General features: G+C 47.8%; 29 protein-coding genes and 1 long non-coding RNA gene across 70 annotated transcripts; 18 read left to right on the plus strand and 12 right to left on the minus strand.

Annotated features, from left to right (window-relative positions):
- Nucleotides 1–8,432: 8,432 nt before the first annotated feature.
- NDUFA8 (NADH:ubiquinone oxidoreductase subunit A8) lies at nucleotides 8,433–11,816 on the minus strand. Its single transcript, XM_026712290.2, has 4 exons — nucleotides 11,663–11,816; nucleotides 10,540–10,703; nucleotides 9,710–9,875; nucleotides 8,433–8,717 (listed from the first exon to the last, which is right to left on the minus strand). The coding sequence occupies exons 1-4, from the start codon at nucleotides 11,711–11,713 to the stop codon at nucleotides 8,580–8,582; spliced, it is 519 nt and encodes a 172-aa protein (XP_026568075.1). The 5' UTR covers nucleotides 11,714–11,816; the 3' UTR covers nucleotides 8,433–8,579.
- Nucleotides 11,817–11,905: 89 nt separating this feature from the next.
- On the plus strand, nucleotides 11,906–21,209 carry MORN5 (MORN repeat containing 5). Its single transcript, XM_026712291.2, has 5 exons — nucleotides 11,906–11,967; nucleotides 12,540–12,687; nucleotides 13,252–13,363; nucleotides 13,563–13,694; nucleotides 20,791–21,209. The coding sequence occupies exons 1-5, from the start codon at nucleotides 11,921–11,923 to the stop codon at nucleotides 20,868–20,870; spliced, it is 519 nt and encodes a 172-aa protein (XP_026568076.1). The 5' UTR covers nucleotides 11,906–11,920; the 3' UTR covers nucleotides 20,871–21,209.
- Nucleotides 21,210–21,285: 76 nt separating this feature from the next.
- On the minus strand, nucleotides 21,286–38,290 carry LHX6 (LIM homeobox 6). The gene is made up of 7 exons (XM_026712594.2): nucleotides 38,150–38,290; nucleotides 31,141–31,361; nucleotides 26,942–27,042; nucleotides 26,756–26,851; nucleotides 26,232–26,406; nucleotides 25,552–25,655; nucleotides 21,286–24,542 (listed from the first exon to the last, which is right to left on the minus strand). Exons 1-7 carry the CDS (start codon nucleotides 38,161–38,163, stop codon nucleotides 24,522–24,524), a joined length of 732 nt encoding a protein of 243 aa, XP_026568379.2. The 5' UTR covers nucleotides 38,164–38,290; the 3' UTR covers nucleotides 21,286–24,521.
- Nucleotides 38,291–40,597: 2,307 nt separating this feature from the next.
- Nucleotides 40,598–46,869, minus strand: RBM18 (RNA binding motif protein 18). The gene is made up of 5 exons (XM_026712289.2): nucleotides 46,562–46,869; nucleotides 42,785–42,911; nucleotides 42,596–42,682; nucleotides 42,126–42,211; nucleotides 40,598–41,293 (listed from the first exon to the last, which is right to left on the minus strand). The coding sequence occupies exons 1-5, from the start codon at nucleotides 46,684–46,686 to the stop codon at nucleotides 41,134–41,136; spliced, it is 585 nt and encodes a 194-aa protein (XP_026568074.1). The 5' UTR covers nucleotides 46,687–46,869; the 3' UTR covers nucleotides 40,598–41,133.
- A 77-nt stretch (nucleotides 46,870–46,946) lies between these two features.
- MRRF (mitochondrial ribosome recycling factor) lies at nucleotides 46,947–54,709 on the plus strand. Of its 3 annotated transcripts, none has more exons than XM_026712285.2 (7): nucleotides 46,947–47,085; nucleotides 47,491–47,671; nucleotides 48,806–48,955; nucleotides 50,066–50,184; nucleotides 51,384–51,475; nucleotides 53,520–53,679; nucleotides 54,233–54,709. In XM_026712285.2, exons 2-7 carry the CDS (start codon nucleotides 47,509–47,511, stop codon nucleotides 54,308–54,310), a joined length of 762 nt encoding a protein of 253 aa, XP_026568070.1. In that variant the 5' UTR covers nucleotides 46,947–47,085; nucleotides 47,491–47,508; the 3' UTR covers nucleotides 54,311–54,709. The 3 variants fall into 3 exon arrangements, with proteins under 3 accessions (XP_026568070.1, XP_026568071.1, XP_087770433.1); XM_026712286.2 differs by having other exon boundaries at nucleotides 46,959–47,081; XM_087914307.1 differs by lacking the exon at nucleotides 47,491–47,671 and having other exon boundaries at nucleotides 47,018–47,085.
- Nucleotides 52,623–83,102, minus strand: LOC148124534 (uncharacterized). 3 transcript variants are annotated; one of them, XR_015739730.1, is made up of 3 exons: nucleotides 82,187–83,102; nucleotides 76,740–76,951; nucleotides 52,623–53,299 (listed from the first exon to the last, which is right to left on the minus strand). It is a non-coding gene; the product is annotated as an uncharacterized LOC148124534 (long non-coding RNA). The 3 variants fall into 3 exon arrangements; XR_015739729.1 differs by lacking the exon at nucleotides 52,623–53,299 and adding an exon at nucleotides 68,160–68,265; XR_015739728.1 differs by lacking the exon at nucleotides 52,623–53,299 and adding an exon at nucleotides 68,560–68,696.
- CCDC187 (coiled-coil domain containing 187) lies at nucleotides 59,745–81,106 on the plus strand. 2 transcript variants are annotated; one of them, XM_087914305.1, is made up of 16 exons: nucleotides 59,745–59,845; nucleotides 63,159–63,539; nucleotides 64,141–64,221; nucleotides 65,524–65,652; nucleotides 66,477–67,141; nucleotides 67,756–67,850; nucleotides 68,095–68,741; nucleotides 69,056–69,125; nucleotides 72,314–72,402; nucleotides 73,214–73,353; nucleotides 73,817–74,004; nucleotides 74,809–74,887; nucleotides 75,111–75,254; nucleotides 76,093–76,211; nucleotides 78,061–78,239; nucleotides 79,454–81,106. In XM_087914305.1, the coding sequence occupies exons 2-16, from the start codon at nucleotides 63,164–63,166 to the stop codon at nucleotides 80,887–80,889; spliced, it is 4,437 nt and encodes a 1,478-aa protein (XP_087770431.1). In that variant the 5' UTR covers nucleotides 59,745–59,845; nucleotides 63,159–63,163; the 3' UTR covers nucleotides 80,890–81,106. The 2 variants fall into 2 exon arrangements, with proteins under 2 accessions (XP_087770431.1, XP_087770432.1); XM_087914306.1 differs by having other exon boundaries at nucleotides 68,098–68,741.
- Nucleotides 83,103–83,238: 136 nt separating the features above from the next.
- Nucleotides 83,239–99,536, plus strand: QSOX2 (quiescin sulfhydryl oxidase 2). Its single transcript, XM_026712297.2, has 12 exons — nucleotides 83,239–83,550; nucleotides 87,126–87,226; nucleotides 88,024–88,072; nucleotides 88,836–88,944; nucleotides 89,399–89,489; nucleotides 90,707–90,852; nucleotides 92,213–92,353; nucleotides 92,805–92,934; nucleotides 94,790–94,912; nucleotides 95,467–95,617; nucleotides 97,282–97,470; nucleotides 97,995–99,536. Exons 1-12 carry the CDS (start codon nucleotides 83,265–83,267, stop codon nucleotides 98,528–98,530), a joined length of 2,052 nt encoding a protein of 683 aa, XP_026568082.2. The 5' UTR covers nucleotides 83,239–83,264; the 3' UTR covers nucleotides 98,531–99,536.
- Nucleotides 99,537–101,905: 2,369 nt separating this feature from the next.
- LHX3 (LIM homeobox 3) lies at nucleotides 101,906–118,536 on the plus strand. The gene is made up of 6 exons (XM_087914300.1): nucleotides 101,906–102,083; nucleotides 113,187–113,358; nucleotides 113,706–113,908; nucleotides 115,264–115,415; nucleotides 117,169–117,340; nucleotides 118,020–118,536. The coding sequence occupies exons 1-6, from the start codon at nucleotides 102,014–102,016 to the stop codon at nucleotides 118,439–118,441; spliced, it is 1,191 nt and encodes a 396-aa protein (XP_087770426.1). The 5' UTR covers nucleotides 101,906–102,013; the 3' UTR covers nucleotides 118,442–118,536.
- Nucleotides 118,537–156,070: 37,534 nt separating this feature from the next.
- On the plus strand, nucleotides 156,071–158,508 carry TMEM250 (transmembrane protein 250). Of its 6 annotated transcripts, none has more exons than XM_087914555.1 (3): nucleotides 156,071–156,192; nucleotides 157,492–157,734; nucleotides 157,865–158,508. In XM_087914555.1, the coding sequence occupies exon 3, from the start codon at nucleotides 158,001–158,003 to the stop codon at nucleotides 158,418–158,420; it is 420 nt and encodes a 139-aa protein (XP_087770681.1). In that variant the 5' UTR covers nucleotides 156,071–156,192; nucleotides 157,492–157,734; nucleotides 157,865–158,000; the 3' UTR covers nucleotides 158,421–158,508. The 6 variants fall into 6 exon arrangements, with proteins under 6 accessions (XP_087770681.1, XP_087770679.1, XP_087770680.1 ...); XM_087914553.1 differs by having other exon boundaries at nucleotides 157,530–157,734; XM_087914554.1 differs by having other exon boundaries at nucleotides 156,071–156,134.
- Nucleotides 156,071–207,251, plus strand: NACC2 (NACC family member 2). 4 transcript variants are annotated; one of them, XM_026712415.2, is made up of 8 exons: nucleotides 156,071–156,134; nucleotides 173,702–173,788; nucleotides 197,624–197,935; nucleotides 199,067–199,975; nucleotides 202,933–203,100; nucleotides 203,725–203,830; nucleotides 204,427–204,524; nucleotides 205,331–207,251. In XM_026712415.2, the coding sequence occupies exons 4-8, from the start codon at nucleotides 199,123–199,125 to the stop codon at nucleotides 205,828–205,830; spliced, it is 1,725 nt and encodes a 574-aa protein (XP_026568200.1). In that variant the 5' UTR covers nucleotides 156,071–156,134; nucleotides 173,702–173,788; nucleotides 197,624–197,935; nucleotides 199,067–199,122; the 3' UTR covers nucleotides 205,831–207,251. The 4 variants fall into 4 exon arrangements, with proteins under 4 accessions (XP_026568200.1, XP_087770674.1, XP_087770675.1 ...); XM_087914548.1 differs by having other exon boundaries at nucleotides 197,624–197,851; XM_087914549.1 differs by lacking the exon at nucleotides 197,624–197,935.
- A 4,867-nt stretch (nucleotides 207,252–212,118) lies between these two features.
- UBAC1 (UBA domain containing 1) lies at nucleotides 212,119–220,015 on the plus strand. The gene is made up of 10 exons (XM_026712464.2): nucleotides 212,119–212,368; nucleotides 214,759–214,879; nucleotides 215,590–215,663; nucleotides 216,101–216,208; nucleotides 216,602–216,704; nucleotides 217,544–217,652; nucleotides 217,865–218,090; nucleotides 218,402–218,488; nucleotides 219,124–219,262; nucleotides 219,403–220,015. The coding sequence occupies exons 1-10, from the start codon at nucleotides 212,231–212,233 to the stop codon at nucleotides 219,516–219,518; spliced, it is 1,221 nt and encodes a 406-aa protein (XP_026568249.1). The 5' UTR covers nucleotides 212,119–212,230; the 3' UTR covers nucleotides 219,519–220,015.
- Nucleotides 220,016–222,749: 2,734 nt separating this feature from the next.
- On the plus strand, nucleotides 222,750–229,288 carry SET (SET nuclear proto-oncogene). Of its 3 annotated transcripts, none has more exons than XM_026712270.2 (8): nucleotides 222,750–223,056; nucleotides 224,429–224,486; nucleotides 225,037–225,179; nucleotides 225,539–225,642; nucleotides 225,954–226,067; nucleotides 226,919–227,089; nucleotides 227,193–227,339; nucleotides 228,305–229,288. In XM_026712270.2, exons 1-8 carry the CDS (start codon nucleotides 222,984–222,986, stop codon nucleotides 228,326–228,328), a joined length of 834 nt encoding a protein of 277 aa, XP_026568055.1. In that variant the 5' UTR covers nucleotides 222,750–222,983; the 3' UTR covers nucleotides 228,329–229,288. The 3 variants fall into 3 exon arrangements, with proteins under 3 accessions (XP_026568055.1, XP_026568056.1, XP_026568057.1); XM_026712271.2 differs by having other exon boundaries at nucleotides 227,193–227,298; XM_026712272.2 differs by having other exon boundaries at nucleotides 227,193–227,283.
- Nucleotides 229,289–230,812: 1,524 nt separating this feature from the next.
- Nucleotides 230,813–248,017, plus strand: PKN3 (protein kinase N3). Its single transcript, XM_026712262.2, has 22 exons — nucleotides 230,813–230,950; nucleotides 232,672–232,924; nucleotides 233,779–233,930; nucleotides 234,720–234,828; nucleotides 234,965–235,113; nucleotides 236,089–236,275; nucleotides 238,054–238,245; nucleotides 239,123–239,232; nucleotides 239,945–240,088; nucleotides 240,766–240,841; nucleotides 241,196–241,379; nucleotides 241,854–241,950; nucleotides 242,306–242,364; nucleotides 243,272–243,338; nucleotides 243,857–243,948; nucleotides 244,537–244,713; nucleotides 244,924–244,986; nucleotides 245,179–245,255; nucleotides 245,357–245,499; nucleotides 245,764–245,871; nucleotides 245,975–246,055; nucleotides 246,339–248,017. Exons 1-22 carry the CDS (start codon nucleotides 230,927–230,929, stop codon nucleotides 246,549–246,551), a joined length of 2,757 nt encoding a protein of 918 aa, XP_026568047.1. The 5' UTR covers nucleotides 230,813–230,926; the 3' UTR covers nucleotides 246,552–248,017.
- A 743-nt stretch (nucleotides 248,018–248,760) lies between these two features.
- On the minus strand, nucleotides 248,761–253,331 carry ZDHHC12 (zDHHC palmitoyltransferase 12). The gene is made up of 5 exons (XM_026712273.2): nucleotides 253,176–253,331; nucleotides 251,519–251,658; nucleotides 250,575–250,661; nucleotides 250,163–250,329; nucleotides 248,761–249,595 (listed from the first exon to the last, which is right to left on the minus strand). Exons 1-5 carry the CDS (start codon nucleotides 253,279–253,281, stop codon nucleotides 249,283–249,285), a joined length of 813 nt encoding a protein of 270 aa, XP_026568058.1. The 5' UTR covers nucleotides 253,282–253,331; the 3' UTR covers nucleotides 248,761–249,282.
- Nucleotides 253,332–254,047: 716 nt separating this feature from the next.
- Nucleotides 254,048–269,012, minus strand: ZER1 (zyg-11 related cell cycle regulator). 2 transcript variants are annotated; one of them, XM_026712264.2, is made up of 16 exons: nucleotides 268,842–269,012; nucleotides 266,065–266,355; nucleotides 265,810–265,960; nucleotides 265,007–265,437; nucleotides 264,021–264,197; nucleotides 263,115–263,229; nucleotides 262,866–263,012; nucleotides 261,502–261,675; nucleotides 261,035–261,250; nucleotides 260,210–260,251; nucleotides 259,549–259,668; nucleotides 259,183–259,298; nucleotides 258,731–258,919; nucleotides 257,947–258,044; nucleotides 257,595–257,697; nucleotides 254,048–257,269 (listed from the first exon to the last, which is right to left on the minus strand). In XM_026712264.2, the coding sequence occupies exons 2-16, from the start codon at nucleotides 266,220–266,222 to the stop codon at nucleotides 257,212–257,214; spliced, it is 2,295 nt and encodes a 764-aa protein (XP_026568049.1). In that variant the 5' UTR covers nucleotides 266,223–266,355; nucleotides 268,842–269,012; the 3' UTR covers nucleotides 254,048–257,211. The 2 variants fall into 2 exon arrangements, with proteins under 2 accessions (XP_026568049.1, XP_026568050.1); XM_026712265.2 differs by having other exon boundaries at nucleotides 268,709–268,984.
- On the plus strand, nucleotides 268,923–285,812 carry TBC1D13 (TBC1 domain family member 13). Of its 2 annotated transcripts, none has more exons than XM_087914312.1 (12): nucleotides 268,923–269,586; nucleotides 273,177–273,250; nucleotides 274,899–274,939; nucleotides 275,376–275,437; nucleotides 277,500–277,599; nucleotides 277,894–277,976; nucleotides 278,420–278,579; nucleotides 279,753–279,954; nucleotides 280,714–280,877; nucleotides 281,623–281,783; nucleotides 282,368–282,425; nucleotides 283,512–285,812. In XM_087914312.1, the coding sequence occupies exons 5-12, from the start codon at nucleotides 277,528–277,530 to the stop codon at nucleotides 283,575–283,577; spliced, it is 966 nt and encodes a 321-aa protein (XP_087770438.1). In that variant the 5' UTR covers nucleotides 268,923–269,586; nucleotides 273,177–273,250; nucleotides 274,899–274,939; nucleotides 275,376–275,437; nucleotides 277,500–277,527; the 3' UTR covers nucleotides 283,578–285,812. The 2 variants fall into 2 exon arrangements, with proteins under 2 accessions (XP_087770438.1, XP_026568053.1); XM_026712268.2 differs by lacking the exon at nucleotides 268,923–269,586 and adding an exon at nucleotides 271,128–271,435.
- Nucleotides 285,813–287,882: 2,070 nt separating this feature from the next.
- ENDOG (endonuclease G) lies at nucleotides 287,883–290,378 on the plus strand. Its single transcript, XM_026712269.2, has 3 exons — nucleotides 287,883–288,458; nucleotides 289,014–289,123; nucleotides 289,471–290,378. Exons 1-3 carry the CDS (start codon nucleotides 287,961–287,963, stop codon nucleotides 289,754–289,756), a joined length of 894 nt encoding a protein of 297 aa, XP_026568054.1. The 5' UTR covers nucleotides 287,883–287,960; the 3' UTR covers nucleotides 289,757–290,378.
- A 242-nt stretch (nucleotides 290,379–290,620) lies between these two features.
- On the minus strand, nucleotides 290,621–299,793 carry SPOUT1 (SPOUT domain containing methyltransferase 1). Of its 2 annotated transcripts, none has more exons than XM_087914313.1 (12): nucleotides 299,707–299,793; nucleotides 298,527–298,569; nucleotides 297,861–297,977; nucleotides 296,974–297,133; nucleotides 296,686–296,775; nucleotides 295,855–295,904; nucleotides 294,629–294,759; nucleotides 293,578–293,650; nucleotides 293,397–293,495; nucleotides 292,982–293,084; nucleotides 291,876–292,023; nucleotides 290,621–291,256 (listed from the first exon to the last, which is right to left on the minus strand). In XM_087914313.1, exons 1-12 carry the CDS (start codon nucleotides 299,740–299,742, stop codon nucleotides 291,179–291,181), a joined length of 1,128 nt encoding a protein of 375 aa, XP_087770439.1. In that variant the 5' UTR covers nucleotides 299,743–299,793; the 3' UTR covers nucleotides 290,621–291,178. The 2 variants fall into 2 exon arrangements, with proteins under 2 accessions (XP_087770439.1, XP_087770440.1); XM_087914314.1 differs by lacking the exon at nucleotides 299,707–299,793 and adding an exon at nucleotides 298,758–298,900.
- A 1,234-nt stretch (nucleotides 299,794–301,027) lies between these two features.
- On the minus strand, nucleotides 301,028–311,580 carry KYAT1 (kynurenine aminotransferase 1). Of its 4 annotated transcripts, none has more exons than XM_026712473.2 (15): nucleotides 311,313–311,580; nucleotides 309,697–309,802; nucleotides 308,080–308,138; nucleotides 307,713–307,863; nucleotides 306,695–306,844; nucleotides 306,031–306,117; nucleotides 305,367–305,495; nucleotides 304,898–305,018; nucleotides 304,678–304,754; nucleotides 304,071–304,160; nucleotides 302,713–302,899; nucleotides 302,538–302,605; nucleotides 301,865–301,951; nucleotides 301,350–301,446; nucleotides 301,028–301,220 (listed from the first exon to the last, which is right to left on the minus strand). In XM_026712473.2, exons 1-14 carry the CDS (start codon nucleotides 311,336–311,338, stop codon nucleotides 301,378–301,380), a joined length of 1,407 nt encoding a protein of 468 aa, XP_026568258.2. In that variant the 5' UTR covers nucleotides 311,339–311,580; the 3' UTR covers nucleotides 301,028–301,220; nucleotides 301,350–301,377. The 4 variants fall into 4 exon arrangements, with proteins under 4 accessions (XP_026568258.2, XP_087770435.1, XP_087770437.1 ...); XM_087914309.1 differs by having other exon boundaries at nucleotides 302,713–302,902; nucleotides 311,313–311,447; XM_087914311.1 differs by lacking the exon at nucleotides 309,697–309,802 and having other exon boundaries at nucleotides 311,313–311,525.
- Nucleotides 311,581–312,762: 1,182 nt separating this feature from the next.
- LRRC8A (leucine rich repeat containing 8 VRAC subunit A) lies at nucleotides 312,763–330,239 on the plus strand. Of its 2 annotated transcripts, none has more exons than XM_026712414.2 (4): nucleotides 312,763–312,796; nucleotides 315,616–315,795; nucleotides 321,352–323,515; nucleotides 327,819–330,239. In XM_026712414.2, exons 3-4 carry the CDS (start codon nucleotides 321,359–321,361, stop codon nucleotides 328,092–328,094), a joined length of 2,433 nt encoding a protein of 810 aa, XP_026568199.1. In that variant the 5' UTR covers nucleotides 312,763–312,796; nucleotides 315,616–315,795; nucleotides 321,352–321,358; the 3' UTR covers nucleotides 328,095–330,239. The 2 variants fall into 2 exon arrangements, with proteins under 2 accessions (XP_026568199.1, XP_026568198.1); XM_026712413.2 differs by lacking the exon at nucleotides 312,763–312,796 and adding an exon at nucleotides 312,797–312,890.
- Nucleotides 330,240–331,033: 794 nt separating this feature from the next.
- On the plus strand, nucleotides 331,034–341,996 carry PHYHD1 (phytanoyl-CoA dioxygenase domain containing 1). Of its 2 annotated transcripts, none has more exons than XM_087914315.1 (12): nucleotides 331,034–331,724; nucleotides 333,722–333,871; nucleotides 334,944–335,102; nucleotides 336,341–336,416; nucleotides 336,501–336,548; nucleotides 337,204–337,259; nucleotides 337,660–337,722; nucleotides 338,001–338,022; nucleotides 338,550–338,678; nucleotides 338,785–338,901; nucleotides 341,326–341,452; nucleotides 341,586–341,996. In XM_087914315.1, exons 2-12 carry the CDS (start codon nucleotides 333,839–333,841, stop codon nucleotides 341,635–341,637), a joined length of 882 nt encoding a protein of 293 aa, XP_087770441.1. In that variant the 5' UTR covers nucleotides 331,034–331,724; nucleotides 333,722–333,838; the 3' UTR covers nucleotides 341,638–341,996. The 2 variants fall into 2 exon arrangements, with proteins under 2 accessions (XP_087770441.1, XP_087770442.1); XM_087914316.1 differs by having other exon boundaries at nucleotides 331,570–331,680.
- Nucleotides 341,997–342,791: 795 nt separating this feature from the next.
- DOLK (dolichol kinase) lies at nucleotides 342,792–345,278 on the minus strand. 3 transcript variants are annotated; one of them, XM_026712195.2, is made up of 2 exons: nucleotides 345,182–345,278; nucleotides 342,792–344,626 (listed from the first exon to the last, which is right to left on the minus strand). In XM_026712195.2, the coding sequence occupies exon 2, from the start codon at nucleotides 344,622–344,624 to the stop codon at nucleotides 342,966–342,968; it is 1,659 nt and encodes a 552-aa protein (XP_026567980.2). In that variant the 5' UTR covers nucleotides 344,625–344,626; nucleotides 345,182–345,278; the 3' UTR covers nucleotides 342,792–342,965. The 3 variants fall into 3 exon arrangements, with proteins under 3 accessions (XP_026567980.2, XP_087770434.1, XP_026567982.2); XM_087914308.1 differs by having other exon boundaries at nucleotides 345,186–345,231; XM_026712197.2 differs by lacking the exon at nucleotides 345,182–345,278 and adding an exon at nucleotides 344,975–345,158.
- A 121-nt stretch (nucleotides 345,279–345,399) lies between these two features.
- Nucleotides 345,400–371,826, plus strand: NUP188 (nucleoporin 188). 2 transcript variants are annotated; one of them, XM_087914317.1, is made up of 44 exons: nucleotides 345,400–345,500; nucleotides 347,082–347,136; nucleotides 347,698–347,771; nucleotides 348,200–348,284; nucleotides 348,555–348,635; nucleotides 349,136–349,180; nucleotides 349,674–349,766; nucleotides 349,890–350,009; nucleotides 350,816–351,027; nucleotides 351,381–351,495; nucleotides 351,729–351,926; nucleotides 352,567–352,656; nucleotides 353,152–353,217; nucleotides 353,724–353,843; nucleotides 354,529–354,655; nucleotides 355,266–355,421; nucleotides 356,675–356,801; nucleotides 356,921–357,008; nucleotides 358,018–358,094; nucleotides 358,276–358,390; nucleotides 358,736–358,856; nucleotides 359,203–359,269; nucleotides 359,549–359,677; nucleotides 360,229–360,359; nucleotides 360,572–360,678; nucleotides 361,435–361,641; nucleotides 362,221–362,390; nucleotides 362,558–362,627; nucleotides 362,851–362,918; nucleotides 363,428–363,623; nucleotides 363,964–364,038; nucleotides 364,665–364,750; nucleotides 365,147–365,292; nucleotides 366,101–366,282; nucleotides 366,725–366,924; nucleotides 367,126–367,219; nucleotides 367,310–367,468; nucleotides 368,097–368,234; nucleotides 368,332–368,406; nucleotides 368,507–368,716; nucleotides 369,328–369,459; nucleotides 370,233–370,306; nucleotides 370,769–370,898; nucleotides 371,443–371,826. In XM_087914317.1, the coding sequence occupies exons 1-44, from the start codon at nucleotides 345,475–345,477 to the stop codon at nucleotides 371,611–371,613; spliced, it is 5,208 nt and encodes a 1,735-aa protein (XP_087770443.1). In that variant the 5' UTR covers nucleotides 345,400–345,474; the 3' UTR covers nucleotides 371,614–371,826. The 2 variants fall into 2 exon arrangements, with proteins under 2 accessions (XP_087770443.1, XP_087770444.1); XM_087914318.1 differs by having other exon boundaries at nucleotides 359,552–359,677.
- Nucleotides 371,827–373,333: 1,507 nt separating this feature from the next.
- SH3GLB2 (SH3 domain containing GRB2 like, endophilin B2) lies at nucleotides 373,334–395,143 on the minus strand. Of its 9 annotated transcripts, XM_026712200.2 has the most exons (13): nucleotides 394,911–395,143; nucleotides 387,694–387,835; nucleotides 386,894–387,022; nucleotides 386,203–386,336; nucleotides 385,705–385,797; nucleotides 385,185–385,199; nucleotides 383,464–383,523; nucleotides 380,094–380,105; nucleotides 379,232–379,255; nucleotides 378,672–378,761; nucleotides 377,793–377,893; nucleotides 376,631–376,898; nucleotides 373,334–375,560 (listed from the first exon to the last, which is right to left on the minus strand). In XM_026712200.2, exons 1-13 carry the CDS (start codon nucleotides 394,971–394,973, stop codon nucleotides 375,453–375,455), a joined length of 1,239 nt encoding a protein of 412 aa, XP_026567985.1. In that variant the 5' UTR covers nucleotides 394,974–395,143; the 3' UTR covers nucleotides 373,334–375,452. The 9 variants fall into 9 exon arrangements, with proteins under 9 accessions (XP_026567985.1, XP_087770445.1, XP_087770448.1 ...); XM_087914319.1 differs by lacking the exons at nucleotides 380,094–380,105; nucleotides 383,464–383,523; nucleotides 385,185–385,199 and adding exons at nucleotides 377,114–377,128; nucleotides 382,764–382,826; XM_087914322.1 differs by lacking the exons at nucleotides 380,094–380,105; nucleotides 383,464–383,523; nucleotides 385,185–385,199 and adding an exon at nucleotides 377,114–377,128.
- A 1,398-nt stretch (nucleotides 395,144–396,541) lies between these two features.
- MIGA2 (mitoguardin 2) lies at nucleotides 396,542–411,796 on the plus strand. 5 transcript variants are annotated; one of them, XM_026712190.2, is made up of 16 exons: nucleotides 396,542–396,661; nucleotides 397,878–398,077; nucleotides 399,100–399,310; nucleotides 400,263–400,375; nucleotides 402,439–402,559; nucleotides 402,720–402,853; nucleotides 403,152–403,266; nucleotides 404,703–404,803; nucleotides 405,118–405,233; nucleotides 405,646–405,718; nucleotides 406,146–406,232; nucleotides 406,531–406,629; nucleotides 406,782–406,916; nucleotides 407,076–407,129; nucleotides 407,801–407,917; nucleotides 408,385–411,796. In XM_026712190.2, exons 2-16 carry the CDS (start codon nucleotides 397,982–397,984, stop codon nucleotides 408,583–408,585), a joined length of 1,773 nt encoding a protein of 590 aa, XP_026567975.1. In that variant the 5' UTR covers nucleotides 396,542–396,661; nucleotides 397,878–397,981; the 3' UTR covers nucleotides 408,586–411,796. The 5 variants fall into 5 exon arrangements, with proteins under 5 accessions (XP_026567975.1, XP_026567977.1, XP_026567976.1 ...); XM_026712192.2 differs by having other exon boundaries at nucleotides 396,542–396,641; XM_026712191.2 differs by having other exon boundaries at nucleotides 396,542–396,613.
- A 1,599-nt stretch (nucleotides 411,797–413,395) lies between these two features.
- Nucleotides 413,396–425,219, plus strand: DOLPP1 (dolichyldiphosphatase 1). The gene is made up of 8 exons (XM_026712201.2): nucleotides 413,396–413,500; nucleotides 418,692–418,792; nucleotides 419,554–419,638; nucleotides 420,445–420,544; nucleotides 420,964–421,062; nucleotides 421,358–421,486; nucleotides 422,336–422,425; nucleotides 422,526–425,219. The coding sequence occupies exons 1-8, from the start codon at nucleotides 413,425–413,427 to the stop codon at nucleotides 422,560–422,562; spliced, it is 717 nt and encodes a 238-aa protein (XP_026567986.1). The 5' UTR covers nucleotides 413,396–413,424; the 3' UTR covers nucleotides 422,563–425,219.
- Nucleotides 424,836–443,897, minus strand: CRAT (carnitine O-acetyltransferase). Of its 2 annotated transcripts, none has more exons than XM_026712187.2 (14): nucleotides 443,761–443,897; nucleotides 439,271–439,534; nucleotides 437,889–438,007; nucleotides 435,791–435,844; nucleotides 434,916–435,081; nucleotides 433,693–433,867; nucleotides 432,922–433,100; nucleotides 431,942–432,042; nucleotides 431,562–431,681; nucleotides 431,157–431,279; nucleotides 430,009–430,144; nucleotides 429,208–429,270; nucleotides 428,288–428,425; nucleotides 424,836–427,586 (listed from the first exon to the last, which is right to left on the minus strand). In XM_026712187.2, exons 1-14 carry the CDS (start codon nucleotides 443,785–443,787, stop codon nucleotides 427,371–427,373), a joined length of 1,881 nt encoding a protein of 626 aa, XP_026567972.1. In that variant the 5' UTR covers nucleotides 443,788–443,897; the 3' UTR covers nucleotides 424,836–427,370. The 2 variants fall into 2 exon arrangements, with proteins under 2 accessions (XP_026567972.1, XP_087770839.1); XM_087914713.1 differs by lacking the exon at nucleotides 443,761–443,897 and adding an exon at nucleotides 441,653–441,829.
- Nucleotides 443,898–447,122: 3,225 nt separating this feature from the next.
- PTPA (protein phosphatase 2 phosphatase activator) lies at nucleotides 447,123–466,044 on the plus strand. 2 transcript variants are annotated; one of them, XM_087914718.1, is made up of 11 exons: nucleotides 447,123–447,270; nucleotides 449,634–449,734; nucleotides 450,286–450,372; nucleotides 452,324–452,449; nucleotides 452,997–453,114; nucleotides 455,397–455,496; nucleotides 455,926–456,050; nucleotides 457,296–457,467; nucleotides 459,700–459,760; nucleotides 465,057–465,164; nucleotides 465,604–466,044. In XM_087914718.1, exons 1-11 carry the CDS (start codon nucleotides 447,246–447,248, stop codon nucleotides 465,676–465,678), a joined length of 1,098 nt encoding a protein of 365 aa, XP_087770844.1. In that variant the 5' UTR covers nucleotides 447,123–447,245; the 3' UTR covers nucleotides 465,679–466,044. The 2 variants fall into 2 exon arrangements, with proteins under 2 accessions (XP_087770844.1, XP_087770843.1); XM_087914717.1 differs by lacking the exon at nucleotides 459,700–459,760 and having other exon boundaries at nucleotides 457,296–457,396; nucleotides 465,604–465,686; nucleotides 465,798–466,044.
- An 11,408-nt stretch (nucleotides 466,045–477,452) lies between these two features.
- IER5L (immediate early response 5 like) lies at nucleotides 477,453–480,559 on the minus strand. Its single transcript, XM_026712206.2, has one exon. It carries the CDS (start codon nucleotides 480,296–480,298, stop codon nucleotides 479,144–479,146), a length of 1,155 nt encoding a protein of 384 aa, XP_026567991.1. The 5' UTR covers nucleotides 480,299–480,559; the 3' UTR covers nucleotides 477,453–479,143.
- Between the last annotated feature and the right edge of the window lie 61,615 nt (nucleotides 480,560–542,174).

Below are 542,174 nucleotides of genomic sequence, written 5' to 3' on the forward strand. Positions count from 1 at the left end.
TCTGCTGCCAAGAATGATGGCTTGCTCCAGAGGAGCAGGGTGCAGAAAGAGAGAGAAGAGAAAGCCAAAAAAAAAAAAAAAAGACGAACTGCCGCCTGGTGTCGGACTCCTCCAGAGCTGGCGCAGTCCTGGAACGCAGCAAGACGCTCCCCGGTGGGCACAAGCGGTGCAGCCCCAAGCCAGACTAATTGCTTCCTGATTGTCTTCTGGCCACCCACCGGGTAAAATAGAGAGAACAAGTTTGTTTGGCGCATAAGTAAGCACTCCACACCAATTTGGAATACGGTAATCATCCGCTGCGCCGTCTAATTAAAATCCGATCACTTAGGATAATTATTTCATATCCTAAGTATCAGGTTAGGGGCCAGAACTTGGAAGCTGTGGGGAGGAGGGGAGGAGGGAAGAGAAAGACAGACACCCCAGAAGCGCTACCATCCCCGATCCAGAGAGAGGAACTCTGCTGTTTTCCACAGCCTGGCGGAACGTGCACGAGGGCACTCTGGCTTGGAAAGCGGGCATCGTCCAGCTCTCGCATCCTGCGGTAGTAAAAGCAAACGAAAACCCGACTGGAAAAGGAACAAGGGGTGCAAATTAGAACGCTTATGAACGCGTTACACCGTTACAAATTCACACATCACCAAAAAAAAATTGTGTTGAAGCTTTGCAAAAAAAAAAGTGCAAAGCGGAGCAACTAAGACGATGAAAAACATCTTGAAGAACGGTGGCAGGGTTTCCGTTTGGCCAGTCTAGAGAAAAGAAAAATTAGGAATGACATGATATTCCTGTATTTGAGGGACTTATTTTCCAAAGCACCTGAAGGCAGGACAAGAAGCAACGGATGGAAACTAACGTAAGGAGAGAAGCAAGCTGGAATTAAGGAGAAACTTCTTAACAGGGTGGACAATTAACCAGAGGAACAGCTTGACACCAGAAGTTGTGGGTGCTCCAATATGTCAAGAAGAGATTGGATACCCCTTTGTCCAGAGCGGCACAGGGTCTCCTACTTGGAGTAGGTCAACAGAAGACCCCCAGGGCTCCTTCCAGCTTTAGGAACAGTGATAGGCCAGATGCATAGCCAGTGTCACAGACAGAAAGGAACACTGATGTTTCTCACACTTGTGGTGCAACTGGTACGACAAGCAGAGCCGGAGAAACTTCAGGTGCTGAGTAGAACATCCAGATTTCACCCCTGAAGGATGAGCCGACTCTTCCTCACCTCATTTAGAAGGAGAGGTCAATTCTAGGATGCATTTGACCTGGATCCTCTGCAGAAGGGGTAGAATCTGGGCATAACCTGGGAGACCTTTATTTTATTTTGATTTGTCAATCGCTTACAAGATAATAGGGTATATACATAGTTATACATAGTTTTGAATACATGAGATAGATATAAGAAAAATCAAAGAAACAATAGGACAGGGACGGTAGGCACGTTGGTGCGCTTATGCACGCCCCCTACAGACCTCTTAGGAAAGGGGTGAGGTCAATAGTAGACAGTCTAAGGTCAAAGTTTTGGGGGTTTGGGGTAGAAACCAGAGAGTCAGGTAAAGTAGTCCAGACATTGACTTACTAAGAATTATCTTGTGATAATTTATGACAAAGGCCAGGGTCAGCCTTCTCATATAAATTGCCTCCACATTCTCGGGAGGGATTTGCAACTATTGATTTCAGAACCTGCAGCCAACCGACATGGGAAGGTAGCCCAACCAACCAGGAAGACAAGCTAACCATTTCGGCTTTTATTTATTGTCCAGTGCCCCAAATCCTCGTCCAGCGTTGCAGGTCTACCATGGGTTCACAAGGCAACACCGGTAGATTTTGCCCTGTGTTGGATCAGACCACCACAATAAGAGAGTCGGAATCTAATATCTACACCATTCCAGACCAATGGTTGTCCAAGCTTTTTCTTGAAGACCTCCAGTGATGGAGCACCCATAACTTCTGTTCCACTGATGAATTGTTCTGTTAGGAAATCTCTCCGTAGGTCTGGGTTGCTTCTCTCCTTGTTTTCATCCGTTGGTTCAAAAGGGGCCTTCCAATTTTCCTGCACTGGGAAGCCCCGGCTGTATGAACACGTTAACCTGTATGTCTCCCAACCACCTAGTACTGCAGTCATCGGTTGGCCAATGGAATGGACAGATGGGAGCAATCTCTCCTCAACGCTTTGGCCAATTGTCGCAATGACAGTTTTTCCTGGGAAGACTCACCAAAGCTTGCCAAGGAATCCAAAGAGGAGATGGGCAATGCTTCAAGTTCTGCCCCTCCCCCCACCCCCCCCAACCCAGCTACCTCTCGCCCTGCTGGGGCCCATCCATCACCGCCATTGACATCATCTTCACCACTTTTTTCCAAGTCCGGATGTTCCAATTCCTGCTGATTACACATCAGAGGGCCCAGGAGAGGACTTGGTATCTCCCATTTCCAGGAAAGGAGGGGACGGCCGAGGAAAAGTCACCGATAACCACACACTCCCCCAAACCCCATTCAGCTTGGCTCGCGCCGTGGGACCAGCTATTGTTCCTGCTGGAAATGGCCAGCGAGACAGAGAAAGTATTTCCTCAGCTATAAATCTCCCAAGCCTCTTTACCTTGGCACCACGTCTTCCTTTCCCCCACCCACCCCTCCAGAAAGTGTCTTTTGTTAAATCGTCTTTGCAAAAAAAATCCAAACCTCAACCACCCCAAACCCGCCAGCCTTTGCAGGAAGGGGCTTAAACCAGCCTCCCCTTGTGTGCGGTGGGTAGGTTGGCTCTGCCCCTTCCAATGTATTGATTGATCAACTTTGTGTAGCCTTGGAGGAATGGCGGCACGATGGCCTCAGTGAAGGCCCAAGGGCATCCAACCCTTTTTGCTCTCTGTCTATGAGAGTCTCCGTCATCCAAGTTATGGTTGCGCCAAAGGTGCTTTTCCAAAACGCAGCTGGGCTTTCTTTTCTTTCTTTGCTTTGAAAACGTTTCGCTTCTCATTCAAGGAGAAAACTGAAGAAGCTTCTTGGATGAAGAAGCGAAACATTTTTAAGGAAAAAAACCCAAAGGAAGTCCAGCTGCCTTTTTGGAAAAGCACCTCGGGCCCTTTGCTCTCTGGGTCGGATGAGGAGAAATTGTCCTCCTTTCGTCACTTCACAAGAGAGGACAGGACGGCAAAACGTGGACAAAGAGAGGGAACCAAAGAGAGAAAACTTGCAGCCTGCCTTGAGTTTGCTTAGATCTAAGTCTTCTCCCCCGCCCTTGATTTCGGGGCGCTATCTCTGGGGGTCCCCAGAGTGGGCATCTTCCCCCCTGTTGGTCAATCATTCCACAGGCAACAGAGTCCATCAGGGTCCACCCCCCCTTGGGAAATATCGCTCCGACTTCCAGACTTTGCAAGACCCTCCCTCCGATTTTCATCGCCCTCATTAGCTCCTCCGTCCTTGTTTAAAAATGACTTTGCTCCCCGTCGCTTTGGAAACCGCCGAGAGAGGATAACACCGCCCCCCCACAAGGCCCCCGCTTGGCTTGGCACAGCGTAACCAGCAACAGATGCTGAGCTGACCTCTCCAACTTCCTGGAAACATGCATTTGTCAAAATAAAAATAAAGAGAGATTAATGTGAGGAAAAGGATTTTGAAACGAGGAGGAAATCATCGCCGCCTTGGGCCCAAACGTGCTAGCTTGCATTTTTTTTCAAGGGTGGGCGAAGGCCGGGCGGAGGAGGAGGAGGAGGAGGCGACCCCCCCATCTGGCGGCATGGGACAGCAAGGCTGGCATCGCCCACTTGCTTCAGGGGGGCGAGAAAGCATCTGTCCAGCGTGAACATCGGGGCAAATGCCAGAGGCCTCCAATGGCAGCTCTCAACCCCACCACGCCTTGAAAGACAAAAAAGTGTGCAAGCCCTTTTTCAAAACAAAACAAATGCACAATCCACACAGAGAATTTTGCGGGCTGCGCGACGACGCCAGACAGGGTGCACCCGAAAAGGACAATATTTAAGAGGAGGTCCCTCGTAAACCCCGACCAAGCCAGGCCATTTGAGGAGGTGGTCCTACTGGAGAAGTTCTCAATTGTGACCTCCTAGAGGTCAAGGTCAACTTTCTGAAGGCCCCTGGCCACTGTTCTCCATGCAGTGGATTCTCCTAGCCTGCAAACGCACGGCAAACTCACTAGAGGTTGTGGGAATGTCTTCTCTGTAGAGGGCAAGAAGAACCTTCTCCAGACTCATCTTATGGCCTGATCAGCCGGCAGTCCTTGATCTGAGGGCCTCCCTTCAGGCCTTCTCCTTCAAGGGGCGAGGGGATGGTGACCCCCTGAAGACTGCATCGCTCAGGCATCCCGAGCGCTGGAACAGGCTGCGTCCCACGGAGGCTCCCCCTCACTCAGGGCTTCCCCCCTCGTCCCCTTCTACAAAATTAAGACCAGCCTGTCAACAGCCCACGGATGGCGCTTCCATTACTCACCCCACCCAACCCGCATTCCCCAGGACACGCTAATAATGGATACAGAAAGCCCCAGGCGTTAAATCTTGGCATCCACCGAAGTGCCGGGGGCCAGTTCAGCCCTGATTGTGTTTCCCCACTTTCTCAACCGCTGTCGCCCTCGCAGAGAACAGAGAACGTCTCTGCCGGCAGAATCGATCTGCCGCCTCTCCCAGGGGCCCCACTTATCTTGCCAGAGAGATTAATCCAAGGCCCCTCCTTGATGGGGGGGGCGCCAGGGGTTCTTAGTGCGAGCCCTCCACCCCTCCCCAAGTTATCCTAGATCTGGATACAGCAGGACGATTTCCAGCACTTTGGGTGGCGCTAAGCTCTCCTTGGCAGTTGGAAATCCTACCCTACACCAACCTGCCTTCGGTCAAGACGCTTCCTCCCTCAAGATATACATTTTCCTGAATTGTGCCAAACCTGCAGGACCCCGAACCCTCAGCACCAGGGTGCCAGGCGAGGTGCCCTCCAACTTCAAGCCAGGCAAATCTAGTTTATCCCACCCCCAGGTGTTGTGCCAACTGAATCTTGTTCCAAGCACGTCCAGATTTGCTAGAGTTTCCCAGTGATTTTTTTCCTGCGGGAGTCCCAGGCAGGGTTTGCAGGACACCCCAATTTTTGCCCACCGTGCTGCTGTGAGGCAGGCTTTGCCGAGAGAGAGAGGCCGCCGGGCCCCAAAGCGACCCTGGGCGCTTCCAGGGCGAGAGGGTGAACTTGGACTTCCCAGCGCCAGTCTCCAAGACGCTAGGCCAGGTTGCATAACCCGCCGAGAACGTTTGCTTGCTTCCATTCCCAACGTTGATGCCATGTTGAGGGGCAGCAACTCACCTACTGGAAAGTGACCGCTCCTCCCGTGGGCATGGCTATCTGGGAAAAGGGAAACCCAGGGGATTTTCGGTCGGAAAAGTCCAGGGAGACAAAAAGGAACAAACCACCTAGCTTTTATTTTTTTGCAATAAGTAGGAGGGCCTTCAAAATTAGGACAAAGCCCAAGGGACTGTATCTCTTGGTTAGTAAATGAAAACAGCAAATTATGTCGGAAGAACTGGCGAAGAGTTGTCTTGGATGGCCCCGTGATTAAGAGGAAGAATATGTAAATGTACGTGGCTGTTGCTATAGTTACTACATGAATTACCGCCGGCGTTCGGGGGTGGCAGTTCTCCCCCCACTCCTTCTTTTAAAAACAGTTCTCCAGAAGGGTCAAGGCTTGCATTCTCAATGAGCCGGCTTCCCAAGGAGGCGGCTGCCGCTGTCAGGATTCAGACGCTGGGACCCAGGTTCCTCTCGTCCAGGCTGCAGCCTAGGGAATCCTGGCTTGCTAGAGTAGCCAGGTTTGCGCAAGCCACCAAGCCAGCTAGCTAGCAAGCTAGATTAGGGCTTAGCTCAGTGGGCGGGCCTGAGCAACGGACCATGGGTTGGGGGTGCCCCAATCCTGACGCCTTCTCCTCTTGGGGTTGGCGCCTGAACGGCTTGGCCTCTTGGAAGGAAGAAATTAATTCTGCTATTCTCTGAAAGGAGATGGGAGAAGCCCAACCAGCAGCTGTGTACTTGTGAGTGGCGAAGGAGCTCTGCCCACCTTCCTGCCTTAGTCTCCAGCCTAACCGATTATGCCACTCATGGCTGGGCACTTCAGATATAAAGCCAAACCAGGGACATCCTGGCACCGGGTTTCCAACACGTCTGGAGGTGCCACGCTGGAGGCCCTCGAGGCCACCACAGCCAGAAGGACTCCTTTGAAGAGCATCCCTTTGCTCTGGTTCTCCAGAACCTCTTCCTTGGCAAGGACAGAAGAATCAGGCTGTGGCTTTCCTTTGGGGGTCTCCTTTGGGGGTCAGGAAACAGGCCACACAACTTTCCTCTTTGGAGGGGGGGTTCCCTAGGCAACAAGAGGGGAACAAAACCTAAAGGAACACAAGTCGAGCTGTGTCTACGCACAGCTAGAGGAGCTGATGGCTACTCCCGGGCGGGGCGGGCATCCGGCCACCAGGAAGCGACCCACAGCCGGTCCTGACCCCAGCCCTGTGCCCCTTCCCTAAGGCACCCCGCCCAAGGCAGGGCTGGGTGAGGCTGCAGGAGCTCGTGGCCAGCCCAGCCTCTTGGCTAAACACAGGAAGGCGAAGGGTCAGCAGCCGCCTCCAGGCGGGCAGGCAGGCAGGCCAACCTCGGGAAGGAAAGGAAGAAACAACCCCAAAAAACACTACCAAGCGCAGAGATAGCAGAGCAGGCGGACTCTGTAGGGAGGGAAGGAAGGTGGGCTGTTCTTCTGAACAGGGACGGGTGGGAGAAGCAGCTTTCAACCTCCCTCCGCTCCTCCGTGCACAGAGCAGCAAGCCCTGAGTGGGGCTCCCGCCTGAACCCCAATTCCAAGTGCAGATCCCAATCCCAAAAGCCAGGAAAGAGACATTCCCAAGGCCCTCTGCCCCACCAAGTAAGCAGACCCCCAGAGACCGTTTGCTTTGAGGGTTTCAAAGCTCACCCACCCACCCACAAGCTATCCCTCCTGGATGAAATTCTTCTCTAAAGAAAAAGGCTGCCTTGAATGACCTACGGGCAGAACAGCAGGATTGCAAACCGTGTAAATATATACGTAAGATAAATGAAAAAAATAATCATCTCAAGACACAGACAGACACACATGCAGAGAGAGAGACACTTGCCCATTATATTAAGGACACCAGACTGTTTTTCCATGCTTGTGTGTGTGTGTGTGCCAAATGTTTCATCTGGGCTAGGCGCAGGTCCTTAATCACCTGTGCTTTATTTAGGCTTTCCAGAGGCTGCACTGATCTGTGTACGTTTCTGGTGTTTTGATCCACAAGAGGAGAACGACGCATCAGTATTTCTGGAACTGTCACGCACCCGTCGAAGGATTGAGAACTACTGAAACCACGCGAATAACTTGCCGCCTGCCTTGTTTATGTCGGCCGCAGACTTCTAGCCCAAGACTCTCCCTCTCGGACGAAGAATTGGACTAAACAGCTGGAGTTCATATTCTCAGAACTGGGAGAAACAACGACTGTTTGCGGATTTTTACAGCCCAGCAACCTCAGGGAATCTCCAGTGCAACCAACCATCAGTTTGCTGCTGCCTGCTGGCAGCCTCCTCTCGTGTTCCAGCTTTGACCTATGCCGGCACAGCTGGGATCCCCTGCCCCTTTCTTCCTCCCCGTAGCTCTGATGTCCACATAGCGATAAGGTATATCTGCAGGTCTGTTTAATCTCCAGGGAAGGCGTCCTGGAACTCAAAAAAAAAAAACCCGTGCATGCTATTTTCCAACACTGCTTTGAACTTGGTTAAGTCTACAGAACACAGAGTGACAGGGTTGGAAGAACCCTTGCTCAAACTGGTTTAGCTCATTGCCCCTGGCGGCGTTTTGGGCGCAAGAAGTATTACAGACTGACAAAACCCACATCGATTTACAGAACCTCCTTGGTTAAAGAAGATGGAGATGGGACACAGACAGAGGGAGGTAGGAAAATTTTTCTGTCCCCTCCTGGATCTGAGTGAACATTGCGAACCAAGAGGAGGGCAGCTGAAAGCCTTAATGTCAGTTAACGTGGATGAGGAGATTCCCAGAAATAGAACCGAATCTTAGCAGGAGATAAGAGATGCAGGTCTTTCACTGTGTGGACCCCAGAAATATCGAAGGAAAACGGTAGATTAATCTCACTGCAGACCGCAAGAACCCCTTCAAGGCTGGGATGAATGGTTGTGTGAAAAGGACTGAGAGCAAGGCTCAAAGTAACGGCGACAACGCTCAGAAAGTCAAAGATCAGCAGGCAAGGAGGAAAAGGTAGATCCCCTTGGTTTGTCCCAAGAAGATGGACATTAAGAAACCCATAATAATCTCCTTAAACCCCATGAGACGCCTTCCTCACCGCTGCCCGGGGAGACTGATTCCAGGATTACAGAGAACGTTTCTGTACTTGTCTATTTCAAACAAGCACACGAGAAGAAAGCATGAGAAGTCGGACCGCTCAAAGAATATGCATTTAATGACTGTTGGGTACAGGTAAGATCCATCCAACACCAACGAAGCGTAATCGACGGTCCACCAAAATAAAAACCGTCACGGTTTTCCTCCATGGATGGTGTACGTGCGGAAGTGCAATTTTTTTTCCCCTCTACCAACTCCAGAAATAACCTCGGTTACCATATTTCGCAGGCTTGTATTCGCCTTCCGTTGGCAGGTTGGCTGGCGCTCTCGTTCGGGAATGGCAGGGGTTCTCGGGGAGGGGACGGTCGGTCTTCACTTTAGTGACCTGGAAAGGGAAGAATCACACGGGAAGTTCTTGCTGAGCAGAAGGGACGGAAGCGCTGCAAGGGAAAAAGGCATTTCAGAAGGGAAGTGGACGGAAAGAGCAGGGAAGGACGCCTGAAGCTGGTTTAGAGGCAGTTAAGACACAGGATCTCCTGCCCAGTATTTCCTACTCGGGTCAGACGAAATGGGCCTCTGTAAATATTCCCCTCTTACCCTCGGTTGGAAAAACTGCACTGGAAGCCAGGTCAAGATCTGATAAACACGCCAGAATGTAAGGCCCGTTTGCTGGCGTGCAACACGGCAAGGGGCTGCTCTGCAACCCTGTGCACCAACCCCTAAAACACAGCCGTACAACGAGACATGGAAGCAGGAAGGGGGCCTCTGGAAACACTACGCACCTCAAACTAGCCTATAAAGTAGCAGAAAAGGAACTCAAAACCTACATTTGAAGCTGACCTATTGGCCAGACTCCTACAAAGCCAAACTGGGAGGGAGCATCAGGTCCAGGATAACTGCAGCATAATATAACTTAAAGCAGCCATCCATTCCCTGCCTCTATCTTCCAAGACATCCTTAGCAATTAACAGAGGCGGCTACTTGAGGGACAACTGCTTCCAAGCCCTGTCTGTTACACAGGTCCTCTTCGAGCAAACGTCTTCCTACCTCACCAACTCACGTGCAAAACTGCCAGCTCTGTCAGCACAGAAATATGCCTGGCAGGGTCAGAAAGAGGGGAGTTAGACCCCCTGGCCTTCACATGCCAGAAACCTGTCACCCCCTTAAAGGGCTGGTGTAACCTGGCCACACTCCACAGCCTCATGCATCCTAACAAAGAGGAAAGTGAACTCAGTCTTACCACATACTCAGAGCTGCAGTGGGAAGAGAGGGAGAGGATCTCCATGTGACTGGAGATGGTGGGAGACAGCAAAGAGCACTTTGGTCCACTGACCACGAGGACATGCCTCCAGAGAGACACGGACGGTCTTTGTTTACCTTTGACAGCTGACCCAGCTCTGGCCTCACCCAGCCCAGCTTGTCCAGCACGCAGTCATCGAAGAGCTGCTGCTGCTTCCGACACTGACGAAGCTTCAACATGTTGGACTTGTCGAGACAGTTCCAGTATTCGTTGAAGGGCTCGGCGCAATGCAGCTTGATCTGCCTGCAAAAACCAGAGGAGGCCGCCGCGTTCGGTTAACGGAATAAAAGGTTGCAAGACATTCCGAACGATGACACCCAGGCAAGAATAAGAACGGAAGACTGGTGCATTAAATAACAACCTGGGTACACAACCCCGAAACATCTGGAGCCCCACTTGAACTTCATCGACATTGACAAAATCACCACTGGTCAGTTGCGGAAGGCAGCTTTGCTTGGAACAGCTGACATCCTGCGACCAGATTTTTCACACCATCAAACAAGAACATCTGCCCATCTTAGGAAGGACTCAACAGATGGACAAAAATGCCAATTCCAGTTCAAATACCTATGCCACACACCATACTAATGTATTATTTGAGTACTGTGGGCATTGACAATATCTCTATTGGTCAATTGCAGAAGGCAGCTTTCCTTGGAACAGCTGACAAACTGCCGTTAACACCATCAAGCATCCACATCTGCCTATCTTAGGACTTTGGGAAGGTTTCAATAGGTCGGTTAAAATGGCAAATCCAGCCTGAAGATCTGGCTGTGTGACAAACCATAATACTTCCCACTTCAACTCCGAGCTACAAACATTCTCCTTTATTAATAACAATTCCCTTCGAGGCCCTCAGAGCACGACCCAGCCGGGAGTCCCAGAGCCCTCCCCGTGCCAGGCTCACTTGAAAAAGTCCACAGCGCACTTGCTGACGGCCCGGCCTTCCTTCAAGCACTTCCGTGGGTCCCTCTCCTCCCAACGGCAGAGCATGAACTCCTTGTTGATCTGGTCACACTGCGAGCCATAGTGGTGGGCACCGGCCTTCAGGACCGCGGTGCCAACCGGCAGCTGAGGAGCAAGCGAGGAAGTCAATGTTGCCATCTTGCAGGCCTTCAAGGGCATCAACGATTCGTAACGCACACAAATAAATACCTTTCCGCTACATAAAGAGAGTGGGGTGGTTTAAAACCATGAGAAGCCTCGGCTCGTCCCCTCTTCCCCAACGGGGCCCCCTCAATAGGGTCATAATATTCAAGATATTTATTTGTTTGCATTTTAAGAACTTTAGTAATTATTTAAGAACATTGATATTTCTGCGGTCTTTTACAATTGCACCTGCAGTGTTCATAAGCTTCCTTTTTATCTCTTCTTGCACATGCCAAAGTGGGTGAGATGGTTATATAAATTTGATTAATGAATAAAGTTCATGAATACCCCAGATTGTGCAGCCTGGTTGTTCATCAAATCTTATTTTATTCCTTTCCCCACCTTCCCTTCAAATATAATCTTCCTGCTGGTTGTCAAATCCATGCCAGGAGAAGGACTAAAATTTTAAGTTGTGAAAGTCCACGTAACAATTTTTTGGGGGGATGGGGGGTGGGATTTGCTTGTTTTGTTTATTTATTTTTGTTTTGCTTGCTTGCAAAATTTACCGCGCTCCCATCTTAGCCAGTGCAATCTTCCTGCTGGCTGTCAGATGCTTGCTGGGAGAAGGATAAAACTTCCAAAGCTCTGAAACTGCAGGAAATGACCAATTTTTGCAAATATATATATATATATCTTATTTATTTGTTTGTTTGCTTGTTTGTTTGTTAAAGGGGGGGAGGGGGGAGGCTTCAAGAGAATTGGGGAGAGGGGGTTGCAGGTCCAGACCTGGATTGACCCCCTGGGGAAGAGTGACCCCCCCCCCCAGAGGGGCTTGGGGAGGTCAACCCCGGGGGGTCAAAGGTCACGGGAGGTCAGGCGAGTGGGGAAACTGAGGCACCGCTTGGGGCTGGGCGCTCCGGGGAGCAGCAGGGACGGCTCACCTCCGGGACGTCCAGCTCCTCCATCGAGGGCACCTCCACCAGGCCCGCCATGGCCGCAGAAGCGCCGCACCTTGAACTACCCTTCGCCGATGCCGCCGCAGGGCCTCAGGCCGCCACTGCGCATGCTCCTCCCCCCCTTTTTTCCCCCGCCACGCAGGCGCAGACGCCCCGCTGTGGGCCCCGCCTCGCCCGCCCCGCGCCCCTCGTTGCCTAGGCGACGGAGACGCGCGCGCCTGCGCGCCCCAGCCCCGCCGCGCCATGCAGTACACGGGCAGCTTCTACCGCGGGCAGCGCGTCAACGGCAGGTGCACGTGGGGACGCGCCCCTTTGGGGAACCGGGGTCCCGGGGTCCAGCCTCCGCCCCCCGCTTGCCTAAAGGTTGCAAAATGGGGGTGGGGTGGGGGTGGTGCACACGTCTTAGGCGGAGGTTGCAGCGGGGAGCCTCTGTTCGCGTGTAAAGGAGGGTGCCTGGCACGAATGCCTGGCAGATGCGGGCTGCCCCCGTAAAGACTCGCCTGGGGGACGCGGTCCGTTAATATGCACCGCTAAATAAAAGCATTAATCACCCCTAAAGCTTATGCAGGACCGTGTCGGTAATGCTCTTAAGGGCAAACGGGGGGGGGGGGGCTTGGGGGGCGATGGGGGCCGTTATCCCTGCCTATTAATAGGTCCAATGCATCATAGTCTCCCCTCCTCGTTTGATATATGATGATTAGGGGATGGGGGCGGCAATGCATAGGCCTACTGCTTCCTTGCAGGAGGGTGAAGCCCCCACCTGGGCAGGGAAGGGCTAGGTGGGTGGGTGGGTGAGGGGCTTTGTGGTTGGAGAGAGGTGTAAGAATGGGATGCCTGACATTCCCTCTGGGCTCCCCCCCAGGTTGGAAGGGACGGGGACCTACACCCTCCCCACCGACACCAAGTACGAGGGCGAGATGAAGGACGGGATGTTCCATGGGAAAGGAACCCTCTACTTCCCCGGCGGCAGCAAATACGAAGGGATTTGGGACAAAGGCATCTGTGTGGAGGTATGGAGTCAACCAGGGGGCCCCCGGGAGCCTCTGGGGTCCTTGAGCGATGATGTCGACCCATCTGGGCCTATGGGGAGCCATCCTTTCTCCTCCATTTCTGAAGCCTTGGGAGACGTCTTCCTTGCTGAGAGTCCCAAGCCCGTTGCGCTTCCTACACCCACAAATCAGAGCGGCTCGGTGCACATCCTGTGCTATGACGATGCTGGGGAATGGATCCAGAATGGATTGCCCCATAAGGACCTTTTAGGACCAGGGGCTGGACGGACCTTAAATATCCTTCAGGGGTGTCCATCCTCTTCAGAAGTGCCCACGCCTGACTCTTCTCCGTAGGGTGTCTTGCTTCTTCTACCTGCCTGGTTGGTCTGTTTCCTGTGTTTGATAAAACAGATTTATCGTTGATGACCGCTTGATAAGCAGGCTCATTCACATAACCTGAGAGGGAGAAGGAGCCATCCTTGGGGGCTCGGGCGGAATCCTTGAACCAAAACACAACCGAGAAACAGGAAGTTGGATCTCAATGCTTGGTTCTGCTCAACCTTAACCCTGAATTTGGCCCGGCAGGGGGAATACACTTTCTCCGATGGTTTGGAATATAAAGACAACAAGTGGCATTACTGCGACGGCTACGACCGGAGGTTTTACACGGAAATCTGCAACGGCCTGAAGCCAGCAGGTACAGCCTCGAATCAGCCCGATGATGGAATGACTGATATTTCCCCTCTTTGGGAGGTGGGCAGACCTTCTCCTCTCTGGTTGGGAGACCCCCAAAAGACTCACAATCAGACCTCCTGGTACAAAGCAGTAAACGTTGGGCTATTTCTTCAGAGTTTTCATTTCTCACCTCCTCCTCTTCCTCGGTTTCTCTTTCCAAGGGATTTCCCAGCTGACGGACCTGGATCCTCCCCGGCGCATTCCCACCGGCTGCTACGACTGCGGAGATGGTTTCTACAACCCGAACACCAGAGTGGTGGTGGATTACCGGCACCGCTTTCTGAGAAATGCAGGTAGGCCCTTCTCCGGATCCCTTCCCACCTGGGACCGGTTGCAGGGGATGCACAATCAGCAAGGCGGAAGTCCCTGTCATCCTTGGGCAGACCAGCCCAAGTCTTGGAGTCCTTCAGATCAGGGGTCGCCAACCTTTTGGATCTCAGGGACCACCAAACTCATAATTTTAAATCCCAGAGACCCTGGGAAAATCCCCCCAAAAGTCTGCAGGAAAATTCCCCACCCTGTTTTCCTACCAATCCATCATTCTTTATTTGGGATCGCAGGATACCGTCTCCAGCTCCGTTCTCAGGGGGAGAGAGAGAGGGAGAGACTTTTGGCTCCATGCAAGGAAAACAGCAGAAGCCGCAGAAATCTTTCTTTCTCTCCCCCAAACTCCGCCAGAAATGAGTCTCTGCTGGTGCAGCCTCTTGGAGCGGGAGGCCTTGCAGGATCCCAAAGACTCATTTCTGGGGGAGTTTGGGGGAGAGAAAGAAAGACTTTTGCTGCTTTCCTTGCGTGCAGCCAAAAGCAGAAGAAAGAAAGGGAAAGAAGCAGCCTGGTGGCCAGGCGAGGCGCGTGGGGTGAGTGGGGCAAGTTTCCCCCCTCCGCCCTTCTCCCCCTCCCCTCACTATCCCGTGTTGCTCGCAATGCAAGTGACGCGAGTCTTGTGTTCCCACGCAGCCTGGATTAACTGCTTTGTGGGGGGGGACATTTCTCTGCGGACCACCAAAATTTTCTCAAGGACCACCAGTGGCCCCTTGGCCCACTGGTTGGGAGTGCGGAGGAATCAGGGCCCTTCAGATCAGCCTTCTTAAGACCCTCGAAGGTAGGTTGGACTCTAGTGACGCTCCACTAGAAGGATAGGCCATGACCCTGATGGGGTTGGCGGGATCGGTCCTGGAACATCGCTAGGACTTTGCCCTAGCTGGGACTGAGCCATCTCTGCTACCCAGGCCCTCCCTACAGCCTAGTCACCATGCCTCTGGGTGCCATCAGACCAAGGTCCTGGACTCAGAGTCAACACTCGTGAGGAGTGAGATAAACACAGGAATTCCCAATGCAGGATTGAGAGAGAGAGAGAGAGAGAGAGACTCAGCCACAATCATAAGTGGCCCATTGTGCGAATCCCGCTTTGCAAGAGGGCATCTGGGCGTTGTGCAGGAGCGTGGCCCCCTTCCCTCCCGCTCCCTCTGGGTGTGAAGATGGGATCTGGTGCCAAAGCCCATCCCTTCCTTTAAGGCCGCGGATACAATTGAAAACGACAGCATTGGCCTGCCCTTCAAGGAACAGACGCCCTCCCCAGGGGGGTCTTCCAAGGCTGGAGGGGGCCACCGAGGTGACAAGAGAGGCAGGGGGGGGGCGAGCGTGCAAGGAAATGCTCAGCCGGGAGAGGGAACACATCCAGGGCTGCTCCTTTGCCGGAAAGGCAGGAAGACCCTGGCAGGCGACTGGCCAGCTCTGGAAGCATCAAAAACAGATGGCAGGAAATATTTAGGGACACGCCCAGGCTTTCGAGGGCAGATAGACCCACCCGGAGAGAAACTAAGCTCCTCCTCCCGTCTGGGGTTCGAAAGAGGCATTGCGAAGACTTGAACCCAGGTCTTCGGCCTTGAACGAGCCCTTTCCATTCTAAGATTTTTTTTCCCCCTGCCCTCCGTTTCTGCTCTTCCATGGCCCTTTTGCAGCCTTGAATTCCTTTCTCTCTGCCCGGCCCTGCCTGGCATCGCGGCCGGTTGCCCCTCGAGAGCAGCACCTGGCCCCCCTGACAAACAGGGCAGGAAATGGCCTGTGACACCCAGGCCCCATTAGCTGTGACGGGTTCAAATGGCCACTTTGCAAGTCGCAAGTTGAAACTATTAGCCTGGAAGGAAATAAATAAGTGTGTCTGCTCGGATACTTTTTCGCGGATGGCGTTGGGTTTTGATCAAGCAATGAAAGTCGCCTGGTTTTCTTTCTTTCTTTCTTTTTTTTAGCATACTATAGTATAACTCTCTCTCTCTCTCTCTTTTTTTTCTCCCCTTCTTCCTCTTTTCTGCTTTTGTATATTTAATCATTGTGAATTATAAGCCGTGTGAAAGATTTTAGCTCTGGGGCATTTGCCAGATGGTTGATTCTGCTATTTTTTTTTTCCCCCTTCTTTTTCTTTCGCACAACAAAAGACATAATGTTTGTGGCAAGCCCCGAGAAATTGTTGGTAATCAGTGCATTCTTCAAAGAACGGGCGCCAGACCTGTTTGCAAGAATGTTCGGCTTATGCCGAAATTAATCGTGAGCTCTTTTGAGTCTGCTCCTGGGCAGGGAACAAAACAAATTGTGTCAGTTGTGTGTCAGTTGTGTGCTGGTTTCCCATCGCCCAGCCCTCTGAATGGCAGAGAGATGAGATGGGTGAATGAGCGCCTTTCTTTCTTTCCCCCACCCTTCTACATCTTTTGGCTGTTAATGCTGCATATGATCGACACGGCCGTGGTTTCTGAAATCACCGCTTGGTGCAGCTTCCTTAAGGCGAACTCAAAGGCTCTGGTTTTGTGGAGGAGCCTCTCCGGGGGGAGAAAGATCCCTCTTGGAGCCATGCTCTCCAGAACTGTTGAGTTAGCGATGCCCAAAATTGGGGCGTGGAGTCAGAAGGAAATGCACGTAACGCAGCACTGGAGGCTTTGGAGATGACAAATCTTTTTGAGCTCAATCTGGGATCTCCAGGGTTGAGAAGGTCACCAAAGAAAGACACAGGGAAGTTCCCTCTGCTCTTATTTAATTCAGCCCTGGATGAATGTTTTGCTTGGTTTCCTGGTGTGGAGACAATAACTTGGTCCTCAACACCAATAAGACCAAGGAACTTATAGTGGACTCTAGAAGGAACAGATCAGACATCCGGCCCTTGGTTATCAATGGAGACCGAGTGGAGAAAGTGGCCGGTTTTAAGTTTCTGGGTGTCACCCTAAAAGAGGAGCTGACCTGGGGGTGCTCACATGGCAGCCCTGGTCAAAAGGGCCCAGCAGAGATTAGACTACCTGAGACTTCTCAAGAAACAACATCTCAATGAAAGACTGCTGGTGACCTTCTACTATAGAGAGTATCTTAACTTACTGCACTTTTATATGGTTTGCCAGTTGCACAGGGTCAGATAGGACAGCGCTCCAGAGGGTTAACGTCATTGCCCAGAGGATCATGGGTTGCCCTCTCCCTTCTTTGGAAGAGCTTTAGGGCTCCCACTGCCTTAAGAAAGTTCAAAACATCCTCAAAGATCCGTCTCATCCTGGGCACCCTTTTTTTTTTTTTGAACTATTACCATCTGGCAGATGGTACAGGACAATAAAAACAAGGACAAATAGGCCGAAAAAGAGCTTCTATCCCGGGGCAGTAGCTCTTTTGAATTATGCTGTATAGTGCAGTGTTGGTGTGGTGTCAGGGGGTTGCCAGTTCAATGTGTGGAGGGTGAAGGATGTGTGTTTGTGTTTATTTTCATGGTCATGATGTGCACTGAAGATGGTGTTTGATTTCATTGTACGAGGTGCAATGACCATAAAGTAAACTAAACTAAATTTTAGAGGAAGGGCAGCAGTCTCAAGCCAGACTAGGAAAGGGCCCACATATGATTCTTCTGTCAGGCTCTGGGAGACTCACCTTCCGATCCAAGAGACACGGGTGTAAAATAGGCAGGATCGTGAGAAGCTGTTCCCCACCTTCCGGCGACTTTTTTTTAACCGCTGCCTGGCCCTAGTGAGGGCTTAGCAGGATGACCTGGTGGCATTCCGCTGTGGGCATTCGGGGTCCCAAATCTCCCTTCCCAGCCTCTCCACCTAAAAGCACCTCCCTCGCATTTGAGGAGGGGCTCCGCGGATTCCCTCGGAGAGCCCTGCTGGGCTGGGGGTGGGAGGGGGTCCGTGCCTCGGCAACTTCTCCATGTTAGAGTCCACAATCTTTGGTTCTTGCACCCCGACCCGACCCCTCCGGGTTTCCAGGCCCTCAAATAATGACTGCTTGGAAACCTGCAAAGATTGAATTTCCTGGCTTGCCAAAGAACAACAACCAAGGTTTGGGTCTGAGCTCTCTGCTACGGATACGTAGCCGCCTCCAAAGCCAGGGGAATCAAATCCACAGCGTAACATTAACAAACAGATCGTTTCAGCCCAGGCTGGAAGAGTTCCTTTTAACGGGCAATTTGTAATTGCACCGGTTAAATAGGGACCAGCAGCTAAGGGGTCACTCCTGGTTGGTGGCCAAGGGTTGCGGGGAACTTTCTGGATGGCGATTAGCCTGAAAGTCGCAGGCAGGCCAGACCAGAGAAGGCTTTGCAGCTGCAGTCTTTATTTTACCAGGCGATTTCCTGAAGGTCACCCTCAAGTATTGAACTGGTCCTTATTCCAGGGCAGAGCCATTGTCCAGGTCACTTCAGAACGTTTTTGTTTGGCTTCAAAACAAGGACCCAGGAGAGCTCTAACCACAGAGCTGCTCCTAAGATTATGTCCTTTGCGGATGGAGAGACCTGAAACGGTCTTTGGCCCAGGTTTACGGAAAGCACCCCAGCCAGGTTGCTGGGGGTCCCAGACCCCGCCTGCAACAGATCTTCAGAGGGGAGGGTTGGAGTCCTTGACGGCATCAGCGGGGTGTCGGATAAGGAGGGAAGAAGAACTGCACGGAGATATACTTTCGCCCAATCCCTTTAGCATTAAATGGCGGCAGCTTCTTTGCTTAGGGCTTGAGGGACCGGGCTAAAAATTCATCTTGAATAGATGAATAACCAAATTGGAAGGGAACTGGAAGGCCTCCAACCAACCAAGGAAACCCTAGATTCCATCAAGGCTTCCTTAAAACCCCAAGTCAATCCAGATGCTCCCCGCGGATTCAGTGCCTCTCCTGCCCTTCCTTGGGTGGCGGGCCAAGGATGCCCATCCAGGGTGGGTTCGCCACCTGGTCTAGCGCTGGCCCCTTTCCTGGTCCAGCCTGGACTCTCCTCCTTGGGTGCAAATGGGGGCGGGGGTGGGGGTTGAAAAGAGGGAGATGCAAAGAGAATGAACCGAATTGCATCCCAATGGGATTTCCCCCCCCAAAAAAAACACACACACATACACGCACGTACGCACGCACGAAAGACAGAGCGCCTAATTACACCAGGGCGATAATTTCTAGTTGATTAAAGAGTATTTGTTTTCTCGCTTCTCCCTCCCTCCGGCCCGACCCCCCAGTGCCACTTTAAAAAAAAAAGAGGAAATCACAAGGCGAAGATGAGCCTCGGCGCTCCTATTAATATTACCCCCACAATTGTCTTAGCTCAAAAAAAAAAGAAGGAAAAAATAATATATTTATTTTTTTTTTAAAGAGGAAGGTAATTACAACTTTTGCCGTCTGGGAGCACTAATCAAAGTCTGTCCGGGCTTTTCATTCCGTTTTTAAATGTGGGTGTCAAAAAAAAAAAAGGAAAAAAAAAGGCAACTCTTCAGGCTCACCCCGGTGGGTGTGGCGGGGTGAGGGACGGCACGAGGGGACCCGTGGCGGATAACGAGCAGCTGCCGAGCCAGGACCCGGCATCTGTGATTTAAATTGTTAGCTTGCACCGTCAGGTAGAGTGCAGGAAGACATGATGGAGAGGCTGTTAAGTCCCTGGCCGCCAATTACCAACAATCAGGGAGGAGCCCCAAACTCATTCAGCACAATAAACCACAGTTTTCCTTGTTTCATCCTGAAGAGGCTACAGCTGCAGCGGCGGCGATGATTCAGAGCCCTGGAGCAGGCAGGCGTGATTAGCAGGCAGCCTTGCCTGCCTCCTCTTCCTCTCCAAGCGCGCACAGACCAGCCATTAACCCTTCGCTCGGCTGTTCCCCACCCACACGGGATGGGACGCACAAACCCACCCACCCCACCCCCGCGTCCCCTCTCCATGGGAGGGTGGCGTGTCCTATCCGGTAAGTCCAGTGCGAGAGTTGGGGTGATGGAGGATGGGTTCCCCTTTCCTTTGCATCCCTCACCATTGAAGCAGGAGAACGCCCCCCACCCCCAGCTCCAGAGAAGGAACATACCTAGTTCCCTCCCTGGTCAAAAGTCCTGCATGGAAGGCAGAGGGTGGCTCTCTCCTTCCTGCCGACGGGCAGAATCCCAACCTTTTCCCAGAGCCACCGCAGGAGCTCTGGAGGTGAGATTTATGCGGATCCTTGGCTGTGCATGATCCAGGCCTGCCTTCTTCAGGGTAGCCCTGAGCTGTGGCCAACGACCTGGGCGAAGTGGAGCCACCTGTGCCCCACACAGCCTGGAACGTTCTCAGGGCAGCAGCCAAGGGACATTTAGCCTCCTCCAAAGTATCACCGGGTAGCCCAGGGGCTCAGTTCCTACCCTCTTCTCCCCTCTTGGTCACAACTGGGAAATTGTGACATGGACACAAGCTGGATTCCCAGAGACCCAAAATCAAAAGAAGGGAATGAAAATATATGTATTGGGGATCCTGGAGTCGGTTTCCTTAACCCAGGAAAAGAAGCCGCGTCAGTTTTGAACCGGTTACCGGATTAACCGCCTAACGCTTAAGCAAAATGGAATTTAGAGATGAGCGGACCTGAATTATAACGGCCTTTCCCCAACAATGCACGGGACTCCTCAAATTTCAGCTCACCCTTCCGTGCTTTCTGAAATCCCCTGAACAAAGGCCGGAGTTTTGACAGTATGAAAAACGACCTAAATGAAATTAACTGAGTTGTTAAAAGGCAGTCAAGACTGTCGTTCATGTCCAGGGTAGGGAATTAGACTAATTCCATGCCCGCTTACTTACCTGGAGTAAACCCAGTTTAAACTCACTTGGGCTTGTTTCCAAGTCCGGCTGCCTTGCTAAGCCAACCGAAAACAACACCCAAGTGGCCTCATTGCCAGCTCAAAATACACTTGCTTTCTCTTTGAGGGGAACCTTGGCCTTCCTTTCTATCTGCCCTGCCTTGAAAAAAAGAAAAAAAATCCTTCTTTTATGTCTTAAGTCTTCATTGTTCCTCGCTCAGCTCTTGGGCCAAAACTCCCCCGTTTGACAAGGAAAGGCCAAGAGAGCCGCTCGCACACCCACACGCATACCCTGAACGAAATGCATTTTAATTCTCCTCTTGTGTCTCCCCCCTACCACAATTGCCACCCCCTCTTAAGATGATGACGAGCACGACTGGATTGTGAAGACGTGCCGGAAAGGCTGGGACGAATGCGTTGGCTTCAAGCCGAAGAAGTGAGCCGGGCGGAGGGCGAAGGAAGAACCGCGCGGCTCCCCTTGGGTTTTCCCCACACACACCCCCACCCCGCCAGAGGACCCTCTCCCTATAATTTCTCCATTAAGGCCGACGTGGCCTCCCCCTGCCAGGAGAAGGGGGCCCAGCGGCTTCCTTTTCATCGAAGGCCCTAAGTGGAAATGGTGAGCCAATCGCCCGCAATTACGCTCCTCTTCCTCCCCGGTTGGCAAGCGGGCTGCCCGCCGGTCCTTTGACCGACGCCCCGCCGGGTTCATTGGCCGCCAGATTTTTATTGTGGAGGTTGTTGTGGTTGCGGTTGTTTTTGTTGTCCTTTGGTTTTGCCCTCCTCGTGGACGTCCCAGGACAAGGCTGGGGCCCTGTTCCCCCGAAGCAAAGAAGAGGGAACGGTCTTCCATGATGTCAGTGCCCCGCACCTCCACTCGACTGGACTTTATTTATTACACAAATAAGACATTTACAAAGCACGACAGTAAAAGGGAGCTAATAAAACAAAAAACTTGGTTTCTGACCTTTTTTTTTTCGTTTGTTTGTTTGTTTTGTTTTGATTTTTTTCATTTTTTTAAAAAAAAGTGCTTTACATTTTTCTGTTTTCCCCTCCTCCCTCCCCCCCCACGAGCACCCACCCCCTCGTCTCTTTTATTTTAAATAAATACCGGTCCTGACCGCCTGTTCTTCCAAAGGTTATTTTTAGCCATGTTCACCTAGACATGCACAAATTGCCACAATCTACAAACAAAACAGTCTGCTCTTTTTTATTTCCCACCCCCCACCTCCCCAGACAATTTGGCACAGCTTGGGACCTCCCGGGTTCTCCTGACCGGGCCAGGCAGCCCCCTATTCTGCTAACCACAGCTTTTTTAAAAAAGGGGGGGACGCAACGCTGCTCTTCTGAGACACACACGCACGCACACACACACCGGCGAGCCCAACGTGCTTCAATTAAATATACGTTATTATCGGCGCGAATATTTCAGGTTTTTCGAACCCAATTTGGCCCTTCTTAGTTGCTGGAAATTAATTCCGGTTCTCCTTTGTCTTCCCGGATCCCACTTAAATTCTACTTTAAATTTTTTTTTTTTCTCGGAGCGATAGAAAATTCAAATGTATTTCCATAAAGGAAACTACCACCCTGTGCCGAATTCCAGAGCAAGGGATCGAGTTACACAGATTTCGACTAATCTTAACTAATTGCTGGCCCCTTCGGAACTAGGCTAGGAGTTTTTACACAGGGGGATGGTGAGAAGGGAATATGAATCCGTTCATATTTTAAATTCCCCCCAATGCTGGTGGCCTCGTTTAGAGTAGATTATAGGCAAAAATAGAGATTTTTTTACGGGCAGAATAGTCCAGCCTCCAGGAGGGTCTCTGAGCACACACAGAGTTTGCCCGCCCAGGTCGGGGGGCACCTTGGCAGGGGGCATGTTGGCACGGGAGTGTTTCTAAATGTAGATAGACGGAGGGCTTTGCCCAGGGAGAAGGCCCCGGCTAATGAGAGGCTGCTCTACAGAAAATCTGGGTTCCTTTTTCTGGGGCAGGCCTTAAATGTTCCAGAAACATCCATTTCACCAAGGAGAGGAATGGATCAAGCATCCATTTGATGGTTTCCGGTTTTGCAAAAAGTGGAGTAAAATTTACCGTGTTTAAAAAAGGAGGCCGTGGCTGCTTCCTAGACTTTTTTTACAAGGAAGAAAAACCCAACCTTCGCTTGCAGGTTGAACAACAAGACAAAACCTTTTGTCTCTCTCCTCTGGGACTGACCTCCACCCCCACCCTTGGGCCCCTGCTCCTCCTCACCCAGCAGAGGGGGCTGAAAGAGCAGCCCCCTCAAAGCCACCGCTTGACCCCACTTCCCCAAAGCAGTTGCCGTCCCTTGGAAAGAAAGGGCAGTTGAAACACACGCACGCACGCACGCACGCACACACACACAGAGCCATCAGGGAGGGTGACCTCTGTCCCCTCCGCAATCCAGCAGGGCGTCTTTGAGTCAGGAAGTTCAAGGGTCATTCCACACTGGCCCTTCTTCCCTGCACTCGCTGCCTCGGCCACCCAGGACCACCACCGAGAAACACACAACCGGGCGACTTCCTTCTTCGGGTCAAGCTCTCGGGGCGAATTCCCGGGAGCAGGTCGTGCTGGGCTTCTCCGTTGAAGGACCCTCCAAACAGCACGGAGCTGGCCACGAAGCGGCAGAACTCTCGGAAACGGGGCCGTCATGCCAAGATAGCTGCGGGTTGAACGGAGGGGTCCTTGGCTCTCTTGAGCTTGGTGGCTTTCTTGCAGACGTTTCCATGACCCAACTAGGCAACATCATCCGTGCCATCATCGCCCGGGGAGAAGTGGTGGTGGGATCCGCCTAGATCGGGAGCTCTCCAGCGGGAGGGAGGGAAGGAGTGGGGAGAGAGAGAGAGAGAGAGAACAATGCCTGGGTCTTTGGGTAAGAAGTCCTGGGAGAAAATGGAGCCCATTCCAGCCAGCAAAGAGCAATGAGGTTGGTTGGGGAGAAGGGGTGTCCCTGTCCCAGGCCTGGCGGGGGTGGTGGTGCCCCGATCAGGGCAGTGCTTCTCCCAGCAGGGCTTTTTTGTCCAAAAAGACATTTCATGGGCCAGTTATCCCAGCAGCTGCCCAGCCTAGCAAGACGAAGCTTGAGGCTGCGAAGAAGACGACAACGACCGGGGGCTCCACAGGCAGGAGAACGAGGCCAAGTGCTTTTGCTCGGTTGCTCCGTCCAGCGCGACCTGAGAATATGCCAAGCGCCATTAAATAAGAGGGAGGGAGAGAGAAAGAGGGGGGAAGTTCCAGTTCTCACTTTTTCCGTTCCCCCACCCACAAGTTTCCTTTCGAAAGTTTGAGGTTGCCACCAGAGGGTTTAAAAACGTTTTCCTCAGCTCTGCGTGAAGGCGGAAGCCCCAATGCGTTGGGTTTTACTGCCAAGATTTAGCGGGGGAAGAGGCGTTTTCCCACCGGCGGCTGGGCGAGGAGATGAGAAGCATCCGTAAGAGTTTGAGGAGCACTGGGAAGATCAGCTGGCGGGGCAGGTCGAGACCCTGGTTTGAGTGCTGCAAAGCCCCGCCGGTCCCCCCCTTCCCCCCACCCCAAAAAAACCAGATCAATGTTGCTTGCGGGGAGAATCGAAAGCCTCCAGAGTTGAAAAGGAACCAACTGAACAAGATCCGTGGTCTTCTCTGTTGAAATGGAGCAAGTTCCCACTTTCCCATCCGTGTTTCCATCGGACGGGTGAACGTCGAGACTAAACGTGCAGGCTTGATTCTTAGCTTGGAGGTCAACCTTCCTTGGATGAACACGTCCAGCCCAGGTGGCCCAGGGTCTGTCCTTTACGTTGGTTAAAACTCGCAGCAGGAGACAAGATCCGCCTACAGCCAGTCCCCCCACTTTGCTTCGGTCACCCAGAGATAGGCCTTGCTCGGAGTCTTTGCACCCCCGATGAAGGACGCCACGGGGCAACGCCCAACGGCTGGTGGCCCCAGCCGTGGCAACCGAGATCCAGAAGCCAAGGCTGAGAAGACCTTGAAGTGGGGAGGTGTTCCTCGATGGCCAGGGATGGAACGGTCCGGCAGATCAAAAGCAGCAGCGGCGGCGGCATCGCAAGTCCCGGGAATGGAGGAAAAGGAGGAATTAATACTGGAACAAGATCACCTGCCAAGAAAATCAACGGGAGGCATCATGGAAGAACAGTGGCAAGCTCCAATTGATGGGGCGCCCTCAGAGGCCTTATTCCCCTGAGCCCCCCAGAGGTGAGGAGGGGACCACTGATCTTCCCTCCCTCCCTCCCTCCCTCCCTGCCCAAGGCACGTTATGTCAGAGACCCCCCACTCTCCGCTGGGAAGGTGGAGTCTGTGAGATCAGAGTTGGAGGAGCCTGAGATGAAGTCAACAGGAGGCCGCTAAGAGAGGCGAGAGTCCCTCTTCCTGAAGCTCAGCTCAAGATGTCTGAGGAGTCCTGAAGGCTCCTACCGGGGAGACCTCTCTCCATTCCCAGCCGGTGCATGGGAGGCATCAAAAATGGAGGGATAAGGTTGGTGGAAAAGACACCCAGGAGAAGACTGGTCTCCTTCCAGACCAGCTCCCTGGCATTCCCTGCCTAGATCTCCAGCACCCAGTTCTAGGGAGATGCTTGGGACTGCGCCGACTATATGGCGCCCTATAATAGGCCTGCTCCCGCCTCCAAAGGGAACGCGAGGAGTGGACCTGCGCCAAAGGCAGAGAGAGGAAAGGTAACACACGAGTCGAGCGCACATCCTCGTTACCTGAGGCTAAATTAGGAGCTGCCTTCCCACGCCCCAGCCCTCTTGGCACCCTCTCGGCACCGTCTTTCGGGACGCACGTCCGCCCACTCCCCACTCGGCCCTCCCACCAGGAAGGCAGACAAACAGCCAGGAATGACGGAGCTGGCCCTGGTTTCGTGCTTAGCCAGCGAGGGAGCTGAGCCTGAACAGCCAGAAGGAAGTGAAGGAGGGTAGGAAATGCCTTCTTCCCCCGCTTCCACTGGGAAAGGGGGAGACTTACTTTTGGACCCCAAATTCCAAAGGGGGAGGGAGAGGCGGTGCTTCTGGATCAGGGCTTTGGGGTGGGGGCTCCTCTCAGCATCCCAGAGGGCCGCCGAAGCAGCCGTGGTTACGATCGGAGGCCGCCCCCACCCTTCCTACCTTCTCCCCTCTACTGGAGAGGGCTCCATCCATGTCGGCTTTGAGGTGCACAGGGGAGGCGCCGTAGGGGAGGCGGCAGTGCATTTGTCCACACTGGACTTGGCCTGCAAAGAACGAGATACGACAACTTGGGATTCAGGGGGAGGGGGGCATAAATGGACAGGTGCCCCCTCCCCCCTGCATACAAGCCGCGGGGGGCGGGGGGACTGCCACGGACTGTGTGGGTTCGAAGAGCAGAGGAACACAAAGTGTTCAGAAACTGTTGTTGGCTATCGTCTCGCGGAAGACTTCTAGCGAGTGTGTTTACAGACACAATTACAAGCTTCCTTCCCGTTTTCGCTGCTCTGGTTTTGGGGGGGCTCATCCTGCATTCGGGATGCAGGGACTGTGGTGCTCAATGCTCTGCAGCCCCTGGTCCGGCAGGAAAAGGGTGGGGTGGGGGAGAACCCCTCTCACCTCTCCCCAAAAGGAGACCCGTTGATGCAGACAACCAAGAACTGCCCGGGGAGGCTGTGGGGAGGATGGGACCCCTGGCTTCTAACCTTCCTCCCCTTTTCTCTTGTTCTCCTCCTTGTGGTCTCCTTTCCACTTCCAGCAAAATAATCCCGGCGACGACTCAATTCGGCACCTCTGCCCCGCCGCCCCCCCGGAGGCCCGTTTCCCCGTCTCCCTCCGCTTACTCTCTATGTAGCTGTGGAGGGTCACCATCCTGGCCCTCTCAGGACCGCTGAACGGAGAGTAGTGGAGGTCTTCTGGCAGGACGGCAGGGAGGCGGGATTGGGAGCCCCCCGAGGGAGGCCCCGTGTGCTGAGGGGTGTGTTTTTTGTGCCGTGCTCTGCAATTCTGAAACCAAACCTGGGGAAAGAGGGAGGGTCTCAGAGGGGGCAATTATTCGAGTGAAGCACCTTCAGGGAGGTGGAAGCTGCAGAGGAAACGAAGCCTGCACAAAATCTTCCTTTGGACCAGCAGCTGGGCAGAGTGACCAGCAGAAGAAGGAAGTGACCAGAAACCTCAGAAGGAGCCGGCGGCCACCTCCCACTTCTGAACCAGCTGGTCTAAGGAGGAACCCTGATGTGCAGGGACCTCTGAGGCGGCTTGTTTTCTTGCAGACGTTTCCTCACCCAACTAGGTAACGTCATCAGGGCTAGGGTGGGGGGTGGGGAGCGGGGTTAATTCTGCCTGTAAGCCGGAAGCAACCCCTCACCTGAATAACTCTCCTGCTGAGCCCGGTCATGTCTGCCAGCTTCTGCAGTGTCTGAGCGTCCGGATTGTTGTCCTGAGCGAATTGGGCTTGCATGACCTATGAGGGGGGAGGGGAAAGGTGTAAGGTGGGACCGCCCCCCCTCCCCAGCGCTTTGGCATCCTCCCCACCTCCCAGGTCTCTCCGTACCTGCAGCTGCTCTGCCGTAAAAGAAGTCCGGGCTCGCTTGGCTGGCTTGGGCTGGCTGTCTTGCTCGGAGGGCACAGCCCCTTCCAAAGTGATGCCGTTCCCTGCAAGAGGGGAGGGGGGATGAGATTGACCCTGGGGAGGGGGAGGGAGGGGAGACACTGCAGGGCCTGGTTTATCTCCCAGCCGGGGCTTATGGGCAGGGAATCCAGCCCCCCACCCCCCCCCATCAGCTGAAGCCCCTGTTGGAGTCTGACTCCGAGGAAGAGGAGGAACAGCTGTCAGGGAGTGGGAGTGTGGCTCCAGAGGTTGTGGAGGAAACTGGGGAAGGGCACAGGCCGGCTGGGCATTCAGAGGAAGACCCAGGCCCATCCCCTCTTCATCCTAGGGCAGGCAGGGAGGAGAGGATAAGGGAGAAACATGAATGGCGTGGTCAATGGGGGAGGAAGGGGCCCTGATCCCCTTCATGTGCTGCAGCTGTGAGGACTGTTTGATAAGGACAAGCTGCGCATGGCCCAGTGCTGGAAGCAAAGTGTGTTTTATTCTTGTCGGAGCTTATCTGTGTTTTGGCTTCCTCCCAACTGGGGTGGCTGCGTTATCTGGTAGAAGTCTGCAATAAATCCTCCATGCCTGCCGTAGTAATTCCTTCAGTGTGGTTTGTGTTTGGTTTTTTTTTTATTTTGAATTAACTTTACTTTGGGTGCAGACTGCATTTACTCCCTCCATAAACCGTTTTCTTTAAGAGTTTGATTTCCAGACGAGGATAATTGGACATTGGGACCAAGTTGGAGGCATTAAAGGAACTTTATTCTACTTTTGTGACTTGGTTATATTTGTGTCACCAAGTCACAAGACCCAAGCTGGGTCATCACAGCTGCGTGGCAATGCAGAAAGAGACAAGGAAAGCCTCCGGCCTTTCAGATGGACCTCTCCTGGCACAGACAGACTTCAGGGCATGCTGGAGGCTCCACCAACACATCTTTCTTTGGGGCTTTGAATTGCTGGGGCTGGGTCTCAATGTGGTGAGATTTACAGAGGAAACGAAGTCATTCACGTCCCCTTCCTGGAAGCCAACTCTGGCCCTTACGACTCTGCTTAATCTTTTGCCTTTTAACTGCTCCTAGGTTTATCCTTCCTTTCGTGAGCTGCTCTGAGTGGCCAGGTGAACTGAATCAATGAAATCCATCCAGAGAAAGGGGAGCGCCTAAAGATTCCAGCATCAGCAGGCTCGCTTTTGAGTTTGGGGACGAGCCCCACTCGATGTCTGGCCGAAAGGAAAAGGGGGCTCCCACAGGATCAGCCACACGGCACTTCGGAGTGCAGGGAGAAACCCAAGGGCCCGGGCAGCGTAAGAGAGAGAGCCATGGGCAGTGTGGGAACCCACCGGTGGCTGCGTTCCGCCGTCCCTCGCCCTCTCAAGAGGCTGGGTTGGAAGGCTCGGGAGGGAGGTGGCCATCTTGGCTCTCTCCTTCTCTTCTTGATTAATGGAAGCCAGCCTGTTTATTTTCCTCCCTTTGGACGACCCCGCGACGGGCAAAAATGGCTGTGCGAGAGTCGTCCCAGAGGGTTGGGGGTTACGCGCCAACAGACGGAGGGACAGACCAGCTTGTGTCCCCTCCCAGGAGTCCGCAGGAAAGAGCGCAGGCCATCCATGCCCACTTGGCTGGCCCCTGCCCACGGCTGCCCACTGAGCTGACACGGGCTGGCGCCCTTGTAGGGAACCCCTGGCACCCAGGAAGCTTGGGAGGGAGAGGAGTGAAGGGAAGGAGCCACGGTTCCCAACCTACCGGGGCAGGAGTGGTTGGGAGGGAGGGACGCAGAGGCAGCCATCTTTGAAGCGCGCCCCTCCGCCACGCTCTCCCGACTGGGTTGGGCCTCCAGCCCAAACAGGGAGCAAGAGAGAAGCTGACCTCAGCGGCCACCTGGGATGACCACGGAAGTCCAAGAGCTCCCAAAGGTGGCCAAAAGCCCTGCCGACATTGACCGGCTTGACCTTTGAGGGTGGGGGAAGGCCCATCTCTTCTCAGGCACGCTTCCTAGAAGTTCTGCCAAGTGGAGAAATACCAGCCTTGGACCCCCTCCGCCTCCGCGGCTGGAAGACCCTGGAGAACAACCCCGGGTGCTTCCACTCCTTCAACCACGACCCCCTTCGCTTCTGGCCTCCCAGGTGGGCCCTCTGCGTCTCCTTCCTCAGGCAGGAGGTCAAGGAGACCCCGTCCTCTCCTGCGGGGCCACCCAGAGAGCCTCTGGACCTGGGTCCAAATCCACGCCTAGCCAGGCTGGCCAGGAGGAGGAGGAGGAGGAGGAGGAGGATGCGCCACAACCCGGCGGCTCAGACGCCCAGCCCGCTTTGGCATCTTGTTTTGATTTTGTTTTCATCTCCTTGCTTAAACCTTGTAAACAGAAACATCGATTATTTTCATTTTCAGGTTTCCCCTCCTTCTTTCGTCTTCCCCTTTCTCAAAATCGTTTCCATCTGCTGTGGGAGGAGGGCCCATGTGCGCTCTCTCCCTCTCTCTCTCTTTCTCTCTTGCATTTGCTCAAAGAGAGAAAATTCTCTTTTGAGGTTTTTTTTTTTAAATAACTTTTTAACACTTGAGCAAAAGTTCTGTCTCCATTGCGCCTGTTCGTCTTGAAAAGAAGGAAGCCCCAGTTGGGGCAAGCCAACTGAGCCAAACCTGGTCTTTCCTCTTCATCTTTGTCAAAAAACAAAACAAAACCTGAAAAAGGGAACTGCAGACATTTTATGACGCCCGCGGAACCCCTTCCAAATAACCACGCTAATGGAGAACCCAAGCCTGGCCTGCGATTTCTAAAGACAGCAATTCCAAGTAAATCCAAGATACACGCCAGCTTAGACGTGGAATCACTTTTAATGGTCTCGACTTAAGCAAAGACCAATGTGCCTCCAGGCACGAGGGGGCAACTGAGTGGAGCCCCCTCGTGGTTGTTACGTTACAGCGCTCAGCGGCTACTTGTATTGTCTGAAATGTTTTACTTGTGTGAACCCGACAGGGCTCGGAGTGTGGTTGGAGATACCCGTTTTATTGTTTGTGTTTGGGCTGCGGGCTGCCCAGAGCCACATGGTTAAAAGGGCTGGGAGGAGAGGGAAGGGGGGGGCGGGGTTATAAATCTGGTTAAGAATAGATCAATAGCGAAGTCATCAGCAGGCTGGGTCAGCTTTAATCTCTAGTCAAGGACCTCCCCTGCTGCCTCCCTTGATCATAGGTGAAATGCAATTGTGCATTTCATGTAACAAATAGCTGGAGTGGTTCAAGAAGAGAAGCTCAAATAAAGGATGAAATGCATGCCACAGAAGAGGGGTGGGTGGGGGGGAAAAACCCCGCAGCTTTGTCTGTGTAGAGTCAAGTCTAATTCTGTATAGGCCCCAAGGACTTTTTAGAATCATGGCGGGCTTGCTCCATTGTCAAGGAACTGGAGAAAAGCCAGAAGGTTGCAGGACTTGACTAACCCTTCAAGAGGGAACTCCAAGCTTTGGTTGACTCGTTTCATAAGACCTCTAACCCCCAAGGCCTTAAAACCCCAAACAGAAATAAGGGCCTCCGTTGCTGCTTCTACGCCCACGCTACTGTCTGACTTCCCCTCCAACAAAAAAGTCGCCCTCTCCATTTTGCTTCCTGGGTGCAAGTCAAAAGCGGACACCCCAAATCTTCTCAACTCAACTCGACTCTCCCCATATCATCCCACTCAGCTCCTGGGGCACCTTGGCACATCTTGAACTCATCAGAGGAGACCCGGTCAGCCAATCTCCATCCTGCCAGCTTTGCCAAGTGCCCACATTCGCTTCTGGGCATTTTTTTAAAAAACTGTTTGGATTTTGTCAAGGGCCAAGTAGCCCACATCCAACACTTGGAGGTCCTGGCTTGCTTTCTCATATCCTAAAGACCCACCCACCATTCAGGAAGGAAAACGACACCAAGTGGGGAATTTCTGCCAAGTGTTTAAGAGCCTGTCAAATCCTGTTTTATTTCTCACTTCCTTGGTGGTTAGAAGTTGGATGGATGGAGCACTCTCTACTCACAAAGGCATCTTACCCTTGGCCTAAGCCAAACAGATGTGAGGGAAGGGAAGACTTGAGGAGGTTCTTGAGACCTTCATGGAGGAGACCACGCAATCGAGCGTGGTGGCCACACCAGGGCCGCAAAGCACCAGGGAGAGCGAGAGCGAGACCTTCAACCTACCGTTCTCTGCTGCGCGCTTCAGGTTCTCCACCATGGTGTCGTAGTGAATCCGGCATAGCACCTTCTCCTCCACCAGGCCAAACTCCTCCCCGGTGGACAGCTGCCTCTTGCAAGAGAAACAGGCAAAGCAGGCCAGGTGGTAGGCGTTGCCCCGAGCCCTCCGCACCCAGTCGCTGGCGTAGATCTGCCTCCCGCAGCGGGCGCATTTGGTACCAAACCGGCTGAAAAGGAGAGGAGAAGCCGAATGGCTACCACTGTCCAAAAACCGGGGTCATTTTGTTTTTCGTCTGCCAACGTTCTGCCCCCAAATGCAGACATGCCAAACCCCGGGGGCATCTAAATGGCGCAGGATCCGCAAAACATCACCGACTCGGCACCCTCGACCCCAAATGGGTGACCTGCCCTAAATGAGGCGATAAATATTAGTTTGCAGAAAAGCAGTTTGTACCATCAACTCAGATCGCTTTTGAGGGCTAGCCGAAAAGCAGATATTGTGAGAATTTAAAAAAAAAAAAAAACTTTAAGGAAAGGGCAGCAGCCGAGCTAGTTAAAACTGCCCCCTTTATGACAAATGTCATAAAAGAGGCTGAAATCACAGGGAGGCTGCAAGGATCCCCAAATAGGGGCCTCTAGTTATTTTCTTGCAGGAAGAATTTTTTTCAGTCCCGGTTCAAAATTGCCTTGGCTTCCTTTTCATTAAACCACAAAGGCAGACAAGATTCTAGCTGCTCACCAGCTTTCTTGCAGAAGGCATCAAAGGAATAACAGCTGGATGTTCACCCTCTTCACTGGGGGGGGGCTCCGTCCTCTGAGTTTCTGCCCCTTTCCCCAAATTTTATAGGGGTGCCCCAGTCTGAAACAGCCCCGCCCTGGTCCTTCTTTGCCCTATGGCTGTAGGGCACCCAAAGAGTGTTCCATCTAGAAGGACCCTTGCAAGCTTCATGGACGTCCCTCCCATTCAAAACTTCCCCCTGGTAGACACCAGTCACCCCCACCTTCCCACAGTGGGGGTGGGGGTGGAGTGGGGAGGTGGGCTTTGCTTTCTTTACCTTCCCTTCCTTGGAAGGAGTCTAACGATGCATTCTTTGGCTCACTTGTTTGAGTGATCACAGGTGGCTTGGAAGCGCAAGGCACACAGATGCTGGGCAGGAGATGTTGAGGCCTGGCCACCTTCTGACACTTCCTGAGCCTTCGCACAAGGGGAGCCAGAGCAGAGCCAAGCAGAGCCGAAGGGCCTCGTTGCAGAAATTAAAAATGGCAAAGCTCTCAAGATTCAGCTCCCCCACAACCCCCCGCAAAAAAATACAGCTGTGTCAGACTGGCTTCTGGCAAAAACCACCACCAAAGATACCACTTTGGTATTATTGTTTGTTTTTTTAACCAAAGACAGAAATGGGGAGAGCTCACGAGGCCCCCAAACCACGGTCAGTAACAAGCAACTGAAATTGGTCCTGGAGAACATCGCCTGAGTTGGCACCTATCTGACCCTCCTTCCTTTTGGCCCAAATGATACAGAAAAACTAGAGAGAGAGAGAAAAAAAACCCCCACATATTAAAAAGGTTTGGTGCCAGAGCAAACTCAGTGCCAGCGGTTGGTTAATTTTTAATTTTTCTTTGGAGGGGGTGGGGGTGGAGGCAGAAAAATGGAGGGACCAATAGCTAATTTCTTGTACATGGCGAATGTAGTGAGCCTAGTTTCGATGCCCCCACAAACAAAGAGCCCTGATAATTAATTTTTCATTCCTGCTTTGGGAAAAGGCCAGATCTTTGTCAACAAAATAGCTGCTCTTTCAGGCTGCATTAAAGACAAAAGGTTTTGGGGTTTTTTTTTTTTGTTAAATTTATACCACCTATCTCACTCTGCAACCCTATCTTAACTAGAAGTTGCCAAGGTTCTCAGTTAATATATTTCAATACATTGATTATATCTGATATTCATTGCAGAGGACATTTTCATACAATTAATAGCATTACTGAATTATGTCTTTCTGCATTCTCTGCCTCACACGTGCCTTTCTAAAGACTATCTTCCTTTTTAACAGGAATTTAGACTAATATATTTGCCCAAATGTTTAACAAAGAATTCCATCCTTGTAAAACTTGTCCTGTTGTGGACACGGTCCTTTAAAGCACTTTAAAAATAAAATAAAAAAATTCGAAGCCATTCTGAAGAATCATTAAGTACCAGAAGAAGAAAAAAAACAAAACCTGGCAGATGCTAAAGAAGCCAAAATAAATACGACACAGTCATCAGACAGCTTATTATTGAGTTTCTCTTAAAACAAGGCAGGCCAAATATCCTGGCTGAAGAACCCCCCCAGCCCAAACAAGGTGGAGGAGCACCAGCAAGTCCAAGGTGAGAGGCCACCGAAATCACCCAGTCTAACTGCCTTCCCTGAAATTCTCCTGCAAGCTCTTGCTCTGCAGATCTGACAATAGCAAAAAAAAAAAAAAGGCCCTGCTTTCAGGTTTAAATTAGCACTTCTCTGCACTTCAGTTTGGCACCAGGCGAAATCAGGATGCGTTTAATTTAAACAAAAGCCTCTAGAACCCGTTTTGAATGCCAGGACTTAGCGTGAAAGAAGCTGGGATAAAAAGGAACACGTTGAAAGAAAAGGAAGAAGAAGAAGAAAAATATGCCCGGGACCAGAAAGACTTCCAGAGTAAAGGCAGCTCCAATTTTTATAAGAAACTCAGGCAGGCTCTGTCCACGCTGACTCTGCTGTGATGCCGTTGAAAGGATCTGGAGGGTGAGGACTGAATAACAGAATAAGGTAGAGGAAACTGGTTCCTCTACCTAAGACCGTCACACAAAAACAGTTCTCCTGCTTGCAAAGACCCACATAAGTCACATCTCTGGCACGCCACAGAACCCCTTCCATCTAAAATTCTCCGTTCTGCTTCTCGGTCTCACAAATGGTAGATTTCTCCACACACACAGACACCCAAGCAGCCCTGAATTAACCTTTCTCCTCTCTACTGAATGCTGGGAATTGCCTTTAACACAACTTGAAAGAATTCCCTTCTTTTGCTTTCTTTTTGGGAAAAAAAATGTGAACATAAAAAAAAGAAGGAAAGGGCCCCCCTCAATTGTCTATATCATGAATAATAAACCATCATCTCCTGCACTGAGAAGAAATTTCACTGTCCCAAATGGGTCTCCATAAATAACTACAGGATAGGGGCCACACCGTAACTCCTCTCTTCCTAGGTACCACGGCTTCCCTCCAATATCTACTGCAGCCCTTCCATTAATAATAGCCTTGAACGGAACTACCCTGTAAATCCACAATGGGCTAAACACCTCGACAGACAGACAATATTTTGGATTCCAAAATCTTTCAGTAACTGGTTATCCCCAGACTCTCCAAAAAATATTATCCAGAATTTCAAGAAACCACCACAGCTATCTCAGGATATTCCCCAAATTCCAAATCTCAAAATTATGAATTGATTTTCAAACATATATTGCCAACCTGATCAAAAAAAAACTTTCCTCAATCCTAGGGACAATTTTATGAACCTGGAACCTGGAAGGACTATCTATCTATCTATCTATCTATCTATCTATCTACCTACCTACCTACCTCTATATCTCCAGCTCTATCTCTATCTATCTATCTATCTATCTATCTATCTATATCATCTATCTATCTCTGTATCAGATAGATAGATAGATAGATAGATAGATAGATAGATAGATAGATAGATAGATAGATAGATAGATATAGATATAGATATAGATATAGATATAGTTATAGTTATATAGATATAAACACACACTGCAAGGGAGGAATCAGACTTCTGTTCTCCTAACTTACTAATAATTTTATTTCATTAACTAAACCGCTGGCGGCTGCCATCCTGAAGGTATCCTCCAATTTTCCAGGCAGAAATCTTAGGCCAAGAATTAACCCTCCATCACCCATCTTAATATCCCAAAACAAGGCAATGGATAGAAAGCCTTCCCGCTTGTGCGTTTCCTTTTTCCTTCTCCATTATTTGGGGGCAAGGAATTAACTGGAAACCCCCCAAAACTGGGGCAAAAGAGAGGTGTGGTTTTTTTTTGGTTTTTTTTTAAAGTTACACCAGGGAGGGACTGCTAACATTAGAAATGACGTCTTGCCGGCTCTCTTCAATTAACGCTGCCAAGTTCCCTTTTTCTGCGGAGCGCGAGGGAGCCTTCAAACATGCAGAGCGGGTTCACGGAGGAAAAGCCCACGGGTGGGCAGTTCTCTCCCTGGGCAGCCTAGAGGCCCCGAAGGATCTTCCCAGCCTGCCAGGGCAATCGGCAGAGCTTGCCAAGAGGCTCGGAATAAGGAAGGCGGCCCTTCTGGGGGGGGTCCTGCTCCCCGCTTCCTTTTCGGGGTTCTCTCCCGGGGTTTTCCCAGGCGGCACCTTGGTTGAGGGAGCCCCAGGGCCAGCACTGCACTCAGATCAGTTCCTCTCCAGATATCGCCATCAGACACGGCTGGGTTCTCCCCGCCCCCCCCCCCCCCCCCCCACCGCCCCCCAACTAGGATCACCCGGGACAAGTTCAGCACCTTCACTTTTAAGTCCTTCGGGGGGCTTTCGGGAGAGGCGGAAAAGGAGGGAACGACTCCAGAAGCCCCGAAGGACGCCGCGGCCGGGGCTGGAGTCGAATGCGGAAATTTCTCTCTCTCTCTCTCTCTCTCTCTCTCACCTGGCCCGGAGCGCAAACCCCACCGCCCCCACCCTCCCGCTCTGCGGCGCGCTCTCCGCCATCCCCCGCGAGGCCAAAGTGCTCCCCGGTCAGGAAGCCGGCAGGACCGGCGATCCCCACCGGGTAAGGGTCCCGATTCCGCCCCGCCGCCTCCCTTTGCCTTCGGGAGGGGGGTCGGGGGGTCTTAAGGCAGCGCCTCTCCGCAGGGCCGTCGCCCGGCCGCCGTTCTTGACAGAGCCCGGCCGGGAGCGCGCTCGAGCCTCCGGCTCCCTTCGGGCCGTGGGAAGCTCTTGCCCGACCCGGGCCAGACGGGGATTTTAACTGGGGTTTCCTCAAGCTGGTTTCCGGAGTTGGGCCGAGCCTCTGCGAGGGTGCCACGCAGAGCGGGCCGCTCTGGGTTCGCTGAAGGTTTCCAGGTTGAAAAGACCCCCAACCCGCCGTCCTTTCCGTCGAGGGGATTTTCTCAGGGGTCCCTTTCTAGATGCGGGAGCTTCACCCGCACCCGCCGCAAAGCGCCGACGACCACCGAAGGGGTTGCGGCGCTGTCTCTCCACCGACCTCGGAAAAGATCCGCTTTCCCGGGAGAAAAAAAACCAGAGCTGGGAGAAAAAGCGCGCCCACCCGCCGTTTAAAAATGGGGAGGGGGACGGAGATTCCTAGCCGGAGAGCGGCGGTTCCCGTCCGAGCCGACCCAAGTGCGAAATCCGATCCGAATTGAGTCAAGCAACCAAAAGCGCCCGGTTGCCCCTTTCTTGCCCTTCTGCCCCCCGCATTAAACGCGCTCTCCCCTTAACCACAAAAGGCGGCTTGTTTTAGAAGCGGAAAGGAGGCGCCGCCGCAAGAACCCAGAAGCGACCCCGCTTCCCACCTGCCGGGCGAGAGAGGAAAGGAAACGGACAGCTCCGCCGGTCGGAATTCAACGAAATAAAGCCGTTCGCGAAACAAAACCGGCCGCCGAAGAACTACCAAGGAACTTGGAGGAGATTCTGACCGAGGGGGAGTCGGGCCTGCCACGCCGGGGCAGCCAGGTCGGCCCTTCCGTAGAAAACGACTTGCCAAAAGCCGCGTTTCGTTCTCTTCCTTCCGAGCGCGCAAAAAGAGGCGCGCGAGGAGGCGCATCTCCCGGCGGCGAAGCGCTCAACTTTTAATTACTACTGTATTGGGGAAAACGGATTTTTTCCGCCATCCCCGCCACTGCAGGGCAAACGGAAGAGAAGGAGAGGAGGTGGCCCGGGCCAAGGGAAGGGGGTCCGCGACGAATCCGGATTCGTTCCGAATCTTCCGAACGAAACCTCTTCGGAAAAGGGTGAGACAGACCCCGCGCCCTTCGTAAACCCGCTGAGCGGAGTCGGGAAGGAAAGCCGACCGCACCCTACGCCAGGACCCTAGGAATTTGGGGTCCCTGGATCAGTTCCCCTCGAAAAGCCCAGCGCCCTCGGACAGCGCCTGCTCCCCAGGATCCGTTCGCCTGCCTCCCCTTCTCCAGGGGCCTGCAGGTGGGTCGGCCGGCCGGCGGTCCCCAAAGGCTGCGGCGGAGAGCGCCCTTCCCGGCCCATCGGGGCCAGAAGCGGCGCGCCCTTTCGGGTCTTCCAACCGGGCGGCTCAAATTCCAGAATTTGGCGAGGGCGACGCCAAGATGCTCAGAAGGGTCCGCTTCCACTTCCAGGGCTCCGAGGCAGAGAGCCAGAAGCGGAGCGAGGGGGAAAAGACGGGGTGGGTGGGGGAGAGGCGGCGTTGGGGTCCTGGAATCGGCCTCCAGTCACCGCAGTGGGAGGAGATTGCCGGCACCGCAATTAAGCTCTCCCCCCACCCCACCCCCGCGCTGACTTTTTGCCCGCCGCAGACGAGATCGGGAGGGCGAGCCGGGCTGCGGGCGCTTCGGGGGTCTGGGCCGCGGGGCGAGGGGGGCAGCGCAGGCCTCCGCGGCTCGTGGCTTTTCTCTGGTGCTCCTCCGTCTCTCTCCAGGGAGGGGTCCGCGCTTAGCAGCCCCCCCCCGCCCCCCAGCTGCAGCGAGCCTTCCGCTTGGCCTGCAGCGGCCGTCCCCAGGGAAAGCGGCTGCTTGTCGGCTCGGCTCCTTTCCCACGGTCGGCGGCGGAGTTCACGGAAGGAGGCGAGCAGAGGGCTCCATCCGGAGCAAAGCGGGAGGCCAGGGCCGAGCAAAGAGGCGAGAAGCCTTTCGGGTGGGCCCCGCACCGACGGTGGCCAAGCGAGGCCGGCCGGCCGCCCTTCCCGGGCCTGAGCTCCCAGGCGCCTCGCCCTCCTCCCCTCCCTCCCCGCGGGCCACACGGGCTCCCCGGGCCGCCGCCGCCACCGCCGTCCGCCTACCTGAAGTAGTCCATCTTGCAGAAAATCTCCTGGTTCTTGACGTAGCAGCTGCTCTGCTGGCGGAGCGGCGTCCGGCAGACCGAGCACTCCAGGCAGCGGGCGTGCCAGGTTAGGTTGTTCACCTGCGGGCGACGGAGAAGCGCGCTAGGCGAGGCCCGGCCCGGCCCGGCCCGACTCTCCCCGCTCCCGGCCCGCCCGCGCGCCCTTACCTTCAGCAGGTAACGGTCCACGATCTCCAGGCCGCAGCTGGAGCAGACGCTCTTGGCCCCCGGCGGCAACGAGGACGAGGCGGAGGAAGGCGGCGAGCAGACAGACGGCGTGGACGGGGTGCTGGCGCCCGAGCGCGCCTCCTCTTTCTCCAGGGCGCCGGCCAGCGCCTCCCCGTCGGGCTGGGCCTGCGGGAGCCCGAGAAAGCCAGCGGCGGGGTCAGCCGCGGTGAGCCTCCAGCCCCGCACCCCCAGCCCGACCCAAGAGCCGGGCTTCGTCCTCCCCGTCGGAGGCTTACCATGGCGGAGGAGAGCGGTGGCGGCGGCGGAGGCGGCAGCCGTGGGGCTCCGTCCGTGGGGCTCCAGCCCCCCCCACCCCCACACCTACAGCCGCCCCGTCCGGACGACGGAGCCCAACTTCGGAGCGGCCATGGGGCTCGGCGTCCAGCGACGAGCGAGGCGGAAAGCGCGGCGCGTCTGAACCAGCCGGCGGGGGCGGCGGGCGGGGAGGGCGGGGGAGGAGAGGAGAGGCGCGGGCGGTGCGGGGAGGAGGGGGGAAGGGAAGGAGAGCACCTCGGGCAGCGGCTCCGGAGGCAACCGCAGCGCGCCCGCTCGCTCTGCCCAGCCAGAACCGCAGCGGCACCAGCCGCGCCTCCGCCGCGCCTCCTCCTTGCTTCCCCAAGTCGCCGCCCCGAAGCACCTGCATTTAGCCCCGCCGCCGGGCCGGAGAGGCGCGCGCGCACCTGGCAATCAGCCTGGCTTTGGGGGGGGGGGTTGGGGGGGTGCAAGGACCGCACGCGCCCCTCTCGCTGCCCTTGCTCTCCCTCCAACGATGGGAAGAGAGACCCCCCCCCAAATAAGAGAAGGGCACTGCTCTCCCCCACAGAGGTTACAAGCCTCTCCATTCCTCCCCTCCCTCCAAAATTTCCTGGCTCTCAACAACCCCCCCAACCAGCAGCGGCAACAGATACCTGGAAAGGCCCCATCCACTGGAAGGCCCCCTCCCCACTCGCAAACGGGACATCCACGCACATTGGACCAAGCCCGAGCCCAACTGCAGGGCAGGAAAGGGGGCTCCTGGTGACCAGATTCCCCCAGGCTGGACCAACAAGGAGCCCATCCAGTCCTCCCCCTCCCCAGAGGGACCCGCTTCTCCGAAGAGCCGGGCAGCCTGGTTCCCTCCTGGCTCAGATCTCTTCTTCTCTTCTCCCTTCTCAACTTCAGCCCACCTGCTTCCCAGGCGCAGAGCCTCACCTCAGCCGGGGGCTGCTCGCCTGGGGGCTCATTCTTCCACAACGTGGGGGGCACCATAAGGAGCTCCCCTCTGCAGCTGCACAGACAGGACTCACTCACTGCCCGCTGGCAGAGAGGATTTTTTCCCTCCTTCCCCTTTTCTGCCTGGGTCGATTCTCCCCACCACCACCACACACACACACACCGCCTCCTCCAAGTTCCTCCTTCCTTCCTTGCGGCTAAACAGGGCGGGGATGAAGGAGAGGCCAGCAAAGGCCATAGGAAGGCCTGGCCTGGGTCTCCCCTGCACCTTCCCACCAGAAACCCAACCCGAGGGCACAGCCAGCCCCGGAGGGAAGGCCAAGCAGGCTATCAGCACAGAAGGACTCCTGGGCTAAGCCCCTCTAGCATTCACCTCCCAGGTAGAAGCACCTGGCCTGGGACACAGAGCTGCCTGCCTCCTATGAAGAGGAGTTGCTCAGAAAGGCCTCAGCCCAGCTTGGAGTCACCCAGGTGCCTCACCTGGGAGTTCTAGGGAGAGGGGAATGTGTACTTTCTCTTGCCTCGTTCTTAGCTGCTGCGGTGGATGGCCACAGGGTGTGCGTGTGTGTGTGTGTGTGTGTGAGAGAGAGAGAGAGAGAGAGAGAGTGAACATGTATGTAACCAGATAGGAGGCAAGGGTCCGGCTGTGACTTTCCAGTTTGGAGGAAGTAACCGGAGATGAACAGGGCCCAGACCGTGGATAATCACCCTGATTGGGACCGACACCCTAACAGGGCAGGGGGGAAAAGGGGAGTTCGTTTCAAGACTGTGGCCGGCCACTCTGCTTCTCCACAGCCTGTCCGGTCCGATGCCAACCTTCCCCTGCAAGGCTTCAAATTTAGCCGAGGACTCTCATGCTTTAATTACAGATTTATTTTTTTAAAAATCGCCCAGATTCTGATGGCTAATTTACCAGTTTTGAAATTAAGAGATTTTTGACAAATGATCCCAGTTTAACAAGGCGCACTTTTAAAAGTGGGCTAAAAGTTTATTCCTGTGATGTTCACTTTAAAGAAAATAATAATGCATACACCGATGCCCAGATGTGCTCGATGCAGCTGTTACTCACAGACAACTATTGCCAATTTCATTGCCCCCTTTTGGGTTTTTCCCGGTTTCAGGATGCAAGAAACTCTGGTTTCCCAGAGCATGTTTTACTACTGGATAGAGATAATATTCTGCATAGGCCATCAGAACTCTTCGTTATCTTCAGGTCAAAACAAATACTGAAGTGGTGAAAACATACTGAAACACACACACACACACATCTTGGAGCTGGATCTAGCTGGGGGGAGGAGGAAATCTGGTTTTACTACTAAACCAGTCGAGTTTGTTGGAGAAGCTCTATACAGATTTATGGATGGTGTTACAGCCGTTTCCCTCAGAAGTGTTGACTTCCGTGTGTGCAAAGGAGGAATGGCAGCAGTCCCACACGAGGCCCAGGACAGGGCAGCGCCTATCTCGGTTCCTCCGAGCTGGCTTCCCATCTGCCGAGAGTGCTCATCACCTCTTGGACTTCCAAGGAGCTCTGGAGTAGGGGCCAGTCCGTTTTTTCTCGGGGGCCTTGAAGTACGCGTAGGGGGCTGCCAGTGGGAACTCGGCGTCGGGATTCTCCGACATCATTTTCAGCTTGGTTTCAATGGCTTTGATTTTGGTACTGACGCTGCAGAGTGAATAACAGAGGCGGCTGAAACGTCACCTTGTCTGCGGCCTGGATTTAGAGTCAGAAGCCTTGTGCATGCAGAAGCCTGCCCCCCCTTCCCACGCCTCCCCGCTGTCCCTGGGTTCAAGCCACACCCTCCTCCAGGTCCCTTTTCTTTCCTCGCACAGTCCCCACGTGTGCTCATGTGGCTGTGAGTCCCACATGCACAGAGGTGCGTTTAATTCTGCAGATCGAGGCTGTCCGGTTGCTGGGGGAAAGCTCTGCTGATGGCTGGCTCCTCCAGGAGAGCCCCTGATGCTGTCCCTGGCCCCTTCTGAATAGCTAGGCGATGCCCCGTTTGTTCAATTAGCAAAGGAAGGCCCTCCCGCGTTTTGCGCTCCTCGCTCCTCGGTGAACTTCAGCTACGCTGTCTTCTTTTCCCCATTTCATACAGAAAGGTTCTTTTTGGATCGGTCGGCCACAGCTAGCCATGACACACAATACATGGCAAAGTATTATGGGCTGAAACAGTGGCTGCCAACCAGTGAGCCGGGGCCCACTGGTGGTCCGTGGGAAAATTTTGGTGCTCCGTGGAGAAATGTGTCGTGTCCCCCCGCCCCCAAAGCAATTAATCTGCAGCGCCAGGTGAAACTTGCGTCCTGTCCCTATTCAGCCATCGAGCTTGCAGTCTCTTCAAAAGAAACCTCTTTAAACTATGGGAAGCCAGATGTTAGGATGGGGAATGTCCCAACCAAAAAAAAACCCCTTTTCTGCTCTTTGGGGCCCCGTATGTTCTAGCTGATTGTCAAAGGATAGTTTCCCCCCCCCTCCCACAATTAGAGGCAGGTCTTACCTCAGGTTGGACTGGTGGGTCTCCGTGCTGGAAGAGGGCTCCAGACTGATGGGAAGGGTCTTCTCGTTCTTATTCTGGTCATACCTCTGGCAGGGAGGGGGGAGAAAGAGCAGGAATTAACCCCTCATTTCCAGCTGAAACGGAGACGTCCTTGTGGCCCTTCAGATGGTGACACCGAAGGGCCATTTTAAGTAACGATGGAATTTCAATCAACCCAAGAAGAGCAAGTAATATTGGTTAAACCCATTAAAAAGCAATCGTCACCCAGGTTAATTTCGACAGGGCTTTCCCCTCTGTGGGTGTTCAATCTGCAACTGGCCTTGGGCCACTTCCCAAAGATTGTGCGCTGGACACAAAGGTTGTTGCGCAGCTCAACCAACTTCACAGAGATGTGAAGGAACATCCGCCTGTTGTGGGGGAAGAAAGAGGGGGCCCACTCGGACACCGGCAGAGACAGGGAGTGGGCTCACCTTGACCTGGGCGTGAGCCCACCGCACAACCAGCTTCTTGGAGAGCGCCAGCTTCCCATTGAGGCAATGGATGGCCTGTTCTGCCTCCTGAGAGAGAGGAAGGAAAAAAAAAAAAAACCCTTGAGAAAGGCTGCTGGGCTGGAGAGACATCTGAAGGCCTGGCCTAAGTTAAGCGAAGGCTCAGCCTACCTGTTTGGTCTCGAAGTTCACAAAGCAGTAGCCCCTGGGCTGCCCCTCCAGGACCCCCGACTTATGGAAGAGGAAGTCAAACTGTTTCACCTTGCCGAATTTCTGCAGGAGTTTGAGAAGGTGATACCTGGAAGGGAGGATAAAGGAGAGGAAATAAATTCTGCTATAAAAACCCACCTCAATTAAAGGAGAAAAGCAACATTACCGTTGTTTTTTTGCCTGAAGGCATTTTCAGGATGATGGCCGTGCAGCGTCAGGTGGCCAAATGAAATACGGTAGGGCCAACAAGGGGTCATTGGGGACCTCTGGGGAGGGAAGGGAATCCACAGCTTCCCTGGCCAGCTGTACCTCTTCCTGTGGGTTCCCACCAAGATAGACATTTCCTTGAAATGACTGAGAAGATTCCAGGAATTGAAGCAGTCTCCCAAAGCAGGCAGATCTTTTCCAGGAAAAAGCAGGGGGGCGAGAGAGAAACTGGCCCGTTTATAAAGTAAGAAAAAACGCAAATGCCAAAAAAGCAAAAACAAAAAAGTGTGAAAAAAGAGTTTTAAGACAAATGGGGGGGGAAAGGCACAAAAGAGGTGGCTTCAGGGCAATTATAAGTAGAGTCATGTTTTCACCTCTCTCTCTCTCCACAGTTAGATCGTAACACTCTCCTTTCTATAATCTATCCTTATATGGTAGCTAATTTGCGGGCATCGTCCTTACAATAAGCTGAGGAATATTTTGAGCCACGAAGATATGCCACATAATTTAGGCTTATTTATTTCTGGAAGTCATCTGAAGATTTATTAGCTATTGTTAGGAGCATAAAAATACCCCTATTCTCCTTCTGCCCCCCGCCCCCCCCCCCCACTCTTCTCCTCTCTTTGGCAAATGTGCTTGTTTTCCTTAGTCCCAAACGGCCACAGTTCATCCTGTTCTCGAAACGAAAAACATCAAGCAACTTGCCTTGAGGAACCTCATTAGGTTTCCTTTGGCAACTTTGCGGCCTGTTTGGCCAGGTTCATCAGCCTGAAATTCATCCAAATTCAAATTGTGGGGCTTTCCTTGGGTTGTCTCCCAAAAGAGTAACGGGGGACAGAAGCCGTTTCCAAGGGGAAAGGCAGGGAAACGCTCAGTCCCATCAACCCGAGTGCCAGGTAATGAGCCAGCGAGTCCCCCAGACTCGGTGATGGCAGGATTCTGGTTATGGGCATTTAAGATGGTTTCTGGCATCTTTCTTTACCCACTTTGCCAAGTCCATTTCTGACTTTCTTCTACTACAAGATGAACATGTCTGGAGTCTAAAGAAAAAGAAATGACAGGCACGAGTTTGAATCTTTCGGTTAATATTTGATAATCTCCCCACAGAGTTGCTCTGTTGTGGAACCTACGACACTCAACTCCGGGACTCTCAAGGCAACCTGTAAGTTTACGAGCTACCTGTACGTTTTTGCTTTCTGTCCATCCTCTGCAAATCCCTCTTCTCTGCCCAATTCTTTACTTCCGACATCCTTGACTGTGACTTACAAGGTGCTAAAATCATTTCTGAGTAACGAAAGAGCTGCGTTACAGACAGGGAACAGGAAGCCGGGCTGCTGAAAATTACCAGAGCTATTTTGATGGGGTACCTGGGACCAGAAGCCCCAGGCAGAGGAAGGAGAGTAGGCCCCCGTTCCTACTTCCTGCCATCCAAAACACAGGCCAGACAATCTGTCCAAGTCCCATTTCCTTTTCCGCCAGTTTTCCTCCTGGCACCCTGAGCGCTATTCAAAGGCCGAGTTGAAGGTTGCTTCAAACAATGCTTGCCTAAGGATATGGGAATGGCCCCAGCCACATGCTAAACCCATTTACGCCAGGACAATTCCTCGAGGTGGATCTTAAAGGGAGAGGCGGAGAGGCCTCTTGCGTGTGTATAGAGGCCCCACTCGCTTCCCTTACGGTTGCAATGCAAAGCGGGGGGGTTTTTTTTTTATCCCAGAAGGGCAGAATTCTCACTTGGAAGACAGGTGAACGGAAGCAAACTGAAGCGAAAAGAAGTGGGCCAGAAAGGACAGCATGGAAGCTTCTGTTCTGTTATTCTGAACGTGTGAAAATGCTAAGGGACGTAAATTCTGTTGTGGCATAAAACGTACATCAAACGGGCTCAATGCCAAGTGTTCCATTTTGCACCTGGTTGGAAGACCTCAAAGGGTTTTCGAACCTTTAATCAGATTGCACTGTCATTATGCAGAACCTAAAACTTTTTAAGCAACTGCTGTAATAGCCAGGGCAGTGATCCACACGACACCTGTATTCTGGGGAAAGAATCTCAGATTCCCCAGCCTGCCAATCCAACTGGCCCCGTCAGTACGCTTATGCTCAGAGATGCTTTTAACTTCCAAAAACTTCACAACACCAATTCATGCACTGAAAAGCCTCCCTTTGCGAGCGCCCATCAGCTGAGCAGCCGCCACAAATTGCTCAACCCCGAGAAGCCTCACCAATACAAACACTGGTCCAAAAAATGCTAATTAATGCAAAACAGAGAAGAGGCCGGTTAGTGCAGCCCTGAATGAATCCTCGTCAAGAGGGCATTAATGACAGATTTCCACTTAGAGGCGCGATTAGGACCCTGCCCAGCTGAAAAGAAGAGCACTTGGAACAAAAAAAAGCACTTGCGGATGGGAGAAGGAGACGGAGCCGGGCAAAAATTGCTTCCACAGCTGAGAGGCAGACAATATCGGGCAGATAAGACAAGACAGCCACTTGGAATGCATAAATCGGAGATTGTTTGGCAAAGTGGGGCTGGGAGGGGGAGGCAAAACGGTTGCCCCAACGCCGCCGCTGGTTAATCTCCCTCCCGGCAATCAAGCTCGCCTCCTCCTCCTCCGCGTTTAATTGCCCCACTTCAAGGGGCTCAAACATGTTAGCAGGCAATTTAAATGCACTAATCACGGGAGGCCAAGGGAATGTCAAACGTGCACCCACTTCGCGTTTGATGCCACCAGAAACAGAGGGGGTGGGGGGCACAGGCAGCTGCAGCCTTCAAGATGGGGGGGCGGGGGTTGCCCTTCCTGCCTTGGAAGGGGATGCCCAGCGCTCCCCCCACCATCGGGGTCCTGATCCAGGGGACAAAAGCCAGCCATCCCAGGCAGGGAAAGGAGTTCAGAAGCAGATCAGCCCCAAGAGGGAAGACAAGGAGGGTCTCTTGGCTGGGGAAGGGAGGGGGGCCTGCAGTTGCTTCCTTGGAGGGGTCCTGAGGGTGGGGACCAAGTCCAGCCGTCCCAGGCGGGAAAAGGGGTTCAGAAACAATTCAAAGAGGGGATGCAAGGAGGGTCTTTTGGCTGGGGGGGTCCTTGCCCCCACCCCCACCCCAGGGGACCAAAGCCAGGCGTCCCAGGCAGGGAAAGGAGCTCAGAAGCAGATCAGCCCCAAGAGGGAACACAAGGAGGGTCTCTTGGCTGGGGAAGGGAGGGGGCCTGCAGTTGCTTCCTTGGAGGGGTCCTGAGGGTGGGGACCAAGTCCAGCCGTCCCAGGCAGGAAAAGGGGTTCAGAAACAATTCAAAGAGGGGATGCAAGGAGGGTCTTTTGGCTGGGGGTGTCCTTGCCCCCCCCCACGCCAGGGGACCAAAGCCAGCCGTCCCAGGCAGGGAAAGGAGCTCAGGAGCAGCTCAAAGGGGCGGGGGGAGATGCAAGGAGGGTCTCTCGGCTGGGGAGGGGGCGGCAGGCGACCCTGGTGGAAGAAGGCCCAGACCTCCTCCTCCTCCTCCTGGGGGGGGGTGGAGCCCCCAGTCGCCCCCCCGCCGGACTCACTCGGTGATCTTGGGGTCGAGGTTCCCGATCCAGAGGCGGTGCCCGTCCTGCAGGGCCCCCTCGGACAGCAGCGAGGCGTTCTCCAGGCGCAGGCTCTGCGGAGGGGCTCGGCCCGCGCTCGCCATCCGGGCCTCAAGATCGCCGCCCTTCCGGAGCCTCCCGAGTGGGCTAGCGGTGAAGACGCCGCGCCTCTGGGCATGTGCAGAGTGCAGCCCCCTCTACCCCGCCCCCTCCGCGACCTCCTCCTCCTCCTCCTCCTCCTCAGCGCTTCGCCCGGGCTGGCTCTTCCGTCACTCCTCCGCGCCAAGGGGCGCGCGGCGGCGCGGGACGTCGACGTCAGCAGCACTGCCGCGCGGGAGGAATGACGTCACCGCCGCGCGACGGCTCCTACTACGCGCCCCCCCGCCCCTGCTTGGTCCACCGAGGCGAGGAGCGGCGGCAGGGAGGGGAAGAGGGAGGCACCGAGGGGGCGTGTCTTGAAAGTGGGCGGGGCCGGAAGAAGAGGAGACTCCAGCTATTTGCAAGTATAGATTTTAATCCACTTTTTTAGTGGGGGGGGGGAAATCTCCTCCTTCCCCAAATTATTATTATTACTAATATATTAAAATATTGTTATCAATAGAAATTCAGCTTGGCTGGGAGGCAGGTTTGCATTGAAGTCCCCACCCCCACGAGGGATTCCTGGTCTCCAAGCAAGCCAAGTTGCATTGCTGCTGTTGATCTTTTAGTAGAGTCCTCATTTGGGGAAGGAGGGCAAAGGTCTCATTTTGAAAGACCAGGACTCTTGGGAGGGGGGGCTTCCCTGCGGGGGGGGGGTGTCTGCTTCCACTCTGCAATGCCCCCCCCCCAATCTCCCCTTGGGAGTGGGGCAGCAGCCCCTAACGGGGCCCAGACTAACAAGGACTAACCAAAGCTCTGCTCTCTTCCAGGTGGGCAACTGCAGCGCCATGGCCGGACCCCTCCAAGGTCTCCGGCGGTTGCCTGCCCTGCTCTGTCGGCCCCCCTGGCAAGCCCTTCCAAAGCCCAGGCCCTTCCTGCTGCTGGGCTTCCGGGATTGCCGGGCCCTCGAGACCCCACAAGTCAGGACCCTGGCCACGAAGAAGGTTAAAGGTGAGGAAAGCTGTGGGTGTCAAAGGCCAAGGAGGCGGAAGGGCCCCTTGAGACCACCACTTCCGTTTCTCCCTGTCCTGCCTCTCTGGGAGGCTCCAAAGACTAAAATTGCTTCTTCTCACGATCCTATAAACTATAAATCCCATCACTGACATTCGTATTACTTCCAATAAGTCACTATGGTATATCAAAGGGAGGACGGTTGGATCCAGGGGCTGAAATGCACCCTCCTCAAAGTCCCAGAGGCGCTTTCCCCAAAGGCAATTGGGCTTTCTTGTTTTTTTTCTCCTTGAAAACATTTCGCCTCTCATCCAAGGAGCTTCTTCAGTTCTCCTTGGATGAGGAGCAAAACATTTTCTAGGGAAAGGGGAAAAAAAACACAAGAAAGTCCATTTGTCTTTTGGAAAAGCACTTTTGGGACAACCTTGTCCTGGATGATTGAGAATCTCCATAGATATCCCTCCTGAAAGACAGTCCAAAACCTTTAGGGCTTTGGAGTCCAGGATGAGAGAGTGAAAGTAAGATGCTTAATATTTTCTTTTTTAAAATTTTTATTAAACAAAACAATTAAAAACATTGAACATGGTGAAGTTGATTTGACGTGATTTTGGGTCAATATCTCATATCTATCTATCTTTCTCTATGAACAATTATTCAACTATATACATGTATACGTTTCATTCATATATTACATTTCTAACATCATTCGTCTTCTTTTCATTTCATCCAATCATTTACCCTTTCAACAGCTCCTTTCCCAACTTAAGACATTCCTCTCTGCTCCCATCCATGATAGAATTTATCCCAAATTGCGTAGTATGCCAATTCATCTTTGTTTTTCCTTTCTAGAGTTAACTTGTCAATTTCAGCGCATAGCAAGATTTTGTATATTACTTCTTCTTCACTTGGTATAACTATCTCTTTCCAGTTCTGGGCAAATGCTATCCTTGCCTCGGTAATAATGTGCATAATCAAATAAAGCTCAAGATGTTTAATCTTTTCTAATGACAGAGGGTTGGTTGGGGTTAGCAGAGGTCACAATGTGGAACACACGGCCCTATTTCAAGAGTGCTCCGGAAGTAAGCCCCAAAGAAGTCCTAGGTAAGCAAACTAACTTGGCTCTGTTCTCCGCAGCTAAAGGGAAAAGTCAGGTCCGTGTGAACATCAACACTTCCTTGGTAGAGGACATCATCAGCCTAGAAGAGTTAAACGAAGAAATGAGCTTGGTGGTCAAAACCCTACAGGAAAATTTCAACAAAACTTTGAGCATCAGAACAAACCCAGGTGAGGGACTTCTCTCTGCAGTTTTTGGGGTGCTGTTCCAACTCATAATGTCGTTTTCTTGCCCACAGCACATTCTGCTGTTTAAAACTCTGCGCTTTTTTTTTTTTTGGCCTGATCCACTAGATCAGGAATCACCAACCTTTTGGACCTCAGGGACCACCAAACTCATGATTTTAAATCCCGCGGACCAGAAACTCTGGGAAAATCCCCCAAAAAAGTCTGCAGGAAAATTCCCCACCCTGTTTTCCTACTGATTGATCGTTCTTTATTTGGGATTGCAGGATACCATCTCCAGCTCCATTCTCGGGGGGGAGAGAGAGAGAGAGAAAGACTTTTGGCTTCATGCAAGGGAAGCAGCAGAAGTCTTTCTTTCTCTCTCCCAAACTCCGCCAGAAATGAATCTTTGTGAAACTTGTCGCGCTGGAGCAGGAGGCCTTGTAAGGTCCCAAAGACTCATTTCAGTTGGAGTTTGGGGGAGGGAAAGAAAGACTTTTGCTGCTTTCCTTGTGTGAAGCCAAAAGCAGAAGAAGAAAGGAGCAGAAAGAAGCAGCCCGATGGCCAGGCCAGGCGTGTGGGGAGAGTGGGGCAAGTTCCCCCCCTCCACCCTTCTCCCCCTCCCCTCACTACCTCATGTTGTTCACAATGCAAGCACCACAAGCCTCGTGTTCCCGCACAGCCTGGATTAATTGCTTTGGGGGGGGTGACATTTCTCTGCAGACCGCCAAAATTTTCTCGCGGACCATCAGTGGTCCCCACTGGTTGGCGACCACTGCACTAGATCCCTTGAAGGTTCAGGATGTAATGAAAGAGAACATTGTCTCCTGCCTGAAAGAAGCAGGGGATAGAAACATCCTGGTGGATTTGAATTTCAGAAGCCAGACACTTGCAATACACCCTATTTTGAAGATGTTTTGATGCCAGTATATTTTTTTAGAAACAGCCTCATATCGGGAGCTTTCCAGGTCGATCCCAAAGCTATATAAGATGAAAGCTTGGACGGATAAACGTAGTGAAATGCAATAAGAACAGCAAACTATAAAGAGAGGAGGACTGATAATACCCGAGCCAGAATCGCAAAGGGTTTTGCTACCGTTGTATTTCTCATTTCAGGGGCTCTCGATTCGATCATTGTTGCCACCAAGGATGGGAAGTTTCCATTAAACCAGCTTGCACAAATTTCCCAACATTCTGCGCAGCTCCTTGTGGTTAACATGAGCAGCTTTCCAGAAGTGAGTAGATTTCTTGTTCCATCCCGCTTGGCAGATCCAAATCTCCTGATCCCAGGAGCCCCCTGGGTGTGGAAAATGCTACTGTTCCCTCTTTGGCTTCCTGCCCGGTTGTTGCTGCCAGGACGACTTGCGGCCCCTGCCTTTGTGTCTGCTGTGGCTCAGACCGGAAGCTCCTCGGGAGTGGAGATCCTTTTATTTTTTTGGCTTCCACACTTCGGTATCACTGCATAAGCTATGAGTGACATCGGAGCTTTTGCAGAACCAAATCACGCAGCCACGTTTGCTTTGGAGGAAGAGGGTTAACAGACCCGAAAGGAGCAGGAAAGCCTTCCAAAGACTAGGGAGTTTGAGTTGGGTTGCTCCTTCCTCACTCCTCTCCTGACTCCCCAAGAGAACAAAACGGAGTGTTTTTGGTTAAGAGAAATGAGCTAACAAATGCAAAAAAGGAGAGCCGTGGCCAGCTTTGGCGCCTCAGATGCAGGGGAGAGCCCACGGTCCTCGCTCCGCTGCCTGCCAAAGGGCTGTGTGTGGCACAAACTTTGAGCCTGGGGGGAAGGAAAGGTTCCCAGCAAATGCCTGCCAGAAAACCCAGAGATGTGAAGAACAGGCCTGGTGCTAATCCCTTTTACTTTCACACTTGCCCGGTGCAATGTGGAACGAGTTAACGTGATTGAGGCCTTCCCTGTAAGCCCCAAGCAGGACCACGTGAGGGCTTTGGCAGCCAAAGGCCCATCCTGGAATCCTTCATCGGCTTTCTTCCTACATCTTGCAGGAGTCCGGAGCCCTCGGGAGGATTTGCTGCCTCTTTTTGCTATCTGCGTTGCCTCAAACTGTCAAGATGGTTTCCATCTTCCTTTCTGCTTCCTTCTTTCCTCTCTCGCTTAGTCGGTCTCCTTCTTTCCCCCATCCCTCCCCTTCTGAAGCCTCTTCACCAATATCTTCGATCCTGGGCTGGGGAGGGGGAGGGCAGGAGGAAAGGGGCTGGGGGGGGGGGGGGCTCCCTGCAGAATTGCAGTTCAGTTTTGATCAAAGGGGCCGATGTAACTTCCTGATCTCACCGGTAAGCAAACTAAATGTTTCCATGTTCTGTCAAGAAGGATTGCTCTCCGCTGATGGGGAGTCCTGGCGTCTGGTAATAATTATTTGCTAATTCCCCCCCTGCCATTTTTTTTTTTTTTAACATCTTGCCGTGGTTGCAGAGCACAGCTGCGGCCGTTAAGGCTATCCAACAGAGCGGGATGAATCTCAACCCGGAAGCGGATGGGCTGTTGATTCGCGTGCCGGTTCCAAAGTAAGTCACTCGGCCACGTTCTCTCAGTCCTTTGATGGCCAAAACCGCCCCTGGCGATTTTGCCTGCTTGGCTAAATGAATGGCCCCTTAGAATGGCCAGGTCCTCCTCTTGCCTCCTCCTACACTTTGGTAGGGGTGTGGGTGGAAGAGCTCTTGACAGGGGCTGCCTAGTGTGGCACCCCAGAATTTTCCATAGTTCAAAAAAAAAAGGGTGCCCAGGATGAGATGGATCTTTGAGGATGTTTTGAACTTTCTTGAGGCAGCGGGAGCTATAAAACTCTTCCAAAGAGGGGAGAGGGCAACCCATGATCCTCTGGGCAATGACGTTCACCCTCTGGAGCGCTGTACCATCTGCCCCTGTGCAATTGGCAAACCATACAGAGGTGCAATAAGTTAAGATACTCTCTATGGTGCAGCGGTAGAAGGTCACCGGCCGTTTTTCATTCCGTTGTTGTTTCCTGAGAAGTCTAAGGTAGTATGATCTCCGCTGGGCCCTTTTGCCTTTTAAACATACCTGGTTTGCTGAAGTTTTGCAAGTTGCTTTGGCATTTGAATCAAAGGTAGCCGATGGGGGCGTTTGTGTGAATGCTTACATCTGAGTCAGGGCCACATTGAAAGCCCCTTTAGCACCAGCCAATGAAGGGTGCAGTTATTAAACCCGGCTCTCTTTAAGAAAAGCCAATTGTGTGGGACGGAAGGAGATGGAATGGGATCCCTTTGCTCCCCCGCTCCCCTCCCCAGCCAATCCGGTTCCCGGTCTCCTGCCCGTCTCGGGCGTCCCTTTCTCCCCCTCCCTCTCCTCCAATTCTGAAGGAGGCTGCTATTATTCTCCTAATTGCAGCAGCCTGATTGTTAGCATGCTCCCAGGTCATCTTCCAATCTGAATTCCTGGAGAGGAGGAGAAATCCAAGAACCGGCAAGACAGAGAAGATCTGAGCCTCCCGCTTTCTCCATTTTTTTTTACCCGGCCACTGTCACTCTTTTGGGGGACAAGGCCCAGGTGGTTTGATTACCAGGCTGCCTTCTGAGGGTGGGTGCCACCCATATCGTGCCTGCTGAGGCAAAGGCGTGATCTCCACAGCTCCAGAAACTGTAGTCATTAAAAAAAAAAAAAGCCAGAAATGCAAACTCTTTTATCAGGTATTATTCCAAAATATATTGCCCTCCTGCCACCCGCCAACCGAGCCATGGCTGCTTCTTCTTTCCGTGAGGTTCAGCCTTCTTTAGCCTTCCAACATTTTCTCCGTTGTTTTCAAATTTGCATCTCTGGGCACTTTTTTTTTTAAAAAAACAAGTTTTATTACAGTTTTCCACATTTTTGTAAAAAAGTCTCTTTTTAGTGAACAGCATAATTCAAGATTTCCACATTTACATACAGATGTGATCATAGTTACGTATTCATCTTTTACATTCAACTTCCTATCTTAACGATGCTTTTACCTATCTTTTATTTATTATATTGTTCAAAATGCTGATTTAAATCATAATTAATCTCATCTCTTCATAACTATTGTCCTTTGGTACTTTTATCTGTCATGTTTGCAATTTCATCCCGTATTCTTATTTCATCCTTTCACGTGTTCTAATTTCATACGAATATTTAAGCAAAACAATAGTTCCCCCTAAATTACTAATTTAAGTGTGCCACCCCTACAGTTTATATATTCATTAATCACCTCCCCTTTAAATCCCAATAAACCTTTAACTTTTACTACCTAAAAAGTTGATAGCAACAATCCCTTAACACTACATGACATGTACACCTTTTATGTCAGGTTCTGCATGGTTTTCCACCTGTTTATTTCATAAAGCTTATTTACAATTCTGAAAGAAAGAAAGAAAGAAAGAAAAAGAAAGAAAGAAAGAAAGAAAGAAAGAAAGAAAGAAAGAAAGAAAGAAAGAAAGAAAGAAAGAAAGAAAGAAAGAAAGAAAGAAAGAAGTTAATCTATTCAATTAATCCCAAACTCTGATATCATCTCTGGTCACTTTCATGCATGGCTCCGTGCCAAGAGGGTCCTTTTCTCCTTTGCTTTTCTCCTGCCAGAATCACCCGTGAACATAGGGAGAACTTGGTCACGGTCGCCAAGCAGCTCACTAACAAGGCCAAGGAGTCCCTGCGTAAAGTCCGCACCGGGGCCATGAATCAGGTGAAGAGAGCCAAAGGAACCACGTCGGAAGACACCATCCGGTTGATAGAGAAGCAGGTACTGGGGGATTGGGAGGCTACAGGCTGGTGCTGACCACTAGGCTGTCCTGTCCTGAACTAACAGCTCCCCCCCCCTCGCAGAACACAGAAATTTGGCACCTCACCTCAGAGGTCTCCCTGCCTCTGGACAGCCGTGTCCTCATTCGGTCGCTGGCCTTTATTTTTTGACCCAGAGGGACGTCCCTACATTTGAGTGGTGCGGTGTGGCCCAGAGGTGGAGCTCCCCGCCTCGCAATCTTTGAGTTCGATCCCAGGTAGAGGCGGATATATTTCTCTCTCTGGGCATGATGAGAACCTGCCTGCTGAACAGAACTCTGCATTGGCGACAGGAAAGGCCTCCGGCCATTCAAACACTCAGCTCCATTCAGTTGTCCAGACTCCACCCCGCAAAGGGATGATGGGGGTCATTAAAAAGCGCATGATGACGGACATCCCTACATTTCTCGTGCTTTTGACGAAAATCCCGATGGCGATTGTTGCCATTTGTTACCTGCTGGTAGTTTTTTTCTAAAAAGAATTCACAAAGTGTTCTTTTTCTCAATTTGCCACAGATTCAGCAAATGACCGAAGATGCCACAGAGGAAATGGACAAGCTATTGGCAGCAAAAATGAAGGAGCTGCTTGTCTAGAGCCTGTCTGTCTCTCTCTCTCTCTCTCATACACACACAGAGGTCACCGCAAGCTGCTTTCTTCTGGCTAAAACGGTCAGTCATGATTTTTCAACTGCAGGAAGCAACTTTGGGCAGCGAATCAAAGCTCGGGACTTGAGGAAGCGGGCTGCGCCTGGAGCTGCGTCTTTGGCTCCCCAACAGCCGTGATCTCAGCTCCGTCGTGGAGAGCACAGCGTGACTTTGGTGCCACAGACCCAGAAGCCATTTTGGAAGAAAAAGAAGAATCACGGAACAATCATCGATTAAATGGCCTGTGGTGCCTGACTTTGGAGGAACAGAGGATGCTGGGGGGGGAGAGGGGGACTTCATAAATCCATCAGGAATTTTGTCTATGAAATAAAGCAAGTCTGAATGATCTGAGGGCTGCTTGCTGAACCCCTCATTTTTGAGCCACGTCAGAGTGCGTGGAAATGGGCACGTCGTCTCTCCTGAAGTGGCAAGCTCACTTGTTTACAATGAGTCGTACCCCCTCTTTTTCGACTGAGGATGCCAGTGCCGCGCCCCTGATTGCAGAATTGGCGCTTTCTTTCTTTTTTTGGTATGGGGGTGGTTGGTGATAGTTTAGCTTGAAACAAATCGAGTCCAGGCATTGAAAACAGCCAGCCTGTTTGCAGCAAAGGACAGACGCGCCGGTTTCTTCGCTCCTGCCAATCCCTTTTTTTAAAGCCCGCTTTTGTGCGCGAGAGAAAAAGACGTGGGCAGAAAAGCCCAATGCTTGGAAAAAAAAACCCATCTGGGCCTGGATGGAAAGACCGCAGGCCGCCTCAAGCCAACGTTGGAAGTTCAAAAGAGAGGTGATTGCTCCTCTTTTGAACCTCGGGGTTGTTGTTGGGTTTTTTTGGAGGGGTGCGGATTGCTTTTGTGCGAAGGACGGAGGCGCCTGGCTTCCTGATTGTGCTTTTTTCGTGCCGCCTCCTGTCATAAGGAGCGCTGCTGTGCGAGGTTGGCAAGCCAGGTTTAACCAGGCGCGCAGCCCTCTTCGACAGGGTGCCGAGCAGAGGGGGGGGAAAAAAAGACGCGCTCAGCAGCATAATCGCTTTGCCTCCGAAATTCAGTGTTGATTAGAGGCGCTTTCTGGCTGGATTGTCGGCGGGCTGAAGTGCTGCATATTTTTTTATTTTTTATTTAATCACTACAGAAGCTCATTACAGCTTCCCGGCCACTCTCCGGTCCTCCGGTTCTCCTTCCCGATTAGCGCCCAGAGGCGGATGAATATTGGATGGTTTCATTACATACAAATGCAATCAACAGTTTTGCATAAAATTTCTCCTCTTTTTCTTGAGTTTCAATTGACCCCGGCACCCCTTGGTGGTGCCAGGCGCAAAACACATGCAAATGAGGGAGAACTTCCCGCATTAAAATCTCCCTCTGTTTTTGTGTGTGCATAAGTGTGTGTGTGTGTGTGTGTGTGTGAACAGATAAATGATATGTAGATGGGTGGTTGAGTAGTGGATGGATAGACAAGACTGGGTGGATAGATGGATGGATGGACAGACAATTGGATGGATGGATAGACAGACAAGACTGGATGGATGGATAGACATGGATGGATAGACAAGACTGGATGAATGGATAGGATAGATATATAGAGATGGATAGATGGATGGATAGACAACTGGATGGATGGATAGAAAGACAAGACTGGATCGATGGATGGGTAGGATAGATACATAGAGATGGATGGAGGGATGGATAGATATAGACAGACAGACAGACAAAAGGTGGGTGGGGCCTACCCAGGAAGTTAAGGGCCAGCACAGAGAGAATGAGAGAGTCCTAACCTTTTCATTGTTCTTATATTCCTTCCTTGCTTCTTCCCTTTCGATTAATTTCCAAGAATGTCCCAACTCTTTCCAGTGCAGATTGGAAGTATACAAAACCAGCTGCCATCAACGGGGCAGCAGCCATAGAAGCTGCGCGGCAGAGAATGGCCGTTTCAGGGCTACCAAAGCCATAGGCGTCGCTTGTTCAAAAACCACCTTTTGGACTAAACAGGGAAGACTTCCTTGACTGTTGGCCACAGGCATTAACTCCAACTCTTCCCGCCATTCCCCATTCCGTTCCTACACAGCTCAAACTCGCCAATGGAGAGGAACCTTTTAAGGGCAGGGGGTTAAATCTTGCCCCCTTGAAGCTTCCAACTCTGCTTTTCCCTGTCCATCAACCGTGCCAACGGGAAGGCTCGGCCATGATAACCACGGAGCACCGGTGGTGAAAGTGGCAGGAATGGAGGGGCCCCTTTCCCCCTCCGACTTTTAACAGTCCATCTAGGAGGGAGCCTTTACTTGCAAGTTCACCTGCCACACCTGACTTCCAGGAGGCTATCCAGAGCATCCCATCCGCTTTTTTCCCTGGGGGAGCAGAAGGAAACTCCCGGCGGGCCACTTTCCAGGGCTTCGTCCCCTGGCAAGACGTCTTCATCCGCCTCGAATTAAGGGGCATGATCTCTTGTGCCGCTGAAGCAAGGGAGCAAGGACGGCTTTCCTGGTGGCTGGGGCTCGCCCTCACCCCCCCGTATAGAGGGACTGACGCCTTCGCCAGCGCCCTCCCCGGACGCCGACCCATTCTGAAGCAATTTCTATAAAATAAACTCTCTAATCAGGTAAATGATCCCATACGCTAAATTGCTGCCTTGCAGCTGCTGCAGTTAACCTGCCTGCTTTATCCCTCTCCCCTCCCCCAGAAAGTGGGGGGGGGGGCAGGAACACCCAGCAACTTTGTTGTCCCAATGAGAATCCAACCGGGATCGGGGAGACCCACTCCCTTGCGCAATCAGGCCATGTTTAAGCCAGGATCTGGTATGATTTGAGGAGGGGTGGGGGTGGGGCAGCCATGTTCTGGCCTTGACCGCAGATGCCTGTGGGGCTCCCCATCCTGTAGGGGCCTCTTCCAGCCCACAGGCAGCCATAACTGACCCCCTCCCAGCCCGAGCTGGTTGATGGTCAGTCCGTAGCTTGAGCCCAACCCCCGGGGTGGCAAGCCCCATTTCAAGGTTTGATGCCTGGGACAAACCATCATTAAGCAATAACGGCCAAGACAGCAGGAGGGTCTGGTCCCCTAATGCACGGCTCAGTGGAGGGTGGGTAGCACTGGCCACACGGCCCCCACCTACCCCAATCCAGAGCCCAGCCCACCTGCTCTTTTGACCTATGGCATCTCCCTTGCAACCTGGAAGCATTTATGCCTCTGAAATGAATCTGTTTTGGGGGGGGGGGCAGCGGATGGTTCCGGGGGGTGGGGGGGGGGGGGCTGGTACAGCGGAGTCCACGATGAATTTGATTCCTTTCCTGGCTGATCGGGTTTCCACTCCTCCAGACTTCCTGTCCAGCTTTTTCACTTCTTCTCTGTGGCCGGTGAAAGGCTGCCCACCCGCTGCCCCCAGACCTGGAAATGGCTCTCTTCCCTGCCCCCCTACTCCCCACTTTCTCTCCCTCAGGGGTCCCAAGCCCCCTCCCCGTTCTGAGCATCGGTACCAGGCAGGGAAGGGACCCCCCTGTCGGTTCTGGTGAGCTGTCGTTCCCCCGGATGGCCAGTTTGTCTCGGACTCGACTCCGGTGAGGACAGCTGGACCGAAAGCCTTCCACTCCCGAGGCCTCCATCCTCTGCCCCTTCCCTCCTGGCCTGGCCCTCCAGACTGACCCCTTTTGCCGAAATCAAGAGCCCCCTTCCCCACCACTCCTCTTGTGAAAAGGCTCTTAGACTGCAAGCTCTCGGGAGCAGAGGCTTCTCTGCTAGCAATGGGCTTCATGCATCCTGCCCAGATCCTGATAGGAAGCCCCCCCCACAAGGTGCTTTGTCAAAAGGCATCCGGGCTCCCTTGGTTTTTCCCTGAAGACGTTTCGCTTCTCATCCAAGAAGCTTCCTCGGTTCCTATAAATCCTTCCATTCTCCCCCTCAGTCAAGAGCTGACGAAGCTTCTTGGATGAGAGGCGAAACGTCTTCAAGAAAAGAAAAGAAAAAACAAGCAAAGAAGTCCAGTTGCTTTTTGAAAAAGCACCTTGGGGACAACCATGACCTGGATGGCTGAGGATCTCTATAGCTATCCAGGTTGGAAGGTAGCCTTGAGGGCATCTAGCCCACCCTTCCAACGCCTAACCCTCACCCTGGGTTGACCAAAGAGTCTCTTTTCTAGGTTAAGGTGGACTGTTGTTCGAAGCCACAACTTCCTTGTAAACGAAGAGAAGCATCCGAAATAAACCTCCACAGCAGCAGTCTCTGCTGGAATAAATCAGATTTCTCCACCGCAGGAAATTTGCAAAAGTCTTCGAAGGAAGCGGCAGTTCCAGCTCTCTTCATGGGTGCTTTTGGGGTGTCACGTCTCCCCATCTCAAACCCTTCAGGGACGGTGCTTGACTGCCCCTCAGTGGCTCAAAGGGGCTTTGTCACTCAGTTCATCGATGCCTGTCACGGGAAGGGGTGGGGTGTAACACTTTAGCCAATCCTTCCTGTGAAAATTTCCTTGCCTCGACTCTCACCCCTTCAATAATACCGTACCGTTTCTCATCCAATACGATTGAGAAAGGCACTTAACAGCAAGGAAAAGTTGATAAATTGCCTGCAGACTAATATATTGCGATCTGCGATCATACTAAGGGCAACTGTGTTCTCTTCACTGATGATGTAAAGCTATTCAACACCACAGACAATACTGCTACCCTTCCAAAAGACCTCGACTATGTATCAGAATGGTCAAACAAATGGCAAGTTCAAATCTTAACAAATAAATGCTCTGTCTTACATATTGGCAAAAAAAATTAATAATAATCAGAAAATAAAATACAAGCTGAATAGTCAAGCCCTTGTTAAGGATCCAAACTCGGCCAAGGACCTTGGAGTACTCATTTCTAACGATCTAAGTGCTGGAGCCCACTGTAACTACATAGCCAAAAAGGCATTAAGAGTTGTTAATCTAATCCTACGTAGCTTCTTCTCTGGTAATGTCACTCTATTAACTAGAGCATATAAAACATTTGCTAGACCAATACTTGAATACAGCTCATCGGTCTGGAACCTGCATTACGTATCTGATATTAACACAGTTGCGAAAGTCCAGAAATATTTCACAAGAAGAGTTCTCCACTCCTCTACTGGTTGCAGAATACCTTATGCCACCAGACTTGAAATTCTAGACCTAGAAAACCTAGAACTAACTTTGGGGGTGCAGGAGGAGTGCATCAATTAGGTGGGGTTCCCCTCCTCTTGTGTGTCTCCTCTGGTGCCCCTTTCTGTTTGACCCTCTTCCTCCTTCCTATCCGGGGCTCTTGCCGGCCAACTGAGCAGCAGAGAAGCCTGTTGGGGCGGTGAGTGTGTATTTCTTTTGTCAGCTACCCTGGGTACCTGCCCCCAAACAAAGGTGTGTCCCTTCCCGCCTCTCCTGCCGCCATTCAGGACTCCTGCCTGTCCCTCCACTGCCTTCAGAGCTGCTGCTTGCTTGGAGGGAGAAGGACGCGAGAAGGGAAGGTTCGTTGGAAGGTTTACCTGGCTGAAAAGCAGGTAAGGCAGCTGTGAACGGTCCTTATGAGCGCCCCTATGCTCTGTCCCCCACCCCACCCACCCCTGAGAGGGACCAGCTAGAGACGGAAGCCGAAGTTCCTGGGTGTTTTGCATCAATTCAGCCACATTCCCAGTAACTCTTGAGTAAGTTTGTTGTGACTCTTGACTTGGGAACTTCGTCCCCTGGTAAAAAAAAAGTGACGCTTTGCAAATGTAAACGAAGCCCTGTCTCTCTTCCCCTTTTGAGAAGTGTCTATACAGGTTCCTCCCCAAAGACCAGAGAATTATCGAGTGGCACAGCGGGAGGTCATCTACTCCAGCCCCTGCTCAGAGCAGAATAACCCACTATTCTTTTGCATACAGCTGTGACTTTGAGATATAGCTTATAGCACCTTTAACCCTAACAAGACAGACACAGAGTTCAGAGAGTAATTACGACTGCAGAAAAAAACAATTGCTACCAACCTGCCTTCCATGGAGGACCTGTATGCTGCACGAGTCAAAAAGAGGGCTGTGAAAATATCTACAGACCCCTCACATCTTGGACATAGACTGTTTCAACCCCTTCCCTCAAAATGATGCTATAGGGCACCGCACACCAGAACGACTAGACACAAGGACAGTTTTCCCTCAAACGCCATCACTCCGCTAAACAAATAATTCCCTCAACACTGTCCAACAATTTACAAAGTCTGCACTACTATTACTATTAAACTTCTCATCACTCCTTATCGCCCCTCCCCTCCACTTATAACTGTATGACTGTAACCTTGTTGTGTGTATCCTAACGTTTTTCATTGACTGTTTCCTAGTATGATTTGATTGCTTATTATACCCTATGACCATTATTAAGTGTTGTACTTATGATTCTTGACTTTTGACGAATGTATCTTTTCTTCTATGTTCACTGAGAGCATTTGCACCAGGACAAATTCCTTGTATGTCCAATCACATCTGGCCAATAAAGAATTCTATTCTATTCTATTCTATTCTATTCTATTCTATTCTATTCTATTCTATTCCTATATTATCCTATCTTCTATTCTATTCTATTTCTATATTATCCTTCTATTCTATTCTATCCTATCCTATTCTAAATTTTATTCTATTCTAAATTCTATTCTATTCTATTCTATTCTATTCTATTATATTCTATTCTATTCTATTTCTATATTATCCTATCTTCTATCCTATCCTATTCTATCCTATCCTATCCTATTCTAAATTCTATTCTATTCTACATTCAATTCTATTCTAAATTCTATTCTATTCTACATTCAATTCTATTCTAAATTCTATTCTATTCAGAGAGCCACTTCGTTCTAATCTCGGAGGCACCATGCCAAAATGACGAGAACGTCTCCCTCCCAGCAGTCAACACACAAATGAACAAGGGTTAATGCCAAACAAACAATCCAGCAGAGAACAATAACCCTAATCAAGAAGCCACCAAAGACCAAACCTCAAAATAACACTGGCTGGGCACACTACAGTCTATAAAGAGGGGCGCAAAAACTGCACCCTCGGTTGCAATGATGGCCTAGTTGGGTCATGACACGTTTTGCAAAGCAAGCCACCGGCCCGAGAGAGCACCAAGGACTCCACAGTTCAACTCTTGAGTTACAGAGAGATTTTTTATTGGGATTTATGCTCACTTGGCTGCCTTATTTACAGGCTGATGTCACAAGGTAAAAAGACCGCCCGTGGCTGTTGAATTCATAACCCTGAGCCATAATGGGTGATGTAGAAATGTGTAAACAGAAGCCAGGGCTCCTTCTTTGCCCATAAATCCCCACCAGCATCTCTTACGGAGCAAGCGGTGGGACCAAGAGTGGAATGGGAGGCTCTTGGGAGACGCCTGTGACATCGCAACCGAAGGTCTGTCGGCCACCTGAGCCACAGAAGGCTGGGCTGGATGAGCTTCCCTTCTCCACGTCCATGGCAGAGGTTATGGAGAAAAATCACCTTGGGTCATCGCAGCCAGTTTCTGGCAAGCCCAGGCATGTGTTTTGTACACACAGCTGCTGGGAGTGAAAACAGGCACCAGAAGCTTTTTAACTGCCAGCCTCTGAACGAGAGTCCAAAATGCACCATTTGTTCTCCCTCCGGGGACCGGAAGAAGGGGGAGAAGCGGTGGAAATTGGAAGTCCACGTGACGCTGTTGGCAATGGCCTGGGGGACTTTGTGGTGTGGTTTTGGTCAAGCCGTTGGTTTGTTTGTTATCAACGGGGTAGGGGGTGGGGCAGTTATTCCATTTGGTAATAGGGTTTTATTTCTGAGCTGCAGTTTATTCGGCAGCCATATAAATATTCTCAGTAAGTTAACAGATAACAGATCATCAGAGTTGGAAGGGACCTTATAGGTCGTCTAGTCCAACCCCCTGCCCAAGCAGGAGACCCTACACCATTTCTGACAAATGGCAGTCCAATCTCTTCTTGAATGACTCAAGTGATGGTGCTCCCACAACTTCCAAGGGCAACTTCTGTTCCATGGGTTGATTGTTCTCACTGTCAGAAAGTTTCTCCTTATTTCCAGGTTGAATCTCTCCTTGTTCAGTTTCCATCCATTATTCCTTGTCTGGCCTTCGGGTGCTTTAGAAAATAGCTGGACCACTTCCTCCTCTCTGTGGAAGATGCTATCCTGCCTCCTCTGGTCCTTCTCTTCACTAGACTAGCCATGCCCAGTTCCTGTAACCGTTCTTCATATGTTTTAGTCTTCAGTCTCCTAATCATCCTGGTTGCTCTTCTTTGCACTTTTTCTAGAGTCTCAGCATCTTTTTTACATTGTGGTGACCAAAACTGGATGCAGCACTCTAGGTGTGGTCTTACTAAGGCTTTATAGAGCGGTATTAGTACCTCCCTTGATCTCAATTGTATCCCTCTGTTCATGCAATTTAGGATTGTGTTGGCCTTTTTTGGCTGCTGCTGCACACGGCTGGCTCCTATTTAGCTGCTTGTCCACTAAGACTCCAAGATCCCTCTCACAGTTACTGCCACTGAGTCTGGTTTCACCCAGTCTATATGTGCACTTTTGGTTTTTCTTGCCTGAGTATAGGCAAGTATGCTTTACTTTTCTCTACATTGAATTTCATTTTGCTAGATATGGCCCAGTGTTCTAGTAAATAAAATAAAGAAAGAAAGCCAACCTTTAATGATAAATAAGGGGGTTGGACTAGAAGACCTCCAAGGTCCCTTCTAATTCTGTTATACTGTTAAATGTAAGCTCTGTTCGATAGAATAGACTATGAGCTTCTCCACTGGAAGGCTATTTTTTAAAAATCTCTTGACAAGGCCATCCTCCTTACTCTCCACAGAACCAATGCTGGGTCCTGAATTCTGGAGCCGGGCCCACGCATCAGGGCAAGAAAGAGTCAACCGACCCTCCTCCGTCCACCGGGAAAGGAGGGTCTCTTCTCTGGCTGCAGATGGCGCCCCTTGGAATGACCCTCTGCGCTCGCCTCCTGCCCTGTCTCGATCCCTGGCATGCAGGATTAGGTGCCTGAAGGAGAACAGTCCTTGTGATAAGAAGCTGCGGGCTCTGAAGAAATTGATCCTTGCCCAGCGGCGCAAATGCATCCCACACCTTCCCGAAAAGAACAGCCGGAGTCTCCCCTTGGAAGGGGGATCTCGGAGCGTGAAACCTCTGAAGAGGAAGGTCTGCAAAGCTGGAGCCTTCTCGGCTCCAGCCTGCCCAGGTTAGTCTAGACAGGGGTCGCCAACCTTTTGGACCTCAGGGACAACCAAACTCATCATTTTAAATCCCAAGGACCAGAGACCCTGGGAAAATCCCCCCCAAAGCCGGCAGGAAAGTTCCCCGCCCCGTTTTCCTACCAATTGATCGTTTTTTAATTTGGGATCGCAGGATACCACCTTCAGCTCTGTTCTCCGGGGAGAGAGAGAGAGGGAGAGACTTTTGGCTTCATGCAAGGAAAGCAGCAGAAGCAGCAGAAGTCTTTCTTTCTCTCCCCCAAACTCCGCCAAAAATGAGTCTTTGCTGGTGCAGCCTCTTGGGGCAGGAGGCCTTGCAGGGTCCCAAAGACTCATTTCTGGGGGAGTTTGGGGGAGAGAAAGACTTCTGCTGCTTTCCTTGCGTGCAGCCAAAAGCAGAAGAAGAAAGAAGCAGAAAGAAGCAGCCCAGTGGCCAGGCCAGGCGTGTGGGACGAGTGGAGCAAGTTCCCCCCCTCCGCCCTTTCCCCCCTCCCCTCACTACCTCGTGCTGTTCTCGATGCAAGCAATGCAAGCCTTGTAAGCGACTGACAAACCAAATAAATATCATGTATTTTCTCTTTGGCGAAGGTCCCAGTGAAAGAACAGGAAAGAAACTCAGAACCGGCCAGAACTCCGCATCTTCTTCCCGGAAGGCAGAGAAAGGGAGAGGTGAGGTCACTGACAGGCCCAGAAAATGGTTTAATGGTTGATATGAAGGACAGCTCTCTGGGCCAAAAGCAGAAAGGGGAGGGAAATGGTAGGGCTGAAAGGCAAAAGAAGAGAATTGGATGCTGTGAATTGTGGCAGGCAGATAGAATCGTGGATAGGAAGGGGCCTTGAAGATCCACTAGTCCAGCTTTCTGCTCAAGATGGGAAGGCAGGCAGGCAGGCAGGCAGGCAGGCAGGCAGGCAGGCAGGCAGGCAGGCAAGGAAGGAAGGACGGAAGGGAAGAAAGGAAGAGAAGGGAAGGAAGGAAGGAAGGAAGGAAGGAAAGGGAGGAAAGGGAGGGAGGGAAGGAAGGAAGGAAGGAAAGGAAGGAAGGAAGGAAGGAAAGGAGATAGGGAAGAGAAGAAAGGTGGAAAAGTTAAAGAGAAGGAAGGAATTAAAACTAAATAATTTAATAATTTTCCCCAGCTGTCTCCCCCACCCCACCCTCCAGCCTTGCCCCCTCCTGCTTTTTGTAATGGATTGTTTGAAAAATGGCCGGGTCTCCCTGCTAAGAGGGCAGGTCATAATTGTCCCGGGGCTACGCGAGGCATCCATCATTGTAGCTGTCAGCGTCCCTGGAAGGCTTGGCCGGCCATTAAGGGCTGTCAGTGATGAGGTAGGGGAGATGAATGAGGGGTCGCAGGTCGGAGGAAAAGCACCCAGAGGTTTGATGAATTGGAGATTTGCAGCAGTTAACAAAAAATTAAGTCAACCTGGGGATAAAATATTCATGGAAAGAGGAGCCGGCATTGCTGGGCCCAATCCGGTGGCTTTTAGCCCTGGGATGCTCTTGGCCAAGGGACTTGGCCAAACAGACTCATAGTTCTGAACCTCCAGCAGGGGGCGCCAGACGCCTTCTTGCTCTGCCAGCTTCCTAACATTTCTCATATTGGATCTCCAAGTGTCAAGGTTAATTTCTCTTTGCAGAGCCGCCTAACATCATAGGGGTTGTTTTTTGGGGGGTTTTTGTGCATTTTTGTGCATTGAAGGAGTTGTGCATTTTTTTTTTTTTGTGGGGTGAGTGGGAGGTTTCCTTTAGATTATGACCTCTCATTCTTCTCCTTCCTTTGTCCCTCCCTCCCAATCTTCTTCCTCCCTTCCTCCCTCATGCCCAGTCTTCCTTCCTTCCTTCCTTCCTTCCTTCCTTCCTTCCTTCCTTCCTGCCTTCCCTCCCTCCTTCCTTCCTTCCTTCCATCCATCCATCCATCTTTCTCATGGCCTCTGCCTGTTTCTGAAAGCTTTCTCTTTCTGTTTAAATTCCAGCTGTTGCTTTATTTGGAGTATCTGCTTGGAGGGAAGGCCAAAAACTGGCTAGAAACATTCTTGGCCCACCACTGAACTATCCAAATCTGAAAACTGAACTGAAAAGCAAAGCAAAGGAGCCTGCCCAAGGTACTTTTAGATACATATAGAAGCTTACATATTTCATTTATTCTGGTTCAGGTCTTGCTGAAGGGAGTTCTCATCAAATTGTCATGATATGAGGGGCACGGAAAGATAATGTCTATCCTTCCCTTCCCTCCTTCCTTTCTTTTCATCCCCTTTATTTTTTCCTGCCTACCAACTGTTCTTCCTTCTTCTCTCCTCCCTCCCTTCTTTCCACCAAGTGCACAGAATAAATTTGCAAAAAGGAGAGATTCAGAAAAAAACACAAGATATGCATAGAAGTTCATCGTGTGTTTTTCTCACTCTTTGATCAATTAGTTCAGGGGTAGGGGAACTTAGCTCTTTTATCACTTATGGACTTCAGATTCCAGAATTCCTGAGTGAGCCATAAAAGGTTTCCCTTCCTGGCCTGCTGGTTTTTCAGTTGTGGGGAAATCAATTTTGACTTGAATGGGACTGTTTAATATATAAATGTAGGACATATTCTTTATATATTCTTTATATGTCCAACATCTGTATATTAAACAGTCCCATTCAAGTCAAAAAATGATTTCCCCCACAACTGAGAAACCAGTAGGCCAGGGATGGGGAACCTTTTATGGCTCACTCAGGAATTCTGGGAAGTGAAGTCCATAAGTGATAAAAGAGCCATGTTCCCCTACCCCTGAATTAGTTCCTAAATTTCTAGCCAAGGAGGGGAGAGCAGGGGAGGTTTTCCTCCTGGGAGCCATCAGTTCTGAGTCCTGGTGTGCTTTCATTACTGGTAATTCCGACCAAGTTGGGACGGCGGACAACAGGACTGAATTGGGTCTGCATTTTTTCCCCCACAGAATCTCAGGGGGATCCGTTCACGCTATCCCAGTCGGAGCAAAGCTTCAGAGAAAATGGTCAAGTTGCACAGCCTGAGACGAAGAAGACAAAAAAACAAGAAAGACACGCCACCCAACTAAACCATAAATGGAAGGATCCTGGCTGGACACAGAAATGGACCAGAAGGCACCAGAAAGCTCCAGATACAGAGAAGAAGAATGAAAACCATTCAAGATCGGCAGAGAGAGCCAGAAAAGCAGCATCTACAAAGGGTTCCTCTGATGGACTGAAGACCACACCTTCTCCTAAGATCCAAAATGCACCTGCTAAGACAACGGGCATGAGAAAGACCTCCAGGTCTGGCGAGGGAAGACAGAATGGATCTTCTCTCAGAAGTGAAACTCGGAAGAAAGAACGCCAACCCACAACCACATTGGCGGAGGCCAGGAAGAAGCCCTATAGCCCCGAACAGCTACGTGAGTTTATGGACCAGAAGGCCGCTGAGAGAAATAGGAGGCTCCAAGAAGAGAGGAGGACCTCAAAACAAGCCCAAGAAGAGAGAAACAAGAAACTTCAAGAGGTCTACCGAAAACAGAGAGAAGCAGCCAGGAGAAGAAGCCATTGTGCAGAACAGCCGAGAGAAGACTGGGTTTCCATAACACCCACCAAGAACATTCTTGATTTGGTAAGGACATTGTGGTGGGAAATAAGTCACAAATGAAGGAAAGCTTTTGTTAGATTGAGTCCTGTCTAAGCCATGCGGTTGAATGTTATCTCAGAAACCGCAGCCCACACCAGCTTATTTGTTTAGCAGAGTGATGGCATTTGGGGAAAAACTCCCCTTGTGTCTAGTTGTTCTGGTGTGCAGGGCTCTATAGCATCGTTTTGAAGGAAGGAGTTGAAACAGTTTATATCCAGGATGTGAGGGGTCTGTAAATATTTTCACAGCCCTCTTTTTGACTCGTGCAGAATACAGGTCCTCCATGAAAGGCAGATTGGTAGCCATTGTTTTTTCTGCAGTCCTCATGATTCTCTGGAGTCTGTGTCTGTCTTGTTGGGTTGCAGAACAGACAATTTCAGTGTCCTGAGTCACATGAAAGTCCACACATCTTAAAGCTGGCCGGGTTGAGAAACATTGCAGTCCAACTTCCAATGGCCCTCCAGATATTTGGACTTCGACCCCCAGAATTCTCAGCAAGAGTTACGGCTGATGGGGTCACACTGATGGGCAAGAGCCACACATCTATCACAGACCAGGAAAAGTTAATATAAAATCATTCTTCTTGTTTTAAATTTTAGAAATACCCAAGTGGACAGCCTCCAGGTAGCATTGACCCCAAAGGGGTTTACCGAGTATCACAGACTCTGCTAAGGAAGGAGCCAAAATTCAACAGGTACGTGACAATGATTTCCAGTTGCTTAAGCTTGCAGAGATGCAGCAGAGGTATTTAATTAATTAATTTCTATAGCCACCCAACTCAACCACGGGACTCTGGGAGTCTTATAATTCCAAAAGTATAAAACAGTTTTAAAAACATGAGGCGTTATTCGAACTGTAACACTGGATTTATTGGTTGTTCAAGAATAAGAAAAGAGATTTGATGTGTTCTTTTCTTTGGAATTCCGTTGTTGTTCCATTAGTGTGTTGGACTTGGAGCCAAGGATGGACAAAACAGGACAAGTGGCTCCAATGCTGGGATTATGCACCTCAGTGATCCCTGAAGGTCAACTGAACAGTCCTCTGAAACTCAAAGAGGTAGACATCTCCTCCTCTTGGGCAAGCCACTGCTCTCCGAGTCCTTTTCATCTCTGGAGAGAGAAAGTTATTGGCATGGAGACGCCATTCTCCTTGGACATCTCTACCTCCCCTTCTTACAGAAGAAAGCAAGACAGAGTGAAGGCCATCCACAACTTAGCTAAAGATCTCAATGAGCGATTGGGGAGAGAAATGGAGAGGTTACAAGCCAACAAGGCCTCAAGGGACCAAGGATGTCCACCTGGAACGCCATCTAAGAGGTCTCAGGTGGCTACGCCACCTGGAGTTCCTCTTGAGAAGTCTGATGCTCCAGAAGATGCAGAGTCTGTTTGGGGTTCAAGACCTTTATTGAATCCACCAACGTGTCCTCAAGAAAGGGCTGGTCTCGAGACGGGGTTAGGCGTCCCAATGGTCAAAGAGGGGATCATCCAACATCTTCTGCCAACTGATGGGGGCGGCCTTGAAGTGAAGCAGATGGACTTGGCTGAAAGAAAGCAAAGCAGGATTGAAGCAAAAGAGCTGAAGGAAGGTGGGTAGAGAAGCTTCCTGCATTGCCCTATGAAATGTGAAATCTCTATTGGGCTCAATGTAGAATAAAATTCTCTGCATGTGGATTTCAAGATGATCCTTCCTTCCTTCCTTCCTTCCTTCCTTCCTTCCTTCCTTCCTTCCCTCCCTCCCTCCCTCCCTCCTTCCTTCCCTCTCCTCTCTGTCCCTTTCTCTCTTTTTCCTCCCTTCTTCCTGCCTGCATGACAACCAAAACTTCAGGAAGTTAACCACAATATATAAAAACAAAATTACGTTTACCCAAATCATTTAAGAACTTGTGTCGTTCTTCCCAAGGTCCTGTTTCAGAGATGGGATTTGGGGAGAAGGGCCCACCTGGACCCCCAGCCAGCGTCTTCACTGGAAGGTAAGCAAAAGTCAGCTCTGTGCAGTTTCACAGGTGCCCACAAGATGGGGATATTGACCTGCTTAATGGGGCCTCTTTGCAAAGGTGCCCAGGTTATTCTCAGGTAAATCTCAGGTGTTCTGAGCCGGAAATGGGGGCCTTCTGATATTCCTCAACTACAAATCCCAGCAGCCTCACCCAACCCGACTGCCAGCAATTTAGCAACCTCTTGGAGGCCAGGAGCTCCAGGTTGTCAAAGGTGGGGACCAGAAGTGGGTATTCAGGAGGTTCTGACCAGTTCTGGAGAACCGCTAGTGGAAATTTTGAGTAGTTCGGAGAACCACTCATCTGAGGATGAGAATGAAAAAAAAAATCACCTTTTTTGTGTTTCAAGTAACATTTTTCTCCCACTGTCTACCTCCACTGCTTCTCCACCAAGCTTGTTCAACCATGGTTGACTTCATAAGCCATCATTGGCTGGGGTTAAACCACAGGTTGCCCCAAAGCCAGGTAAGTGATGTATGTTAGCAGAGCCAGGCCATCTTTTTCCTTTCTTTCGCTTTCTTCCCCCGGAATTTGCTCTGGCGTGAAGCTTTCTCACGACTACAATGCCCGTCATCCTTTCCGAATGTCCTGCCCTGCTCCCGAGAAGCTTCTCTGGGTAAAAATGGGGATATTCAATTATGCCACCCTTCTAGCAATAATTCCTCGGCCGGGAGAATCTGTTTCAACATATGGTAGGGACAGAACCGAAGTCTCTTGATTATCTGGCCCCTCTAAATCCCCGCTGATCCCTTTTCTGCTCAATCTGAATGAGAGATTAACCAATTGGATCCCGCAGGTTTATTTACTGCAGTTGGCTTCGCTCGATTTTAAATGCGCACAAGCTGAGCTGGGATCCTGTCCTTCCGTGTTCCAGCTTTCGGATACAGAGAGAGAAGGAATTACACTGTAGATCAGGTTGGATGGTCAATTTCATTGAACGTGAAATTAAATTTGTTTAATGCAATGGCCACTTGAAGTTGTGACGGCACTGGACAAAGGGACTTCAATGACCGAACAGGGTGCTTAGAGTTATGCTATGGACGGTCATGTGATCAGATTTCGGACGGTTGGCAGCTGGAATTTATTTATGACCATTGCAGCATACAATAGTCACATCATCCCCATTTGCGACCTTCAGTCAATCGATCAGTCGATTTCTGGCCAGCAAAGACAGTGGATGATCTGGGGCGTGGCACAAAGGCAACACAGTCACATAAGTAAGAAGAGTCCCTTTAATACCTCCAACTTTGCCCCCAATGTCCAGGTTCCCTTCGGCTGGAGAAAATAATTCTCCCGAGAACAGTCTTTAAGTGGAGGAAATTCAGTCCGAAAACAAAGTACAGACAAACTGTAAATAAAAATTCTTGGGCCCTGGACAGCGGAAAGGCAGGAAGAAGCGTTTCATCCTTTCTTCCGTATTGAAGTCACAATGGAATGTGCACTTGCAAGGTTGCTTGGTGCACAGAACAACACATATTGTTCTTTTTAAAGCAGGTCCCTGAAATGCTGCAGCACATGGGACACCTCTCTAGGCAAGATTTGCCCCTCAAGAAAGGGAAGAAGATAGATATAGTGATAGAGTGATAGATAGATAGATAGATAGATAGATAGATAGATAGATAGATAGATAGATAGATAGATAAATAGACAGATAGATATAGTGATAGATAGATAGATAGATAGATATAGTGATAGATAGATAGATAGATAGATAGATAGATAGATAGATAGATAGATAGATAGATAGATGGATGATAGATAGATATAGTGATAGATATAGTTATAAATAGATAGATATAGTGATAGGTATAGTGATAGATAGATAGATATAGTTATTTATAGATAGATAGATAGATAGATAGATAGATAGATAGATGGATGGATGGATAGATCCATCATCCCCACGCTCCGGTTTATAAGCCATTCCTCTCCTTCCACTCCTTTTTGCTCTCTCCCACTCTGCTGTTTCTGGGTCATCCTGTGAGAAGGGAAGGGGGGGGGCGGAAAAAAGCTTATTAACGCGAAAAATGAAATGAGATTTTTTTTTGCTAAGCAGATTGCTGATTGGAATAAAAACTCGCCCCTCCCCTGTCTGTCTCCTTCGACTCTCTGCCCTGGGAAACATCTGCCCAGACTTTATCTCCTTGGCTTTGGGCTTCCACTCCATCAAGAAAGGCCTCGTTTTCACACATCCCTCACTAATCGGTTTAGCCGAGGCCTCCGCGTCGTCGTGTCGCAGGCTGCGTTCTGTGCCCCAGGCCCCCCAAGAATAAAAGCTTTCTTAGCCCACCTCCTAAGCCCCTTTTTTCTCCACCCTGACCACTTGAAGATGGCTGGACTTCGCCTCCCTGTCATGCCCCTCTCGGAATCTGATTCGGAGGGGGAGGCCAAGCAGCCGACAGGAAGTGTGAGTGTGGCTCCGTTGGCTGTGGAGGAAACTGGGGAAGGGCACAGTCCGGCTGGGCAGAGCAGGGGAGAGGTAGAACAAGGGAGAGGGAATTCACAGGAAGACCCAGGCCCACCCCTTCATCATCCTAGGGCACGCAGGGAGGAACGGAGAAGGGAGCAACGTGAGTTCCATGGCAAGCTGTTGGAAGCAAATTGTGAATTTATCTGGTCTCATCGTGGCTTATCTGTGTTCCTGGCGTTTTCCCAACTGTGTGACTTTTGCCATGCTTTCAAGTCTGAACGTCCTTCTCCTGCCCTGTCCAGTTAATTACTGCAGCTTGGTTTGTTTGGATTTTTAGCTACAGTCTGTGTGTACTTTGTTTTGGACCGAATTTCCTCCACTTAAAAGCTGTTCCTGGGAGAGGTTTTTCTCCAGCCGAAGGTAACCTGGGCATTGGGGGCAAAGTTGGAGATAATAAAGGGACTCTTCTTGCTTATTTGACTGTGTTGCCTTGGTGTCATCACACTCCCAGCCAACAGAAAAACGGCTATGAGTCACATTTTCAGTGCTTTTGTAGTCTCTAAACAAAATGTTGTAAGTCGAGGACTAGCTGTAGTTGTTCTTTGGAATAGGTGGAGGTTTGATGGAGGCCACTGTGTGTGGGTGGGTGGGAGTGAGACAACCAGATGCTTCCAAGATGCAATTTTAAGGATGGAGCAGGCTGTTTCAGCTATGTGAAAATCCAGCATCTGAATTCACTTCTCTTTCATTTTAGTGGGTCAATCCACACCCTGGTTGAAATCTCAAAGGCTTCTCTGAAGAACAACCAGCCAGAAGGAAGCAATTGTCAGAAGAAACCTCCAGGTAAGATGTACAGAAAACAAATGCATGAGTAAGACATATGTCTCTTTGGGTCTACTCTTTGGGTTAGCTTCATCAGAGATGCTTCCATTCTTCCGTCTCAAAAGGTTGAAGGAACTTTTAACTCCTGAGGTTTTTGGAGGTTCCATCTTCCTCAACCTTGTCCCCTTCTTAAATATGGGCTTTCAGCATTTATGGAAATTGGCAGAGGCCACTGTTTCTCCACTAACAACTTCTAGTTGAACTGGAGAGTATCACTATCAATTATTCTGCCTGCCAAAAATGAATGGGTGGATAGGTGGATGGAAGGAAGGAAGGAAGGAAGAAGGGGAAGACAAAGAGACAGGAAGGAAGCAATGAAAAGAAAGGAGGAGGAAGGGAGGAAAGAAAGAAGGAGAGATGAGGGAAGGAAGGAAGGGAAGAATTTTAAAAAAAAATTATAGTTCCATTTCTTAAATCACACCGATATTTTTTTCTCTTAAACTGGTAAAGTAACGGCACGAACTGAATTCTAAAAACCCAAAGGTGGATTAGTGCAAAATCCAAAGAGACTAAAACTGACCAGCCGCAGAAAGCAAGATGGACAATGGGCTCCCAACCTGTTGTGATTTCATCCGAGTATTCAGGGAAGAGCTGGAGAAAAGCCAAAGTTAATGATTTAGTATACTTGGGCATCATTTATGATTACTGTTGCATTTTATCACGATGCTCTACAAATACCGATGGACCAAGGGAGAGAGATACATTGCATTAAAAAAAAATAAGGGATGACAAATACGGAGGCTTGGATGTTCTACTTTTTTTTTTTCTCCAGAAAACCCAGCGGGACAAGGTGGTCTTCTCTTCACAGGCCAGCACCAGCCCTTCGGTTTTCCTTTTCCATCAACTAATTTGCCTCCTGAAAAAGCCAGCGCTGGAGAAGATCTGTCTGAGCCCACAGATTCAAACAGCCAGGTAGGGGGGGCTGAGGCCCTTCCTCCTGTCTCCTCTCGGGTCTACCCTTTTTGATGATAGTGGTGCTGATGATGTTACTGTATCTGTTCACCTGAGTCGGGCTTTTGGCCATTCTACGGGCCAGGGTCTCTCTCCATCTCTCTCCCTTTATAACCTGAGCCAACTGTCCTCATTAATAAGAAAAAAACAACCACCGTATTTTGGTGCGAGGATTCCCAAATCCTTTTGGCACCATCCTTTCTCTCCAGGCCTGACACCATGTTAGCCAAGGCTGGGTTCCCACGAACGAATTCGGTTCATTCCCCTATTTGCCATGGGGAATGTAGCCGTCCCTCTTGGCTAACTGGGGTTTAGGCTTCAGAAGGGTTCTGGATCCCTTGCGTGGTCCAGGGGGAGGACAGGTTGCCTGGGCAACGGTGCATCATCTGGGGCCTCTTTACCTGAGCTGTGTTTCTGTCCTCAGTGGAGTGAGATCAGCCAGTTCTACGGAGGAGCCAGTTCCTTTGGCCGGCTTAGCCTGACCCTGGTGGAACAATCCTTGAGGGAAGAGGAGCTGCGAGCCCGGCACCAGAGCGCTCTCCTCCGGCTGCGGGAAAAGGCCCTCCGGGAGAAAGCCCAGGCGGAGCTGGCCTGGCTGGAGCATGGGGAGCGGTGAGGATACTTGTGCCCCACACGGTCCCCCTCTTATGCTTACCTCCCCCCCCCCCACAGAAACACTGACACACCTCTGGTATTGCACATCACAATATCGACCCACAAAATGATGTCATGGGATCATCATGCCTTCCATCAAACACTTTTTTTTTTCTAGGTAAGCAATGTTAAGAGGAGGAGGCGGTGGAGGAGGGAAAAAGAGGAGGAGGAAGAGGAGGAAGAAAAAAGAGGAGGAGGAAGAGGAGGAAGAAAAAAGAGGAGGAGGAGGGAAAGGGAGGAGGAGAGTAAGAGAAAGAATAAGAAGAGGGGGGAGGAGGAGAAGAATAAGAGGAAGAGGAAGAAGAAGAGGAGGAGGAGGAGGAAGGAAGGAAAGGAAGAAAGAACGAGAAAGAAAGAAAAAGAAAGAAAGAAAGAAAGAAAGAAAGAAAGAAAGAAAGAAAGAAAGAAAGAGGAAATAAGAGGAAAGGGTAGTACTAAGATCTTGATTTAAATGACTGTAGGAAGGTAAAAGATATAATCAATGATATTAAATGGTCCTGAAGTTGGAGGAGTTAATAATCTTGATTTGAGGCAGAACAAAAGTTGGTATTTTGGACATCAAGAAGTTTTTTTTTTTAATTTAATCATTTAATTTTTTTAGCCGTTCAAGTCCATGAGATTTTGAGCAGCAGTTCTGCCTTTCCATGGAGAATGTGTGTAGGTTGTGTTGTCCTGGGGGAGGGGCCATTGGTTGACTGGATCCCAAGGATCGAAACCCACTTCCCAACGTTTTGAGTTCGATCTTTTGTTGCCTGCTTTCAGCTCCCCAAACAGCTTGCGGGGCCCATCATCCACAGCCGAGAAGCAGCTCTCCATCCTAACTAGGCTGAAGCAAGAGCAGGTGATATATCCGGGGAGGGGAACGGAGGAGGGAGGTGAGGCTGGAGGGTTTGTTAGCCCTGCGAGGTAGTCCGGGTTAAGAAGCCAGACCAGAAGCACCAACTCTTTGTCCTAATTGCAAAGCTACGTTGACAAGAATCTCGCAAGACTGAAAACATTTTAAAAGTGCGTGGAAAATGGTGCAGCGATGCCTCACGGTCTCTCTCCACGCGCCTTCTCTGCAGGCAGAAATCAGACACCTGCAGAACATCGGCCGAGCTGCCCACCAGGAGCGGAAACTTCTCCTCCAACAGCGAAAGGAGCTCCTGGAAGTGCAGAAGACAACCACACAGCTGTGGCTACAGGTGGCTGGGCAGCTGCCGCACCAGGTTTGTGATGCCTGCGCCAAAAGGAGCTGTTTGCTGCTCTCCTCTCCAGCTTTCAAATTATGAGAAGCCACCTGAGATGGGAGCTCTGGACCACCCTCCTGTCTTCTAGTTCAGGGGTCGGCAACCTTTTGGACCTCAGGGACCACCAAACTCATCATTTTAAATCCCGTGGACCAGACACCCTGGGAAAATCCCTCCCAAAGCTTGCAGGAAAATTTCCTACCCTGTTTTCCTACCGATCAATCGTTCTTTATTTGGGATCGCAGGATACGGTCTCCAGCTCTGTTCTCAGGGGGAGAGAGAGAGAGAAAGAGAGACTTTTGGCTTCATGCAAGGAAAGCAGCAGAAACAGAAGTCTTTCTTTCTCTCCCCCAAACTCCGCCAGAAATGAGTCTTGGTGAGACTTGTTGCACCGGCGCAGCCTCTTGGAGCAGGAGGCCTTGCAGGGTCCCAAAGACTCATTTCTGGCAGAGTTTGGGGGAGAGAAAGAAAGACTTTTGCTGCTTTCCTTGCATGCAGCCAAAAGCAGAAGCAGAAAGAAGCAGAAAGAAGCAGCCCGGTGGTCAGGCGCATGGGGCAATGCAAGCGACGCAAGCCTTGTGTTCCCACGAAGCCTGGATTGCTTTGGGGGTGACATTTCTCTGTGGACCACCAAAATTTTCTCGCGGACCACCAGGGTTCCCCCATCCCACTGGTTGGCAACCAACTGTTCTAGTTCAACACACACACCTGTACTCAGGTAGGAAGCCCCTCACCATTTCAGACAAACGCACAAAGCATGAATGAAGTTGAGATCACCCTAAAGAAAGTTAGACAGGCTTTCTCTTCCTCTTGCCAGGTTTCTGAGAATTATAACCCTCCAGGAGTTGGAGTGCCGGAAAAAGAAAAGTTTGAAACCTCTTTCAAAACCTATTCGGGGAGAACAGAACGGAGGAGCAGCCCTGAAGCTGACGAGAAGTGAGGAACCGTTCCTTAATGTTGGTTAAAAATTAAGATTTTTGCAACGTTTCTGACAGGTGACCACCCACGAAGGAGAACTCACCATCCCTTTGCTGCTAAGTAGCCATTGTGCTTTTGTGTTAATTGTGTTTATCTCAGCAAGGCAATTCGTCTATGAAAAGGGGGACTGAGATAAACTGCCCAGAAGTGAATCATTACTTCTCTCTTTGATTTATTCAAAGGGTTGGTGCTGTTTTTTTTCTCCCTGGGTTTCCATGGCTGATCTTCTCCTTGACCCCTGCCCTTGAGCGGTCCTGATCTTTGAAAGCCCACCCTCTTGCAGATCTTTGAATGAATGGGGTTGCTTTGTGATACCCACCCCTTTCTCTTTCACAAATTTCCCTTCTGGCCTTGTCACTTCCCATTCAGAAGCCTGGACGGATACGTGGGAGGCGGTCTGTTTGGTTAATGGAGACCCCTGCCAATAAATCTTTGCATGAAGCGGATCTATAATTCACGCTGCTATTGATTATAGGTCACCGGTACCTTTAAAATGGATTGCTGGCTTCAACTGCACTCTCTCTGATGGAAGGGCTGGCTGGCGTGGTGGATAGAGAGGGACTTCATCCATCTAGTTGTTTTGGGACAACGCGAAGTCTTTTAGCTGGACTCCTGGTGAAGATCCATAACAAGGAAACATCTCAAGCCATCAAGAAAATAGGTCCAGTTGCTGTGACTCCCCTTCCAGGCAATTCTACCTGGATGAATAACAGAATAACAGAGTTGGAAGGGACCTTGGAGGTCTTCTAGTCCAACCCTACACCACTGCAGACAAAGGGCTGCCCAGTCTCTTTTTTTGACAGTTTCCAGAGCAACCACCACTTCTGAAGGCAACTTCTGTTCCACTGGTGAATTGTTCTTATCGTCAGCAAATGTCTCCTTAGTTCTAGCTTGGTCCTCTCTTTGGTTGGTTTCCATCTGTTGCTTCTTGTTCTGCCTCCAAGAGCAACCAAGGTGATTAAGGGACTAGAGGCTAAAACATAAGAACGGCTGCAGGAATTGGATATGTCTAGTCTAACGAAAAGAAGGACTTGACAGTGGCTGTCACAGAGTATTTGAGTGGCTGTCACAGAGAAGAGAGGCCTGATTTATTCTCCAAAGCACCTGAGGGCAGGACGAGAAGTAAGGGATGGAAACTTATCAAAGAGAGGTCCAACCTAGAAATAAGGAGAAACTTCCTGTCCGTGGAATAGCTTGTCTCTGCTACTTATGGGTGCTCTTATCACTGGAGGTTTTTAGCAATAGCGCTTAAGGCTTACATAACGCTTCACAGGGCTTTCCAGCCTTCTCCAAGTGGCTTACAGAGTCAGCCTCTTGCCCCCAACAATCTGGGTCCTCGTGTTACCCACCTCGGAAGGACGGAAGGCTGAGTCAACCTTGAGCCAGTCAGGATTTGAACTCCTGGCAGTGGGCAGAGTCAGTCTGCAATGCTGCACTCTAACCACTATCGGTTGCAAGGCAAGAGACTTAGAACGGGTGCCCTCACATCCTCTAGTTAAGAGCCGGCCTACTTGAATATTTGGCAACTTGCCTAGGTAATCCACCCAATTCCAAGCCACCGAGGTCACCCGGTCATTACTGGAAAATGTTCTTGCCCACATTGTACTTGATTAAGCCGGTCAGAATCAAACGGCTGGCAGTCGGCAGAATTAGCCTGCAATACTGCTCCACCACAGCTCTTTTAAGAAGAGATTGGGCAGCCATTTGTCCGGAATTCTGGGCGTTCACCCATCTTAAAGCTGCCAGAGATAAGGAACATGGCATTCAGCACTCTCTTTCCAATTAATTCAGGCTGGTCTCTTTATAGACATCTGGCTGAATCAAAGGACATTTTGCCACTGGAGAATCGGGTGGCAGAAGGATTTGCCAAGTGGAAACCAGGAAAAGGAGACCCATCGAAGGTATTGGAAGCTACAATCCAGGATCTATATGATCCTTCTGCTCAGAGAACCCAGGATCCAGCCCTCGGAGATGGAAAAACAGCAGGTAACCCATTTTTTCCAGTTTCTGACAAAAAAAATTGAATCTCCCTTCAGATGAATGGGTTCCCTTAACAATGGCAGTGTTCACTTAATGACTGCGATCACAGGGATAATGCAATGGTCGTAAGTGTGAAAAACACTCCCTAAGCAACTTTTTTTTTCAGTGTCGTCGTAAGTTCAAACAGTCAGTTAAGGAACTGCTGTAAATCAAGGGCTATCTGCATAGCTTTGGTTCGCTCCTGAAAATGCAACTCCCCACAAAACTTTAAAGAAAACATTAAAAGAACTTTAAGGAAGAGCCCCCAAGCCCCCAATTCCTTGAGTCTTTGGGGACTCAAGTGATGGGATAAGAGAATTTTATTTCCAGAGTTGAATGGAAAATGGCTGGTTGGTTGGATTTTTCTGGATGGAATCAAGCCAGCATTTCTGGCTACCCACAAAACCTCTCTAAGCAATTTGCCGACCAACATTTCCTCCTTAACCTTCCCTCTGTAAATTATGTCTTCCTGAAAGGCTCCTCAAGGAAATAATAAATTAAACTCGGAGCTTGTGATGTCTAATTTGTTCTGGCCACTTCAATCACCCTTTAATGCAGACAGAAAGAGCCTCAGTTTCCCCCTTTGATGACTAGAATGTCCTGCTTGACATCTCATTGGCGTAAATCACGCGAGAGCCGAAATCTGTCCGAGTTTATTAGGGGATATGATTATGTGGCTTCTTCAGAAAACAAGGCAGAGCTTATTCCGTTTGGGCTATTAAAAAAGTGCTTTCTTCCGAGATATTTCCAACATAATTTAAGAGGCTGCGTTTTTTTAAAAAAGAAAAGAAATCCATCTATCGGAGAGATTTTGCTCTCTAAATATTTCCAGCAGTTCATATTTCTTCTGCCTTCCTATTCAGCTTATAGAAACTAAATCCAGATCTTCTATCCGAGGCATTTCTATAATTTATTAGCCTTGTAGGTGCCTCGTCTGTAGGAAATTATAAATATTGAGTCAGGAATTACAGTTCCACAGAACTCTACTTATTCACAATATTTCAGCATGATGAAATGCCATTTTTGCCGTAAAATCTCACTTAGAAAATGTATCAAGTCGGTTGTTGCACTAATAGAACAATATTAAATAATAATAGGTTGGAGAAACACTGCGGGCATACTGAGAAATCTGATATTAAGACCTAAAATTAAACCAGTTTCCACACTTCTGCTGTTTCTAGATCACTCAGCCAGTCGAGGAGAAAAAGAACAAAATAACGGTTTGACCAAGAATTTCCAAGAAGACCTTCCTGGTTCTCCGCTAGACAAAAGCCCAGGTTTCGCTTCTGCAGGATCTTCCTCCATACCTCGTGGTTCCTGTCCTTATCCAGAAAAGTCACTGTCTGGTCTTGAATTCCATAAGGGCTATGCAGTTCTCGTCAATCTCTCTGGAAGTTCTCCTTCAGATATAGAAGATGATAGCCTACAAGACACAGACGTTAGCCTCCCTGAAGAATTCATCTTCCAGGACCCCCTCCCTGATCACCTGGGCGTCTCTACACATCACGAAGCTCCAGCGGTGCCAAGGATAGTAATAAGCACAGAAAATACTCTGTCCTCCTCTGAGAAGAAACCTCAGGGGCAAATTTCTGGTGGGGATCTTGAGTCAAAAGACTCAAAGCGTGCTCTGTGCAGCCAGGAAAAGATCTGGGAAAGCACACCTGGAGCAGAAAGTTTGGTTGAATCTGGTTCTGTTATATTATCCAACAGTGGAAGGCTACAGGGGATCCCTTCTCCTGTGACAAAAAAGGACCACGTTCATACGCCAACTTTGAGAAGCAGTGCAACTTCTTCTGAGGAGCTGTCCTGCACAGAAAACGGTGGGACCGAGACGACTTCTCAAAGCCCACTTGATCCAGGGATGGCTTTCTCCCCCACCAATGATCCATTTCAGAGTCCTGAGGCTGAAGGAAAGAAGGATCCCGTGCCTTCTTTCAATGTAACTGGAGAAGATGTTGAGGATGAAACTCCATGTCAGGAGGCAACCATGAAATTGTCACCAGATGCTTCTCTGAACATTGGCGCTCCTCAAGATTCTGAAGACCCCCTACATGGCCCAAAGCCTTCATTAGGCCATAGGTTTCCAAATTCTTCTGATCACCTGCTGGTTTCAGAGGACAAACCTGGCTGTGCCAACCATTCAGTGGATGAGTGTGTATCCCACAAGCCGGATGAAACCAGTCTTCAACACAACAAAACATCCATGGGCAACAAGGACCTGGCTGAGGAACATCAAAAAAGTTCTTCAACCAAGAACCAAAATATAAATGAAGCTGGATCGCCAACGGTTCCTTTAAGTTCTCCTCAAGAGGGCCTCCTGAAAAATGAAGGGGATGCCATGTTTCTTTCTGAACTGGAGGATGATGTGGGGTCTCCTGTAGATGAAATGTTGACTTACGGAAGCAGCGATCTCCCATCTTCAACTGAAAAAGATGTCTCTTCCGGAAGCACAGATCTTCCAGCTCCACCCGAAACCCCGAGTGGAAAAGATGACAAGGTCAACTCCAGCCTCGATTTCCCTTCTCCACCTGATCCAGTGGTATCTTCTGAAGCTGAAGAACTTTCCTCACTTTGCGACCTCCCAGCAGAAGGTGTAGGATCCTCTCCTCGTGCCTGAGCAGATTTCTCTCCCTTCTCACATTCTCTTTGTATATATACATATATATACATACATACATATACATATATATATATATACAACAAACATAAACATAGATACAAAACATAAAACCTTCTTTCCATTGTACAGTGTGTCGGTCAGCACAAATCTTCTTGTGCACAATATCAACAGTCCTTCCCTTCTAACTGCATTGTTAAAAATTATTTTACATGAATGTTCATATTATATTGTTATTAACTACTTATTGGATTTTACTTATAAACTATATCATCCTTTCTGAGCAAATTTCAATTTTTAAGACCTCTCAATTCATAATATCATTCATTATAAACCATTATAACATATTACATCATCTTATCTTTATCACTGTAGTTATATTATTTCCTATTTCATAAGCGCACCAATCATGCTTACCGTCCCTGTCCTATTGTTTTTTATTTTTCTTATAAGTATCTATCTCATGTATTCAAAACTATATTTATTTTTATACCTGTATCTTGTAAGCGATTGACAAACCAAATAAATACTAAATACTATTCTCTTTTCTAACCATTGATAAAATAAATCCCAAATTTTATAATACTCTTTATCTTCTTGCTCTCTAATTGCTAATGTCAATTTACTCATTTCTGCACATTCCATTATTTTCATAATCAGCCCCTCTTCTATTGGTATTTTCCCACTTTTCCAGTTTTTAGCAAATACAATTCTAGCTGCTTCCAAACATTTATAATCAAATATGTCAATTCTTTGCTGTCTCTTCTCACATTCAAATTTTGGCGTAAAAGTGGAGAGGGGAATTATAGTTTGCTTTAAAAAAACAAATACAGCTTGTTTTCGACTTACAATCATTCATTTAGTGACTATTCAAAGTTGCAAGAAAAGAAAAAGTGACTTATGACCGTTTTTCACACTTACGACTGTTGCATCCTCAGCATCACATGATAAAAATTCGGACGCTTGGCAACTGACTTGTACTTATGATGGTTGCAGCGTCCCGGGGTCACGCGATTTCCTTTTGTGACTTTTTGACAAGTCAACGGGAGATTGAGTGAGTGTTGAGTGATTCACTCAACAACCACCCTGGCAAGAAAGGTCATAAAATGGAGCAAAGCTGACATAAGAAATTTCTCACTGAGCAACTGAAATGTCGAAAACGGGGCTGGTGAAGGGCAAAACTGGCGCACGCCAAAATGGCGATGCATTAAAAAAGCGGGCGCCACAACTGCCAGTCCCGACAGATGGATCACCCAGCCTGTCACCAGCAAGGCTTCAATATCAAGATTATACTTACTCCAAGGCCTGATTTTTTTTCTTTTTTCTTTTTTGGCCTGCCGTAGTTTTGATCAATATTAACCTCTGGGAGTCAATAAATCTTCGTAGGGGCCTCCAGAGAAGTCATTAGTTTTCATAGAGAATGATTATTTCTCAGTTAAACTCTGCATTTAATTTCCAAGCCATCCGTCTCTTTTCCGGCTGTTCCCCGCAGCAGAAAGGCTGCCGCAAAGGGGGAGACGTCCAAGGGGCACCCAGAGACCCAGTATCCCTCACAGCCCTTCAGGGAAATTGGCTTAGGCTCATTTACGGGAAATTCTGAGGGAAGGGAGGAGAGGGGGAAGGAGGAAGGAGAGAAAAAGGAACAAGGAGGGAGGGAGGAGAGAGAGAGAGAGAAGGAAGGAAGAGGGAGTGGGAAAGGGAAGGAGAAAAAAGAAAGAAGGGAAGGTGGAGGGAGGGAAGAAGGAAAGATGGAAAGAGAAGTAAGGAAGGAAAGTGGAATGGAGAAAGAAAGAAAGAAGGAGAGAGAGAGAGGAAGGAAGAAAGCAGGGAGGGAGAGAGGGAATGAAGAAGGGAAGGAGAGAGGAGGGAAGGAAGGAAGGAAGGAAGGAAGGAGGGAAGAAAGGAAACGAAAGGAAGGAAGGAAGGAAGGAAGGAGGGAGGGAGGGAGGGAAGGAAGGAAGGAAAGAAGGAGGGAGGGAGGGAAGGAAGGAAAGAAAGGTTTCCAGCGGCCCCACTGGAGAAGGGGAAGGGGGCAAGGACAGGAAATCAGAACCGTCCGACTGAAGCGGGCTGACCCCCGAGGGGAAAGCTAGGGGGAAGCCAGGCCGGAAGGGCAGGGGATGACGGTCTCTGAGGTCCAAGCCCCCTAATCCCCAGCCTTCCAAGCCCGGCCGGGACAAGCCAAGAGAGCGGCGGGCGCCCGGTTGACGGAGACTACAACCTCCCGACGGCCAGGAAGTCCCGCCCCCAGGCCTCCTCGTCCGCTGATTGCGCGCGGAGCAGTGGGCGGGGCGAAGAGGCAGCCCCGCCCCCCGTCTCCAGGGCTGGCGGCCCGTTGCTAAGTGAGGCCTTCCAGGCCTGGGTGTCGCCCGGTCATGGCGGCGGCGGCGGTGGCGGTGGGTTCCCGCCCGGCACCTCTCGGGCCGCGGCGGGCGCTGCGATGCCTCTTGGCGTTGCTGGCGATGGCGGCGCCGACGACGACGACCGGGGCGGCGCTGTACCAGGCCGGGGTACACCCGGTGTGGGTGCTGGAAGGCGGCACGGTGCGGGAGGCGCTGCGGGACTCGGCCTCGGCCTGGCTGGTGCAGTTCTACTCCTCGTCCTGCGGACACTGCGTGGCCTTCGCTCCCACTTGGCGCGCCTTGGCGGGGGACGTCCACGGTGAGCCGGGAATGATGGGAGAGGAAGTCCAAATTGCCCCCCCGCCCCGTGGTCCTCCCTTTGGGGAAGAGATCCCCCCCACTTGCCCGACCCAGCACCCTCCCTCCGTCCCATCATCCCCAGCCTGAAAGGGAAGGAAGGGAGGGCATCGCCTTTGAGGGCGCCCGGTTGGGGAAGCAGGGCGGAGGAGGAGGCAACTTTCGTTTGCAAGAGGTTGAATTGCGGGGTGACCCTGGCACGTGGGCATTTCCGCACCCCGGTTTCTTGGATGGCTTCCTTGACCCGCCCCCCCCACCACCTTCGGCCTTCCTTCTGGTGGTTCCGGACCCCATGGAGAACTTAACAGCCCTTTGCCCAAGAAGGAAGATCATTTGCAAAACAGAGAGAGAGTTTTGCAGGTTGCAGCTCTGGATTTTAAGGGCTGAATGCTCCAGAAATGGGGACCCCCCTCACCCCCCACAACTCCCATCCTTCTCCCAATTGGAGAGAGTGGTGGGATTAAAAAGCCCCTCTCCTCTGCTGGCTGCCCCATCTGCAGAAGGAGCTTCTGCTGTGGCTAGATCTCTAGGCTAGATCTTACCTCCATGGATGGGTAAGGACCCTGGGAAGCAGTGGAGCAGATCCTTTCAGATCCCCCCCTTTTCAAAGATCTCCTGATACAATTGAGGACCAGAGATCTGGGTGGATCAATGAGCTGATTGCCTCCTGATTGGCTTTGGGCAAGGTTGAAAGTTATGGACTTGAGATAAGAGGTTCTTCTGCTTTCTTATCAGGGAGAGTTGGAACATGTAGACGTCTTAAGACAGCTGAACTACAAGTCCCAGGGTCCTCACCATTGACAGTTCTGGCTGAGGCTGCTGGGACTTGTAGTCCAACAACTTCTGAAGGCTCCCATACTCTTCACTTGATTGATTGACCGTGCACCATCAAATCAGTGTCTATTCTTTAGCAGCTCCATAGACAGACTTTCTCCAGGATGATCTTACTCTTATTTAGCATATTTTGGTTCAGTTGCACGTTCAGTTCTAGTATTCTTGTGTCATTGAAAAAGTACATTCCAAAGGAAGGCATATACTTATTTTTTTTATTATTGAATATTACCCATCAAAGAAACTTTGTCTGGAATTATTTTATGGGCTGAATTACAGCTTAAGTGCCTTTTGTTCAATGAGAAACGAACAGTGTCGGTGTGAGATAGTATCTCAGCAGCTGAGAAAAGTGGCGTATTTTCCCAACATTCCAAGGCAACGTGTCAACAGCAGTGTGGTTTGTGTGTGCAGCTGAGTTAGGACATTTGTGGGCTTTTACACAGCAAGGTGACACGTTTCCTCTAGTTTGCGGTGGCTTAAAGAGAGCAAACAGAAGACTTTGAGAGGGCATACTATATTTGGCATGGCAAGCTTTGGAACTTGCACAATAGAAATCGAATAGAAAAAATCGGGGAAATTTCAAAACGTTTGGAATTTAGCAGCTGGTTCTTCTGGCTCGGCAGGCACTTTTGCTTAAAAGAGCTGCCTAGTGCAAAGCAAGAACGTAGGAAGCTGCCTCTTGAAGTCAGTAAGTAGCCTACACAGTATTTATTTCTCAACCTCAACAACTGTAGAGTGGACTTGAATCCCCAAAATTCCCAAGCCAGCAAAGAACCCAAAACCCAGAGCCACCGGGTCTTGCCAGGGTTCAGTTTTCAACCCGTTGCTCCCCATCCAGCCCCTGGCAGCCTCCAGGCACTGCAAGGAGAGGGCGGTCACGGCATTGTTTAACTCCCCGCAGCCTGAGATGGACAGCTGGGTATCGTCGGCATATTGATGATACCTCAGTCCATGGTGACGGATGATCTCACTCAGCAGCTTCATGTAGATGTTAAACAGTGGAGAGTGTATCTCGCAAAGCAGTGGGCGAGTGCCGGACCTCTCAGTTTTTAAATGGAAGTATTTCCTGGTTCTCTGTCTAGTATAATCATTCACACATCTACTTCAAAAGAAGTCCAGCTGAGTTTGTTGAGGCCTCCGATGAGATTTGCAGAAAAGAGATTGTTAATTTAGCGCTCGAATATCAAAGTAAAAGTGATCGGTGCTGGTGAAAACATATGTCCTGATGTCTTAACAAAATCTCACTTAACCACTCGTCCTTGTACTGTTCTTTTTGATGCTTGAAATGTGTAGGAATATTAGCAGGAATAATATACAGGAAAAATATGTCTCATGTTTTCATTCATGGAGTCTCCAAGCAAAATGTTGTCTTGATAATTAAACTACTCCTTGAATGCTGAATACGGTTATCGTGCCAGGAGATGTTAATGAACCAATTGATAATTTCTTATATTGTCAGTTTGCTTTCTTACAATTGAAACTGGTAGTGATGAAGCAAAGAAGTAGTCCTTGACTTACAGCCATATGTTTAGGGATCATTCGAAGTTATAACGACACTGAAAAAAGTGATTTTTTTTAGTTTTTCACACTTACAGCCATTGCAGCTGGTCACGTGATCAAAATCCAAAGGCTTGGAAACTGGCATGTATTTATGATGGTTGTGGTGTCCCGAGGAGTCACGTGATCTCCTTTTGTGACCTTGTGGCAAGCAAAGTTTTCCCCCCCTCTGAGGCTGCCTTTTGTGAATGGCCCAGACCCTCCTCCCAGCTGGCGCACTTAACCAAGTGTTTGGGTTGAGGCTGGCTTGCATTGTGAAAAAGACAACATTTGCATGTCCTTTGTAAGGCTCACTTCATTGCAGTTGTAGGGCTGGAGATGGGGGCGAGGTGGAGTAAGGGGGAGAGAAGAAGAGAAGAACAGCAGTGCCGAATCATGAATGAAGCAGATAACCCGAAGCCAAACCAAACGTTTTCAAGCTTGCGGTTTTATTCAGTGGCAAACTGGCTCGCTCACTATTGTGCCTTTGCCCATCTGTTCCGAGATGCTGATGGTTATCCTGGCGCCTGTTGCGTTGATAGCGTCCCACTCACAATGGACATTTGCATCCTGTTCCTAAACACCGCCGCATCTGTTTAATAAGTAAACAAAGAGAAGGTGGGTTTTTTTTGCCGCCCTGCAAGGAAACATCTGGCTTGGGGTATTAAGTCACTTCTGGGGAGATGGAAGGCTGTATAAATTTGATAAATAAACGATGCTTCTAAGTTTTTCTCCCCACCCGCCCGCTTTTCTTTTCTTTTTTTTTAATGGAAGCAAGACTGCATTTCTTTTTAGGGTGGGCTTTTATTTCCCAGGGTTTTCAGAAGAGAAGCAAATATGCTTATTTTGTCTTTCTCTCTGGCAGACCTGTGCTTGTTAAAGAACAAGAATGGTCCTCTTGTCCACAACCGGTTCTTTTTAAAACTGTTTATTTCAAACGAAAGCCAACTTTCCACATTTTGTGCATTAAAATTAGTTCTTAACTGAGCATCGTCATTAGATTTATATCTTAGTGTTTGGGGCCACCCTAGCTCCTTTTTTGCCTTGCACCAGAGAGTGTGTCTTGGCCAAAATAGGCGTGTGTGTTCCCGGATGTCGAGAACCTTGGAATTGTGGGGTGTAAACATTCTGTGCCCAAATGAAAGAATCTGACCCCTGGTTTCCTTTCAGAGTGGGAGCCAGCGATCAGAATTGGCGTGCTGGATTGTGGAGATGAGAAAAACTACAAACAGTGTAAAGAGTATGGAGTCCAGTATTATCCCACTTTCAGGGTAAGTGCTTTCCCGCTTCCTAGGAATGCTTGTCGTTTGAGTTGGCCCCACGTAGTTTGAAATGCGTGGGGAAGGGTTTCCTGTGGAAATTTTAATCCGGAAGCGGGGTGTTCCTTTCCTCTTCAAATCTGAGTCGCTCTGCACTTCTCTGTTAGCGTCTTATTTGTGGGGGGGGCAGAGCTTTTAAAACACGTGGGTGATTATTTATTTATTTAATTTATATTGCTGCCTATTCACCCATTGCGACTCCAGGCGGCTTACACAATGTAAAACCATATTTAAAACAAAAATAAAAATAATAAGAACTAACAAAAAGAATTAAAATAAATTAGTAAAGTACAATAGAACAAAATTTGGGAAAAACAAAAAAAATCAAAAAATCAAAAACCAACTCTCGCCCCAACGACAGCAGATCAGACTAGCCATTGGATGGACTCCATCCCTCTCTGGGTTCCATGGGCCCGCTGGCAACACCAGGTCTTCGGTGCCTTTCGAAAGAGTATTAGTGAGGGGGCCATTCTAATCTCTGGGGGGGATGATATTCCAGAGAGACGGAGCCACCACGGAGAAGGCGCTTCCTTCTGGGTCCCACCAGGTGTATCTCCCTCAGGGGTGGGATCCGCAACATTCCCTGCCTCCTCACTCTCAATGGGTCGGGTGGATGTGACTGGCAAGAGATGCTTCCTTAGATAACTCTGGGCTTATTTTTAGGGCTGGACTGTTCCACCTTCGGGGTTTTATTCATTTGGGCTGTTCTAAGCAAAACCTTTTCTTTTCTCCCTCCCCTCCCTCTGCAGTATTTCAAAGCTTTTATCAAGCAGTTTACAGTTGGAGAAAACCATCCCGGTGAGTTCACATGCAGTCTCCGTTCTCCTTGAGGATCACTCCCAGCCACGCTGCATCTTAATCCGAAAGACAAATGCCCTTAAGGGCACGAAGCACATTCTGTGCAGCAGTCAGCCAAGTCAGTCATGAAAAGAGGGTTGAAGCAAGGTCACAGGCTGCAGGCTGGCATCCCTAACTTGGAAGATATTAAAGGCAGTCCTCAGCTTGGGACCCAAATTGAGCCCAAAATACCCATTGCGAAGCAAGGCTGCCGTTAAGTGAGTTTTGCCCCATTTTATGACCTGCTGTTAAGCGATTCCGTATGGTTGTTCAGTTAGCCGCACGGTTGTTAAGTGAACCTGGCTTCCCCATTGACTTGGCTGGTTGCAAAAGGGGGAACCCCGCGTGATCTCTGGGGTGCTGCAACCGTCATAAATATGAGCCAGCTGCCAAAGTGTTCCGAATTTTGATCCCGCCATTACAGGGGCTGCTGCAATCGTTGTCAACGTGAAAAGCAACCATAAGTCATTCTTTTCCAGTGGCGTTTGTAACTTCAAACGGTCACTTAAACAAGCGGTCATAAGTGAAACTGTACTTGGAGAGGCTTTTTCCTTGAAGAGTGCACTTCGGGGCCCCGGTCCTTTCCTGCCGTGTCTTGCAAAAAGCCCCTGTTGGATCAGTGGATGTTGGCAGGAGGGATGAGTGGAAGAGCTTCGGCAGGTGCCAAGGAAGGTTCCTTTTTCGGGATTGCCTGCTTGAGTGCCGTCTTTTTCTCTTTCCTCAGCAACCTCAGACCGGGACCTTCAGAGCCTCCGCCAAACAATGATTGATTTTCTGCAGAACCATTCCCGGGAAGCAAAACCGCCAGCTTGTCCCTCCTTGGAGCCAACTCTGTGAGTCCCTCTGTGAGGCATCAGAGTAGGAACAATAAAGGAGCATTTCAGGGGGGAAATGAGGGGGCCCTGGCGCTCTCTGCGCCGTTAAAAAAAAAACACATCAGGGCCGTTACAAATACAGCAGCATGTCTTGGCGCACTCAGAAAGCCAAATAACCCATTTCAAGATCTGTTTTGCTGTTTGTTTATGACAATTATTAATTTCCTGCTTCTCAAGATGATTATTCTCCCAACGAAAGCTGCATAAGCAATTATGAATAAAAGCCCCAGAAATGATTATTTTTAGCAGCAAAAACCTTTTCTTCATTTCTGCTGCTAGACCATCTATGAGTTGAAAACCCTTGTAGATAAGCCACAGATATTATCAGTAAATGTCTTCTTACCTTTATCTCTCGTGTGGTAAATGTATCCTTCATTAATTTTTCTTAATTATTCTTATTTGTTCTTAATAGGCCAGAAGAAGTATTTTCCCTTTTCAATAAACCCAGTCAGCATTATACTGCCATCATTTTTGAGAGCGGGAGCTCATATCTTGGCCGAGAGGTAACGTAACCAAGGAAGGTAACGTAAACTTGGAAAGTCCTAGTGCTCCTTTAGACGTCGGGGTGGCTTAAGCCCCTTTGAATCTACCACCCCTGATTGGAATGAACCCTCTTCCAACTTTTACTACGTAAGTGTCATGCACCTGTTGGAAACTGACTCCGAGGGAGAGGAGGAACAGCTGACAGGGAGTGGAAGTGTGGCTCCGGAGGTTGTGGAGGAAGCTGGGGAAGGGCACAGGCCGAATGGGCAGTCAGAGAAGGACCCAAGCCCATCCCCTCCCCATCCTAGGGCACACAGGAGGAGAAGATAAGGGAGAAACGTGAATGGCATGGTCTACGGGGGAGGAAAGGGCCTTGATCCCCTTCATGGGCTGCAGCTGTGAGAACTGGTTAAAAGGACAGACTGCGCATGAGACAGTGCTGGAAACAAAGTGTGAAAATATTTTTGGTCTGTCCGTTCTTACCTGAGTTTGGCGTCCTTCCCAGTGTATATTCCAATATCTGGGGATTCTTCAAGCCCTTATCTTGCCTGGTTCCCTTAATTGCTTCAGTGTGGTTTATGTTGTTTTTTCTATCTATAATTTATAAGTATTTTGATTTTAAATGGCATTTCCTCCTTCTTGCGACTGTTTGTGGGGAACTTTTTTGTCTCCAGTCAAGGATATTTGGAGCTTTGAAGCTGAGCTGAAGGAATTAAAGGGACTTCACCTGTTTTTGTGCCTGTGTTGTTTTTGTATCCCACCCTGGGTCATCCTCACAGTAAGCATGGAAGGAAATACAAACTAACTTGTTTTATGGCCAACTTCATTCAGACTCTGAAGTTGTTCAGAAGAAGAAGGCAAAATACCAGAGTTGGAAGGGACCTTGGAGATCTTCTAGTCCAAGCAGGAGACCCTGTACCAGGGTGTCCAACCTTGGCTGCTTGTGGACTTTGACTTCCAACGCATCTTGATCACTTTGCCAAAAGTAATATCGGCAGCAAAACACCGCAGGCCTAGGCCGTTATTTACAAACAAATCCTATTTAAATGTAGTGGAATTATCCCCCAGTTAAGCCTGTGAGGGCTCTTCATTTTTTTTTTCCTCCTGGTCTCCAAGTGCCAATCTTTGTGAAGCTGGGTTCAACCTGTTTGCTAGGTCTGAGCAAACTTTGCCTCTGTTTGCAGTAGTGACTAAACACACAGGCGGCCCTGGTAACTCTGTACGTTTTCCCCTCCAGGTGATCTTGGACCTCGGTCAGTATGAAAACATTGCTATCAAACGGGTTCTAAATTCTGAGACAGGTGTACTTGAAAAACTTGGTATTACTTCGGTCCCTTCGTTGTACCTGATTTATCCCAATGGATCCCATGGATTAATTAACAAGTAAGTCTTGATGAATGTGAGGTTGTGGGACCTGCGTTTCGGAAACCTTAAAGCCAGAACGGGCAGACTTCAACTCCCAGAATGCTGGCTGGAGTATCCTGGGTGTTGACGTCTGCCCTAAAGTTGAGAAACCTTATGTGAAAGTAATTTTAGGATCTTCTTTAGTAGCTCCAGAAATAATAAAAACCCATTCCGGGGTTTTAGCATTTGCACGTGAGATTTTGGATTCCATTTAAAAGCCTGTTTGGTTTTTTTAAAAAAAATCGTGGGCTGCGGTAGCTGCAGTGACAGTTCGGCTGGGGGTTGCTGTGGACATGCCAGTAACTATTTTGCTAGTTCCTGGTATATGCAAGATGGTCAGAATTCTTAATCAAGTACAACTGGGGCAGGAACATGTTGCAATAATGACTGGGTGACCCTGGTGGCTTGGAATTTGGTGGAGTTACCTGAGCAGTTTGCCATCTGCAGGGTGTGCCAAAGAAAACACAGAGATGATAACACGGAGCTCTTTAGCTACCTTTATCGCAGAGGGCCAAATAAATATTCGACTAGGCCAGCTCTTAATCTAGAGGATGTGAGGGCACCAGCTTTAAGTCTCTTGCCTTGACAAGCACAGTTAGTACTTGCAATAGATAGGGGAGCCCTGGTGGTGCAGTGGTTAGAGTGCAGCATTGCAGGCTGACTGCCCATTGCCAGGAGTTCAAATCCTGACTGGCTCAAGGTTGACTCAGCCCTCCATCCTTCCAAGGTCGGTAAAATGAGGATCCAAATTATTAGGGGGGGCAAGAGGCTGACTCTGTAAACCACTTAGAGAGGGCTGGAAAGCACTGTGAAACGGTGTATAAGTCCAAGTGCTATTGCTGTTGCTAGTGCTTGACTTACAACCACGACTGAGCTCAACATTTCTGTTGCTAAGCGAGGCAATTAAGTGAGCTTTGCCCTATTTTACGACCTCTCTTGCCGCAGTTGTTAAGGGAATCCCTGCAGCTGTTAAGTTAGTCACGTGGTTGTTAAGCGAATCTGGCTTCCCCCATTGGCTTTGTTAGTCAGGAGGTCGCAAAAGGGGATCACCTGACCCCCTGCGTCCGTCATAAACATAAACCAATTGCCAAGCGTGCAAAATTGGATCGCACAGTCGTGGGGATGTTGCAACCGTCATACGTGTGCGAAACGCAATCACTTTTTTCAGTGCCGTTGTAACTTCGAAAGGACACACAGCGAATGCTTGTTAAAGTTGAGGGTTCCCCGTATCTAGCATTTTTGGGGGGAACAAGCAACCAGCAGCCCCTGAACTCTTCTGTAGCCTGTTCAGCTTGAGGGTTTGTTTTTTATAACTTTTATACTGTCCTTCCATACACAGTTTGAAGCCTCTTCGGTCTTTCTTTTCTTCCCATTTAAAGTCACTCCTGGGAGTTAGAAGAAAACTCGCTTCCCCTCTCCCACTTCTCCAGCAAAGGAGACCAGGGAACACAAACTTCAAGGAATGGAAAGAGTTCAACCAGTAAGCAGCTCTGCAGTTCTCTTTAAATAGCGTTTTGTTTTGCAACGATGGCTTTTTCTCCCGCTCCCGAATGTATGGATTCAGAGTAAATGATGGTTTTACGTTATCTGGGCTGCCTTTGGGAGGGCAGGTGGACCCCTCCAGAACACATAGCTTAAATTGCTGAGGTTGTGGATCCCCGCTTTTAAAGGCTGAAACCTCAGCTCTGTACCGTCTATATGCATGCAGATTTCTAATCATCGTAATTGTCTCTGCAAACAGGGAGGGATCCCTGCCCGGATGTAAACCCGGCCCATCCTGGCTACCAACAGTGGCCTAATAACTGCTCCAACTGCTCAGGATAAATCTCACGTTTAAAAACTCCGGCTCTTTAGTATTCCTGCCTTCCACGCTTGTGTATGCAAAATAGACCTGCCGCCATTTAAAACCACCCGTGTCTCTTGCTTTTCAGGTCCAAATTATACATGGCTGACCTTGAGTCTGGGCTGCATTATTTGTTCAGGGTCGAACTTGCCACCCACAAAACCCTGGAAGGCGCTGAGCTGAGGACCTTGAAAGACGTCGTCATACTCCTGGCCAAGGTGAACGCTCTCCGCCTTTTCCTGGGATTTTGCAGCATGCGGTACATCGCGCTGAGCGGGAGCTCTTCTTATGCTCCAGGACTCTTGCCTGATAAAATGGATGTTTGATGCATTTATGGGGAAGGAGAAGGGCGGGATTCCTGTTTGGAGGCCAAATAGCCCAGGCAGAAAGGCCCAGTTGGAGCCAGGACTTAACTGCTGCCTCTCCGTGTGCAATTTTTACAGCCCTTTGAGAACTAGTCTGTGCCAAGGAGATTGGTAATGGTCCAATCACCGGGACTGGATGTTTTACTCTTCCGAGCTTTCGGACTGCCGTTGGAGCCCATCCTCTGGGCAGCTTCTAGCAGAGTGTGTGCTTTGGGCTATTCTATATGTGGTGTTTATATGGTGCCACAACCAGGCACCGTATAAATACCTGGGAGTTGAAATCGATTCCTCTTAAAAAGTTGCCAAGATTAAGAAACGCCAAGCTGAGAACATTGGTTTTCACCTTAAGACTCCTGACTTGATAAGACTTGAATATCGAGTCCCCTGTTTCAGGGTGAGCTGACTGAAGATCACCCCACTTGGACGTGGTTTCCAAGATGCAGAACCTGCCTCATCAGAAAGTGGCCCCGTGGCGCTCTCTGTGTCTGGAAAAAAGGTTAAACGAGGCCTTCGCAGCCGGACCTTTTAAAACTGGGGTCTTGTTAACAGGTGTTTAACTGCGCTATTTTTAGTTCCGTTTCTGTCTGTATCTCCTGCATTGGAAAGCCTCTGGATCATCCTGCTTGGATGGAAATATAAGATATAAATCAGATAAGTCAATAATGATAAATAGGCAGATTGGTTGTTTGGCAGCATATGGGGATAAAAATATTTGATGGAGAGGATTTTGTTTTTAGTTGAGAAGGGAATGCTACGAAAAAGCTGAATTAGAACAAGAGTTCACGCAGCGCTACAGGGAAGCTGCAGCTTTGATTGCAAGAAACAAACATTTTATCCCGTGGACAGAAATTCGCTATCCTGGAACGCTGGACAGCTGTTGTCAAACAGGGCCAATTTAATCTAATTTAGTGGTTAAGGCTAGAAACCAGGAGACTTGGAGTTCTAGTCCTGCCTTAGGCATGAAAGCTGGCTGGGTGACTTCAGGCCGTTCTCTCTCCCAAACCAACCCATTTCACAGGGTTGTTACTGTGGAGAAATGAAGAGGAGGAAGGAATGTTAGATACATAACAAGACAAGAAACAATGGATGGAAACTAATCAAGGAGGGAAGCAATCTAGAACTAAAGAGAAATTTCCTAACGGTGAAGACAATGAACCAGTGGAAAGGCTTTGCTGGAGACTTTTAAGACAAGAAGGACAGCCATTTGTCTGAAGTAGTATAGAGTCTTTTGCTTGAGTAGAGATCATCTAGGTCCCTTCCAACTCTGTTATTCTATGTATGTTCACCACCTTCATTTATTGATAAAAATAAAGGTGAGATTTCAAAAATACACATAAGTAAATAAATAATCACCAACCCACCCACCCACCCCTGGTCAGCTCACATAAGTTATTGAATCTAACAGCCAACCTAGCACTAAAATAAGATAATCTGCTGCTTTCTTGGCACGTTGCACAAAGAAATGGCTCTGTGTGGGACCCTCTGCAGCTGATCCGTTTTAAACAGAAACAGAATAGCTGGACTTCAGTTTCTCAAGTTGACTTTAGTTGCAGCTTTTGGTCCCTGATGGTTCATGAAAGCTGGTTGTGTTGCCTTTTTGTTGTTTCTACCACCTGTGTCCCTGGTGGCTTCAGGGGAAAGAAAAAAGGGTTAGATACAACAGCTCAGATTCCTTGAAGACATTTCACTAACTCGGCCTTTTCTTCAGCTCTTTCCTGGCCGTCAACCTGTGATGAAGTCGCTGGAGACCTTACAGGTGTGGCTGCTGAGCCTCCCGTTGGACCGGATCCCCTACGATGCCATCTTGGACCTGCTCAACAATAAAATTCATGTAAGCTACTACTAGGTTGTTGGTTGGAGCCATAGATTTAGTAAATGAAAGAAGGGGAAAAACAGCAGCAGCAGCAGCAGGAGGAGGAAAGGAAGGAAGGAAAGAAAGAGAGAGAAAGAAAGGAAGGAAGGAAGGAAGGAAAGTAGGGTGGGAAAGAAAAAGAAATAAGGAAGAGAGAGGAAAGGAGGAGGAAAAGGTATGGAGGAAGAGAAGGAGGAGAGTAGAATTATAGGTAGTCTTCGACATAACCAGTTTCTTGAGAACCATTCAAAGTTACAGTGGCCATTTTTACGACCTGTCCTTGAAGTTCTCACGCACACACTCACGATTGCATCTTGGGTGCTTGGCAGCTGGCTTGCATTTAAGGCCATCCTGTGTCGTCTTCCGCTTGTTTTAAAAGTTAGATGAATCCCTCAAAATGTTAGTCTAGGACAGGAACTTCTAAAATTCCCCCCCTGAGTGTCAGCTGGACCACAATAGATTTCTGCCTGACTCACCTGACGGAGTGCGTGGAAGGAAGTGCAGTCTCATGCCGGTCTTTTCCCCTTTTTTAGATCTCTGGCCAATTTCTGCCCAACCGGCTCCAGTGGGTCGGGTGTCAGGGCAGCCAGGTGGGACTGAGAGGTTACACCTGTTCCTTCTGGAAGCTCTTCCACACCTTAACAGTTCAAGCAGCAGTCCAGCCGAGAGCTTTGCTCAACACAGGTAAGGAAAAAAGAGGGTGAATGCCCCTGCAGGTGAAGAGTGGTTGGCAGGGAGACGGGAACTTCAATGGCACCCCAACTGTTTTAATATTGGCCAAGCAAAACGATTCGGCTTTCGCCAAGGGTGACATGATAGCAGTCTTCCAGATTTCTCAACGCCTCCAGCAATGACAGAGCTTCTAATGTACTGGTGGCAAAAATCAGGAGGTATTTAGATATATATCTGCTTTGAAAATAGCCCATGTTGAACTGCACAGCACAGTCAAGGAAAAAGAATTGTTTTATGACATTCTGAATTGTGCCACAAAATGTGACACGTGATCATTTTCATCTCATAGAATGTTTTATAAAATTCGCCAGATTTCAGTTCCACAGGAGCCGCAAGCCCCGAATTTTGGATGTATTCTGTAAGTTAGCCCGCTTGGGATACCTTGGTACAAAAATTTAGAAGAGAATAGAATATTCTTCATTGGCCAAGTGTGATTGGACACCCAAGGAATTTGTCTCTGGTGCAGAAGCTCTCAGTGCGCAATGAAGTGATAAATCATACATCATAAGATACAATCATATGTCATAAGATACAAACAAAGTGATTAATCGTAAGATAACAACAGATGAGACTTATCATAGCAATACAGCCCTACTACATGGGTAAATATCCTTAGGCACAGTGAAGATTGTTCCATTATGATGCAGTTTCACCTAATTAAAGGTTGCATGAATCGAAGTCCTACTAGAACATAGATAGGTTTAGTTCAAAACGTCTAGTTCCTTTATATTTTGCAAATAATACAGATTCTCCTCTTCAGAAAACGTATGAGTAATATGTTGGGAATCCAGAGGCTATACCAAGGTTGTGAGCATTGAAGTATGAAATCTTTGAAATCCTGTTTTCTGACCACGACCAACCTCCTCACAAAAAGGAAAGCCTGTGTTGTTTATGGCTTTCAAAGTAAAGAGGATCTCCCCTAATGTCCTGGTGGAAGAAGAATCTCCAGCTGGGAGCTGCAGCTGGAAGATGGTTTGAATTTGGTTATTCTTACCCAGATTTTCTCATCTGGGAGCAGGTTGAGAACATTTCAACCCATTTTCCAAGCTCAGTGTGACGGCTAGGCGCCCCTTCTCCACCGGTCTGGTTTTGATAACGGCCATTTTCTTGTAAGAGGGGAATTGGGTCAGGCCGAAGCAGCAGGATTATGTCTTTAAGGGTTTCCCCTTCTTATTGCTTGCTTTAATTCCCGTCTCCTAGAGAGCCCCTAATCCTCCCAGCCACAGGTGGAGTTTTATGATTCTTGCCCATTTTAAAGATTAGAAGGATCCAGCATTGAGGCAGTTTTGCGGGAAAAGAGAAAGGAAGGAGGATTAGGTCAAGAGACGTGACATCTGTTTACAAAGTACCAGGGGGCTAATAAACGAAACACAGACAATCATCGTATCTTTCCTTATAATTATTGAGAACTCGGAGGCAAGATTCTGCCCAGAAAGTTTGAAATCAATGTGTTGTTTCCCTCCCCCTTGGCCTTAAGATCACAGTTCCACTAAGATAAGTGATATATCTTAGGAACAAGTAAGTGGATCAAAAGGGAAAATTGAGCGAGAAATCAGCTCCTCCCTTGCTGTGATCCATAGACTCTGTTGATTGCACACGCCGGTTGCTCCTTGCAGGCTTTGAGGACAATCCCCGGGCGGTTCTTCAGATCATGCAGAAGTACATCCAGGATTTCTTTGGCTGCCGAGCTTGCGCCGAGCACTTCCGGGAGATGGCCAGAGCGTCTTTGGATTCCGTGAAGAGCCGGGATGAAGCTGTGCTGTGGCTGTGGGAGAAACACAACGTGGTCAACGCCCGACTGGCAGGTAGTTTCCAAGGGAGGACTTGGCACTTTGGATGGCTTTTTTTCCTGGGTTGGTTGGTAACTGAGGCGAGGGAGGGGAGTCTGTCTTCCAATCAGTCTTGATCCCCAGCAAGGTTTATTGAATTGAAGCTTCAGTCATCTAATCAGCCTCTGAAGAAAATATGAATGGAATGTACTTTCGATTCCACACTGCCGCCTGCTCTTTGAAATTCCCTCCCCTCTTTCTGTTGACAACTATAAAATGTGTGTACCAAATGTTTTATGAGTTGACAGTAGTGGAGAATATCCCACCTACTCCTCACTTTGCTCCCTCCCTCTGCATCCCACTTAGTTTTATATTAGTTGAACTTTTAAAATCTAAGATCCTTATTCACTGTTTTCATGTTTTGTACGGTGTAAGCCGCCTAGGGTCACCTCTGGCAAGATGGGTGCCACACAAGTTTGGTAAATAAATAAACCCTTTGCTCCCAAACTAACGCAACTCCTGGTGTTTCCTGTCTCCCCTTCCTCTTCTTCCTCCGACAGGCGATTTGAGCGAAGACCCCCAGTTCCCCAAAGTGCAGTGGCCCAGCCCAGCCCTTTGCCCCGCATGCCACAAGGCGACCCAGGGCCCCTCGGCCTGGGACAAGACGCAAGTGCTCCACTTCCTGAAACAGCATTATGGCAGCCACAACCTCATCCACACCTACCTCGAAGAAGCCGACAACACTGAAGAGCAAGAGGCCCAAGGTGGAGGAGAAGCGCTTCCAAAGGAAGCCACTCGGGAGGCCAACAAGGGCCAAGATCCACAGAAGCCCTTGGGAGCCAAGCCCAAAGGCTTGGACCATCTGATAGCCAAGGAGGACTCTGTAATCGATCCAGGGAAAAGGCCAGCTGGCTCAGTGGTCGAGCAGGAAGGGAACCCGGCGTTGTCGTTCTTGGGCGTCGGCTTCTCCAACATCGACATGAGCCTCTGCATCATCCTCTACATAGCTTCGTCTTTATTTCTAATGATCATGTTCTTTTTCTTCCACATGAGATCCAAGCGCTGGAAAGTGAGACACAACCGTCCCTACGTATAGCAGTTCCATCGGAAATCCAAGTTTCAGACTCGAAACGTCTCCCTCGCGCTCGCCTGCAACTTGGCCAGCAGGGAATCAGGGATTTAATTTTTTTTTAAATTCTTTTTACAGCGCAATGTGTTTTACATTTCACGAAACCGTGCCATTGTTCCTCATCCTCATTCACTGATGATCAGCTTCTCTGCTGTTGGACACTTTGAATTTAGAACAGTGTAGAAAAAGGTGTTTTTCTGAAGAAACATTAAAGCGGTTCTGGTGATCTTTTTTCCTTGGGTTGCCTAGCGTGCTGTGGTTTATGAAATGGTTCATGAAAATCAGGGTGCTTGGAGGCTGTTAAACAGGTGCTTATAACAGCAACCAAATTTAGGTGCAAACATTTAGAGGACCACTCTAGAATATAATCCAACCAGTGTCTTAAATTTTAAGAGTTATTTTCAAAAAACTCAGTGACAGGCTAAGAAAAATTCCATGGATAAAAATCCTAAACGAGAAGACAACTCAAGAAGCATTGGAAACTCTGAGAAATATGATCATAAAAGCCCAGTCCGACACAATACCGCTGAAAAAGAAACACAAGAAATCTAAGAAGAAACCAACAAGGTTGCACAAAAATTTTTATGATAAACCAAAAGACAAAAATCTTAAGTACAAAAAAGGGAAAGAGGGACACATAATTAAGGCAGAATCTCACCAGACAGCCTGAATCTGCAAAAATGGAAGTCAGGAAAGGAAAGTCTCAAAATGAACAAAGACTTGCAACGAAAGTCAAAGATAATTTTAAAAAGTTTCAACATAAAAATAACAAGAAAAAAGCCAAGGAAACGTTCAGTCCACTAAAGAGAGAAGATGGCAAGAAAGGAGGCAGTAGAGAGAAAGCAGAGCTGCTTAACTCGTTCTTTGCATCGGTCTTCGCACAAAAAGAAAGTGTAGCCCAACCTACCAAAAAACAATTGTGAAAGACAGGCTAGAAATAAAAATTAAAATAAACAAGAAAATGGTAAGAGAACACCTGTCTGATCTTGATGAATTATAAATCACTGGGACTTGATGGATGACATCCCAGAGTTCTAAAGGAGCTGGCAGATGTTATCTCAGAACCATTGTATCATATCTTTAAAAAAAAAATTCTGGAGCATGGGGGGGAACTACCAGAGGATTGGAAAGAGCTTGTGTGACATCTACAAGGAGGGATGTAAGCAGCAGGGTACCACAAGGGCCCAGTACTCTTCAAGATCTTCATAGATGACTTAAGATGAGGGAATAGAAGGGGAACTCATCAAATTCACACATGACTCTAAGCTGGACTAGTTTTCCAAGGTGCCTTCCCAGCTCTCTTCTGATTGACTAGATCAGAGGTCTCATTCTCGCGGCCCGCGGGCCAATTGCGGCCCGCAGGACGATATCCTGTGGCCCCCACCGTGATTATGAAAGTATAATATTAGTGCGTTCTCCACGCGTCGCTAGCTGGCTAAACACTTCTATGTGCGGCCCAGCCTCACCCAGACTCTGCCTCCAGCGGCCCCCAGGTATAAACTGTGTTTGAGACCCCCTGGACTAGATGGAGACAAAAGAGATCAGAAAAAGCAAGTTCTAGGCTGCCACCTAATGGTCATGCAACAGATTGCCAGGTTACATTTCCCATAATTCCCAGCCCCTCTTAGAGCTGCTGCTCCTATCACAACAGTTTGAGTTGAGCCACAAGGGAAGGGAACATAGAACATAAAACAAGAGGACTGGAAGGGACCTTGAAGGCCTTCTAGACCAACCTGGTTTAAGCCTCCTCTGGGAGCTTCTCCTGTCTGCACTCAGCAGCCCAGTTCCGGATAGTGAGAGGAGCAGGGGGGGTCAAAGGGAGGAAGCTCCCCCTCCCGGAGAAGGATTGGAGGAGTCTTCAGTCAGCTTCCTTCCTTCCTTCGATCCTTCAGTGGGTGAGGTCTCCATCCTCTAAGGCTGAACTCCAGATGGCTGCGGAGGCTGTCAGAGATGCTCCGATCCATTGCTTGCTTTGATTCGCTTCGCTTCTTTCCTCAAGTTGGAGCAAGCAAGCAACAGGTTAGGAATCTGAGCATCTGCAGACTTCTAAAATATTAAATTCATCTCTCAATCCCTTCCCTCTTTGTGCCTTCTCTTCCTCCAGTTTTCTCCTTTCTTTTTAAGATTCATTTTTAAGATTTGCCAATAAAACGTTCCAAATCCCAGCTCCTGCGTCTTTTCGGCGGGTTTCCTTGTCATTTCGGAAATGCTTTGCCTTTAGTGGTTCATCCCGAGGCAGCAAGAGGCGGGCTGGGGTATTTGTGGAAAAACAACAACGGGGCACCTACTTACTCTGGTAATGAGAGCCAATTCAGCCCCCTTGACACTGTCATGGGAGGGGACGGAAATAAACGTACCATGTAAATTAAACTTAAAATTTCCGTATTAATGCAGTAAATAAGTACAGGTAGTCCTGGACTTGCAACAGTTCATTTAATGACCGTTCAAAGTTGCAATGGCACTGAAAAATTTGACTTAGGACTGTTTTTACGACCTTTCCAGCATCCCCATGATCCTGTGAGTAAAATTCAGGTGCTTGGCGATCGGTTCATATTTATGACCATTGCTGCGACCATCTTTGGCAACTTTTTGATAAAGGCAATGGGAAAGCTAGATTCATTTTAACAACTGGGTTATTCATTTATCAACTGCAGTGATTCAACTGTGGGAAGAAAGGTCGTAAAATGGGGCAAAACTCCCTTAACAAACGTCAACAGAAATTTTGGGCTCCACTGTGGTCGTAAGTCAAGGACTATCTGTACACAGCAACCCTTGTTAAATGCAATCACCATGTGTGGCTTGTCTGCCTATGTACATCTCTATTCCTCCAGATGTGGCTTCACTGGAGGCTTTCGAAAAGAGACTTGGACAACCATTTGTTCAGAATGGTGTAGAATTTCCTGCTTGCATGGGGTTGGCCTAGAAGACCTCCAAGGTCCCTTCCAACTCATTTATTCTCTGAGTCTGTGTTCGCCTAACAGGGTTAAGAACCCAGGCAAAGTTAAAATTGAGGGCTTCAGGAGTTGTAACCAATCCAAAGTCTTTGCTGCTTCCAGGACTGAATAACGGGATGTCTCTTCAGCACCGTGGACAGCTCCCCTGTGCTACGCGTTGCCCTGTCAGCCTTAGTTTTGTTCCCTGAGCCAGGCGGGGCAACAGGAGGAGCAACGGAGGGTGGGGTGCGGTTGAAGTGACGCCAGGCAGTTGGTAGGGGGGACTCCCTCGCCGCCTTGTCCCTCCACCCACCGCGTCCCCCGCGGCCACTCCCCCTCCAACCCCTCGCCAGCCACCCGACCTGCTCTCTTGCATTCCGGTTGGAGGCTCCCGGAGTTGCCAGCCAAGGCTGGAGTGGGGCGGGGGAGGGTGGTCTTCTGTTCCGTCTTCCGGCCGAGCACTCTCTTCCTCCGACCCCGGGCAAAGGTCTCTTCCCCGGCCGGGCAGCTCAGCGCCATGCTGCTGGAGCGCGCCCGAGGGGAGAAAGTGGCCCCCGCTGAGCCTTGCGCCTTCGGCAGGAACCCAGGTAAGTCAGCCCCAACGGGGCTCTCTCCGCCCGCGGGCCTCCGCGGAGGGGCTGTGGGGAGAGGAGAGGCTCCTATGGGAGCCCCCAAGGGGACCTGTCCCCAGTTGGACCACGGGGGAGACTTTCCTCTCTCGGGGCAAACAGTCACCTGTCCGGCACTCTGGCCGCCTCCAGCCAAAAGGGGAGAAGAAAGGGGAGTCTTTCCTAAATTAGGAAGGTCCCTCAAACTTTTGCTGAGCGCTCTTGAATCTGACGGTTGTTCTCGTTTGCGCCCCTCAGTTCTCCTTCATTTGCACCGCAGGTTAACAAACGATGGCTCTCACTCTTGCCCTCTCGGGCTTTCCTTCTTCTCCAAGGAGGCGCCTCGCTGTAAATTTTTGGAGATTGTTTTCCTCTCATCTTTCACCTCCTGGTCATTTTTATTATTCTTAGCTTTCCTTCCTTCCTTCCCTCCCTCCCTCCCTTTCTTCCTTCCTTCTTTTCTTTCCTTCCCTTCCTTCCTTCCTTCCCTTCTTCCTTCTTCCCTTCCCTTCCTTCCTTCCTTCCCTCCTTCCTTCCCTCCCTCCTTCCTTCTTTCCTTCCTTCTTTCCTTCCCTTCCTTCCCTTCCTCCCTCCGTCCTTCCTTCCTTTCCTCCTTCCTTTCTTCCCTCCTTCCTTCCTTCCTTCCTTCCTCTCTCTTCTCTCTCTCTCTCTCTCTCTCTTTCTTTCTTTCTTTCTTTCTTTCTTTCTTTCTTTCTTTCTTTCTTTCTTTCTTTCTTTCTTTCTTTCTTTCTTTCTTTCTTTCTTTCTTTTTCTCTTGACGCAAGTCTTTCCTGGAGGAAGGGATCCATTCAAACAATCCGGGATCAACTCACAGACATACCCCGTGCGTAATAGGACATCTTCATCCTCAATTTCCTACTTCAGCCCGCGGGAAAGCTAAACCCGGGTGGCGAAGGGCCCGCGTTATTTGGGGGATAGCGTGGACGAAAGAGAGGAGAGGAAAAAAAAGACGGCCAGGCCTCCGTTGAGGAGAGGCAAGGCTGCTCCCACCCCGGCTCCCCCGAAGTCGTTAGGACGCGCCTGGCTTGGCGGGGCTGAACAGCTGCCAGGCGCGTCTCTTTCTAGCCCAGGGACCTCCCAGTGTGGCGGCTCTTCCGACCACGGAAAGCGCCCTCCCACCGCGGTCCCACTTTCACTCCGTTGGAGACCCTCCAGGGCAGCAGATCAACCTCGGCCCAGGCCCCTAAGCCCTCCTGAAGGTCACCTCGGGACTCAGAAATCCCCTACTCGGTTTGGGGGTCTTTTCGGAAGCTGCTACTGGCCCTCCGCGGCTCAAGAGAGGCTGGAACAAGAGCAAAGAGGCCCCCTCGAGGGCATCTGTTGCCCGGCGTGCAGCCGCTTCTCTCCTGCTTGGCGTGGTCCGCTTCGGGAGGGCCGCTTGGCCCCTCCGGCTTCCTCTCTGGTCGCTCCCTTGAGACCCCGATGGGGTAGAAAGGCGGATTTCTGACAGCCGGGAATAAACAGTTGGCTTGTCCTAAGAACTCCGGCTTGGCGGGGCTGAAGAATCTGCTCCTTCTTTCTCGCTGGAAACTATGGGCTCTGGACCCCCCCCCCGCAGACTCTGGCAAAGGGTGGAGGGCGGCTGGGGGAGGGGGGGGTCAGCCTCTCTTCGGCAGCCTGGCACCGCGGATGTCCCTGACCTTTTGGGCTCGCCATGGCGACCCGGCAGTTTCCAGGAGCTGCTGGCTTCCAAGTAACCCGATCGCGGGCGTTCCGCTTACCTGTCGGAAGCCAAGGGAACGTTTACCACCTGGGACGGCTCGGGCGGAGCCCCGAACGTGGGAACGGGTGGCAGCCGCAGAGATGGCTTTTTCGTTTTCTGAAAATGCGTCCAGGACTTTTGGGGGGGTGAAATAAAGGAAAAGAAATTGGGGAAACGGTTGATTTTTAACACGGTTAAGCAGGGACGAACCTGCCTTGGAAGGAAGATGTCCCAGGGAACGCTAAACCACGTTCCTTAAGATTTGGGGAATTTACAATCCCTGTTATGGGAAGCCCCCTCTCGTCCCGTCGATGCTCCCCGCTTCTTAGATGGCCGATTCGATAAATGTCGCGTTTTCACCGCCCAATATCTAACAACAAAACGTTTCGAAGTTTTGGATTCTCTCGGGGAAAAGGATTCTTGCCACTTAAATATCAAGAATCGACATCCCCAGAAGGCCTTTTTTTGACTGGCTTCCAAATAACCAGTTTGTAGGTCAGAAAGTCTTGGTGACCGCGCTCCCTTTTGCATTAGTGGAAAAAGGGAGGGAGTGGGAACGGAGAGGAAGGGAAGGAAGAGAGGGAGGGAGGGAGGGAGGGAGGAGGAAGAAGAGAGAAAGGAGAGAAGAGAAGGAAGGGAGGGAAGACAAAGGGAGAGAAGGAAGGAAGAAAAAGGAAGGGAAAAGGAAAGGAGAAAAGGGAGAAGGGAAGGGGAGGGAGGGAGGAAAGGAAAGGAAAAAGAGGGGAGGGAGGGGAAGGAGAGGAAAAAGGGGAGGACGGAGGAAGGGAGGCAGAGAAGGAAAAGAAGAAGAAAGTCACGGAGGAAGGGAGGGGAGGAAGACAGGAAGGAAAGGGAAAGGGAAAAACTGGAGGGAGCGAGGAGAGAAAGGATTAGTAGTAAACGAGGTTTATTGCACTTTGAAGATTATCAAATTAGTTCAGAGAGAAGCTTAGTGGGCCCCGGAACTTTCTTTCATTTGATTAAGAAAAAGGGGAATTAAATCGCCCCTGCAGGTTCTCAAGAGCCAAGGTTGGAGAAGCGAAGAATATATTTTAATTTAGAAAGAACGACTTTTCCGCCTTTTGCAGAATATTTACCTATAATTCCTTTAAGGATCCGGGTCCGGTCCTTGTTCGTCAAATGGAGCCCCCTCCCCCAATCAGATTCCGAGTGGCTGGAAGGGGTGCTGTTGATTTCTCTCCCCTCCCCCATTTCCCCTCAAAAAAATTGGAACCCTTTTAGGAAAAAAAAAAAAAAAAAAGGTCCCCAGCAGGCACAGGCCATTCATATTGTGTCGGTCAAGGCATTCAGGAACGTTTTAGCTGATGAAGTCATTTCCCCTTTCCCTATTAGAAAATTAAATCAGAATAAATTTGCATATCTCCAGAACCTCAGCAGAAAACGGCTTCAGGGGACAAATTTAATCAGGCAAAAGCCACCACCACCCCTTTCGAAGAAGTCGCTTCTTTGAATCCCCCAAAAGCAGAAATTTGGTTTTATTTCGTTCTTCTGAGTGAGATACCGTGGAGGCAAGCGAGGGCGGGGGGGCACCTTTAAACGCGGCTCCCCCTGTCTGAATGACTCGCCAAAGCTTCCCTCAAAAACCCGTTGGCTCCTATTCAGAAGTCGGCCCAAACTCGCGGGTGGCCCTGAGTTATTTCAGCAAAGGTTCACTTGGATCAAAGTCAAACTATGTTGCCCTAATGATCCTCCTCTTCTTGCCACTATCTGATGAATAGCAGAGGTGTCCAGGAATCTAGAACTGGGTGGGCTGGATGGCCTCACTGGCTCCTTCCAGGCTAGGTTTCCTCTCTCTTAGGCCTCATTGTCCTCTTGGCCATCCCGTGAGGAAGACTACAAGCCGAAGGGGTTATTCATTCCCCGCACCCATTCTCCCCACTCCACCGCCTCCTGTTGCTCTTATATTCGATCGGCCTGGGCTGCTGCCAGCGGAGAAGCTGCTCCGTTTTTTAGCTCCGGATTAACCCACGGAGAGCTGTGGTTTTGCGTGAGTCCAAAAGGGCTCGCTCTTCTTCCAAGTGGCAAGGAGTCCCCCTGGAAGGCCTCCATCCCCCGTTGCTGCCCCCCACCCCGTCTAATGTCGTCCCCGGGGGGGAAATGGGTGACTCCACCCCGCGCTCCCCCTTGGGTTGGACTCGACCGGCTTCCCCCGACCGGCCTCTGTCCGTGGTGCTGACGGAGCGCCGCTGCTGCCCAGGAACCGGGGAGGCGCTCGCGGTGTCTTTAAAAGGGGGAGGTTCCTGCGGAGGTTTTTCTCCGCCCCCCCTCCCCCCGCGTCGTCCAACGCCCCCCCTCCCCTCTGCATCTTCAGTGCCCGGCTGGTTGAGTTTCCCAAGAACGGAGGCGAGCAAGATGGACGCGGGGAAGGAGTTGCGGAGGCGGAGGCGGGGGGGCCCTGGCCGGGAGCCCCCCAGTAGCACCGAGACGCTGTTGGCTCTGTTGGCGCGGAACCAGGAGGGCCAGACAGGTAAGGGGGGGGTGAGCTCGAGAGGAGAGGAAAGGCCCAATGGTCCTCAGTCATCCCGCCCAGGTATTCTGGACCTGAACCCCCCCCCACGCCCTCCTCAGGCCCGGCACCCTCGCCCACTTCCAAGCAAAAATCCAGTTTGGGGGCAGCGGCCGTTCTTCGCACCCAGCCTCCAGTTCAGGACAGGACACCCCAAAATGAGCGAGGGGTCTGCAGCCAGGAGGGAATCAGAAGAGGACGGTTGAAATTGGGGCGGGGTAGACTCCCCTCACCCCACCCTTCTAAACCTCTCGACCTACCCGGGGAGAAGCAGTTCAGGAGCCCTGTAGGGAATTCGCCCCCTCCCCTCTCCCCCACTCTGGTGTCTTATTTTGGGGGGGGGTGGACGGTGGGGGGGGCAGGGGAGAGGATTCCGAAGGATGGATTAGATAATGGCAGATCAGCTCCGCCGTCAGGGATGCAGCGCGTCCCCCCCGTCCCCCCCAGGAGAGCAGGTGAGAGTTGAGGGAGGCTCGTCAGTGGGCGGAGCGGGTCTCTTCAGGAGCCAGGCAGCAGCCGAGTAACTTTTTACTGGGTGGGTGGGGACCCGTGATCCCCCCCCACCCACAAAATATTGGGGTGGGGAGGCGTTTTCTCTTAGGGAGAACTTGGTCGCCGCTGCTGAGAACCAGAACATCCTGGAAAAGAAGGAAGGAAAAGGAAGGGAAGAACAGGGATGCCTGCCCTCCCCGCCCCCCCAGGACTTTCTCCTGGCACAAGGGGTTAAGGAAGGTCGGAGGGGGGGGCTTGCCTTCCCTCTGCCCTACCCCCACCCCTCCCCAAAAGGGGGTCTCCTCATGGCCAGCCCCAGCTGGGACCTTTTGCACCCAGCTGGAGGCCTTTTCTAAGCCCTGTTTTCCTTCCTCTGTCTGGCTTTTCCATCACTTTCTCTCTCTCTTCCTTCCTTCTTTCGTCCATCTTCCCTTGTTTTTTCTTCAGCCTCAGTTCGATTTCCTACGTATTGCTTTGACTTTTGGTAATCAGTCAATCAACGAGTCGTCCTTATGTTTGCTCTTTCCTTCTCTTTTTCCCTTTTCATCCTTCCTCGTCCTCCTTTCCTTTTCCTAGACCGACGAGGGGGGCAGGGAAGGAGCTGGAAATAATAATAATTCCTCCCTCTTTTTGTTTTTCTTCTTAGCCTGGAAATAATAATGGAACTCTCTTGCATTGTAATTGACATGATTTGGGACTATTATTTGGATATGGAGTATTCTTAAGCAGGACACAACACGCGCGCGCACACACACAAATTAAATTTAATGGCAGAGCAAGAAAAACGAGTTGACCGTTTCCTAAAAGCTGCACAAAATGAAAACTGCCGCCGAAATGTCCCCTCCTCAGTTGTGTGGCTCTCTAGCCGTTCAAACGAGTCCATTTTTTTAAAAAAAGTGAAGGTCGTCGACTCTATTGCCCTGATGTAACACACAAACCCTGAAATAACGAAAAGGGGGGGATTAACTCTAGGGACAGAGAATGGCTTTGTCGCCCTGTCCCCGTGTCCCCCCCCAAGAGCGAAAATCCTATCATTGCGATACTATTTATTATTATTGATTTGTTATCATTTGTAAAGGCGGCGAAAGGTTTCGAAAGTAGAAAGTCTCGGCTCCGACTTTAGAAGGATCCCGGCCGCCCAAAACTGGGCCTCCTCCTCCTCCTCCGTCTCCTCTTTTGGGCGGTGGCAATTTGGAGCAGATCTTTTCTCTGTCTTGCGGGGGAACAAGAGGGTGAAGGTAGAACGGACTAGTCTCGGGGAAGAAGTCTTGATTCGATTCCTTTCTCTATCTTTCCCCTTCCCTTCCTCCGTCTTCCTCCGGTCCTTCAGAGGAGACCCCAGAGGCTTAAAACGCCCTTGAACCCCGCGTCCGTCGCACGCTTCTCTCTCTCTTTTTCCACCTCCCTCCTCGCAACCTCGGACGGAATTGGGAGGAACCGCCGTTTGGGGGAAGGGGGGAACCCCGTTCCGACTTTCCCCGCCGTTCCCGTGGGTGGTAAGTGGCGCTCTAGGGCGGAGGATCTACCCTGACCGAATTTATCCCCGGAGGAGACGCGGCCGCCTCCTTTGCATCCAACCGGGCCGTTCCTCCTTTGAAGTTCTCCCCCTCCCGCCTGCCACCATCACCGTCGCCACCTTGGCTTGTAGAGACACTCCCAACATCGAGGCTACTTCAAGTGGTCGACAAATAAAGAACAAATATAAGGCGGGAGAGTCTCTCTCGCGGCCCGACTCGAGCCAGGCCCGGCGCCGCGGGAAAAGCGCGCAAGCGGGTGGGAAGTGCATAAAATTGACATTAAATGCCTCCCACTTCCCAGAGAAGGGGGTCTCTGTCTTCCACCCGGAGGAACTTGAGATGGGCTCTTGCCCCGGCCACGAACTGGTGGGAGGGCTGAGAATCTCGTTACCCGGCCGGCCGAGCTCCCCAAGGGCTCCCGCGGGGCCTCTGCAAACAGTCTGGCTGCTCCCCAAAGGCAGGCGGGGCAGGAGGAAGAGGAGCTGGAGAGCAAGATCAAACCAGGGCGGAGGAGCCACGGTGCAGGACGGCCAGAAGCTTCGGATCGCTCAGGGCGCGCGACCTCTTTTTTTTGGTCGGGATCCTCTGACCTGCGCTCAGGGGCAGAGGCCAGACCAGGAGGTAGGACGGCCTTCCGTTGAGGAGCGCTGCGTTCCCTTTCCTCAGGGCTCCCCCCCCCCACGCACACACACACACGAGCGTCCAGCCGGGTCGGATGACCGCCCACCTCTGACAGACCCCCAGCCCAAAGCGGGGCGAGGCAGGCCTGGGGGACGCAGCCCCGACCTCTCGGTTCAACCGATTAAGCGTTGGTTCCCTTCGCCTTCGACCGACTCATCAGCGAAGGCTTCAGGTTGATTAATTTGCCTCTGGTCAGGCTTCGCGTTGATTAATCTACCAGGGTTCAAAGTTGAGGTCGGTGATTAGGCGGGAAGCTTTCTTTCTTTCTTTCTTTCTTTCTTTCTTTCTTTCTTTCTTTCTTTCTTTCTTTCTTTCTTTCTTTCTTTCTTTCTTTCTTTCAAAAAGGGACAGTTTTAGCTAGTTTACACATTTACCCTTCACTAAAACAAAAAGGATGAATTCCTTGCTGGCATTGCATGATTATTTATTATTATTTAAATTTTAATCTTCTATTCGATTCCATCTGAGATTCGTAAAAGCTTCGAGCCCTAACCAAGAACCTGTTAAGGTAACGGCTGAGTTCTCAGGTTCTGAGTAAGGTGTGGGTTTTTTTGGAAAGACAGAATATTCTGGTTTAATAAGTTCAAAATGTCCATGTGACTAGACTGCCCTTTGGGTATTGCTCCACGGGCTCCTAGTACCATTAGTAATAGTTATAATTAGTGTTAATAATAATTACAAATAGTTTAATAGATAATTATAAATAATAGTTATAGTTATTATTATTCTACACGTTCATTCAAACTGAAGTCAGATATTCCTTGAAATAATAAATGCCTCTATTAAAAAGGAGATTTACAAGACTGATTTTCTTGCTGTGATATTTACCCGGCAAGAAATCGTGGTAGCAATGCCAGATATTGCTGGCTTCCCCTCTCTCCAAAGATTCTGAATCAGCAATTGAATAATTTGCGGGGAACATTGGTAATTTAATTAACAAAAAAGTAGCACAAGTGTGGGGGGTTGCTTGCCTCGAGGGGCTTCATGACGATATTGATGATACAATAATCACAATTACTACCACCAAAGAACAGGCATTTTGGCTCCAACCGAAAACCCGGATCTATTTATTGTCTGGGAGGGAAAAACAGCAGATCGATGATCGGTGTTTGTTTTTCGTTTTGACCTGATCCCTAGGTGAGACTTTTAATTTTCTTGGATCTCCTTTTGTTTTTCTACAACATTTATTTGATGCGAATAAAACATTATGGGACCCACCTAAAGTTAGGGGCTTGCAAGATCTGGACCGATTTTGAGGGAGAAAGTCCACGCAGCCGCCATGGAAGGCGCAGGAGTTTGAACCCGCAGGGCTGGACCCAGCTTGGCAGGCAAAGCGGGAATAAAATTAGAAAAGTTTGGGACAGGCGCTTCTTCTTCTTCGGGACTTCTTGCCTCATTCTCATCTCAGCTGTGCTACAGATGCGTTTCTTTAGAATTATTTCGACGTTAGCAATTTGAGTCTCATGGGCCCTCGAATATCAGCTTTAAATGGACCTTTGCAATGTCTGGTTGGCCTAGAAAAGCGGATCAAAGATCTGGAACAATTCGGGTTATAGCGTCATCTATAAAGAAGAAACGGGATTCCTCTCTCTCTTTTCTATCTATCCGTCCGTCCATCTTTCTATTTGTTCAGCTATTTTTCTATCGATCTATCTATATCTATTTTATCTCATCTATCTACCTATCCACCGCCTATCTACCAATCAATCTATATTTTATACTTATTCAACTTTATATCCGTCCGTCCGTCCGTCCGTCGTCTATTTATCCAGCTATTTCTCTCCCTTTCCATCTCCCAGCCTCCCTCAGGTTTATCTAACCCGTTTGTATTTTTTATTTTATTTTATTATATCATATAAAAGGCAAAAGGCTGGCTTTAAATAGAAGAATCCATCAAAGAGAAAAATAACAAAGGCAATGCAATTCTCCAGAACCAACTGTTCTCACGCCTTTCAAAAAAAACCCTTTCCCTGGGAAAGGCGCTAAGCTAAGCTAGTGGGGCTTTCCCGAGGTTGGGTCAAAAAAGGCAAGATGCTAGTGATGGCCAAGAAACTGAAACTGTTGTATATTCTTTATAACAGGTTAATGCCGTTCAACGAAGACTCGCCTACTTTTCTCACAAAGTAAACCTGTTTAATGTTTATTTGGCGTCCCTATTTTAAAATCATTTGGACCATAGAGGAACTTGAATAAATAAATAGGGAGGGAAAAAATGTTTCTTAGCCCAGATTCATCCGTTTCTTATTCTTTCCTCGAATTAAATCCACCTCCAGAATTATTATTATTATTATTATTATTATTATTATTATTATTATTATTATTATTATTATTATTATTATTTTGCAAACCATTGGGCAAAAGCACCAGTGACTAAACACGGAAGAGGAAATTGCCACAGAAACGTCTGAAGACTCTAACCTCTCCCTCGAAGGGCAGAAACAGTCTGGGTGTATTAAAAGGTCCTTGAGCTGGTCAAAACCTCCAAGGCAAACCCTTAAGGCCATCTAGTCAGGGCATATTCAAGCAGCTTCAGATAGGTGCAGTCTATCTTCCTCTTAAACCGGCGTTTCCCAAACCTTCTCCATCGCTCAGAATGCCCCGCGCGCTTTGGCGTTCAATCCGTCCTGCGGTTTGAGAGGCCCCTTCGATGCACCCCCGTTTCCTTGGGGCGGGGCGCATCCAGTGCTCCTGGTGGAAACCTTCCCTCCGCACCATGAACGGGGGCAGGGACGGGGGTAGGGCTCGGGACTTGGGGGCACCCTCCTTCCTTCCCCGCCTCGCTTTTCCCGACCCTCGAATTTTTTCAGCTTTGCCTTCTTTTTCCGTCTCACTTCCAGCCCCGGTTTCGGGCAAGCGGAGGCGGCGACTACGCTTCCCACCCGCGGAAGCAAAGTGGGTGGGATGTAGCTGAAGGATTTTGGGTTTTTTTTGGAAGTTTCTGGAGATATGGGGCGTGCGGGGACACCAGGCGCTTCCAAGGAGGGTCCAGCGAGCGCCCAGGCGCCCCGCTGCCCAAAGAGCAATAATATATATATTTTTTCACATTCAGCGAAACAGAAACGCGAAATTCCCTCCGCAGCTCTGAAATGGGGGGCGGTGGGGGACTGGAGCACTCAGTAGATTTAATTTCCCCGGTGAATGGTTAAGCATTTGTTTATTTATAAAATAAATCCTGCTTCCACTCGCACCATCTTTAAATGGCTTTGAATTATTTACTATTTCAGTTTTATGCAAGTTTTATCCTTTATGATTGTAAGCCGCCCAGAGTTATCCTAGGACAAGATGGGCGGCCAATAAATATTATAAATTCATTAAGAGAAAGATAGATAGATAGATAGATAGATAGATAGATAGATAGAAAAAAAGAAAGAAAGAAAGAAAGAAAGAAAGAAAGGAAGGAAGGAAGGAAGGAAGGAAGGAAGGAAGGAAGGAAGGAAGGAAGGAAGGAAGGAAAGAAGGAAGAGCAACGCCGGGAACTGGGGATAGGAGGGTAGGTGGTTTGAAAGGACCCAAAGCGCCTTTTATGCCGCGAACTAAACCTGGCCCAGTTTCTTTCCCTTTTTTCGTCTCGCCAAGTTTTGAATGTCTGTCTCCCCCACCCATCCCCCCCCTTCGCGCCCTTTGGAGCAGCGCCAGCAAACCGCGAGGGTTGGGATCGCGCCGTCTCTGCGTCCCTGCATAAATGACATATAAATAATTCTTCATTTGAAAACAGCTCTATAAATATTACACTTTCGGACAACCGCAAGAAATCACACAGGGTTTTTAATAACAAAATAGACACTGGCTGAGCAAATAGGCCAGCAAGAGTTTGCAAGATGGCCCCCCTGCGTGTAGGATTTGATTGAGCGTTTAATTCTCCTTGAAAAACGCCTTCTCCCGTGGAGGAAAATCAGAGAAGGATGGATGGCAGGAAGGGAGGGTAGGAGGGAAGGAAGGAGAAAGGAGGATGGAGGGAGGGAGAGGAGAAAGAAGGGAAAGAGGCAGAGAAGGATAGATAGCAGGGAGTGATTGATGAAGGAAGGAAGGAAGGAAGGAAGGAAGGAAGGAAGGAAGGAAGGAAGGAGCGAGCTGATGGATGTCCTCTCTCTCTGTCTTTCCCTCCCTCTCTCCTTCTCTCTCTCCCTCTCTTTTTCCCACAGACATCCCTCTGTGTGCAGGCTGCAACCAACACATCGTGGACCGCTTTATCCTGAAGGTGCTGGACCGCCACTGGCACAGCAAATGCCTCCGATGCCACGACTGCCAGGTGCAGCTGGCGGAGAAGTGCTTCAGCCGCGGAGAGAGCGTCTACTGCAAGGAGGACTTCTTTAAGTGAGTGGACCGAGGCCTGGCCCGTCTCCTCCTGCCTTCGCCCCTTCCCTTCCCCTCCCCCTCCCCCTATCTTTCAGGAGGAGGGGAATACGTTCCGCCTACTCCGCAAGATTCTGTGAAGGCAACCTTGCAATGAAGTGACGGTGGAGCCGGTGCTCCAGGTTGGCCTTCTCATCTGGGCTACCTCACAGGTAGACCGGGTGAGCCTCCAGGATGTCAAGATGGCCCCCAGGATGATGGGACGATGGTAGCTCCTCCACCTTTAATGCAGCTCCAAAGGTCCTTGAATTTTCGCCTCCTTCTCGTCAAACCAAACAGTAAACCTTCTCCCGGTTTTAATCCCACAGGCGGTTTGGGACAAAATGCGCAGCCTGCCAGCAAGGTATCCCACCCACCCAGGTGGTGCGAAGGGCCCAGGACTTCGTCTACCACCTCCACTGCTTCTCCTGCATCGTCTGCAAAAGGCAGCTGGCCACCGGGGATGAATTCTACCTCATGGAGGACAGCCGGCTGGTCTGCAAGGCCGACTATGAGACCGCCAAGCAGAGGGGTGAGTTTGCGTTCGGGGCTCAGCCCACGACTTTCTCCCCCCTGGCCTCCGAATGAGTGGGTGAAGGCGGGTCCCACACCTCTCAAAATCAGGAAGTCGCCGCAGATGGATTCCCACGCGATTCCAACTACGATGGGCAGAATTGTTGTTTGTTTGTATCCCACCTGTATTACCTTTAACTCAAGGAGGTGAACATAGCCCCAAAACACCTCCTATTCTTGCAACAACAACAACCCTGTGAGGTGGGTTGAGTTAAGAGAGAGGGACTGGCCAAAAGTCACCTAAGTCATGCCTAAGGCGGGACTAGAACTCATTGTCTCCTGGGGATTGACCCAACGTCACCATTTTATGGCTAAGGTGGGGCTTGAACTCGGGAGCTCCTGCTTCCTAGCCTGCTGCCTTAACCACTAGGCCAAACTGGCTCTCCTACTGCCTGGCTCTCCAGTGCATCTGGAGTCCTCTTTTATTGGTAGGCCTCGATATACAAACATTCTTTTAAGGAAGGTGCAGCTGCTTTGAAAAAAGTGACGGTGTGATTTGCTTAATGTCAACAACGATTCACTTAATAACTGCGGTACAAGTGGTCTTCTGTTTGGGTCCAATCATATGATGACAATTGGGGTCATAAGTCAAGGACGATCGGTGTATAATCCTTGTTCTTTATCATTTCACCAGAACAACTAGACACAAGGACAATTTTTTCCCTGAACACCATCACTCTGCTAAACAAATAATTCCCTCAACACCGTCCAACTATTTACAAAGTCTGCACTACTATTACTAGTAATGTTCTCATCACTCCTTATCACCCATCCCCTCCCACTTGTGATTGTATGGCTGTAACTTTGCCGCTTGTATCCTTACGATTTATATTGACTGTTTCCTAGTAGGATTTGATTGCTTATTGTACCCTGTGACTATCATTAAGTGTTGTGCCTTACGATTCTTGACTCTTGACGAATGTATCTTTTCTTTTTATGTACCCTGAGAGCATTTGCACCAAGGCAAATTCCTTGTGTGTCCAATCACACTTGGCCAATAAAGAATCCTATCCTATCCTATCCTATCCTATCCTATCCTATCCTATCCTATCCTATCCTATCCTATCCTGATCTAATTCCTATATTCTATTCTATTCTATTCTATTCTATTCTATTCTATTCTATTCTATTCTATTCTATTCTATTCTGTTCTGTTCTGTTCTGTTCTGTTCTGTTCTGTTCCTTTCCATTCTGTTCTGTTCCTCATACATTTGCAACCATTTTAGAAGCCTCGGATTCATAAGGGGTGTGTGGTGGTACCTGCAGAGTCTTCTTTGAGGGTTTTGACACTTCCACTCTTGGGAACCTTTTCAGAGGCCGAGTCCACGGCGAAGCGACCTCGCACCACCATCACCGCCAAACAACTGGAAACCTTGAAAAACGCCTACAACAACTCGCCCAAACCAGCACGGCATGTCAGGGAGCAGCTGTCTTCCGAAACAGGCCTGGATATGAGAGTCGTCCAGGTGGGTGATAGCGTCGGAGGTGAGCGGCAAAACAATCCGGTTGATCCAGCTGAGGGACGGAGGTTGGAATCCGGCTTCTGACCCTGAACTGCACACCAGGGGCCTTTTTCCCCAGCAGTAGAAAGAAATCCCTAAAATATTGTTTTATTTACCTTTTGGCACATTCACATCCTCTTTTGAAAGAAATACGAGTCAGTTGCCCAACGTCTGAATTGTGATCACGTGACCAAGGGGGGATGCCGCAACAGTCACCAGTGTGAAAAACTGTCATAATCATAAAGTCACTTTTTTCAGTGCTCTTGTAACGTCATGAACTGTTGTAAGTTGAGGACTGTCTGTATTACAAATCCTAGCATTAAAACGCTGTGGGATGCAAAATATATATATATATATATGCTTCATGGCCCTCGGCCAGATCCCTCTTTGAACTTCTTGTGGTCTTGCATTTTTCATAGCGGAAAGAACATTTATTGTCACTGGCTGAATTGATCTGCAAAATGCCCCAGGCACCCAGACCACGTATTCTCCCTTCACTGCCTGCTTTTTCTCAGTTTCCAAATTCTGCTTGCATTCGGAAACACGTCTTTCACCATGAAAACAAATTTATGTTTGCATATATCTTGCGTCGTGTGACTGTTTCACCCAGAGAAAAAGGAGAAGGAGGCGAGAGGGCAAGGGTTTCCTTAGAGAACATCCACCTTGCTCTAAGGGGCTTGAAGCCACGCCTTTCCCCACACTTAGAGCCATTGCAACCTTCCCATGGCCACATGACATTTGGCAATTGATTCTGTCATGCCCCAGTTGGAATCTGATTCTGAGGGAGAGGTAGAACAGCTGACAGGGAGTGGGAGTGCGGCTCTGGTGGCTGTGGAGGGAACTGGGGAAGGGCACAGTCTGGCTGGGTATTCAGAGGAAAGACCCAGGCCCACCCTCACTTCATCCTAGGGCACGCAGGGAGGAATGGATAAGGGAGCAATGTGGTTTACGGGGGAGGAAATGGCCCTGATCCCCTTCATGGGCTGCAGCTGGGAAGACTGTTTAAAAGGGCAAACTGCGCATGGCAAAGTTGCTGGAAGCAAAGCGTGCATTATCTTTGTCGAGGCTTATCTGAGTTTTTGGCATCCTCCCAACTGTGTACGCCTTGTTATCTTTTGGAAGCCTGCAAGTTATTATCCTGGTCTGTCGTGTTAATTACTTCAGTGTGGTTTGTGTTGGTTTTTTTTCTACTTTATCTGTATTTTGGGTTTGGACTGCATTTCTTCCCTTTGTAGACTATTTTTGGAAGAGTTTGATCTCCTGCTGAGGATAACTGGACATTGTGGGCCAAGCAGGGGGCATTAAAGGGAATTCCTCTAGTTTGGTGACTTTGTAACTTTTGTGCCACGCCCTTTATCCCTTATGGGAGGGGCAACCACCTCCCAGCCTTACTCCCGAGTCGCCCCTTTTGTCTCAGCTGCTCTCACCTTCTAGCAGCTCTGCGCATACGCACACTGGGAACAGGCTCCCCTGGGTCCTCTGCCTCGCTGCTGCCAGACACCAAAGGCTCCAGAGGCAGCATCCCCACTCCCAGATAGTCCTGGCCCCATCTCTGCATTGGATGCAGGACCCTCGTCCTAGTCTTCCCCAGACTCCCTGACTGATGCTCATTCTTCTCCGCTGTCCGTTTCCTCTGCCGTCTGCACCGGCTGCCAGAGAACCCACATTACCTGTATATAAATAAGAGGAATGCATAAACCTTCTTTCCACCCTCCAGGTGTGGTTCCAGAACAGAAGGGCCAAAGAGAAGCGCCTGAAGAAGGACGCCGGAAGGCAGAGGTGGGGCCAATATTTCAGAAACATGAAGCGGTCCAGGGGGAATTCCAAATCGGACAAGGACAGCATCCAGGAAGGAGGGCCAGACAGTGATGCCGAGGTTTCTTTCACAGGTAGGCGGAATAATCGCAATGGCGTGCATGCAAATCTATGCTCCGGAAGGCCTGAAGGAAGGAGCTGCCACTTCCTGGCCACCCCGAGGGAAGGAAGGTGGTCAAAAAAAGGTCACAAGATGGCACGGCTCCCACAATCCATGGTTCCCCACACACACACGCACACACACACTTTATTTTAATGCCAAAGCACATTAAAAAAGGGCAGAGCTTTGATTGCACAGTTGTGGTCACTATTTCGATCTATTTTTCCTCTCCTGCCTTTCACGGACACTCCTGACTGTTGACCAAACCCCTCTGAATGCAATTAAATTCAGGTCCTCCTCGACTTATGAACCAGATAATTTTGCTCACTAAGCAATGTGGCCATTCAATGAGTCGTCGCATAAAGCTGTGCCCATTTTCAGAGCTTTTCTGAGTCCTATCCTTCCCTTCCAGCTGGCGGAGAGCACGAAGTCCAGGGGAGATGGTTCTTCAAAGAAGTCCCAAAGATGCTTTTTCAAAGCAACGAAGCCCACTGGCCTTTTGAAGAAGCCTCTTTGGGACGACCATGTCCTGGATGACTGAGAAGTTCCGTAGATGTTCTTCAAGGGAGAAGTTGGATGTTCTTTCCCAACAAGAATAGGTTTGAGGGATATGTCCCTTCTCGCTCTCCCACTTTCCCGTTTCCTTCTTCCAGATGAACCTTCCATATCGGACATCAACCATCCCAACGGGATTTACAGCAGCGGCCTCGGGGAAAACTCCCCCGTCCTGGCAAAACCACCTGGGAGCAGTGGAAATTTCTCCTTGGAACACGGTGGCATCCCAACTCAGGACCAGTTCCACGATCTCCGGTCCAACAGCCCTTACGGGATGCCCCCCTCACCAGGGTCCTTACAAGCTATGTCTGGCCATCCTTCCTTAATGTCCGGCTTGGTTTACCCAGACCACGGCTTGGGCATCGTAAGCCAAGGCGGACAATCGGTGCCTCAACCCATGAGGGTGTTGAGTGGGAATGGGCCCAATTCAGACCTCTCTTCGGGAAGCAGCGGAGGCTATCCGGACTTCCCAGCCAGCCCGGCTTCTTGGCTAGATGAAGTCGACCACGCACAGTTTTGACACTGGACTGGAGAACTCCTTGAGAAGCTGGACGTCCACCTGGAACGAGCCAGGAGAGACAAATGGGGGGGAAAAACACAGAAGTCCCTGCGCAAGGATGGAGGAGGAGGAGATGACTGACGGGGCCACGGCTTCAACTTCTTCCCCAAAGATGGCTGGACCTGAAGAAACTTGGCCTTCCAGGTTTGGTGAAGCATATGTGAGTATCAGGAAGGAGAGGCCAGAGGTCCCTTAGTCTGTTCTCTGCGCATTTGTCGTGGCGGGCTCTGAACCCAAGAGAAGATATTTTTTTATAGAACCCAAGGAAACCTGCCACCTGAGGAGGAAAGAAGAGAAACCAAAAATAGCTTTAGTTTTCTTTCATCCTACGTGAGGAGAGCAAGAAAACACGTGTGTACTGGGTGACCTCTTCTCATTCCCTAAAGAAGAGATGAGATGGATTCCTATCTTGGTTTCCTTCCTCACCCTCAGCCTCTTCCTCCCCTCCTCACTCCCTCCTTCCCCTCATTCCTCTTCCTCTTCCCTTTCCTCTCTTTTTTTCTGTCTCTGTCCCTCTTCTTCTTCCTTCCTTCCCTTTTCCTCTTCTCTTTCCTCCCTTTCTTTTTCTTTCCTTCCTCTTTCTGCCCTTTTTCCTTCCTTCCTCCCTTCCTTCCTTCCTTCCTTCCTTTTCTTTCCTTCTTCTTTCTGCACTTTTTCCTTCCTTCCTTCCTTCCTTCCTTCCTTCCTTCCTTCCTTCCTTCCTTCCTTCCTTCCTTCCTTCCTTTTCTCTTCCCTTTTCTTCATTACCCTCTTCTTTCTTTTCTTCCTCCCTTCCCTTCCTCTTTTCCTTCGTCTTTCCCTTTCCCTTCCCGCCCCTAATATCGACTTCCACCCAGCAAATGAAGCTTTAATCTCTCTCTGTAATATGCTCTTTTTTTTTTCATCCTCCTCTTTCTTTATGTTCAGGATGCTGCGTTTCGCTTTGCTTTGTCCAACATCTTCCTTTCCTTTCCTTTCCTCCTCCCCAACAGAGTAAAACAGCCTCAGCTGTGTGTTTAGATTTTCAAAAGCCAAGAAGCATCGAGTCTGCTTTATTTTTTATCTGTATATATATAGATATATATATATATACATAAAAAGTCACTGTAATTAATTTGTAGGCTATTTTCTACGGCGTTGTAAATGAGCTGCTTTTAGCTATACAGACTGAATGTCATTTTGGATCTGTTGGGTTTGTTTGTTCGTTTTTAAAACAATTTCTGATGTGAGAAATGGGTATGTGTAATGGATGCCTTTTAAAAATTATTTTTCTTTACCAATTCCCAGTTCCACTCCCTTTGTGCCTCCCCTGATCAGAAAGCAGCTGTTTTTCTCCTTAGGCAGAGGACCTAAAATCAGCAGCTGGCAGAGGTGGGGTGTTTTGTATCTACCTTTATCGATTGGCTTCTCAAACAGACCTGGTTAAAGGGCTCACTGACAATAACCCGCATTTCCACACATTCATCACACCCCCACGGAACCTGCAATGCTGCAGACACAACCAGCACACAGACACAACCAGGGAAAGAAAAAAACCCCAAACCATTCCCTTTTAAAGGAAATGCTTGCAGGTTCGATGTCTATCTGCGCATTCAAAACTGACAGGTGTTTAAAGCTGGTGCCCAAACATTTGCTAAAATGTGTGTGTGGTTTTTTTTAAATGGATCTCTCGTTTTCATTCACAACAATTGCTGCAGTATAGACAGTTCTTGACGGGCAACCATTCGTTTAGTGAGTGAAGTTACGACGACACTGAAAAAAGCGACTTATGACCGTTTCTCACACTTACAACCATTGTACTCTCCCCGTGGTCAAATGGTCCAAATTCAGATGTTTGATACTGACTCGAATTTATGACGGTTGCAGTGTCCTGGAGTTCCCATCATCCCCTTTTGCGACCTGACCACAAAGCAAATGGGGAAGCCAGATTCACTTAACAACGGCGGCAAGAAAGGTCATAAAACGTCTCACTTAGCAACAGAAATGTTGGCTTCAGTTGTGGTCGTAAGCCTATATATCTTTTTTCTTTGTTTGATTGTTTTCTGGGATGCCACCAAGAGACAGAGGATTAAAAACCAGCCGCAATTTCTCAAGGTTTGGATTTATTTACTCCTGTGGAAAAAGGGATGCGATGCAGTTCAGGAAAATTCATTTGATCGATCAGTGTATGTCCAAGTTTGTGTCTTTGCTTTCCAGTTGCCAAAAGCTTTCACACCTGGAACAGTCTGTCCACATCTTTTATTAAAAAAAAAAATCTTTAAAATTTAGGCTCAATTTTTATATGTTCAAAAACAGCCTGGTGACAGTGTTTTTTTTAAAAAAATAAAAAATGATCGTCCCTTTACATTGTGTGTTTTCACAGCAGACGAGAGCAGGCAGATGATTTAAGTATGACAAAACAATATCTATATCTATATATATCTATATCTCATAACCTGTAAAGCTAAATATTAAGTGTAGGTTATGTATAATGTTTCGTGTCTCTTTCTCTCTAATCAAATACTATTAAGAGTTTCAATAAATTTGTCAGCTGAAGATTGATGAGGTCTTTTGCAAAATTGAATCTATCTTGATTTTTAAAAAAACACGCTCTGATTAACAGAACCGGATCCACCTTCTGGGCTCAATGGACACAGCCTGTAGCTATTTTGCCATGGACAATATTTTTTTAAAGTTAAGAGAAAACCCCAGGAGAAACATTTGACCAACGTAAAAGAGTTTTAAGTAAAAAGATGAATTGTTGATAGCATGAGGGATGAATGCTTATCAAATTTGCAGCTCACAAAATCCGGGATTATTCAGTAGAAAGGGCTGTAAAAAGCACAGGATGGAATTTAACAGAAACTCGTTTGACGTTTTTCACAGAGAAAGCTAAAAAAATAAATAAAATGTGGCTACAGGACTGAGGCTAACTGCCTTGCCTCTTAAGATCTTAAAATTGTAATTGGTCGCAAGCTGGATTTGAACCAGCAGAGTAAATTTGGCTTGGAAAGGCCAGTGAAGTGTTAGGAATACGGTTCCAAGAATGGGAAACAATTGTTCAGTTAATCAATTGGACTTGAAATGATCTGACATGGCTCTCCTCGTATACAGTATGCCCCAGGCAGCTGTCCATTGACTGCCTGTCAATTTCCTAAGCTTTCTCTTTTGAATTTAGTTATTTTTTTTTTTCATCCTTTCTCCTTTTTTTCCCAACTGAGCAGTAGGTAAAAGAGGCGAGAAATAAGATGTTGTTTCTGCTATGCTAAGGCAGCCTTTTGATTTGACATTCTTTCCGACAGGTCTTGAAAAGAGAAATTTGAGAACGGAGAGCTGAGTTGGTTGGTTTTTCTTCTTCCCTTTGCAAGACGATTTCTACCTTTTATGCCGTGTTCTTTAGGTTATAAACAAGCCATCTTTTGTACCGTCCCTGTCCCCCACCTCCATTTGCTCTGGAAGCTTCACCGGTTGACGAGAACATGTAAAATGTGTGAAATAAATTCTCCCCCGTAGTAAATAATGAATCCACCTGCAAGAAAGGTCACGCAGGATGTTTAATTTGGATGTGAGTATCAGAATGCCAGCCGGGACTGGGCAGCAGGTTGCTCTGCATTTAGACATACATCTGCAGCTGGGTTTTGCTTTAATTATTATAATTACCAAGGTCAATATGAGGCATAAGATTGGCAAGTGGGAAGGAAAGGGTGATTTAAAAACTTCCTTTCTCCCTTCCTCCCTCTTCTCCTTTCTTCCTTCCTTCCTCTCTCCCTGTCTCTGTTCCTTCCTTCCTTCTTTCCTCCCTCCTCCTCCTTTCTTTCTTTTTCTTTCCTTCCTTTCTCTTTCTTCCTTCTTCCCTCCCTCCCTTCCTCTCCCCTTCCCTCCCTCCTTCCCTTATATTACAGTGCTTTATTATTTAAAACAAGAAAATACACATCTTTTGATATGAAATCCAACATCCCCACTGCGTTATTATTTGGAAACATTAAAAGGAAGAAGGGGAAAAAAAAAAGATGGCTGTGTGATAAACACCCCTAAAAATAATATAGGCAAATTTTGAATTTCTGACCTTCCTTTTCTTTGTTCCCCAATTGTTTTGCAATACAGAGCGGTATAAACTATAACCCGCAAAAAGCAGCATTCTAAACATTTGTATTTACTGTCCATTGTTGCATACTATACGGACTATCTATGGAAGCCCTTCTAAGCAGCAACAGTTTTCCTGGTTTCCAACCCTCTCGATTCTGCCCGAAAGCAGAAAGACACCTAATCTTTGCCTTGAAAGGCAGCAAAAACTAAGAGAAGAAAATGAAAGACAAGACAGAAAAGAGCCACCGTGAATGTGGTTTGCAGGAAGCAGCAGCCAGACCTGCGAAACTAGGCGGTTATAAACAGCCAGGTGAGAGCCAAGGAGGCTGACATTTAAACGGAGACTGAAAAGGAAGGCGCATTAAAGGTGATTAGTAAACCTTGAGTGACTTCTGTCTCCCTACAGCTTACAACATGTTGTGACCTTTATAGTCCGTTGCTTTCTTTCAGCCATTCCCCGCCCTCTCAAAACTAAATTACTTTTTTTACAAAGCATCTCTCTTCCGTTTAAAGAAATGGAAAGAGAAGAGAGGACGGGTGGATTTTATTTCTGCTTAATTGTCCCTGAATCATCTTACCTTCAGATGTATTTACCTTGCAGATTCAACTTTTACCTGGGGGAAGTTAAAAAAAACAAACAATCAGGGCGTTTTCCCAAGTCCTTTTCATATGCCCCTTATCCGACAGGAACCTCGGTGCAAAATTAAATATCAAAATAGGAGAGGTTGCTGACCCTGGTTGGCTGGGTGATATGGAGAAGGCTGAAGACTGGTTTTCGTTTTCATTTTTTTATTTTTGGGGAATAATTTTATGAAGAGTTTACCAATAGATAGATAAAAGAGGAGCACCAACTTAGGGAGAAAAAAATATGAAAAGAAACGGAAAAAGGGAAATGCAGAGACAGAAAAAAATAAGAAAAAATGAGACATATTAGGGAGATAAAAATCAGAGAGAGAAACCTTTGCCACTTTAAACCAACAATTGGTTTTATCTGTGTGTGTTGTGTTTGTGTGAGATGGGATGGGGGGGTAATAATATCCTTTCCTCCTTTTGCCCCTTCCTCGGCGATGCTTCAAGGGGACTCGGGTGCCTCCCCCTTCTCTAAGCAGGGAGGGGGACACAATTGCTGCTGGCGTCCCTTCCACCCCTGGAAGACACCCCCCCCCAGGCCCCCTGCCCGCCTCACCCATGAGAGGCGAGTAAATCAGGGTGGACAACGACATCCCCGCGGAGCAGCTGGAATTAATGTCACCATGGGGCACCTTATGACGCGCAGGGAGGGAGGGGCGGCCCCCAAGGGCCCTCCGGGGATGCAGAAGGACAGCACGCCCCCCACGCCCCCACTGGAGAAGGGCTGGCACCGACTCCAGCGGGGCGGGGAGGCCTGGCTGGATAGATGGCTGGGAAGGGAAGGGAGCAGCAGGCACCGCTCCACCCAGGCGGGCAGCTTCGCTCGCTTTGTTCGTCTCGCCCAGGAAATAAGGAGATTCAACCTGGAAATAAGGAGAAACTTTCTGACAGGGAGGACAATCAACCCATGGAACAGAAGTTGCCCTTGGAAGTTGTGGGAGCTTCATCACTGGAGGCTTTCAAGAAGAGACAGGACTGCCATTTGTCAGAAATGGTGTAGGGTCTCCCGCTTGGGCGGGGGGTTGGACTAGATGACCTACAAGGTCCCTTCCAACTCTGATTATCTGTTATCTGGAGCAAGTGGGAGGCTGGTAATCAAGAGGGGGGAAGCTGGGGGGGTCTTCCTTCCCCCCACTTTCCTCCCTAAAACTCTCCTTTTCCCCACTTCTCTCCCCTTCCTTTCTTCTCCCCCTCTCTGCCCTTCCCTTCTTTCTTTCCTTCCCTCCTCTCTCCTCCATTTCCCTCTCCTTTCCTCCTTCACTCTGCTGCCCCTGCCTTTACCCATCCCTTCCCCTCCCCTGTTCTCCTCTCCCTTCCTCCCTCCCTTCTTCCTCTCCTTCCTTTCCTTCCTATGATGAGATCAAAATTAGGACGCTTGGCAGCTGATTCATATTTACGACGGTCTCAGGATCTCGTGATCCCCTTTTGTGACCTTCTGAGGAGTGAAATCCATGGGTTCACTTTTACAAGGTTTGACTAATTTAACAAGGGCACCGATTCACCGCACAGCTGTGGCCAAAAAAAAAGGTCATTTTAAAAAAAGGGGGGTGGTGGGGAAACTCACTTAGCAAACGTCTCCCTTGGCAACAGAAAATTTGGACTCAGTTGTGGTCGTAAGTCAAGGACTACTTGTAAGTTCATTACTAACCAAAGTGACTGATTGTGGTTCCCACCCGCCAAAGGTGTCTGTAGGAGTTGAAATTTACTGTGAAATTTATGGGGGTGAGGGGCATATAAGGGATCCAGAAGATAGAAATGAATGAATGAATGAATGAATGAATGAAAGAGAAAGAAAGATGGCTGGACTTGAAGAAGCTGCAATGGTGCCTTTGATGCGCTGGTTATCTTACGCACCCGAATGTCCACATGAATGCAATGTCATATTTGTGTAATATTACCTATTTCATAATTGAAATGCTCTTTGATGTTATTAAAGGGCAAATGCCGGCTCCACAGTACAAACCTGCTTGGATATGATTTTATTTTACATTTTTTGAGGGACAGACATGCTTCCCCGTCTTATAAGAACTATGCCCACTTCCCGTTGCTAGGATCTTATTTGGCGGGGCGGGGCATCTTACATTTCTTTCCCTGATTCCGCATAAAAGTACAGGCCAAATATCTCCAGCACGTGCAACATTTGCAGAAAAACTGGGCCCTGGGGACGTGGGCAACGCTGCATCTTTAAAAGCGTTTGGTGGTGAAAGCTGGGGTCATCAGCAGTGCCCCCCACCACCCACCCCTGACAGATTTATAAACTGCTAAGTGTCCCCTCGGGATGTTTGAACGCTTCCCAGAGAAGACCAACCCGCCAAATCCAGCTGGTCCAGTCGGGCTGCGTGAAATCTAAATTAATTTGGGAATCGCTTCTGTTGCTTCCATCGGGGGTGGGTGGGGGGGGGGGGGCCACTGAAGCACCCGAAGAGAAGGAAGGCAGCGAGGAAGCTGATGCTGAGAGGCCAAGAATTCCACCTGTGCCATGATGAGTCAGGCAGGAAAGTGGGAAATCCTCTCTGTTAGCAGGAAGGTCAGGAGGAGGAGGAGGAGGAGGAAGAGAAGGAGGGAAGAGGGAAGATGGAACAGGAGGTAGAAGCTAGGATGAGGAAAGAAAGAGTGATCCGGAAGGATGACGAGGGGAGGGGAGAAAAAGAAGAGAGAAAGAGAGCCAAGGACAGAGAAAGAGAGAAGAAGGAGAGAGGAAGGAAAAGAAAGAAAGAGGGAGAGAGGAAGGGAAGGAAAAAGAAAGAAAGAAAGAAAGAAAGAAAGAAAGAAAGAAAGAAAGAAAGAAAGAAAGAAAGAAAGAAAGAAAGAAAGAAAGAAAGAGAAAGAAAGAAAGAAGAGGAATGGAGATACAGAAAGAGAAGGAAGGAAAAGGAGGGAGGGGGGCTGGAAGGAAGGAAGGAAGGAGAGGAAGGAAGGAAGGCTGGAAGGAAGGAAGGAAGGAGAGGAAGGAAGGAAGGAAGGAAGGAAGGAAGGAAGGAAGGAAGGAAGGAAGGAAGGAAGGAAGGAAGGAAGGAAGGAAGGAAGGAAGGAAGGAAGGAAGGAAGGAAGGAAGGGAAGGAAGGAAGGAAGGAAGGAAGGAAGGAAAGGAAGGAAGGACGGCTGGAAGGAAGGAAGGAATCTATCTGATGCTCAAACCACTTTCCCTCACTTCCTGTAATGGGCTGTGTGAGAATAAATTTGGAAGAACCTCATCCAATCATCAAACGAGAAATATCTCAGCCCACAAAATAAGTGGAGCTGCTGAAAGAGTCTCAGGGTTGACTCTTCCTACTTCCCTGGAACATAAAGGCAGAGTTTGAGGTGGGGGGGGAGGGAAATGCCGGATTGGGTTATTATAACCTTACAATCAAGATACCATTGGTACTCGTGGTTTTGGTTTCATGATCTGGATCACTCTGAAGGGCCGGCGCTTCCCAAGCACCCCTTCCTTTCCGTTGACTAAGGGATGGTATCCCATCTCGCCTTTCCCAAAACCTTTTGCCTGCCATTCAGCATTTGAAATGCCCTCCTTCCACCCCGCTTGAGCGGGACAGAAATCACCTTCCCTTGTAGCCAGTCCCGTCCATCCCCCACCTCAAATTGCTTTTTAAAATCCCCCACAAACCCAGGACCTCCTGCGCCCCAAGGAGTTGGAAAAGGGAGGAGAACATGACAGCCCCCCCTCTCATTCATGGGTTGGAGACCAAACGAAGATGGCCTCTCGGGCAGCGTTCGTCAACCTTGGCACGTTGAAGTTGGGTTGACCTTTGAACGCCCAGAATTCTCTGGCCAGGCATGCTGGCTGGGGGATTCTGGGAGTCAAAGTCCACCCATCTTGACCTGACCCAAGTTGAGAAACTCCATTGTAATCCCTCAGCAACTTTAAAGACCGGTGGACTTCGACTCCCCAGAATTCCCCAGCCAGCCATGTTTGGGATGGGATGACAAGGCCTCCTGCCTTGACCAGGGGTCGGATAGAAGACCTTCAACGACTCTTCCATCCTTAGGATTCGACGATTCTTCCTAGGGCCTCAACATCTTTCTCCCTTCTTGGAGAGGGAGGCTGAAAAGCAGCCGCATCGTCAGAGCTGCTGATTCGTGTGTCGTCAATTCTCACTTTGGGAGCAACAAAGCTCACATCAGTCCAGCTGGGCTCCGTATGGCAGTAGTAGATGGCGGGTTTTGGCAGCGGGGAGTGGTGGCCTAAACCCACCCACCCCACCCCCAGAAGGGGAGCTTTTTCATTAGTGGTGCTTGACACACATCTGCCCTGGACAGTCGTCAATCCTCAACTGCCAACTGGCTTTTGAATAAATAGCATGTTGGGTTGAATGATGATGCAAGCTGTGGCTTTGCTGGAAATTTAGCGGAATCATGCACGGCAAGGAATCAGGCCAGAAGCCTAGTTCCCCCCTCCACCCCCAAGTTTTTTGGCCAATGAGTTGAAAGCCAGATGCAACACTCAACACTTGCGGTCCCAGGACGGCCATATCTAGGCTTCTATGGTGGAAAATCTTGTTTTAATAGGACAGGAGACCACAGCGAGATATATTTTATACAAACACATACACATACATATAATTTGTTTGAAATACGTATGTAATTGTAAATTGTATATATATATATAGGTATATAATTTTATTATTGATTATTAATTTATAATTTTATTAAAACTCCCCCGTTATCTGCTTTCCATAGCCTAACATATAGGCAATAGGCAAGAATTTAGAATCTAATTAATGAGTTCCCATTATGCAAACCCCTTTTTCATTAAACTAAGTGTCTTATTAAAATATGTAAGTTATTTGGATATATTACCATTTGGCATGTGAAAATTAATAATCTTGACAGGGGGGAAATTTTATGGCTTGCCTTCCTTCCCAATCCTGCCCGATGTTCTTTTCCCCTGAATAGTAAATAATACGCTGCTCCTAACTCAGTTAATTATGTTGACTACCAATTGCAATGTTGGTTAAGAACAACCTTTTGGTTGGCATCGGAACCCGACATTGGAAAGGGAGCTGACATGCAGAAAGCTTCAACACGTACAGAACATGCTGTCAAAATCCTTTCAGGATATGATACAGCCTACTCAGTATACCCTGCCATCTTTGTGATATATTTAGGATTTGAAAGAATAAAACCCATGCCTCACAAAACCTGATGTCACCAGAAGGAGGAAAGTAACATTCACCAATTAGAGAATCAGATTCATAGTTTTGATAAGATGCAAACTTCTCCCAGCCAGAGAAATTTGCTTGGTTTTCCCCGCCACTCCATTCTACAAATTCTTATTCCGGTGTATGAAGGAGAAGTTGCTTTTGAAGTTTTTTTGAAAGAAGAAAAAAGAAGGCCTGTTGAATTACTGGAAAGAAGGAAGGAGAAGGAAGAACGAAGAAGAGAGGAGAAGAGAGGGGAGAAGAAAGGAGAAGAATGAAAGAAGAGAGGAAAAAGGAGAGGGACGTGGAGAGAAGGAAGGAGATAGGGTGAGAATTTCAGAAGGCTGTATACTAATCTAAATGCAAGAAACAATTGGAAACAAGCACGTATATAGGTACAAGATGCATATAATCAACAGCGGGGAAAAATCATCCAGCACAGTTAAAAACAAAGAGAAGAAAAGTTATTTTTTAATTTGCAGAGAAAAAGAAAGGTTAGAATCGGGACCTGCAACAACTAACAACTGCAGCCTTAACAAATGTGGCAAGAAAAGTCGTAAAACGGGACCAAAAAAAAGAATAATTTTCTCACTTGGCAACATAAATTCTGGGCTCAGTTGTGGTCGTAAGTCAAGGACTATTATTTTTTACAGGCCGTCACCGGCATAATTGACTAAATCAATTGAGGTTCAGGTAGCTGTCTGATCTTCAAACACAACCCTCCTGTTTAATGCATCATCGTTACTGAATAATTAAATATCAGGATGGTTTTGTGCCCACCTGCCATCCCAGGTGCTGCAGACAAGAAAATCTCCTACTGTAATTCAAACAAAGAAAGCCCCCCACCCACACCCACCCCGACCCCCCAAAAAAGTCACCTTTCCCCCAGTCTGCTGCAACACTTTAATCTAATTGCATTCAAAGAAAGGAATGGCTTTTTATTCCTTTTTCTGTTTATATATGGATTGTTTGTGCCGGCGTGTGTTTTTAAACTAATTCCTCCTTCTTTCCTATTGTAAAGGATTTGTGTCTGTAATAAATAATACAGGTTAAATTACAACCTCTTTGGGCTTAAAGTTTAATATTCCTATGGCTGATCTCCATAAAGAAATTGTATTGGAGTACAGCTGTGCTCATAACCATAATGGAATTGCGATGCCGGAGCTGGCAAAACCCGGAGGAAGCATGCCGATCTGGAGGAAAAAGGTAAAAGTTCACAGTTCAGCCAGCACCCCAATTATTTATCCCCCTAATAACTTAACGGGAGGAATATATTACTTGTCAGTGACCTCAGTGCATAACCACAAAGGCCTGTGGTTGTGTCACCAAATATACGAGACAATCATTTGTGGTGGGTTGCAAATGTTCGGATTATGCTCACAAAAGCTCGTGGCCAAGGGCACCTCAAGGAGAAAGGTTAAGAAGAAAAAGAAAACGAAACCTAGAGCCCTCCCCCAGAATGTCTGCTTTTAGAACAGTGGTCGCCAACCGGTGGGCCGGGGACCACTGGTGGTCTGCAAGAAAATTTTGGTGGTCGGCAGGGAAATGTCCCTCCCGCCAAAGCAATTAATGCAGGCTGTGCGGGAACACAAGGCTGCGCCGCCCACATGACCTATGGGAACACAAGGCTTGCGTCGCTTGCATTGCGAACAACATGGGGTACTGAGGGAAGGGGGGAATGGGCAGAGGGGGGACTTGCCCCACTCACCCCACGGGCCTGGTCCCCGAACTACAAGGGATGAAATTTCTGCACTCGGTTGGACCAGAACGCAACTAACGCCAGCTGCTACAGAAGAAGGAGGCTACCAAGCTCAGACAGCACCTTCATTTCAACCTTGAGCTTCAAGCATTCTCTTTTAGTAGCATCGGATTTTCCAGTGCCAATGGTGCTTGTAAGTGGAGGAGACCCTGCAGAGTTCTCCAAGCCATTCCATGTTCTTCATGAGCCACAGCAGCGCAGTGATTGGAGTGCTATACTGCAGGCTACTTCTGCTGACTGCAATTTGGCAGTTCGAATCTCACCAGGCTCAAGGTTGACTCAGCCTTCCATCCTTCCAGGGTGGATAAAATGAGGGCCCAGATTGTTGGGGGCAAGAGGCTGACTCTGTAAAGCGCTTAGAGAGGGCTGGAAAGCGCTGTGAAGTGGTGTATAAGTCGAAGGGCTATTGCTATTCATCAGATTCTTCTATCTGGATTGGCCTGTTCCTTGCATTTAAACCTGCAGCCTTCTGAGCGTTTTGCTAACTGCCAACAATTCAAGGTATCTCCACGTATTGATCACTTTGGGGAGGGATAGCAATTGAAGCGCTAGAAGGTCTTGGTCGCCGACCCCCAAATAGCTTATGAATCTCAATCCAATAGACTGATTTTCACACAACGGGCGGATCCAAGGCTGCTGGCAGGGCGCGGGTTGGGGGGGGGAGCGAAATCAATGGAGCGCGTTAATGATTCACAATGTATTGAGTTGCTGCCATTTTAATATAAGAATAAATGTTATATGGTAAAGAAATGGGAACAGAGGTACTGGCAGGGAAAAAAATTTCTTTGAACACTCCTTTTCTGCCGGATAATTATGTGCAGAGAATTTTATGATCTGTAATTTATTGAGACTCATTGAGACATATAATTGAAAATACTGTACGGGGAATATATTTAACAGAGCAGTTAGAGCCCCAGAGTGGAGAGACCTTCTAATGGGGGTCTTTGTGTGGTCGTCCATTTGTGGGCTTCGGGAATGGGGGGGGGAATGCCGCACCTTTTGAGATGGGAGGGGAGGTCAGCAGGGTGTGGGGTCTGCGTCCAAACGGGGCTCCCAGCCACGGGATACGCTAAAAATGGGGAGGTTTTCAAGTATTTTCCCTTCTTGCTAAGAATTTTATCTGTGAATCTCTCTTTGAAAAAGATTAACGGCTCTAAAATCGTTTACAAGTATTGTGACAAAGGGGAACGTAGATAACTTACAGCCGTTGGCTCAGTTTGAAGTTACAAGGGGACTGAAAAAGTGACCTTTTCACATGACCGTTGCAGCATCCCCATGGTCGCGTGATCAAAATTCGTACCATTGGCAACTGACTCTCTATGACGGTTGCAGTCTCCAGAAGATGGGTTAGCATAATCAAATGAAGAGGGAAAGAGAAAATAAGAGGCGTGGGATTAGAACTGCTGCAGATGTCATGCCCTTGTTGGAATCTGATTCCGAGGGGGAAGTCGAGCGGCTGTCAAGCAGTGGAAGTGTGGCTCCAGTGGCTGTGGAGGAAACTGGGGAAGGGCACAGTCTGGCCAGGCATTCAGAAGAAGACCCAGGACCACCCCCTCTTTATCCTAGGGTACACAAGGAGGAATGGACAAGGGAGCAACATGGGTTACGGGGGAGAAAAGGGCCCTGATTCCCTTCATTAACTGCAGCTGAGAAAACAGGATTTTAAAAGGATGTTTGCGCACAGTACCTTGCTGGAAGCAAAGCGTACATTATCTTTGTTTGTCAAGTCTTATCTGGGTTCCAGTGTCCTCCCAACTGTGTGTGTTTCATTATCTGCAATTCCTTATCCTGCCCTGTCTCGTTAATTGCTGAGGTGTGGTTTGTGTTGGTTTTTATTTATAATCTATATGTACTTTGGGTTTGGACGGAATTTCTTCCTTTTAAAAACTGTTCTTGGGAGAGTTTTTTTCTCCAGCTGATGAAAACTGGACATTGGGGGCCAAGTTGGAGGTATTATAGGGACTTTACCTACTTTTGTGACTTTGTTGCTTTTGTGCCACGCCCCTTTGGGTCATCACAGCAGAAGCCCTAACAAAAAAAGTAAGAGGCTACCAATCAAATTATAGAGGGGGAAAAAAAAAACAGAATTACAGCTGACAAAGAGCTGGGCCTGATCTTAATAGGAAATAGAAACTGCAGGCAAAGAAAAGGGAGAAAATTACTTGTGTTATCCATTCAGGGTCTCTGAAGCCATTTTTCCTTCATTGGCTGGTGCCAACTCTGGCTGCACGTTTCCTGAAACGCTTCCCCCCTAAATGGCAAACCCTGCCAGCCGCCTTTTCATCAAGAAAAGCTTAATTTATGGCCAGCCAAGAATAACAAATCAAACCGGCTCTTTGATTTATACTCTACAGCATCCGATTGACCAAACCAGCCACGGCGCAACCTTTTGGAGCACTTTAATAAAGTTTTAAAATATAAAATATGTATGCATGCATCCATGCTCCTCCACCCCTCCATCCAAATTGTATGTAAATAACACCCAGAGACGGGCAAGGGGCTCCGTGCAGCCCCCATCTTTTAATTATGTAAAAAGACACCATCAAGACCTTTAGAATCGCAGCTTTAACATCCCTGATTGAAATGATGAAATGCATTAATGGATGGCCCTGGCCTTTGCAGCAGGGAAGAAGGGTCCTCGGAGCTGCGACGTTGTGAATCCGAGGAAGGCCTGGCCTGGCTGGATTAAAGAGGAGCGACTCTGGGCATTGGGGTGGTGGGAAGATGAGGGCATTGCAAAGTGGAGCAACCTGCCACAGGGACACAAACACACCCTCCAGCCCCGTTTAACTGGGGCTACAACTAGTCCTCAACTCGACCGCAAGTGAGCGAAGGAAGGAAAGAAGGAAGGAAGGAAGGAAGGAAGGAAGGAAAGAAAGAAAATATTGTTACCTTTATACAGTTCGAGAACTCTAGATATTTTATCTTCCTGATAAACTAGGATGGGATGGGATGGGATGGGATGGGATGGGATGGGATGGGATGGGATGGGATGGGATGGAAGAGAAGAGAAGAGAAGAGAAGAGAAGAGAAGAGAAGAGAAGAGAAGAGAAGAGAAGAGAAGAGAAGAGAATTCTTTATTGGCCAAGTGTGATCAAGGAATTTGTCTCCGGTTGGAGGCTCTCAGTGTGCATACAAACAATAAAGTAATAGAATCAAAATAATGACAACAGTAAAAGAAGATAGTAGGAAAAAATGAGAAGAATGCGCTGCAAATAGATCATAAAATTGGTCGCAGTGAGTGACGTGGTAACATTACATTACAGTTATTTATAAGTCGAGAACTGTCTGTAACTCATTTGCCAAATGCATGTGCCACTTCAGATGGACACTAAGGGGCTTATCAGTAGTCCAATAAAGTATCAGAAGTCGCTATGTTTAAATGAAAGATAAACTAGGTACTATTTTTAATGAAAAGTAACCTATTTGACCTGACAGTTTGGTTTAGCTTTATAAAAACAGGTGACTGATCTTTGAAGACGATTTTCCTTTTATTTCCCAAAGTTTAGTAATATAAACAGCTGTGGGAGGAAATCTCAGAAAAAATATTTTATGCAGATTTGAAATAAAATATATGGATTAAAGAACCTCTAGACATCAAAATTATTACTTTGCAGAGCTTAAAAAAAAGTATTTGATAACGATTATGTATTAATATTTACTCCTACTGCCATCTCAATCTTTGTTCTGAACTCCGTTAAAATCCCCTCCTATTACTTTATAATCCTTGGCAAAACATCCCCTTAAGCTAACAATGTCCAGAAAAAATATTTACAATTTTCAGTTTGTATGTAGGTCTGTACAAGAAAAAGATCCCAATATTTCTTTTGTTCCACGGTAATCAAGTTCTCTATCTGCAGAATTAAATGTAAGAATTTGCAGAATTTAATGACCACAAGTGAGCCCCAAATTACTAAGTGAGACAGTTGTTAAGCAAATTTTTCCCTCATTTTACGACCCTTCTTGCCACAGGTGTGAAGCAAATTTACTTTTGGAATTTGATTTTAAAACACCTTCTTTTTTTTTGAGATGGTGGTCCGAGGACAGGACAAGAAGCAATGGGTGGAAGTTTGTTCAAGAGAGATCCAGTCTACAAATGAGAAAATTTCCTGAGGGTGAGAAGAATTAATCAGGGGAACTGCTTGCCTTCAAATGTTGCCAGGGCCCCATCACTCAAAAGTTTTCAAGAAAAGACTGGACAACCTGTCGTCCAGGATAGTATAAGGTCTTCTACCTTGGACAGGTGGTTGGACAGACCTCCAATGTCCTTTCCAGCACTATGCGTCTATGAAATTTCCAATCAATGAACTGTGGTGGAGACTGACTCTGAGGGAGAGGAGGAACAGCCGATAGGGAGTGGAAGTGTAACTCCGAAGGTTGTGTAGGAGACTGGGGAAGGGCAGAGGCCGGCTGGGCAGTCAGAGGAGGACCCAGGCCCATCCCCTCTCCATCCTAGGGCACCCAGGGAGGAGAGGATAAAGGAGAGACGTGGTCTATTCAGGAGGAGAGGGCCTTGAACCTCTTCATGGGCTGCAGCTGTGACAACTGGATAAGAGGACGGATATGCGTACTGGCGAGTGCTGGAAACAAAGCATGGAAATAGCTCTAGTTTATTGTTCCTCTCTGAGTTTGGCGTCCTTCCCAGTGTGTGTTCTGATACCTGTGGACATCTTCAAGCCCTTATCTTGCCTGGTTTGTGTTGGATTTTTACTCTTTATAATTTAAACGGCATTTCCTCCTTCTTGTAACTGCTTGTGTGGGAGTTTTTTGTCTCCAGTCAAGGATATTTGGAGCTTGGAAGCAATGTCAAGGAACAAAAGGGGCTTCGCCTGTTTTTTTGTGACTGTGTTTGTTTTGTATCCCACCCTGGGTCATCACATGAACTCTCTAGTAAAGTCTTCCAACAGAGCCTTCATGGGCGTCCTTTTCACCCAAGGCCCTATAACTGCAGCTCCGAGAATCTGGGCAGGAGGTGCCCACAAGCCCATTTACTGAGCCAACTATAGGAAAGAAGGAAGCGAAAGAAATAATGGGCGTGAACGAAATGGTCTTCTGCCTTCCCAAGAGGGCAGAATGGTTGACCATGGGAGCATCTACAACATTTCTCAACCTTGGCCGGTTGAAGATGGGTGGACTTCAACTCCCAGTATTCCCCAACACAGATCTACGTAGAACCGACTCTTACTTCTTGCTGAGATCTCCTTTCTCAACCTTCTTTCCATTGTTTCAACAGCTTCTGCTGCCCTCTGCTCTCCAGAGGGAGCAATGTCTCTCTGCCCCCTAAATTTCCTTCCCCCCCAACCCACAACCGCCACTAATTTTTCCAGGCCCAAGCTGACAGCTCAACTGGCTTTGTCGCTAAGACTATGGGATGTTAGGCCAAGACTTATTGATTTGGCGATATATTATCCAGAAATGCTTGCTTGGTCTTTCCCCGAGCTAACTCCAGGGCCTCTTAAAAGAGGGTTCACCAAATTGTCAATTAAGTGCAAATCAATCCTCGGCGATTTATCAAGGTGTTATTTTGCCAACGTCAACCAGGCAGAGAAATCAATACTTTGCTGACACTGGGGACCCATTGAAGCTGACGTCTTGCTGGGTTGGTTGGGGGCAGGAAGGGAGGAGGGGAAAAATATCTGTGCAGGGTTACACTGGGGGACCTTGTAATGGTGGGGTTCTTATCCGAATCTGGATTATTTTATGTTTACCGCTTGTGTGTTTTATTACTGAATCTTCTTGTCTCTGCGTACCCTGGAATTAATTCTGCATTTTATTTTTGTTTTCTGCTTTTTTTTAAAAAAATAGGGCCGTAAGGCAAATCAATTCGTAAGCTCTCTACAGGTAATCCTTGACTTACAACCATTCGTTTAGCGACCGTTGAAGTCGCAAGAAAAGGTGACTTATGACCCCTTTTCACACTGTTGCAGCATCCCAGGTGCCCTTCGATTCCCAGGATCCCTGGGCCAACTTGCTCGCTGGGGAATTCTGGGAGTTGAAGTCAGGACAAAAGTTGCTGAGAAGCACAGGTGGAAAAGAGACTTCAGGAGGAACAGAGATGTACATTTACCATCACACATAAATCGTGAGGAGGTGGAGAGGGTTGGTAGTTTTAAATGTCTATCTCAGAGAACCTCTCGTGGACTATGAATGCTAACATGCTTATAAAGAAGGCGCAGAAGAGGTTGTACTTCCTGAGAATGCTCAGGAGGATAAATCTATCTCACCATCTACTTCAGTCCTACTACCGCAACACCTTTGAGAGTGTCCTGACATACGGCATTCTTGTATGATATGGGAGCAGCTCTGGCGCGGACAAAAACGCTCTACAGAGAATCATTAAAACTGCCCAGAATATCATTGGGCTGCAGCTACCAGCCATGGACGACATCTTTGCATCTCGCTGTTTGAGGAAGTTGCACCACATTCTCAGAGACTCTTCCCATCCTGCTCACAATCTTTGTGGAACTGTTGCCTTCTGGCAGAAGATACAGAACAATTCAAACTCGGACCATACGTTTCCTGAACAGTTTTTATCCCAGTGCTATAATTGCACTTAACGACGAACTTAAGGACCACCATGAGTGAGCTATTGGACAGTATTACTTGGTCTGTTGTGTGGATGCTTGTGTGTTTTTAGCAGGCGGGGAATTTTGGAGAGTGAGGAGGTGTTTGGGGATTATCACGTGTGTGTGCGTGTTGAGTCTGGTCTCTGGGTGTTATGTGAATTTCGTTGTGTGTATACTGTGTATATATGTACAATGACAATAAAGAATTCAATTCAGGTAGAGAGGATGAAAACTCAGTTTCCTAATCTCACCCAAACACAGCACATAAAATCATAGGGCTGGCAGGAAGGGACCTTGGAGGTCTTCTACTCCACCCCCCCTGCTCAAGGCAGGAGATCTTGTATCATCCCCATCAAAGGCTTATCCAGTCTATTTTTAAAAACCTCCAGGGATGGAACATCCTCCGACTCCAAATGTTCACACCCTTCTCAAAGAAGTTGACCTTGGAGAAAGCAGGGTCAAGTGCTACCCAAGGCTTCAAGCTCTCTCGTGTGAGCATCCTCTGCTTTTGGAGAAAAAAAATAAATAAGAAATATACATATTTAGGCTTCAACATCTGCAGCACGTTAATGCCTGATTCTGTCCTCATCTTCGTGTTTGTCTTTCCAAATCAGATTAAGCGTAATCTGCCCTAGATTCTGTCCCAGATGGTTCATTTCTTAAATATTGAGAAGAGTTTTGTGGAGCTGTAATTCCTTAATCTGGAGACCAAGAGAATCTGATTTGGAGAAAGATTGGCGGTGGGGGGGAGAGAGAGAGGGAGAGAGATTTGACAACAGTCACATTCAAAAACTGCGGAGTCTTTCTGAGCTAGTTTGTCTGACTTTGGTTCTTAAGGAATTAATTAGAAACAATGAAAAGCTGGCTCTCGTTATCTTAAATCCAGAGTCCAGAGGTGATGATGATGACAATGATAACAGCAGTAGAGAAAGTCATAGAAAATAGTACCTGGAGACAGAAGAATAGAAGATAAAGAACTGAAGGAGATCACAAACTACAAAGAGCTGCGCAAAGAAATAGAACGACTGTGGCAAAAGAAAGCAAACTCACGTCAAGGGTGCAATCCCAAAAAGAAGTGGAGCATCCTTTGAACCCCATCGGCATTGACAAAATGCACACCAGTCAGTTGCGAAAGGCAGCTTGACCTGGCACAGCTTACATCCTGCAGTGATAGTTTTGATACAACCGAACAACCAGATTGGCCTATCTCAGGTTCTTGGAAAGGACTCGATAGATGGACCAAAATGCTGAAACCAGCTGAGCAAGTTTGGGCCATTCCCTCTCTCACCTCACAGGGTTGTTGTTGGGAGAAGGGGAAATGGGAGGAGGAAGATGCATTGATTACACTCCCCAACTTATGTGGACCGGTTCCTTTCCTCAGCCTAATGGTTGTTTTTGTGGGGAATATAAGCAGAGGAAGGAATATTGTGTGAGTTCACCGTGTTGAGTTACTTATAAAGTAATAAAGGTGGGATATGGATGGATGGATAGATGAATGAATGGATGAATGAATGGATGGATGGATGGATGGATGGATGGATGGATGGATGGATGGATGGATGAATGGATGGATGGATGAATGAATGGATGAATGAATGAATGGATGGATGAATAGATGAATGGATGGATGGATGGATGGATGGATGAATGGATGGATGGATGGATGGATGGATGGATGGATGGATGGATGGATGAATGGGTGAATGAATGGATGGATGAATGGATGGATGGATGGATGACAAACATGAGAAATTGGGAACCATCAAAATTCTTCTGAATTTATTCTTCCCTTCCTGTCAACCAGCTTAAAAGAATCTTCAACTGGGTGTGTCAAAAGCTTTGGCTCATCAAGTGCTGACCTTGAACATTTCCCAACCTGAGGTGGAGCAGATAAATATTACAGTATCCATACAGCAGCCAAACCCTTTTGAGTGGTCTGTGTTTAGCTGAGAGGAGGAGGAAGAGGAGGAAGAAGAGGAGGAAAAGGAGGAGGAGGAGGAGGGGCTGCTGCTGACCAAGATCTTTAATCCACCAACGGTGTCTTGTAAATGATTTCCACCAAGGGGAGGATTTGGGGGGGGAAAATGAAGATGAATTCACGCAGGCTGGAGCATCTTTCAAGGAGACACTTCTAGAAAGACACTTCTGCAGCTTCTTTGCTCATACCTGGAGATGATCCTTGTCTTATTTTAATCAGATGTATCCCTCCCTCCTTGTGCAAAACTCCTCCGAGGGGGAGATCTGGGGGATGGGAGCGTCTTCCCTGCGAGGAGGCCTTATGATCGAAAGCTTTCTCTGCAGCTGAAGAACTCTCCTTTTAATATCCCAGAACAGAACAGGAAGAGGGATGGAAGGGTTACTTCCTGCGAGTCGGTGACAGATCTATTTTTCAACCAGTGATTTATTAATTCAAGGTGGAGCGGGGGGCGGGATATTTTTGGGGAAGAGCATTCCTCCCACTCTTAGAATCTCCCCAGTAGGAATAATCTGAGCCCCGGCTTCCCCAGGGATTCTCGACTTTATTGCAGAGCGATTGAGAGCTGCTGTGAAAAGAAAGAAAGAAAGAAAGAAAGAAAGAAAGAAAGAAAGAAAGAAAGAAAGAAAGAAAGAAAGAAAGAAAGAAAGAAAGAAAGAATTTTTTCATTCTACTTTCTTAGATGAGGAGTGGGGGAGAGAGGAGATAGAAGGAGGAGGAGGAGGCGAAGAAGAAGAGAATTAGAATTAATAGAATAGAAGGAGGAGGAGGAGAAAAGTAGAATTAGAATTAATAGAGTAAAATAGAATAGAATATATAATACAATAGGAATAGAGGATAGAATAGGAATGGAATAGAATAGAATAGGAGAAAGAGAAGAGAAGAAGAAGAAGAAGAAGAAGAAGAAGAAGAAGAAGAAGAAGAAGAAGAAGAAGAAGAAGAAGAAGAAGAAGAAACAGGAAACAGGAGTCTAATGTTGGGGTGCCTCTCTCGGGCACTTCCAGCTCTGCTGACGACTTCTTCTTCTTCTTCTTCTTCTTCTTCTTCTTCTTCTTCTTCTTCTTCTTCTTCTTCTTCTTCTTCTTCTTCTTCTTCTTCTTCTTCTTCTTCTTCTTCTTCTTCTTCTTCTTCTTCTTCTTCTTCTTCTTCTTCTTCTTCTTCTTCTTCTTCTTCTTCCCACTTGTCTCTTGATTGATCCCCAGCCCGGCGCCCCTTCCCCATCGCCTTCCCCAGCCTTGCAAAACAGCCGGCCATAAACGTGATAAAATACCGAGCCCGCTCAATAATACGAGCTTCCGGAAACTTCAGCCCCCAAAACATAAAAAGCCAGAAAAATCGGCGTTTTCTCCCTTCCAGGAACCGACGGGTTCGAGCGAGCGCTGGCCTGATCGGATTAGACAGAGGACTATCGATCCGGCTGCCGTTTATCCCCGCAGCCTGATTTCCATAACTGACCAGGCGGGCGAATTAGCAAGGGAGCCGTGACCCCCCGTCCTCCTCCTCCTCCTCCCCCGGCCCCCTCTTTCTTCGGGGACTGACAGGGGCGCGTGATTTATATGTTACCACCATCCAATTCATATCTGCGGGTTGGCCGGGCCATTTAATTCAGGAAAAGGAGATGTTTGTCTATGCAAATCTCCACCCCCCCCCCGCCCCAACGTCGAGAACCGGCATCTTTGGAAGGTCTTGGGGAAATGCCCAAAGGGGGTGGGGGCGGCGAAGCGGGGCTGCTCCTTGCATTTCAATTGGGTCTCCCCGGGTTATTTAGAGATGCAACGCGAGTGTGCAACGAGAACTCACTGGCTCCTCTAGAATGGAGCCGTCAAATGTAGGAAGACCAAGAGATCTTTCTCCTCCCGTTATGCAGCTCACGGAATACCAGAGTTGGAAGGGACCTTGGAGGTCTTCTAGTCCAACCCCTGCACAGACAGGAGACCTATATACCATCCTGGACATCCGCTCTCTTCTTAAAGACCTCCAGCGCCCAGAATTTCGCCAAGTTCCACTGATGAACTGTTCTCGCTGTCAGAACATGTCCCCTTATTTTGAGGTGGGGGTCTCTCTCCTTGACAAGTTGCTTCTTGTCCGGCCTTCTGTGCTTTGGAGAATAAATTTGAGCCCGCTCTTCTTCGGGGCAGCCCCATTAAGTGCCCTAACCTGCCTATCGTCCCTCTCACGTTTGGTTCGATCGGATTTGCAAATTTTGGTTTGACGAATCAATAAACGGAACGAATGAACAGATGAAATAAATAAAGGCATCCAACTGGAAGCAACAGCCAACCCTACGAGTTATCTTGGCTGGATATTGTGGCCCCGTGGCGTCAAAAGCAATCTGGAGAAAAATGGATTCTCAAGCTTGCTTGATTTTTCTTCAAAAACTGCCCAGCGCAGTTTATTGGCATTATTAAATCGCTTTGCAGAATCTGCACCCTGGTTTATTTCTCTCCGCTCATTTCCCATTCTTCGCACAACCACACCCGCAATAATAACAAGGGCATCACAGCACATTAAAAACCCGCTGTTGTTTTTTTCTTTTAAGAAAACTATTCCTCCCCCCCACCCATGGGCTGTATGAAAACTCGTGTATTGAGAGGTGTGTGTGTGTGTGTGTGTGTGTGTGTGTGTGTGTGTGTGTGTGTGTAAAGGAAGCCCGTCTGAAGAATAGGCAAAAAAGAGAGGCGGGGGGAGCAGAAACAGTTTGCGGCAACAAAACGGAAAATCAAGAGCAAATTATTTTCCAGATTAGACCCTTTTTGTGGGGTGGGGGCGCGGGGGGCTTGGCTGAGATATTGGCCATTTTTCACAGCAGACAAAAACATTTTCCAGGGGATCAATTTCCCGCTGCAAAGTCGGCTCTTTTCAAGTTATAATCCATCATATTTTCCTTCTGCAATCTCCGGGTGTCCAAGTGTTTTAAGTTTCCTATGAATTACTTGATTGCTAGCCTTAAAAAAAAACACGCACGCACACACACACACACACACACACAAACACAACAACAACCCTCCCCCTCCCCCTGAAATGAGAAAGTGGGGTGCCGCCCCTTGCAGGTCAAGGACTATTAGATGGCGGGGCAGGTGAGGCTCTTCCCCGAAGCCGCCCGTATTGGCAGCCCTGTTAGGCGTTTCATCCGTCGGAGAGATTCCAGCCATCAATCATGGCCCCGGCCTGCTCAATATGCAGGTTAGGTAGTCATTACTCCTTCGGGGAGGCTGTTAAGATGAAGTTGTCAGTGGAAAGCAAACAAAAGGCGAGAATCGGGGGAGAAAATGGTGGTTGGGGGTGGTGGTGGAAGGAGGGCCATTGGCCGGAGACACCACCCCAAAACCGGGCCAGGATGGGAGCAACAAGTCCCTTTATTCCAACGCTCCGGTATGCATGGTTGAAGGCGAGTCGTCTCTCCACCAGGAAGGGTGGTGGACGCCGAAGAGGGAAATGGCGGTGGCTTGATTGTTCTGTCAAGGTGATTGGTGGGCTGCCTGGCCGAAATAATTGGGGGTAAAAGGAGGAGGAGGAGGAGGCCGTGGATGCAGCCAGCGAGAAAACGGGGGGAGATGCTAGAGAAAGGGCCTGAGATGGGGGTCTTCAACTTCATCCACTGAGGGAAGGGAATATTTGTGGCTCAGGGCTGAACTGTGGGGTTCTTGGGGCTTACTCGTGAGCCAAATAGGGAACATCATCAGTACTAGAAGGGAGTGGGGTTTGTGGAGAGGAGGAGGAGGAGGAGGAGGAGGAGGAGAAGGAGGAGGAGGAGGAGGAGGAGGAGGAGGAGGAGGAGGAGGAGGAGGAGGAGGAGGAGGAAATGAGAACTCTGGGGTCCTTGGTGGTCTCTGAGCCTGGACGTTCTCCTGCAGACGTTTCATGACCTAACTAGGGAACATCATCAGTGCTAGAAGGGAATAGGGTTTGGGAGGAGGAGGAAGACTGTAGGGTCCTTGGGGCTCTCATGAGCCAAATAGGGAACATCATCAGTGCTAGAAAAGAGTGAGGTTTGCTCTCTGTTTATCTACACTCCCTTCCCCTCCTCCCCCCCCAAACCCTATTCCCTTCCAGCACTGATGATGTTACCTAGTTGGGTCATGAAACGCCTGCAAGCAAATAACCAACTTCAGAGCTATCATATATAAACCCAACCCAGGATATCCCATTAACTAATTTGGGAGAAACCCAAAAACAGAGAGAATCGTTACATTAATTTGAACTTCCCGTCTTTACAAGAGCCAAGTTCCTTTTGAGACCTGAGGGGGGAAAAGGCAGCTGACCTTTGACCTTGACCCCCAACCCCCGGGGGGAAGAGGAACCCACCCATGAAGCCCTACAAGTCAGGGGAACAGCCGTCCACCGGGGTTTGGATGAAAAACCAGGCAAACACCCTACAGCAGATATGCTGAAAATTAATTCTTGCTTCGACCACACGGAGCCCAAAATATCAGTCGCTAAGCAAGACAGTCCCTGGGTGCGTTTTGCCCCGTTTCGCGACCTTCCCTGCCGCAGTCATTAAGTGGGCCGCTGCGGTTGTTACATTAGTCGTTAAGTGAACCTGGCCTCCCACACTGCCTATGCTTCTCCGAAAGTCGCAAAAGCGGATCACGGGGCCCTGGGACCGTCATAACTACGAACCAATTGCCAAGCGCACCAAACTTTGACCAGGTTGACCACCGGGGACACTGCAACGGTCATAAGTGTGAAAAACAGTCATAAGTCGCTTTTTTTCACAGCCGCCATCACTTCAAACAAGTCGAGGATGACCCTGGTATAAATATCCCTGCCTGCACTCCTGAAAGTGATGCTCCAGCTTGCGCTGCCACCCACAGCTGCCTGTCTCGTGCATTATTTACCTGGCGCTGAGCAGACCCTGCTGGGGACCCTGGCTGGGCACCTCCCAGGAGCAACCTGGCAGGTGGGGGGGTGGGGGCTTTGTAACCCAACACTCCCCCCCTTCCCCAAGTGATTCCTGCTCTTTTGTCCTTTTGCGCTGCCATTGTTCCTCCCCTGTTGGGCAAGTCCAGGAGGGGCCTGGAAAAAGGACCAGGTGGCCACCTGCCCGACCCTTCGAAGGGAGTAGTCCTTATTGCAAGCAAGACTTAAAGATGGTGATGACATCTGATTCCCAGTTTGGGCGTCTTTGCAGCTTCCTTGATATCTACATGGATGTCGGTTTGTCTTGTGGACCTTGGAGACCAACATGCCACTGCCAGTCATGTAACCCTCTCTCCGTTCCTCCTGACATTCATTTTTTAAAAGATATCCCGCATTAATATTTAACACGGAGCACTAACAACAGATTTGTAGCTAACATTTGGCAGGCCTTGTTCTCGATACAATGGGAGAGGAGGAAAGCCAAAGGAAAGGAAGACGCGGAGAAAAAAAACGCCCCTGATATATAATGTCTGTCGCCAAGCAATTAAACCAAGCCAGATGAATAATAATCTGTCGCAGAGTGGAATAAAAGCGACGGCTTTATTTGCAAAATAAAATAAAGTAAAACCTACGGTTAACCACACCTGGACGCGGGGCTGAGCACAGTAGAGAATGGGGGAAAAAAATCAATTATAGAATGGGAAGTTACAGTTACACACTCAAAACCGTAGAAATGGTGGTAGACTTTAGGAGAAACCCTCCCATGCGACCACCTCTTACAATACTAGACAACACAGTATCAACCTTCAAATTTCTAGGTTCTATTATATCACATGACCTAAAATGGACACCTAACATCAAAAACGTCATCAAAAAAGCACAACAAAGAATGTTCTTTCTGCGCCAACTCAGAAAGCTCAAACTGCCCAAGGAGCTGCTGATCCAGTTCTACAGAGGAATGATGGAGTCTATCATCTGCACCTCTGTAACTATTTGGTTTGGTTCTGCAACCCAACAGGACAGACACAGATTTCAGAGAGTAGAAAAAACAATGACTACCAACCTGCCTTCCATGGAGGACCTGTATGCTGCATGAGTCAAAAAGAGGGCTGTGAAAATAACTACAGACCCCTCACATCCCGGACATAAACTGTTTCAACTCCTACCCTCAAAATGACGCTATAGAGCCCTGCACACCAGAACAAGGACAGTTTTTCCCCGAACGCCATCACTCCGCTAAACAAATAATTCCCTCAACACTGTCCAACTATTTACAAAGTCTGCACTACTATTACTATTAAACTTCTCATAACTCCTTATTGCCCATCCCCTCCCACTTGTGACAGTATGACAGTAACTTTGTCGCTTGTATCCTTACGATTTATATTGACTGTTTCCTAGTATGATTTGACTATCATTAAGTGTTGTGCCTGATGATTCTTGACAAATGTATCTTTTCTTTTATGTACACTGAGAGCATTTGCACCAAGACAAATTCCTCGTGTGTCCAATCACACTTGGCCAATAAAGAATTCTATCTATCATCTATCTATCTATCTATCTATCTATCTATCTATCTATCTATCTATCTATCTATCTATCTATCATCTATCATCTATCATCTATCTCGCTATCTCGCTATCTCTTTATCATCTATCTATCTATGTATCTATCTATCTATCTATCTATCTATCTATCTATCTATCTATCTATCATCTATCTATCTATCATCCTAAATCATGACAGTTGGGCCCAATTTTAAGACCTTTTTTGAGCTGGTTGTTAAATGAACTGTTCTACAAACAGACCAGGAAGCCCAAATAAAGATGAAAACGTTCAACTGCTCAAAAAAGGTATGTTTTATACAGGTGTTTTTCAAAGCCAGAAGGAGAAGCGTAGAAAAAAAACAAAGAGGCCATTTCAGCCTTCGGCCACCAGATCTCCGAGTCCGATGAGCTCTGAAATCCGTTCCAGAGAACGGGATCTGCTGGGATTAACTGGTGGCCTTGGGTTCCCAGACCCAAACAAAATCTCCTCAACTTCATTAGTGCCCAAACGGTACACTCTTACCATTCCTTAATTGCTCTACAATCCTGCACACAATGGCGGGTTTAAAGGCTGGGAAAAGACTTAAGGGTAGAAAATGGGACTAGTGTAGATTTTCAGAAAAACGCTTCCGTGTCGAGCAAACCCCGCATCGCTCACAAAGGACATCTCTGATTACTACAAGTCCATTCTTTGTCCAGCCCTGAAATTTAGATCCCTCCTTGGCAGGGGAACCTGCTCTTAATCAGGGCAGCTGGAAACAAACCACAGCTATGGAAGAGAAAGAGCTAAATCTCCTCTCCTGGATGTCTTCTTTACGGAAGACATTCCACAAAGGTCCCTCTTAAAACTTAAGAGTGCGCAGAGTCATCACTTCCTTGTCCCTCTGCTCCATTTTAAGTTAGCTTGAAAACACAGGTAGTTTAGCTCGACCGAGTTTTGTTTAAGCGACCGTTCAAACTTATATAACGGCACTGAAAAAAGTGACCAATTACTGTTTTTCCACACTTATGACCATGGTCACATGATTGTGCTGACCCAGGGCATGGCACAAAAGCAACAAAGTCACAAAAGTAGGTAAAGTCCCTTTAATTTCTCCAACTTGGCCCCCAATGTCCAGTTATCATCGGCTGGAGAAAAAACTCACCCAAGAACAGTTTTTAAAGGGAAGAAATTCCATCCAAACTCAAAGTACATATAAATTATAAACAAAAACCAGCACAAACCACACTGCAGCAATTAACGGAACAGGGCAGGATAAGGAACGGAAGACTACAAAAGATAACGAAACACACACAATTGGGAGGACGCCAGAACCCAGATAAGACTTGACAAACAAAGATAATGCGCACTTTGCTTCCAGCAAGGTGCTGTGCACAAACACCCTCTTTATCCTGTTTTCCCAGCTGCAGCTAATGAAGGGAATCAGGGCCCTTTCCTCCCCTGTAACCCGTGTTGCTCCCTTATCCATTCCACCCTGCATTGCCTAGGATGCAGAGGGGGGTGGGGGTGGATCTTCCTCTGAATGCCCAGCCAGACTGTGCCCTTCCAGAGCCACACTCCCACTCCCTATCAGCAGTTTGACCTCCCCCTCAGAATCAGATTCCAACAGGGGCATGACACTGATCAGAATCCAGACTTCTGGCAACCGGTTTATATTTACGACAGTCACCGTGTCCCAGGGTCATGTGATCCCCTTTTGGGACCTTCTGAGAAGCAGAATAGTTCTCCTCAAACTCTAGTCCAGTAATTCCTTTCTCTTTGTCTTCGTGATTTCTATTCACGCTTTTAAATAAGATGAACAACTAATACAAATGAATACAAAGAAGAAAAAAAGGAAGGAAAGAGAAAGCAAAGAGTGGAAGAAAAAGAGAAAAGATAGAACAATATAAAGAAGTCATTTCCGATATTTTTTCACAGCAGTTACACTGCAATACAATTATAAATAATATTTTTGCATTTTTATAGTAGTTCATTCTTATGCTATATATGTCTGTTTTTGGGTTTTCCTCTTCTTGAAATTGTAAGCCACCCAAAGTCAGAGATGGGCGGCCAACAAATTTAATAAATAAAAATAAAATAAATTGCATTTGTACCTCTCTTTCCGTGAAGTTAGATCGTGACTCTCTTCTTTGCATAGTCTATCCTCTCTATTCATCAATTGCAAGTTTATTTTCATTCTTATGCAAAGAGTCCGTAAGAGGCTTCCAACCCCAAATAAAGGTAGATCAAACCTTTAATTTAAAAAAAAGTCGGTTTATTTTGATTCTTGTTTTTCTAAGAAAGCAAGGAAAACTGTTGCAGACAGTCTGTCCCTCCCGGCCTACCTGCCGCTCCTTCCATTCGTCACCTGTGGCCCAATGAATGTTTCATGTCTTGCCTATTCATCCGTGCTCATCACCGCAGTTCTTGACTGTGCTCTCCCAGCCAAGAGCGGGATTAACAGCGGCGCTACATATTTATATTATTTAAAAGTCCCTGAAGGGGAAAAAAAATAATAATATCTCCCTCGCTCAAGGGCTGCAAGCGCGTACACTCCAAGAAATCCCCCCCCCTCCCACTTTCCCAGACTCAAAATCTGGCAGTGTAGGAGCATTTGGTCTCAATATGGCTTCCAAAGCTGACACATGCAGTCATTAAATGAATCTGGCTTCCCCTTTGCTTGCCGGAAGGTCACAAAATGGGATTACGCGACCCTGGGACTGTCATGTTAGAAGCTGACTCTGAGGGAGAGGAGGAACAGAAGACAGGGAGTGGGAGTGTGGCTCCGGAAGTTGTGGAGGAATCTGGGGAAGGGCACAAGCCAGCTGGAAGACCCAGGCTCATCCCCTCTTCATCCTAGGGCATGCAGGGAGGAGCGGATAAGGGAGAAATGTGAATGGCGTGGTCTACGGGGGAGGAAAGGGCCTTGATCCCCTTCATGGGCTGAAGCTGTGAGGACTGTTTAAAAGGACAATGTGCACGGGCCAGTGCTGGAAGCAAAGCATGAAAATATTTGTAGTTTGTCAGTTTTTATCTGAGTTCTGGGGTCTTTCCCAGTGTGTATATTTCGATATCTGTGGACGTCTTCCAGACCTTATCCTGCCTTGTCTCATTAATTGCTTCAGTGCGGTTTGTGTTGTTCTTTTCTGTTGATCATTTATATGTATTTTGAGTTTGAATGGCATTTCTTCCTTTTTGCAACTGTTTGTGAGGGAGTTTTTTTCTCCAGTCAATGATAATTGGACCTTTGAAGCCAAGTTGAAGGAATTAAAGGGACTTCACCTGTTTTTGTGACTTTGTTGCTTTTGTATCCCACCCATCACAACCGACTCTGCAACCGTCATAAACATGAGTCAGTTGCCAAGTGGCCAAATTTTGATCCTGCGAACAAGAGAAGCGGGAACAGCTGTTAAGTGTTGAAAAGCGGTCACGAGTCCCTTTTCCTAGTGTCGGCGTAACTTCAGTCAGTCTCTAAAGGAACGGTCGCGAGTCGAGGACTCGCTGCAAACAGGGGTCCTTCTCAGAACAGCTCTCCCGTTGCATCCAGGCATCCATTTCCTCCGAGCAACCGTCTCTGAAGGTGGCTTTTGTTTTGCACAAAGACGCCAGCCAGGCTGCGAACCTTGGAAACAAAAACCCAGAAGAAAATTTATAGCTGAGCTTTTAACAGATGAGATCCGTCCCTCAAACGGGTCGGTTATTGGCAGGTTTCATCCTGACCCTCTGAAAAACAGAAGAAGGAAGGTGATGGTGGGGTTTTGTCCACATCAACCTCTAGAGTTTGATTTTTATTTTTAAGGCCAGCAGACTCCGGGCTGAGGACCCCACAGCAAGGGGAGCCAACTCTGTGGACTTCAACTCCCGGGATTCCTGAGCCAACGATTTGTTTAGTGACCACGTGAAGTTACTTAGGTCTGCTTTTCCCACTTAAGACCCATTGCAGCCTCTTCATGGTCATGCGATCAAAATTCAGGCGCTTGGCAACTGGCATGGACTTATGACAGATGCAGTGAGACAGATTCATTGAACAAAGCTGTTGCCAACTGCACAACTGCAACGCTTTGCTTTCCAATGGTGGCAAGGAAGATCCGTAAAATGGGGGTAGAACTCCATTTTAACAACTGCCTCGCTTAACAACAGAGATTTGGGGCTCAATTGTGAATGCAAGTTGAGGTCCTTGTTTGGGAGAGAGCAAAACTTTTCAATACGTCTTTGTGCTCAAGGCATAATAATTGACTCTCTGATCCTATTCTGTAATCCCAAAAGGTAATTAAAGCTGCCAAAGTCCAATAAAACCACTTAATTAGAGACGGTGAGGTCTCTAATTAAGCCTCTCTGCCGTTCTGCATTCCGTATTTCCCCTTCTGGACTGTGGACCGAAACCAGTTCTTCTATGGGGTGAGTCCCTCTTTACAAACAGGGTCGCCCTCCCAACTATGTGTTTAGTGACTGAAGTTACAACAGCACTGGAAAAAAAAGGGACTTAGTTAGGTACCTATTTATCTATTTGCATTTGCTTTTGAATTGCTAGCTTGGCAGGAGCTAAGGCAGGGAGGGGAGCTCACCCTGTCACGTGACACTCAGATCTCAAACCTGGCTGCCACTTTCCAAGTCTTAACTACCGAGCCACCCTAACAAGGTGGACAAAAGATCTATGGAAATGTGGAGTCTTTTAACTGTCGAATTCTCTCTCCAGCATCTTGGCACGGAGAACAGCAGATTCTTTGCTCTGCTGCTGCCGTGTGGCATAACTCTTGCTAAACCAGAGGGAGGCTTGGGAACGTGTCAACGCAGGGCCAACCTTATCCTGGGGAGAGATGAATGTCTGAAGCGTGTCAATAAATCCATAGAGAAGCCAAGGTCCATGATGGACATTCAGGAGAGAATGTCAGTGCCAAATGGGTCTGAAATAGGCCCCTGGGTCTTTGGGTCTGGCTAGGGAGCGAAACCTCTCTGCCCCTTGTTAATCATGGACACTTTCAATGGGGATGGGGGAGGGGGCTTGTAGCCCCCCTGGAGGCTCCTGACAGAGTTTGTCTTGGGTTGAGAGGGGTGGCAGCTGAGGGGAAGCCCACCAGTTTCTAGCACAGGGTCATTTTGCCAAATGAAAATTGACATCTTGGCTTGAACTTGGTGACCCCTGTCATTACATTAATGGCCTCCAAAGGGAAGCCAGGCCAGGCCAGGCTGATGGAGTTGTATGGGTTGCAGAGCCCAGGATGAAGGGAGGGGGAGTTAGTGATAGTGAAAGATAGTTAGTGAAAGATAGTGAGTGGGAAGCGGGGAGAGGGCTGAAAAACAGAGGAGAAATTCTGTCCTCGGTGAACCTCTGGCTGGTGGTACAGGCAGATCTTCCAGCTTTTGCACCCTGCCAACGTAAGCAAAGGAAACAACACTTTGCAAGTTACATTCTCCTTGCTAGGGTCACAAACGAAACCCAACCCGGATCGCTACAGAGCCATTTTTGCAAAATCATAGTATCCTAGGGCTGGAAAGGACCTTGGAGGTCGTCTAGTCCAACCCCCTGGTCAAGGGAAGAGACCTCATACCAGCCCAGACAAATGACTGTTCGGTCTTGAGAACCTCCAGGGATGGGAACACTCACAACTTCTGAAAGCAAGCCGTTCCACTGAATTTATGAGGAAGCCCATCCGAGACAGATCCAACCTGGAATTAAGGAGAAATTTCCTGACAGCAAGAACAATTCAGCAGTGGAACAGCCTGGCTCCAGAAGTTGTGGGTGCTTCATCACTGGAGATTCTCAAGAAGAACTATTTGCCTGGGACAGGATAAGATCTGCCTTGAGCAAGGGGTTGGACTAGATGACCTGCAAGGTCTCTTCCAGCCCTATTATTCTGTTTCTGTTTCTTTCTCTCCGCTCCGTTCCATTCTACATAAATGAGATTACCAGAAATAATATAATGAAAAGCAATTGCGTCCCAAAACTGTTGCTTTCCAGAGGTGCCGGATTTCAACTCCCATTCTTTGGCTGGGGACGATGGGAGCTGAAGTCCAACCACCTGGAGGGCACTAGAAGGTCATCGGCACAAGCTGAACAATGTTTGTAGACGTTGTTGGCAATCAAACCCAACATTTCTTCTTCTTTGCAGGATGTAACCAGGCTAAAATTTTAAAAACAACTAATTCTGAGCTCATCCCTTCCAACAACAAGAAGGATCCTAGTAGCATTGTTTACTTACTTTGCCTGTGGGTTTCTCCTCCCACCCTTTTTTTTCTTCTTCTCTTAATGCCCTTTTTTGACAGTGAATATCTATCTGTTATTTACGGCAGCTCCAGCTGGCAATCTTGTCTCCAAGCCCACACAGATGTTTCAGAAGTCCCTAATCCCGAGGAAGATTTAATGCAAAGGAAAAAGGGGTTATGTAAAGACAGCCTGATCTTCTTAAGAAACCAAGCCTGCCCAGGGCATATTGTATAGCCAAACGAGACTATATAAACAAGGAACAGAGGAGAAACAGCCACTTGACAGATGTTCGAAAAGAAGACGGCCCGAGTCGTTCAGCCTAGGAGTTTCCCCAAGTGCCCAGTTTGCCGTGTTGCCATTCCTACAATATGGATTTTCCTGTCGGTGTGTGTGCGGTTCCTGCAGTACGGATGGAGCAGGATCGGATGAAGAATCTTCCTTTCAGGCTTAGACAGGTTCCCACCTTCGCTCTCTCGCCGCTGCTAATTGACAGAGAGGCTCTCAAATAGCGGCAACGGATGGATTGATTACCCGTCACCGAGGTGATGTCAACTCCTGGTGACCCCATAGATCACGGGTGGGCAACTATGACCCTTTTACAACCTGTGGACTTCAACTCCCAGAATTCCTCAGCCAGCATGGAGTCCACAAGTCGTAAAGGGTCACTCTGGCCAAAGACAGAAGAGGACTACCATGAACGGTTGAGGGAAATAGGCATGTCCAGCCTCGTGAAGAGAAGGACTAGGAGCGACATGACAGCCGTCTACTAATATTCAAGGGACTGCTAAAGAGAAGGTGGCGTCGGCATCAATCTGTTCTCCCAAAGCACCTGAGAGCAAGGCCAGAAGTAAGGAGAATCATTCAAGAGGGATCCAATCTAGAACGAAGGAGGAATTTCCTGACGGCGAGAACAATTCATCAGTGGAACCGTTTCCTCCGGAAGTTGCAGACCTTTAAGAAGAGCGTGGACGGCCATTTGCTTGGAATGCCATAGGATCTCCTGCTTGGGCTTGAGCCAGAAGAAGGTCCCTTCCAGCCCTATTATTCTATGTTGCATTCTGTGTTTTAAAACTTTTGCTGAGCTTGGGAGTATCTGTGGCCAAGCTGATCTTGACCGGTTTCCAGGAAGGGGGCTTGGATCTAAGCACTTCAAAGTGGTATAAAATGGATCTGGTGAATCAATCATGGCATCGAAGAGCGAGGGCCAAGGATCATCAAAAACTTGTCTCTTTTCGCCTACGTTTTCCGACTTTATCCATCAGGGTGACACGGCAGTTAAACAACCACAAAGCCAAATCTCAAGGGGGATAAGCCTGAACTAAATAATCAGGGAGAATGGAGTGAGAGAAGACCTTTCCCAAATTCACCCCCCACCTCATTGTGTGTTTGTTCAGGCTCAGGTGTGAGGAAGCCACACCTGTCTTCTCGACTAAACAAAACCCTCTGTTTTTTTCACTCTGTATTTCCACGAGTTTCGCTCACCACCAGGAGCCAAACGATTCCCAAGTCCCAGAAGGAGAGTTTTGGTTGCCAGAGATGACAAAAGCGCAATCATTGCCGCTTTAATTAAAAGCTTTAATTAAACACAAAATACCCTGGGTGCTTTATTAGGCCGTGTAATTGATTTAATGCTGTGCTCGAATTCTATTAAGTGAGGATCCTGGCTCTGGAATGAGCTGATGGGACGGGCCAGCCAAGCCTTGCGGCCAGCATCTTTGCACACCCAGGCTGAGAAGAGCTACAAATATTCCCCTTTATTGGTATTTTATTTTTATTTGAAAAGCCACCCGTATTTTATATGCACAATTGGCTTGCCAAGTTGGTCCATTCTGTCAAACTCTTGCTTGACAAATGCCCTTCGGCCATCCTCTGCTTTTTCTCCCCACATTGTCAAGAGTGAAAACTCTTCCCATTCCCCCACTGCCCCCAGGAGTTAAAACTAAATTTGTTTTATCCACTTTGCTTACTAGCTCGACATCCCCACTCCAAATTCAATACACCCCAGAAAGAAATCATGCCAGGCTCCTATCCTCAAAGCCCTCCAATCCAGGCCTCTCATATGGGCTCTAAGTGGAGTGAAGTCTTCAGTCAGGTCCAGCTTTCTCGCTGCTGCCACCCTCTCTCTCTCTCTCATGACTCCGAATACTACAAGTTTGCCACAGCAAAACCATAGCAGATGCCTTGGTAAAAGGTTGGTCACCAGCATAGTTGGCCCCTAAGAATGCTTGTCCTGTGGAGGGAGGGAGGTAGCAGAGAGTGCTGGACCTGAGTGAAAACTTCACCATGCACAGGCCTGTGGCTTATATCTATGCCTATCTATTTGAGCTGTAAATGAGGACCTGAGTGAAAACTTCATGCTGGGTTTTTTTTCTTTCTCTCTCTCTCTCTCTCTCTCTCTCTCTCTGTTTGTGTTTTGGTGTGTGTGTGTGTGTGTGTGTGTGTGTGTGTGTGTGTGTGTGTGTGAGAGAGAGAGAGAGAGAGAGAGAGACGGACCTGAGTGAAGACTTCACATGGCAGAATACTGTGGTTTATAGCTATGCCTATCTCTTTTAAGGTGTAAGCGCAGACCTGAGTGAAGGCCTCACTTTGCAGCAGAAATTTCTTGTCCAGTCTCCCCTTGAAAGCCTCCAGTGATGGGGCACCCACAACTTCTGAAGGCGAGCCGATCCACTGATTAATTGTTTCTCATTGTCAGGCAAAATTCTCCTCAGTTCTAGCTGGTTCCCTGGGGGCCGCTTTCCAGATATGAGGCGCCAATTCTGGGAGATCTAACCCGTTGCCTCTGGAGGGCATCTATGGCTGGGGACGAAGTGGGTAGTAATGTCCTTTCTCTTCCCCCCCTCTTCCTCCTATTAGAAATGGCTGGTTTGGGCCATAATTTTGCCAAGCGCTCCCTCTCGTGGTGAAATGTTAGGAAGACCTTTAGTCAAGAACGTCTGGTTTTTGATCTCTTTTTCAAAAGACAATTGGGAGGAGGAAGACGAAAACTGTTTCGCTTCTTATCCAGGAAGCTTCATCACAGTTGTGATGGCGGGCGATGAAAAGACAGCTACTGACAGCGGAGGCTGAACTTCTCAACTGTCTCAGATAGTCAATGCTTCCTTTAAAAAAAAAAAAAAGACTTGAGAACAATTAACCAGCGGAACATCTTGCCTGCATCACTGGAGCTTTTCAAGAAGAGATTGGACCGCCATTTGTCTGAAATGGAACAGGAGTTCCTGCTCAAGCAAAGGGTTGGACTAGAAGACCTTCAAGGTCCCTTACAACTATTATTCTGCTTCCTTCCTGTGCAGAGAATGGAGGACATTAAAGCCTTCCAGCTGGACTGAGAGCCAGGGCACCAGACTCTGTCTGTGACCATTTCCCCAAAGTTGAATAGATCTGAAAGCGAATTCTTTATTCCCAGCTGAGAATTTAAAAAAAAAACAAAAAACAGCAGATTCTGTGCCTAAAAGGAAGTTTTTGTCCTGTCTGTTTTCCCATCATCCTCTCCTCTCAGGACAAAAATGCCATCGTAATTCATCACTCCTGGGAATCTGAGTTATTCTACTCTTGATTAAATTAGTAAATGCAATCAGGATCTGAAGCGATTTAATTGAGAGAATTTATGGGAACCTGACACTTTTATGCATGTTTGATGAAGTATTATAAGCCGGGTTTTTTATTTTGCATAATTTAACTTTCTACACAGGAGGAGCCCCCCCATCACCTATTCATGACCCAAATAAACTCTTTTAAGATACATGTATCTATAATTTATTTCAAGCTCAGGATCTGTCACAGGTTGTTCTGGCGGTTCCCTCCTTCCCATTCTTGTTCTTTTGCCAAACTGACAAATATGTTGAAAGTAATATTTGTTGCTCTTTGGCTCGCAGTACAAATCTTTGGCAATGCATGCATTTTATTTAAAGTTTTGGAAGAAGGAGGAGTCTTTTACAGGGCTGGAAATGTCCAATAAATGCACACAGACCGTCTAAGGCACAATATTCTCTGCCGATTTCCAGTAAAACCCCATCAACAAAACCTCGTCCAACCAACAGGAAGAAGAGCTGCATCATTAGGGGAGTTTACTATCATGCTGGGACAAAGGATTTAATGCATCTCATTTTTCCCTGCAGCTGAATTTATAACTCAAGGATGATGAAAGGTGCCAAGGTGGTGTTTGATCTTTGTTCATTTTATCCTTAATCCTCCACATCTTTGGCATTGTGCTTGGCCATAGCCTGATGGGGGACGAAGGCAGCCACACTGGGTTCTTTTGCTGGATGTCTTGGACTGCAGTTCCCATCTTCCACTGGCCCACCAGGCCCAGCAAAGGCGTGCCTCTTCCTTTCAAGCTCTAAGGTTTGGTTCAAATGGGCATCAGCGGCCTTCCTGCGAAAACTCCAAACTTGAGTGGGGTGCATCCCACCCCCTCAAGAAACTGGACTCCCCCTCCCATCATTCTTCACTAGCTGCGGGATAATGGGAGGGGGAGTGCAGCACTTCTGCAGAAAATCAGGCTAAGGATGATGGGTCCCATGTTGCCTTCCCATGTGCCACACTCCCATTCCCATCATCCCCGATCAGCAGGGCCCATGCTGGTGGAGGACGTGCAAGGGGAACCCGCCGAGGGCTAGACGTTACTGGACTCCCTCTCCCATGCTCCCCAGTCGGGAGGGGCAGTGCTAGTGGATGATGGGAGGGGGAATCCTCCCCGATCAGCGCGGATGGGAACTGGATTCCAAAGAGAGCAAACAGCCCCGCCCGCACCTGCGGCTCCGTTGCTAGGCGACGGCTTCCCCGGCGCGCGCGCGCGCGCTCTGTCCGCGCGCCCTGCCTCTCCCCACCCCCGGGAGAAACGGCGCCTGCTGATGACGCCATCGCCGCGCGCGGGCCCTTCCGCCGCCGGCCCGAAGGAAGGGGAGTCGCCGCGCCACCGCCGCCGCCATGGCCCGCAGACGCCCGGTGAGTCCTCCGCAGACGCCCCCTTCCCCAGCGCCGGCCCTCCCGACAACCCCGCGAGGTAGGCCGGGCCCAGCAGGTGGTTCTCGACACTCCCACCGCCCTGGCGGGACTGCAGGTCCCATCCTCCCCGCCGCAGGCGCTTCGGTCTCCTTTGGGGAAGCCGCCCCCTCCCTCCCTCCCTCCCTCCCGCCCAGGAACGGCCCGAGGCCTTTGGCTCCGCAGGCGGTGCGACCCGGGCCCTCCTCCTCCTCCCCCCACCCCCCGCCCGGGCTGAACCCGAGTCCGGGAAGCGGAGCGGGAGAACCTGGCCGGGTCCAAACCTGGCCCGAGATCAGCAGCGGCGGAAATTGGGGCTTCCTCCGGGGATGGGGGCGGGGTCTCGGCCCTCTCCTGAGGTTGGGGGTGGAGGGGAGGGCCTGGACGGAGCCTGGGTGCGAATCCTCCCCCTCTTTGCAACCAGGCTCTGCTTGCCCGTCTCTGTCAGCAAACGAGGATCCTAAAAACGACGTGATAATAATGGGGGGGAAGAAGAGTCCTCCTTTGGGTTCAGGCTCCAGGCTGGAGACCGGAGTGGCACCGAGTTCCAGTCCCGCCTTAGTTGGGAGACTTTGGCTGGTAGCCCAGGCGACTTTGCAAAGTGGGGGAAAGAGGAGGAGGAGGAGGAGGAGGGAGGCGTTCCAGTGCTATGGCTATTGGCTGCCCAGGGCGGATTCTTAAAATCATAAAAACAGGATTTAAGTTCGCAAGTGATGTGAGTGTATCTGAGCCACACGAAGGGGACCAGGCTGCTCTCCAAAGGCTCTTTGTGGAAATGCCACCTGAAGGGCTGAAATGGCCTCGGGAGACAGGGGGGGGGGGAAATGTACCGCGCAGAAGGGCCCTATAGCCCACCAGAGGAACAGGAGGGGAGGAAGCATCTCCAAAGAGAGACCCTCTCTAGTTTTGGAGGAAGCAAAATGGGGTTGGAGAGGAAAAGGCCTGACACGCTTGCAAGACGAGATTCTGTTATGGTTACTTTGAAGTGAAGTGTTTTAGCACTTTAGTAGTTGGTGAGTTTCATACCTGGACTACCTCGCAGGGCTGCGGGCAGGTGCAGATCCTGCTAGAAAAGAACAGGCCACCCTCCCCACCACTTTCACTCCCATCTCTTCCTTCCGATTAAATCGCACACGTCTTTTTTTTTTTTTTGTGCATCCGGTTGCCTAGAAGATGACACAGTTTCATCCACGTTCTGATTATCTTCTTTTCCCAACCCTTTGCCGGTCCTTTGGAACCCCCCACCCCAGTGGTGACTTAGTCTGAGAAGCTGAACGGGAACCTTACTTGTGCTTCCACCTTTCTTTCCCTGACTTTAAAGAATTCTGTATCCTCTGGTCTTAATTGATTTCCCTCCAGCCAGTTCCTGTGGCCCTTGGCTCTTGACCCGTGGCCTCGACAACTTTAAGCGTGGCTGGCTGAGGAGAGTTCTGGAAGTCGAAGTCCACAAGTCTTTAAAAGTTGCCAAGTTTGGTCTAGACTTTTGGGCCAATGCATCCGTGGCGACAGTGGCACACCTGCAGCCGTTGTGACCTTCCGAATCCCACTAAAGGGATTAATCCAGGTTGGTTTCTTGGTGGACCTGGTGCCTGGTAGCCCTGTGAAGAGTTATCGGGCTTGTGTCTTCAGCTCGGGGCTGGCTGTCCTCCTCTCCCTTTTCCTCAACCTCGCTCTCCTTCTCTTCCTTCCTGCAGGCAGCTTCCGTCTTGGCACGTCCAGGCCGTGTTCACCCTTCTGGCTCGCTGGCCTCCCCTCCCATCTTCACGGAAGCGGCCGGGGCCGCCCCCTGCCAGCCTGGCTCTCCAGTCCTGTAAAAACCCAGGTTGCCCGATGCCTGTCATTCCTATCCCACGGCGGGTTCGGTCTTTCCACGGGCCCCACACGACTTGCCTGCACTCGGCCTGCGGGCCAGTCCGGACCGCCCCTCTGGTGCGCACCAAGTACAACAACTTTGATATCTACCTGAAGTCGCGCTGGATGTACGGGGTGATCCGTTTCCTGCTGTACTTCAGCTGCAGCCTTTTCACTTCCGTCCTCTGGGTGGCGCTGGCGGCCTTGTTTTGCATTCAGTATCTCAGCATCCGGTTCTTCCTCCGCTTCCAGTACAAACTCTCTATCACCCTGCTGCTGTTGGGAAGGAGGCGGCTGGACTTTAGCCTGGTCAACGAGCTGCTCATCTATGCCATTCATGTCACCATGTTGCTGGTGGGTGGGCTGGGCTGGTGCTTCATGGTTTTCGTCGACATGTAAATAAAGGTCTGGAGGAGCCAGAGCCAGGGTGACTCTTGACCTGGGGGTCAGACCCCTCTCTGACCCTTCCTCCACTCTCCTCCTGTAATTCTCTCTCTCTCTCTTTCTCCTCCGTCACTCGAGGTTACTTCGCTTATGATATAGGCAGGTTGGCTTGTAAAAGTCAGTGGAGGCCAATGTTTCTCAGGAAGGCTGGCACCTGATGTTGCTATTGATTACACACACACACACACACACACACACACACACACACACACTAACAGGGAAACAGTTTGCTGGCCTCTTTGTGGATCCTGCATCGTATTGTTTCCCTTCTGCTATTCGGTCCATGGGAGTAATCTCTTGAGCTCTCTCGTTGGGTCAGTCGTCTTTGTTCATTTAATATCCCGGAATATTTTTTGTTCGTCAAATGCGTTTTTAGAAATTTCTCTCCTCCCCACAGGGTGTGTGTGTGTGGCGGGGGGGGAAGCCTAGTCATAATTTTAACTTTTTCTTCAGCGGCCTTGTTTCATTTTGCAGTTGCTGGCGAGCAGCCTCTAAGTTTAGCCTTCGAAGGAGGCATGGGTGCTCACGTGTGATCGTGTCTTGTACAATACGGGCAACGGTAGGGGGTCGTGTTGCCTTTATGTCCCCCTTGTGCAGGTCAGGCTGAAGATTGTGGGGTGAGCCCCTTAGTAATATAGATAAGGAGTAAAAAATGCATAAACGGTGATAAGGAGTAAAATTGGATAAACAGTGATAAGTAAAAATGGATAAACGGTGATAAGGAGTAAAAACAGAAAAACGCTGCTGTTCTCTCTCTCTCTCTCTCTCTCTCTCTCTCCCTCCCTCCCTCCCACTCTCTCTCTCTCCTCCCTCTCTCCTTTCCTTGTCTCCCTCTCCCTTCTCCCTCCCTCCTTCATTCTCATTCACACAGTGCACAGAAAGTTGCAATAGTTTATGCATTAAAGCTGAAGGATGCTGCTGGAACCGGTGTAATATGGGAGATAAATAATTGGGCTGCGAGTTACAATGTCTCAGGTTCAGGTCTTATTTTTGGCCAGAATTTAACAACTGGATTCGCACAACTCACTTATCCTTCGGCCCGGGTTAATGAAACAGGGTGGTTGGCATCATAGCACCTGCTGCGTGTGCCAAGAAACCGTATTGCATCTTAACAATGTGTTGAAGCAACCAACAACTGAGGCCCTTTCCCAGGTGGAATTATGGATGGTAACCTTTTGAACCTAACTTGGTGCATTAAGCAAATACAGCCTTCATGTGGAGTTGACTTTAGTAATCTACAATTCCCTGCTTATCAGCCCATCCGCAGTTTCTCTCAGATTGTGGCCTGTATCATGGAGCCATGGGGGTCAAAATAAGGACAACATACGGGTTGCCCTTACGACATCCCAATATGTCTTCTTTGGCATCCATGTGGTGGGCAGGAAATCCTGTTGCATATACACAGCCTCTTGTGCATATGAACATACACATAGGAGCCATGGTGCTTCTGTTCAGCAGAGGAGCCCTCCAAGGGCGGGTAAGAAACTCACACACACACACACAAAATGGAAATCTTTCTTTCCTGCTCAAAAACATTGGGTGAAAGATGGTCTACTCCCTTTCTTACGACCCTGCAGTCCCTTAATTCGGGATAGTGTCAGGGCAACTGAATGGAGCTGAGCGTTTAATGGCTAGATGCCCTTCCTGACACCTATGCGGGAGTTCACAGCAGATGGTTTTTCCTTGTGCCAAGATAGAAAATCTGCTGCTACCAAGGATTGAACCCACAACCTTCCCAGGGGGCAAGGGAAGCAAGGGTCTTTACCACTAAACCATCATGCTGCCTGCCTCCCTGCCTATCTATCTATCTATCTATCTATCTATCTATCTATCTATCTATCTATCTATCTATCTATCTATCTATCTATCTATCTATCTATCTATCTATCTATCTATCTATCTATCTATCTACATTTATCTATCTATCCATCTATCTTATCTATCTACATTATCTGTCTGTCTGTCTGTCTGTCTGTCTGTCTATCTATCTATCTATCTATCTATCTACATTTATCTATCCATCTATCTTATCTATCTATCTACATTATCTGTCTATCTATCTACATTATCTGTCTGTCTATCTATCTATCTATCTATCTATCTATCTATCTATCTATCTACATTTATCTATCCATCTAATCTATCTACATTATCTGTCTATCTACATTATCTGTCTATCTATCTATCTATCTATCTATCTATCTATCTATCTATCTATCTTATCTATCTACATCTATCTATCATCTGTCTCTCCAATTGTGTATCAATCTATTGATCCATTTATTCAACTTCTGTCTATATCAGTCGGTCCATTGTCTTTCTGTGTGTGTCTCTCTCTCTCTCTATTCTTTCTATCTATTTCTCTGCCTACCGACCTATACATCTATCTATCCAGACACAAACTTCCAGAATTCCCCCAGCCATTAGGTGTGGATTTCAATTCCTAGAATTCCCCAGCCAACGTGTGGAGTGCAATTCTTATTGATGGCCATGCTGGCTGGGGAATTCTGGGAGCGGAAGTTCTTGGAAATTCTCAAGATTGGGAGACTTTGCCCTAAAAGGCAGCAGAGAGTTACTGCGATCTTTTCTCTCGACTCTTGCTCCTTCCGCTACTCCTTGAGAGAGAGAGAGAGAGAGATCTCAAATGCACCTTCCTCTTCCTGCACCTGCATTGCCCTTGAAGGATTCTCCCCACTCACCTTCCCCAATTCAGCCCTCTGACTGAGCTCAACATCTCCTCCTCCGCCCCAAAGCCAAGCTCCCCTGCCTGTGTGCTTAGTTTGAAGGCTGCCAGTGTCGTGCTGGGTTTCCCCTGCGGCAGTTAAAGGACGCTTCTCGGGGCAGCTCCATGCAGAGGTGGGCCTGGAAGGGCGGCTTCAGCCTCTGCCTGCCAAGCTGTGATACTGAGCCTCCCAGGTCTGCATCACGCAGCACCAGCCTTGCCGCTATGCAGCAACCCCGTTTCTCCTGGGTGCAGTCCCAAGCTTTGCCTGGTATGCAGAATAAACACAGCCGCTGCTGCGTGAGGAACCTGGCTCCCTGTTCCCACCAGGGGACGAGCGAGGGGAGGGGCGGGATCTCAAGGCTGTCCTCCTCCAGCCTTGTTCTCGAAAGTAATCGGGGGTCTGGAAGGGACGGGGGAGGCAGGGCAGCTAAGGCGCTGCCTGGTTTTGGCCGTGGGGAACTTGGCTCTGGGTGAGAATCGCCTTCCTGAAGCTAAGGCCAGAGGAAGGCGGGGAGGGAAATAAAGAGGAGGAAGGGAAAGGGAAAAAAAGAAGGAAAGGAAGATGGTAGAGATAAGAGAGAGGGAGGAAGGGATTGCAACTTCCATTGCTAATTGAGCGGCCATTAAGTGAGTTGCGTCTTAGTTTACAATGTTTTTGCCAGGGGGTTCATTAAACGGACCATGCATTCCTGAATCAAATCCAGTTTCGCCCCTTGAAGCCGGTTGCAAAATTTGCCACTAGAAGAACCCCGTGTAGTTTGGGAAGCTGGCACGATTCCGAGGTTAGCGTAATGGGCATTGCTGCTTAAATGCATCCAACTGCAGCTAAATTGATAGGCTAAAAGGCCTTTATTTGGAACCACAGTGACAAGCCCAGAAACGAAAGCATTTTTTTTTTTTTGCTTTGGCTTTTTGCAAAGAGCCATCCCTGCTGGGCAGGGTCTCAGTGCAAAAAGGGTTTGTTTATTTTATGGTTGACTTGATTTCTGCGGCCATCTGTCTCCCCATTGAGTGACTCTGGGCAGTTTACCACAAAATCAAGGTGGGTTTTTTTTGCTGTAGGTGATAATCCGTGGACACGTTTTCACTCTCCTGACTTCCTAAAATGGCCATGCAGCTTAATAGAGTAGAGTGAATAGAGTAGAATATAGGAAATTTAGAATAGAACAGAACAGAACAGAACAGAATAGAATAGAATAGAATAGAATAGAATATAGGAAATAGAAATAGAATAGAATAGAATAGAATAGAATAGAATAGAATAGAGGAATTAGAATAGAGAGTAGAATATAGGAGAATAGAATAGAATAGAATAGAATAGAATATAGGAAATAGAATAGAATAGAATAGAGGAATTAGAATAGAATAGAATATAGGAAATAGAGTAGAATAGAATAGAATAGAAGAATTAGAATTGAATACAATAGAATATAGGAAATAGAGTAGAATGGAATAGGATAGAATAGAATAGAAATAAAAATAGGAATAGGCATAGAAATAATAGGATAGAATAGAAATTAGAATAGATTAGAATTGTTTCGTCGTAGCTGCAGTTTGGGGTCATTGATATGACTGTGGAGTCTCCCCGTTTTAATACCACAACTTTCCCAAATAGCCAGGCATTCCCTTTACCCAGCAGCGCGCCTCACGCAACGCATTGTGGGCTACGTTGGCGTGCAGATTTGGGACGAAGCAGATCAGGAGTCTGCCCGCCCTTAAGGCTGGGGATTTGAGGGCATCGGAGGGCAGGGGTGGGGGGTGGGGAGAGGCTGGCAGCCCCTGCAAGCGAAGGGCAGCGAAAGGGCACCGGGCAGGACAGATCCCTTTCCTTGGATTCCGGCCGACTGCGGTCATAGCAGGGTTTGCCTTTCTTCCATGCTCTTCCTCTGCCCTCTCCTGCTGCGCTCAAGCTGCACCATAATTCACGTTGATGCCGAGAGCCCCAGTGCAGCGATACCCAAGAAGAAGCTTTGAAAACAAGGAAGGGGGGGCGTGAGTGGGTGGGAGAGGCTGCCCTGTCCCTTCTGCACACTGGATCTGCCAAACTGCCTGAGGTTTCATCCTGCTTTTCTGCAAAAGTACAACCTTCCTCCCTGGTTCCCCTCCACCTCCTTTAATTCCTTTTTTTCCCCAGTTTCTCCTTAGTCCCCGAGAAAGCCAGCAAAAGGAGATACTTGGAAGGCTCCGGCTGGTGCAAATGGCAGCGTCCTCCCTCCCGTCTCCCCACGGCTTTTGGGTGCTGGAGGTGGCGGGAGGAGGGGTGCTGATCCATGCAGCCCCAGGCACAGACCTTTGCCGCTGTGTGTGCGTGTGTGTGTGGGGGGGGCGCCTGTCAGACTCCGGCAGCCCGAGTCCTGCTGTTTGGGTGACCTTGGTGATCTCTCGTCCCCGGAGCACGTGAGACTGTTTGGACCAAGGAGGGAGCTGGCACCGGTCCCTCCCAAGCCTGTTTGTTCAGCGTTCGATGCATCTTGTGGGCCGAGGAGGCTGGGAGAGGGTTGTTTAGCTGCCTGGAGCAAGGCCAGAGGTTGGGGGTGGCTGGCTGGGTGGATGCAGCTCTCTGAGGCTCTTTGTTCCTGGCCCAGTTTACGGTGCCCGTCCCTGGAAGCTGGGCTCCACGCAGGGTTGGGTGCTAAAGCCATTATCTCTTGGAGACGCAGGGCAGGCGGTGGGATTTCGTTATCAATCTGGACACTGAATCCTCCCTCCCCCAGCCTTGAGCCCCGCAGGCCTATAATTTTCCACTCTTCTTCTGCCTTGCACTTTTTAAATAAATGTTTATTATCTGGACGGTCGGTTGCCAGGGGAAGCCAAGGCGGCGGGTAAAAACCTTGTGCTCTTTTTTTTTTCGTTCTGCCTGCGCCGAGTTAATCATGCCCGTTTTTTTTTTTGTTTTCCTTGGCGTTTTATCTTCTTCCTGGGATCTCACTAAAACCTGGGCCGTTTGAGGCCAGTTTCTTTCTCTTCCCTCCCTCCAAAGAAGAGAGGTGATATATATTGGAGACTAGGGATCACAAAGTATTTTTGGGGCACGGATTTGCAAGAATGGTTCCAAAATCCTCGCTTTGTTTGTTTGTTCGTTTGGCGTTTTTTGGGGATAACAAACCATTCATCCCATTTGTAGTTTGGCCCTGTGGAAAAGAGATTTGGGGTGGAGAGTCCGTTGAAAAGAATATCAGAAATCCACCAGTTTGACTTCCTGAACCCTTTTGCCTTGCAGGTCAAGGGACACCACCACTGTCATCACATGCTTACTTAAATGAGAGTTCGGGCCTTAGCAAAAGCACTTAGCGGCTTATCTACAGCTTCCCAGTGCTTGACAGACGCTGAGCTGCCTTTTATTTTGCTGAGTTATTCAGGTTTTTGGGGTTTTTGTTTTTTTTTGAGGTTAAGGACTTTACAGACTTTTTCAAACTTTTAAGAAAAATGTCCAGGTTTTTGTGTTCCATCGCTATTAACCACTTGCACTTGAAGTCCTTGGGTTTCAACGTTACAGGTAGTAGACCTTGACTTACAACCATAACAGAGAACATTTGTTGTTAAGGGATGCAATCGTTAGGTGAGGCATCGGGCTAGAAAGCAGGAGAGGTGAGTTCAAGTCCCGCCTTGGCCATTGAAGCCTCTCGGCAATCTTTGGCCCAGTCGCCAGGAGACAGTGAGTTCTAGTTCCACATTAGCCAGTCCTTGTCTCTCAGCCCAACCCACCTCGTAGGGTGGTGATTGTGGGGGAAGATAGGAGGGGGGAAAGTGCGTTGATATGGTTCCCGCTTTGAGTTTATTTGTAAAAATAATAAAGATGGGATAAACTAAAAAAATAATATAATAACCATCACACAACCATACCCAAATGTATGTTGCAGTTGTGGTGCGAGCCAACACAATCATTTCCTGTAACGTATGTGGGATTGAGCTCTGCCATTCAAAAAATAAAATAAAATCGATTTTGCAGGATATTGTTGACTGCAGTTAAACAATTTAAAATACACACGGCTGAATGGCTAAGGGAACCTTTTCAGCCATCTACAGTTAATCAAGCTAGGAAACTATTAATAAGGTCAACTTATTGGGTTTTTTTTCCTTATCAGTGTGAACTTTGACTGGGAAATTTTATCTGGATACAATCCAGTTGGATTCATTTCAAGAAAGAATCCAGTGAAAAGTATAACTGTTTAAGGGCGTTTAAAGACTCTGCCTTCCAGTTATGAACAAATTTGGGGGGAATTTAGCAACCAAAATGGATGCTGGATTCCAAAGATCGCAGAAGGTCAGGTTGGTTGGGACTTCCCTCCTAGCACTGATGATGTTACCTAGTTGGGTCATGAAACATCTGCAAGGAGACGGCCAAGCTCAGGGACCACCAAGGATGCCATAGAAAGGAATTGGTTCTTTCCTTGTTTTTGAAGGGCACCAGTTTCTTCCATGTTTGAGGTCACTTGCAGTTATTTAAACATCTCCCACCTCAAAGCAAAGAGGGGGGTCTGCAAGGAGCACCCCAATTTCCCTTCAAAGCATTCTGCCCCTTGAGCAAAGATCGGGGTTCAGAAGGGGAGACACCCCCCCCCTGGGTACTTAGTGAGTTTTTACTCTGAGCAGGAGAGAGGGTGGATTGGAGGACCTCAAGTGTCCCTCTTCAGTTTATGTAGCCCGCCTTTCTGTTATTCTGGTGGTAAATTGATCCGATTGGCCTCGAAAGCATCCTCCAGATTTGGCTATAAATGCCACTTAATGACCACGAAAGTTAGCTTCTTGCTGTGATCCCGGGGATCGATTTCCGAGAGCAGAGCCGTCCTAACCCTGCAAACGTTTCGCTCTTCCTTCCTTCCAAGTAGCTTCTGGCTCTCCCCTCCATCTAAATATATCCAGGTTTATCCATATTCCTCCCTTAATTTCCCTCTTCTCCGCTAGCCTTTTTCTGCCGGCTTCTAATAATAGCTTGAGACTTGAAATATGGATGCCTTTTGAACTATTCCTTGTCATGTCATCCATCAGATCCCTATCTACAATCCTTCATTAAATTGAAGCGTACATTTCATCCTTGCTTCTTGGAATATTAATGTTTCTCCCGGTTAAAATGCTCGGCGAATATTCATGAAGCGGGGAAGTTGATTGGGGCGGGTGGGGAAAAGAAATCAATGAATCCGCCAGCGGTGATGTCACTTGAGCACTAATCAAGGATGCTATTAAAGAGAAAAAAAGAAACGGCTAATTAAATTGATCGCGGGGGGGGAGAGGGGGAGGCGTTAATTTGCACCGAGGGGGGTCCAAACCGGGCGTACCTTTTGGTATTCTTCAGCAGCCTTGCATGGACAAGGGGAAGATGGTGAGGCGGGCACATAAAACCAAAACTATCGTTATGCCTTCTGCAAAGAAAATGGGTTCACGGCCAGCCTTCCACATGCAATCGTTCATTTAGCGACTCTTGCTTAGCAGTGCAAATCCGGGAAGCCTCTGCAAGCCTCGGGTGGCCGAAAAAAAAGGCCCGTTCTGGTATTTCCAGAAGACCTGTTTTTTGGCTTCCCGGGGCTGCAGAGGCTTCCCCCGAGCCTCCAGGAGGGCGAAAAAGGCCTCAAGCGGGCCAAAAATCCGTTGGGAGGCGCACACATGCACAGTGCAGGTAAGGGTTTGGGGGTTGCGTGCGCATTGCATTGTGGGTGCCGGCACACGAGTGCTCCTTTGGCCCACCACAGCAAAAAGGTTCTCCATCACTGCCCTAGACCGTTTCATGAGGGTAGAAGTACCCAAATTCTGCGACCGTTCCTCCTATGGTTTAGACCCCCGGCCCCTTCATCATTCCTGTTGCTCTTCCTTGCGCGGTTTCCAGAGCCTTAACGGCACATGGCAGGAACTCTTTTAACCATCCCATTAAATGTTTAACCCATGTCACGCAACAAGTGTGAGGGCCACATTCTGTATCTTGGTCAACCCGTTTAATAAGCTTGCGCCATTTTTTGTTTGTTTGGTTGTGGGGTTTTTTGTTTTTGCAGTGGGTTGAGGCTTTGTTTCAAAGATTGGCGTGCAAACTCACCCCACTCACGGCAGAAAGGAACAGGATTTTGTTACAGAGTTTTGTGGCATGATAACCCTGGGTAGATTAGCACAACACAACAATCACCAGTCTTAATATTTAACTGGAATACACAGGCCGTAGATCCGTAAGCTGTTTAGACTGAGCCTTGGCACCAGGCTGAGTGAGAGATAGCTCTCCAGACGCATGTTGAGACATGTCCAGATACGACTAAACCTGCCCAGTGTGCTGCTCCCTGCCACCTGCCCTGCCTTCAACCTTTGTCTTCGGGTTATTTATGACACAGGAGAAGAATGACAGGTAGATTTTGCTCGGTGGTTGTTACAAGCACCCTTCTACGGTTACCGTCATGTCACCCGTTGAACCGAAGGTGAGGTTGCAAAGAAAACCAAGCCGGATAGCGAGTGAAAAAGATCTGATTCAGGGGGGGAGGGAATAAAATCACAACCCCTGGCACAGAATTGTGGGTGAGTAGCATGATGCAGTTTGTGCCCCTTCGAACTGGACAGTTTGTGGGGTATTATAGGAGAGGAGCCTGCTGTGCTGGAAGGCGGAATTAAAACGCGTCATCAGTTTGGAATCCTTGCGTTTGCCACAGGAGACCTGAGTCGATTCTTACCCAGAGCCAATTTAGCTTTGACCAGAGTCAACTGGTCAAAGTGGGCATCTATTACAAGGGTGAGGGTGGATGCTCCTGGAGTTGGCAGTCAGGCTAAGTGGGCACCCTGGGATTGTGCCCGCAGGATGGGGGTCCCCAGATCCAAAAGGGAAGCCCACCTTGGTTAAACCCGGCAGCAGCAGAGAAGAAGACATCCCGGCTGGGGTTCCTCAAACTGCCTCTCCCCCCCCCTTGGAACAAAGCCAGGATGCTAACAAAGGCAACCCCAATGAGTCAGTGTGTGTGTGTGCCATTCACACAGCCACCTGGGGAACAAGCCAGGGTAGCATGAATGTGTGAATGCAAAACTCTTGGGAGCTTTCCCTCTTTGGCCACCTGGGAATAAGCCCCCCCCCCCCAAATCTCACCGACTCTCTGAGCATCCAGGCGGGCCCGGGGGTGGGTTCCTTGCCTGCTGCTGGGACCCCAGAAGGGGGCTGGGGGCTCCCTAGAGAGGCTGCGGGGGAATCCGTCTCACAGGGCAGCGATCCCTTGGAAGCGGACCCGGCGGGCTCCCTCCTTCCCACGGCTGGAAGGTCCTTCCCGTTTGGGGGTGGTGGTGGTGGTCGTGCGAACGCAGCCGCCGGGGAGTGTGTCTTTTCCCGACACGTGTCAGTGCCTTGTGGGGAAGGGGGGGTGGAAATGAGGTCCCCTCGCCAAGACTCCCCTCGCTAAGCGGCCGGGTGCGTGTTTCCCCGGATGGCGCGGCCGGGGAGGATGGGCTTTGTGGTCCCGGCGCAGGGAGGAGGGGGGGGGCTCCGGGCTCCGCCCCGCCTCGCCCCTCCACCCCCAAGGCTCGGCCGTCCCCTCCCGGCCGCGGGAATCACTTCCTGCCGTCTGCCCGGGAGGAGGAAGGGAAGGACCGCCGGCCGCTCCCCGGGACCTGCCCGCCCGGCCGCCCGCCCGGTAAGAGGAGCCTCCCGCGCCAGCCCCGGGGAAGGGGCGCTGGGGACCCCCGGCCGCGTCGCCCTTCCCAGCTGGAGGAGACTCCAGGTGTCCCCCCTCCACCCCGTGGCCCATCATCCCCTGCCTGGCCGGTGGGACTAGGCAGCCGGGATCCGAGGCTGTTGGCGGGCGGGAGTGGGTGGGTGGGGGGTCTGCGGTGCAATGGACCCTGCAGGGGCTTCCCGCGCTCCCAACCAGGCAATCGCCTCCTCCCCTCCCCTTCCCACTCCGGGCCCTGCAGGGAGCAGCTGCTCGGACCCCTCTCCGCCCCCCCACGAGAGCTTGGCTGGAGGTCTTTCGGCCCCGGCTCCCCTTGGGGCCGCCCCGCATCTTTCCTCGGCCCGGGCGGGAAGGCTGCGGTTTCTCTCGGCTCGGAAGTTCACCGGTCGGTCCCCCTTGGCCAGCTCGCCTTCTCCCCGCATTGAAGGGGCAAGAAATGCAGCGGGAGGCGGGGTGTGTGTGTCTGTCCTGGTTTAAAACTGGCCACCATCACCCGCTTTCAGACTTTGGGGTCCACCTCCTGCCTTTTCCTAGTTCTCCCTCCCTCCTCTTCCTCGCCTGGGAAAGGTTCAAAGTATAACCAATCTATCTCTCCCTCCCTTTCTACCCTTCCTTCTTTCCTTCCTTTCCTTTCCTTTCCTTCCTTCCTTCCTTCCTTCCTTCCTTCCTTCCTTCCTTCCTTCCTTCCTTTCCTTCCTTCCTTTCCTTCCTTTCCTTCCTTCCTTCCTTCCTTCCTTCTTTCCTTTTTCCTTTCCTTTCCTTCCTTCCTTCCTTCCTTCCTTCCTTCCTTCCTTCCTTCCTTCCTTCCTTCCTTCCTTCCTTCCTTCCTTCCTTCCTTCCTTCCCTTCCTTCCTTCCTTTCCTGTCTTCCTCTCTCTCCCTCCCTCCCTTTCTTTCCCTACTAATGGGAGTTGGGTCTTGTATGCAGGTCATTCTCAAGTTACAACCAGTCATTTACTGACCATTCAAAGTTACAAACGGCATGTTTTATGACCTTTTTTTTCCGCACGTAATGACCGTTGCAGCATGGTCCCACGATCCAAATTCAGACCCTTGGCAAGCTAATTCATATTTATGACAGTCCTGCAGTGTCCTGAGCGTGAGTGTGTGTGTGTGTGGTGTGATTCCCTTTTGGACCCTTCTGATGAATAAACTCAATGGGGGGGAGGGAGCCAGATTTACTTAACAACCATGTTACTCACTTAACGATTCATTTTAACAACTTGGAGGAAAGGCCGTAAAATCGGGGCGGAATTCCCTTAAGCCCTGTCTCGCTTGGCAGCAGAAATTTTTGGGTTGAATTGAGCTGGTTGGTGGAGGGCTACCTCCGTGTGCAACATGAATGCGCCTCTCGAAGGTAAATTGGGTGGGGTGGGTGTTTTATTAGAAATGTGGGGAATTGTTCTCCGCTTCCCCACTTCAGACCTGGTGCCGCCATGGATCCAGGGTTTGCTTAAACCCCGTTCGCCCTCCAGCTGCAGTTTCAACGTCGCATGGACTGACTTCATCCAGCATTAAAAGCCAGGAAATCGCATTAAGCTTTAATGGGATGTTGTAAACTCCGTCCTTTTAGCCTCAGTTTGGCTCCGCTCCCAAGGCCGGCGCAGTACAAGCAGTCCTTGTTTAGCAACTGCCTTGCTTAATGACTGCTTGGCGTTAACGACAGCAATGAAAGCATAATTTTATGCCCTCCCCCCTCACATTTGCAGTCTCTGAAGTCTGTAAAGCAAACAGAAGCGGAAGTAAGGACAATTGCAGTTTAACCAAGCGATCGAGTTGCCTCCTCCAATTGTGGTCCCTAAATGAGGACTTGTAGTTAGATCATAGGCACAGTCACTGCTCCACTTAGTGACTAAATTGCTGGCCCCAATTTTGTTCGCTAGGTGAGGACTACCTATGGCTAAGTTAACTAGAGCTGGAAAGTTAACTAAGTTAACTAAGAGCTGGAAAGCCAGGTTCAATCAAACCCCCTCCAGCCAGGAAGCCCCCCACCCCCCCGGGTGAGTTTGGGGCAGTCGCTCTCCTTCCTCCCAGTCCTTTAGGGTAGGGGTCGCCAACCTTTTGGACCTCAGGGACCACCAAACTCATCATTTTAAATCCCACGGACCAGAGACCCTGGAAAAATCCCCAAAAATGTCTGCCAGAGAATTCCCCACCCCATTTTCCTACCAATCAATCATTGTTTATTTGGGATGGCAGGATACTGTTTCCAGTTCCGTTCTACGGGGTGTGGGGAGAGACTTTTGGCTTCATGCAAGGAAAGCAGCAGAAGCCTTTCTTTCTCTCCCCCAAACTCCGCCAGAAATGAGTCTTTGTGATTAATTGGATTAATTGCTGTGGGGGTGACATTTCTGGCACTTTTTTTCATACCCCATGTGGCCACCTTCTTGGGACTCCAAATCATATGCTCCCGTCCCCACCCCAATCCTTCCGCTCAGCCCTCCAGGGCCTGGAGCCAAAAGAAATTTCCACCTATAATCGCCCTGAGCAGGAAGAAGTCCATCCCAGGTCGATAAAATCAAGAGCTGCATGATTTTCGATTTCTGCCAAATTGGTCTTTTCTCTTCTGAACATCCAGACCTTTTTTCTTTCCTTTCCTTTCCTTTCCTTTCCTTTCCTTTCCTTTCCTTTCCTTTCCTTTCCTTTCCTTTCCTTTCCTTTCCTTTCCTTTCCTTTCCTTTCCTTCCCTTCCCTTCCCTTCCCTTCCCTTCCCTTCCCTTTTCTTTTTTCTTTTTTTTTTTCTTTTCTTTTCTTTTTGGCAATGGCTACTAATTCTGGTTTTGGAGCAAGGCGAGGATGCAAGCTGGACAGAGTTTCCCTTTTAAGCGCCGCCCCATCCGACGTTCAGTGAATCCTGCTCACTCCGCTTGCCGGAAATTGACTGGGATGGTCACAAGTGGGGATCAACGCAACCGTTATAAACAATCTAACCCTAACCCTCTTTTATTCTGCATTTCTCCGGGTCTGAGTGTGTTCCTGAACACGCTGCGGTTTAAACAAACAAAAAAAAAAAGGCATTTGCCGTCCCATGAGGGTTGTTTTGAACTGGCTCAGCTGCTCCGGTAATGTTGTCCTGCAGCAAGAGTACACGCTGAACTTCTCTCCATGAGCGTCCGTGAGCCAACGGCCAAGTACAGGAGCACTTAAAAATGACGTGTCCGTTACACATTGCTTCGCTAATTGGAATGCTCCAGGAGGCCTTTTGCAAAGCTGGGCGAATTGAAGCCCTGGCCACCGTCCCAACGGTTGCCTTGTGACCTGGGTAATTGATGCTCGGGGTACATCCTTTTACCTCGCTAGCTGAAATATTAAAGAGCTCTCGCAGTTGGATTTGGTCAACAGAATGAAATTTACGGCCTCCTCCGGGTCAGGGTAGAATTGATATTCCAGAGCTTGGGCAAAATTAAGTTTCTTCCTGTCCTGCAGCTTCTTGGAAGTTTCTTGGAAGGGATAAACATTTTGCATCCAAAGATGGGAAAGACATCTGGATGCGCATAAAAATCTTTGATTTCGAGAAAAATAACATAGGGTAGCACCACCACCACCACATCTGCAAGAAAACAACCAATCTCAGGGAGCTCCAAGAACCCACCCTCCTCCTCCTCCTCCTCCTCCTCCTCCTCCTCCTCCTCCTCCTCCTCCTCCTCCTCCTCCAAACCCCACTCCCTAGTAGCACTGATGATGATACCTATTTGGGTAGCGAAACGTCTGCAAGGAAACCACCGAGTTCAGAGAGCAGCAAGGATCCCTCGCTGTCCAATTAAAAATGCCTCTACTTTCTCCAAAGTTTCCAGAACTGGGTGGGATTCTGGGTATCGAAGTCCACCTCATTTTGCCGTTGTGCCGAGGTAGAAGCACTGATGGCTGTGGAGAGAATGGTGCATCAGTTAAAGTGTACAAGGGGTGTGTCTCTGTGTGTGTGTGTGTGTCAACTGAGAAGGTGAAGCCTAGGAGAATTGGGGCGGGTTGTGCGGGGCTTAATCTTTCTGTGAGTTCGACCGTTCGTTCATTCGCCTCGCTGGCTTCCTTTGCGTTTTGCTAAGCGGGGCTGCGAAGCCAGAGCCGCCGTCTCCCGGGGATGGGAGCCTACCCAGAGTTGTTTTCTTCCCACTTTGGTTTCCAAGTGACACGCTCGCTCTGCCTTTTGGAAGCGCATCTCGCGCCCTGCCAGGTTTCCAGTGAGATCATTTGCAAAATATGTTTCTCAGCCTGTTGCAGGCAGGCAGGCAGGCAGGTTTTTTTATCATCTTTTTATCATCATCTCGCTCGGCTGATGCTCATTTATTGAGAGCAGCCATGATTAGCCAGGGATCTCTGTGAGGTTTGCTTTCCATACCACCACCACCTCCCCCCAAAAAACCCCTCACGCTGCAAAGGACCGGCGTGGAAATCCTCGGAATAATTAAACTGTGTGCGAAGTCTGTACCGTGTGTGTGTCATTTTTAGAAAACACAGCCTCCCAGCTCCTTGGCGTGGACTCCATAATGGCTTTTCCAGGTGATCCTCAACTTACAAAGTGACCGAAGTCACAACGGTTCTGAAAAACGTGACTTAGGGCCGTTTTTTTCACACACCATCAGTGTTCAGATGCTGACTCACACTATGACGGTCGTGGTGTCCCAGGGTCCTGCAGTCACCTTTTGCGACTGTCGGACAAGCCAAGTGCATAACCACCATGTGACTCCCTTGAACAACGGTGGCACAGAATGGGGCAAAACTAACCCCCGTCTTGCTTAACGACAGAAATGTTGGACTCCGTCGCGGTTGTAATTCATGTACCTCCATTTCATGCGGGAGGTCATCTCTCATGGATGGGTGAAACCTTGCGAGATTCCTTCTCCTTTTGTAACTTGATGTCGTCTTGTCTGCTCCCCACACCCCCAGATCCCATTTCATCCCCGCTGAGGATCCTGAGCGATCTGCCTGGGATCCAGTCCTCCACGAGAGAAGCAGAACTGCTGAAGAGAGAAGGTGAGGGAGGCCTCCGCCATCTTCATACCAAAATTCAAAGAGGTTGCTGTTCAGAGTATTGCGGCGTAAATTCAGCGCCAGAAAAGTGAGCGCAGATGGCTGAGGTTTCATTTAACTTCTTTATAAACACGAGTAGGGTAGGGTAGGGTAGAGTAGAGTAGAGTAGAGTAGAATAGAATAGAATAGAATAGAATAGAATAGAATAGAATAGAATAGAATAGAATAGAATAGAATAGAATAGAATAGAATAGAACTGGAATGGAATGGAATGGAATGGAATGGAATGGAATGGAATGGAATGGAATGGAATGGAATGGAATGGAATAGAAAATATGGAATGGAATGGAATAGAATATAGGAATTAGGATAGGACAGGACAGGACAGGACAGGACAGAACAGAACAGAACAGAACAGAACAGGAATGGAATGGAATGGAATGGAATGGAATAGATAATATAGAATGGAATGGAATAGAATATAGGAATTTGGATAGGATAGGATAGAACAGAACAGAACAGAACAGAACAGAACATTTGAGCATGAGGACCGGTTGCAGGTCCCTTTTTTTCAATGCCGTCATAACGTTGAATGGCTGCTGGAGTTCCAGACCACCAATTGAAGACCACCCCACAGTATCCCAAGCTGCATCTATATATGCGTCTAACTTCAGATTGTCCCTAAATGAACGCTTATAAATCGAGGACTACCTCTCTGGGTTCCGTAAATAATTCCTCATGGATGTCTCTCCTTCCCCCATTTGCATTTCTAAGCGGGGTGGGGGGGAGGAGAATTGTGCCTATTTTGGCTCAACATCCACCCACCCACCCACCCACGTGGGGAATTTGTCTGGGAGGCCGGCTTGACCAGGGAGAGAGCTGGGCTTTTATTCAGATGACCATATATAGGCATTCATAATGAGATCAGTTTATTCACACCCGTCCTCTCTAAACAGAAAACCCAACCAGGTTTCTTTCCACGGAGGAGCTCCCCTGTCTGGGGGCAGACAGAAGGCAGGGCATAGGTTTGTGACGACGGGGGTCTTTGCAGGGGTTAATGGATGTTACTTTCGGCCCTGGAGCTGGGCTCCAGAAGTTCCCTTAAGGAAGAACAAGCAATCCCTCCCTCTGGCATGGGGGAGACTCGGCTTGGGAGCCCAGGTGCCTTCGGATGTTGTGCTGGTCTCTAGGAAACCAGAAATATTCCTTTCCCAACTCTGCAGCCGAGAATCTGGGCTCTTCCTGCTCCAGAGAACAAGGATCGAGTTTATAGGGATTCAGGAAAGGGTTACAGGCAATCCCTCGACTTTTATGGCCACAATTGTTGCTGCTAAGTGCAACAGCTGCTAAGGGAGGTTGTTCCCACCCCATTTTAACCACTTTTCCTGCCATCGTTTTTAAGCGAATCGCTGCAATTAAGTTGGTCGCCCGGTTGTTAAGCGGATCTGGCTTCCCCATTGGCATTCCTTGCTCGAAGGTCACAAAAGAAGATCACGTGAAACACACACACACACACACCCCGGGGACCCTGCAATCGTCATCGATACACCCCAGTTGTCAAACGGTCAAATTTTGGCCATGTGACCACGGGGATGACGCAACGGTCATAAGTGTGAAAAATGATCCCCAGCAACTTCTATCGACTTTGAGCGGGCATATGTCATGCCCCTGTTGGAATCTGATTCCGAGGGGTAGGTTGAGCAGTGGGAGTGTGGCTCCGGTGGCTGTGGAGGCAACAGGAAAGACACAATCCGGCTGGGCATTCAGAGGAAGACCCAGGCCCACCCCGTCTTCATCCTAGGGTAAACAAGGAGGAACGGAGAAGGGAGCAACATGGGTTACGGGGGAGAAAAGGGCCCTGATTCCCTTCATTAGCCACAGCTGGGAAAACAGGATTTAAAAAGCGTTTGCGCACAGCACCTTGCTGGAAGCAAAGTGTGCATTATCTTTGTTTGACAAGTCTTATCTGGGTTCTGGCGTCCTCCCAACTGTGTGTGTTTTGTTGTCTTTTGAAGTCGGCAATTCCTTATCCTGCCCTATCTCGTTAATTGCTGCAGCGTGGTTTGTGTTGGTTTTTATTTATAATTTAGATGTACTTTGGGTTTGGACTGAATTTCTTCCATTTAAAAACTGTTCTTGGGAGAGTTTTTTCTCCAGTCGATGATAACTGGACATTGGGGGGGGCCAAGTTGGAGAAATTAAAGGGACTTTACCTACTTTTGTGACTTTGTGGCTTTTGTGCCACGCCCCTTTGGGTCATCACACCACAACTGTGGGGAAATAGATCATAAAATTGGGCACCGCCCTCTCAAAAGCCACCTTGCTTAGCAACGGTCGAAACTCGAGGACCAGCTGTGCCCGCATGTCGCATCAGGATGGCCCGGCCCGGTTTTCCTCGGTCCGTCTAAGCTTCCTTCCTTCTGAGCCCGCCTGGATGCCTTGCCTTTCCCACCTGTGCCTCGTGGCTTCCCTTCTTCCCCTAATTTGCTGCACCGCCGTGCGGAATTGGTTAAGAGGAACCCTCGGAGTGAATGACCATAAGTCATGTCCGTGAGCAATTGGAAACTGGTGATCTGGTTCTTGTGATGCTGTGGGATTGGAAGGAATCATCGATTCGAGGCAGCTAAGCAGTTGTTCCTAGCGTGGAACCAATCAATCAATCCGAATAAAGCCAGGAGGGACCTTAGAGGCCTTATAGTCCAGCCCCTTTGCTCAGGCATTCCAGACATACCATTTATTTTTTTGCTTGAAAACCTCCAGTGATGAGAGCACCCACAACTTCTGGTGGCAAGCAGTTCCACTGGTTAATTTTTCTCACTCTCAGGAAGTTTCTCCATAGTTTCAGGTTGCTTTTCTCCTTAGTTAGTTTCCATGACAGCAGTCTTCCAATATTTGAGGGGCTGCCCCAATGAAGAGGGGGGTCTCCTGCCTGAGCAAGGGGTTGGACTAGAAGACCTCCAAGGTCCCTTCCAACTCTGTTATTCTGCTATCTGCCTTGGCTGAGGCTGCGGGAACCACCAAACCCTGCTTTTTATACACCTTAAGTGGCGTTGCTCCTCTTAATTCTTAAGAGTTAAATTCCAATTCCGGTTTTTATGAGGCTCTTGGCTGTTCTTTTGATCTCAGCAGTTTTCCCTCTCTTCTTCTTCTTCTTCTTTTTTTTTTTAAAGGCTGCAAAGTCGCTAGTGTGAAAGGAGATTAAAAAAAGAAGCATGACAATTAAAATGTTAATGCTGTCTGCATTATCCAGCTTTTATTGCTGTTGAGACATTTGTCTTGGGCGGCCTCGGCCTCGGTTCTTTAACTTTACCCTGACCCTGGTGGAGCACCCCCCTCCCGTGCTATTATGGGATATTATAGGGATTTTCTGTGAGTGGGTTAGAAAGAAAATAAACTTTACATGATGAATGCCTTTTTTAAAAACACACACACACACAGACACATGTTTTCTCACAGTGTGAAAAAACTTACAGAGGGCAAAACTTGCAATAGAATGCGTGCAGACAAAAAGGTTAAGCCAGCTTGGAAAATAGGTTTGTTTTTTTTGTTTTTTTTGGTGGGGGATCAATTTTTTTTATTTTTTAACAACAAACATAAACAAACACAAACATAAAACAACAAATAAAGCCACCTTTCCACTGTACAGTCTGCCGGTTGGTACATATCATCTGTGCACAATATCAGCAGTCTTTCCCTTCTGCATTTAAATTATAATTCATATTATATCAACTATGCCTATTATATAGTTATTAATACCTTATCAGACTTTAATTATAAATTCACATCATTCTTTTCGAGCAAATCTGAACTATTACATGATCTAATCATTTCATTATAATCAGTTATAACTTATCATTACTTTATCTTATCATTACTATTATATTATATTTACATTATCATATATTTTATTTCCCTAGGAAAAACAGGTTTTGTAGTACCGTAAGGATCGTTAGCGCAAATAATATTTTCCTCCCCTGCTTATCTCTTCCCTTGCCCCTCCTCATTCATGGGATACCTTGGCTGGCTTCATACAGTCGTGCTAGAACAGGAAAAGAGCCAGTACGTTCAAGTGGTGAAGGCACCAGGCTAGAAAGCAGGAGACAGGGAGTTCTAGTCTTGCGTTTGGCACGAAAGCCGGGCGGGTGACTTTGGGCCAGTCACCAGGCGGCTGGGAGTTCTAGTCCCATCTTAGGCACGAAAGCCAGGTGGGTGACTTTGGGCCAGTCACCAGGCAGCTGGGAGTTCTAGTCCCACCTTAGGCACGAAAGCCGGGCGGGTGACTTTGGGCCAGTCACCAGGCGGCTGGGAGTTCTAGTCCCGGGTGACTTTGGGCCAGTCACCAGGCGGCTGGGAGTTCTAGTCCCATCTTAGGCACGAAAGCCAGGTGGGTGACTTTGGGCCAGTCACCAGGCGGCTGGGAGTTCTAGTCCCATCTTAGGCACGAAAGCCTGGCGGGTGACTTTGGGCCAGTCGCCAGGCAACTGGGAGTTCTAGTCCCATCTTAGGCACGAAAACCGGGTGGGTGACTTTGGGCCAGTCACCAGGCGACTGGGAGTTCTAGTCCCATCTTAGGCACGAAAGCTGGGCGGGTGACTTTGGGCCAGTTGCCAGGAGTTCTAGTCCAATTTTTTTTAAAAAAAAGCAGCACTGGGTTAATCTGCGGTTGTCAGAAACTCATCCAGAGTTCAATGCGCGAGGAGCCAGAATCTGGGGGAGGCACAGCAATTACATTTGTTAACCCAGTTGGGTTTGGTGAAAAACTCTCATCTAAAGACTGCCATCCAGAAGCTGGTTTCTTTGATAAGGAAGCAGAGCCAAGATCAATAATTTGTTGTCCAGGTAATTGGTAAATTACACCAAATTCCAAAGAATAGAGGCGGATTGAATTTACCATCATCGGAAGGAAGTGGAAGGTTAGGTGGGGGTGACAACCTCTCAACCTTGGTTTTGCGAAGAGAAAATTTATATCTGCATACCTTGTAAAACACACGTAGGCATTGGCTTATCAAAGGCCTGGATGCCAACTGAGTTCCTCTTTCTTGTTATGGCAACAGGATGACTCTCCTAAACGAAAGAGAAGCCGAATGAATTCCTTATCTTTACCCTTGAGTCAATTAGAAAGGGGGGGGGGGGGGACGACTTCTGGCATCCATTTCAAAGCTTTCTTGAGACCCAGGGAGGTGTCTGTGTAGTAAGGAATTTAGGTCTTGCCCTGGTTGAAGATAACAGCAGGCTGACTTGCTTGAAGGTGAGGTAAGAAGGAAAGTTGCATGGTAAAAGGAACACTTTCCTAGTTGTTATCAAGGACACAACCTTGTCGGTTCCATGCAGTTCAGAAGGTGTGTTGGTGTGTAACTTCTAATACTTCCACATTGGGGCTTTTAATTCTCCATCCTTTCTCGATGCTGATAACAACTGTTGAGGTTCCTCAACTGGTCTTCCTTCCAGTTAAGAAAAGAATGGTTGCAGGAATTAGGTATGGGGCTCCCCTCTACTAGGGGAGACATGATAGCAGTGTTTCTACACCTGAGGGGCTGCCCCAAAGAAGGGGGAGTCAACCTATTATACAAAGCAGTGGTCACCAACCAGTGGGACGGGGACCACTGGTGGTTCGCGAGAAAATTTTAGTGGTCCGCAGAGAAATGTCACCCCCATAGCAATTAATCAAGGTTGTGCGGGAACACAAGGCTGCTCCGCCCACATGACCTATGGCTTGCATTGCTTGCATTGCGAACAACATGGGGTACTGAGGGAAGGGGGGAATGGGCAGAGGGGGGACTTGCCCCACTCTCCCCACATGCCTGGCCTGGCCACCGGGCTGCTTCTTTCCGCTTCTTTCTTCTTCTGCTTTTGGATGCATGCAAGGGAAGCAGCCAAAGTCTTTCTTTCTCTCCCCCAAACTCCGCCAGAAATGAGTCTTTGGGACCCTGCAAGGCCTCCTGCCCCAAGAGGCTGTGCCGGCAAAGACTCATTTCTGGCGTAGTTTGGGGGAGAGAAAGAAAGACTTCTGCTGCTTCTGCTGCTTTCCTTGCATGAAGCTAAAAGTCTCTCTCTTTCCCCCTGAGAAGAGAGCTGGGATCCCAAATAAAGAATGATCGCTTGGTAGGAAAACAGGATGGAGGATTTTCCTGCAGACTTTTTGGGGGGGATTTCCCCAGGGTCTCTGGTCCGTGGGATTTAAAATGATGAGTTTGGTGGTCCCTGAGGTCCAGAAGGTTGGTGAGCCCTGCTCCAAAGCACCGGAAGCCAGGACAAGATGGAAACTTACCAAGGAGAGAACCAACCGAGCACTAAGAAGAAATTTTCTAGCAGGGAGAACCAGTGGAAAGGCTAGCTACTTGTCTGGAAGGGTATAGGACCTCCTCTCTGGGGACTAGAGATCTCCAAGGATCCCTCCAATTCTGTTATTCTGTGTGTGGTGTGAATACTGATAAATTCTTGGCATAAGTTTCTTGGAATACTTAGCATTTCTTAGAAGGGCTGAAGGAATACCAGCAAGTACCTTAGTTTCAATGGGATGTTTTTATATATGGGCTATTTAGGGGAACAGAACCCTATGTTTCTCCCCTTTTTTCCTTTCCTAAAAGGGGTGTGTGTGTCTGTGTGTGTGTGTGTGTGTGTCTCTTTTGGGTATGAAGGACCTTCAGGCTCTCCGTATCTCCATTGTTTTGGTAACAGCTGCGCTGTGAGAAATGTGAGAAATTATTTTCGCAGTTGCGTGGCTTATCCCAAAGTAATTAGTGTGATGGGGGTGTGCATGGTTTCTCCTTGGGGTGCCATCCCTGCCTCCACAGCGGGCTGAAGAGGTGTGATTAGCGGGTTCTCGGGCGCGGTAACGAAACCTACCAGGGCCAGAAATAAACCACCGCCGTGTTTTCACTTGAATGTCCTAGAAAGAAACTTAGGAGAAGCTGTTTCTCCTTCCGGCTGAGTTTCTTCCCAGGTATTTTGTGACTGTGTAAATACCTTTGGATCCGACACCTGGCTATCCCTTTGGTTGCATCGTACCTAGGTAAGCGTAAGAGGTGTACATAGGTAAGTGTCAGGAGACGAGAGGGAGAACGTCAAAGCAATAGCTTCTCCTGTATCTCAGGCCGCTGTGAGCTTTGCAGAGATTAAATGGCTGTTTTGTACATTGTGAGCGTGTGATGTACAGAGAAAAGATGTTTTGTGTGTGTGTGTTTTCTCAGCTAGAGTCAAAGGAGGCGGGGGGGTGGGGAGGAATAGTTGAAAGGCACAAATTGTGCAAGTAAGCAGAAAAACAGCCCCTTCCCTGTGCAATTTTGCCGAACGGTTCTGCGCAATTATTTCTGCTGTGTTTTACACGAGGAAGAAAATGGGCTGTTCCTGGAAGAACCGGGGGGGGGGATGGGGGACCGAGGCACGTAACACCCCCCCCCTCGCGAGTTCACGCTGCGGTTTTCATTCATCGCTTTTGTCAGAGCCAGCTACTCTATTGGAAAGGCCGCAGGCAGTCCTCGACCTGACGACCGCGCCCGAGCCCGACATTTCCGTTGCTAAACGAAACATCTGCTCGGTTGAGTTTTGCCACCTTTCCTGCCCACCGTTGTTCAAGCGAATCACGAATGTTTTCTTTAATATTGTGAGCCCCTCAAAGTTGGTTTGGAGTCATGATGGCAGGGTACAGAAATAGAATTAAATAAAAAAAAAATGATAGTAACTAATCTCCCCTGCATTTTCTCCTCCGGGAAGTGCATTGCTTTTGCAAGTTTGACTAATTAATTACCTTTGCTCCCTAAAAACCAGGGAAGAGTTAAAATCCCATTTGCATATTTTAAATGGGCTCCCTCCCCCCCACCGCCTTTGCCAAGGAGGAAGAGCAAACCGCATGTCAATTGGTTATGTAAATTTGAGGCAGGCGACATGATTATTCCAACTTCTTCCTTTAATTTGTGAGCCTTTGCAATAAAAGGTGTCTGGAAAATGAATTGCAGCCGTGCTGTTTAAAGCAATCTTGGATAAAAACAAGCGTCCCACTTCTGCCTTTGATGGTGCCGAAGGGAGATGCAGGGTTGCAAACTCCTTATTGCCTTTAAATGGATGCTTAAATTGAATTAAATCAGCTCATCTCGCCCTAGATTGGTTTTGTCGCTTCATTCAGGTAACAAACGGAGCTTCAGAATTTAAGACACAATTTTCTCCCTTTACTTGGGATGAGATTTAGCCTGGCACATTTGATAAATAAGTAAAGGCATTCCTCGACTTACAACCACAATCCTGGGCCCAGCCTGGGAAACCAAATAACATCCTACAAGAAGACACTGGAAATCCACGTCTATCATATACGTAGTCCTCGACTTATGACAGCAATGGAGCCCAACATTCCCGTTGCTAGGCGAGACATTGGTTCCGTTAAGTTTTGCCCCGTTCTACGGCTTTTCTTGCCACGGTTGCTAAGTTGAATCACTGCCTGTACTTGCTCTGGTTCTTTCTGTTGACAACTATAAAAACGTGTGTACAAAATGTTTTATGAGTTGACATTCGGCTCCCCTCACTTCTTCAAGGTGACCTGTACAACACAAAAAAGCAAATTGATTGCAGATATGGAAGCTTATGCTCACAAACACCCTCCAGTCTTGGTTGGATTTTCTGCATGGAACCTTGCTACAAGGCGATCAGGCTTGTTATGAGTTGACACTACGTCAAGGACAGCCCGTAGACCCTTGGCTACCAAACAGCCAAGTGAAATCAGGAAGGCGTCGTTACATAGAATCCTAGAGTTTGGAGGGCTCTTGGAGGTGGTCTAGTCTATCCCCAATGCTGGGAGTTGAAGCCCACCGGTCACAAAGACTCAGCGGAGAAGCCCTGCTCCTAGGAAATCACAGGATTATGTCCCACGAAATTTCCAGGAGGCACCTTGGATTCCGAGGAGATCCTCCATCCCAAAGTTTTCTTCCTTGCCTGCGTCTAATTGACTTAAGTCCATGGTTGTCACTGGAACTTAAAAATTTAGATTTATTCTTGTGTTGCAGCAGTGAAGCTCCCGTTGATTAATGATGCGATTCTGCCTTCTTTTTTCTTCTTCTTCTTCCCCGTTTCACTTCTCTCCTCTCCTGCGCTATTATTTAAGATTTGTTAGATGCGCAACACCCCTCCCTTCCAAAACCAACCAGGGTTTGAGATAATAATTCAAGAACAGTTGTTGATTGCGCACCGCATCATGAATTCTAAGCAAGTGGATTAGCAAGATTAGGCCCTGCGCAGAAATTCCACTAGATCGGGTGGGGGTCTCCAAAACTTATTTTCCAAAGCACATAAAGGCAGGACAAACAGGTGGACACTTAACCAAGGAGAGAAGCAATCTGGAATTAAGGAGAAACTTCGTAACAGAACAATGAACCCGTTGTGGCTGCTCCATCGTTGGAGGTTTTCAAGAAAATGGCTGGATAGCTATTTAGTATCGGGTCTCCTGCTTGATCAGGGGTGGTTGGACTAGAAGACCCTAGACTAGAAGGAGTGGAAGTCCACACGTCCTAAAAGTTGCCAAGTTCGGGGACCCCCCCTACGTGAGACAATGATCTCCGAGCTTGGCCCCGATTCTGCCGTTCCACCAAAACGCCACCCCACTCAAGACACCCGCCGTCCATTCTGCTTGTTTCTCGGAAGGCCTTGAGTGCTGGCACCACGGCCTTCCTTGCCGACTGTCCTCGGGATGTGTGCGGGAGCTGAGAAAAGTGGTCATGGCCTTCTCCAGGAGGTCATGAGAAAGGGGATGCGGGGATATTGGTTATTTCTCCAGATTTTGTCTGGGCTTCTCCGTAGAGGAGAAGGAAGAAGGGGACACCCACTGGGGCAGAATGAAATGTCTCTCAGCCCTCGTGGGCGGAGCTGACGGGCTGAAGGATTCCGACGCTGTAAGGCTGACCATTATAATGTCATTTTAAACCTCGCTGCAGAAGGAAACCCGCGCAAACAGCCACGTGCATTGCCTTTAATTTAGTTTGAATGCAGTTCTGGGTTGGGGGGCATTTCCCGGCATCTCCACCTTCGGGAGTGTGCACCCCCCCAGCCCTGCCATTAAAAAAACCAACAACAGCTCTTTCCGTTTTCCTAAAAGTTCTGCTGTTCTTGCAGTGAATCATTGCTAAACAAACTCTTCGGAATAGTGTTCCTTGCATTGTTTTATGATTAACTAATCTGAAAATAGCCCATGACTAAGCAACATGCTTCTGTTTTCAAGCTGCCTGGTCTTGTAATCATTTCTTAATTTCCGGGTGGGGGAGTTAAGAGGAAGGGGCCAGGATGTTAAATGGTCGTGCAAGGATGGCTGTGGGAAAGGAGAGGCATCTCCGCATTGTTCTTCACCTTACGACGTGCATGGCCGTCTCTTACTTGGCGAAGATCTGGCACGAAGCCCTTGTGGCTAAGTGGGCCCTGAGAGGGAATGAAATCAGCTGCCTTGGAAAGTTTGCTGGCTTTAAAGCTTTTAGGAAAGGAGCAGGCTGGAAGGAGAGTGGGGCCAATTTGTGCCTGTCTTTCTTTCTTTCTTTCTTTCTTTCTTTCTTTCTTTCTTTCTTTCTTTCTTTCTTTCTTTCTTTCTTTCTTTCTTTCTTTCTTTCTTTCTTCCTTCCTTCCTTCCTTCCTTCCTTCCTTCCTTCCTTCCTTCCTTCCTTCCTTCCTTCCATCCATCCATCCATCTTTCTTGTCTCTTCCTTTTCCTCCTTGCCTCAGAAAGAGGGATTGAAGAATTATCTTTTCTTTCTTTCATTTTTCCTCTGCCTCACCTGAAAAAGAACCTACCTACTTTACTTACTTACTTTACTTAACTTTATTACTTTATTGTAATTGCACCTTGTACATCATCACCTTGACCATGAAAATAAACACACACATCCTTCACCCTTCATACATTAAACCGGAAACCCCCGACACCACACCCACACCGCACTATACAGCAGAATTCAAAAGAGCTTCTGCCCTGGGATAGAAGCTGTTTTTCAGCCTATTTGTCCTTGTTTTTATTATTCTGTAAATAGGACCTTCCTTCCTTCCTTCCTTCCTTCCTTCCTTCCTTCCTTCCTTCCTTCCTTCCTTCCTTCCTTCCTTCCTTCCTTCCTTCCTTCCTTCCCCCAAGGTCACAGATTTGCTTCTAGCCTTCCTAACTCCTTGCCTAAATGCCTACAGGGGATTGAATCCTCCTCACAAACATTATTAAATTGGCTAAAAAGGGTAAATGGAGCAATTTAACAGGTTTTTTTTTTTTTTGCCCCTTTACTTTACGATTTATGGCACCCATAAATGTTCTAACTTCTCCTCTGAGTTTGCGAGAAACACTTTATGGCCTCCAGAAATAGACTTTTTAACTGAGACACTCTTAACAAGCATCTCACCATCGGCTATGTTATATAAGCAGCTGTTGCCACCAAAAATAATATCAGATTTTTTTTAAGAAAATAAAAATCAGCACAAAGCCATCCTCCTTAAAATGGAGAACCTCTCCCCCTATTGAAGAGCGGAGATTGGGGTTGACCCAGACACAAGGACCTTTGACGTTGACCTTGGTCAAGGCTAAGGACCATCTTCAGATGTTGCAGATGTGGGCAATCTCAGCTCAACCTTACACCCTTATTGTTAAACTGCATGTGTTTCTCGGGTCATGGAGAAGAGATTTGATCCATTTTTTAAGACTTACTCTCTTATGCCACCTCGGCGCCCAGAGCAGCTGTGGCTTCATAACACTCACCCAAATGTATGTTGCAACTTTACAGGTAGTTCTTGACTTACGACAGTTCATTTGATGACCATTCAAAGTTCCAACAGGACCGAAGAAAGAGACTTATGACCACTTTCCACACTTATGACTGTTGCATATTCCTTTGGTCACGCGATCAAAATCCAGTTGCTTAGCAACTGGCTCATATTTATGATGGTTATTTACGAGTTCGGAGGTAACAAGGAATCGCCAAGATTTTTGCCTTGAAGAACAACCTGGAGGGGAAAAAAAATCGTCAAGATTTTACCTTCCCAAGGTCACCTGACCCCAACCTGAAAAACATGGACTCACGAACGTTAACCTTAAGAAATAATTTGGAAGAGCAGATCAACCGTAGCAAGAAGGAACGAAATTGCTGAGAGTTAACAAAGCAAGGATAAGTTGCAAGTAAAGGCAAGAATGACCATTCAGGAAGAACAATTTTGGTCATGGGTCACATTATTCCTCTCTCTTTTCAAGGCGGCGACAATCCCGCCAGTGCTTGCAAGAGGAAGCAGATAGTTTGATATCAAGGCAGCCAGTTCATAAAAACCAGAAATCAATTTCAAGCGAAGCACCCAGGGTAAGAAAAAGATCTTCCCGTTGAAAGCCAAAAGGGGAAAACTCTCTTTTTAAAATAATAATAATGATAATAATAATCAAGCCCTGTTATTTCTCAGGTGTTTTTTTTTTCCAGAAGTAGACAGTCATTGGTGCCCACAGTGAATTAGGCAAAAATGAGAGAGAGAGAGAGAGAGAGACAGAGATAAAAGTCAGGATATAAATTAATATTTCATATGTTAAATCCATGAATAAATAAATCCTGCCTTGGCAGTGACTTGTCCGATGCCTCCAAGATGTCTGGAGCCTTGTTAGGCCCTCCCAGCCTAAACTTTAAAAATGGTTCCGTGCTAATTATTTGATCGTCAAAAGCGAGGAGGGAAAAAAACAAAAAACCCAGGCCCGTTTTAACAGAAGGAAAAGTACCATTTCAAGCAGATCTAAGAGTCTTTGAAGGTTTAAACTTCCCTAAAACGTATCCATGCATCTAGGATGATTTACTTCTGCAGAATATAGAATAACAGAGTGGGGACCTTGGAGGTCCTCTATCCCAACCTCCAGCTTAAGCAGGAAATCCTAGACCACGCCAGACGAATAGTTGTCCAGTCTCTTCTTAAAAGCCTCCAGGGATGGCAAGTTCTGGAGGAAAGCTATTCCCCTGATTTAAAGGTTGTCTTAGGCTTAACGGCCGCGATTGAGACCAAGATTTATGTTGGTAAGTGAGGCGCTTGAGTGAGTTTTGCCCCGTTTCACGAGCTTTCTTGCCCGAGTTGTTAAATGAATCACTGCATTCGTTAATCTGACTTCCCCATTGACTTTGCTTCCCAGAAGGGCGCAAAAGGGGACGACGAGACGCCGTCATAAATGTGGGACAGTTGCCCTGTTTTGAATTTTAACCACGTGACCTTGGGGATGTTTGCAGTGGTCGTTAAGTGTGAAAAACGGTCCGAAAGACAGTCACGAAACGAACTGCTGTAAGCCGAGGACTTACATTTCTCCACCTCGGCAACTTTGAAGGCAGGTGGACTTCCAGCGCCCAGGATTCCCCAGCCAGCGGTGGAGAGTTCTGGGAATTGGAAGTCCTCAAATTGCCGGGTTGAGAAACACCCACAAGATCTCCTCTTGAGTGTTGCAAAAGAGCTTTGGAGAAATCTCACTTTTGTGGTTCAAGAGGTCCTGCCGAGGCCCCGAAGGATTCTTGCAACACAATCTGCATTTCCTTTCCCTCGCTGGCCCAAGGGCATCCAAACGGTGCAAAGCCGAAACCAGTGTGTGTGTGTGTGTGTGTGTGTGTGTGTGTGTGTGTGAAGCACTTCCTTTCCTTTGTCCCTGGATGCTGGTGAGCTACATTGGCCCGGCGGGAATTCCTCTCCCTGTAAGCCACCTGGGGAAAGACATCCATAAGGAGCCTGACTTCCGACTGACTGCGATTTGGCAGATCGAATCCTACCAGGCTCAAGGTTGACTCAGCCTCCCAGCCTTCCAAGGTGGGTAAAATGAGGACCCAAATTGTTGGGGGCAAGAGGCTGACTCTGTAAACCGCTTTGACAGGCCTGGAAAGCACTGTGAAGTGGAATATAAGTGCTACTGCTGTCCTCCTGAAAAGACCTCGGAGGCAGGATGCTCGCCGGAGCTCAATCTTTTCCTTAGGGATTCCTCAGTCTGTTGCCTTTATTAATGCATCCGCTGCAGGGAAACGGATAAGTTGCACAGCCTCGGGCAAAATGACCTTTTTTATTTTATTTTTTATTTTTGCTGTGGTTGCCTAAGCGAATCCATCTCCCTCCACGGACTACGTCCGTTGCCTGGGAAGGTTGCAAAACACTTCTGGTTGCCTTGCTCCCAAGTTGCGGCCACGGGGACATTACAGCGGTCATGAGTGCAAGGAGCAAATTGTAAATGTGCATCTATAGGTTTGTCCCCGACTTGCAGCAATTCAAAGTTGCAATGGCAACCCCGCTAAAAATGTGACTTACTTCACACTTAAAACCACGGCGGCACCCGCATGGCCACGTGGATCAAAATTCAGATGCTTTGGACGACTGACTTGTATTTATGACGGTTGCGGTGTCACGTCATCCCCTTTTACAAAGTCGAAGGGGTCTGACTCTTCATTAGCAGATGTAGTAGGCATGTCAGGGACACGGGTTAGAGACTCCAAACAACTGAGTTCCAGTGTGGGACGTGGGGTCGAATGGAATTGCGCAAGGCATATTATCGTGTCCGAATACTACTTTCAATTGTCCCCTTGGCAGTTTCTATTTTAACGTTATGCCATTCGGACTACAGGGAGCGCCAGCGGTATTTAGGCAGCTTATCAATGAAGTGTTGCATGAACACTTATACCGCGGAGTATTGGTGTACTTGGACGACATATTAATTTACACAAAAACGATGGAAGAACATGCCGCACTAGTTTGAAGCGTCCTAACTAAATGACTCGACGCTAAACGGTATGCAAAACTGTCCCGAGTGCGAGTCCCGTTGCACATCTTTGGACTATTTGGGGTACAGGATATCAAACAAGGGCCTGGAAATGGATCCTAATAAAGGGAAAGCGCTGCAGGGATCTGTTGAACGACTGTGCTCAGAAAGGTCATAAAATGGGAGGGAAAAAAAATCACCTAACCAATGTCTCAGTCAGCGCGTTTGGGCTCCGTTGCTGTTGTGTGTCGAGGATTGACTGCAATTTCACGGACCGCGGCTTTTGGGTGGGGTTCGTGCAGATCCCTGTAACTTCCCAAATTAAAATCGAGGAGGAAGATGCGGTGCCAGCAAGGGAGCTGCTGTCCCTGGAGCAAGATGCAGAGGGTTTTGCTGCATAGGTAAGGCAGCCTCGGAAGGAAGGAAGAATCCTGCAGTTACAAGGCAAGGGGTATAAATCACAACGCCCCTCTAAGAGATAAAGAACATTTGATTTTAGGCAGAATTAGGAATGCACGTGGGGCACCTCATATTTCACCTCGGCTTCGACTATTTATGGCACAACATGCAAATCAGCCCGGCTATGAATATTAAAGATGAATTGAGTTATGTCGTCTCTTCTGCCTTCAAGCAAATGCGGCGGTGGGCACGGCCTCCTTAGCTGTTTTGAAAACGCTTGTTTGCGCATTGCAATTTTTTAATTATTTATTTATTCCCACCTACCCACCCCAAACACCTCTCGGGTTTTTGAGCGATGTGGGGAAACGGGCAGGTATGTGTGGCAATTTTCCTCTTTAGCTCCGTCCAGGAATCAAAGAAAACAAAAGTATTTTGCCGGCCTCCATTCTCTGGTCAGCAAAAAATAGTCTCTTGACTTCAGCCTAGCTGGAAGAGAAAGTGAAAAAGTTTACGCAGGAACAAAAAACCCCCTGCAAGAATCCCAATATTTTTATTAAGAGCTTGCAAATATGAAGCGTAAAAGATTGCAGCCGGTCCTTGATGTACGTTCAATAATTGGGAGCAGAATTTACGTTGTTAAGCAACGGGGTTGTTAAGTAAGACATTACAGTCTCTCTTTTTTTTTTTTTGGCCATGGTTATTAAGTGAATCACGGTGTTAAGAGAATACACCTTCCTCCATTGACTTTGCAATGGGAATGTGCCAATCCTCGATTTGCATTTATGCATTTTGAGCGTGTGGCCGTGGGGAAATACTGCAACGGTCGTAAGTGCGACGACTGGTCATAAATCACTTTTATCATTGCTCCAAGGCTCCAAATTCCCACGTGGGTGGCAGAGATTAGAGGCTCATGGGTCCAAAGATGCTAGTCCGGTGCCCGATGGAGGGGTGGAAATTTGCAGCAAGCCATGTCGAGAAGCGGTTGGAAGTTGTGCCACACGCTTCTTAAAATGTCTTCGTAACGAGATTTCTTTTCTGCCCTAAATGCATTTTATTAGCTTATGTAATCCCTGAGAGATACATCTGCATTAGACAGGCAGGGTAGAGTTTTATATAAAGATAATATAGCTAAGTCAATAGCCTGGCTTGTTCCCTTTTATTTGTTCCTTCGCTGCATGTTTATTTCATCTTCAAGAAGGCCCTCGAAATGTGGTTTTATCCACCGGCCTGGGGAAATCTCATGACAGAAGGGAGCTTGCAAGGTGGTTAAATAGTAGTTTAATACAAAGTGCTTTCTTGTACTTAAAAAAAAAACAACTCCTTCCTTTATTTTGGTTGTATTTTAAAAGTATTTTTACTGTGTTTGTTTGACTTGATGGGATGGAGAACATTTAAACCTCAACCTTTGCATGATTCCTGGGGAACTTTTGCCTCCAATCATTGGCTGGGAGATTCCCACCAGAGAAGAGGACCCTGCCTTTATCTGGAAGGACGTGGTCTGGAAGGACACGGGTCAAGAGTTGGCCAGAGTGATGAAAATAATAATAATATTTGAAACCCCGTGTTGTTTACCACGTGATGCCAAAGGGGAGCTTTTAAAACAGAAAAGATGGTTGGAAAGGATCATGCGAAAATAGAATAGAATAGATAGAATAGAATTCTTTATTGGCCAAGTGTGGTTGGACACACCAGGAATTTGTCTTGGTGCAAATACTCTCAGTATACATAAAAGAAAAAAAAAATCTTCTGAGAAGTTAGTGGCTTGAAACTCACCATCTTGAAGTGGGACCAGAATTGGTGCCTTCTACAGCAAGAACAGATAACAGATAATCAGAGTTGGAAGGGACCTTGTAGGTCATCTAGTCCAACCCCCCGCCCAAGCGGGAGACCCTGCACCATTTCTGACAAATGGCAGTCCAATCTCTTCTTGAAAGTCTCAAGTGATGGCGCTCCCACAACTTCTGTTCCACTGGTTGATTGTTCACAACGTCAGAAAGTTTCTCCTTATTTCCAGGTTGAATCTCTCCTTGGTCAGTTTCCATCCATTGTTCCTCGCCTGGCCTTCAGGTGCTTTAGAAAATAGCTTGACCCCCTCGTCCTCTCTGAGGCAGCCCCTCAAATATTGGAAGACCCCTATCCTGTCTCCCCTGGTCCTTCTCTTCACTAACTAGCCACACCCAGTTCCTGTGAAAATAAATTCTGTGTTTGGTGGCCAGGTTGATTCCACCATCAATCACTATCAGGGCTCTTTTTGGGGGAACCTCTTCACTACTGTCCAGGTTTCTGGGTGAAACCCTGGGTTGTTATTTCAAGTGAGCTACCTCTACCAACACTGTGGATGTTTAGATGTTGTAGACCCAAGTCTGTCTGATGGCCATTATAGACCGTTGTGCACAAGGCAGATCCCGGAGGTTGTATGCTTTTAAGCAGTGTCCGAACTTGGCCATTTTAAGGCTTGCGGACTTCAGCTCATGGCTGGCTGGAAAATCCTGGGACTTGAAATCCCCAAGTCTTAAAAGTTGACAAGGTTGGGCACTCCTGTTTAGGTTGTGACCTTTGCGGGGGTTAAGAGTCTTGTGTTTTGCTCTCCAGAGTTACCAATTCTGGATATAACGCAAAATCCCATCAACGAGAAGAAGCTTGGCGCTCATCTTTCCCACAGCCTCTTGCCTTCTCTCTCCCCCCCCCCAAATCTGATTGTCCATCTCAGAAACCACAGCGCAAACATCGCTGAAGAAATCGTATGAAATTAAGGATCTGAAACCCACAATGACACATCAAAAGCGCCCAGGAAGAATACCGGCAGCTCATGCCTTTTGGAGTGGCTGCTCAAAAACAACCAAAGGCCGTGTGTGGTTGTCTACCCTATTGAGAGGATGGGGGTCCTGGAACAGTTTGCCTAGTCTGATGCCCTCCAGATGTTGTCCAGCTAGCCAGAGGAATCCTGGGAATTGTAGTCCTTAGACATCCAGTGATAGAGATTCCACGCAGAGTCCGAAGGAGAGTTTGCAAACGGAAAGAAGTGGGTGAGGTTCCGATTGAAGGTCTCCTCAGGGTCCCCTGACCTTCCATCTTCTGGCCAGCCTTTTTGTAGCCATTCGCACGCCCAGCCTCCTATAAATGACAGGACTCCAGCTCCCAAAATCCACAGCCTTCGCTCGTGTTGGCTAGAAATAAGAGAGGCCTGATGCTCTCCGAAAGAACATCGGGAGGGCACAAAGCCAGAGAACCCGGCCTCTTGGAACATCTGGAAGGCAGCAGGTGAGAGTTAAGAGAAAGAGACTGGACATCTGGGCAGCCGTTGAGCTCTCTCCGTGGTTGGATTTTGGTTCTTCCTTTTGAAAGAACCATCTAGGAATATCGTGTTAATTCAGCCTCTGGCGACGGAGCGGCGTCAGAAGATGCGGTGGTGGCAAGTTTTGGCTAAGCCAAGGTTGTGGCACTGGGGCGTGTGAGAACATCCATGCTCAGCTGTGGTCTCTGTTCAGTACCTGGCCCACCGTGACCTTCTCCCTGGTCCTCCCAGGGAGGGCTGCCATTGGCTCGTGCGGTTCCGCCCAAGTGCCAGGTGCCCTTCTGTCGGGCTACCTGCCGCAAAAGATTTTCAAAACCAGAACAAAGCGGACCACCGTTTTGCCCAGCGTGGGATAAGGCAGGGGTTCCCCCCACCTCCCCATTTTAAAACTTCCGACACCCCAGCTGGCTGGGGGAATTAAAAATGCAAGCCTTTTAAAATTGCCACGGTTGGTGGGCGGGGGTGGAAAAAAAGAACGCCTCTTTCCTTGGGCAGGAGGGGTTGAGCTAGAAGACCTCCAAGGTTCCCTTCCGGCTTTTCGATTCTAATTCTGCTTTCCAGAAGGGGTAGTAGGGGCAGGGATCTGGACCCTCCTTGGCTTTGTCCTCTGGCTGGCTTGAACAGACACACACACACACACACACACACACACACACACACACACACGGCAGTGCTGGCTGGCGTGTGCCGCTTTCCCCATTCGGCCTTTTCATGTGGCTTTCTTTCTCTCTTTCTCTGGTTTTTTTTTTTTTTTTTAAACACCCCCCCTTCTCCCTGCGGTTGCATCAGGACGAGGCAGCCTGGCTGGAGTTTTCTCATGCCTCTCTTTCTGCTGACTCACAGAGTAAGTGGCTGAAGGGAGGGAGAGTGGGAGCCAGCAGAAGCCCCAGAGCTCCCAGGCGATTCTATATCCTCCCCGGGCAGGGCGCCGAAGCCAGGAGGAGGAGGAGGACTCTGTCCCGTGGGGAGGGGGGCGTTGCGAGAGTGTCCGTGCCGTCCCGTCCCGCTCCTGTCCGGCTTCTCTTCCCCTTCCTCGGCCCCGGGCACCTAAGGTGGGCTTCGGTTCTGGATGGAGAGGGGGGCGGGGAGAGGCTGGAGAGATAAAAACTCTCTGGGGGATGCCGGAGAGGAGGTTGTGGGGGGGCTCTGCAGGACCGGGAGGGGTCCCCTTGCGGGAATTTGAGGGGGGGGCGTTCTGCCTGGGGGAAAAAGGCACAGCGGGTGAGGGGGGTCTCTCTCGCTTGAGTTGGTCCAAATGGTCCACTTTTGAGGAGGGCAGAAGAAAAGGTGGGAAGGGACGGGTCTGCCTCTGAAGCTTCGGTGCCTTTCTGGCTGCCGCACAACTTAATTTTGGGGGGTGGAATCTAGAGAACGGAGGAGTTTGCAGAAAGCCGGTAGATTTCCCCCCTTTAAGGGCTGGTTGTCACCCTTTTGAGAGTGAATCATTGGCCCTGGAGGGGATTCCATGCTTGGAAGGTGCAGAGAACATGGCTGTCCAGTTATGGTCCTCTCTGGCTGTCCTCGCTTCAATTGTCCCTCCCACCCTGCAGATCCCTGGGGACGCTTTATATTATTTTTTACGGGCTTCTCTTGATGCTCCGAGACGATTCGATTCTTTCTCGGTCTGCGCCGCTGTTTTCTCTTGGATCCGGATGTTAGAAGAGACATCCTTTCCCCATCCTGCTGGCCGTTGTCTCAGGTAGAGAATTCATATAAAACAAGGTAAAGCAAAAAGAGGACGAATCATATGGAGTCTCAACCCTGCTGGCTAAGGGACATGGCCGTCGAAACGCCAGACAACTTGGAGAAGGTGGACCAAGACCTCCTCTACTCTACCTTCTTCTAAGTCTCCAGGTGTTTAGTCACCGATGCCCATAATTCTTAGCAAATGGCCACGCTAGCTGAGAAATGCTGAGCTCCATATCTCTGGAAGGCGTCTTTTCGATGATCGTCACGTTGTCACGTCTGAAAATTTGGGGAGTTGATGTCCACACATCTGGGGTGTGTTTCAAGCTTGAGAAAGTTTTTCTCAACCTGTCAGCGCTGGACCTGGGGAGGATCATAATACTTGTTGTTCCCCCTTAGGATTCTGGGTCCCAATTGGCCCCCCGCTTCTCCCATTTCCTTCTGTTGGTGAAGACCAAGCCAGAGAAGCTATTAAGCCGCAGCCTTTCGCTGCAGAATCGTATTTACATCTCTCTCGGAGAGGGAAGCAACGGTAGGGTGCCAAAAACTTTGGGCAGAGGATTCGTTTATGCAAGGAGCCTCCCCTTCCACGGGCAGGGTCCCTTCCCTCGAACGCAAGGCTGGCTCAGGAGTTCGCATTGTGCCAAGGGGCACATTTCTGCAGCCGGCCCCGGAGCGGGTGGCAGCATTTCTTGGCTGAACAAGGAGAGGACTGTCTTGGAGAAAGATGGCGTTGAGACACCGATGCCACCTGGCGGGGGCTTGCCAAACGCGCACCCCGAATTAAGAGACCCAACGGGATGCAGCTGCTGCAGGAATATCCAAAGCCAGGAAGGGCCTTTTGCTTCTTCACACGAGAAGGAGCCTCCCCTAGATCCCGCTGGGATTCCGGAAGGTTCCCTTCCCCTAACGGGGGGGGGTGGGGGCAGCCTTCCTGGTTTGCAACTCTCCGAAGGGGCCACCCAGCGGCACCTTGGGAGTTGTAGTTCCATCCGCAGGGTAGAGAGGCCGCCCGGGACTTTTCGAACGCCGAGCAGCAATTCGCCATCACGGCTTCCCAAAAGTTTGGAGTGGATGAAACGGGGATGACAGTGCCCTGAAATAAATCTTAGGCCGGTTTAGAAAAAGAAAAGAAAAACCCGGTCAGAAAATGTAGTAATAATAATAATAATAGTAGCAGTAAAAACAAGGATGCTGAAACGGTGGTTATGTCTCTTTTTCCAGTGCCATTGTAACTTCAAACGGTCACTAAATTTATTTCCTCCTGTGAATGGAGGAAGAATAGTCCGTCTGCGTTCCTTCCGCATGTTCCTTCCTCTGGCCTTAAAGAAGCGCTGGTGATCCTTGCCCTCTCAGGATCACCATTTCTGTGACTTCCACCACGCTAGGGAAAACTTTGCCACTCTTTATTAAACCGCCCTTGCTAAGCAGTGTTTCTCCTGCTTAGCACGCTCCCTTTGCAAGTCTTACGACAGGTAGACCTCGACTTACAGTGACCGTTCAAAACGGCATTGCAAAAAAGGGACCTAGGGCCACTTTCCACACTTAACGACCGCTTCGGCCTCACCGTGGTCACGCGATCAAAATTCAGACGCTTGGCGACCGACCCCTATTGATGAGACGGTTGCCAAGCGTCCTGGGACTCACACGTGGGACCTGCTGACCGGCAAAGTACAACTGGGAAAACCCAAATCATTTTAACAACTGGGCGGTTAATTTAACCCCTGCAGCAATTCACTTAACCCCTGTGGTCGTAAAGTGGGGCAAAATTCACTTAATGGTTTCAGCGACGTAAATTGTCTCCCTTCACCTTGCTTCCTCTCCTCTGATGGTCTCTGAACTCCCAATTTTAGCCGGGAGGAAGGTTTGACTAGGTTTGGGCAGCCCAAACAGGCTGCTTTCCTGGGAAAGTTTACCGAGAGGCCGAAGAGCCGAGGATGCTCCTGACCTCGTGAATACTTACTTCTCCCAGTCCTCTCTATATTAACCTACATAGTATAGTTGTAGTAGCACTATTTATCCTTCTTATTATATTCCTTTCTCCCCCGTTTCATTGGTGTTATGATTGGTCCCGCGGCCGGCCAGATGTTCAGACTGGACGTGGTGTTTTTGCCTGCTTATCGACTCCTTCCCAAGCGGCTGGGCTAGGCAGTTGTTGATGTCTTCTATGATGTTAGGGGGTCTCGTCACGGGATGCAAGCTATTTCGAGGAACGCTGCCTTTTGCAATTGATCTGATGGGGATTTTGTCAATGCCGATGATAGCGTTCAAGGGGTGCTCCAGCTGTTTTGCAGTGGCACCCAAGACACCTATGGCTATTGGTCCCTTCTTGGCTTCCTTGAGCCACAGTCGTTCTATTTCTATCAATGAAGGTCTTTGTATAGGTGATCGTCTCTAGTTCTTTCTCTTCTGCTGTCTCCAGGAACTGCCGTATCCAGATATCTTTCTTATCGACAGTTGTAAAGTCCAAGGTGTTTTAATTCTAAAGTCCCAGACTTTTTAATTTCTTCATTTTTCTATGAACCGAGTCCCCCAGTTCTTGCTAGCAGGAAAATGGTATTTCTTGCAGAACTTCCAGTACAGCATTATTATTATTGTTGTTGTTGTTGTATCTTTAGTGAGATTCACAGCTTTTGGGGCTGGTTGGTAGCTCAACAGCTCAAGTCCTAACCAAGGACCTAGGAAATGTTCAAGTAGCGTGGGAGGATATAAGCTGTTCCAAGTTGGGTGGTTTTTTTGTAGAATCGGGGTATTCAAGTCTGATAAATTCAAAATTTCCAACTAGCAAGGTAGCCCTTTAGGTATTGCTCCAACGGCTCCAATTACAATTGGGATAGCACACAATTTCTTGATCCAAAGTCGCTCAACTTAAATAATAATTCTTCTTCTTCTTCTTCTTCTTCTTCTTCTTCTTCTTCTTCTTCTTCTTCTTCTTCTTCTTCTTCTTCTTCTTCTTCTTCTTCTTCTTCTTCTTCTTCTTCTTCCTCTTCCTCTTCCTCTTCCTCTTCCTCTTCTTCTTCTTCTTCTTCTTCTTCTTCTTCTTCTCCTCCTCCTCCTCCTCCTCCTCCTCCTTATTATTATTATTATTATTATTATTCTCCTCCTCCTCACTACTGCTTTGCATGTACACTTCTGTGCTTCCGTACCGGAGAATTCCTGGTGTGCATTCTTCGTCCCGTTCAATTCCACTCAATCCCTCTCCGTCCAGGAGGGGGTTAACCCACCAAAAGCTGCATCAGCACTGCAGATTGCTTGAAAGACCTGGAACCGCTCTGACACTCACTCCAAATGTCCTAGAGAGTGGCGGAGGAGGAAGGGGGCCCTGGATGGAGGCGGCAGACAGAGGCAATTCATATGCAAAAAACCCGCACCATAAATTCCTCTCTCCCTTTCCCCCCCCTCTCCCCCCCCCCAAAAAAAGTGAAAAGGTGGTAGAGGGAGGAGGGGGAGGAAGCCCAAAGAAAGGAAGCCGCCCGGCACTCTTTGGCAGCGGTAGTGGCTGGTGGGGCATCCTCCGAGCCCTCCATCAGCAGGGTGCAGTATATCTGCCATCTTTGTTTGGGCTGCAGTGACTCATCAGAAGTCTCTCTTGAACCAAGACTTCATAGCATTTCCCTGGCATCGATTTCCTCCCCCAGCCCTTCCCATCCCTGTTTCTTCCTTTCTCTCTCTCTCTCCCCTCCCCTTCCCCCTCGCCCCCCCCGCTTCGAAATTGGCATTTTGCACCGGGAACCTTATCAAAGGCTGCTATTCATTGCAGGGAACCGGCTGAACTGCTTAACCACCATCCAGCCCCCGGGACTGCCAGCCAGCCCTGGATCTTCCTCCTGCTGCTTCCACCGCTAGAGAAATCGGACTTGGCTGGAGGAAAAAAAGAAAAAAGAAAAACCACCACCCAAACCAAAGCAGGAGCTTCTCATCGCGCCCGGGCGAAGGAAGAAGAGATGCTTCGCTGTTCCTGTACCTCCTGCTTTCGTCCCTGTTAAAGGTCCGTCCGTCCGTCCGTCCGTCCGTGGGAAAGCAGGCAGGCAGGCAGGCAGATCTGGGCAAAGCAGAAGTTTGCTGCAAGGGGGTAGGCATTGTATTGGCTGGACACCAGGGATGGCTGCCCAGAAACGGGTGGGGGTGTGGGCAGATGCCAGGCTGGCACCCAGGGATGCATTTATCTGTCCGAAAGCTCCTTACTTTCTCTGTGTGTCTCTCTCTCTCTGTGTCTCTCTGTCTCTTTCTTTCCTTTCCTTTCCTGGCTCTTAATTCCAGCCCTCTCCCCCTCCTCCTGGGAAAGGGACGGCCAGAGTTGAAATGGGGTGGTGGGGGTCTGTAGGTGGGGGGGCTTGGGGTCGCTATGGTTGGGGGGGCAGGATTGTTGCAGCCCCGTGTGACCCCATTAGGGGAATGGGAAGGCTGGCTCCGTGAATCCCTCTCGGAGTAGCTGACGGTGCCCACTTCCGTCTCCTGGCTCCGTTTTTTGCTGCGTGCTCCCTTGTCCCAGCCAGCTTCATCCTTAAAATCCCTCGTTTTGGGGGGCCAAGCAGAGAGCCCAGCAGGTGTCCACAAAGGCGCCTCCTTCCCCCTCCTCTGTCCCCCACCCCCAATCTGGAAAGTGGGGTCCCTTGTCCCCTTTCTGCCCTGGGCTCCAAAGACCGGTGTGGAAGAGGCTCCTCCGTGGAGGAGAAAAGTTTTTGGGGACCTGCTGACCCACATCCAGGCCACCCAGGAGATAAGAAGACCACCCGAGGCTACTTTTAACAGAGTTGGTAGGGACGTTAGAGGTCTTCCAGTCCAGCCCCTGCTCAAGACAAATGGCTGTGTCCAGTCTCTTCTCAGAAGAGTTAAGAAGTCCTGAACGCCTGCCCGCAGCCAGGAGCGTGATCCTCACTGGATCGAGGTTGACTCAGCCTTCCATCGTTTCCCGAGGTTGGCAAAACGAGGACCCAGATGGATTGGGGGCTCTGGAAGCCACTCCGAGAGGGCATTGAAGAGCGGGGTAGAAGTCTTAAGTGAGATCGCTATCTCAAATTCGATCCCGCGGTCATAGGGATAGTCCATAGGGTGGAAAGCAGTCTTAAAGTTACTTTTTTCCCCCCAGTGTCGTCGTATCAGTCACTGAACAAACTGTTGTAAGTGAAGGACTGCCCAGATTCAAGCATTTCCCTCTCTCCCTCCTCTCCTCCCCTCCCTCTTCCCTCCCCCCCCCCAATAGATGCACTTTCTGTTGGATGCTGTCGCCGCACTGAATGCGTAAGGACGGGGAAAGCCATGTCCCAGATGTTGCACATCGAGATCCCCAATTTTGGGAACACCGTCCTGGGCTCCCTGAATGAGCAGAGGCTTCTGGGCCTCTACTGCGATGTCTCCATCGTGGTCAAGGGCCAGGCCTTCAAGGCCCACCGGGCGGTGCTGGCCGCCAGCAGTTTGTACTTCCGGGACTTGTTTAGCGGGAACAGCAAAAGCGCCTTTGAGCTGCCCAGCTCGGTGCCGGCTACTTGCTTCCAGCAGATCCTCTCCTTTTGCTACACGGGCAAGCTGACCATGGCGGCCAGCGAGCAGCTGGTGGTGATGTACACCGCGGGCTTCCTGCAGATCCAGCACATCGTGGAGAAAGGGACCGACCTCATGTTCAAAGTCAGCTCGCCCCACTGTGACTCTCAGACGGCCATGATCGAAGAAGCCGGCTCGGAGCCCCAGAGCCCTTGCAACCCCGTGCAGATGGCGCCCATGCCTTACGTCATGTCCCCCTCGCTGCCCATCCCGCTCCTCACCCGGGTCAAGCACGAGAACCTGGAGCAGCAGGCGCCGCTGCCGGCCAAGCGGGCCTTGGAGGGGGGCCTGCGAGAGGTGTCGGCGGGGGGCTCCGCGGGCACCACGGCGGTGAAGCTGTCCCGCGTCTCCTACTACGGGGTGCCCAGCCTCGCCCCGCTCATCTCCAGCATCCCGCAGGCTCCGTATGTCCAGGGGGAGCGGACAAGCCCCGGGGCCAGCAGTATCCCAACCACAGACAGCCCCACGTCCTACCACAACGAAGAGGATGAGGAAGACGATGAAGCCTACGACACCATGACTGAAGAGCAATATGGGCAGATGTACATCAAATCCACAGGCAGCTACGCAGGTAATCGTATTTTCTTCTCCTTTTCCCCATTACTATTAACAAAATAACAGAGTTGGAAGGGGCCTTGTAGGTCTCCTAGTGCAATCCCACGCTCTGGCGGGAAACTCTACACCATTTCAGAGAAGTGGTTGTCCAATCTCTTCTTTTCTTTTCAAATAAAATTTTATTTCAGTTTTTCACATTTAAAGCAAAAGAATAAACATCTCTTTTAGTGAACAGCCTGGTTCCAGGTTTTCACATCTCCATTCAGACAATGGCTTTAATTACATATTCATCTTTCATATTTAATTCCACATCTTACCACTACTTTATACATTCTCTGTTGTTTTTCTCAAATATTTCCCTCAGGCAAGAAGTCTATTTTATCGATTTTCAGTTCATTTCTTAACCAGTTTGTTATAACTTTAAACCATTCCTGTATTTTCATATTCATTATATTTAATCTGTCATGTTTACAATTTTATTGCCTATTCTTATTTCATCATTTCAAAAATTCCACCTCAATTCAAACATTTTGAAACAAAGATTTCCCCTACAATTACCAATTAGATTGTGCCACCCCTAGAGCTTATAATTAATGTGGTTGGTTGTCCAATCTCTTCTGGAAAACCTCCAGTGATGGAGATTCCACAACTTGTGCAGGGAAGCTGTTCCACTGATGAATTGTTCCTTAATTCCAGGTTGCTTCGCTACTTGATTAGTTTCCATCTGTTGTTTCTTGTCCTGCCTTCTGGGGCTTTAGAGAATAGGTTGACCCACTCTTTTTTGGGGGGGTGGGGGGCAGCCCCTTAGATATTGGAACATTGCTATTATGTCTCCCTTAGTCCTTCTAGAAGTTTTGTCTACTACTTCTGAACTCAAACATTTAATCTTCTCTGCATTTATGCCGAGATGGACCTCCGATGTTGGCTTTGGCCATCTTTGGGGCAACAACAAATAGTGGTTCTGGAGAGAGGAGTTTTTCTGATTTGGGGTGGAAGAAATATTGAGCATTTGGGCTTGAGCATTGAATGTTAAAAGGCTCTGGTTGTATTTGCAGCAAGCTCAGGGAAAGCCATGGCCCTAAGATCCTGAGAAGGCCAACCAGGCAATCAAAGGAAATGGATTGGATTGTTTGACGATCACTGTCAAATCTTGGTTCTTCTTCTTCTTCTTCTTCTTCTTCTTCTTCTTCTTCTTCTTCTTCTTCTTCTTCTTCTTCTTCTTCTTCTTCTTCTTCTTCTTCTTCTTCTTCTTCTTCTTCTTCTTCTTCCTCCTCTTCCTCTTCCTCTTCCTCCTCCTCCTCCTCCTCCTCCTCCCTTCTTCTTCCTTGTTTCCTTCTTTTTCTCCTCCTCCTCCCTTCTTCCTTCTTTTCTTCTTCTCCTCCTCCTCCTCCTCCTCCTCCTCCTCCTCCTCCTCCTCCTCCTCCTCCTCCCAGATCCTCAACCCTATGGGATGAAGCGGAGTTTAAGTGAAGGGCCTTTGAGTCTAGCTCAGCCTCTGGTGACTGCAAGGAGTCCTCAAGTTTCGACCACAATTGAGCCCAGAATTTATGCTGCTACGTGAAACTTTGGTTGAGTGAGTTTTGTCCCACTGTACGACTTTTCTTGCCTTCTTGGGTTCAGGGAATCGTTTGCATTTGTTAAGTTAGCAGCACAGTTGTTAAGTCAATCTGGCTTTCTCCTGGACGTTGCTTGTCAGAAGATTGCAAACGGGGAGATTCACTGCGACCGTCGTAAATACGAATCAGTTGCCCAGTTGTCTGAATTTTGACCACGTGACCATGTAAAGCAAAGCTCGTAAGTCTGAAAACAGGTCATAAAGTCCCTTTTTTTCAGTGTCGTTGTAACTTAGAACGAGCATCTGTAAGTCGTGGACTACTTCTATAGAGTTTCTTCCCTCCTTTCTTCGTTCTTGCAACCCACCTGCCTCTAGAAACAGATACTCACTCGTGCGTGCCTAACCTGGCATTTCCTCAGTGTAGGAACGAGCGTCTGATTTGGGCCGCTGTGTGTCGCTTTCCAAATTGATAAGCATCTCGAGCTATTTTAAGAGGTCAGAAGGCAGAAAATATATTTTTCTTCTCCCCAACTTGGTCATTTCCCACGAGAAACCCCTTCGATAGGAAATGGATGCTGCCCAGGGAAAGCCAGAGAAGAATTATGAAGCATCACTAACAGAGGTTGGACCGGATGCCTGTTTGTTAGATTTTGCTCCGTTTGATGGTCCTTTCTTGGACGTGCTAGTTAAGCTGCCTCGGAAGCTGGGAAGGTTTCAGACGGTGATCACAGGATATAAATTCACGCCAGTTGCCAAATATCCAAATTTTGATCACGTGGCCCTGGGGATGCAGCAGCGGCCATAAGTGTGAGAAATGACCGTAAGTCACTTTTTTTTCAGGGCCGTTATAATCTCAAACGGTTGCTAAACAAATCGGGGACCGCCTGTACGTTCAAAACTATATATAGTTGAAACAACGAGAGGCCTTAATGCAGTACAGCCTCTATTTTCAGCTGCTGCTGCTGCTCCTCCTTCTTCAGAATAAATAAATAAAAATAATAATAATTTACGTACCACCGTGAGAAATGTAGTAGAAATACTCCAGGAATCTGAGTATCGAGAACTGGCTTTCTGGCTTTAAAATCTACTCAGAATCCGTTCCAAATCAGGCTGCCTGCAGAACGGCGAGACTTCAGCTCCCATCATTCCCGTCCAGCGATCCAGTTGGCCAAGCACCTGAATTTTGAATCTACCAAGTAAATATTTATATCAAATAATCACAGATCCAGTTTGGTTTAGTGCTTAAGGCACCAGGCTAGAAAGCCGGAGATGGTGAGTTCTAGTGCTGCCTACTTCATGAAAGCCGGCTGGGTGACTTAAGGCCAGTCCAAAAAAGAACCAAAATTCCTTTTCCAACCAAACTCTTTGCAGGAACAGTTTTTTTCACACAGATCTTTCTCCTCCTCTTTCTTTTCAAGGGCCTCCAGAGAAGCCAGAGCAAATTCCCGTGGAGAGCCGCTCTTGTGTCCTCATCCGGCGCGATTTGGTAGCGCTTCCGGCAAGTCTGATTAGCCAGATCGGTTACCGCTGCCACCCGAAACTCTACTCGGAAGGCGATCCTGGAGAAAAACTTGAATTGGTTGCAGGTATTTACCTACAGGGCCTGCGTCTGGGTGCAGAACAAATGCTCTCAGTGCACCTAGAAGAAATGATACATTTGTCAAGAATCATAAGGTACAACACTTAGTGATAGTCCTAGGGTACAATAAGCAATCCAATCATACTAGGAAAGTAAATAAAACAATATAAATCATAAAGATACAAGCGACAAAGTTACAGTCACATGCTCATCAGTGGGAGGAGATGGGCAATAAAAGAGTGATGAGGAGATTAATAGTAATAGTAATGCAGACTTAGTAAACAGTTGGACAGTGTTGAGGGAATTATTTATTTAGCAGAGTGATGGTGTTGGGGAAAAACTGTCCTTGTGTCTAGTTGTTCCGGTGTGCAGGGCTCTATATAAGAATTTCCTTCTTCCTCTAACTGGCCTCTGCTTTTAAATTCTGTGCTTGGCCTTCCAAGGAAGGTGTCCCTCAGGGCTTAGGAACAAGGAGCTTCCCTCAGTAATACTTTCAAACGGTGTAATTGCTCTGCTGGGAATTATTGATTTATTTTTTATTTTTTTTAAAAAAGCATCTAATTGAATTTCTTCATACGGCCTTCATCCTTAGCCTCTCTCCCTTTCTCCTCCTCCTCCTCCTTTTCCCCAGGTTCTGGGGTTTACATCACCCGAGGACAGCTCATGAATTGTCACCTCTGTGCAGGTGTGAAACACAAAGTCCTCCTTCGACGCCTCCTGGCCACGTTCTTCGACAGGTAAGATGGCCGCGTCACCTGCGCTGCTCCTTCATTTTGGGGGCTGGGTAAAAATACTTTCCAGAAAAAGGAATGGCAAAAAATTTTTTTTGTGGGATTAGAGCAGAGCCCAGAAGAACCATTCCGAAACCAAGAAATGTTTTAATTTTTATTTCTATGTATTCATTTGTATCCCTGCTTTAATAGCTCAAGGCAGTGAACTTATCCAACACGCCTTTCACCTCCTATTTTCCCCAGCAAAAGTCAAAAGTCACCCAGTTGGGCTTTCATGCCTTAGGCAGGACTAGAACTCACGGTCTCCTGGTGATTGGCCCAGAGTCACTCAGCTGACTTTCATAGCTAAGGCACTACTGCATTGGATACCATGTTTAAACTGGGTTAGGATGGATTAAGATCTGCTTGGAACTCTCCAGCTCTTTCGTCCAGCAGTGGGAGATAATGGCTTGTTGGAGATTTTGTTCTGAAGTCAGAGAGGTGAAATTGCAGTGCCCAGAATCCTCCAACCAGCAAGGCTTGCTGTAAATTGAGGTTTACTGGCAAGGAAGCATATATTCCTGAGGTTTTTTATTTTTTTCCCCTGCTTCTTTTGGAAACAGGAACACGTTGGCCAACAGCTGTGGAACAGGAATTCGTTCTTCCACCAGTGACCCCAGCCGGAAACCCCTCGAGAGCCGGGTGCTCAATGCTGTGAAATGTAAGTAGGAGGATACGAGTGGCCCTTTGGGCCAAGCTAGGTGGGGACAGGAAGCAGATAGGTGGGTGGGTGGGTGGGTGGGTGGATGGATGGATGGATGGATGGATGGATGGATGGATAGATAGATAGATAGATAGATAGATAGATAGATAGATATAGAGTAGATAGATAGATAAATAGATAGATATAGAATAATAGGTAGGTAGGTAGGTAGGTAGGTAGGTAAATAGATAGATAGATAGACAGACAGACAGTTATAGTAATATAGAATAGATAGATAGATAGATAGATAGATAGATAGATAGATAGATAGATAAATAGATAGATATAGAGTAATAGGTAGGTAGGTAGATAGATAAATAAATAGATAGTTATAGTAATATAGAATAGATAGATAGATAGATAGATAGATAGATAGATAGATAGAGATAGATATAGAGTAGATAGATAGATATAGTAATAGGTATAGAGATGAGATAGATAGATAGATAGATAGATAGATAGATAGATAGATAGATAGATAGATACTGTTGATTATATAGATAGATATAGATTGGCTAGGTAGATGGATGGATGAGCAGGCTTTCCAGAGCAGATTCCGAAGATATACCTACCATCACCATCTAGACAACCAGAACTCTCTTCAAACCTCTTTCATGCCCTTGATTTCCTGATCCTCGCTTATCGGACGCTGACTGAGGGGGAACCTCACCTGGCCGTAACCTTGCCCAGCCCGCCCCGTAGCCACCCTTGCAGCCTCTTCCCGCCCTCGGCTAAACCCTCCCCCCCTTCCCCTGTCTTTGCAGTGTATTGTCAGAATTTTGCCCCCAGTTTCAAGGAGAGCGAGATGAATGTCATCGCGGCCGACATGTGCACGAACGCCCGCCGAGTGCGCAAGCGATGGCTTCCCAAGATCAAGTCCATGCTGCCCGAGGGGATGGAGATGTACCGCTCCGTCATGGGCTCCACCACCGCCAACGTCCTCCTGGACCCCGAATTCCAGCCTTCCAGCGCCCAGATGTTCGAGCAACGGATCTATGCAGAAAGGAGGGGGGATTCTGGGACGATTGTGGCCCTCAGAACTAACACAGTGACGGTCGACCAGAGCAACGGGACGGGCCCCTTGTTTGAGCCGAGCGAGGAGGGTGAAGGGGCCAGTTCTGTCATCCAGGAGTCGGCCGGCCCAGAAGCCCTGGCTTCCGATACCCAAAGCACCTCACAGCCCTTCGAAGAAGGATCGGGGTCCCCCAGCCGGCCGGAAACCCCTGCGGGGCGGCCGGAGGCGACTTACGGGGCCCCCTTATGAACCAGACCGCCGAGGGTGGGCCGTCACTCTCTGGAAGGATCTGTAATCCTAAAGCTGCTTGCATGTTCTTATTAATTACAGAAGAAAACAAACAAACAAAACACCCCCATACGATCAAACCATTTACCTACTGAACTGCTACCGTTGCCTGAGAAAAAATTTGATTTTTGAGTCTGCTCGTGTTTAGGACCGATGGAGGCGCCACCCGGCGGGAAGAGGCCCCCTTTTTCCCCCCAGATTGGTACAGAAAGGAGTAGCAGGGGCTCCTTCTCCCCCACTCTCCCCAAAAAAAAATATAAGGAAGGAGGGAGGCTATATTCACCCCCACCGCCGTCCTGTTCACCAGCCACCTGGGCTCGCGAGAACTTAGTCGTGATCATGATCCTGGTTTGATTCAATTCAAGTTTGGTGTAGGTTGCTTGCCTCGGATCTCCGGGTTGAACCCTTACATTGTTGAGCAACATTGGAGGAAACAGCCCCCGCCAACCCCTACTGTAGTAAACGGGGAGCTACGTCCCCCCCCACAACTATGGGCATATCTTTCCTTTCCGTCATTCTTCTCCTCCAACTTTGGTCGTCCGGCTTTCCCCTCCTCCCACACGCGTTTTCTCCTTCCCTGGTTCCTGGAGGGCCGGGAGGAAACCAACCTGGGTCTGGTGGTCTCCTGGCATGCTCGCCAAGGAAATCGCCGGCTCCTTTCCGTTTGCGAGGAAAGCATTCTGGGCCTTCTTGAGTTTTAAGGTAGCTTGAGATAATCTAGGTTTTCTATCTGGTGTGGTCACTTTTAAGCACGGCGGACTTCAACTCCCAGGATTCCCCCAGCCAGCATGGAATTCTGGGAGTCGGAAATCCCATCCGGTGGATCCAAAAGAAATTTGAAACGATGCCTCTGGCCGGTCCTGCTTAGTTGCTCAGGGCAAAAATGGGAGATTTTGGGAGGCGAGGGTGATGTATGGATGGGAACCATAGGCTTCTTGGCTCTTTCTCCTGGGAATGGGGGAGCTGCTTATAGCGGAATGCATGTCGTTTGGCCAACGAGGTCACTGTAGCTCGCATGGAATTCTCCCCCACAGTTGTATTTGAATCGAGAAAGGAAGAATTGCTCGCTCTACGTCGGTGATTATGTGCCCTAGGCGAATAGCCGGCTTCGGATTTCCCCCACCCCACCCCCTCCTGCCCCCAATCCATTTGGTCATTTTTCCAAACTACGACGGAAAGTCCTAATCCTGTCGTGGGTGACTGAGCTTTGCTTTGATCAAGGTTTGAGCTTGTGATGGCAGCCCAGCCTCCCAACGACGGCTGCTTTGCTTGGCATCTGGCCTCAGGGAGATGGAAAAGGAGCCTGTCTCCTCTTGAGCATGTCAAGGGATTTTCCATTTATTTTCCTGGCAGCAATAAGAAACTAGAAATTAATGCAATTTTTTTTTTAAGAAAAACACACACACACACACACACACAGCTGCCTGCCCAGCTTACAACTGTAAGCCCAGCTTACAACGATGAGATCTCCTCGTGGTCTCCTTTCCCTAACCCAACCCCCGCGCTTTGCTTCTTTTGCAATCAGCCATGGGGCTGCCCCACTATCCTCCCCCCGCCCCCCTGGAGTAGCTGTCCTAGCCCCCACCCACCCACCCTCTGGTAGAAGTCACAGGACGGAAGGAAGTACTTGAACGGCTCAGAATAGGATCGGAAGAGATCATCGCGTTGCACAGTTGGGATATATTTTTGTACCAAGCACAATTTTATGTACATCTTTCTTTTGTTTGGGGGTGGCGGGGGGGGTGGTGGCGTTGTGGGTTTTGGGGAGGTGGGGTTGGGAAGAGCCAGGCTTGGATTTCCTTGATGGCTTTTGACTTTCGGACGAGAAGGAAAGAGGGAAAAGGAAAAAAGAAAAACGGAAAACCTGAAGACAATGTGAACAGTTTTAAGGCAGGGTGGGGTGTTCCCTGCCTCCGCAAGGGAGGGGCCGGCCACTTGCACTATATGACCCCCTGAAATGTGGGCTGGGGGGTCCTTGGTGGCCCCTCTCGGAGGCTTTTCTCCTTCCCAGCCAGAAAGGAAAACGGGGGACGCTCCCCACTTCCAAAAAAAGAAAAAAGAACTCTTGGCCACGAAGGACCACGAAACAAAAGGGAAAATTAATCCCAACCTGGTTTTTTTTCTCAGTGCCTTATCCTATTCCTCTCCATGGAGAAAAAAAAAAAGATTTGATTTCAATAGCCTATCAAATTCCTTTCTCCGTTTCCTCCTCCCCCATTCATTCAACCACAATGCCCTTCCCCAACCTGGTGCTTCCATCTTGGGTTGGATTCCGACCCCCATGCTTCCCAGCCAGGTGACTCTGGGAAGGGCATCGGCGCCCGGAAGTTTGCTCTCGGACTGTAACGAGGCGTCCCATGTGAGGCGGGAACGACATCCCTGTAGATTTAACCTAGGAAAAGAGAAAATACATATTTATGGTATGTCTGCACCTTTATTCTGAATGCTTGACTGTTAGCAATATTACCTGTGTATATTATATATATTATATATATATATATATATAAATACTATATATGTATATGAAAAGTTATATCAAGCACCTTTTTAAAGAAGAGAAGACTATAAAAAGAAAACTTGGGAGGACTTTAGCAATGGCCACGATGGCGAATCCTGGTAGGATTTCGTCCCATTTTTCTGGGATTTTGCAGGTTTCCCGTCGCCCTTCTCCCCAATCTGTTGGTCTTTACTTCCATGGGGGCAGACAGCGGGAGGGCTGCCCTCCGAAGCCCCCCCTTTGGAGTCTACCACAAAGCCCTTGACAAGTTGAAACTTAAGGTTCCCGAAACTCATTTTCATTCCAAAGTCGGTATTAAGCCATATTCTGGACATTGATGATCATTGGTTTCTGTTTTCCTTTTTTGGTTTAATTTCTTTGGTGGGAAATGCTTTAAATTCTACTCGTAAATTGCTGTAGAAGCAATCTTGATGTTTAAAAAAATTGGTATCACACAGCTAATATCTTCCTTCCCTTCCTTTTCCATTCTTCCTTTCCTTTCCTTTTCCTTCCTTCCTTCCTTCCTTTCTGTTGTCTTCATCTCCTTGTATCCTCCCCTCTTTCTTTCTCCCGTTTCTTCTTTCGTTCTGGATTCCTTCCCACCTGTCCTCAGATTTGCTCTTGGGGTTTCCATTCCTTCATTTCTTTTTCTGTTTTTCCCTATGTTCTCTCTTATGAAATGTGTGTCCCCAAGCAACTTGGCTCCAAATTGAGCTCCACTTTAAAATATTGGGCTCTTCCCCACTGGCCCCTAACTACAGCCCCGAATTGTGTTTTTCTGCTGTATCCTTCCTGATGTGGCCTTAAGAAAGACACCCGTAGATCATCCTTCGCTTTACAGGCATAAAGTTTTATTTTTTCCTGCCCGTTTCATCCGGTGCCCTTCGAGTGCAGCCCACAGCATGTGAAATCCTGCTGCTTCTGTCACCCATTTTCTTGGGGATAAAGGCTGCAATAATAATAATAATAATAAAAATAATAATAATAATAGCATTATTTCTGATTTCTGCAACCTCCTTTTGCAGGCTTTTTGCTGCTCTCTAAATAAATTAGCCCTTTCCAAAGCTGGTTGCATGGAGCCCTCTGCAGGACTGATCCCATTCCCAGATGTAGTTCCAGATGTGCAGGTTATTACAGAGGGGGCGTCCTGCTCAAGGACATCTTTGCTGGACAAAAGGCTCAGTCCATCCCATTCCTGCTGTAGCTTCCCAAAAGCCACAAGCACAAGATGATATATGAATCTCACCGAATAGGTCTAGTTCAAGCAGTCCTGATAGTTGCAGTGAATTTAAGGCTCCTTTTGGGGGGTGGGGAGGGGGGGTGTAGATTAAAACTTTTGAGGGTGATGCGAGGTCCACAAATGCAAAATATAAATAACCATAAATTTAAAAAGTCTCAAGATTCTCAGTCATCCCAAAGGTGCCTTTTCAAGAGGCAACTGCCGGAAAGTCCAGTGGCCTCTTGAAAAACACCTTTGGGATAAATAAAAAAAGGGAGGGAAATCCATTTAATGTCCACATTCCTGTACTTCCTGCTGTGAAAACCCCCTTTTTATCCAAATCTGCCCAAATCTCCTCTTTGCTAGGATAGAAGCAAAATTCACTGGCGCTTCAAAACTTCTCCAAACCTTTCAAAGTTCAAACCTGCTTTCCCTCCCTACTTTTTTTGCACTTTTGCGACCGAAACTGGGAAGGGGAGGGAGGGGGAAAGGGCAGGGGAGCCCCCCCCGCCCAAAAAACTTTGCAATACTATTTTTTGAGCGTTCTGAAATGATTAAAACGACAAAAAACCAGAAGTTTATGCGTGAGTCTATAGATATTTTTAACTTGAATCTTTGGGTGGCACTTGAGTCTCAAAACTGTCAGTCTTGGCAATTGTCAGAGAAGCGTCTTAAGGGAACAACGATGTTCAAAGAGTCTGTATTGAAGTATCCAATAGTACTGTAATTCATGACTGTTAATAATAAAAATAATAATAATTCCAGTGCTTAGAGGGAAGTTTTTGCAGTGCTGCCGAAAATTACGTTTCAGCCGTGCTAACTCACTTCTTTTCTGTTGGTTGTTTACGTGCCATTTCTCTCATATCCAGCTCAAGACTGTTCCGTTAAGCCTTGATGGATGATCTATTAAACCGTAACTTCATCCAAGTTCTAAAGCAAGGTTTAAAGTCATCCCTTGGCAGAGCTCTAATAATAAGAGTTCAGAGTGTGGTCAGACCTATTTCATATACCGTAAAGGAGAAAAAAAAAATCCGTTTAAAAAAAATGTGATAATGAATGAGAAAATGCTTTGTAAAATTCACATTTACAAAATAATAAAAGTATGTTGAAAATGACGCTTCTCGCTGCCGCTCTTTCCCAGCATCGTCAAAAGCCGCTCAGTCGCCTGGATCACAAGAGGGGCAGGAAATAAATTTGATGAATAAATTAAACCTTGGGATGAGGCACCCCAATTCAGCACTGCCAACAAGGTGCACTTGAATAGCACCTTTGTTATTACACGTTTATCCTGCCTTTTATTATTTCATAAGTAACTCCAGGCAGTGAACATTCCCAATGCTCTTCCTCCTTCCTGTTTTCCCTGCAACAACAACCCTGTGAGGTGGGTTGGGTTGAGAAAGAAGGCCTGGCCCAAAGTCACCCAAGATGGCTTTCATGTCTTAAGGTGGTACTAGAACTCCCCGTCGCCTGGCGATTGGCCCACAGTGATTATTATTAAACGTGTGTGCTGCCTGGACTCTCAGGGATTCAACGCAACAACGCAACAAAGACAGGCCAATAAAACAGATGCAATAAAAAATAAAGATTAAAAAGATGGAAGTGCAATGAAGTGAGGCTCCCCCTCTTGCTCGCCAAAGACTTGGGGGTCTTGAGCAACAGCAGAGGGGGAAAGCCATCCAGATTTTTGGGGGGTGGGCGGGGCGAGCCTCCTGTCAGAAGGTGCTTCTGGGGTCCCAACGTTGCAGAATGGAAAAAGTGACGTGGCACCAAGTCACCTCCACCTGGCTGGGCTGTTGCCTGGCAGACTTCTAACTTGGTTGATGGGCTATAATAACCCAGTTTCCAAGCTTGCACGTGGACGGCGCCAGGCAAAGGCATGGGAGCTCCTGCCTGCAAGCCAGGGGGGGCCATGCAACTGCTGAACGCCTTTCCTGCCGCCGCCGCCGCCTCCCTATTCCCGCAGGTATTCCTGCAGGTGCAGGCTCCGCTTTTCGGATCATTGAACGGCCACTTTGCCCGGTCAGCTGCTCCTCCAGGGCTTGCATGCCTTTGTTGCTGCTGTCTTGCCATCTCTCTTTTGGCCGGCCATTGACCTCTAGTCTAGTTGGTAGGCAGTCTTGGCCCGGGGTGGAAGGGGATGCCCGCTGGGTGCGTCCACCTGCCTTACTCTCATCGCCTCTGCGATTGGTGCCACAAGCAAAAAGGTTGTCGGATTGGGGTCAAGATGCCCGATATCCGACTCCCTGCCTGGAGGGCACAAGCAGAATCCCTATGCAAGGGGAAGACTTGTGTGCGTGTAAGGGGAGGGGGCAACTCTATGTGGGGGAGCCAAGCCTGAACCCTCAACTTGACTACAGGCCGCATACAGGCGCGCGTTACGAGGCTGCAATCCCCTCCGCGGGCGCCGGGGGCAGCAAAGGGGCGACCGTCTAGGAACGTCTAGGAATCTCCGGCCGCCTCTCTCTGTCTCTGTCTCTCGTAGTTCCAGCACCAGCGAGCCTGCAAAGCGGAAGGGGCGGGGCTCCGCGGCCTGGACTGCAACTCCCGTGTCGCCGCGCGGCGAGCCCACTTCCGGCGCGGGGGGGGCTGTCGGTGGGGCCGGGCCGGGCCGGGCCGGGGGCCCTGAGGCGGCGGCGGCGGCGGCGATGTTCGTGCAGGAGGAGAAGATCTTCGCGGCGAAGGTGCTGCGGCTGCGCATCTGCGCCCTGGACGGCGCCGAGTGGCTGGAGGAGGTGGCCGAGGACACGGCCATCGAGCGCCTCAAGGAGCGCTGCCTCAAGCACGTAAGCCCCTGCCCCGGGGTGGACTACAGAGCCCCTCATCCGCAGCCCGCCCCACGGCCTAGCCCCTGGCGTCGGGCCGCCCTTCCGAAAGGGACTGGCTACGGTGCCCATCATCCTCAGCCGGAACACCTGGAACGCCTGGGAAAAGGCGGTGGACTACAAAGCCCATCTCACTTGGCCGGTGTGTGGCCTCTTGAGCTGCCCAAGCCTCCTTTGGAGAGGGTGACCCCGTTGCCCATCATCCTCAGCCGGCCCCTTCCAGCAGCGATGGAGTCTTTTGTCCTTCATGCTGTGCCCCCCATTCAAGTTGGATTGACTGCAGTGCCCATCATCCTCCATCGGCACTTCTGCCTTCACACACTACCTAGCCTATCCTATTTGACCAGCCTGACCCCTGCAGCTCCTCCTGCCCTTTTAGAGGGCGTTGTTTACAGTGCCCATCATCCTCAGCCAGCACTGTGTGGCGCTCCTGACAGGGGTGATGGATTACATAGCCCATCATAACAATGCCCTTCTTCCAATCGGATTGACTGCGGCCTCCCATGGTTCCCAGCCAGCACAGCTTATCTGCAGATCTGCTGGCCCGCTGGAGGTCAGGGCCTTCAGCTCCTATCATCCCCAGCCGGGCAGCCGGCGGTGCTTCCAAACTGCTATAAGGCAATACCCATAATCCTCTGCCGTCACCCTCATCTCTTCCAAATACAGTGCCCATCGTTCTTTGCCTGTACAGCCAACCAGTCCAAGCTCCAAATCCACGTGGAAGGATAGATTACCATCCTCACCCCTTCTGGGCCATCTCCTAGTTTGAAAAGACCCAGGACCCTCACTGAGGACCATATACTTGGGCATTGGAGTCTTTTAAAGCTTAAACGGGGTGTTTAAAAATTGGAGATGGAAACCCTTCTTGTAGGGTGGGCTAATCTAGAAAGAAATTCATCTCCCCGCTTGCGTTTTGTGCCTAAGAAAAGGTTTGCAGTAACCAGATTTAAAAGGCCATATCAGCAGAAACCACTTTTTGGGTGGGGGGAGAGGGGGGGTGGCGGTGGGAATCTCTGGAGCGAATCCAGATATTGAATTCAGGTCAATTTTTCCTTCCCTTGTGAGAAAAACAAGAAACTGCCTTGTTTAACCGTCACACAGATGTGTCCTGAGCCAACCCTGACTTTGCATTTCAAAAGTTATTTTGAGAAATGAAGACTGGGAGCAGAATAACATTTCAAGACCGAAATATCCCAAAACAGATGCTTTCCATAAAGGGAAAAAGTATTTAGTTTTTTGCATAGTTTGCATACTCGTATGAAAAAATACATGTGTTTTAAGAACAAACTCACACTGCTGTGTAATATTTGGGATGATTTTACTAAAGAGATTTTTTTTTTTAACCAAATTTCCTTTTTTTGGCTCAAAACATAGAAGCGCCACCCCCAAAATGGGCCGGTATGAGTTTTAGTGAACTTTTGGGGGACACCAAATGAATCTTCAGTTTGATTCTTGGAGATCTGCTCGCTTTATTTTAAGAAAAGAGGGGAAACTCTTTGCATTTCCATTTTAATGTTGTTTTCGTTTTTAAACGGGCACAGATTTCCAAATGAACAATATTTTACCAAATGACTATCCCCCGTCTAGTTTTTAAAAAGCCAATCAGGATGTTGAAGGGGATCTTAACAGACATTAAGGCAGAGTGGCAAGCCTTATGTTTGGGATCAGTTGATAACATCTCCTGTCGCCTGCAAAAGGTCATCGCGGGAGAATATAAAAATAAACCAGCCCTGACATTACTGCAGAAGAAAGTCATGCAGAGCCCTGTACGAACCTCATATATGTGAAGAAATTCCCATTATTTCTCTGGTCCGTCTGTGCAAGTAATCCTCAACTTACAATCACAATTGGCACCAGAATTTCCCTTGCTTAACAAGCTGGTTGTTAAGTGCCTCATACCCAATTTTACAGTGTTTTTTGCTGTGGTTCTTAAGTGAATCATTCCCCCCCGCAAAGAAGTCCCTCTGACAAGCAAAGTCAGTGGGGATTCACTTAACGATCGTGTTACTAACTTAACTAACAATGATGTTACTAACTGCAGTGATTCAGTTAGCAACTGTGGCAAGAAACGTCATAAAAAGGGGCACAATTTACTTAACTGTCTCGCTTAGCCACAGAAATTTTTTGGGCTCAGTTGTGGTCCTAAGTCAAGGACTACGTGCATGCTGTAATTTTCGTTCTCCTCTTGAACCCTCCTTATCCTGTCTTCCCGTCCAGTTATTTTACATTCCCCTGGAAGAGGCTGTTTTGCCCAGGAAACCTAGTGATGAGGAGGACAAGGCTGTTTTCAAAGGTTCACTCTGTTCCCTCCCTCTTCCTCCCCCCCGCCGCCCCCAATCCCCTCCCTGCAGTGCGTGCCAGGCAGCCTTGAAGACCCGAAAAGCGTGACGCACCACAAACTCATCCACGCTGCTTCGGAGAAAGTGCTGAATGACACCAAGACCGTCTCGGAGGAAAACATTCAGGATCGAGGTGAGGGAGCGGCCGGGGATCCCAAGGGGGTCAGAAACAACACCCCCCCTCTGAAAATGCGGAGAATGGGAGGCAAGGTTGGACGGAATTTTGAGAGGGTCTCAAATATCAGGGGAAGGCCGCTTTCAGCATCTTGCTCATCCAAATATGTAAGAGTTGGAAGAGTACTTTGGAGATCATCCAGTCCAACCTGCTTTCCACTGCAGGAATCCACCACTATGGGATTCCCAGCAGATGGCTATCCAAGCCTCTGCTTGAGCCCTTGTGGCAAAGGGACGCTGGTCATTTGGCCATCTCTTACCCTGATAGGAGCTGTCCTTCTGCCTCATAGTGACCATAGATACTTCCCTTGGTATTTACTGACTCCATCTTCCTTCTGTCCTTTCTCCTCTTTTTTTCCTTTCCCTTCCTCCTTCCTCCTTTCTTCCTTCCTTTCATGTTTCCCTTCTCCCCTTCCTTCCTTCCTCCTTTCCTTCTTTTTTTCTTCCTCCTTCTTTATTTCATCCTTCCTCCCATCTCCTCTCCTCTTTCTTTCCATCCTTGACTTTTTTTAATCTCCCTCCCTCCTTTCCTTCCTCCCTCCCTTCCTTGATCCTTTTTGCACTGGGCAAGACATTATTTTTCCCCTCCAACTTCTTTCATCCCGTCAAAGCAGGAAATTACGCCAGCCACGACATCTCATTCCACTTATTTTCTTCTTGTCTCCTCAGATGTTTTGGTCCTCGTGAAGAAAAGGGCTCCACCGGCACCTCCCAAAATGGCCGAGGTCTCTGCCGAGGAAAAGGTGAGTCCCACGGGCCCAGATGTGGAAAGACTTTCGGTCTTCAAAGCTGCCCTTTAGCATCTGGTCCCTCCTTTCATCCTTGGTTCACACCACCGGCCTGCTTGGACTCTTTTACCATGTGAGGCCAAAGTGAGCTTTTGCCATGGAAGCCGGCTGGGTGTCTTCAGGCCAGTCCTTGTCTCTCAGCCCAACCCACCTCACAGGGTGGTTGTTGTGGAAATAACGGGAGGAGGAAGGTATGTTAGATATGTTTGCCACCTTGAGTTATTTCAAACATAATAAAAGCAGGAGATATAAACAGATAAAAGACAGGCCTCCCATCTTAAAAATAAGCTTAGTTGTCCTTTGAGGTAACCGGGTAGCTGTCGGCAACCACAGAGTGGATGTTTGGAGGCGAGGGGCGACGTTGTCTGAACACGGATTCCTTTCCCGTGTAGCGGAAGCAGGAACAGAAGGCGCCCGACAAAGAGGCGATCCTGAAAGCCACCACCAACCTCCCCTCCCACAGCGTGGATCGGAGCGTGGCCCACCACAACATGAGAGACGTGAGTCCTTGGCTTCTCCTGGGGGCTGCCCCTTGGCCCACTTCTCTCCCGGCCCAACACCTGGGCATCCCATAATAGTCCCAGGGAGGGGAGGGGGAGGAAGCCGCAGTCCTGTTCTTTGGTTACTTAGCAATCATTGAAAGTTACGACAGACCTCCCCTTCTTCCAAAAAAAAAGCTACTTATGTCCCCATTGCGATGACATCAACTGGTTTTTGAGATTCTCAAAGGACAAATTTAAAAAGAAAAGTGGAGGTTACTGTGCATTTAAAAAAATCAATTAAATTGAAATGGATTCTTCTGTCCAAAGTCAAAAGTGCTAATGGTGAAGAAAAGAAAAGAGGCGTTTTGGAGGGAGTTTCTTCAGGGTCGTTAATTTTCTTCTTCCTTCTAGTTTCAGACGGAGCTTCGGAAAATCTTGGTCTCGCTCATCGAAGTGGCCCAGAAGCTGTTAGCACTGAACCCAAACGCTGTCGAACTCTTCAAGAAGGCAAATGGTGCGGGGAAAATATGTATTTGTTTCTGATGGTTTAACGCAGTGGTCGCCAGCCAGTGGAACCGGAGACCACTGGTGGTCCACGAGAAAATTTTGGTGGGCCACAGAGAAATGTCACCCCAAAGCAATTAATCCAGGCTGCGTGGGAACATAAGGCTGCGCCGCCCACATGGCCTGTGGGAACACAAGGCTTGTGTCGCTTGCATTGCGAACAACACGAGGTAGAGAGGGAAGGGGGGAAAGGATGGAGGGGTGAACTTGTCCCGCTCACCCCATGTGCCTGGCCTGGCCACCGGGCTGCTTCTTTCCGCCTCTTTCTTCTGCTTTTGGCTGTACCCAAGGGAAGCAGCAGAAGTCTTTCTTTCTCTTCCCCAAACTCCCCCAGAAATGAGTCTTTGGGACCTTACAAGGCCTCCTGCCCCAAGAGGCTGTGCCGGCAAAGACTCATTTCTGGCGGAGTTTGGGGGAGAGAAAGAAAGACTTCTGCTGCTTCTGCTGCTTTCCTTGCATGAAGCCAAAAGTCTCTCTCTCTCCCCCGAGAATGGAGCTGGAGATGGTATCCTGCGAAACCAAATAAAGAATGATCGATCGGTAGGAAAATGGGGTGGGGAATTTTCCTGCAGACCTTTTTTGGAAATTTTCAGTGCCATTTTAACTTTGAAAGGACTGTTACAAGTCTAGGACTACCTGTAACTTCAAATGGTCATTAAGTGAATGGTTTTTAGCTACCCGAAAGCGGGCTGAAGGAGGGGTCATAAGTGAAGGACTGCTTATAGAGAATAACCTAGAGATCCCAGCTGGTCCTTCTCCTTCCTTACCCAGCCCTTTTTCTTCCTCCAGCCATGTTGGATGAGGACGAGGATGACCGAGTGGACGAAATCGCTCTGCGCCAGCTGACCGAAATGGGCTTCCCCGAGAGCAGAGCCATCAAAGCCCTTCGCCTCAGCCAGTAGGTAGCACCAGGGGTGTGTGCATGTGTGTGAATAGGAATAAAATAGAAATAAGAACAGAATCGGAATAAGAATAGAATTCTTTATTGCCAAATGTGATTGGACACACAAGGAATTGGTCTCTGGTGCATATTATTATTGTCGTTCATTATATCCTATATTATCTATGATTCGATGTTCTGCGTGTTGACGTGTGTCCTTTGTCCTGCAGCATGTCTGTGACTCAGGCCATGGAGTGGCTCATCGAGCATGCCGATGACCCCACAGTCGACGCCCCCATGCCAGGCCACGTCCCCGTGGAAAGCGCAGGCGAAGAAGTGGGGCTGGCCGTCCCCCAGGCAGTCAATGGGGCCAGCTCAGCAGAGGAGTTGAAGGACGAGCTGACGGAAATATTCAAGAAGATACGGAGGAAACGAGAGTTCCGTCCGGATCCGCGGGTACTCTCCCTGCTCCGGGTTTTCCCACTCACCACCCCGGTTTTAAACACCCCACTTCCGGCCCCCAAGTATAATCGACTCTTAGGATTAGTCTAGGATAGCCCGTCTTCTGCCTCCGTAGTCCTTGACTTACAACTGATCACTTAGCAACTGTTCAAAGTTACAACAGATTCTATATCTATACATATCTATATATATATCTTTTTGTATTTCTCTCTCTAGAGAGAGAGAGAGAGAGAGAGAGATGTATATGTATATATGTATAAAAATCTATGTTTGTCTGTCTGTCTAATTCCGGGCTTCTCTTCCAGGCGGTGGCGGCCTTAATGGAGATGGGCTTTGATGAGAAAGAAGTGGTGGATGCCCTCAGGGTTAACAACAATCAGCAAAACGCCGCAGTGAGTCTCTTTAAGCAGCGCTGATTTATGAGACAAGGCAGGATAAGGGCTTGAAGACGTCCACAGATATCGAAATACACACCAGAACTCAGATGAGAACTGTAAGACTAGAATTATTTCATGCTTTACTTCCAGCACTGGGCCATGTGCAGTTTGTCCTTTTAAACAGTCCTCACAGCTGCAGCCCATGAAGGGGATCAGGGCCCTTTCCTCTCCCGCAGACCATGCCATTCATGTTTCTCCGTTATCTGCTCCTCCTTGAATGCCCTAGGATGAAGAGGGGATAGGCCTGGGTCTTCCTCTGAATGCCCAGCCAGCCTGTGCCCTCCCCCAGTTTCCTCCACACCTCCAGAGCCACACTTCCACTAGCTGTCAGCTGTTCCTCCTCTCCCTCAGAGTCAGACTCCAACAGGGGCATGACATGCAGTATACAGGTGCTCTATGGAAGACAGGCTGTTTGCAGTCTTAAGTGTTCGTCAAAGTGTTTACCTGTCCTGTTTGGTAGATAGACGAGACCAGGCAACTATAAAAGACAAACTCAACTGACTTGGAGTTGCTCACACTTCTTCTCGTATGTCGTCCTCGGAGGTCTGCAAAAGGGTCACTCTTTGTCTTTTATCTCCTCCTCCTCTCAGTGCGAGTGGCTGCTGGGCGAGCGGAAGCCGACCCCAGAAGATTTAGACAAAGGGATCGACCCTGCCAGTCCCCTTTTCCAAGCCATCTTAGAAAACCCCGTGGTGCAGCTGGGGCTGACAAACCCTAAAACTCTACTCGGTAAGTCCCACGGCTCCCCAGGAATTTCGGTCCAGACTCCGGAGACGAGGAAGGCGGGCCCAGTTGCGGTCGTAAGCCGAAAAGGAGGGCGGGAAGTGGGGGGGAAACTAACCTCCACCCTCTTCTCTTTTCTCTGGCAGCTTTTGAAGACATGCTTGAGAACCCCTTGAACAGCACGCAGTGGATGAACGACCCTGAAACCGGGCCGGTGATGTTACAGATCTCCCGGATCTTCCAGACGTTGAATCGCACCTAGAGGGCTCCGGCTATCTCCGCTGCGCCCTGTTGGGTTTTCTGCTTTGCTCCCACCCCGGAAGGAAGCCGAGGAGCTTTGGGAAGGCGGCGCCCGAAGTGTGTTTTCTTTCTGCCTTTTGAGTCTTTGGGTTGACGTGTTAACGGACTTTCGGTTTGGTCGCACTTCCGGCTTCTGCCCCGTGCCGTTTTCCTCTCTTTTAGATGTAGTAGGAGACCGTGGGATGAGAACACCGTCCCCTTTCCTTTCGACTGTTTCTATTTTTGTTTTAAAAAAAGAAAGAAAGAGAATGAGAAAATGATCCAACGTCCTAAACCGGCGTTTGCCAATTGGCAATCCAACCACTGGAAAAAAAAATAAAGACGGCTTCCTCCGTACGCGCAGAGCTCCGGGAATGGCACGGGGTTCGTTTTTGCACGCAAGCTCTTCTTTCTCGGGATGTTTGGTTTCTCCTCTTAAGTTATTTCTGTTGTAAAAATACAGAAGGGTTTTTAAACTGACGGTCTGAGAGGTTTTTTTTTTTTTGCTTTACGAGACCCAGCCGGGTTCCCCAACTCAACCAGCCCTGCCTTAGGGACGTTAAAAACCTTTCAGTCTCTTCTGATGTGTAGAAAAGGAGAGAAAAAGCCGTTTTTAACAAGATACATCTCCTAAAACATGTTTTTGTGTGTCAGAACACAGCGCTGTTCTCCCAACTTGAGCAGGGACAGCAATGAAGTCTTGTCGGGGTGTTGGAAGAATTATCCCTCTGGGTTCAGTCCCAAGTGGGGAAAAAGACACTGGAAACATGGAGGCCAGGGGTGGGATTCCACCAGTTCGCACCTGTTCGCTAGAACCGGTTAACATTCTAAGCAGTTTGGAGAACTGGTTGTTAAAGAAATTACTGGGCTAATCCTGTAAGGAAGGCAGGAAGGAAACATTCTGGTGTTGCTTACAGAAACTGCCTCTCCGTTAATCCTTATTACATTCTTGGCAGGACTAGACTTCCTGTCTCGGGAACTTTAAGGTTTAATGGTGGACAGGACCGCATGGCTTAGAGCTCCAAAGAAGGAAGGTCAAGAAGGAGGAAGGTCTGAGATGCTGAGAGCGTTTTATACCCTCTATTGAGATTTGAATTTGAGCTTGTATTCTGATTGGTTGTCAGACTCCCATGGGGCTATGCAGAGGCAACTTTGTAGGCTGTCCTGAGTCCCAAGCTTGGTTGAGCCTTGCTGGATGATGATGTAATGAAAAGGCTTTAGGCAATTCCTATAGCTTTTACCTGGAAATCTTTGTTATGTAAAACATTCTGTCCCAGGCCTTAATTAACAAAGGTGGGGGTGAGCTTCTGTTCTCTTTAGGGGAAATATCCTGCCTTTTTAATATTTCCCAGGATATTTCATTTCTCTAGGAGAGGGGTGGATGTGAACTTCCTGCAGATGAACAAAGCGATCGCTTGGCAACTGACTCGTACTTAACGATGGTTGCAGAAGGGGTGAAGTGATCCCCTTTTGCAGCCTCCTGACAAGCAAAGTCAATGGGGAAGAGGCCAGATTCGCTTCACAATCGTGGGGCTAACTTCACAACCGCAGTTATTAACAGCTGTGGGGAAGGGGGAGATTGTAAAACGAGGGAAAACTCATTTAAGTGTCTGGCTCAACCCATGGACCCCAGAAGTTGTGGATGCTCCATCACTGGAGGCTTTTAAGAAGAGGCTGGATAGCCATTTGTCCGAGGTGGGACAAGGCCACCTGCTTGGGCCGGTTGGATTAGATAGATAGATATTCTGCTTTTCGGGAATTAAAAAGAATAGGGAGATAAGCCAAGGCTGTGCAGGAGGGATTTGGCATCAACCCTGCTGGAAAACTTCGCACGCAACACACTGAAGCCGCCAATTTGCTCTACCGCCTCTCCACCGTTCCCACGGGTGGGTTGTGCATTCCCAGAGCGCCAGGCTGAGTAAACCGAGGTTCAATTCGCCACGATTCAGCGGATGCTTACAAACACATCTTATTTTGGAGGTGAGGCAAGCGGAGGCTGCACCAGGAAAGCGGGTGCCCTTGCTGGTGGGGCAGCCACACGCATTAACCTTGTGGTGGGGGGGGAGAGTACTGTGTGTGTGTGGAATCTGCCCCAAGTAAGTCACCCCCCCAAAGTCTCGATTCTGCTTTGCCTCTGGGGGGGAAAGAAGGGCTTGATGATTGCAAAGCTTGAATAATTTGCATTTTCTGCAGCATTTCCTTGTAGACCCCCGCCCCCACCCCCAGGCAACTGGGGAAGGAGAGGGCTGCAGGGCTGCAACCGCTGCCAGGGCATGCCTGAACGAGGGGGGGGCACTTGCTCTCCAATTCTCCCCCCGCTTGGAAGGGTGGGTGGGGGGCTTTCTGCACCACCTCGTGTTATTTGCAGGCAAGGCCGGAAGCGTGCAACATGTAGCATTCATGCAACAGCCCCAAAACAGCATGAAGAGCCCCCCGCACCAGCACACAATAGGGCAGGGAAACTCCCGCACGAATTCTCCGCAAATGCACGCGTCCTCTGCCCGCGCATGCGCCTCCGCGCCGCCCTACTTTCGCTCGCCCCCGCTGGCATCGGGACCAGCTAGAGCCAGATCGCTCCGCCCACTCCCAGCCTCTGCGCTGCCTATGGTAATAAGCCACCAATCCAGAGCGGGGAGGGGCGTGCTCCCGGCCCTCAGCCCCGCCCCTTCGTTCAAAACATCGCCCGCTGAAAAAAAAAAAGTGAAGCGCGTTTCAAAGAAGGGAGGGGGGGGTAAAGGCCGCGCTTGCGCAGAACGCTGCTCTTCTCGAGCAGGGCCGCTTGACCTCTTTATTTCATTACTCCCGTTGGGGGGGGACAGGCGCCCGTACGCTTGCGCAGAAGAGCGACAGGCGGAGGGCGGGAAGGAGGAGTCGCGCTGACGTCTCTCTCTCTCTCTCTCTCTCTCTCTCTCGGCCGCGCATGCGGCTTAGCTCGGCTTCATCCTCTCTCCTGCTGCTACCCGATTGGGGAGAGGGCTTACAGGACCCGTACACGCGCCTGCGCGCTCCCCCGCGGTCCTTCGGGCGCCGAGGAGAGGAGGCCCGCCGCGCGTGCGCGCCGCCCCCCCCAGCGTCCGGGAGGGGCCACGTCTGCGTCTGCGCGCCTCAGGGGGGCGGGAGAATCCGCCTAGTCGGGCCCAGCTCTGCGCAGTCGCCGTGTGCGCTTTCAGTCGGCTGGCGGCCGCGGGAGGGCGAGGAGAGAAAGTGCTTCTCTGCGCCTGCGCAGCGCTCGCCCCTCGCCTGGAGCAGCCTGAGGAGGAGGAGGAGGAGGCGGCGGCGGTCATCGCGTGAGGGGACCCGGGCTCGGCCACCCACCGCCGCCTCGGTCGAAGCGCGGCCTTGCGGGCGGAGCGCCGTCGGAGCGAGGGAGAGCGAGCGAACGAGCGCGCGCGCGCGGCGGCCGGGCCAGGCCGGTCTGAGGCGAGGCGAGGCTCCCTCCTCCCTCAACATGTCGGCGCCGGCGGCCAAAGTCACCAAGAAGGAGCTCAACTCCAACCACGACGGGGCCGACGAGATCTCCGGTAGGCCCGGAGGGGCGGGAAGGGGGCAGGGCGGGGCCGGGGCTCGGGCTCCTTTCCTTCCTCCCTCCGCTTCCCTCGCCGCTCGGCCGCCATCTTCCCCGGAGGCGCGAACGGAGGAGGAGGAGGGGGGAGGCGGCGGCGCGGGCAGGCAGGCGAGGAGGCCGGATGTGCGGCCTGGCCCTCCGATGGCCGGCTCTCTCGCCCCGCCGTGGAGGAAGAGGAGGAGGAGGAGGAGGCCATCTTCGGCGCCCCTTTTGTCTGCCGCTCGAGTGAGGCCCAGCCGGCCCGATGGCGCCGATCCCTCCCCTCCTTCCTCCTCCCCCACACACGCCGATTAGGCCGCCATGATGGCTGCGCTCGCCGCATGGCCGGGGCCGCGCGCGCTCCCTCCCTCCCTCTCCGGGGGCGCCACGTGCGCTCCTCGCCCCCCTCCCTCCGCGGAGGAGGGAGGGGCGCCCCTCCCGCGCGCGCCCGCCCGCCTGCAACGCCCCCCTCCCTCTCTCCCGCGAGCGGAGCACGTGCCGGGAAACTTGGCGCCCGGCAGGTGGTTGGATGGGGAGGGGGGGGGGAGTTTTTTTCCTTACAACCCGCCCCCCAGGAGGAGGAAGGGAGGCGGGGCTTCTTCTGGCTGCTGCTCCTGTTGCTGCAACGAGCGTGGGATTCCCAAGATAACGGGGGGGCTTTGGGGAACTTGGTTAAGGTGGGGAAGAGGGTCTTTTTCCCGCCTTCCGATGCGGCTGCAAATTTTGTCTTTGGGGGTTCTGTGTGTGTGGGGGGTGGGCTTCTCTTGCGGGGGGCGGGTAGGATTGGACCGGAAGCCAAAGGACACGGCGGCTCTTCTTACGGTTCAGGGCTTCACCAGATGTTTAAACTCGGATTCGCCCCCTCCCTTTATTGATTGACTTATTTATCCATCCGCCTTGTTGTTCCTGCGAGGTCCCATTGGATCCCGCCTTTTTAAGACGGGACTCCAGGCCTCCTGTTTTCCACACCTCCTCCTCCTCCCCGCCACAACAACCCTGCGAGGTGGGTTAGGCTGCTAGAAAAAGAGGACTGGTCCAAAGTCACCTGGCCAGGCTGCTAGGCCAAGCTGAAACTGGGCAAAAAAACCCAAAACCCTTTTTGCATGCCGCCCTTAAGCGGATCTGTGGGTGGGGGCATCGTGTTTCTGTGGTAAGGGGAAGCCCGAAGCGGGGGCTTCCCTTCCTGCAGGGAGGATTTGGGGTCGCTGCCGAAAGAGGAAAGGGGGCCTGATTTCAACTGTTGTGAACACTTAGTCTTGATGCCATGTGGGATGTTTGAAAACATTGCCTTGTTCCTCCAGTTTGGTCCTTTTTGGAGGAGCGTCAATAAACTTTTATTTCCCCTCCAGACAAAGAGCAGCAGGAAGCAATTGAACATATTGATGAAGTACAGAATGAAATAGACAGGTAAACTGGGTGTTTAATCTGCTTTTCAAAGTTGTTTTGTGGTTTGCCATCCTGTAGAAAGGACTGTGTTGTAAATAAGTTTTCCTGATTTAATAACCAGCTTGATAGGATGCAATCTAAGGAGATGGTTTTTAATATACAGAATTTCAATGTCTAAAATGTGAGCTTTTGCTTGGAATTAGTTTAGGAAATTCCTTTTTTTTTTTTTTACAATGTAACACAATTGGCCTGTTTCAGATTTTTTTTTCCCACTCACTGTTTTGAGGATTTGACTTAAATTGTAACATTATTTCTGCAAAACAAGAGCTCATGCAGAAAATTAAAATGGTGTAATGCTCAATTCATTATTTTTTTTGTACACTGGAACTTCTCAGTTGAGATTTTCCAGCTAAGGCCAAAACAAAATCTTTATTTGATAAATGTTACATTTTATGATGGAAGTGTGGATTTGGCATTTTGATATGTGAAAGCTTCCATGTTGGGTTAAAACCTGCTTAATACTCTAGCTTTAAGTACTGAGTATTTACGCATGTTTAAATCTTATGTTCAGACTGAACGAACAAGCCAGTGAGGAAATTTTGAAAGTAGAACAGAAATACAACAAACTCCGCCAACCATTTTTCCAGAAGAGGTCAGAATTGATCGCCAAAATCCCCAACTTTTGGGTAACAACATTTGTCAATCACCCACAAGGTAAGCAAAGTTGTTTATTTTTCTGGAAACTTACGAAACAATTTCTTTAAATGACTTGTAATCTTTCATATCATATGCAAATAAAAGTTTTGAAATGCAAAGGTCCTTAGTTCCTATTTTTGATTAGATTTTATTTTAATCCCAGCTTTATTGTTTTTATAAATAACTCAAAGCAGTGAACATACCTAATATTGTTCCTCCTCCTAATTGCCTTGATTTCTGTTAAACTTAGCATTCTAGAACACTTGAGTAGCAATTTGGCAGGGAAATGTACATTTGAGAGAGAAACCGATTCAGTTAGTGAGGTGGTGGCTTCTTATGAAATTATTTGTAACACAAATTTCATCTTTCTGCCTTAGTATCTGCACTGCTGGGAGAGGAAGATGAAGAAGCCTTGCATTATTTGATCAGAGTGGAGGTGACGGAGTTTGAGGACATCAAATCAGGTTACAGAATAGATTTTGTAAGTACAGGTGTAGGACACACCATTTTTACAGTTTTTTCTGAAAAATGCTGTTCGGAATACCTTTTTTTCCGCAGCATGCCCCAAAATATCCTTCCAGAGGATGGATTGGTGCTTTGCAACTCTTTTGAGGTGCTTGTTGGTGATTGTGGGGGAGGGGGTTGTTTTGTTTTTGGCAACAATCTACACTTGGGTTGTGCAGGGAGAAAACTTGCAAGTTTAGTGTACGGATGGTAAGCAATTCAGAAATCATATTACATGCAGTATGTAAATTTCAGAATTTCTATTTTTATCTGTTCCTTTGAATGCAGTATTTTGATGAGAACCCCTATTTTGAAAACAAGATGCTCTCCAAAGAGTTTCATCTGAACGAAAGTGGAGACCCCTCATCCAAGTCCAGTGAAATCAAATGGAAATCTGGGAAGGTACATAACTCCATTAAGTATAAAATCACTGTATGTAATAGTTAAAAAAAAAAGGAGTCTGATCAATCAGAAGCTCACAAAAAGCTTGATGGCTTTTGATAAAACATGTAGAGTTGGGAAAAGTGTTCTCAGACATATTTATTTTACTGTGATAATACATCTGCTTATAGCATGAAAGGGGGGTGGTCTTAATTGGAAGCCGTGATCAGATGCCTGCTGCAGGGCAATGGAAATGATGGGTGTGAAAAATCTGTCCCATTGAACTGAATTGGTTTCCTCTTGAGGCTGTTAACCTTTATGCTGCCTGCCTTTGGGGCCATTCATCATTCGTCATTTTCCACAACAACCTTAAGTGGCAAAACTAAGCTGTGGTAAAATGCCATTGCCTAGGTGCATAGTTTGAACTATGACAAAGTTCCAAAGGAGGAAATGCCCTTTAAGAACAGTAAAATCACATTTTTCCAGCAATGGAGGATGGGATGCTACAACAGATTTCTCCTGGAGTCAGGATCCCATCCTTATTTCTCCCACAGGATGAGAGAAATTAATTGCATGTCATGTCTGCCTGCAGTTGCTCCTTCCATAACCACTTAAAAGTGCAACTGGCTGCAATATTTGTGATTGTCTCAAGCTATTCCCAGTACAAAGCTCCATTTATTGGCTGTTGTGCCATGATGGATGTTCACAGGAAGAGTGGCAGACAAACTCCGCTTCCAACTTGTAGCAGAAACATCAAACGGATCTGCTGCGTTTGGGGGAGGAGTTACATAATTGCTAACTTTCTAACAACAAGCAAAAGTTGTAAAATGGCGTCCAAGCAAGTTGGTCTTTTTGCTCTTTTCCTGACCAAGGACCTGACAAAGCGCTCAGGCCAGACGCAGAACAAGGCCAGCAGAAAGAGGCAGCATGAAGAACCAGAGAGTTTCTTCACCTGGTTTACCGACCACTCCGATGCAGGGGCCGATGAACTAGGGGAGGTCATCAAGGACGACATCTGGCCAAACCCACTGCAGTACTATCTGGTGAGCGCCCGCCGGGAAGGCCCGTTGGCTGCACGGCTGGTCAAAACGCTGGGGGGTGGGGGGGGCTCCCTTTGCTATAACTCCTTTTTGTGTGCCCAACAAGGTGCCCGATATGGACGATGAAGAAGGTGAGGGAGAAGAGGATGACGACGATGACGAGGAGGAGGAAGGCTTGGAGGACATCGATGAGGAAGGTGATGAAGATGAGGGTGAGGAAGATGAAGATGATGATGAGGGAGAAGAAGGAGAGGTTAGAGCTCTAAGATTTCCCTCTTGGGATGGCAGTTAGCGACCGTATGTTGCCCTAAACTAAGCTCAGAACAGAACTAGCCTTCTGAAGGTTCCCTGGACTGAATACATCAACGGCTGCTTCAGCTGATTCGGAGTTTGAATTCAGCCGCTGCTAAAGTTGTAGTTATAAGCTGCATAACTTGCACTCAGCGAGCAGGAGAACTTTTGCTGATAAATCCCACGTAATTAAAAGTATACATCTGGGATTGGCTTAGCACTATTAGCTTATTTATGGCACGTGGATGGATTTGGAAGGAAATGTTTTTCTTTTCTCGCCGTGAACTGATTGTACTGCTACCAACATAGGGGAGAAAGGCCACCGGGCACGTTACATAAGCACCAGTTAATGGTTTTTCTCCTCTAGGTGGTGTAACCTGCTACTTTACTTAGGTCATATTATGCTCCAGAGCCTGGCTGGAGAATTCTGGGAGTTGAAGCCCGCACATCTTTAAAGTTGCTGAGGTCAGGAAACTCTGCTCCAAAGGACCTCCTGGCCCCAAGGCCCTGAAACGAGAACCTCGCCTCCGTAGTTTGCACGAACACTAGTTTTGATCTTGAAAACGGCCTCCAATTCAGTCAGAGTAGAATTTTAATTTTTTTCCTGTTAGTGGGTGGTGGTCGCTTCAAATTCAGGTTCGTCTTTCAGGGTGATATTATTTGCTGGCAGTGCTTGTACCAGTGTAACGTAAAAGAGGACTTCAAAGTAGAACCCAAGAGCCCATTCGTAGGAGCCCAAAACTGGGTCCCCCCGCTCAGCATTCCCCAGTAATAATAAGAGCCTTAGATCAAGTTTATTCAAACTGCTCCCTTCTTCCTGCTTGTTTCCCTGGTTCGAGTGTAACGCGAAGGAAACTTGAGACATGGGTGGTTTACTTTTTGACCCAACCATTTATTTGAAAAATGTTCCTTTTTCTCTCTCCGCAGGAGGATGAAGGAGAAGATGACTGAACACTGACAGATTCCAACCACAGTCCATCCTTCCTTTTCTCCCCTCCACCATCCCTGGGAGCAAATTGCTGTCTTATTCCTTCCCCCACTCCCCTTTCCCCCCTCTCCCTTCCCCTTTCCCTCTTGTGCTCAGTCGCATAGTTCTCCCAAGGTCTTTTTTCTTTCTTCTCCTCTTCACCATGGTTCACAAATAATTTTTGGAAGAAAAAAATAATAATAATCTTGAGCAGAATACAGTGGAAGAGAATCTCGACCCATTTCAATTTTTTTAATCCCTCTTTTTTGAAACGAAACGAAACGACAAAAAAAAAACTGTCAGTGGCATCAGCACACTGTGTTCTGTGGGGAAGAACGAGAACCGTCTGCTCCTGGCTGGAGGCTGCGGAGTGCTAGGCCCCCTGTGTGGTAGTGCATAGAATCTAGCTTTTTCCTTCTTTCTCTGTATATTGGGTTCAGAGATTACACTGTGTCTCTATGTGAATATGGACAGTTAGCATTTACCAACATGTATCTGTCTTATTTCTCTTGTTTAAAAAAAAACCGAAAAAGCTAAAAAAAATGGGGGGTTATAGACAGGGTAAGCAAGGGGTGGGTTTCAGATGTTGGGGTGGGTTAAATGGGCATTTTGACAAAACATGGCTTCTTCTCCTTTTGGCATGTTTAATCGTGATGTTTAACAAACATCTTTGCAGTTTAAGATGACACTTTAAAACAAAAATTATAAATTCTCTCCTAATGATTACAGTTCAGCCTCTTCCACTTGACGGAGAATCAGCCAAAACCCCCCGTAGGATCTTATTTGGAATTTACACTCTCTACTGTAATTTTGTTCCTTGCTTTGGTTTTTTTTTTCCAACTATTTTTTTTTGTTTCACTGGAAAAAAAAAAAAAGAAAGATGCTCAGTTTTAAACGTTAAAAAGTGTACAAGTTGCTTTGTTACAATAAAACTTAAATGTGTACACCAGGGGGCTGATAGTCTTCACTAACAAAGCCTGCTTTGGGCCCATCCTGATGAGTTGGGTGTTTCAGCAGGCTACTAGCGCAAAATACATGACACTTCAAACCAAAATGTTGCTTGTGCAAACAGCTGCAACCCCTTCCCCCTCCCATCAATCTGGCTCCTCACTCAGAATTTGTTCAGGGCTGGTGGGGGGGGGGGTCCAGGTTCAGGCTAAAACTTGTCATTCCTCGCCCCTTTTTCCACGTCTGCATTGTGACTGGCTGTTTCTCTGGGGTGGAAAAACCGTGCGGTCCCTGTATAAATTGACCACCAAACTAAACAAAGCTGAACTGGCTGGTTTTCTAAACATGACTTCTGGGGAGATGAAAGATGCTTTTTGAGGTATCCTAGAGTGATGCTTTTAAATTTTAATTCAATGTAGGAACAATTATGTAACTTCATCTGTTGATATCAATAAAGATCATCGCTGGATTGGTCTTTCAGAGTGGCTTGAATTAAAAAGCTTTTGTTTCCCTTGGGAATCGTGGGGCACAGCTCATTGGGGTTATTCTTGTCCTCGTGCCTTCGTGCCATTGACCAAAATTTTTAAAGCGCTGTTATGTATGTCTTAAATTGATGCTATTAAAGATTGGCTTTTCACATGTGGATTAGCTTCACTTGCAAAATCAAGACGAGCGAATTAAACACTTGAGAAATTGTATGCTAAATCTACCATAGAAGTAAATCCCATCTATAATTTGGAAGGACAAATCTCAAAAAGTAAGAATTGCCTGCTGAAAAATCAGATGCGATTTATATTGTTGCAGTCGATTTTTAATCTGGATCTGAGATTAAAACAAATTCAGGCCTGATTTCTAACAGTTTAGAGGATCTAATTAAGAGATCTCTCTGAATTCAAGTTGGATATTGTTCGAAAATCTGCATTGCAAATTGCACCCAATGAGAATTGTTTCTCCCCAAATTTAAAAGTGTACAAGATGGATTGAGACTGCACCCAAAAATTTAAAAGTGGAAACTAAAAAGGCCAAAATTACAAAAATGGTTTAATTAAAACAAGCCTTGTGCTGCAAGGGATTTTATTGGGCACAAGTGTTGGTTGACAAATGTCCCTGGTACATAGTATAAGATTGCAATGAAGAAAACTTGATTGGAATGCCGTCGTTATTTCTATTTGCTTTCATCCCACCTTTATTATTACGTTTATAAATAAGGTTGACTAGCCCAAAATCAGCCAACGAGCCTTTGGGATCTGCCATCCTCAGCATCTTCCTGCTGATATCCTGCCATAAGTTGCAAGGGGAGGGGGGAATTTTGGGGAGGTGGGGGGGAGAGATGAGCTGATGAGACCCCCAGGGATGAACCAGGCGCGCGGGGTCAGAATGCGAAACTTGCCCCAGAGGCAGCCGCTCCCCCCCCCCCATATGGCCACGTCAAACCCCAACTGGCCTGCGCGCCCGGGGAGGCCAGCATCTCCACGACCTTCCTAGGGCCTTTCCCGGGCTCGGGGCGGGTCGGAGAGCCAGCAGAGGGCGCGAGATGAACGCCGCGTTTCCTCCCGCGGGGCCGGGCCAAGTTTGAAAAAGTTCCGCCGCCGGCGCCGTACGGGGCTCCAGTGGTTGCAGCAGCAGCGGCGGCGATGGCGGCCGGGCATATCCAACAGGTGAGCGCGCAGGAGGAGCCGCGCCCGCGCAGGTGCGCCTTTGCAAAGTGGCCTCCAGGCCCGGGGGCTGCTACCCCACTCACACACCCCAAAGCCGCTAGGGCACCGGCGGAGTGAGGAGGGGTCCTGCCCAGCTGGGGTTTGGCCAAGCCAGGCGCCAGTTGGGGATTCCGACGCTCACCCGCGCGTTTTGGGTGGCTTGGTTGGGGCTTTGGGGTCGGGGAGTCCCTGCTTCTGGATTGGCTTGTTTGGGGGCGGAGGGGGTGCCAGGATCTCCCGAGTACTGGGATCCCCTGGGGATGCCCTTGGCTTTGCAGCGGGGGGGGGGGGCTTTCATCTGCCTTCCTTTTCTTTGCAAAGGACCCCCCCCACACAAAAAAAAGATGGGGTGTAGATGAATGGGTTGTTTCTGCTGCTCGCTTCCCTATCTTGGCTCTCTCGGGGTTGGGTCTCCCCTGGAGCAGAGATGTGTGTTTGTGCCTTGTGTTAGGTGAATCCCACTCATTGACTTTGCTTGTTGGAAAGCCCCCGGCCCATTGCCAGCCCCCCCCCCCCTCTGCCCTGGCTTAACCTTAAGCGGAGCTGCTGCGTTTCCTCCGAAATCCTGTCTTGTTTCCTTGCTGGGCGAGACTTTCCTGCCCGCGCCATGGTTTGTGCAAGTTCCAGGAGTTATTTGTTTAGAGAGGGGAAACTTTCCCAGATTTCCGGCTGGGGTGTTTCTGCTGTGGAATATCACACTGCCACACGTGTAGCCCCCCCCCACACACACATACACACCTTCACCCCTTTCTGCTTTGAAATGCGAAAGAGTGAAGCATCACAACACAACTCAGCCCTTGTGGGTCTTCGAGGCCAGCCAGAACATGCCAGTTTCCAAGCCTCTGTATTTTGATCACGGAGAAATGGGTTTCTTCAGACCAAAATGCTTTGATGACTTCTTTCAGGACTCTCTGACTTCTGAGTGTTATGCCGAGATTTCTCCTTCAAGACCTAAAAGGGAATTTTGGGGGTAGAGGAGCAAGTAAATCGTGGCTCAAAGTCGCCTTTGCCATCTTCCAGCCCTTCCTCTAAAGCGGCTACTAAATTAGCATTCTTGGAGCGTTTATCTTAAGGATACTTTAATTTCAGTTTGAATGGAATGAAATATTATTTTTCCTTTGCTCTGTCTCCTTCTTTAGAGCAGGGGGGGTTGGAAAATAAAATTGCTAAATAATAAAGTGAGTTTGCACACCCATCAGAATCCAAGAAAATTGAAAAAATTAAAAAATTCGCAATCTTCTTTCTGCCAGAATTAATCCGAAGACAGTCAAGTTTCTAGCAATAGCTCAGAAGTCGAAGGATATAATCTTATTATTAATGGTTTTAGGTTTAACCTTTTTTTCTGCATTTTGAGTTTTTGTTTCAGTTTGTATTTTTGCACTTTAAGATTTGTGTTTGTGTTTTGATCTGTGTTTCTGCCTGTTGCATTTTGTGTTTGTTTTTCGAGCCGTATTTCTGCCTCTTAACATATTTGTGTGTCAATTCATGTTTCTGCCTTTTAAGTTTGGGGTTTGTTTTGATTCCTGTTCCTGTCATGTTTAAATTGTCACCCCTATCGTGAAAAGTGACTGTAGGTGGCATGCAACTATTCAATAAAAGTTTTAAGTCGTTTATTTGTGTTTTGATTTCTTTTCCTGCATTTTGCCTTTTGTTATCTGTCTTTATGTTTGCGCAACTGGCAGAAGGTCCCAGATCCAGCAGGGATCCAGCAGAAACTGGAATCCGAAAAGGAATCGGTCCGCCGGGCCATCCAGAAAGAGCTGAAAATCAAGGAAGGGGCTGAGAATTTGCGGAAGGTGACCAAAGACAAGAAGAATTTGGCCCACGTGGAGACGGCCCTGAAGTTGTCCAGCCGGAAGTTGGAGCAGTTGCATTGCCAGCTCCAAGCGCTCCAAGCACGGATTGTCACCGGGGAGCGAGATGGCGGCCAAGCAGGTGGGATGTGGAAGTGCACATAGCCAGGGAATTCTGGGAGTTGAAGTCCATGCCTTCTAAATCAGGGGTCGCCAACCTTTTGGACCTCAGGGACCACCAAACTCATAACTGTAAACCCTGCGTAGTATTAATATGAATTTTGACTGATGGTGGCTTGCTGATGTTAGTGGGAGAGTCGGTCCCATATTCCAGAGCTGCAGGAGTCACAGGACTGGCCCTTTGGCCATCCCGGAGCAGCTGCTCCTCCACCCAGGTGCACCGGCCTGCCATGGACTGGAGTAGCTGCTCCGGGATGGCCAAAGGGCCAGTCCTGTGACTACGGCAGCTCTGGAATATGGGACCGACTCCCACCAACGTCAGCAAGCCAACCCGGGGTGGATTTCCCTCCCCCGCCGTTGGTCTTACCTTCCAGTTCCAGCTCACGTGGCTCTACTCAAGGTAAGATTTGCGCTTGGCCGAAGGGTGGGGGCCAGCGGGTGGGCGGGCCATGTGAGCGGCGCAGCCTTGTGTTCCCGTGCCACCTGGATTAATTGCTTTGGGGGGGACATTTCTCTGCGGACCACTAAAATTTTCTCACGGACCACCAGTGGTCCCGGCCCACTGGTTGGCGACCCCTGTCCTAGATCAACAGGGGGATTCTGAGAGTTGTAATTCACCCATCTTAAAGCCTGCCAACTGGAAAAATTCTAAGAGTCTTAAAGAATGCTGATTTGAGGGGGATTCTGGGAGTTCTAGTCCATACCTCTTAAAGCATGCAAGTTCAGAATCTCTGAGTGGTCTCCCATCCGGGTCCCGCCCCTGCCACACTGCTGCTTAGATGCCTCCTGTCAGACTGGCTTTTGTGTCCTACCCAGGTGCAAACGGATCGCCCGATCTCAAGCTTTGGGGGAAAGACCCCAGCCACATTTCAAAAAGGCTGGAGGCTTTGAAGAAACAGCTTCACATCGAGATGAAAGTGAAGCAGGGAGCTGAGAACATGATCCAGGTCTATTCCAGCACAGCAAAGGTGAGCGGGGTAACCCTTTGTCCGTCAAGGTGCCAAGTCACCCCTCTTCCCAGAATTCTGGGAGTTGAAGTCCACGTAGCTTAAATTTGTCAAGATTAAGAAACATTGACTGGTGGTCAAGAATTAGTAGTAGTACCGCTTTATAAAGCCTTAGTAAGGCCACACTTAAAATACCGCATCCAGTTTTGGTCACCGTATTATACAAAAGATGTTGAGACTCCGGAAAGAGCTCAGAGAAGCAACAAGGATGATTAGGGGAGTGGAGGCTAAAACATACGAAGAATGGTTGCAGGGGTTGGGTAGGTCTAATTTAATGAAAAGAAGGACTAGGGGTGATACGATAGCAATGTTTGAATATCTGGGGGGGGGCGGGGGTCAAGCCCCTGAAGGCTGGACAAGAAACAATGGATAGAAACTCATCAAGGATAGAAGCAACCTGGAACTAAGGAGAAATTTCATAACGGTGAGAACAATTAATCAGTGGATGCTCCAACACTGGAGGTTTTTAAGAAGACGTTAGACAACCATTTGTCTGAAACGGTGTAGAGTTTCCTACTCAAGAAAGGGGTTGGACTAGAAGGCCTTCAAGGTCCCACCCAACTCTCTTATTCTGTAAAGTTCCAGTCACAGAGTATGCAGCACTAATTTGGCGCTGGCCATTAGTTGTCTAGATTCTTGTGTAATTCATGAGTAACGCATCAGCTTAAGTGGAATTTCAAGTATGATCCTGATTTTTCACACCTCGCACGCTTGATGTTCCTCACCTCGGATTCTCTTTTCCTTCTCCAGGAGCGGAAACTCCTGGCAGCTGCTCAGCAAACTTTGCAGGACAGCAAGACGAAAATTGAGCTGATCCGTATGGAGATGCTGAAGCTCTCTCAGGCAACAGGTGCTCCAGGTAAGCCCCCTCAACCCGACAGGTGGGCCGCAGGGCATGCAAACAGCAGGTACTGGTTGGATACCCCAACAACACTGCTTTTCCGGTTCCTTTGCTGTTGCCGGTTCCTCTCGGTTATCCCCTTCCGCCTCTGCAGGAGTAGCAGGCCCCGTCCCGCTTCTGGAGCTGCGTCTCGAAGAACTGCGGCATCGTCTGCGGATTGAAGCGGCCGTGGCCGAGGGAGCCAAAAACGTGGTGAAGATCCTCGGCGGACGGCGGGTGCAAGACCGGAAGATGCTGGCAGAGGTGAGAGGAGCTTTGCGTCCGCAGCGAATGGATTCTGCGACCGGAGTCGATGAGACTGCATGTTTCTAGTCCCTGTGGAGGGTGGAGCCTGCAATTCAAGGGGGCTTCCTCCGCTGGATATGTTGGACGATCCAGGATCCCCCAGTGAAGATGGCCACTAGATTTGCAGCACCTTAGTGGGACCTGAGGTTTCTCAGGAAAGAACAATGGAATGAGAAACTGCTGGTGACCTTCTACCACTGCACCATAGAGAGTATCTTAACTTACTGCAACCTGTGTATAGTTTGCAAATTGTACAATGGCAAATAGGAAAGCACTCCAACTGGGTTACCATCATAGCCCAGAGGATCATTGGTTGCCTTCTCCCCTCTTTGGAAGAGCTTTATAGCTCCCGCTGCCTTAAGAAAGTTCAAGACATCCTCAAAGATCCATCTCATCCTGGGCACCCCTTTTTTTTTTAACTATTACCATCTGGCAGATGGTACAGGATAATAAAAACAAGGACAGATAGGCTGAAAAACAGCTTCTGTACCAGGGTTTCTATCCTTTTGAATTCTACTATATAGAGCAGTGTTGGTGCAGTTTTGGGGGTTTTCATTTCAATATGTGGTGTGTGTGAAGGATGTGTGTTTGTGTTTATTTGCACGGTCATGACGTGCCCTGAAGATGGTGTTTGATTTCATTGTATGAGGTGCAATGACCAAGTAAACTAACTAACTAACTAACTCTGGAAACTGCTGGATTTAAAAAAAAAATCTGCTAATTCTCACACTTGAATTATCCGTGCTGAATTTTGCACGTTAAAATTCCCTTAACGATCGCAGCAAGGAAGGTCGTAAAACAGGGCAAAGCTCACTTAAACCAATGTCTCGCTTAGCAACAGAAATTTTGGGGCTCCGTTGTGGTCGTAAGTAGTTCAAACTTCCTTTTTTTCCCCCCCTCCGGCTCCTCTCTCTCTTTTACGCTGTGCTGTAGGCTCAAGCCTGCCTGCAGGAATCCACCCAAAAAATCGATCTATTTCGACTGGCTCTCGAGCACCTTCTGAGCCAACTTTCTCCAGATCACCCAAAACGGCGGCTGATCAAGCAAGAGATAAGGGACACCTTCTCCCTCGGGGCCCCAGAGCCGCCCCCGACTTCGGTCAGGCCCACGGCTCTCACAGGTACCTTTCAAGCCGCTTCTTCTCCAAAGTCCCGGAAGGCAGGACGAGAGGCCGTGGGGTGGGAGCTCCTCAGAGCTGGGAGATCCAACCTGGAGCAACATTCCCGACAGTAGAGAAAAATGAGCCAGTGGAGTGGCTTTTAAGAAGAGATTGGACACCCCTTTGTCCAGGATAGGGTAAGGACGCCTGCCTAAGCAGGGGGCTGGACTAGAAGACCTCTAAGGTCCCTTCCAACTCTGTCATTGTGTTATGCTGTTAGTTTTATTTCAATATTTGTGTGTATCTTTCAATTTGATGAATTCAAACCTTGATTCGATTTCAATTTGATGAATTCAAACCTTGATATGTGTACACATACACACACACACACGCAAAGTAGGGTGCAATTATCAGACGGAGGAAGGAAATCACTTTGAATGAGAGGAAATGCCGATCTAGAGTTTTGTGTATGGAAAAAAAAAAACTCCAGCCAGAAAGAAGTCTTAACTCTCATTTGAGTTACAAAACTCTGGATATTTTAAAAAGGAATAAATATGTTCGCTTTCTAATGACATCCCGACTTTCCAACAGCTATAAAGTTTCAAATGCTTTTTTTTTTTTTCAAATTTGCCCGCACTAATCAAAGTCCACAGCATCAGACCTGTTCGATATGATTTTCTATTTGAGCTTGTCTGCATCCAAAGGAAAAGACAAGAAAAATTGGGCATTCACAAATTATTGGAAGCAAAGAACACCGTACAGATTTAATTACTATTTAATTTCCTTTCTTTTCCTTTTTTCGTCCATTTACTTCCTTTCCTTTCCTTTCCTCTTTCCTCTTTCTCCTTCCTTTTCTCCCCTTCCCCTTCCTTTTTTCCCTTACTTGCCTTTTCCCCTTTTCTTTTATCAAATTTCTACATTGCTCCTCACCTACAGTGACTCTGGCCAGCAGTATTACATGAAAGTTTCTCGATTTTAGACTTAACAGCATTTTTTTTTTTACAAAATCAAGGAATGTTCTTATGCGATAAGGAAAATGTTGTGGCATTTCTAGACAGATTGACTATGTTTAGTATAATAACACAGTTATCTCACTCATTCTTAGACGTTTTTGTGTGTGTGTGTGTTTATGTGTAAACACTAAATTTAAACGACAACAAAGCTGCAGACAGGTTTGCCAATTTCCACTAAAACTTCAAAGTACACCAAATAAACAGAAGCCTGTTTTCTGAGTATTGTAACTGGATCAGATTAATCAAAGACCCAACATCTCTGTTCAATCCCAGAGAGATAAAATCCAAGTTTCTTTTAGATCTACTGGCTAAATTCATCTGAATTTTCCATTCTGAATTATTCTGGTAAACAATTTGGACAATCCCAGCAATTTTCTCATCCAGCTATATATTTTGAACATTTTTTTTCATACAATCCCCCTGAGCTGTAAATTTTCCTGCACTATGTTAAAATTGCTGTTGGGTCTTTGGGTAATTAGCATAAGTTAATGCACAGGGAATCATTTTGATGGATTTTAAGGTTCTTCCCTCTGGCACATCTGCAGTGGCGTCATGGAAAGTTAAGTCCGAGAGAACTCAAACTGTGTCACTGGAGGTTTTCAAAAACGGAATGGGTGGCCCTTTTGACCAGGATGGTATAAGATCTCCTGCCTTGAGCAAGGGTTGGACTAGAAGACCTCCAAGGTCCCATTCCAGCCCTTTATGCTTCTATGTTCTACGAACTTGAATTGTATCTCTTTGGCTACAGGGGTTCCACACGTTGTGGCTCTTCTCTTTGGCTTGCAGGGAGCCTTCAGGTACGTTTGGTGGGCTGTGAAGACCTCTTGGAGAAGATCTCGGGCCGTTCCCGCGTGGTCACTTCCTTGCCGGTTTCCATGAGCCCTGGGGACTTCAAGCTCTTGAGTAGGACATGGGTTGGGGTCAACCTGCCCGGGCAGAGGTCTGCAGGAAAGCTCCTTCACCAGGAGGAACTCAGTAGTGAGTGTTGAAGGAAGAAATCACAGCTGACAGAGCCACATTGGGTCTATTACCCAAATAAAAGTGATCAGAATATTATTATTTTTCCATTTTTTGTTACAACAAAAAATATCATTGTGGTTCCATGGTGCCTTTACCTTTTGATACAAATATGACAATAGTCCTCTTGTTTAATATAGTTGGCAATCTTTTAAAATTTGATATTAAATAAGACATGCATTTTGTTAAATTATCCATCTTGATTATTTAATATTACAATATTGAAGTGATCAGGAACCATTCTAAGATGGGGACGTGGGTGATAAAGAGACGCCCTACAGTCTGTTATTCTAATTTTATTTTAAAAACAGTACTGGATGCTTTTAGGTTCCCGAATGAACTCAACATACAGGTGGTCCTCGACTTACAATTGCAGTTGAGCCCAAGACTTCTGTTGCTAAGCAAGAGTTCAGTCAGTTTTGTCCCATTTTACGATCTTCCTTGCCACAGTCGTTAAAGCTGAATCACTTGCAGTTGCGAAGTTAGTAACAGTGTAACGTTAAGTGAATCTGGCTTTTCATCGACTTGGTTTGTCAGAAGGTCGCAGTAGGGGATCATTTGACCTTGGGACGCCGCAACTGTCGTAAGTACATGCCAGTTGCCAAGCCTCTGAATTTTGATCACGCGACCACGGGGATGCTGCAACAGTTGGGTAGAAACTGGTCCTAAGTGCCATTGTAACTTCAAAACCGTCCTTAAATGAATGCCACTGGTCTGTAAGTGAGGACCGCCTGTACTGTTAGGGGGGCTTGCCACAGGCTCTTCCCAAGGAAACATGGGACGCCCCCTAAAGATCTGATGTCACCCCTGGTTCTTCCTTCCTTCCTTCCTTCGGCAGGAGAAGTCCTGGCAGTTCTCAAAGTCGACAACAAGGTTGTGGCTCAGACCAACTGGGGGCCGGTTAGCAGGCAAGCTTGGAACCAGAGTTTTACCGTCGATTTGGAGAGGGTAAGCCTGCTTTTCCTGCTCCTCCTCAAAATCCTCGCTTGCAAAAGGAAGATTTCAAGTAGCTTGAGAACAAACGCGCAGCGTGTATATACAAGCAGTCGGTCCTTGAGGTTTGGAAAATTTAGGTAAGAAAAAAAATGCATTTTTTAATTGGCCAAGTGTGATTAGACCTACAAGGAATTTGTTTCTGGTGAAAGGAAAGGAAAGGAAAGGAAAGGAAAGGAAAGGAAGGGAAGGGAAGGGAAGGGAAGGGAAGGGAAGGGAAGGGAGAAGAGAAGAGAAGAGAAGAGAAGAGAAGAGAAGAGAAGAGAAGAGAAGAGAAGAGAAGAGAAGAGAAGAGAATTGAATTCTTTATTGGCCAAGTGTGGTTGGACACACAAGGAATTTGTCTTGGTGCAAATGCTCTCAGTATGTATGAATAATTGACACCAACATTTCTGTTGATAAGCAAGAGAGTTGCTTAAGTCACACGTGGTTACGGTATGGAGGGATTTGTCCCTGAAGGGGAGAGGATGGCTCAACATCACCCTGCAGTCCTGAAGGTTAAGGCTGGACTAGAAACCCACTTCCCCGGCCAACCCCCAAACCGCTACCCCCCTGGCACCATTACCGCAACCGGCAAATCAGATGCCATGTTGAGGATCAGAAAATTGGAGAAAGGGGATCCTTTTGGGAGCTGCTTTTCCTGATCTCTCTTCCCTTGGCCCTGCAGTCTCGGGAGCTGGAGATCTCAGTCTATTGGCACGACTGGCGCCAACTCTGCGGGGTGGCATTTCTGCGCCTGGATGGCTTCCTGGACAACGCCAGCCACCCCATGGTGGTTTCCCTCGAACCCCGAGGGACACTCTTCCTAGAGGTAAAGGGAGCGTTGGGGGCTCCCCTCTTACGGCTTTACAACCCTTCGGTCCAGAGTTACAACTGACTTAGAACCAGTCCTCACACTTATGCCCAACGCAGCATCTCCAAGATCACGTTATCAAAAATTCGGGCGCTTGGCAACTGCCATAAAAATGTACAATGGTTGTAGCAGCCTGGTGGGGGGTCCTGTGATTCCCCCTTTGTGACCTTCCCAGCTGGCTTCTGACAAAATCAGAGAGGGAAACTCGATTCACTTAACAGCCATGGGATTCACATAACAACCACGCTGATGTGCTCAATCATGGTGGCAAAACAATTGTAAAATGAAGCCTGATTCATTTCACAACTGCCTTGCTTTGCAACGTAGAGTAGAGTAGAGTAGAGTAGAGTAGAGTAGAGTAGAACAGAACAGAACAGAACAGAACAGAACAGAACAGAACAGATCTACTGTTGATACTGTGTTGTCTAGTATTGTAAGAGGTGGTCGTATGGGAGGGTTTTCCCTAAAGTCTACCACCATTTCTACGGCTTTCAGTCTGTTCAGTTCCAGATTGTTCCGGTCACACCATGAAGCAAGTCATAAAACCTCCTGTCCGTATGCGGAAGTTGAAGTCCACAAAGTTGCCAAAGTTGGACCTCCCTAATTCACAGCCACTGCTCTTCCTTCCTCCATAGGTGACCTTCAGCCAGCCAGTTGTTGAGACCCACACCAAGCTGCAACGCCAGAAGTGCATTTTCCCCAAACAAAAAGGTAAGAGATGCTTCTCAAAGGGTTTAGGGGTGAAGAGCAGAGATGCCGATATTTTTACCCACGTTAAGAACTTCCATTGCATCATCTGATGACCATCCTGGACAGCCGAACAGCTCTTAGATCCTAGAACCTAGGCTCATGGGGCTGGAAGGGATCTTGGAGGTCTTCTAGTCCAACCCTTCTCAGGGCAGGAGACCTTCCACTCCTTCATGGTCTATCAGAACTCAGGTTGAGTTTTGAGGAGAAATGCTGGACATCCAGAATCGAAGGGTGGCCAGGAGGGTGGCCGGCCACCAAGAAAGCCCACCCAGACCACCTGTTGAGCATCGCTGGCTTTGGTGTCCTTCCCCGCAGGGAAAGAGTTCCTCCGCGCTTCTCAGATGAACGTCAGCATTGCCACCTGGGGACGTTTGATGATGAACCTTCTGCCCCCTTGCAGTTCCTTGAGTGCTTCGAGCCCCCCTTTCCGAGGGTCTCTGCATCCAGATGTTGGTTCTGCAGCTGTTGCCGAGGTCAGCCCGGGGCCCTTGGGGTCCAGGTGAGCCAAAGCTGGAATCCAGTTCGTTCACAGCTACTCCTTGACTTACAACCTAAAATTTCCATGGCTAAGCAAGGCGGTTGTTCATCGCAATCTCACCCAACGTTACGACTATTTTGGCCAGGGTTGTTCAGCAAATCACGGCGGTTATTAAGTGAACCATGCCACCGTTAAACAAACCCTGCTTCCCTCGTTGACTCTGCTTGTCAGAAGGCAGCTGGACGACCCCCATGATCACAACGCAACTGTCATAAGTACATGCCAGTTGCCAAGAGTTGCCCCAATTTTGATCCTGGGATTGTGGAGGGTTGCAAGTCTGAAGACAGGTGGTAAACTTTGAACGGTCGCTAAAACTAATGGTTGTAAGTTGAGGATTGCCTGTGTTAGGCGGACAAGGCCGAGTTAGGCACGTGGAGAGAAAAGGAGAGTTTAAAAATATTTTTTAAAAAACCAAAATCTCTCTTCCAAATTCAGCACTTCCCCTCCGGGAAATCAGCCGCCCCCTAAGCCCCCCCGCCTTTTCCTGCCTCTTTCCTGCAAGGAAACCGTTGCCTCTCCAACAGATCCGGCGGTAAGTCTAGCTCGGTTTGGTTCGTCCTTTGGTCCCAATGAGTTTTTGGTTCTGTTCGGGAAGCTGTAGATTTCGAGTACCTAAAGACGTAATTCTTTGTTTTTATTATTATTTTATTATTTTTATAAATAACTCAAGGTGGAGGAACATACCTAATAAACCTTCCTCCTCCTATTTTCCCCGCAACAACAACCTTGTGAGGTGGGTTGGGCTGCGCGAGATGGGGACTGGCCCAAAGTCACCCAGACGGCTTTAATGGCTAAGGTGGGACTAGAACTCCCCATCTTTTGGTGACTGGTCCAAAGTTTGTTGATCACCCAGTGGTCTCCTCTCCTTCCCTGTGTCCTGTTTTTAGGAACGGAAGACTCACCTCCTCCATGAAAAAACAGGCAAATTGCAACAGACCAGTATCAGGTACGAACCAAAACACGAGAGGCATTAACCAGGTTTTCGCCAGGTGCTTTAAACATCCTTTGCTGCAGCTGGTACCCTCCTGCTGGGTGGGAGGGTCCTCCTGCTGTCTGGGTAAAGATGATTGTAGTAGAAATAGAGGTCCTGTAGGGGGCACGAGCAGCACGCTGCCATATCTCAAAGCCTACATGGCTTCAAATACCTACACGATCTCACTCAGCAGAACACTGTCCCTGGCTGGTACATGATCTCACCTGGCTAACATCACCACTTCCTTACTTGTACATTCTTAAGGATTGGCAGTCAGAATTCACCAATAAAAATGCTGTCACTGCTTTCCCTTTTTCTGCTTGTAAAAAACTGTATAAAAGCAATAAACGCTGCTCAGGCAGTCAGACATCTTGGCACCCCTGCAAATGACCGGTCTTTGACTCCATCAGAGGATGGGTACAGGTAGTCCTCGGGTACAAATGAGCCCAACATTTCTATTGCTTGAGTGAGGCTGTTAAGTCAGTTTTGCCCCGTTCAATGATCTTTCTCACCACCGCTGTTAAGTAAACCACTGCAGTTCTCAAATTCATAACAGGATTGTGGACTGAATATGGCTTGTTCAGAAGGTCACAAAAGGGATCATTGGACCCCGGGACACTGCAACCGTCATCAGTACATGCCAGTTGCCACGTGTCCGAGTTTTGATCACGCGTCCATGGTGTTTCGGCAACAGACCTAAGTGTGAAAAAAAATGATCATATCGCTTTTTTTCCGGTACTGTTGTAACTTTGAACGGACATTAAGCAAGCAGTTGTAAGTCGAGAACTTCCTGTAGCATAATATAGCATGTCAGGCAGGAAAAACTTGATCTGAACCGGCTTTCTAGATGCTTTAAATATTTCTTTTTTTGTCTTCCCAGGAGAACTCCTCTGCGGCTTGAAGACTTCCGTTGTATGGCGGTGCTTGGTAGGGGCCATTTTGGAAAGGTAGAGTAAACCTAGAGTAGGGTCGCAAATAGGGAATCACATGACCCTGAGATACTGCAACCATCGTAAACATGCACCCAAATTTTGATCACGGGGCAGGCTGAAACGGTCATAACCTTTTGGACCTCAGGGTCCAACAAACTCATAATTTTAAATCCTGCGGACCAGAGACCCTGGGGAAAATCCCCAATTATGTCTGCAGGAAAATTCCCCGCACCGTTTTCCTGCCGATCGATCGTTCTTTATTTGGGATTGCAGGATATAGTCTCCAGCTCTGTTCTCAGGGGGAGAGAGAAAGAGAGACTTTTGGCTCCATGCAAGGAAAGCAGCAGAAGCCGCAGAAGTCTTTCTTTCTCTCCCCCAAACTCCACCAGAAATGAGTCTTTGCTGGCGCAGCCTCTTGGAGCAGGGTTAATGACTTGGTCATTTGAGCATTTGTGGGGCAGGTGTAAATGTGTTGGGGCAAACTGGCTTTTATTTTGGTCTGTTCCCAAGAGGATTTGGATCCTTATTTCTAGGTCTTGCTCGCCCGTCACAAAGCCACCCAGAACCTCTTTGCCATCAAAGCCCTGAAGAAGCAGGAGATAATTAGCCGGGATGACCTGGACAGGTGAACATTGCTTGGTTTGTAAGATTTGCATTTGGTTTTTCCTCTGGGGTGTGTGTGTGTGTGAATGTTTCTTGGCAGCTGGGCCAGGTGAGAAGAAAAGACGACAGGTGCAAAATCTGTGGGGTTGATGGTGGACTCGAATTTGGGTCTCTCTAGGGTTCATCATGGTAGCTTTGGGCCGGGTGAGAGTCTCAACAAAACAGCTGGCCAGCTTTTTTGCCTAGTTATAGGCATAATTCTTTTTCAGGATGGAACTGATATTGAAGGTCTGTGATCCCAGTTGTTGGTGTTTCCTTTTTCTTTCTTCTTTTAAAAAAAAGATGATTTGTTTTTCATTTGGTGAATTTATATGCTGCCCATCTCAGTTGTGAGACTCTGAGCAGCGTGCAAAGTTATTAACGCAGAATAATGCAAAAATAAAAATCAAAAACAGCCTGAAAACAAATAAATCATTTTTAAAAAATAAAATAAAAGCCATTTTAGGAAAGGTGCTAGTCTTTGTGAAAGTGAAGGGGAAATTATAAATAAAATATAACAAGATATCTTTATTGTCTTTTGTTGTTTCCTCAACATTTTCATCTCTGGCAGCTTGTATTGTGAGAAACGTATTTTTGAAGTCATCAACTCTTCTGGTCATCCTTTCCTGGTCAACATGTTTGCCTGTTTCCAGACTTCGAGTCACGTATGTTTTCTGATGGATTACGCTCCTGGCGGGGACCTTATGATGCACATTAGCTTCAACAATTTCTCTGAAGATACCACTCGGTGAGTGGATGAGAACAGAATAACAGAGTTGGGAAGGAACCTGGAGGTCATCTAGTCCAACTGCCTGTTCAAGCAGGGGAGCCTATACCAGCACTCTTGTTAACTTCAAACATTCGCTAGGTGCCTGGTCCTAAACTGAGGACTAATTGTGTACCCTTAATTATGCTGTGTGTTTGATCCTCTTCCTTTCCCTGTTCAATCCTGTCAAAGGTTCTACTCTTCCTGTGTTATCTTAGGACTTCAGTTCTTACATGAAAAGACCATCATTTACAGGTAAGAAATCTGAAAACGCAAGGATAGAATTGCTGGTTTTCGTGGCTAAGGTGGGACTAGAACTCACTATCTCCTGGTTTCTAGACCAGCCCCTCAATCATTACACCAAACTGTCTCTCTATTCCCTTAATAACAGGCTTCCCTTTCTCCCTTTCACCTCCATTTTTTTCCTGCTTGCTCCTTCTTCTCCAGAGATCTGAAAATGGATAACTTGCTTCTAGATTCTGAAGGATTTGTGAAGATCGGGGACTTTGGGCTTTGCAAAGAAGGTGAGAAAAGAGAAATTCGCCTGGCGGGGGGAGGGTGGAATAGCTGTGAGTATTTGCAATCCCGTATCGGGTTTGCTCACCTCTTTTATCCCACTTCCCAGGTGTAGGTTTCGGAGACCGGACTAGCACTTTCTGTGGCACCCCAGAATTCCTGGCTCCAGAAATTTTGACAGATCCATCCTACACCCGGGCAGTGGACTGGTGGGGGCTCGGCGTGCTTATTTTTGAGATGCTCGTGGGGGAGGTGAGCTGACAATGATTAGGTCTTCTTAAGCATCAAGAGGGACGGAGCTAACTTAATTGTAATTCGATTAATTATTTCAAACAAATCAAGCAGTTCTTCTTGGTTGAATTCCTCTTAGGCAAGAGCTGGTGACTTTGGCCCAGCCTACCTCGCGGGGTTGTTGTGTGGAGGGGAGGCTGTTTAGACCCCTCCCCTCCCTTGGGAAAAAAAAGGTAGGTGAGAAACCCCAGAATTGAAACAGTTCCACATTCTTTTCCTTCCAAGTCTCCGTTCCATGGTGACAACGAAGAGGAGATGTTTGACAGCATCATCAGCGAGGAAATCCGTTTCCCACACTTCCTCTCCGAGCTCAGCACTTCGCTGTTGCACAAGGTAGCCTTGTGGATTCGTGGCGGGGTCCCACAGCAAAGTTTTGGTCTGGATTGGAACCCAATCCTGTTTATTTTTCTTCTTCTTCTTCTCCTTTTATCATCAGCTTCTCCAAAAGTGTCCCGAGCGACGCCTTGGAGCAGGAGCGAATGACGCCGAGGAAGTTAAAATTCATCCTTTTTTCAAGGTATGAAGGCCCCCCCGCCGCGCCGCCCCCCCCAATTTCCAACCGCCCAAATTCTGATTCTATGACTGTGAGGATGCTGCATTCCTGATAAGTTCAAGAACTGGTCATAAGTCACTTTTTTTTTCAATACCATTGTAACTTCGAACAGTCGCTAATGGTTGTAAGACTGCCCGCCTTGTACTTTTGTGCAGCCAGATCCTATGGTGATTAAGACTCGTGAAGTTGAGTGTTTGGGCCGTTTTTGAATTCTGTTTCTCTCTCTCTTCCCCCACCCCCTCCCCAGGAGATGAATTGGGCTGCTCTGTTTGCACGGAAGCTCAAACCACCTTTGGTTCCCACCCTCAAAAGTGCCACTGACGTCAGCAACTTTGACAAGGAGTTTACGTCTCAAAAGCCCGTCCTCACACCTCCCGATGAGGCCATCCCTCTCTCGGTGGAGGAACAAGCCCGGTTCAAGGATTTTGACTTCCTTTCCAAACGCCTCCTGGATGTCTGAGTTTGGGCCTGATCCCTGCACTGCTGCTAAAGATTCTCCCCTCCCCTGCCCCTCAACTGCTGCTCAAGACAACCTTTAACAGATCATGGCTTGGGGAAACTGACATTTCCTAGCATTATTTTTGTACATTTTTTCCAGGCAAAAGTTTTAATCGTCTTGACTCTGGCCCCAGGGACCATCCAAGAACTCCCACTAAATGCTGAAAGGTTGGGGACGGGGCCAGTTTACAGAGAGAGATTGTATGCTGGATAGTTGTGAGTCTTGAAAAGAAATTGTGACTTTATTTACAGCCTTCTGGAAGGCTGATACAGCTGTGCATGCAGAAATCAGTCCTGCAGTTTGGGGTTTGCTCTCAAAATCCATCAAGTCCCCCAAGAGCTTTTCTGTAGCATCCGGTGGATTTAACAAACCAGCTCTCCATTCAAGGACCATTTCGGCTGGTCTCCTCCATCAAGATAAGACGGAGCATCCCAAAAGCAGGATGAGAATCACAGTTGTGTGTTTGGGAACCTTGCCTCTTCTCCAATCTCTCCAAGATGATTTATAGTGGGTCCAGAACCCTCCAAGACAAACAAACCTAATACCATTTTTAGACGTATCTGACTGAAACCCAACACTCCGGATCGTTTTTCCTCTGCATTTTATGACAAAATGTGTTGACTCCGACCAGATGAAGGCTCTCCAAAAACGTCCTTTCCTTTTGAGAGATGTAGGGTGTAGCTTGCACTAAAGAGGTCTTTCTCAAGCTTGGCCACTTTTAAGACTTGTGGACCACAACTCCCAGAATTCCCCCCAGGCTTCTTTGGGGATTCTGGGAGTTGAAGTCCACCAAGTGGCCAAGTTTGGAGACCTTTGATTAGGATGAAGAATTGGAGCCACGTGGCTCTCTTGGCCTTGCCTGCAACTCCCAGCCCTGGATAAGGGAAATCTGCTTCCCCCATCCCCGTTGGATCCCACCACTGGACACTCTGCACATCTGGATAAGCTGCCTACCCACATTGGATCTCCAGGAGGTGGAATGACCGGCGGGCAGCACACAGGCTCTGATCAGTGAGGAATTCGAACTCTATCCTCCGCAGACGACTGCAAGAGATGTCCAGCGTTGGCTGCAAACAAAGCCGGTCTCTGTTCTTCCCCGTGGCTTCGGAAACAAAGCGACGCCTCTTCCTTGTTCCAGGACTCGGCCCAGGGCGCACAATGCCCCTCTTTCAAGGGGTTCACTCCGCCAGGCCTCAGCTGCCTCAATTTCCCGTCTGCTTCGCCTCCAGAGATGTCACTTTGGGGGGGGGCAAGAGAGTGAATTTATGCGAATTGTATTGTTTCCTCTCGGCACCAGGCATGGGGTGCAAATTCCCTCCCGTTTGGAGGGAGGGGTGTAAGAGAGGAAACTCGATGCAAAATGTGCCTTGCCTTTCGGTCCTGCCCTGTGATGGAATTAATTTAAAATTAAAACTCGTTTCGATATGAAAGAAGAGCATGCTTTCTGAGATGGGGAAATCCTGCTAGCGCGGCTGAGCATTTGCAAGAGGCAGGAAAGTTTCATTTATTTTTATTTTTTTTTCCCCCAGCTGGCTATCTCCAGGCCTGCTGTGGATGATAGGAACCGTAGTACAAGATACCCGGGAGGCCCGTGTTGAGTTTGGTAACGGCAGAAACGATTTCCGTGGTATTCAACTTTCAGCCACGATTCAAACCAGGATTTCTGTTGCTAAGCAAAGCGGTGGCCACGCCCGCTTTGATGAGCCTCTTTGCCACGAATCACTGCAAGTCGTTAAGTGAATCTTGCAATTCTTAAGTGACTCCCGTTGACCTGGCTTGTTGGAAGCTGGTTGGGAAGGAGATCACGAGACCCTTGGGCACTGCAACCGTCATAAATATGGGTCAGCTGCCAAGTGTCCGAATTTTGTCCCAGGGCCATGGGGAAGCTGCTCAAGTATTATAATAGGCGCCAAAAAAAAAAAAGCGGAAGACATGTTTTTAAAATGGTATGATTGGTTATTACAACAGTAAAGAGGTTTTTTTTTTCTCTTTTTCTACTTTCAGGCAGCATTTTTTGTGTTTTGTTAGGGGGGAAAAGGAACAAAATTGGACATGGGAAAACGACTGGCTCTGGCCCTGCCCGTATTTAAGCCCCACCCACATTTAAGCCCCACCCACTCCATCTCTTGGCACCCGCCCACCCCAAGCCAACAGAACACACCCTTTGATGTAAGCTTTGGTCTTTTTATTAACATTAGTGTTGAGTTAAAACCATTTTTTTTTTTTTGCTAAAGCTCTTCAACTTCTCACGGCTGGATACGCCTTGTTGTCCCTTAGCAAAACCTGAAGCTCAGCTTCCAAGGAGCGCCTGCCTCTCCGGTCTCAATTCGATACGAACGTCTGGCCGAAATCTGCCTCGTTTGTGTTCTGGACCGCTTCATCTTGGGCTGCCTGCATTTCCTTCTTCCTCCTGCCCCGACCCTGTCGGCTTCCTTCAGTTCTCCTTCGTAGCCTCTGCCCAGATCTCCAAATCTCAAAGCTGAATCTCCAGTTGTTAGGGTTAGGGCCCTCACCCCCTCGTTGGCTCACCCCAACGTGACCCATCCAATTTTAGCCTTTGGTTAGAAGAGGTGAAAACAAGCCCTCCTCCCAGGTCAGGGTGATGATCGGTGCTTCGGCGTCACCTCCAAAGCTTCCCTTGTGACTTCCGGGCGGTGCGATCCGGTGGATTTCTCTTGAAATCCTCCTGCCCTCACACCAGCTCGCTTTCCTCCGGCGGGTAGAGTTTCTCCCAGGCCATCAGACGACAGGCACAGAAGAACCTCCAGAGGTTGAGGAGGACCCCCTGGTCGAAGGGGTTCTCCACCTTGCAGTGTTTCAAGTAGGAGATGCGGTGGCGGGACATGAACTCCCAGGTGGTTGTGTTGCAAGAGACGAGGTAGAGGTGGGAGCCCAGGAGGAGCATCGCGATCACGGTGCAGATGAGGAGGAGGAGGAAGGAGAGGAGGAGGAGCAGGTGGCATTGAAGCCAGAGCCAGGAAAAGGACTGGAAATTCAAGCCGGACCTTTTGAAGAGAAGAGAGAGAAGGAAAGAGGGAAGAGAGAGAGAACTTAGGAATGACTGTTGGAATATTGATAGTCCTCGACTTACATCAGTTTTCTTAGTGACCATCCAAAGTTAAGGTACTTTTAAAAGGGTGACTTAGGACTGTCTTTCACACGCCCATTGCAGCATCCCTGTGATCACGTGATCGACATCCGAAGGCTTGGCAACTGGCATGTTATCTATGCCTGTTGCACTGTCCTCAAGTCACGCAATCCCCTTTGGCCACCTTCTGACGAGCAAAATCCACGGGGGAAGCCAGGTTGGTCATGTGACTAACTTAACAACCGCATCACTGGCTGGGGAATTCTGGGAGCTGAAGTCCACGAGTCTTAAAAGTCGCTGTGATTGGGGGAAGAAAGAAAAACAAACCCTGCTCTTAACACAAAAGCTTTTCCTTCGCTATCATGGCGGTGACGGCACCGTGGACGGGAGACAACCTGGTTTTGGTGGACAACGGAAGCGATGCCACCGTTTTACCCCCCCGCCCTTCAGAGCCAGCATAAGAGCCCCCGGTCCCGTTACTCACCAAGCCACCTGCAGAGCCCAGAGCAGGACCGCGAGCTGCAGCCCCAAGTAGAGTACGAAAAGGGGGTGGTTCCTTTCCCCGATGCAGTTCTCGATCCAAGGGCAGTGATGATCGTAGCGGCGGACGCATTGCTGGCACGCCTGGCAATGCTTGGCTCGCAAAGGTTGCTGCAAGACGGCAAAAGGCATTGTTTCATCCTCACCGAAGGCCTTTCGACTTAGCCTGGAGGGCCATCAGTCGGAGACGGCAGGGGGTCAGACTAGATGGCCTTCGGGGTCCCTTGAAACCCTGACTTTCTATGGCCGTGTGCTGGCCAAGTCCTACTCTTTACTCTTGTTTTTTTTTCCCACCCATATTGTTCTATGATGCTATGCTCTCTCTCTGGCCTTTTCCCCGAGAAACCAAGGCCTACCTTCACCATGCAGTATCCACACCGTCTGAGACGAACGTTGGGAGCCTGGGGGAACGTTTTGGCCTTCTCTTCTCCGGCCATTGAGTCCTATCAAAATTATATTCAATAATCTTGAGCAAAAATTGAACCGCCTCAGTACTTACCTATTCTTTCCTAAGTATCTTTCTTGAAAAACAAAAACACCTTTAAGTAAAACAGGACTAAAATAAAAAAGCCTAAATAAAACAAGAATACAGTTGATGTACAAGTTCTTTTCCCCCTACAACCATAATGGAGCCAGCTGACTCTGGTTGTAACTTGTGACCGTCATAAAACAGGTCACGGCTAGGACAGGCCAGATTTTACAATCTTTTTGCAGCGGTCGTAAAGCAAATGCTGTAAAGTGAGCCAATTGTTCATGAAGTTTGTTTAAGTAAATTTCAGCCCCATTTTACAAGGCTTCTTAACCACAGTTAAGAGAACCTGGCTGCCCCATTGTCACAAGCTTGGAAAAGGGGATCACGTTACTAACCCTCAGGACACTGCAACCGTCGTAAATATGAGTCAGTTGCCAAGCGGCTGAATTTGGGTCTCGTGACCATGGGGAGAAATGCTTCACGCATGAAGTGTGAAAAACGGTCCCAAGTCTTTTTTTTTTTCAGTGCCGTTGTCCCTAAACGAATGGTTGTAAGTTGAAGAGTACCTGTACAGACTTCATCCTCAATTAGTGACCACAACTGAGACTGGCAATTCGGTCGCCAAGCGAAACAGTCCCTAAGTGAGGCTGTGACGGAGCTCGTGGTCTGTCTTCCCTCACTTTATAGACCCGCGAAGGGTCGTATTGGTGCGGATTGTGTGTAGCAACCCCACGCTTTGCCTCCGTCGAGGGTTTCAATTTCATGCCCTTTAAAACTCCCAACAGCCCCCCGAAATATTCCCAGTTTTTCCTTGAGGGATCGGCCCACCTTCTCGTCCCCGCTGTCGTCCTCAACGTAGCCTGGATTCATGAGCGACACAACAAAATACAGGACAACGGAAGAGAGAACCAGCACAATGAACAAAAGAGGTTGGAGAAGTTCTCTCTGCTCCAGTTGCCTCCGGAGATCTGGAAGAGGAACACAAATTGGAAATTAGATTAGATTAGAATTCTTTATTGGCCAAGTGTGATTGGACACACAAGGAATTTGTCTTGATTCATAATCAAGTGGTGCCTTGGATCTTGGCGCAGGAAGCAAGCTGAGTGAAGCTGCCTTCTGTGATCGACTGATGGTGCCTCCCTAAAACAATTGGGGCACCACTAAAACTGTCCGGATTGACAAATTCCCTAACAATCAATTGCAAAAGACAGCGGACAGCTTGTTTGGAACAGCTGACATCCTGCAAACAAGATATCAAACATCCACATCCAACTTCTGTTCATCCCAGGTCCTTGGGAAGGTCTCGACAGGGGGATAAAAATGCCAAATCCAAACATGTAAACATCTATCATTTTTAATTTGGAAGAAAAAGCAAAACGAACATCGTGCTTAGTCCAAAACTGTAATTAATATGGAGCTAAATAATAAACTAATAATAAACTATTACAAATGTAAGCATAGTGTAAAATTATTAGTGCAAAGACTCGGAAAATATAGAACAATAAATAGTTTATATAGCTAGATTTAATAATTGGGAATATTTTTAGTTTCTTCAAACATCTGATTTTATTACCATTCTGTATATTACTTTCTGATTTTATTAGCGCTATTATAGATTTTGATTTTCTTTTTATCCCGCCTTTATTACTGTTATTAAATAAGGCAGCAAAAAAGGCGGATAGTTCTTCCTCCTCCTGTTTTCCCCATAACGACAATCCTGCCTGAAATGTCAACCATAAAATATTTATTTTTTTAAAAAATGAAGATTCTGTTCTAGAACAATAGAGTGGAATCCTGGAATCTTGCAGAGTCTGTTTCCTGGCCTGGCTTCCCTTAAAAGGGCTGGTGGTTCATTCGAGAGGGTGCAATCTTCAAATTATTAGAAATAATCGCAATTCATGGATGAAATGGCCCCTTCCCTGTCAGGAGGCCAGAAATATCCAGGCAGGAGGATAAAACAACCTCAGAATATGGGAAAGGATCTCTCCGGACCGATTCGATGCTCCCAAGCTAGGTTCACACAACCACTAAGTCTCCCCCCCACCCTTTAAACTAGGTTAACAGAAAGACAGGCGCCCTTTGCACAGAAGGCGCGTTGCCCATTGCCAGATCAAAACTCTGGTTTAAAGCGATGCCCACGAGACCCGGAACCTCCCACCCGCTACTCTCTTCAGCCACGCAGGTCCGAATGTGAGAAAACTCCGACGCGTGTTGTCCAAAAAAAAGGCGGGGGGGAGGGAGCGAGCAACACGCGTGCACTTTGCACTAATCTGTAATAAGGTTGGCACACCGCGGCGATCCTTTGCCGGTGCTGCTTCTGGCTGAACTCGTGGCCGCTTCGGCTGGAGGGAACAAGCCGTGGTTAACCTAGATCGTGGCTTACACTCAACAAGCCACGATTGCTTCCCCCCGTGGCTTGGCTTGGCGGGGATCTCCCGGGCATTCGCCCAAATTTACCCTGCCAGGGACCCCGAATCAACCTCACCTGTGTCGTGCAGGAAGAGCCCCACCGTCACGCCCAAGCTGAGCCCCGTCTGCGCCGCCCTCACCGCCCACCCACCGCCCGCGGCCGGCCGGGGCCGGGGCCGCATCCTCCCTCGCCGACCCGCGGCTACTAAGTTGCCCCAAGCGGAAGCGCCGAAGCTCCGCCCCCCCCCGCCGGCGGGAAGACGGGATTGGCCGGCCAGAACACAGGGGAAAGGCGTGGCCGGGGACGCCACGCGCTGATTGGCTGAGCCGGCTCGAACTGTTCCAAGTTCGCCTCGAACTCGCCCGTCGGAGGGGCGGGCAGTGGGAGCGATCGGGCTGGACTTCGACTCCTATCATCCCCCTCCCGCGGGCGAGGATTATGGGAGTGGGAGTCCTCCGCAGTGGGGAGAGAGGAGGAGCCCACCTCACAGGGTTGTTGTGGTGGGAAAAACAGGAGGAAACCAAGTAGGCTGTTCTGGCTTGAGCTACCAATGGTGTAATAAAGGTGGGATTAAATAATACTAATTCGCCATCCAGGGCCCACAAAGGTGTCATCGTAACCTCAGGAATTTCTAAAGGAACCTTCAAGGTCCAACCCCATAGAGAATGGTGAGCTCATTCCTTGCACAAAACACACCGGCCGTTTCAACACAGTGGCGATTTCCCCGTCTTTCCAGAAATGGGATGCATCTCCAAATGGTGTTTTGGAAATACACTGGAGCATTCGCACTCCCGTACCTAATTCAGAAATGAAATAAAAACCGCATCGTTGTAATTTCAAATTATTTTCTGCTAAGCCCAATTCCCTTGGCTTCAAGACAGAAACCCATGCTGATTTCCCGTTCCTTTAAAAAGCCCCAGGAGAAATTGGACTTTGTAAACAGCAAAAATTGTTTTCCTTGTTTATTGATGACATATAACAGCAAATGGAAGAATTAATAACTGTCCAGAATAAAAATCTTCGCATCACAGATACAGGACCAAGGAAAGGCTCTTCGAATGGAGATGATGAAGAAATTAGCTTAAATTTACAAAGGATTTTCAACAGCTCTCTTTCCACATTTCTGTTACAGCATCATCAGCAGAAGCTAAAAATTCAGATAGCAGTTCTTTTTATCACCTTCCCGGTCTCTGTTAAACAGCTCCAATCCTTTTCTCCTGAAAACAAGGAAACAACGCACCACTTCCTCCTGGACGATCAAACAAGCCCATACCTTAAAATCGGCACTTCTCCAGGCCAGGGAAAATTTGGCGGGTTTTTTCCCTTCTTCTAAAAATCTATCACAATCTGCCTTTCTTCTGGACTCAAAAGAAGATACACAAATAATTCCCCTTTTAGGTCATCACGAACCCAGATTTCCTTATTTATTAAATTTGTTTGCCGTCCATCTCGCCACGAGGCGACTCCGGGCAGCTGACAAACATTAAGCCAGGTTGTTCCTTCGACCAACTGACACCCCACTAATGTAGTGTTTCTCAACCTTGACCCATTGAAGGTGAGAGGACTTCAACTCCCAGAATTCTCAGCGATGGCTATGATGATTGGAATTCTGGGAGTTGGAGCCCACCCATCTCGGAAATTGCCGTCGCCGAAGTAATGGCTCAGATTCCCTTTATATCACACATAGAAGACGCCAAACAATAAGGCCATCAGGAATCAATTCCTTCTGCTTTACACTTGCGAGAAAGTTTAACCACAAACCTTGCTCTAGAAAGGAATATAATATCTATAGGTTGCGCGGCACCTATCTATCCTGAAGGATAAACAGATAAACTGATCAATTTGGGGGCACTGTTGCTGTAGATTGGGAGAACTGCATGGAAAAGAGGACTTAGGGGTGGATTTTCTATGCCACATGTTTTCTGAGCCCCAGATGTTGAGATGTTGACTCCAGCCAAAGGAAGACTCGGCTTATATCCATTCAAAATGTCATAAACTACCTCAGGAATCTGCAAATTCCTTCCAAGTTGGATCCCATGGCAGTTGCAGAGGAGAGCTGGAGTATGCAAATTTATTGGCCTTCCTTAAGATCATCTATGGTTTTTTGGCTTGCTGAAGACTGAGCCAACAATCCTCCACAGCATTGTCCCCCAGATATAAACATTTTGTTTTTATGATAATAAAAACAAAGGGTTGAAGGAAGGGGAACTCTCCCCAAGATTTAAGGCCAGGCTTAGAGGTACACCTGGGATTAAACCCAGGGCCTTCGCCCTCCCTCTGCCCAGCCACCTCTTTTGCTAGCTTATCTTTCCCAGGAGCTCAAATCAAAGGCAGGAGAGCAAACCGGAACTCCAAACGTTCACCGTTGCATCTAATTCTCCAGCACGTTGTCCAATTTCAGAAATCCTGCTTGATTATGTACCTTGGTGCATAATCAATCAAAGGTGTAAAATCAGGATGCCAGAATCGGAGCATCGGAGATCATCTACTCCAACTCCATTTCTGAATATATTTTTTAAAAAGAACGGCCGAACAGAAAAATGACAAGTTGGATGCACATTTGAACCCGAAACAGGCATTCTTCCATGAGTGTATGAGACAGGACTCTCTCTTTTAAGAAAGTGTCACCGATACACTTGCAGTAAAAGCCATTCATTTGGGGGTGTTAAGGAAGCCTGCATAATAGAAGAAGGGGCATTTTTACAGACTTAAACTTTTTAAAAAATATATATATAGATGTAAGCCTGGTTTCGCAACCAGTTAGCCAAACCTTCCTTGGTTTGTCAAACGATGAGGTCTAAAGGTGGCCTCGTCCATATTTTGGGGAGATTCTGCCATGCTGTATGCTCCCTGCTGGATCCAGGGGTGGGAAGGAGAGCCCAAATTCACAACTTTTAATCTACATTTGCAAGTTCTTCAACCCGCCTCAGTTTTCTCATCCAGCCACTCAGCTTCCAAAGAAACGAAGTTAAGAAGGAGATTCTTGTTTTTTTTCCTGGCTAGAGAGACCTGTGTTTTGGGGGGGCTCTGCCTTAGCAAAGCTTCCTGGTGAGTCAAGAGTTTCAATCTCACGTGTGTGTCATCCAGGTGGCGAGCGGCAGTCTCTGCCCTGTCTTCAGAACACAACAGCAGGTTTATTTCCACGCCTAACACTTTGCAGAGAAACTACGGACTAACTTTAATCCCTTCTCAATGCCCAAAGTTGCCTGGTCACAGACAACACCCCTAAAAGACTCTGAGAGACCTGGCAAGGATTAGCTCCCCCCACCCCCCGGCTTCTTAACCCCCCGCCCCCAGGACATCACCAACTAGCACCACGCACTGAAGCCTCCCACAGCATCTGAAGGAGTCGAGGAGTGGGGTAGATTTGACCTACCTCCGTATTAACCGGCCCAAATTTCTTCGCTGCTTTTTGCAAAGCTCAGCTGCAGGGATGGGGAAGGTGGAGAAAGAGAGTCCTTCTCGGGGGGAACAAGCAAGGTTTCCCCCTTAGTGTTCCGATCGGAGCGCTTCGAGGCCCGTTCAGGCGGGTTGAAAGAGCCCATCATCCCCAGCCTCACAGTCCTTCCCGGCCTGGGGATGAGCCGCTTCGCCGTGCCTAAATCTTTTGCGTCGCAAAAGGGGGGAAGTGACCCTCGCCCCGCGATTGGAAGGAAGGTCTCCGTGCTCTGCCGAAAAGCTCCACGGATACACGACAGCGTGGGTTTTCATTTCATACAGTTCATGATACACACACACACACACACACACGCACACACGCACAAACCAAAACACCAATCAGTACTTCTTTTTAAAACCCTTCCCCTTTCCTATCTCCATCTCCACCTTCGAAGGGAAGCAATTGTAGTGTGCAAAAAATAATAATGGTCCCTCGAAGTCAACTGCTCAGGTGTGGTTTCCAAAACAAAACAAAACAGAAAAAACCCCATTCCCCTCCCCTCCCACATTTCCTGAGCCTCCCTTGACTTCCTAACAATGTCCAGGTAGGCACACTTCCAACCCAACCCCAGCACGCACTACGGGCTTCTTCCGACCGCTAAGCTGGTGAGGAGAGACAGTCCAACCTATGTACAGGTGAATTGGAGAGGAGGCGGGACGCCACGGCTCGCCTCTATCTGGAGGTGTCCATGGTCTCGTCCGTAAAGTGGTTGCAGTGTTCGATGACTTTCCTGGTACGGGAGGAAGAGGGAGGGGGGAGAGAGTTTAAGACGCGGCCAAATGGCATCGCCGCTGCTGGGGAGTTTCGTATTTTAGGGCAGAGAGAGAGGGAGGGAGGGGAGATGGGGGCAGAACTGCAGGAGGGAGGAAAGGTTTGGGGTCCAAAGGGGGCCAGCTGCAATGTTTAATTCCGCCGGCTGTGATGGAGGAGGACTGACAACTGAGTTCCCCAGTGTTCTGTGGTCAGAAATGTCAGGAGGAGGAGGGAAAAGGAGGAGGAGGAGGAGGAGGAAGGGGAAGAGGGCTAAATAGGGAGGGGAGGGCAAGAGAGATCACCTTCCCATCTCCTGTGTTTCTGGCCGTGCTGACGCCATCTGAATCATGTCCTGCAGGAGCTGAAGGCCCCCTTCTTTGATCAACAGGGGGCAGTATTTGTCCGCTGGAGGTGGAGGGAGAAAGAGGAAGCGGTGAAGGGCTGGAGGTCAATTGGGGGTGGGGGCAAAACTGGGTCTGTATCTCCCCAGCTCCCTTTGGAAGAGGCCCCCTCCCTCAGCCAGATCCAGGTCGCCTCCACTGTGGCTACCTCTGGTCATGCGACAAACACCAGGCAGGCAAACCTTTGGAGAGACACCTCGGAGCCCCACTTCCCGCCCAGCCCACAGGGGCCCACGGGGAGGAGGGGGCTTACGGTAGACGGAGACCAGGTTGTAAAGGGCCCAGGTGGCCCAGTGTTGGCTGACGGGGGAAACCCACTGCGGGAGGAGCCTCAGAATTGGCTCAAAGGACCTGTGGGAACGGGCACAAAAGACAGGGGAAGGAAGGGAGGTGGGGAGGGAAGGAAGGAAGGAAAAGAGAGGGGAAGGAAGGAAAGGAAAGAAGGGAAGGAAGGGAGGGAGGAAGAAAAAGTAAGAGAGGAAGGGAGGGAGGGAGAGGGAAGAAAGAGAGAGAAAGAAAGGAAGGGAGGGAGGGAGGGGTGAAGGGAAGGAAGGAAGGAAGGAAAAGAAGGGAGGGAGGGAGGAAGGAAGGAAAAGTAAGAGAGAGGAATGAGGGAGGGAGGAAGGAAGGAAAAGAGAGGGAAAGGAAGGAAGGGAAAGAAGGGAAGGAAAGAAGAGAAGGGAGGGAGGGAGAAAGTAAAAGAAAGAGCAAGAGAGGAAGGAAGGAAGAAGGGAAGAAGGGAGGGAGGGAGGGAGGGAGGAAGAAATGTAGGCAGGCAGAAAGGAAGGAAAGCAGGGAGGGAGGGAGGAAGAGAAGGAGTGGAGGGAAGGAGGGAAGGAGAGAGAGGCCAATTTGATTCATTTGCAAAAGGAATAAAGGCAAAACACAAATGAATAAATAATCAAAAATAACCCAAGCAGCAACGTCTGTTCCAAACCAGGCAGGGAGACTACGAAGCCCCCCAGAACAGAAAAGCTTGGGCAGAGAATCCGGGGGTGGGGGTGTGTGTGTCTCCTTCAGACAGCCGACCTGCTCACCTGTAATTGATGTTCCGCCTGGAATTGACATCCCAGCGTTGAATGGCTGCCCACATTCGGTCCACCACCTGGTCCCTGCTGGGCTCAGAGATCAGCCAGGCCTCCGGCCCGTCGAACATGATGTGGGAAAGGACCCCGCAGGCGTTGTACGACACCTCGATCCCGTCGGCTTCGCTGTCTAGTAAATTGCTGTCGCGAAACGTGTATCCGGAAGTCAGGATTTTGCCCCCCCCCGCCCCAAAGAGCGCGAGGCCAGGACCCCTTAAAAAAAAACAAACCAACCACCCATGCCCACCGCCCAAAACCATTGCAAGCCTGGAAGGGACCCCAGAGGCCATCTAGCTCAGCCTTTTCAACTTTGCCCACCAGATCGGCTCCAAGCCCCGCACCCCACAACAGCTCTTTTTGAGGGGGTGGGCGGGGGGGGGCTGCAATGCACGGCAGGGATTCACCTGAAGACGCTGATGAACTGGGAGGTCATAAGCTGAGGACGGAGAGCTTGGACTTCGGCTACGTTGCCCAAAAGGCCCAGCATGTTGCGGTGTAGCTCCTGTTTGCTTGGAAACTCCTGCAGGAAGAGCCAGACCCCCGTTGGGACAAAATCTCTGCAGCCCACCCAGCCATGGACTGATAGGACCCTACACAGGGAGTCCCTCGACTTACGAACACAGAATTCTGGAGCCCAGAACTCGTGTCGCTGAGTGAGGCACTCGTTGAAGTGGTTTTTAAGAGGATGGATGGAGAAGGGGGCTCCCACCCCCCCACCTCCCACTTTGGCCAACACCAAGCCAAGAAATCAAGTCAAATTTGACACGCACTTTCAAGCACTCCAGGAAGAGTTTCATGCCGCTGTAGTTCAGGAACATCTCGCAGTTGCTTGGCGTCTCGTCGGTGATGTTCCACAAAGCGCTCCAGGAGAACTCCATCACCTGATCGCACTTTTCGAGCCGAGGAATGGGGAGGGGGAGGAAAAAGACCGGGTTTTTTTGCCAGAGGAGGGGGATTCTGGCAGAAGCAGTGTGGCACAGGGGGTTAAGGTCTTTGGACTAACCTTTTCGGGGCTCCTGTGTTCCTCGTGTGCCAGCACCCAAAAGGCAACGCTCACTCCCTGCATATGTGCACAAGCCTCCCCCCCACCCACACACACATGCACCCTGCTCATGCACACCAGATCCCCGACAATCAGCTGCCGGGCAGGCGGTGTGAATGCATGCAGAGTAGCCCTGCTCTGGGTGAGCGCTCGTGTGCCGGCAGTAATGGCTCTGCGTGCCGCTTCTGGCACGCATGCCCTAGGTTTGCCATCATGGGACAAGGAGGGAGGGCAGGCAGCCCCTCAGCTATGAATGCGTCCTGGGAAACTTCACACCATCCCTCTCACTCAGTCTCGCCGAACTCCCAGTGGAGGGCAGGAGAGCAGAGAATTCCCTTTGGCTGGAGGGGGAAGGTGGAATGTAAAATCCAGGAAATTCTGAAACTTACTATTTTATCCCCCAATTTCTTCTGGATCAGCCTCAGCATGGTCTGTCGGAAGAAAAGAACGAAGAAGACCTGAGTTACAGACGGGGTGTGCGTGCGTGTGTGTGTGTGTGTATGGGTGCTGAATGGCAGAGGGTGCCAATGGAGGGGTTCAGACTTCGCCCTTGGACGGTTTGAGGGGAAGAGGTTCATCTGTCACCTTTAACAACGTCAAAATGAAAGTCTTCTTTTTATAGCAGACAAAAAAACCCAATCAAGCAGCTCTTTAGATTTAAAAAAAAAAACACTTTTGGGGGGTGTTTCTCCACCTTAGCAAAATGAAGAAAAGTGGACTTCAACTCCCAGAATTCCCCAGCTGGCCATGAAGGTGCTGGGCTGCACATGCCTGACTCCCTCGACCGTTTATCATGTTTTAGCCTCCAGTCACCTTGGTTGCTCTTTTCTGAGTGCCTTTTTTTCCTATCATGAGAGCAACCAGGGACCCGAAAATCTCTTCGTCCCAAACTGGGATGTCCCTGAACCGTGGCTGTCAAACCCAACATGAGAAGAACTGGAGGCAGGATCCCACCGGGGCTCCACAAAGAGTTGTGATGGCTGCCCCCACATCAGTGGCCTCACAATTACACTTGAGGCTCTCGGCAAGCACTGCCGAATGCAGCAAACGCAATTATTTTATGTAAAGTGGTAAGCAATTCCTTCACACACACACACACACACATACACACGCGCGAACCAAATTGCCCAAAGTCTAACAACAGCTCAACCGCATCCTCCATGCCGCCACCACAGGTGAGGAGGCGGCCCAGGTGCTCTTCCAACCAAACCCACCATGACGAACCCCATCCGGCCGACGGCCTCCTTGTGGTCGTTGTCCACCTGGCAGACCAGGGCGTTGCAGAGGTGCACGGCGATGCGCTGGATGGACTCGTCCTGCCGTGTCGGGTTGAGGATGTTGAGCAGCAGCTCGTTGACCCGCTGGTACTGGAATTCCAGCTCTTCGGGGATGCTGAAATTGCACAAGGTGAGGCAGCAGTTCCGTTGCACCTGCGGACAAAAACACCTGGGTGAGCCAGCCAGGAAGACCGACCACGCATTTTTTGGGGGAGGGGATGCTGCCATTCTTCCCATCTTTGCAGGTAGTTCTTGACTTGCAGCCGTTCATTTAGCGACTGAGTTACAACCGGCACAGGAGAAAAGTGACTTGTTTCCATTTTTCACACTTATGACCCTGCGGGCATCCCCAGGGTCGTGCGATCAAAATTCCAGAAAGAGGTAAATGGGGACGAGACGCTCACCGTGACTTCCTGGTAGGACTCCATGCCGTTCAGCACCACCTGGATGACTTGCTGCCGTAGCCTGGTGCTCTGCTGCGGGCGGTACTCAGAGTTGGTGAGGTAGAAGAGGGCGGCGCTTCCGGTGACCTGGATGTTCTTATCGTACTTGTGACATTTCAGGGCGGTGATGACTAGCTGCAGAAACGGGAGAAGGGGTGTTATTTTTATGCCTTTCGCCCTTCTGGATGGGTAGCCTTGTAAAGAATTCTATTCTATTCTAATTCTATTCTAATTCTATTCTAATTCTATTCTATTCTATTCTATTCTATTCCATTCCATTCCATTCCATTCCATTTAATTCTATTCCATCCCATTCCATTCCATTCCACCCCATCCCATTTCCATTCCATATTCTATTTACAACCTTTGCAGCATCTCGCAGTCTTGTGATAAAAATTTGGTGCTTATTCGTTTACAGGAGAAGCTGAGGATCGCACAGCAACGGTCGTTAAGTATAACCAGTTTGCCAAGCACCTGAATTTTGACCACGTGACCATGGGGAGGCTTCAAAGGTCGTAACTGTGAAAAACGATCATGTCACTTTATTCGATGGCATTGTAACTTTTTTTAAAGAAAAAAGTTTTTTATTTTTTATATTTCAAATACATCTCTTTTAATGAATAGCATTGTTCCAGGTTTTCACATTTCCATACAAAGATGACCTTGGTTACATATTCATCTTTCACATTTAGTTCCATATCATATCATTACATTTCATATTTACTCTAAATTTTCTCAGGTATTCTTATAGTCTTCACATTTATTTTATATATTTTCTATTCCTTTCTTAACTTATTTTCTTTTTGTTTTAAATACCTTCATCTTCGTTATACTTTATATTTTAATCTCTTACATTTGCAATTTCATTAGATATTCTTATTTCATTATTGCAAAAGTTCAGTCTTAATTCCAATAATTCAAAAAAAGTTTCCCCTTTGATTACTAATTTGAGTGTACCACCCCTTTAATTTATACCTCATTTAATTAACTCCCCTTTCATTCATAATAGTAATTTATCACAACGTATTTACTTTTTAATTATCAACTTGCAATTTAGTAATAATAATCTCCTAATAACTACTTTACACATATACATTTTAGGCCAGATTCCGCATGGTATTTTCCCCTTCAATTACATTAAATCATTTATAATTTCAAATAGGTGGCATTGTAACTTTGAGCAGCCATTAAATGAACTGTGGTTAAGTGAAGGACTACCCTGGTAGCACAAAAGGATGCGGCCCCTGGGAATTTCGCAACCCTCCAACGGGAGGCTGGGCTGGACCTGAGCCCCCCTTTCCTTCCCCTGGGGCAGCCCCCCTCACCTTGAGGGCTCTCAAGAGCTGGGTGCAGCGTTCGATCCGCACAATGTCGAAGAGGATATTGAGGGCTCGCGAAGTGATATCCTGCCGGTGTTCGGTGTACGCCTCAATGGCGTTGAGAACCTGCTCCTCATTCTTCTCCCCGGTCACCTGGTGTGGTTAAATGAGGAGGCGGGTCAGAGGCCGGGAAGGAGACAAGTGAGGAAAAGCCTTCCACACACACACACACACCTGGTTGGACTCTGTTTTTACCTTGTAGGCCGGGATGTGCGTGACGTGGCAAAGAGAGACCTCGAACAGCCCCAAGAACTGCAGTGGTCTCTTCAGGTTCCGGAAGGGAGCAATGCTGCTTTTCCCTGGGTTGGTGCTGAAAGAACGGACGGGAGAAGTGAACTGTGATGACTCCAAGGGGCGTGGCACAAAAGCAGCGAAGTCACAAAAGTAGGTAAAGTCCCTTTAATTCCTCCAACTTGGTCCCCCAAGGTCCAGTTATCATTGGCTGGAGAGAAAACTCTCCCAAGAACAGTTTTTAAAGGAACGAAATTCCATCCGAACCCAAAATACATATAAATTATAAATAAAAACCAACACAAACCACGCTGCAGCAATTAATGGAACAGGGCAGGATAAGGAATGGAAGACTACAAAAGGTAACGAAACACACACAGTTGGGAGGATGCCAGAACCCAGATATGCCTTGACAAACAAAGATAAATGTGCGCAAACACCCTCTTTATCCTGTTTTCCCAGCTGCAGCTCATGAAGGGAATCAGGGCCCTTTCCTCCCCCGTAACCCATGTTGCTCCCTTATCCATTCCACCCTGCATTCCCTAGGATGCAGGGGGGGGGGGGCTGGGTCTTCCTCTGAATGCCCAGCCGGACTGTGCCCTTCCCCAGTTTCCTCCACAGCCACCGGAGCCACACTCCCACTCCCCGTCAGCTGTTCCACCTCCCCCTCGGAATCATGACATGAACAGGCCGTCCAAATAAAATAGCATCATAGAGCTGGAAGGGATCTCAGAGGTCTTCTAATCCAACCCCCTGCTGAGGCAGGGAATTGTGGGTCATGAAATGAGGAGCCGCAGTTCAACCCCCGAGCTGCAAAGATCCTCCTCTGTTGATACCTTCTCCCTTCACGGTCAGCACTGTCCCACACACCTGGGCTGGTCTGTTTTCTCATCCAAGCAGGCGACGGTGCAGTTGTCCAGCATGGTGTGACCCGAGATATCCAGAGAAGTCAGGTTGCTCAGATTCTCCACGAAGAGATTCAGGACTTTGCGGGTCAGCTTGAATTTGTAATAACTGGACAGGCAGTCTCGGGAGATGTCTAAATGTCTGAAGGCAAATGGGAAAGAGATTCTCTATCATCCATGTCACAGTTGTCCCAAAGGTGCTTTTCCCCACCCCACCCCAAAAAAGCAACTGGACTTGAAGACGTTCCGCTTCTCATCCAGGAAGCTTCTTCAGTTCTGAAGAACTTCTGAAGATATGAAAAAGTTCTTCAGAACTGAAGAAGCTTCTTGGATGAGAAGCGGAACGTCTTCAAGGAAAAATCCAAGAAAGTCCCGTTGCCTCTTGAGAAAGCACTTCTGGGAAGGAGCCAAGTTTTCCAACCTAGATATTTATTAAAGGGGAACAAACTTTCGTGTTATTTTTGCTGGCCGACAAAGCTTAGTAGTTAATAACTACTGGTCTGGTTTTGGGTTATTATAGACCAATGTTTCCCAACCGTAGCAACTTGGTAGGCAGCTGGTATGACCTTGAAGCAGCCTCTTGAGAAGTTTCAGTGCTTATTTTCAATTTCCCCCACGTCTCCACCCAGAGTTCATGGCACCGAATAGTAACAAAGCACAATCATGAGGTGGCAGCTGACCGGGGTGGGTGGGTGGGGAGAGAAAAAATATGTCTGGCTCAGGATGTGTACTGATTCTAATGACACATGCAAAGGTCACAAAACTTTGCGCATGAGCCCCATAAAGTTACTTTTTACTGGAAATTCTTATCTAAAGGTCTTGTCCTATTTCGTTTTGTGATGCTTATCAATTCCTGGTTTATTCAAGTTTCATCTTCCCTTGTTTCTTCTTTCTTGTTTTTCCTCTCCTCCCCTATCTAAAAAATGTAGCAATTCTTTCAGAGAGACTGACCTGAGCTTCCGCAGCTGAGCTATCACCTGAATATGCTCCTCGCAGAGATCCATATTGTACAGCACCAAGGAGGCGAGGCTGTCCTTCCACTGGGTCAGGAAGTGGATGTCGTTGAGCTGGATCCAGGAGAGATCTAGGGCGGCGAGGGAGACCAGCGGCCGCAGGAGACTTTCCACGTTGATCCCTTCAATCAACCGGCCCAGATTGAGGAAACGTAGCCGCCGGAAGCCTTCAAAAGTAAAGTCCTTCACCAAGACTTGCCGGGTGGGGTTGAAGTCATCCTCGCAGCCGCCCGGGTTCTCCTCTTCGTAAAAGAAGTTGGTGCAGCCGAAGAGGCTGAGCGACACCAGGGTGGGGCTGAAGCTGCCCAGGGTCTGGAGGCTCTTCGCCGTCAACTTCTCGCAGTTGGTCAAGAAAAGCTCAACCAGGTCCTGCAAACAAAGCAAAGGGGAGCGTGAAGGGATGTGTGGAGGACCTTGGGGGATCAAAGGATCCCTTACCTAGGCTCAAGCCAGGCCTTCTTAAGGGGCTGTCATGTCTTACAGAAGACCCAATCTAGGATTTCAAAGAAGCAAGCCCAGAGAAGGAGCATCCATGCAAACACAGCTACCCAACAGATGGGTGAAATGGACAGTGAGGACGGCCTTGTGGGAGGAAGCACCAAGGACCCCACAAATAAAATCTTCAGGCTGCCTCCTGGTTTCGAATCCCTAGAAGCCAACGTCCTCAACTCACGCACACTTTGCAACGGGAAGGGGTACAAACAGATTTCCGACACCACGGGAAAGGACGTGTCCCCTTACTTGCTTCCGAATGGCCTCCAGGTCTTGATCCTGGACAATGTCGTCTCGCAAGTGGATGCGGGCAAGCCGAGTGCTCCGAGGATCCGAAAAGAGACTAAAAAAGTTTTCATTGTGTTCAAACAAGGTGTCTGCGTTGACCAGGTCCACGTAGCTAGGAAAGAAAAAAGAAAGAAAGAAAGAAAAGACAGGCGTCAAGGCAACCCATCAGAAGCTGCAGGTGCAACCTAGAGAGAAATGTAAATACTTGTAACTTACTCATTGACCAGCCTGTCGCAGATCTCGCTCGGAAGGAAAATATCCGTCTGGAGGCGGAAACTCTCATTGTCCAACAAGTAGCAGAGAGTCCCTTCCAGGTTGTGAAGACAATAATCTATGCACAAAGTCATCAGAGACTCCGGGCTGTCGGAAGCCATCTTGGGGCAGTGGAGGATGGGAAAAGGGGAAGGGAGAACGTGAAGTCAACTTAGCGATTCCTCTTCTGGGGTTTTCCTGGAATATCCCTCCAAGGAGATTTCTGAGTGGACTTTGAAGTATATTTCCAGGCAGCTGCGGTCAAAAGCAAAAAAATAATTTTTAAATACAGGTAGTCCTTGACTTACAACAGTTCACTGTTACAACAGCACTGAAAAAAGCATAATAACAATTCAGCATCCCACAAGAGAAACTGTGGAAGGACATTTTTCTGATGAGTACAAACTGACTGCAGCAACCTAGAACACCAGAAAAAAGAAACAGACCAACATCTTCCAACACAATGAATGTGACTTTATCAAAATGCACCTGACCACACAACCCACTGCAGCATGGCCGTCACAAGATGTGAAAAGGGCAACACTACTAAACATAAAAAAAAAACATCTCGGAAACATCCACCAGACTATTACAACCAGATGGCACAAACCACAGCACACAAATCAACTAAAGCTCCCAAAACAGCTTATGTAAACCAACAGATCACCAGCACCAGAAGAAAAAATTGAGCCCAAAATTTATGTATGTAGGATAGAAAGGCAAAAGACTAGTAAATCACATTCATGAACACCAACTAGCGGTCAGAAGAAATGATTAAAAAGTCCTTAATCTCACAACGTATGGACAGACTCAACCATAGCTTCATAACAGAAACTGTGAGCATTCTAGACCAAGCAAATCCAAAAATTTTAGAGAATTCTGAGAAGCCTGCCACTCAGAGAAATCAGTTATCAACAGGCACATAGAGATAAACCACATTTACCCATCGGTCAAAAGAGACAATCGAAAAGCAAAGGAAACAAAAAGAGCAGAATGCATGCTCTCCAGCGAACAGCAACCAGATAAGCAGGGCTTAGCACCAGACACACAATCAAGAAGAAAACCATACCTTAATCAGGAAAAATATCAAGGAGAAAGCCACAACCCTACCAACACTAGCAGGCCAAGCTATTGTATATGAAAAGGGAGCCAAAACCACACTGACTAGCACTGATGTTACCTAGGATAACAAAACATTTGCAAGCAAAGAACCAAGCTCAGAAGCACCAAGGACAGCACAATTTCAAATTTGTATGATATCAATTCAGGGAGCTGAATTCTAATTAATAGAACACCATAATATAAAAAGGGTGGGGGGGGGAGGATTTTGTATGTCGTGTGAATTCATCCTTAGCATTAAATGGGACTATGAACACAGCTTCCAAAGCTGGCTTTTACGGGCCATTAATCACAGCAAAGCATGCAGAAAGTTAAAATGTCACATAAAATACCGATGATCATCAAGGCTGCCTTTTAAGTTAAGGGTACAGAGAATCATTTTGTTACAAGAAAACATAAACTGAATTTATATTGGGTGTTCTACATCAATTCTCCCGGCCAAAGGGCCAACATCACAAGATAATATAACAAGGCAAGTTGTGCCAAATATAAACTCCAACATCTCAAAGAGAATTCTGTGGATGATGCCCAACTAGGAAAAATGAATTCAACCTCTCCATCTAATCCAGTTTTTTTTTCAAATTTGGCAATTGAACCGATTAAATAATAATAATTATGTAATAAATAATAATAGAATACGAGAGTTAGAAGGGACTTTGGAGGTCTTCTAGTCCAACCCCTGTTCAGGCAGGAAACCCTATACCATTTTCAGACAAATGGCTGTCCAGCCTCTTCTTAAAAACCTCCAGCAATCACAGCTTTGGGAGGCTAGTTGTTCCACTGGTTTATTGTTATAACTGTCAGGAAATTTCTCCTTCAAGGAGAGGTTGGGGAGGGCAACTTTAAGCGAGGAGGGCTTCAGCACCCAGGATTCCCCAGACAGTGGAAAAACACTGATCTCGCCCAGGATGAAAAAATTCCCTTGCTTTTATAAGCATAGAGCAATGACTTCTATTTCTTTTTAATATTCAGTTTTCCTCCTTTGATCTGTTGATCTCCCTGGTAAAAGTCCTGCTTTTCTACATCACGGTCTTGGTTTGTTAGGATTCTGCAGGGGCAAAGCCACCTAAAGAGCCCCGTTGAAAAGGGGGGTGGATCTGAAGAGGGGATCCACCCCGTGCCTTCAATATCGACTGTCACTAAAGGATCTCATCGGAGGATCCCCAAGGATGCTGGGTTTTCTTCTCTTTTCGTCTTCTTATTTTCTTTTCCAAAAGGCAACTGGACTGAAAACAAAACCCAGCTGCCTTTTGAAGGGGGAGCGGGGGTGGGTGGGTGGGGGTGGAAAGCACCTTTGGGATCACCACGACCTGAGGATCTCCAGAGATCCCACCAGATCCCTGCCAGCAAGAGCGCCCGGACCTGCTTCTCCTTCGGGCTCAGCCAAGCTGGGGAGCAGCAGGTGCCGGACTACAACTCCCATCCTCCTCCTCCTCCTCCTCCCCACCCTCCTCCCAGAGCCCCCCTACACACACACACACACACACACCGATCCCGGGGGCGCCAGGTTGGGGGGAGGCGGGGGCTTCCTTCCCCTCCGGCGTCGTCAAGGGGGGAGCCCGCCTGGCACTGCCGGAGAGACCCCTCCCCACAACCCGCGGGCTGCCGTCCTCCGCACTCACCGGACTCCCCGCCTGGCTGGGGGGGGGCGGTGTGGGGCGGGAGGGAAACGAAGCTCCGCCTCGCCGCTGGTTCCGTTTCCGGCGCGGGGAGAGACAGAGAGGGAGAGAGGTTCCCACCGGGGTCCGCTCTCCCCGTTCCTTTTCCCTGGCGCTGGCATTGGCAGCGGCCGCCGCTGTCAACAAACCCTTACGTCACTTCCGGCAGCCATGCCTTTCCATCGGTTTCTTTCTCTCCCCCCCCCTCTCGCGTACTTAGGGGTGCAGCGAGAAAAGCCTCCCCCCACCCCAAAAAAAAATCACTCCGGGAAACAGAGGCGGATACCAGGGAGTTCCGCCGCACTTCCTCGCCACCAAGAAGCCCACCTCACCTCCTGGGGGGCGGGTGGGGGCTGATGGGGGTTGTAGTCCAACCCCTGAAGTTGCCCTGGAATGAGCTCATAATCCTCACCCCCCCCCTCATCCCCCCCACCCAAGGATTATGGGGCCGTTAGAGAATCCTTGGGCTACCTACAGGGGAAGGAAGGCAGCCTCGGGATTGTGATAGGCAATTCCCCCCCTTTGTTTAGGTTGAAGAGAAAAGAGGGTTTTTTTTTCCTTAAGGGGAGGAGAAGGTCAGCCCCAACTGCTTAGGAGGTGTGTGGTCAGAAGCCCCTCTCTGCCCTCAGAAGGATGTATTTTGCACCCATGACCCCGGCTGAGCAGCCTCCAAGGGCAGCCCTGCCTAAGGCGCATTGCAGTAATCCAGGTACCTTTTGCTTGATCGCACTTTATAAGAGCTGCTTCAATTGTTTCCTCCTTCAAATGTTTGGAGAGGTACATCTGTTGGACAGCAGCACCAACAGGCAGACAGACACTGAATGGATAGATTGACAGATATAGAATAGATAGATAGAACACATAAACAGATGGATAGATCGATCACTATACAGAAGACATGGATAAGATGGATGGATGGATAGACAGACAGACAGACGATAGATAAGATGGATGGATGGACAGATAAGAGAGATGACATGGCTGGACAGAGAACATAGATAAGATGTATGTATGTACGTATGTATAGCTGGATGGATGGATGAATAGATAGACAACATGGATAAGATGTATGGAGGATGGATGGATGGGTGGGTAGGTAGGTAGGTAGGTGGATGGACAGATGGATAGATTGCTCTCTTACACACATCTACATAAGTACAAGATATATACATTCAAACATGTATACCGTATATATTTTTGCCATCTGATATTTTATTGATTTATTTATCAAATTTTTACACTATCCATCTCACCTAAGTGAGTCTGGGTGTTGTTTACAGTAATAAAATAATATAAAAATATGACTAAAACACAGTGCTGTAAATGTCTTAGCCAAACTATTTTGCCTCTATGGGGCCTTTAATGAATAATATATAGTGTTATATTATTGTAACAACTGAATGATCAGTATTTGCAAACACAATCCCTAGTGTACAAAAAGCAATGAAAACAAAACCTACAGCCATATTGTTTATTAGTAATATGCATATGAAGTATAATGTATAATTAATATATCAATTATTATGCATCTTATCTTATACAATATGTAAATTGGAAATTGCTTTCCCTGTTGCTCAAAAATGGTACTAGATACTGATCAAAGATCACGGGGTCCAGGGATTGACTCCCAAACAGAGTTCCCCATTTATCTGGGGTGGCTAGACTCCTTATCCCATTATCCCCACCCCAAAAATCCTCCCTCTTTTTGTTTTATTATTTAGAAAGAAGCACTTATTGCTCTTCCCGTAAAAATTGCTTGTAATATTTTAGGAGGGATCACAAAGTCAGTTTGGCCATCAGGCTTAGGTGTAACGATTGCTTGTTGACATGTAACTCGATGTACGGTTTAAACCCAACAATGATGGCTTGAGAGTCATAGTTTGGATCTCCTGACCACACAGATCCAGCTAAGATCACAAACAGCCAAAATGAATGTACTTAAGTAGTTGCATTTTGGCTCATGGTTGCTGGGGGAGTCCAGCGGGGAGGATGGGAATTATAGTCCACGTTCTGGAATGGAACCCTGGAACCCTACCCACCACAAGGGACGATGCTGGCTGTGGAGTATAGGCAATGAAGTCCAGGCTCTGCCAAGACAGCAGGAACTTTGCCAGATGTGGAGCATAGGCCTCGGAGTCCTGGCCCCCAGGGGGGAAAAAAGTGGGGGGAAAGTCTGTGCTGGCTTGGAGCAATAGGCAAGGGGAGTCCCAAGTTCCCCGCAAGACAGTGGGCACTTTTCCAGCTGTGGAGCATGGGCCACGGAGCCAAGGCTCTCCCCCACCCAGACAGCTGGGACTGCTGATTGTGGAGCGCGCAGGCCTTGGAATGTAGGCTGGCCAAGCGGTGGCTCATGGGCTCTGGAGTCCCTCCCGCCCGCCGGAGAGGAAGGAGGCAGGGCGAGCCGCAGGGCGAGCCGGCGGGCGGCCGAGCTCCTCCTCCTCCTCCGCCTCCGCCATTTAGTCCTCCCGGCGGCGCGCCGGAGCGCCCGGGAGAAGCGGCGGGAGGGTCCGGGCCGGTCCTCGCGGGGCCCGCATCATGTCACGCCTGCACCGGAGCAGGTAAGGAGCCCCCGAGGGGATGCCAAAGGGGGGGGGGGACGGGACCCCGGCCCCCCTTTCCCCAAGGGTGCATTGCAAAAATCCCCCCTCCCTTCCCAATTGGGGCTGGTGGGGAGGGCAGGAGGGAAGGGAAGGAGGGCTTTCGACCCTGGAGGGTGGTGGGGGGCGAGCAAGCCTTTGCGGGCGGAGGCAGAGACCCCGGGCAAGTCGCCTCCTTCCCGGCCTCTCTAACGGATCGGCTTTTTCCTTGGCCCGAGGGCGAGGATGGAGCCACCGGGCGCGACTCTGGGAAGGCGCTTGGCAATCCCGTGTGTGTTTGTTGTGTGTATGTGTGTATCTGGAGGCTGTTGGCGAGCGGCTCCCGGGTTTCTTTTGTTCTTTCTAGCCTTCTTGCCTGTTTTTCCTTTTTTTCCCGTTTCATTGCCCAAGTAAAAGCAACAATGAATCAAAGAAAAAGGAAGCTTTTTTTCCCCGAAGGCCGTTTTGACTGCATTTCCCATTTCCCACCCAAAAATTAATCCTTTGCTACTCCTGAAATTACTACAGTTGTAGAACGAACTGTGTGAATGGTGTGGTGGGCACACACCAGCTCTTTGCTGATTGTTTAAAACACACACAGACAGGCAAAAGAGGCTTTTATATGGATTTTTATTAAAGTACATTAGCAAAACGTTTCCAATTATGGAAGAAAATCCATAGTCAACTAAAGAAAAATGTACCGATTTTTACTACAGAAAACGGAGTTTTTCACGCAAGGATGCTCTTGTGATTGTTTGGGTGCTCCTTTAAAAAGTAAATGTGTATTTGGCCAAAGTTTTAAGAGGACCAAAGAGCCAGAAGATGGTAATTTCTGATCTGAGGCAGGGGGGAAGTTGCTATTTTTGTTCAGCGATTCTTCATGTGGCCGTTTAAGGATTTTAAACATCTAGGATACTTTTTTTTTTCCCAACAAGGTGCTACTCAGATGTATTCTCCCAAGATATCTGGTGGGCAGGAGGGAATGAAATACAGGCAATCCTCGACTTACAACTGTTCATTTAGTGACCAAACTTACAACAGCACTGAAAAAAGTGACTTAGACCTTTTTTTACAATGACAACCTTTGCAACATTCCCAGGGCCACGTGGTCAACATTCAGATGCTTCATATTTATGACCGTCACTTTGTCTCAACATCCTGAGATCTTCTGGCAAGCAAAGCCAAAAGGGGGAGTCAGATCTGCTTAACAATCGTGTGACTCACTTAATGACTGCAAAGATTCACTAAACAGCTGGCAAGAAAGATCACAAAACTCACCTAACAAATATATTACTAGCAACATGAATTTTGGCCTCAATTGTGGTCTTAAGTCGAGGACCACCTGTATAGATCAGGGGAGACATTGGGACTACGGCTGTTCGTGATAACAATTCAGGCGGGGTTGTTTTTTTTGCACTCAAACTTGGTTTAAGCTCAGATAAAAGCCCTTATCTGCGGGTTTTTCAGTTAACTTCCACGTGGCCTTGGGGGCAGGGAATACAAATAATATTGCATGCTTGTATTTTGGGCCTCTTGAGTTTTATCCCACCCTGAATGGGATAATAAAGAAACTTTATATGCATTTAGCTAAAACCACAACAAAGTGCTGTGCCTCATATTGAGTTTGCAGGTTCCTGGTTGCTTTAGGTAGCACGAAATCTTTTGTGGTTTCAGCGTGTGTGGGGGGGAGCTAACAGCCTGGTCTGGGTTGTGTTTCCTGCAGAATTGCAGAATTTGAAGAGATCCTGAACGAGCCCAACATTGTGCTGCAAAAGCTGCGGGAATTTTGTTTCAACGGTAAGGAGAGAGGGCAGCGGCTTGGCCTTGCAAAATTTGCACAGAAAGCTGGCCTTATAAGAGAAGTGAATTTCCACTGTGAAAAGTGACATGAAATCATAGGGCTGGAAGGGACCTTGGAGGGACCCTTTTCTCCCTCTTTTTACTATGAAATCCCCAAGTAGGATTTGACAGTCCTCTGCCAACTGGTGTTTAAAGGCCAAAGATCACTGAATTGCTACCTCTATAAATATTTAACAGAAAATGTTCTTGCAAGCTTAAAAATGCCCTATGCATCAAGTCCACTTTTCTTCCTTTTTTCTGACGTAGAAATGCATTGTTGCAGTGTGGCCATCCCTTCTTTAGATTGGATTATGAAGATCTAGTTAAAAAAAAAAACCTGTACCCAATGGTGAATCTCTTTTCAAGCCATCTTGGCTCTAAAGCTATGCTTCTCACTGCACCATTGTGCGCATGAAGATGAATCAGGGAGTGCCAGAAGGAGTGGAAATTGATTTGAGAACATGAGCCAGGCCCTGCTGGGTTGGACTTCTGGACCATCCAGTCCAGCCATCTGTTCTCGCAATGACCCACTGACTGCCCATGGAAGCTCACAAGCTTCCCGGCAGATGATAGGAAGGAAGATGATGACAGTGATGGAGGACAAAGAGGGGAAGGAGGAGAAGCAAGAGGAGGAGGAGAAGGGAGGTGAAGAAGAGGAAAAAGGGGAGGGGGGAAGGAGGAGGACGTTGCTGGGTTATGTACCTGTTCCATCCAGTCCAGCCATCTGTTCTCACAGTGATGCATTCTCCCGGCAGGCAGCCTTCAGAGGTGGCCTCACTGCTCTCCATCCCAGGAGCCAGCACCCCATTTCAAGATAGCCAATCCCAAAGCTGAATTACGCATTGCATTAAAAAATATACTTTCTTTGGTCAGTCTTGGTTCTTCCAAGATTTATGTCAGCGTTCGAGCGACCCAATAACTCCGAGGCAGACATCTTCTCAAAGGTCCCTTTTTATTTGGATAGTGAACTGGCACTACTGGAGAATCCTGAATCTGAAACTTCCAGTCTTTCTTACAATAAGTAAAAACTGCAAATCCGTCCCCTGCACCTATCATCACATCACGTGGCCCAATCACCGTCCGTCCCAAGTTAAGACTTCCTCTCACTTACGTGCAAAACAACCTGACCTTGAATCAGAAAAAGAATGTTGTTATGTGTTAACTAGATATATAGTCCAATAAATTCCCCCCCTCCCACTTTCCCAGGCTGAAATGTGGCAGCATCTGATCTCAATACGGCTTCCAAAGCTGACAGTTTCACTCCACTGGGTGGCCTCTGGTTCCAGTATTTTGAGCAGGTGGTGGTGATGGGGGGACAGCTTCTTCTTGTCCACTTCATCCCTGCCATGGATAATATTGGGCGCCTCCAGCATCATCATCTCCTCTCCTGTGCCTCCTTTCTAGACCAGAAAGCCTCCCCCACGTCGTAAGTTTTCCTCTAAGGGGACCTGCTCCAGCCTCTGGGCTAGCTGAGTTGTCCAGCTTCACTCAGTTCTCTCTGAGGTGGAACCTACCCATGAAACGTTCATCGCGCTCCTTAATCCTTCTTGAGGCCGCCATGTTGAAAGGGACTCGGGTTTAATCCCCTGGTTCTTCCATTTCACAGGGATTCCCTTCGAAGGTGGCTTGCGCTGTCTCTGCTGGAAGGTAAGTCCCTCCTCATCGAACAGCCTGGCTTCACCTGCTCCTTTGATTTCCCCTTCGCGTTGCTGGGTTTCAGATCCGTTTTATCGTGCAGGTAGTTCCTGATTTGCAACCGTTTCTTTAGTGAGCGTTTGAGAAATTTCTCTTGTTAAGCAAGGCGGTCATTAAATGGGTTTTGCCCCCTTTCATGACCTTCCACATCTGAAGTTTTGATCAGTGACTGTGGGGGATGCTGGAATGGTCGTAAGTGTGAAAAACAGTCATAAGTCACTTTGTTCAAGGCCATTGTACCTCTGGTCATTAAAGGAATGCTTGCATTCCTGTATTAAATAAAGAAGGGTTAATGGCCCTGGGTTGGGGAAAGGCTGGTTAGCAAATTGAGGAGTTCAGAATACATTTTCCCCCTGTGCAAATTCTTTTCCCTGTTTGCCTTTTGCAGATCCTCTTAAACTACCTTCCTCTGGAAAGGGGGACTTGGAATTCCCAGCTGAGGAAGCAAAGGTACCATGAACTGTTGCCATCCTCTCCATCTTTCCTTCTTGGCAAGGATAATCGGAACCTCCCTGTAGGAGGCAAAAAACAGGGAGGTGGAGTCAAGAGAGGAATTAGCCTGGAGGCGTTAGGTGGCCACAAACAGTCTAAATCCAACCTCTCTTGAATGACCTTAGTCGCAGTTTGCTGCAGCCACTAAAAAAGGCAACCAAATCCTAGGCTGCATCACCGCGGGGGATAGAATCAAGATTGTGCGAAGTATTAATACCACTTTATAATGCCAATTCTGCTGACCGTTGGTTGTGTAGGTTCTTATGTAGATTCCTATGAGCGATAAATCAGTTTTACTAGAATTTAAGGTGTCCCGATTCTTCATGCCTGACAGTTCCTTCTTATTGCTGAGAATTCAACTGTGAAGCACCAAGCAGTTAGCAAATTAGCTCTCTGATTTATATTTTAAAAAATTAAATAAATTTCCTATTGCTTTTTCACCTTTCTGCCAGAGGTTTGCATCAGCTAGTGATTTAAAATTAATTTTATAATTAATTAAATTAATTTTAAAATTGTTTAAAATTAACTAATTTCAAGTTAATTACTTAAAATCTTGCGTGTCCATCTGGATTGTTTCAGTGAGCCAAAACCAAGGAGAATATTTGTTGTGTGGTCGCTTAGAGTTGAGGCTGGTTTGACCCTTCCCCAATCAATTAAAAGCGTTTTCTTCCCGTAGTTTTTAATTTTTTTCTTCATATAGATTAACTAAACTGCAGGGCTGATGACTCAACAGAAACAGTGCTAACACTTCCTATCCAATTTTTAGAACTTTTAAGTCAGCGTTTCTCAACCTTGGTGACTGTTAGATGAGTGCATTTCAATTCCCCAAATGCTGTCTGGGGAATTCTGGGAATTGAAGTCCACTCCTCTCACAGTCATCAAGGTTGAGAAATACCGTTTTTAAGCTGACTAAGTTGGAAAAATTAGAAGAGTAAACGCAAAAGTATAATAATTTGAGATGTATTTTAAAAGCGTGTGATTAAAGACAGTGTTCAATCACACTGTGGATGCAAATTTACACTGGACACTGTGGATGCAAATTTATTTCCACATTGCTGGCTGGGGTGTGTTGGCTAGAAAGCCAAATGGGTACACTAGCTATTTTGGGGTCTGTGAATGTGGTACTTTTTGGCGATTAAAGAAATTACATTAAAAATGTAAAAACTGGGGTTGTGTTCTGAAATATTCTGCCTGGCCAGATTTGCAAAGGTTGCTTCTGAGTAGCCAGCAATGGCCTTTTCCAACAGAAATCAATTAAAAGCAGTGACAGCATAGTACTTTAAAAGCAGAGATCAAATCGCAAACTGCTCGTGTTTCTTAATAGTACATATGAGTGTATTTTTGTATGGAAAATCACTTTAAGGCCACTGGACTTCGTTGTATTTGCCAAAAAAAGAGGGGGGGAATGACTCTGGAAATCACTCAAGGAATCTGAGTGGAGAGATATGTCCAAAATATCTACACCGAAATAATTTCAGATTTGTTGTCCAAGGCTGTAGTTTGGATTTTGCTTTAGCTAAAGCTCAGGATGTGGCTTCATACAACTTCTGAAATGTGGGTGTGATTTAACTAATTCATGCTATTTCATCTTCCTTCCTCCCTCCCTCCATCTCTCCCTCTTATCCTTCCTTCCTTTCCTCCATCCCTCCCTCCTGCTTTCCTTTCTTCCGTCCAGTTTCCTTCCTTCCTTCCTTCCCTCCCTCCCTTCCTCCATCTCTCCATCTTATCCTTCCTTTCCTCCCTCCCTCCCTTCCTCCATCGCTCCCTCTTATCCTTCCTTCCTTCCTTTCTTCCCTCCTTCCTGCTTTCCTTTCTTCCATCCAGTTTCCTTCCCTCCCTCCCATCCTGTTTTGTTGGGTGTGTTTGAAACAATAGAGACTGTGTGTCTTGTGTTAAACAATATTCAGCTCTGCTTGCTTTTTAAAAAACCTTGCAGCACTGATGGAAATGGGGGTGCAAACCCTATTCCTAATATGAATTCTTTTTTAAAACTGTCTCCTTCTGCATCCTCTCCTTGAAGGGAATTATATGCGCAGTTCTTGAAGGAAATGATTATCCAGCCGGGAATAGCTAAAGCTGAACTTGGAGTCTTCAGAGAGGATGTCACCTTGGACGACCATGTAAGGACACCCCCGATTAGCCCTTTTCTTCTAATCACGATCAGCAGGAGACAGTGAGTTCTAGTCCCACTGGACGGTCAGATGAGCCAATCCCTCTCTCTTTCCCACCTCAAAGGATTGTTGTTGTGGGGAAAATAGGAGGAGGAAGGCCTGTTGGAGATGTTCCCCCCTTTGAGTTATTTGCAAAAATAATAAGCTTAGGATATAAATAATACATAAATAAAATAAAATCTGTGTTTCTTCTCCCAGCTTGGTTTTTGACTGCCTCTTCTCTCCAAATCTTTCTCTCCAAAGCCGCTGAATCCCAACCCCAACAGCCAGTGGAACACTTACTTCAAGGACAACGAAGTCCTGTTGCAGATCGACAAGGATGTCCGGTAAGTCAGCCCTCTCCCCCCCCCACCCCCCAAAGAAATAAAATCAGGGGATTCAGGCAGTTCCAGTGAGCAGAAAGATTCATTGCTAGATTAAGCCTTCTAGAAGAACCTGGCCAACTGGCCCTTAAGGGAAATGAGCGGGAGATAAGAAGGGCAGTCAAAGTGGGCTAGACTTCGATCGCTTGCACGCACGCAGGGACTCATGACTTACGACGCCTTTGACCCCTGCCTCAGGCTCAGCCCCACATCCAGGGACCCATAAAGTTGTTAGTCCCAAACTAGGGCTTCCTTGAGCCATGGCTGTCAGCTCCAATCTAAAAGAAAATGTCTGGGGACAGCTTCAGAGCCGTCCTTCTCTTAAAGCAACTTATCCAGGGTTATTACTGCAGGCTCTCTTTGAGAAACCCGGTTTCTTTTGCGCCCCACACCCCCACCCCCCATAGGCGACTGTATCCCGATATGGCTTTCTTCCAGCGCCCGACGGAGTATCCTTGTCTGTTGATCCTTGACCACCAGAACGAATATGAGACTCTTCGCAAGCGGGTGGAACAAACCACCCTCAAATCGCAGACAGTGGCACGGAACCGAAGTGGGGTAACTAATGTAAGAGAATAATTTCGGGTACAAGGTTGAGGGGTGGGGGCGAAAGCTTGGTCCCCTGCCAGCTTTGGGGGAGATTTTGAGTTTCAGGGAATGTGTCACAGGTGGTCTCATAAAAGACGACTGCTTGAAGCCAGTCATAATATTTATTATTTGTTTATTTGTTGAATTTATATTGGCACCTACTTGCCCATGACGACTCGAAGCGGCTTACAGAATGTAAAACCATATTTTTTTTAAAAGAAACCAATAAAAACTAACAAAAAGAATCAAATAAATTAATAAAGTGCAATAGAACAAAATATGGTGGGGGGGAATATAAAAGTTACAAAAGTTGGTTTAGTGTTTGAAGTTTACAATGGTACGAAAAGTGACTTTTGATCCGGTGTCTGTGGAGCTGCGGTGATGATTGTAACTGCTAAGACTGCTTGTAAGTCACCATTTTGTCAGCGGACATTGTACCTTTGAACATTCGTTAAGTGAATGTCATGCCCTTGTTGGAATCTGATTCTGAGGGGGAGATTGAGCAGCTGACAGGGAGTGGGAGTGTGGCTCCAGTGGCTGTGAAGAAACAGGGGAAGGGCACAGTCCGGCTGGGCATTCAGAGGAAGAACCAGGTCCACCCCCTCTTCATCCTAGGGCAGGCAGGGAGGAATGGAGAAGGGAGCAACATGGCTTCCGGGAGAGGAAAAGGCCCTGATCCCTTTCATTGGTTGCAGCTGGGAGAACAGGATATAAGAAGGGCGCTTGCACACGGCTGCTAGCTGGAAGCAAAGCATGCATTATCTTTGTCGAGGCTTATCTGGGTTTTGGCGTCCTGTCCTCCCAACTGTATGTGCTTCGTTATCTTTTGGAATTCTGCAATTTATTCTCCTGGCCCGTCCGTGTTAATTTACTTCAGCGTGGTTTGTGTTGTTTTTTATTTCTACTTTATCTGTACTTTGGGTTTGGGCTGCATTTCTTCCCTTCGTAGACTGTTTTTTGGAAGAGGTTCATCTCCAGCCGAGAATATCTGGACATTGGGGGCCAAGTTGGAGGTATTAAAGGGAATTTATTCTACTTTTGTGCTGTTGTTATTTTTGTGCCACGCCCCTTTGGGTCATCACAGTGAACGAGGAGTCCCTGTACCCATAAAAAGATGCTGGACCCCCCATTTTCTCCGTTTGGTTTTTGCAGGTGAGCTCCCCTCTTAAAACACCGGTGCTGAACGAATACGAAGTTCTCCCTGATGGCTTCGAAGCCCACTGGGAAGTTGTGGAACGAATCCTGTTCATTTACGCCAAGCTGAACCCCGGAATTGCCTACGTCCAAGGGATGAACGAAATTGTGGGGCCCCTCTATTACACCTTTGCAACAAACCCCAACAGCGCATGGAAAGGTAAGGGGGTTGGAGAATTCCTGCCGCCTTGTGGTCTGACTGATCAACAGAGAACACGGCTAACGGTATCAAAATATATTAAAAGGAGCACACGAAACTACGATACCCGTATGATGGAAATACGTAGTCAACTTCGTACGGTGTGAGGAATTCAAGAAGCTTTATGCAGGTGGCCCTCGACTTATGGCCACAACTGAGTCCAACATTTCTGTCGTTAAGCGAACTTTGCTCCGTTTCATGATCTCTCTTGCCATGGCTGCTGGGGACTAGAACTCCCTATATCTCCTGGTGATTGGCCCAAAGTGAATCCCTGCAGTTGTTCAGTTAGTAACACGGTTGTTAATCCAGCTTCTCTGTTGACTTGGCTTGTCAGAAGGTCACAAAAGGGGAGGAGCGGGTCACGTAACTCCGTGACACTGGAACTGTCATAAGTACAAGTCAGTGGCCAACACCTGAATTTTTATTACACGATGCTGATGATGCAATGGTCGTCAGTGTGAAAAACAGCCATAAGTCGCTTTTTTCAATGCAACTTTGGTCACTGCACGAACTGTTGTAAGTTGAGGACTACCTGTATTACCTTCCACATTTAAACGGTCGTGGCAGATGCCATGCGAGGGGCGGGTCGTTTTCCGTTTCTCAGCCCTGGCAGGTGGCATTGAAGCCTATTAATTTTTTCAGATAGATTCTTTTTTCTTCCCCCCTGAATCTGGACGTTGGATAATCCAGATTACTGACCGTCTCCCTTTCTGTGCACAGAGCACGCCGAAGCCGACACCTTCTTCTGCTTCACCAACCTCATGTCTGAGATCAGGGACAACTTCATCAAGAGCCTGGATGATTCCCAGTGTGGGATCACCTACAAAATGGAGAAGGTCTACGTCATCCTAAAGGAGAAAGACAGGGAGCTGTACATGAAGCTGGTGAGAAGTTCTCAGGTTGAGCCAAAGTGACCCTTCTTTGGGGAACTTTAAGGGGAAGGTCCATCGTGGTCAGCCAAGTCAAGGTCGGTCTGAGTCCGTGATGACGAACCTACAGCATGCATGCAAGCCCCAGGCCAACTTGCCTCATTGCGCATGTGTGCGCCTCCCCGCTGATTTTCGGGCCGCTTGAGGCCTTTTTCGACCTCCCAGAGGCTTGAGGGAAGCCTCTGCAGTCTTTGCAGGCCGAAAAAATAGGCCCATTTCATCACTTCCGGTATTTCCGGAAATACCGGAAGTGACTAAATGGGCCCATTTTTCAGCCTTCAAAGGCTGCAGAGGCTTCCCTCAAGCCTCTGGGAGGCTGAAAAAGGCCTCAAACAGCCCGAAAATCAGCTGGGAGGCGCAATGCAGGTAAGCGGGGGGAGGGAGGGTTTGAGCGCACAGGGGGTGGTGGGCCGCACGCATTGCCTTCTGGGTGCTGGAACGCAAGTACAAGCGCGCTCACAATTTTTGGCCCAGGAACCCAAAAAGGTTACCCACCATTGGTCTAAATGGTGGCTGGGTGACCGATCCATCTATCTATCCATCCATCCATCTATTCGTCCATCTATCTATACGTAAAATAATCTTTACAATGTTTATGATAATAACTTTATTATTATTAAAAGGGAGTCCTGGATGCTTTCCTCCTCCTTCCCGCGTTTTCTAGCGCAGACTGCGCCAATGTTTTATTTTCTCTTTCCAGCAAGAACAGAACATCAAGCCTCAGTTCTTCGCGTTCCGCTGGCTAACACTGCTGCTCTCACAAGAGTTCCTGCTCCCGGACGTCATTCGCATCTGGGACTCCCTCTTCGCCGATGACAGCCGCTTCGACTTCCTCCTGCTAGTCTGCTGCGCCATGTTGACGTGAGTTCAGAGCTACACGTCCTAAAGAAGGAAGCACACGGACCTTGGAGGAGTGGCTCTCGCCCTTGCTTTCAATGGGACATAGTTGCTTCCACTAAATTCCCTGGCACCAGGCTAGAAACTGGGCGATGGGGAGTTCTAGTCCCGCCTTAGCCATGAAAGGCAGCTGAGTGACAGCCACCTGGGGATTGGGCCAATCATCTGAGGGCTGTGAGTTTTAGTCCTGTCTTAACATGAAAGCCGGTTGGGTGACTTTGGGCCAGCCACACCGGGAGACAGTGAGTTCTAGTCCTGCTTTAGGCACAAAAGCCAGCTGGGTGACTTTGGGCCAGTCCCTCTTTCTCTCTCTCAGCTCAACCCACTTCACAGGGTTGTTATTGTGGGGGAAATAGGAGAAAAGAGCATTAGATATGTTTTATATTGATATATAATGATAAAGGAGGTGTATGAGTAAAATAAATTAATAAAAATAAAAGGTTGTTTTGTCATTTCTGCCTCTTGCATTGTCCATCCTGGATCCCTTTCCTGTTGGATCCCAGTGGATCCGAGCTAAGTCCATGTTTTTCTCTGTCGTTATCCTACAGGCTCATCCGGGATCAACTACTGGAAGGGGATTTTACTGTAAATATGCGGCTTTTGCAGGTAAGGGAAAGAAGGGAAGGCAAAATATTTTTCTTCCTGGTTGAGAACAGCCTCAGCCACGACTGTGTTCGTATCAAGGCAGCTTTTCTTTTAACTGTGGCTTCTTGGAACAAGCTGTACTAGCTCTTACCAACGGGCAAAATCACCGTGGCCAGTTGTTTTCGAGGCCTCTCTTTTTTTTTCTTGTTATGTAGGAAAGTCATAAACGAGATGCCCAACTTAACCGTCTTTGAGGTTTCAGTTGCCAAAAACTTTCTGGAATCCTCTATTGTATTGTTGTAACGTTGCTGTTCTACTAATGGTGGAGGGGGGGGATTGCAGGGGGTGACTGACTTACAACCATTTGTTCAAAGATCCCATTGCTTGCCAACATTATGTCGGTGGCCAAGCTCCCAAATTTTGATCAGGTGACTTTGGAGATCTTGCCACAGCCATGTAGGTTCCGGTCGTAAGTCATTTCCCCCCCCCAGGTGCCATTGTAAACTTTGAATGGTCGTTTAAACAAAAGGTTGGAAGTCAAGGACTACGTAAAAGTCAAGGGTGGGGGGAGAAGGATTGCGGTGGCCACCTGCAGATCTGTGGGGGTCTTTTAGAGTTGGGGCCATTGTCCTTAAGTGCTTCTCCCCTCTTGGATTCTTACAAATATGATTCTCGACTCCTGACGAATGTATCTTTTCTTTTATGTACACTGAGAGTATTTACACCAAGACAAATTCCTTGTGTGTCCAATCACATTTGGCCAATAAAGAATTCTATTCTGTTCTGTTCTGTTCCTATTCTTATTCTTATTCCTATTCCTGTTCTGTTCTCTTCTTTTCCTATTCCTATTCCTATTCCTATTCTACTCTACTCTACTCTACTCTACTCTACTCTACTCTACTCTACTCTACTCTACTCTACTCTACTCTCTTTCTATTCTATTCTGTTCTATTCTACTCTACTCTACTCTACTCTACTCTACTCTACTCTATTCTCTTTCTATTCTATTCTGTTCTGTTCTGTTCTGTTCTACTCTACTCGCTGCCTGCAATTTGTAAGAATTCCTCCTTCATTCAGCGCCTGGCATTGTCCCTTTTTCCCACTCAGGACTACCCTATCTCTGATGTCCACCTGATTCTGAAGACAGCAAAGGATCTTCAGGAGTCGAAGTAGCTCGTCCATCCAAAGGTTCGGCAGGTGTGATGGTTGCTTGTCCCCTCTGTGGAGGACCTCTGGAGGAAGTCACGCTTCTTCTCTTCCAAAATCTCCTCGACCGGAAATAATGACTCCTCCTTGCCACATCCTTTGGGCAAGGGACTCTTAAGGAGATGAGCTACAAGGACCCTCTCGAAAGGCCCAAGAAGCAGGACCCACCTGGGGTTGGACTCCACGGGAAAGAACCAGCCCTTTGGGGGAACTTCTTCTGCAAGCTGCCAGTCCAGCTTCTGCGTCATAGGTTTTGGGATAAGTTCTTCCCAGTCGCTCCCAATCCAGATCCCAAGGTCTGGAGCCTTCCTGTTAGATTCCTTCCTCCTTTGTTTGGAGGCCAGCTTTTCCTGGAAGCTTAAAAGAAGAAGGAAAAAAATGGAACAATGCTAGAAAGGTCTCCTTAGCCACAATGCCTTGGAGCGGACCGTCTTCCTCCATTGCTGAAACATGGAATTTTCTAGATGGGGACGTTCAAATCCAGAGCAACATGCTCGCTTAGACTTTCAGTTGTCACCCCTGTTGCGTTTCCCGACTGCCTGTGATGTGTCAGTGCTCTGCCATGAATTATTCCCCCCGAATTGGTAAAAGCCTGTCCTCGGCCACAAATTCCTCCGATAAAAGAGTTTCCTGCGAGCCAAAATAACTGATAATTTAAGGATGGAAGACTTCTCCATGCTCTGCTAGGTATCTGCTTGCAGGGAAAATTTCATTGAATTTCCAGTGAACATCGATGCAAAGTGATTATTCTAGCAGTGAAAAGAGGATTTTGATTATTTTCAGAACTCTGCCGTGTTAATGACGTCCTATTCTGGGTTAGTTTGAGTTCCCAAAAGTTAATCAGGCCTTTGTGGCATATTTGAAGAGGTAACTATTTTTTCCTCTAATTAAATTCAAGATAACGTGTAGGGTTTGTTTTTTCATTTGGGGGGTGGTTGAGGGAATGCTGTTATCTTGAATAAAAGAGGGAAATTAGAAGTTCGATGTAGCTGAGCAAAACAAGACTTTTTTTCCCCTGTGTTTTGATGCCAGTCACAGAATTTTGATTCTAAAATCATTTTCAAACAGCCCCGAAAGACGTCATGTTTTATGCTGTGTTTAAAGAGGATTCAAAATAAGAATTCTGCTTTTTCCAAGAAGAATGTGCAAAGGATTATTTCCGGCGTCCTTCTTGCTTCTACTCCCAATTTTGCAACAGGAAATACCCCGAGGGTCCATTTTATGGCTTTCTTTTTCTTTTTTTTTTTTTTTGATAATACATAATGGAACCAGAAACCAGGAGATGATATCAAAACATTTCTAAATGTATACATCAACCCCGCTGCAGGAAATGAATTTTTGCTTTATTACAAAAGGAAGAAAATTAGCACGAACCATGGAGCTTCAACAGTTATATTCCATATGTTCCCTTAATTATTACGTATTATCTTGGTGGAGGGAAATGGCTCTGTAGTAAGGAGTATGTTGGGCACTTTTGAAGGCTGCCTGAAAATTAGCCTTACAGCTTTTATACAGCATAATCACTGCCAAATCCTATAGCGTAGTTTCCTGCCTCCTTCCTCAGAGCAAACTGAAAAAGACACAAAACTGCAAAACTTGCACGAACAGTGAAACTGCCGCTTAGCATTTGACATTCCCTGTAGAAGGAACAAAAAAATAAAGCTTGCAAAAAAAGAGGGGGGGCTTTTCTCCCCAAAATACAGATTAGGTTTCTTGCAAGACAGAAATGACAGCTGTCTTTCAACTATATTTTTTTTTTTCATTTTTTCCTGGATAATTGTCTTTTTCTTTTTTAAATTTTGATGGCAGCCACATATTGGATACGGTGTGCGATAGGTAGCAGCTGGTTTTTGGGTGGCCTAAAATTATTCTCTGTCAGTTAAATTGAATGTAAAAAAAAAATGTTCAGATTGTGCTACTTAAAATCTCATGCTGCAATGAAGGGACAAAAAATGTGTGTGTGTGTGTGTGTGTGTTTGTATAAAAAAAAATCCATTTTCTTGCATATTGGAGTAGGTCAAGATTTTTACACACTCATGCACACCATCCCACAAAACTGCTTAGAATCATTGATTGAGCCTATTGTTACTTCCAAGTTCAGTGTGTAAAAAATGTTTTTGTGAATCTTTCTGGCAACACTCTACACAAAGAGGTGGATATTTTTGTTTTTCTTGGCGGATATAATAGATCGGATTGACTCAATTTTGCTGCCATTTTGTTTTGCTGTCCTGCCAAATCTTGCGTTCGTTCTTTAATTTTTACGTATTCCTACTACTTTCTGAAATAGCCTTTTTATTTCTACTGGCTAAATTAGTTTCTTGCTTTTGAGCATCTGATGTAGAATTGTGTAAAAAAGAACTGATGGGGAAAAGATAGAATAAGGTTACAAAAAATCATTGCCTGTGCAGTACATAGAGTAAGCAGAACCTTGATTCAAGAGTGAATTTGGAAGTGTATAATTTGTACAGGAAATTATCTACAGCTCTTTGTCGACCTGTATTTCTTTTTTAATTCTATATTTTGGGAACAGTGGAAATACGTCCTGTTTTTTGGTTGTTGTTTTAAAGATTGAGTAGAGACCTGTTGCCAATATGAAACAGGGTACTTTGTGTTTTGCTTTTCAATTCTTTTGGCAAGCAAGCAAGCCAGGATTCAAGGTATTTATCGTGGTTTTTCTGCTGGAATGGTCACAGCAGTCGTGATGGTGGCTACAAAGCCGCAATGGGAGCTCAGCCTGCCATCTTTTTTTGACCTCTCTTGCTGATCATCCGTGGTAAAAATCCCGACCAGCTTTTGACTGGGGAAGGACTCAATCCCACCCCCAAAATTCTGCAGAGATGCGTGTAAAAGTTTTTGCGCTAGCAAATTTGTTCTAGCTAGCAGATCGGTTCCAGTGTGTTCTATAATTTTTCTGTGTCGTTCAATTTAATTTTTCTTTTTTTTTGTTTGTTTCCTAAATAAAGATTCTCCTTTGCAAAACCTGACTGGCTTTGCCGGTCTTTTGAGGGATGAAGGAATTCAATAGGCTTTTCTCCTCATATTATTTTTACTGGCTAAATGAAGTTTCTTTCCCAGTTTCAATATCAGATGCAAAATTGTATTTAAATCTTTTTGGGGAACAGGAAGATAGAATAAGTTAAAAATTGCCCTTGAAATACATAGCCGGAGAAAAGAAGGATCTTGATTCGAATGAATTCACAAGTGTATACTTTGCACAGGAGATTCTCTGCAATTTCTTTTGTTGATCTGTTTCTTTTGTTCGTTTCTCTTTCAGGGAAAAAAACTATGATAATGACAAATGAAGTTATTTTGAAATATTGGGGGGGGGAGGTTTTTGCGCGCTGAAATTAAAATAGACAAATGGATAAAGGGGACAATATTGTTATTTTACAGTTTTGTTTGGGGCAGGGTGAAAGGTTATTTGCAGAAATTGGAATTAAAAGAAATGCACGAATGGGATAGTTATTTTGAAAGATTTTTGGGGGGTGTGTGTGAAAGGGCTTTTGAACAAACTGAAATTAAATGATTGACAAAGGGGACAGTTAATTTGAAGTTATTATATCTGGAGAGGCTTTGAAAGGGCTTTTGCAGAAATTGGAATTAAAGCAGACAAAGGAATTGGACTAGTTTTATTTACTATTTTTATTTATTCCCCAGCTATGCTGGCTGCGGAATTCTGGGAGTTGAAGTCCAAGCATCTTAAAGCTGCCGATGTTGAGAAACACGGAAATGGATTAAACAAAGGGGCGGTTGCAATCAAAGGTGGTTTAGCCCTAAACTCCCCCCACTCTTCGAGGTTTAAATAACTTCAAGGGCAGAGAGAGGGCGCGAAAGTGCAAAGAACACGCACGCTTCTTAAAAGGGGCAATGCCCGATGCCCAGCAGTTCTCATTCTCAGGGTTGTCATTGGGAGGATTAAAGTGCCCACTTTCTATTAGCTTCCTTCCCATCACAACAGCCTTGTGAGGTAGGCTGGGTGGAAAGAACAAGGCGACATCGGAGCTGGGTGCGTGGGTGGCTGGGGATTTTCAAGCTGGATCTTTCCGCGCTTCCAAATTTTGCCCCGTTGGTGGTTTAAAAATGCGTTTTTGTGTTTTTTTCGACTTTCACCCCTTCGGCCGTCCGCAGTGCAAGCAGAGGCAGAGCTCCTACCCCAAAAGACGCCACGGAGCGAAGGTCCTTGTTCTCTTAAGCCCCAATAACCCCCTCCACCACCACCTTGGCCCCACCCGCTCAGCGCCGTTGCCCCTTTAAGAAGCGGTCCTTGTAATCCCTTTGCTTCCTCCCAACGTTCCATTCCTTTGATCCCGGCGCGTTCCATCGGCCGAGCGGCTCCCGCGGGCGGGCACGATGAAGCGCTGGTGGGGCAACCTGGCGCCCGCGGCGGCCTCGCTGGCTCTCGGGCTGGGCTTGGGCGCCGCCTGGTCCCGGGGGCAGAACCGGGAGTCCGCGGAAGGGCTGCTGGCGCGGCTGCCCGTCGTGCCGGTGGCGGCGGCGTCCTTGGAGGCGGGCCGGGCCGGCGGCGGCAGCGGCGAGCTGGCCAAGTACGGCCTGCCGGGCCTGTCTCAGCTGCGGAGCCGCGACTCGTACGTGCTGTGCTACGACCCGCGAGCCCGGAGCGCCCTCTGGGTGGTGGAGCGGCTGGACGCGGCGGCCCTCCGCGGCTCCTCCGAGCGGGCCGCCTGCGACTTCCGCGAGGACGACTCCATCCACCCCTATCACCGCGCCAGCAACGCGGATTACCGGGGCAGCGGCTTCGACCGAGGCCACCTGGCGGCCTCCGCCAACCACAAGTGGAGCCAGAAAGCCATGGGGGACACCTTCTACCTGAGCAACATCGCCCCCCAGGTAGGCTGGGTGGGAACGGATGGATGCCCTCCCGTACCCCCAGGCGGAGTTAACGGAAGAGCCCCCCTCACTTAGATTGACTAGGCTGTTTTTGCCAGCCTCCGGTCAAGAAGTCCTCGGATTTCAACAATTCCGCCCCAAATTTCGGTTGCTAGCCGAGACATTCGTTAGCTGAATTTGTTGGCCCTGTTTTACGACCCGTCCTTTCCACAGTTGTTAAGTGAATCAGTGCAATTGTGAATAACACGGTTGTTGTGAATCTGGCTTCACCGCTGTGGATTTTGCTTGTCAGGAGGTCACTAAAGGTGAGCAAATGACCCTGGGAAGCTGCAACCGTCATAAATATGAATGAGTTACCAAAGGTCAGAGTTTTGATCATGTGACCACAGGGAGGCTTGTGTGAAATATAGTCATGTGGCACTTTTTTCAGTGCTGTTGTAACTCCGGTCACTAAACCAGTAGTTATATTAGACGAGGACTTCCTCTGTACTTTTGAATGTTTAACGTTTGACCTCTCTCGCCGTCTATCTTAACCTGGTGGCTTTGATTTCCTAGAATCCTCATTTAAATCAAAACGCCTGGAATAACTTGGAAAAATATTCTCGGAGCTTAACGAAGACTCACCAGAATGTTTATGTCTGCACCGGCCCGCTTTTCCTACCCAGGTACCTGTGTTCCTCAGTTTCCCCTTTCTATCCCGTAGCCATCCCATCTCTTGTGGGAGCAGACAGAAAAGGCCCTGTTTAAAAAAGTCATTTTGAATTTTTACCACGAGGTTGACGAAAAGATCCAAGCAGACCCTAAAGCGAGGCGTCTGGTTTGCTATGGAATAGAAAAAAATTGGGGCGCCGAATAAAATTTCTGTATTCCTGCAAAGTCTGTGGCAAAACTCAGCCTCACAGCACAACCGAGCTAATACCCCGTTCGGGTCTCTGATAGGCAAATTCACGCAGCGAGGACTAGAAACCCATGTGGCTTTTGGGATGGTTTGTAACGGTGGTTCTCTCCACAGGATGGAGCCGGATGGGAAGATGTACGTCAAGTACCAAGTCATTGGGCGGAACCACGTGGCCGTCCCCACCCACTTCTTCAAGGTGCTGATCTTAGAAAAACCCCAGGGGGAAGTGGAGCTGCAGTCTTACGTCATGCCCAACGCACCCGTAGACGAGAACATCCCCCTGGAACGCTTCCTGGTCCCCATTGAGAGCATCGAGCGGTCCTCGGGCCTTCTCTTTGTCCCCAACATCATGAAGAAGACCACCAGATTGAAAGCCATCACGGCGGGCAGCTCGGCCTGATGTCCACCCCGCAGAGAGGCAGGCTGCCAGCCGTCAAAACAACCTCCTCCCTCCACCCCGTGAGTGGGATCTGAATAGAGGTAGTCCTTGCAATGGAGCCCCAAATCTCCGTTGTTAAGCGAGACAGTTCTTTCGGGCGGTTTGGCCCCGTTTTTCAATGTTGCCTGCTGCCGTTTTTTTTTTTCAAGCGGATCGTTGCCATTGTTAAAAAAGTTGGTTAATCTGGACTTCCCGGTGGATTTTGCTTGTGGCAAACGGGGGATCACCTAACTCTGCATCCGTCATAAATGTGAGTTGGCTGCCAAGCCGCAGGGGCCCTACTGAGTTTTGATCACGTGACCACAGGGATGCGCAACGGTCGATAAGTGTGTGAAAAAGGGGAAGAGCGTTTAGTTTCTTTTAGAAACAGCAAGGAAAAAAAAGGTTTTTTTAAAGGATTTGTCCAGTTCCAGGGAAATTTTCCAGGGGGGGAGGGAAATCAGAAGGGTGATCTCCTCATCTCAGGGAAAACAAGATGCTCTTTTGGCCGAAATTCAGGCTGAGGGTTGCATTTTGGGGCAGGGGAAAAAAATAATGGATACCTTCGGATCCATTTTGCACAATAAAACAAAGAAGAATCGCTCGGAGGTGGTCCTGGAATTTTGTTTCTCAAAACCAGCTCAGCTCTGTACTTCTGCCTTGTAGCTTTTAAGCACAGTCCTCCAATTATGACTACAACTGGGACTTTGTGTGTGTGTGGGGGGGGGAACAGCCCCCTTCTCCCAGGCAAAGTGTGGCTTTAAAAACATTGTTTTCCATCCACAGAGACGATGAAACCGCCTCGCCTCCTCATTGCTTCCACTGCAGTTTCTGCTTTTTAAAAAATAAAATAAAAAAGTTTATTATTATTTTTTACACAGCTCTTCACGTGAGCAACGTGGTTCCAGACTGCAACATTTATGCGGTCATCATTACATTTACAACTCTCTTCTTTTAACATCACATCAAGTTCACTATCCGTCCCACTGATCTTTCCATTTCGTATTTCAATTCATTAGTCACTGCTTTGATGAGCGAGGCGGTTGCAGCCCCCCCTAAACCCCCCACCCCCCTATTGTTATAAATAACATGAAAAAACACACCAACATAAATCAAATGCAGTGCGGCCCCCTCCTCTCTTCGAAGGGGGTCTGAAGGAGCTGCAGAATTCTGCGAGTTGAAGTCCTTGTCAAGTTGCCAAATTTAAGAAATTTGTTCTTAAACCCCAGTGGTTCATAGGGGGGGGGAGGGGGCACCATCTCGACACCCCCTCCCAGGATGCCCCAACTGGTACATGTAAGGGCAGCTGGGCTGGTGCTTCCAAATTTGTTCCCCCACCCAAGGGTGAATCCGAACCCGTAACCAAAGCCGCTTTCCTTGACGTTTGGTTCCTTCTTCGGGCACTCAGTTCGCACTTGGTCCTTTCATAGCCGCTGCGTTGATCTTGGGCCTCAGCGCCGAGAGCGAGACCAGGAGGGCTTCCTACAAAGACACGGGACAGATCAGCCACTGGATTAAAAAGGATCTTTTCTTTTTCCTGTCATGACGCCCCGCCGGATCTGTCAGGGATCCAGGAACAGCGACTCCTCGGCTGACGATTGCAACCGAGCCCAACATTTCTGCTGCTAAGCAAGAAACTTAAGTGACTTTGGACCCATTTTTAAATGATCTTTCTTGCCACCGTCGCAAAGTGAATCCTTGGTCGCAAAAGGGGATCACATGACCCACCCACCCCCGGGGGACGCTGCGACTGTCACAAAATACGAGACTTGCCAGGCATTCAAATTTTGAACAGCTGACCGTCGGGATGTGGCGACGACGGTCATAGCTGTGAAGACCGACCGTAGGCTGGTTTGATTGTCTTTTTTATAAACTATCGTCGTAATTTTGAGCCGCTCCTCTGCCAATGGTTATAAAGGGAGGACTGTCTTTAGCGCGAACGCAGCTGCTTTAAGACATGTGGGCTTCAACTCCCAGAATCCCCTAGATTGGATTAAAACGAGTAACGTTGCTGCAGGGAAGTCCTGCCCCACTTTGAGAAGCTGTCCAGAGAGTCGGGCCCTTCACGGGAGGGGTAACCTGTAGCAAACCCTAACTTTACCTCTGTCCTGATGGTGCGGCTTCCTTGCCCCGGACAGGTATTCAAATACAAATCAAACAAGGTGCCGGGATCGCTGACGTCCAGGTTGGGATCTGCATCCACTCCGGTTTCAAGACCCTGCACGCCCCCGAAGACGATTAAAGCATGGCTACCAGGAAGAGAAAAAGAGAGAAAGGGGTTTGGGGAAGGCTGTCTCAGCTCCTGCAGGGCAGAGACAAGTTGGAAGGGACCTTAAGAGGTCTTCTAGTCCAGGGGGTAGCCAACATTTTGGACCGCAGGGAGCACCAAACTCGTAATTTTAAATCCCACGGACCAGAGACCCCCTGAGAAACCCCCCCAAAGAGTCTGCAGGTAAATCTCCCACCCCATTTTCCGATTGATCATTCTTTATTTGGGATCGCAGGATACCGTCTCCAGCTCCGTTCTCAGAGGGAGAGACTTTTGGCTTCATGCAAGGAAAACAGCAGAAGCAGCAGAAGTCTTTCTTTCTCTCCCCCAAACTCTGCCAGAAATGCCAGCGCAGCCTCTTGGAGCAGGAGGCCTTGCAGGGTCCCAAAGACTCCATTTGTGGCGGAATGAAAGAAAGACTTTGGCTGCTTTCCTTGCATGCAGCCAAAAGCAGAAGAAAGAAGCGGAAAGAAGCAGCCCCAGTGGGCAGGAGAGGCGCGTGGGGTGAGTGGCGCACGTTCTTCCCCTCTGCCCTTTCCCCCCTCCCCTCACTACCTCGTGGTGCTCGCAATGCAAGTGACGCAAGCCTTGTGTTCCCGCGGGCCATGTGGGTGGCGCTGCCTTGTGTTCCCGCACAGCCTGGATTAATTGCTTTTATTAATCAATTAATTAATTAGCATTCATGACTGTTAGGAAGTTTCTTCTTCATCCACGGTTGCTCATCTCCTTGTTGAGTTTCCATCCGTTGCTTCTTGTCCTGCTTTCCAGTGTTTTGGAAAATTAAGTTGACCCCCGCCTCTTCTTTGAGGCAGCCCCTCAAATATTGGAAGACTGCTATCTTGTTTCTCTTAGTAATTTTCTTTTTTTTAGGCCGGACGTTCCCAATTCGTGCAACAGGTTTAGCATAAAACGTAAGCCCGAAAATTCACGGTGGCTACCTGAAGGCAGGTAGAGTGGCTTCATCTACAGAGGATCCACGCTCCGAGGTTCCAATGGAGAGATCGTAGCCATCCTTAAAAGGGGATTCGGCAAAGACGGCGCCTGGCGGGGAAGAAAGACGACTTTTGAAACTTGTAACTTACACTCGGATATCCCCAAGGCAGAACCGTTCATTCCTTCGAAGTTTGAATGCAAAAAAATAAACTGGTGAGCTTCAGGGACAAAGACAGAATAAAAGAATGAATAAAAGATAAAGGAAGGAATGAAGAAATGGGAAAGTAAGAAGAACATATTTTCTCATTCTCAAGAGGTCTCCCTTAAAGCATTCTTTGGCATTCAGTTCCGTCTCTGCCCTTCCCAGCTTTGAGTAAAAAAAACTTTTACGGAGAGAGATAAAAGGGAACGCAGACTTACTCAGACACGAAGCTAATCGGACGCTGTAGCCCCAGTAAAAGCCAGAGACGGTGCGGGGATTTTGTGACGATACGATGACACCCTTCTGCGTTTTGCTCTCTGCCAAGGGAAAGGCATCGGACGTGGTCAGAAGTTTTGATGTGAGTTTCTAAGGCGAGACGGAGGACTTGTCAAACCGTACCTGCGTTCTGCTTTTTCCCCAGGCGCACGGTGACACGAAGGCCGGCTTCCAATTGTTTATCTATCTCAACCTCCTGTAGGAAAAGACCAATAGCATGGAGTACCGCTTAGTCTGGGCGGGTCAGTCAAACCAACCGGTCAGTCTTGCCTGTCCATCATCGATCCTTCTGCCCATCCAGGGGTGGGATTCTAATTTTTAACAACCAGTTCTGAGGGTGTGGCTTAATTGGGCCTGGCTTGGTGGTCATGTTATTGGCTGGGCGTGGCCAACTCAATATCACTCACATCAAGGCACGCATCTCCTCGCCTGGCCTCTCGTGACTGTGGGGATGCTGCAATAGTCATAAGTGTGAAAAAGGGTCATAAATCACTTTTTTCAGTGCCATTGTAACTTTGAATGGTCACTCCACACAAGCAAAGTACCAGCAAAGGAAGGGGAAAAAAACTCCAGAGAAGTTCCTGAGACAGGAAGTCTAGTCCTGCCAAGAATGTAATAAGGGTTAACGGAGAGGCAGTTTCTGTAAGCAACACCAGAATGTTTCCTTCCTGCCTTCCTTACAGGATTAGCCCAGTAATTTCTTCTAACAACCGGTTCTCTGAACTGCTTAGAATGTTAACAACCGGTTCTAGGGAATAGGTGTGAACTGGTAGAATCCCACCCCTGTGCCCATCCATCTATCCATCCATGCCTGCCTGTCTCTTTCTCCCTCTCCGAGGTCAATCCTCTCCCTCCCTCCATTTATCCATGTCATCTCTCTCCAGCCAGCCGCCTGTCCGTCCATGTCATCCGTCTGTCTAGCCCGTTGCAGCCCATAAGCACCTCCCACTCAGCCAGCCATTGGCTGAGCAGCTGCCCCATAATGTTCCCCCTTCATCTCGGGCAAAGGTCTCCAAACTTGGCAACTTTAAGACTTGTGGACTTCCAACTCCCAGAATCCCTCCTCCAGTCCCTGTTAGCTCAGGAATTCTGGGAGTTGAAGTCCACAAGTCTTAAAGTTGCTGAGTTTGGAGACCCCGGTTTTTCTGACCTGGCTCAGCCTCCAGGGAATTACCTTCCGCATCCCACAGTTCACGAAAGAGCCTCGGCCAGGCTTGGTGGGTCGGGCCAGAACGACCCCTTCCCGATATTCCGACTCTTCGTCCATTCGGACATGGTGTGGACTATCCAAAGGGTTCAAGAGCCCTGAAATGACCCATGTATAACCAGAAATAGAATTTTTTAAAAAAATATATTAAAAGACGTTTCTACAAAAAAGGCGATTTTTCATTTATCTATTTTATTTTTCTACCTATTTACCTATTAGTTTCTTGAGGTTTCTTCTATACAGTCTTTATCCATCCTTCTTTTCCTTTTCTAGCCATATGTACCATCTATGCCAAGCTGAGTAATAGTCAGATTCTCCTTTTCCCCTTATTTTTAGTGTGAGCATATCCACGTCTGCACAGTCTGCTATTTTTTGTAAAATTAATTCTTCCGTTGGGACCTTATGCTCTTTCCACATTTGCATGTAAGCTATTCTGGCCGCTGTCAATATATGTAGTATGATATAATTTATCTTTTTCGGATATGGTTTTTTGATTATCCTCAGTAGGGATAGCTCCGGTTTGAATTCCACTTAGTGTCCTGTGATTTCTTGTATCCAATCTTTCATTTTAGTCCAGTAAGTCCAGGCCTTGGGGCCATTTCTCATACAAGCAGTCCTCCACTTATAACTTATATTTCTGTGGCTAAGATCTGCTGTTAACTGAATTGTCCCCATTTTACAAACTTCCTTGCCATAGCTGGTAAGTGAATCACTGCAATTGTTAAGCTAGTATCACAACTGTTAAGTGAATCTGGCTTCCCGATTGACTTCGCTTGTCTGATGTTCGCAAAAAGGGCATCACAGGATCCGGGGACACTGCAACTGTCATAAGTACATGCCAGTTGTCAACCACCTGATTTTTGCTCATGTGACCCATGGGGAGGCTGCAATGGTCATAAATGTGAACAATGGTTGCAAGTCACTCTTTTCAGTTAACTTCGAACAGTCACTAAATGAACTGTTGTAAGTCGAGGACTAATTGTAAAGGCTTTGTATAGTTTTATTCTTTTTACCTAGAATTACCCTGAGGTAAGATGGGCAGCCAAATAAATTTAATTAAAAAAATCCCGCAGCCACAAGGATCATGTTTTTGCAATGTTTTATGCCGGCTGGGGAATTCTTGGGAGCTAAAGTCCACACATCTTGAAGCAACTGGGTGACGCTAATTGAGGAAACAGGAATCCAGGACTTACCAGCAAACTGCAGGTCCTGGTGTTTGGGGAAAAAGGACTTCCTTAGATACCTGTTCAAGAGAGAAGAGCTGTCGGTTTCCTTTAGACAACCAGGCAGGTAAAGCCAATGCCAGGTTGAGCAATTAACGATACACCTGGCACTTTCTTGGCTCAGTAAAAAGACGAACGTGGGATTCAGCAGCCAAAGAAAGAAAGGGAACAAGAAAGAAGAAAAGCCATTGATGCTCACAGGCAAATAAGAAATTAATTACATTATTTTTAAAAAAGATATTTCTTGAACTCTTTGAGTTCTAGTCCCATCTTAGGCACAAAAGCCAGCTGGGTGACTTTGGGCCAGTCCATTTCTCAGCCCAGCCCACCTCACAGGGTGGTTGTTACGGGGAGAATCAAAAGAGGAAGGAATCTTAGGGATGTCGGCTGCCTTGAGTTACTTATAAAAATAATAAAGGTGGGATATAAATAGATGAGGGATGGATGGATAGATGAAATGAGATAGATAGATAGATAGATAGATAGATAGATATTATAGACAGATATAGATGGATAGGTGATAGATGATAGAGAGATGACAGATATAGATGATAGATAGATGATTGATAGACAGAGCGACAGATTTGATAGACGATAGATGCAGATAGATAGATAGATAGATAGATGCTAGATAGACAGACTACAGAGATGATTATAGAGAAAGGTAGAAAGAGATAGATATAGATGATGGATGGATGGATGGGTAGGTAGGTAACCAACCAAGCAAAAAGGCCGCAAGGTCACGATTGCACCTTGTTTTGTCCCGTTTTGAACTGGACAACCTTGGCAAGGGCAACTTACTGTGGGCACTCCAGGTACTGAAGGATCCGGGCCAGCTGGACGCAGGCCTGGCCTTTGCCCCTGATGCCCTCAAACTTGCCTTCGATGGTCCTGGAAGGCAAGCACTAAAAGTCACCAAGTGCCTCGAACTGGCAGCCCCTTTTGTAAAAATGCCATTTCTCGGCTCAAAATTTGCCCGGGTGGAAAAAAAAACCCCCATCGTAACAACGCAGAGCCTGACTCTGTGCCACTCCGACCGGTGGCACAAAACAGGACAGAAACGGAATGGATTGGAGGCCGCCCCCTTACTTGGAAGTTTCTCCTTGTTCGTCAAACACCACAATTTCGTCCACACAGAAGATGACGCAGGCGCGGGCTATCTGTCCGGCCAGATACGTCCGCAGTTCAGGAGACTGGGCATTACTTAGAATCGAACCAGGAACAGCCACACTGACTGTGTAGTGCCGCCCTAGGAAAGAGGGAGAGAAATTAGGAAAACTCACCCCCCCAAAAAAAAAGCATTCCTTCCCTCCATCTCTCTCTCTTCTTCCTTCCCTCCCTCCTTCTCTTTCTTTTGAACTTACTTAATGCTCTTTTCTTCTCCAGCTTTCCCCACAACAACAATCCTCTGAGGTGAGTTGGGCTAAGAAGAGGCCCAGAACCCCAAATCACCCAGTTGGCTTTCATCCCAAACTGGGATTAGAACTCACCGACTCCTGGTGATTGCACCAAGGTCACCCAGTTAGCTTTCTTGGCGAAGGCAGGACTAGAACTCACCATCTCCTGCCGATTGGCATCAAGTCACCCAGTCAGCTTTCATGCCTAAGGTGGGACTAGAACTCATTGTCTCCTGAGCCAACTTTTCGTCACTGCTCCAAACTGACTCCTCAAACTTGGCAACTTTAAGATATGTGGACTTCAACTCCCAGAATTCCTCAGCCATAGACTTCTGATCTAATCTAATATTACTGTATTAATTCAGTTTCTGGCTTTTGGGCTGCTGATCCATAAACTGGCAAGAAAAGGATAAGCCACCAAAAGAAAAAGAAACCTAACTTGGATTAACCCTCAATCCACCATGCAATGAAAATACACTCAACCACTCTTAGCCCAAGTTGCCTGTCTGAACCCAACCTTTCTCGTTCCCCAATTCTAGTCCGATATCCAAAATAGATTTCCTGCATTTTGGCAGCTACCTTTTTCCTCCGTTGGTTTCGTTTCTTCTCTCTCTTTCTCCATCTGCTCTCGCGCTCTCTCTTTTTCCAGCTTCTTCAACAGTTTTATCTCTTTCCATTTTTTCTTCTCTTCTTTTTCTAAAACAAAATTCGGACAGAGAAGAAACAAGCTCTCAAAAGCCATCAACATCACATTATTCTCCATTATGTTAAACAAACGCGCATACTGTGGTTCATGCACCCTGGTTTAGAGCAAGGGTTCTTGTGCCATCCCAGCCAATAATAGTTTATTCATAGCTAGATAAACCATGGCTTAGTGCAATGGGCTGGCCTAGCCATCAATTCAAATACCAATCTCCTTTCAAATTAAATTAAGATAAAATAATGTGGTACTAGTTTTGATTGGGTTAACTTGGGCTGAAATGTGTCTGGTTCCAGCCAATAGTACTTTATTTAATAAGCCATAGTAAAGCTAACTATGGGTCTAAACCAGGTATAGACTTGGATAACAGAATTGGAATCGGATCTGGCAAATTCCCCACCTTTTTATTATAGATTTTAAAAGGGGAAAAAATCACTTATTCAAAGTTTCTAGCTCTAAAGATTTTAGCCTTCTAGTTTTATGGCATAAATATTGTAGAAACTTGAGCCCTTTCTAAAAAATATCTTTTAAGAATCTGTTCTTACTTTCTTGTTTCCATTTGCGCCAATCCATCTTTTCTTCTTTTCCCTAAAAAACGGTGCAGAGATTTTGTCAAGTTTGGAAGGCAAACGCTGGTTTACTAGCAAAACCCAAGTTTCCAAAATTGTTCCCTGTATTCTGCTGCCCAACTGCTTCTGTAACCCCACCACGACAGGGCTGCCTCTTCTTAATCGGCTTTTCAAGTATGAAAAACACAGATTGATTGTATTTCTTACCGATCTCTTCTCTACCATTCAAAATCCTTTAAAAGTCTCCGTTTGGCTAACCTACCCGGTGTAGAAAACGGAAAACTTGAAACCTTTCCCCCACCCCACCCCACCTCTTAAGATGGGTTCACAAAAACAGGCTCAACCCAGGTTAAAAGAGCAAAAATATAAAATAATAAAGGCGGGATAAAAATTGAATAAAGAAAGGGACAGAAGGAAGAAGGTTAAGAGAGGAAGGCAAAAGGGCAAGAAGGGAAGAAGGAATGTAATCATTGAATGGGTGTGTTTGCATTACATGGGATGTCCAAATAATTAAACAGGATGAGGTTTGGATCGAAAATTAGGACCCACAAAGGGCCTAATTCACCCTTCATACCGGTACAACCCTGGGTTCCCAAAGCACTCCGACCCCACAGCCTGCCAACCCACTTTCGCCTGGGCTCAGAGGTTGTGTGAGTCCAAACTCACCCACCACCCCAACCCTCTAGAATGGACCCACCTCCCTGCCTCACAGTGGCACAATTAGCTCGCCGCCTCCCTGCCCTTCAACTGGGCCAACTACAAGGTCCATCGTCCACGGCCAACAACGGATGCGGCGGCGGCGGACAGTTAAACCTCCGGGATGCAATCCGCGCCAAAAGCCTTGTCATCCTCCACCCCCAACGGGCAGAGGATAACCAGCCTCCCCATCGGGGCTGGTAAAGTTTTGCAAATCAAATCAAATCAATCAATCAAATATCCATTTTTGCATCATCTTTTTTTCCAATCCATTTTTGCAATCAATCAAAAATCCATTTTTGCAAATTCTCAGCAAAGAGAATTCAAACGCCGGCATGAATCTCTTCGCCCAGCGCCAGCGCATGGAAGGAACCTCCATTCCCAGGAGGAGTCTACCAGCCCAGGCACCCCCCCTGCCCCCCCGCATGGCCCGGGACCATTGCAACAGCCCCACGCGCACCTCCCGCAGCCGCTTCGCCCCGCTGCGCTCCGCCATGTTTCAGCCAGCCAATCCCGGGCCGGCAACTTCCGGAGGCGGCCGCTGATTGGGTGGGGCGAGAAGGAGCCACAAACTAATGAAAAGGTAGAGAAGGGGCCATCCGGCTGCACAGGTGGGAATTCGCGAGGTTGGTTTTTATCCTTTCTTCTCTTCCATTTTCCCCCCCCCTTCCTTTCCCCTCTATTTTTTGTCCTCTTCCTTTCTTTTCCCTTTTTCTTTCTCCCTCCCTCCTTCTCCCTCATTTTTCTTTTTTTCTTTCTCTCACTCTCTCCCAACTTTTCCTTTTTTAAAGAACAGAATTCTTTTTATTGGCCAAATGTGGTTGGACACAGTGTACATAAAAGAAAAGAGACATTCGTCGAGAGTCAAGAATCATCAGGTACGACATTTAAAGATAATGATTTATTTCTTTCTCTTTCTTTCTTTTTCTTTCTTTCTTTCTTTCTTTCTTTCTTTCTTTCTTTCTTTCTTTCTTTCTTTCTTTCCTTCCTTCCTTCCTTCCTTCCTTCCCTCCCCTCCCTCCCTCCCTCCCTCCCTCCTTCTTTCTTTCTTTCTTTCTTTCTTTCTTTCTTTCTTTCTTTCTTTCTTTCTTTCTTTCTTTCTTTCTTTCTCTCTCTCTCTCTCTCTCTCTTCCTCTCTCTCTCTTTCTGCTGTCCCAGTAGATTTTAAGGCAGTTTTTCTGTAATTAATCGGCCCATGGTTTCTTTTAAACTCCTTTTAGCTATTTCGTTGTGTGTGTGCTCCTTTGTATTCAATAAGAGAAACACTTAAAATAAGAAAAGAACACTCCTTCCCCTCAATGGTTCTCTTGCTCTGCATTTTGTGAAGCAAAGACTAACCTTGACCTAACTCCAAGTAACATTTCAAAGTTACTTGGATAGGATATTGAAACCTCAGGTTAAAAAAAATACGTCCGTGCCAAGAGTGTATTGAAGACGCCCCTTGGTTCAATGGCCAGGTTTCAAGCAACCTTCTGACAGCGCATGGTGGTGTGAGCCTGGCTGAAATAACTCGGGTTCATTTGGACCTAGCGCACCATGAAACCGTTGCAAAGTTGTTCATGTAACCGTGAACGGGGGAGCAGAACCTCTTCTGTTGATGCATCCAAGCAATGCGTGGTTCATGCTGCCTATTATGGTCTGGCAGACAACCAAATCGATTGTGGGTATGAGAGGGGAGCCCAGCGTCCCCAAATGGTTGCTCTGTGCGTGAGTTTGACGGTCCCTTCCTACCCTAGAATTTCTACACATCGCTGGGAACAACAAAAACTTTGCAGACAAACAACAGGGAGTGCAACTTTAATTCAAATGTGACCACCCTGAGAAAGTAGGAACCCCTGGGAGGTTTTCAGCATGTCCAGGGGTGTGGATATTCTTTGACACACAGCTGCTTCACCACTGGAATGAGTGGCAACCCTCTTCCTCAAATATTGCTCAAATTTCGGGAAGAACATCTGGCCAGGAGCCTCATAGACCCTGCAGAGCGAGGAGGAAAGGAAATCAATGTCAAACCCTCCGTTGCTGAAGACTTGCCGGCCTTGCGTTGCAAATGGCCCAGGAAGCCAGTCTCCTCGTAGGGCAGGCAGCCAACACCCCAAAACTTGCCTCCGCTTCTTTCCCCGTAGCTGATGCATCACTGGTTTTGCCTTTCCTGGCTCCACTCCTTTAAGATGTCCCCGGCGGCTTTCAAGGTCGAGTCCTCCTAAAAGATTGAAAGGAAAAAAAGATGAGCTTTTAAAAAATAATTTTTTTTTTAATTGAATCATTATTTTTTAAAAGTGATCAATTAAACATGAAGCAAGATTAGGATAGGATAAGGGAAAGGAGAAAGGAAATGGGTGAAAAGGGGAAGGGAAGATTTTGATCATTTGACCATGGAAATATTGCAACAGTCATAAGTGTGAGGAATGGTCAGTTGTAGGTCACTTTTTTCCACTGCCCTTGTAACTGGTCGCTAAATGAGTTATTTGCAAGTTGAGGACTACCTGTATAGTACGTGGATATGCATGGTAGTAAAAATAACCCACAGTTCCAAGAAGATCCTTCTTTCTAATCTGCTTTAAAAGCCAGACTTCAAAAGTAACTTTTAAATATCCTTCGCTGAAGCCCGGATACTTCACCTTTGCAAAGCAGAAACGCAGAAAATGGTCAAAATTCTTCTTTTGCGGGGGACTGTAGAAAGCAGAGACAGGAATGGAAGCCAGCCGCTGTAGTGAAAGACATGAAAAAATTCAACACAAGAAGCAAAATCTATGCACACCCCTTACAGACCTCTTAGGAATCAATATTCTCTCCTTTCCTTTCCTTTCCTTTCCTTTCCTTTCCTTTCCTTTCCTTTCCTTCCTTCCTTCCTTCCTTCCTTCCTTCCTTCCTTCCTTCCTCCAGCTCCCTCCCTTCTTTTCTCTCCTCCCTCCCTTTTCTCTCCTTCCTTCCTTCCTTCCTTCCTTCCTTCCTTCCTTCCTTCCCCTTTCCTGTTCTTCTTCCTCCCCCTTCCTTCCTTCCTTTATTTTTTATTTTATTTATTTATTTGGTTTGTCAATCGCTTACAAGATAATAGGTATAAGAATAAACATGAGTAAGAATACAGGAAATAGGTACGAATAAATGGGGACAATAGGACAGGGACGGGAGGCACAATGGTGCACTTATGCACGCCCCCTTACAGACCTCTTAGGAATGGGGTGAGGTCAATAGTGGATAGTTTGAGGTTAAAGGAGTGGGGCTCAGGGTTGAAATGAGGGGTCCTTGGTGCTCAGAGAGACCCCGCTTTAGAGCCTCGCATTCTCCACTCACCTTGTTCTCGATCATCCATTTTGCAAAACGAAAATCGTAGGGTTCTTCCGAAGGCGGCAAATCGATTTCTGGAAGAGAAGACAAAGGACGTGGCAACCTCAGCTGGGTCTTTGCAGGTCTTTGCTAAAGTTCCTATCGTCCCCAGGACTTTGGGCGTGGCTGGAGGCAAACTCACTAAACGTTGAGAGGTCGGCCATCAGGAAGTAGGTGCCCTCTGGCAGGATAGGATTCATGCCCGCCAAGACCAGGCTGTCCACCAGCAGATCCCGTTTCCGCTGAAGCTCTTTGGGCAGCTGCACAAAGTAGCTCTCGGGCTTCCCGAGGCGCTCCAGCTCTTCTTCAAGCCCATAAGCCACGGCCTCCTGCTGGAGCAAAGGCGAAAGAGGGAACGATGGAGCAGCAAGCCAGCGTCCGGTGGTGAAAGCAGCAAATTTATTGAACAAGCCATGGACAGTGGGCTTTTCGGAGCTTGGGAAAGAGGATGGTGAGTGGAACTCAGGGATCTTCGGCCACCTCGATAATAGACGATGATAGATAGATAGATAGATAGATAGATAGATAGATAGATAGATAGATAGATAGATAGATAATAGACAGATATTGAATAGATAATAGATAATATACAGATAATAAGATGGATGGATGGATGGATGGATGGATGATATGATGGATGGATAGATAGATAGATAGAAAGAAAGAAAGAAAGAAAGAAAGAAAGAAAGAAAGAAAGAAAGAAAGAAAGAAAGAAAGAAAGAAAAGAAAGAAAGAAAGAAAAGAAAGAAAAGAAAGAAAGAAAGATATTGAATAGATCAAGGGTCTTAAAACTTGGCAACTTTAAGACTTGTGGACTTCAACTCCCAGAATTCCTGAGCTAACATGACTGGAGGAGGAATTCTGGGAGTTGAAGTCCACACATCTTAAAGTTGTCAAGTTTGAAGACCCTTGGAATAGATCAGATAATAGACAGATAATTAGGTAGGTAGGTGGGTGGATGGATAGATAGATAATACTTTGATAATGGATAAACAACAGCCAACAGATAATAGATAACAGACAATGATAATACTTAATAGACAATAGGTTATAGGTTACAGGTAATAAATACATCATACATAAAAAACTGGAGGCAACTTCGGCCGACGATTAGAAGGATGATTGAGAAAACTTTGGCCAGAGGATCTTAGTGCAGGGATCCCCAAAGGGCTCAGTACTAATTCCTAAGACTCGATGGTCCAGTCGAAGAGGCTGATAAATGTCTGGGGATCAAAAGGGAGTCCATAAATGATGGATGGATGATTAGGATCAGTTAACCTTTAGGATCTCTGTAGAGCTCCTTGTCCGTTCCTAGTCCTGAGTGATCAATTATCTGTGATTTGTTATGGCTCCTGCAACCATCACATGGTGTGAATCTGCTCGGCTTGGTTTTTAGCAGATGGTTTTAGCCCACCGTGCAAACCCCATCAATGGGCTGATTGGCAGCTGGGTGAACCCGGTGGTGTGAATGCCACGCTCCCTGTGGCCCTGTCCTCTTACCTGAGCCGCTGTGGCACAGTGGTAGATCGAATTTTGGTGAACAGTTCTTAGGTGCTTTAAGAGGCGATCGGGCCCGATGGCCCAGCCGACCTGTCGAGAGGAAAGAGGACAGGTAATTATTTTGAATCTCTTTGTATTTCCTTTTCCCATCCTCAGCTATTCTACTGCTAAGTCAACAGCTAATTCTGCCGTTAAAAAAAATGTTGAAGAGTGTGTACTATGAATGTGTCTTTGGGTGTGTAGATCTTGACTTACAACCGCTTCTTTAGTGAACAAACGGCACAGAAAACAGTGATTTAGGATTGTTTTCCACACAACCACTGCAGCCTCCCATGGTCACAGGGGTCAAAATTCAGAGGCTTGGCTCATATTTACGACTGTTGCTGAGTAAAAGGGGCAAAACTCACTTAGCAGCTGTCTCGCTTAGTGATGGAGATTTGGAACCCAATTGTGGTCGTAAGTCAAGGACTACCTGCAGATCTATATCTTTCTGTATTTAACGGAGAGCAAGTCGCTAAACATCAAGCCGAAAGACCTTCTTGTGCGGAAAACCCTGCCTAAAGAGGCGAAAGCTCAGGTGTGGCTCCTGCCACGCCAGATCCCTCACCTTCCATCCCGTGGCACTGAAGGATTTGCCAGCGCTGCTAATGGTCACCGTCCGCTCCCACATTCCTGGCAAAGTGGCTGTCAAACACAGAGAAAAGAAATGAACATCCCATCTCCCTTTCACCCAGGAAGACTCTGTGTAAAGAATTGGGAATACAGGTGGCAACGTTAGTGGGGAAAGCCCTGAGTCTGGGCATCGGGTCGATTCAGATGGACCTTACCAATCCTCACGTGCTCATTTCCATCGTAAACCAGCCACTCGTAGACTTCGTCGCTGAAGCAGACCACGTCATGCCTCACGCACAGCTCCGCGATGTGCGCCATTTCTACCCGGCTGAAAACCTGCACAGGGCACGAAGGGACAGGCAGTTGGTTCCCTCTGAGATGCAACTGTCACAACAAACCTGGCAGGTAGGCTGGCCGTGGCCCAGAGGCTGCAATAGTGCTCAGCTTCCAGCTTCTTCATTTGATAAAAAGGAAACGGGTAAAGACTCCAGAATTTCTGGGTACTGCAACACGGAGGCTTTTAAGAAGAAATTGGACATCCATCTGTCTGACATGGTATAAGCCAGGTCTCCACCTTGGGCAGGGGGTTGGACTAGAGGACCTCCAATGTCCCTTCCAGCCCTAGGATTCTATGATTTAAATATCCCCCGATGGGCATATTGCAATGGCAGAAAACATCATTACCTTCCCCAAAGGGTTGTTGGGAGAATTCAAAACTAGGACTTTGGTTTGTTTGGTGAATGCTGCTTCCAATTCGTCCGGATCGAGTTGCCAGTCTCGGCTGGATGCCAGCTTTCTACTTTTGGCAACCTTCTGGAGGAGAGAAAATGGACATTGGTGAATGACCTGGTACCCCTCAGATTCGTTAATTTAATTTAGATCCTTTCAATGAAATAAAAAAAACAGGGGAAGGGAGCATTTTACTGCCCAGGATCTGTCACATAAACCCCAGAGGAATTCTGGGAAAAGCCACACAGCTTGAGGCTACGGCATTTTCCCCGAGAACAAAAACAAAGGATGTCTTGCAACCCTGATCTTGGCCTTGTGGGTTTAAACCCGAGAGGAATCACAACTGGATGATCTAACTGTACTGTATCGTAACAGAATTTGGCAAGTCTGAAAGTACAAATCTTCCACTGTCTCTTTTACAGCCTGAGAAACTAGGGAGGCGCCCTTCTCAGCCTCTTTCTCCACCCATTATAAAGCTGAGGGCTCAGCAGCCAAGATCTTATCTGTTCCCTTGGCAAACTCCCAAGGTCTTTCCCACAGACCATCAATGCCCTTAAATTTGAAACGTGTCCTCCTTCCCTTCCTTGTTTCGATGACCCGTTAGTGGGCACTCACTCACCAGCCGTAGGGGTACAAAGACAGGTTTCCCGCCTGCCATTCTGGTCATGGGTTCATAGCAGTCAAAGTACGGCTCGATGATAATCACCTAGAGAAAGGCAAGAGGGGACTTGGCATTTCATGGAATCAAGGACCGGCCTGTTATCACACAAATGTGCTCTAACACAGAGATGGCTTTGAGGCTCCCAAGTTTACCCACTTTCAGACACCCTAGCAGCCGGGGGATTTCTGGGAGTTGATATTCACACAGCCGGAAGGACCCTTCCATTCCCAGAATCCTCAGCACTGGAAAAACCACGGCAAGGGAATTCTGGGAGTTGAAGTCCATGCATTCTGGGAAGGGGGACAGCATGGGAGAAGCAATTGCCAACTTGACCAAATGAAACCCAATAACAGGAGCTGAGATGCCTCCTTCAACAGGCAAGCTGTATCTGCTGCCCACCATGATTAAAACCCTGGGAAAAAAAAACCCTCCCCCACTTCACTGAAGGAGGATGGGTTCCAGCGGTGGACCGGTTCTAACGGTTTGGACCGGTTCTATAGAGCTGGTTGTTATGATTCTGTGCAGTTCAGAGAAGCAGGAAATCGCGCCCCTGTCTGGCCCTGCCCCTCTCCACGCGTCCCTCCCCTCTCCACCCAGTCAGTCCTTATCCCGCGTTAATCACCTCGTCTCCCTCGTCCACCAGGGCCTGGAAGCAGCAAAAGAGCGCTTCGTATGCCCCCACTGTCACCATCACGTTCTTCCGAGGGTCCAGGTCTCGCTGGAGCAACTTCCCAAAAAAACGAGCCAGGATTTCCACCAATCGCGGATGCCCCTGGGGGAGAAAAAAAGAACAGACGTTGTGAAAACATCCTTTTCCTGTTGGGATCAAAAGCGTAAAGCCAAAGTCTAGTTTCCAGCAAAGAGACATCTTTGGTAACATCTTTGGGACTGCTGGATGCTACAAATGATCCTAAATATTTGCCGGAGGCTGAGTGCCCAAAAGGAAGTCACATGATCGTGATAGGGGGGTGGGGTATGTGTGACTGTTGGAATTTCAAACCTGGATCGCAGGTAGCCCTGCGGAGACCTGTTGTAACTTTGCATCTTCATGAAGAGGCTGGCCGTAATTCGAGGACTACCTCAAATTTATGAAGTGTAGAAGTGGGAGGAGAGAAGGTGGGTTCTGTGTAACGTGCACTTTCACTTGGGAAATTGCTTTTGACATGCCAGATCTGTTCCTAATAAATCAATTGGAGAGATGTCTCGGAGTGATTCATATCATGGATACTTTCTGGATGCTTGACAGTTATTTCCCGAGTGAAAGTTTTTTCACCGGTTACACAGAATCCACCTTCTCTCCTCCCACTTCTACACTTCATAAATCATGAGAACCAATTAACTGCAACTGGAAATTCTTAATACGATACCCAGAATAATTACCTTGAACTTTTCAACTCCTCTAATTCTCTAAAAAGAAATGTGGCAGCTGAATTTCAAAGCTGACAACTGGGCAAAATCACAACAACCGGTTCTATGGAACCGGACCGACCAGGTAGAATCCTACTCCTGCCTGTTAGTGATTTGCAGTTTAAAGTTGGCGAACAAACCACCATGCCTCAACTTTGCTCCAAGCGATTCACAAGAAACAAAGTTTTTGGCAGTACGCAATGGGTGCGGGAAAAGGCAGGTGTTTCACGTACAAAGGCCTGCGTGTATTGGTGCAGCGTGGTGTTTTCTCCGCTGATCGCTTCCACGTAGGCTTTCTTGATGAAATCTGGCGGGGAGAAATTGGGGAAACCTTGGCCCAAATTCACTGCCTTGTGAGTAGCTGCTAGGCGGGAAAATTCCACCCTAAAGAGATAAAAAATCATTTTAAAAAAATTGAGATAACTTTGGTCTAATGATGAAGTAATAAAAAACGAGAACGAGAAAACTGGGATGATTTTACATCTTTTGCAAATGTCTTCCAACTCTGACAAATAATTTGGATTTTTTGGGCACCTCAGAGGGTCCCGGGGAGATTCTAACCCATCGCTTTCCCAAAGAAGCAAATTACAAACTGCCTACCAGATATTCTGGTCCAGGCCTTCCAGCCGCCGAGCCTGAATTGCCTTGGCCATTTCGTCCTGGATTAAAAAAAAAGTCATTAATCATGAATAAAACGATACCTTAGGCTGACCAGTCCCGGCTCTTCAAGAAGTCCTTGACTTACGACCGTTCAAAGTTATGACAGTGCTGAAAAAAGTCCTCATACTTAACGATTGTTGCAGCATCCCTGCAGTCACATAATCAACATTTGGGTCTTTGGAGCACGTATTTTAAGATGTTTGCATCCTCCCAGATCTTGTGTGATCTTCCTCATCAAACAAAGGTCTATGGGGAAAGCCGGGTTCCCTTAACAACAGCATGACTTGCATAACAACTGCAATGACTTGCTTAACAACCTTATTTTTTTAAAAAAAATGTCAATCTGGCGTGACTTGCTTAACTGCCATCTTGCTTAGCAGCAGAAATTCTGGCCCCAGTTTTGGTCGTAAACAGAGGACTGACTGCCTGTAGTTTGTTTTTCCCTTTCTGGCAACTGGAGCTGATCCCTGGAAGCCGAACCAGTGCTGGTAACCCTGAGAAAGGAGACCAGAAAGGAGACCACTCAGAGATGCAAGGGAGAGGCCCTCCTGAAAAGTCAGGAAAAAACCTGGAAGGAAATCTGAGCCAAGGAAAATTCCAGAGAGATTCAACAGAACTTCTGAGTGTGTTCTGTCTAGGGAAAGTGCGCAAGCGTTAATTCCTTATGTTGCACAAGTCCTGTTTCTCCCACGCTTCAGTTACCAGGAAATATCTCAGGGTTTGGGTTTTTGTTTTTGTTTTCAGATCGAGGAATGAAAAGAGCCAGCAACCCAGAAGAACACAAACCTGTGTCACACAGAAGACACCCCAGGCATCCAGAACAACCAGAAGCAGCTCACAAACACTCTCTTACACACACAGGGGAGAACTTCACAACCTCCTTTGAAAGGGGAGAAAACTTTGAAGAAGTTGCATGGCTCTTTCAACATGGCCCCAGTGGAAAGGCAAGCCTGCTCAGTTTCAGCCGCTGATTCTTAATCTTCTTACAACACTTCAGACTTTAGACAAACAATTAAGCAAAAACTGCAACAGACACAGGATTATTTTCTCTCTCTTGCACAATGCACTCCTCTCTTAACTCTTCCATTTTGCAAATGAATAATAACGTTGTATTAAATGCTGCCCAATTCCAAACGACCGGGCAGAAAGCAGCTTTTTTTTTTTCCTGCTTTCCTCCTCAATTTCTACAGAAAAACTATGAAGAGAAAGTTAGTGCCTCAGACAGGAAGGCTGCATTTTCCCCCCCACCTGATGTGCTAGTTCTCTGTGTGCAGGGAATTACAACGCACCTATCTGAGTTAAGGTGGCAGGGAGGGAAACATTTTTCCCGGCTGTGCCAGCTCTCTGCTTGCGTGTGGAACCTCATGTTCTAGGCCAGCAGTCTCCAAACGTGGCAACTTTGAGATGTATGAACTTCAACTCCCAGAATTCCCCAGCCGGCTAGGGAATTCTGGGAGTCGAAGCTCACACATCTCAAAGTTACCAAGTTTGGAGGCTTGTCCTCGAGGCAAAAAATCCTAGCTACTAAACCATGGGTCGATCAGTTGTGCTTCCTACCTTGGTATGATAGTAGCCAAAGTAAAAACACGGAGTTGTTCTCCACAGACCATGAATCAAAAGCAGGCCACGACAAGGCCAGCTGGCTGTCCAGAGAGCTCTGCACCTTTTCATGAATAAATAAAAGAAAACAAAATAAACGTTTAATGCTCCGCATAGTGAGATCTCCTCCTCTTGAAATGGATTTGGGCCGTTAACAGGAACAAAAAAAAGCAAAAACCCACATTTGCTTCAACGGTTGAGTTGGGATTCCTCTTTTTGGCCACGATATCCTCCCACAAGGCACCTGTGGTTCAACCTTTCTAAGGCCAGGTTGGCACACTAACCAACCATAATTTGCACACCAACCAACCATTGTTAGTTTAACCCTGGTTTAGTAAAGCGAGAAGAAATTACTCTGGAGTTGGGACAAAAATGTGGATGCTCTTGAACTTTGGTGTTGGAGAAAGTCTTCTGTGCATACCAAGGGATCTCAAATGCTCTTTTTTCTTCTTCAAAAGGCAACTGGGCTGTTTTTTTCTTTGAAGAAGGAGGAGGAGGAGGGGAAGAAGAAGAAGGAAGAGGAGGAGGAGGTGGTTTCTCTTCTCACCCAAGAAGCTTCATCAATTGTGATGAAAATGGAAGGACAGGATGTGTGTGGGCGGGATGGAAAGTTAGAGAGGATAATTGATTTAAAAGAGGGGCCAAAGAGCCCATCTATGTCAAAAGAGGGGGAATACACTACCTCTCTCGCCTGTCTACAATACAGTCCTTTCAGCAGTTCCAAGAAGGCTAGAGGTACTAATTAAACCAGGATTTCTCATTCTCAGCCACTTTAAGGCGTGTAGACTTCAACTCCCAGAATCCCCCAGTCTCAGAAGTGTGGAACCCCCCAGAATTCCTCAGGCTGACCTGGGATTTGAAGTCCACACATCTTTACGGCTGACAAGGTTGAGAAACTTTAGTTGGGTCTGTAGCAACTGATTAACATGCTGATTAACCATTACACTTTCTGAATAGTCTTAAGGTTCTTGATTCATTTCCCTTATCGCTAACCAGCCTGAGATCAGTTACAGATTATCCAGCCTACAAAACAATACCCCAAAAGGAAAAATAAAGGAAGCTTAGAGTGAAAAACAAGAAAGAATAATAAACAGCTTAAGAGGAAACAATACAATCAGCCAGATCGGAGCTGCAAAAAATCCAGGCAATCTAAAAGCCAGAATAGAAAACCCACCAAATTCTTACCTGCCATATCTAGATTATTGCAACTGGCTCTGGAAAGCTTCAACAAAGTCACCAAATTTGCACAACACGCTTCCCAGGTAAATTAAACTTAATTATTCCTTCCCAGAGAAGGCTGAAACAGGATGTGTGTGTGTGTGTGTGTGTGTGTGAGAGAGAGAGAGAGAGAGAGAGAGAGAGAGAGGGAAAACCATTGACCTCTGACTCTTTCCATTGTGTTACAAATGCTCTTTTCTGTTAATAGTATATTTGTCGTATCACAGCCGAACCTTTGAAAGAGGATTATTAATTCAGCCACCATGTGATTCCAGAGGTGGAAACCTTGCCCGAAAGCCGCAGCTGGCAAGAAGACCTCTAAGCCACAAAAAAAAAAATGGTCAAAAGACACTTACAGTTTTGCTTTCTCACAACAGGACATCTACCATCCTTCCTGGTCTGAGCCGAAAAGCAGCTTCTTCCAACAGCTGATTCGTTCCCCTTTTCTAGTGGAGGGATAAAAGAACTGCCAGCCAACCAGAAAAGTCACTTGGCTGCATTTAAAAATAGGCGTGTGTTTGAGATGGCCATGCGCTTCCATTTGGCACATTAAGCCATGTGAGTGAGTTGCAGCTGGTTGGGTGAATTGCAGGAGAGTGTGAGAGTGTGTGTGTGTGTGTGTGTGTGTGTGTGTGTGTGTGTGTGTGCGCTTCTTTTGTTTGGCCACAAATCAGGGTTTGGTCAGTTTCGACTGAGCCAGTTCCTTATAAATCACAGGTAGTCCTTCACTTACAACCACAACTGAGGCCAAAATTTCTGTTGTTAAGTGAGACACTTGTTAAGTGAGCTTTGCCCCATTTTACAACCTTCCTTGCCAAAGTTGTTGAGTCACTGCAGTCGATAAATTAGTAACCCGGCCGTTAAAGAGTACGGCCTCCCCATTGACTTTGCTTGTTCAGAAGGTCATAACCCTGTGATATAGCCATGGTCATAAGTATGAACCCGTTGCCAAGCGTCTGAATTTTGATCCCGTGACCAGATAATCAGAGTTGGAAGGGACCTTATAGGTCATCTAGTCCAACCTCCCCCGCCCAAGCAGGAAACCCTACACCATTTCTGACAAATGGCAGTCCAATCTATTCTTGAAAGTCTCAAGTGACCATGGGGAACGATGCTGCAACGGTCGTTAAGTGTGAAAAGCAGCCGTAGGTCTTTTCTTCAGAGCTGTTGTAATTTGGAACCGTTACTAAATGAAGGGTTGCAAAGCAAAGGGAGGTGAGGAAAAAAAATCCGTCTGAATTCACTGAAGCCCCAATCTTGCCTGCAGAAGACTATTGATCTTGGCCCCTTGGTCCCTGTGCATATTTATTTATGCATATTTATTTATTTGTTTATTTGTTTAATATTTGTTTGCTTATTGTTTGTTTGTTTGTTTATTTATTTTTGTCTATTTGTTTATTTGTTTTGTGAGGACAATTCACCCGTGGAACGACTTGCCACTAGAAGTTGTGGGTGCACCATCACTGGAGGTTTCCAAGAATTGACTGGACAGCCTGTTGTCTGGAATGGGATAGGGCGTCCTGCTTGAGCAAGGGGCTGGACTAGAAGACCTCCAAGGTCCCTTCCAGATCCGCTCTGATCGAGATCCCCCACACTGACAGACCTCAGAGGGAATGACTTGGCGCCCTCGCCCAAGATGGCCTCCCCATCAAGCCTCTGCCCATTCCAAAGATGGCGCCGGCGTCCGCCCCGCCCCCTCCTCGCGACGTCACGGCGCCGGAGCCCCGCCCCCAGCCGCCAAAATGGCGCCGTCTAGTGGCGGCCTGGCGCCGTCTTCGCTCTTCGCCGCCGCCGCCTCCATCGCTGCCGCCGCGAGGGGTGCCCAGGCCGGCCGGGTGAGGTCAGTTCCGGGGTGGGGCGTCGCCGCGGAGTGGTGCAATGAGGGACTGAGGGGCGGACAAAAGACGGAGCTCCGCCGCGGGAGGCGCCACCAGGTGGGTGCGGGGGGAAGGACAGGAGGGGAGGGGGCGAGGGGGGACCCCCCCACACTTCCCCGCAGACGGGAGCAGTAACCCCGTGGGGAAGGGCAGACCTGGAAAGCTTGAGGACTAGGAACTTGGCTCAGGGGCTATGGGGCAGGGGGCGACGGGGGGGGGTGAGAGAGGGAGGGGGGCAAAAAGAGGGGAGGGAAGAGAAGGAGGGAGGGGTGGGGGGAGCCCCGCACGCGCAGACACCCCTCTTTGCCCCCCTCCCCCCCGAACAGTGCAGGCTCAGGACCCCTGAGGACTAGTAACTTCGTTTAATAGAAGAGAAGAGGCGTTTTCCCCCTCCCCACGTTTCTGGTTTCCTGGGACCCCTGATTTTGGACAGGCAAGGACTTGGTGTTTGGACAGGCAAGGACTTGGTGGGGAGAGGGGGGCCTGCTGTGCCCAGCCACATGGGCGGGAGGCAGACCTTCAAGAGGACTAGCGACCTGGCTGGTTTGATGCCAGGCTGGGGATGGGCAAAGGGGGCTCTGGACCGGCTTCCTTGGGAGCCCTGCGGGGAAGCAGGTGGGGAGTTTGGGAAGAGGCAGGGAGGGGGAGGGGAGACGGGGTGGGGGGCCACGGAGGGAGGAGGGCTGGGGTGTTTATGGCATTGCCAAGGAGGGCAGATTTGGGGGTGGGCTTCTGGAGGAGGGGGAGGCCGGGCAACAACCCAGAGAGGGAGGCTGGGGAAAGAGTTGGGGGATGGGTGGGCTCGACCCAGAAAGAAAAATACCCCAAACGAGTCACTTTAGGTGAAGAGGTACGTCAGAAGGGGGGAGCACTCAAAAAAAAGGCATGAACTTAAAACATGGGGGGCGGGCTTGACTGATTCTAATGGGGAGGGGGCTTCCAGAGGGTTAGGGGTGAGAAAATCAGGTAGGTCAGAGAGCCACACACACCCCTCCCCCCTCCCTCCTTTGGCTTTTGAATCCTGCAAAGAAGGTGCAACCAGAGACCCAAATGCATTTTAGGAATTTCTGGGGTGGGGTGGGGTGGGGTAGGAAAGATCCTGGGGCAGCCCAGGAGGGCTGTGTGTGTGTGTGTGTGTGCGCAAAAGATGAAAGGAGAGATTGGGAAATCTTGGCAAAGTGGGAAAGGACTGGCCATGTTACTAGTCCCTGCCCTGAGAGTGGAAAGGAGGCAAAAGAGCTGGAAAGGAAAGTCCGGCCCAGCTAAAATCTTGGGTTGTGGCAGGGCAGGGTTTGACTTTGTAGTTGGTCCAAACCTGGAGGCATTTTGTGGGGGGTGCTTAATCCAGTCACCTGGAAAGGTGAAACTGGGTGGAGCAGGAAAAAGATGGAGGGAATGTGTGAAGGCAAATAGGACTGGCTGGCTGCCGAAAATAAAGGTAGGTGTAGGCAGGTTTTAAGGCAGAAGGGGGGCAACTAGGTGACTAACTTTGCATTTTCCGGCCCAGCTTCCAACCGACATTGTTTTTACTTCAAAAGGCTGGGTTGTGGGAGACGCCCTCCGTGGTGCTGCCGGTACCTTTGCACCAATTCTAGCCTAGCTTGCGCTTGTGCAAATTGTCTGTGCATCCCTTCCGCTGGTTCATCTGGGGTGATGCTCTCCCTGGAGTGGTTGGGAGGGAAGGAAAGAGGAACATAGCCGAGTGTTGTCATTCCAGGAAAAATGCCAAAATGTCCTTTAAGACCAAGATGGAGAAAATAAACAAGGCTGATCTGGGTGCAGATGGACAAGATAGAAGATTCCGGGAACTTTAAAAAAGAAACATGCACATTTTGCAGCTTCTCCTTTGTTTGGTTGCTGGGGAAGGGCAGCTATTGAAAGGTGTCAGAAAAGAGGAATTGAACGGGGAAAGTTTTTTTTTGGTCGGGTTATTTAGGAGTCAGAAACGGGGTGTATAATTTTGCAGAGTATATTTTTATTTATCAAATTTAGCTGCCACCATTCTAAGGGAGCAAAAAATAAATAAAAATCAATCCGTTAGCATCTTCTCAACTTTCCTGCCTTAATAGAAGGCAGAAGCTTCCACACAGTGTAGATGAGTTAATCAGATGCATCAGAAATCTGTTTAATAAAATTGGTGAGGCAGAAAAAAACGCGATTAGATTCCTCCTGATGGATGAAGATGTTGTATTGTGCTGCCAGTGTCTTCTTCGCAAAGAGCCTTCCTAACCTGTTGAGGTTTTCATTGTTAGAATTCACATCTCAGCACAAGAAGAAAGCCTCGGATTGATGTATTTTTATGCGTTTATTGCTGTTTGCCCCTTTCAATGCCAAAACATCTCCCGAGGATTATAGAACAGAAATAAATGACAGAACAAAAACATGTCATAAAACATCATCATTAAAACAGGTGGGGCAAGAAAAGGGAAAAAAAACAGTTTAGATGTTCTGATAATTCAAATCAAAGTAAACAGATGTAAAATTGGCTTTAATGCTTCTTTTTATAGAGATAATTGTTTTAAGGTTGAGGGTGAGAACAATGTAAATCCAGAAATTTCTTATAAGTGGTTAATCTGTTCCTGGGAGATGGGAAGTTAGCTTTGGACTTTTTCGCTATAGCTAGTGAATATTTTCAATATTCAGGATTTGGAGGAATTTCAAAGCGGTTTGGCGAACTTTTTTAACTTTCAAGTTTAAAAGTTTAATCACCCCCTGCTTTATAGTTGTTCTTTTGAGCATTAGTTTTGAAAATTGAGCCCTGACGGAAAGGTTTCTCTTTCAGGAAAACGACTTCCATGGCGTTTGGAGACCGGCTCCCGACTCAGGATCACTCCCGGGCCAATAATTTTGAACTCCAGCACAGACTGCTGAAGTGCAGATAGCAGAGAGGAATTAAAAGAAAATCCAGCAACCATTTTTGGGGGAAGAGACGGGGGGGGCCATCCCAGGAATGACCGGTTTGGTAAGGCCATCCTCCTTTCTTTGAATCCAGAAAATGGGGGGGGGAGGGGCGAGCAAACCCTCCGTGGGTGGAAGAGACGTATGGTAATAGAACGGAAGTCACAGTAGGGCCGTTTTCACACTTACGACCTTCACAAGCATCCCCAGGGTCGTGCGATTCCCTCTCTGGCGACCTCCTGACCAGCACAGGTCTTGCAGGAGTCACATTCACAACTGTATTACTAACTTTAACCACTGCAGGGATTCGCTTAAGCCCAGCGTGGCAAGAAACACCCCCCAAGATTTTCCCCCACCTCCCTGTGGCTAGACTAATGGAATCATCCATTATTTCAGCTCTTTGCGAAGCTGGTTCTGCAGCTTGGAAATGAAGTTGCCATATCCCCCCCTGCCCCCACCCCAAAAAACCCTGTTGTATTTCCTGGAGATTGAAGGCTGCGCGTAGCTTTGCTCGGGGTGGAGGAAATCTCAGCTCCTCTTCTTAATGACTGACTACTATTAACACCTCACGGAGGGCAAAATATTGCAAGTGGTGCAAAGCGGCTCTCGTTCTTCTCGCACATCTCAGCGTGGGTGTGTTTGTGTGTGTGTGTGTGCGCGCGCTCTGCAACAGCGGCTCATTAAAGAAGTTGAAACCGCAGCGCAGGCGAAGGAATGCTCCAGTAAAGCAATACAGAGAGTCCTCCGTTAACGGCCGTTCACAGTTAGCGACAGCCACAGAACGGGTGCTTTGCAGTGAATAAAATACCCAGGCCGTCATAAATGACCTCTCCCCCCACCACGATCATGTCATTCATTTCCTATTGGCTAGATCAGGTTTGGAGGACACCTAAACCATGATTTATGATGGCTTATTTTACTCTTGGCATTTGTCCCACTTGAAATGAAGGGGTCTGCTTTACGACGGCTGTGGAAAAAGTCCAGAAAATTGACTTTTGGTCACCCGGCTTCCTTGACGACTCGAATGACTTCTGACCATCCTTCCAGGCTCAGTTATGGCCATAAGCCATGGGCAACCTGTATTGCAACTTTAAAGGTGTGAGCACACTGCTTGGGGGAAGGGGGAGGGGAGGGCAAGGAAGAGGTAGGCCTTTCCCTCATTTTGCAATCCGGGGAAAAAGTAGCGCCTCGAATGTCATACTTGCTGGGTTTTAGGATTCCCACCTTCTAGAATTTGCACCTGAGAAAACGGAATCCATTAAATAAGCGAAAGTCTTCAGGGTTTAGAAACCCTGAAGTTGTGTTCTGTCCCTCCTACAAACTATAATTCGTGGGGCAGGCAGGGATCCCATCAGCAGCTTCACTTCCTTCATTTGCCCCGTTAAAACGCATTTTTTTTTGTTGCAAAACAAAAAAAAACCCCACATTTTTGTTGCTAAGTGAGACGTTTAACAGAACAACAGGAATTTGGGGAGGAGAAAGAGAGGAAGGAAAGAGGGAGGGAGGAGAAAAAAAGGAGGGAGGGAGGAGAAAGGAGGAGGAAGAGGGAGGAGAAAGAGAAGAAGAAAGGAGGGAAGTAGAAGAAACAAGAAAGGGAGAGAGAAGAAAGGGAAGAAGGAAGGAAAGAGGAGGGAAAAGAAAGAAGGAAGGAGAGGAAGAGAAGAAGGAAGGAAAGAGGGAGAAGGAAGAAGGAGTAGAAAGAGGAGGGAGGAGGAGAAATAGAAGAAGGAAGGAAAGGGAGAAGAAAGAAAAAGGAAGAAGAAACAAAAAGGGAGGAGAAAGGGAAGAAGGAAGAAAAAGGGAGGGAGGGAAAAGGAAGAAGAAGGGAGGGAGGGAGGGAAAGAGAAGGAGGGAGGAGAAAAGAAGGAAGGAAGGATTTATTCTCTCCAAATAAAGCAGAAAAATGTCAACATAAAGAAATTTGGGCGGGGGGGGTTTGTCAATTTTGGTCGCAAGTCAAGGACTACCTATATTTTTCAGCTGAAGGACACACCGGCGCTCCCAAGTTGGAGATCTCATTTCTCACTAAGTTTGCAGAGCTGAAGATCACTTGCCCTGTTGGGGTGGGGGGGAGGAATGCTGGACTTGGGACAGATCCTGGTTTAATGCTGGGAAGCCCCCTGGCCTCCACTGCCACCCCAGTGCCTGTCCTGCACCACACCTGTTCTCCTTTCACTGCTGAACTGTACAAAATCCTGCCCTTGAAAGGACAGTGCACAAGATCACGGTGACTTGGCACTTTCCTCACTCACACGCAGCACAGCTGGCTCATGGGACTGTGTCATTGCACCGGTGTGCCTTGTTCCCGGCTGCCCGTTTCTGCGCCAACCTTAAGGGTAACCTCTCCAGTCAAATTCCAGGAAGGGGGAAACGGGGGCTTTTCATTTAGCTTGCATTTTGCATCTCTTGGCACTGAACTGAAACATGTTTTCTCTGCTTAACCCAAATCCATCCCGACTGTAGCATCAGGTGCAAACCTACCTATTGATTTACCAAGGAAAGCAGCCTTATCAGGAAGAGCTTGGCTTCTGCTTTTTCTATTATTATTTATCGGTTTATTGTTAAATATAATTACAGTCACTCCAACTCCTGTGGAGTCTGGGTGGTGTGTCAAGCAAAACAGAATAAAAATCCACGTTAAACTGATTACAAGCCCAAACCCGCAAAGAAATCAGCACAAATCAAAATGAAACTGGGTTAGATCAGAAGACCTCCAAGGTCCCTTCCAATTCTTTTATTCTGAAACACGTTAGCCGTCCTGGCTAGGAATCCTGGGGCTTGTAGACCCGATGGGTTATTTTGAGCATCAGAACCTGGAAAAGTGTGCAAGGTAGAACGCCGTCCGTTTGTAGACAAGGAGCCGAGTTGAATCTCTACAGGGGTCTTGAACTCTTGACAGTCCCTGTTAGCCATTGGCTGGGCTCACATGTCATACTCACACACCAAACTGCCCCACGAATAAGCCAGCCAAGTTTGATAGCACTCATCCCAGGATCTCACGTAACAATTCTTCATTGGTTTTAGCTTTTGAAGGAGCCCAGTGGTTGTGATTTGCAAAGCATTATGGTTTGTGCCACGGTAACTTTGAACAGTCACTAGGCTAATGGTTATAAGTCACGGAGGACTGGTTTCTTGCAGCATTTCATGACCCAACTAGGTAACATCATCAGTGCTAAAAGCAAAGCCCGTTCTCTTGATGATGCAACCTATTTAGGTTATGAAACGTCAGCAAGAAAACGGAGCTCAGGGACCACCAAGGAGCCCAAAGTGATTTTCCATTAAGAGCACAACACAGGCTTGAATGCAGCATTAGAATCTTTTTAATTGATTTAAATAGTGATATTTGGCCACACAAACAACAACTGTTTGTGTAGCAAGGAGTCACCAGGGCATACTTTTCTGGAAAATACAAAGTCGATTTAAGTGGTGTTCCGGAGGCTGCCTTCTGGAGCTTTCCAAACACATCCTTGAATTTTCCTTCCTCTTTAAGGATAGCTGTGCACAATTCCGCGATTGTGGCTGCTTCAGAACAGTGCTTGAAAACCTTGGGAATTGGTTTCCTTATTAGTTTTTCCCCAACCAGATCTTCATGTTTTTGCTTGTTTCTGAGAAAACTTTGCTCAGAAGGTTGAGATTTTTCTTCTGTTGGAAAAAAAAAAACATTTACAAAATCCTTACCTGGGAGGGGAAAAAAACTAAAAGGAATAGAATGAACCAGGCTGAATTTTTAGGGCCTGAGAACTTCTGACCATGTCTCTTTTGGGTTCTGGAACAAAAAAAAAATCTTAACAAAGCTGCATTTCAAAAGCTCTCATTTTTGGAGAGAAACAGCCCACCCACAGCTTTAGCAGGGAGAGAGAGAAAGAGAGAGAGCCCTGTTTATAAATCAGATAATTGTTGGGCAAAATTTTTTATCCTTTTGAAATCTGCCAAGTGTCCAGGAGGTAAGATTTTCCAGCTGGGAAATTGGGCAAAATTAAGGAAGAACTTCAGATGAACCACCAAACCCAAATTTAGAAGGTTTGAACAGTTGGGTTTGCAAACTCTTGCTTCTGAATAGAGCTCTGTAGAGCTGGGCTAAACTAAGGGGTGCTGGCTTAACAGCTGCAGTGATTCATTTAACGACGGGGGCAAGGAAGGCCACCAGATGGGGAAAATGCATTGTCTCGCTTAGGACAAGGACTCCCTGTATGAATGGAACTAATTGTCAAACTATCCAGACACCGAATTGAGTCGAAAAATCTTTTCAGCCAATATAATTGAGACTCTTTGTTGCTCTCTTTGGACCTTGGAAATTAAAGATCCTTTTCAGAGCTTTCTTCCCACTTGCCTGAAATCGTTTGTGCCGAAAAATGAATCTGGGTCATGCAGAGGAACGCGTTTCCTGCAGTCGTAAGTTTAAATAAATAAGGCTGGCTTTGGCCAGACTTGTCAGCTGATTGAAACTGCATGGGTTTTTTTTTCTTCAGTTTTCTTTGCTTCCCTTGTATTCGAAGTAGGACTCCTGAATTTTGAAAGCCGTGATTAATTTCAGGGGATGTATAAAGGTTGACATAGGGTCGGGTGGTGAAGGGAAGCTTGCAGCCGGCTGCTAAAAACAAAAAACAGAACTGCACAGATCTCGATTTTGCTGAATGCATATTTACGACCCTAGATAGCTTTGCTTTAATTTTTGTGTTTTCATCCCTGAGAGAAAAAAACAACAACAACTGGAGGTGAAATGAATAACCCCTGCAGGAAGAAAATCAAACTCAGGTAGTCTTTGATCTATGGCCATAATGGAACTTGCCCATTACGGTTATAAAATTGATTTTTCACATGACCCATCTGATTTTACAACCTTTTTGGCAGTGGTTGTTGAGTGAACGAATGGTTTGCTAAAGGCTGCGGTTTTGCCCAAAACCCAGAACATGCCAGCTGCAACAAAACCATCGAAAAATGCAACCCCGTCACGGTGGGACGTTGCGAATCACTGCAAATGTTTGCAGCATTCTGTACTCACCTGGCTCCCTTGGAAAATCTGCCTTACTTGTGTTCAGTTATATATATATGTATATTTCAGGATTCTTTAATTAAACGTAATTAAGTGAAACAGGAAACCAGCTCAAAGCATTCGCCTTGGACTTGATGGCACCTTCTGCCTTCCTGTCAGAATTCTTTATCGAACAAGTGTGATTGGTCACACAAGGAATTTGTCTTGGTGCATATGCTCTCAGTGTACATTAAAAAAAAAAAAACATTCGTCAAGAATCATCAAGTGCAACACTTAATGATAGTCACAGGGTACAATAAGCAATCAAATCATACTAGGAAACAGTCAATATAAATTGTAAGGATACAAGCGACAAAGTTACAGTCGTACTGTCACAAGTGGGAGGGGATGGGCGATAAAGGAGTGATGAGAAGAACTAGGGCTGACATGATAGTCTGTGCTATCACATGTGCTCGATTCCATGGCCTGCTCAAGGCCCGGAGGGGCCCTGGAGGTTATGGACCCCTGTTTTATGCCATGTGCTGAATTAATAAATGTGGCCAGCAGGATTCAGAGCGCTTTGAAAGCCAAATAACTCTTCCTCATGTATGTTGGCCACATCTGCTGATCGACTTCTCTCTCTTGCAGGTGAGCCATGATTCCCGTCACGGAATTGCGCTACTTCGCCGATACCCAGCCGGCGTACCGCATCCTGAAGCCCTGGTGGGACGTCTTTACGGACTACATCTCCATCGTGATGTTAATGATCGCAGTCTTTGGTGGGACTCTCCAGGTCACCCAGGACAAAATGATTTGCTTGCCTTGCAAATGGGTCACCAAAGACGTTTGCAACGACTCTTCCCGCGAATGGACGGCTGCAAGCATGGACTCCGGTTACTATAATGCTTCCCTGGGGACGAACCTGGACCCTGGGCCCACCGGGATCAAGTACGAACTCGACCGCCACCAATACAACTATGTGGATGCCGTGTGTTACGAAAACCGCCTTCACTGGTTTGCCAAATATTTCCCCTACCTCGTCCTGCTGCACACACTCATCTTCCTGGCTTGTAGCAACTTCTGGTTCAAGTTCCCCAGGACTAGCTCCAAGCTGGAGCACTTCGTCTCCATCCTCTTGAAGTGCTTCGACTCTCCGTGGACCACGCGGGCTCTGTCTGAGACGGTGGTGGAGGAGAGCGATCCTAAGCCGGCTTTTGGGAAGATGAACGGCTCCATGGAGAAGAAGTCCTCCAACGTCAGCGAAGATGTGGAGGCCACCGCCCCGATGCTGCAGAGGACCAAGTCTCGGATCGAGCAAGGCATCGTGGACCGCACGGAGAATGGCGTCCTGGACAAGAAGGAAGGGGAGCAGGCCAAAGCTCTCTTCGAGAAGGTCAAGAAGTTCCGGACCCATGTGGAAGAAGGAGACATTGTCTACCGCCTCTACATGAGGCAGACCATCATCAAGGTCATCAAGTTCATCCTCATCATTTGCTACACGGTCTACTACGTCAACAACATCACCTTTGACATCGACTGCAAGGTGGACATCGAGAGCCTGACTGGCTACCGCATGTACCGCTGCGCTCACCCGCTGGCCACCCTCTTCAAGATCTTGGCGTCCTTCTACATCAGCCTGGTGGTCCTCTATGGCCTGATCTGCATGTACACCCTCTGGTGGATGCTCCGGAGATCCCTCAAGAAGTACTCCTTCGAGTCCATCCGGGAGGAGAGCAGCTACAGCGACATTCCCGACGTCAAGAACGACTTCGCCTTCATGCTCCACCTGATCGACCAATATGACCCTCTCTACTCCAAGCGTTTCGCCGTCTTCCTCTCGGAGGTGAGTGAGAACAAGCTCCGGCAGTTGAACCTCAACAACGAGTGGACGCTGGAGAAGCTGCGCCAACGGATCACCAAGAACTCCCAGGACAAGCTGGAGCTGCATCTGTTCATGCTGAGTGGCATTCCCGACACGGTCTTCGACCTGGTGGAGCTGGAGGTCTTAAAGCTGGAGCTCATTCCCGACGTCACCATCCCGCCCAGCATCGCCCAGCTCACCAGCCTCAAGGAACTCTGGCTGTACCACACGGCGGCCAAAATCGAGGCCCCGGCTCTGGCCTTCTTGAGGGAGAACCTGAAATCCTTGCACATCAAGTTCACGGACATCAAGGAGATCCCCCTGTGGATTTACAGCCTGAAGAACCTGGGAGAACTTCACCTGACGGGGAACCTGAGTGCCGAAAACAACCGCTACATCGTGATCGACGGCCTGCGGGAGCTGAAGAGGCTCAAAGTCTTGAGGTTGAAGAGCAACCTGACCAAGCTGCCCCAGGTGGTGACGGACGTGGGCGTCCACCTGCAGAAGCTGTCCATCAACAACGAAGGCACCAAGCTCATGGTGCTCAACAGCCTGAAGAAGATGGTCAACTTGACGGAGCTGGAGCTCATCCGCTGCGACCTGGAGCGCATCCCTCACTCCACCTTCAGCCTCCACAACCTCCAGGAGATCGACCTCAAAGACAACAACCTCAAGACCATCGAGGAGATCATCAGCTTCCAGCACCTCCACCGCCTCACCTGCCTTAAGCTCTGGTACAACCAAATTGCCTACATCCCCGTGCAGATCGGCAACCTGACCAACCTGGAGCGCCTTTACCTGAACCGCAACAAGATCGAGAAGGTGCCCACCCAGCTCTTCTTCTGCCGGAAACTTCGCTATCTGGATCTCAGCCACAACCTCTTGACTTGCATACCGGCGGAGATCGGGGCATTGCAGAACCTGCAGAACCTTGCAGTGACGGCCAACAGGGTAAGGAAATGTGTGTCTGCGTGTGGGTGTGGGGATGTGTTTCGCTCTAAACTCCTACGTGGATTTTGCACTTAAGAACATACATATCTATAGAGAGAGAGACAGAGACAGGGAGACAGAGAGAGAGAGAGAAAGAGTGAGAGAGAAACGGAGAGAGAGGGTGAGTGAGAGAGAGAGAGGGAGACGGAGACAGTGGGACAGACAGAGACACAGAGAGAGAGAGAGATAGTGTGAGAGGGAAACAGAGAGACACAGAGAGAGAGAGAGAGGGACAGAGAGGGGGAGGGGGGGGAGAATGAGAATATTGTTAACTGCAAAAAAAATAATACAGGGCTTGACAATTATACGAACAGCAGCACCGAGCTGAAATAACACAGCTCCGTGTACCTTTCGGGCTCTGTTTACTTGTTCAGAGCTTAAAATAAAAAAGAGAACGGGACAAAGCTACACAGAAGCATGAACTGGTCATTTTATCAGACCTGTTGCTGCAAAAGTAAATAAGATTTTAGCACAATTAAAGTGGATTTATCAGGGAACGGCCTCGCTAGAAGTCTTTCCGAACAAAAGGGGTCGGCGAGATTAAAAAAAGAAAGCTTGTTATTTTGAATGCAGTAGGGCAGGATTAAATTTAATCCAGGAATTTTGTGTGTGTGTGTGTGCGCGTTTGTAATTTTAACCACGATGAAGTAACTCTTCGTTTCAATTGGGTTTCTGTGCTGGCATCAGGCCACCATTAACAAAACTGTGACTTAACGACAGTTTTTACTCATTATTACCTTGGTCATTTTTACTTCTTTCTTTAAAAGAAGTGGAAAGTTAAGTTCCAAGCCTATGGAGGTCACGTCCTCCGACTTTTTTCTTCTTTTAATTGTTTTCAAAATTTCTTTTAAAAATTAATATACAATATTAGTCGCAGCATCCTCGGGGTTCCTTTTTTACGACCTTCTGACCAGCAAAGTCAAAGGGGAAACCAGGCTCACTTAACAGTCCTGTGACTAACTAAGTCGTAACAATGGGGCAAAACTCACTTCACAACTGCCTTGCTTAGAAATTTGGGGGGTCAGTTGTCATAAGTCGAGGACTGCCTGTACCTTTTATCAAGTACCTTTTATCAGCTCCTTCCTCAGTAGAAAAACCTCCACAAAATCACTCCTGAGAAAAAAGAGATAATCCTTGATTATTATTTTTGGGGTGCAGAGACAGGGCAGTGGTTTTCAATTTGCCCCCCCCCAAAATAAAATAAAATAAAATAATAAAATAAAATAATAAAATAAAATAAAATAATAAAATAAAATAAAATAAAATAAAATAATAAAATAATAAAATAATAAAATAAAATAAAATAATAAAATAAAATAATAAAATAAAATAAAATAAAATAAAATAAAATAAAATAAAATAATGGATTCCTTTCTTTTACTCTTCGTGAAGAGAAGAGGAACAGCAACTGCTGAGGTTCTTTTGTAACTAAGCAAAAAAAAAAACCAACTCATTTCTTTCCTTTTCCTTTTTTTTCTCCCTTTCCTTTTCATTTCCCCTGTTCTGGGCAAAGCTCCAGTTCCCACGAGGCTGATTGGCGATGGGGGATGTTCTTTTGTTCATGGAAAGGGTTTCATTTTTCACACACACCCCTTTCGAAAGAAAGGTTTTTAAAAATCCTAGCAAATCTTTTCCTTGCAAATTGGTTTCTCTAATTTGGCAGTCTCGGGCCGTGTTGGAGCTGCCAGTCTGAGAACTGGCCGTTCTAGAGCATCAGTGGGTTGAGTTGGGCACCCCCTTCATGGCACAAGTCCTTATAAAACCACGTCTTGGGACATTTGGTGTGTTAAGTATAATCTGTGGGGGCTCCTTGTTGCTCTCTGAACTGAGTGGTTTTCTTGCAGACGTTTCATTAACCAAACTAGGTAACCTCGTCAGTATTAGTGAGGAATGGGGTTTCCTCTGTGAAAAAGCCACTACGTACATAGGGTAAGCAGGAGATTAATAAAGGTGATCTTGCATGTAAGGGCTAGTTTTGGGGTGATGAGGGACTCAAGACGACATGAGACTATTTGGGGTTTTTTTTAATTGCAAAAGTCATTGTCTAGAACTTTTCTTTTCTAATGTAACTTATTCCACAGAGCTGGACCATTGGGTCTTAATTCCCTAAAGAGTTTTGCACTTTTATTTTATTTTTATTTTTCTGTATCCCGCCTATATTATTTTTTAAAACAACTCGAAAGTGATGAACACATCCAACTCACCTTTCTCCTCCTGTTTTCTCCACAAGAACCACCCTGTGAGGTGAGCTGGGCCGAGAGAGAGGAACCGGCCCAAAGTCACCCAAATAGCTCTCCTGCCTAAGGCGGGACTAGAACTCACAGACTCCTGGTAGTCGAAAGACACCCAGCTGGCTTTCATGCCTAAGGTGATACTAGGTTTCACTGTTTCCTGCCGATTGGCTCCAAATCACCCAGTTGACTTTCGCGGCTCAGGCAAAACTTGAACTCAGGTTCTCCTACTTTCTAGCCTGGTGCCTTAACTACTAGACCTAACCAACAACTTCGTTGCTTCTTTTATTATTAAGTTTATTAAATTTCCCTTCAATGTTTCCAAACCCAAATATTTGGGGTAAAAGAAAGGTATTATTATTATTATTATTATTATTATTATTATTATTATTATTATTATTATTATTATTAAAAGGAAACATTTGCAATTGAAACTTTAAAGTCAGTTTTTTTTAAAAAACAAAAATTTCCACTCCCTGCCATAAATCAGTTCGCTTGATTTATGAACTCCGGATGCTAAAATGCCTGGTGGATGTTTTTCTTTGCTTCCCCTTCAAATATTCTCCGGAAAAAAAAAAAGTGTGTCTCTCTCGCCCACCCACTTCCCTTCCTGGCCGCCTGCCTCCTCCGTCTCCCGCTGTTTTAAAAAGTTTGCAAAATCTTGAGCCTTCCTCTCAGACGTATCCTTTCATTGCCGGATTGGCAGGTTATCAAATCTACTTTAATTCTGCCCCTTTCCACTTGTTTTTTTTCTTTTTCTTTTTCTTCCTTCCCTTGCAGAATTTAGCAAAATGCTGCTTTGGCAAACTCCCAAGCTGGTTGTTAGCATGAGATCCTCTTCCTCTTCCTCCTCCTCCTCCTCCGCGAAGGTGTCTGTTGTGGCTCCCACAAATGATGTGTTGATCTCATTAACTCCATGACAACAAAGCAGCAATAGATTAATTACAGACCCTTTTTACCTCTCTTTCCCCTCCCTGGAGGCTCTTCCTGTTTTCTAGGCTGGCTTTGTTTGCTTGGAAACAATTTATTTTTCCCTCCCTCCCAACTCCAGGCCAGTTTTAACAGAGAATGGGCGCGTTCTCCCAGGAGGAGACAGAAAGAATGGTGTTTAAAAGCCTTATTTTTTTTGCAAAGAGAGAGAAAGGGGTGAGGAAATAGTTGGATCTGGCTTCCCCGTTGACTTTCCTTGTCAGAAGGTCTCACAAGGGAGTTTTAACAGCTCCGGCGAAGGTCTTAAAAAGTTTTTATAAGCTTTTAAGGCATCAGTTTTGCTCCTGAAGCTGTCCACTTCCTCTCTCCCAAATGGAAAATACGGGGCCGTATTTCTTCTAATCATACTCTACAGTAGTTCTCAACATACAGCCATTTCTTTCGTGACCAGTTACAACAGCCCTGGGGGTGGGGGGGTGACTTAAAGGTGGTCCTTACAACCAACACAGCATTACACAATCAATATTTGGGTGGCTGGCAACTGGCAAGCAGAGTCCGCATTCGCTTGACAAACCACGCGCTTCCTTTAACCAACTGCCGGTGATTTTGCTGAACCACCTTGGCAAAGGAAGGCTGCAAAAAAACCACGAAAGAGGCGAGCGCGGCTCACTTAACGGCCGCCTCGCTTAGCAACGGAAAGCCCCCTCGCAATTGTGGCTGTAAGTCGAGGACCGCCTGTACAGCAGGGAGAAGTCCACGGAAGGGCTTGCCTCTGGAAGTTTGTGGGTGCTTCTTCACTGGAGGTTTTTAAGAAGAGATTGTGCAGAATGGGATAGGGTCTCCTGCTGGAGCGGGGGGGGGGGCAGACTAGAGGACCTCCGGGGTCCCTTCCAACCTCTGTTGTTTTCTGATTCTGCTGTTGGGTAAAAGTTTGCCCACCTGCCGCTTACTCCTCCCTCCCTGCCAACCGGAATGCCTGGCTTCTCCCCTTGCCCAAGCGGAAGCTGACTCTCTCGGTTTTTTTCTTCCTCTCCTCCTCCTCCTCCTCCTCCTCCTCCTCCTCCTCCTCCTCCTCCTCCTCCTCCTCCTCCTCCTCCTCCCAGATCGAAGCTCTCCCCGCCGAGCTGTTCCAGTGCCGGAAACTACGGACGTTACACCTGGGCAACAACGTCCTGCAGTCGCTGCCGTCCCGGGTGGGCGAGCTGGCCAGCCTGTCTCAGATCGAACTGCGAGGCAACCGCCTAGAGTGCCTGCCGGTGGAGCTGGGCGACTGCCCCTTGCTGAAGCGCAGCGGGCTGGTGGTGGAAGAGGACCTCTTCAACACCCTGCCCTTGGAGGTCAAGGAGCGGCTTTGGAGGGCGGACAAAGAACAAGCTTGACCCCCCCCCCCCCCCGTCGCCGGACGAAGGCCATGCCGCTGACCTGGGGAGCTCGCAAGCTCGCCCGTTTTCCCCCTGTCTCCGACCCCCAGGAGTGGCGGTGGTGCAGGGGGACCCTAGGCTCACCCCACTTCCCCTGCACCCCCCGTACTCTGGAAACCCTCACCCCGAGCGGGCGTGGCTCCCGGACCGACAGCCCCAAAGGATCGGGAGCGGCTGGGAAAACGTCCCCTGCCTTCAGGAAGGAGAGGAGAAAGCAGAACAGACTCCGCGGAAGGGATAATTGGCTCTCCGCGCAGGCCGGAAGTGGGAAGTGTTCCTCCCAGCTTGCTAGCAAGGAGACTCTGGGGGATGGCGCGTTGGGAGGAACTGGGCGTCGGGGCAGAGAGACTGATGCTGCTGCTGCTGCTGTTTCGTCTGGTTGGGACCCATCCTTGAACGCCGCACCCCGTCCGGAGGGGAGAAGGGCGTCCAGCTCTCCAGCCACACCTTGAACCAAGTTCAGTTCTGGCTTCCCAGCAAGGACCCTCTCCGAGAAATGGATCGGGGAAGGTCCAGCCTTTATTATTTCTTTCCCCCATCACCACCACCACGGTGGCATTTTGTTTGTTTTTTAAAATTGTACTTCACTTTAGAGTCCTATTTACAAAAGTCTGACTTAAGCCCCTCCGTCCTGGAGTTTCCCCCCACACACACACCAAATCTGAGATTTCCCCAAATCTTGATGGCTTTGGTTCTGACAGAAATCTCTCCAGAGTGTGAGATCGAAAGGATTTCCACGTGGAAGGAGGCCAGTCTGTATTTTTCCGTTAAAGAAAAAAAATGTCTTTGCAATTATAAAAGCATTCAATGCCAGGTGGGCAGAGGGAGTTGTAAATTTTTAAGCTGGCCTTTGACATTCCTTATAAGACTTAAGACACGGTTACAAGTTGAGAAATGCCCGTCGGAGGGGACGATCAAAACACTAAACCGGAACCCTTCATGTCTTTCTTTTATCTTTTATCCTGCTTATACCAGCATCTTTCCCGGAGATTTTAAGGCTCCGTCAACGTTCCCTGTTCCCTTTGCGATTTTTCTTTTAAAATAACAGCTGGTCTGTTTTTCGCTGTTTTCGTCTTGGAAGCCTTGGGGACAGGAATTTTGCCTCCGTGATCGGCTCGACGCAGCACCAAGTCTTAAAAAGATGTGGCAACGGTTGGGGAGAAAGGGGGTTGGTTGTAAGGGGGTGAGGCGGAATGCATTTCTTTGCGAGGAAGCGAAGAAGGAGTCGAATTTGCACTATTGTCCAGCACGTCTGTCCTAGCAAAAAATTATTATTTTTTTGACAAACTCCCTCTTCCTACATGTGGCCTAAACTTTCTAGATTTCTAACTGGAAAATTCCACCTGCCAGGTGAACAAGGAATTAAGTTCCCACGGTTGGAGTCATAGTCTCACCCTATCCAGAAGAACTGGGACTTACTGAATGTGCAATTCCTATATATATATATATAAGTTTTCGTGGGTACTTACATGTATGGTATTCAGCTTTGTTCGGGTATTTTCCCACGTCGTTATAGTTGTGCTTTGAAAGTTGTAGCAACGTTTCGGCAGAATCTCATCTGCCATCATCAGGCTTCTGTGTTGTGTTCATCTGCGTTGTGTTCCAGACGAACACAATACAGAAGCCTGATGATGGCAGATGAGATTCTGCCGAAACGTTGCTACAACTTTAAAAGCACAACTGTAATGACGTGGGAAAATACCCGAACAAAGCTTTAATATACCTTAAAACTGAAGTATTGCATCTGGAAGAGAGTTACTCCGTTCCGTTGGAAATGAATTGCATAGCTCAGGTGTGTGAAGAAGGGTAGAGCATCCAGAGCTGGTTGCCATCTCTTGGGGTACCTCTGCTGCTGGCAGGTCGGCTTGGCCAATCCCTGAGAGGTGGAGGGGACCCCCTCCCCTTCTTTTTCCCCCCTTCTCCCCCTTTTTCAGCAGCCAGTGGGGACAGAGCCATTATTGCAAGCTTCCTTGCTGCCTCCGTCCGCCGTATCAGGAAGGATTTCTGCAGGCTGGCAGTGCTACCAACGCCCAAAGCGATGTTATCCAGGCTCCGGCACCGTTCACGTTTAAAATAAAGCTACTCTTGGAAATCCTTACGAAACGACGGGTCTTTGGTCTGCTTTAAATCATGATCCTAGAAAAAAAATGGGGTGGGGGCCGCACAGAGTTCCCTGGCCTTCTTGTAGTATCGGTACTCCTCCGTGGATTCATTTAAATGAATAAGTCCTTGGATTCATTTAGTGACTGAAGTTACGACAGCACTGAGAAAAAGGGACTTATGACCATTTTCCACACTTACAACCATTGCAAGCCATGATGTACCTTAGCTAACTTTGGCTTAGACCAGGGGTCTCCAAATCCACTTGAACCCTATACTATTTCAGACAAATGCTCTCTGCTTTTGTCTCTACTATCTGTCATCAACCTATTCTCTACCTATCTACCAGTGGTGGGATTCAATTTTTTTTTACTACCGGTTCTGGGGACGTGGCAGGAGGAGACTGTAAAATCTCCAGCCAGAGGTGGGATTGGCCGGTTCTCCTAACTACTCAAAATTTCTGCTACCGGTTCTTCAGAACCGGTCAGAACCTGCTGAATACCCACCTCTGCTATCTACCAATCTTATTACCTATTATCCGACCATCCGTATGTCTTATCATGGTCAGAAGGAATAATTTTGGGAGAACAGGAGGAAGAGCCCACAAGCGGGACGGCTGTCAGAGAAGAGAAATCTTGGGCCTGAGCCAAAGCCGTAACCCGAAGAAGCGTCTCAGACAAGACCCTCCCTAGTCTCTAAAAGGCAGGGCGAGGGAGAAGCGCATTCCGGCTTGCAGGCTTCTGCAACTGTAGCCTTATAATGAAAGCAGCGTTTGCATGCACAACTCTGTTTGCACTACCTTGGGGAGACTGACTAGGAGAGAGTCAAAAAAAGAACAACAGAAAAGTTGTTAACCAGAGAGAGAGGGGGGGGGGAGTCAGGGAGACAGAGAGAGACACACAGAGAGAGACAGGCGCACACACACACACAGAGGGAGACGGAGAGCCAGAAAGAGAGTCAGAGAGAGAGAGAGGGAGACAGAGACAGACACGCACACAGAGAGAGAGTCAGGGAAACAGAGTGATTGAGAGAGAGACAGATACACAGAGAAGAGAGAGAGAGACAGAGAAGACAGAGGGAGGAGACAGACTGAGTGAGAGCCAGAAAGAGAGAGAGAGAGACAGACACAGACAGACAGACACACACACACACACACACACAGAGGGAGACAGACACAGAGAGAGAGACAGGGAGACAGATTGAGAGCCAGAAAGAGAGTGAGAGAGACACACAGACAGACACACACACAGAGGGAGACAGAGAGACAGACAGACACACACAGAGAGAAAACTGGCCCAGCAACTTTCCCACGCTCCGCCCTTTCTCCGTCTCTCCGGAATGTAGGGAAACAAGTCCCAGGTTCTCCCGTCTCCTCACTGGTTCTGCCCTCTTCTTTTTTGCCTTCTCGTTTTCACTTCCAGCTGCCTGGAAGATCCTCAGCCAGGTGACCGGTCAGTCATACCGCCTTTCCCCAGAGATGCTCTTCAGGTAACTGTGCTTCGGAGAAACGGATGAGGTCAAGAGTTAAATCGGTTTTGTCTCGTTCAAGATCTGGGGCCTCTTGGGGAATCCCGGCAGGAAGATAACTGCCTGGGAAGCGGCCGAGGCTGGCCCTCGGGTGATGCACTCCAGCTTTCATCCTCGCCAGCCAAGTAGGGATTATAAGTGGCTTTCCTGGGCTTGAAAGCTTACTGGGAGGGCGAGATTGTTGTCCTAAATTTAGGAGAGGTCCAAGGAACGGGGGAAATCTTTTGAAGCCCAGGTCGGCTTCTCCGGAGCTCCTTGCATCTAAATGGTGGGAGGGGAAGTTTAAATTTAGTTTTCAGGCAGTCTGAAGGAAATTCCAAGGAGAACAAAAGCTCTGCCCCCTCCTCTTTAAAAAAAAAAAAATAAGAGGGATGAGAGCCAGTCTAGTGGTTAAGGCACCAAACTTGAAACCGGGAGACTATGAGTTCTGGTCCTACTTTAAGGCCTGAAACCAGGCTGGTTGACTTTGAGCCAGTCACCAGGACATGGTGAGTTCTAGCACCACCTTAGGCATGAAAGCCAATTGGAGACTTTTGAGTCAATCACTAGGTGGGGGTGAGTTCTAGTCCAGCCTTAAGTCTTGGCTGGGTGACTGGGCCAATTACAAGGAGGCGGTGAGTTCTAGCTCTGCCTTAGGCATGAAAGTCAGCTGGGTGACTTTGGGCCAGTCCCTCTCTCTCAGCCCTGCCCACCTCACAGGATTGTTGTTGTGGGGAAAATAGGTGGAGTACTAGGTAGAACTCACCGCCTCTTGGTGATTGGCTCAATGTCACCCAGTCGACTTGTGTGCCTAAATTACGGCTAAAATTCACCGTCTCCCAGTTTTCTAGCCTGATGCCTTAACCTTTAGACCTATCTGGCTGAATATTCGGAATAAATACACGCTCAGCATGTTTTTTTATGCACGCTGGGAAACAATTGGGTTACACATGGCTGGCTGTGGAATTCTGGGAGTTGACGTCCACGCACCTTAAAAAGCATCCAGGATTGAGAAAGAAAAGCCCCTAGGCTAAACTGCAGCAAACTCATTGGGTCTTGGTGAGACAAGAAAACCAAGCTTTGACTTCTGGATGAGCACATTGTGTGGACCCTGGAGTGGAATTAAGGGGCTAATCCAGAACCTGAGCAGGTTTAAAGGCCATAAATCACTCTGCAAGATCCCTGCAACCTTCAAATTGTATTTTGCAACCTGTGGAACAAGGAAATGAACACCCTTAAAACCAGCGGGGCGTTCAAGGATATTTAAAATCTGCGGTAATGAAACCAGGGTTCCACTCCTAAACCACCTTTGCTGTCACACAGGTGGTCCTGGAATTACAACCATTCATTTAGTCACCACTTAAGAGTGACTTATGCAGTGTCCCAGTGTCAAATGGTTCGCTTTTTCGATCTTTTGACAAGCAAAGTCAATGGGGAAGCCAGATTCGTTTAACAGTCCTGTTATTAATTTAAACACCCCGCTGTGTTGCCGCCTTGAGTTACTTATAAAGTAATAAAGTCAGGATAAAAAAAACTTGTAATTAAAAACAGACCAAGAAAATCATGAAAGGTGTGTGATGAACATTCAGCACATGATCAGAAATTGACCATCCCAACGTTTGTTGAGCTGTATTTTAATATTGTATAATGAGGATAGGATAGGATTCTATTCTCTCCTCTCCTTCCCTCTCCTCCCTCCCTCCTCCCTTCCTCCCTTCCTTCCTTCCTTCCTTCCTTCCCTCCCTCCCTCCCTCCCTCCCTCCCTCCCTCCTTCCTTTCCCCTTTCTTTTCTCTTCCTTTCTCTTCCCTGAATCTTTTCAACTTTGTGCCAAAACTTCCACCTCCTTCTTTAGGTGTCCAAGAAGAAGCAAACTCAATCCGTGGGGCTTTGGGGCAGTGGGACAAATGTCCAGGGCCAAAGTCCACTGCAGGGGCCTCTAGAATCAACTGGGTTCATGCCATGTCTCTCTCCTTTGCAGCTTATCACATGGCGATGAAATGACCCGCCCAGCTTAGCAGGGGAAGGTTGATCCCTGGACATGGAGTGAAGTTGACACAGGCACCCTTTGCTTTAACAAGCAGGGCGTTTAGTCTCAATGGCCCCCATCAGCCAAGAGCAACTCTTTAAGGTAAGAAGCGAAGGGAGCAGAAACAAAACGCACCAAGAATTTTTATGTTCTTTATTCATGAAATAGGTTTATGTGGCTGCCCAGCTCACACACAGTTGTTCTGAGTCATTTCTGGTACTGTGGAAAAAAAAAAAAAGTCTGGATTTCCAACTTTTCGTTGGAAATGATTTCACTAAAATTGTAGATCTTAAAATAAAAATGCAGAAAAGGCTTTCTAGAATTTGACAGTCAGTGAAAATGGATGCTGATATTAAGACCATAAGAAGAAGAAAAATCAGTTAATATGCTATATACTTTTAAATATCTGAAGCGGTTTGCCTAATTTGATCATGCACTATAACTTTATAATGTCTTAATGAATTTAATACTTAAGCACTAAAATACTGTTTTAATACCCCATGAAAGTTTTAAAAGTGGAAAGACTAAAACGTATGAAATGAAATCCTATTGATCGCAGGAAAAATTTTTCCCCAATTCTTTGCTAAGATTACAAATCATTTCTACATACGACTTGCAGTGATTTCTGCAGCGACTCTCTTTCTCCTTAAGTCCAAAATCTAGTGGAGATAATCTGCTTATAGTTTCTATAAAGGGCAACCTACCAGCTCTTTAAATGAAAACAAAGTGCCATTTCTGTTGCTGAGTGAGACAGTTGTTAAGTGAGGATTGCCCCCATTTGTTCCTTCCAGTTCTGTTATTCTATGTCCTAAGACCAAATTTATGAGCACCAGAGACTAAGGAGTGGGTTTTCCAGTAGGATCAAACTCAATGGGTCAACCTCAACCACTCGGGAATGTCAGATTGGGTCTGGATTGATCTTCCATACCTCCGTCTGAAGATAACACCCCCAGGTGTTTAATGCTGTGCAGGCTGGGGGATTCTGGGAATTGAAGTCCACAGATCTTCAAGGTTGAGAAAGACCAGTCTAAATATCTTTCAGGAAGAGACTGGATTGCCATTCTGTCAGAAATTGTGTAGGGTCTGCTTGGGCAGGGGGTTGGACTAAATGACCTACAAGGTCCCTTCCAACCCTGTTAATCTGTATCTGCACCTTCTCCCACTTGTCCTGTAGTTCCACCAGGAGGGCTTCTTGGTCCTCGAACAGTTCTTCAACCTGCAAGAATGCGACGCCATGAGGGCCCAGATCCGAAAGATAGTGGCGTCTATGGACGTGCCGGTCCACTGCCGCACCGAGTTTTCAACCCAGCGGTTGGAACAACTTCAGGCCCAGGTAGACAACTTCAGAGGGGGGGAACCTTTCACTTCTGTTCACAACTTGCTTCAAGGATTTGGAGGCTGAATGCAGAGATTTTATTTCGGAAGCAGAAAAGCGATCATCCCTCAGGTCCTCATTTCCGAGATATTTCCATGCCGGAGATTCCCCAATGCCTCCCACAAGAGCAGTGCTTGTAATCTACCGGAAAACTTTCCTTAAAAGTTTGGGGAGATATACAGATGTGGCTCTGCCTTGAAAGCAGTCCTGGTTGAATCATACTGTGCAGTCCTCAGCTGACCACAGCTCACATTTGAGGACGTTTCATATGAAACATAGAAACGTTTTACAAAACTGGCTAATTTTCAAATCCCAACAGGAGTTCCAAGTTCCAGAATTTGGTGGCGTTCTGTACGTGAGTCCCTTTGCCTTGATTTTAAAAAAATGATGCCCAGTTTCACTCAGTTAAAGGTACACAAGAGTTTTGCATTATGCTACATATCTTAATAGCTTCCAGGATTTCCTATGAACAATTTTGGAATCAGGAAAATGTACCATCAGAGGATGTTATAAAAAAAATTTTTAGACTGTGCAGAGATGGACAGACTAACAATGAAATTAAGAGACGAAGAAGAGTCGATATATTATAATGTCTGGGATGCCTGGTATGAATGGTTTAAGAATAAAAAGAAATCAAAATTACAATTAGGTAAAGAATAAGAAACTATGTAAATACTTATATCTATATTCATTAAGTTGAAATTGTATAATGAAAGAAATGTGTATATAGAAAGATGATAAGGACATGTAAAACATGTCTTGATGTTGATATAATGAGGTATAAAGTTTTATTTTATGTTTTTAAATTTTGAAAACTAAATAAATTTAATAAGAAAAAAAAAGTTTTACAGGTAATCCTCAACTTACAACTAAAGCAACTGGTCAAATTTTCAGCACAAAACAGCCCGCACGAATGGATTTGCTTTATATGGCAAGCGTTTACTAAATCGCTACTGCAAAAAAAGGTCATAATATTGGGTAAGGTCACATGGGCGAGCCATCTTACAACCATCCCAGTAATGGACAGGCTGCATTACAATCGTACGTCAAGGAATATATGGAAGTAGAACCATAGTCATTGTACATGTAATAGCGTTGTATAATAGATGGCTTTAATAGGGTTGCAGAACAGCGAGGAATTCCAAAGTTCTCGAGACTGTAAGCTAATGTTGATATTTTAATCCGGTTTCTGACAGGGATCTACAGAATATTTCCTCAACAGCGGAGACAAAATTAGATTCTTTTTCGAAAAAGGTGTTTTTGATACAAAAGGTAATTTTTTTTGTCTTGACGCACCTGTTCTGTGCAATCTGGCTATTGTGTTGTTCTTTTAACCCCCGACTTTTTCATTCGCAGGGGACTTTCTGGTTCCAAAGGAGAAATCGATCAACAAAATCGGTCACGGTAAGTGACCCTTTCCCTAAGAAATAGTTAATGCTGGTAGGAAAGGAATGGAGGGGCTGGGTTTAAGGGTGCAGGTAGTTCTTGACTTACAAGAGTTCATTTAATGGCCATTCGACATTACGACGACACTGAAAAAAAAGTGACCAATGACCGTTTTTCACACTGTTGCAGCATTCCCCATGGCTCCGTGATTAAAATTCAGGTGCTTGGCAACCGACTCGTATTTATGACGGTTGCCATGTCCCTTTTGTGAAGCCACGTCAGATTCACTTAACCGTGTGGCTAACTGAACCACTGCAGCGATGCCCTTAACAATTGTGGCAAGGAAGGGCGTAAAATGGTGTGAAACTCACTTGACAACGGTCTCACTTAGCGATAGAAATTTTGGAGTTCTCAGTTCTGGTCGCAAGTTGAGAACTACCTGTAATGAGTTTGCAAGTTGCTAAAAATTCACTTTCCAGGTGTGATAAAAGAGAAATTTTCTCCCTGGCAAGTTTGAGTCAGTTCTCACCCGATTTTTGATAGGATTTTCAATAAGTAGCACTTACAATTTATTAAATTTATATGATGCCCATGTGACTTATTGATAAGGCAATTTATTACATCTATGCCATTATAATCAAAATGATTCTTATATCAACATGATTGTTCCTAGCTCTGCATGCCTATGATCCTGTCTTCAAGCAAATGACCCACAGCGCTAAGGTGCAGGTGAGTTAACTACTGGCTAACCCTGCAGGGCTGTTGTAGGAAGAGCAAACTCTGGCCCAAACCTCTCCTTCCTTTGGTTATAAGGCAGGAAATTGACTGGCATTGGCTCATCCCCCGTGTTTATTCAATCCTTCACAACGGCCCTGCGAAGTAGGCCTGCAGATTCCCACAGTGAGTTGCATGCTAAGGTTTTTACTGCCAGGATGGTTTAGTTAACAAACCACAGTTCAAAGAACGGATCACTTAACCGATGTTGGTAACCCATCCCTGAGCGAGAGAGGGAAAATGCTTTTAACTCTGCTTTAATTGGCAAAAAGTTGGGGAGGAAGCGTGTTTTCAGAGGCTGCAAGGGAAAAACGCAGAAAAGTAACATTTTCTTACATTTTGGGACGTTCCGCAGGGTTTGGCAAGAAATTTGGGCCTGGAGAATCCCGTGGTGGTGCAAAGCATGTACATCTTCAAGGTACATGAACACAGCCTTTTCAAAAAAAAATATGCAGTTGGGTAATTCATGGAAGGGGGAGGGCTCCTCAGAGACCACCTAGTCCAACCTCCACCCGCAGTGGGAATCCACAGCTTAGAATCCCAGATCCTAAGGCTTGGAAGGCACCACAGAGACAATCTAGTCCAATTCTTTCCCCAAACCAGAAACTCATTATTACTGCAATGGATGGATTTTTTTTTAAAAAAATATATTTTCCCCTTCAGGTTTAATAGTCTTTTTTTAAACTCGTTTTACAGCAACCAGGCATTGGTGGGGAAGGTGAGTTTCTTATTATATGAACTTTCTATTAACTTTTTTCCCCATGGGGGCTGCCCTAGAGATGTTGGACTGCAATTCCCATGGTCCCCTGCAGGAAAGGGAGTGAAAGTCACCATGCTGCTGAGCCTGTTCCTGTTGATCCCCAGACAGTGATACCCCCACTCATCCTGGGGGCATAGAAACTTGTGGGTGTTTTGTAAACTAAGGACCCTAATCACAAATGTGGTCAAATTTACTGTTAAAGTCATCTTAATCAGCATTGCCTCTGAATTGGTAAGTTGTCAAGGATTCACACACTGTACACAGTGTGTGGTTCGGTTGTGAGTTTGTTGATCCGTTTTCTCCTGATTGCAATCCAAAGGGAGTCTGCCTGGATTGCACAGAATAAAATAGAAATGTTTTGGGTTGTTTTTTTTTTTTTTAGGATTGTTTTGAAGCCAGCTTACTGGACTTTGCAAACTGCGATCTGCAAACAAATTAGGATTGAATTGCAGGGTGACTTCACATATCTTCTCTGCTCCTTTCAGTGACGCCACATCAGGATGCGACTTTTCTGTACACAACGCCTTTGGGCAAAGTGACGGGCTTCTGGATCGCTCTGGAAAACGCCACCCAAGAAAATGGCTGTTTGTGGTTCATTCCCGGCTCACATACAGGTAAGGCATGAAGACGCTGAGAATGGCTGCGAGTCAGGTATCTGCTCAAGAAATTAATAAAATCAAAGGGATCCCCTAAAGATCACCCTCCTGATTTGCTTTCCAGCTGGCATCACGCGGCGGATGGTCCGAACTCCCCCTGGGATGATTCCTTGCACCGATTTCATCGGCACTGAGCGAGAGTATGAAAGCAGTCAGTTTGTTCCTGTGCCAGCGAGCAAAGGTAGGCTTGCACCGCTGACAAATCTAAGTGGATCGAGCCACATCTGAAGAATAAGCTGGGGAGGAAAATTAGTTCTCTTCTCATGGAAGGGGAATTGTAATTTGGGGGCCAGGACTGGGACACACAGATATGAGGGGTGCCTAAATCATCATCTATCATCTGCACATCTGTAAGTGTCTGGTTTGGTTCTGCAACCCAACAAGACAGATACAGACTTCAGAGAGGAACTAGGACTGCAGAAAAAACAATTGCTATGAACCTGCCTTCAATCGAGGACCTGTTTGATGAGTCAAAAATATGAAAATATTTACAGACCCCTCACATCCCGGACATAAACTGTTTCAACTCCTTCCCTCAAAACGACGCCATAGAGCCCTGCACACCAGAACAACTAGACACAAGGACAGTTTTTTGTCCCCAACTCCATCACTCCGCTAAACAAATAATTCCCTCAACACTGTCCAACTATTTACAAAGTCTGCACTACTGTCACTATTAATCTTCTCATCACTCTATCACCCATCCCCTCACACTTGTGGCTGTAGGACTGTAACTTTGTCGCTTGTAGCCTAACAATTTATATTGACTGTTTCTTAGTATGATTTGATCGTTTATTTGTACCCTATGACTTTTATTAAGTGTTGGACTTTATGATTCTTGACTCTTGACAAATGTATCTTTTCTCTTATCTACACTTAGAGCATTTGCACCAAGACAAATTCCTCGTGTGTCCAACCACACTTGGCCAATAAAGTATTCTATTCTATTCTATTCTATTCTATTCTATTCTATTCTATTCTATTCTATTCTATTCTATTCTATTCTATTCTATTATGCCATCATTTAGATCAAGATTTTCCAAACCTGACGACTTTTAAGACTTTTGGGCTTCGACTGCCTGAATTCCCCAGCCAGCCATTGGGAGTTGGAAGTCCACAAGCGATAAAATTGCCAAATTTGGAGACCCCCTGAATCAGACCCATTTTAAATCTAGGTCTTTCACTCCATTGAAGAAACCAAACCAATATAGTCCTTGAGTTAAAAAAAATTGTTTAGTGACCGTTCAAAGTTACGGCACTGAAAAAAGCGACCTATGCCCGTTTTTCACACTTAACAACTGTTGCAGGATCCCATGGTCATGTGATCAAAATCTGGCCACTTGGCAACTGATTCATATTTATGGCGGTCCCGGGGGGTGGTGTGTTCCTTTTGCGATCTTCTGACAAGCAGTCAACAGGAAGCCAGATTCACTTAAAAACAGTGTCACAAATGACTGCACCGATTAACTTCAGAACTGTGACAAGAACGGCTGTAAAAATGTGGCAGAAGTCCCTTAACAAACTGCCTCACTTTGCAACAGAAATTTTGGGCTCATTTGTGGTTGAGGACAGGATCTGTTTTAGAGATTGGGTGGTATGATGCACCATCTTTATTTTTGTCTTGAAAGTCCTTTGCAAATTACTTGGAAATATTCTGTACAGGAGAAGCAATTATGGAGTTGAGTTTGATGAGTGACGTCAATGACTTGTTCTAGCGTCTCCCTGAAGTGTTGGGATTTTCCCACTTGCACAATTTTTGGCTTATCTCCCATACAAAGTGTAACTCAGCCTGCATTTTTTAACTAAATCAGCCCAAATTGGCCATATGCTGCCCCCTTCTGGGAAAAGCAATTCTAATAAACTGCTACCATTTGTTTAATAACTGTTCCAAATTACAACTGTGCTGGATAAAGTGGCTTACAACCAGTCCTCGCAGTTACGACCACTACAGCATTACCCGTGGTCACTCCTGGTGTTGGGCAACTGGCTTGCATTTATAGATAGTCCTCAACTTATTGGAATTAAAAGTCGTAAGTCACGTTCATAATATTTTAATCTGTCATTTTTACTATTTTTTTAACTTGTTTTATAACTTGCAAGTAGCCCAGAGTCAATTTCTAGGTGTGATGGGCGGCAATTTAATCAATAAAATTAAATGTCAAAGCTTCAAGTGACTGGCCTGATGTTTTGACATTTTTTTTTGCGGCAGTTAAACAAACATGGTGGTTCTTAAGTGAACGCCGCAGTCATTAAATGAATCCATTGTCCCCAATGGACAGGGTTTTTTTTTTTTTTTTTTGCTGGAAACGAAATGTCAATGCCAGAAACCAGAAAAAAAAGGTAACAAATTGTGGTTTACATGACTGTGGGATACGGCAAAGAGTCATAAAGGCAAGCCAAGTTGCCAAGTACCCAAAATGCAATCATCTCATTGCAGGGTGTAAGTTTGGCTGTGGTTAACTTTCAAAATGGGTGTTTAGCAACTCTGTGGGTTGCAACCTTGGTCGCTAAGCGAGTAGGCTGTAAGTCAAGCACTGCTTGTCAAACTGTGAAATGCCCCTTCCAGCTGGATAGTACATTTCACTCTTCTTTCATGGTGAACCAGGGGACTTAATCCTTATCCACGGCGAGGTGGTGCACAAAAGTGAAGGAAACTATTCTGAAGCGTCCCGAGAAGTTTACACTTTCCACCTGATGGAGGCCAAGGGCGCGGTTTGGAGCGCTGAGAACTGGTAAGCGGAAGGAGAGGGACGGGGGGGGCTTTGTCCTGGGCAGTGCCACTCTTGCCAAGGCTTTCCCACCCCCAGTTGGTTCACTAGCAGGGGAGTTCAGGACCCATTTAACAGTTTTGCTCACTCGTTTCAGGCTTCAACCAACTCTGGAACTGCCTTTCCCATCGCTGTACACGAGCAACTAAACCTGCAGAATCTCCTACTGTGGAAGACCCCCACTTTTATTTATTTTTGGGGGGAGTGGGGGCTGATCTTCAGCTCTGCCTCTGTAGCTGGGGAATTTCTGTCTCCAGCTTCACATCATCTCTGAATCGGCTGAGCCTGTTCAGGAGAGCGTGGGCTTAAAAAATGAATTTGGCATGGAATTAAAAGCATCAGATCCTGACCAAGGACAGACAGACTGTAGCTTTTGCTCAGCAACGAATGTCATGGGGATGTTGTGAAGGAGGAGGAGGCATGCAGGAAACCAGCACTGCTCCTGGCTTCTGAAAGGAGAGGCAAGTTAGAAACGCAATAAAATGTGGACTGGAATTCCAATTATGTACCTGCTGTGGATGACCCCTTTGTAAGACTTTCTTAGAATTCAACAGCATGGAATAATTTATAACTCACCCTTTTAGAAATATCTTCGATTTCCTGTAATTTCCAGTTTGGGTTAGGAGAAGATGGTCTAACTTTGCAGTTTGAACTCGCTGGAGGAAAGTTTCCCCCGAACCTTGCCTCTTTGTGGTGCTTGCCTTGTTCTAGAAGATCCTTGGGATAGATGTGGCTGTGTTTGGCTTAGAGAGATATATGGAAAGGGTTGGGGGGGGGGTGTTGATGGGCAAAATGGATGCCTTAAACCTCTAATGGCGCCCGTTTTGCTTTGAATAGCCTCCCAAGAATTTAAAAAAGACCCTGCTTTGCTGATGTCATAATCCTGATCACGATCCTCAAGAAAAATTAAAATTTATCCAATTCCGTGTTAACCTGAAACAGAGATGCAACCATTCTCTCAAACCAGTTAGGGCTTCACTTCCTGCTTTGTCAGAGTCAGCCTGAGCAGCCTTGTTAAAAGTGTTAACTCCCTTCCCTTTCTTTGGTTTGTCTTGCCTCCTTCTTCTAAGGGGTGAGATGAGACAGACTAGCCCAAAGTCACCCAGCTGGCTTTTGTGCCTCAGGCAGGGCTAGAACTTGGGGTGTCTGGCTTCAAGTCCGGCCCTTTGACTGCTTGAACAAACCTCTCCTGCTTAAGACAAAAAGAACAAAACAACCCCTTGGAGGATGGCCACTCACAGTTTGAAAACCCTTGCTGCGTATTATACTGCAGAAGCCATGTTAAAAAAAAAAAAAACCCACAAAGAGGAGCCTCATTACATTTCAGCTTTAAATAATGAACGTGCAATCACTTACAGGGGGGAGGGGGGTCGTGGTGTCTCTATTTGCTACCCTGGGCCAAAGACACCAAAGAAATAAAAGGATGGGCGTATCTGATTATGCTCCAGGAGGAAAAACACTATCCCCTCCAGGGTAGCTAAAGCATCAGCAGGATGTGGAAGTACAGAGGCAAGAGTAAATTGTCCACCTGGGTGGTGTAAGCTTCTAAAAACGACACCAGGGTGATGGAGATCAAGATCCAGGAGTAGCTGGTGTTCAGGTCTACAGAGCTGTCAAAAATCACAATCAGGGCAACCGCAATGATTTGGGCAAATATGGCTGACATGGTTCCTTCAAAAGTTTTCTTGGTTCCCGGCCACTTGACTTCTCCCATCGTGCTGCCAAAGATGGAGGCTACCGAGTCCCCCACGCCCACAGCCAGAACCCCCGAGTAGGGAGCCAAGGCTCCTGCCCCCGTCAAGACACCCTTGGGAGCGCACGGCCTCGGCACCAGCCACACCGGGAAGGACATCCCAAGCAGAAGGTAGATGTGAGTCAAGATCAAAGGCCCACTGTCCCGCTCGTCCAAGAACAGCGAGAGCAACTGCCGGAGCGTCTGTCCGAAGGGCTTGATGGTGAAGTAGCGGACGTACTCTAGCAGAATGAAGACAGCCAGGCAGATGACGGACGCCAAATACAACAGTTGCCGGTCATAGATCAGCCCCGGGACGTAAGTGGCCACTACGATGAAATGGAAGTACTTCCGGACGACGGTTGAAGCTTGGTGTTTTTTAGAACCGGAGGACCGCTTGATGTTTTGGTAGAGGACTATCGCGCAAGCCAGACCAGCCAAGAGGGTCCAGTAGCACAGCAGGTAAATTCTGACCTGGGTTTGGGAGAGCATCTGGAAGAGCCACGTCAAGGGATTCCTGCGGATCAGGCGGTAGAGCCAAGGCATGACCACGCCGAGGCTCAGGACGGCGGTCATCATATGGAAGAACATGGAGGAGGTCCAGGTGGTGGAATCCATGAAGAAAAAGAGCACTGCGAAGGAGAGGCCCAACAGGACCACTCCCACCACCACCACCAGGAGGAAAAAGTCCACAGGACTCCCTCGGTTCTCACTGACGTTCAGGGAGCGCTTGATGAGCTGGTTGAGGACGAAACTGAGGCCGGTGAGGATCAGGAGCGCCTCGCCAGGGGTGAAGCACCAAGGCAGCAGGTACAGCAGGATCATGCTGAGGTAGACGAAAATGAGCAACACCTCCAACACTTCGATCACTTCGGAGACGGTCAAGGAATGCTTCATGGTGTAGATGATCAGCGTTCCAGCAATCCCGGAGAGCACGCAGGTGTTCGTTGGCACCGGCTTGGTAATGCCCAAGGCGATCACTGAGAGGAAGAGGGCGATCATCATGCCGGTGGAGGCCACAACAATGCCCAGGCGCTCAAAGTACACAATGCCAGCCACTCGGCACCTTTCCTTCATCACAATGCCCAGCAGAGGGATGACCATACAGGAGGGGAGGAGGCCACTGTTGGATGTGGTCCGGAACTGGAACACAGCCCCACCCAGGCGGAGGAGATGGTCCCACTTAAACTGGATGTAGAAGGCTTGGACAGCGAGGACCAGAGCAGACCATGAGAAGCGGTCCCAGACGACGCTGTGCACGCAAAGAACGATGGCAAACACCACCAGCGATTCCACCAGGACCGGTTGGTTCCACATGGTGACGTCTCGCAAGCGAAGGATCTCCGCAGCTGTCCAGGGCGTTTCAAATGCAGGGCTGAAAGCTCCCTCCCTTGTTCGGATCATCCCTGGAAAAGAAAAATAAAATCTTTTAAAGGAGCATATGGCAACACAATGGTGCACCCCACAACACCAACCAGCTGTCCTTAACCGGGTTCTTTTTAACAGAAGACAGAGCTGTGGCTCTCAATGGTCCGAGGCCCCCCTGTGCCCACCTCGGGCGATAATTATTACAGATTGTTAACAGGGTTCGAAGGGACCGTGTAGGTCATCTAGTCCAACCCCCTTCTCAATTCTTTGGCACCCCCTTTCTCAAGGTGCGACTACCACCCTCCATCATTCCCCAGCCACCCTCGAGAGTCCAAGCCCTGCACTCCCAAGCTGGAAAGCGCCGTTTTGGCCCCAGCCTACCCTACCCTGCGGGGCTGTTGTGAAGCAGATCGTGGGGGGAGGAGGAGGAGGAGGAGGAAGCCAAGCGGAGGACCCCGCCCGCCATGCATCCTCCCGCCTTCTCCAGGGGGATGAGCTCTTGGGAGGAAAGCCGCCCTTACGACTCCATCCCGCCGCCCTCCGAGCCTTCCCTCCTCATCGCTCCGCCTCATCGCTTCCCTTGACCTACTCACCCACCCGGGCGCCGCCATCTTTGCGGTGACGACCACGGCGCGCGCCGGTGACGTCAGACGGGCGCGCGTAGACGCCTATGCCCACACGGGAGCGCGCCAGCTTTCCTAACGGTCGAGCGCTGGTGGGGGAGGGAGGAAACCCCATCGCGCAGGCGCCACCCCGCCTTCTCTCTCTTTTTTTTTTCCAACTGGCGGCCCCGCCCCCTTTCTCCCCCCTTTTCCTCCTCGCGGCTCGGCGGGCGAGCGAGGTAGGCGGGAGGGGAGGAAGGGGGTCACGTGGGAGGGGAGGCAAGATGGCGGCCGGCGGGCTGTCAGCGAGGTAGGAGCCGGCGGGGCGCGCGCGGTCGTTGTCGGAGCCCCTGAGGGGAGGAAGCGGCTGAGGGACGGCAGAGCCCGGCCGAAGCCCCGAGCCGAGCCCGCTCACCCCCCTCCCGAGCTTTGGAGTGAGGGTCTTGCGGGTTGGAGGGGAAGGGGACCCCTAGCGTAGCCCCCCTTCCATCCCCTGCCTATATTGCTGTTCATTTGAGGTCCAGGGGGGGGTTTATTTATCGCTATTTATTTGAAGGGATAAGCCTCCCAGGTCCAGCTGGACCCTTAATGTACACATCTTCCTTCCCTTCCAACAACAACCCTGTGAGGTGGGAAAGAGAGGGGAGGCGGTGGCTTGGGCGCCTAAGGCAGGACTCGAACTCAGATCTTTGGCTTTCCACTCTGGCAGCCTTTGGGGATGCCCCAAGCTGGCTTAATGGAATAACACTTTCCCCCCTGGAAGGAAGTGAATAAATTCCCAATAAATTCCCATTTGAGTAGGAAGAAGGCAGGGATATATTAAATATATATTTAACATTTTGAATTGCCCCCAAAAGATCTCCAGGTAGGTCTCCATCGGTTCTGCTAAAAAGATCCCACAGGAAAGGATCCCCTGATTTGAATTTGAGTTCTTTGATTGGATCTGATTTGAATTTGAGCTCTTTGAACTGATGTTTCCTTGGAAAATAGGGTAATTGATTTCAGCTAGGTGGAAGGATACAGGAAAAATATCAATAATTAACTTTCATTTGTATATTAATGAGCTGTTACAGGAAGAATATACATATAATTTAAATATAGGGATCACAGAGTAGTTAAGAGAAAGCAAAATAGAACCACAAAATCCTTTGTAAAAGTAACAAAAACATTTGTTTTAAAACTGTTACTTTTTCTGTTTTCCTCTGATAGAACCTCCCATTTTGCACCCAGGAAGTTCAAGAGCGTCTAAAACCACAATTGTGCATATGCTAGGCTCAAATGTACATTGGCTAGCATCTTGCTCACCACATTTTTGACTTGTTTTAAATGCAACCCAGTATCAATTTATAATTTGCCCTAAACTGAGCATTGCATGATTTGAACATGCACTAATTGTGACCTACCTGTATATATAGAAAGGCAGGATGACGTAATAATTGTTCTGACTGTGCATTCTTTACACATTGGTGCTGTCTGACATTGTGACCAGCTGTAAGCATATGGTCCAGTATCTGCTCTGCTTCTGTGGTTAGACGACCTAGACGTTGGTATTTCAACATAGATCTTTTTAAGATGTATATTTCATTCTGTTTTATTAATTTAGAAGATAGATGAAATGTTAATATGTATTGATAGTCCATGCGTGATATGTCATAAATAACTAATGTGCTATCTGGGAGTATGGCTATTCCCCTTGATGCTTCTCAAAGTTGGCTACGTGATGTGTTCATCCCTGCACATGAGAAAGTGTACACTAGTTGTGTTGTGTTGATCCTGTGGGTTGGGCTAAGAGAAAAGCTGGCTTTGAGTCTTCCAACTGGCTTTCATGTCCAGAGAAATAGTTCTGTGAGGTTTTAAAAGACTTTAAGGAATGTGTGGCTTTTATTTTAAGGAGCAGCAGAGAATTGTGGACCATTCTTTTGGGAAGATCAGCTTTGAGAGAACCGGTAAGCAATGTGGCTTAGGCTGTTTCCTTCGAAACCTCTCTAGTTTAGCATTAATCATGGCAACAATCGAGGGAGGCCTCTTTGATTAATGTAGATTCCTTAGGTTAATATTTTTGGTTCCTTGAAGTAACAAAACAAGATCTCTATGATGAATGTAGAGTCTGACAAGCATTGGCTCAAACCCAACCAGGATGCTGATTTGAACTTTTGTGACCTGCAAACTCGGTATATCTCGTTATATAAAAAACACACCTCCTGAATATGACAATAAGCATGAACGAGATCATACTAAGACTATCATGGGATGGGATGGAATGTTACATGCTACATCATAGAACTTCTGAGCTTGTGGTGCTATTTCAAAGATGAACCAGATGATGTCAACCAATGAAAGAGTCCACAGGTCTTAAAAGTTGCCAAGGTCGGACATCCCACTGTACATTGGACACCCCACTGTACAACGCTCCTCCTTCCATCTATCCTGCTTTGCGAAACCAAGCAAACAGTTTTTTAACAGTTGAGAGGAATCTCTAGGTTCACCATCCTTTTGTCCTGATTTAGGCACAGATCGCAGAAGAGTTGAATAAACATTGGCAGAGGTTGCTTGAAGGACTTTGTTACTACAAACCACCCAGGTACAATAACCAGATGCTGGGTATCCAGCACAGCGCTAAAGTTAGGAAAAATTTGTAGAAACAGTGGGGTTTTTCTGGTCATGAACCTGCTTCTTCCTTTTAGAAATTCATCTAGTTTGAAATTTTAACAGAAAAAAACAGCAGACACAAAACTAAAAGATAACCCCTTTTCCCCAATGTTATTTAAATGAACTCTTAAGGGTTAAGACCTGATTCTTAGGCTTGACTGCAAAGATAAGTGGGCCTCCACCTTGTTTTTCTCTGGATTTTCTTTCTGAATTTGTTCATGTGTAGATAGTTTTATTTTAGATTTCCTTTAGGGCTTTTTGTTTATGGAATGTTTGTGGATATAAAAATAACCCATGTGTTAGATTAAGATTCACTTGGTTCCAAACAAATTAAACTGAATAACTGTTTCTTACGTGTAGTTCCAATTCAGCAGAAATCGTGAAAGCTGATAAAAACGTCCCTGCTTCGCTGAAGGAACTGGGACTCAGAGTCAGCAAGTTTTTGGTAAGAAATACTTTCAAAAGTCTTGCTGCTTTTTTGCTCGGCGTGTTTCAGGACGGGGGTGGAAGGAAATACCAGAATTGGACGGAAGCTGGTTTTCTCCAGTCTTACTGTCTGAGTGAGGTTTGTGACTGGGACTTTTGAAGTTTAATCGAGATGCTTTGCAGAACTTGGAAGCAGCACTGAAAATTAGGCGTTGTGCCATTCTTCATTGTCTTATTCCTCTCTCCCCAAAAGCATGTAACGCAACTAAAAGTTTGTCTGCCATTGCAGGGTTTGGATGAGGAGCAAAGTGTGCAGCTCTTACAGTGTTACCTTCAAGAAGATTATAGGGGGACTAGAGACTCGCTAAAGGTGCGTAATGGCACACAGTCTCTCTCTTCTCCAGAATTTCTGTTGACAGGTGTGTGTGTGTGTGCGTGGCTCTTGAAGGCTAGGAGTTTACACAGCGAGGTCTCACTGTGATGCCGTAAGCTTGCATTTCCACTTGGGGGTGAGGCCATAAATACCCAGAGGTACAAGCCATAAATACTAAGATTCATGGGAATTCTAGTCCCACCTTAGGCATGAAAACTGGTTGGGTGAGTTTGGGCCAGTCACTTTCAGCCTAAGTGACTTCATAAACTTGTTGTGGTGGGGTGGGAAAGGAAGAGGAAGCAATGTTAGGTATGTTCACCTCTTTGACTTATTTATAAAAACAATAGATGGGGTAAAACATCCATCCATCCATGCTATTCATTCCTTGATGATTATAGCCAAAATCTAAATGGGGACATACTTTCCCCGTTGTTTGTATCTCTGTCCAAGCCTCAACTCATTCTGACTGATTCCTTGCATTCCCTTTTCGTTTCTAGACCGTGCTCCAAGATGACAGGCAGAGCCAAACCCTGCTACTGAAGGTGAGTCCCCCACTATATCCTGCCAGGGACCCTGCTCCCGTCTCTACTGCTTTTGTACCAAGTCTTTTATTGTTGGGGGGGCACAGGTGTGTGTGTGTGTGTGTGTTTGACTCGATACAGCAGAGAGGATCGAAGTTCTAAGTAAGAAATGCTGGCTCTTGCCACTTGCTCCTGATTTGCCCCTAGTGGCTTCTTGTTATTATTTTGGATAATATTTTTATCCCCCTTTTCCAGTGAGAAAGAAAATTATCCAAAAGCCCAGTGACAAAACAAGAAACCACAATCTATTACGATGAGGGTAAAAAACAACATTGTTCACAGATAACGTACCGGGGTGGGTTTGCGTGAAAAAAATAAATAGCAAATGAAATCCCTGCTAATCAGAGGTTCACGTGGGGTGGAAACTGGGAATTAAGCAAAGAGACTGTGCGGAAGCCAACATGAAAATGCAGAGAGAGCTGCTGTGAAAAAGACAACAAATATGTATTCACAGATTGCTGATTACTACTATGAGGAAAGGTTTTGTATTCTTCGGTGTGTTCTTCACATCCTCACTTATTTCCAGGATGAGAGGCACCCTTACATGGTATGTACTGGCTTCCTTTGACGCCTTCTGATATTCTTGTATAATGTTAAAAAAATGACAAGTACAAAACGGATGAAACGGTCTCTTAATTTATTTTTTTCCAACCTTGGTTTTGCTATGAAGGTCCCGTATTCGCAGTGTATGGAAAAGCTGGATAAGGAATTGGTTCCTAATTATCGGAAACAGTTTGAAGAGCTGTATAAAACGGAAGCGCCTACATGGGAGACACATGGAAGTCTGATGGTATTTTTTTGTTTCATTCATACTTTACTTCCGTGCATTTCTAGTCCTATAAGGAGAACATGTGGATGGTAGCAGGATCGCATTTACACTTCTCCTGAACAAAACTTTTTTGTCCAATTTAACGTGTTGCTTTGTCCGCTTAAGAAATCTCAAAACTGGGAAAATAAATGGGAAATAATACATTATTTTTTTAAAAAAAAAACTATTGCTTTTTTAAAAAAATCTTGGGAAGAATTGGGAGTTTTCCCCCTCCTTTTCTATTCAATAGAATAGAATAGAATAGAATAGAATAGAATAGAATAGAATAGAATAGAATTCTTTATTGGCCAAGTGTGGTTGGACACACAAGGAATTTGTCTTGGTGCAAATGCTCTCAGTGTACATAAAAGAAAAGATTCTTTCGCCAAGAGTCAAGAATCATCAGCGACAACACTTAATGATAGTCATAGGATACGATAAGCAATCAAATCATACAGTCAGTATAAATCGTAAGGATACAAGCGACAAAGTTACAGTCCTACAGTCACAAGTGGGAGAGGATGGGTGATGAGGATGATGAGAAGATTAATAGTAATAGTAGTGCAGACTTTGTAAATAGTTAAACAGTGTTGAGGGAATTATTTGTTTAGCAGAGTGATGGCTTTCGGGGAAAAAACAATTCTTTATCGATAGGTATAGCTACAGTTTGCCTGCTCAGACATTTGAAAAGGAGATAGTACCATTCACTGTCCTACCAGACCCTCTGCCTAAAAATCCTCCAGCTAACTACGTTTTAACAACCTGCGACTTCTGCTTCTTGCCCACAGACGGAGCGGCAAGTGTCTCGCTGGTTCGTGCAGTGCCTCCGCGAACAGTCCATGCTGCTGGAGATCATCTTCCTCTACTACGCCTATTTTGAGATGACCGCGGAGGAGCTGCTGACGTTTGCCAAGATGTTCAAGGACCAGGGCTTTGGTTCTCGCCAGACCAACCGGCACCTGGTGGATGAAAGCATGGACCCCCTAGTGGAGCGGATTGGGTGAGTGGGCGCCACGCACTGCAGGGCCTGGGTGAACCGTGACGGGCCACGGACTATTCTAGATAAAGGTATGCAAGTCGGTGCATGGAAGGAGAACAGCTGTAAGTAGCCCTTGCCTTAGCGGTCAAAACTGGGACCTGCAGCTCCACGTCTACATGACTGCAAATGGGCCTATGGCCTCGCTCCCGCTGAGGTCGTTAAAGCGAATCACCCACAGTGTGCCTTTTTTTTTTTTTAATCAGAAAGCAAAACGAGCCAACTAATGGTTTGTTTGAGAGGAGAATCTTTTGGGGCTGTTCTGATTTCTTCGTGTTTTGTCTCCTTCTCTCCCCCTCCATAAACACACTTTTCAGGTACTTCAGTGCTCTAATTCTCGTGGAAGGCATGGAAATCGACTCCTTGCATGAACGTTTGTTGGATGACAGGAAGGAGGAACATAAATTCGCTGGCAATGGACAGATCCGCCAGGTAAATCCCTCCCAAATCTGGGATTGTTCACTAAACTCCTCCTCCTTCCCACAGCAACAACCCTGTGAGGCGCATCTGGTCTGAGAGAGAGAGAGAGGGAGATTGGCCCAAGGTCACCCACCCGGCTTTTGTGCCTGAGGCGGGACTAGAACTCACTATCTCCTGGTTTCTAGTCCAGCATGTTCACTGCTCTGCCAGACTGGTTTGACACACCCTCCCTTTCTTCCCAACAGGAAATGGACCGCCTGCTACTGACCCTGGGGGACGTCCCCCATCACGCCCCCGTCCTCTTGGCCTGGGCTTTACTCCGGCACACCCTGAGCACTGATGGGTCAAGCGGGGTGATCCGGCGGATGGGAAGCACTGCCATCCAGATGAACGTCTTTCAGTATTTGACCAAGCTGCTCCGAGCCATAAGTTCTGAAGGAAACGTGAGTCTCTCGCCCAGAAGAAATATATATATTTATAACGTTTAATAGCTTCAAGGCTGAGAGGCCTCCGAGCCCCATTATTGTTACTTTTTGTAACCTTGGAATTCTGTTCAGGTCACCACACAATTTCCCGTGCCAGGAAAAGAAGTAGATTTAAGCTTTTGCTAGGTTTAGCCCATTGATTTTCCAGCAAAGAGAGGAAAAAAAACGTAATATTTGTAGCTGTATATATCGGTAATTAAACAGATTGCGGGTGGGGAATAAAAACTCTTCACGCAGTCCTAGTTTAGTGCAAGCAGTTCTCGTTTAGCAACCGCCACTCAGTTGTTAAGTAAAGGGGTCACTAGCTGAAATTTTGTTTATGATTTTAGTTCACTTTCTGTTTGCTTACAAACTGGATTGCATTGGTTGCAATTATTTTTTCCATCACCATTGCAACTGCGAACAGTTGCTAAGCGAGGCTGTCGCTAAGCAAGAACTAATCTGTCTTAACTGCGGCGAGAAAGGTCATAAAATGGGGCACAATTCGCTTATCAAATGTCTCGCTTAGCGGCAGAAACATTGGTCTCAGTTGTGGTCGTAAGTTTGAGGACTGCCTATATTTCCACGGCTTCAGCTGTGAAACGCTCTTTGTTTGCAGTGTATTTCCAGCACCGCCTGCATGTGCATTTACGGCCTCCTGTCCTTCGTGCTAACTTCCCTGGAGCTGCACACCCTCGGCAATCAGCAGGTAAGAGCCCAGGGGACTTCAGGTGCAAAAGGTGGCCCAGCCATGTCTACCCAGAGATTGGCCTAAATGAAGGTGTCCAACCTTGGCAGGACAGGTGGAATTCAACTCCCAGAATTCTCCAGCCAGCCAGTTGGAAATAAGTTTTGGCGGTGCCTTTTCCACAGATAATTAATTAGCTCTATTAACAGTGTAATATAGCCTAGAGCAAGGGTCTTCCAACTTGGCAAGTTATAAGACTTGTGGACTTCAACTCCCAGAATTCCTGAGCTAACAAGACTGGAGGAGGAATTCTGAGGGTTGAAGGCCCCAAGTCTTAAACTTGCCAAGTTGGAAGACCTCTGGCCTAGAGGAACCTTTCACTGTAGTTTCTTATGACATGTCTTTAAATCTTAAGGTATTCACATCTAGGGTACCAAATATAATGTGACATAGGAGTTTCTCTGTCCATGCCTCTTTTTATTTTCTTTCTCTCCCTTCCCGTTTATTTTTTTCAAGGACATAATTGACACTGCGTGTGAAGTTTTGGCTTCTTCCAGCATTCCTCCCTTGTTCTGGAAAACGGTGAGCCTGCTCTGGAAGCGACACTCGATCTGTGTTTCCTTTTGAGTCACTCTTTCTGAAAATGTGGGAGAAATATCCCCCTTTTGGCATTGGCAAAACTTAGCTGGTCTTCTGCCTGAGAGTTCTAAGGTTCTAGGAGACCAGAAAATGATTTAAAAGATTCCTTCAGGGTAAAATGGTTGAAAAAAGCTACTTTTTACCAGGGGGGAAAAATAGCCCTCAATAGTAAACACTGTTTCTCCATTTTCTCCTTTTTTAAAAGAAAAAGAATAAAGAAAAAGAAATATGTGTAGGTACATACAATTTTGGTTCTCTCTCTGTATGCTTTCTTCAGGAAAAGTCGTAAGTTAAGGACAACCAGTAGATAAAATGAGCTTCTATCCTTTTTTAAGGCCAGTATTTGAAACAGAGCAGTAGATCCATTTCACAGCAAAGCTAGCAAGCAAGAACATGTTGCAATACAGCGTCTGCTTTTGCCAACTTCTGTTTTCTGCTTCTCATCCCAGGAACCAACAGCAGGACTGGGCATTATTTTGGATAGCGTGTGTGGCATGTTTCCACACCACCTCTCTCCTCTTCTTCAGTTACTCACTGCGCTTGTTTCAGACAAGTCAACGGCAAAAAAGGTACATATGAAAGTCGGAGAGAAATCAGTTTCTGTTGCTATAAGAGGGTACTTTAAGGAGACCCCTTTAAGTTTCTCTCACTTAGAAATTTGGGCTAAGGTGATCCTTTCGTTCACAGAACTGGAGATTCCTGGGTGGTTGTGATGGCAGGTGTCTGATTTAAAAACCAACCTTCCTTCCTTCCTTCCTTCCTTCCTTCCTTCCTTCCTTCCTTCCTTCCTTCCTTCCTTCCTTCCTTCCTTCCTTCCTTCCTTCCTTCCTTCCTTCCTTCCTCTCTCAAGGTTGACTCAGCCTTCCATCCTTCCAAGGTTGGTAAAATGAGGACCCAGATTGTTGGGGGCAATAGGCTGACTCTGTAAACTTCTTAGACAAGGCGGTAAAGCACCGTGAAGCGGTATATAAGTCAGGGCTATTGTTATTGCTACCAGAAATGCTCCTTATTGTAGTAAAGTAGAATAACAGCATTTTGAAAGCCTGTCAAAGTTCTTCCCTGTCTCACTTGATCTAAACAGAATCAAGGAAGAGTTTTGTCGAGTTTCTTCCTCATGTTTGCACCTGTCTCATTGGTCGATTTTTTTTCTGCCACCTCCTTTTTAATGACATGTCTTCCCAAGGCCATCTATTGGTTCCTTTCTGCCAGCTTCTCTTCATGAGCCCATCTTCCCTCTCTTCCCCCACCCTAAAGGTTTACACGTTTTTGGACAAGATGTCCTTCTATATCGAGCTTTATAAGCACAAGCCAGCAGATGTCATCTCTCATGAAGACGGGACCCTCTGGAGGAGGCTGAACCCCAAATTGCTGTACCCCCTTGGTAAGAGATGTTATTGGGACCCCCTGTTCTTCCTTCAAACACACGTGCTTGCCTATATCCGTGGGTCCTTGGTGCTCTCTGAGCCTGGTGACTTTCTTGCAGACATTTCTTTACCACACTAGGTTACACCATCAGTGCTACAAGGGCAATGGGGTTTGTCTAACGCTCCTTAAGAAAAGAGCAAACCCCACTCCCTTCTAGCCCCGAGGAGGTTCCCTAGTTGGGTCATGAAAACACCTGCAAGGAAACCATCCAGGTCAGAGAGCACCAGGGACCCCACAGTCCTCCACCACCACCGCTCCACAAACCCCACTCCCTTCTAGCACTGATGATGTTCTCTAGTTGGGTCATGAAACGTCAGCAAGGAACCCACCCAGCTCAGAGAGCATCAAGGATCCCACAGTTCAATCTCGAGCTGCAAATATTTTCTTCATTGCTAACGTCCACCTTCTACTGTCCGGCCAAATTAACGCTTCTGAAATGAACCACTTGGGCCTCCGATATCCCACCGACAGTCTTGTTAAGGACGTTTTGTGGAGACATCCTCTTTGTCCAAAACGCCTGGTTTTATTCCACTTTCTTTTCTTTTCTCTCCCCCCACCCCTTTCAGGGGCAGGTCAAACCAACCTTCGGATCCCTCAAGGAACGGTTGGGCAGGTGATACTGGACGACCGGGCCTATTTGGTACGCTGGGAGTATTCTTACAGCAGCTGGACCCTCTTCACCTGTGAAATTGAGATGCTGTTGCATGTGGTGTCGACGGCTGGTGAGTTTCTGGAACTTCGAGGGGCTGTTGGAGCAGGGCTGTTCCTGGGCTTTGGGGGCAGCACATTTGGTTGGAAGATAAAAGACCCCCCCCCACACACACACACACACATGGGAGCCTCTCTGACTATTCCAACACAGATGGGGGAAAAGATATACCGGGAGTTCTTCCTTCCTTCTGACTGCATTCTAAGCCTGGACGAACTCCGAAACGGTTGTCCTCATGGCCAACATTTGAGGTTGTGATGAGCGCTGCTGTCCCCTGGGGCCAGGGGGCTGTATCGTAGGCATTTGGCAACTGGCCTGCAGGGCTCGATTATGGTCGTAACTCAAGGACTGCCTCTGCCTGATCAGACCATAAATCCTTGAACCTTCCAATTGTTGGGCAAAACTGGACTAGAGAACCATGTATTAGCTTCCTTTTTTTGTTCTTTCTTTGCTATTGGATAAAACCATGATTTGTGTTTCCAAAACAAACAAGCTTTCATAATGTCACTCATCTTTGTCAATTTTTAAATCAATTTCAGTGTTAACATTTGTTGTTTTAATGTTTTATCCTGTTGCTTTTATTGATTGCAAGCTTCCCCTAGTCGCTTCTAGATGAAATGGATGGGATAAAAGTTTAATAAGCATATAAAATAAAACTTCCAGATTAGCCAACGTAGCATAACATACATTTTCATTTTGACCATTCCCTTTCCTTCACCTGTACTTTACTTAAGTGTAAACGTCCTTTACACTTAATTCTCTTTATAAGATAACCTTATGACACCGCACCAACACTGCACTATATAGTAGAATTCAATAAGAATTACTGCCCTGGGATAGAAGCTGTTTTTCAGCCTATTTGTCCTTATTTTTATTATTGTCCTGTACCGTCTGCCAGATGGTAAAAGTTCAAAAAAAAAAAGGGTGCCCAGGATGAGACAGATCTTTGAGAATGTTTTGAACTTTCTTAAGGCAGCGGGAGCTCTAAAGCTCTTCCAAAGTGGGGAGAGGGCAACCAGTGATCCTCTGGGCAATGACGTTAACCCTCCGGAGCGCTGTCCTATCTGCCCCTGTGCAATTGGCAAGCCAGACACAGGGGCAGTAATTTCAAAATACGCCCATTAAACCCACACTGTGTAATATGTAGTATGTGAGTCCTTGTTTTTTTTGTTTTTTTGCTTCTTCCTTTTGCGTTTTGCTTTTGAGGGACCTGGGTTCACCGCAGAAAAGAGCCGCCAATCTACCTTGTACTCTCCTCTTTCTCAGATGTCCTCCAGCATTGCCAGAGGGTCAAGCCCATCATCGACCTGGTTCACAAAGTCATCAGCACCGATGTGTCAATTGCCGATTGCCTCCTGCCCATCACCTCCCGGATCTACATGCTGCTGCACAGGTGAGCCCTGGAGTGTCCACGGGGACTCCTGCTTCCCTCCGGAGGCAGAACTGGGGCTCCCGCTGGAGGCAAGACGGCTTCACCTTCGGCTCTTTGGCTCTTTCCCTTTTTTTTTGCAGGTTAACCACTGTGATTTCTCCCCCGGTCGACATCATCGCCTCTTGTGTCAAATGTTTGACGGTCCTGGCTTCCCGGATGCCTGCCAAGGTAAGAGAGCCTCGGTCATTTTTGTTCCGTTGGTGTCACATGGCTGATACAAAGGTACAAAGTGGGATCCCAAACTGGGATTGGCCCTGCCCCACTTGTGGAGGGTCTCCACAGGCCGATTATTCCGTCAGGTGGGGTCCAGGTGGAGGACCTTCTCTGCTGGGGCTCCTGCCCTCTGGAACATCTCGTCCACTGACGTGAGGTTGGCCCTTTCCTTCCCTTTCATAAGGGCCTAACAGACCTGGCCGTGCCAGTCGGCTTGGGACCCCAGTGGGGGAAACAGTGCAATGGAGGTGGCTTGATGGAGTAATAGCAGGTCTCCTGTCCCCTCCCACTCTGCCCATGTGTCCTTGGTTGTAATATCTATTTTTTTTTTGAATTTTAAAACTTTATTTGCCAAAGATGAAAAAGATATAAACCTACAAACACACAGAAATAAAAAATAGTTAACGTACTAATAGAACGGTAAACATATTTCTTTCTATGACATTTGATATTAGGTTTGATAGTTCATAATAAACAATAGTAAATAATAATTGGCAAGTATTCCTTGTCTCTTATAGATAACATTAATTAATAAATAACACATGTCGCTGTACTATTGCTATTGGATTATAACTGTACTATTTAAACAATCAAACCTTCATAATGTTTATGTATTAGGAGAGAAGCTTGAAGCCATTATTTTATACATTCAATATCTACAACTGTATATAATACGTTTCCTGAGTTCATTTGTTCTGTACATTCTTTTTCTTGCATTCTACCCAGTTGTACCATTTATCCCAGTCCAGATAGTACTCTGAATCATCCTTCCCATTTAATGTGAGCCTCTCCATTTCGGCACATTCATAATTTTTTTTTGAATAATAATGTGTATCGGTGGTACGTTGGGCCTTTTCTCTTGGTTTTAATATCTATTTATGTTTTAACTGTATCTGTAAGTTACCCTATGGTAAGCCAGTAAATTTTCTAAATAATAAATAACATTTCTGACCTTTCTCCCCAGGTCTGGACTGATCTGCATCATACAGGCTTTTTACCTTTTGTGGCAAATCCGGTTTCTAATATGAGTCGCATGATCAGGTAATTTGCTGTATGGAAAGAGAGCTAAGAGTTAGCTGGCCCTATTGTTTACAATACCCCCTGCCACTTGTATATGAAAAAGAGATCAAACCCTCTCCCCCTGCCCCCAATTCTCTTCTAGCATCGATGCTAGAGCATTTCCCAGCCTGCTGACTCTTGGGGTCTCTCTTTTTCTCCCCAGTGCGGAGGGAATGAACGCCGGAGGCTATGGGAATCTGCTGATGGGCATCGAGCAACCCCAAGGAGAATATGGTGTGACAATCTCCTTCCTGAATTTAGTCATGACGCTTGTCCGGGTATGTGGAGAGAAATTAGATAGATAGAGAGAGAGAGAGAGGAGAGATTAGATAAGAAAGAGGAGAGATGAGAAAGAGAAAGAGAAGAGAGATAAGAAAGAGAGAGAGATTAGATAGATAGATAGATAGATAGATAGATAGATAGATAGATAGATAGATAGATAGATAGACAGATAGATAGATAGATAGATGTGAGTGAGAGAGAGAGAGAGAGAAAGAGCACCTCTCATCCCTTTTTGGTACCATGATCCCAGAAAGACTTTGAGTTTTTGCTACTTAATTTTCATCGGGGTGATTGAGTGACGGAACGCCACATTCAACTCTCCTTCTGGCTGTTTTCTTCAGGGGCAGCTGGGCAGCACCCAGAGCCAGGGCCTGGTGCCGTGCATCGTGTTTGTCCTGAAGGAGATGCTGCCAAATTATCACAAGTGGCGCTATAACTCCCATGGAGTGAGAGAAAAAATAGGTAAGCGGGACTCTTTCCCCCCTCCTCCCCCGCCACAAAAAAGGAGTGAGATTTAACCTGTTGCCTTTTCGGGGTTCTTCCTTGGCATTGGTAGGTTTCCTCTGAGGGTCTCAAGGGCAGAAAACTCTGCCAAGTTTTCCAGGTCCCCAAGGACTGTGTGTCTCAACTTTAGCCACTTTTAAGAGGCGTGGACTTCAACTCCCGGAATTCCTCAGCCAGAATCCTGGGAGTCGAAGTCCACACCTCCGAAAGAGGCTGAGGTGGATAAAGAGTCCTGGGAGGAGAGCTGAGAGTGTTCAATTCCAACTCCCTTCTGGAAAACGGTGCACCTTTTCCCTCGTTTCAGGATATCTTATCCTCCAGCTGATCCATGCAATTCTGAACCTCTGCCCTGAAATGGATCCTCGTAGCAGGTGAGGTCGGTTTCTTCCAGCAACCTGATATCCTGGATACGTCCATTTTGAGGCCTCACCCTCTTTCATCCGCTGTATTCTGCAGCTTTGTTCCTTCTTCCGGCTGCCTGAAAGTTAAATCCACCTTCCCTTCTTCTTACCTTGATGCTAAGCTTCTAGTCCTGCTTGTGGACTGGAGTAAAGCAAGCCTCTTTGGATTCCTGGTGTGAGGTCAAAGCTCATCCAGATGTTCGTCCTGTAGAAAGTTGAGCTTTCTCTCTCTTTTTTTTTTCCTTTCAGCAGTGCCCCCAGCCTCCAGTCCCTTTGCATCTTCAGCCTGGCCAATACAGAAGCAGGCCAGGCGGTCATCAGCATCATGGGCATCGGGGTGGACACCATCGATATGGTGATGGCCAGCCAGTCCTGCAGGTGAGGGCCTGTTGTTTTCTTAGAGTTTGAGCACTCTTGGCATCGCCAAGGGGCGTTCATTCTTAGATTCTCAATGCTCCAGAAGAAGGGCTTGGATCGATTCTCCAAAGCACCTGAGGGCAGGATAAGAAGTTACGGACGGGATCTTATCAGAGAGAGAGAGAGAAAGATCCAGCCTAGAATTCAGGGATAATTCTATTAATTCTATAATTAATCAGTGGAATGGCTCCTCTCCAGAAGTTGTGGTTGCTCCATCACTGGAGGTTTTCAAGAAGACGACACCGGGCAATCTTTGTCCGGAAGGGTATTGGGTCTCCAGCTTCAGCAGGGGGTTAGACTAGAAGGCCTCCAAGGTCCCTTCCAACCCTATGAGTCTACGTTCTATGACTTGGCTCTGCCAAGTGGCCCCGGGGTGTGTGTTTGTGTGTGTGTCCCAAGAGTGCCATGCCACCCTGTGGGCGATTCTGCTTTTCATGTCCTTCGGTTGCTGGTGCAATTCTGAGCAGAAATAGGAACGGGTTTTAACATGGTTCTTCTTCCTGGCAACCCAGTGACGGGGAATCTCAGGGCCAGCTGCTGATCCAGACGGTGAAACTGGCATTCTCCGTCACCAACAACGTCATCCGGTTGAAGCCGCCCTCCAGCGTCGTGTCACCCCTGGAACACGCCCTGACTCAGCACGGTAGGTTCTTTCTTGCTGCCCTTGGAGGAATGGCTTCATCTTCTTCACGAACCATTTGCGCGTAACAGGCAGAATTTTTGTATTAATTCTCAGCTGACCGAGCAAAGGTTTTTGGGTCCTGCTAATCCTGCGGAGAAAGTCAGTTGCCTGTTGATCAATACTTTCTTCGCATGTGTTTTACTCTCTCTGGTTCTCTGCCCTCCCGAACCCAGGGGCCCACCGGAACAACCTGATCGCCGTCTTAGCCAAGTACATCTACCATAAACATGACCCAGCCTTGCCCCGGCTAGCCATCCAGCTCCTGAAGCGGCTGGCAACGGTAAGTGTCCTTTTTCTCCGTTGCTTGCCTTGTTTCTTGAACCTGTCCCAGCCAAGTTACGGAGCAGGGTTTCCAGCGACTTCTGTGTCTTTAAGTTGAATGGATGATAGCGTGTCAAACTTAAACATGGACCTCTAATTGTGCAATTTGTCGTAGGAAAAGAGCAGGCAGAGCTGGGAGGGTAGAGTTAAGTAAGTCATTAGCTTAGAATTGCTGCATTCCCACAAACTCTCTACGTCTTAAATTTCTTTTGCGTTCAGCTGACCGAATTTAGTATTCTAGTGTACAGGTTTGAGCAATAAATCTTCTTAATTGGAAGTCTGTGGAGATTCTCACTCATTCAGGTTAAGGTTGTCCAAAATGTGCTTTTTTTCCAAAATGCAACTGGACTTTCTTGTTTTTTTTTCCTCGAAAACATTTTGCTTCCCATCTAAAGAAGCTTCTTCACTTCTAACTAAAAACTAGTGAACTTAATGAACGTTTTGAAGGGGGGGAAAAAACCCAAGAGACTCCAGTTGCCTTTTGGAAAAAAGTACCTTTGGGTGAACGAATGATCCTGATTCTTTGCATCTCAAGCCCAACTGAGATGATAGTCAGGTTGAAGTCCACACATCGTACATTCGTGGAGAAGCACATTATGTTTCAACGAACCCTCCCATAAACTACGGGGCCGTGCGCCCTTCCTGTTCTGTGGGGCACCTGGTGTGTGGCACCTGTGCCCCTCCTTCCTCACCTTTCCTACTTTCTCCCCCGTAGGTGGCTCCCATGTCCGTCTACGCCTGCCTCGGCAGCGACGCCTCGGCCATCCGCGATGCCTTCCTGACCCGCCTGCAGAGCAGGATTGAGGACATGCGCATTAAAGTCATGATCCTTGACTTCCTCACGGTGGCCGTGGAAACCCAGCCCGGCCTGATCGAACTGTTTCTTAACCTGGAAGTGAAAGACGGGAGCGAGGGCTGCAAGGTAACGCCCAGTAGAGGCTCTTCGCTCGGCAACATCCCCTAATTAAAGCAATTCATATAATGAAATGCCCTTATTTTTTGCAAATTAGAGGCAGTTCTCGACTTACCATCCCAATTGGGACTGGGAATTGCCCTCGCGAAAGACATGTGACCGTTCAGTGAGCCAGGACTGATCACCATGGCCTTTTTTTGGACGCAGTTGTTAAGCGACTCCGTTAGCTGAATCGTGTCATTAAGCAAATCTAGCTTCCCCGTTGACTTTTTGGGGAAGTCGACTGGAAAAGTTGCCGATTGCGATCACAGGGCCCCCAGGACCGTTGAAAAGACATGCTGGTTGAAAAGCACCCAGGTCAATAAAGGGACTCTCCTTGCTTATTTGACTGTGTTGCCTTGGTGCCACGCCCTGGGTCATCACAGGTGTTTTTTTTGACTTACGATCACAACTGTTCTTGTATCACCGGACTGAAATAGCCCATGCTAGGTTTCGAGGTGGCTTTTTAAACTGTCGGCTCTCCATTCCGTTTCTGTGGCCTGAACCCCCGGGATCTGGACCTGTTCTCCTTCCCTCTTCCCTCCCCAGGAGTTCAGCTTAGGGGAGTGGAGCTGCCTTCACGTGGTCCTGGAGCTGATTGACTCCAAACAGCAGGAACGCTACTGGTGCCCCCCGCTTCTGCAACGAGCCACCGTCGCTTTTCTCCACGCCCTGTGGCAGGACCGACGAGACAGCGCCATGCTGGTCCTCCGGAACAAGTGAGTGAACCCCGGTCTGTCTGTCTCCCTCCCTCTCTCTCTCTCCAAACGGCGAGCTTTATTAGTTTATCAGAAGGAAAAGGAAAATAATGAGAAAGTAGCGGAGGAGAAGGCAGAGAGAGAGAGAGAGAGAGAGAGAAAACCCACCGTATTTTGTGTGTTTGTAGGCCAAAGTTTTGGGGAAACTTAACCAACCCGTTGTTCGGAACCCTTCCTCCACCATCTGAAACATCTGAGGTAAGGAAACGGGACTTTCACGGGACAGGGCAGAGTTTAGGCCCCTCGGTCGCTCTGAACCTGTGGCTCCTCTGCCTCTGGGCCAGGAACGTCCCCGATGTAAAGAAAATGCAAAGAAGTCCCGCGGGGTCGGAAGTTCCTGCTCTCTGTTTTAATGTACGCCTGCCAGAAATTGCAGGCAGAAAAGCGACACAATTGTCGTGTTCCTTTCTCTGTTTTGCAGCTGAGTGTCTTGGAAACCTGTGCCTTGATAATGAAAATAATTTGCCTGGAGATTTATTCCGTGGTCAAGTAAGTGACCTACCTTAAAGAGAATTTTGGTGAAGAAGAAACTCAACCTAGGAAGGAGGGTACCCTGGTCCTTACAGATGTTAGCATTGAGAATCTTGTCCCTCACCTGTTTCTCAGAATTGGAAGGGACCTTGGAGGTCCTCTAGCCCAACCCACAGCTCAGGCAGGAAACGCTATACAATTTCAGACAAATGATTGTCCAATCTCTCCCTAAAAATTTTCCAGTGTTGGAGCATCCACAGCTTCTGGAGGTAACTCATTCCACGGATTAATTGGACCCAGTTAGCCTGCAATGCTCCACTTAGCTTCTTCAGCGCTCTTTTCGGCTACCCAAGCTAGAACCTTCACTGTGTTTGATACCTAAGCTCCCTTACAGCTCCCTTGTGCAGATTTGCCTCGAGAGTCTTATTTTTCCGTTCTCAGCAAGTAGCTTGAACCCATCCGCTTGTAATCCTTGATGGTTTTTCCAGGGGGGAAATCTTCTAATTGTGCCTAATTGTGCCCTGCAGGGGATCTCTGGACCAGTCCTTGAAAGACACCCTCAAGAAGTTTTCGGCCGAGAAGCGCTTTGCTTACTGGTCAGGCTACGTGAAGTCCCTGGCCTTCCACGTGGGCGAGACGGAAGGCAGTGGCTGCGCCTCCGTGACCGAGTACCAGATGCTGATCTCTGCATGGCGAATGCTGCTTGTGGTTTCCACCAGCCACGTAAGGGCCTTCCTGCCTCTCCTAGAACGCCGAAGTGTAGGGCCAAAGAGGAATTTCATCTCAAAAGGATTAAGTCCTCACCTAACGCTGGGTTGTTTAGCAATTTGTTTGAAGTTACGACAAACCTTGACTTGCGACCTCGGCGGAGCCCAAAATTTCTATCGCCGAGTGTTTGTTAAGTGAATTAGGCCTGATTTTGTGGCCTTTCTTCCCACAGTTTTTGGGATTATTTACACACACGAAAAGCTTCCTTCTGTTAATATCTTATCTATTCATGTTGGGATTATATGCCAGAGAAACGGCCATTTTTTAAATCACAGGCTTGATTTTTTTCCCCCAGGCTGATATCGTGAACTTGACTGATGCAGAGGTTCAGCAGCTGTTCGTGGACGTCTTGAGTGGGACCAAGGCTCTGGTGAGAATTCGCCTTTTAAAAACTACCTGTGGTCCAGCCCTCAAGTCAATTTTTTCCCCCTCGTTGGTGATCCTCCAGAAATGGCAGAGAAGAGGCTGTTTGGAGGAGGGCTTAGCTCTTTTCGGCCCCTCAGTTCTGAGGACCTAGCTCAGTAGTCAGCCCAAATATTAATATTTCCCATTGGTTTGTTTGTTTGTTTTTAAACTATGCCCTTGGATTCGGAACCTTAACTCGCTGCACAGTGAGGAGACCACCGCTCTGCCTTCCTTCGTTCCTTGAACAGAGAGATTAAAGACAACATGCAAACGGTGGAAAAATATGCTTCCCCAGGACAGCCCCACAATCCTGGCCCCATTTCCTTGAGACGCGCCTTCTGTAAAGAGCCAAGTTTACACGCTTCGTGGTCCCTTCAGGAATGACCCTCGATCCTTCTTATTCTTTCCCCTTTCTTAGTATTTTATAATGCAAGTTTAATTCCTTTTAACTTTAGTGCATCTTTACTCGGGGGTTTAAAGTCTCGACGGTTTCAGTTTGACATCCTGGATTTGGGTGGCCAATACATTTAAACTAAGCAATCATAATTTCGTGTTGAAAAGACCCTTCACTGAAAACAAATCTCTCCGTAGCTGCTGGTTCCCACTTCTGGGTGCTGCCTGCAGCTAGGTTCCATGCTGTGCACCCTCCTGCTAATTCTGCTGCGGCAGTGGAAGAGGTAGGTATTTTAAGTGAAAAGACTCAGCTGTCTAGGAAAAAAAGAAAAAAAATCCCCAATTTTAAATACGGAATATCTCAGATTCAGTCCCGAGACTTTGCAGCAGCACTGAGAATATCCGAAATGCGGAACCCCCACCAGTCACTGCTCTGCCGTAGTTCTCCAGGGGAAGGGAGTTTGGGAAAAGGCCGAAAAGGCCCCTTTTCATGGTCCCACCAGCTTATTTGGGAGCCGTTCTACATGTCCCAGCTATTGTTCACCCCAAAACTCGCTTCCCGGGGTGATTCCTGAGTCCGAAGCTGCAACAGGAGCCCTCACAAAATAACTCGATAGGTTCTGACCTCGATAGCTCAACAGCTTTCTTCCCCTTTCCTGTGTTTTTCTCCCTGCGGTCAGCAAGTTGGGCTCGGTGGACGAAATCATCGACGCCTTGACGCAGATCCTGGACGGGGTCCTTCAGGCGGACCAGCAGATGATGGATAAGACCAAAGCCAAGGTCTTCTCTGCACTCATCACCGTCCTGCAGATGAAAGAGACGAAAGGTCAGCAGGAGGCGGCGGAGGCCACCCCAGGTTCTTGGCTTGATCCCTAGTTGAAAGACGGAAGAAACGCCTGCGTTGGAGGCTGGGGTCCAATTAAGGTGGTCCTCGACTCGCCCGGTGGCCATTCAGAGTTGCAGCGTCCTCTTGGTCACATGATTTACATTCAGATGTTTATCAACTGACAGCTGCAGTGTTAACGACTCTGTGACTAATCTTAACAACTGCAGTGATTCCCTGAACCCCCTTGTGGCAAGAAAGGGGCAAAACCCACTTAACAAATGTCTCGCTTAGCGACATAAATGTTGGGCTCCGTTCTGATCACAGGTCGAGGACTACTTGTATTTCCCCGTTAGTTGTACGGCAGCATTGGACCAACCGTTACCCTTGGGAGTGTTGGCCAACTCGTAGGCCTAACTTCAGCGACTGAACGCACTTTCATAGAAACAGAAAAAATAATAATTTTTTTTGAGTCTGCCTTTTGAGATTTATTTTTTTAAAAAATATTTATTTATTTTTTATTTTTGTCAGATGACAGGCATGTGTTTTTCCCAAGCCTGTTTAAACTCAGTTACTGGCAGTTGACCCGTTACCTCCGCTGGGAAGTTGGTTCCAATTTCCCACTGCTAGTGTTTTTTTTGTTGAAGTCGTCCTTTCTAACGTGGCTTTTGAACTCTTTCTTTCTTTCTTTCTTTCTTTCTTTCTTTCTTTCTTTCTTTCTTTCTTTCTTTCTTTCTTTCTTTCTTCCTTTCTTTCTTTTTTCCTTTCGTTCTTTTTCTCTCTCTCTCTCTCTCCGTCTCTCCATTCCCAGCAAGCGAAATCCCTCAGTACTCGCAGCTGGTGCTGAGCGTGTGTGAGACCCTCCAGGAGGAATTCATCGCCCTCTTCGACCACACCCGGCACTGCTTGACTTCGGGGGATTCCCTGGAGGACAAAGACAGCATGGAGACGGACGACATCTCCCGACACAAGCAGAAGGACCAGCGAGACGGGGCAAGTCCTCTCGTCTGACGCGGAAGATAATCCCCGCCCTTCGTCCGCTGGGGAAGATAATGCGGTTTATTTATCCCCTCCCCTCTTGTATTTCTACATCAGTATCTCAAGGTAGTGAATGGGACTCCTTCCCTTCCCTATAATTTCTCCACAACAGCGACCCTGTGAGGGTGGGCTAGGCTGAGAGAGAGAGGGGTGGGGGTGGGGACTGGCCCAAAGCCAACCAATTGCTTTCAGGCCAAAGGCAGGACTAGAACTCACCGTCTCCTAGCGATTGGCCCAAAGTCACCCAGCTGACTTTCATGCCTAAGGCAGGGCTAGAACTTCCTGGCTCCTGGACAGACACCTCAGCCACTAGACCAGACTGGTTCTCTTCCCCTGTCCAGGTGGGCTCAAACCTCTTCCCCCCACCTTCCTGTTTCCCTTCCCCTCCCCTCCCCAGGTATGCGTGCTGGGCCTCCACCTGGCCAAGGAGCTGTGCGAAGCGGACGAAGAGGGAGACAGCTGGCTGCAAGTGACGCGGAGCCTCCCCCTGCTCCCCACCCTCTGCACCACCTTGGAGGTCAGCCTGAGGCTGAAGCAGAACCTGCACTTCACCGAAGCCTCGCTCCACCTGCTGCTCACCTTGGCCAAGACTCAGCAGGTAAGGAGAAGCTCGATCGGCAGGCCGGCTCTGCATCCGTTACCAGAACCCCGAATCACGCCGCACATGGGTCTAGTGCCGATGAACCCTGCCCGTTTCAGCCAGGTGGCGGTTTCTGGATCCGTCCAGAGGTTTTGTGTGTGTGTGTTGTAAAATTTGCCCCTGGAGTACCCCCGTTTCTCTCATTCCCCCTCTCTTTTAGGGGCAGCAGCCGTGGCCACGGCTGGCATCCTTCACAGCATCTGCTTGCCCCTCCTGAGCGTCTACCAGCTGACTAGCAATGGAGGGGGACAGGTGAGCAGCTCCCCACAATCCAGGCTCCCGGGAGGAAGGAAAGCCGGCTCGTTTTCTTCTTTTGCGGTTTGACCTTGCTTGCCTGCACAGGTCTCCGCTTCCTCTCGGCGGTCTCTGGACGGCCCGGCGTGGCCCGGCGTCTATCGCCTCTCGGTGTCGCTGATGGAGCGCCTGCTGAAGACCCTTCGCTACAACTTTCTGACCGACGCTTTGGACTTTGTGGGGGTCCACCAGGAGAGGATCCTTCAGGTGGGCTTCTCTTCGGTCTGCAAGGGACAGGGGAGGGAGGGAGTGGGGGTCATCCCCACCCAAGAAAGTTAAAGAGCGTCCAGCTGTGGGACTCCAAAATGGGGTTCAGTCATGAGTCTCTCCGTGTCTTTTGGCCAGACCTACAGGCTTGTCGTTTATGGGTATAGAAGGTTGGAGGAGGAGGACTTGAGCTCCTGCAGGAGAAGCAGGCTAGGAAGCTTGCAGGTGGTCCTCGACTTACGACCACAATTAGAATCAGCTAAGCAAGTCAGTTGTTAAGCCACTGCTGCTGTTGCGTGAATCACACAGTCCTTAAGTGAATCCGGCTTTCCCCCCCACTGACTTTGCTCTTTGGAAGCCGGCTGGGAAGGACAGAAGGGGCGATCGGGGGACCCCAGGACACGGCCACTGTGATAAGTAGAGGCCGGCAGCCAAAACACCTGAATTTCAGTGCCGTTGTAACTTCCAAACGGTTACTAATGGTTGTAAGTCAAGGACTAAGTCTGCGATTGCAAGTAGGCGAGAGGGTGGGGCGGGGTCTTGGCCTCCGAGGGAATCAGCAAAGCACCCTGAGGGTCCCGCCAGGTGGGGAAAACGGGCTCAAGAGCTGTGCGTTTCCTCCCCGCAGTGCTTAAACGCCGTCCGGACGGTGCAGAGCCTGGCCTGCCTCGAAGAAGCCGACCATACTGTGGGGTTCCTCCTCCAGCTGTCCAACTTCATGAAGGAGTGGCACTTCCACCTGCCCCAGCTCCTGAGAGACGTCCAGGTACGGGAAACCGCCTTGCCTTAGCCACAGGCATCCGGGTCTCCTTTCCGGTCGTAAGCCGATGCCTGATTTTCCCCCGCCTTCTCGTCCGTTTCAGGTCAATTTGTGCTACCTGTGCCAGGCCTGCACTTTGCTGCTCCACAGCCGCAAAATGCTCCAGCACTACTTGCAGGTAAATCGCCGGTCCCACCTGGGAGGCGAGCCACATTCGGTCCGCCTGGGGTCTCCCTTCCCCCCCCGCCCCCTCCTCACTGCCTGGTTTTTCTTTCCAGGCCAAGAACGGCGAGTCCATTCCCTCGGCGGTCCTGCCTCGCCTCCAGAGAGCCCCGCCGATTTCGGCCAAGCTGGCCAGCCCTGAATCGGAGGCGGCCGAGCAGAAGGCCCTGTGCACCGTCCAGTACAGCCTCCTGAAAATCCTTAGCAAGTGCCTTGCGGCCTTACGTCACTTCACCCCTGACATCTGTCAGATCCTCCTTGACCAGGTAGAGGCGCCAGGAAGAGACACACCTCCAAATAGGTGGTTCTCTCATGAAGGTCCCCAAAATGCTTTGCTTTTCTTCGTTTCCCAAGAGGCAACTGGACTTTCTGGGCCTTGTTTTGTTTTTTTCCTTTGAAGATGTTTCGCTTTTCCTCCAAGAATCTCTGACTGGATGGATGGTGGGGAACGGAAGGATTGATACTCCTTGTGGGTAGCCATTCCCCACCATTCAAAAGGCCCAGGGTTGGGAAACACTGTGATGACTTCGCTAAGGTTCTTCCTTTAATCTTTTCTCTAATATTTCTAATGTTTTAATTCCTAATGCTTTCTAATTTCTCTCCTCTCTTAATGCTCTCTTAATTTTTTGGGGGGGTTATCATACCGATGTATGATACCAGAAGTGCAATATTAATGCGATATCGGGGTGTTTTAATTCCGTGCGTATTCTTTTTTTATATATAGTTTCATTTATTCTACTATTTTTACACTCTTCTCCATTTCCTCCTTTGCATTGTTGTAAGCTGCCTTGGGCAGCCCAAATAAACGTAGGCCGTGAGAACAGCCGATCGTACGGATTCTGACCTGCGTGCGTGTCGGTTCTGCTTTCTCCCGCAGTCCCTGGACCTGGCAGAATACAACATCCTTTTCATGCTGAGCTTCACGACTCCGGCCTTTGACTCGGAGGCGGCCCCCTCTTTTGGGACCCTTCTGGCCACCATCAACGTGGCCCTGAACATGTTAGGGGAGGTGAGAGCTTGCGCAGAGTGGCGAGGGAAGGTCAGGGCTGTTTAGTTGTTTGCATACTGCAGTGGTGAGGCCGCCCTTGGAATACCGCATCCAATTCTGGTTATCTATCGCGATCGACGAAAGATGCTGAGACTCTAGAAAGAGGGCAGAGCAGCGCAGCAGAGATGTTTTGGGGCCTGGGGGATAAAACATACGATGAAGGGATGCGAGGAAACTGTCTCTGTGTAGCGTAACACGGAGAAAGGCAGGGGGAGCATCGCAGAGACGGGGGGATTGATCTGTTCTTCAAAGCACCTGAGGACAAGAAGCGGAAGGTGATCAGGGAGAGAGAGAACCAACCTAGAACTAAGCAGATATTTCCTGACTGTGAAGACAGTTAATGACGGGAAGGACTTGCCTCCAGAAGTGCAATATTAATGCAATATCGGAGGGTTTTCCATGCGTGGAGCGTGAGGGATGCGTGTCTGTGTTTATTTTCATAGTCAAAAATTGTACACCGAAGATGGTATTTAATTTCCTGGTACGAGGTGCAATGACGATAAAATAAAGTGAAGTTATGGTTGTTCCCTCACTGAAAACTTTTTAAGAAGAGACTGGAGAGCCATTTGAGATAGGGTCTCTTGCCTGAGGAGTGGGGTTGGACTAGATAACCTCCAAGGTATTTTCTAACCCTGTTTCCATAGGTTGGAACGGTAGTTACAGTGGTACTGAAAAAAAACAACTCATAACTTCGTCCTGAGTTCTGACGCTGTTTTTTTTTTTCCTTCCCAAAGTTGGATAAGAAGAAAGACCCCTTCAGTCTGGCTGCAGGACCCTCCCCCCAGCAGGAAGGGAACAAGACCCTCAAGTAGGTACCTCGGGGCTTTGACCACCTTTGGAACACAGAACTGAAGAAGAAGTCCTTTTTTTTATTAGATGTTTGCCAACTTCTGCGGCAAATTCGGTTCCTCGGCACAGTCCCCTTCATGCTAGCCCAAGGAATATTTGAATTGCTCAGAAAGGGACTTTGCTACTTCTATTCCCTCCCTCTTTTTCTTTCCTTTTCTCTTTTCCTGTATTTGTTTTGATAAATGATTCAAAGCGGCAAACACACACACTCTACTTTGGGGGGATAGATTTGGGGGAACGCTAGGCCTCTGTTTGCATTTGGACCAGTCTTTTGACTAGCGCAGAGGTGGGTGGGAACTACGGCCCCCTTTGTGCCTTGTGGACTCCCACCCCCAGGATTCCTGGGCCAACAAGGGCCACCGCCCCCACCCCGTCTGCTCGCGCTTTTCAGTGGCTCAATCAAGCCCCGTCTTTCTTCCAGGCCTCTCCTGATGTTTACCATGGAAAACTGCTTCTACCTGCTCATCTCTCAGGCGGTTCGGTATTTGAAGGACCCGGCGGTGCACTCACGCGATAAACAGCGCATGAAACAGGAGCTCAGCTCAGAGCTGGTAAGGGAGCCGCCCTGGCTCAGGGCAGAGGGCTCGGGCTGCCCTTCCCTTCCTCCCTGGCAGCAGCTGCCCTTCGCTGGGCATGAATGGGAAGGTGGCCGTCCCGTCGCATAGGCAAAACGGCAAAGAGATGGACCGGTTGTTGCATCCTGATTTTATCGTTAGGCTGGCGAACGTATCCAACAGACCCTCCTTCCTCCTGTTTCCCCCACAACCATCACCTTGGGAGGTGGGTGGATGGGCTGAGAGAGGAAAACTGGCCGAAAGCCTACAGGCAGGACTAGAACTCTCCACCTCCTGGTGATTGACCAAAGGCCACCCAGCCGTCTTTCATGCCTAGGGTGGGACTGGAACTCCCCGTCTCCTGGTTATTAGCCCAGAGTACTAGAATTCACGATTCCTGGTGATTGGCCCAGAGTTTCCCAGATGGGTTTTCAAGGCTAAGGTGGGACTGGAACTCCCAGGCCCCCCGGTTTCTAGTCCAGCCTCTTAACCCCCTTCCTGTGACGAGAAGGCATGACATCATCCTATGTTCTCTTTTCAGAGCACGCTGCTCTCCAGCCTGTCTCGCTACTTCCGCCGCGGTGGCCCTTCCTCGCCTGGCGGGACCCTTCTCCCTTCTCCCCAGGGAAAACCCTCCTCCAAGCTGGGGCCGGAAGGCCAGGAGCCCCTCTTCCAGCTGGTGCACACTTTTGTCAGACACGTGCAAAGATAAAGACACCCCCCCCACCCCACCCCATCGGGGCTGAAGGCGATTCCCACGCCAGCTTCGTCTCCCGTCGATTCCGGGACCTCCACCCCCAGGGAGGCGTTGACTGCTCTCTTCCAGCGAAGGACCACTGTCTGCAGGAAAGGCCACCATCATCACCCCCCACCCCCCCCCACCCCCCAAAGCAATTGTGTCACGAGTAAATTTGGCTTGGCCTTCGTAAGCCTGTCCCTTATTTTTCTAGCTTAACGTACCGCAGATGGAGAGAGCTTGAATGTCCCTTTTGGGGCGGAATATATATATACGATTAATCTCGTAGGTCAAAAGGATAGTTTTGCAATGAGCTCTGCAAACAAGAGCAGAGAACCTCCTGCTCCCCACTGGACCCGTCTCGGCTCTTCCCAGGGCAGAGAGGAGATATTTTTTATAAAGTCCTCGATCCCCTTTCCAGGGCAGGGCCGAAAAACCAGAATCCCATTGCTTGAATCGCCCTCTTTTTGTACGAGTTTTGTTTCCTATTTATATTGATTAAACATGTTTCTAAGCAACCCTGGGGCCTCCAACCTCTTGAATGTTCGCCAAGGGTAGCCCAGGTCGGCTTCCAAGCTCTCAGGAAAGGATAAAAGCGGCGCGTACAACGATCGGAGGAGGCCTCTGGTTAACGTCGGCTCTCCACACTTCGTATCCTGAACCCCCCCGGCGGCTCTTGACGTCGACATCCGAACCCGTAAAACATCCTTCAGCCATCTCGATGAAACATACGGGATGAAACAAGCGTGTTTTGCTTTGGGTCGAGATTGAAAGGCAGGCAGTCCTCGAGTTACAGCCGTAATGCAGCAACAGCAATGGCCCTTAAGATGTCCGTCTGTTACGGCTGTAACTCGAGGACTGCCTGCCCTGTAGCGCTTTACAACGTTCTCTGGGCTGTTTACAAGGCCAGGCCTCTGCCCCCCCCCCCAACAGTCTGGGTCCTCATTTTATGGACTTTTAAACCTGCCTGTTACGGTGGCTAAGGCGTGATGGTTTCAAAGCAGATCATCATGCGACTGACCCAATTTGGCTACCATTTTTTTTGGGGGGGGGGGGAATTGTTGAGCGAATCACCCTGGAGGTTGAGTGATATGCCGGTTGCTAAGTGAACCCATTGTCTGCCATGGAGCGTTTGTTAACACCAAAAACCACTCACAAAACGTTGGCAAAATCATTGTAAATTGCAGTTGTGATGGGGGGGGGGGGCTGCAAACTGACCAGTACCCGAAATGCGGTCATGTGGCCATGGGTGGGCGGGACTTTTTGGAACTTCGGAACTGGGTCATGAGCAAATGTGAGGGGATCTTTTTTTTCCACATTTGCAACCCAAATTCGGACGCTCGGCAATTTGGTTCATACTTACAACGGTCAGGTGACCTTTTCAAAAAGCAATGTCAATGGGGAAGCCAGATTCGCTTAACAACCGGGTTGCTAACTTAAAACTGCGGTGATTCCCTTAACTGTGTCAAAGTAGGTCGTAAAGTGGAGCAACGCTCGCTTGAGAAACGACTCATTTAGCAACTGAAATTTGGGGCTCGGTTGTGCTCCTGACTTGAGGGCTACCTGCATTTCCCTAACCTCCGGGGCGAATCCCGATTTTTGCCCGAGCCTTGCGGGGGAAAAAAAAAAAATTAGCTAAGAGCCACGGACATCCTGGGGGTTTTTTTTTTGGGAAGAAGGCAGCTGAAAGCGGAGAGCAGCTCTAACTTTTTATTAATCAAAGACAGCAGTAACAAGAGTTTTGGGCATTTCCTTTACATGTGAGCTCTTGGCCCGTTTCAAAGTCTGCGATTGTTTAAGGAAACTCGGCAAAGAAAGGGAAAAAAAAGCAGAATGCAAACGGTTGCAAGGAAAGATTGGAGGGGCAGAGGTTCCCCCCACCCCCCCAACCCAGAAAAGTGGGCTTCGGTTCCTTGCCTCCCCCTGGCGAGATTTCCCAGATCCGTGGCCCCTGTGGGCAGAGGCGGGTTCCTGACTCGGACCTGGGATACATGCCAAGCACCGGAGAATGCAAAGGGGGGACATTCAAATTGGGGGAAACGGTGCAAAAGCTTTAAACCGAGCACACAGGAAGGACGTCTAGTACTTAGAAAAGGGCAATTAAATGTTTTATCCTGGGGGGGGGAAGAAGGGATCCCCCTCTTGCTACAACAGCTTCAGATCCAATCTTTGTTCCTAGGATTCATGATTTCGGCTCCCTCAAAGCAGATTCTAAGCTCCTGAAAGCCACAGGAATATGTTTGGTTTTTTTTTTTTGCCCGAAGATCACACCAGCGAGAGTCTCCCGCCGGCCAAATGTACCTGCCCCCAAAGATTTGGCAATGCCCCACCCTCCTGGGACGTTCCGCGGGTTGTTCCTCCAGGAAAGGAACCCCGTAAAGGCTCGGCCTGGAACGGATCTCCCCAGAAAGAGCAGAATTACCTAAACCCCACGGGACTTAAGAAGAAACTCAAGAGGGGATAATAAAATGAAGCCCAGCGAGAGAACAGACAGACGGGACGTTTGCAAGTTGTTCAAAATATATTGCATTTACGGAAGGGCTCTGCAACCCGACATCAGCTTTAAAAGCACGAAGAAGGGGAAAAAAAATAAGAAAGCACCGGTCAAGCGTTGAACCACACGGCCTCAGGCAGCGGGACGGTGGCCGAACCTGCTTCATGCTGGATGCTAGCTTACACTGGATTTGCATATGGCTTCAAATTCGGGAGAAGCCCCCCAAGGATTCGAGCAATGGGGCGTGAAGAGCTTTGACAAAAGTCCGGGCTCCTCGATCTGCAGGCAGGTGTGTTTCGTGTTGTGTGTTGTGTGTGTTTGCACACATGAAGGCAGTGCGAGAGAGTAAAACACAAAAGGTGTGGAAAACTGGTTGCACGGCCAGATAACCAAAGCCTAACCGTTCAAAGAAACTTCAGCCGAGAAATTCTTAGGGTCTTTCTATCGGAAAGGTTGACCCGAGGCGAAAACTTTCTTCTCCCAACAGGCTCGGAGTTGGGGAATGGGCTCGGATGGATGAGCAAAAGGGGGGTGGGGTGGGGGCTCGGATTGCGGTCAGGAAAAAAAACACCCCCTTTCTCTCCCCACGTTACCCCCCCCTCCATCTGGAATGTCTGAAATCAACTGAAGAGTCGGAAAAAGACGGGACGAGGGAAATGGAGTGAGAAAAAGGGGAAAGGAGAAGAGGGGGGGAAAGGAAGGAAGAAAAGGCCAAAAAAGAAAGGAAAGGGAGGTAAGAAAGAAGAAAGAAGAAGGGGAAAGAAGAAAGGAGAAGGAGAAAGGAAGGAAGAGGAGGAAAGATGAAAACGGAGGGAGGGAGGGAGGAAAAATTAGAAGATGGGAAGGAAGGAAGGAAGAGAAGGAGGAAAGACGGAAACGGAGGGAGGGAGGAAGGAAAAATTAGAGGATGGGAAGGAAGGAAGGAAGAGAAGGAGGAAAGACGGAAACGGAGGGAGGGAGGAAAAATTAGAAGATGGGAAGGAAGGGAGGGTCTCTAAAGTGGCTAGTCCTCATGACCCACCACCATCCCCCAATGAGCTGGGCATGTCTTCGCAGCAGCTCCCCAAGATCCTCAAAGCCAACCAGGATAAATGGAGGGAGTCTCCGAAATCCTGGAGAACGGAAAGTGATTCGCCACCATCCCTTTGGGGTCTTTGATCCACACATCCCAAGAACCCCAAACGATAACAATAATAATAAATAGTGAGAGCAAAGGATCTCGGAGTGAATCGGTTTCAGCCTTTCCAAAGAAGAAGAAGAGGAAGAGGAAGAAGAAGAAAGAGGCCTCGTGATTTGCTTGCGGAGTCCTTGCCAGGTGTGTCTAACTCAGCAGTTCTAAGTAGGTGACGGGCACTTTGCCCTTCTTGTTCCCCCGCTCTCCAATCAGCCAGTCGGGGTCCATCCCTGGGAGACTGTACACAGTGATCATCTGAAAGAGAGGAGCGGGAGTCAGGGGGTCGGCCTAACCAGGATTTTACTGGAAGAAATCAAAAGCGCTTTTGGGGACAGTTCTTCATATAAACAGCAGGGGAATTTGGGGATTTGGGGCAGAAATTCTGAACGAAATTATTATTTACCGTAAGGCCCGTTCCCATCACATTTCAATTAAAAAGCACAAGAGATAAAAGATACAAAATATGAAACCTCAAATATTGTGAACGCTTTGCAATTATCTATAATACGATATAATATAAATAAAAGAATGAGGGAAGCATCTGAAAGGGTACAAAATCCCTCCTTTACGGAGGCTGAAGGCCCCCCGTTCCAACTAGCCATACAGGTAGTCCTTGACTTCTAACCGTTTGTTTGGTGACGGTTCAAACTTGTAACAGCCCTGCGAAAAGTGACCTACAACCAGTCCTCGCACTTACGACCCATCGCAGCTCCTCCAACAATTGCGCTTGATTTAAAACTTTGGATGCTTGGCAACTGGCACGGATTTATGATGGTTGTCGCATCCTTGGAGTCCTGTGACTCCATTTGTCACCCCTTCCCAGCCGGCTTCCAACAGGCAAAGTCAATGGGAGAAGATAGCCTCGCTTAACGACCTCGTGATCTGCAATGATTTGCTTTTAACAACCGCAGCAAAGCAGGTTGTCAAACTGGGTGAGGCTGACTTAACCACCGCATTGCTTAACGACGGAGGTTTTGATCCCAATCGCGGCCATAGGTCAAGGACTACCTTCCAGAATAAGGGGAGGGAGGTGAAATTGGTAAATTTCCTGCAATTCTGACACCCAAAATCCCCCCCTCGGCGCTAACAGCTTCTGCACCAAACCATCAAACCAAATCTTTATGACCAGCGTAGCACCAAACCATGAATCTTGGTCTGTAAATCCCCATAAGAAGCACAGGGAAAGGAGGGCTGCAGGACCAAGCAAGCCAGAGTGTTAAGTTAGCCACAACCGAGCCGGGTGCCGTGGATTTTGGCTGGACCCCCCCACCCAGCTGGAGCGCGCGTTCTCCCAGCGCCTTGCCCGAGATAGCGGGGGTGCCAACCTCGTCCGAAAGTAGGGAGAGCTCACTGCTGTCGGCCGCATCGTAGTCATACAACACCCGAGCTTTCCGGGTGCCACTGCTGGGGGGCTTCACCTCACTGGGATTCAGAGCTTCAACCCCCGGAGCCGAATTGGGTGCTCCGGCGATCGTGGTCACCACCGGGAGGGTGGGCACGGCGGGTCCCGTGGCAGCAACCATGGCTGTCGGGGAAGCAGCGCTGGGCGGGGGCGAAGTGGATTCCGTGTTGCCCACAAAAGTGCCCGGCAACCTGGACAAAGGAAGAAAAGGTGGGACCGGAAGTTGCAAACCGGCCGATTCGACCCGTTTGGCAAAACCCTAATAAAAATTGTGCTTTTCTATAAAGGAACACCCCCCCGCCCCAGCTTTCGATAATGATAACAAACTTGCTTAATTATAAATTAAACCACTTGGGGGGGGAGGGGGGGAGAAAAAAAAAAACAGATTTTTTTTTGGAAAACTTACATTTCTCCTCTGGAGCTGAAAGCCAGAGAGGGACAGAACAGAAGACAACGAATGAAGAAAAAACCACCCTCAAATTTCAGAGTTTAAATATGAACACAGCAGAGAACACATAATAAGAGTTGGAAGGGACCTCAGAGGTCATCTAGTCCAACCCCCTGCTGAAGCTGGAGACCTGATACCATTCCGGACAAATATCTGCCCAGTTTCGTCTTGAAAACACCCGGGGATGGCTGCAACCGCAACCTCTGAAGGCGAGCTGCTCCACTGATCAATTATTCTAAACTGTCAGCAAATTTAACCGAATAACAGAGCTGGAAGGGACTTTGGAGGTCTTCTAGTCCAACCCCCCTGCTCAAGCAGGGACCCAGAATATGCAATTCCGGACAAACGGTTGTCCAGTCTCTTCTCGAAAAACCTCCCGTGTTGGAGCACCCACAAGATCTGGAGGGAAGCCGTTCCACTGACTCATTCTTCTCGCTGTCTTAAACCGTTGAAGTCCATCAACCATTCTGACTAAAGTTCTGAAAACGTTGTAAGTTTGGCCAAATGTTTTATGTGCTGAGTCACAAGATCATTAAAGTGGGCTGCATCTGGCCCTTGATGGGACCCCCAAATATTCTCTTCATACACCCCGGGCAACATTAAAAAACAAAACAAAAAAAAAAACACATTTATTTACCTGTTAAGCTGCTTCTGGAGATCCAACATGTATTGGTAGCACTGTGCGAAGTACGTGGTCTGAGCTTCTGCAAACTCGTGGAGACATCGGAGGTGGTTGACCTGAAGGAGGAGAAGAAGAAGAATCCAGCGTAATGTCCAGGGGAAGTTTACGGCTCTCGCTAAAAACTGGAGATTTAACAGCCGGTTCCAAGCAACCGGTCCTCAGTGTTTTCACAAGAGGTCACCTGATGCAAACAGAGGGTTTAGAACAAGACCAGCGCTTTTTTCAAGACCTTCTCAATCGACCCCAAGGGACAACTGGGCCAAGAAAGATTGCAAAGATTGCACTCGCCTAGCGACATAAATTTGGCGGTCAATTGTGGTCACAAGTCGAAGACTTCCTGTACTTTATTTGGCCAAGTGGGAAAGGCCAGGAAACCCAGGATTGCAAACACAGGCCTTCCTCTCCTTTCTGGACCAAAGTTCTTCCCCCTTCTGGGAACACTGCCTCTTGCTCTCTGCTCTTCACCCCATCCGTCTTTTTTAGTTATTTTAGTTAGTTTGTTTATTCTCGTTGTGCTCCTTTTGCCTTCCACTCGGGAAGCTGAGAGTTCAATCCTAGGCAGCGACAAGAGGTTTTTCTCTCTGGGCGCAAAGAGAAAATATCTGCTGGAAACTCCACACTGGCGTCAGGAAGAGCATCCGGCCAGTCAACACTCAGCTCCATTCAGTTGCCTCGACTCCCTCCCGAAACAAGGGATTAAAGAGCCGTAAAAAGGAAACAAAAATACTTCCGTTGACACACCTTTTCGATTTTTCCTCCCTTTTTATTACTGTAAGCCCCCTAGGGCAGCCCTACGGCGGGCAGATAAATTTATGGAATGAATTAAAAACTCACATGCGTGCTATTGATTCCTTCCAAGAGAAGCCGAGTTACTTCTGCCTGTCGGTCAAACTCCGTCTGAGCCAGCCGAAGCTCGTGCTCCGCCTGCAACACACAACGGTGGGAGCCTCCTCAGAAAGAAGGCACAACCGCCACGGCAAAATATTCCCAATATTGTAAACATATCCATTCCCACCATCACTAGCCTCTTTCCTGCATTTTATTAACAGAACTCCAAATTATTATTATTATTATTTTACTGCAAGGGATTTTTATTTTTGGTTACGGACTGTGGCGGGATTGGAACACGCTACAAGGGAGTCCTCGTTTTACAACCATTTATTGGGCAGCCGTTCGAAGTCACAACTAAAACGAGCAGCTCATGGTTGCAAAAGCCGAGGTCTACCCGCATGTAAATCTGGAAAGGGGGTTCATTCAGCCGCCAGATTCACTGTGTTGCACGAATGCAACACCCCAGGGCTGACTTTCCTTCCTTTCCGGGAAAAGGGAAAATACACATTTTTGGGGGATTTAAAAAAGAAAAAGAGGAATACTGGAATATTGGTAGTACTTACTTTTTCCACCTCGTCACTCCAAAGCTGTGGGGAACCACAGGACAAACGGAAAAGCAAGTCAGCATCAGAAGACACCAAGCCGCCCACATTCTACACAACGAAGCCGCCTCGCGGGGTGGCCACAACGGGGGTGACCATGGGAAATGCAGCCGGGCCCGTCCCCCAGCCAGAGTGGCAGACGGCAATAGCCCTCCAAATGGGGAGGGGATTCCATTTCTCCCTCAACCGCCCACTCCCCCCTCCAGTCAGGTGTTTGGATTAAAGTAGACCAGGGGTCTCCAAACTTTGCCGCTTTTAAGACTTGTTGGACTTCAACTCCCAGAATCCCCCAGTCAGCCATGCAGCAATTTTGGGGAGCTGAAAGTTTGGAGACCCCTAGTCTACTTTAAAAGTGGCCATTGGCTGAGTTTGGAGACCCCCCTGGGGGCCTGTCCGATGAGCCAGGAGAAACCCTCCGTTCTCCATGATGGACCGTCTGCTCACTTTGGCGGGATCTGGCACAAAAGCCCACCCAAAAAAGCAACATGCACCACCTGACCAGGCCCAAGCAAAGCAGCCCTTCCGAGGGGAGGGGAGGGGGAGCCTTTCTTTCCAAGGGCAAAAATGTTCCCCCAAAGTGGGCCACGTCCCAAGGGCAGATTTTTGGACGGAGACCCAGAAAACCCACGGGTGTCAACTGGTGGCCTCCAAACGCCGCAACTTTTAACCCTCGTGGACTTCGACTGCTAGCCTGCCGCCCCTAGTCTTCTTCGTTAGACTGGAGACATACACCTAGCAAATGAATTGATAACAGATAATCAGAGTTGGAAGGGACCTTGTAGGTCATCTAGTCCAACCCCCCTCCACCGCCCAAGCGGGAGACCCTACACCATTTCTGACAAATGGCAGTCCGATCTCTTCTTGAAAGTCTCCAGTGATGGCGCTCCCACAAGTTCTGTTCCATTCGTTGATAGTTCTCACTGTCAGAAAGTTTCTCCTTGTTTCCAGGTTGAATCTCTCCTTGTTCAGTTTCCATCCATTGTTCCTTGTCTGGCCTTTGGGTACTTTGGAAAATAGTTTGACCCCTTCCTCCTCTTTATGGCAGCCCCTCAAATATTGGAAAACTACTATCCTGTCTCCCCTGGTCCTTCTCTTCCCTAGACTACACCTAGCTTCCTCAATTGTTCATTGTATGGTTTAACCTCCAGGGCCTGCCCCAATCACCTTAGCTGCTTTTCTCGGCACTCTTTCTAGGGTCTCAGCATCTTTTTCTATTGTGGTGACCAGAACTGGACACCCTATTTGAAGTGTGGTCTCAGTAGTGCAGTTTTTAAATGTGGTTTTAATATTCTGTAAGCCACCTCAAGTCGCCCTGGGGCGAATAGGAGGCAATATAAATTCAAGAAAGAAAGAAAGTTGTATGCGTTAACACTTTATACGCGGGCTTGAGTCCGTCCCTCTGTTCATGCAGCCCAGGATTGCATTAGCTTTTTTGGCAGCTGCACCACACCGCTGGCTCATACTTAAATGGTTCAGCCTGAATGCCAGGGCCAAAGAAGAGGCATCGTGGTGTCAAAACACTCCACAACAGGGATCTCCAACCTTGGCCACTTTAAGCATGGAGGACCAACCCCCAGAATTCTGGGAGTTGAAGCCCGCCAGGCTTAAAGTGGCCAAGGTTAGAGACCCTTGCTCTACAAGACCCTCGGTTTCTTCTCTGGACCAGAATAAGCTATTTAGCATTGAATGTTCTCCTTTCCTCTCCGGACTTCAGCCCACCACCTCATGTTTTCCTTGCTCCTTTTGGGGGCCAAAGGAGCCAGCCGTCACTCCTTCCCCCGAAGTTGCCAATTTGGGCTACAAAACGCCACTTTGGAAAAGAAAGGCCCCACCCTGTGGGGTGAGGACACCTGATTTAGGGGAGCAGCCAGCATGCATGCAACACTGAACGGAAGCGATTCCTCTGCAAAGCCAGGATGCATCGCCACCCCACCCCACCCCCCAAATCTCCCTGAATCTGGATTGAATCTGGTTCCTTCCCAACGGGAGCGTCAGCAAGGCGGACAACGGACACGGGGAAGGGGGTGGTATTTTCGAGGTTCCGACATTTTAACGTGAGGCGGAAGCACAGTCACAAACCCAGAAGAACCGGACCGATGTCTGAATGGGTGGACGATGCTGGCACCCCCTGAACTGCTTTGGGAAGGAACCGTACTGTGGTGGTTGGGTGAAGGCCAAGAATTCTCAGGTGGAAATTGTTTTTTCTGCCTTAAAAGACTGTCCCGCCATTTGGGTTTTTTTTTGGGGGGGGGGGGACAGGAAAAGGATGGCAAAATAGGAGGGAGGAGTTATGGGGTCAAATGTCCATGTCTGAACTAAAGACAGTCTGCTTCACTATCTACATGTCTATGGAGATTCTCCGTCATCCGGGTCAAAAAAGGCCACCGGGCTTTCTTTTGTTTTTTTCCCGGAAGAGGTTTCGCTTCTCATCCAAGAAGCTTCTTCAGTTCTGACTGAACTGGAGTCCGAACCGAGCTTCAGTCAGAACTGAAGAAGCTTCTTGGATGAGAAGCGAAACCTCTTCCAGGAAAAAACAAAAGAAAGTCCGGTGGCCTACTTTTTTTATTTGGAAAAAGCACCTTTGGGACTTCACTACCTGTGTCGGTGTTTCTTGCAGAAGAACCTCAAGATTCTTAAGCCCCATTTGGCTCGGGGCAAGGGAGACATTTTGGGGTGGCTCAGCCCAAGGACTAGATTAACTGGGCTTGCAAGGATCCTGGGTTCGAGGCAGGTTGAGAGGAAATTAAAACAGAAAAAGGAATATTTAAAGCATCCCAGAAATGCGGACTTCCAATTCCCAGAATTCTCTGCAAAGAGCAAAGGCAGGGCTATATATATATATATATATATGTGCCCACCTAGAGTCTCCCTTTAAACCCCCAGAATGCTCTGCGGTGCCCAAGCGCGGGATGGGGAAATTCCAAAAGGCGTCTTTGCCCCGTCTGGAGAATCTCCTTCAACTCCCAGAATCCTCTACGGTGCCTGAAAGGCAGAGCGGGGAATTGTGGGACTTGAAACTGACTCATCTGGAGTGTCACAGCCAGGAAAGCTGAGCAGGCAATAAAACAAGTCAATAAATGAGCAAGCAGCGCATGATTCTGCAGTCAGCCTCTTCCTTCTCCTCCACGCCCGTCTGTCAACTTGGCACTTCTGCCCGGGTTTGGCTGGGGAAGGGAACGTAGCCTCCAACGGGAGCCTGTTTGCAATGCCCCTTGGCAGGGGGAGACCCTCAGGAGGGGGCGTGACTTGGTTAGTCTCCATCCGTCGCTGCTTCTCCTGCCTTCGGGTGCTTTGACCCTCCTCAAATATTGGAACGCTCCTATCTCGTCACCCCGCTAGTCTTTGGAGGGTCGCTCGGCTCACGTTAAAATGCTGGCCGCAGCCAGTGCTCGGTCCGGGCTGCGCGAGGGAGGGGGGGGTCTGGGGGAGGAGGGATGTCCGAGGATAGATTTGGGGGTTGGGGGTTGGGGGGGAGAACCGGGACTCGTCTTACCGCGGCTGCACTGGCGGAGAGAATGTAATTACGTGGTCTAGTCTCTTGAAAGTCGGGCACGGCCTACGGAAGGGGAATACAAGTTCACACATAGATCATGGGTCGGGGGGGAAAAAAAGGGGGGTGTGGGAACTGGTGAGGAAGAGCAATCCTCTGGGGCCCCCCAGGCCCGAAGGGGACAGCTGGGAGGGTCTCCTCAAACCCAATTCTCTTCTGCCTACCCCTCAGGGCTTAGCATCTTTTAAGAGACGTGGACTTGGACTCCCCGATTTCTCCAGCCAGCCTGCTTTAAGGCGGATGGACCTCCACTCCCAGAATTCCCCCAGCCAAGCATCCTGGCTGGGGAATTCTGGGAGTTGAAGTCGTCCCCCCGCCCCCGCCCCCAATTCACCCATCCCGGATCTTAAAGGGGCTGAGGTTGAGGTGCCCTTTCATTCCGAGCAACTTGGATGCTACCCGACTCTCTTGGGAGGGCAGGAAATGAAATTACGCCGAGGAAGGCGAGGAGCGGCCACGCCGCGTAAATTTACACCGCCCAGCAGCTCCTGCCTTCTTCTCTTCTTGCTCACGCAGACATACAGCATTCCGAAAAAAAACAAACATGAGGACTAGAAACTTGAGGGGGTGGGAGGGAGAAATAATGCCAAATTCCACACCAGCCATGCAAGGTTTCATGCCTTCGAAATCCACCCAGGCCAGCCTTATGGAGGAGGAGGAGGAGGAGGAGGACGCGGACCAAAACGTTCTGCGGGTTTAAGGGCTGGAGCCCAATGGGCAGGATGGAACCGTAAACTAAATCCATTTGAAACAAAAAAAGAGAGCAATGCGCGCGCTTGAAAATCGATTGAAATGGATGTTTGTAAAAGAGGCACCGATTTCTTGTTCGATGGAATCCGTTAGCTTAATGCGATCTAAAATTTTCTAATAAGATTTCTGTAACGGTCCTGGCTTTATTTACTGGATTTCTACGTAGCACAACTCATGAATGCAGCGACTCTGGACAGCTTGCATTCGAATACGGCCGTAAGTCCCTTTTTCCAGTGCCGTCGTAATTTAAAATGGTTACTAAACGCGTGATTGTAAGTCAAGGACCACCTATAGCGCTGGTTCCTTAACCTGCCAGTGGATTCTCTAAAAAGCCCAATCCCTGCCTCCAATTCCAGGTGATAATCCCAGTGGTTTTCCCCCAAAATCCCACTGGCCAGCTGTGGTTTGCAGGCAGAGACTAAGAAACAGGGCTTGCGGGTGGATTAAGGACTAAGAAGAGAGTGGTGTTGAAGGGATTACTGGGCAGTTTGGCCTAGTGGTGAGGTGAGGTCCCCCAGGCTGGAAAACCAGGAGGCTGGGAATCCTAGTCCCTCCTTAGGCATGAAAGCTGGCTGGGTGACTTTGGGCACTTGCCTCTCTGTCTCTCAGCCCAACCCCGCCTCACAGGGTCGTTGTGAGGAAACTAGGAGGAGGGAAGGAGTATTATTGTGTGTGTTCTCCGCTTGGAATTACCCTATAAGGTAATAAAGGTGGGATATAAAGCAAAAGGAATACAATACATTCAGCTAAACGTCCATGGTACCCCCCCTTTGGAAGCACCATTTCTTGCTAAAGAGCCCCATCTCCCCCTCTGCTCCCCCATACATGCTATTCTCACACCCCTTTCCCTCTCCCCCAAAAAAAAACCCCCCAGGGCTGTGTGTAACCTGGTTTTCTTTAAAAAAAACCGACAGCCTCCATCTCTTTGTGGAAGGCGGCTCTCAAGAGAAGAGGCCAGCGCAGAAAATCAGACCCAGCAATCGAAATGGCAGCCTCCTCCTTTTCAAGTATGGCTTTGCATCTCTTAAGGACTACAAACTTAACTTGTAAAAAAAAAAAGAAAGAAAAAAAAAAGAACGAAACCAAACTTTAAAACCAAATTTCGCTGGCACGGTCTACACACAGCCCTGTTTCCCGCAATCCTACCTTTGAAACCCAGCTCCATATCTGAGGAAGGGGCTCACTGCCTTCACTGCAGGGAAGATCCCCCACCCCGTCCGCTCCATGCACACCACCCAAGAGGCCTTCTCAAATGAGATCCCAAAGAGAATGAGGATGGCGACAATGATAATAATAAAGATCACAGCACTACTAACACAAGTAATACTCACAGTTCCCTCACACTGAGCAAAATTACAGACGAAAATAATTTAAAAGAAAAAAGAGAGGACAAAACGAAAGCAGAGATTAGTGAAGCAAAGAGCAGGACACAGGAAGGACAAAATATTCAGAATAGCGAAAAGGCGTGTGAGGAAACCAAACAAGGCAGGGAAGAACCAAAATCTCCGGCATTCCAACAAGGTTTGTTAAGACGCTTCCGGCTGGACAGGCCAGGATCCTTCCTAACTGGATGCTGGTTAAGGTCCCGGGGGTGTCTAAGTGTTCAACGAGGACTAGGATGTTAAGTTTCTGGGAAAGGAAGCTGAACCGAGGAATTGGGTGGAAACTGTGCAAAAAGTTATGCCAGGAAAACTGGATGGGTTTTGTTTTTTTTTGGCCCAGGATTTGCAATTCCTGTTCTGGTTCTCAATGTACGGCCGCAATGGCACTTAGGCAACCTAGTCGTAACTCGTGAGGATTTTGTGGAGGTTATTAAATGAACGTTTAACCCTCCAGTGGAATTCCAGTGGGCCATTTCTCTCTCTCTCTCTCTCTCTCTCTCTCTCCCTGTTACAACATCGCCTGCTCTGTTTCCTTTCTTTTTTGGGGGGGTAGGTGGGGGTGAGGGCAGAAGACGTCACAAACATATCAAGCCTTTCCCTTCCTCATCAGAAACACACACAGCGCACAACCCATCCGGCGGGCGAGAAAGAAGGAAAGCGACGGGATCTGGCGTGCCGCGTGATGATGGATAGATATATACACACTGGCAGGCAGGACGGGTGGGGAGAGGGCGAGAGGGGGAAAAAATTACCGCGGCTTTCGCCTCCGCGGCCTTCGCTTTCTTCAGCCGAGCTTTGCAAGCGTCCAGGTCCAGCCGACGGTTTTGCAGGATCCGTCGCTCTTTCTGGAAAACAGAGAAAAGTCCCGGGTTGGGCTAGATGACCTCCCTTCCACCTCCCTGTTCTGTATTCTGATTCCCCCTCAAACGGCTGCTTTTACAGTTTTGGAATGTGATATACAGGTAATCCTAGACTCAGATTAGTTTAGATTAGCCGCGTGGCGAGGTAGGTAATAAATTTAATAAATAAATGAATACATTTAATAAACAAATAAATAAATGTACAAATTAAATGTAGATGCATCTGTCGGCTTTAAAAATTTGGCACACAGTCCCACAACAATAACATAAAAAGTGGTATAGGAAGCAAATATTAACAAAGCCGCACTTGCTCTGGCTGGCAAACCTCTTCAATCCAAACGGGCCCTCTTCCCCCACATTGCCTGCTCCCCCCACTCCACTTTTACACACCGAAATGGTTCTCCAGTCTCCTTCCAGGAAGTTGCGCAGAGGAGTCAGGAAATTGATGGAAGCCGCGTGAATGAAGTCCCGCTCGGCTCCTCCAAGACGCCGCTCGGTTTCGCCAACTTTGATGAGGGTTTTGCCTAGCGAGAGAATGCACAGTTGGCATTTCCTGGTGGTCTCCCATCCCCGCAGGGCTGAATTCCAATTTGGGAAGTCTCTTAAAGATACCGGAAGCTGCCAAGCCTCTTCCTTTGGCACCCTCCAGGAATGCAACTCTTCCCCTTCCGAACAGCGGGACTGCTGAATTCAAAAGGATCCCCGAGTACACGGATTTGAACCCGCACAGAAAAGCAGACTCAGGGTGGACGTGTCCAGCCAAGAAAAGGCAGTTTTCTTGCTCGTCAACCCCCCCTGGCTGATAGGAAAATCCTTTTTCTAACCCTACATTCAAATTCCACTTCTCTTGGCAGGGAGTCAAAGCTGCCTGCCATCGGGGAGACAAAAATCCCCCAGAGGTCATCCAGCCCAACCCCTCCCTCAGACAGGGCAAAGTCGAGCATCTCCAACAGAGGGCTCAATCCATGAGAACGGTACCAGGAAAAGCAGAAGTGGGATAGATCATTCTACCTGCATGCTTTGCACCTGTCCAACCACTTGATCTTGGGAGGGAACGAAGCTTCCGCTGGCCGTGACTCACCGTATGGAGTGGTGGCGCCAAAGTCGCTGGCCGCTTCCATCATGTACTGAGCCAGAAGTTCTCCATTGGTGACCCGAGACGGGACCTTCCGGTCAAGCTTCTCATAGAGGAACTCTTCAACTCGGGCACCTGCGACCAAATGGACAGACACCGTGATGACCCAAGGCAACCCAGTCAAATAAGCAAGAAGAGTCCCTTTATTATCTCCAACTTTGCCCCCAATGTCCAGGTTATCTTCAGCTGGAGAAAAAACTCTCCCAAGAACAGCCTCTAAGGGGAAGAAATTCAGTCCAAAACAAGGTACATACAGACTAACTAAAAATCCATACAAACCACGCTGCAGTAATTAACTGGACAGGGCAGAAGAAGGAACTGCAGCCTTGAAAGGCCAGCAAAACTCACACAGTTGGGAAGATGCCAGGAACAGAGATAAGCCTCCACAATACCAGATAATTCATGATTTGCTCTCAACAATTTGCTGTGCGCAGCTTCCCTTTTTAAACCCTGTGTTCCCAGCTGCAGCTAATGAAGGGAATCAGGGCCCTTTCCTCCCCCGTAAGCCATGCAACCCACATCGCTCCCTCCTCCGTTCCTCCCTGCATGCCCTAGGATGAAGAGGGGGTGGGGCCTGGGTCTTCCTCTGAATTCTCTCTCCCTTGTTCTACCTCTTCCCTGCTCTGCCCAGCCGACTTTGCCCTTCCCCAGTTTCTTCCACAGCCAACGGAGCCACACTAATAGTAGTAATAACTTATGACCAGTCCTAATTTATCAGTGTCCTGCGGGTGCTAATAAATGCTTACTGGGATTCGGCTGGAGCAGGACTTCTGTCTGTCGTAAGATCTTCTCTGTCCAATTTTTGGTGGTGTCTGCGCGAGCCAAGAGGTTCTCAAAATGAGCGTCTAATTCAGTCTTCTCGGCCTGACCAAGTTTCTCCTCTGTGAACTGCAGGAAGAGAAGGAAAACCAACAGGAAAGAGATTTCCCCCTTAAATTGTATTCTGAAAAGAATTCTATCGAGGCCCTTTGCACCCCAAGATTTCACAAAGCGATACTTTAGGGAGGCTCATGGCAGTACTTGCAACGCCGCTGTGAGCACTCTCACAAAATGGAGAGCCTGGTCCAAACACTAAGAAATACCCTGCTTTTAGGACATACACACACACACACACACACACACACACACACACACACACACACTAAATACTGTACATTATTTGTCTTTTGGCTCTATAACAGGAAGATGTCACTTATGGGGATCGGCAGATGTAGAAATCAAATAAGAAAATGAATAAATAAAGAAAACCAATAAAGGAAAAAAGCATTCTTTTGGAGGGAGGATGCTATGGAATTCAGAGGCCTTGTTGGGAGGGGGAATCTGCAGATATTTTAAGGTCTGCAAACTCTAACCTTGATTTATATCTGGGTATTACGAACCTTTTCCCAGCTAAGAGAGAGAGAGAGAGAGAAACTGGCACAAATTCCAATCGACGCCAGTTTAATATTTTATGCCAAAAACAGTTGCTTCGAATAAAATTTCTCCTAATAAGCCAAGAGACTTGTAACTGCAGAACTAAGCAGATCGCTCCACAGCAGGAGAGGAAGGATAATGAGCTATTCAACGAATTCAAGGTCTCGATGAAAATATATATATATTTTTTCAATTAACTGCTAATGAAAGCAAAGCACCCGATACCTTGGAAACTCAGTAGCAGCAGCAGGATAATAACATCTCTTTCTGGATGTTTTTTGTTTCCTGTGCCAGCTGTTTATATTTCCTCTACTTTGGGTAATATTAATGCTAATAAGAAGGAAAAGGAACAAAATACAAAGAGCCACAAACAGAAGTAGAATGTCTGTGGCAAAAGAAAGCAAAGGTATAATAATAATAATAATAATAATAATAATAATAATAATAATAATAATAATAATAATAATAATAATAATACAGGTATAGTCCACAACTTATGACCACAATTAAGCCCCAAATGTACATTGTTAGGTGAGAAATTTGTTAAGTTGGTTTTGCCTCATTTTATGACTTTTCTTGCCATATTTGTTATGTGAATAATTTCAATTAAACTAGAAACACTAACAGGGAAAGGGGGGAGGGGAAAGAGAGCAACACACTGGACCTGAGTGAAGCCTTCACAATGCACAGTAACTGGGACTGATATCTATGCCTATCGATTTAAGCTGTAGGAGCGGACCTGAGTGAAAACTTCATAAGCAGTCACTTGTAACTTGAAATGGGGGGGGGGGGAAAGAGGGGAGAGAGACTTTAGTGAAGGAATCTGAGCCCAGGCCTCCCTGTGAAGCAAAAAGTGTGATGTGTGTGTGTGTATGTGTGATTGACTGTATATATGCATGTATATATGGAGATACATGTGAATAATACAGAACAGCAGATTATGTAACTTATATCTATATGCTTAACTCTACATGAGTGAACAGTTCATGGTGCACAAGTAATTTATACCTTAAATGGGAGGGGGGGGGACAGAGAGGGAGGGGTGGGGGGGGAGAAAGAGAGCAAACACTGGACCTGAGTGAAAACTTTACAACGAACAGCACTGTGGCTGATGTCTGTGCCTATCTAGTTAAGGTGTATGAGAGGACCTGAGTGAAGACTTCGTAAGACTCCCTCCTTTTATAATTTGACCTGGTGGGAGGGAGGCGGAGAGAAAGAGCGAGGTTGTAGTGAAGGGACCTGAGCACAGGCCTCACCCTGAGGCAGAAAGAAAGTAGGAAGAAAGCATGTTTGGGTTTGAGCGAGTGAGTGTATGTATATATATGGAGATACATTAACAAGCAGGACAGCACAGCATAATACTGTTACTTACATGTATGTTTACATCTATGTGAGAACCTGAGCGAAGACTTCATGCTGCACAGTAATTTATATCTTTAAATGGCGGGGGGGAGAGAGAGAGAGAGAGAGAGAGAGAGAGAGAGAGAGAGAATGCTGGACCTGAGTGAAAACTTCACAATGCACAGTACTGGGGCTGATATGTATGCCTATTTATTTAAGCTGTATGAGAGGACCTGAGTGAAAACTTCACAAGAAGTTACTTGTAACTTGAAATGCGGAGGGCGGGAAGGAGAGAGAGAGAGAGAGAGAATGAGACCGATTGTAGTGAAGGAACCTGAACCGAGGCCACCCTGTGAAGCAGAAAGAATGAGGAATTGAGAGAGAACTTCATGGCGAATAGTAATTCATATATTTAAGTTTGGGGGAGGGGAGTGATGGAGGACCTGAGGAAAAACATGGCTCTAGTCAAGACTTCACCATGCACAATGTTGTAGCTTTTACCTGTGCCAGTCTTGTTAAACTGTGTGAGAGGACCCGAGTGGAGATTTCAGAAGCAGTAATTTACAACTTGAAATGGCGGGAGAAAAGAGAGAGAGAGAGAGAGAGAGAGACTCATGGCGCACACTAATTCATATCTTCAAATTGGGGGGGGAGGGAAAGAAAGAGGGAGGGGGAGAAAGGTTAAAAAAATAGAGCAAATCTGGACCCGAGTGAAGACTTCACAATACACAGTTACTGGGGCCTATATTCCTATCTACTTAAGCTGTACAAGAGGACCTGAGTGAAAACTTCACACATAAGAGTACTGGGACTTGTATCTAAGCCTATCCATTTAAGTTATATGAGAGAACCTGAGTGGAGACTTCATAAGAAGTCCCTTATACTTTGAAATGGGGGGGAGGGAGGGGGGGAGAGAGAGGTGAACCTGAGCCCAGGCTTCAGTGTGAAGCAGAAAGAAAGTAGGAAGTGTGTGTGTGTGTGTTTGATTGAGCGTATGTATGCACATATATATGGAGATACATTAGCAAACAGGACAGCACAGCAAATTACTATTGCTTATATCTATGTTTAAATCTATGTGAGGACGGAAGATTTCACGGTGTACAGTAATTTATACTTTTAAATGGGGGGTGGTGGGTGGGGAGAGAAGGGTGGACCAGGAATGAAGACTTCACAATGCACAGTAAAGTGGACTTATGTATTTAGCTCAGAGAGCACCAAGGACCTCACAGCCCTCCCTCCCCCTCTCTGCAAACCCCACTCCCTTCTAGCCCTGATGACATTACCTAGTTGGGTCATGAAACGTTTGCAAGGAAACCATAAGCTCAGAGAGTGCCAAGGACCCTCCTTCCAACCCTGAGCTATTTATTGACAATGTTGTAGGGGGCGCGGGGCAACAACTAAAAATGCCTCATTTCTGAGATCTTTTCACCACTCCTCTTGAAACCGGCTGGAGGCTGGATGGCCCGGTTCCCACATGCAAAATGCTGCCCTTAAAAAGTAAACCGGGCGCTAAACCCCACTGAGAAGAGGATGCTGACGGTTATTGCTATTTTCCTGCAAATGGTACACAAAAACGACTTGGAGCTTTCCCCGGGAACGGCACCAGAGAGTGAATTGGTGACTCAGCACCCAGGCAGCCTCCCCGACAAAGAAACCTGGCTGATGAATTACCAGCCGGTCCAGTTTCCAAAGCTCTCAACCTCAGCTGCGATAAACTCAGTCAAGTGGAAACTCGTAGCTGCAGTATTATCTTTCCCATCGCCCTGCGCCCCAAACCCCAAGGTTAGGGACTCCGCAGAAGAATTTCCCCCATCCTAAGGAGGTTTGGCCTTCAGGTGCCCAAATTGTGGCTCTGCAAGCTGCTCGCTTTGACGCCCCCAAATCAGGTACTCCTCGACTTACGGGCACAACGGCTAAGCAAGGAATGGGGGGTGTGAAGGGAGCCTTGCATGATTTTTATGATCTTTTTGCCGGCAGTCGTTAAGTGGATTGTGTTGTTAAGCGGATCCAACGTTCTCCGTTGACTGCTTGTCAAGAAGCTGGATGGGAAAGTCACAAAAGAGGACCAGGTGCTGCAACAGGCATAAGTCCATGCCAGTTGCCAAGCACCTGTATTTGGATCACATGACCATGGGAGAAACCGCAATGGTCCCAAGTATGAAAAACGGTCATAAGTCACTTTTGTCAGTGCCGTTGTAACTTCGAGCAGTCACTAAATGAAGGATAACCCGTATCTCAACCGCCCATTAATGCCTCCTTCCGCCTCTTTGCCCTGCTTGGAAGTTAAATGGATTTGAAAAATAGCGAGGAATACAAAGATCCTGAAATAGACAATAGCCAGAGAGCTTTTTTGGAGGGGGGTCTTCGCTGGCGTGCTTAGAAAACAAACGTGCCAGGTGGGCTCAGGGGATGCAGCCCTCTGCTCGGAAACCTCTACCAATCCAGGTGAGACATAAAGGTGATAGAGACTTGCTGAAAGGCGCGCAGAGGGTTAACAGGGAACCTCAGCATTTGGATAACAAGCCAGAATTTTGTAACTGGCCCGTTGGACCCAACCTGGCGTTGGAAGGATCCAGGTCAAAAGGTTGCAAAAATGTAGCTCCCCCTTTCCCGTCTCCCAGGCAAACAGGCCTGGTTGCAAAAAAGCAACTCAGAAAAACTCTGCAAAAGGTTATTTCCAGAACAGAGTCAATGCAGTGGCTATAAAAACAGGAACAATGAATTTCCCAAAGGGCTGAGCTTTCATTTCAGCCAAGACTTGCACCGAATTGCACTGGGTGTAATGCAAACAGAGGAACAGCACTTTCTGCCTTACTCTTAACTGCTGCCCCCACTCCCTCTTTCCAAAGATCACCCCTCCCCCCTTTTTTTAAATTCAAAAGGAAAGCAGCTAAAAAGGACTGAATGACTCTGTAAAAGAGGGAGAAATTCCTTTTTAAAAGTATATGTAGGTATGCATAAAGATATTATATATTACAGTATGTGGATATTACAAAAATTATATAAACTTGTAAATATGCATTGCAATTTGTGCATAAATGGTAACATAATATTGCAAATATATTGTATATATGTATGTATGTGTGCATGTGTGTGTGTGTGTATATATACACATATAAATTACTAGTTACATTGCATATTTTATTTGTATCCCTCTTTATTCTTTATAAATAATTCAAGCCAGCAAACATACCCAATACTCTTTTATCCTATTTTCTACACAACAACAACCCTGTGAGGTGGGCTCGGCTGAGAGTGACTGTCCCAGATTCTATTTATCTGTCAGTCTCTCTCTCTCTCTCTCTCTCTCTAATATATATGCACACAAATAGATAGTAACCTATATAAAACTGCAAATATGCTTTGCAATAAATATATGTATTAAGAAGCCATACAGCATTGGAAATATATATTACGGTGTGAATACACGTTAAATGAAATATAAAATTACATTGCTGTATCATAAAAATATAACAGCCCACCAAATATACATCGCAATAAACAAAACCTTGCAATTTCATCCACAGTTATCATCCATGAAGCTGCCTGAAGTTGTGACATCTTGAAAATCAGAAGCGATCTGCAGTAAATAATTTGGATGGCAACTCTGAGAACCATCTGTCTGGAGGCATCTATAGCGTGCATTTTTTTTTCTCGCAAGATGCAACAGGGAGAAGTGGAACCTGGTGTGGTTTAATGGCTGAGCAAGTCGAGAAGAAAAGGAGAAACCTGTTTTGCTTTCAGAGTCAACAGGAGGAGGATTGGCTTCCTGCTTGGACCTGGCGTTTATACAAGGTATTCAGCAGACACATCAAGTCGCCTTATTAGCAAGTCAGAAAAGAGCCTGAGCCTGGGACATAGAATTCCCACCAGATAATAGATTAGATTAGATTAGGTTAGATTGGTAGGTAGGTAGAAGATAGGTACATAGATGATAGATAGGTAGATGATAGACAGACAGACAGATAGATGGATGATAGGTAGGTAGATGATAGATAGATAGATAGATAGATAGATAGATAGATAGATAGATAGATAAATAGATTTTCTCTTCTTGCAAACCCCAGCCATGTTTCATTCTATATCTTTATAATTTATTTCTTCTTCAATGGAGCCCAGTCTTCGGGAAATGTCCATTTATCTAGCAAGCAATGATCCAGTGATCAGAAATAACAGTCCCATCCTTTGGAGGATCAGGTACAACCTAGATGGACAGCAGATTCTCTTCCAAAGGACCAGGTTGTGATATTCCAGGACATTTTTACTGCCTCTCTTTTTTTTTTTCTCCCCCAGGTTTGGACTGCAAGGCCCCTTTCCGTTTGAGATGCTCCCGCTCCAAGGTTTGTTTCCCCTTGGGACGGCTGCAGCCTTTGGGAAAAGAGGCCTTTACGAAGACACCAGCCCAAACCCAAACTAAAAAAAAAGAGAAAGGGATGCAGAGTCCAGCAAGGTTTGCACAGTCACCACCTGGAGTCTTTAGGAAATCCTCAGTTGCCAAATGCAAAGGAGGGCCGGGTGATGGCTTAATCCTTGGTGGCGAAAGCAGCCAGCTGTGTGCAGTGCGCACTGGCCGGAACACAAAGGAACACAACAAAAACACAAAGCACCTCTCTGTGTATTCATTCAGACAAGCAGGGATGCATAGGGGAGGCTCCAAGGCAGGTTTTGCAGGATGCCCACACCCCATCACATCCTGGTTTTAAGCCTGTTGGGATGCTCCTTTGACGGCTGACCTGTAGCATCATCCGCGTAGAAATGGGAAGCTCGCCCTTTAAATCCACGCAGGCCTCAGTTCACACAACCCCGAAGCACGCAACCGCCCCAGCCAACCAGCCAACTGCAACCCGACCCACCCATCTATCCATGCATCCATCCTCCCTGGCCTAGCCTAGCATGTTGCATTAAGTCAGCTCCCGGGTTGGGAAAGGAGGGGGAAGGAATGGTAAACACGACGAGCTCTTTCGCCTTCCCTTCCCACGCTTCTCTAGCACTCGGGTGAAGCAAGCCAGCCTTGCCTTCCTCCTCCTGCATCTTGACCTTCCTTTGCAGACGCGCGTTGGACTCGCAAGTGTCAACATCAGCCAAGCTACCCAAACATGCCCCCCCCTTTCCCTCCAGCTTCACGCAACGGCCCGAATTCAGACGACCAGGCGGGGAAAAGAAGCGATTCCTCCGCTTGGCAAGCACCCCCTGATCCCGGATCTACCTGCACCGCCCTGGTGAAGAAAACACCCGCATCCGAGGCCAGTTTCTTCATGTTGAAATCCATGGCGTGGGGAAAGCGGCGAGGGCGACGGCTGGCTGGCTGGCTGGCTCTCCCCGCAGCAGAGCGAGCCGGCTGGGCTGGGCTGGCGCTGCGGGCAGGCGAGAAGGAGGAGGAGGAGGAGGAGGAGAGCAACGCCAGCGAACGGCCGCCAGGCTCGAGCGTCGCGGAACGCCCCGCCTCGCCTCGCCCCGCCAGCCAGCCAGCCAGCCAGCCCCTTAAAGGCACCCAACCCGGGCGGAGCTGTCCAAAGCCGCGCGTAAAAAGCGCAGCCTCTTGACGCACCGTTCGTTCGTTTGCAATAGACTAGAGAATCAAGAAGAGTTTGGAAGGGGGTCCTAGAGGTCTTCTAATCCACCCCCCCCGCCGCCCTAGAACATTTCAGATAAATGGCTGTTCAGCCTCTTTCCAAAGCCTCCGGTGACTGAGCATCCACCATTTCTGGAGGCCAGCTGTTCCACTGGTGAATTGTTCTCACTGTCAGGAATAACAGAGTTGGAAGGGACCTTGGAGGTCTTCTAGTCCAACCCCCTGCTCGAATAGGATACAATTCGAGATATACATACAACACATACAATTTCGGACAGTGGCTGTCTAGTCTCTTCTTGAAAACCTCCAGTGTTGGACCACTCACAACTCCTGGAGGTAACTCTTCCAACTGATTAGTAGTTCTGACTGTCAGGAAATCCCTCCGTAGTTTTAAAGCCCGTTTTCCCCTTGAGATTAGTTTCCATCCGTTGCTTCTTGTCCTGCCTTCTGGTGCTTTGGAGAATAGCTTGACCCCCCTACTCTTCTTTGCGTCAGGCCCTCAAATATTGGAAGATGCCACCATGTCACCCGTCGCCCTTCAATTCATTCAACCAGACACCCCCAATTTCTGCAACCGCTCTTGGTAAGTTTCAGCCTCCAGTCCCCTAACCATCCTTCTTGCTCTTCTTTGCAATGATTAGTGAGGCGGGGAGAGGGTCGCCCTCTGGTTGCAAAGGGAGCAGAGCCCTGGGAACGTGTTTGGCAACCTTGCCTAAAGGTGGATTTAAAGCCACCAGCTAAAACCAGGTTTCCTGTCTTGTCACTGGCGTTCAGGTTCCAGGCTTGTGCATCTTGCAAAAGTAAAAATAAATCAGTTTATGGTTTGTCTGGTAGGAAGCCAGAGATAAAACCTTGTATTCCTATTTTAATTTAAAGTGCAATTAATATATTGTTCAAAACAGACTTCTCATTCAAATGAGGGCGGAAATGCATGTTTCTATCCCTATTTTTATTTCATGCCCCCATAACCTCTTAGACAAGTGCAGAAGGCATTGTCCCTTTAAGAAGAGCCCCGCCCCTCCGCTTTCCACGTCGCGCCGGAGCCAATCAGCTCTAAAGCCACGCCTCCTTTTCCCATTGGGAAACAAGGACGCCGCTCTGGTTGCTCAACCGCCCAAGATTGTCTTGAGGTAAGTAAGGTAAGCGACCAAAGGCTGGCTATTGGTCCGCTGTGAGACGGGGTGCCCTTTCAATTGGCTGAGACGGCTGCCAGTCTGCGGTCTCACTTCGGCGCTCCGCCCCCCTGGGCGGAGATTAGACAAGCTAGACTGAGCGGCTGCGATCGAACCGGGAAGGAGACCCTGTCCTTCTGCAGCCATGGCGAGCGGAGCGGTATGGTGAGAGCTCCCCCCAATTTGGAGAATGGTATTGGCTACCTGGCTTAGGTCAGACGGGCGGCGGACTCTTCCATTATGGGTTGTGGGGGTGGTGGTAACGTTTTAAGATGACTTTTTTCTTGCATAGCCGGCTTTCTACCGGAGCTGGGAAAGTGAATCTCTCCCAAACAGGCGCCTTGCGTTGTGTTACAACTGCTTCCCCTGCCATAATTGATGCGCACCCGGCGGGTTTGCTGACAAGGGTAGTAGCAAAAGTGCAAGGTGTGCAAAACACACGCACCAGCCGGTTTCGCGTGTGCAAGCCCTCTCGCCCCCGTCTCCTAGAAAGCCGAGCTCGGTGCATGCTAATCAGGTGCGTCTCTGAGAAAAGAAAAAAGGAAAAGTGCTTAGCTGGGGAAATGAAGAGTAGAGCTTTCAGGTTCAGGAGCAGTCTACCTGGAATGCCATTTTTTTGGGGTGGTTGTTGCATGAGTTGGATGCTTCAAGCCTGGCTTTGCAAGGAAACGTCTTTTAAGCTCACCTGTTTGCCTGGGGCTTCTCAGCCAGAAGGGACAGGAGGAAAAAAAACCCTGAATAAAAATGTTCTGGAGGAAGAATCCTAAGCCAGAAAGATTATGGTATTTGAGTGACAGTTTTGTATCAAAAACTTCCCTTGGGTTACACCAAGCTTCACTTTATCAGTTTGGAGGAACTGGCTGGACCGGATTTTTGTAATCAGGGAGCAAACCAGAAACTTTCTCAAAAGTCACGGCTAATTACGTTCAAAATGATTTTTATCCATATTGCGCATAAAACACCCCATTCTGAACAACAGGGAATTGTTGAAATGGCCCATTTCAAACTGGGATACTGTGAGAATTAAGACATTTTGCAGGAGGAAGGGGTATTGGATATCTTCGCTGCCTTGAGTTATTTGTAAAAAGTACTAAAGGCAGGATGCAAATATACACAAAAGTAAATAAAATTGAGTTGGGTGACCTGATTTACGACTGCCGCAACTTAGGGCCCTGATGGGCAGGCTCGTCGTAAGTCAAGAACCAACTGGAATGAGATGGATCTCATACAACCATAAACCCTGCTGGTTTTCTTCTGGGATTTCTGTAAAATGTTGTAAATAAATCTTCATCCAATGGGGTTGGTTGGTCCTGAACTTTTAACCTGATCCAACATTTTCGTTCTTCTGGTTCTCCGGTTTTGTGTCTTCTTCCTCTTTGAGTTTTCCACCATTTTTCCAACTGTTTTCTGTTTTTGGCCTCTGCTCCAGGAAATAGATGCACTTTCGGAGGCTAATGGTGGGATCCTGCGTGACGCTGGACTGCTGTATGAACAGCACAACCTCGCTGGCGACAACCCAAGCCCATTTCCAACATGGCGTTTCAGAGGATGGAGGGCATGTCCATTATCCGCGCTTTGGCCATGACCGTTGCAGAGATCCCCGTCTTCCTTTACACCACGTTTGGACAGGTAAAAGACCTGAAGGCTATAACAGAGAATTGACACATTTGATTATTCATGTTTTAACTGCAACTAGAATTGTATTTGCTCAAAATTGGAAAAAATGAGAAAATTCCCATAGAGGAGGAGGTGATCAAGAAAATAGAAATGAGTAGATTAACATTAGCAATTAGAGAGCAAGAAGAAAATGAATATTTTTAAGATATGGAATTTCTTTTACCAATGGTTAGATGGAAAAGTAGGAAATTGAAGTAGAATACAATAGCAATGATAGGTTATAATTGATTATTATAGAATGAATTATAATACGAATTAAAATGAGTAAGAACTGAGATTTGCTCTAAAGGATAATGTGGATCTGAAATTAAAGTCTAATGATGATGTAATAATATAATATGACATGGAAAGTTGATTAATGTAATGTGAATGTAAACTTAATCTAAGAGGAGAAAAGACTATAGATATTGTGCACAAGAAATAGGTACCAACCGACGCACTGTGTAATTGAAAGGTTTTATTTGTTGTTTTATGTTTGTTGTTAAAAATGAAAACAACTTTATTAAAAGAAGAGAGGACAGGTAAAACACATTTAGGGTGAGAGGTGTGATAAGTGAGCCTAGGTCAGGGGTCAGCAACCTTCAACACTCAAAAGAGCCATTTGGACCCATTTCCCACACAAAAGGAAAAACTGGGAGCCACAAAACCTGGGTGGGTGTGGCCAACTCAATGCCACTCCCACCCAGTCATATGACACACACCTGCCTACCATACCTACTCAGGTTTTGTGGCTCACTGTGTTTTCTGTGGGAAATGGGTCTCTCTCCCTCCCATTTCTGCTTTTTGTGTTTTATCTTCTCAGGCGTGGCGAGGAGTAACTGGGAGGGGAGGGCGGGACCAGCCAGTGTTGGGATCACCCAACAGGGAGCCACAGCAGAGGGCTCAAAGAGCCGCATGAGGCTCCAGAGCCACAGGTTGCTGACACCCGGCCTAGATGCTAAAGTTGCCTTGTTTTGCTTCTCTGGCTCTTCAAGTCGGCCTTCTCTGCGTTGAGGATCACCCCCGGTCTACGGAAGGTGCTCTTTGCCACGGCTCTCGGGACGGTGGCTTTGGCCTTGACGGCGCACCAGTTAAAGCGGCGACGGCGGCGGAAGAAACAGATCGCTCCAGAGAAGTCCAGTGCCAAGCCTCTGGTGGCTCCAGTGCCCATCTTACCCACCTGCCGGGTTCCCTCCGTGAAGAAAGGTGATGACGGTCAAAGCTTTTTGGCCAGGCATATTTTTGAACATGTTGGCTAACCTAGCAGGTGGCAGGTGCCATCTATAAAGCATTTTACATAAGTTTTCTTCATACAAAGGTGCCATTGTTCATTTATAATTTCTTCCCCACATATATTTTGCCTTTTCTCTAGTTCTATATTACGCGCGAAGTGTTTTGGCCCCCGTATCGTGGTTTCTTCTACTTGTTCATCTTCCATTTTCAAATTGAGTAGAAAGTTATATAGTTTTCTTCATCGGTTTTTCACTGGAGTTCAACAATATCCGATCGAAGATTGTCTATTCTTTATAAAAGCTATACATTTTCTCATCTTTAGTCGATTGTATTTGCAGTTGAGGCCACCATGATAATTCAACTTCCTGGTCTTCAAGATCTTGTTTAGATTTTAGTTTTCCTTCGGAATTCAAAATACCTTTATAGGTCTACATTTTCTCAAACGTCACCAGTTTTGGATGAACAAACACTTCCATCGTTGAAAGGCATCCTGGTTTTTTTATTGATTGATTGTAAAGATTTTTTTAACATGGATTGGTAGATTTATTTCTTATTCCTTTCTTATTCACTTCTATCACACCTTTATTATTTTTATAAGTGGCAAATATGGCTGTTCCTTCTATTTTCCATGAAACAACAACTTTGTGAGACATTGGGAGAGAATGAGTAGCCCAAAGTCACTCAGCCGGCTTTCGTACCTAGGGCAGGACTAGAACTCATACTCACCTGGTGATGGGTTCATAGTCACCCAGCTGGCTTTTGTGCCTTAGGTGGGACTAGAATTCACCATCCCTGCATTGATCAGCTGCTGAAAGTCACCCAGTCGGCTTTCATGCCTAAGGCAGGCCTAGCGTTGTGCACTACAAACTTATTATTTTTTCTTTCTCTCTCTCTCTCATTTTCTTGCATTTTTTCCTAATTTCAGGTTATTCCGGCCGTCGGCTGCAAAGCCCCAGCAGCAAAAGCAATGACACCCTCAGTGGGATCTCCTCCCTGGAGCCCAGCAAGCATTCCAGCTCTTCGCACAGCCTGGCCTCCGTAAGAGATGCTTGGGGAGGGGTCTTTCAGACCCACCCGGGAGGGGGAGGAGAAGCAGCTGTGACAGGTAGTCCTTCCTACAGTTCACTTAGTGCCCAAAAGCTACAACTTCATCTTACGACCATTTTTCAGATTTACAACAGTTGCAGCATCCCCAGGGTCAAAATTCAAAACACTTGGCAACTGGCATGAACTTATGCCTGCTGCAGTGTCCCTGTGTGTGTGTGTGTGTGTGTGTGTGTGTGGTGATCGATCCCCTTTTGCAAAATCAACAGGGAGGGCCAGATTCACTCAACAGCCTTGTGACTAACTTAACAACTGCAGGGAATTCACTTAACAAGAAAATTCAGAAAATGGGACAAAGCTTGAGAAGCGTCGCGATTAGCCAACAGAAATTTGAGGCACAATTGTTGTACGTCGAGGGATCCCTGAAGGCGAAGACGCATGCATGTTTTGTGCCACAGCCTTTAGCTAAAAATACTTCCTCTGCTGCAAGAAAATTGCGAGTGGAAGATAATTGCAAGTGTTTTGGAATAGTTCAAAATAGGGAGCATTTTTGCCCTGTGGCTATTTATACCTGGATCCGGTGCAGGATAAATACAGTGGCATTCCTTCTTCTATAAACAACTGTGGAATGACAGGCTGTCTGTCTGCAGAAAAAAAACATGTTTGGAAAAGGCAAAGAAATACGTGGAGTCCTCAACTTAAGACACCCTCCTCCCCCTAAAATTATGTTGCTAAACTAGACATTCCTTAGCTGAGTTTTGCCCCGTTTTATGAACGTCGCAAATATGAGCTCTTTGCCAAGTGCCCGGATTTTGATTACGTGACTGAGGGGATGCTGCAAGCCGTAAGTGTGAAAAATGGACATAAGTGCAAAACAGCCCTGTCCCTTTTTTCAGGGCCACTGTTGTAACTTTGGCCACTAAAACAAACGGTTGTACGCCGAGGACTACCTGTAATCAGGTGGAACTGAGAAACAGCTGAATATCAATGCATGTTACGATAGAGCAGTGGTTTGAAGGTAACATTAGAATCCTAGGAGGGCTGGGACTTTGGAGGTCATCCATCTCCACCCCAAGCGCTTAACCAGATAAACGGAGGTGAAAAATTGTCAGTGGCAAGGATCACAGTGAGAGGGGAAGGTCAGATCGAAGGCAATCAACGATGCAACATTTTCCTGCAATTTTTTTAACCCCCCCCCTTCAAAACAGCCATCACTTGATTGGCTGGAACTGAGAGGAATTAAGATTTTAAAGCTAGCGGGAATCAGACAGCACCAGAAAAACATTGCAAAATATAACTTAAGACTTGCTGTAATGAAATTCAGGTTTAATGCCCTCATAACTCTAGCTGTGGTACATTGGTGCTAAAATATTAGAAGGGTAACATGGAATTTATTTTGGGAATGCTCTGTTCTGGCTAACCCGTAATACGCAGTCTTTGGTTTTTGACTAATTGCTTAACTGGGACTTCAGCCTGTTTGTGAGTCACTGCGATACTTGACCTCTAGCACAAATTTTTGTGGCGTTGGTTAGTTGACTTTTTCACCAGTGCTTGCTTGCTCTACCTGAGATTGAAGTGGAGAGGCTGTATTTTGGTCCTGTAGCTTGGAAAAAAATCGCCTGTATTTTTTATTTCTGTTTTCTAAGCTTACTGCCTGCTGTTTTAAGTAAAGAAGGCAGGATGGGCACTTTAAAAACCGCATTCAAATTGGATTGCTTACACGCCTATTTTCTCTTTTTCCAACACAATTCCTGCCTTCTCTTGGTTTAAAGGGCAGCTCAAGTTGGCTTTTCAAAAGATTAAAAGGTCGTTTCTTGGGTTAAACATTTTCCCAAGAGTTCTCTCCCTGAACATTTCAATTTTATGTGGTCACAGGGTTGTTGTAGGGAAATTAGGAAGGAGTCTAAGGTATATTCAGGGCCTTGAGTTATTTGTAATAATAATAATAAGGCAGGATACAAATAAGTACTGTTTGAGAGCACTTACTGGAACATTTGAGGGGATTGACAGATGATGATAATCCTGTTTTCGTGGGATTTTGCTGGTTCTCATTCTAGATGGCGGTTGTGAATTCTCCCAGCCCGACCCCTGCTGCTGCACCCCCCTGGGAAGCCCATATGGGAGGAGAAGGCCCTGGTGCTGCTGGAGACTGCAGTGCAGAAAACCTCTATTTTCAAGGTAAAAGTGTTGCCAGGCTCCCTCAGCCAGCATGGGTGGCCTTCAACTCCCAGAATCCCCCAGCCCAACAGGCACCAGCTTAGTGGGACACTGGGCGCCAAGAGGAGAGGCCCACATCTAGTTGTTGCTGGTCATTTGGGGGGTCTCTCTTCCTTGGCAGGCATGGAGCTGTTTGAAGAGGCCCTGCAGAAGTGGGAGCAGGCCCTGACCGCCCGTCAGAAGGACCCCTACAGCCTCTCTGCCTCTTGGGTTGTCCCCAAAGCGGAAGAGCTGCTGCCTGAAGATCTCTGTGAGGTACAGACCCTCCAACAAACGTGGGTCTCCTGCAAAACATCTAGGAGATGCTGCCCCATAGCTGGTAAAATATAGGTTCCCCTTAAGAGATGACTCCATGGATACAATCCGCAAGTTTATTTTCAGGATCATTTCCTGGCAGACTGTCTGGGTAAACCATTCAGGAACAGCAACCAAGTGGAGCAAATTCTACTTTTCTCGCAAAGCTACGTTAACAGAGGCTTAAGAACTCCGTTCAGGAGTTTGGTTCTGGAAGGCCACTGAAGCCTCATTTTAGGTCTGCCTGTTTTTGCCGCAGGAATCTCAGAAAAAAGAATTTGCAGACAAGCTGGAATTGCTCCTGTACCGGGCGTATAACCTGCAGGAGGAGTTTGGATCCAGTCTGTCGGCTGATAACATGTTGCTCGATTTAGGTGAGGAGCTGGTTTGCTAATTCTGGGAGAAACGGGGCTTTGTTCTAAGTCAAGATCAAGGGGGTCTCCAAAGCTGGCAACTTGAAGATTTGTGGACTTCAACTCCCAGAATTCCTTAGCCAGTTTAATAAAGGAGAATCTTTGTAGCTTGCGGGGTTGACAGGAGGGGTCCTTGGTGCTCTGTGAGCTTGCTTATTTTCTTTCAGAGGCTTCATTACCCAACTATGTAACATCATCAGTGCTAGTAAGGAGAGCTATTTGCTGTCAGTTTATATTCTGGTGTCTTGGCTGTCTGTGTGGGTGGGTGGGGGGGTCAGAGATTCTTTGGCTGGGCTGTTTACTATTTCTTTTTACTATTTCTTTTTACATACAATAAATCCATTTCAATCGTGTGTCAATTAGGTACATATTTCATATGCTTGCAATTAATAATAATACTCTTCTTGTCAATATAACAATAATCACATTGCCATATAAGTAATATCCAATATATCTATTTCACAAGCTTCTCTTGTTGCTTTATAAATGCATCTAGTCCATTTTAATTTATTTTATTCTCTGTAACCATTGGTAAGACAAATCCCATACCATGTAATATTCACATTTTTCTTTTTCTTTAATTTCTAATGTTAATCTCTTTTTCTTTAATTCCTAATGTTAATCTTTTCATTTCTGCACATTCAAATATTTTTTTCAATTACTTCTCCCTCTGTTCTTATCACTTTTCCGATCGGTTGGGCTATTTACTGGTGGCTCTTTGGCAGTTCCTTGATTGGGGTGTTATCTACTTGATTAGTTGCTCTGATGTTAACCTTGGAGTTAATCTATGCTGATCTGGGTGCTGATTGCTGGTGGAGAGGCGCTTGGGTCTTTAATTAGCCATCAACAGACACATAGACATGAACAATAGCTACAGATTATGCAAAAGAGACAATCACCCAACCCAAAAAGGAACAAAAAAGAGTCTAGCACTGTTCCATCAGCAATCAGCACCCAGATCAACATAGATAACTTCAAGGTCAGACTAACACTCAAGAACTAAACAATACCCCAACCAACAAAGTGCTAAAGAGCCAACAATAAACAGCCCAACCAAAGAATCTCTGAAGACCTCCCCTACCCACCCAGACTGGGCAAGCCCCCAGAATATCAACTGAGAACAAATCTCACTTCTTACTAGCCCTGATGATGTTACCTAGTTCAGGTAAAGGAACATATGCAAGAAAAATATGCAAGCTCAAAGATCACCTTTCACTCTTATGTTACAATTTTATGTCAACCATTTTATTTCCATTGTATTTTATTTGCACTGAGATGGTTTCTAAAATGGTTGGTTTGTGTTTCAGACGGATGGCTGTCGTATTCCTGGTTTTATGCTGCCGGTGACCCAAATAAACCACTGTTACACCTCAAAAAAAATTTCTTTTCTTTCTTAGAGCAAACTCTGATGTTCCCACTGACCGAAGAGTCTCTAAGGCGTCAACAAGATGATGAAGATAGTGTGACCTCTGAGGAATCCTTTTTCTCTGCCGCGGAGGTAATTTGAATCCTGCACCTTGTTTTTCCTTGTTTACTTATTATATTTCTATGGCTGTCCATTTCTTAGAACGACGTGGCTCTTAAATGGCCGGAAATTTCCTGGAAAACATCCTGTATATCAATATTCAAGGTTGAAGTTTCCAAGCAGTCTCCTAGGACTGCCCCAATTGAAAAGTCTTAAGATATTTGTAGCCAAGCCTACAAATATCAGGCTGTTTTTGCTTGGTTTCTAATTGTGATAATGTTTTTGATGAGCCTCTCGGGGGGCCTCTAATGTTTTAAGAAATCTCATGGTTTCTGCTTTTCTCTCAGATCCTTGACTCCCTAGAAATGGAGAAGACGCCATACCAGCCTTCTAGGCCAGCGGTTGCTTATGAAGAAGCATTGCAGCTGGTGAAGGATGGATTGGTTTTGTGCAGGACCTTTCGGTGAGCTTGGGGCAGGTGGGCCTTAGGATATTTCTCTTCCCCTGGTGGCAGTCAAGGTCATCACGGATCTGATGGGCCTTTGGGTTTTTCATGGAGGGGTTTTAGCTTGTTGCTTATTCTTACTCCTTGTGCCAAACTGAATGTAGCCAACACAACTTTCGTTAGTTAGACACTTCCAGATGTATCAAGGGCATGGGTTTCAGAATTCCTAGTTGTTGGTTCTATAGGTAAGAGAATTCTGGGAGTTGAAATCCTGAGGTATTTGGAGGATGCTGAAATCACAGTTCTCGGAGTTCCTGATTCATCTTTCAGACGTTGTTATCACAAGGTTGGGAGGGCATCAGGTTGGGAAAGCTGGTCCAGATGTTATCTATTCTCCTCACCCTACCCCGCAAACTTTCTCCTCTTCCAGCACAGAGCTTTTGGGGTGCTGCAGCGATGATGATTTCCTGGCAAAGCTTCACTGCATCAGACAAGCTTTTAAGGTGGGTGCTCTGGAGATCTTGGAAGTTAGTCCTCTCTTGAGGCTGATCTTATCTGGAGACGTTGAAACTGTTTTCCTCTGGAGATCTTGAAGGTAGCCCTCTCTCTTGAAGCTTGTTTGCTCTGGAGACCTCAAAGCTGGTCTTCTCTAGAAAGGTTGAAGCTGGTTCTCCCATGAAGCTAGTTGTCCCTCAAGGTTTGGCGCCAGCCCTGCCTTGGTGCCTGTTCTTTCTGGAGTCCCTGAATCTGAGGAAGGGCCATTTGGGAGTGGAAGGATGTTGTCTTTACGGCTGTACCTTGTCCAGAAAGAATTGGCTTGGGTGCAAGTCCCTGTGGAGCTTCCTGAGAGTACATACGAAGCCTCCCAAGTGCTGAACTTCAACTCCCATCCAAGGCACCGTGGTTTCTAATGGGTTGATCTCTTCACAGGAGCTCTTGATGGTGGACAACAACCAGACGTTTTTTGGGGAGGTGGGTAAACGGATGGTGATGGGGCTGATGACCAAGGCTGAGAAGGTAAGGGCCAACTATGAAAGGGTTCTGTGATTGTGCTGAGAGGAGACTACATGGGTCTCCAAAGAGGTGGGTTGGAACCTACCACAGGGTCTGCTCAGTGTGGCGTGACAACTGTTTCTGCAGTAACATCTTGAGATCTTCTAGTGGTTTACAAAGACCTAAGTCTTTGGGAGATCAGGCAAACTAGATCTGAGGGAACCTCTGGACTTCATGGAGCTGACTGAGAAGCAACAAGGAAGTCTGGCTGGTTTCACCTGCTGAGTTTTGGGTTGGTTTCCTCTGGTTTCTGATCTTCCAGAACACAAAGGGTTTTCTTGAAAGCTACAGTGAGATGCTGCACTACACACTGAGACAGGAGACTTGGCCAACTACGCAGAAGGAACTGGAAGGGCGAGGGGTAAGTGTCGGGCTTCTGACAGGGACCTTGTCTTCTCTCTGGTCCTGCTCAAAGGAACCACAGGGATTTAATTGGAAGTTGGCAGAATGAGGGAGGCTTTGCTGCGATTTGAGTGAATAAACCTGGACAGTCTCTTTTTGTCCGCCTCTCAGGTGGTTTGCATGAATTTCTTCGATGTCGCCTTGGACTTCATCCTCATGGATGCTTTCGAAGATCTGGAGAACCCGCCGTCCTCAGTCGTGGCCATCCTGCGTAACCGCTGGCTCTCGGACAGCTTCAAGGAGACGGTGCATTTTCGGGGGAGGAGAGGAGGGGGATGGGAGCCAATGCTGAGTTCCCAGTTCATGGCTGTATGTTGAGGACTGCCTCTCTTAGTGGCTCTTACGGGAAAGGCGAACTCAATTTATAGACGGGAGGCAAAATGACCTGTTTTCTTTTCATTTCAGGCTCTCGCCACGGCTTGCTGGTCAGTTTTGAAGGCCAAGAGGCGGCTCCTGATGGTACGTGAGATTATTTGGGATGGCAGGATACCGCCTCCAGCTCCGTTCTCGGCGGGAGAGACAGAGAGAGAGAGAGAGAAAGAGAGACTTTTGGCTTCATGCAAGGAAAGCAGCAGAAGCAGCAGAAGTCTTTCTTTCTCTCCCCCAAACTTCGCCAGAAATGAGTCTTTGCTGGTGCAGCCTCTTGGAGGAGGAGGCCTTGCAGGGTCCCAAAGACTCATTTCTGGCAGAGTTTGGGGGAGAGAAAGAAAGACTTTTGCTGCTTTCCTTGAGTGCAGCCAAAAGGAGAAGAAGAAAGAAGCGGAAAGAAGCAGCCTGGTGGCCAAGCCAGGCACTTGGGAAGAGTGGGGCAAGTTCCCCCCCTCCGCTCTTTGCCCCCTCCCCTCACTACCTCATGCTGTTCGCAATGCAAGCAACGCAAGCCTTGTGTTCCCATGCAGCCTGAATTAATTGCTTTGGGGGGGACATTTCTCTGCGGAGCACCACAATTTTCGTGCAGACCACCAGTGATCCCCGGCCCACTGGTTGGCGACCACTGATCTAGCCTGTTCCTCGGTTCCTTGCAGGATCTGCTAAGCTTAGTGCAGTTTTTGTGTGTGATATGTGTGGTTTTGTTTTTTAAATCAAAAGTGGCAACTGATCCATCTGTTCCTGCTCCGTTTCTGTTTCAGGTTCCGGATGGTTTTATTTCTCATTTTTACTCCGTATCGGAGCACGTCAGCCCTGTCCTGGCTTTTGGCTTCCTGGGGCCCAAACAACAGCTTTTTGAAGTCTGCAGCTTTTTCAAAGTAAATCCTCTTTTAAAATCTCTCTCTCTCTCATATCTCTCCGTCTGTCTATCTTATCTATTCTCTCTCTCTCTCTCTCTCTCTCTCTCTCTCTCTCTCTCTCTCTCCAGAAGAGTTTAAGATGGCAAAAGATATGCAGTCAGTTAAAGAGAAAAAAAATCCTCATGTGATTTTTGTTTTTAAATGGCTCGAAACCACAAAGTCCTGGCAGCTCATCCTTATCCCTCTTCCTCTCTTTCTTTTAATATGATGCGATGTGATACAGCCAGGAGATTGCCAGGGTGAACAGTCTGCAAAAAACGTGAAGCAAAAGAATTATATCTGTGGTCTACACATACATTTATAATATTTTATATTTGTATACTTCGTGTTTTCATCCCCTCGGTGTTTTTATCAAAATGTGAACGTGCCGTAGAATGAATAAATAATCTTTCTCTCTCTCTCTCTCTCTCTCTCTCTTTCTCCAGCACCAGATTTTGCAATATCTGAAAGACATGTTCGACCTGGACATTGTAAGGTACACAACGGTGACCTTATTAGCCGAAGACATCCTTCAGCTCTCACGCCGCCGCAGTGACATCCTGCTCAGCTACTTAGGAATGGAGACCATTCCAGAGATCAATGGGACTCTGCAAAACGATGATGTTTCCTTCAGTAGCGTCAACTAAACCTCCTTGTTCAGACAAGACAGTTTGGAGCTTAGGAATGGGTTTGTTTTCTCCTTGCGAGAGGAGACTGGCTTCTGTAGTTCGGAGGCTGAAGATGGACGGCAGCAAAACATTCTCTATTTAAATTGTCTAACTTAAAAGCAATTTTGAACGGTGGTTCTCCACCTTGGCAACTTTTAAGAGAGGTGGGCTTCAAGTCCCAGAATTCTTCCGAATTCCCCAGCCAGAACAGGGAGTTCTGGGATTTGGTCCACCCATCTTAAAATCGCCATGATTGAAAAACACCGATTTAAAGGCTGTTTAACAGCCCCAGATGTGTCCAGCATTATCCAGGCGGGAAGGTTTTGCCAGTCAGCCATGCCTGTTTCTAGTTATTTAATACTTGCCTAAATTGTGGCCGAGCCCCTGTCTAATATTCCTGTTGTGAGATTAGTGCACAAGGACACTTTATTCCCTGTGACATTTGAAAAGAAGGACAAGTGGGGGAGACCTGTAGGGACCTTTTGCTCCTTTGATTTGGAAAATTCTAATTTAATTTTTTTTTTAACTGAATTTACTTTATTGTGTCTATATCAGCATTCTTCAACCTTGGCCACTTGAAGATGGGTGGACTTCAACTCCCAGAATTCCCCAGCTAGCATTGCTCTAAGATGTCTAGACTTCTGGAATGCTCTAATCAGCATGCTGGCTGGAGCATTCTGGGAACTGAAGTCCACCTATCTTCAAGTGAAAAACACGGGTCTGTATGTACAGCCAAACTTTTAATAACCTTTCTTTAAAGATTCTTGCATGTATGATGGTCTCAGATGGAAGACCCTCTATGAAGGAGATGGATGAGGAAGGAAGGAAGGGAAGGGAAGGGAAGGGAAGGAAAGGAAAGGAAAGGAAAGGAAAGGAAAAAGAAAAGTAGGTTGGATCTCACTATGCCTTCTGATAAGGATCAAGTATTTCAGTGAAGTCTTGCAAGAAATGTTTACTCTAAACACCAATTGGCTTGAGAGCTTATCCACTTTAATAGATGAGATAAACTTCCAATTTTATTCTTGTCTCCGGCATCTTTGTAGCCATATTCCAAAAATCGGGAATTTTCTCTGTCAATCTGAATGTACCTTCTTCTCCCAGCAATGGACGGGAGTTGAATTCAAAACTGCCCGACTGTAGATTTTGCAGAATTGAAGTCCTGCAAGCTCATAAATAAATGTTTATTTATGAACTTGCAAAACTTCAATTCCGTCAAAAATATATGTATTGATGAATTTCTCCATCAATCTGAAGGCACCTTCTTTCTCCCAAAGATGGGGTAATTGGAACACAAAATTCCCAACTTCCTGACTGGATTTTGCAGAATTGATGTTCTCGACTTGACCTTGTGGCATTTTGTTGGCCACGCATTCGTTGATCCTGAATCAAGAAGGGGGGTAGTGAGATGTAGTGATTGCATTAAAATGATCCTGAAATGTAGCATTTGGGGGCCAGATTGGATGAAGTTAAAAAAAAAACCCAGTCTGCTTAGGGATGGTGGGATGCAATTTTGAGATAGTCTTACTTTAAGGGGTCAACGGAAACTCCCAAGCTTCCCATGGTAGCCCCCCTTGGGTGGGAGGACAAATGAAATCCCACTGGATAAGAATGTTCCATGTTGTAGATGCACTGAGATTTTTCAACAGGGTGGATTACGGTCTTTAGAGCAGTGTCTCTCAACCTTGGCAACTTTTAAGGTTATAAGGACTTCAGTTCCCAGAATCTCCCAACCAGCATACCTATACTGGTTGGGGAATTCTGGAAGCTGAAGTCCACACGTCTTAAAAGTTGCCGCGGTTGAGAGACATTATCTTAGACTGCTCATTACACTGGCTAAGGCACTTTTAAATCTCCTTTTAATTACTATTATTGAAGCAGTTGAGTTGACTTTCGAACAAGTCAACACTTTGAGGCTGAATTGTTGAGTTTTCCATACAACATGGACGAAAGAGTTTTTGCTCTTTTGCATCTTGGGTGTTTTAAGGGGAAATACTTTAACTTCATGGGTATTTCTTGCAACAGGTTCCAAAGGCAGCCTTTTATATCAACTCTATAACAAATTATAGTTTTGAATTGAGAAACTATGAATGTTGAATGGGAAGGCTGGAACTTAAATATTTGTGTTAAGTTTTAGCTTCTCTTGATTTGATCTGGCTGCCTGTTGTTCGATGAGACCTCATTTCGAACTATGGCAAGGAGATTAATCTCGCCCAAGAAAAAAACTCCCAATTTGCAAGGACAAATTCAAAAGTACAATTTGGTCATTGCCACAGTTGTTTCCTTTTTTTAATTCTGAGGAGCAATGAAGAGTTTTTTAGAAGCATGAGAATGTATCCAGAATGTAGATCAAGTGTCATAATCATTCCTCCCGGATTTATACTGGTTTTTGAACCCTGCTCCGAAGTTGAACGTTTGCTCCAAGGTGCCCCTTGCATTCCAACCCATACAAGTCATGGATTAACGGTCTTAAGAAAGCCATCAACTTGTCACGCAACTTTTTGTGGTGCCTAATTTACGCTGAAGGAATTCCCACGGAGTCTTCAGTTGTTGGGTCCCAGCAGTAGCCGGCAGAGTTCCCAACCATTATGGGTACCTTTTCCTTCAGATCTGGACATTTTCAGCCTGGGAAAAGTTGACTTTCCCTGCCTGCAAATCAAAGGGTGGTGGAGAGATTGTGATTGTGTCCTTGGATATTGCTAAATCCTAAACATCATATGTCCATGGGAAGTTGGGGGGGGGTGGGGGAGGGAGAACAATATTCTGGGAACTATATAGTTCATCAACATCTAAAGCAGTTTTTCTCAGACTCGCCATCATTTAAGATGTGTGGATTTTAACTCCCAGAATTCTGTAGTCCGTTTGCTGGCTTGCAGAATTCCAGGAGTTAAAATCCACACATCTTAAATGATGGCAAGGTTGAGCAAGTGTGATCTAAAGCCCCGGAAACCCCTTCCTTTTTGTTAAAAGAAGAGGAAAATTCAATTTCAGAGAATATTACCGGAATATTACATGGAAGGAGTTGAATGGAATTTTGTGCCTCATTATTTTGGTTGTTTGGACTTTATTTCTTTCTCCCTTTCCGCGATGTTCTTATGCTTCTCATTCCCCTTTGCAACTAATTTTTTTCTATCCTATTAAAACTTTTGGCACTGAAAAAAAAAATCAAATAAATATTTCCTTTATTATTAAACTGGTCCAGAGTGTTCTCCTTTTTCCACTCTTTCAATTTAATGGAAGTGGTGGAGATTTTTTTTTTTTTAAAGCTGTCTCCACTTTTGCGTGCGCTCCCATTGAAGCCCATCATCCACTAAACTTAACGGAAGTGATCCCTTACACTAGGAGAATGTATAGGTAAAGCTTCTTGGTTTCTCTCCTTGTGCAATCCAGCCAAGCGGATCTCATTAAATAGAATTTCTGTTTCATTTTATCGTCTGCATGGTCTCTCCGGACTGATGGCGATGAAATTCTTACTTTGATTTTCTACAGTGCCATCTCACGTGTGCCCATTTGTATATTTACTGGATTAATTGACCCCTAGTTCAGCATTCTTTTTTTAAAAAAATGACACTAAATATTTCTGGCAGACAACCGACTTTTTCCCATTTCCATTGGGATCAATAATATGATAGCTAACAACCCAAAGTAATTTGCTTTTATTGTTTCTGCATCTTGTTTTCTTCTGCTCTGTCCTGGCTTGGCTTGCCTGCTAATTGGATTGCGTATCTCCGGGGAATTGATCTTGTGCACATGGTGCCCGGAAGAGAGGATGAAAGGAGAAAAAAAAAGAAAAGAGAATTTTCTTCTCGTTTCAAATCCTTGAAGTCTTTGTGTGGTGTGAACACACACAAACACCCCCCCGCCCCCCGTGTTTTACAAGGATGGAGGTTTCTCTAGCCCACTCAGTAAGCTTTTATTTTGTGCAGGGTTATTGCAGAGCTTTGAAATAGGACTAAAATCTCACGGTTTGAATGTTTGTGTCATGGCTGTACAGATTTTTTTTTTTAATGAATTCACAACAGATGGAGAAGACGCAAAGGAGGGCAGAGCTTTTGTCCGGTTCAAATTGACAAAGCTCAGAGATCAGAGAAAAGGAGTTTTTATTTTATTTTATTGATATATATATATCCCGCCTTTATTATTTTTACAAATAACTCAAGGTGATGAATTTATCTTAATATTCCTCTTATTTGGTGGGAGTCTTTAAATGGTTTTAAGTTGCAAAAGTTGGGAAGAGCACCAGTACTGTGGTTTGTAAAGAGGACTTAGCAGGTTCTTTCAGACTAGCTTAACTGTGGTTTATTCAACAATCTAGGGTTAAGGCATGGCTAGAACAGGACACCATCTGGCCCATAATAGCCCTGAGTCACAACAGAGGCTGGATGCGGCCCCACAATGCACCGCGCTCCCATTCAATCGCACCTCAGCCCGCCATCTATTCCCGAAGATCTGATTGGCTCTCAGCGGGAGCGCGCGAGGAGGGAGGAGAGGAGGCAGCGAGGGAGGGAGGGCCCACCGAGCAACTTCTCAGTTGGCGAGGTGAGCCAGCCAATCGTCGACGGCCGCTCCGCCCCGCTTCTCCTGCCATTGGCTTTCTCATCTACCTGGGCCCGGCTACGGACCGGGCCTTTGTGATTGGCTGCTTGATTCCAAGGGAAGGACAGGCCGCGGGGGTGTGGTAGTATTCGAGGATTGGTGGGAGGCCACACCTGGCGAGCTTCCCGATTGGCCGAGCGGGCCACGCAGGCACGCCCATTGGCCGCCCCGCCCCGTGTGTGCCGGCCGATTGGCTGTGGCCGCCCGGCCCGGTATCCGGGTAAGATGGCCGCAGTCGGAGAGTGCTCGATCCCCGTTCCGTGGAATTCGGTGTCTCTGACTCACGTCGAGTACCCGGCAGGTAAAAAGCGCTCTTTCTTCTTCGCGCGGGGCCTTTTAACTTCAGCCAGGCCTGAGGGGACGTGAGGCGGGAGGTGCCAAATGGTGAGCCATTGATGAGCGGCGGACGGGCGCACATGCGCATTGGGGCGGCGACGCTGCTGCTAGCAGATAGGGAGCCGCTGGCTGCTGTAGTGCGCGTGCGCGGTACCTCCTGGGCTTTGCTTTGGTAGTACACAGCCTGGAAATTGGGGCGGGGGTGCCTTTATCCCTTCCCCCCCTCCATTGCAACTGCTTCCCGGGTCTTTTGCAAGCCTCCCTCTCCCCCTCTCCCTCAGCTGTGGAGGTGGGCTTGATTGGGCTGTGCCCCCCCTTCCCCCAGGACAAAGCACCCAGTTTTGCACACTTTTTGGATTTCGATTGGGAGCCGCCCAAAGTTGGTTATAAGATGGACAGCTACAGGAATATTTTAAATTAAAAAAAAACACAAGTTATTTCTCCCTTTCCTTCAGGACTTCACCCTGTGAAGTAAGTTGTGTTAAAGGAGCAGGAGTTCCCCCCCCCTCCAAATTGCCAGCCAGGGCTCAAGGCTGAGGATGGATTTGCACCCAGGGCTTTGCTGTCCTGGCCAAGCGTTTTGTGACTACGATCCCCAATCCCCTTTGATGTGTAAATGATGATGATCTGTTTCCTTTGCCAAACATGCCAACTGGCTTTGCACAACCCTCAGGCAGGTTTCGTAAAACCCAGCAACTTTGCTCACCTAATGTGCTGTGCCGGGTGGTAAATTTGTGCCCAGCTTGCTCCTTACAAACTGCTAAAAGATGGATGTTAAGTGCTAAGAAAGGCTGGATTCCTCAACCCAACCCAAACTCTGTAGTTAAACCAAACTGGCAAAGCTTGAAAATCAACCTGGTTTTGTCGCTTGTTTGTTTAAGCCCGTTAAAGTTCAGATAGTACAAGCAACACTAAATCTATTTGAATCCTTCTTTATTGCAAGACTCTTTGCAGAGTTTAGCTCAAGAGAATGGCCGAATCGACGCGACACCCTGAACCACAAAGTAGCCTGCTCAGTTTTCACTTCCATGTACCATTAATACCCCAAAGATGCTTTTGCAAAAACTGGACTTCCTTGAAAAGATGTCGCTCCTTGGATGATAGGGGAACTTTTTCAAGGAAAAAAACCCCAAGAAAGTCCAGTTGCCTTTTGAAAAAGCAGTTTTGGGACAATAATGACCTGAATTAATTGAGAATCTCCATAGAGTACTTGTGGTTCATAGTTTGGAATCAAATTACTTGAGTGAACTGAGGAAACCGAGGTTCAGTTCACTGATAAATGTATCGGTGTAAGCCAGGAATTTGCTTTCATGGATAAATGGGAATTTGAAGCCGTGTCTTCTAAACTGTTGCCCAACCTGGCATATTTTACACAGATTGGATTAGCACTGGCATTCCTCTGATTGTGTCCACACTTGTCTTCTCTTCCTTTTTGGAATTCCTGACGGTTTTAATGCCTTTATTAATCTGTATTTGGTGTTGCAATGTTGGATTCAGGTTTGCTTCTGTTATCGGATTCATGCTGTATCTTATCAGTAGCAGAGCTAAGTCTGAAACGGCGGGTTACAACACAGCTAGCCTTCTAGCTTTCTTTCTTTCTTTTTTCCCCCAATTTATCTTTAAGCTTTATTTGAGAGGTCGCCAGATTTGGAACAAAGCGGCAGAAGGAGGGGTAGGGAGAACTCACATCTCTTGCAACCTGCTTTATATAACTGAAGTTTTGTTCCCTCAAGTAAATTAAATAAAAAATATCCCTTGCCTTCCTTAAGATATTAGCCCTTTTTGGAGAAAACACAACCAGAGATGGATGGAAACAGAAGAGGTAGTTCTTGACTTATAGCCATTCGTTTAGTGACTGTTTGAAGTTGCAAAGCCCTGAAAAAAAGAGACTTATGTCCATTTAACAACTGCTTCGCTTAGCAGCAGAAATGTTGGGCTCCGTTGTGGTTGTAAGTTGTAAGTCAAGGACTTACAATCTGAGGCGTAAATACGGTCAAACTGATCTGTTTTTGCATCTTGCCTCCGGGGCTACCAGACAGGAATAGTCTCTGAGGCAGCGCAGAGTGCCTTTTCTCGGCCAGCTTCCCAAATCAGACCTTCCTGTCGGGCAAGGGTTTTTTTTTTTTTGTAACAGGGAGTGGTATTTCCGAGCAGAGCCTACGTTTTGGCATCCTTCTGGGGTTTTTTTTCCCTTCCTTTCTAGGCACTCAGTCCTGTGGACGATAGGCAGATCGTGGCAATAAAGCACATATATTATTTATCTCCTCTGATATTTAGCTGCCTCCTCTCCTGTTTCCTGAATGATGCTGAGTTACTTAATGCCTGCAAGCTGCGTTCGAGTCACTGGTTGTGTGTGTGTTTGTCTCAAGTAACATTAGTGGGTCGTCTCATTTTGAGCTTGATGTAGAGATGGGAGTTTTTAAGTGCCTTCCAAGAGGTTCTACAGACCCCCGCCTGGCTTGTCTTAAAAGAGAAGCAAATTTGTTCTTGGTGCTCTCTGAGCTTGGTTGTTTTCTTGCAGACGGTTCATCACCCAACTAGGTTACATCATCAGTGTTAGAAGGCAGTGGGTTTATAGAAGGAAGGAGGACTGTGGGGTCCTTGGTGCTCCCTGAGCTGGGTTGTTTTCTTGCAGATGTTTCATGACCCAGCTAGGTAACATCATCAGTGCTGGAAGGGAGTGGGGTTTGTAGGGAGGAGGCGACTGCCAAGGGTTCTCAATGCTGGAGACAGACACCCTTTCAGAAGTTGCCCTACCACTTGGTTGGAGTGAAACACCATAGGATATTTCGGCAAGGAGACAAGCTGTTTATTTTCTATGTCGCTCTGGAAACATCTGCAAGAGAACAACCAAACTCAGAGAGCACCAAGGATCCCATAGTCCTCCTCTTCCTCCTGGTCAGGCATCGGGCCGCGGCATGCCAGAAACCAGGCCCTGCAAACAAACGAAGCCCCATCCGCGAGATGTAGGCAGCGTGCAAAACCGGGTCCCCCTCCGGTCCGCAGGAAAAACCCTCTCCACGGAACCTAGTGCCCAAAGGTTTTGCGGCCGCTTGATGTAGGCTACCTTAGGCCAGCAGTTGCAAGCCGTTGTGTTTCGAGGGTGAAAAACAGACAAATTGCACCTTATGTCCCTGTTTCTCTGCTTCCTGCAAGCTGAAAGCCAAATCGTTGGCCAAATTGACGAGCGGCTGGCTATTCAAGAGCACTTTCGTAACCTCAGGAGGGAACAAAAAATAAAGTAAAATACCCAACTCTTTAAGTTCCAGCTTCTCCTTTTCCTAGTTTGCTGCGAAGAAGGCTCCCTGCAGCCGCCGGATAAATTCAGCTGCCAACTTAAAAGGAAGCTGCCCTGTGGCTGATTTGTTCCCAGGGGCTGCATCATAATTAATTTCCTAGAATTAAAGTGAGGTGGACCGTAATTCACCAGGAATCTGGTCCGGAGGCTTCGTAAAGCACTCCAAAGCACGCTTTCTTTCATCGCATCTTCTGAAGTCCAGATGGCATTAGGTAACACACTCTGCCATCCGTAGTATAAAGCCACAGGATCTCATCTATTTTAATTTTTAATGTTTTTACTTTAAGTTTAAAAACGAGTGACAAAAAGGGTTTCCTTACTGCAAAAAAAGTTTGTTGAACGCCCGTCCAACGTTACAGTGGCACTGAAAAAAGTGACTTGTGACCACTTCTCACACTTAGTGACTGTTTCAGCATCCCCAGGGTGACGTGATCAAAAAATTCAGATGTTTGGCAACTGACTTATATTTGTGATGGCTGCAGTGTTTCCCTGGGGTCACGTTTTGCAACCTTCGGACAAGCAAATGGGGAGGCCAGATTTATTTAACAAGCATGGCAGGAAAATGGGGCCGAACTCACTTAGCAAATGTCTCACTTAACAGCAGACGATTGGGGCTTAAGTGTGGAAAATGGTCCTGAGTCGTTTTCTCAGCACTGTTGCAAGTTGGAACTGTCCTTAAACGAATAGGTTGTAAGTTGAGGGTTACCTCTGACTGCCACTGAACCCGGCCCTCTGAAAGGCTGAGCGTGGCCTCAACTTTCTCACGTCCGAAGCATCTGCCACAGGCTGCCATCCGAGAGGAAACGGTGGCCGGGTGGCTGGGGGAAGGATGTGGTTTAGTTTCCATTCATTTGACGCGCTTCATGTCGTATTAAGGCAAAGCTCCTTACTTGTTAAATCTGATTTTAGGGGGAAGCTGTATTTTTTGTCTCTCTTCAAATCTTCCCATGCATAAAGGAGAGTTGTTAGGATTAACATGTTTTTATCTCTCTGCGTGTCATAGTAGTTGAAGCTAGGTGGATAAAAGTGGTGCTCCATCGATCTTCAAAACTTAGAAGCTGGTACCGCATCGGTGGAGGGATGGGTGTGAGTTTTAGACTGTTGCCTTTTTATTGGTTTCCCTAAAAGAGCGTGTAAGCATGGATAGTTCCCGATCTACAACTATCGCTCAGTGTCACAGCGGGGCTGAGAAAAGTGGCTTGTGTCACATAGCAGCACAAATTCAGTCCAAGAAGAGAGAGGGGTTTGTGGAGGGGAGGACTGTGGGGGGCCCTTGGGGCTCTCTGAGATCAGTGGTTTTCTTGCAGACATTTCACGACCCAATTAGGTATCCTCATCAGTGCTGGAAGGTAGCACTGGGTAGATGCTAGCTCCCTTGTAGCACTGATGATGTTGCCTCGATGGGTCCTGAAATGTCTGCAAGAAATTCTGTAATCTTTTTCTATGTGATATTCTATAAACTGTTTGTAACCCTCTTAAGGGTGGCGTCTCCTTTCTCCTACTTGTTTGGGAGTTGAGGTTCCTATTTGCAAATATCTTTAATAAACCCTTTTACCTATCCTGCTTATCAAGTCTGTTATTTTTATACTTGCTTCTCTCAGCCACCAAGGTTAGAAAGCACCAAGGACTACTTCCTCCTCCTCCTCCTCCTCCTCCTCCTCCTCCTCCCTAGCACTGATGAGATTACCTAGCTGGGTCATGAAACAGGGGACACCAGGGTCCCCACAATTCAAGCCTGAGTGACAAATCTTTTTTCTTCTGTAGAGTCTTGGAAAAGCCTTGCTGCTCAGCCACCCTTCTAGAAGAATGCAAGTTCTTTTCCTGCACACTCAGATCTCTCTTTCTGTCTCCATCCCAGGTGACTTCACTGGCCATCTTCTCGCCTACCTTAGCCTGTCCCCTATCTTCATCATCGTGGGCTTCCTCACCCTCATTGTCTTCAAGAGAGAGCTCCACACGGTAAGTCACCCTGCGCGGGTCACTCTCTCAAGACCTAGAGCACAATCCCCCATCAACATCAATCCTCAAGCATCAACAAAGACAATTAGAAGGGTGTGTGTGTGTGCCATTGTTATTATATACACTACAATGTAAAGTCACAGTTGCCGGTCCTTTAGGTGGTGGTGGTGGCCTTCATTCACATCGAGTTCTTTCGAAGGACTCTTATAATCTACAGGTTGTCCTTGATTTAACGACCATAACTGAGCTCAGAGTTTCTGTTGTTAAGCGAGACAGCTGTTAAAGTTTGTCCCCTTTTATGACCTTTCTTGCCACGGTTGTTAAGTAAATCACTGCCGTTATTAAGTCAGGAACACGGTTGTTAAGCAAATCTTGACTTTGCTTGCCAGAAGGTTGCAGAATTTGATCACATGACACACTCATCCACCCACCCCGGGGAACACTGCAACCGTCATAAATACCATTCAGTTCCCAAGCATCCAAATTTTAACTGTGACCCCGGGGGATGCTGCAGTGGTCGTAAGTGTGAAAAACGGTCATAAGTTACTTTTTTTTAAGTGCTGCTGTGACTTCGAACGTTCAACTCAAGGAACTGCTGTAAGTCAAGGACCACTTGTAATCCCTTGTGCAGTCTTCACCCCGATCTCAACCTTCAGTAGAATCTCATTTCTATTTATTGGCTGAAGGAGTAGATACATGGAATGACAAGGGCTGTCTTGCATACGGTTATTCTGCATTTAAGCCTCCCTTCTCTTTTGCAGATCTCTTTCTTAGGTGGGCTATGTTTCAACGAAGGGGTAAATTGGCTAATCAAGAACATTGTCCAGGAACAGAGGCCTTGCCCAGGTAGAGTACCACTCAACCACTCACGTGGATGCAGATAAGGGGGGTTGGTTTCGTGGCTCTGCTGGTCACTTCCGTGCAAAAAGATGCTAAGACTCTGGAAAGAGTACAGACAAGAGCAACCAGGATTATTAGGGGGATAAAGGCTAAAACATATGAAGAACGGTTGCTGGAACTGGGCATGTCTAGTTTAATGAAAAGAAGGACTAGGGGAGACTTAATGGCAGCCTTCCAATATTGGAGGGGCTGTCCCCAAAGAAGAGGGAGTCAAGCTATACTCCAAAGCCCCTGAAGGCAGGACAAGAAGCAATGGGTGGAAACTGATCAAGGAGAGAAGCAACCTAAAACTAAGGAGAAACTTCTCGACAGTTAGAACCATTAACCAGTGGAACAGCTTGCCACCAGAAGTTGTAAATGCTCCAACACTAGAAGTTTTTAAGAAGAGATTGGACAACCATTTGTCTGAAGTAGTGTAGGATCTCCTGTTTGAGCAGGGGGTTGGACTAGAAGACCTCTAAGGTCCCTTCCAGGATTCTATATCAAGGGGTCTTCAAACTTGACAGCTTTAAGACTTGTGGACTTCAACTCCTCCAGAATTCCTCTTCCAGTCATGTTAGCTCAGGAATTCTGGGAGTTGAAGTCCACAAGTCTTAAACTTGCCAAGTTTGAAGACCCTTGTTCTATATAATATGGTGCCCGCGAGAAGCCACAATGGGGTCAAACGGAGAGCAAATGTAATGTGACAGCACACAAATGTAATTGCGTTGTACTGTTTTCTAAACCTCCGTGTTTTCTTTCCGTCTCTGCAGAAGCTCACCTGTCTGTCCACTCGAAGTACGCAATGCCTTCCAGCCATTCCCAATTTATATGGTTTTTCTCTGTCTATTCATTCCTCTTCCTTTATTTAAGGTGAGTAGAGCTTGGTCAATCCTGGGAGTGGAAAGTTTTTATTTTATTTTATTTTGGGTCTGGATGCAGACGTGCAAAAGAAGGCCCCTTATTAATAACGAGAAGGAAAAAAAACTTCCTTTTGATTCGGCGTAGGGTTCTCAATACAGAATGAGATAATCCAGCATATTTCTTTCTTGGTGGATCCATGGATAGCCAAGGTTCAGGTAGTCCTCAACTTACAACCGTCGTTTGATGACGATTCGAAGTTATACCACCATTGAAAAAAGTGACTTGCCCTTACGACTATTGCAGTATTCCCATGACCTGCCGACTTCCAACTCCCAGAATTCCCCAGCCAGCTTTGGGCATCTCCTTCCCAGAAGTAAGATGCTGGTTTCTCGAGTGCTGATTGAGGGGGCTTGTTTCATCTCTCCTAGGATGCACCAAACCAACAATGCCAGGTTCCTGGACTTGCTTTGGAGACACCTGTTGTCCGTCTGCCTTTTAACCTTGGCCTGTCTAGTGTCATACAGCAGGTATGTTGTGAGGGGTGTTGTGAGGCTGCCTTCCTGTCCCCAGATGGCTGTGAGTTCCAGTCCTCTTATCACAACCTTGAAAACTTTTTAAAGATGTGTGGACTTCAACGCCCAGAATTCCCCAGCCGGCAATGAAGGCCACACAATCTTAAAATTGCCACTATAAACACTGCGAGTTGAGGGGAAAAGAGAACTAGGAATATTGGCCGAAAACTCGCATCTTTTCGGAGATAAAGAGCTAAATGGCACCCTCCCTTGCTTCCTTCCTTGGTAACCTTTTTATTTTTCTCGGTAGGGTTTACTTACTGTATCACACCTGGAGTCAAGTTGCCTACGGAGGGTTTGTAGGAAGTTTCATGGCTGCCCTTTGGTTTCTCTTCACGCAGGAAATCCTAACGCCGTTGTTCCCAAGGATAGCTGCATGGTAAGTGCTCTCCCTGCACCGCAGTCCTTCTAAACTAAAAAATGCACCTCTCTTCGTAGATAGTGGGGATGTGCAAAGTTATTTGACTCCGGGATGGGGCATTCCAGAGAATGGTGGAATGTCCCAGAAGACTCCAGAACATTCTGTTTCTACCTGGATCACGCCAAACCTGCTCCTTTTATCACATCATTCCCAGTTTGGCATTTTCCAGAGGGAATCCTTCAAAGGGGAGGTAATTTGAGGTGGTATTAACAGAATCTGGCCCCGAAGCAGATCCGTTTTGTCTGGAACACTATGCCTGGAATTTGCCTGAAATCAGAGGACTTATTTTCAGAAAATACCCCGAAAGTACCTATACAGGTAGTTCTTGAATTACAACCCAAAAATGTGGACTTAGGCCCGTTTTTCACACTGTTGCAGCGTTCCCCATAATTGTGTGATCAGGATTTGGGCGCTCGGCAACCCGGTGTGTATTTATGGCAGTTGTGGCATCTGGGAGTTACACGAACAACATTTGTAATTTTCCCACCTGGCTTCCAACCAGCAAAATGAGTTGCAAAGTCGAATAATTCCAGGGAATGTGATTTTGTTGTTTCTTTTGAGCCCTGGAATTAACAATTGTTGACACAAGTTTGTGTTCTGTCACAATAAACAGTCCCACAAAAAAAAAACCCAGCCCCGCAATAAAACTCTCCCGTTCTAGCTTGAATCCTAGCCCTGATGTTGTGTGGATTCAGTGGAAGAAGTTAAAAGGATTTGGCTATATTTTGGCTAACTTTACCTCCCCGCCTTTCTACCTTCCTCCCCCGCCCAACCTGCCTGCCTGCCTTTCTCCTTTTCGTTTTGAAGGCCGCTATCCGAGTTTTTCCTAATCCGGGACACCAGCCTCATCCCCAACATTTTATGGTTCGAATACGCGGTCAGCAGAGCAGAAGCCAGGTGAGTCGCCAGTGTTCGCCCCGCCAGGTAGTCACGGCAAGGCTTTCCTTAAAAGAGAAATGCGCACCCCTGACCCGTCTTCCCTTCCCTCTCCTCGAAGGAACCGGCAGCGTAAACTGGGCACCAAGCTACAATGAACGCCCACGTCTCTGGAATCGGACTACGCACTTCTGTATCCCGGCAGGCTGGAACGGAGACACCCTGCCCAGATCTTTTGAGGACGTAGCAAGGCGGCTTTGACGAGGCGGATGGACGTGACTGGGCGAAGGACAAACACCGAAGACCCCAGAGGCCTTTTCCAACGCACTGGATTAATCCTGCTGCATGCCGAGTCCGTTCGCGAGCGGAAAACCATTTATATATCGCAGGCGCACAGCGTTAGACTGGATGATGCACCGGGAAGCAATTTTTTGGGGGGGTGAGGGGGGCCCACAAGTACCTCTAAATTGGATTGGGGGAGAGAAGAAAAGGCTGAAGCCGGCCGTTGGCGTAGTCCATCCACTTCAGCCGAGCTTGCGTTCAGACACTGGATGTCGGTCGGTTGTACCTGTGAATATTTAAGTTGGGGCCTGGGGGGGGGGACCACGTACGCCTTTTATTGGGGGGGGACACACGCCCGATACAGCTCTGTGACTTTTCTATTGAATTTCTTTTCTTTTTTTTTTACAAAAGAACAGGAAGAAGAAGAAGGAAAAAAAAAAAGGCAATTTGCAGCATGCAATCCACACACTATTTATATAATCATGGGTTCAGTTAGGCGAAGTGGGAAACAGCGGGGTTTGAACCTGCTTTTCCCCGGGGTGCGGTGGCGGGGGAACGGCCAGCTCGCAGTCACTGAAAAATAATAGAGTTAAGAGGGAAAATGAATCAAGGTTAGAGAGAAAGAGGATTCTGCACTCGGTTGAAGTCAAGGGCGCCCAACCTTGATGGCTTTTAAGACTTGTGGACTGCTGAGGAATTCTGGGAGTTGAAGTCCAGGGGTCTTTCGAGTCGCCAAGATTGGGCCTCTTGGCTTAAGCAGTCTGCAGGTTGCTTTGAGTACAAGTGCTTTTCCTACACACTTCACTAAAGCGACCCGACAACCTTAATTAAAGGATCTGCATGTGCTGATCAATACAGCAGCAAAAAAACACACAAAAAACCCCCCCAAAAGCCACAATACTTTCGTTTTTAATCACATCCTGGTACTGAGGTTCCTTAACCAAATTTGTGGCGCCTTCCTGAGTGGGACTCCTTCCCTTCCTTTCCCTTCCCTTCCCACTCCACGATGCAAAGTTCATCCCGTAATCGGCATTGCTGGTTTGAGGAAGGCCCGCAAATGGAAACCTCCCTGCGTTCGGTGGCGAGCGATGGGGCTTGTAGTTCAAGGGAATTAGAAGGCAGGGGAGGCTGGTTTATAAAGGATTCCCCCCTCCGCCAACCCTTTCAAACTTTTAAATACTCAATAAACGTGTTTTTATGGTCGCGTTCCGCCTGGGAAAGTCTGCTTCCTCCAGCTAACCGTGGGGACCTTGGCAAACCTTGATTGGGGAGATCACATTGCGGGCTGTTATAAACCAGGAAGGGCATCTCAGCTACGTAAGTAGCAATGGCCAGTGTTGATCAAGAGTTAACCTCCCCTTAACATGGTTCATAGCAGGGTGGCTGCCTCTGGCTCGTAAATATTCAGAATAGAATAACAGAGTTGGAAGGGACCTTGGAGGTCTTCTAGTCCAACCCCTTCTCAGGCAGGAAACCTAACATTTCAAACAAATGGTTGTCCAATCTAACTTCTAGTGTTGGAGCATTCACAACTTCTGGAGGCAAGTTGTTCCACTGGTTAATTGTTCGAACTGTCAGGAAATTTTCTTCTTAGTTCTAGGTTGCTTCTCTCCTTGATTAATTTCCACCCATTATTTCCATCCATTAACTAAGCTGGTTTTTTGTTTTTTTCATTTAGCACAAATGACTTTTTGGTTTTTTTAACAAGAGAAGGCACGACCAGTACAAGCAGTTCTCAACTTGCAAGAGTCCATTTAGTGACTGTTCAAAGTTACAACGGCACTGAAAAAAAGGGACTTTTATAGCAGTGCTTTCAGTTTACAACCTTGGCCGCATTCCCATGATCACGTGATCAAAATCCAGGCGCTTGGCCACTGGTTCATACTTACAACCCGTTGCTGTGTCCCAGGGTCACGTGATCCCCTTTTACGACCGTCTTGACAAGCAGAGTTAACGGGGAGGTCAGATTCACTTAACATCTGGGTGGCTAATTTATCAGTTTGCTTATCGTGATTCGCTTAACAACGGTGGTAGAATGGGGCAAAACTCACTCAGCAAATGTCTTCCCTGAACTTGAGAAATTTACAATTGTGGTTGTAAGTCGAGGACTGCCTGTACATTCAATCAGGAAAGAAAGGTCTAAACGGCATTCTTTTCCCATTTTTTAATTGGGATGTATTTATATTTATACAGCTCAAGGCCTCTGCATCTTTCAGAACATGACATACAAAAAAAAATAATTCAGTGTAATAACAATTTACTGTCCAATCACGCAAGCATTGGGACAAAAGCAAAAATTTGGCAATACTCGCTAAACAGTGCAAAAAATACCTGCGCTAGGAGAATATTTAATGTTTTAAGACCTTAAAAAACCTGCTGACCAACTTGACATAGATATTCCAGGAGAATTTTTTAAAAATATTTCCTAGGATTCCCAGCTAGTACGATATTTGGGACTCCTGGGAATTTCTGTATTTTGAAGGGTGGTGCCTGAATTAGCCCATCTTCTGAGCTTGCAAATGCTTGAGAGTCGGGGGGAAAAAAAAAGGAACCCATCAGGTTGAATTCACCCAACAGGAACAACTGTAAATCTTCAAATCAAGGTTGAACCTTGGCAAACTTAGCATGTTGTACTAAAGTGACACGAATGAAGGTCTTGGGCCCATGTGTGGTTTGAAACACGGACCATCCTGTCTCTAACTCTCATTACTTTTACATATTTATATATTTAAAAAAAAAACATTCTAAAGCAGTGTTTAAAAATAGCTTTTTAAAAAGCTGTAAAATGTCCTAAGCCAGCTGTGCCGGCTGGGGAATTCTGGGAGTTGAAGTCCACCTATCTTAAACTTGCTAAGGTTGGGAAACGCTGCTTTAAAAGCTATTTTTAAAGTTACCCACCACATTTGCATTTAAATGTACAGCGCAACTGTTAAAAACTTCAAAGCTGAAATACCAACTTGCAAGATGATAAATTTGTAAACCACTTTACATTTTATCCCTAGGAGCAGGCAATATAAGGCACTTCCATGCAACTAGAGGGTTTCGCTTAATGCACTTTCATCAAGACACCAGATCTCATGAACATTGTGGCAAATGCTACCTATGGGGAGGATTTGCCTCATCCTTCTGGTCGGGAGTCATCACCCAAATCTAATTTGACACTATATGAATTCTCCTACGACACGTTAGCCATGGAGCTCTGGTGGTAGAACAGCAGAAAAGAGAAAGAAAAAAGAAAGAAAGGGAAGGAAGGAAAAGAAAAAAGAAAGCTGCATCTTGGTTTCTCTCCATTCTAGAAACAACACATTTTATTATTCAAAATGCAGGCATGGATTTTATTGCAATGAACTCCAAAAGTTGACTTAGCCATGCCATAACCGTGGGTGTTATATTTGCATCTTACTCCACATCCTGAAATGCACAAATGTTTGCTGTATCAAATGGTTGCATTCATGCTACCAGCTTAATCTGTCTTTTCAAATAACCAGCTTTTTGAGTTCACAAATCTGCCAAACTAAAACAATGTGGAAGGACCGTATCAATCAAGACTCCCCCCATCTTTGGCTGTGTAAATTGTAGCTGCTAAAAACTTCGTGGTTTTTAAGGAGGTTGTGTGGACAGATGGATGCCACTGTACAAAAATGTGCAGATAATCTAAAAATCTGTTTCTAATGAGGCTGACTTAACATAAATACCCAGAACTGGGTAGCCAGAAACCAGCAAAGGAAGCTAAAAAAGAAAAACTGGTGGAAATTTAGAGCTAATCTCCCAACAAGAGCATTTTTAAAAAGGCTTATTTAATGAAATGACATCTATTGGCACAGAAAATCCTAGAAAAATGTTGGCATTATCAAATACTCAACATCAACTCGAGCAAGACAAAGCTCTCAGCCAATTTTGTAAGATCCAAGAATCGGCCATTGGTCCAGGTAACCCAGCCAGGTGGATGGGTTAACTAGGACTTGTATGAGGCTGAAATTGCACTGTGGGTGACAAGGATTGTGAGCAACTCAACAAAAAGGCATAATAATGGAGAAGGGAAAATCGAGAAGGAGAGATGAAAAGATGATGGAGGAGGAGATGGGGAAGGAAGACGAGATAAGGGATGAGGAGGAGGAGTAATGATGGAGGAGGAAGGCAAGGAGTAAGGATGATGGAGAAGGGGAAAGAGGACAAGAAGATGAGAATGAGGAGGAAAAAAAATGATATGATGGAGAAGGAGAGGAAGAAAAGGAAGCAATCTTTAGCATCAAACCAGAAAACGGCTCTACCATGAAAACCATCATAGTAACGGATGCTGTGAAACGGGCTTGTTATATTCCCACGGAGAACAAACATTGTGCAAAATCCCAGGCTAAACTTCTCTGGAGGCTTTGAGCCAAGACCTTCCCTTTCAACCCAGCATCCAACCAAGGAAGGTCCGGATTCCCGTTGATTCACAAGCTCCCCCTCCCCGTTCTCCCCCGCGAAACCTCTCTTAAGGCACAGACTCATACGAACACAGGGAAGGTGAGCAGGGTTATCTCCCCTGTTGAGTGATGGGAGTTCATTTCCATCTCGCAAACCCAGCGCCACCAGGAAAAAGTCTTCCATCCTTTGGAGGGAGGGGTGGCAAGTCCAGGGTGTGGATGACACCCACCCAGAAGGTCAGTAATTCGAACCGGTCCGTTCGCCTCTTCCCCTCTTAAAGCTTGGACTTGGGATTGGATTGGAGCAGGAGCCGCATGTCCAGCAGTGCTTGCTCCAAGTAATGGGACATCCGGGCGGCGTTGGTTTCGCTGCAGCTGTTGAAGGCCGAGATGGCAAAATTGATGTGCTCCGCCATGGGGTTGTAGCAAACGCCGTAACCATCCGGCACCACCGGGCCAAAACACATCACACAGTCTGTCTTGGCGGGCACCTGCAGGAAGAAGTGGACATTCTGGGCTAGTGGTTAAGGAACCGGGCTAGAAACCAGGAGACGGGGAGTTCTAGTCCCGCCTTGGCCATGAAAACCAGCTGGATGATCTTGGGCCAATCACCAGGAGACGAGGAGTTCTAGTCCCGCCTTAGGCAGGAAAGCTGGCTGGGTGACTTTGGGCAAATCACCAGGAGGCAGTGAGTTCTAATCCTGCCTTAGGCATGAAAGCCAGTTGGATGACTTTGGGCCAATCCCTCTCTCTCAGCCCAACCCACCTCACAAGGCTGTTGCTGGGAAAATACAGGAGGAAGTTATGTTGGGTATGTTCTCTACCTTGAGTTATTTGTAAAAATAATAAAGGCAGGATACAAGAACAGTAAATTAAACAAGCAAACATGGATGGATGGAATTAAACTGGGGTTCCTTCCCCCATTCTAGCTTTTCTCGCGCCCCCTCAAACTGGTGGCCCCATTTACGACCATTGCCGCTTAAAATCAGACGGGCGCGCTCCATTATCGTCACAAGTTGAGGACTGTCTGTAAACTATTGAACATGCCCCCACAAAAAATAAAATAAAATAATAATAATCCCAGGAAAAATATAACACCAGAGATGGCTTGGAGGCAGTGCACCACCGCCCAATAAATCCATGCGGAAAGCAATAACCCCCGAGACCCTGATCCACTGCAACGGCAGCTCACCTGGCTGGTGGAGAGGTTGAAGTGCATGGCCACCGCGTAAGCGGTGTCCATGAAGAGTTCAGGAATGCTCACTAGATCCTCAATGGCTTGGAGCTTCAGGCCCAGAAGGTGACGATCGATTGCATTTCCTCTAATGGCCTACGGGGAAAGAGAGAAACATGGAGGGAACAATTTTGTCGCTGCTCAGAGGTTTGCTATCGAAAGCGACAATGGGAGGGCCCTCTGGGTGCTGTTTTCTTGCAGGCATCTGGTTACCCTACTAGGTAACATCATCAGTGCCAGAAGAGAGTGGGGTTTGTGGAGAGGAGGAGGAGGAGGAGGATGTGGGGTCCTTGGTGGTCTCTGAGCTTGGGAGTTTTCTTGTGGATGTTTCATTATCCTACTAAGTGACATCAGTGCTCAATAACAGTTAAGTTCCACACTGATCAAGGTTTCGATGTTATGGTGTGTGGGAACGGCCTTGGGAGACCGGAGGAAGAGCTGGAGAACAGGCGAAGAAAAGACATTCCAACCCAAAGAAGGAAAAGGCGTGGGAAGCATTTCAGAAAAGACTACAGTTTTTTGGAGAGTAAAAAGAGATGAGGAGAAAGACACTTCCAGGCTTGCAAGATTAGCCCTTTGTCGAGATTTTGCTTGGAACGGTAAACATCCTGCGACAAGACATGTAACCCCCTGCAAAAAGTTCAATGACTGCCTATCCCAAGTCCTTTGGAAGGGGTTCAATAGGCAGATAAAAATGCCAAATCCGACCTGAACATCTGGGCTGAGTGTGCAAGAAAACACAGCAACGGTAACAAGAACTAGAACGAAACTTCTTACACATTAAGTTACTGCACGGCACAGCAAATTGTAAACAAGGTTGTACGCAATAAACCCTATGTTCGTGATTGTTATTTATAATGTAAAATAATAACACCCACCATGTCAGTATAGTTTCGGTGTGCCTGGGTGGCTCGCCTCAACAATTCTGCCTTCTCTTGATCCTAAGGAAGAAATAAGTCGCAAAACGTAACCGATAGGCGTTTCTAAGGGTCTCAGAAAAATGGCGGAGATTTGCGAAATATTACAAGTGCAGGACCACTTCCTGTTTATTTTCCCTTTCTCTGGAAAACAGGTAGCTATCTCCCCAGTGTGTCGATGGATGGTTAGCAGGAGACTCAAAGTATCTTTACCTCTGCCCCTTTCAATAAATCTGGTTAAATTTTTGCTTTTCCATTGTTAAGGGCAGATTGCGGAAAACTTGCCTTTTTAAAAAAATCTCTGATCCACTTGAAAAAGTTTCTTTCATCTGTCTACAGTTGTTATTCTTTTTTAAAAAAAAAGTTAATTTATGACAATAAATATCCAACCTCGATTCCATAAATGCAAGAATCCGTCTTGGAAATGAAAAGCAGGAGAAAAAAAAATTTACAGCCTGTTTTTCCTGAATTTTCTTGAATTTACCCAGGCATCGCGGGTAAAACATGGTGGCACAGAGATGGAGCTCTTGCCTCACAATCTGGAGGCTGAGAGTTCGATCCTAGGTGGAGGCAGATATTTGGGTAAAATGAGAATATATCTGCTGAACAAAACTCTGCACTGGTGACAGGAAAGGCATCCGGCCATTAAAACACACTGCTAGCTCCATTCAGTTGCCCAGACACCGCCCCGCATGGGATTATGGGGTCGTTCAAAGAAGATCAGGATGATGAGGGGTAAAACATGGGTGCCAAGTAGCCTACCTGGATGTTGTCAGCACTCATGGACTGTACAAACTTCAGCACATCCACGGAGGCTGAGCGGATGGTGTCTGTCCGGCCAAGACGGAACATCCGAAGCGAGGCGCTCTCGTAAGTGGAGCAAAGCTCTCCGTACATCCTAAAAACACAACAAGAAAAAGAAGCAAGGGTGGGAAATAGAAAATGCAGGGTTCCCACACCCTAAATTCAAATTGGCTTCCGAAAACAGAAAGGAGCAGTTCACGGAAGCGCTAGGGGGATCAAGGGCTCTTGACGGTGAGGGCAGTTGGACCAGCTCTCTGAAGACATAGATAGGTGGCTTTTCTTGGGCGGTTGGATAAGAGTGTAAGAAGCTATGAAGGGCTCTGCTGGATTAGACCTGGATTGGTTCTGTGATGACCCAAAGGGGCGTGGCACAAAAGCAACGAAGTCGCAAAAGTAGGTAAAGTCCCTTTAATTCCTCCAACTTGCCTCCCCCAATGTCCAGTTATCATCGGCTGGAGAAAAAACTCTCCCAGGAACAGTTTTTAAAGGGAAGAAATTCAGTGAGACCCCAAAATACATCTAAATTATAAATAAAAACCAACACAAACCACGCTGCAGCAATTAAAGGGACAGGGCAGGCTTCAAAAGGATAACAAAACACACACAGTTGGGAGGAGGCCAGAATCCAGATAAGACTTGATAAACAAAGATAATGCACACTTTGCTTCCAGCAAGCTGCTGTGCGCAAACGTCCTTTATATCTTGTTTTCCCAGCTGCAGCTAATGAAGGGAATCAGGGCCTTTTTCTCCCCCCGTAACCCATGTTGCTCCCTTCTCCATTCCTCCCTGTGTGCTCTAGGATGAAGAGGGCTGGGCCCAGGTCTGAATGCCCAGCCGGACTGTGCCTTTCCCCAGTTTCCTCCACAGCCACCAGAGCCACACTCCCACTCCCTGTCAGCTGCTTGGCCTCCCCCTCAGAATCAGGTTCCAACAGGGGCATGACAGGTTCTTACAGTGGCCCACCAGCTTCTCCAAGGAAATTCACCAGTTTCCCAGCAGATGGGAGGAGTAAGAGAAGGAGAAGTGGAAGGAGGAGCAATCTTTATCCTCAAACAACAAAAACCCACCAGTAGAATCCAGAGCACCCAACCCCGCGCCCCATTTACCTGTAGTAAGCCAACTGCAAAGCGACTTGAATAAAAGCATCTGGACTGATCTTCTGCGACTTGGGGAAATTTTTCCCAAATTGATGGAACACGATCACCTTGATATCCAAATCTTGCACCATGCTGCAGAAAAAGGACGAGACACAGATTGAACAAGGTCTCCTTTAAGGATCCTTTACAAGCAGCCCTCAACTTACGGACTATGAACCTGTAAAAAGGACGCCTTCAAACTTCCTATGGACTAGAAACGTGACAATTTCTTTCAAAGGAAAGGAAGGCGCCTCCAGATACTGGCTAGAAAAAAAGTCAACCAGGAATTCGGATTTTTCCATACCGGCTTTTCTCAACCTGTCCCAAGTTGGGACAGGGTCACTTGTCCAAACTGTCCCTTCTCCGTTTACTCACATGTTGAGATTCTGCTTGGCATCTTCAATATCGTTCTTGATTTCCGGAGTGATATTAAACCGTAGTTTCTTTGGCATCGGTAATGGGACCATGGGAGATCTTACAAGCTCCGGCTTCTTTCTACCAAAAGCAGGAAGGACATAGTTGAAGCACAGAAAAGAAAAATAAAATAAATGGGTGTTTTCTTTTCGAAGAGAGAAAACCAGGGAGCCTCTGATTTTTGATATTAGAAATGTGTGTGGAAAGGACGAGCAAATATCGGCTGAAGAGTGAACTGCCCAACAAAGACAATCTGGCTTATGTTAGCGGTTGCCAGAAAAGGGAGTGGCGGTGGGGGAAATAAACAAAATAAAAGCAATTTGAAAGCCAAGCTGCCTTACGTGTACTCCACAATGTGATCCAGCAGAGCCACAATGGGGGGGCCCTCGGATGGCGCATGCTCATACACCAACCCGCAGGATCCATCTTCCGCCACGATGAACTGCAAGGAGAAATCCGGATGAAATTGGCACAGGCACCCAAATAAGGAATCTTGCTTTGTTGGCTCTGTTGCTGCAATACACGAGTTTTCTTTCTTCCTTCCTCTCTTTCTTTCTTCTCTCTTTCTTTCCTTCCTCTCTCTCTTTCCTTCCTCTCTCTTTCTTTCTTCTCTCTTTCCTTCCTCTCTCTTTTCCTTCCTCTCTCTTTCTTTCCTTCCTCTTTCCTTCCTCTGTTTCCTTCCTCTCTTTCTTTTCCTTCCTTTCTCTTTCCTTCCTTCCTCTCTCTCTTTCCTTCCTGTTTCCTTCCTCTCTCTCTCTCTTTCCTTCCTTCCTCTCTTTCTTTCTTCCTTCCTGTCTCTCTCTCTGTTTCCTTCCTCTCTTTCTTTCCTTCCTTCCTCTCTCTTTCCTTCCTTCCTTCCTTCCTCTTTCCTTCCTTCCTTCTTCTCTCTCTTTCCTTCTCTCTCTCTCTCTCTCTCTCTTTCTTTCCTCCCTCCCTCATGTCACCCTTCGTCCTTCCCTTCATTAGACTTAATGAGCTCACTAGAAACAAAGTTCGTAAATGCCTCATTTACCTCCAAGGCTAGCAAGCATTAAAGCCATCGGACTGAAGTTTACAGGATAATAATAATAGCTTTTATAGTCATTGTACATCATGTGTACAACGACATCAGTTTAATTCTTGCTTCCTTGAATTGGGTGGGGACTTGACGGACACCCCACCTGACAACACAACCTTAAAATAGCTGGAAAAGAGATGCAATCTGAGGAACGTTGGTAAAAAAAATAAAATCCCAACCACATCTCTGTGTCTGCACAGAAACCTCACGACGGATGCAGAAGTTTTAGGCAAGGCGGTGGGCAGGTCTACCCCACCAAGTTACCTGGAGCGTTTTGTCGAACCAGCGGTTCCCACTATTCCACCGGCTTCCTCCTCCGTGCAGCATCTGGGCAGCCACCCGGCTCTTATAAACGTCATCTGAGACCCGGGGGATTGGAGCGTCCAAGCAGACGGTGAAAATGCTCTTTTCAATCGTGCGCACGGATTCCTTGTTGGTCTTGTCTAGAAAGGAAGGAGACGCTCCATCAGCCGGCAACACACACAAAATACAGCGTTGGAAGGGACCCTGGAGGTCTTCTAGTCCCACCCCATTCAAGCAGGAGACCCTTTCCTATCTCGCTCAAAGGCTTGGTCCAACCTCTACTTAGAAACCTCCAGCGATGGAGTATCCACCATTTCTCAACTTTCTCTTTCATTCTCTCAAGAGTTGAACGGGGCCTTGGTGAACTTCTAATCCAATCCTTGCTTGAGGGAGACCCTGTATCACCCTGGACCAATGGCTATCCAATCTCTTCTGAGAACCTCCAGGGATAGAGTACACACAACTTCTGGAGGCAAGCCACCCACTGTTTATCGTTCTCCCTGTCAGGAAGTTTCCGATTCATTCCAGGTTGTTTCTTTCCTTGACTAGTTTCCATCTGTCATTTCTTGTCCTGCCTTCTGGTGCTTTGGAGAATAGGACAATCCCCTCTTCTCTGAGACAGCCCCTCAAATATTGGAAGAGTGCTATCATGCCCCCCCTTGGCCCTTCTCTCCATCATTCATGACAAGCCATTGATGGTAACCCACGTGGGAGTAAGGGATGGGTGTTGACCTTTGATGAGGTTGTTGTAGGCTTTGGCCCAACTGTTGCGATGGTTGCTTGTCAAAATCCCGATGGGCTCCTTGTTGGTTTGAAGGGACGTATTCCAAATCTTTTCCAACTGAATGAAAATCTGGTCGGTAGTCAGGGGGCTCCCGTTGCTGCTGTAAACATCTAGCTGAAAGAACTGGGGGAAAAAAAAGGAGAAGCAGAGGGATCAAGCAGCAAATCGTTATTTATTAAACTTACATACCAAATAAATAGGAGAACTTATTTGTATCTGATTTTATTTAAGGAGGCAGGTGAAGAACGCTACAAAAATCCTCGAACCCTCCTCTCTGTATTATTCCATTCCTATTGCTTAGGCTGATTCTGTTTTGAAAAAGCAGGCAGTTCTCAACTTGCAACCATTTGTTTAACAACTGATGGATGCAGTGTTTTCTTGCAGTCGTTTCGTGACCCAACTAGGTAACATCATCAGTGGGAGCAGGGTTTGCTCACTGTTCACAGACAAGTGGCTTGCCCTGTCAGTGTTGGTGGGAGTGTGAAGAATGAAGAATGAATGTGGCTGATATTACCTAGTTGGCTCATGAAAAATCTGCAAGAAAACAACTAAGCTTAGTGTTACACAGGGAGCAAGTCACACACACTAGCACTGATGATATCTAGTTGGGTCACGAAATGCCTGCAGCTGTTCTGACCCAAGCCTTATTCAAATCAAACAAACAAAGTATGTATAAAAGCAAACCTTTTTAATGTGGTGCTGTGAATTCTGTTCATTCACAGCCAAAAGTCATTCAAAACTAATTGTCCCAGAGAAGAGCAAGCCCTTTCAAGGTTACAAAAGGCTGCCAAGAACAAAAGACTAATTGCAGATAAATATCCAAAGCCAGAAATTTCAAAAAACAAACCGGAGTAAGCAGGGCTTCAAAGAGGATTCTGAGTAGAAAGAACTTCATTGCTTCCTGCAAAGAAGCCAACCCCGAAGGCTGGCTTTTATCCCTTATGGGAGGAGCCAACACCTTGCAGCCTTACTCTCGAGTCATCCGTGCTGCTTCAGCTGCTCTTTTCTTCGAGCAGCCCTGTGCACACCCCACTCTCCGATAGTCCTGGCCCCATCCCTGCATCACACGCAGGCCCCTCGTTCGAGTCCTCGTTATTAAGAGACCTCAGCCATCCACACCTGCTGCCAGCGAACCACAACAGTAGCAAGCAACAAAGGATCTCCTGCCTACCTGAAAATTGTGAACCACGGTGATGTGGGTGGGAGGTTTCTTCCCCTTGGCATAGTTCACCACCGAGTCGCGTTTCGGACCCGGGATGCGGCAAGACGAGAGGATCTGGTAATACTGATTCATGCAGAGAGGCTTCCCGCCGAGATATTCCACAGGTAGAGTTTCGCTGGAGAGAAAAAAAGGCGAAAGAGGGAGTCGTAGAAAACTCAGGTGTCTTGTGAGACATGGCTGGCAATGGGGCCGAAGCTACAAAAACCTGGAATTTGGAAACGGGCTTTTGAAAAGTGTTGGCTGGGCGCAGCCACAGGGAACAACAGTAACGGGAAACAATAGTTTTGATTTTTAATTAAACTGGACTCAACAGGTATCACAGGAGGGGGAGCCTTGCCCGATCTTTTCTTCCACCTGCGTTTTACACCCCAATGAACTCCAGTAAAAGAGATGGACAGGCAGGCAGGCAGTCAAGGAAAAGAACGGCCAAACTCTTAGCGCAACCTCTCAGGTTCGTTAATTTATAGATGTGAATCTTTGAAGACTTTGATTTCTTTGTGTGTGTTGAATTCTTTTCCAGGGATCTTGAGTTTTATGGTCCTGATCCTTTGTAGTTGCTTATTTACTATCATGCTTCCTTCCTGCCATGCCTTTTGGTTTGCTTTTCATAAGTTTTTATAACTTGCCATCTATTTGATTTCTACGGGAAAGGATCTTGGCTAGTTTGTAGGGTTTTTTTTTTTCCTCTGTATCTCAGGCCTGTAATTTCCTCCTTCCTTTGTTGTGAAAAGTAAGCTGGCTCCAGCTACTTTAATAGCCCTACTTGACAAAAGGGTGATGGGCCTGACCCTGCGCTCCTCGGAGGTCAAAAAGCTCCAACTCACTTGTCGATCATCGTCTTGAAGTCCAGAGCCCCCTCGATCATCTTGGCCGCAAACCTGAAAGTCAGGAGCAAACAGGTCAGGGGGGTGGGAGGCGGGAGGGGAGGGGGCTTTGCAGAAAGCAGAGTGTTCTCTGGTTTCAGGCTGGTGTTGGAGGAAGCCCCCAAGGTCAGCTGCCAACCCTCTACCAAATGGAGCAAGCGGCTGTTCAGCTCAAATCTTTGCAGAGGTCAAGGGGACAAGCGCTCCCAAGGAAGAAGCTGCGATTTGTAAATATAACCACCTGCTTGTGCAGGGGGTCCGACTAGAAGATCTCTAAGGACCCTCCCAACTCCGTTATTCTGTTACTTAAACACAATCTACATGCAGTTTTGGCACCTGTTGCAAAAATATCTTCAGCTATCTTGGATCCTTGGGGGAAAAAAAATCTAGTAGTTCATATGAGATTTTTTTTTTCAAGCATCCAGGGTAGCTAAAAGTATTTTTTTTTGCAACGGAGGAGCTAATCCCAAGCAATGTAATTTTTTTTTTTTCTGAGGAGCCTGTGCCAAGTGCACGTGCGCGCAGGACTGCTCAAAGGAAAGAGCAGCTGCAGCAGCACAGGCGACTCGGGAGTAAGGCTGCAAGGTAATGGCCCCTCCCTTAAGGGATAAAAGCCAGCCCTCGGAGGTGGGATTCTTTGCAGGAAGCAAAGAAGTTCTTGCACTTCAAGCCTTGTGCAAGTGCGGACTGTCCTGATTTATGTTTGGAGACTTTTGGTTTTGAATATTTCCTTGCAATTTAATCTAGTGTTCTTGGCAGCCTTGCACAACCTTGGCAAGGCTTGTTCTTATCTGTATCTGGGACAATTATTTTTTAATAGTGTTTTACTGTGAATGAACGGAATTCACAGAGAAGCATTAAAAAGGTTTTGCTTTTATCTCTGTTTGGCGTTTATTTGCTTGGAAAGAGGCTTGGGTCAGAACAGGTGGCAACCTTTTAGCAACCTTTCTCGCAGGTTTCTGACAAGCAAATTTAACGGGGGGAAGTGGATTCGTTTAATCACTGTGTGAGTCATTTAACAAGCTTGGCAGTTTGCTGATAAAACGAACAAACATTTTGCAAATCCACCTATATTCAGGGCTTTTAAAAATGCAAAAAAAAAAAAACCTCTTGAGATAAAATCACAACATCCGATCCTTTTGATTTCTCTTCCCCCTGCTTGGATAATTTCCTGCCCTCTGGATCTCTCAAACTATCACTCCCATCACCCCCAGTCAAGGATTAAAGGCCGGAGAGAGGGGCTGGGCTCATTCCCCACACAATGCTCGGCTCACTCAATTGCTCCAGGGCTGATCTCCTTTTGCCCCCAAGCCCAAATGCCTGCCTGTTTGCAAAAAAAAACGCCCTAAGTTTTTTTCTAGCCATGCCCAGAAGAACCCTGCAATCTGGGTGACCTTCTGCTGGGGGAGGGGGCTTAGCTAGAGGTGGAGGCCCATCTGCAGATGGGAGTCAGTCCTGTGAGGGAAGAGAAGGGCTCTGCAAGAGAAGGAAAAATTCCGTTTTGATGTACTCACCGCTTGCTCTTTCCTTGCATTGGCTGGTATTTTTAAATGCAGCCCAGAAGTAGAGGAAAGTTGAAAGGGGGGCGGTGGGCTAGTCAGGGAAAGGTGACCCCCCCACACCCAACACTGCTAAGATCAAATATCCCACTCCCTTTTTTTTTTTCCACGTTCTCAATCAAGGGCAGCCCTGACAGAAGGGTTGACAAGACACACAGGGATCAAAACGAGATTGCAACTAGGAAAAAAAAAACCTCAACAGAACAAACAACTACTCAAAAGAAACAAAAAAGATTGAATAAAAAACAATTACAATTTGAGAGTAGGCACGTTAGGGTACAGTACCTACCCCTGTAAACGTCTTACGTGTGAATGCATTAGTTTACTGGTCAGTGACTGTTAATAAAACTTCTTTATTCATCTTTCTTATCCCTGTAACCTTATCTCAGGTGGGGAAGGAGCTACCACCCTGAAGGCCCTGCTTGGAAGCTACAACTTTCACCTCTTCAAATGGGCTTTTACAGCAATGAGGCTCAATCACAAACCTTAAGGAGGCTTACCTCAGCTGACCTTGCCGGTCCAAGAAATCCTGTTTGGGCAGCACCACGCCAGGACTGGAATGGATGACCACCGGCAGCCGATACTCCAGGTACGCTGTTTTCAGCCACCAGTCTGAAAGCTCGGTTGAGAAGGGAGAGCGTGCAATGAGTTGCGGCACCGAGGCATGGATAGAATATTGGTAGCTCAGGGGCTTCTTGGTAGTCTCTGAGCTTGGTGGTTTTCTTGCGGACGTTTCATTACCAAGCTAGGGAACATCATCAGGGCTAGGGGGGTGTGGGGTTTGCAGAGAGGAGGAGGAGGTTAACTGTGGGATTGTCATTCCCCTGGTGGAGACTGACTCTGAGGGAGAGGAGGAACAGCTGACAGGGAGTGGAAGTGTGGCTCCAAAGGTTGTGGAGGAGGCTGGGGAAGGGCAGAGGCCGGCTGAGCAGTGAGAGGAGGACCCAGGCCCATCCCCTCTCCATCCTAGGGCACGCAGGGAGGAGAGGATAAAGGAGAGATGTGGTCTATTGGGGAGGAGAGGGCCTTGATCCTCTTCATGGGCTGCAGCTGTGACAACCGGATAAGAGGACGGACATGCTTACGGGCCAGTGCTGGAAACAAAGCGTGGAAATATCTCTAGTTTATGGTTCCTCTCTGAGTTTGGCATCCTTCCCAGTATGTGTTATCTGTGGACATCCTCCAGCCCTTTTCTTGCCTGGTTTGTGTTGCTTTTTCCCGTCTTCTTGTAACTGTTTGTGTGGGAGTTTTTTGTCTTCCGTCAAAGATATTCGGAGCTCGGAAGCAAAGTGAAGGAATAAAAGGGGCTTCACCTGTTTTCTGTGACTGTGTTTGTTTCGTATCCCACCCTGGGTCATCACAGGGATCCTTGATGCTATCTGAGCCGGGTGGTGTTACTAAAGTTTTATAAAGCAGTTCTAGGACTTCACGGGATCTTGATTCTATCCCCTCTGTCTATGCAGCCTAGAACTGTGTTGGCTTTTTTGGCTGCCACCGCACACGGCTGGCTCCTATTTAAGTGATTGTCCACTAGGATTCCAAGATCCCTTTCACAGTTACTGATGGGGAAGGATCTCTAAAAACCCCAAAGGTGCTTTTTTCAAGAGGCAACTGGACTTCCTTTGTTTTTGCCTTAAGGACACTTCGCTTCTCATGTGAGAAGCTTCTTCGGTTCATATAAATCCTTCCATTCTCCCTCAGTCAGACCTGAGGAAGCTTCTCGGACGAGAAGCAAAATGCCTTCAGGGAAAAAACAAAGAAAGTCCACTTGTCTCTTGGGGACAACCATGACTTGATGACTCGAGAATCTTCGCCGACAGATCTCTTAAAAACCCAACACACTTCCACCCCCCTCACCCCCAGTGCTCGGGGTCCCACCTACCCAATTCTCGTTCTTCCGAGCTCTTCTCTCCAGCCCTTTCTGCAACCGGTCCCCCACGCCGCCCGGTTTCCGAAATTCTCGCACCAAATCTTTGGTGTGGCTCAATTCCTCCTCGCTAATGACAGGCTCCAGCGCTAACAGGTAACGATCCAAAGTTTGCTGCAGTGGGGGGACAGGCAGATGGGGTAGGCCTTCCTGGTGAGTCAGGTAGCGGCCTCGTAACTTCCGTAAGGCCACCGGCTTCAACCAGCTGGAAGGCTTCGCCTGTAACAACACAATTTGCTTTTTTAAAACAAGACTCATTGCATGGAAAAGGCTAGAAACGAGGGGACAAGATTCAACCTTTGCCCCAACATTATTTCCTAGTAGAAATCTAGCAGTTCAGGGAACAGGCTACCAGCAGCCAAACCAAAATGTCACCAGCTGGAAATTAACCTGGAGGTTTTTCCCCCTTCAAAGCAGGAAGAAGTAATTTGATTTTTTTAAAAAAAAAATTGTTTATTTGCATGTATTAAGCCATCCAATTCCAGGGGGCTGTTTTTCTCCTGCCTTGGAGAGGAAGTTTTTGATGTAACTGTGGACTTTCTGCTGAAAGAAGAAAAAATTATGGGGATTGAAAAGGAAGGAAGGAAGGAGAAGAAAGAAAGAAAGAAAGAAAGAGAAAAAAGAAAGAAAAAAGAAAAAGAGAAAAAGAAAAAGAAAAAGGAAGGAAGGAAGAAAGAGAAAAAGAAAGAAAGAAAGAAAAGGAAGAAAGAAAAGGGAGAAGTCTATATATTTTTTTCTTATTTGTGGCCTGATTGCTTTCTGGTTTCTCATTCTTGTATTTTTTTTCTCTTGTCTCTTCATTTCTCAAGTTATGATTTGCTTTGTATCTTTAATACACCAAACATATAGAATCCATGCCCAGCAGTCAGGGCAAAAACACTGAAGCTGGTCAGCACTTTTAGAAAAGCAGAATAATTCAGACGCCACAAGATTGTTTGGATGCTAAGATCCACCCGCCGGTATTCCACATTTCCAGCTGCACGTGATATGTGACGCCTTGGGCTTCACGCCCTGCGCAGCATGAGGGCTGAGGGAGACTCAACTTCGGGTTAATTGTCGTCACAGTCAGTAAATTCTTCCTTAATTCCAGGTTGCTTGATTCATTTCCATCCATGGCTTCTTGTCCTGCCTTCAGGTTCTTTTTGGGAGAATAGACTGACCCCGTCTTCTTTGGGGCAGCCCCTTAACAATGGGGGAAGATGCATATTCAACTCTAACTCGTGTAGTTTTCAACCCAGATCACAGTTTTCTTCTCAAACTCTTCAGACTGACCAACCAAGGAAAGCCAAAATGTTTGGTTTGCATCTCATTACGATTTCTCCATGAAGAGAGAGAAAAGCGTTTCTCCTTGTTCCTTAGACCAACATTAGCTTTCCTTGCCATGCATCCGACCCTAAATAATTCCCTAACAAAACCAGCAAACTTTTAAAGGATTTCTTCTTTTTAAATTTAATTTTTATTGCATTTTCCATCAATACAAACCGTATTCGCAGTTTCCTCAGCAGTCTGACATCTACACACATTATTATTTCATAGTTTCTACAATATTTTACACATTTCAACCAATCACTGTTATCTCTCCATTTATATGCCTCCCTTTTTCAATTTTATCATAAAACAAGGCCAAGCATCTTGTATTCTACTTTATTACGATTTATCGGTTATTTATTCAATGTTTGTGCCGACCATCACTGCTTATAGGTTGAAGGCAGGCGGCTTATGGATGATTTAAAAAAAAGGGGGCAAACAGAGAAAAGAATAAATCAATTAAAACTCTACAGATTATTAACAGATTCGTTTCCACAGGTTAAAAAAAAAAACGATCCCATTTTAAAATCCCATTTAGCCTTTCCAGGCAACCATCCGAAGCGAACTGCACCTCATCAAATCTCTCTCAGTTAAACAAAAATCAGATTTTGTGTGCGTGTTTGCTACTGCAGACCCAACCAGCTACGAGGTCTCTACAGTTCAAGGTGCACTTTTTAAAAGCAGGGTGAAACCCGTTTCTATTTGCCAACCTGATAAGGTAAACAATTTTTGTCCTTTTTTTTCCCCACCCCGCAGTTTCCAAGTGATGTTTGAAACGGGAGAAACATTAAGCCTCCCGGCGTGGGAATCCTCTGCTCGTTTATTTTTATTTTTAACTAGACGTCTCTGCGGTTTCTTTGCCTACCTGTACAAGAAACCATCTCCTCCTTTGAAGGAGTTGGAAGGGTCCCCTTGTGGTCCTCCATCCTGACCCCCCCACACACACACAGGGCAGACACCCCAGTGAAAGCAACCATACCCAGCTCCCCCAATTGCCATCTCAGGGTTTCGATGCCCAACAGATCTTACCATTCGCGGTTTGCATCGCCCGGAGTCGCCCTGCATGGCAATAAACATGCCCGAAACTAAAACTGCACATGGGAAGTTCTTTCAGGAAGCAGGAACCCCGATTTCAACACCCTCCACAATCACACCTGGCCTTAATTCAGGTTCGGCCACTTAGCGCTCCCAGCTTCTCCGAAGTCTGATTAATAAAATTACTATTACCAAAGGTTTCCTGGCACCCAGCCCAACGAGGATTGTGCAAGTCCAACAACCTTTATTGAACAAACGTGAAGCGTAGGAGGTTTGCTTCTACAGGTAATATTTCCCTTACAACCCGTTCTCTTTAGTGACCGTTCCAAGTTACAACGGCACTGGAAAAAGGACTGGAAGAAGGACAGCGTCCGTCCTAAATACGACTCAGTTGCCAAGCGTCTGAATTTCGATGCTTGCAGCGGCCATAGAATGTGAAAAAAAAAAACATTTTATGGCCGCTGCAGCATCAAAATTCAGACGCTTGGCAACCGACTCGTATTTATGACGGACGCTGTGATCCTCTTTTGCGACCTTCTGACAAGCACATTCAACTGGGAAGCCAGGTTCACTTAACAACTTGTGGCAAGAGAGGCCGTAAAATGGAGCAAAACTCATTTGACAAATGTCTTGCTTAGCAATTTTGGGCTCCACTGTTGTCGTACGTTGAGGACTTCCTCTAATCCGACCCCTGCAGTTGGCAAAGGGAGCGCTTTATGGTGTGGGGGGGGCATTCCAAGCATTGCATTACTCCCGTCCTCGAGTTACCAGCCGTTTAGTGGCCTGTTCAAAATTTGGGTTGATGCAAAACGTGACTTACAAGCTCATCCTCGTTCTACTCATAAGCACTGCAGTGTCCCTGCGGTCACCTGATTGAAATTCAAGCACCGGGCAACTGACATGTACTTATCCAGGTTTCTATTATCACGTGATCCACATTTAAGCCTTTCCCAATCAGCTCCCAACGTCAATGGAGGGAAGCAGGATTCGTTTAACGGCTGCATTGGTTTGCTTTAATGACCAGGGCATGAGGTATTGTTTGTGGCCATGCGATGCCTCGGTGAATGGCTGTGTTGCTTAACGACGAATGTCACAGCCCTTTTGCCATACATGGAGGACTAACATCTCTGCAAGACATCGATTACGCTGGCGCTAATAAAATTATTGTAATTATTAGTGCAACTGTACCGAAACTGTCTCTGCAAGGAGGCTAATCAGCTCCACCTACATATTTTGTTTATTTAATAAAATGGCTAATTATTAAAAGGAAGAAGGAAAGGCCAGCCCATGGAAGCTTACAGAGCGTTAAGCCAAATACAGTTGCCAAACATCTTAATTTTGTTGACATAACTGTGGCAATAATGCAAGGTAGGCCAAGTGAAAAAAATAGCCATAAATCACTTTTTTCAAGGCCGCCCACATTTCAAACAGTTACTAAATGAAATATGCCTGTATTCGCTCCCAAAATTGTGACCCTGTTTGTTTCACTTGTGATTCCTTTTGTTATTTCTTGCAGAATTAAAAAAAAAAGCAACTATTTTGCCTTTCTTATTCCTGGATCCACCACTGGAAACACAAGGAACAAACAAAACAAAAAACCCTACCCGAAACAGCCCCAAATGAGATGTTTTCCCTCTTTTTATTTTTTTTAAAGGGGGTGGAATTAAAAACCTTCTGAAGGGACAAGCCAAGATTTGATGCGTGTCCTTTGGCGAAGGAAAATATAATCCCTGTCCTATCCAAAGGATCTTGTCCTCTCCTCTTCAAAGAGAGAAAGAGAGAGAGAGAGACCAGGATCCAATAGGATCCGGTTGCATTGCAACCCCAAAGAGAGAAAATTGTGGTGCCAAGCAGAGAAAGCACAAAAACACAACACACACACACACACTTTTTTTCCTCCAATCCCGAGCGCAAAAGCGAAAGTCAGCGGAGGCAGTCGGTTTGCAAAAGGAGGAAGGAGGCGGAGGGGCCTCCTTGCCCGCCATCCTCACCCCTCCAGCCCACCCGCGCAGCAGCAGCCCTCACTCAGGATTCCCCCCACCACCCGGCCAGCCTTCCCGTTCTCCAAGCGGGCGCCCGCGCAGCCTCGCCAAGGGACTCACCATGTTCCTGGCTAGGAAGGCGAACATTGCGCCGGGTGGAGAGGAGTCAGGCCAAACCCGCGCAAACGCCCTGCCCACCAAGCAAAGTCCGCAAGGGCAGCCGCGCTCCGGCGCAACCTGGAGCCTCGGCCCCGCCCGCGGGTGATTTGGGGGGAGGGAGGGAGGGAGGGGGAGGCGGAGTCCCAGACTCAGCCATCTTTAGCGCGGGCATGCCCCCCTCCCCATCGCCATGCTTGGGAAGGGCAAGATTTCCCCCCCCCTTCCCTTGGAAGCAAGCAAGTTTTTTAGGGCGTGGATGGGAGACCACCAGGAAATCCTCAGAAGGGAGAGTGGTGCTTAGAAGCCTTCGCCAGTTTGGCTTCTAAAGGTTTAAAAGTGCCGGAAATTAGTTAGGAGCAAAGGTAATATCACTCTACTAACTAGAGCATACGAAACATTTGCTAGACCAATACTTGAATACAGCTCATCGGTCTGGAACCCGCATTACGTATCTGATATTAACACAGTTGAGAAAGTCCAGAAATATTTCACAAGAAGAGTTCTCCACTCCTCTACTGGTTGCAGAATACCTTATGCCACCAGACCTGAAATTCTAGACCTAGAAAACGTAGAACTACGCCGCCTTCGATCCGATCTAAGTAGAGTATATAAAATCATACATTGCAATGTCCTACCTGTCAATGAATACTTCAGCTTCAACCATAACAACACAAGAGCACACAATAGATACAAACTCAAGGTTAATCGCACCAAACTTGACTGCAGAAAATACGACTTCAGCAACAGAGTGGTCAATGTCTGGAATCCTCTACCTGACTCTGTGGTTTCTTCCCCAAACCCCCAAAATTTTAACCTTAGACTGTCAACTATTGACCTCACCCCTTTCCTAAGAGGTCTGTAGGGGGTGCCTGTCCTATTGTTTCTTTTTATTTTTCTTATATGTATCCATGTAGTCATAACTATGTTTATCCTTATGCTTATTACCTTGTAAGCTATTGACACATCAAATTAAATAAATACAATAAATAAAAAGGAAAGGGGGAGTTTGCAATTGAATGGGGTTATTTGTACATTTTACATTGTCCCTTTTACATTTTTCCTCTTTTTTTCCTTTTATTTCTTTTTTCTTCTTTCATTCTTTACCCTTTTCTTTTTTCCTTTTTCCTATTTCATTCTTTTCTTTTCCTCTTTTATCTGTTGGTTTTTTCCCTTTTTTCCTTCCCTTTTATTTTGTCATTCTTTTCCCTTTTCCTCTTGTATTCTTTTATTTTTCCCCTGTCTTTTTTGTCTTTGTTCCACACTTTTTTCTTTCCCCTATTTTTCTTCATGATGTTTTTACCTATAGGTCCAGGTCTATTTCCTCTTTCTCTTCACATGCAGAAACAATTATAAGGAACCTTGCTATTAAGAATTCAGCTTTATTGTGCAATAAATATTATGATGTAATAGCCAGCTCTTTGTATATGCTCTACAGTACTATATTTAGCTTTGGATGCAAGAACTAAACTGTCTTATGTTTATTAATACTGTTATTGCAAATCATACTTAATGACAATGTAAATCAATTTTGTCCTTTTAGTCTTTAAGCTAGGTAAACATCAGAATGTTACATCATCTGTTAATGAATATGTACAGATACCACTGAAACAAAACAACATGATGAATTATAATACTTGTGTTATAATAATCTAATTAATCAAATTAAAAACAAACAAACGAGGGCAGGGATCAAGTTAGAGTACCAAAGAATCTGGTTGGGTTTCTTTAGGAAAGGATTAAGAAAAAACAAGTTTGTGTAACATGCTAAACCATCACTAACTAAAACACTGTTTCTCAACCTTGGGAATTTTAAAATGGCTGGATTCCCAGAATTCCCCAGGAAGCCTCCTGGAAATCCACCCAACCTAAAGCATGCTGGATGGGGAATTTGTGGAGACGGAGTACACCCGTCTTAAAGTTGCTAACTTGAGAAACAAGGTTCCAAGTGTAAAACAAGGAAGAAGCACAAGGGTGGAAGCAAAAGATGGACTCCCGGTTAAAGAGATGAACATTCAGGGATGTGGATTATGGGTAAAAAAATCTTGGGGAGGAGGATGGGCGGTTGGAATGGCCAAAAGACAAACAGGACCAGGATGAAAGCTGGCAAGGAAGGCAGCTCTCGTGTGGGTCAAAGATAAAAAGAGGGTTGAGAGATTGTCTGCGCTGCAGGTTGCCAAAGTCAACACAAAGTTGAAAAAATCGATATGACTCATTCATTAACCAAAGCCAGACTGAGCATAAACAGTTTAAAGATGGGATTAAGACAAACCCTGGCTATTTTTTCCCCTGAAAGGGGGATGTATATTGTCTCTGGATCTTAATAAAGGGCGGTTTATGCAATTTAAACATTGTGCCTAAAGGAATTCTAAATGTTTTGCCAGCTTGGTGTTTTTCCACCTTGGTGACTTTATGTTAAGTGGGCATTTGCTAATTGCTCCAGTCTTTTCTGGGCACTGAACGGAATGAAAGAATAGGAGCCAATTGAAAATCACAAAATAATAGTATTTTTTAAACATGTATTTCAGTAAATATTTAGCTTGGGATTAGAGCAGCATAGACATAGTGGCGATACATTTTTTTAATGTGTTTTTTTGTGAAAAAGCCAAATCTAAGCCTAAGGAATAAATGCATAAAAAAGAAATTGTTTGTTTTGTTTATTCAATTTCTGTAGCTGCCCATCCCAACTAATGAGTGGGTGGCTTGCAAATTAAACCGTCATACAATAAAATATAATATAAAGAAAATAGAATAGTATTATGCTATAGTATGATGTAATTAATGTAGAATTAGAATTTGGAGTAGAATAGAATAGAATAGAATAGAAATAGGACAGTATGCTATAATACTATGTTATGCTTTAATGAAATGTAATGTAATGTATATATATTGTAATATAATAATAATATATTGATAATATATTATAATATGATATGATTAATAGAATAGAATACAATACAATACAATACAATACAATATAATATAAATCTGGGCTTCGCTGCCTTGAGTTTTATAACAAAATTAAAAGTGAGATAAAATTATCAGCATCATTGGAGCGCCCTCTAGAGGCCGAACCCCTGTAGCACCCCGGCTTTCCCACCGTCCGAGACAAGCGCACGCGGTAACGTCAATGCGCGCGCGCGCGCGACGCAGGACCGGCTTAGAGTAGTAACTGTTGCCCGCCGCGTCCTCCTCTCCCTGGCAGGCTTCGTTGCCCTTCGCCGACATGGCCGAATCGACGTCGTCCGTTTGACGCCCTGGGCCAAGTCGGGCGTGGCCCTTGACAAACATGGCCGCCCCGGCTTCCACTTCGCGCTTTCCTATTCGCCGACGCCGGCTTTGCCCGTTTCAAATATGGTGGGCCGGCGGTTCCTCAGCGCCGTCAGGTGGTGAGGGCTGCAAGGTTGCGGCGGCGGCGGCGGCGACGGTTCCTCCTCAGTCCCGAGAAGATGGCCGAGAGCGAGCGACACCCAGGTAAGGAAGGGCCAGCCCCGAGATAAAAACCTCCCTCGCCCCCTCCGGGCCTCCAGCGGGGCAGGACGGGGGAAGGCGAACCCGCCTCCCCTCTCAAGAGGAAGGACGGCCTACCTTGCAGGGTCGTCGTAAACCTCTCGCGGTTGAGCCTGGGAAGTCTCTGAAGGAGAAGAGAAACACCCCCGTGAGAGAAAATGATGGGTGAGGGAGCCTTATCTCGGCTGAGGTGGGGGCTTGTGTGGGGAGGGGGCGAGGCTCCGGCCTGGAAGGGCTCCATCCCATAATAACAAGGCTTGGGATAAGGGTTGCTGGCACAGCCAGCCAGAGATTTAGGCAGGGATTTGCCACTTTTATCCCTGGGGTGTCTGTGTGTGTGTGTAGGTTCTGGTGGGATGAGGTGAATATAGGCGAGTGCTCGACTTATGACCGCAATTGAGCCCAGCACTTCTGTTGCTAAGTGAGACATGAGTCCAGCGAAGTTTGCCCCCCCCCGTTTTACAACCTTTCTTGCCGCAGTTTCTAAGAGAACCCAGCGCTGCAATTGCTAACATAGCTTGTTAAGGGGACCGGGCTCTCCTCCCTCCCCCCCCCCCTTGTTGAATTTTCTTGTCCGAAGGTCGTAAAAGGGGATAGTGTGCACAGTGACCGTCATAAGTGTGAATCGGTGGCCAAGCGTGCGAATGTAAATCACTTGGCCGTGGCGGTGGGTGGGGGTGCTGCAATTAGTGATATAAGTGTGAAAAATCCCGAGTCACTTGTTTTTCAGTGTCGCTGTAACTTTGAACGGTCATTAAGTGAAGTGTTGTAAGTTGAGGGCTGCCTGTAATCTGTTCCAAGCAAAGCTGCCTTTTGCAATTAACTGGTAGGGGTTTTTTGTCAATGCTCGATAGAATTTAAATGTTCAAATAATACATTGTTACGGTTCCTTGCACAGTCACCCAAATGTTCAGGCTGGATTTACCATTTTATTCACTTATTAACAAGCAACTGGGCCTCCAATCTTGCAACTTTTAAGACTTGTGAACTTCAAACTCCCAGAATTCCTCAGCCAGCAAAGCTTGTGGACCTCAATTCTGCAAAGCTGGCTGAGGAATTCTGGGAGTTTGAAGTCCACAAGTCTTAAAGTTGCCAAGGTTGGAGACTCCTGGCCTCGACAGATGTGTCTCTTTGAGAGTATTTCAGATATAAAGATGTAAGCTGTTCCCAATCAAACTGCCTTTTGCAATTGATCGACGGTGAATTTGTCAATGCTGGTACTGTTCAAATGTTCAGGTAACGAATTATGACGGCCCACTGCACCGTCAGCCAGATGTTCAGAGTGGAATTGGCATTGTTGTCCACCTATGGAGACCTTCCCAAGAACCTGGGATGGGCAGATGTGGCTGTTTGATGGGGTTGCAAATATCGTTGCAGGATGTAAGCCGCTGCTGATAAAGCTGCCTTTTGCAATTGACTGGTGATGAATTTGCCAATGATGATGGTGTTCAAGGGTTCAAATAATAAATTATAAATCAAATAATTCATTGTGCAGCCACTTCAGTTCAGACTGGATTTGGCATTTTTGGCCACTTTTGGAGTCATAGGCGGATGCTGTTTGAGGGCGTTAAGTTGCAGGATGTTAGGCTGTTCTAAATCAAGCTCCCTTTTGCAATTGACCGACGTGGATTTGGTCAATGCTGAGGGTGTTCAAGTGATGCTTCAGATGTTTTGGGATTGTACCAAAGGGGCTTATTCTTTGCTTTCTTTTGCCACTTTCCTGCCCGAGCAAGGGCTTGGAGGTCCCTTTCAAGTCTGTTGTTCTGCATACCGAGGCCAGGAAGCCAGTTGGAATCCTGCTGCCACTCCAGCTAATCATTGTTCATTTCTCACTCAACTCTGCGGCTCCAATCTCAGGAACACTAGTGTAGGCTCTCCTTTGAAATCTGCCAAATTTCTTTGCTGCTTTTTGGAAGCGTGTCATTTTGAAAAGGGAGAGGGGGTGTCTGCAAAATGTCGGGGTTTGCAGTGATTTAATTTCGTTTTTCTCTCTTCTCTTTGTTAAGAGGCCTAAAACATTTCCTCGGTGAAATGCAACTTTCACTTGACTTCATCTGGACCCACAGGGTTATTTATCTCTGCCTGCCTGCAGATTTAATCATCAGAACAGTTAGAAAGCAGGGTTCCTAAGGATTTTAACTCCTGGGTGATAACACTTAATCTCCTGCATTTATTGCGTTTGGACTGTACTTCCCTTCCATCTCACTTAGGCAAACAGTACGACTGAGAGACGGATTCGAAAACCTTCTAAAGAGGTTTTCCTCCCCTGAAGGAAGTTGACACTCTCCAAGAGCTGCTGTGATTTGATCTGCTTTTTCCTCTTCCAGAGGCCTCAAAGGAGACCCAGCCTCCTCCGTCCCAAACGTTCATGATCCCCAGGAAGGAAATCAACATGGTTCCTGACATGGCAAAGTGGAAGCGGTCTCAGGTAGGGGCAAAAAGCTTTGCTTGGCATCATTTGGCTCTGGCAGCTGATGCAGGAGCCTCAAAGCCACTTCCAGGCCTTAAAAGAGAGCAGTGACAATTGCGAAGGCTGTTCCCTGCAAGTAGAAAGCCAACCTCTCAGGGAGGAGTCCCTTGGTATAGAGGTAGTCCTCGACTTAAGACCACAATTGAGCCCCAAAGTTCTGCTGCCAACCAAGACACTGGTTAAGTGAGTTTTCCCCCATTTTGCAACCTTTCTCGCCTCAGTTGTTAAGTGAATCACTGCAGTTGTTCAGTTAGAAAGTGAATCTGGCTTCCACAAAAGGGAACGGGGGACACTGCAACTGTCATAAATATGAGCCTATTGCCAAGCGCCTGAATTTTGATCACATGGCCATGGGGATGTTGCAGCGGTCCTAAGTATGAAAAATGGTCATAAGTCAGGTTTTTCAGTGCCGTTGTAACTTTGAATGGTCCCTCAATAAACTGTAGTAAGTTGAGGCCTACCTGTGTGGCTGGTTCTTACACGGGGTGAATGTGTGTGTTTTTAAACAGGCGTATGCGGACTACATGGGCTTCATTCTCACCTTGAACGAAGGAATCAAGGGAAAGAAGCTGACCAGCGAATATAAAGTCTCGGAGGTAGGCCTTGTTCCGGTCTCTCACAGAATCATCGGGCTGGAAGGGACCTTGGAGGTCTTCTAGTCCAACCCCCCTGCTCATGGGATGCCACCCCAGTCCAATGGTTTCCCGGTCTGTTTTTGAAAATCTCCAGTGATGGCGCACCCGGAACCAAATATCTTCACCACCAGGCCAAACCGCCTCCCGTTTCTTCCTTTCCTTGGAGGGAAAGAGAGAGGAAGGAAGGAGAGGGAGAAGGAAGGAGGGATTTCTACTTCCCCTTCCTTTGCTTGAAAGAGAGATTTGGAAGACCGTAAGGATCTCAGCTGCAGGCAGACTGAGCGGCCGCATCAGCAGGCAAACCAATCTCGGCTGCTAATCCAGGCACAGCAGAAATTGATTAAGGAGAAATCCAAGGCATCTGGGGTGCCCTGTCCCTGGGGGAGGCTGACGTCAGCCGTACCCTTCCCGTACGCTAATGACACCGAGGCAGCCGGGGCCTTCGGTGAAAGGGGGCTTTTGAACCGATTGAAACGGGAGACGGTTCAGAAACTGGTTGTGTTCGGGCTCCGAGCTTTGAACCAAGGTTAGGAGCAGAGCTGTGGCTGCAGGTGGAACCTTCTTTGAGGGCAAACGCTTCCCCCGTCCCGTTCCAGTTTTTGCAGGGTTAAACCTTTCTCCCTGCTGCCCATCACTTCCTCGCCGTGTGTCCCCCATCAGTGGACCGGTCGTTTTCTTGACTTTTTTTCTGGCTTTTACACGTTGAACAGAACGTTTAAAATTTACTTTCGACGTCGGTGGCAAGTCTTAGTTCACGCTGGTTCTGCTCAGTCGTGTTTTACCTCTGGTTTGCACGCCGTGCCCTGCAGCTGCGCTGGTTGAATTGCAGCCCCCTCCTTTCCCCGGCCTCCTTCCCATCACAGCTCATGCTTGAAGGGCTGGGAAAATTGGTGGGCTTGACAGTTTCCCGCCTGACATGGCAGACTGAGTGATGGTCGAACTTTGGCCCAAGGGCCTGGAGGATTTCTCACGAAGGAAGCCGCCTCTGGCAAAGTCAAGGGAACCGCTGCTATCTTTGTCCTCTCTCCTTCGCCGTCTTCTCTCTTCCCCACCTTTCCATGCTAGGGTTTTTTTTTCCCCCAAGGGCTTCTGTACGTTTAGAGGGGAAAGGTCCGGTGAATTAATTGAGCCTAGGATTTCAGTACATAAAGGGAAGGGAAGGAAGGAGGGAAGAGGGGAGGATTGAGGAAAGAGGAAGGAAGGAAAGTGACGGGGGGGGAGAAAAGAAAGAGAGGAAAGAAAGTGAGAAATGAAAGGAGGAGGATGAAAGGGAAAAGGAGAAAGGGAAGAAAGAAAGGAAAAAGGGAAAGGAAGGGAAAACGGGAAGGGAACAGAAAGGAAAAAGATGAAAGGGAAAGAAGGAAGGGAGATGAGAAGGGGAAAACATGGAAAAGTGGGGGGAAGGAAACAGGGAAGATGGGAAGGAAGGAAGGAAGGAAGGAAGGAAGGAAGGAAGGAAGGAAGGAAGGAAGGAAGGAAGGAAGGAAGGAAGGAAGGAAATCCTCCTATCCTGACCTCCCAAACATGAATATTTGAGTTGCAGGCGATTGTCCTCCTTGCCGTTTTCCAAGACAACTTCCTTGGGTTTCATTTTCCACCCCCGGCTGCAGATCAATGTCTGCCTCCCATCCCCTGGGTTTTCCTCCATTCCCTCCTCCCCCTTTCAGATAATCCAATGTTGCAAATGAGAATTTAGGCAGAATTTATTCTGCAGTCCTCTGCACACTTTCCAGGGCCTCAGCATCTTTTTTTTTGTACTGTGGTGACCAAAATTGCACGCAGCCTTCCAAGCGTGGCCTCTCCGGCACCTTATAAAGCGGTAAACTTGGCAGAACAGGGTACGTTGTGTGAATTCCGTTTCAAGGCTTGCTAACCGCCGGCTGATAGGACAGCTGTACCTTCTTCCCAACAGCCCATCGAAAAGCTGGTCACACTCCTCAACACGCTGGATCGGTGGATCGATGAGACGCCCCCCGTGGATCAGCCTTCTCGCTTCGGGAACAAAGCTTTCCGGACGTGGTATGCAAAAGTGGACCAGGTAGGTTGGGAGGAAGGGCTGACAGAGACGGGGCAGGGGGTCCCATGGAGAGAGGGTCAGAAGTAAGCCTGCCTTTGCCAGTCAGTTTAGGCCGAAAAGACTCCCAGAGTTGTAAACTAGGACATTAGAGGCCATTTAGTCTAACCCGTAAAGTGCAAAACAAGGATTTTTTTTTAAAAAAAAATCTGATTTATTATTGCATGAGCTTATACTCCTGGATTTCCAGTCTCGTGGCCAGCTTACATTCTCTTAGGACAGGGGCCTCCAATCTTGACAACTTTAAGACTTGTGGACTTCAACTCCCAGAATTCTTCAACCGGCCACATGATCTCTTTCCCAGCCTCCGTTTCCCAGAAGCCTTAGCCACGGCCAAATAGCATGCTGGGGGCTGAAGTCCACATTTGAAGTCATTTGCTTGGGGTTGGCTTTCTGTCAATAATAATAGCTGGATGGGGGGATGGGGGGGCCCGCTCGGCTTGTAGATTTATTCTCCGGCCTGGATTTCAATGCTGGGGTCTCTAACTGCTCGATTGTGGCTAAATCTTAGGGGGCAGAGTCCTTGGTTGCCACTGTCGTCCCCAGACAGCAAGCTGAGGCTGTGCCCGAGGTGGCAGCGTACTTGAAAGAGTCTGTTGGCAATTCGACTCGCATCGACTATGGCACAGGTATCTGTTCGTTGATTTAAAGCATTTGTGTAGTCGCCCATCTTCTAAGCAGCTCCGGTTGGCTCCCAGGGATGAGGGGAGTGGGTGGGTGTCTGGCCTGGGAGGGCATCCCTTCAGCGGGGCAGATGGCTTCGTGGGCATTGAGTAATGGGGTCCTTGGCGCTCTCTGAACAGGGTGAGTTTCTTGCAGACATTTCATGACCCAGCTAGGTAACGGTGGGGATTAGGGAGAGGGAGGACTTTCTGTGCTCTCCAAGCATGGCAGTTTCCTTGCAGATGTTTCATTGCCAAGCATCCTCCCTGTTATCCAAAAGTTGAAAATAGCGCTCTTTTTAAACACTGAAAAAATGACCCGGGGAAGCGGAATTACATTTGAAAACTACAGGCGTGTGCCGAAGCCATAAGCCACAGCTAATCTGCCATAATCATAGTTAGAGATGATGGTGATGGGTGATTTAAGAAGATGGGCAGTTTCTGCCTTGCGTCTTGGAATGCCAGCCCCCGATTAAAACGGGCACAGCATGGCAAAATTAAATCAAGGGTTTGGGGGATTTTTTGCCCGGTAGCCTCCAGCTCTGACTCTTAGAAAGTTGTGGGCGCTCCATCCCTGGAGGTTTTTAAGAAGAGGTTTGGGCAGCCATTTGCCCCAACGGTATAGAATCTCCTGCTCAGAACAGAGGGTTGGACTAGAAGGCCTCCAGGGTCCCCTCCCACTCGATTCTATTTTCTAAAGCACCCGAAGGCCAGACAAGGAATAATGGATGGAAACTGAACAAGGAGAGATTTAACCTGGAAATGAGGAGAAACTTAATGACAGTGAGAACCAATGGAACAGAAGTTGCCCTCGGAAGGTGTGGGAACGCCATCACTTGAGACTTTCAAGAAGAGATTGGATTGCCATCTTTTTGAAATGGTATAGGGTCTCCTCCTTGGGCAGGGGGTTGGACTAGATGACCTACAAGGTCCCTTCCAACTCTGATTGTCTGTCTGTCTGTCTGTTCCTCTGTTCTGCATTCTGTAAAGTTTCCCAGAAGAAACTCCACAAAACTGCTAATGCAACCTAGCAACATAACTTTAAAACAGCTACTGCTGCTGCTGAGCCGAAGAAGGAACTTTTGGAAAGCTAGTCGATCCTTTTTTTTAAAAAAAAAAAAGCATGAAAAATTCAAGACTGCAGGACTGCCGGAGAACCTGCAGTAAAGCCGCAATCAGCCACCAGTCGGCACTGTCATCCTGGTTACCTTTAGCTCCAATTCCTGTTTTGTTCCTGGTAGTTCAGAACTGAACCTCAGTTTAGCTTGGAGGGATTAGGAACCCACTTGAGATATTCGCACATGAAAGTCACTTTTCCTTCTGCTGTGACTTTTTACAATAGCTCTTGCCCAGCCTAGTTTTCCTGAATGCAGAAGCAATTCAGTTCCAGCCAGCCTGACCCACAAACAGGATTGTGATTTTGTGTGACATCACAGCAGAGAGAGCTAAACCGAGGTTTAACTGCATTATGTGGAGGCTTTTTTGAGTTTTCTGGAAACATTAAATTGTACTCTGGGGCTCACAGGCCCAGATTAGCTCCATGTATTTGCACCCATGCAGAGGCTCCTTAAATATTTGGAATGTTTGTTTTAACTTTTTGTTACTAGCTTTTGAAAGTACATAATTAAAATACAAAATTACAACCTGAATGGGATGTAGTGAAAGTTCAAAGAGTGATGCATACATCACAGGAACGAAACAAACGTAGAAAAGTAACATGAAAAAGTTACTTCCTGCCTTCTGGATGCAGTTATACAATAAAATAGGATCTGGCTGGGGAATTCTAGGAGTTGAAATCCACCCATCTTAAGGTTGCCGGGATTGAAAAACACACCGGTCACTTTCATGCAGACAGAGGGCAGAATTCCTGGGGGAAACCTGGAATTCCCAAAGCACCTTCTGTCTCAAAATAAAGAGTTTTGAAAGAGTTCCTACCTGAAGTGGCTGAGAGGTAGGGTCACTTTTTAAGCCTGGACGTTTTTTCTATTTTTTATATATTATTCATTTCAATCTCACCTTTGTTATTTTTACAAATAACTCAAGGTGCTGGACATACCTAATACTCCTTCCTCTTTCCTCCACAACAACCCTGTGAGATGGGCTCAGTTGAGAGAAAGGGACTGGCCCAAAGTCAGCCAGCCACCTTTCACGTCTAAGGCCAGACTCGAACTCACCGCCTCCTTGGTTTTGTAGCCTTAACCACTAGACCAAACTGTTCTTCCTCCTGGGCGTCTCCTTTCCCTCCCTAGGCCACGAAGCGGCCTTCGCTGCCTTCCTTTGCTGCCTCTGCAAAATCGGTGTCCTCCGGCTGGACGATCAGATGGCCATCGTCTTCAAGGTGTTCAACAGGTAAAGCCCACGCATCTCAAAGCCCCTGAAGTTGAGAACGCCGCTTTGGAGCAAGTTGTCAGGTAGCCGGGACCGTTTCATTTCCGCACACTCCCCCTTGGCTGGTTGTGCAAGGGGAGAGGCAGAAGATCTGAACAGAGAACCTAGAATAACAGGGATTTAAGGGGACCTTGGAGGTCTTCTAGTCCAACCCCCAGGCTCTGCCCGTGCTACGACGTTGATTGAGATCCCAAATCCCCAGATTCTCCTTCTGCTTCCAGTCATTCCATTATTCTTCCTGGTGGCTTGGGGTGTGTGTGTCTTTTCCATTGAGTTCATGTCGAGGCTTGTTTCATGGCCGCGTCGGAGAGTCAGCGGTCCAGTAGACTGGGATAATCAGAGGTTGAGTTGCTGCATAATCCTGACCCGTCCCATTTGATTTGGTTTCAGGTACTTAGAAGTGATGCGGAAACTCCAGAAAACCTATCGGATGGAGCCAGCTGGCAGTCAAGGGGTCTGGGGTCTGGATGACTTTCAGTTCCTCCCCTTCATTTGGGGGAGCTCTCAGTTGATTGGTAAGCGGGGATATTCTCTCTCTCTCTTTTTCTCTCCTTCTGTTCGTCTCTTTTTCTTTTCTTTTTTTTCTTTCTCTCTTTCTTTCTCTTACTCCTTTTCTCTTTCTATCTCTCTCTGTATCTTTTTCTTTCTCTTCTTTGTCTCTCTCCTTCTCTCCTGTTCTCTCTCTTCTTTTTCTTCTCTTCTTTTCTCTTTCTCTTTTTCCTTTTTTCTCTTTCTGTCTCTCTGTATCTTTTTCTTTTTCTTCTTTTCTTTGTCTCTCTCTCTCTCTCTTTTTCTCTCCTGTTCGTCTCTCTCTTTTCTCTTCTTTCTCTTTTTATCTCTTCTTTCTCTCTTTCTCCCCTTTTCTCTTTCTGTCTCTCTCTGTTTTTTTCTTCTTTTCTTTGTCTGTCTCTCTCTCTCTTTTTCTTCTTTCTTTTTCTTCCTCTTTGGGAAAAATTATGTTTTTTGCTGCCATTTCTTTTAAAGAGGCTATAAAGGGTATTTATTTACTATCAGTCCCCGCAGTTTTCTTGGCAAGATTTCTGGAGTGGCTTGTCACTGCTTCTTAGGGCTGAGAGAGAGGGACTGGCTCAGGGTCCTCAAGTTACTGTGTAACTGTTAGGTAAACCTGGAAGTTTAGAAAACAGGATTGCCAGAGAAATGTGGACTGTGGGCTCCAAGGAGCGGAAAGCAGAGGCTTGAAAGATTTACACCCCCGGCTATCATATCAACAGGATTTCTGCCTTCTCCAGTAGGCAGGTTCCCTCCATACAGGTGGTCCTTGACTTACAACCACAACTGAGCCCAAAGTTTCCATCGCAAAGCAAGACAGTCGTTAACTTGAGTTCGGCTCCATTTTACAACCGTTCTCAGCACGGTTGTTAAGTGTCACTGTTAGTTAACAGAGTCGTTAAGTGAATTTGGCTTCTGCAGTGACTTTGCTTGTCCTGGACGGTCACAAAAGGAGATTCCCTGACCCCAGGACGCTGCAACCGTCATAACTACATGCCAGTTGCCGAGCACCCTGGGGACGCTGCCAATGGTCTGAAGTGAAAAAACAGGCGCTTTTTTTGCTGCGCTAAACGAATGGTTCTAAGTCAAGGGTTGCCTGTATCGAAAAGAGGATAATTTTTTCCCCCTCCGCCGTCAAGCAAGGTCTCCGGCCCTGTTCAGCTCTTCAGGGCCCGTTTTGAAGAGCCGAGGGGCGTTGCCAGGCTCCGGGGGTCGATCTCCCAGCCGCTCTGAAAAGATCCTCTCTTTAGATCACCCCAACCTGGAACCTCGGCACTTTGTGGACGAGAAGGTGGTGAACGAGCACCACAAGGACTACATGTTCCTCGAATGCATCCGGTTCATCACAGAGGTGAGGCTGGAATATTTTTTGCCTTCCTTGCTGCAACCGTCACATGTACGTGTCAGTTGCCAAGCGTCCGAATTTCGATCATGTGACCACAGGGGAGGCTGCAACAGTCGTGCGCGTGGAAAACGGTCGCTTTTTTCACTGCCGTTGTGACGGACACTGCATGGCTGTAAGCCAAGGACCAGCCGGTAGTTTTGTATCCTGGAAGGAGGCCCAATTTTTGCAGCCACCTCAAAGAAGCCCGTTAAAAGCTTGGAAACAGTTGTGGACTGGACGCCAATTGTGTTCTTGCAGCTCCACCTAGTGCTCTCTTGATTTTATGGGGAAAAAAAAAAAAGATTTGGCTTTTGCAAGAGCCCCACTTTTTATTCTTATAACCGGGGTTTGGCCTTGTCTGCGTTGCCTAAGAGGGCGGGACAGCAGGCACTCAATTTACAGCTTACTTACGACTGCTCGTTTAGTGACCATTCAACGTTTAGGATGGCACTGGAAATAACGACTGGGCTGTTTTTCACGCTCGTGATGGTTGCAGCATCCCTACCGTCCCGTGGTCAAAATTCAGGCGCTTGGCAACTGGCTGGTCTTTGTGGCGGATGCCGTAGGGCCCAGGGTCACGTGCCAGCGCAATATTGGCCCCCTAGGGGCAGAACAGTGGAACTACAGCGCCCACAGCATGGCCGAAGGGGAGTTTTGTTTTTCTGCTCCGAATCTCAGCCGAAGGGAGGATGGATCTGAAGGGGAGGAGAAGGGTGATGTCATGGTATGTGGGGGTGTGGCCTTTGGAGATGTGGGCGCCTAGGGGGACGGTCAGATAAGGGAGCGCATAGCCCACAGCTGCATAATGGGTGGGGCAGATCGCAAATTCCAGCAGATTTACCCAATAAGGAAACTCTCGTTGGATGGACAACAGATGTCTTCTACTGGACAAAGCTGCTAGCCAAGAAACTTCTCGCTCTCCTTCTAGTTTCCGCCATGATGGCCAGTAGGGTGGGCATCTGGACCAAGGCCTTTTTTTTTTTTTTTCTAATAATTGAGCCTAGGAACGGACATGATAGTTGTCTTCCAGTACTTGAGGGGCTGTGACAGAGAAGGGGTGGGGGTCAAATCCAAAGCCCCTGAAAGCCCCGGAGAAGAAGCAACGGATGGAAACTGAATCAAGGAGAGATCCAATCTAGAACTAAGCAGGAATTGCCTGACAGTTAGAACAATTAATCCGTGGAACAATTTGCTTCTAGATGCTGTGGATGCTCCAACACTGGAAGTTTTTAAAAAGACGTTGGATAACCATTTGTCTGAAGTGGTGTAGGAGGTAGACTAGAAGACCTCCAAGGTCCCTTCCAGCCCTGGGATTCTATGTTCTACGACCCCATTTCAGGCCTTCCGTAGAACAGGGCAGCTTTGCCGTTTGGAGATCCCTGAAAGAGGGACAGGAGTCCCCTCAGGGTGGGGGCCATGACAGTCCACCCACAGCCTCCCTTGTTTCTCTCTACCCCACCCCCCCACCCCCCCCTCTAGCGTAGCCCTTCGGTTCCCAGGCAGCCTCCTTCCTTCCCGCCCCCGGCTTTGTTCCTTTGTTCAGCGAGAGCATCTCCCTGTCTCTTGTGGGGTCCCCTCTGGCCTCATTTCCAAACCAGGCCTCCACGACCCCCCTCTCCCCCCCCCCCAGGGTGGGGAGTGGGGTGGGGGAGGTCAGTGAACAGGCCCAAATCTTGGGCCAGAAGTCGATTTGCCTTCCCACTCACAAATTCCACGCCTGAAAAAAAAAAAAAAAAAAAGCAGGAAGAAGGGTTTAGCGTTCCTGCCTTTTTTTCCCCTCCCTGAGTCCCAAACATGCAATGCAAAGATTATTGTTGTTGTTGTTGTTGTTGTCGTCCTCTTCGCCCCCTTTGTCAACACCCCGCCCCCCTCTCCCCACTTTCAATTTTGCAGGTAGGACAGGCGGCCGAATCATTTTTTACAAGCCGGTAAATAAATCCAGCTCCTCAATTTGGGGAACTTTTATGAAGGGCTAACTCCCGATTTCAGAGCAGCGGAATAATTGAATACTCCTTTTTATGACAGAACAATTTAATAATTTAAATAAAGAGGGGGCTGGGAAGGGGAGCGTAGAGGAAAAATAAAACATTTTAAAAAGCTTTGCATAGCGTGTTTGGCTTGATGGGAGGGGGAGGCAGGAATGCTAAGCCCTTCCTGGCTGGAAGGGAAGCCGTGGAAAGGAAGGTGCTGGGCTCAGCTGCCTTCCCGCCCCCCCGCCCCTTTTCCATCTCCTCTTCCCCCCCCCCCTTTTAATTTTTTTTTCAACTGACAGAGGAACCATTTACAAAAGGCCGATTCTCTTGGGAACAGAGAGGCAGGAACGCAGCGTCTGTGAGTAATTTCCTGCTCAATATGGTTACCCTGACTCATTCTGTTCCCTTGGGGTCACTGCGGGACTCTCTCTCTTTCTCTCTCTCTCTCTCTCTTTCCATCCTTCTCTCTCCCCAGCTCGTTCGTTTCTTTGTGGCTGGAATCAGCTACGGCTCCTTTCTTTCTACCTCTCTCTCTCTCTCTCTCTCTCTTTTTTCCCCTGCCTCTCTTTGCTTTTTCGCCCCCTTCTTCTTCTTCTTCTTCTTCTTCTTTTTCTAAAACTCCACCACTTCATCCCCAGTCTCCGCTCTCCAGCAGATGTCCCTTTGGCACCGCGGTGATGCCCACCTGCCTGGGCGGAGTGGAGTTTCAGGGTGCCAAGCTCTGGTTTCCTAACCGAGGCTGCGCGAAAGGTCATCCCTTCGGAACGCAAACGCAAACCGCCATCTGCCCCCAAGCCACAGCGACAACACAGTTTGTGTTGTGGGTCATTGGCCGGGAAGGGGCAGGCGAGAGAGGCTTCGCTAGTCTGGGCCACAGGGCCCTTTTCTGCAAGCGCTGAATGATTTTGGAAAGTTTATCTGTTTCATTTCTTTTTTTTTTTTTAAAAAGATACTGTTTCTGTTGAAGTTGATCATCGTTTAAAATGCAAAACACCAGGTAAAAATAATAAAGCGAAGGAAGGAAGGAAGGAAGGAAGGAAGGAAGGAAGGAAGGAAGGAAGGAAGGAAGGAAGGAATTTCCTCACAATGAGTGGAATAGCTTCCCTCCAGAAGTCGTGGGTCCTCCATCACTGGAGGTTTTCAAGAAGAGATTGGATAACCATTTGTCTGAAATGTCATAGGGTCTCCTGCTTGAGCAGCGGGGTGGACTAGAAGATCTCCAAGGTCCCTTCCAGCTCTTTTATTCTGTATTTCTAAAATGCAAAGGAAGGTGGTAGAAAAATTGGAGAAGACAATTTTCCGTGCAAAATAAAATTACAACCTCAGCGGTTTACGTTTTTAAACGTAAAAAAGTATGTTTGGTGAAATGCTCACAATTTCTTAGATCAGCCAACTAATCCAATTGGCAAAACCCAAAATCAGATTTTTCACATATTTTTTCACCCCCTGTTTCGAGCGCAAAAGCCCGGATGCCGTTTCCAAAGAGAAACAAAACTGGACTACTTTCCTCTTTAAATTAAAAGAGCTGCTCTCTCCACCCCTGCTACATCCTTCACGTTTTTGGGTCTCCTTCCTGCACCCTATTTTCAGCACAAAACACGCCCTCCGCTGTGCGTCCAGTTTTTACCCTGCTCCTTAGGCGAGAGGCCGGCAGGCAAATTTAGGAAGGGGTGAAAAAGACAAGGAGAGATCACTTTGGACCCCCACCCCACCCCCATTAAAGAGGGACAACAATCCAATAAACAAATAAAAATATCGATCAGCCCAACCCATCGGTTCGCTCTGGGTAAGACTTAAAAACTTCTGACCAACTTTGCCCGGGGGAGGGGGACCTGGGGGAGGAGAGGGGGGGGCTGGCTGACTAAGGCAGCCTGGATGAGTCACCGCTACAGTTCCCTTTGGAGGATCTGGCTGGGCATGACTAAGAAGGCTCACGCTGCCTCTGGCCTTTCTTCCAATTGGGGCCTCCCCCCCCCCCCCCCTCCCCTGCTTTGGTTCCCATCCTCGGGTGAAGGCCGCTGAAATTCAGCCTCGCCTTCCGCGTCGCAAAGGTGAGCGCTCACCTGTTTGCCGGTGGAAATATGAGGATGTAGGACGGCTTGCCTCCCATCACCTGGAGGTTTTCAAGAAGAGAGATTGGATAACCATTTGTCTGAAATGTCGTGGGGTTTCATGGAGCTAGGCTAGAAGACCTCTTAAGGTCCCTTCCCAGCTCTGTCATTCTGAGAAGGTGGCCTTCCAAGAAGTGCAGTTGCTCCTTTTTAAAGAATGTATGTATGTATGTATGTATAAAATCTCCTTGAAGCCGTACGTTACTTCAAAATATGAACCTTTCCTGCCTATCTTTATCTTCCCCACTTAGAGATAGAATTAGAATTAGAATTAGAATTAGAATTAGAATTAGAATTAGAATTAGAATAGAATAGAATAGAATAGAATAGAATTCTTTCTTGGCCAAGTGTGATTGGACACACAAGGAATTTGTCTTGGTGCAAATGCTCTCAATATACGTAGAAGAAAAGATACATTCGTCAAGAATCATCAGGTACAACACTTAATGATAGTCATAGGGTACAATAAGCAAATCATACTAGGAAACAGTCGATATAAATCATAAGGATACAAGCGACAAAGTTACAGTCATACTGTCACAAGTGGGAGGGGATGGGCAATAAGGAGTTATGAGAAGTTTAATAGTAATAGTAGTGCAGACTTTGTAAATAGTTGGGCAGTGTTGTGGGAATTATTTGATGGCGTTCGGGAAAAAATTCCCCTTGTGTCTAGTTGTTCTGGTGTGCAGTGCTCTATAGCGTCGTTTTGAGGGAAGGAGTTGAAACAGTTTGTGTCCGGGATGTGAGGGGTCTGTAGATATTTTCACAGCCCTCTTTTTGACTCGTGCAGGATACAGGTCCTCTGTGGAAGGCAGGTTGGTAGCTATTGTTTTTTCTGCAGTCCTAATTACTCTCTGGAGTCTGTGTCTGTCCTGTTGGGTTGCAGAGCCAAACCAGATAGTTACAGAGGTGCAGATGACAGACTCCGTCATTCCTCTGTAGAACTGGATCAGCAGCTCCTTTTGGGCAGTTTTGAGCTTCCTGAGTTGGCACAGAAAGAACATTCTTTGTTGGGCTTTTTTGATAATGTTTTTGAGGTTAGGTGTCCTTTTTGACTGGGAAGTCTTATAGCTCTCACCTTTACAAATTGGAAATGGGATGCCACCCCACCTTCCCTCCCGGGCTCCTTTTGAAGCTGCTACCTGGCCCATGGTCCACGGCTGGCACAGCTGTGCGGCTGTCCTGCTCAGGTTGACGGAACCGTAACTGCGATGCTTCCTGAGATGCATGGTGGTTGATGGCGGTACAAAGCGGTGTGGTCCTCAACAACAATGGAGCCCAGAATTTCTGTGGCTAAGCAAATGTCTGTTAAGTGAGGCTGGCCCCATTTTATGGCCTTTCTCGCCGCGGCCACTAAGCGAGTGACGGCAGTTGTTAAATTGGTCCCACGTTTGTTGAGTGAATCTGGTCGCCTGGCAACTGGTTCAGTTTTATGACGCTCGCAGTCTGCTGGGGCGAGGGGGTTTGGGGGGGGTTGTTCCTTCTGACAAGCCAAGTGAACGGGGAAGCCAGGTTCACTTAACAACCGTGTGACTCACTTAACAACTGCGGTGGTTCACTTAACAAACGTGGCGAGAAAAGCCACAAAATGGGGGCAAAACTCACTTCACGTAGCCACATAAATCCTGGCCCAAAGGTCACCAATCTGCATTCCCCACCCCTTGAGGACTAGGAGCTTGAAAAGCAGGCATGGGAGATTCCTCATCCCCCACCCCCCCAAAAAACCCCAACCACACTTCATGTTCCTTCCTTCCTTCCTCCTCCTCCTCGCTTTCTTTCAACCCACAGCCTTTTCCATGAGCTGATTGCCCAAATACCGGGGAACCCAATATTTTTTTTCCTTTCCCCACCCCAAATTTGTGCTCATGCTCCAGACCTCCCCCCCACACCCCCAAACCCTTGTGGGTTTAGCAAGGAGAAACCAGTAGTCCTTTTCTTTGCTCTTGAGGATGGAGGCGAGGGACTTTTTGCAGCTGTTGGGGGGCAGAAATGAAATCCGGGCCTTGTTACAAAAAGGGTGGAGAAAGGGAGGCTGACCATAGGGGGGGGGGGGAAAGGGGGAGAAGGAGGCTGATCCCCTATTTTTTCCTCCCTCCACCCCCCCACCCCTCGTGTTGCCAATCTTCTCCCCAAAATACCTTTGCACTGAGTGTAGTGATTTTCGGTGCATTTAAAACGCAATCTCCCCCGACCCCCCCTTCTACCACCCATTTTAAATTCCCCCCTCCTTCTCCTCTTCTCCCCCCCTCCCCAATTGTTTTTGGCATGGGGGGGGCGGGGTTGTTGCAGTCTGAATGTTCTGTGTGCTTTAGGTCTGGAGAGAGGAGGAGGAGGAGGAGGAGGAGGAGGAAGTGAGTTATTTTAAAATCCGCATCCTGCAAAGGTCTGTTGACTTCCCAGGCTAGCTTTTCAGCTGGCGCTGCAGCTCTTGTGGTGGATGATGTCATGGAAACTTCCCTCCCGGCAAGTTGAGTTGCATTCCCTCCCAGCCTTCTCTTCCTTCTCTCTCTCTCTCTCTCTCTCTCTCCACCCCCCCCAACCCCCCCAGACAGAGCCAGCTTTCTTCTCAAGGGTGTGCCCCAGAATCGTATCCAGGAAAAGTAACTCGGCTGCTTATTTTTCGCCTCCACACACAACTTCCCGCGCCTCTCGCTTGCGAGTTCACCCGACTCTTTTCTTGCAAAAGGGTTTCAGGCAACGAGGAAGGCTGGAATTAGAAAAAAGTGGGGTGTGTGCGGCCTTTTTTTGGGGGGGGGTTGTCCCGTCTCCCCCGCAGATTGCTGGAGAAATCAGATCAGGGCGTCTCCGCCTTCCCAAAACCGCTCTGATGCCCAGCCAGCCGGCAGAACCGGTCTTTTGGCCTCGTGGGCAGGGTTGGGCTGGGTGCAGATTGGCAGGCAGGAAATAAATCAGAGAAAGGCAGAGTCGGGAGGGGCCTTGGAGGTCTTCTAGTCCAACCCCCTGCTCAAGGCAGGAGACCCCATACAATTCCAGACAAATGACTGTCCAACCTCTTCATGAAAAGCTCCAGTGTTGGAGCTCCCACAGCTTCGTTCCTCTGATTAATTGTTCTCACTGTGTGGAAATTTCTCCTTCATTCCAAGTTGCTTCTCTCCTTGATTAGTTTCCACCCGTTTTACTTCTTGTCCTGCCCTCCAGTTATGGTCATAAGTCGAGGATTAACTCTTAGGTTTTGGTTCACTGCGTTGTGTAGGCCTCTCCACTTGGGATAAACAGGATTAAGTTTAGGCCGACCAGCAGGTACTGTAATTTTGTTCTGAATTTCAGGCTCTCTGTTTCTCCCAACAGTTTCTCCTCGGCGCTTTCAAAGAAGCCCACATGTGCCAACAGTGCGCAGCCACAGCAAAATGGAAAAACGCCATTAGGCATTTAAATGTTCTCCTCTCCAGATATGCCTAATAGAATTTGAGGGGGACCACGTGTGTGGTTTTTTTTTTTTTTACACCGCTGGTTACCACCGTGGGCTCTAGGTTGTTGTGGGGATGTGGCTCAAGATTACCCCGGGTTCCTTTTGCCTTCCAGATGAAGACGGGCCCCTTCCCTGAGCACTCCAACCAGCTGTGGAACATCAGCGCCGTCCCTTCGTGGTCCAAAGTCAACCAGGGGCTCATCCGGATGTACAAAGCCGAGGTGAGGAAAGGCAGAGGAAGGAGGGGGACCAGACCTCTCCATCCAGATGTCCTAGTTTGGGGTCAAACATCTGTCCGACCTTGAGGCTATAGTGAGTGGGTTAGGCTGTCCATGAATGTGAAGAGCTGGTATTTATCCGGTCACTTTGGACCTTCCGTGAAAGCCCAGAGAGAAATAATTTGGTCTGGTGGTGAGGGTACCGCGATAGGAAGTGGGAGACAGGGAGTTCTGGTCCCACCTCGGCCCTGAAAGGTGCGACTGTTAGGCCAATAGCCAGGAGACCGTGTATTCTAGTCCTGCTTTTAGCCCACCGGGTGATTGGGGGCCAGTTTACCCTCAGGCCTGGGGGTCCTGTATTTTTGCCTGGTGAATCCAGACCACGACGGATGCCGATGTCAAACTCCTGTCCCTCTTCCGTTTCTTTTCCCCGCTTTTCTAGTGCCTGGAGAAGTTCCCCGTCATTCAGCACTTCAAATTCGGCAGCCTGCTTCCTATCCAGCCTGTCGCACCTTAAGGAGCTCTGTTGGTGATGGGACCGCGGAAGGGGGGAGAGCCCTGGAGAACTGGGGGGAAGGCTCCCCTTCCTAGTCACCCCAAACCACCGCTGGCCTTGATGCTCCTTCCTTTCGGCAGGATCCTGGCAGGACATAACTGTCCAAGAAGACCCTGGCATTGGCCCCAAAAAAACCAAAACAAACAAAAACAAAAAGGCAAGAGGTGGACTTGACTCCGGCCACACGATGGTCCCCTCTTCTGCACCCCATTTTTGTTTGCCCCAGGGTGGTTGGTGCTCTTAAGGTGGGGGGTGGGGAGGTTTGCCTCTCTGAACTGTGCTGTATATTTTGCTGGGGAAATACACCTGCTTTAACCTTAGAGACAAGCTGGACGTGCTGGCATTCTTCCCAAGGCTCCCTTCCCAATCCTTCCACTTCTTGGCCCTGATCCCTTTCGACAAAGATCTCCAAACCTGGCCACTTTAAGACTTTTGGACTTCAACTCCCAGAATTCCCCAGCCGGCGTGTGTTGCCTCCACTTGGGGAAACCACGTTTGAAGGGTTCAGGACAGACAAAGGGCAAATTCAGAGAAAAGCAGCAAAAAAAAGCATTATCTCTTGGTAGGATACATCAAGAAAAGGTTACAGATTTAGAGTCCCAGATTCTGCTCAGCGCCTGGTGAAATTGACTAGACAGGAAGGTGAAATTGACTAACTCCTTTGTAAGATCTAGTTCTGGAAATTGACCTTGGGCTCGGTTTCAATTCGGCAGGGGTCCTAGATCTGGTGCAATCTGCTTTTCCTTGAATTTTGCTTCTTCCCCGTCACGATTTGCAAAAATAACCCACATCTAAATAAGAGAACGGTGGTTAGACGCGAAGCCTCTTTGCGGGGCAGAAAACGGACAAAACGGGAAACAGCTAAAACGGAAATATCTATGCTGGCTGGGGATCTCTGGGAGTTGAAATCCATACACCTTAAAATTGAGAAACGCTGGATTGAAGTTAACAAGGTTTTGCCAACTAAAACCACAGGATCTGCGTACACAGAGCACCCCTAACAGATCAGGGGAAGACGGTCGCACTCGCACCAAAACCTAAAGCACGCAGGCGAGGGAGTTCTGGGAAGTGACATCCACGCATCTTTTAAAAACCCACCAAGATTGAGAAACCCTGCTCCACACAATGGCAGCCTCTGAGTTGGATGAGAAGGGGCATCTGGTAAGCTTGATCTGTGGCCAGAGCAGCTCCTACTCTCCATCCCACCTGGAGGAACCCAAGAGCAACTCTGTGCGTTGAGAGATTGGCTAAGATTTTTCCTTTTTTCACGTGGACCAGAGAGTTCTAGATCTCCACACAAAGGAAGGGCGAAACGCTGCACCCCAACACCAATTTTAATATTGTCCATCACTTTTGCCCACACCTTGAAAACTTTTTGGTAAAAAAACAGCCCCCACCCACCCACCCACCCGAAAAAAATCCCAAAACACAACTCCATGAAAGTATTCCTGATTTGTTTATTTTTCTTTCGGATCAAGTTTAAAAAAAAATTTTTTTTTTTAAGATCTCTCAGTTGAAGTTTATGGGGAGTATATTACCTGCGCCTCCCCCACCCTCCAAGTGATTTGAAAGAGGGGATCCGCAATTTCTGCTACAGCCTCCAATTCTAAGTCAACCAGTTCTGTAGGTTTATTTATTTTTATGTTTCTTTTTCTGGCTCCTTGCAAAAACTTGTCAACCTTGTTTCTCCAAAATGTGGGGAGGGGGAATTACAAGAAACTGCTTTGCCAGTTGATTCCGTTTTAAAGGAAACCCCTCCCCCGCTTTTTCCCCCCTTTTAAAAAAATTTCCAGCCTGAGGCTGATTTGAGAAGGGAAGGTGGTCACTTGAAAGGGCAATTTTCTAGTAAGTAGTGGATTCCAACCGCTGATCCCTTTGAGGGATCCTCGGTGTTCTCTTGAGCGTGGTGGTTTTCTTGCAGACGTTTCACGACCCAGCTAAGTAATGTCATCAGTTCTAGGAGAGAGTGGGGTTTTCAGAGAGGAGGAGGAGGAGGAAGAAGAAGACAATGACCACTGTGGGGTCCTTGGTGCTCTCTCATCTTAGTGGCTTTCTTGTAAAAGTTTCGTTACCCAACTAAGTAACATCATCAGTGCTAGAAGCAAACCCCACTCCTTTATTTCCACTGATGATGTAACCTAGTTGGGTGATGAAACGTCCGCAAGGAGAGAGAAAAAGAACCCAGCACAGAGAACACCCCTCCTGAGCTACACATATTCTCCTCTTTATTACCTGGTCTCTTTTCCAAGCTTTCCCATGGTCTACTCTACACCAAGAAGTCCAGGCCTCTTGCAGTTGCACTCGGAATGGCTGCACAAGACAAACCCAACTTGCCTTTTGAAACTGTGATCAAAGCAAGCGGCAGCTTCAGCTTGCAGATGGGGGAGGGATGGGGGATGGGATTTTTGCAAACCCTGCATGTATCTACTCAGCCCCCAGGGAGGAGACACCCCCTCCCCTCTCCCCCCTCCCCCTCCAAACGGCCGTCTTCCCCCCCCCTCCCCCCCCGCTAAACACCAAGGAGTGAGGTCGTCGGCGCCGGGAGAGCTGTACCTTCAATTAAATAGGATTGGCCTTTTTCTCTGCGTGACATAGCTTTTATTTAACCCCAGATATTATTCAGGGCCCACCTGCGCGTTCCTTCGGCTGGATGGTCAAGAGGCTTTCGAACCACCTCTTCTTAGATTCGATAGGATAGTAGTTTAGCTTAAGAGGTCTCCAAACCTGGCAACTTTTAAGACTTGTGGGCTTCCACTCCCAGAATTCCCCAGCGTTTTTCTTCAGGCATATCAGCCCACACGCCGGCTGGGGAATTCTGGGAGTGGAAGTCCACAAGTCTTAAAAGTCCCGGAGAGCCCTGGACCAGAATGTGGTGGGAATTCAGTTGGACGTCTTTTAGCCCGTCTATCTGACCTGTAGCTCTCTGCACACCGTGCCCGTGTCTGGAACGGTCAATCCTGGGCCTTTGAACCTGTTCTCCGGTTCTCTTCGCGTGGTGGTTGGAATCAAACCTGTTGAATTTTAACGAGTTGCCGGCGTTTTGTTCAGGATCCGACCTGATATGTTTGTTGAGCTTTTCTCAAGGATTTGGGTTGAAGGCAAACTATCTCGACTCTTTTGGCTTGCGAGTACAAGCGATTCCCCCATTTAACGATCAGAATTTCCGTGGCCAAGGGCCGTTAAGTGAGCCCCGCCCAGTTTTACAACCTGGTTTTTTTTTTGCCATCGTTCTTAAGCGAGTCATGTGGTCGTTAAACAAACCCGGCTTTCCGCGTTGACTGTGCTCGTCACAAACCGGCTGGGAAGGTTACAGGGCTCAGTCTCCCTGACCGTGGGGACGCTGGTTTCGGTTCGCTAGACTGTGGGGATGTTGTACGTGTGAGGACCAGGTCGTAAATCCCTCCCAACGGGTTGCTCAGTGGTTGTAAGTTGAGGACCTCCAGTAGGTTGCTGTTTTCTGGGATTTCCAGATGGCAAACTTGGATCTCTTGAGCAACAAAAAATAATCATCCGGCGATGGTTCGTTGGCCTGAGACCAAATCAGCAGACTGAATTCCTGACCGAATAGCATTTCGAAAGAGCTCCTTAAGACCATCCGATCTGTTTATCTACTGCTTGGATTACCTCCCCCTCTGTATCTTAACACCCATCCACCCCCTGAATGTTTCTAGGGAGAGAAAGCAGATCCCAGGTCCTCTGCGTTTCCCTTGTTTTCCCCTTTCTAAGAACTTTTTAATTCTGGGGCATGCAGCTTCGTACGGGCCAGAGGCGGAAGTAAATTACCATTCAGGCCAGGTGCCGGATCAGTGAAATTACATAGTTAATAGAAGGGCCTTCCTGTGCTTTTCCCCAACTCACCTGTCCGGGTAATGAGAGTAAAATAAGACAACTGAACAATGGGATGACGATGGTGATGGTGGTAATCATATGTTTTTGGGGAGATCAGGGTGGCACCCATTCCTGAGAAGCTCGTTCTTCTCCCCCAGGATCTGGGGAAGAACTCACCGGGACGGGGTGCGTTTAAGCTTTGAGGGAGGCCACTCTGGAGAAGGTTTGAGTTGTCTTCAAATTCCGAAAAAAGGTGTTGCCTAGGAGAAGGTTACAGCCTGCAAAGCACCCGAGGGGGATGCCTGCCTTGGTAGCATTACTTGCAAAGACGTGCTTGGAACACAGGTAGTCCTTGACTTACGGCCATTCGTTTAGTGGCCATTCGAAGTTACAACGGCACTGAAAAAAAAAGGGACTTGAGGGCCATTTTTCATTGGTCATGTGAATAAAATTCAAACGCTCGGCAACTGGCATGTACTTAGGACGGTTGCACCGTCCAGGGGAGGGAGTGGGGGCACGTGATCCGCTTTTGTGACCTTCTGACACATCAAAGACAATGGGAGAATCCAGGTTCAACTTAACAACAGCAAGGGATTCACTTAACAACGGTGGCAAGAAAGGTCGTGAAATGGGGCTAAATTCACTTCAGTGTTTCACTTAGCAACAGAAATGTTGGGCTCTGAGGTGGTCGTAAGTCAAGGACTCCCTGCTAGCCTACATCAAGAAAAGATTATAGGCTTAGAATCCCAGATTCTGCTGGACGGCTGGTGAAGTTTGATTAGACAGGAAAGTGAAATGGACTTGCTCTCTTCTTGCTCTCCGTAAGATCGAGTTGTGAGATTCACTTAAAGAAGGGGCTCTATTAAATCCTGAGCGATCTGCTTTTCCTCGAGTTTTGTGTCTTCCAGGAAAAATATTGGGCAAAAGGGAGGGAAAGGCATTTGCTTAAAAGCAAGCATGTAACGCACGTCTAAATTGGAAGGTGATGATTAGAAGCGAAGCCTCTTTGCGGGCAGGAAATGGACACGACTGGAAACGGGGGCTGATATGGAGAATTCTGGGAGTTGAAATCCACACATCTCAAAAGTTCCTGGTATCTAGAAACCCTGAATAAGAAATTAGCCAGGATTTGCTAAGTAAAACCATAGGAATAGTGTTGCAACACCCCTAACCAGAACAAGGGAAGACAACTGCATTCACACAAAACTTGAAGCTTCTTTAGCATCAACCTTGGTTAGTTTTCCGTGGCTTAACATTGGGCGAGTTTGATGGTTCCGGATACTTGACAATCCTTGCTGCCTCCCCCAGACTAATTCAGCACCGTAATTAGAACATTCCCAACAAATTCTGCTTTTAGATTTGCCAAAGAGTCTTGAGACTTTATGCAAAGACTTCCTGCAGGAAATCAGTCCGGAAAATACATTCTGGTAATTGATTTCCAGGATTTCTTTCCATCCCAGAGGGGATTGCAGGAATTTCAGCTTGAGGAGTCTCTCGTGGTCCTTAAGGATCATCAAACAGGTGACAGGAACTTTTTTTTTTTTTAAAGAGATATAAGCACTCCGAGCAGATAATATAAAAGCTGGTTGAAAACTGAGCCCGAGCAATTTCTTTACTGACATCCTGCCACAAGCGCCAGCTTTTAAAATAGCTCTGCTATTAACATCACTAAGTGGATAAAATGAAGCTGGGCCGGAATCATGATGGATTTTGGGGGGCTTCTGTTTGTGTCTTCTACTCCCACATTGTTTCAAATAAGGGGAGATCAAAAGGACACAATCCTGCATCCACTTCAGCTCACCACAATACGAAAGAAAAAAAATTGAGACTATCGAAAGAGTGCAGAGAAGAGCAACCAAGATGATTAATAGGCTGGAGATGAAAACATATAAAGAACGGTTGCAAGAACTGGACATAGCTAGTCTAGTGAAGAGAAGGACCAGGGGAGACAGGAGAGCAGTCTTTCAGTATTTGAGGGGCTGCCACAGAGAGGAGGAAGGGGGTCAAGCTATTCTCCAAGGCACCCGAAGGCCAGACAAGGAACAATGGACGGAAACTGAACAAGGAGAGATTTAATCTGGGAATAAGGAGAAACTTTCTGACAGTGAGAACAATCTACCCATGGAACAGAAGTTGCCCTCGGAAGTTGTGGGAACTTCATCGCTTGAGACTTTCAAGAAGAGATTGGACTGCCATTTGTCAGAAATGGTGTAGGGTCTCTCCGGGGTGGGTGGGGGTTGGATTAGATGACCTAAAAGGTCCCTTCCAACTCTGATTATCTGTTATCTGTTATTTATCTCTTCTTAAAAACTTCCAGTGTTGGGGCAATCACAACCACTGGTTAATTGTTCTAAATGTCAATATATATTTTTTTAGTTCTAGATTGCTCTTCCAATATTTGAGGGGCTGCTACAAGGAAGGGGGAGGGGTCAACGTATTCTGCAAAGCACCCAAAGTCAGGACAAGAAGCAACGGATGGAAACCAATCAAGACGAGAAGCAACCTAGAACTAAGGAGGAATTTCCTGACAGGACAATCAGTCAGTGGAATGGCTTGCCTTCTGATGTTGTGTATGCTCCAACATTGGAGATTTTCAAGAAGATACTGGACAACCGTTAGTCTGGGCTAGTATGTGGTCTCCTGCCTTGAGTAGGGGGTTGGACTAGAAGACCTCCAAGGTCCCTTCCAGCCCTAGGATACTGTGTCCTAGGATCTGGAAGCTGTATAACTAGTCCTCAACTTAGGACCATCCGTTTAGCGATCACTTGTTTGTGTGTGTGTGTGTGTGTGTGTGTGTGTGTGAAGGACGAGTCCTTCATAGTGAAATAAACAATGAAAAAAGCCTTATTTTTGTGACTTTGTTTGTTTAGCTCTCCATAATTCCCAAGATCCCAGGTTGTATTTTCGCGATAGTCATCCTTGTTTCACATCGCGTGTTTATTTTGGATCAGTCTTTGCTTTTTTGAGAGCTGCAACGCTACGAAATCCTGAATCTCTGCGGGAGAATTCTGGCAGCAACCCAGTTTAACACAAGCGCGCACATTCACACACACACGCAAGTCATTTGCCACCCTCCCCTCCCAAGATTTGTGAACCACCACTACCCCGCCCCGAGGTTGAGAGTCCGTGGACTAAAAGCATTGTGAAACTGACTAGATCCAGTTGCCAGAACGCCAATATCCAGAAAGGATGAGCACTCCTACCATTTATTTTCCCCAAAGTTGTGATGGCCTGGAAAGATTTTGCTAACCGCCGCTCCCCTCGCCAGCAAATAGATCGAATGCACGAAGAATTAAGAGGCGTCTCTTCCCTGCCATTGCACAAGCCAACCATCTGATCAGACCACCCTGTAACACTTTGGCCGGCTCTCTGCACATGCTCAGATGCCTCTTGTCCTCCCTTCTTCTGCCTCCCTTCCAAAGCTCCGCAGGGCACCCTCCTTTCCACCGAGCCATCTCCTTCCCCTGCCTCTTTTCTCATCCGCATATTCAGCAGCAGCCGATAAATTAATCACGATGCCAGTAAATTTTTAGGGTGACAGCGGGGAAAATCTCCCCTCTCTCTTTTTTCCCTCTCCCCTAAAGCCCCCTCCCTCCCTCCTCGTTTCTTTCCCTACCACACTCTATCCTGCTGCTCTGCTGAGTTTTCTCCCTCGGAAAGAAATTGCTGAGCTGACAACCGAGGAGCAAAGATAAAATGAGCCCAGCTTTAGCGGTTCAAAGGCTGAAATTTCTGCTGGGGTTTGCAACTGAGTCATCTTCCCGGCTTCCCAGCCGTGAGGTCGAAAGTTGGTGCGAAGGCTAACGAGAAAAGGGTTGGTGCCTGAGAAGGTGCAGAGTGAATTTCTCCCCTGCCCCCAAGCAGAGTTGTCAGGAAAGGGGGCTGGAGGGACGTCTGGTTAATTTTAATTTTAAAGGACAAAAGGGAGCCCACGATGCCATCCAAACGAACAGATGAAGGTTAACCAAGCTGAATTTGTCAACTTACCCCAGTTCATTTAGTGAGAGTTTGAAGTTACAGTGGCACTGAAAAAAGTGACTTAGGGCCGTTTTCACATGATTGCTGCAGCATCCGTGATCAAAATTCGGATGCTTGTTAACCGACTCATATTTATGATGGTTGTGGCATCCTGGAGTCACATGATCCCCTTTTGTGGCCTTCTGAGAAGCCAAGTCAGTGGGGAAGATCGTGTCACTAACTTAACAATTGTGACAAGAAAGGTAAAAAAAAAAAATGGGAGAAAAATTGGTTAGAAAAGGGATAGGAGACCACCAGGAGACCAAAGCTTTTTTTTAAAAAAAAATTTTTTTTTACAACAGTGGGAAGTCATTTCTGGGCTTCAACAAGGAAACTATCTGGATTTGTTGACAAAGTCAACGCAATCAAACTTAACAAGAACATTTTTATTCTAACCTGGGCTGCCATCTGAACACCTAAGCAGTGTTTTAAACTAAGGCGATCTCGGTGCCGTAGACCAGAGGGTGAAGTTGACAAACGCTTCCAACCCCTTTCCTAGCATTGCCAAAAAAAGGCTGAACATGTCCATTCTTGAAAGTGACTTGACTTGAATTGGAAGGTAGTTCTAATTAACTTTTTTTAAAAGCCTCCTTTTTTTTCTATTTGAGTTTTTATGTTGCTAACTGCCTTCAGCATTTGGCAGCAAGATCACAACTGCACGGAATTAAATATGAATCAGTCTTAACCGAAAGCAAGGATACAGTTAATCAACCATTAATAAATTAATTAAGTCAATATGAACCTTAAGTATCAGGGCCACAAATATGTTTTATCCCCGGTAGGTTGGTTGGGACGTTGGTCTGGTTTTCATTGGCCTGCAAAATTTCCCATTTCCCCCCTCTTTTCTTTAAATATAGGCAACCTGGAGCAATGGGCCCAGCAGCATTTGCTGTATGCTCTCCCCATAAATACCATTGGGTAGATGAGCTTTGTAGTCTGCCTCAGGTTGGGAAGTGTAGTCCCTGCCCCTCTGAAGAGCACCAGGTTGGAGAAAGGGTTCACAACTGGCCAAGTGCACCTGAGCGGTGGGGAAAAACTGGTTTTCTGGGTACGTTAAGGGACACCTATTGCTTCGCCCAACCCACAAATGGATTGCTAAATTAACCTGTTTTGTTAGGTTTGCCCCGTCCATTGGCCTGGTTCTCACAACATACTTTAACTGGGTTCATGGAGAGGTTAACTATCTTGTGGGAATACCAAAAAGGGCCCAGCAGAGCCAGTCCGCTAATTATCAAGGGTTTAAATTTAGCCCGGAACAAACTCTTGTCTCCGGCTAATTCCATTTTCTCTCTCTCTGCCCTCCGCAACAGGCAAGCAGGGTCAAAGCTGTTTTCAACACGGCTGTTTTGCTTTATTTACAACAAGACTATTTTTTTTTTTTTGCATGCTCTCTTGCAAAATGGTTGGGCCCTTTTGGGGAGGAAAAGCAACAAGAGAATTCATCCCGCCAAGCTCGGGGTTTGCCTGTGAATCCTCCAGGAAAAGGAAACAGATAGAAAGAGAGGCTGAAATGAGGCTGAAAATAATCTCTCTTTTAAAGAAAAAAAAATCTACCACGAAGAGGGATGACATGGACTTCTCTGTTCCATCTGTTGCCCAAATTTGATCCTGATCTTAATTTTGGAATTAAAAACGTAGGTTCACTCGCTTCTTTGCTTTAGATAATGTGCAACGTATGGCAGAGCCCAACTCTGCTTGGATTCAGTCAGCCTGAAGTGCAATTTTTTTTTCTTCTGTCACAATAATCCCCATCCCTGGACCCGTTTAGCCACCATTGGAAAAGGAATTGGTTGCATAGACATTTACTTTCACCAGGACTTCTGTGCCAATTTCAATGTATTATTATTCTACGTATGTTTTCTGATCAAGGGCAGGTTTTGGAGATCCTGGGGTCATCCCCTTGCTTTGTGTAGAAGAAAGGGAGAGAGGGAGGGAGGGAGGAAGAGAAAGGGGGAACGAAAGAAAGAAAGCCACCTGAGTTACTGATCCAATCACCAGGTGACAGTGAATTCTAGTCTTAAACCTGAAAGCCAGCAGGGTGATTTTTGGGCTAGTCAACCCAAACTCACCTCACAAGGCTGTTGTGGGGAAAAGAGGAGGAGGAAAATGTGTTGGATTTGCCACCTTATTTGTAAAAATAATAAAGGCAGGATACAAATAAACCCTGATGTATGATGTAATGCGTCACAGGGACTTGGTTGGAGTTCCTTCATTAACACCATGGCTTAGCATCCTGTAGAAATTAACCTGGGTTATCCAAGTTCTAGGTTAGCCTGTACCCGCTTTAATATTTGTATGCAGCCCATTGGGATGTGTGTATACGTGTTTGTGTGTGCAGATCTGTGAATGTCTGTGCAAAGACAATAAACAGTGGGAGAAAAGTAATCCATTTCCCCCTTCCAATATTGATATAACCTCCCCCCCAATGAGTTGAATTTGGACTCAACTCAATCCAAGATTGCTTCCAACTCTAATTCTGAATTTTGTATTCTAAATTTCAATGTATTTTTAAAATCTGCTACAGCATAATGCTGCAATGCCCACATTGACCACTAGGGAGAGCTCCGGCAATTGCCTTTTCAGCTGGACTCTACCACGGTTGTAAATTTAAGATTGAGAGAAAAAAAAACCCAAATTAAAATTATATACATTCTTCAACAAAAGGTTAAAAAGATGGAAGGGAAATATTTTTCATTTAAATATCAAGTTCTGATTTCAATATGTTCCGTTGTCCCGGATTTCAATTCAGATCTAAAATGGGCTTTTTCAGACCTGACATTCAGCAAGATTAAACAAAGATCAAATCATAATATTAACATGATCCATAATAAATGATTTTCCTACTTAAGAAAAAAAATATTTTTTTTAAAAAAACAATAGCAAATGCACAATTCCTCAAAATCCACCCGTGACCCTGAGAAAAAAAATGGCCATTTACCTGAGGCCAGAATGTAAATATCCCATCCGGTTAAAAAACCTAATAAGGGGTGTCAAAAAGTTTTGATTTATTATGCCAATTTTGCCCGGGAGTTGGGAATCTCTGCTTCTAGCTGTTTTAGGAACAGCTCCTATTTTTAAAAAAAATGTGTTTGTGTACGCACACATGTGCACGATCACACACACACACCCATTAATTTTGAGGCCAGCCAGTAGTTGGTCAGAAAAATCTTTTTATTACCTTCATTCATTTGGTTTAAAGAAAGGGGTGTGTGGAAAACACCACCAAGTGGCATAAAGGAGAGATAACAAACTCAGTTCTAGATAAAAAGAAAAGAGGGAAAAACAAACTTTAGGAATACTATAAAACCATGTTTTATAGATCCACAAGGGGAAAAAAAAAAAGTTATATGCCTTTGTCAAAGGCTCTGTTCTGTTAAAAAAAAATTAAAAATCCCAAACTCAAACAAGCTCTGAATTCACCCAAGCTTCCCCAAGCATAAATAATTCAACTTTTTGCAACTCAAATTTGCTCCAAACACTAAGCGCTAACTAATGAAGAAAGCTTTTTTTTAAAAAAAAAAAGAAGATAGCAGATGCTGTTTTCTTCCAATCTGGTTGTCTCAAGAAGAGAGATCATTCTCTTTCCTTTCGTTTATTCATTTGGATAAGGCTTGGCCCTCCTCTTCCCATATATGAAAAATGTGCACGAGAACACAGGAGTTAAATACTTTCAGACAAGGGCATTTTCAGTTGAAACCAGTCAACTATTTTGTTTCAAGCAAAACTTTGTGTTAGGCTAAACTTAAAGGCTGGGCTGGCAAGCAAATCCCATCAGTTGAGTCATTCAGGTTACTCATGAGTAGCAGCAACTGAAGTTAGATTTGCAACACCCCCTCCCCCCCTCACCTCTAAGCTCCTTTTGGCAAGCAAAGGATAACACAGCCACATCCTTTCCCCCTTTTATAATTGGCCTTTTTATTAAGATTATAAATTTAAACAAATCTGAACAGTTTTACCCGGTGATATACAATTCAGTATGCGCACGCACACACACACACACAAAAATATACAGAGATACAAAGGGAGGTTGGGGGAAAAATAATAGTTTGGGCAATGAGTCCTTTAATACAGTGCTGAATGTGAAGTGGATGGCAGATTGAAAAAAAACTACCTTTTTACAACAAAAGGCTATTTTCCTCGCTTCCCTTGCAAAATAATAATTAAAAAAAAGAACACAAATTTAATTCCCATCCCCCTCCTGTCTAGAGAAATTTAAAAAAAAAGGGTTACAGAAACAGACTTTTTATTTATTTTCCTGCACACAGGACTGAACAATGCTGGCTGGTTGAGGAGGAGTTGTTTTTTTAAAAAAATTGAGTCAATCCAATACATTTAAAGACACGAAAAATAGTGTACTCAGGAGCTGGTAGAGTTGTTTGCCTCTTTCTTGCACGCCTCCCTTGGGATGAAGGGAAGCAGACAGCTGTGCATGATGGGAGCCGTTACCTCCCCCCAAACCCATCTGCAAATGGAAGGGTTGCAAGGGTGTGTGTTGCGTGTTTGTGTACATGCAAGGACAAAATAGCAACCCTCTCCAAAGTGGTCAATGGATACAAAATCACCCTATGAAGAAATTTCTTTCTGCAGCATAAAACATTGGGGATGTTTTGTTTTGTAAAAAGGGGGGGCAGAGGGGAGGTCCATATCCATTAAAGGTGAGCCCCCCTCCCCAAAACCCTAAGCAGCTGCAAAGTGGGGAGAGGGAGCGAAAATGCATACAGTACATTTGAGTTGAGGGCAGTGACTCTTAAGAGTGAAAATCCGTTGTTGAAAACCCAGCATTTTCAAGGGGTTTTCAAAAGGAAGCCTAACTCTGAAGCTTTTAAAAAATATTTCTCACCCCAACCTTACAGCCGGGGAAGGAAAAATCGCCGCCTTTCCAGGCAGGGAGCTCTCCCCAATTTTCCAGTTTAAGCTTTTCCACCCCACCCCCAACGCCCCCTTTCCAAGTAGGCAGAACCAACTCTTGCCCCCAAATCTCACCTTTTTCCCCCATGCGGCACTAACGCTCATTCACCGTCCCATCTCCCCCACACACGTTTTTTTGTTTTTTTTTGTTTTGTTTTTAAAAATTACCTCCCCCTCCTCTTTCAAAAGAAAAAAAAAGCAAGAAAATAATAATAATAATAATAATAATAATAATAAAGAAGGCTTGGAGCCCGGTGGGAGGGGGGAGGGAACACACACACACCCCCTCCAACTCAAAAGCGCCGGGATATCAAGAAACAAAGGGAAAGTTATTCGCCCGTCTTCCGCGTTCCTCGCTGCCCGAATCGTCTCGCCTCTGCTCGGCCAGCCGTCCGTTGCAAAAAAAATTTGAGCTCCGATGGCCCCGGGAAAGTCCGCGGTCCAATTTTAGAAAACATTCGCTCGGTTCGACGCCCACCCACCCACCCCCGCCCGCCAAAAACCTTTCCTCCCTCCCCACCCAGTTTCAGCCCAGACCCCTGGCAGTCCAGTCTTTTGTTTCAGGGGGTCCCCCCGCCCCACTTCCCCAATCACAGTCCGTCCGTCCCCCCACCCCGTCCAGAAAGGGGCCGAGCGGCGGGGAGAGCCCCGCAAAAGCCGACCCCGGCCGCTCTCAAAAGGCCACGATGGCCCGCGTCCAAGCCCCCAAGCTGGCCAGCGCCTGTTTGCCGCACAACTGTCCGCTGGAGAGCTGCTCCGAGTCCGACGGCGGCGCCGGTGGGGGCGGCCGGCTCACCAAGCCGCTGAAGCTGGAGCCGAAGATGGAGATCAGGCTGGAGATGTTGGAAGCATCCGGCGAGGAGGAGGAGGAGGAGGAGGTGGAGGAGGACGGATGGGAGCAGGAGGAGGAAGGCGAGGGCGCCTGTCCAGCGGCGGTGGGGAAGCCTTCGAAGCGGGCGCGCTTGGCACAGGAGGCGAAGGGCGAAGGCGCACCGGGAGGCGGCAAGAGCGGCGGATCCCCAGCGACGCCCGCCGGCTCGTACTTGCGTTTGGCGCCCGGGCTGGGCGGAGGCAGCGGCGGCGGCGGCGGGCAGCAGCTGGCAGCGGAGGCCACGACGGCGGGGACGAGGCCGCCTGGCGGGCAGGGCGCGCAGCAGCAGTCCTGGTGCAGGTAGCCGTTCTCCACCGTGGTCACCACGTGCGTGTCCAGATCCAGCACGGTGGTGCGGCTCGAGCAGTGCGCCGCGGGGCCCGACGGCGGGATCCCCGAGGGCGCGAACTCCGTCCCGACGCCTCCGCTGCCTCCTCCGCCGGAGCTCGACCCGGGGTAGCCCCGCGGCGGGTAGAAGGGCAGCGGCGAGTCCCGGCACACGGCCGCCGCGCCGGGCAATCCCAAAGCGTCGTCGGCGGGCGGCGGCGGTGGCGGCGCCGGTGGCAGGAGCAGCATCGACGGCGAGTCCGGCCTGGCCAGGGCGCAGCTCCGCAGCTGGAGGCCCTCGGGCCCGGAGGCGGGCAGGGTCTGGAAGTCCGCGCCGGCCAGCTCGCCCAGCGACGGGGGAGCGCAGACGGTGGGCGCGGGGGCCAAGGGCAGGGCGCCGACGGCTCCGTCGAGGTAGAGCGGGTGCGGCGGCTGGCCGGGCAGGGCGCTGCTCTGGCGGCGGTAGAGCTCGGCGTAGCGCTCGCTCAGGTAGAGCTGCCGGGCGTTGCGGAGCACGTAGGAGACCAGCAGGTTCTTGTGCAGCTTGAGGCCGCCGCGCTGCGTGCGCGACATGTGGATCTTGCGCAGCGAGAGGCTGATCAGGCTCTGGGCGTCCAGCGCGCACTCCATCTTCCTCGGCGGCCGCTCAGCTTCGGCCGCCCGCCGGCGCCCGGGACCGCATCCACACGCGGCGAGGCCGGCGCTGCCCGGGGCCACTGCTCCAACGGGGGCCGCGCCGGGCAGGATCGCCCGTGCCAGGCGCTTGATGCCCCCACCCGCCCCGCTCGGAAAAGGCAGCAAAAGCAGCCGCCAACCCCGCCCGGTGTTGGCTCGCCTGCCCACCCGCCCGGCCCTCCCACTCTCGCTCGGCCGTCCGCGCTCGGCAGGGCCAGCACTAAGCGCGGCTTTGCCCAGCCCCCGCTATTTATACCCCCTCCCCGAGCCCGCCCCCGTCGCCCGGGACCTATTGGCGGGCACCTTGGCCTTGGATTGGCAGCCGCCGCCCGCCCACCTGGGGCCCGACTCGCCAATCCAGACGAGGCGGTTCCTTTGTGCTATTCAAATACCGAACGGGCTGACGCGGCTGGCTGGAGCGGGGCGCTCCGGAGAGGCCAGCCGAAAGGCGGGCGCCGGGCCAAGCCGGCCGGGCAGGGGGCGAAGGAGGCGGGCGGCGGCGAAGCGGGCGGGCCAGGCAGCGGCGAGGGTCTCTCGGGGGTGAAGGCGGCGGAGGCGGCCGGCGCTGCCTGGCACAGGTGAGCCTCCCCGGGCCGGCTCGCCACGTGCGGGCCCGGGCAGGGGGTGTGCCGGGCGAGTGGGCGGGGTCTCGCGGTTCCCCGCCTCCCCTGCTGCAGGTACGGGGTCGTGGGGGCTGCCACCGCCCCAAATCAGCCTTCAATTTGAATTGCTTTGCCTCCCAAATCGCCTGCCTGGGGCTTCCCAAATGCCCGGTGCACAAATCCACAATTGCGCGCCAGCCCAGATGCGCATCGTCCGGACTCTGGGTGGGGGATTCTAGTCTCGGGGAGTTCCATAGGATTTCTTCCTTCTTTGCCTCTTCCCTTCGCAGCTAATCGCATTGTATTTGCATTAGCTTCGTTTTCAAAAGGTCCTTGGAACACGATTTCTTTCCGGGTGGTACTGTCAAAATCTCAATGTTTATTTCACCGGGCATTTTTCTTGCGGTCAGGATAGATTTCAGCTCAGGACCAATAGTGATAAGCCACCTTTGGTGCAATCCCAAAATATCTGGAGCACCATCAGGATTCACCAACTCCGCATCCAACGCCAGTTTCATTGAGAATAGCCTACATTCTATCTTTGTTTCTTTTGGCAGAGCTGAAGAAGCTTCTTGATGAGAAGCGAAACGTTTTCAAAGTGAAACCAGAAAGTCCAGCTGCCTCTTGAAAAAAAAACAAAAAACACCTTTGCGACAGCTTACACCCCTCAACTTCACGCCATCAACAACATCTGCCTATTTTAGGTCCTTGGAAAGGACTCCATGGGTGGACAAAAAAGCCAACTCCAGTCTGAATATCTGACTGTATGATGAACCATAATTTCTTATTTGAACACTTGAACACCTTTGGCATTGACAAACTCAGGGTCAGTCAATTGCAAAAGGCAGCTTTATCGGCAACAGGTTACATCCTGCAACAATATTTGTAACCCCATCAAAGTGCTACCTCTGTCTCTCAAAAATGCCAAATCCAGTCTAAACATCTGGTGCAACCAACCATAATAATTTATTAAATTGTATACCGCTTGGATTATCAATGATTCCGGGTCATTTGCTAAAAAGACCTGGGAATCTTTTTTAAACAAAAACAAAAAACAAAACCTGATCCTATGGATAATGCAGAGAGCACCGAGGCAGACTTGTTAACCCATTAACAATTAATTGCAAGCCCCCGCGGAACTAATTTGCCCTTGTTTTATGTCAAACCGTGACTTTCTCCGGCAGCAAAACAACTGTAGAAGGAAGGTTTGGACAATTTTTTTTTTGTCTTATATTTCCTTTAAGGGGCAGTTTAGCCTGGCTGATCTTGGAAAATTAAGCAGGGTTTAGGAGTGCTTTTGATGGGAGTTGGATGGCGACCTCAGAGGTCCTCTAGTCCAACCTCCCAGAAATCTCAGACAAGCAAAGAGACTGGGAAATAAAAAAGGCTTTGGGAAAAGGGGGGAAAAAATCCATCAGTTTTGAGCTGCTGCTGTTGCTGGAACAGCCTAGTCTTGTCCTTGAAATCCCTAGAAAATTGAGCTTGATTCAAAAAGGAGATTTTATTTTCTGCTATATAATTAGTAAGCATTTAATGGGATTTGGGAAGCCGCTTTCAACTTCACTAGGTTGGGATTGAGCAGTTTGGAGTTCTTTGCACTGTGGGAAAACTAAATAGCCTATTAATCTGTCGTATGATATCACCAATCTGAGAAATACATTACCCGTCTATGAAGGATACACATTTTTGAGGGACTTCTGTTTGCTAAAGATTACAAGCCTTGTCCTTGTGTTATGACTGTAATGGAGACCGCCCACCGCCATTGTACCTTGGGATGATCGTAAAGCAGCTCAGTTGTACAACCAACCCGATTTTACAATCTTTTTTTGTGTGTGTGGCGGTTGTAGAGTAAATCAGTGGCCATTAAGCGAATGAAAGCTTGATGGGGGTTTTCTGAAAACTGTTTTGAAATGCAGTCACATGACTGGGATGCTGTGCTTGGTTTGTAAATGCTGCCGGATTGCAGAGCTCTTGAAGTTGTGAGTTTGTGACTTCGCCAGTGCTTCCCTATCTTCCCACGAATGCCTTCATTTGGACTCCCAGAATTCCTCAGCCAGCCCACTTTCAGAGGTCTGGGGAATCCTGGGTGTTGAAGTCCACTGTTGTGGTTAGCTGGCAGCAGGTGCGGACGGCTGAGGAGAGCGAGGACTCAGTTGAGGGGCCAGGACCCTTAGGGAGTAGACTGCTGCCTTCAGGGATTGTGGGGGCTGGCAGCAGCGATGAGGAGGTTCCCGAGGAGGCTGTGCCAAGTGCACGTGTGCGCAGGATTGCTCACAGGAAAGAGCAGCTGCAACAGCACGGGCGACTCGGGAGTAAGGCTGCAAGGTAATGGCCCCTCCTTCAAGAAGATAAAAGCCAGCTGTGAATCAGACATTCTTTGCAGGAAGCAAAAACGTTTTGAAACTCCAGCCTTGTGGACATTGCAGTATCTTAGTTGGTACTTGAAGACTCTTGTGTTGTCAAATATTTCTTATCTGTTATTCATGGCAGCCTCGCACAGTTTTGGCAAAGCTTGTGCTTACCAAAGTTAGTTAGTTTGCAGCAGCCTTTTAACCAGGGATTCGTAAGAATCATTAAAAGGTTCCCTTTGGTTCGTGTTTGTTTTATTGGAAAAGGGTTTGGGTCAGAACATCCGCCCATCTTAAAGTTCCCAAGATTGAAGGGTGGGAAAACCAGAGAGACTACACAGAGCTAATAGTTAGTCCTCGACTTAACAACTATTCATTTAGTGACTATTAAAAGCGACTATTCAAAGTTACAACTGCACTGAAAAAAGTGACTTTTGACAGTTTTTTTACATTTACGACCAAGGCCATGTGATCACAATTCAGACACCTGGCAACTGACTCATATTTACAACGGTCGCAGTGCAGTGCCTGGGAGGGTGACGTGATTCCCCCTTGGTGACCTTCTGACAAGCAAACTCCACGGGGGAAGCCAGATTCACTTAAGAACCATGTTACTCACTTAACAACCAACTGTTGGCAAGCAAGGTCATAAAATGGGACCAAACTCACCGAAACTGTTCCGCTTAGCAACGGTAATGTCAGGGTCAATTGTGCTCATAAGTCGCACAATCGTGCTCGTGAGTTGCAATGCCTCTATTGCAAAAGATCGTACCCTTAAAAATAATAATAGTTCCCCACTAAAAAAAAAACCCACCACAGCAAAACACTGCCCTGTATTGAAAAGTATTTTACTGGAATGAAACCTGTAAACAAATCTTCTCAAACGGCATGAAGAGCTCAGACAGAAAGCAGGGAGGGAATGAAAACCTGTAGAAGAATTTTTCCGCACGAATCACCTCCCATGCTCTGCTCAGGAAGAGCCACGAAGTTGCAGAGAAACATGTCAGGGGAGAATTAAATTTGTCTCAACGTGCATCCCAGCCCAAACCTGTTCAATTATAATCCTGCCGGTCGGTTACCAGGTTGCACGAAAGGAACCGGCGGAAACAGCCCGGAGGACATCTGTCTCCCCGTTGCGCAAAAGCCAGCCTTCTCCAAAGCAAGCTGGAACCCAACACTGTGGGACTGAGCAAAAACAACTCAACGGCGGGAACAACAACAAGACGCGGTTGTCACGGAGGACGGAAGAAGAGGGGTCCAGCCCAAAGTTAGAGACAGGGGGAGCCGGTTGCAAAGGAAAGCGGAGGAGGAAAAGGGAGGCACAGCAGCCGCAGAGGCCGTCCGTTTCTGCAAAACGGAAGGGTCTAGCTTTCTGCTGGCTGTGACACCGACGGAGCATAGCTGGAAGGTTGATTTCACGTCTGTTTTCTGGTTTGTCACAAAGTCAGCCAGATGTTGCAGCTGGATTTGGCATTTTGGTCCTTCCCAGGGACCCAAGATAGGCAGATACTGAAGTTTTTGTGAGCTTGGAGGTCTCACTGCAGGATGTCAGCTCTTCCCAGTAAAGCTGCCTTTTGCAATTGATTGATGGTGAATTTGTCAACGTTGACAATAGAATAGAAGAGAAGAGAAGAGAAGAGAAGAGAAGAGAAGAGAATATGGAATAGAATATGGAATGTGAATGGAATGGAATAGATTAAGGAATAGAATAAAATATAATATGGAATGTGAATGGAATGGAATAGATTAAGGAATAGAATAGAATATGAAATAGAATAAAATATAATATGGAATGTGAATGGAATGGAATGGAATGGAATAGATTAAGGAATAGAATAGAACAGGATAGCATAGAATAGAATACTTCATTGGCCAAGTATGATTGGACACCCAAGGGATTTGTTTTGGTGTAAAGTATTCAACACAGTATTCAAGTGTTCAAATAATAAATTATTATGGTTCATTGTACAGTCATCAGGTATTTAGGCTGGGTTTGGCATTTTTGTCCCCCTGCTGAGACCTTCCCAAGGACCGGGGGGGTGGGATGAACAGATGTTTTGATCTGTTTTGATGGTGTCAGAGTTCTTGTCACAGGATGGAAGCTGTTTCAAATACAAGCTGCCTTCTGCAATTGACTGATGGTGAATTTGTCAATGCCGACAGTGTTCAAGTGGTGCTCCACTTGTTTCGGGGGTTTCACCCGAGGTGCCTTATTATTATTTGTGAAATTTATTTGCTGGTTCTCTCATTGTGGGCCTACTCTAGCCAGTTTGCAAGAATGAAAAAAGAGAAATGAAAAGAAGTATAAGCATAACAGTAGTAAAAGGCAGGTAGTTGTCTTTTGACATACAACCACTCATTTAGTGACCGTTTGAAGTTGCAACAGCACAAAAAGTGAGCAGTTTTCACACGATTGTTGCAGCATCTCCATGGTCAAGTGATTAAAATTTGGGCGCTTGGCAACTGACTCGTATTTATGACGGTTGCAGTGTTCCAGGAATACATGATCCCTTTTGTAACCTTATCAAGGAAAGCCAGGGCTCACTTATCAACTGAACAGCTGCAGTGATTCACTTAGCAACAGGGCAAGGAAGATTGTAAAATGGAGCAAAACCCACTCGACAACTGTCTTGCTTAGCAGCACAAATTTGGGGCTCAGTTGTGGTCAAGGAATACCCTGTAGGTCAAAGGGTTTAACTGATAGGGAATCAGCCGATTTGTCGACCGTAGCCACTTTAAGACATGTGGACATCAACTCCCAGAATTCCCCAGCTGGCATGTTGGGGGAATTCTGGGAGTTGAAGTCCACGAATCTTAAAATAGCTGAAGGTGAGAAACGCCCGTTTAGGTCTTCTCAAGGTGTGACACCCAGGTGGGAGTATATTTAGCCTGCTGCCTTTCTGGTTTTGTTTGCATTTTGGTGAATTAAGCTCCCACTGCACGTTAATCAATGCTGCCTCCCAGCAGGCATTGCAGCTTCCTTCCTTCCCCCAAAAATGGGGGGGAGGGAAGAGAAATACTCTGAAAAATTAAACAATTCACCCCCTTCCCACTCTACCATCCTCACCAGCTTGGTTATAGAAGTGGATATTAATACAAATACATGGTTGAAAGTAATGTCATTCTTTGCTCATTCAAGGCCAAGCTAAACCCACTTAAACATGCTTAAATTAGCGGACTCGTGGCAATACATTCTAATAAGGGATTTTTATTTTTTTGAATGCCCCTTCCTCCTGGTCTGTTCAAGCTACTTCAAGCGAGGAGATTTAAATTCTGGGTTTAAATCAACTGGGAACATTGCGGAGAGGCACCGGAATGGCTCGCTGGCACAGGGTCAAATTTGGTGAGTATTTTCTTTAGCAGCACAGAGGTAGGAAAAGAAAGTGAGAAAAAAAAATAATCCAGGGTGTGGGCTGCTGTTTATATTTCGAAACACCAGGCAAAATTTCAGCCTCCAAAAAGGAGCTAGCCCAGAGTCATGGGATGAGATGGCCAGCCAGACAAATACAGGTAGTTCTCTACTTACAGCAGTTCATTTAATGACGACAGTTACAATAGCACTGAAAAAGTGACTGATGACCATTGTGACCCCATAGTCATGTGATCAAAATTCAGATGCATGGCAACTGACTCCTATTGATGACAACTGCAGTGTCCCCTGATCCTTTTGCATCATTGTGACAAGCCACTTCAACGGCGAAGCCAGATTCACCTTACAACCACGTTACTAACTGAACAACCGCAGTGATTTGCTTCACCGATCTGGCAAGAAAGGTTGTAAAATAGGACCAAATTAACAAGCGCTTTGCTTAGCAACAGAAACTTTGGGCTGCAATTTGCAACATCTCTTGGGGCTGCTTCCTTGTTCCTTAGGAGAAGGAAGGATGGATGGATGGATGGAAGGAAGGAAGGAAGGAAGGAAGGAAGAGATATCGTTGTCATGTGGTGTGCTTGATAATTAATCCTCTGTAGAACACAGGGGCATTTTTGCGATTATTTCCTTGGTACCAGTTTTTGTTCCATTGGCAAAACCAGGAATGACAACCTGGCATGAAAACTTGGTTTTTGTCAACAAGTCCAAGGCCTTTCCCAACCATATGATTGAGCGCTCTTCTTAGTTTTGGTTATACTGGATTTGGGGTGTTGGGAGGATTTCAGGGTGCTATTTTATTATATCTTTTCTGTTTTGTTTGTTTTTAATTTGGGTTATTTTTATTCAGTTTTCATTTTGAGCTAGGTCCAGTAATGTGTATGAGAGCTGAAGGGCTTATTTGTTTTTCTGATTTGGGATGCCCCACGTTTAAAGTCTAAACGAGACCTGAGAATAGCCAAATTTTGAATTTCAGGGCTGACAAAGGCGGGTGGAAACCAACCAACCTACTCCCCCCCCCTCCATCATGTCAGCCTTTCTCTAATTGTGCATCGGCTCCTAAAATTGGACCTGCTAATGAAATTGATTTGGCTTAAAAGCTGCAAATTACAGCCGTTCTGCAAAGATGTGCAAGAAAATTTGAAGCTGAAACCTGTTTTTTTGTTTCTGTTGAAAGAAGGAAAAACTCAACTCTGCATTCATTTTTATTTACCTTTTTTACTTTTCTTTTATTCAGTTGATTTATCAAGGCAGAAGAAGAATCAGAACTTAAAAGAACGGAGGTTTTGATGATAAGAAAAGATTATAGAAAACAATATATTGTTTTCTCATCCTAACTTTGTATTTGTAGTTATAATTGCTGTGAAGAAAATAGGAAGCTCCTGTTTTCTATTTTTTATTTTTTTTCATTCTTTCTCTTGGCACTTTTGGTTTTTCTCTTCTTTTTCTTTTTTCTTTCTCTCCTTTATATTCCCTTTTTTATCTCTTTTCTGAAAACTTTCATACAACTTATTCAATTATATAACAAATAACCAGGGAGCAAAACACTATCAGGAATTGGGTAACTTTTTGAGAGTTGCACTCACACCATACTTCTCCTTTAGGGTCCAAATCAACCCCCTTTTTTTCTCATTTGGCACAGGGCAAAATTGTCTCCTATCCCAAAAATGGGAGGTCAAAGGTGTGTCTGCCGGGGGAAATCTGGCAGTTAGATGGAAAGGACACCAGAGGTCTTTTAGTCTAAGCTTGTGAGCAAGCAGGGGACTTTATAGCATTCTCAAGAAATGGTTGACCAGTCTGTTTTTGAATGCCTCTCATGATGAGCAGCCACAACTCCTGGAAGCAAAGTGTTCCACTGATTTTGTTCTCGTTGTTTGGACATTTCTCCTTATACTTCTTGTCCAGAATAGAATACAGAGGAAGAGATCCTCTAGTCCAGCCCCTTGCTCAAGCAGGAGACCCTGTACCACTTCAGACAGGTGGGCTGTCCAGTCTCTCATTTTAAAAGCTTTCAGTGATGGGAGCACCAACATTTCCAGAGGCGAGCTCCTCCGCCGGTTGATTGTCCTCACTGTTAGAAAGTTTGCCCTTAATTCCAGGTAGCCTCTTTCCTTGATTATTTCCGATCCCTTGCGTCTCGTCCTGCCTTCTGATGCTTTGACCTTCTCTCTATTCGCGGGCAGACTGGTATCATGTCACCCCGACTCTTCCCTGCTCTGCTCTGCACTTTTTCCAGAGTCTTCACATTTATTATTATTATTTTTTTGTAATATGGTGACCAAACCTAGATGCAATATTCCAAGTGTGGTCTACCCCCCACCTCCCCAACACTACAATTCCCAGAGGAGACAAGCCCCCTTCCCTTCCTAGACCAGATGGAGAGCAAGGCATTCTGGGTAACGTAGTTCTTGACACACACACACACCCATCCCCAATCAGGTGGCCCGCCCCATCCTGAAATCCCTAGGGAGGGGGGGGGGATGCAAAGACGAGGGAGGGCGGAGCCGGGCCGGGGGTCGTTAAGAAACGGGCCGGCGGGTCGCCGGAGCTGTTTCAAAACGTAAAGGCGATTTTGGGGAGGGGGTTTCTGGCAGACGCTGTGACCCCTCCCCGTCTGGACCCAGAAGATGCCTTTGCTGGGGCACCCGCCTCGTTTGGGGAGGGGGTAGGGGTGGTGGAGGATCTTCATCCCGGCTCTTTCTTGGGGTTTTTCCAATCACATCTCCCCTCGTCCCCAGCCAGGATGGCCTCTGCTGGCTGGGGGATGATGGGATTTAGGGTCGGACTTTGGCAAGGTTGGCGGTGGAAAGCCCGAAGGCGGCGCGCAGGGTTTTGTAACCTGGCGCCCGCGGGCGGTTCCTCCTGGGAGCAGAATCGGCCCCGGAGGGAGGTTTCCGTCGTGGGAATGAGCTGCCCCTCTTCAAAACCTTTGGCGGTTACCCCCCAAATCGGCCCAATAAGGCGGATTCTCACGTACGTTTTGTGAGCATTCATCCTCCAGGCTTTGATTCCTAAGGGAATGAACGGCTCGTTCTGCATATGTTTTGGAGGGGGGGCGGTTGGGTCCCCTCCCTCAGAGCCGGATTTATGCATCGGGGCTTAGCCACTAAAGCTTCTAACCAGGGTTTACGGGGAGCTGGCTTATGCTGCCTCAATACAACCACTCCATTGTGGCTGACCCAGTTATGCGGTTCCGTTCAAACGCCCTGCGTTTGCTCCTGTTTTTCCCCCCACCTTCTTTGACGCCATAGCTGCTAAATTTATCTCTTTACCCAGGACTTCATGAAGGGGGGGGCGGGGGGCTTGGGGCTATAGGGTGAAGCAAACCCCAGACTGCACCGGTGCAATTTTTCCTTCGCTGCTCCTTCTCAAGATCTTGTCACGGTCTCCTGGTGGCCTCCCATCCTCTACAAAGTAGGGCAAAGTACCTACCCTTTTGCAGTTATTTTGCACATAGTCTTTTCAGAACTGCAGTGTGGCAGGGGAGCTCAGGGCGTTTGCTCTTGTTCGGTGGTATGCAGGTGGAGGAACCATTGCTCCCGAAACCACAACCGTACAAGGATGGGGTGTATCCTTATCTGCTTCAAAAAAGGGCCAGACCAATTTATGGATTGGGGGGGGGGGGCTGCCCTGTGAGGGCTATCTCTTGACAATCTAGTGGGCTTTCTTCCTCTTCTTCCTCCTCCCCTCTCCTTCTGCACTCTTCCTCTACTTCTCTTCCTTCTCTCTTCCTCCTCCTCCTCCTCCCTCCTCTCCTCCTCTCAGTAATTTTTAGAAATCTGAAAGGACAGCTTTTTGTGTCAGAAGATATAGTTGTCTTAAGTAGAAAAAGAAACATTAAACCTGTGATGGTCCTAAAGGGAGAGCTTGAATGGAATAAAAGAATTTATGGGTGAATCGGGCTCCACAAACTCCCGTAAAACAAAAGTAATCAGACAATTGCAGAATACAAAAATAATAGAATTGAAAGGGACCTAAGCCTTCTAGTGCAACCCACCGCTTTCTATCATTCCAGAGAATGGAAAACTCCAGTGATAGAGCACTTAAAACTTCTGGAAGGAAGCCTCACGGATTCTGGATTGTCCTCACGGTCAGGAAGTGTCTCCTTAGTTCTAGTCTGGATTTCTCCTTGATTCGTTTCCATCCGTTGCTTCTTGTCCTGCCCTCTTCTTTACCTCTTCTTCCTCTGCCCCTCAAATATTAAAAGATTGTATACGGAATAAGATATTTCTTTTGGGGAGGTGGGTTTTCCCTTCCCACCTACTTCCTTTTCTACCCACTAAATCACTTCTCGCAACTTCATGTTATTGTTTTAAACTGTTAAACTGTTTTGTTACTTTGTTTGATGAGCCTTTCTTTTTATGGTTGATAGTTAGAACCATTTTCGTAAAGAATATCCATACGACAGCTTGTTCAGTTACCATAGCACTGGGTAAAAGTAACTTACGACCGTTTTCACACTTATGACCATTGCAGCACACACACACACCCCCGTGGTCACATGATCAAAATTCAGATGCTTGACAACTGATTCGTATTTAGAATAGAATAGAATAGAATAGAATAGAATAGAATAGAATAGAATAGAATAGAATAGAATAGAATACCTTTAGTGTCATTGCAATCCACAAATACAATGAAATTTGAAAGCTATTCCAACACAGTGCCCCGAACACCACAACACAATCACACTACAGAGTATTTAAAAATAATAATAATCATAATCATAATAATAGGACTACATCACAATGCACTGTTTGATTCAAGATAATTACTGCCCTGGGAAAAAAAACTGTTTCTCAATCTATTAGTTCTCGTTTTAAGACACCTATAACGCCTCCCAGATGGTAATAGATCGAAATACGAATGTCCAGGATGAGAACTGTCTGTGGAGATTTTTAGTGTTCTAGAGAGGAGTCTGGCCTTTGCAATCTCTTCCAAAGAAGAAAGAGAGCAACCCATGATTTTTTGTGCTGTGTTTATGACGGTTGCAGGGTCCAGGGGTGGTGGTGGAGGTCATTGGTCCCCTTTTGCGATCTTCTGACCAAGCAGGAATCCAGATCTGCTTTATAGCCGTGTTACTAACTTAACAACTGCAGTGATTCCCTTAAAAGCACTGTGGCAGGAAAGGTCGTAAAATGGGACAAAATTCACTTTACAACTGCCTTGCTTAGCAATGGAAATTTTGGGCTCGACTGTGGTCGTACGTCGAGGTCTTCCTGCACTGGTTTTAGTTCAACCCTTTAGGGAAGCAAAGAGGAAGAGAATGGCCCAAACTGGACAATTATGATGCGCAGAGGGATTTTGGATGGACCGACCGTCCATCTTAAAGCACCGCGCAGTTCCCATTGGTGGGCACAGTCTGGCATCCCGGGTAAAACCTATTTTTGAAGCCTAAAATGCTCCGCTAATTAAGTATTTATATTAAGGACTCTTATCGACCTGAAACATCTTATTAATATTAGAAATATCTGGTGATCAAAGTCGGGAACGATTATAGATGAAAAAAACACACCGATGAATTATTCACCCTATTTGGACCCCATCCACCCACTCTGATATAATTATAAATATTTGATAAATAATTCTGCCCTTCCCCTTGGAAGCAAGTGGTATTCCCCCCACAGTGATTTATATCAAAGGTCTGATTGTTTCCATTCGTAAATGATCTTCTGAAATACAGGGGGAAAAAACCCCCCACTTAATCATGGAGAATTTGCCTACTGAATTTGGTACTGAGGGGTCTTGGGAATTAACACTGTGTGTCTGGAGGCCATCAAAACCATCCCCTAAATAGGGTTGGGAGAGAAATGACAAAGAAATTCAAAATATTGTGACAATCGTCTTTAAGTTGCCTTGCAACTGATGGGTGAATGTTACCACTGGAGGTCACTTTTTCAATAATATCGTGCAATCCAACTTTTTATATGAATGAGTATCTTTCATGCAGCGGTGTACAGGGCGTAGAGGGGGGGAGAGAGAAAAGAAACCGAAAGGAAGAGAGAATAAGGGAGGGAGGGAGGGAAAGCTGCAAGAATCTGCAGGCGGAAAAAGGATGACTTGGAGGCTAAAAGCTACGGTTTGAAAAACAGTTTGGCTGATGAGCTGAAAATTATTTCAAGGAGGATCCTTCAGTCAGTCCACACACAGATTCAGTCCTGTTGCAAATCCGGATTCAATTGGGCTGGGAATTTTGGCAGATGTCCTAAGCCAATCTGTCACTGGAGTTTTTAAAGAGGAGATTGGACAGCCACTTGTCTGGAATAGTCTCCTGCTTGAGCAGGGGTTGGACTAGAAGACCTCCAAGATCCCGCCCAACTCTGTTATTGTTTTCTGTTCTGCTTTTATTGTAAATTTATAATAATTTACATGTATTTATGACTGTTGCAGCTTCCCACGGTCACATGGACTCTCCAGCCAGTTTCCAACAAACAAACTCGCTGAGGGGAGCCAGATTTGCTTCCGACATAATTCACTTAACAACCTCAGATAACAATTAATCAGAGTTGGAAGGGACCTTATAGGTCATCTAGTCCAACCCCCCCGCCCAAGCGGAAGACCTACACAATTTCTGACAAATGGCAGTCAAATATCTTCTTGAAGGTCTCAACTGATGGCGCTCCCACAACTTCCAAGGGCAACTTCTGTTCCATGGGTTGATTGTTCTCCCTGTCAGAAAGCTTCTCCTTATTTCCAGGTTGAATCTCTCCTTGTTCAGTTTCCATCACCTCAGTGATTGGCTTATAACCGTGGCAAAAAAGGTCATAAAATCATGTCTGACTAATTTAAAAACCGTCTTGTTTAACAAAGGGAATTCTGGTCTCAATTTGGGTCATAAGTCAAGAACTACCTGTATAAATGTGTGTGGTCTCTAGAATAATTATTAAACTTCAGATCTCCATTTCATCCTCAGCTCGTATTTCCTTCATACCTTCTCTTTGGTATGCCTATATGCAACATCCTTGTAGACATTTTCAATAACATCATCAGCTACAATGAGATCTAGAAACTTGGTGAATTTTGGATTGATTTTAAAAAAAACAGCCAGCCTCAGATTTTGGAATTTCCCCCCGTCGCCTCGTAAGACCGTTCTTTTTACTCACTGATCACAAAATTAAAAAGAACGCCCCATGCAAAATAGTCCATTAAAAAATTGCCTGTTTGCAATATGTAGGAAATTACAGATATTACCACAAACAATGACAGTTAAATTGATATGACAAGACAGAGGGATGTATAATTATCCCAGCCAACATTATAATGCATTCAGATTGCCTAAGCAAATAGAAATGATTGGACCACTCACCAAAAATAGTATAAAAATGTTGTGTTCCCATTAGTCCTTTAACCTGGCCTGGTCAAGAACTAACAGATGTGTTTGGACAGCTAGCTAAACTTGATTAATCTTAACCTTGGTTTGATTTTCAGTGGCTTAGTTGATTTAATACAGTCTGTTCCGGCACAGAGCAACCATGGAAGGCAGGTGGGAGGTCAAAAAAGGCAAAATGGCAAGCCTCGTTTTCCCTTGTGGGGATTCCTGGTTGAGTGTTTTGCACAAGATGTAACTCAACAACCAGTTTAAAGGACACCGTTAGATAGTGGCACTTTCGTTTGCTTTATTTGATGGGAGATGGGCCGGAGGAGGGATACCAAGGCCAAAGTAGTAGTAGTAGTAGTAGTAGTAGTAGTAATAATAATAATAATAATAATAATAATAATAATAATAATAATAATAATAATAATAATAATATCTCTAAATGCATAATTGCACAGGAGTCACTTTGGTCTAGCGCAGAGGTCTCCAATCTTGACAACTTTAAGACTTGTGGACTTCAACTCCCAAGTCCACAAGTCTTAAAGTTGCTGAGTTTGGGGACCCCTGGTCTAGTAGTTAACCAGGCTAGAAAGCGGGAAACTGTGAATTCTAGTCCTGCCTTAGGCATGAAAGCTGGCTGGCTGACTTTGGGCCAATCACCAGGCAACAGTGAATTCTAGTCTTGCCTTAGGCATGAAGCAGGTTGGGTAACTCAACTCAACTCAACATAATATGGCTAATATCACCAGATCTTGCTTTGTATGAGTGACAATATGATGGTAGGCATTTTGTTTTATATATATTTGCTGTTGTATCTGAAACAATTTAAAGCTGTTTTTTAAGGTGAAGCCTTCCTATAAAAGCAGTGTTTTATTGGGGGGAAAAAACCCAGCAGAAAAACAATAAAATCTGTCTAAAAACATTAAAAGCCAGAAGGGAAGCAAAGCAGTGTAAAATTTATTTATTTATTTTATTTTTATTTGTCAGTTGCTTACAAGATAATAGGTATAAGTAAAAACATAGTTATGAATACATGGATACATATAAGAAAAATAAAAAAAATAATAATAAAAGAAACAACAGGACAGGGACGATAGGCAATTACAACTGAATGAAACAATTGAAAAGAAAACCAATAGCAAGCTATGGATTTGTAGAAGTTTTTTTTAAATGGCTCTACATGGATGGTGCCAACTTTTACTTAGGTATTTTATACACAAGTCAACTGCCTCATTTGGTCTCTTGATCAAAGATGACGGGTTCTCCGGAGGTTTGGACATGGTGAAAGAAACTACCTTGCTTTGAAAGTGAAACAGGGTGTGTGTGTGGGGGGGAGAAACAGGGATGAAACCAGATTCAAACTGGTTTCCAGATCCAGAAGGGCAACTTCTTAAGGGGATAGCTGAGTTTGGCTGGCCGGCAAAGCCCATGTCACTGGGAGGCGTGTCAGGAGCAAATATTTGTAGAGGTATCCTCCGTGTAGTAAGTAGGCTGTTTGCTGTCCCTGCGGCTCGAAAAAGGGAAAAGTTGGGTCATCACACTGAAGCCAGACAACTCGCAAGTGTGTTTTTGTGTTTTGTGATTCTCTGTAGGTTGGGATGGAGGTTGGAAACAAGACCCTCCCCCCCCCCCTCTTCCCTTCTCATCTCCGTGCCAGGCTTAGATAGGAAAGAATTTGCTCTCAGGTATTTTTTTTTGAAGGATCAGAGAATTTGTACACAAGCTACGTTTTAAATCAAGCTGAGTTTGTTCGGCCAGATCAGGTTGGGTGGTTATGGGAAGTTGCAAAACTGGATGAATAGAATAAACCTGCATTAAATGGAGCTCTGGTCGTTGTGTTGGGCGAATGCTGCCAGGCAATGCTCAGTTCCGCCTCCGTCTCTTTATGAAAACTCTAGACAGTGATATGGTATACATAAATAAGATTTATTTTTTTAAAAAAAAATCTCACCATTGTTTTCATAAATAACTCATGGTGAGGAACATAATAATCCTCTTTTCTCTTCCTATATTCCCCACAACAACCCTGTGAGATGGATCAGGCTCTTCTTCTTCATCACCATCTCTCCTTTTTCCTTCTTCTGTACTTCCTCCTCCTCCTTTTTTCTCCTCTTCCTCTTCCTCTTCCTCTTCCTCTTCTTCTTCCTCCTGGTCCTTCTCTCACTCCTTCTCCTCCTCACCATCCCCTTTATTTATCTCCTCCTCCTCTTCCTTTCCTCCCCTCTCCTCCCTCCTCTAAGATTCCAGTAAAATGGGGCTGAGACAGGCTCACCGGGGGCTTTTTAAAGCATTAAAGTTTCAGGATGCTTGCTTGTGCTAAGGGACAGAAACTGACCTGACCGGGCGGGGAGGAGGAAGTGTGTCAGCCTCCAGAAATTTTTTTACGCCAGGCTTACGGCGAGATAAATAAATAACTTTCTGCCGGCCCTGGTTTTCGGCTCAGGAAGGCGTCCACTTCCTCCTGCAACTTTTCACTCTTCCAGCCAAAAGATCTGGGGAATATTTTGCTGATCGGATCTTCTCTTGGGGAGGGCCAGAGCCAAATCTGTATCGAAAAGACTCGGGGATGTCTTTTTTGCGCTCGATTCGGACAGCATTAAAATCTGTCTGTGAAAGTGTGGCACAAAGAGATAGCAGCCTCTGGGGAAGGCCTGGAAGAGGCACGACAACCCCATCAACGTGACGATTGTCTCACTCACGGAAGCCGTACCATGCTTGCGCCACAATCTGTCTCCCGTGGCTCTTTTCCCCTACAGAAAATCCGAGATTTCCTCCCCTTCCCCAACACTGCCTTCTTTTATGAGTTCTCTTTGATGTTGGTGGTTTCTGTATCCTGCTGAGCATAATGTGGTTCAAATATGTGCCCCCCCCCTCTACCGCCATATTACTGGCCTTCCCCAACGTGGGTGGCCTCCCACCATATGAACTGGAAATCCCAGAATTCTTAGTTGGCCAGGGTGGCTGGGGAATTCTGGGAGTTTGGACACCCAGCTGGAGGACCTCTTGAGTTGGGGAGGTTTGTCTAGCAAAGGGGGAAAAAAAAAAGCAAGTTAGAAAGTTTCATAGCGTGGTTCTACTTAGGGTTGGTGAAACTGACTAGACAAGAGGCAAAACGTTATTTATTTAAACTGCCAAGCATGCAGGAACTTTGGGTAGTGCTTTGAATCCCTCCACTGATCAAGGAGAGAAGCGACCTGACAGTGAGGAGTATTAGCCTGGGGAACAGCTTGACACCAGAAGTTGTAGGTGCTTCATCACTGGAGGTTTTTAAGAAGAGATTTGACAACCATTTGTCTGGAATGCTGTAGGGCCTCCTGCTTGGACAGGGGGTTGGACTAGAAGACCTCCAAGGCCCCTTCCAACTCTGTAATTCTGTATTCTGTTGGGGGGTGTTTTGGGGGGAGGGAGATAAATGCCACGGGACAGAAGATGCCAGTTCACCGCTCCCTTCCCACTTACGAACACGGATCTTGTGTGCTTCTGTGCAAGACTGTTAAGACGGGTGTTGAAAACCCGGGCTAAACTTGTGGGTGGGTGGGTGGACCCGCTCAATAAATCAAGCCTGCTCTTTTATTGCCAGCCACCCCCTCCCCATCAGCTAGTTCCGGACTGGGCTTTGACAGATGCTTTGGCCATCTGTTAAAACTCTTCTCAGATCCCAGGTTGAGCAGTTGGTGACGCTTTTCCCAGTGGCAAAGGATGCCAGGGGAATCCCGAATCATTTAAGTCAGCAGAATTAGGAAGCCCAGGCCTTGGAGCTGTGGATGTGCCATAGTGTATTTTGAATCTCTATCTATCTATCTATCTATCTATCTATCTATCTATCTATCCTTCTATCCTTCTATCTATCCTTCTATCTATCTATCTATCTATCATCTATCTATCTATCTATCTATCTATCTATCATCTATCTATCTATCTATCTATCTATCTATCTATCTATCTATCTATCTATCCTTCTATCTATCTATCTATCTATCTATCTATCTATCTATCTATCCATCCATCCATCCATCCATCCATCCATCCATCTATCTATCTATCTATCCATCCATCCATCCACCCACCCACCCACCCACCCACCCACCCATCCATCCATCCATCCATCCATCCATCCATCCATCTATCTATCTATCTATCTATCTATCTATCTATCTATCTATCCTTCTATCTATCTATCTACTTAGCTACCTATCATCTATGATTTGTCTACCTACCTATCTATCTGTCTGTCTGTCTACTTAGCTACCTAGCTACCTACCTATCATCTATGATCTCTCTCTCTATCTATCTATCTATCTATCTATCTATCTATCTATCTATTGTATTTGTACCATATCCAACATATCCAACACACCTTCTTCCTCCCATTTCCCCCATAACAAGAACCCTGTGAGGTGAGCTGGGCTGAGAGAGAGAGACTGGCCCAAGTCAACCAGCTGGCTTTCATGCCTAAGGCGAGCTAGAACTCACCATCTCCTGGTGATCTCAGAGTGACTCAGTGGGCTTTTGTGCCTAATGTGGAACTAGAACTCACCACCTCCCACTTTCTAGGCTGCTGCCTTAACACTAGAACAAACTGGCTTTGTATAATAAAACGGGTGGCCTATAAATTTAATAATAAATAAAATACATTTTTCCAATGGAAGCCTTCAGCCATCAGCGATAGAGAAATACTATTGTAAATGATCGATTAGCGAGCAATTAATGAATTGCTTTGTCCAGAGAACAGAACTGTTTTAAAGACTTCAAAGATGTCTGTTCCTCCAAGGTGTCTCCTCCCACAAAACTAGCCAACATTTAAACAAACCACAGTTTGGGCATAGGCAGCCACTCATTTTTCATTAACCTGGTTAAGCGGGTTCTTTGCATGCAGCTGGCAGGAGCTCATGAGGTCACCTGCCAGTGCCTGCACTTTATAAAGAAAGAAAGAAGAATCCCAGAATTTCAAAAACACATTATGAGGAGAGTGGCGAACTCACTTTTCTTGCAAAACAGTAATTCACGGGGAATTCCCCAAGCGGAAGACAAATAACTTTTTGCAAAACAGCAGTCTTGTGGGTTATTCCTCTTTCACTTTTCCCCTTCCCCCCCAACACTACCTACTGGCTTAATGTCGTTATAGTCCTCGGGTTACAATCACAATTAGGTGCAGAATTTCTGTTGCTAAGCAAAATAGATGTTCAGTGAGACAGGCCTGATTATGTGACATTTTTGCCGCCATTGTTAAGTGAATCAGATGGTCATTAAGTGAATCCCGCTTCCCCTATTGACTTTGCTTGGCTGAGAAGGTCTCAAATTACAGTGACATGACCCTGGGACTCTGAAACCAGTATAAATATAAGCCGGCTGCCAAGAAACCGAATTTTGTGACTGGGGGGGATGCTGGGATGGCTGTAAATGCGAGGACCAATCATCACCTTTTTTTTAGTGGTGTTGTAACTTCAAGTGGTTATTAAACAAATGGTCAGTCTTTTTTTAATTATGGGGGTCCTTGGTGGTCTCAGAGCTTGGTCTGCACTGATGATGTTATCTAGCTGGGTCATGAAACGTCTGCAAGAAAACCACCAGGCTCAGAGAGCACCAGAATTTCCCCCCAATTCAACTTTTGAGCTATCAATATTCTCTCCTCTTGGCGTTTTCGATTTTTGAGTTCTACCTCAGCCAGGACAGATTTGATGACTTTTGACCCTTCTCCCCTTCGGCCTCATTTGCAGGATCGTTGTGAAAGTAGAACCAAGGGGAAGGGAAGGCCGTCAAACCAATAGAAATCGAGCAAAACCATAATTTGGCGGCCTCTGCAGTGTCTAAACGGTGGTTAAAAGTGAGAAGCCAAGGGCTGAATTTTCCAAATGGTCTCTCCTGGCATTTTCAAGGAGGTTTTCCCCCTCCTCCCTCTTATGGCTGAGCCGTCCGTTGTGATAATACGGAACCAGAGGGAAGGGGGGGGGGTGCCCTGAACTGGTTCCCCATCCGAAAGAGGAAACAGCTTGTCCAAATTGCAAGGCTTCAGCCTAAAGTGTCCGTTTTCCAGTTGCAAAAAAATTCAATCTGCCTTTTTTTTCCCCATCTGGCCCTGCAAACGGCTCCTTGGGGAAAGGGTTTTTTTTTTTTTTTTTTGATCTCCTGGGTGGTGGGGAGGGGGAAACAACCGACCTTTCTTTCCTTCCACCTCTTCTTCCTCGTCATTCGGCTTCTTTAAAATAAAAATAAAAGTGCTTTATTTTCTTAAAACAAATGTTTTCCACAAATTTAAAACGGGGCCCCTTTGAGTCCTCCCCAAAGAACCCAGGACCTGGTACACCAGTTGTGGGTCCTCGACCACAACTGAGACCAGAATTTAGGTTGCTAAGTGAGAAGTTTGTTCAGCGGGGTCTTGCCCCCATTTTACGACTTGGCTCACTATGTTTGTTAAAGGGAATCGCCGCCGGTCTTAAATGAGGGACACGGTCATTAAATGAATCTGGTTTCCCCATGGACTTGGGGAACAGTGACTCCAGGACACTGTGACTGTCATAAATGTGAGTCCATTGCCAAGCGTCCAAATGTAAATCACGTGGCCGTCCACGGGGAGGCTGCAACCCTCCTTAACGGTGAAAAAATGGTCACCAGTCACTTTGTTCAGTGCCGCTGTAACTTCGAGCGGTCACTAAATGGAACTGTGTTGTAAGTCTAGGACTAGCTGTAATCAACTCATTGTCTAAGTCCGGGGGCGGGGGTGTCCCCTTATTGCAAGTTCATTTAGTGACCGTTCGAAATTAGAACAGCACTAGAAAAAGGGACCTCAACTTTCGGATTCTTGGCAACCGACTTGCATTTATGACGGTTTCAATATCCCGGGGTCACATGAGCCCCTTTTGAGACAAACTCGATGGGAGGGCCAGATTCACTTAACAACCAACCAACTCAACGACTGCAGCGATTCACAAAAAATGCCAAACAACAGACTGTCCACTCTTAGTTTAAAAGGTGTAGTTTCAAATGTTTTAAACAAAAACTATTGGGACACAAAAGGGATCCATTCTACTGTTATTTTCAGATGATCAAATTATAGTTTGGATTTTCTCTCTTTCTCCTTTTTGCTCTCTTTCTATCTCCCTCTCTCTTTTTCCATCTTTCGCTCCTTCCTTCCTTCCTCCCTTCCTTCCTTCCTTTTCTCTCTCTCTCTCTTTCTTTCTCTCTCTCTTTTTCCATCTTTCGCTCCTTCCTTCCTTCCTTCCTTCCTTCCTTCCCTCCCTCCTTTTCTCTCTCTCTCTCTCTTTCTCTCTCTCTCTCAAATTCTCCTTTTTCTCTTTCTCCTTTCTTTCTCTTTTTCCTTTTCTCTTTTTCTCTTTCTCTTTCTCTGCTCTTCTCTTTCTCTCTCTTTCTCTGACACACACACACAAAATCTGAATATTAAGTCTTCACAATCTCCAACAATTTGCCAGCAATTTGTTTGTATGGGGTGGGGGGAAGCGAACGGCCCCTACTTTTAAGAGCGGGGGCGCCCACATTTTCCTAGGGTCGTCTATGAAAGGGCTGGGAGCGCGGGCGCCCGCTTGCACGTTCGCTCCCCGGGCCTGCCCCAGCTTCCTTTTCCCTCGGTTGCGTTCCCACGACCCTTGACGCCAGACACCCCCCACCCCACCCCATTCCCCGCTCCCCACCCCTCCGCCTTGGCGCCGCGCGCGGGACTCCGCATCCTTTTTTGCAAAGCGTGAGAACTCCGCTCGGGCCCGCCGTTGACCCGAAGCGGAAAGCGCGGCTGCATGTGAGGCTGGTTGTGTGAAGGCGGCTTCTGATTGGCAAAGGGATTTTGTGTGTGTGTGTGTGTGTGTGTGTGTGTATGGGGGGGGGAGGCTGGAAAGGGGGGGGCTAGGGGAGCCCCACCTTCCTCGCTTCACCCCCCGGCCCCTCTTTTGCAAGCGAGTTCCCGGATTGGCTGGCGTTTCTATGGCAACGGCAGCTCTGCGCGGGGAGGGAGGGCTATGGGATGCTGGGTTCGAGGAGGGTGTGGGGAGGCTGGGGTACCCCCAAGCCTTGCGATGGGGAAGCGGGGGTGGGGGGAGCGGCGGCGGTGGTCTGGAGCGAGCCGCCCCCCCGCCTGGCTCCGGATCTTAGCGCAACCTGCCAGCCCAGGTTGCGTGTCAAGGCGAGGAACAAAGGAGAGGAACGGGCGGCGAGAAGGGGAGCGTCTGAATCGCCACCGGCGGGGTTGTGCCCCCAACAGGTTAAACGCCGAACAAGCCTCGCCAGGAAAATCCAGACGAAAATTACCCGCGGTGGCCTGTGCGGAGTGCCATCCTGTAATTGGAAGGAGGAGAGCCGGCTGGCATCCTTCTCCGGAGAAGGCACCGACATGGGGGGGGGGGAGCGGAAGAAGGGGGTCTTGGGGGGGAGGGAGGGGGGTAGCTCCAGACGCGCAGAAAGCCCGAAGTTTAAAAAAACCAAACCAACAAAACAAAATAAAAAAGGAACAGAGAGAGAGAGAGAAAGCTGGGAGAAAGAGTTGGGATGGTTTTTTTTAAAAAAAATTTTTTTACTAGTCTTATACATCCAACCACAATCGAGCCCAACATTTTTGCGGCTAAGGGAGACGGTTGTTAAGTGAGCTTGGTCCCATTTTACGACATCCCTTGCCACAGTGGTGGTTAAGCAAATCGCTGCCATTGTTAAGTTAGTCACCCAGCTGTTAAGAAAACCTTGGCTTCCCCATTGGCTTGACTTGTGACAAGGTCGCAAAACGGGATCACATCTCTCTCTCTCTCTCTCTCTCTCTCTCACACACACACACACACCGACGCTGGCTGCAACCGTTGTAAATACAAGTCAGTTGCCAGGCATCTGGATTTGGATCACATGACCAGGGTGAGGCTGCATAAAGTTGATTAGTCTCTTTTCTTCTTCCAGTGATTCTTCCGATCCAGTGCTCAAAAAACTCTTTAAAACTTCCAAAGAGAAGGGAGGGAGGAATTCCACTGTGCGTGTTGGTCCTTAGGTGCAAAACATTAGACCACAATGCAAGGGTTTACGAAAATGACACTCTGAGGCGCATTCCTATATTCACAGATATTTTGCTTTGAGCGATTGTAGGCTCAAAGAAAGGGATAAGGCAGCTTTCCCTGGAACAGCTGACATCCTGGGATGCCACCTTTAACCCCATCAAACAAGAATATCTGTCTTTCCCAAGTACCTGGGAAAGACTCAGTAGATGGGCAAAAATGCCAAATCCAGTCTAAACACCTGGCTGACTGTGCGACCGACCATAATCGTATTTTATAAATAAATATTTGCTCAAAGCAATCATAGATAGCAAAAATTGCGGAGAAAATTAAGTCTTTTGCCAAACATGCAGCCCGTCCATCCGTCTATTCATCCCTCTCTCTCTGTCCATCTCTCTCTCTCTCTCTCTCTCTCTCCTTCTCTCTCTCTCTCTCTCTCTCTCTGTCTCTCTCTCTCCATCTTTCCCTCTCTCCTCTCTCTCTCCATCTCTCTCTCTTTCTCCATCTCTCTCTTTCTCCATCTCTCTCTTTCTCCTTCTCTCTCTCTCTCTCTCTCTCTCCATCTCTCTCTCTTTCTCCTTCTCTCTCTTTCTCTCTCTTTATATGTATGTATGTATATATATATATATAACAACAGCAACAATAATAATAAATGTGGAGTGCCTAACAATATATGAAAAATCTAACCATAACAATAATTCTGGTCCAGCTTTGAGAGATGGGCCAGACTTCTTAGAAAACCAGAGAAGGAAGTTTTGTTCTTGTCACTTGGCTGTTCTTCTTCCTTGGCCCTCTTGAAGGTGTTTTTCCTTCCCTGACTAAGGTTTCAGATTGCTGGCACTTTTAAGTCTCTACCAAGCTCTTTCGGGGAGGGGTTCTGCTTCTCTATAAGCTCCCCCCCACCCCTCTTCCTCCCCCTTCTCTTCCTCCGGAGGATGAAGGTGAGACAGCGGCGAAGGGCGGACGGAGCCTTCACTGAAAGACAAGTCCCAGCAGGCGAGCTGCAGGCCGGTTCAGCTCCTGTGCCCGGAACAGCTGCTCTGTCTGCTGGCTTCAGGCTTTTCCCGATTTGGGGGAAGGTGCTTGGAGGGGAGGGGGAATCTGGGGGAACACAGCTGCTGGGTTTTTCAGGGTGAGTGAAATTGCTTTGGTTCAGTGCAAAGGTGGGCATCAGAAAGTGGCAAAACCCTCAGGTGTTTCAAACTCCTGGGGGAGCCAGGTGTAGGAAGAAGGTAGCATTCCTCCCTCCCTCCCTCCCTCCCTCCCTCATTCCCATCTCCTCCCGTCCTCTCTTTCTCTTCCTTCCTTCTTCCCTCCCTCATTCCCTCCCTCACTTCCTCCCTCCCTCATTCCCATCTTCTTCCTTCATCTCTTCCCCTTCCTTCCTTCCTTTCTTCCTTCCTTCCTTCCTTTCCTCCCTCCCTCCTTCCCATCTCCTTTCTTCCTCTTTCCTCTTCCCCTCCCCCTCCCCTTCCTTCCTTCCTTCTTTCCTTCCTCATTCCTCTCCTCACTTCTTCCCTCCCTCATTCCCATCTTCTTCCTTCCTCTCTTCCTCTTCCTTCCATCCTTTCTTCCTTCCTTCCTTTCCTCCCTCCCTCCTTCCCATCTCCTTTCTTCCTCTTTTCCTCTTCCCTCCCCCTCTCCCTTCCTTCCTTCCTTCCTTCCTCATTCCCTCCCTCCTCATTCCCATCTCCTCCTTCCTCTCTTTCTCTTCCTTCCTTCTTTCCTTCCTCATTCCCTCCCTCACTTCCTCCCTCCCTCATTCCCATCTTCTTCCTTCATCTCTTCCTTCCTTCCTTCCTTCCTTCCTTCCTTCCTTCCTTCCTTCCTTCCTTCCTTCCTCCTTCCTTCCTTCCTTCCTCATTCCCTCCCTCCCTCATTCCCATCTACTTCCTTCCTCTCTTCCTCTTCCCCTTCCTTCCTTCCTTCCTTCCTTCCCTCCCTCCCTCCTTCCCATCTCCTCTCCTCCTCTTTTCTTCTTCCTCCCCTCCCCTCCTCCTTCCTTCCTTCCTTCCTTCCTTCCTTCCTTCCTTCCTTCCTTCCTTCCTTCCTTCCTTCCTTCCTTCCTTCCTTCCCTCCTTCCCTTCCCTTAAGTAATTGCCTGCCGGAGACCATGTGCCGCATGGCTAGATATGATGCCCCTGTATTTGCCCAGGTGTTTCCCTGGTTTGGGCGCTGGAAGTGGGCTGCCTCCTCCTGACACTGATGCAAGGTTTAAAAGCCCCATTTTGAGTGCTGTAACTTTATGCAGTTTTTCTGGGAACTTCTCTGGGTGGGCTTTAGGGGTTGTCCAACTTTCCCCTTGGAGATTGGATGGAAAGGCGTTTCGAGCAAACATCTGCACGGAATTGGCTTCCCAGCCTGACTTGTCAGAATGAATCAGAGCTTTCTACAGATTTCCTCTCTTTGAGGGGTTTGGGGCACAGGCTGTTCCCCCCTCCCCACTGTGCACCATGGATGATCTGAGTTGAGCTGACTTGGGCTGAGGGCTGGGGAGGCCCCATCACAGGGCGGCTCTCCGTCCTGGAAACTCAGCGCATGTTAGGAAGCCAAATTCTCCTTCTTAGCCCAATTTATTTCATCAGGTTCTTGCTTTACACGTGCTGCCTTGTGTTCTTTGAGAAAAGGTGGGAGAGAAATCAATAATTCTGTAATAAATGCAGTACAACAAAAGCTTTAGAGATACATATTCTCCTTCCTTCCTTCCTTCCTTCCTTCCTTCCTTCCTTCCTTCCTTCCTTCCTTCCTTCCTTCCTTCCTTCCTTCCTTCCTTCCTTCCTTCCTTCCTCTTTCATTTTCTACTTTCCCAACTATCAATTCCTTCCAATTCCAATCTCCTTCCCTTTCCTATCTTTTTCCTTCCTTCCCCTCTCTCCCTCCCCTCCTTTCCTTCCCCTCCCTCCTCCTTTCCTTCCTTCCTGTTTCATTTTCTACTTTCCCATCTATCAATTCCTTCCAATTCCAACCTCCCTCCTTTCCTATCTCTTTCCTTCCTTCCCCTCCCTCCCTCCCTCCTTTCCTTCCCCTCCCTCCCTCCCTTCCTGTTTCATTTTCTACTTTCCCAACTATCAATTCCTTCCAATTCCAACCTCCCTCCCTTTCCTATCTCCTTCCTTCCCCGCCTTCCTTCCTCTGTTCCTATCCCTTTACCTCTTCCTTCTTCTCCATTCCTCTCTCCCTCCCTCCTTTCCTCCCTGCCTCCATCTCCTCCTCCTCCCTTCCTCTCCTTTCCTCTTCCCTCCCTCCCTCACTCCCTTCGTTCAGCCTCCCATCCCAGTCAAGGGGACAGAGGGTTGGGTTCTTTATTTGAGCACAACTTGTCCTCTCACAGATTCACTTAACAACGATCATTGCCCTTGGGAAGTCAGGAACAGGGCGATGATGTGAGTCCGACTTCCCCATTGACTTTGCTCGTCAGAAGGTGACCCAGGGACGCTGTGACCCTCATAAACACGAGTCAGTTGCCCAGGGTCTGAATTTTGATGGCGTGACCATGGGGGGATGCTGCGACAGTCGCAAGCCCCTTTTCTCAGTGCCGTGGTAACTTGGAACGGTCACTAAATGAACTGTGTTTCCTCCCCTGCAAACCATGACTGGTCCAATGCCGGTTTCTAGAGCCATCCAAGCTCAGCCATCTCCTATTTCTCTTCCCTCCTCGCCTCCGTCCTCTTTACGCCTCCCTTCCGCGACGAGAAAAAGAAAACGACAAGGCACATTTGGTGCTTTTTTGGGATCCCGGTTTATAGCTCTCCCGCTTCTCTCTTCCACCTTTCTCTCCCAGGAGCAAGGCGCAAAGTGGGCAGGCTGGGTTTTGTCTGGCTTCCCCTCTTGGAGGGGGCGGCGAGGGGGGGCTGCGCGGTGCCTGGCTGGCACCTCTTACGCCCGGCTAGCCTGGCTTTGCTGCCATGCTGAGCAGCTGCAGGAAGGGGAGAAAGAGAGCAGGAAGCTGCAGCAAATTAAAAAAAATAATAATATTTAAAAGCAAAGGGGAAAATAAACCAAGCAAGGATGACAGGGGAAGGGAGTGAAATGGAACAAACAGATTCTCTCTCTCTCTCTTTCTCTCTCTCTCTCTTTTTTTTTGAATCTGGAGGGGGTAGCACAGAGCTAAAAATAAAACGAGAAGATCGTTATCTGTCAGGCTGACATCGGATTGGATCCCTGGCAGTGCATATAATTACGGAGCGGTAGGTAGAGTCGCTAAACAGCAGGACAAGTTATGCTTTAACCTGTGTTAGTCCTGCTTCTGGGAGAGAAGAGGGGAGGGCAGAGAGAGAGGAAGAGAAAGAGCGAGGCGGAGAGACGGAGAAAGAGAGAAAGAGGGAGAGGCTGGGAGAAGGAGAGAGAGTGAAGGAGAGAGAAAGAGGGAGGGAGGGAGACAGCAATAGAAATAAAGAGAATAGAGAGAAAGAAGAAGAAGTCCTGCTTCTGGGAGAGAAGAGGGGAGGGCAGAGAGAGAGGTAGAGAAAGAGAGAGAAAGAGAGAAAAAGGGAGAGAGAAAGAGGGAGAGACTGGGAGAAGGAGAGAGAGTGAAGGAGAGAGAAAGAGGGAGGGAGAAAGAGGGAGAGACTGGGAGAAGGAGAGAGAGTGAAGGAGAGAGAAGGAGACAGAGAGAAAGAGGGAGAGACTGGGAGAAGGAGAGAGAGTGAAGGAGAGAGAAGGAGACAGAGAGAAAGAGGGAGAGACTGGGAAAAGGAGAGGGAGTGAAGGAGAGAGAAAGAGGGAGGGAGAAAGAGGGAGAGACTGGGAGAAGGAGAGAGAGTGAAGGAGAGAGAAGGAGACAGAGAGAAAGAGGGAGAGACTGGGAGAAGGAGAGAGAGTGAAGGAGAGAGAAGGAGACAGAGAGAAAGAGGGAGAGACTGGGAGAAGGAGAGAGAGTGAAGGAGAGAGAAAGAGGGAGAGAGAAAGAGGGAGAGACTGGGAGAAGGAGAGAGAGTGAAGGAGAGAGAGAAAGAGGGAGGGAGAAAGAGGGAGAGACTGGAGAAGGAGAGAGAGTGAAGGAGAGAGAAAGAGGAGGGAGAAAGAGGGAGAGACTGGGAAAAGGAGAGGGAGTGAAGGAGAGAGAAAGAGGGAGGGAGAAAGAGGGAGAGACTGGGAGAAGGAGAGAGAGTGAAGGAGAGAGAGAAAGAGAGGAGGGAGACAGACAGCAATAGAAATAAAGAGAATATAGAGAAAGAAGAAGAAGTCCTGCTTCTGGGAGAGAAGAGGGAGGGCAAAGAGAGAGGAAGAGAAAGAGAGAGAAAGAGAGAAAAAGGGAGAGAGAAAGAGGGAGAGACTGGGAGAAGGAGAGAGAGTGAAGGAGAGAGAAGGAGACAGAGAGAAAGAGGGAGAGACTGGGAAAAGGAGAGGGAGTGAAGGAGAGAGAAAGAGGGAGGGAGAAAGAGGGAGAGACTGGGAGAAGGAGAGAGAGTGAAGGAGAGAGAAAGAGGGAGGGAGACAGACAGCAATAGAAATAAAGAGAATATAGAGAAAGAAGAAGAAGTCCTGCTTCTGGGAGAGAAGAGGGAGGGCAAAGAGAGAGGAAGAGAAAGAGAGAGAAAGAGAAAAAGGGAGAGAGAAAGAGGGAGAGACTGGGAGAAGGAGAGAGAGTGAAGGAGAGAGAAGGAGACAGAGAGAAAGAGGGAGAGACTGGGAAAAGGAGAGGGAGTGAAGGAGAGAGAAAGAGGGAGGGAGAAAGAGGGAGAGACTGGGAGAAGGAGAGAGAGTGAAGGAGAGAGAAAGAGGGAGGAGACAGACAGCAATAGAAATAAAGAGAATATAGAGAAAGAAGAAGAAGTCCTGCTTCTGGGAGAGAAGAGGGAGGGCAAAGAGAGAGGAAGAGAAAGAGAGAGAAAGAAGAGAAAAAGGGAGAGAGAAAGAGGGAGAGACTGGGAGAAGGAGAGAGAGTGAAGGAGAGAGAAGGAGACAGAGAGAAAGAGGGAGAGACTGGGAAAAGGAGAGGGAGTGAAGGAGAGAGAAAGAGGGAGGGAGAAAGAGGGAGAGACTGGGAGAAGGAGAGAGAGTGAAGGAGAGAGAAAGAGGGAGGGAGACAGACAGCAATAGAAATAAAGAGAATATAGAGAAAGAAGAAGAAGTCCTGCTTCTGGGAGAGAAGAGGGGAGGGCAAAGAGAGAGGAAGAGAAAGAGAGAGAAAGAGAGAAAAGGGAGAGAGAAAGAGGAGAGACTGGGAGAAGGAGAGAGAGTGAAGGAGAGAGAAGGAGACAGAGAGAAAGAGGGAGAGACTGGGAAAAGGAGAGGGAGTGAAGGAGAGAGAAAGAGGAGGGAGAAAGAGGGAGAGACTGGGAGAAGGGAGAGAGAGTGAAGGAGAGAGAAAGAGGGAGGAGACAGACAGCAATAGAAATAAAGAGAATATAGAGAAAGAAGAAGAAGTCCTGCTTCTGGGAGAGAAGAGGGGAGGGCAAAGAGAGAGGAAGAGAAAGAGAGAGAAAGAGAGAAAAAGGGAGAGAGAAAGAGGGAGAGACTGGGAGAAGGAGAGAGAGTGAAGGAGAGAGAAGGAGACAGAGAGAAAGAGGGAGAGACTGGGAAAAGGAGAGGGAGTGAAGGAGAGAGAAAGAGGGAGGGAGAAAGAGGGAGAGACTGGGAGAAGGAGAGAGAGTGAAGGAGAGAGAAGGAGACAGAGAGAAAGAGGGAGAGACTGGGAAAAGGAGAGGGAGTGAAGGAGAGAGAAAGAGGGAGGGAGAAAGAGGGAGAGACTGGGAGAAGGAGAGAGAGTGAAGGAGAGAGAAAGAGGGAGGGAGAAAAACAGCAATAGAGATATAGAGAAAAGAAGAAGAAGAGTGGGAGAAAGAGGGACAGAGGAAAAGAGTGAGAGAAAGAGAGATAAAGAAGGAGAGGGAGAAAGGGAGGGAGAAAGAGCAATAGAGAAAGAAGAGAGTGGGAGAAAGATGGACAGAGGGAAAGAGGCAGTGAAAGAAGGAGAGAGAGAGAGAGAGAAGGGAGAGAGAGGAGACCCCCTCCTCTCCAACAACCTCCACACCAAGGCAGCCCTCACAGGAAATTAGCTGAAATTAATCGTGGAGCTGCGGTGAGGGTGTCACGCCAGCTCTTTGGGCAAGAGGCTGCTTATCTTCAGGATGCAGCTCATTTGTTGGTGTGTGTGTGTGTGTTTGCGCGCGCACCTTCTTCGCCCCTCTGGAGTATTTGGACTCTTGGCAGAGAGCGGCTGGAAGAAGACACACACACACACACACACACACACACACACACGCACACCAGTTTTGGGGAGGGCTCAGTGTGGCATGGGGAAGGGTGAATGTGCGTTCACACGGAGGGAGGAGAAGAAGTAGTGAGGGAAGGTGATGGTGAAAGACAGGCCTGCAGTCGCCCCCTCCCCCCAAGCTGAGTGGGGACCCTGGTCCTCCCCCGCCCCGTTATGCCCCCTCCCTCCCCAAGGGGCAGATGGACCTGCCTCCATGGAGGATGTGCCTCGTGCCCACCTCCAAAAAGCCATGGCGCGATGGCTTCACCCCACAGCCAGGGGCCGAGCTGATGGCCGAGGCACACCGATCTCTATTGAGCCCCGTCGATTGCCATCAATTACCATTGACTGCTGCCGTAAGCAGCTGCCCAGGCCCCCTTCGCCCCTCGCCCTTCGGGAGCCCACCTCAATGACAAGGTCGTTAGCCGTGGGTGTGGGTTTAAATCTCCCTCCCCCTTGGAAATGGCAGTCAAGAAGGAAGCCACCTGGAGGGCGTGTCTGTCTGCAAAGAAACACTCCGTTTAGTGACAACGGTTCATTCAAAGTTACAACGGCCGCCAGAAAAAAAGGGACCGCCGGCCATTTGTTCACACTTACACAACCGTTGCGGCATCCCCACGGGATCAAACTTTCAGCCGCTCGACAACTGGCTCACATTTATGACGGTGGCAGAGTCCCAAGGACAAGCAATGGGGGAGCCAGATTCACTTAACTGGCCAACGGCAGGGATTCGCTTAAGGGCCGTGGCAGGTCGTAAATCAGGGCAAACTTCACTGAACAGGGGTCTCCCTGAGTGACAGAAATTTTGGCCTTGGTTGAGGTCATTAAGTCAAGCACTACCCATGCTTGCTGATGTCTTCACTCCGTCTTGTTTGGGGTCCCTTTCGTGGTCGCTTTCGATCAAGCAGGATCCATTTTTTGTACACCTGCCTTCCAGGGTGGGATTCAAATTTTTTAGCAACTGGTTCTGGGGCGTGGCTTAGTTGGTGGGCATGGCTTGGTGGTCATGTGACTGGGTGGAGGAGGCCTGGTGGCCATGTAATTGGCTGGGCATGGCCAACTCGATATCAGTCACACTGAGGCACGCATCTCCTCGCCTGGCCTCTCATGACTGTGGGGATGCTGCAACAATCGTAAGTGTGAAAAATGGTCATAAGTCACTTTTTTCAGTGCCCTTGTAACTTTGAGTGGTCACTCCACACGAGAAAAGTGCCAGCAAAGGAGGGGGAAAAAAACTCCAGAGAAGTTCCTGAAACAGGAAGTCTAGTGCTGCCAAGAACGTAATAAGGGTTAACGGAGAGGCAGTTTCTGTAAGCAACACCAGAATGTTTCCTTCCTGCCTTCCTTACAGGATTAGCCCTGTAATTTCTTCTAACAACCAGTTCTCCGAACTGCTTAGAATGTTAACATTCTAAATTCTAGGGAATAGCTGCGAATCTGTAGAATCCCACCCCTGGTTGCATCCATTCTTCTCACTATGCGGCCAGCCCATTCCCGTTTCAATCCTTCCTCTACTTTCATTTCTTCTCGAATCCATGCGCAGCTCTTTCCATCTCGCCTTGTGTTGCTCAGCACGTAGCTTTCCATGGCTCTTTCCGCCACCTGTAGCTTCTGGGTTGGAATGTTGCGTCCAGTTCTGGTCCCCGGGATGCAGAAGCGATGCTGAAACTATAAAAGGGGGAAAAAGCAAAGAGGCAAAGATGATGAGAGGAACCGGTGGCTAAATCATGTGATGAACCATTGAGGGAGCTAGGTATGATTCTAGTCCAATGAAGAGAAGGATTAGGGACGGCACAAAAACTTTCTTCCAATGCTTCATGGAGAAGACGGGACTGACTTATTCTCCAAGGCACCTGAAGGCAGGACAAGAAGCAACCGATGGAAACTTAGGAAGGAGAAAAGCAACCCCGGAATTAAGGAGAAAGTTCTTGACATTGAGAACAATTGGGATGGCTTGCAAGTTGTGGGTGCTCCATCATTGAGGTTTCCATCAAGGTTGGACAACCATTTGACAGGGATGATATGCTTTGACTAGGGGGTGGGACTAGGAGACCTCTGGGGTTCCTCCCAGCCCTAGGATCCTATGTTCTTCCAGCTGTATCCTGAACGCCCCTCGTTTTGCAGCTTCGGATCTATGGGTCCTCCTGGAGATAGTACCACGTTGTTCCTCCAGAAAGAGCTGGGTATTTTCAATTGCTCTTGGGGCGTCAAACATTTGCTCTTCAAAGCAGCCACATCTAGGCGTGACCCCCCAAAATAAACCCCTCCCCAGGCTCAGGGCTCGGGGAGGAGAGGAAGAGGACAGGGAAGCCCAGCCAGCAGGCTTTTGCAAAATCTGGAGAAACCTTGTCCCTGCAATATTTCTTTTCCTCTCTAAACTCAGGCAAGGCTGTTGTTGTTTTTTGGGGGGTGGGTGGGTGGGTGGGCAGAGTCCTGGCAGGCTCTCTCAGCTGGAGTTTCGAAGGGGTTAAACGTGCAAAACCGTTCGCTGGCCTTGCTTGGTGCCTCAGAGGTTTGCTAGGAATGTGTGCAATGCAGGAGGAAGGAAGGAGGGGTGGTGGGAGAGAGAGAGAAATAGACGCTCCCACAGTGCTTATCCAGTCTTGGATTGCCTAATGGGGGGGGACTGGCTGGCAAAAGCATTTCTCCTTCTCCTTCTCCTTTTATTTTATTTTTTTTAAAAACTAAGATACTGTTGGGGCAGATTGCAATGGTTTCTTTCCAGAAGAAAAATAAAATATAAAATGAATTAAAAAGGAAAGTCTTGCTCAAATGCTAAAAACAACAATAACAACAACCCCACCCAGCACACTAACAGCATCAAAGTGAGATGGGCAGTATATAATATTCATTCATTCATTCATTCATTCATTCATTCATTCATTCATTCATATCCTGCCTTTATTAGTTGTACAAATAACTCAAGACAGCGAGTGTGCCTAATATCCCTCCCTCCTCCTATTTTCCCATACAACAACAACCCTGTGAGGCAGGTTGGGCAGAAAGAGAAAGGCTGGCCTAAAGTCACCCAGCTGGGCTTCATGGCCAAGGCGGGACTAGAACTCACCATCTCTTGTCAGTTGGCCTAAAGCCGCCCAACCGGTTTTCACGGTTAAGGTGAAACTAGAACTCACCGTCTCCTGATGGTGGACCCCAAAGTCGCCCAGCTGGCTATCGTGCCTGGACCGTTTCAGACAAATGGTTTGCCCAAACCTCTTCTTTAAAAGCCTCCCGTGATGGAGACGGAGTTGTAAGCGCTCCATCCTCGTGGGAGGTTTTCATACAGGACAACCATTTGACCGGCATTGTTATGACCCAGGCGGCCTAAGCAGAGGCAGGCTTCCTGAAAGTCACTCATTGCTCCTCTGTCTGGGAACGGCCTTACCAACAGCCCGTGAAGCTCCACCCCAAACTCTTCCAAAGGCAGCCCCACACAGCCGGTGCCACACGGACAGACCCACAATCTAAACAAGCCAATAATCACCAGAGTTCGATTCACAAGCTCCGCTTGGTGCCCAACCGTGGCCTGGGCAGGAGGGAGGCGAAGCCGTGATGCTCGCGCGTCAGGCGAAGGCAAGGGAGGAGGACGCATTCCTTGCCATTCTCACCCGTCCCAAAGGATGCAAATCCAGGCACCCCGACGGCAGCGGGAGGTCGGTGGTGAAGCAGCCCTTGAGATGTTCACCCGAAGCAAAAGTTCAGGGTGAAGAATTTGCACACACAACGGGCATTTCCTTCTCGCCAGCCCTGTCAAGGGATTGGCTCTTGCAGCAAAGGCATCCCCTGTCTGATTTATGTTTGGCATGGGATCGGTTGCAACGGCCAGATTCATTTTGTGGCTTGGTGGGGGCTACAGGGCGGTTTTTCCTCTTTGATTATCATGCAAGGGGTGCCCTGTCCTAGACCTGGGTGTTTATCTCCGTTTCCCACAGGCCAATGGTGCCTGTGCTAAATCCCACATTGTACCGTGGTTCCCCCCTCCCTCAACCTATTTCTCGAACGTACAAGAAGGAATTTAATTTCTGCCTTCTTATATTAGCTGCAGATTTGACAAGAACTCCTCTACCTTTTCATCTCAGTCATTAAAAAAAAAATGGAAGAAAAGAAGATCTAGCGTTCAGCCTAGTGGCGTTTGAGGCAAGTTCTCCCTCGGAATCCGAGGAGAAGAACTCCTTATGTACAGTTTTTGTAGTTATTGATATAATGGTTCTTCCATCCAGCCCATACTCAGAATGTCAAGGGATACATCGTGGAAAGCAAGATATATTACGTCTGCAGCTTTTCCTGAAATCTATTACGTTGGTTATCGATGATATTCTTCTTCAGGAAAGTCTGCTGATAGATGATAATCACCGCGTTGCTTTCAAAGGATAGGAACAGATCAAACTCTTGATGATGATTGCATTGACAGAGGGATAGAATCAAGATGACTGGAATGTGTGTGAACATACTGTGCTCATGAACACAGTAGAGTTGTAGAAGTAGAAAGGGGGAATTTAGGAATCGTGTAACTTTTTTTTCCTTTTTACCGTTTTTGCTTTCTGTTGTGGTTTCTTTAGTTTTGTCTCTCTCTTTCTTTACTCTTGAATAAGCACAAGCAAAAACAAGGAATAATATAGCAGAGACCTTCAAATTAAGTATTCAGCTTAGGAAAGAAACCTTTAGTGAATCAGAAACAGTTTGACAGAGCCACATTTTGCTACAGATGTAAAAATGTAAGCAACTTTATGCTTATCAACATTGACATTTTAAAAAAATATATAATTAATATTGACCTAAAGCTCTTCTTTATCTTTATCTTTAAAGGATTAATTTATCTAAACATTAGAGGGTTAATCATCTCTAGTCAATACTGTATAAATAGCACTCTACCCAAAGAATACATTGCTTATGTTTTACAACAGAATAAAACCGTTATTAAAAGTACATAACGACAGACTCTGATACTGCAAGACTCACATTTGTTAAACGTGGAGCTGTATAAATCGGATAAATACAGATAGACTTTGACTTATTTAAAGTTACAACAGCGCTGAAAATAATTACAACCGGTCCTCGCACTTACGACTGCCACAGTGTTGCCGTGGATCAAAATTTGGGCTTTTGACACCTGGCATGTTGCAACATGTAATCGCCATTTTTTTAACTTTCTCAGTTGGCTTCCAACGACCAAAATCAATGGAGGATGACGAATTTGCTAAATGACTGCCTTAGACTTGCTTAACAACGGCCGCAAGTCACAAAGCATTCGTGACAAAGAAGAGAGTGTGGTGTAGTGGTTACAGCAACGAAGAAGGACGAAGGGAGCCTAAATCTTGTTTCATTCATGGAGGTGCAGAAGGTCCTTATGTCTTACCATCTTTCGAATGGTTGCTGAGTTGAGGGACGCCTTGGTTGAAACCAGCCAATTCACGAAAAGAAGCCAACAGATGTTGGTCCCCCCCGGTTTCCTGTTTGATATAACAGCCCTTCTCTTCCTGCTTCTTCCATCTCCAGAATCAGTTCACCCCACCTCCCTCCCATCCCCCCTCGGATCTCTTAGCTGTGCCGCGTCCCTCTCACTTCCACCCTTGACCTCCAAGCCTTGGTCTTCAACCAACCTTCTCAACAGCCTTCCATTTTGGTCTCCTTGGCCATTTCAGCCTTTAGGTCCACACCTTCCACAACCAAGGACTCCACCCACCTCCGTTCTTCTTCCCCACAGCCTATTTTGACCCCTGCTTTTGGGCGGATTCTGTCTTTTATGACCACCGGTACATTGGTTTCGTGGAGAATTTTGCCTCTGACTTCACCGTAAGGGAATTTCACTTTGAATCATCACCTTCTACATTGCCGGTTCCTTCAAGTCTTTCCCCTGATTATTCTCTGACTTAAAAATAAAAACGGAATACAGCAGCTTTCTCACCTGGGTGGCTTCGATTGTGCATTCTTAGCCCACGTTTCTCCTCCCTTCCCTTCTCTCCCAGAAAATTCTTCCCTAAATGTTTTAAAGCCCACCAGCAACAGATGTTGAGTAGAAAGAAGAGGCATAAAGGTAGCTGGGTTTCCCCCCTTAATTTCCCCACTCCCCCGAATTTTCATTCTGAACAGGGAAATTGGAGAGACGGTACCTCCAAATTTCTTCAGGGAAGGAAAATAAGTCTTGAACTGGTTCTCTGGATATTTCTGGAAAGCCTGGACATCGAAATGTTGCTGGAGAAAACAAAACAAAACAGGGCAGACTGCCATTCAACTGAAGAGGGAGAAACCAGGGAAGCTGCAGAAATGAATGAAAACGGGCAGTCCTTGACTTACAACCATTCGTTTAGTGACCATTTGAAGTTACAAATAAGCCCTAGCATGATTTTTCCAGGATGCTCATAATATAAGCCCTACCCAAAAGTAAGCCCCACTTAAAATCACCAGCCAGATGGATGCTTTAGTACCATATTTTCCTAAAAATAAGCCCTAACCAGAAAATAAGCCCTAATGCATCCTTTGGAGGAAAAATTAATGTAAGACCCGGTCTTATTTTCAAGGAAACATTGTACTTCTACAACCACAGCTTTGTGCCAGTGCCTTTTCAATTGTAGATTGGATCCCTTGAGTTGATCCAAAGGGATGATCCGCCATCGAATCTGATCACCCAACATTAAAAAAACTGGCCGATCCGACCGGCTTGTTTCATCCGCTTGCAAAATATTAAGGCGTGGAAGTCTTTTCCCATCCACCAATTGATCTGAGCCTGTTGGATAAAAACCCAACTCCTCCCTTGAGATGTGAAATGTCCCTTTGAATGATGCTCTGAGTGAGTAAACGTTCAAATTGGGGCATCTGGGACTCCTCCCCAGGTCCAGTATATGGCGGTACACCTCATTTTTCCACAGGAATTTCACCCCCTTCCTCTTCTTCTTGGTCTGACTTTCTCAAGCAAGCTCCTTTCATGAAAATGAGTTTTCAAAAAAACAAAAATGCAGGGGAATTTCTGATGCTTCAGAAGGGAAGACAAGCATGACAATTAATCTAAAGGCACAACTTTTTTCACCGAGCACTTAGCTTGATTTGCTTCCTCTCCGAGAACGCAGACGTCTGCAGGAGAACCAAGAAGGCACCGTGACTTCACTCTCACTTGGATTGGATTGACAATCATGGGGGGGGGCGGGCAGGCGGGGGAGGGGGGGGCAACGGAGTCCGGAGCTGGAAATGAGAGGTAGTCCTCAAGTTATGACCACAACTGCGGCCAGAACGTCCATTACTAAGCCATGGGGTTGCTAAGCGATTTGCGCCTGACTTGATCACCTATTTTTGCCGGGGTTGTTAATGTGAATTACTGCGGTCGTTAAGCAGATCGGGCCCATTGACTTTGCTTGTTGGAAGCTGGTTGGGAAGGTCACAAATGGTGATCAGGAGCCCAGGACATGGCAACCATCATAAATACATGTCAAGCACCCGAATTTGGATCACATCACGGGGATGCTGTAGCTTTCCCTTCCTTCCTTCCTTCCTTCCTTCCTTCCTTCCTTCCTTCCTTCCTTCCTTCCTTCCTTCCTTCCTTCCTTCCTTCTTTCCTTCCTTCCTTCCTTCCTCCCTCCCTCCCTCCCTCCCTCCTCCCTCCCTTCCTTTTGTCCACTTTCCCTCCCTCTCTCCTTCTTCCCTCCCTCTCCTTCCTTCCTTCCCTCCCTCTCCCTCCTTCCTTTCATCCACTTTCCTTCCTTCCCTCTCCTTCCCTCCTCCCTCCCTCCTTCTCTTTCCTTCCTTCCTCCCTCCCTCTCCCTCCTTCCTTTCGTCCACTTTCCCTCCCTCCCTCCTCTCACCCTCTCCTTCCTCCTTCCCTCCCTCTCCCTCCCTCCTTTCGTCCACTTTCCCTCCTCCCTCCTTCTCCTTCCTCCCTCTCTCCTTCCTTTGTTTTGTTCACTTTCCTTCCTTCCTTCCTTCCTTCCTTCCTTCCTTCCTTCCTTCCTTCCTTCCTTCCTTCCTTCCTTCCTTCCTTCCTTCCTTCCTTCCTTCCTCTTTCTCTCCCTCCCTCCTTATCATCTGAGCCCCCACTCTCCTCCTCCTCCTCCTCCTCACTACTTGCCAAGCCATTCCCAGGGAAACTGTGCAAGCCTGCCCACACACACACACACACACACAGACACTCCAGCAGAGGCCCTCCACAACACAACAAGCGAAGGAAGGGGCGGGGGGAGAGAATCTTTTGAAGCCTCCAAAGGCGAAAGGCCGTTGCTGCAGCAACAGAGCCCGGATTGGCGGAGGCGTCCCAGCCTTTTGGTCCTCCTGGCTGTGTGCTGGGTGATTAATGAGCCAACGCTGAGTTGTGCAGGCAGCCAGAGCAAGCGAAGGGGCTGCTTGTGCACTGTAGGGTTGGGCTTGTGTTGTGTTCTTGCAGCCCTACTTTCTCTCCCGCCCGCCTCTCTTTTCTGCCTTCCCCATCCTCTGATATATTTCCCATCCTCTCCTCTCCGAGCTCCTTCTCGGGCCCTCCTGGACTTCTTCCTCCTGGTACACTTTGCTCACACACGCCTGCATCACCGCTTGAGTCGGGTCGTAAGAGGCACTCTCTGGGAGCCTGGAGCTTGGCTGGGGAGACAGGGGGAAGAATCGTAGAATCCCAGGGCTGGAAGGGACCTTGGAGGTCTTCTAGTCCAACCCCCTGCTCAAGCAGAAGGCCCTAGATGTTTCCAGGCAGAATGTCTATCCAGTCTCTTCTGAAAACCCTCCAGTGATGGAACACCCGTAACTTCTGGAGGGAAGGTGTTTCACTTGATTAATTAACAGAATAAGAGAATTGGAAGGGACCTTGGAGGTTTTCTAGTCCAACCCCCTGCTCTAGATGTTTCCAGGCAGAATGCCTGTCCAGTTTCTTCTGAAAACACTCCCGTGGTGGACATCCCAAAGGTGCTTTTCCAAAAACCAACTGGACTTTCTTGATTTATTTCCTTGAAAACGCTTCTCTTCTCATCCAAGAAGTTTCTTCGGCTGAGGGAGAAGCTTCTTGGAAGAGAAGAGAAATGTATGGGGTTTTGTACACCATCCTCCTTTTCCGCTTCACAAGACGCTTGGGCCAAGGATTGCCTTCATCCTAAATCCCTCCAGATCCTACCTGGCCAAAAGAAAGCCTGTTTAGCATCCTAGTCTGTTGTACCTGGTGGCTTGCGATGCAGAAACTCCAAGGAGTTCCACATGTGCAAAGCTCATCTTCTTCCATTTTGGGAAGAAGGTTTATTTTGCACTCATAGATGTTTGCATTCATACACACACACATACACACACAAGCATGCACAAAAGCAAGCTTGCTAATATTTTTTCTAAGCAAGCTACACTCTTTATTTTTATTTCCTTTATTGCCGTGCTCTACAATGTCTGAGAACATCCCGGCATCGAAGGAGGCCCGACAGAAGAGATGTCGACCATATAACACACATTTGTGCGTGCCTGCATGTAACTGTGTGTACGTGTGGGAAAGCTCCCTTCCCATCATGGCTAATTTAAGCTCCAGCTTTGCAAACCTTGGAGATTTTCTCTTCTGCACGAAGAAATCCCTTCCTCACCCCAGGAATTTGGAGAGGCTGTTTGCAGACAGCTTGGACAAATTGCTCTGGAGCTGCTCAAGGTTTACGATGGGTTGTAACGTTTGGGAAGACAGAAATGGAGGTGCTGGACGCCGACAGCACAGGCTCATAAAATGCAAACACATCTTCTGACCAAAGGCACGTGAAGATTCCCATTGACCGATCCCCAAATTATCTGCCCTCCTTTGATCCATTATCAAGACTCAACCCTTCCCAGAAATGTGACTCCTGCTACTATCTTTCCTTACATTTTTTAGTCTGGTCTCCTCAGTGCAGAGCTGCAAACCTTGTTTTGGTTTATTTATTTATTTGTATCCCCCGTTTACGATTTGTTCAAACAACTCAAGGCAGTGAATATATCCAACACATCTTCCTCTTCCTGTTTTCCCCGCCACAACAACCCTGTTAGGTGGGTTGGGCTCAGAGAGAAGGACTGGCCCAAAGACACCCAGACGGCTTTCATGGCTAAGGTGGGACTAGAACTCACCGTCTCCTGGTTATTGGTCCCAAGTCATCCAGCTGGCTTTTGTGGTCAACCTAGAACTAAGGTGAAATTTCCTGACAGGGAGAATAATTATTTAGGGAAAGCTCCAGTGGCGGAGTACCCACAACTCTTAAAGCCATGTCACACCTCTTAAAACTGGGGAATTCTGGGCGTTTGAAGTCCCACACCTTTTAAACGTGTGGAGGTTGAGAGAAACACTTGTCTTACATCCAAAACTTTTCCAAATGGGAAAATGAGGTTGCAAAGCGAAGAAAATATGCATGACGCATCGCCCTGAAAGAAAGAAACACACACACACACACACACACACTTTCCTTCCACCTCTGACCTTCCCACAAGCCGAAAGTCACCCCAGGAGAAACGGGAAAGAACGTTGCAAGCATATCCAAGACACGGCCGGAAAAAACAAAAGCTTCTTTCATTACTTTTGGAAAACAAAGTCCCTTCCACCAAACGGAGTGGAAGAAGAAAAAACCCCCCACAAAACTAACAGGGACCCTTTTCAGAGGGGTGCTAATTGAAACACAATACACCACACCATAGGGAGATGACCACACCAAGGCAGGACTAATTCCACCCGTTTCTGCTGCTTTTTAGATACATTCAAGCCTTTTTAAGAGATCAGGTGGCTTCATCTCAGCTTGTGCTTGAGCAAGAGAAGACCTTCTCCCTTTCTAGGTCCATCATTCCTCCATAATTGGAGAAGAGAGATGGGCACTTGTGGAGATGACCATCGAGGTTCTGGAGAAGGTTGATCGATGCTCGCATTTTCTTGGTAAAAACATCTCTGTGCTTGTGGAGCCCTGCAAAGCAGCTGAAGGAAACGTCGTTGTAGACCAAGGGTCTTCCAACTTGTCAAGTTTAAGACTTGTGGACTTCCAACTCCCAGAATTCCTGAGCTAACATGACTGGAGGAGGAGGAATTCTGGCAGTTGAAGTCCACAAGTCTTAAAGCCGTCAAGTTTGAAGGCCCCTGGTGTAGACAATCACAAGAAAGCAGAACATGTGGACCAAGATAGGGGCTAGTAGTGACAGGAGTCTTCCAATAATTGAGAGGCTGCCCCCAAAGAATCGGTCAAGCTATTCTCCAAACACCTGAAGGCAGGACAAGAAGCAACGGATGGAAACTAACCAAGGAGAGATCCAACCTAGAATGAAGCAGAAATTAACCGGTGGAATGGCTTGCTTCTAAAAGTGGTGGGTGTTCCCATTGCTGGAGAGTTTTAAGAAGAGAGATTGTATATTGTGTATTTACTAGCTTTAGAACAGCGCCTTGGTTCTCATTAATTTATACTTATTAAACTCCTGGAATTTCACCTTTGTAACCTACCTTTTAGCAAGCAGCTGGAATCTGTCATGAACGATCCCTGTGGGATACTTGGGGTTGGGGGGGGTCTCCTTTTCCCAGAGGTGGGAAACCAAGTGATATTTCCATGATCGTTTTTATACCGCTCTGTGCTACAGCATTAAGAATAGATTCTACCTCCTTTTTTTTTTTTTAAATCTTTTTAGGTCTTTGGCTGCCTGCCCATCTTTGTGATTAAAGGAGGCCATTGTTTGTAGGAACCCAAAGAAATCCATCCATTTCAAAGTAGTTTAGAAAAAGATTTTAGAAATTGGAGAATTTTTTTAATTCCTGCAATTACCAGCACCTACCTTCCTTCCTTCCTTCCTTCCTTCCTTCCTTCCTTCCTTCCTTCCTTCCTTCCTTCCTTCCTTCCTTCCTTCCTTCCTTCTCCCATATCTTTCCCTTCCTATTCTCATTCCATCTCCTTCCTTCCTTCTTTCTTTCCTCCCTCCCTCCTATAACTCTCCCTATTCTTATTCCATCTCCTTCCTTCCTTCTTTCCTTCCTCCCTCCCTCCCTTCTCCCATATCTCTCCACTTCCTTCCTTCCTTCCTTCCTTCCTCCCTTCCTCCCTTCCTCCCTTCCTTCCTTCTCCCATATCTCTCCCTTCCTATTCTATTCTATTTATTTATTTATTTATTTTATTTTATTCTCATTCCATCTTCTTCCTTCCTTCTTCCCTCCCTCCCTTCCTATTCTCTTCCTTCCTTCCCTCCCTCCTTCCTTCCTTCTTCCCTCCCTCCCCCTCCCTCCCTTGCTTCCTCCCCCCGTCCCTTCCCTTCCCTTCTCATTTTTCTTCCCTTCCTTTTCTAAATGAGAAAAAGCACCAAGCAGAGATGTCTCTAGAGACCTGAGGCTGCTGGAAAATCCCCAGTTGGTTTTTCCCACAATGCAATGCCTGGAAGCTCCATCTTCCTAGGCCATTGTGGGTAAATGCAGTCATCACAAAACTCCAACCTAGAAAACTCCATGGTTGTTGGGTTGTTGTTGTTGTTGTTTTGCTTTTTTGACGAAGAAATGAGTTGCAGACCAAATGATGCCTTTCCTAGCCGACGCCATGTTAAATGTCCTTCTTTTTAGAGCCTAAGTTTTGGGAAAACGAAGATGAGTTGCAAACTAGCAAGGGGAAGTCTCGTCACTGCATGCCCAGGGAATCAGGGACATAGCTAACTGGCTGGGGATGATGGAAGCAGGAGTCCCAACCTATTGGAGAATTGAGAAAAAGCTTTTTAGAGCCAGGATTAAAAATAATTCAACCCTGCATCAACCGATTGATCGGAGGCCGTAGCTTTACCAGAGATGCTCAAAACCCCACGGCCTCTTTCTCTCTTTTCTCTTCCTCTCCTCCTTCTTTTGCAGGAAAATTTACAACGGCAGAGCCAGCTTATCAGGGCAAATTTATTGTCTCGTATGACGGGGAGAAACCATGCATGCAAAGCAGCACTGGAAGCTGGGGAAGAGTCTGCAAATGTTGAGTTATTAAAAAAAAAAGAGAGAGAGAGAGAGAGAGGAAGGGGTGGTGGTGGGGGAGAAAGCAATCGGTTATTCAAAAATGGAAGAGAGAGCGAGTGAGAGCGGATAAGGCATGAAAGAAATACCCTGTGTAAGGGCTGCTGGGTGACAGGGGATCAGCCCCAGGTGCTTATTGTAACTGAAAGGTGCTTTTCCCCTGTAAAAGGACATGGCAGTGATCTTGGGAAACCGGAGGAAGAGTTGAAGAGGAGGCAACGGTTAGAGAAGAGGCAGCTGAGCCCAGAGAAGGAAAGAGGCGTAACAAATATCTCAGAAGGAACCCTCCCTAGATTCTTGGGCTTGAAAAGAGAAGTGGGGAGATTTGTACTTTCCGACTTGGGAGATTCCCTTAATGTTACTTTAGAGAACTGTCAGAGGACAAAGCCCAGAACTGACTGATATTTATGACGGTTGCAGTGTCCTGGGGTCCTGTGATCTCCTTTTGTGACCTTTTGACAAGCAAAGTCAATGGGGAAGCCAGATTCACGTAACAACCAAGTTACTCGCTGAACAACTGCAATGATTCATTTAACAACTCTGGCAAGAAGGGTTCTAAACTTGTTCTGATCAAGGCTTCCGAGACTGTGATTATACACCTGTTTATTTTAAAAACAAGTCTTGTTTTATTGCAACCCTGGGAAATATTTTCATTCCCAGTTGGTAATGAATCTCAAACAGTTCCTCGAAATAAGCACCCACCTTTCTTTCCTGTGAAGTGCTGCCAATAACAGAAGCGCCAAATAAACCGGAACAAAAACCAACCAAAATACAAAGAGCTTCAAGAATGAGTCTGGACTGAACGAATGACTTTGCTTCCTGCAAAGGTTTTGTCCTCTTGGCCTGTCCTTTATCCCTTATGAGAGGAGCAACCACCTCCCAGCCTTACTCCTGAGTCGCCCCTTTTGTCTCAGCTGCTCTCGCCTTCTAGCAGCTCTGCGCATACGTGCTCTGGGAACAGGCTCCCCTGGGTTCTCTGCCTCACTGCTGCCAGACTCCAAAGGCTCCAGAGGCAGCACCCCACTCCCAGATAGTCCTGGCCCCATCTCTGCATTGGATGCAGGACCCTCGTCCTAGTCCTCCTCAGACTCCCTGACTGATCCCCTTTCTTTCCCACTGTCCGATTCCGTTGCCGGCTGCACCGGCTGCCGCGAACCACTATAAAACTGGAGCAAAACTCACCTAACAAATGTCCCACTTACCACAATAAATTTTGGCTCAATTGTGGTCATAGGTTGAGGACTACCTGTATATATACTGTGTGCGTCTGTATGTGTCTAAAATCTCTCTATCTATCTATCATTCATCTATCTATTTGTCTGTCTGTCTATCTATCTATCTATCTATCTATCTATCTATCTATCTATCTATCATCTATCTATCTACCGAGCTCCTCCTCCTCCTCCTCCTCCTCCTCCTCCCTTTCTTCTTCTCCTCTCTCCCTCCCTCCCCCTCCCTCCTTCCCCCTCTCTCTGTCATCTTTCTATTATCTTGGCCTCCTGGATTCTAGCCTGCTGCCTTACCAACTCCACTAAACTGGCCTTCTAGCGATTCTAGCTCATTTCAAATTCCTCGTTGCCAGCGTGGAAAATAGATCCAATAACCCCAAGTCTCCCAGACCTCGGGAGAGTTTCCCACAGGGAGGACCTGAGTCAACCCAAGCCAACCACTCCCCTCACCACCCATGGGGCCCCCCTGCCTTCTTCTCCTTCCAGACCTTCTCCTCCTCCTCCTTCTCTTCCCTTTCCTGCCCCCTCTCCTCCTCTGCTTCCTTCCCTCTCCCCCTTTCTCTTCCCCTCCACCTTCTCTCTCTCTTCTGACGGCCATTGATTTTTCCATCCATCAACGGAACGCTGGAGGAAAACGAATGCGCGTCTTCCCCATCGATCGGAGGAACTCTGCAGCCGTAGGTCAGCCAAGCTTCGGAGCCCACATTCCCAGGGCATGTAATTATTACCGCCAGCCTCCCCAAAATGAGGCTGGAAGGAAACCCTGCCGGGACCCAGATTTGCAGCCAATTTCCAGGGGGTGTGAGTGTGAGCAGTACGCCCTTCCTGGAGTCCCACACCTGCCGGGGGTGGATCTGGGTTGGGTTTCAGCTGCAGGCTGAGTCTCCCAGGGAACCGGGAGCGAGTGCCTTTGGCAAGAGGCTCGGTCAAGCCTATTTTTTTCCCCCCTGCAACCCAAAGCCCCAAAGCCCAAAGTAAAGGTCTCCTTCCCTCCTTCCGCGTTACAACGCAGTCCTCCACTTACATCCACCGCTAAGCCCAAATTTTCCTGTGGCTAAGCAGCAGCCGTGAAGCGAGTTTTGCCCCCATCTTACCAGCTTTCTTGCCACCGTTGTTAAATGAATGCTTTAGTAACATGGTTGTTAAGTGAATCAGGCTCCCGCCATTGACGTTGCTCGTCCGATGGTCGCCAAAGGGGGTCACGTGCCCCCTCCTGGGACACTGCCCCCGCCACCCATCGTAAACATGAACCAGTCACCGTGGGGATGCTGCAAGGGTGGATGGTGTGAAAAACGGTCATAAATCACTTTCTTTTTTATAATGCCGGTGTAGATTCAAACTGTCATTAAACAAGGAGTCCTCGGTGCTCTCTGAGCTTGCATGTTTGCTTGCAGACATTTCGTGACCCAACTAGGTAACATCATCAGTGCTACAAGGCAGTGGGGTTTGTGGAGAGGAGGAGGATCGAACAGTCACTAAATGAACTGTTGTAAGTCAAGGACTACCTGTAATCAAGGCCTACCTGGAGATATATTTTTCCCCCTTGAAGCTTACAGCCCCTTTTTTCCCAAGGAAGAAATGCTCGGAAAACTTCTTCCTTCCTTCCTTCCTTCCTTCCTTCCTTCCTTCCTTCCTTCCTTCCTTCCTTTCTTTCTTTTTCTTTCTTTTCTTCCTTCTTTCTTTCTCTTTCTTTCTCTTTCTCTTTCTTTCTCTTTCCTCCTTTTTTTCTCCCTCCCTCCCTCTCTCTCTCTTTCTCTCTCTCCCCCTCTCTCTCTTTCTCTCTCTCTCTTGAATTAAGAAGATTTCTACCCAGTCGGATGCAAACGGAATTGCTCTCTCTCTCTCTCAAAAAAAAGAAACCCCTGACTATAAACTGAATAAACTGAAAATGGAATGCCATGCCATTCATAGAAATTCTGCCTGAGGCATCGAACCCTGTTTTTGCACATTACAAATGAGAAGCTGGCAGAAAGTTTTGGGAAAGTTTGGGACGGAGTCCAACAGTTGTAACAGGAGAGCAACAGTGGGGCACCTTAAATTGCTCACGCTGAAAATGATTTCGGGGGGCTGGAAGGGGCTGTTTGGGACTATCTCTGCCTGTTGCACACAGAGCCAGTTTGCTCTACTGGTTTTAAGGCACCAGGCTAGAAACCGTTAGGCATGAAAGCCGGCTGGGTAACATTGGGCCAATCACCGGGAGGTGGTGAGTTCTAGTCTTGCCTTTTAACCATGAAAGACAGATTCTCTCTCAGCCCAACCCACCTCGCAGGGAGTGGGCTGTAATGGAGAAAAGAGAAGGAAGAATAGATGTTTGCTGTCTTGAGTTGTTTATAAACATAATAAAAAAAAACGGGACATACATTAACTAAACAAATAAATATTACTTGCCAAGAAGACTTTTGGGAAAGCGACAGTTGTGCAAGAAACTTCTGGCTTAGAAAGAGGCCGAGTTTGAATCAAACACAAACTCCCAAGCGAACTAACCCAGGTTGAAACAAGCCCACATTAGTCCATTTGCACAAAAACACTTGCAACTGTCATAAATACAAGCCAGTTGCCACCTCCTAATTTTGATCACATGACTGTGAGGATGATGCCAGGGTAGGAGGTGTGAAAAATAACCATAAAGACACTTTTTTTCAGTGCCTTTACATACAGGGTTGCCTGCATGTCAGGAGTATAATTTAATTTGAGTGGAATTTTGCAGTTAGAAAAGCAACTGAATTCCAGGAAGAAGGTTATTCTTTGGTCCTGAGCCTCTTGAGGCTGAAATCTTTCCTTCCCAGCTGCTCCCTCCGGCAACCTGATCCCGAATCCTTTCACAAGGGGGAAGAGAGAAAAAAAAAAAAATAAAAATAAGGCAGCAGCACATTCTCAACCTCTCTTCAGTCATCCTGCAAAGCGCCCAACTTCAGTTTCGGAAAATCTGACTCACTCTTGCAAAGGCAAGGAGCGGAGAGGGCAGCCAACAGCTGAAAGGATGGGTGTGTGTGCGCGCGCGTCCCAGAGTCTGTGTAGTTGTGTGTGTGAGGTTGAGGCGCCTGGCCTGCTGTGTTCAGCTCAAAGGCCCCACCCCAATCCCTCTCACCGAAGGGGCGGGGCCATTTCCAGAGGCTGACAAGGGAGGGGAAGTGCGCACGATCTCCCTCTCTCGCTGCACGTTTATATATTTAGACTAGGTATTTTGAGGGTGCTTTGGAAAGGGGTGCCATTCGGAGCAACTCTGTGGTGGATATCCAGCAGGGATCTTGTCCAGTCTCTTCTTAAAAGCCTCCAGTGACACAGCACCCACAACTTCTAGTGGCAAGCGGTTCCTCTGGTTGATTGTTTTTTCACGGTCAGGAAGTTTCTCCTTAATCGCAGGTTGCGTCTCTCCTTGATTAGTTTCCATCTGTTGTTTCTTGTCCTGCCTTTGTGACCGCTTCCACCTCTCTCTTGTTTTGGGAGAGTATTTTGCGTAGATGTTGCTCAAGATCCTTCCGGGTGGATTGCGGATCTGCTGGTGGGTGGCTAAACCTGGCTTAATGAATGACAGGGTTGTGTTTGTGGAAGGAAGGAGGCCAAACCAGACAACCCCTTTGTGAGTGAATAAACCAGGTTCCTGCAATCCACTTAATGATAAAACTAGCCCTTATCGCTATCCTGCTGGGTGGGAGGAAGTTTGGAAGAGCCAGAAGTGACCTTGTCGAACAACTCAGGGAGATCTATAAAGATAATCCTTGATTTACGACCATTCCTTTAGGACCGGTGTGAAGTTAAAACAGTACCCACAAAGTGACTTACAACCCGTCCTCCTCGATCTTACGACTGCCCGCAGCACCACGTGATAAAAACTTGGGAACATGGCAACTAAAATCGGGTGTGATTCACTTAAGAGCTGCCCCGCTTAGCATCTGAAATTCTGGTTCCTAATTGCGGCCCCGTTTTATCGCCTGCCTTGCCGCAGTTGTTAAGTGAATGCCCTCCGTTGTTCCCTTGGCAACCTGGCCAAGTTGGCTCGGAGGAAGAGGAGGAGGCTTCAAAGCACGTGCAGAGTGCCTTTCTTTTTCTTCGTTGAATAAATCCAGGCGCACGCAAAAAAAAATATATAGCACTTCTGACCGTCTGAGCTGGCACGCTGAAGGCAGACCCACTGTCACATCCCCAGCGTGCATGTTGCTTTGTGTGTTTGCAACCGTGTATCACTGCTACGCACCTGTGTGTGTGTGTACACGCAGGGAACATTAGAACTCAGTTCTTCCTCAAGTACGTGCACAAACCCCCCCCCACACACACACAAGCCTCCTGCTGCACACAAATCGGGCAAGGTTGTCCTTCTCATCAAAATTCAGCACGCTAATAAAATTGCTATTCATTTGCATGCGAGAGTGCGAACGGTTGTTGTGGCAACCGCCTCTGGACGCGAGCGCCGAAACCGTGGAGAGATCAAGAGATTGCAAGAAAGTTTTCCAGGCTTAGAAACTCCAACTCGGTCCTACCTGAAGACACACACACACACACACACACACACACACACACACTTAGCGGGGTGTGCGGGGTGCTGACGAGGCCCACCTTGGGAGGGTCCACACTGTGGCTAGGCAACAGAGAGATTGGGAGAGGCACCTGCTTAAGGCATGAAAAGCATCCTTCCTTTCCTGTCCTTTGCTTCCCTTCAGGTTTCTAGTCCTCATGGCTCGATCAGGCGACCCTCCCAGATCCAAACTGTTCACCCATTCTGCAAATTATTTTCTCTCCCGAATTCCGGACACTGCCCATGTTTGGAGGGTGTCAGGTGGACATAAGCTAGGATGTCATTAGGATCGGGGCATGTGGAGACCTCAGCAGGGAAATGGGCCTTGCCCCCCACCCACCCCAAATTGATTTTCTTCTCTTCTTGGTGGTCTCTGAGTCTTGGGGGGGAGTGGGGGGCTTCTCGCGGGTGTTTCATGACCCAGCTAGGTATCAATGATCAGGGCTAGGAATTGGAGGCTGGACTTTCCACTGCTAAGCTAAGCGGTTGCTAAGTGAGTCACGCCCATTTTTTTATATATACATAAAAAAACCTTTTGGCCATGAGCGAATCACTGCAGGTTGTTAAGCGAGTCACTCGGTCGCTAAGTGGACCCAGCTCCCCCCACTCATGAATTTAGCTCGTTGGAAGCCAGTTGCAAAACTCTCGTACAAACACTGCTGGTTGCCAAGTGCCCGAATTTTGATCACGCGACCGTGGAGATATCATGACCATCGTTTTGGTGCCGTTGTAACTTTGAATGGCCATATGTCGAAGATTCCCGGTGCTTTGTTATGTTAGCCGAGCCCTTTCAGCAAAATGGGGCGTCATATCACCCTCCTAAAAGAAGGAAAACTGGCAGCTCCCATTCCTCACGGATCAGAGGCGTCTTTGGCGCTTCGTGGAATGACCGTGTGCCTTGTGGAGTGGGAGGGAAGGAAAATGCATGCACGCACGCACACACACACACACACACACACACAATTTTGCTCAGGGGGAGATGAAATACTAGCTGACTGGCAAGAGTAGCTGAGTATGACAACGTGAAATGCCCACGCCTGCTCTCTGCAGAATCTGGGCCAGGCGTCTTTCTAATCTCGGCTCTGCAGCTCCTGCCATTTCCCCCTCCCCACATGTTCTTCTCAGCCCCACCTGGCAGCAGGTCTCCCTCCCCTGTGGGAGGAAGAGGATGGGAAGGGAGCCACCCAAGGTGGTTAGAAGGAATGGGCTGAAAAGGGAGGGAGGGAAGGAAGGAAAGAGGGAAGGAAATGAGAGGGATAAGAAGGAAAAGGGAGTGAGCGAGTGAGTGTGGGAAGGAAGGAAGGATGGAAGGAAGGAAGGAAGAAGAGAAAAGAGGGAGGAGGAAAAGGAAGGAGGGAGGGAGGAAGGGAAGAAGGAAAACAGAGGGAAGAAAGGGAGGAGGGAGGGAGAGAGAATGGGAGGGAGGAAAGAAGAAAGAAGGAAAGGACAAGGGAGAGAGGAAGGAAGGAAACAAACAGAGAAAGGGACAAGGAAGGGATGGGAGGAAGGAAAGAAGGGAGCAATGGAGGATGAAGGGAGGGAGAAAAAAGGGAAGAAGAGAAGAAGGAAAGGAGAGAGGAAGGAAGGAAATGAAAGAAGGAGAGAAGGACAAGGAAGAAAAGGGAGGAAGGAAGGAAGCAAGGAAGCGAGAAGGAGGAGGAAGGAAAAGGAAAGGAGTGAAGGAAGAAGGAGAAGGGAGGGATGGAAAGAGGGAGAGAGGAAAGTAGCAAAAGTAGACAGGAAGGTTAAAAAAATAAAGTGAGCTCTGTCTGCCACCATATCAAAGGGGGAACTTAGCATGCATTCTTGAACTAAATGGTGAATTTCCAAATCCCTCACTTGGGAAACTGTCTTCAGCCAGCACTGCTGAGAAGTGAAGCCCTTGAAAGCAGAACAGACGACAGATTCCTGAATTCCTTTGCCAAAGTCTTTCTCTTCCAAAGCTGAGGAAGGAAAGAAGGGGCTGGGGTGTGTGTGTGTGTGTGTGTGTGTTCCTGGGGTTGATTTTAACCAATTGTGAAAGTGGTGTGTGCGTGTGTGTGTGTGAATGAGTGTGAGTATGGGATCCAAACCTCAGAATTTGGAAGGTAAAAGTTGGGTGGCGGAACCTCAGTTACCTTCCCCAGTCATACATTCCCTTGCATGCTGGATAGTTTTTGCCTTATCGTGAAATATTTTTTTTTTTTTTTCCCCAGCTGTGGGAACTTTAAGAAGCAATAGTTTGGCTGAGGAATTCTGGGCGTTGAAGGCCACTCCTCTTAAAGTTTCCAAGGTTGAGAAGATTCAGAATAGAGCTGGAAGGGACCTTGGAGGTCTTCTAGCCGAACCCCTTGCTCGAGCAGGAGAACCTATACCATTCCACACAAACGGTTGTCCAATCTCTTCTTGGAAGCCTCCAGTGATGGAGGATCTCACAGCTTCTGGAGGCAAGTTGTTCTCCTGGTTAATTGTCTTCACTTTCAGCAAATTCCTCCTTAGTTCTAGGTTGCTTCTCTCCTTGATGAGTTTCCATCCGTTGCTCCTTGTCCTGCCTTCTGGTGCTTTGGAAAATAAGTTGACCCCTTCCTCTTTGTGGCCGCCCCTCAAATACTGGAAGGCTGCTGTCATGTCACCCCTGGTCCTTCTTTTCGCCAGATTGGCCCTACCCAATTTCTGCAACCGTTCTTCATATGTTTTTTTGTCTCCAGGGCCTTATTCATCCTGGTTGCTCTTCTCTGCACTTTCCCCAAAGTCTCAACATCTCTTTTCTAATGTGGTGACCAAAACTGGATGCAGGATTCCAGGTGTGGTTCATACTAAGGTTTTATAAAAACAAAAACACCGGTGAAAGTAAAAAATGGAAAAAACGAAACGATAGGAAAAGTGCCCAGTTTGTTACTGAGTTACCCTTCGCATCTCTCTGCACTGGCCAGCTAGAGTCAAAACGTTGATTTGTTCAGAATGGATTTGGCAACAAGGTGAACACACAAATTGACTGGAAACGGACAGGGGGAAAAAAGAAAAAGACAGAATAATTTTCTATCTGGAACTAATAAAGACATGATGGAGGCACCAATTTGGGGGAAGGAATGGAGTATGTGGCCAGGCTCCATCTAAAGGAAAGACTGGAATTACTTAGATAAACTCTCAAGAAAATCCAAGATTTGGGGAGGGAAAAAAAGTTATTTTATTGACAAAATGTAGGAGGCCAGGAACCAGAAAAACCCAGCAATTTCAATTCAGCATAAACCGGTCTTATTTATAAGGTTTCGATTTTTTCAGTTTCACCTTTCCTGGTTAAGAACTTACGTGCCATGTATATATTGAATAGCAAGAAAGAAATGAATAGAACTATGTAAAAGTAATCCTCAACAACAGCTACAATTGAGCTCAAAATTTCTTGTGCTAGGCAAGGCAGTTAAGTGTGTTGTGACCCATTTTACAACCAGGCCTCTCACTTATGACTGTCGCAGCATCCCTGTGGCCAGCTGATTGTGATTCATCTTCTTTGCAACTATTTCAACTAATTAATTCTGTCAGGGAATTTCTCCTTAATTCTAGCTTGGATTTCTCCACGGTTAGTTTCTATCCATTGCTTCTTGTCCTGCCTTCAGGTGCTTCGCAGAATAGGCTGACCCCCTCTTCTTTGGGGCAGCCCCTCAAATACTGGTAGACTGCTATTAATATCACCTCTGGTTCTTCTCTTTGATAAGCTAGACATACCTAGTTCCTTGAATCGTTCTTGGTATGGTTTAGCCTCCAGATCCCTAATCACCTCGGTTGCTCTTCTCTGCACTCTTTTGAAGAACGTGAAAACTCAGAATGAGTTGAGTCAAACAAGGGATGCTGACCTACTTTGAAGAAAGGTAGGTGTGGAGTCAGAAGGAGACGAAGGAAAAAAATTAAGCTGCTGCTTAAGAATACTGAGGACATGTAAACAAGAAGAAGCGGGATGGATGAACCGTCTTCTCTCCATCTGTTTTCAAAGAAGGCCTGTTACAATTGCAATACATCTACCCATCTCCCGGTCCTTTCTCGGTTTAGTTGCAAATCTTTGAGAGCGATCCAAGACGTGTTAATTCTTTTCAGATGCTTTCAAGAGCTAAAGATGCAACAAATGTGGATTTGTTTAAAAGTTTGGAAATCCTGAGTTTGCTGCTAGCCAATCCACCAAGTCTTCCTTCTGGCCAGAAAGCTGGAATTTTACTGAAATGTGCAGGAGACAACTTCTATTTCATTGGTTGTTCCTTGTGGTCACCAAAAAAATGCTTGAAACTCTATTGTCTTTGACAATCTGCTGGCTGGTGTGTCCTCCACCCTGAGAAATTCGACATTCCAATCCAGGGTTAGCTTCATCTAGTAGACTATCAATGTCAGAAGACCTCCCAAGCCGAAGACTTTAGGATTGCCATTCTTGGCTGGACTTGTGATTTTTCTCAACTGGGTTGCTTCTGGGATCTGATCTTGGTGCATTGTTGGTAGGTTCTGATCTGCCTTTCTCTTCAATGATGTTGGAAGCTTACGGATGGGTAGTCTTCAATTCCCCAAATCCCATGCTGGCTGGGGAATTGTGGGACTTGAAGTCCACCCATCTTTAAGCTGTCAAAGCTGGAGTCCAGATTCTCTTCCACTCGGATGATGTTCAGGTGGGTGGTAACCATCACTTCAGCCTATGGTGATCATACTCGCCGAGGATGATGGGAGTTGCTATCTCTCCGCTCTCCATTTTCCACGTTGTTGGCAGCTCTTGAAGTCAGACATTTTTTTCAGATTGCAATACCCCTTGAGGCTGCGAAGGAATTATCTGCAGCCAAGCAATGTGCTTTTATTATTATTATTTTTTACATTTTTCAAAATTGCCGTGTTCCGAAGCTCCCCTCCAATTAAAGGTCCCCCCAGGCATATTTTCCAGATGAAGAGGGGCCAACACACAAAAAATCTCTTTTTTTCCCCCCATTTAACAGCAAATCTTCTTACCTCAAACTTGAATGAGAGAACCGGTCGAAGAAGAGGGGGGAAAAAATGAGATTTCTTTTCTGCATGGTTTTTACCCGTAACATATGGTGCCTTTCTCGCCATTTTCCCTCAATTTACATACCATACATGATATTTTCATAATATTTTCATAATATTTACACATGATACCCAACCAAAAGTGTCTGTCTTTAACTGCCAATCACCCTCCTCTCTTGGTAAGGCAGCTCCATTTCCTTGACGAGACGATCGACACAGATTACAATTTCACCCGTGTAATCTCTCTCAGCTCCTCTTTTTGCGGGCCATTTTTAATCAGCATTCAGGTAGTCTTTGACTTACGACCACGACGGAGGCCAAAATTTCTGTGGCTAAGCGAGACATTCGTTCATTGGCCGTTGTCCCATTTTACGACCTTTCTTGCCCCGGTTGCTAAGTGAATCACTGCGGGTGTTCAGTTAGCCACACGGTCGTTATGCGAGCCAGGCTTCCCTGTGTACTTGGCTTGTGAGAAGGTCACAAAAGGGGATCCCTGAGACGCTGTGGCCGTCGTAAATACGGAGTCGGTTGCCCGGCATCTGAATTTTGATCACATGATCACGAGGATGCTGCACGGTTGTAAGTGTGGAAACCAGTCACAAGTCCCTTTGTTCAGGGCTGTTGTAGCTGTAAATGATCATTAAGTGAACCGTTGTAAGTCCAAGACAATTAACCAGGGGAACAAATTGCCTTCGGAAATTGTGAGCGCCCCAACATTGGAGGCTTTTAAGAAAAGACTGGACATTATTATGGGTCTCCTCCTGCGAGGACAGGGGGTTGAGCTGGATGACCTCCGAGGTCCCTTCCCGCTCTGTAACTGAGGACAACCTGTATCTACAGGTAATCCTTGACTTACGGACACTGTGTTGGGAGAGAATTGATGGGGTGGATTACTGAACAGCCCAGAAATAAGAGCTATTCCTCCCCTCCCTCGTGGTTTCGGGTCCTGCAAATGGAGAGAGGGGTCTTTCCAACCAACGTTTGCTCTTGGGAGTATCCCTTTCTCCGGCCCATGGATTCTTTTCCTTCAAGCAGTTCTTCCAAAGAGTTTTGTTCTCTTTCTGTGCCGACCTCTGAGCCGCAGAGTGACCCACATCTCTTTTTACGAGGTCACCCCCCCCCTTACTTTTGATCCTTTCAGCCTCTCGGGCTTTTGATCTTGGCTTTGGGTTCTTGCTCTGCTTAGTTCCCTTTCCAGGAGGAGGGCGATGGGGAGGGGGGAGGAGGAGGAGAAGGAAAAGAAGAAGAAGAGGAGGAGGAGGGGGAGGAGGAGGAGGAGGAGGAGGAGGAAGAAGAAGAAGAAGAAGAAGAAGAAGAAGAAGAAGAAGAAGAAGAAGAAGAAGAAGAAGAAGAAGAAGAAGAAGAAGAAGAAGAAGAAGAAGAAGAAGAAGAAGAAGAAGAAGAAGAAGAAGAAGAAGAGGAGGAGACTGTCTTTGCACCACTCCACACATTGGTAATTGGTAGTTTGAGGTCATCTAGATCAACTCTCTGCTCAGGGCAAGGATTTGGAGACTCATTCTGGGAGTTGAGGTCCATACATCTTTTGTTAAGTTTTTTTTCCCCCTTTGGGTAAGTTTGATTGAGAAATAGTTAATGCAACTTACACTAATAGCTGCTTCTTACCATCATTGTCATCACGATTACTCTTATTATTACTCATTTTAAAAATTTCTAAACTTTTCCACAAAACAAGCCAGAGCTTGTAGCAATGTGTAGGATTGTGCTCCAAATGTTTCTATCCTGTGTGAGTTTTCTTTCAAAACTCGGTTCTTCCCTTTTCCTGCTTCCATATATTCTATTCTAAAAAATGATTTTCTTTTCATTAAAACTCCCCTCCTCCTCCTCCTCCTCCTCCTCCTCCTCCTCCTCCTCCTCCTCCTCCTCCTCCTCCTCCTCCTCCTCCTCCTCCTCCTTCCTTCTTCCCCTTCATCCTCCCCTCCCCAAGAAGTGGTCCCACTGGAAATCTGAACATAATTTGTCACACCTAACACAAGGAGATGAGTTCAGCAGTGCTGCAACTGAGAAGTGGGATAGGGTAAGGTTTTCACTTCCCCAGGGAACCTCTTTTGGAGCCATTATTATTATTGTTGATGTTGGTTAAGTAGTCAGCCAGATGTGGAGACAGGGTGTGGCATTTTTATCCACCTATCAAGTCCTTCCCAAGGACTTGGGATAGGCAGATGTGGTTGTTGGATGAGGTTAAAGGTAAAATCATGGAAAGAGAGAGACAGAGACAGAAAAACAAAAAGAGAGAAAGAAAGAAAGAGAGTAACAGTAAGAGAGAGGTAAAGAAAGAGAGAAAAAAAGAAAGAGACTGAGAAAAAGGACCGAAAGAGAAACAGAGAGGGAGAGAGAGAGAGAGAGAGAGAGAATAAAACCCAGCAGGCAAGCAGGTGGGCAGGCCAGATAGCAACAGGGATGGAGAGAATGCGAAAAAGAGCCAAAGGAGGAGAATACAGAAAACGAACAAATAGGTATATCCACATGCAAATATGCATGTCTCTTCATACACACACACACACACACACCCCAAAAAATACATGTCCAGGGAAAGCCACACAAAGATGGGAAGCAAAAAACTCCTTGAGCCAACCCCGTTGCTATGGCAGCGAGGAAGAGGAACCGGCAGCAAAGAAAACCACGATGCGCCAAGCTGCAAACATCCCCCCCCTTCCTCTTCGCTCGCTGCCTGCCTGCCTGTGGGAGAGGGTTACCAAGAGACTGGGATGAAAAAACCCCTTTTTCACGCATCCTCCTCCTCCTCCTGTTTTCCAGGGGTCCCGCAATTCAGCAGAGGGGCGAGACCAAGTTATAACGGCCGTGAAAAAAAGTGACTTAAGGCCAGACAGACAAGGAGAGGTTATCAGGAAAAGTAAGAAATTTGCTCTTGACTTATATGAAGTTCATTTCCATCCAGTCAGGTGTCCTTCAAGATGCCTGCACTTCAACTCCCAAGAAGTCTGGGGGATTGTGGGAATTGAAGTCCTCAGAGTTGGGAACCCGGCCTTCGCCAAGGTGAGGTAGAAGAAGTCAGCCGAGCTGTTTTCAGCCGCCGTCCTAACAACAGGTCACCTTCCATCACGGCGCCTGAATCTCCTTTTCTCCTGTCTCTCTCTTTGGCTTGTGGGACATCCTTCCATCAGTCAAATCCTGCAAATGGGAAGGCCAAACTCGTAGTTTAGAGGGCAACTTTCTCTGCTCCGATGCGGATGAACGCGGAGGCTTGCTCGGCTACATATCTCGAGCGTTTGCCATTACAACCGTCGGGTTGCAATATCGGATCGCTCGTCCTGCAGCTTGGCAAGCCAATTGCTCACTTAATAGGCCACTGACACAGTAAATCCCGGTTATTGCCGGCGCTTCGCATCTCCTTCGGCACAGCTCTAACCATCAACCTTGCAGTATTCATTGATCAAACACTTAATTGCGTGTGTTCGGTTTTGTTCCTCACATTTAGTCTTTGCAAGGTAAAAGTCCTGGGGCCCTAAAATGCCTTTGGAAAAACTAACATCCCTCTCCCAATCTGTTTCTTGAAAACTCCAGCTAATCAGGAATAAAAAATAAATAAAATCAAGGGCTCTGATCAATAAGAGCTGCAGATTTGACCTTCTAAATTCAACTGTCATTAGGATCTGTAGCTTTCAGGTAGGTTCCTGACATCAAATTCAGTAGCCTGAAGATCAGTCCTCTTCCTCCTCCTTTTCTTCTTCTTCTTCTTCCCCTTGTTCCTCTTCCTCCTCTTCCTCTTCTTCTTTTTCCTCTTCTACTCCTCCTCCTTCTCTTCCTCCCTCCTTCCTTGGGCTCAACTGTGGTCATAAGTCAAGGACTACCTGCATTTTCCAAACGAAGGATAAAAATGACAGACTAATCAGCCAACGGGTTTCCATCACAAAATTCTTAAAATCTTACATGTGAAAGGACAAATACTCTTTAAAAAGTAGATATCTGAAGGACATTTATTATTCAGACTCCCCCAGCTGGGCGCCTGGCACGCTGACCAGGAGACAATGGGAATTGTAGTTCCAGCTTTTATTACTACAGGTAGTTCTTGACCTACAACAGTTCATTTAATGGCCATTCAAAATTACAACGGCACCGGAAAAAGTGACTTGTGATTCTTCCACGCTTAACATCCGCTGCAGTGTCCCCATTCAACACATTTCTCAGTTAGCAACATACATTTGGGGTTGAGTTGTGCTCGTAAGTCAAGGACTGCCTGCCCTAGATAGACATTCTGCTGTTTTAATCTCTCTTAATCTGCCTGCCAATTATTTCTAGAGCTTTGGACGACCAAGGTACAGATTCTTTTTTTTTTTTAAACAAAGGATCATCTTGTTTTTAATTTATAATTTGCATGTTTGCTTCATCTGCTGGGTGAAACAATATCCTGCCTGTCAAATCCCGTCTCTCTTTCGCTCTCGGGGATGAAATGTCGTTGCGTCGTTTCCTTGCGAGCATTATAGGAAGGGTGCACTTTTACCTTTCTTCCTGGATGTTCCGTGGGCATCTCCATTTAGGTCACAGCCCTATGATTTATGGGTGGCTGCCGTCCGGGTATTCATAAATCCGTTTGTGCTCAGCTTTTTCTGAGAAATCGGATGAGGTTAGCTAGCAATGGCCACTGACTGAGACAACCAGCCTAGGCAGCACAAAGAGCATAGAATCCTAGGGCTGGAAGAGACCTTGGAGGTCTTTCTAATCCAGTGGTCGCTAACCAGTGGGCCGGGGACCACTGGTGGTCCACAAGAAAATTTTGATGGTCCGCAGAGAAATGTCACCCCCAAAGGACCTCCCAAAGCAATTGATCCAGGCTGTGTGGGAAAACAAGGCTGTACCGCCCACATGGCCCATGGGAACAGAAGGCTTACGTCGCTTGCATTGCAAACAACATGAGGTAGTAAGGGGAGGGGGGGAAAGGCCGGAGGGGGGAAACTTGCCCCACCTGCCCCACGCACCTGGCCTGGCCACCAGGCTGCTTCTTTCCACTTTTCTTCTTCTGCTTTTGGCTGCATGCAAGGAAAGCAGCCAAAGTCTTTCTTTCTCTCCCTCAAACTCTACCAGAAATGAGTCTTTGGGGCCCTGCAAGGCCTTCTGCTCCAAGAGGCTGCACCGGCAAAGACTCATTTCTGGCAGAGTTTGGGGGAGAGAAAGCAAGACTTCTGCTGCTTCTGCTGTTTTCCTTGCATGGAGCCAAAAGTCTCTCTCTTTCCCCCTGAGAACAGAGCTGGAGACGCTATCCTGCGATCCCAAATAAAGAACGATCGATCGGTAGGAAAACAGGGTGGGGAATTTTCCTGCAGACTTTTTTGGGGATTTTCCCAGGGTCCCTGGTCCGCGGGATTTAAAATGATGAGTGTGGTGGTCCCTGAGGTCCAAAAGGTTGGTGACCCCTGTTCTAGTCCACATCCTGGTCAAACGGTGGTCCAGTACCTTCTTGAAACCCTCCAGTGTTGGAGCACCCACAACTTCTGATTAATTCTTCTTGCTGTCATGAAGTTCCTCCTTAATTCCAGGTTGCTTCTCTCCTGGATTAACTTCCATCCATTGCTTCTTGTCTTGTGCCCACGTGCTTCCTCCTCTTTTTTTGTGCTAGGAGGAAGTGGGGTTTGCTTCTAGCACTGATGATGTTATCTGGTTGGATACCAAAACATCTGCAAACCACTAAGCTAGGAGAACACCAAGGACCCCACAGTCGTCTTCCTTCTCCTTCTCCCCCTCCTCCTCTACTCTTTGATGCGCTAGACGTGTCTAGATCCCTCTCCTATAAATAAAACCATAGATGAAGAATGTGGTGGAACATCAGATCTTGTTAGCCTACCACAACCATCCTCCATATGGCTGCCATCCAGATGTTCGGATTTCAGGCCCCAGAATAACCCAACCAACATGGCCACTGCTGAGATTCCAAACATTTATGAAACCAACACAACTGGATATTTGGGTGCCTAGAACCAGAAAGATTTATCATCTTGTTTTGATAATGCTCAGGGTTGTTCCTATTCTGGTTGAACCCAGTTTTGCTACCCAGTCTATCCTAAACCTTCAAGGGTTCTGGATGGCCTTTCAGTTTTTCTCTTCTCTTCTCTTCTCTGGACCTTCTCAAGAAGAACTCGTAGAATTAGCTATTGGATGTAGAACTTTCTTTTTTTTTTAAAGAGCGAGACGATGCATGGAATCTTGAGCTGTTGTTTTCTACTTTATGGAGGGAAACAGGAAGACAAAAGATCAGAAAAGTTGAGAAGGAGAACGAGAAAAAGGATGATGAAGATAGAGGAGGAGGAGGAGAAAGGGAAGCAATTTATTCTTCTCTTTCTTGTTTCCAAGCTCTTCGTTCTCCTTTACAAAGAGGAACAAGAAGATAAAAGAGCAGATAAGGTGAAAAGGGAGAGATAAAAAGGAAGGAGGAGGAGGAAGAGGAGGAGGATATCAATAGGAGAAGAAAGAGAAGATCAAGAAAGAGGAGCAGGAGGAGGACAAGAGGAAGAAGGATGAGATAGAGGGGAAGGAGAGGAAGAGAAGGAGAAAGAGAAGATGAAAAGGAAGGAGAAAAAAGAGAAGGAGAGCAGCTTGTCCCCCACCTTCTCCTCCTCTTCCTCTCGCTCCCTCTTCCCAAATCCCCTAACCCCCAATTCTCCTCTCCTTGTCAACCCCCCATACACCTTCCCACCTGGTTGCTCAGCAGCCTAACGGGGGACCCAGCCTGGGAGGCAGGCAGGCAGCAGCCAGCCAGGAGTTAAATTGCTTCCCCGTACAATTGTGTCATCTCTCTGGGGACCCCTTCCTCATTTTTGCCAGCCAGCTGCCGGAGGAAGGGAGGAGAGCGAGCGAGCGAGCTTCTTCTTCTTCTTCTTCTTCTCATTCAGCCGCACTCCGCTTCCGAAGCCACGGCAGACAGCTGTGCTCTCCTCTCGTGGCCCTGCAGATGGATGGAAAACAGGATGACTCTCCCTCTCTGTGCGTGTGTGTGTGTGTGTCTGTGTCTGTGTCTGTGTCTGTGTCTGCCTGAGAGCTCTGGGTTTGTATCCCTGGTCCTGTGTGTGTGTGTGTGTGTGGAGTGGGGTATGACATCTCCTCGTCTAATCCATCAGAGAAGCAGCCCTCCTAAAGCAATTTGGCAAGCTCCCTTCTTTCCTTCTTGATGCTGAGCTGTGTGGGGCACTTTAATTGGTAACACAACATCAGCTGGGTGCTTGGCTGTGCCATGCACATGGGTGGTGCGTGTGTGTGTGTGTGTATGTGTGTGTAGAGAGAGAGTCCCTGGTTTCCAGGCACTAATTCAGGCTTCTTTTCATCCACCACAATCAACCTTCCGAGGTGGGTCAAATGAGGACCTAAATTGTTGGGTGCAAGAGGCTGACTCTGTAAACCACTTAAGAGAGGGCTGTAAAGCACTATAAAGTGGTATATAAGTCTAAGGGTTATTGCTATTCCTTCCTTCCTTCCTTCCTTCCTTCCTTCCTTCCTTCCTTCCTTCCTTCCTTCCTTCCTTCCTTCCTTCCTTCCTTCCTTCCTTCCTTCCTTCCTTCCTTCCTTGTACAATAGTTAGAATGCAGTATTGCAGGCTCAAGGTTGACTCAGCCTTCCATCCTTGCAAGGTCCATTAAATGAGGACCCAGATTGTTGGGGGGGCAAGAGGCTGACTCTGCACACCGCTTAGAGAGGGCTGTAAACCACTATAAAGCAGTATATAAGTCTAAGGGCTATTGCTAACGCCACCCAATTTTTCTGTCCCCCAGGGGCGCCTCCCTCCCCCAAGATAAGATGCGGCTGCTTTCACTCAACTTTCCCCCTTTTTAACAATTCCTTAATTCCGTTTTCCTTCCCTTTGCGATCAACTCCCCACCCCTCAAAAAAAATAAGAGGTGGTGGTGGTGGTCTGCTTACGTATTTTCTTCTGACTCATTCCAAAACTCGCCGGGATCAATGTATATATCGCCATGGCGACCGGCTCTTGATAGTCTTAACTTAATGCAGTTATGGCGATGTGTTGATAGGGTTATCTTAGGGTAGTTCAGATATTAATTAATAGTCCTATCTTAATCCATTTTCTCCAGCAAGTCACCCGGAGGTAGATGGCAAAATGAAACGCCCCTGCCAAGATTTCACAGTCCGGGAGAAAAATAAATAATTTTAGGTAACTTCTCCAGCGAGAGACCGTCCTGAATTGGACTTGGCCTCCTTGGAAGGCAGTGGGATGAGTCTTTGGGCGTTCGTTCGCCCATAGAAACCTCTCTCCCTGCCCATGGAGTCCAAAGTAGCTTTAAAACGAGATTTTAGAAAGGAAGGAAGTATTTTTGGGGTTCCGGAAAACAAAATGGGAGCTTGAACAGTAAGAGTAATATTTTGAAGAATGATTCTGGACTCCCTGGG

Source organism: Pseudonaja textilis, chromosome 17, assembly GCF_049901715.1.
Source record: "Pseudonaja textilis isolate UNSWEBS1 chromosome 17, rPseTex1.2, whole genome shotgun sequence".
NCBI classification, from domain to species: domain Eukaryota; kingdom Metazoa; phylum Chordata; class Lepidosauria; order Squamata; family Elapidae; genus Pseudonaja; species Pseudonaja textilis.

Coding starts and splice junctions, on each gene's coding strand:
- NDUFA8 (XM_026712290.2), bottom strand. CDS start 11,713: ATGGCGGGCCTGGTGGAGGTGCCCTCGATGGAGGAGCTGGACGTCCCG. Junction 10,704..11,662: donor AGGAGCTGGACGTCCCGGAG/GTGAGCCGTCCC, acceptor CTTGCTCCTCAG/CTGCCGGTTGGCACCGCGGT. Junction 8,718..9,709: donor AGCTGGGTCAGCTGTCAAAG/GTAAACAAAGAC, acceptor TTCCCTTTCCAG/GTCACTAAAGTGAAGACCGA.
- MORN5 (XM_026712291.2), top strand. CDS start 11,921: ATGCAGTACACGGGCAGCTTCTACCGCGGGCAGCGCGTCAACGGCAG. Junction 12,688..13,251: donor ACAAAGGCATCTGTGTGGAG/GTATGGAGTCAA, acceptor TTGGCCCGGCAG/GGGGAATACACTTTCTCCGA. Junction 13,364..13,562: donor CAACGGCCTGAAGCCAGCAG/GTACAGCCTCGA, acceptor TCTCTTTCCAAG/GGATTTCCCAGCTGACGGAC.
- LHX6 (XM_026712594.2), bottom strand. Junction 26,852..26,941: donor TTACGGCAGAGCAGCTGCAG/GTACGGAGAGAC, acceptor CCCCCCTCATAG/GTCATGCAAGCCCAATTCGC. Junction 26,407..26,755: donor TCAGCAGGAGAGTTATTCAG/GTGAGGGGTTGC, acceptor CTCTTTCCCCAG/GTTTGGTTTCAGAATTGCAG.
- RBM18 (XM_026712289.2), bottom strand. CDS start 46,686: ATGGCGAGCGCGGGCCGAGCCCCTCCGCAGAGCCTGCGCCTGGAGAAC. Junction 42,912..46,561: donor CTCGACCCCAAGATCACCGA/GTGAGTCCGGCG, acceptor CCTCCCTTCCAG/GTATCACCTTCTCAAACTCC. Junction 42,212..42,595: donor GGGCTCACGCCCAGGTCAAG/GTGAGCCCACTC, acceptor CCTCCCTGCCAG/AGGTATGACCAGAATAAGAA.
- MRRF (XM_026712285.2), top strand. CDS start 47,509: ATGGCCGGACCCCTCCAAGGTCTCCGGCGGTTGCCTGCCCTGCTCTGT. Junction 48,956..50,065: donor GAGCATCAGAACAAACCCAG/GTGAGGGACTTC, acceptor TTCTCATTTCAG/GGGCTCTCGATTCGATCATT. Junction 53,680..54,232: donor TCCGGTTGATAGAGAAGCAG/GTACTGGGGGAT, acceptor AATTTGCCACAG/ATTCAGCAAATGACCGAAGA.
- CCDC187 (XM_087914305.1), top strand. CDS start 63,164: ATGCTGGGTCCTGAATTCTGGAGCCGGGCCCACGCATCAGGGCAAGAA. Junction 67,142..67,755: donor CCAAGAACATTCTTGATTTG/GTAAGGACATTG, acceptor TTTAAATTTTAG/AAATACCCAAGTGGACAGCC. Junction 74,888..75,110: donor CTAGGCTGAAGCAAGAGCAG/GTGATATATCCG, acceptor CCTTCTCTGCAG/GCAGAAATCAGACACCTGCA.
- QSOX2 (XM_026712297.2), top strand. CDS start 83,265: ATGGCGGCGGCGGCGGTGGCGGTGGGTTCCCGCCCGGCACCTCTCGGG. Junction 89,490..90,706: donor GCTCATATCTTGGCCGAGAG/GTAACGTAACCA, acceptor TTTCCCCTCCAG/GTGATCTTGGACCTCGGTCA. Junction 90,853..92,212: donor TCCCATGGATTAATTAACAA/GTAAGTCTTGAT, acceptor TTCCATACACAG/TTTGAAGCCTCTTCGGTCTT.
- LHX3 (XM_087914300.1), top strand. CDS start 102,014: ATGCTGCTGGAGCGCGCCCGAGGGGAGAAAGTGGCCCCCGCTGAGCCT. Junction 115,416..117,168: donor TGGATATGAGAGTCGTCCAG/GTGGGTGATAGC, acceptor TCCACCCTCCAG/GTGTGGTTCCAGAACAGAAG. Junction 117,341..118,019: donor TGCCGAGGTTTCTTTCACAG/GTAGGCGGAATA, acceptor TCCTTCTTCCAG/ATGAACCTTCCATATCGGAC.
- TMEM250 (XM_087914555.1), top strand. CDS start 158,001: ATGCCTGTCATTCCTATCCCACGGCGGGTTCGGTCTTTCCACGGGCCC.
- NACC2 (XM_026712415.2), top strand. CDS start 199,123: ATGTCCCAGATGTTGCACATCGAGATCCCCAATTTTGGGAACACCGTC. Junction 203,101..203,724: donor AAAACTTGAATTGGTTGCAG/GTATTTACCTAC, acceptor CCTTTTCCCCAG/GTTCTGGGGTTTACATCACC. Junction 204,525..205,330: donor GGTGCTCAATGCTGTGAAAT/GTAAGTAGGAGG, acceptor CTGTCTTTGCAG/TGTATTGTCAGAATTTTGCC.
- UBAC1 (XM_026712464.2), top strand. CDS start 212,231: ATGTTCGTGCAGGAGGAGAAGATCTTCGCGGCGAAGGTGCTGCGGCTG. Junction 212,369..214,758: donor AGGAGCGCTGCCTCAAGCAC/GTAAGCCCCTGC, acceptor CCCTCCCTGCAG/TGCGTGCCAGGCAGCCTTGA. Junction 216,705..217,543: donor ACTCTTCAAGAAGGCAAATG/GTGCGGGGAAAA, acceptor TTCTTCCTCCAG/CCATGTTGGATGAGGACGAG.
- SET (XM_026712270.2), top strand. CDS start 222,984: ATGTCGGCGCCGGCGGCCAAAGTCACCAAGAAGGAGCTCAACTCCAAC. Junction 225,643..225,953: donor CAGGTTACAGAATAGATTTT/GTAAGTACAGGT, acceptor CTTTGAATGCAG/TATTTTGATGAGAACCCCTA. Junction 227,090..227,192: donor ACCCACTGCAGTACTATCTG/GTGAGCGCCCGC, acceptor GTGCCCAACAAG/GTGCCCGATATGGACGATGA.
- PKN3 (XM_026712262.2), top strand. CDS start 230,927: ATGGCGGCCGGGCATATCCAACAG. Junction 239,233..239,944: donor TTACCGTCGATTTGGAGAGG/GTAAGCCTGCTT, acceptor TTGGCCCTGCAG/TCTCGGGAGCTGGAGATCTC. Junction 240,089..240,765: donor GAGGGACACTCTTCCTAGAG/GTAAAGGGAGCG, acceptor CTTCCTCCATAG/GTGACCTTCAGCCAGCCAGT.
- ZDHHC12 (XM_026712273.2), bottom strand. CDS start 253,281: ATGCGGCCCCGGCCCCGGCCGGCCGCGGGCGGTGGGTGGGCGGTGAGG. Junction 250,662..251,518: donor ACGACAGCGGGGACGAGAAG/GTGGGCCGATCC, acceptor TAATTTTGATAG/GACTCAATGGCCGGAGAAGA. Junction 249,596..250,162: donor TGGGCTCTGCAGGTGGCTTG/GTGAGTAACGGG, acceptor TCTCTTCAAAAG/GTCCGGCTTGAATTTCCAGT.
- ZER1 (XM_026712264.2), bottom strand. CDS start 266,222: ATGGCTTCCGACAGCCCGGAGTCTCTGATGACTTTGTGCATAGATTAT. Junction 260,252..261,034: donor GCCGGATGGGGTTCGTCATG/GTGGGTTTGGTT, acceptor TTCTTCCGACAG/ACCATGCTGAGGCTGATCCA. Junction 257,698..257,946: donor CAACCTGGTCTCCGTCTACC/GTAAGCCCCCTC, acceptor CTCCACCTCCAG/CGGACAAATACTGCCCCCTG.
- TBC1D13 (XM_026712268.2), top strand. CDS start 271,413: ATGTCACGCCTGCACCGGAGCAG. Junction 278,580..279,752: donor ACCGAAGTGGGGTAACTAAT/GTAAGAGAATAA, acceptor TGGTTTTTGCAG/GTGAGCTCCCCTCTTAAAAC. Junction 282,426..283,511: donor TAAATATGCGGCTTTTGCAG/GTAAGGGAAAGA, acceptor TTTCCCACTCAG/GACTACCCTATCTCTGATGT.
- ENDOG (XM_026712269.2), top strand. CDS start 287,961: ATGAAGCGCTGGTGGGGCAACCTGGCGCCCGCGGCGGCCTCGCTGGCT. Junction 288,459..289,013: donor TGAGCAACATCGCCCCCCAG/GTAGGCTGGGTG, acceptor TTGATTTCCTAG/AATCCTCATTTAAATCAAAA. Junction 289,124..289,470: donor GGCCCGCTTTTCCTACCCAG/GTACCTGTGTTC, acceptor TTCTCTCCACAG/GATGGAGCCGGATGGGAAGA.
- SPOUT1 (XM_087914313.1), bottom strand. CDS start 299,742: ATGGCGGAGCGCAGCGGGGCGAAGCGGCTGCGGGAG. Junction 298,570..299,706: donor GGGCGAAGCGGCTGCGGGAG/GTGCGCGTGGGG, acceptor ACCGTTTTTTAG/GGAAAAGAAGAAAAGATGGA. Junction 295,905..296,685: donor CAGTACCTGGAGTGCCCACA/GTAAGTTGCCCT, acceptor TCTCTTGAACAG/GTATCTAAGGAAGTCCTTTT.
- KYAT1 (XM_087914309.1), bottom strand. CDS start 311,338: ATGTCCTGTTGTGAGAAAGCAAAACT. Junction 302,606..302,712: donor GGCCGACCTCTCAACGTTTA/GTGAGTTTGCCT, acceptor CTTCTCTTCCAG/AAATCGATTTGCCGCCTTCG. Junction 301,952..302,537: donor AATGGATGATCGAGAACAAG/GTGAGTGGAGAA, acceptor CTTTCACTACAG/CGGCTGGCTTCCATTCCTGT.
- LRRC8A (XM_026712414.2), top strand. CDS start 321,359: ATGATTCCCGTCACGGAATTGCGCTACTTCGCCGATACCCAGCCGGCG. Junction 323,516..327,818: donor TTGCAGTGACGGCCAACAGG/GTAAGGAAATGT, acceptor TCCTCCTCCCAG/ATCGAAGCTCTCCCCGCCGA.
- PHYHD1 (XM_087914315.1), top strand. CDS start 333,839: ATGGCCCCCATCAGCCAAGAGCAACTCTTTAAG. Junction 336,417..336,500: donor AGGTGTTTTTGATACAAAAG/GTAATTTTTTTT, acceptor TTTCATTCGCAG/GGGACTTTCTGGTTCCAAAG. Junction 341,453..341,585: donor GTTTGGAGCGCTGAGAACTG/GTAAGCGGAAGG, acceptor CACTCGTTTCAG/GCTTCAACCAACTCTGGAAC.
- DOLK (XM_026712195.2), bottom strand. CDS start 344,624: ATGATCCGAACAAGGGAGGGAGCTTTCAGCCCTGCATTTGAAACGCCC.
- NUP188 (XM_087914317.1), top strand. CDS start 345,475: ATGGCGGCCGGCGGGCTGTCAGCGAG. Junction 361,642..362,220: donor ACGGGAGCGAGGGCTGCAAG/GTAACGCCCAGT, acceptor TTCCCTCCCCAG/GAGTTCAGCTTAGGGGAGTG. Junction 367,469..368,096: donor ACCAGGAGAGGATCCTTCAG/GTGGGCTTCTCT, acceptor TCCTCCCCGCAG/TGCTTAAACGCCGTCCGGAC.
- SH3GLB2 (XM_026712200.2), bottom strand. CDS start 394,973: ATGGATTTCAACATGAAGAAACTGGCCTCGGATGCGGGTGTTTTCTTC. Junction 376,899..377,792: donor CTCCAGAAGCAGCTTAACAG/GTAAATAAATGT, acceptor TCCTTTGTCCAG/GTTGCCGGGCACTTTTGTGG. Junction 375,561..376,630: donor TCTCCCTACTTTCGGACGAG/GTTGGCACCCCC, acceptor CCTCTCTTTCAG/ATGATCACTGTGTACAGTCT.
- MIGA2 (XM_026712190.2), top strand. CDS start 397,982: ATGGCGTTTCAGAGGATGGAGGGCATGTCCATTATCCGCGCTTTGGCC. Junction 400,376..402,438: donor CTTCGCACAGCCTGGCCTCC/GTAAGAGATGCT, acceptor TTCTCATTCTAG/ATGGCGGTTGTGAATTCTCC. Junction 404,804..405,117: donor CCTTTTTCTCTGCCGCGGAG/GTAATTTGAATC, acceptor CTTTTCTCTCAG/ATCCTTGACTCCCTAGAAAT.
- DOLPP1 (XM_026712201.2), top strand. CDS start 413,425: ATGGCCGCAGTCGGAGAGTGCTCGATCCCCGTTCCGTGGAATTCGGTG. Junction 418,793..419,553: donor TCAAGAGAGAGCTCCACACG/GTAAGTCACCCT, acceptor TCTCTTTTGCAG/ATCTCTTTCTTAGGTGGGCT. Junction 421,063..421,357: donor TGTCTAGTGTCATACAGCAG/GTATGTTGTGAG, acceptor TTTTCTCGGTAG/GGTTTACTTACTGTATCACA.
- CRAT (XM_087914713.1), bottom strand. CDS start 441,700: ATGTTTATTGCCATGCAGGGCGACTCCGGGCGATGCAAACCGCGAATG. Junction 433,868..434,915: donor CCGTGGTTCACAATTTTCAG/GTAGGCAGGAGA, acceptor TTTTTCCCCCAG/TTCTTTCAGCTAGATGTTTA. Junction 428,426..429,207: donor ACCGAAACTATACTGACATG/GTGGGTGTTATT, acceptor CTTTCCCCGTAG/GCCATTAGAGGAAATGCAAT.
- PTPA (XM_087914718.1), top strand. CDS start 447,246: ATGGCCGAGAGCGAGCGACACCCAG. Junction 450,373..452,323: donor GCGAATATAAAGTCTCGGAG/GTAGGCCTTGTT, acceptor TCTTCCCAACAG/CCCATCGAAAAGCTGGTCAC. Junction 465,165..465,603: donor TCCGGATGTACAAAGCCGAG/GTGAGGAAAGGC, acceptor CCGCTTTTCTAG/TGCCTGGAGAAGTTCCCCGT.
- IER5L (XM_026712206.2), bottom strand. CDS start 480,298: ATGGAGTGCGCGCTGGACGCCCAGAGCCTGATCAGCCTCTCGCTGCGC.